General features: G+C 38.1%; 20 protein-coding genes across 29 annotated transcripts; 9 read left to right on the forward strand and 11 right to left on the reverse strand.

Annotated features, from left to right (window-relative positions):
- Positions 1–4836: 4836 nt before the first annotated feature.
- Positions 4837–55769, reverse strand: ano2b (anoctamin 2b). The gene is made up of 26 exons (XM_055231493.1): positions 55660–55769; positions 53489–53530; positions 50973–51353; positions 40358–40456; positions 39804–39955; positions 39564–39618; positions 39424–39475; positions 36429–36484; positions 36298–36345; positions 31921–31985; positions 31446–31580; positions 28816–28976; positions 27999–28081; positions 27628–27711; positions 25954–26037; positions 21152–21226; positions 20484–20685; positions 18000–18111; positions 17857–17914; positions 17539–17639; positions 15534–15676; positions 12789–12941; positions 12266–12318; positions 11208–11386; positions 6361–6466; positions 4837–5214 (listed from the first exon to the last, which is right to left on the reverse strand). The coding sequence occupies exons 1-26, from the start codon at positions 55741–55743 to the stop codon at positions 4837–4839; spliced, it is 3141 nt and encodes a 1046-aa protein (XP_055087468.1). The 5' UTR covers positions 55744–55769.
- A 10819-nt stretch (positions 55770–66588) lies between these two features.
- On the reverse strand, positions 66589–79657 carry pik3cg (phosphatidylinositol-4,5-bisphosphate 3-kinase, catalytic subunit gamma). The gene is made up of 24 exons (XM_033989519.2): positions 79546–79657; positions 78588–78807; positions 77518–77689; positions 76735–76997; positions 76506–76592; positions 76337–76437; positions 75602–75771; positions 75107–75294; positions 74668–74775; positions 74503–74590; positions 73952–74390; positions 73467–73565; positions 73229–73364; positions 72590–72655; positions 72368–72511; positions 71578–71659; positions 71362–71465; positions 70722–70868; positions 70337–70427; positions 69402–69532; positions 68574–68685; positions 68344–68501; positions 68172–68253; positions 66589–67588 (listed from the first exon to the last, which is right to left on the reverse strand). The coding sequence occupies exons 2-24, from the start codon at positions 78798–78800 to the stop codon at positions 67389–67391; spliced, it is 3381 nt and encodes a 1126-aa protein (XP_033845410.1). The 5' UTR covers positions 78801–78807; positions 79546–79657; the 3' UTR covers positions 66589–67388.
- Positions 79658–81747: 2090 nt separating this feature from the next.
- zgc:162331 (uncharacterized protein LOC793007 homolog) lies at positions 81748–108806 on the reverse strand. Its single transcript, XM_033989285.2, has 6 exons — positions 108762–108806; positions 100574–100972; positions 85108–85299; positions 83196–83349; positions 82608–82787; positions 81748–82165 (listed from the first exon to the last, which is right to left on the reverse strand). Exons 2-6 carry the CDS (start codon positions 100866–100868, stop codon positions 81808–81810), a joined length of 1179 nt encoding a protein of 392 aa, XP_033845176.2. The 5' UTR covers positions 100869–100972; positions 108762–108806; the 3' UTR covers positions 81748–81807.
- A 38-nt stretch (positions 108807–108844) lies between these two features.
- On the forward strand, positions 108845–125059 carry slc13a4 (solute carrier family 13 member 4). Its single transcript, XM_033990373.2, has 16 exons — positions 108845–108967; positions 115125–115253; positions 117222–117358; positions 117852–118039; positions 118301–118355; positions 118436–118475; positions 118551–118625; positions 119307–119491; positions 120750–120869; positions 121556–121657; positions 121802–121903; positions 121970–122082; positions 122333–122448; positions 122880–123041; positions 124440–124577; positions 124827–125059. Exons 1-16 carry the CDS (start codon positions 108845–108847, stop codon positions 124962–124964), a joined length of 1923 nt encoding a protein of 640 aa, XP_033846264.1. The 3' UTR covers positions 124965–125059.
- A 1802-nt stretch (positions 125060–126861) lies between these two features.
- LOC117392304 (cytochrome c oxidase assembly factor 6 homolog) lies at positions 126862–128465 on the reverse strand. Of its 2 annotated transcripts, none has more exons than XM_033990360.2 (3): positions 128331–128465; positions 127693–127885; positions 126862–127134 (listed from the first exon to the last, which is right to left on the reverse strand). In XM_033990360.2, exons 2-3 carry the CDS (start codon positions 127834–127836, stop codon positions 127045–127047), a joined length of 234 nt encoding a protein of 77 aa, XP_033846251.1. In that variant the 5' UTR covers positions 127837–127885; positions 128331–128465; the 3' UTR covers positions 126862–127044. The 2 variants fall into 2 exon arrangements, with proteins under 2 accessions (XP_033846251.1, XP_033846250.1); XM_033990359.2 differs by having other exon boundaries at positions 128322–128465.
- A 66-nt stretch (positions 128466–128531) lies between these two features.
- On the forward strand, positions 128532–130588 carry LOC117392302 (uncharacterized). Its single transcript, XM_033990358.2, has 5 exons — positions 128532–128705; positions 128819–129003; positions 129400–129510; positions 129799–129970; positions 130142–130588. The coding sequence occupies exons 1-5, from the start codon at positions 128594–128596 to the stop codon at positions 130531–130533; spliced, it is 972 nt and encodes a 323-aa protein (XP_033846249.1). The 5' UTR covers positions 128532–128593; the 3' UTR covers positions 130534–130588.
- A 7136-nt stretch (positions 130589–137724) lies between these two features.
- ptprz1b (protein tyrosine phosphatase receptor type Z1b) lies at positions 137725–201967 on the forward strand. The gene is made up of 32 exons (XM_055231436.1): positions 137725–137860; positions 159551–159625; positions 173109–173288; positions 174263–174414; positions 174497–174592; positions 177885–177951; positions 178370–178527; positions 180018–180168; positions 180745–180929; positions 181446–181572; positions 182039–182091; positions 183435–183848; positions 184420–184549; positions 186855–186980; positions 190748–190889; positions 191788–191879; positions 192498–192583; positions 193212–193232; positions 194071–194167; positions 194243–194322; positions 194459–194593; positions 194662–194790; positions 195011–195168; positions 195489–195624; positions 195742–195888; positions 195968–196061; positions 196543–196616; positions 196693–196821; positions 200350–200502; positions 200577–200719; positions 200984–201119; positions 201780–201967. The coding sequence occupies exons 1-32, from the start codon at positions 137794–137796 to the stop codon at positions 201921–201923; spliced, it is 4077 nt and encodes a 1358-aa protein (XP_055087411.1). The 5' UTR covers positions 137725–137793; the 3' UTR covers positions 201924–201967.
- A 2725-nt stretch (positions 201968–204692) lies between these two features.
- On the reverse strand, positions 204693–212353 carry LOC117391477 (HMG box-containing protein 1-like). Its single transcript, XM_055231435.1, has 13 exons — positions 212311–212353; positions 211165–211254; positions 210808–210915; positions 210113–210287; positions 209853–209967; positions 209660–209771; positions 209138–209238; positions 208806–208962; positions 206990–207134; positions 206791–206909; positions 205755–205938; positions 205380–205521; positions 204693–204893 (listed from the first exon to the last, which is right to left on the reverse strand). The coding sequence occupies exons 2-13, from the start codon at positions 211238–211240 to the stop codon at positions 204876–204878; spliced, it is 1452 nt and encodes a 483-aa protein (XP_055087410.1). The 5' UTR covers positions 211241–211254; positions 212311–212353; the 3' UTR covers positions 204693–204875.
- Positions 212354–214900: 2547 nt separating this feature from the next.
- On the forward strand, positions 214901–220374 carry LOC117391478 (G-protein coupled receptor 183-like). Its single transcript, XM_033989297.1, has 4 exons — positions 214901–215086; positions 215179–215293; positions 215552–215797; positions 219956–220374. The coding sequence occupies exons 1-4, from the start codon at positions 214901–214903 to the stop codon at positions 220372–220374; spliced, it is 966 nt and encodes a 321-aa protein (XP_033845188.1).
- A 595-nt stretch (positions 220375–220969) lies between these two features.
- LOC117392202 (basic helix-loop-helix ARNT-like protein 1) lies at positions 220970–239778 on the reverse strand. 2 transcript variants are annotated; one of them, XM_055231433.1, is made up of 17 exons: positions 239431–239778; positions 233005–233122; positions 231990–232028; positions 231878–231919; positions 231628–231785; positions 230296–230378; positions 230034–230126; positions 229581–229698; positions 229333–229482; positions 227700–227931; positions 227180–227286; positions 226792–226942; positions 226658–226716; positions 224010–224121; positions 223486–223579; positions 223314–223395; positions 220970–222679 (listed from the first exon to the last, which is right to left on the reverse strand). In XM_055231433.1, the coding sequence occupies exons 1-17, from the start codon at positions 239474–239476 to the stop codon at positions 222525–222527; spliced, it is 1839 nt and encodes a 612-aa protein (XP_055087408.1). In that variant the 5' UTR covers positions 239477–239778; the 3' UTR covers positions 220970–222524. The 2 variants fall into 2 exon arrangements, with proteins under 2 accessions (XP_055087408.1, XP_055087409.1); XM_055231434.1 differs by having other exon boundaries at positions 222130–222679; positions 223486–223576; positions 239431–239759.
- A 4028-nt stretch (positions 239779–243806) lies between these two features.
- On the reverse strand, positions 243807–259360 carry LOC117392126 (serine/threonine-protein kinase 38-like). 2 transcript variants are annotated; one of them, XM_033990114.2, is made up of 14 exons: positions 259024–259360; positions 252761–252900; positions 251497–251548; positions 251293–251415; positions 250413–250496; positions 250216–250339; positions 249769–249923; positions 249386–249488; positions 249238–249299; positions 249044–249161; positions 248589–248712; positions 248023–248118; positions 247729–247829; positions 243807–247283 (listed from the first exon to the last, which is right to left on the reverse strand). In XM_033990114.2, the coding sequence occupies exons 2-14, from the start codon at positions 252892–252894 to the stop codon at positions 247159–247161; spliced, it is 1401 nt and encodes a 466-aa protein (XP_033846005.1). In that variant the 5' UTR covers positions 252895–252900; positions 259024–259360; the 3' UTR covers positions 243807–247158. The 2 variants fall into 2 exon arrangements, with proteins under 2 accessions (XP_033846005.1, XP_033846006.1); XM_033990115.2 differs by having other exon boundaries at positions 247738–247829; positions 259024–259354.
- Positions 259361–262206: 2846 nt separating this feature from the next.
- On the reverse strand, positions 262207–265053 carry med21 (mediator complex subunit 21). Its single transcript, XM_033989617.2, has 4 exons — positions 264967–265053; positions 264582–264696; positions 264200–264300; positions 262207–263786 (listed from the first exon to the last, which is right to left on the reverse strand). Exons 1-4 carry the CDS (start codon positions 265006–265008, stop codon positions 263607–263609), a joined length of 438 nt encoding a protein of 145 aa, XP_033845508.1. The 5' UTR covers positions 265009–265053; the 3' UTR covers positions 262207–263606.
- fgfr1op2 (FGFR1 oncogene partner 2) lies at positions 265043–268683 on the forward strand. The gene is made up of 6 exons (XM_033989685.2): positions 265043–265331; positions 266024–266160; positions 266598–266715; positions 266802–266944; positions 267255–267368; positions 267953–268683. Exons 1-6 carry the CDS (start codon positions 265307–265309, stop codon positions 268088–268090), a joined length of 675 nt encoding a protein of 224 aa, XP_033845576.1. The 5' UTR covers positions 265043–265306; the 3' UTR covers positions 268091–268683.
- A 1028-nt stretch (positions 268684–269711) lies between these two features.
- Positions 269712–287652, forward strand: tm7sf3 (transmembrane 7 superfamily member 3). Its single transcript, XM_033989684.2, has 12 exons — positions 269712–269984; positions 273236–273390; positions 276025–276175; positions 277867–277987; positions 280418–280589; positions 281865–282042; positions 282367–282453; positions 283598–283678; positions 284114–284266; positions 284480–284580; positions 285504–285666; positions 286510–287652. The coding sequence occupies exons 1-12, from the start codon at positions 269915–269917 to the stop codon at positions 286761–286763; spliced, it is 1686 nt and encodes a 561-aa protein (XP_033845575.1). The 5' UTR covers positions 269712–269914; the 3' UTR covers positions 286764–287652.
- A 1485-nt stretch (positions 287653–289137) lies between these two features.
- Positions 289138–325902, reverse strand: gas2l3 (growth arrest-specific 2 like 3). Of its 2 annotated transcripts, none has more exons than XM_055231736.1 (9): positions 325731–325902; positions 309312–309367; positions 300158–300338; positions 297521–297639; positions 296710–296848; positions 295892–295955; positions 295289–295430; positions 292921–293025; positions 289138–291819 (listed from the first exon to the last, which is right to left on the reverse strand). In XM_055231736.1, exons 2-9 carry the CDS (start codon positions 309333–309335, stop codon positions 290533–290535), a joined length of 2061 nt encoding a protein of 686 aa, XP_055087711.1. In that variant the 5' UTR covers positions 309336–309367; positions 325731–325902; the 3' UTR covers positions 289138–290532. The 2 variants fall into 2 exon arrangements, with proteins under 2 accessions (XP_055087711.1, XP_033846118.1); XM_033990227.2 differs by lacking the exon at positions 325731–325902 and adding an exon at positions 312017–312171.
- A 5111-nt stretch (positions 325903–331013) lies between these two features.
- On the forward strand, positions 331014–365055 carry arid2 (AT rich interactive domain 2 (ARID, RFX-like)). Its single transcript, XM_033988953.2, has 21 exons — positions 331014–331576; positions 331700–331793; positions 334050–334147; positions 344741–344874; positions 348402–348620; positions 348895–348962; positions 349606–349675; positions 350593–350828; positions 352364–352460; positions 353106–353315; positions 353979–354143; positions 354806–354884; positions 354968–355102; positions 355442–355641; positions 356026–358082; positions 359698–359858; positions 360250–360388; positions 360470–360555; positions 360842–360965; positions 362372–362463; positions 363518–365055. Exons 1-21 carry the CDS (start codon positions 331485–331487, stop codon positions 363645–363647), a joined length of 4686 nt encoding a protein of 1561 aa, XP_033844844.1. The 5' UTR covers positions 331014–331484; the 3' UTR covers positions 363648–365055.
- Positions 365056–365683: 628 nt separating this feature from the next.
- On the forward strand, positions 365684–377512 carry scaf11 (SR-related CTD-associated factor 11). 3 transcript variants are annotated; one of them, XM_033989500.2, is made up of 16 exons: positions 365684–365879; positions 367437–367478; positions 367958–368115; positions 369668–369751; positions 370516–370595; positions 370763–370836; positions 370930–370967; positions 371056–371126; positions 371266–371385; positions 371474–371568; positions 371978–372228; positions 372590–374468; positions 374922–375241; positions 375820–375972; positions 376241–376360; positions 376799–377512. In XM_033989500.2, exons 2-16 carry the CDS (start codon positions 367460–367462, stop codon positions 376892–376894), a joined length of 3558 nt encoding a protein of 1185 aa, XP_033845391.1. In that variant the 5' UTR covers positions 365684–365879; positions 367437–367459; the 3' UTR covers positions 376895–377512. The 3 variants fall into 3 exon arrangements, with proteins under 3 accessions (XP_033845391.1, XP_055087710.1, XP_055087709.1); XM_055231735.1 differs by having other exon boundaries at positions 365696–365879; positions 371492–371568; XM_055231734.1 differs by having other exon boundaries at positions 365696–365879; positions 370766–370836.
- Positions 377513–378425: 913 nt separating this feature from the next.
- On the reverse strand, positions 378426–465818 carry slc38a4 (solute carrier family 38 member 4). Of its 4 annotated transcripts, none has more exons than XM_055231737.1 (16): positions 450640–450711; positions 447649–447852; positions 446333–446432; positions 445413–445528; positions 384374–384447; positions 384163–384255; positions 383839–383914; positions 383017–383099; positions 382835–382893; positions 382448–382591; positions 382280–382359; positions 382057–382157; positions 381469–381593; positions 380668–380812; positions 380470–380567; positions 378426–380170 (listed from the first exon to the last, which is right to left on the reverse strand). In XM_055231737.1, the coding sequence occupies exons 2-16, from the start codon at positions 447768–447770 to the stop codon at positions 380066–380068; spliced, it is 1521 nt and encodes a 506-aa protein (XP_055087712.1). In that variant the 5' UTR covers positions 447771–447852; positions 450640–450711; the 3' UTR covers positions 378426–380065. The 4 variants fall into 4 exon arrangements, with proteins under 4 accessions (XP_055087712.1, XP_033846114.1, XP_033846113.1 ...); XM_033990223.2 differs by lacking the exons at positions 445413–445528; positions 446333–446432; positions 447649–447852; positions 450640–450711 and adding exons at positions 386808–386923; positions 387046–387130; positions 387224–387334; positions 389289–389464; XM_033990222.2 differs by lacking the exons at positions 378426–380170; positions 380470–380567; positions 380668–380812; ... (8 more) ...; positions 384374–384447; positions 450640–450711 and adding exons at positions 425791–429337; positions 429839–429936; positions 430635–430779; ... (8 more) ...; positions 443909–443982; positions 465735–465818.
- A 27975-nt stretch (positions 465819–493793) lies between these two features.
- Positions 493794–496518, forward strand: LOC117391479 (amphoterin-induced protein 2-like). Its single transcript, XM_033989298.2, has 2 exons — positions 493794–494739; positions 495922–496518. Exons 1-2 carry the CDS (start codon positions 493794–493796, stop codon positions 496458–496460), a joined length of 1485 nt encoding a protein of 494 aa, XP_033845189.1. The 3' UTR covers positions 496461–496518.
- A 15989-nt stretch (positions 496519–512507) lies between these two features.
- On the reverse strand, positions 512508–547676 carry LOC117391481 (anoctamin-4-like). Its single transcript, XM_055231738.1, has 29 exons — positions 547394–547676; positions 543424–543498; positions 539596–539811; positions 532182–532370; positions 531356–531507; positions 531140–531289; positions 529417–529517; positions 529206–529250; positions 528995–529123; positions 528218–528324; positions 528066–528121; positions 527807–527928; positions 527572–527706; positions 527152–527248; positions 527010–527070; positions 523057–523139; positions 522327–522467; positions 521600–521764; positions 521485–521521; positions 520899–521010; positions 520068–520125; positions 518858–518955; positions 518337–518479; positions 517540–517692; positions 516804–516951; positions 516602–516721; positions 515474–515579; positions 513162–513384; positions 512508–512551 (listed from the first exon to the last, which is right to left on the reverse strand). The coding sequence occupies exons 1-28, from the start codon at positions 547611–547613 to the stop codon at positions 513193–513195; spliced, it is 3411 nt and encodes a 1136-aa protein (XP_055087713.1). The 5' UTR covers positions 547614–547676; the 3' UTR covers positions 512508–512551; positions 513162–513192.
- Between the last annotated feature and the right edge of the window lie 10487 nt (positions 547677–558163).

The raw sequence follows: 558163 nt of genomic DNA on the forward strand, positions 1-558163 counted from the left end.
TCATGAGATAATACTGCACAACACAACTGAACTTCTTACATGTTCATAATTACTTGAATGATGATTACTGCTCTGACTTGCACTGAATAGAATCAGTGAGGGATGAATAGTTCGGGCAGTAGCTTCTGACAGCCAGGAGTAAAATTGCATTTTTCGTTTGAAAGTGATAACAGAGCTAATCATGTTGATTACGGTTTTGTCTTTTTTTTATAGCAATAAAAAACATGTTAATCGAAGTATCAGAATTTACAGCATTTTTTCACACAACTACTTCTATTTTACACATCCATCCGTATTTTTTCTTTTACGCATCGAATAAATGACCCGCGCTCTCATTCTTCACCTTCGAGGGACAACAGAGGCAGATTACTGTAATGATGGTAAAATATTTAGATAGTCCCATGTCTCCGCTTTGAGACACCATTTGAATTTACATGAGAGCACGACTGGGCGAGGAGTTACGCTGCTGGAAAGTCTGCAACCTGCTCTATCGGCGACAATAGGATCCGATGCTATAGGGTTAAACTAACTCACGCTTGTTTATGCAGCGCCCATGATGTGACCTAGGGTCAGGTGTAATCTGACTGTTGTCCTGTATATTAGTCATGTGACTGGATGGATGACGGGACAAGATCTACCCAAAATGCCTTCGCGATCGACGTAATGAAAACCCCTGGATGTTAACTCCCGTGGCAAAAAATGAATGAACAGATAAACGTGAACCTGAATATGAATGAACAAAAAGTTTTGTCACCAGGAGTTAGGGCATTGAAGCATCGACTCACAGAGTTTGAGCTGGTTAGATCAAACAAACTGCGGGCTGGCGGCTTTGCTTTAAGGCAACGTGCTCCACGTACAGACGTCAGGTGAGTGCAAGAGGACAAGGTAAGGCACTGTCCCTAAATCACCTCTGCAAGAACGGAACTGAATGTGCGAGGAGTGAGTGAGGTGAGTGGTTCCTTGATGCAAAGTGCTTTGAGGTATATAAAAATGTGACCATCATATAAAAATGTGACCATTTACCAATAAATAGTGAATAAATAATGTATATAAATTAGTTGCCTCATTAACACCTATAATAAATTGAAATGAACTTGTAGTCCAAAGGCTAGTCAAATGAAACTAAACCAGCACTAAGGGCAGACATTTTATTGAAAACATATTATTGAAACTGGGGTTCTTTTGTTTACAGTTCATACTTACATCGCACATAGCAAAATGTTTTTAATGAATAAATAATGTATTGCATGGGCACAGCTTGTCTTTGCCAGAGCTAAAATACAGCAATATTTTGATTTCAGTTTGTTTGGAGTGAAGTTGGCAGCATCTTCAGAAAATCTTGGCATTAAGTGGAAAATTACTGTAAGTTATGAGACAAATCGGGGCAGGTCAGGAATTAGCCAGAGGCACAAACTGCTCTGAACAAAACTGGAAAGCATGTGATAAGATGGAGAGGAAATTTGAATAAATAGATATTTGTAGTTTCTTGAGAGAGAGAGTTGATTCTTGATCACAGAAAGTTACACTTCCGCCAGTGCAATTTAGTCACTTGTCACCATCTTTTTTGCACTTCACTTTGGCTGACTCTCAACTGCTTCGACCGCCAAACTTCTCCAATAAATTTCATTGTGTTTTTGGTTACCTCTGAGTAGATGTATACAGCCAACCCCATTCCACTGCCCAGAAGAAGTTTCAGGAATGAAAGTTACAGAATTAATCTTTACTGTTTGCACTTACACATCCACAGCTGCTGCAGATTAGGGCTAATGGATCCAGTGTGAGAGTGAGACTGTCTATAAGAACAACTACAAAATGCACTATACTACTACAGCTACTACACAATGTGACAGCTACAAATGGACATGTTCCTCTGGGCCTGACAGAGGATGAGAAGGGGTTTTTGGTATCTGATATGTGAAGTTTGCATGTGCTGCCTGTGCTCCCTCATTGAACAAAAGCCTGACCATTAGTTGCAATAGTAATAAGTATGATAAATATAGAGGGTAAATTTCTCCTCCATGACAGTATAACAAGCATTGACAGCATTGTGCATTTGTAAGTAAGTAAGTAATGTACCCAGCCAGACCTTTGTCGTTTAGTTTATGTTTAGTTTATCTTGTCAGAACCATTTTCTGACATTGTTGCATCATGTAATGTGTGTGGTGTATGTTTTGTACTTGGCTCTATCCCCGAATCTGGTGCCAAAACACACAACTGGCAAAATGGCTCTGGTGTTTCATAGGCCTGGACTTCCTGAATCATAGTAAGGTTTTCTGTAATATTCTCCGTGTAAAATGTGAAGCATGAATGATAATCTTCTGACTGCAAAAGCCAGATGGATATTACAGTGCTAATGAGGTTAGTAATATCAGTCTGGAATGGCACCCATTGAAATGATTCAGGAAGAGGTGGGACTCTCAGTAGCGTCCATAGCAGTCAATTGACATGTTGCTATAATATACAATATATTTTTTGTTAAAGGAATCATGCAGATTATTACACTTGCTGCCTTGTTAGCAATTATTAATAAAATGTTTTTGTCAGGAGTTACATGCTTCCTGCCTTGCCGCAAAAGTTGTGCTGACTTGAACGGATCAGCCGGGAGGCGTTCATGATGGATTCTTGGATTCTTGTGAGTTTGAAAACTCCTGACAATGCTCAGAGCATTTCACCATTATGGTTGAGTGGTTTATATAAAGATAAAAAGTTGCACAAACACATGCCCAGGCATAAACTCTCTTTACTGTTACGTGAACCTAAAAGTCAAAGGAAAGATACAGTATTAGTCTACACAAGGAAACAATACCTGAGGTTATTACAAATATATATTTACAAATATATATATATATATATATATATATATATATATATATATATATATATATATATATATATATATATATATATATATATATATATATATATATATATTATATACACACACATCTCTGAATATATAATATTGCTGTGAACAATTGTACAAAACATAGCAAGCACAGAAACCTGCCTGTGTGTTCAAGAGTCTATAAGTTAGTCTCACAAACTGTAAGAGAAGGCCAAAGATCCATAAAAACTGGACAGGGAGAAAAGCGACACAAACATTTACAGATGTACATACAAATGCTGTTTAAATATCCAGAATATCCAACACTTGTCTTTGTAACAGTAGCCAGTAAATACATAGCTCCAAATCTATTTAGCTGTCCATACCCTATGAAGTCTATATGAAATTTGAAGTTAACAGTCGAATACAGAGCCATATTATTGATGATACTGGACTTGAGAGAGGTGTGGAAAGACCTTTAAAGCAAAGAAATGATTTAACAACTTAGCATGCCATTAGCTTGTTAGCAGTTTATCTAACACAGTAGATTAAACAGAAGTCACTGCCTGATTTGTAGCACTGCCCAAAATATGTCCATCACACACTTCCCTTAGACAAACAAAACCAGCTTTGTTTGAACAAGTTCTTTTTAATGCTCTCCAAGCCAAATAATATAATTACTTTGGACTGGTATAAAACGTCCTACTGTTGTGTTGCTTGCAAAAACATTTTCTATTAATTACAACCTAAAGTTTTGTGTATTTTATAGTTACCTAGGCTACTGAATTATTTTTTAAATATAGTTTTGGGGCTTTTGGGGGGGGTTTCTGTTTTGCTTTGTTTTGTTTTTTTTACTACAACTTAATTTGCATATTAACAGCCATATCAGTGGTATGTGCTTGGTTCCTTTGGGCAAAATTGTTGATGGTAACTGAGCATTCATGTGCATATTGATCTGCTCTAAATGACAGAATGAGCTGTGGTGCAAATCAGGCAGGGTCACACATGGCTAAGAGCCTCATTACACACATAACAGTCCAAAAGTATTACATAGGATATGGCAGTATATTGCAAATATTTTAGGAATGTATGAGTTCAGTTTGGTGCGTCAGAATAAAGGAATGTCAATGAAGTTTCCAATGAAATCTTATTTACAAAGTTACACATTGTAAGCCAATCTACAGTCTGTAAATGTCTATGACTAGAAAATACTCCTAAACTAAACTTGGACAGGGGTCTACAGTGGCAGTGCACCACATTGGCATATCGTCCATATATTTTTAAGCGGTTATCAGCAGCAATAGTCACCTTACTCTGAAAAAAGCATTTCAGATAAATCATCACAATATAAATAAAATGTTGCCAGCTTATAGGTCTATCTGGAAAAAAAACAAAAAACAAGATATGGTAGAGGATTAGAACAGAAGTCATAAAACAATTATGTCAAAATTTAAGATTTATATGATTAGAATTATTATTTCATAAGACACAAATTTGGAGAGAGATAGAACTGCAGAGGCTAGGAAATGACACGTGACATTTTATAAAACATTTTGTAACTTATAAAATCATCTAATACCATTTAAATGCTGTTTGTAATTGCGCCCAATAACTAAAAAACATAATCACTTACTAAGCTTGCAAAATGAACAAATGTATAATATTGTCATAACAAATCTATTCCAGTTACCCTAATCCTCTACCATAGTATCCATAAGTTATCTACGAGTAATACAAAATAACACAAAATATTTGCTACTGTCGGCTTGATAAGCATTAGATCACAGATTACTGTCACACACTGCGGGACTTTCAGGCCTCACTCTCTCTATAACCGTACTGCGGCCTATTAAAAGCCATTATTGCTTGTCTACGCTATGAAGCTGATCTGCCTCACTATTTATATAAAAACAGATATTTCAACAGTCTTTGAGTAAAAAGTCTTCAAAGTCTTTTAAGTTCACGTTCATCCTTTTTGAACATAACAAAATGTCTTTTTTGTAAGCCACCTGTTAAACCGCGGTGTGTACGGCATTGTCATTCTCACTATTGGCTGCCTTCCTGCTGAACTGGCTGAAGCTAGCGGCCCTGCATCGTGCCCTGGGAACCCCCTCGCCGTCCCGGGAAGAGCCCTGGGTGGTGAGGGGGGGCAGGGTGCTGTATCGGCCCAGAGGAGCGAGTTCTTGTCTCGATTGGAGCATGGCGCTGCATGATTGGAGGCTGGCGCTGTCTTTATTGAATAGGCTCTGGATCAGTTGGAACTTCTCCTTCTCCTCTTGTAGAAATAAATCCACCAACAGTTTCTTCTCACGTTTGAGCTGCTCCACGATGGTTTTGGGGACATCAGGGATCACCCAGGCAACGACCAGGCTCAGGAACATCACCAGGTTCTGACAAGAGAAAGGGAGGAAAGCAAAATCTTAACCTTGGGTACAAAATGACAAAAAATCTGAAAATATAATATAATATAAAGATGCATTCACACTTGCGGACACGTCACATCAAAATTGGGACCAAACCTGGAGGACTAGATCATGAATGTATCAGGACAAGAACAGGATCAAACCAAGTTAAAAACAGAACTAAACTTGGATCAAACCAGGAAAATGTGAACACAGCCACAGACAAGGGAATGACACCATAGAATAAAATAACAGTTTACTTTATTTTCAAATATCTATAATGCAGTGGACCAGTAGAGAGCCCAAAGTCAGCAATAATAGTCTATGAATCTATCAGCCTACCTTTACTGTGTCATTCCACTGTACTTTATCCAGAAGTTGGTTTGTATTGATCAGAATTATTGCCATTGTCAATGATAAAGTAAGAAAAAATAATAATATGCATGTAAAAATATGTAATAGGCTTTTAATTTTAATCAATAAAATCAAAAATATAGAATATGGAAATGTATATAATGGTGTACTTGCTTTTTTTTCCTGTATTTCCATTCATGACAATATACAGTTCAGCCCAAAATGTCCTGAGTCTACTGCGATGTAAACGTCTTTAAATTTTGAAGGTTACACAAACTTTTCTGACACCAGGGTTAAGTTATAGAAATATCTGTGTGCCTTCAGTCAAGTGTGTAGATCACATGTGCTGAAGGACGCTGGGCAGATGTGAGCGATGAAACTATGCATCTGTTTATACCTCCAGCCTTTGGTCATTTAGTCGACCATCTGGGAACATTTCAGACATGATGAATACAATCAGGCTGCTCACTGACAAAAGACTGGCCCACACACACATCTATACACTATTCAACCTATACGCCTACTTCAGCACTCACTTTCTTTTGATTGTATAATACTGTTTAAAAGAAGATGAAGATAACACAATGTCTTATTCTTAAGGTGCGTTATGTAATATTTCTAGTGAAGGATCTACCACGTGCTTGTCTTCATGGGGATGTTCATGCCATTCTGCGTTCATTCAAGTGCACATTTAATATATATGTTGTGTAATATGAAAGTGTTGCAAAGCCTAAGACGATGATTGAAAACTCTATAGTAATAAGTGCAAAGTCGCCCCACCTGAAACAGAATGACAAAGGCCAGTCTGGCTGCCAGCACACACCAGTAGTGTTTGGAGAACTGATAGGCCTCAGGAGACCAGGGAGGCTCTCTGTAATCTTTATACCTGTAACACACAACAGGTTTTATTAGAAGTGGACCAGTTATTTTGAAGTTATCTTACTAAAACCATGGATTTTCAGCTAGTGTGCCAGGTAATACTCTGTGTGTCTTGAGCTATTGTCAGATGTGCCTTGAGGTATTGAAAAAAAATTATTTGGGTTAACAGGTTCACACATGGTTTAAATTGAACATTTTATCATTTTGAACTGTCCTGGGAAAAACCCAACATATCACAAAATAGAATCAAATGTGTACCTTTAGGCAATTCGAATGACACAAAGTAATTCCAAGTGCTTTATAGAATAACAAATGCATTAAAATCACAATATAAAGAAATCAAAAGATAAAGAATCATCATAAAATTAACATTAAAAGAGAAGAACAGTGCAGAATAAAAAACATTGAGTCATATGCGCAGCTAAACAGAATCGTTTTGAGCCTGGATTTAAACATTGTCAAAATAGAGGCCTGTCTCTCATCTTCAGGAAGGCTGTTCCAGGTTTTAGCTGCATAAAACTGAAACGCTGGTTCCCCATGTTTCGTCCTGACTCTGGGCACCAGCAGGAGGCCGGTTCCTGAAGTCCTCAGAGTGCGACATGGTTTTAAAGTCTGAAATCTGCTCCAAGACACATGTTTTTACTGATCGTGTGCCTCTCGAATAAAAAGATCCAAGCTGACCATTGACAATTAGAAATGAATGAATCTCTATCTTGATTAAAATTCTATTACGTAATCACACCATCCTTGCACAAGCCTTAGGTAATTTTGTTTATAGTGATGATTAGTAGGATTCCTTTCCTTTGACAATTCTGTTCTAAACACATTTAATTGGACTCGAGAACAAACAACCAAACTAAACCACATGTGATGCAATGATGTCTGGCTTCAATGGAAAGACAATTTCCAGGAAGTACTAGAATACAGTAAAACATCTTCATTCATAGGTGAAAATGACAGCATCCATGTGTAGTTTTACCAGAAATGTATCTTTAATCTTAGCCAGCAAGAAACTAACCCATTAAAAACCATTATTTCAGTATACATTTTAACTTCTGTATTTAGATTGATTCATTCAACTAGCAGTGCTGCTCTGCCCATTTATGGAACTTCAACGTCCCCATAAAAAGTATTAGCTAAAATTACATTAATCTCCACAAAGCCAGTGAAACGGCTTATCTTTAGGTTTTAATCTTCATTTCACTTAGTTGTTTCAGTAAGATTCATGACTGTTCCTATGTCTGCTCTAAATACAGCTGTAGGACAGTATTTGACAGGGCACATCTGGAGTACACTGCTCCATTGTCAAAGTGAGGATGCTCCCTCCCACACCACTGCTGCTGCTGTAAGGAAAACCCACTGGACTAACACACAAAGATCAGCATTATGGTAAAGATAGAACAAGACTAGTCCTGAACGCATCTATGAATTCAAGTTGTTTAGTTAGGCAATGTGAAAGAGGATAAATACATAATGTCCTGAGCTCGACATAAACATCACTGGCCGGCTGAACAGATCCATTGACCCACATTTGGCGGTGCGATTCCAGCTCCCACGGATGAATGTCATTGTTGTGTTCTTTGTCAAGGCACTTAACTCAATAAACAGGTGGGTGGTTTCTTGATGTAAAGCGCTTTGAAGGTGGAAAATGTGAATAGACCATAACATAAACTAAAGTGAAAAAAATCACTTTGTGTCCTACTTTTTGAATGTTTTATTTGTGTAGTCCTCCCAAAGAACTATTGAGAAGTTTCATTTCTGAAATCTAATTGAACTAAGAAAAAGTCATCTTAACTTAACTGCAAGTAACAGGAAGGGCATCTGATATATACACCAAACCAAAAGGGAAAAAGAAAATGAAAAAAAGAAATAAAATAAATATCGTTCTGCAAGAATAGCCAGTGAAAATCAGCCATTTTAAACCAGGCCTAACACTGGTATTTAAAAAATGTATGAATTCAGTTCTCATGTTTGTCAAGATCCTTATCAAACTCTTCCGTTTCCAGAAAAGCGACAAATACAAGTTATGCTAAGTTTCCCATCGCATCCCTGAGAGCCTTCAACCAGTCTGATTGAACTGTGGGCCTCTCGTTCTTTATAAAGAAGGGCAGAGTTAGCACGGGTTCATACTTTCTCCTTATACAGCCAGGCAGCCCTCTGGAATCTGCTTTTCACTCTTCTCTCTTTGATCTGTTTATCCACATGTTAATTCACTCACTGCAAACTGTTTTACACAAGCAGGCCGTCCTATACATCCTCTCATCCTCCCTCTACCTCGGGTTAACTGCTGCTTCACTTTTCTGGGTGGCACTGAATTAAAAAAAAACACAGAACATTCCTGTTTTATTGGACTCCATGTTTGGGTATGGGGAGCATCAAACTAAAGATCATCCTGAATTGGATTAAGTTACTGTGGGAGAAGGTTGAGATGGGGTTGCCAAGATAGAGTTTAAAATAAATGTCAACGTAGTCTAGACGATAGAATAAGATACAATGGAGACAGTTGCATTCATCGAGCGTCAGTAGTGCAGTAGTAAAAACAATATAAAAAACTAAACACAAGAGCCATAGAACAACCCGATAAGACGCTGGGTCACTGCTGGTAAATACATTTATTACGCTATCAGAATACTTGCGACATGTTTAGTATTTAGCCTATTATAATCTCCATTGGCTTTTTCAAGACTGCTTAGCAAAATAATCAGCTCATTGTGCAGGTTTTAGGTTGATTGGGAAACCGCTGCAGCAGAAGGATACCCACCCAAACGCAGAGAAAACATGTAAGCTCTACACACTTTGCAGGTGAGAGTGTAAGCCACAAAAAGGATCCATAAAGTTATAAAATATTCGGGAAACATCTACAGGAACATCTTGGGTTAATGATTTTTTTTTAGATAAAGTTAAATTTATCCGTAAGGAAAAAGTTTGGACATGGTGAGGATTTATTGTAAACATTGTGGGGAAAGAATGCAACAGAAATGAGGCAGAGGGAGGTCAAAGTTGAGATGTATAAATATATGGGTTACTATCAGTGTTGGGAAGTAACTGAATGCATGTACCAAAAATAGGTATTCTTTTTTGCTCAATTCAACATATTATCACTGTGTCCTTGGGAAAGACACTTCACCTACACTGCCTTTGACTGTTCCAGTGGTTACTCTATTGGCTAAACAGAATGAATCCAATCTGCTGCTAAAACAAGTCCATCCTCTTTGTTTAGTTAATGTTCTTCGGTCTGAAATAATAACTCAAAGTAACAGTCCATACAAACCTTTTTCTTTAATGTGCAGTATTGTAATTATCTATATCTGCTCTTCCAAATGCACACTATCACATTATGACAAAGCTTACTGTGAATTTTCAGATCTGTCACAGTTGTGAATGAGTTCCTTGAGCAGCCTCCACAGCAGACACGCCCTGCTCCTCCTCCTCTCTCACACAAACCCCACACAGAGCAACTCTTGGCTCATCTTGAGTTTGATTTCACGCCTCTCCATCTTTATGTGAGTCCGCATGTCCACAGTCTGACGTACAGGCTGCCCGGCACAAAAGTACTATTCTTTTATACTGTAACTCTGTGTTTCTTATGTAACCCAGGTCAAACTCAGCTGTACTTGATCAGCAGTGTTGGTGACCTTTTCCTCTATAGCTCTTTATGGTGGGATAATGAGGGAGATGCATGCTACTGTCATAAGTGAAAGTCCAAAGACACAATGGAGCAGTGTCTCAATTGGGGACAAAGCAGCTGCAAAGAGTTTTGTGGGAATCTGCTTTCATCCCACTCTGTCTGGAGTCTATGGGAACAAGCAGGACAATATGTTTACATACACCAGCAAAGTTAATACATCAATGTCAAATATGAAGCTCTGCCAACTCACAGAATTAAACAGTAGCCACTTGTTGAGCATAATAACTGTATCTAAGAGTATATCAAATGGCTCTCAGTTGTCAATGATGGATTTCATGTTATACTAATTTTAATAGTGATAATGTATCACATTTGTGATGTACTTTAAATGCGTGACAGTCTCTCACAGCATTACACTGTAGTCATTATTCATCCACTCCTTACTCAGTGGTGGTGAGCTTCTTGAGTAACCACTGTTGCCCTGGGGTAGACTGACAGAAGCTACGCTGCCTAATTTGTCCATCTGTACCATCAGCCCCTTGCACCACCACCAATCACTCACACACCACATTCATGCCAGGCCATGAGGAGACATGAATGAGTACTCATGCAATGTGAATGTAAGAATTGATCATCAAAATATAATTGAAAAGGGAACCAGTCATTAAAGTGATATGTCGTTTTGTTGAGACGCAACTATTAAAATGGGAATTGTACAGAAATGTTTGACACAAATTGGTAGCTAGACATTATTTAGTTTTTTACATAATATTATAATATATAATATAATATATATAATAGCAATATCATCCTGTCAGTCCAATATCAAATCTCAGGCTAGATGAACGATGTCAGTATAAATGTGCACACAGCCTGTGGTGAGTTATGACTCATCCAAGAGTGTGATCACAGAGGACTTCTTATCTTAAATACTGCATATTGTTCTTGTTTTCAATATTTAATTTAACTTTGTTAAGTTGAAAATACTAACTAACTATTAATGGAAGCGTGTCAGCAGTGCAGCATTGCCTCAGATGTATTGTATATTGTATATTGTATATTGTATATTGTATATTGTATATTGTATATTGTATATTGTATATTGTATATTGTATATTACCTGCACACATAGATGTCCCCGTGGTCAGTGCTGTCTGGAGCAGTCCCTGGTTTGAAGTTGGACACGTTGAAGTAGGACAGAGTGTGGTCTATGAAGCCATGCATGGTCCCAGTCGGACTGTAGACATACTGATAGACCAGGCGCGGGATGAAGTCAGAGGTGAACGAGATGACAAAGGCCTGCAGACAGCCAAGATAATTAAACAAGTCATGAGATACAACTGTTGTTACATTTTAATCACTTGGCTTCATTTAATTTAATACAGTAAAATGGGATTACAGTGATGCCTTCCATCTTTGTTAATGCATTATGGAAAAAAAAAGCTGATAGATAAAAGAAAGTACTATTTATTCTCTATAGTTAAAAATGTAAACAGCCTTATATGTGTTCATTTGTAAAATCATTGATGAGAATCATATGACATTCATGGACATCATTTCAATTTTTTGTCCATTTCAATCATTAATAGTTTGTTTTGATTAGTTAATTGCTATGGTAACAGTCATAATTTACCATCAATCTGAAATCCAAATATAGAAAATTGACTTAATCCATCTAAATATTAAATGAAGACTAATATAATATAAGTCCCATTAGACGTTTAGAAAGCCTGTAAAGTACAAAAGCAATCAAATACATCATTGTCATTCTCACAGAAACCAACCCTATGTACATTACTATTTCAGGGACTTTCGTTTAAAATGAGTATTGCACTTGTGGGAATTGAATTTGGAGCTCTTCCTCTGTGACCAGTGCTAAGCCTATAACTTAATAATAAATACCTTTTTAGGAAGTCCTGCTCGATACAGCCTTGTATTAAAAGTAAACGGGAAAGGATTTGGTTTCCAGGCTACAGGCAAATCCTAAACAAAACTTTGCTCAAATCCCATGAAGACAGAATCAGCTAGACTTTGACCTCCTCTTGTTATTAACATGTCATGTATAACAGTAGCTCTACAGGACTCTAAGTAATGCAGATGCTAACTGATCTGTGCTACTTTTATGGAAGGTGATTCCTAAATTTAGAAGTAGACAGGATTTGTATTGAAAACACTTACATTGATGATAACAGAGAACTTGCCCATTCCACTCAATATGTTGTACCAAACACCTGGAGAAAAATAGAAGAAAAACAAGTGAATGAATATGGATAATAAACCATTATGCCATAATGTTGTACCATATCAATAAATAGACAGTTTTCTGTGTGCAAATATTTCAATAAACTTGAATAAATGTGCCATGTGTTAATACATTGTAGAAGACTATCAAACATGACTGAAGGTGCATTCATGCTTGCCCAATGACTAAACCTGAAACCTGGACTATATCAGGACTAAACACAGACTAGAACCAAGTCCACATGAGGATTAAAATGGGCTCAATGTAAGACCAAGGAACAACAACTGTGAATGCACCCTGAGACAGATATAGCCAATTCTGTACACTACACACCTAGACATAAACCAGATCTAAACAAAGTCAAGACCAGAATTTAATGTTATTTATACAGGGTATCGTTTTTAAGCATTGAAACACTACGCAAACTAAAGCGCATGTTTTGAACTCTTGAACACTTACCGATATCCTTGGCTCGAGCTGCCACTGGTCGCCGGAGTTCAGTTACAAACTTCTTTGCATCCAGACGAATCTCAATGACATTATTGAGCAGAGCGAAGAGAGGAGCCAGAGGGAAAGACGCCACAAACAGGGACACAAACCCAAACTGGATAACTGTATGAAAAATGAGAATGGAGTTATTTATGGGAAAATTCACTATAATATTATATATATATATGTATGTGTGTGTGTGTATATATATATATATATATATATATATATATATATATATATATATATATATATATATATATATATTTACATTTGTCAGCTGAGGGCGAGACGACACTGCTAGGGACACAGCGCTTTGACAATTGTGCACAGTTGATGATCCATAATAATACAAATAAAGATTTATGCTAAAGAAAGCCATAACTATATATATATATATATATATATATATATATATATATATATATATATATATATATATATATATATATATATATATATACACATACATACATACATACATACACATATACATATGTGTGTGTGTGTTTCCAAAGTTATTGTGACATTTGACCATCATTTGACAGCCGTCTCACTGACTTTATTGAAAAAACCCTTATTAGGTCTGAAACTTTGCATTAATCTTCTTTATTTTATGAAATTAGTCCAAAATCCAAAGTTTGTTGACATTTCATTAACATGAGCACACCAGATCAGTGTAGGCTTGTTGAGGTTATGTCTACAGACAGTGAAGATGTGTAAACTTTCTTTTTTGTGTGGATAGGATTACTTGAGACTTCCAGAAATATCATTTCATACAGCTTCACTATTTATTTGTTGTTGTTTTTTGGAGAAAACTCTATCCGAAGCGACATCCTTTTGGTGTAGGGCACAGCTAACGGAAATATCAGCCAATGTAATCAATGTTTTAATTCAAGGCAAAAAGTTGCAGTTACCATTTAATTAAAGAGACAAACAGTGACACCAAATATATTTTGTCAGAAGGTGCAAGAGAACATACTCTGACATGGTACTTTGTTTTGGCACAGGCTTCACTTAGAAAAAAAAAAAAACACTGAATACTTAACTTGTTCAACACAAACGTTTGAACATCAACAGCTATTTCAAACATTACACGTTCAAAGCATTACCTGCTAACTGTGTGTAGCCTCATTTACATTTGCACATTTTACACACTTGTTGGACCGATCGATATCGATGTATTTGAGATGGGTTATTTCCTTAACAGTGAAACGTGAGTGTGGGGGGGTGACAGAGGAACTTTAGCCTTGTGGGAACAGGGGATTCCAGCACACTAAGACTGACGGCTGCAGCTCCGAGCGGCTCCCACACAAAGAAACACAAGGAGAAAACAGCAGAGGACAAGGGTTTAAACGCTACAGTGCAGGCTCCTCCTCCACATACTTGAATATATCTGACTATACCTGTGAACTACATGAGAGGTGGACGGGTTCAAAGGAGGCACGTGGCTTCCTAATGTTTCATATCAGCGTAGTAGAAACAACTAACAATAACTGGGTAATACTTATAAATTGTATAAAGAAGTGGGCAAGACGGCAGTTGATTGGTCTCTTATTAATGTTCATATCTTGAGTCATGGACACAATAATGAAATAAATACTAGGATCATGTAGAGTGGGTCAATGTGAACATTTTAAGACCGAAATGACGAGTCTGACAGCAGCATTTATGGAGAGAGGGCTGACAGTTTTCTCAAGTGAATTGGAGCCAGAGGCGACGCAGCCAGAAGCGCCATTTATATATATATATACAGTCTATGGTAGTACTGGTGTTTTTTAGATACTAGAATGTGATCATATTATACTCACAAAAGGGGGGTAAGAGTCAAATATACCTTAAGTTGCCATGAAGTATCCAATAGCTAAATTCACAAATGTTGAACCTGATCATTTCTATTAGTGACTAGACCTTAAAACTTCCTACATTACAACAAAATCTACAGTTTAGCAGTATTATTTTTGTTGCCCCCTGTCTGTATTAAATATTATTGTCCTATAGAATTCTATGATGACATCTAAAACCCAGCCATTATTCATTTTATCTTGGGCCAAATCAGACAATAAGTTACAAATATTTTAAAAACAAAGAATGGTTTTAATACTTTCATTATTACGTTCATATTTATTAGTTACTGTATAGAGCAGTGGTGGATGAAGTTTTCAATTTTGTCAAGTAAAAGTACAGATACCAGTGCAGAAAAATACTCACGTAAAAGTATCACAAGAAAAAATCTACGTAAGTAAAAGTATTAAAGTACCGGTTTAAAAATGTACTTAAAGAGTAAAATGTAAAAATATTTTGTGCATTTTTTGAAGTCCTGTAAGGCTTCAAATGTATAGATTTTTATAAAGGAACAAATGAATCAAATCATTATTCTAGCTGTTTTGATTTGTATATTTTTGTTTGCAGTGAAGATCTCAAACAATAATAAAAAAAAATTAAATAAAACTTTAAAATCTACTTAAGTAAAGAACAGATATCTCAAATTTATACTTAAGTACAGTATTTTGCTACTTTTACTTGGTTACGTTCCATCACTGATATATTGGGGTCTTATTATTTACAAAGCCAGTTAAGCCACTAGTTTAGATCTAACAAAAACGTTTTGAAAGGCATGTCATTCTTTCATTCTTTCGAGGTCACTGTATGATCTGCATGATTTCCAGTTATGCATAAATGACACAAAAACTACAAACATGGATGCAGACATACTCATCTCCATGTACTCTGGGGTCAGTCCCTCAAATGGGGCCAGGGCGTAGTCCAGGGTCCACTGTCGAGGCATCCGCTCCTCCTGCTTCTGCTCCACCACACTGCCTTTGTCCCTCAGGGTCCGCACCAGCTTTTTCAGCTTACTGACACAGAGGAGAGAGACAACATGTTAGACAGTACAGGACAAAGCACTAGTGCAATTAACATTTCATTATTTTCACTCGGCCAGTAATGTTTGCTATTGTGACACAGAAGTACAAGAGGATAAGACCCACAGCAAGAAGGTCCTCAGTTTATGTGCAAAATTTAAGGGGCCTTGTTGTGTGAAACATGCATGCTCTTCTAGTGTCTGTGTAGGTTTGTTCTGCATGTTCTAGTTTTACTTCCCAAAACGTCAGATTGGCCCATAGTAGTGGCTCGGGAATAATCTTCCAATGGATCTATGGAATTTTCTTGTACAAGTTGCATGTGTGTTGACAAGTAAAGTATAATTTTGGTGGGTATAAAGAAGTGGACTAAGGGAGTGTGGCGTCACCAATAGCTTTTGGCTCCAGTCAAATGAAGCTCTTTGAGGCTCGTGGCTACAGGGGCGAATTTGGAGTCGAGTTCCATATTTGAAATTCCAACTGTGAGTATCAAAGCAACTAAAGAGTCAATCCAGAGGGAGGCTGTTGAAGGTAATGCCTTCTTTCCTCTGGGAAAAAAGGTGATTGATTTGTTTGTTATTAACAACAGCAAAATAAATCATGTAGAGCGAGTTTATACAAACATATTGACAAGCCTGACAACAGCAATTACAGAGAGAGGGGTGAGAGTTTTTCAATACAAAGTTAATTCGAGTTGATGGAGCCAGAAGCTTCCAGAAGCATTTCCTGTTTGGAACTCGACAGCTAGCAGGTTAGCTATGGCCACTTATATATACAGTCTAAACTTTTAAGTCAAGTGTCTCGCACAACAGCATGCTCATGGGATGTTCAAACTGTTATTGATATTGTGACTGATATTTATGTTGGTGGGCAAACACTTAAACCACATCACAAGCTTTTTTCATTAACAAAGCAATAACCATTTCACTTTTCTGGTTGCTTGTCTCTATGGAGATCTTTACCAGGAATTAAACTATCTATTTTGCATTAAATCAATTCACAGTGTTGCTTTGGGGCATATTTTGGCGTATACACGAATCTGGTATGACACTGGTATGAGGACATGTGTTGGAGCTCGCCGTTGCCCCCGGGAAAGACGAACGGAAAAGATTCACCTCAGAGCTCAGGGTTAAACGGAGCTCAAAGCTACAGTAGCAACACTGCCCCAAGTCTGACAGCTGACCTCTGACCTTTGGGATCTGGGCACTGGACACAACCGCAAATTAGCACAGAGCAGCTATGAATGGTATGTTAGAAGGAAGATAAAAAGAAATGTGTCTAAAAAGTTATGTGGGTCATGTGAAAATCTATTATACACCAGTCATTTTGATTCCTCACATCAACTAATTTCATATGTTTTCTTTACATCCACCACCTCTCAGTTCAGCATCCTTCTAACCATTTATTCATGTTGCCTCCTCTGTATATATCCAAACCACCTCCATCTAGATACATGCAACTTTACCCCCAAAACATCTAACATGAGATTCATTCTCTACATTTGGTGGACAATATAACCAATACAATATTAATGTAAGAAGTAAAAACATTCCAATTCAAGTGCTTTTTAGCTAATATCTCTACATCAACTTTACATTATCATCAGAAAACTTTGATTTGATTATAATAAGAATGGTGATCTCATAGTTAATATGAAAGAAATGTGTAATTATGAAGAATAAATCATGTAAATGGTCCAATTTTTATATAGCGCTTTTCATTTGACATTGCATAATTGTGCCAAACTGCTGGTTGCCAATCTCTGCCAAAGCTTTTCTGACCACCATCAATCTTTCACACATCACATTCAAACATTAGATATGAGTGAAGTAAAGAGGTGTGTGACAGTAAATACTCACGGGATCCCTATCTCAAAAATGTTGTTCTGAATGAGCTGTTTCCCCAACATGATGATACTGAGCTGAATGCACAACTCGATCAGGCAGCCTCCAGGAGCGCACTGTGGAAAAGTAACAAAGGGATGGGTGTCAGCACATAATCTTACAACAAATATATTGAAATCAGTCAGAAAATAAATAAAGTCCAAAATCTTATATTACAAACTGACTAGATATGAACTTTTAAAACTACTCACAAGATTAATATGCTGAGCTCAATTTCATTTGACATATTTGAAAATAAATCAGATGTGACTAAAATTATGAACGTCAACTCACCTCTTCCATTCGATAGTCATTGAAAACATAGACATAACTTCCAGGTCGACCAGCAAATCTGCAACAAACAAGGCATATTTTGGGTTTGTAAAACATCCTGCCTATGGTCTATAATGTACTTAGGATCTATTAGCCGTACTCACCTGCCCTTGAAGAAAGCTACATAGAAGATGGGGGCGTAAGCATTCATGAACTTCAGTAAAAAGGCTTTGATAATGAGACGCTCCTCGTAGTTAGTCTCGGTTTTAGGGATTTCTGAAAACAAAAAGCAGAAAAGAAGGCTAAGTGTACAAAGAGGGGGTGATGAAGGGGGTTTTCTGCCCGTATAGTTATTGCTATTAGCTTAATGTCTATAATAATAATAATAATACATTTTATTTATAGGGCGCCTTTCTGGGCACTCAATTACAATACAATACAATATAATATACAATTTACAGACAGTTAAAATCAACATTTATGAACATACAGTTAAAAGCATTCAGATAAAAAAACATTGAAAAGGACAGGGCAGGTGTGGATTATAAAGAATATGCCAGTCTGAACAAGTGGGTTTTAAGTCGGGCTGAGGGAACAGAGAGATGGAGAGAGAAAGAGGAGCGGAGAGAGCGAGCGGGTGTGGCAATATGGAGGAGGTCTGAGAGGTATGGAGGTGCAAGGTTATGGATGGCTTTGAATGTGTGGAGCAGGATGAGCCAGTGAAGTTGCTGGAGGATGGGTGTGATGTGGTTGATGGAAGGGGTGCGTGTGACGATGCGAGCTGCTGAATTCTGAACCAGCTGAAGTTTATGGAGTGTTTTTTGTGGAGGACCAAAGAGAAGAGAATTGCAGTAATCCAGGCGAGAAGTGACGAGGCTGTGTACAAGTACAGCTATGGACTGTGGTGTGAGGGAGGGCCGGAGACGATTAATGTTGCGTAGGTGAAAATAGGCGGAGCGGGTGATGTTATTAATGTGAGAAGTGAAGGAGAGAGTGCTATCGAGGATGACACCCAGACTCTTAACCTGAGGGGAAGGAGAGATGGAGGAGCCATCAATGGGTATAGAGAAATTCTTTTTTAGGGTGGATTTGGTGTTGACAAGGAGAAGTTCAGTTTTATTGCTATTGAGTTTGAGAAAATTGGAGGTGAACCAGGATTTGACTTCATTGATACAGATAAGAAGGGTTGATGGTGGGAGTGATGAGTTTGGTTTGCTAGAGAGGTAGAGCTGGGTGTCATCCGCATAGCAGTGGAAGTGGATGTGGTGTTTCTGGAAAATGTGACCAAAGGGGAGGAGATAGACGATGAATAGGAGGGGACAGAGGACAGAACCCTGGGGAACACCTGTGGAGATAGAGACTGGATGAGAAGAAAGATTTGAGCGGGATAAACTGAGTGCGGTCAGAAAGATAGGAGTGAAACCAGGTGAGGGCTGTGCCAGTGATGCCAATAGAAGAGAGTCTGTTCAGGAGGATGGAATGAGAAATGGTGTCAAAGGCCGAGCTTAGGTCAAGCAGAAGGAGGATGGATACTAAACCAGAGTCAGCGGAGAGAAGAAGATCATTAGTGATTTTGAGTAGAGCAGTTTCAGTGCTGTGGAGAGGACTATGTCTCCAAAGCGCTGGGAGGTTTTTATTGGTGTTTAGCTACAAAAATTAGTTGAGTATAAGGTGGTCAATCCAGTAAATTCATTCTTTGGGTTTGTAGGCAATGACAAATAAAAAACTTACAAAATATCCTACAGGGTAACAGTTTTACAGTTAAACCCTTTGACAGAGCAACTATATGCTCTCAGGTGGGAATTGAACTTGTGTATTTATTGTTTTATTGCATATTACTACATAAAAACTAGTGGGGATGTGAAAAGCATCCCACATTGTAACATCATTAAACCGTGCTGTATTCTCTGTGATAGAAGTAGGTTAAACTCGAGGCTCTTCACACATGCAACATTCCTGTATTAAACATTTACAATCTGTGAAAAGTCAAACATGCACAGGCTGCTGTCTGCTCTGTGGTCTGGACTGTGGATGTTGGAGATCCAGTCGTCTGCAAGAACACATTGAAACTGATGTTTGGAAAATATAGGTATTCTATCAAATAATGTGTCACTAATTGTAGAAAAAAATCAAATTTTGAGCCATGTACATATGAATTATTGCATTGTACAGATGTACTTGTTTTGTATCTTCCGATAAGCGACTATGAAAGTAAACAGCAATTAACTTTAAACTATACTTTGAATGTTACTGCTTAACAAATTGCATAGTGTGTCCTTATTTAGGTAGTATATAGTATTGGTAAATGGTCACATTTGTATATGCACTTTTCCACCTTGAAGGCACTCAAAACGCTTTACGTCAAGGAACCACTAACCCGTTCACGCACACAAAAGAGCAATGCAAGTGATTCTTGTTCTTCTTAATTCAGCAGTTAATATTTTATTGTCCTCCCAAATGTGAATGAATCAGCTCTGTGAACTAAATCTTGATTTTTAAATATATTACAAATATAATGTCAATATGTAAACAAAGAATTGCCATGGCAAACATAGAATTGCCATTAAGAATTGTATTTGTTCAGCCCTACGATGGATTTATGCATGTGTATTTTTGTGATTTGTACAAAAGAACAAAATAATTTATACCAAGTTCCGTCAGCCTCACGGCCACTGCTCCGTAGATCTCATCGAGGATGAGGATCACCACCAGGTTTATCATGACTGCTGTTGCCGTGACGGTAACACGGACGTTGGACTTCACCTCCGGGTCTGAGCTCATGGCCATCAGAGCAGACACCGTGATTCTGTAGATGATCACGCCAAAAACTGCCGAAAATGTCAGGCCAAACTGAGAGGAAACAGAAAAGCGACATGAATTAGTCATCATTGGACCACATCTGTCTGATAACATCACAGCAGTGGTCAGATTCAGGATTCATAATTGAAGTCTGAGGAGGTAAGGACACACTCGTTTTAGCACTGAATATGACTATATGCCAAATAGAAATAAAAAATGTGTTTGATGGAATATACTTTATTGTACAAAACAATCAATGAACCAGTATACATTTGCAATGAGTCAGACTGTAAAAGCTAAAATATAGTAATAGCTTATTTAGTTATATTTTCCTGTTAAATCATCAAACAAAAAACAAAAAAAAGAAAAGAAAATTTCACATAATTGTATTATTTTGTCTCAGCAGTGGCTAGAATGAATATTTCACAGGTCATATCCATCTAGATTATCTAAGTACATTAGCTTCTGTACATTTACACACTTGGGAAAACACTTCTAGTAATATTTACAGTCTCACCATGAAGAGGATTGATGAAACATTGATGCAGTATCCAGGAAGACGATCTTTCCAGGTCAATTTCTCCACCCCAGACTGAAAGTAATGAGAAAGTAGCTATTAATCTGTTAATAACATTAAGCAAATACATTCAGAGTACCATTCATGAGGATATCTTGTACAACCAATTAAAGGTATATCTAAAATCATTAGTACTGGCAAACAATAACTGTGATAATATTATGTTACAATCAAGAATTACACACACAGCTTGTAGATTTCTGTAGCCTCTAAGACTTCAGAAGCAAGTGCAAAAGCAGGAGAACACCGCCATCTAGTGACTGTAGTGCTACAGTGCAAATGTGTCATATACAGAAAAATAGATAGAGAATATTCAAGCACAACCATGAAGAGATTTTTGTACTATGAGAAATGTAAATGATCTAATTGTTGTCACACTAGATAAAGCATTGGGGTCTTATACATACCTTTATAAGATTGAAAAATATTGATAATTATGTAAAAAAAAAAAAAAAAAAAAAAAAAGTTAAATGTATGAACAAAAAGTAATGCATGAACGTGATTTATCTTGATAATTTTGTTATCTCTCAGGTTGGATTGACTAGCTAAAAATATCGTGACTACAACGCTGTATTTTATATTGCAAAAACCTCCACTGGCCGATAAATTTGTTTGAAAGAAGGACCGAAATTCCTTGAAGCAAGTCCAGAAATCTAGATAATGCTAAATGAATCTAAACTAGTAAAGAAAGTAGATATTCTGAATTGAAATGATTTTTAACTTGTCGAGATATTCTGTTTTTACAGTTTATCATTCAAGTCATAGTAATTCTAAGGTAAGATCATTTGTTTTAGTGTGCTCATAGTAAAATTGTCCTCTGCATTGACCCACTACTGTGCCTCTGAGAAAACCTGTGACTATAGAGCAGAACCCCTGAGGACTTCTCAAGATCTCAAACTATAAACATGTATAGTCAAAGAGTAAGTGGCTTGAGGACTGGCTTGAGGACTGGACAATGACTCTTTGATGAAAGTGTATGTTTCACTTTAAGGACACAAACCACAGACCCTCTGGTTAGGGGTGAGAGAGCTCCACACCATATTCCTTATTGTGTTGCTACGGAAACATTACCAGACTCCTCTTTGTCATCTCCAGTCCCCCAGGCCCAAAGCAGAGCAGTGTTTTGATACTCCGGCGGAGCATCTAATTAAAAGGACACGCAGACCTTCAGAATAAATGTGTCTGTGTCTGTACAGGCTGTTGAGAGACATGAGGAACTGGGTCATGAGTTATATTTAAACTGATGTGTCCATGGAGGGAGCTGCCCAGCCCATCATACACTAACAATAACTCGCCACTATGTATACAAAATAGAGCAATATGATCATTCTCAACAGTACATAACCCTGAAGATTTAGTCCGCTACCCACAAAACAACTCAATTCTTAAATGAATAAAGTATGTGTGTATAAATGTGTGTAATCTAATAAGGATATGAACAGTTGTAACACTTTTCTTCTATTGGACTACACGTTTACACTTCTTTGATAGAAATAAGTTAGTATAGCAAAAGAAAAAAAATCTATTCCGTCAAATGGACAAAAGTTTCAGAGTGAAGACGTGTCCCTGCACATCCAAGCAGCTTCTTCAGTTCTGGTGGACATTCCCTTATATTTATAGGGGAGGAGGTAGCTACACTGAAACTAACACACCTATTTCTTTCTGTTTGTTAACTAGGTCTGTTGAACTACATTAAATGTGAACTGTGTCATATTTTGCATAATCACTCAGACCCTAATAGGTGCTTTCACACAAATTAGCATATTGGCTGGAAATGTTGTTTTCCCTGTTTTGATTTAGGTCTGAGGACGGAATTATAAATAGGAGATAAATGATGTCTAAGCTCCCCGTTCTTGTTCAAAGATGGATGCTAGTGACTGGAATAGTGTGAAATTCATGTAAGATCCAATTGACGCACAAGAGCTGGTAAGGCTGACATTTACACTAAAAGCATAAAATCAGTTTCTATTTCTGTTTGGTGACATCACATATTTGGTTATGTGGGTTATGTAGTTTCCTCCTCGAACCATAAAAACTACTGCCAAGGTGAATTAGTGACTCTGGTACAGTTTACTTGACTCCTGCATCTGTGAGACTGAGAATAATAGAAAAATTAAGAACTGTGCAATGAATTAGAATTTTAATCAAGACTGAGATTTAGTCATTTCTAATTATTAATGATCAGCTTGGGTCTTTTTAACTGAGAGGTCTAGAGCCAAAACTTAAAATCAAATAACCTGTAACAACAAATTACACAAAAGTACTTGTAAGAGCCTTCAATGGTCATACAATTACAATCTACCCTCCCCATCCACCTCGATAGTATATGATCAGTATAATTGTCCTCTGTCTCTGTATGGGTCCAGTCAGGCTCAGGTATCAGATCCTGTCCACATGAACAGACTGGTGTGTCTCCATAGTGACAGTCGCTAATCTGGCCCTGGCTTCCTGCCCAGCATGGCTTCCTCCTACTCACCTCCCTCCTCCAGTCTCCACTCACCAACACGCTGTCTTTTCCTTCTCAATCTATATTACATTACGTTATAATCTAGAGTCATTTAGCTTGCATTAGGACTAAGGTGCATTGGCCACACAAAAAGGGATGTCTCGTTTTTCATTGTTAAGCAAAACTATGAGAATAGCCATTCACAGTAACTTGTAATTGGAGAGAGTGATAGAATTTTAGTTGTATATACAATAAAAGCTCCACTGGAGAAATATTTTAACTAAAATAAAAGCATGTTTTTAGATGATTTTGAATGAAACATGTGTCCCTACTGTGAGCGGGCTTGTATCTTCACAAAACTGACTCTGGGCTTTTTGCTCCTTGGCTCCCAGAAAATGTTTATTTAACATTTAACAGTGCGGTAAAAGAAATTAATTAAATCTGTCAAATGGAGAAAAGTTGTAGGAGTGAGATTCACACAACTACAACTACAACTTTTTGCCTAGTTGAGGGACTGAGGGATTACACAAACATTCAACAGTATCTATCTAGAATCATATCAAGAGAATCATACAGGTGATGTGCCACCTATAGAAAAGTAGAAGAAACATGGTGCTGCTTTAATGTACTGCCTCTCCATCTCCTCTTTGTCTACCTGGAGGAGCTTTAAGCCATTGAGAAAACTAGAACATTGTTTTTAAGAACACTTGTGACACTGTCCAGATGCTCTCATTCTCTCTCATTTGCAGCTGTGCCTTTCCCATTGGCTCAGAAACATGCCATTACACTCCACTTAGAGCTACATAAAAGGCAATGATCACTTAATACCAGAGAACCCCACATCCGCTCCTTTTTGGACACTATATTTAAATCCATTGGGCCACTACTGGTATTGTTCTACAAGTATACAATGTCACTGTGATATTTTCTGTCATGCTGTACAGGCTTATATTTAATTCAAACTGAAGAATTCCTATTTCTCATTATATCAGACCAAACATGAAAAGTAGTTCCAACATAACAAGTATAGTAGATTAATAGGTTCTGTGCACAGCGACATTCACACCTTACTGTGTCTCAAAGCTATCACTGTAATTACAATCGGAAAACATCAAATAAACAACCTATTAAAATTCAAATTAATTAAAATAAAGACTACCCAATTATTACACTATTGTGCTCAGAGCCTATTGAACAGAGCTGTCCCAAATGTTACATTTAAAGACATTCTATTTTATTTATGAATTGCAACACTAAATTGGAAGAGGTTGTTGTTTGAAAGCCATTAACCAAAAAAAAAATAAATAAATAAATGACATTGGAACATACACCACTGTAAATTGGTTACCCAACTCATCCCAAGGCTGAATCAGTGCCTTTCCACTGGAGTATTTATCTCATAATCTGCTTTAATCTCTAATCTGAACCACAATTTGAATCACTGCGGGGGGTTTATTATTTAACATGGGCAGCCCCGTATATTATCTTTCTACAAACATGATTTAATTTCGGATGATGTGAGTAAGTTTGTGCTGTAGTTAAGAACTTTTTTCTGAGCCAAAGATCCAACTAACGTCACAGTTACATGTCCGTTTCCAGGATGATTCATTATACGCTTAACTTTTAAGACTTTTCATTATTACTCTGATGTGGGAAAGTCCTAAACAAAAAATGGTTACTGGAAAAAAATGTACATAAAGAGAAACTTTTGTCAGTGATATGAAAGAATTGATATCCCAATCTTAAACTATCTGGATGTTTAAGTGCATTATTGGGTATTATACTGTTTGTCACTGCAGATTTCAGTGACTAAAACCATATTGTTTGTAAAAGATAGCTGTCTTGTGTGTGTAGGTTGGAACAGTTTGTTTCTTCACTAAAATAACCCCGTCCCAGCGTAGTACAGTAGTAATGTAAGGAGGCAATGTATCCAGTGTAAGATCTAGTACAAAATGTAGCCATGTTCAAAAATAGTTGGCAAAAGACAAAGTACATATGTGAATTATTAAGACTTTAATCTCTCTCTCATTAATATAAAAAGAGGAAACAGAGATAGCACCGGAAATGTGAAAAAAGAAGAAAATTAGAAAGGTTTTAGCCATGCTTTTGAATCTAAAGTTAGGTACAGTAATCAAAGTGGGAATACCTGAGCAGTCTTGTGCAGCAGGATGGGACAGGAAGAGAAGAATAGAGAGACATAGCCCGCAGCACAGAAAAAGGAAGGATAAAGAAGGAGAAGTAGGAAGTAGGACATAGGACGTCGGGGAGGAGTTAGGGCGTAGAAGGGAGGAGTTACCGGTTTGCCAGAAGACATGGCAGACAGTAGTTTCTGCCTCCACCTGTCCTTCCCTGTTACTGTCCCATCCTCCTGCTTCTCCGACTGCAAAACATGTCCACTGATTACAAACACAGTAATGACAGATTAGGGTTAAATAGTGAAAAGATTAATTAATTAACTGCACAGAGCTCAATTATTTTGGATGAATATTCAATTGTGATTTTTCTGAGAAGCCATTGCAATATGATTAACAATTCATGTTCCTGAGTGAGAGTTCATGAGTGTACAAGTGATACCAGAAATAAATAAAGCAATAATAATGCATTAGTGTAATATGCTCTTTCCCAGAGGCTCAAAGTCACTTTAGAAGTTATTCATTCACTCCACTCTTACAATTTACCATTACAGTAATTTACCATCGTAGCCACAGCTGCCCTGAGGTAGTCTGACAGAAGCAAGTCCAATAACGTGCACTTTTGTCCCCTGCGACTACACTAAAAATCACACAATAAAACACCACTTTCATACAAGCCAAGCTCTTGCGTAAGCACAAATCAACAGTCCCAGGATGCATTGCAATACTACAGTACTACAATACCATATCAACTTATCATTCAATACATAAGAGCAGGTACAATAATATTTGGGGTTTATTTGAATCAGTGGGGAACTTTTTGTCATTTTTTTGTACTTTCTTGAATATTTGAGCTGTAGAAGGTTAAATAAATAACTTTCATGACTCATTAATTATTTCATTTATTTGTTGAAGCTCATGTTATTTAACAATATGACACATATAGAATCGTTTTTTGGGAAAATCCTGCTTCAAGGTTTTCGTGTCACTGGCATAATGGGTTTTAATATTATCGTTTATCGTCTATATTTTCTTTAACAATATATCGTATTTCAAAATTTGTTATCATGACAGGCCTACTGCTGCACCTGGTTTTCCCAGCAGTCTCCTATTCAAGTACTAACCAGGCCCATCCCGTGCTTAGCTTCCGAGATCAGACAGAGTTAGGAATTCTCAAATGGTATTGAACTAATACAAAAATCACAAATTTTCTGTCCATCTCAATTTAACATTAACTGTTCAAATATTTGAAAAGTAGTAAAGGCATATTTAGTTTAAAACATTTACACCAACGTTATAGGTCTATCAAATGTTATCATCAATATTGACTGAATATCACTTTACCACCAGCAGCGCAATAAATGACTTCCACTCAAACAATAGACAATTCCTAGAAATGATCGTGTCCTGTTGTATAACCTGTTTTAATCATGCAGACCCTAGCCTCTTATACTAACCTCATGTTGCCTTAGCTTATAATCAGTACTGTTCCTTCATCAGATCTGTTTCAAATCTTTGAAAAGGATCAAACTCCACTTTTAATTTGGATTGGTGTCGTAATCCCATAATGAGATTTAGTGTTGCCGACAGTGATCTTGGGTCCAGTGTTTTAGAGTTAGTTTGATTGGTCCAGAGGTGGTACCAAGCTTTCTGCTCCTACTCCTGCTGGTATTTACAGATAGGTGACCTCATTTTCACCAATCACCATGGAGATTATCAAACTAATATCACAGACACTGCTGTTGTTTTACCTGAATAATACTTTCCCAGGTTCAGGCAATAGCGGCAGATGTGGCTCCCAAATTGTGGCTCTACATAAACCACAGCGTTGATCATACCTCATTCTTTTTCTTCTTTTTCTTCTGTTGCTTCCTCTGTCGCTTTTGAAGGACAATGTTCTCATATTTTGGCCGAGGCTGTTCCTGAAGGAAACCATAATGTGATATATTATTTTTGACAATGCTATGTACCTTTATTTAACCAGGAAGACCTATTGAGAAATGAGTACACTGTTATTCTAGGTTCTATCCTATTTTGTAGTTATTTTATTTAGTTAAATTATGCATGTGAGGCCTTGACTTAAAAGTGTGAAAATAAAAATTATGTCTAAGTTCTGACATCCCAGAAAGGCACTAGCAATAAATAGTTTAAACTTGTAATATTAATAACGTCTTACATAATGTTGATGCAATGTTGTGCGTATATTTACCTCATCATCTTCGATCCCTGTTAGATCCCAGCTGAAGCTCAAACTGATCTGACGTCTCTTCCAGTGCTCCAGGAACAGCACGGCTACAAAAACATAAATTAAAGAAATATAGTAAAGCGGTTTGAGTGTTGGTTCTGAATTTCACGGTTAGGTCAAACTCTGTATTAAGGAAAAAAACAAGAAATGTCCACTGTGATCTTAGGTTCACTTAATTTTAACAAAGATGGCATTAGGAATCTGCATTTATTCAAAACATATTGGTGCAAAACCAGCACAATTTCTGCATTTTATTAGAAAGAATTAGACCAGAACTTGCCAAAAACAAGTTCTGTTTTGCAGTAGTAAAAGTGGGGGCGATGGTAGCTCAGGGGGTGACAGTAGATCAGTTGGTACAGAGTTCATCCTCTGATCCAAAGGTTGCCAGTTTGAATCACGTTCTCGACTTAAACATTATCAGTTCCACATCAGGTCATCGGGTTGGCAGTGTGATTCCAGATCCTACAGATGAATGCTGTCATTTTGTCCTTGGGTAAGACACTTAACTCCCCTCACTCCAGTGTCTGCGTAGACTAATGTGTGAATGGGTGAGTGGTTCTTTGATGTAAAGCGTTTTCTGTGCCCTAAAGGTGGAAAAGTCCTATATAAAACTGTGACCATTTACCATAACCACATTACACGCTATAGGGATATTCTGGAGAGAGTTGAGTTGTTGTTCTTTTTTTTCTTATTTCACTATCTATTAAAGTTGATGTTATGTCAAACTTTGTCACATCTCTACTGCAATGCATTGTCACACTATAGTAAAGGTTCAGCTCACCCCACAGAGACATGAAGATGGCGAAGAACACAGTGGCAGGGTTATCGAACAGGTGCGAGGCTCTGGCCGTTCCACAGGCTGTGCTCAATCTCCAATAATCACACGCCCCGTCACACAGAGGACACATGGTGAAGTTCAGACGCTCGTCGCACATCTCCAAACTACAAGATTTAATGACAAGGTTTGTAAATAAGTTTGGAGTAACATGACTATAAGCTTCACTGAATGGGAGAGGAGGAAGATTATATTAGGACTAAATTAACGATCGGGTAAGATCTCGTGCCTCTAGATCTAGCGAAACAAATCTGCCATAAAAAGTGAAAAATTATCTTGTGATATTTGCCTTGGAAAAAAGTTATAAGTCGTAGTTCCAAAAAGCAGTGCTGCAAATACTAAATAAAATAAATAAAAACTTTTGAGGATGAGACTCAGATGCACGATTTCCTTATTATAAATGATGTCAAAATCTTATCATGTTTTGTTCTAATGGACCCAATCTTGCGTTGTGGAAATTGTGACTCATCCCATCCCTACTTAGTATTATAACAAAGTAGAAGAGTTGGGAAATTGACAAAAATGACTATCTTCTATTTTAGTCCTCTCGCAAATAATAAGATCCACTCCATCACAACTGTGCTAAAACGAGCCTATATATGTTTTAGATATGGAAGACGTGAGGGGACCACAACAAACAAACCACACAAACTCTGGGCTGCTGCAACCGTTACCATTAAATAAATTAAGACTAATAGATCCCTGTGTTACATTGCACACTAGTAAGTCTAATATAAGAAATACATCGATTTCTCCACCAACCACCACCATTCTGTATTCCTCCTACACAAACAATGCGAGATTTACAGGCAAGTGCTAAGACAGGCTTCAGCCACATGATACCGCATTCAGGTCCCTCGTGAAGGCTATTAACTTATTTATCTAATCATTATCTGACAATGTTATTATCATTATTATAAGAATAGAATTAGATATTGCCTGTAGCGTCAATTATTGCTCTCAGTATGCAAACAAATAAGGAGAATGAATCAGTTTGCTTACAATCAGCTATTAGCCCATCTTTTATATTGTATCTTATATTGACACAATCCTTTGACAATCATCAGGGCATTAAATGAATTCTTGCATTAACATCATCACACAGTTGACTTAACATTTTCCTGGAAATGAAATAAGATCTTTTATTACCAATGAATGGAAGCGAACATGTAATGACAAAAGAAGTGCTTCTCTTTGACCCCATTCATGAGCAGTGTGGGCAGAAACCTTATGACTCCTGACACAGAGCGCCCACTCGCAGCTGTAACGCTAACAATAAAGGAAAATCCAACAGGCCCTTCCTTTGTAGTACCTACACCATGTATTACTGTATAACTGCATAGCATACAAGAATTTTAAAGGATACAAAACGTACAAGTATGTAAATTCAAATTCTGTTGCTACTGGCGTTTGACTTTACCAACAAGCATTTTAAAAGAATTATTATGAAGAAGAACTCAGCTTAAATATGCAGGGTGTTAAACGTGCGAATGAAACAAAACTACAGGTATGTTTTGAGGAGGACACATTATAACATAGATCAGAAAATAGCATAATACAGGCCTCCTAAAATATCTAGAGACTTCCTTTGCTAGCATGTACGCAAATGTTAATAATATGCATTGAGAATAGCTTAGAACCATTGGACAAAAATCTGCAGAAAGCATCTCCAAAGACATTTCAAAGTTCTCTTCTTGTATGTAGCTGCACAGATTGAGATAACTCCTACAGATTTTGAAATATTTTGGCCAAGAGCGCACTTGTTAGATCAACATGTTGTGAGCCTGTACTTTTAAATGTCACCATTTATTGATAGTAACAAGCCCAATGCATACAGCACCAGTAAAATAGTATTGGACAGTTTTTTGTTCTTTTTTTCAATATTTTTTTATTTTATTTTGCTCACTATGGAGAATAACATTATCAGCATTGTGTTTGAACTATACAAATCTGTTTTTCTTTTGTTTTTCAATACATTTTTATCAGTATGTTTTAAAGAAGACCTGTGCTTTTGTCTATTACATAGCTATAATCTATGACACCTGTGGATCATCTTGTTATAATGTGTACATTTTAAATCGCAAAATTAATCTAAAATAATGTCACTGTAATCATCATCACAACAAAGAGCTGTGAAGTTGTTTGCATCTCCAAAGGATAGCTGCATATCACACTAGCGAGCTGCAGAATGTTTTTTTTTTTTTTTTTCATTTGTACCAAAATGACTATCTGAAGCTGCCAAATCCTACGCATATCATGAGGTAAAATTGGAGAATAAAGTAAGTAGAGAGCAGTGGGTGTATGCCGGTGCTGATGAAAACGGGGATTGATCGGCAATATGGCGTCATGAAAATATGAATGATTGATATGAATGATTAAAGATTTCTCAAACATGCACAAATCACTCCAAATATAACTTCAGGTGAGTAAATGGTGAGGGGAAACAACTATAACATGGTTTAAAGCTCTAAAATGTTACTTTCGCATAATAGGTCTGCTTTAAATGATCAATTCAAGCCACATGTCTTACAAAAACCCATTTTGCTACTTAAAAGTGTAGCTTCATTTCCTCTGACCTGGGGATGTTTGTGTCCAGCGTGGCCACTCCGTATCCAAACACAATTATTCCCACAATGGAGGCTGGTATCAACAGCTGAGTATAAACGCCAAGCCATGCAAAGTACAGGCCAATCTTCTCCCCAAAATACTTTCTGAAATACAAACAGACATGTATTATTAAAAAATCATTTAGTCAAAGTCATTTTACTAATTCAATGAAGTGGGTAGTAACAGTTAGATTTATTCAGTACCATTCAAAAGAAGAAGTTGTAGAACACTAACATGTACTTGGGTATATTTGAACTCTACTCACTACTTGTTGTGGTTGCTTTTCCCACTGTGAATAAGTTTATTAGTGAGTTTTATGTTGATCACCATTGTTATTGTCTTGTATGGTATTTGGTGTTATTGTATTGCTACGGTATTTTAGTACAAGTTTTTGACTTCTCTACCCACGTCTGGTAATTCATGAATGAATCTTCCATACTTTACCTGACTAGATCGATCGGTTGATACTTGTAGAAGGCAGAGTATCGGGCCCACTCTTCATGCAGGACCTGAGGCCAAACAATGACAGTTAATGTGGGTGGACTTAAACCAGTTTAACCTCAGCACCGGAGCTGATCTGATGCCAGGACGGAAGTTAATATAAAAGAGAACATGGAGGAGGTGCAGTATCAGTTTGTGCACTTTTAGTTTTCATCTTTCCAAGGCCTTTGTCTACTATCAGTTTGGCATTTTGATGCATTTTGTGTAATCGGGCATCCCCTCCCCGAACCGCCACCTTAACGTGGTGGAGGGGTTTGAGCACCCGAATGATCCTGGGAGCTATGTTGTCGGGGGCTTCATGCCCCTGGTAGGGTCACCCATGGCAAACAGGTCCTCGGAGACGGGTCTGACTAAGAGCGGTTCAGAAGCCCTTCATGAAGAAAAATACAACAAGGCAGTTTACGTCGCCCGGACTGGCGTTACCGGGGCCCCACCCTGGAGCCAGGCCTGGGGTGGGTGCTCGGCAGCGAGCGCCTGGTGGCCGGGCCTTTCCCCACGGGGCCCGGTCGGGCCCAGCCCGAAGAAACGACGTGGGGCCGTCCTCCCGTGGACCCACCACCTGCGGGAGGAGCCATGAGGGGCGGGTGCGGAGAGATCCGGGTAGCGGTCGAAGGCGGGGACCTCGACGACCGGATCTCCGGACATGGAGACTAGCTCTGGGGACATGGAATGTCACCTCGCTGGGGGGGAAGGAGCCTGAGCTTGTGCGGGAGGTTGAGCGTTACCGGCTAGATATAGTCGGCCTCACCTCCACGCACAGCTTGGGCTCTGGAACCCATCTTCTTGAGAGGGGTTGGACTCTCCATTTCTCTGGCGTTGCCCGCGGGGAGCGGCGGCGAGCTGGTGTGGGCTTGCTCATTGCCCCACAGCTCAGCCACTGCGTGTTGGGGTTCACTCCGGTGAACGAGAGGGTCGCGTCCCTGCGCCTTCGGGTCGGGGACAGGTCTCTCACTGTTGTGTCGGCCTACGGGCCAAACAGCAGTGCAGAGTACCCGGCCTTCTTGGAGTCCCTGGGAGGGGTACTAGACAGTGCACCAACCGGGGACTCCGTTGTTCTCCTGGGGGACTTCAACGCCCATGTGGGTAACGACAGTGACACTTGGAGGGGCGTGATTGGGAGGAACGGCCTCCCCGATCTGAACCCGAGCGGTGTTTTGTTATTGGACTTCTGTGCTAGTCACAGCTTGTCCATAACAAACACCATGTTCGAGCACAAGGGTGTCCATCGGTGCACATGGCACCAGGACACTCTAGGTCGGAGGTCGATGATCGACTTTGTTGTCGTGTCATCTGACCTCCGACCGCGTGTCTTGGACACTCGGGTGAAGAGAGGGGCTGAGCTGTCAACTGATCACCACCTGGTGGTGAGTTGGATCCGCTGGCGGAGGAGGAAGCCGGACAGACCTGGCAGGCCCAAGCGTATTGTGAGGGTCTGCTGGGAACGTCTGGCGGAGCCCTCTGTCAGGGGGGTCTTCAACTCCCGCCTCCGGGAGAGCTTCTCCCTGATCCCGGGGGAGGTTGGAGACATGGACTCCGAGTGGGCCATGTTCTCCACCTCTATTGTTGATGCGGCTGCTCGTAGCTGTGGTCGTAAGGTCTGTGGTGCTTGTCGCGGCGGCAATCCCCGAACCCGGTGGTGGACACCGGAAGTAAGGAATGCCGTCAAGCTGAAGAAGGAGTCCTATCGAGCCTTGTTGGCTCGTGGGACTCCTGAGGCAGCTGATGAGTACCGGCAGGCCAAGCGTGCCGCGGCTCGGGCGGTCACAGAGGCAAAAACTCGGGGTTGGGAGGAGTTCGGGGAGGCCATGGAGGAGGACTATCGGACGGCCTCAAAGAGATTCTGGCAAACCGTCCGACGCCTCAGGAGGGGAAAGCAGTGCTTCACCAACACTGTTTACAGTGCGGGTGGAGAGCTGCTGACCTCGACTGGGGATGTTGTCGGGCGGTGGAAGGAATACTTTGAGGATCTCCTCAATCCCACTGTCACGTCTTCCGAGGAGGAAGCAGAAACTGGGGACCCAGAGGCGGACTCGTCCATCACCCTGGCTGAAGTCACTGAGGTGGTTGGCAAGCTCCTCGGTGGCAAGGCTCCGGGGGTGGATGAGATCCGTCCTGAGTACCTCAAGTCTCTGGATGTTGTGGGACTGTCTTGGCTGACACGTCTCTGCAACATCGCGTGGCGGTCGGGGACAGTACCTGTGGAATGGCAGACCGGGGTGGTGGTCCCTCTGTATAAAAAGGGGGACCGGAGGGTGTGTTCCAATTACAGGGGAATCACACTCCTCAGCCTTCCCGGTAAGGTCTATTCCAGGGTGCTGGAGAGGAGAATCCGACCGATAGTCGAACCTCGGATTCAGGAGGAGCAGTGTGGTTTTCGTCCTGGTCGTGGAACACTGGACCAGCTCTATACTCTCCATCGGGTCCTCGAGGGCTCATGGGAGTATGCCCAACCAGTCCACATGTGTTTTGTGGATCTGGAGAAGGCATTCGACCGTGTCCCTCGTGGTGTCCTTTGGGGGGTGCTCTGGGAGTATGGGGTCCGGGGCTCTTTGCTAAGGGCTGTCCGGTCCCTGTATGACCGGAGCAGGAGCTGTGTTCGCATTGCCGGCAGTAAGTCAGACCTGTTCCCAGTGCATGTTGGACTCCGCCAGGGCTGCCCTTTGTCACCGGTTCTGTTCATTATATTTATGGACAGAATTTCTAGGCGCAGTCAGGGGCCGGAGGGGGCCTGGTTTGGGAACCACAGGATTTCATCTCTGCTGTTTGCAGATGATGTTGTCCTGATGGCTTCTTCGAGCCAGGACCTGCAGCAGGCACTGGGGCGGTTTGCAGCCGAGTGTGAAGCGGCTGGGATGAGAATCAGCTCCTCCAAATCCGAGGCCATGGTTCTCGACCGGAAAAAGGTGGTTTGCTCTCTCCGGGTGGGTGGTGAGTCTCTGCCCCAAGTGGAGGAGTTCAAGTATCTCGGGGTCTTGTTCACGAGTGAGGGAAGGATGGAGCGTGAGATTGACAGGCGGATCGGTGCAGCGTCTGCAGTGATGCGGTCGCTGTATCGGTCCGTTGTGGTAAAGAAGGAGCTGAGCCGGAAGGCGAAGCTCTCGATTTACCGGTCAATCTACGTTCCTACCCTCACCTATGGTCATGAGCTTTGGGTAATGACCGAAAGGACAAGATCGCGGATACAAGCGGCTGAAATGGGCTTCCTCCGCAGAGTGGCCGGGCGCACCCTTAGGGATAGGGTGAGGAGCTCGGTCACACGGGAGGAGCTCGGAGTAGAGCCGCTGCTCCTACACGTTGAGAGGAACCAGCTGAGGTGGCTCGGGCATCTGCTCAGGATGCCTCCTGGACGCCTCCCTAGGGAGGTGTTCTGGGCATGTCCCACCGGGAGGAGGCCCCGGGGAAGACCCAGGACACGCTGGAGGGACTATGTCTCTCGGCTGGCCTGGGAACGCCTTGGGGTCCCACCGGAGGAGCTGGAGGACGTGTCCGGGGTGAGGGAAGTCTGGGAGTCCCTGCTTAGACTGCTGCCCCCGCGACCCGGCCCCGGATAAGCGGAAGAAAATGGATGGATGGATGGACGGGCATCCTCACCAAACATTTACTTACACACAACATTTAAATATTGGCTACTTCTGTTATGTCCTTTAGTAAGACATGTCATATCTACACCTTATATTTACAGTGTGCGGAAAAGTGACTGGTGGTAGTTGGAAAGTCTCAAGGCAACTATTTTTGTATACAAATAATAATACAAACTTTTTAAATTAGATGTATTCATATTTTCTTTCTTTTGCAGTCCGAATATAGAACTGACGCAGAACTGTATTAAATTATTACTAAATTATTCCAATTCCAACTTGTTTTGCAACCCTGAAACATTTATTTTGAGAGTGAAAGCAGGGCCCCTTGTCGTAGCCCAGCCCCCTGTGTAGATGTGACAGCTCTTTGCAGTCATAATGCTGTGTATGTGATTGTGCGCAGTGACTCATGTTGTGATTACGCCCTCAGATGACAGCGAGGAGGAGGGAACGCTCACATCAAACCATGTCCCTTTAAGAGTCACAAAACTGACAGGTCTGAGCTTTGACTTCAAAACAACTGCACACACACTTTGGTCTGGCTTTGAAATGTAATTTAAAGAATACTTTGGGGGGAGGGGAATGGAAAATAAATGCATGTGTTCTGTTATGCAATGACAGTGTAATTTAAATTAGACTATTTCCTGGTCAATACAAGTGCAAAAATATGTTTAAAAGACGTCTTAACATGAGGGAGATGTGACAACAGTTAAATGGGAGAAGCATTGTAAATAGAGTGTACCTGTCTGTCGTTCCGCTCCTCAAGATGACCTATGATCTTGTAATCACCCTGGAAACAAACAAAAAGACAAATATGTGCAAGGAACTAAACTTGATGATATATAACATAAAACATAAAAAAACCAAACTTACATCATGAAGAGGGAAGGCAGCATCATACACGCCTTTAGCAATCAGAGAACTAATACCTGCGGAAATATAATACAAAATATATTTTTAAAAGCACAAGGGTGTCCATCAGTGCACATGCACCAGGACACCCCAGGTCGGAGGTCAATGGCCGACTTTGTTGTCATGTCATTTGAACTCCGGCCATGTGTCTTTGACATTCAGGTGAAGAGAGCTGTCAACCGATCACCACCTGGTGGTGAGTTGGAATGTGCTGGCGGAGAAGGAAGCCAGACAGACCTGGCAGACACAAGCATACTGTGACGGTCTGTTGGAAATGTCTGGCAGAGCCCCCTGTTAGGGGGGCTTTCAACTCAAACCTCCGGGAGAGCTTCTCCCAGATCCAGGGCGAGGCTGGAGACATGGATTCCGAGTGGGCCTTGTTCTCCTCCTCTATTGTTGATGCGGCTGCTTGTAGCTGTGGTCATAAGGCCTGCGGTTCTTCCCCTGACACCGAAAGTAAGGGATGCCTTTAGGCTGAAGGAGGAGTCCTATCGAGCCTTGTTGGCTTGTGGAACTCCTGAAGCAGCTAACGAGTATCGGCGGGCCAAGCGTGCCGTGGCTCGTGTGGTCATAGAGGCAAAAACTCAGGGTTGGGAGGAGTTTGGGGAGGCCATGGAGGAGGACTATCGGAAGGCCTCAAAGAGATTCTGGCAAACCGTCCGACGCCTCAGGAGGGGGAAGCAGTGCTTCACCAACACTGTTTACAGTGCAGGTGGGGGGCTGCTGACCTCAACGGGGGATGTTGTTGGTCAGTGGAAGGAATGTTTTGAAAGGAATGCTCCTCAATCCCACCCTCACGTCTTCCGAGGAGGAAGCAGAGACGGGACCCGGAGGTTGGCAAGCTCATTGGTGGCAAGCACTGGGGGGGATGAGATCCGTCCCGAGTACCTTATGTCCTGAGTACCTTAAGTCATTCACGAACAGTGCCTGTGGAGTGGCAGATTGGGGTGATGGTCCCTCTGTTTAAGAAGGGGGACCGGAGGGTGTGTTCCAATTGCTTGGAGTCTGGGAGTCCCTGTTTAGACTGCTGCGCCCACGACTTGGCCCAGGATAAGCAGAAGAAAATGGATGGATGGTTTGGATGGATATTTTTAAAAATATATACCAGTACATACACTATATTGTCAATTGTTATTGGAACACATGAATAGTACTGTCTACATTGTATACCACAGATTGACAGCTTGCTTTCATCACCCCTGGGCAGTGGTGGCTAAAATAGTCGTCTACCATCGTGGAGTGAATGAATAATGCAACCTGAAGCTCTTTGGATGTCCTGAAGGCTCTATATAGATCCAATGCATTCAATACCGGTCTTATCTATTTCAGACTGATAAGTAAGTATTTATAGTTTTAATTATTAGAATTATGAACTGGCTGTAGAGTGTAAGATAGATCCCAAATAGATCTTTGTTCCACTAATCCATATTATCTCCACACAGACATAGGTATAGAAAATGAACTGATCTATTAAAACCAATTGCTCAAGGACTGTTCCCTCTGTCGCCTAGAAACAACCATAAATCCCAGTAGGCTGAGCTTCAATCTGCGGCTGACCCAGGAAGTGTGACCCACTTGTGGAGGGTCCTGGAGGATCTGCTTCAGTCCAAATGTTGAAAATAGAGGTCATCAGTTGTGCAGCTCTGTGCTCACCCTGCAGCGCTGCCAGAGCCCCAGGCAGAGCCTTCTGCCGCTCACAGGAGGACAACACAGGCAGAGGACACAAAACCTGATCTGATTTAGAAAAAGGCTGGCTGTACCAACCCAATTTGCATAAAGTCAGCTGTTATTTTTGATTTGAAGGTGAACTGTAGTATTTATGAAATGATTGAAAATTGAAATGAGGACATAGTTGTAGTTGTAAAGCAATTGTTAGATACAATGAACTGTCACATTCACCATATAACCTTTAAACAGGTGACAGGTCAGTCAAAAAGCAGTCCCCATACCCTCGTCATCCCAAGTTCTAAAGCCAGAAACAGGCTCTGGGGGACAAGCGTAAGGAGCACAGTCCTGTGGAATGAACTTGAAGTAGATCCACTGCTCCTCCACATCGGGAATTGCAGGTACGCCTCACCGCAAAGATGACCTAAGATGGACTATACCTCTAGGCTTGGATCTAGGAATATCTCAGAATTTCCTTGCTGCGTGGGGTGATGGGAGTCTGGGCTTTGCTAATTAGACAACCACCCCCCTTCCATGACCCAGCATTAGATAAGCAGAAGAGCTAATTTGCTATTAGAGCATAAAACAAAAGCGCAATTGCTGGGGTTCAGAAAACATATATGGAATTAATATTTAATATAGATGAGAGCAGGTGGAAATGAATCTTGTTCAAATGCAGATTCATGTTGTAATAGTAAGTTTTGGTTTAGACACTACTTGAAATAATCAGGCTCAACATCTGTAAATTATCCTTTTAGATATTTGTTATGGAAAAATGTTATACCATGTCAATACGATAAACTGGGAACCAACTGGTATTATTGCATCATCACATTCTATTGATGATATTTCATGGCAAGGTACAAGTTACTCAATCTTGATTAACTATTTTCAATCATTTCATAGTATATTGTGATGTCATCTGTCAATCTGCTCCCTCTGACAGCACTATACGTCATCCTTCTTTGTCACCATGGAAAATAACAACGCAAATGTATGACATAATAATCGTTTTCTGGTTGTACAGGTGTAATGATTGAACAAGCAGTGACGAGATGCATCACTGTTCAGACTGGCGCACTGAAGCTGTTCCCAGAGGAGTGCCTGTTGTAGGATTATGATGTGTTAATGAGAGAATAGTCTTTCCAGGAACAGTCAGGACAGACCCAGGTGCATTGTCAACACAACCATCACACAATCAAGTTACGGCTAACCTTTACTAAGCTATACACATATATCAGTGACGGGAAGAAGTAGATATTGGCTTGTTTTTTGTTAAAATTCTCCTTACCTATGGTCTGGCAGGTTCGCACACACACTGTCCTTCTCAGGATTTCATACACCTGAAAAGAGAAATAGATAAGAAGTGATAAGCTAATACAAGGCAGAACAAGGAATAAATAATGGAAAAGCTTTGTATATGAAACTTACTATTCGACCTCTTGTGGAATTGTCAAAAAATGTGTCTTTGGATGTGATGTTGTATCTGCAAAACCATCAAAAATTGGAGATTGTAAGAATGTCTTGTACACCAGAAATAAAGCTTGTTAGTGATGACTCATACCAAATTTTTTTAGAATCTATAGTGATACTGGCCTAACCTTCTGTTTGCTGTCAATAATGCTTATATATATATAACAGTAAAGGTAAAATGGCTCCCTAGGGTCTTACAGGTGCAATTTGTCCCTGGAGAAGCAGTGGGACAGAAGCTTGGTGCGGCCGTGCTCTGGATGTGGGATTTTGGGCTGAAACGGCTGGTTGAGTTTCCTCCAGACGGTGCTCATACTGGTGCTGAAACCACTCTCCTCCTTCAGGTCATAGCTCTGAGGGAAACAATGATTCAAAATACAAGATTTAAAACAGCTAAAACACAATTAATCATTTATCGACAGGCAGACCGGTCTAATCGATTGAAATATGATTTTATGATCATACAACCTCATACTTACAACCTAATTTTCTTAACATTTAGATTTAGATAGACTCTTAACATTTAGGGTTTGTTTTTGTTTTGTTTTTTAATTGTGTGACTACCACTTACCCCTTATCATTAACATCATATAATGATCTTTATAATCATATGATAAAAGTATACACTAGAGCTATGTATTACACTGCAAACTAAGAACATGTAAGTAACAGGCTTTTGGCTCCCACCCCACCACTATAGAGTGTCCTTTTATACAGTAACTACAATATATAAAATAAAATTATGTATTTCCTACCGTTTTTGTTGGGACTTTAATTTTGAGGAACTCCGCCTCTCTGCACAGCACCGGCCATGGAGCATGGAGCCGTGTGAAGCTGGGCCCATGAGGTTTTACCTGAAAAACACAGAACAGTTTACATAAATTAACAACATTGTTATTTTCAGATATCCTTAACACATTTTGCACATATCACCTTATACAAGTGAATACCAGCTGATATTTGCATCCTTGACAATCTGTAAAAGGTCAAACGTGTCAAAATATATGTCCATCTGTTATATCATGACAAGACCATAACTCCAGTCTGTAGCATTGATTGGGATCCACTGAAACACATTGTCAAACAGTTGGACTATTAAAAATGAATGCTACTTCTGTATATTTCCTCTAAGCACAGCCCACAGCACAATTCTTCACTTCACAGCCTGTTCCTAATAAAACATGGGTGATCATTTTGATAGGAACATCATATATTTACTGTATCTGAGCGAGTGACTCATGAAGCTTGATTTTAATGCTGTTCTTGCCCACCTTCTGATAATAATTACCATAATTTCACATTGGTGTGTTTGCAAATGGACAGTGTAGAGCTGCACTACTCTATTTAGCTCTTTACACAAGAAAAGGGAAAAAGTGCTCAAAGAAACTGATTAATAGATTTGTTGGATTCAACCAAAACCAAACAAATTCAGTCCACTTTTACAAGTCATGAGTACCTTTCTCCATCTAAGACACATTTTTTTTGCTTTGAATTGTTAATTGTTATGGCGATAGTGTTAAGTTTTCATTATTCTGAAACCTATGAATAGGTTATAATTGGGAGAGTAGAATCATTCGTCTTGTTTCTTTGCAAAGAACTAACCAGGCTCCTGGGAGATTTATCATAAACATCTCAACTATTCATATAAAACATTGAGCATTTCTACAAAGACAGGACTTATTAGAATAGACTGAAAATGACCCAACAGTCTGCAACAGACAGACAATCTGACAACTTCACTCAATGCCAAATTCTTTTCATCAATGTTTTTTTTGTTGTTTTTTTTTTTTACAGTGACTACTTTGGGCCACACTTCCCATTCTCCTCCTCATATTTTATATAGTAAAGTCAGACTTGATCCACAGAATTGAGATGGCACAGAGGGGGAGCACAAACTGTAACTGTACCCCAGACCCCCCAGCCTCATATGGGACAGTGTAAACGCAGAAACCTGAACTGTCTCCTCTTCACATCTGAAGCACTGCTGATGGACACATAGAGTCACTTCACTGGCATTCTCTCAGGTTCAGTTACATCACCCCAGCACACAAGGCTGGAGCGAGACACAACTCCCACAAGATGAGATCAGATATGAGATTGGCTCCACAAGAACTTTTTTTATTATATATTTTTGCTTTCATTTTATATATATATATATATATATATATATATATATATATATATATATATATATATATATATATATATATATATATATATATATATATATATATATATATATATATATATATTCAACCAATATTATTATCAGCATCAATATATTGCCCATCAGTGTGACACTATTACATTACAATCGAACATTCAGTACATCAGTTCAGGCCACATTATTATTATTATTATTAACATTTCTATCTATATGTAATATAAATATGTGATTTAAATGGATTACTGCATAGATAATTTACAATATCACATTTTAGATTGCTGGTGGACACTGCCTCTATCTGAAGGGAGGGGCTTCAATCTGACCATAAGTGAAGAAGCGTTTTTTGTTTTTTTGTTTTTTACATTTGATCCCAAAGTCTTTATGAACCATGTTACCATAGTGGCCTGTAAATTAATTTGAGTAAATCATTTCACTTTTCTGTTTAGGCATTCATTAGCAAATGTAGCATTTTTTTTTCTCCTCAGTTGTGTTTTTTATCACCTGTTGCTCTTTGTTGCTTAGAAACTGCAACTACTTTCAGAGACCATCAATTGTAGGTAATAGCCTTCTCTCAAATGGAGTTAAATTGAGGAGTGATGAAGTGATGAAGAGGTAGATGACATTAATGGGAAATCTTGGGGTATTTCTGTACAATTTATACTTTGAGAAATTATTATTTATCATTTTGGGCCAAATGCAAATTTTCTGATCATTTCAACAGAAGAGGATGGAAGAATAATATGGCCACCACCATAATTACAAGGATTATAATGTTAAACCAATTGCTCATTCGCAGTTCTGAAATGTCCAAAACAGATTAAAGGTGTGTCATCTTGTGGGGTGCTGTGCTACCCATAGAAATTGTGATCTAGGTTCCACAAAACATATGCAGATGGCACAGACTCCACATGGACTGAGAATCAAACTTTTACTCAAGATTTCCAAACTTGTCTGTCTCTGGTGAACATCTTATAACCACCACATTCTCTTTTACATGTTAGTGAGGATAAATTATATCAATAAATAGTAAAATAAAAAAATCAATTCTCTCAACTGGACAGGTTTTTTGAGCGAAGACGGCTTCTTCAGTTCTGGTCAGATTGCTGATGGACACTCCTTTATATTTATCTGAAGGGAGGGGCTAACTACACTGAAACTAACACACCTATTTGTTTACAGTTTCTGTTTGGGGGCTAGGTCTCTGAGCTACACTAAGTGCACACTGTGCTTGAGTCATATTTAGCATAATCGTTCAGGCCCCTGGGTGCTCTCACACCTATTAGCATATTGGCTAGCCATATTGTTTTCCTTGTTTAGATTTAGGGCTGAGGATGTTATAAATAGGAGATAAATGATGTCTAAAGTCCTCATTCAAAAAATTGTGTCTTTAACTGTCCTCTCAAACCATTTGTTTTCTTTGGCTAGGAGTACCTCACTATCTTCAAAGAAGTGGTTTGTGGCTTTGAGATGGAGATGTACAGCAGATTCAGGTTCTAAGGAGCATGTCTGTAAACAACAGATGTGTTAGTTTCAGTGTAGGTAGCTCCTCCCTTCAGATGTGTATATATATATATATATATATATATATATATATATATATATATATATATATATATATATATATATATATATATATAGATAGATAGATAGATAGATAGATAGATAGATAGATAGATAGATAGATAGATAGATAGATAGATAGATAGATAGATAGATAGATAGATAGATAGATAGATAGATAGATAGATAGATAGATAGATAGATAGATAGATAGATAGATAGATAGATAGATAGATAGATAGATAGATATGGGGAATGGTTTCACCATTCATTTGTAGCCAATGTGATGGAACGTTCGATTTAACGTAACTTCGGATCACCTGGGCAAGTGATCAAATTGTAGCAACAAGCAGAGATAGAGAATTTGATGATCATGAAAATCTATGGATGACAAGACCACTTTTAGAGAACAGAAAGACAAATATAACAAGTTGTAGCAGGATTGGATGTTTGTGCCACTTACTAACTGCACTTTAACGATTTGACTACTACTGTTTTGGCATGCACATTACAAACACTGTAAGCAGGGAGCCAAGCACTCAAGCCAGAGCCTAATCAGCGTTTGTGATCTGAATTTGCACATGCTGATAATCAAATGCACTGCACTGCTCCATAGAAAACATCACAAAACCATCACTAAATCTCTTCCTACACATTCTGCTAAAATGCTTTGAAAATTAATTCTCTTTTTTTCGCAGTCCACCTCCACGGGCTGTCTTTCTGTGCTGCGTTGCTCCATCAAAACGCAGGGGTTATAAATATCTTCAGTCTGGAGAAGGTTAATTAGCAAAGGCAGTTTCAATTAGCTCTTTATCTCCTTGGAGGAGGGAGGGGGGTAAGTGGGACAGAGCCAGGGGCATTTTTTTGTGACAGGGAGGGGGCAATTGACTGTGTAATGGGGCAGAGGAGGGAGAGAAGAGGAGAGGGGATGGGTAAAAGATAAATATCAATATGGATCAGAGCAGTTAGGAAATGTAAACAAGGGGCTTCATTAAAACTGTAAATTATACACTAGGGGTCCTCAAAATTGTGAATATTTTATCAGATTAACAGGAGAAAAACTGGGGATATGTTATGGGCAAACAAAATTAATTTAAGAGATAACTGTGTCAAAACAAATGTATTGATTGACCCCAGTGGACCACAGTATTTCATTAACATGACTCACACCAGACTGATATGCGTGGCACACACTCTCGCCGAAAGTGATAGGCAAAACGTGGAACATCATGCCGAATATTTGAATCTGTGGTGGAAGCATCACAACAGCGGAACAAGACAAAACACTTTTTGTGTCCAGTTGAGAGAAAAGCACAGACATCTTCCCTGTCCAGTGCTTGCCTTCTGCACATGTTTCACAAACAAAATCAACAAAATAGTCTGTACTAAAATAAGCTGAAGTACGTCTGTTGGCGTTGCCATGTTTGTTTGGTTCGCTTGGGCACTTTGCCTTTAGCTTCTGCACAAACCTCAATGCTGCTCTGCCACTGGTCTGCCCTGGGGGAATTTGAACCTTACACCCTTACAGCAGACGGGATGAAATTTGAAATTTGATATGGTATTAAGCTATTGTTTTAATATTTGTTTGTAAGGTATGCAAGATTGAGCTTATCATCTCTAAGATGAAAGTCAAAAAGCTGCAGAAAATCTGATGCAATGAAAAGAAATGAAAACCTGCAGACCAATCTTTCAAACAATGGTATGGTAAATCCTATCACATTAGCTTCAACTTAAATCAAGACATTTACAGGCACACGGACAAGCATGTGGCATGTCAAACCACTTGGCCATGTTACAGGTCAGATCTGTGGAGCAGTTACCACACTTATAGTTAGAATGCATGCGTTTCAAGTTACTTTTGACCAATAAAAAAAATAAATAATCCATGCTGTGAAACAATTCAAGTCAAATTAAAACATCTTCATGGAGATAAGATAGGGACAAGATTAGAGATTGTAGTGTGGAAAAAAGACAGTGTGCCGTTACTGGGAAAATTTGGGACCCATGAACCTCTACTTCACAGTTTTTAGAGCAGACAGAGGACGTAGTCGAAATCGTTGGTTGTAACTGTAATGCAGCGATCAGTGTGTGGTTATCAGGATTACATTTTCTCTCCCTTCTGTGTGAACACCTGCAGTGAGGGTGAAGAGTTATAAAAAATGCATGAGCCATTTTGAGTGACATTTAGCTCTGTAAATATCACCCACTCTTCCACATGTGCGCATCCTCTCAGCTCCAGAGTTTGCTCTTATAGAGTTTTGCATCTGACGTACTTTCACTCTTGGGTTTAGAACGGAACTAATGTGATCGATAAAGAGTACCACTGTTCTGCATGTCACCTGTTTAAAAATTACTTAACAAACTACTGATACATTATTGTTATATAATATGTATTTTTCAGAGTAATGTAAGAATATAATATTGTGCACGGTGATGCCTTGTTGATGCGCTGTTGATGTCTTCTAAAACTGACAGCCAAAAAAAGGATAGGAAACTATAAACAAAATATTGGAGGAAGATTGCCAAATTCACAATAATGGCAAAACAAACTTAAAATTCAGAAGTTTGTAATCTTTAACTTTAGAAGACTACAAGTAGAGCTGGGTGATATAGCAGTAAAAATCAAACCGTAATCTGATTCCTGTGAAAATATTGTGAAAGCATCATAATCTGAGCAAATCAATTTTTGTTAAAAAAAAAAAAAAAGTGTTTGTGATCTGAACTACCTACAACTATAAGCTCCTTACTTATGACTTACTTATTTTTTATCCAAGATGGCTTTGTTTTGCCCTGGTGTTCCTGGGTTTTGTTGTACTTGCATTGTTGTTCTGCCCTAACTATATATTTTGTATATCATTGTATATTAACCATCATTATGCTGAAGCAAGTTCCCACTATTCAAAACTTATTCTGATCCTTTTTGACATGTACTTAATTAAATGTTAGGCTGTCCATAATTGTACAGTGATAAGGTCTTGTCTCCCTCGGATCTAACTCCTGTGTTTAAGCCTCCACAGGTTGGACACACACAGCCCTCTGCACCTGAATCCACACGTAGCAGTGATTTAATTAAAAGTGTGCTTTAAGAGGATGTCCCTGTGAGTCCGAAGGTCAGCTCAATAAGCCCCAGACACAGTCAACAGGCCTGACATTTGAGTTCCAGCTTTGCCTTTTTTACACCGAGCAATTAGTGTTAAATTGAACAAGCCGGACACAGCCGCTGCAGCTGAGATGAAAGCTCTCCAGATGTGGGACTGAACGGGGCTCAGAGGGATTATATTGACTCAGGTAACTCCAATTTAATTAATTGAATGGAGTATTTGGTGAAGTTCAGCCCAATGATAAATGTAAATTCCACAGAGTTTGCACCTGATTTTGAACCGTGAGTGAAAAACATGTTTCACAATTAACTTTTAGCCCCTCCCTCTCTCTGCTGTTGGACCATGACAAAGAAAGAACTGGAATAGTCACACACAGTTGTTTCCACGTGGTTCTCGCCCAGTAAGTTTCATTGTTTAACTGTCAGCTGTTTTTAAAGGTTTTTTTCTGAACAAGAAGAAAAAACAAGTCAGTCCTTTTCATTTGATGTTTTACAAACAATAATAAAACAATAGAAGACAGTGGTGAAAGTCATGGGGAAATGCCAGATTGAACAAGTTTTTAGTAGTGATTTGAAGTCCGAGTTCCTGATGGGTTGTAGGAGTGAGTTCCAGAGGGCGTGGGCGGCGCCAGCGAAGGCTCGGTCCCCCAAGGTTTGGCGTTTGTCCTTTCTCCTTCGTTACAGAAGGCATTCCTGGGATATCTCATAAAATACTTAAATGGGCCCTTTAAGCTGTCTTCTGTCTTATCTGCTTTCACTTATTCATGAATGTTAAGTTATACCACTGAGCGTGCCACACCTTTAAGTGAACTTAACTTTATTCTCCTTGGCATATTTAATTAGGAAAATCTAGGAGTTATTACAATCCACTCTTGTTTGTACTGGCTCCCTGTAGTGATTCGATCCGGTCCCATTGAATCCACGCAAGGAGATAAGGAGCTATCAGAGTCACCGCTAATCTGATCCGGGCTTAGGCTTCATTGCCACACTGTCAACAATCTGATTAGAACTGCCACAGAGCGTGCGGTGTGCCAGCTGGATGCCAACCAACGCCCGCACAGACGGTCACATGGTCACCGCTAAAGAGGGTCTTCTCACATACCTGCACTGTGTTATGTAATACAGAGGTCAGTCATAACATTTCATTACTGAAGACAGAATTTGCTCATTTTGGGAAGTTCAATTGCTATTCATAATTAAAATAACTGATATTTAGAATCCAGAGGTGGCTAACCATTAGGTGAGCAGTGACCATAATGCAATTTACATGGTTTAAAAAGTGGCAGATTTCGAAAAATGATGAAATGTCTAAAGGGAAAATGTACAGGATTTTTACTTCCAGAATTAGATATGCTTTGTTCACTTCTTATTCTTTTCTTTCTTTTGTCTTAAGCCAGTTCCTGTCAGATAATAACATTCTTCCTTTCAAGGAGCTCAAGCAATTCATATAAATGCACTCCCTCTCCCAATGCCCTATTTCCACCGCAGCAGCAGAACCATCAACCTCCTAACCCTCTCCATCCAGCTCCATGTGTATCACACTTGTGTATAATAGGCCCTTGATGTTTTCACCTCCCCATTTCTACCCATCAAAAAGAACAATTCAATTGCACCTTGATTTGTTTTGTTTTTTTGGTCTTTTGTGGTTGAAGGGGTATAATTATAATATGTAGCCTCAGATCAAATCAAATCAAATCAAACTTTATTTATATAGCACTTTTCATACAAAAAAAAGTAACACAAAGTGCTTTACAAAGCATTAAAATCAGTCCCACCCACCAAACCCACCCAGCCACCCGACAGCCCAACAACCCAACCCCAACACATCAATAATCATAACCAAACAACCCCCCACCCCAACACACACTCCCACCCCCCACCTCAACACATGTTAAAATACTTTGGTTTCATTTAAAATATGTTTAAGTGGAACAGGCTGGATAAAGATGAACCAGATGAGAGAGCGCCACCAGATGACCAGTTGTTGCCATTTTTACAAATTTCCCACCTCTTCAGCCCATTTTTCCAGCATTTGTACCAGCCAACAAGAGGTGCCTCAAGGAAGACTATATTTCAAGGTGCTCTATGTCATGTTTCTGGTGGAGTGTCTGCTATCTGCTAGTCACCAAGTGCGTTATTGCTTTTTACTGGAGTTTTGACCTATAGCTTGGCTGGGTTGTGCCACCTGTGTGTCTCCATTGCATAAAATTAATGTCATACTGTGGAACATTCTGTTCAAAGCAGTTGCATCTCCATAGAGAAAACCTGGTGGTAAACCCTCCACCAGAAAAAAGTTGCATAGTGTACCTTTAAACAAATCAAATAAATACTATATTAAGTTGAAAAGAGCTACCTTTAGAGCTTTCGAATGACAGCACTGTCACATAATTGTTTTAAAGGCGTCTGTAAAAGTCAAGCCAGAAATGGTCACTTTCCTGTGGATTAGCAAATCAATACAAACTGGGTCACAACTGCTCAAGTCACTACAGCCACTGTCAGACACTACCAGGGGCCAGAGAGGACTCCCATTAATCAGCCTCAATTCACTTTTTAAAGTGACAATTAATGTATTTTCTATGGAAAAGAAAAAGCATATCCACACACCACAGTTCCTTAGAGCTCCCAAATAGGTATTTTAATAGTACCACAATGTGATGTTTAGGGTTTAAGCCTTTCTTCAGACATGAATTCAGTGAATTTAACAGAATTAATTAAATTCATTCAACAGGACGTCTCAGCTTTTAAAGACTCTAGTCCAAACGGCTCACACTGACTCATTTGTTTGCAGTTGTCAGTTAGTTGCAGGGCTGCTACATAGGCACAGGCGGATGACCATTCACTCTCACATCCATTCACAGAAGAGAACGGATGAGATCTCAAGTCTCAAGATGTCTAGTTCTGGAGAGGAACAAAACAACCTTTTTCTGAATGGCATGGTTACATTTAACTTTACATAACAGTAGTAGCTTGATACAAAGATGTACATAGCTTCAGTCAAATGTGAATATATATATATATATATATATATATATATATATATATATATATATATATATATATATATATATATATATATATATATATATATTATTTTTTTTCAGTACAATATAATTCATGTGTCAAAAATGTGTTATTGTTATTTTAAGATTATTCACAATTATTGATTGAGTATGGCCTAGCAACAGTGAAGTCTTCTGTTCACTTTCAACTCACCATTCCTGATGTGTGACCAGCTTTATAAAATTTTCATTTCTGAAACCTCAATAATCTCAATTATCAATTAACCTAATAAACTTAACATCCCTGGTATGCCCAACAATCACAAATGAAAAATGTATGTGAACTGCTGTAGTCGTGGTGTGACACCTCGGCAGAAACCCTGAAACTGACACCTGTTTCTTTGTTCACACTCATCCAGGTTACAATGCTGATGTAATCCATGAACTACCTACCTTTGTAATATCTCCACAATATAAGAAAGCATTTAAATACAGCTAAAATGATATAATGCAGTCTTATAACTGGGTTGTACTGTTTTCACATGGACCTGTGGCGTCTTAGTTGGTCACACCTCATTACACTGTGAAATGTGAGCTGTGACTGACTGCAGCTCTAATGGACATTCGAGGAATTGGGTGTTGCTCATCAGGCTGGAGGAAATGCTTCAAAACTGTTATAACTAAAGCCTGTTAAATGTTGACTACTCTATTTGCATCTGTTATATTCTCTGTATTTTAGCAATAGAGACAAGACCCTCATGTTTATGTTTTCTGTATAGGGAGAAACCATAGATTGGATATATAAATAGACATTGCTAACCTGCTAGCTGCCACATTCCAAATAGGAAGTGAGCATGGGCGCGCTTCCAGCTCCATCGACTCTGGCTCTAATCCACTTTCTATTGAAAAACTGTCGCCCCTCTCTCTGTAACTGCTGCTGCCAGGCTTGTTATTTTGGTCTTAAAATGTTTGTATTGACCCACTCTACGGGATCCTGGTATTTTTATTTTGCTATTGTGCCAGTAAATTAAGATATGAAGATATAAGCTTCATTTGACTGGAGACAAAAGCTATGGGTGACATCACATTCCCTTAGTTCACTTCTTCAAACAGTCTATGGGAGAAAATCATGATTAACCCATATCCAAAGCAGGTTTAAGACAGAAAATGATGACTAAACTTCAGCAACTTGATGAAACCATGACTATAACCCAACAAATCAGGACAAACAAAATCAACACTGGTCTCCACACAAAGACTTTTGCTACCAAAAAACATAAATGCACAATTCATAGTGTTTTCAGTTCATTTGCTGGTTCCAGGCAAGTTTAAACATTTGTATTAATCAAACAAATGGTTTATAAGTCTGGATAAAGGTGTGGTGGCCTGATCAAGCATCTATTAAACACATCCATTTCAATAATTCACTAGACTGACCTCTAGATTATTAACTCTCTGCTTTGTATAGGTTTCAGTATGTGACCATTAAACATCTTTACACTTAGGCATCACTTTAACTTTTAACCACAGCAGTAGCTCCTTACCTCTTTGTCCCTCTCGATCTCCAGTCCCGCCTCCATCAGACTGGCCTCAAACTCTTGCCTGATCAGTCTCATCTCGTGGTCCACAGGCTCGATGCTCTCCTGGCTCCCTCCAGCCCCCAGCTCCATCAGCACTTCCCCCACACTGGCAGGAGGGCCCCCGGGTACCCCCATGGCTCTCCTCTCTGCTCCTTCTGAGCTCACAGATGAGGGGAAGTTCCCATTGGACACCACTGAGACCTGGTCATGGGTGGTAGAGGTGGAGATGCGTATAGAGCCATGTCTCCTGTGGTGGAAAACTAAAACGTAGTCCACTTTACGTTGTCCGTCCGAGAAGAAAAGGCCCTCTCCGTTGGAACTGTGGCTCTCGGGTGAACCCACCACCTGGAGGACAGAACAAAGTGAAGAAAAATGATCAATTCGACTCTATTTGCAAAGTACATAGATTATTAAGCAGGGTTAGTCCTGTGCTGCTGTGGGATTTTTAAGTCAACTAACAGGTTAAGAATTTAGACTAGTAACTGATGATGTTGCTTTCAACATCAACGACCTTCTAAAACATATTTACATAATATTCATAATATATTAATTTATGACTTAACTCTCTATAATGGCTTAATGCAGCGTAGAGAGTTAATACTGCATCAAAAGTCAAAAGAAATAATAATATTGCGTATATTATTGTGGACAGTATATACTGCAAGCTGAAGCTCCTACGTCCAGTTCTTCAGAATAATGATAGCATCAAAGAGGAAAAGTTGCACAATATAATATAATATATATATGATGATATACCATTATGCACTTGAAGTTTTTTGTAATCATCAAATGTAGCTATTCAGATGGTTAGCAGGTGGTTTATTTTATAAACAGGAAAGCAGTTCAGGAAAGCAGTTTTCCCTGAGCTGTGGAGTGAGCATATAAAGTGGCATTTGGGTCTCAAAAAAAATATATATAAATCTTAGCGGCAGAGTGGGCAGCAGGCTTACCTCTGACACTTCAGTCTTTATTTAGACAAAGGCAGAGTAGAGAGGAGACTAAACACTAGCACACTCAAATTCAATACATCCTGTGGAAGCTCTGCCATTTTCCCTATTGTAAGGTGCTGTACTGTGACATTATGTGCTAACAATCTACAGTAGTTCTTCTACAGAGAAAGTAATTGTGGATAATAGTAAAGTAGAAGCCACCTGTAACTGCTGTAGGCTGTAATAATGACTTACATTTGAGTCCTAAGCAGAGACTGGAATAACCATAGAAAGTGTTGCTATGGAAGCACATTCAGTAGCAACCGTTTCCATTTGTTATTGTGCAATGAAGGGAATGGAAATTGTTCCAGCAATATTTTACTATTGCCATAATAGACATAATAGAATGCTAGTATATGCATACACATTTGCTAACTTGGGCAGCATTCACACATGGTTTGATCCTTGTTTAGTCTAGGTGTAGAACGGGTTTAGTCATGGTCGAGTCCTGGGCTAGGTGTGGTCTAGTCCTGGTTAAGGTCTGGTCTAGTCCTGGTCTAGTTTAGGTTTAGTTTTGTTTAGTCCAAATTAAATCCCACTTTTTATGTGGTGTTTCTGTAAGTGTGAACGCACCTGTCGAGACAAAAATAACAGCGTGTAGCTTGTATTATGACTTTTCCTTTAGGTGCCTAACTAAACACTGTAAGATCTATATTTTAGTGTTATGGGCTATTTGGCTTATATATGTGTATGATCAACAGCAGGCTTGTAAGAAAGTAGGCTAATTAAAGCACGCCAAATATTTTAAATCAAGTTTAAACTCTGCCAATGGCTAATGTGATATTGCCAAATCTATTCAAATTTTAACATACAGTTTTAGCAGCTTGGGTTGTAGACAAATGCAGACAGTTATTGATAACACTTGTTGTAGTCTATTGTTTGGTAACTATTTTATTTATTTATTTATTTTTACTGGCACCACTCACATACTCACATAATTAAGCAGCCTTAATAATTAAATTCACATTAAGATAGCCTTGCTTACGGATGCACCTCCATGTAAGATCAATTCTTTTTCTTCTTTATTCATTTATAACCTATGGAGAAGCCAACCCCAAGACAGGTTTAATAATATACAAAATAAAACTAAACAAATGTAATCATGGGGTAATAAGTTCATATGTGATCATATCTTGTGTAAATGTTGTGTAAGTAACCTGCTATAGCTAGTTGAACAATAAACAATGAAGCTGCGATTCCTCCATGGAAACATATTCCTGGCATTTTATTTTACGCGCATGGAACACGGGTTCTTAGAAAGTGCGCACCAAGGACAGCTCCCTGGAGGATTCCATGTGGCAGTGTGATTAGCCACATTTATGATAAAGCATACTAGCCTGTTTGATTTCTGAAAATATTTTAAATAGTACAGTTGTTATTACATGTACATTTGACATGCATTTAAGTGTGACTTCGTCCGTTTGGTAAAGCTGTCTCAACTTGAAAACGGAGGAGGAAACTTGGCTCAAATGTCAATGAGTGTTTACTTACCGGTATCTTGTCCTCACTCGGAGAGATCTGCATGTTGTTAGGCTTTGAAAAAAACATAAACACACAAAAGTGCATCAAACAGTGTGTCCTGTAAGGGGTAAAAACATCGCCTAATCTTCACCGTCTCCATCACTAACCCACGCGTAAACATTGGCTAAGATTTCTCCTGATAATCCATGGATTGATAAGAACGGTGCGAAAAAAGTGCGCATGGTTTGGCTCGTAGCACTTTCAGAGTGAGTTGGAGAGGAGCAGAGTGCTGCGCTGCCTGTACCAGAGCCGCTCTCCATCTATCCCACTGGAGACTGTGAGAGCGTCTCTGCGCGCTGTGGGCGCTAGCGCTCTGCACTGTAAAACTGTACAGCACAGCTATCAAAGTGGGTGGGCTTTCGTGAAGCTAGACCCTAACTGAGGAGGATCAGTGGGTAAAAACAGGTAGAAAATGTAAATAGGGTAGCTATAGCTTCTGATAAACACATTTTCACAACTTCAGGACTGCTTTGTTATGACATAGGCTTTCAAATGTAGACCAGGGTGTAAGATTTAGTCCTAATTTAGACCTAGACTAGATTTAGATTCACATGGTGTTCATTTTATGTTCAAGTCTATCTATTCACTGCTTTGCTTTTTCGTTTGGCCTTTGCACCTTTAAAATGAGAGTTGGTGTGAATAATCTGAGAATGATCTAGACCCACTACCACTACCACTGCCCCATGATGAACCAACCCAATCAGTATCAGTATAGACTATATGTGCACTTACCTAAACAAAGCCTCTACTCTATCTTGAGCTTATATTGTATCAGTGAGCTCTTGTATTTGCCTATGAAGATTTTTACAGTGCAGGCAGAGCGAGTGGGCAGTGCTGTTGCCTTGTCAGGATGTTCATCTAGACCAAATCAAACAAGGGCTTTCCCAGTAGTATTTACAAATCTAATCTTTTTTGTTATCCTTTTTCCTCGAAAATGAAAATAGAGATACCATGTTATGTAATGTCCAGTTGTTCTTAATGATGATGCACCACATTCATTTAGTTCTGGTTTGGACTTTTTGGTTTTGGTGGTTTAGTCCTGATTTAATCCTGATTTTGTTATGCGTATTAATTCATATGCCCAAGAGGTATTGTTCTACTTTTGTTCTGATTTAGTCCTAATTTGTTTAAACATTTGTACTACTTGTACTACATGTTCTGTGCTTAAGTTCTGTAACCATCAGCCTGCAGAATGACAGTGGCTTTCAGTTGGCTGCTGTCTCTACTGTAAAACTCTGTCCAGATTACTAAATTTGCTGCCACTGTGCGTGCTTTGAACCAGGATTCTCACACAAATGTTACATTTTGACTGTTATTTCTACTATTACCACAGAAGAATGACTTTAATGAGAGTTCCACACGTACTGCCCAGTCATAAAAATGATGCAATTCTTTGAAATCGCAAGAAACTTTGCCTCCTCATGGTTTTATGCAGAACAAGAAAATGGGAACACTGACCAACACTAATGAGAATAAATCCAAAAATGAATTGATAAGTCTGTTTTAGTGCACAATATAAGAAGCTATGTTGGGCACTGCAATAGCAGAAATTGTACTGAAATATATGTTTATATGTATTTTTATATACAAACAAAATGGGTAAGATATGACCAAGACTGAAGTAGGTTTGATGAAAGGCAAAACTATATTACACTGAATTTCTTTATTTTGTAACATGATGTACATGTTTGAGATAGATTTGTATATTTGTGTTACCTTGCTATAGATAAAATACATGAGGTGACAGTAGTGGTCAGATGTGATTTCAGCTCCCACAGATGAATGCTGTCATTGTGTCCTTGGGCAAGGCACTTGACTCACCTCACTCCTAGTGTCTGTGTACACTGGTGTATAAATGTGTGTGTGAATGGGTGAGTGGCTCCTTAATGTATGCACTTTGAGTACTTTGAAGGTGGAAAAACGCTATATAAAAATGTGACTATTTACATATCAATCAGCATTTTCTCCCTGGCATTTAATTCTAGCTAGACTTTTTATGTGAAGCATTTTGGGCAGTTGAAGTATTGTATTTAAATGTGTTATACAAATAAAACTGAATTGAACTGAACTGAATTACATTTAAATAAATAAATACATCTGTTGTTATATATTCTGCCAAAATGCATTAAATGTTCAATTACATCTAGAAGACTCTGAGCTTCCTCCATCCAGGGCTCCTCCTTGAGTGCGATGGGTTCGAGGATGTTGTAGGGCATCGGCTCCATGCCCAACCCCGAAAAGTCCCGGGCCAAATGAAACAGACCATCGCTATGTATGGACGAAGACTCACTCAGAGCTGTGGCTGCTCTAATGAAGCTCGAGGCATTGGTCCGAGATTCTGCAGAAAAGAAACAGAAAAGAGCCATTACATCATTCAGTGAGTATGACTTTTCAGACACAAAAATACATATGAGAGAGAGAGCGCAGTATAAAACAGATGAATTATGAGAGATGGTGCCAGAAAACTAGATGCACTGTGTAAATATGGGTCAGATCTGTGAAGAGGAGACCCCACTTATTTTTTCTTTCTTTATTAAAACAGGAATCTTGGGCTCTCTTTTGCATGAACGCCCTGTTTAAAATACAATAAAGACAGAAAAAGAAACAAAACAAACAAGTATACAAGTCCATATAAAACATTAAAAACAAGTGCAGATGTGTGTATAAAAGTTTGTTACCAAATTATTAAACTGCAATTGTGTTATCAAAGTACCCTGTTTTGCTTCTCCTTGGAGGGACAGTAAGATTTTCTTTTTCCAATGTATTATACACTTATCAAGCCAGCTCAAACTGATTAATTTTTCCATCTTTTTTTAAATCGCAATTAGAAAAATATTGCTGCCTCAAAAAAATACTTTTGCAGACAGAGACAAATGCAATGCGAATAACAATGAGCCATTTTTCAAACACTGAGCCTGCATAACTGTCAACTTGTCTCACATTAATGCACAATTGGGAAAAAAAACAACTTAATAGTTAGTTTGCTTTTGTAATTATTTTTGTTGTCCACGACGCTTAAAACCAACTTCTGTCTCAAATTTTTGGCCTGTAAAGTTATGTGTAGTTGCGTCATAAACTCTGCTGTCCTCTGTGGCTTTCTCTGTGGGTGAAATGTCCGCATCATTATTCTGATTTATTCGGATGAAAATGTTGTTGTTTCCTCAATCAGAGGTAACAACAGCAGAGGTTGCATTTTACCAAAACGCTTCTTACTTTTATAACATTTGACTGGTATTTTCTGGTGAATAGCTCGCCACCTAGTATTTGTCCCTGAAGATGTTATTACAGTGCCTGAAATGTTCCACAGTATGGCATTAAATATAAAGCATATTGCATTTATTTCATTACAAGTGCTTTTATTGCTTACCACTCCAGAACGGGCTTGTAACTTACCTACTTCTTTCCATAAATGTATAGATATGTTTATAGTGATAGTGTAGAACATTCCAGGTAAAATAATCTCCATGACGACCATCAGAAACATCTCCACGGAGACCATCAGAAAAGATAAAAGATACAGTGCACCTTTACAAAACAAAATAAAGATTGTCTCCATGTATTATTAACACGTTTTAAATGTTTAAAAATAAAAACTCAATTTGGATTTAGTATTATTTTTATGCCTTTATCTTTTATTACATGCACTTTTGAATAGTTTTGTTAATAGTACACAAACTGAATGTGTTACAATGGTAAAAGGGACAGTTCCTCCTCCACTCTCACATTTGGTTCCTGCTCCAGTCCTAAATGTGGCAGATGGCTCTCGATTAACGGCCTTTGTGCTAACGTGTGAGTATTCTTTTAGAGTTTGTCTCATTGGAAGTGACACGTACTGCTGCTACTTTCCATTTAGAGACATAAATATGCACAGATGCCCTGCAGAGCCAAGGTTCACACTGAGCAAATTGTAATGGGTTGGTCAATCACAGCTGTCATCAAGCACTCGGCGGTAGACTCGGATTCGCCTTAGCAACAAGAGAACTGTATACTAATATGGCACTCTTGGAAGAGTTTAAGATGATGTACGGTTCTGCAATATAATGATAAAATATCGAATTGTGATCTGATTTTGGGAATGATATATTGGTCAGCCTCTGTCTAGCTGAGTGACAGGTGGATTTAACCAATCACAGTCAGAGTCAGAGCTCTAAAAATCTTCATATGAACTTTTTGACATGTCCCCTATCACTATTGGTAAAAATGTAGCAGTTTGGGGGGGAATGTTTGACCCAAGACCACAACAAGCTGTAGTAATTCATGGAGATTTTTGACAACATCTAACAAAAAATATTACATACTACTCCCTAGGTATTCCCCGACACAGATACATAAAACTATATACTCATTTTCATTCATTATGGACACATTTCATAGTACACAGTTTCATTTTTTCTCTGCATTTGACATATTCTTGTTGTTCAAAAATACTTTGGAAAAACAGTGGGATTGTCTCTCCACAGTTTTGACATGTAACTTGGCATGGTGGAGTCATCTGTATGTCTCTATAGATGTTTTTTATTCCATACTGTGGCATTTTCAAAGTGAAGTAATAATATCGCCAGGGACCCTCCACTAGAAAGGTTATGGAGCACATACATCTTATATGAAAACTTCTCAAAATAAGAATCATCTTCTAAATTCATTTCAACTAAATATTTCTTTTTGCAGTGTGATTTGTGACTGACATCCTGAATGATATAACATTATACTGTGGCTATTTCAGACCCCTCTCAGTAGCCATAGAAACGCAGCATGCTCCTGTTTCAACACGAATCATATTCCATGGCATTTCCATATCTACAATCGTTATCATCATGTTGTACGGGGATATCTCCTTTAAGCTGTCATAAGGATTTCCGGCAGCAGCCTAGACCGGTGTGCCTGTGTATGTGTGGGAGGGGGTTGAGTGGGAGAGGTGAGGGAGGGGGAGGGGGTTGACTGGGAGGTCGCCAACGCGCTACAGGCCAAACAGAAAATCCCTCATGCATGCAGCAGGTCGGCGCCGACATGTGTTTGAGCCCAATGCCAAAACAAAATCTAAGGATATCCTAAATCCGGTTTAGATAAAGTATACTTTAATATGAAGTGTGGAAGTAAAAATGAAAAAAGACATCATGGTATTTAGTTTAGTTTTAGCCTATAATTAGACACTGGATTTGTATAGCACTTTTCAACATACTCAGTGCCTTATGTCACATTATTTATTCAGTCCAGACTCAGTGATGGTAAACTAGTCACACTGCTGCACTGAGACTGCCAGTCTGCGACATCAGCCCCTCCGACTACCACCAATGCAGGTTGGTGAAATATTTCGCATTTCTTATAAGAACACAACAACAGTATGCAGCAGAACCCCACTGCTGCACTTGCTATTCCCAGCAGTCTCATCCAATTACTAATCAAGCCCAACCCTGCTTTGCTACCGAGATCCAACGATATCAGGCATTCTCAAGGTGTCAGGGTCAGTAGTATATGTGTAATAGTAGTGTGGTGTAATACTATGTTCAGTGAAGTTGTTTGCTTATACTTTATTTTTTTAAGTACCGGTACACATGGGCTTCACAAAGTTTTTCAGTCAGGTTCATATTTTTGTTGGTATTTTTTGATTCAAATTATATGAATAAAAGAACTGAACATACAAATTTTGTGCAGTCAAATTGATTCAACAGTTGCTCTTAGATGCTCTTAGACACTGTTGCATGGTTAATTGGCAGGTTTTCATCACATTCTGATGCAAAAAGAGTCGTTTTTGTAAACCGTTTAGAGCCTGTTGCTTGCTTGTCAGAGCCCAGTATTTTGTGAGATGGCACTATAATCTGTGATGCATACCAAGATTATTAGAAACCTCACTGGGTAATTGACCTATTTCTTTTACCTTTATTGATTATTTTCCCTCCATAACAGCTTCAGTGCTTTCTATATGAGCCAGACTTACATTCAAATAGAGTTGCTTTTGTATTCTTCAAATCACAGCCTCCCTGTATACAGCATTATGTGGTCCATATTCTGTATTGTTCATAAAATGGTCCGGTCTCTTTCTCTCAGAATGGTTACATAACATCAGCTATGCTTCCCTGATTTAACATTAATTTGCAGTGACACAAAGGCCATGCTTCACACAGCGGACACTCAAAAGAGGCTTTTAGCACAGTTTGGGCCAAAGACATACAAAAGAACAACGTGTTTTTGAAACAATTAACATTTCATAACATTCAATTGACAAAACTATGGACAAAGCTGTTTTTCTCCCACCCATTATTCGTAAGGACAACAATGAGTCAAATACTCAGTGTCCATAATAGACTATTTTGTATTGCAATTAACATAAAATCAATTTGCTTGAGTAACATTCAAAATGTTCTTCTGTTAGTTTTAATACTTTTTATGAGAGGTTTCATAAAAATATAGTCACATTTTAGCAATTTAAGCTTTTAGCTTTATTTAATGCTAACAAATATACTTCAAATGACAATAAACTTTATGTTCACTATCTTTATATTCACAGCAGATTGCAATACCTTCCAATGTAATGTAGTTAAAATTCCTACCTGAGCGACCCACCGAGACAGAAGTCAATTGAATCTTATAATAAAATAATACAGTTGCTCATTCCACTGTGGACACTATGATATGGCTCACATTCTGTGCATTGACAAACCACATTCAAATCTCTTTATGGTGAAATCCCAGTGTGACAGCTGGATGGCCATACGTCACCTCTATATCAGCATTACATTGACTTATGATAAATATGCACTTACTAAATCTTAATCACAGCAGTATCGTCAATGGAGACCGTTTGTTTTCACTAAGCCATGGATCACATGGCGTAACACGACTTCACCTAAGTCCTCACATAACAACATCTGGCACATCTGGCACCGCTGTTTGGTTTACGCTCCGATCGGACAATATGGGGTTTTGGATTTGTCTTCAAAAAGCAATACTGTGCAAATGATTTGGGTAGGTAAAATAACAAAAGTGAAATGAAATTGTTTTTATAATCTGATACAGACAAATCCACAACTTGCATCAGCCCAAAGCTGTACCTCAAAATAACAGCAGTGGCTCAGTCGTACAGTGTTCACTTACAAACCCAGAGGTGCCTGCTCTTGATGTGTCATTGGGCAGGACAGTTTACTTCACTTTGAATGTGATGTCTAAGGAGTCATTGCTGGTCACAAATTGGCAGCTGCTTTGCGTTCAGTCACCTTCGAGGCAGCTGTGGCCACAGAATAAGCTTTCTCAGCCCCATCTCTACAAGTTTTAAATGTGTACAATATGCCAACGGTTACTGTTAGGAATTGTATAATGTGTGCAGCACCCTTAAATGCTTCAAAGTGCATTCAAACTGATTCAACATCACCCCTTCTCACATCTCCCAGTCTCTATATTCCACTCCTTTGTACTGCCATAGACCTTAGACATTATAATATTGGGTACTTTCAACTAGTTTGACTTGCAGAACCCTGTCAGAACTGAAGAAGCTATTTGGATGAGTGGCAAAACATATTCACTCTTTTTTGTCTTTTTGAAACTTTTGTCCGCTTAACAGGATTGAATTTTCTTTTACAATGGAATCTACTTGAAGGACTGAGGGATTACAGACACATCTCCTACTTACAGCCGACAAAACTGCCCTTTCTGCCCTATAGAGCAGAATTAGCCCCTCATATAATAGCCCCACTCCAGAGCAATCCATGCAACCCTATCCCGCGCTGCAGGAAGTGTTGACGTCTGCCCCACACTGATCTATTCAAACTCCTGTACAGTGAATGGACAGGGACAATGGGCTGCTTACTCTAGGGTGGTCTTGTCTAGTGTGTCTGTAACATGTGGAGTGATGGGGTGCTTATAATGGGAATGCATGATGTTAATAAAACATGCAATTACTATTTTGACTATTGCAATAAAGAAATACAAGGCTATGAATGGCTTGTACCTACCAAAGTAAAGGCTGAAGCCAGGGGTGGAGAGAATCGAGAGAAAACCAGGACCAAACTTTGATCGCCACCAATGTTTTCGTGAAATTAATTTCCTTATATTTTAACATACACACAACATTACAGAGCAATTGTGATGGGTGAATTCAATGAATATAGTTTTAATCCAATACCTTGTAACCATCCATTTTCTTCCACTTATCCGGGACTGGGTTGCGGGGGCAGAAGTCTAAGCAGGAACACCCAACCTTCCCACACCCCAGACACTTCCTCAAGTGGGACCCCAAGGCGTTCCTAGGCCAGCCGAGAGACATAGTCCCTCCAGTATGTCCTAGGTCTTCCTCTATTCCTTCTCCCTGTGGGACATGCCCAGAACGTCTCCCCAAGTATACTGGGGCAAGTATAATGCTAAGAATGCTAAGAAGTTGCAGTCCCTTTAGTTTGAACTGAACAATGCAGAATGGTAAGGTGCTGGACCAAAGGTATTTCTACTGAAGTGAAATAACTATTTCAAACAATTTGATGACCACAGAACATACAAGAGAAATGGCTAACAAATGACTATTTTAGCACTAACCAGAGAATCCAGATGAGGGAGATCTCCTAAACGCCATGTCTAGCGCGTGTTTCTGCTCCTCTCACTGTGCCATGCTGCTCTGTCATTCAGGCGGCCATATTGGAGTGGGCAGTAGCAGGTGGAGGAGCCTCGGTACTATCCTTAGCCGTAGGAAGCTTAGCCACATCGGGATAAACCGTCTGTCCAAATGGGAGGGAGCAACTTCTCTGCATCTTATCTCATTGGGTGCACTAGTTTAATCCCAAACAGACTGGCCCATACACTGAGTTTGGCAATGCTACAAGCACTGCCCAGACTAGATTAGGGGTTCACTATGTGCATTAATAATTGGCCTTCTTGTGCTACAAAGGCCAGGCTGAGTGAAACTGTGGGGTTTCCTTAATGCAGTTGGGCATAAACAGGAGTTTTGGCAGTGAAAATCAAACTTACACATTCTCTGTCAATAAGCAGTTCATGCCAGGTAAAGAGCTGTGTTAAATGAAATAGGAAGAACTGGCACCATGTTGTGGTTGTACAAATTCAGTGCAATTGCGTTGTCACATAAAATGTCAAGGATAAAAATGTCGTTATTGTTTTACATCAGAACTACTTCAGAATATAAAAAATATATTTACTTGTGAGTAAAAATAACATTCAGCCTCTACAAAATGCTACATTATAATGTTTTATACTAATTATACTGATACTAAGAGGAGCACAAAATGAAAGACAACGAAAAGCTCTTACAACAACAATAGTTCATTTAGGAAAGTGACCTTTTGTATAAATCATGGTCTAAATATTGCCATCCAGCTGACTGAAATGATTGCAAATTATAAACATCCCTAACATCAGATGTCACAGCGTGCATAGGATCGTAAAGTATCAGTCGACCTACTGACCCAAATTAATTCTGATAAAACCATTAGGAGCTCATGATCCATTGGTGGCTTATAGTTTAACCAGCCAAATTCCATGGTTTTCTCGCTCTTTGAGTGAATCCTAACCTCTTGTTATGTTAAGTTTGTTTTTGTTTGATTTAACTGTATACAGTTTTTCAGGCGAGAATGTATTTAATATGATGCAAAGCATAATGATTCGCTGGCCACTCAAAGCTGCATTATAATATTGTGCGGAATTATTCATTCCTTCCTCATCAGTGTGGTAACAAGTCTGTTTGTCCAATACATTAGCAGATAATGTTCTATATAATTTCCCCTATACAAAATATTGTCTAAATCAAATATTTTAAAGGAATAGTCCAACGAATGTCATTTATAGTTCACTCCAGCCCTCCACATCCTCCTCTATCTGCTCTGCAGCCTTAGCTGCTCCTAGCTGCCTAATTGCCCGGGCCGAGTGTAACTGATGCTAAATACAGATAGTGTTTTGGGTGGTGTCCGGTGTCCTGCTGTGTTCGGTCAGGGAGACTATCTGATGTGGCAGTACCCACTCAAGTGTCAGTCTCACGGGTACACATCGACCCCTTTAAATATTTAAGGTGTAACTTTAACAAGAAGGTTTTGTAATTGAGGAAACCGCCAAGAGGTCAAGTTTGGACCAAGGCTGGCCACTAAAAGGTCAAGGGTCAGATAGTTGGACACATGTGGTCAGGCGAGAGGAAATGTAGGCTAGAAGCAGAGGGAGGTGTAAATAAAAGATATTTGAACCACAGTCTCACAAACGCATGCATTTTCAGGCAGGGATCCACATTATTTTGTCTCCATGCAGATGTTGCTGCTTTGCCTGGAATGTGCCACAGTATGGCATTGAACTTAGTTTATATCAAAAATGGAAGCAAGGAGATCCCTAATGTTGCACATTCCAGGCAAAGCAATAACAATATCCATGGAGAAATTAGATGGCAGACCTTAAGTTTCATAGTGCACTTTTAAGCAGCTTGGTAATTTTGACTTTGCTTTGCCACCTTGCACTTACAGAGCACTCAAGAACGGCATTTTCCCCTGTAATCTCAAATGCACATCCAGTCTCAATCACATAAATATAAACAGGACCATATGCACAGATGTCATCCAGGGCAAAGCCACTGTAAATGCATTAAAATCCATACAGTCATCAAGCAGCTTAGACAGGGAGGCAGGCAGAAGTAGACGGAAGTGCATGACTCCCACTCATCATAATCACTGTCATAAACATGTACATTGCAGGCCTATAGCTTAGATATATAGAGAGGAGAGACCAGCTCAAACACATGCAATCATGGTATGTCATTTTTATAGAGGATTCTACTACCAATAGATTTAGTTTTTGGCTATGACTGCTTATGAGAAAGTTGTATAGTTGCTCTGGAAAACCTGTAGTTAATCCTGGATGAGCCCCCAAAATGTTGGCCCAAATAAAATGATAGAATTTGTACACTTTTTAAACTTGTAAACTTTAGGATTTTTATTATCATTCAAAACTTTTCTTTTGTTCAAATGAAGCCTGTTATATCAGTTCTGTGCTTTTTCCATTACTTTGTTCAAACAGACTCCTTGTAACTGCTTCTAATAATAAAATCATTTGCACTTGTTGTAATGTGTGAGGGCCCTTGAGCAATACATCGTGGAGACTTATGCAACAGCTCAATTAACCTCCAAAACCAGATTCTGAACTCCTCGTCACCTTTGATTGTTGAAGACAGAGTATGAGAAATCAAGTGGACTTTCTGAGAGTAAAGATTAGAAGAGCAGAGCGGTTTTAAATACATAGATTCACTTGACTGATTTCCCCTGCTGGCTGATCTGGTTCAAGTCTTCCTGGACAGAAGCTAGCGGGAATCAAAATAAATCAATGCATACAGCTCCATTTTGGGACGTCGCGCACACCTGTCAGAGGCAATTCTGTGAAGGAGAAATGATGATTGTGGAAATAAATCTGAAAACATGTTACAAGAATAAATACAGGTATATAAACAGAGCAGATGTAAAAATGAAAGCAAAGGTGTCGTATATATTCATGCAGCACCTGGTTGTCTGACAGATTTACCCTCAGTTTTGAAAGGCATGCATATAATTTAAAGCAACACTGTGTCACTTTCTGGAGGTGGCCTGTCACCTGTGTCACCCCCTGTGTACTGTGCAATATTACAGCCAAACCAACAACATTTCCATGGAGACAAGCAGGACAAAGCTCTTCTCCAGGCCAAAGTCAGTTTTGTGGAGATTCAAGCCCACACAGAGTAAGGACGTAAGATGTTTTCCAAGTTTTCCAGTGCAATAAAAAAACAAACAAAAAAAAACAACATGTTTTTATTTTCTGTATTATTTCTTTTGGCTAAAGAGTTATACAGTACTGGGATCCAGAATACACAGTTCTTCAATACTTTACAAAGATGTGAGTCTGGTCAATGATGAATCTCGCCGTTTTTCAAAATGGCCATGATTAAAAGGTGGATTAGCCAATCGAGGAAACAAATGATAAAAAATATCCCACGGGGCTGAAAAACTATGCGGATTTCTGCAGAATCAATGAGAAAAACACGAAACTCTGTTATTCTGTGAGATAAATTTGATTTTATTTGTAAATCATAGGTGACCGATGAGCTCCTTGGTTTCACATGTGTCACTAGAACAATCAACGGCTCTGATTGCATGACCACATTAGACTGGACATGGGATGCAACAGAGGGTCTGAGGACCAGACTGATATCAAGCTTTATTTAAAAAAAAATACAGAGAGATATCATTCTGGATTTGTCAGGCAAACACAGTGGGGCTTTAAACTGTGGTTTGTATATACCTATCCAACACATTAAACAAGTTAGTGTACATAATGTTCTTTTCTTTATAGGTGCAATAATATTCAACATCACCAAAAATACATGAAGTCTACAGTTTACATCTTTTGTCAATATCAAGTCACCTGACAGCAAGAAGGTCCCGTCCCAGATCTCATGGACGGGAGTTTCAGTGGATGGTCTGTTTTTCTCATCAACTCCAGCCATCTACACATACTCCTGACCTGGATCCTGGTTCAGACCTGCACTGCTCCATTGAAAAGTCATATTTTGTTTCACCCAGGAAAACAAAATGAAAATTGTCCTTTAAAAATGCTCAGTGGAGTTGTCTTCCATTACAATTTACATCACATTATGATTTTTGTGGGAAATTAAATCTGTCTTTTGTTTAATTCAACATATGCACAACACTTTTGAGAGCATCAATAATAAACTTACAGCTCCGGGGTATATCTGCTCAAAGACTCTAATCCAGTTAGTGTTAGCAATTGAAATATATGGAGCAGTGACACATTCCCACCTCCTCACAACATTGTATGATACAGGAATCAGAGCTGAATGTTGAATAAAGAGGTTTTGTTGCACAGAATATGTTTTATTTAAACTAGTTTTGCCATGTTATTTGTTTATAACTATTAAAAGATAGAATATTTGAAGATGTGTACTTAAAAAAAAATAACTTTGTATTCCCTTACAGGATCTGCAAAAATATCTCAAGTATTTTTAAATATTTTTTATAGAGCAATCAAAACAGAGGATTTACATAATGAATATTCACTTCCCATGTTTATACAAGAGAAAGGTAATAAATAGCACCCTCATGTGGTCATTGTGAGCATGTACAGTGAGTTTATTGCAATTGGATTTATTCAAATGAAATGTATATTGAAAACGGTTCACAGATGTTGTTCAATCTATGACTTGGGTTGATAAATTTCATAAACAACAGCTACCACAGAAAACATATCAAATCATTTCAGCAGGTTTCAACTTGGTTATAATTAACTTGGATCAAAATCATGACCTTAAACCGCTTTTACATAATAAAACATTTTAAAAGCTTCAGTACTTTCAGTGACACAACAGTGTAAACATAAAAAGCACTGACCAGCAGGTGCTAATGTAACATGGTAAGGTCTATGCCAATACAATGTAGCTAAATCTACATTTTTTAATTATATATTTTGCGTTAAGGTCCAGTGTCTTACTTCTCTTACTACAGTTTAAGACTTTCCTTGTTTTTTGCATCAATAAATAGCATACAATTTGACAACAATACAGTCAGGCTTTGTCAAATAGGACATAACATTAATGTTATACTTTTAACAAAATATGTTCAGAGGATTTTAAATGTATTAGAAATGTACAGTGCATGTTTTCAAATAGATTCATCATCCTGAGTTTTATAGAGACATTCCAATAAACTGTGAAAAAGTCTCAGAGAGAACTGGTAACAGTAGCTTAGCAGAATTAGCACAATTGCAGTAGCATACAGTATGCATTGTGGTAAATTATTTACATTATATTTAGGATGTTAATGCATTAAGGTCAGCAGTCATCATTATTGTAACTTAAAAGAACAGATAAAAACAACAAACTTGGACCTTGCATACTTGTTTTTGACAGTGAATCCTAAGTAGATCGTTTTTCCACTCCCTGCTTTATGCCCAGCACCAGGTGAACAAACCAGTTGATCTGAACCATCCAGCCCTTTTCTCTGCAGATCTCGATTTGGTCCAGCAGGTGGCGCTGTGCCTCGTCCTCACTACGGCCCACGGTCAGCGCCTCCCTGATGTACTCGATGTCCTCTTTACTGGTCAGCTGGGGCATTCCTAGGAGAGATTACATCCGTCAATTTATATGGAAATGATTTTAATAGTAAAATGGTAATAATAACTATCCCACATCATTATATGAGGGCAAATGATTTTCCAAATATTAGGCTCATAGAAGATTGGTGGTGCAAGAATGGAGCTAAAAGCCAGTGGTCAATATCCTTCTTTGTCTTACTATCCAATAAGCACTGTCTCACACTCTTGTTCCGTGTTTCTTTAGTTATTAAAAATGTGTTCATTAGTATATTGTCAATTCATCAGTTCTATTTTCCTGATGTAATTCTATTTTTGCCTCAATTATCCTACAGAAATATTACTGAAGATGTGAAATGCGGCAATAATTGAAAACAGATTTGGATTTCATTTGGTCAAATTTATTCAACCTTTCAGTAGATTCAGCCCAGTTCAGATTTAGTCCAGATCTTTAATCAGGTTAAGTTGAAAGGGAATTGGGGCAACCAGAGTAAATATACCTAGGTCTTGTATGGTCCACATTATAGAGCTTCATTACAAGATTTGAACAGTGAATGCCATCTCGAAAAAGACTTTCAAACAAAATAAAAGGCAGAACTCTAAATACCTGTCATAAGCATCATGGAGAAGAGGATGATCAGGAGGTTTGTGTGATGTCGAAGAGCGAGATAGGCCTTTACGCACACATCCTGAAAGAAGGACAATGGAAATTAAAAAAAACAATGTCGACTTCCATGCACATTGTCCACTGTCTCCAAATGCAATTAAGAAATGAGCACCTGAAATTTCTGGAAGTTTGCGCTGCTCTTCTTCCCTGACGTTCCCATCACGTAAAGGAAGTCTGGAGTGAGCACAAATGGCACCCACTCTTTACTAATGCCCATGAAGCTCTTGTAGTTTCCCAGGATGTGACCAAAGTCGATATGAAAGAGGTTTCCTGTGATAAATTATAAAGGTTAGACTGCTGTGTTTTTCTTATACTTGAGTCCTGCTGTCTACATGCCCAGACCTGACTCTGTGATCATGATGTTGTCGTTATGGCGGTCTCCGATACCAAGGACATAAGTGGCCACACAGTATCCTCCACATGAGAAAAGGAACTTCTCCACGGCCTGTTGGAACTGAGGCAAGACAGAATAGGTTCAATTCAAATGTATTTACTTCAAATTCAGTGTGACTTGGAGTAACCAGTTCATGTTCGATGCCGATACAGATTGTTTAAAATCCAGATTAACCAATAGCTGATAAGCTCTGTCGATCTTTTTGGGCCTTATAGGACCGATGTTGGTTATTTTCCCCAAATTATATAATTAAAATTTACTACAAACTCACCCACAGCCCTTTTTAACCATAAATCAATGTAGAGCTGTGTAGTCTCATTTTGTGTAGTAATCTGTTCGCATTTAAGTGCTCAAATTAAGCTTTTTTCATAGTCTTTTGGTCTTTCTTGCACATGGAAGGCCAATAGCTGATCCGCTAAAAAGATCAAATATCAGCCCAATTTATCAGCCAACCCATATATATCGGTCTATCTCAACTTATAAAATCAGTCAATATAAATCAAATCAAAGTCTTACACATTTTTAGACGAGAACTCTGTAATAAACACCTAGCATGTTGTCTCCACTCAAAGTCACACATCGAGCTGAGACACAAACAGTTGGTGCAGGTGTTGGAGCTAAAAGTGGAGTGTGTCAGCATAATGGCGTGGGCCACTTCCTTCCCGTCTGTCACAATGTCATTTCCTCTGAAGGCTAAATAACACAGAGGCCCAAGACAAACACACAACTATCCAATATAAAACAAAACTTACTTGGATCTGTAACTTAGATCTTACCTTGTCCTCACTGACACACTTGTCCCTGAGCCACTGGTACAGGATCTCATCTTTAAAAGCCCCTGTGCTGCCCACCACACTCTGCTGGATGTTGGCGATTGTTGTGGCATCTTTCACAATCTCGATCATCCCTAAAATAATAAAAGACAGTTAAAACATCTGGACATTACTGGTATTACTCACCATTTTCATTTAAAGGCACAATAAGAAACTTTTCTTTTCTTTTCTTTTAGATAAATTTAATTTCATATGGAGACAAGCTGGTCATATACTATATCCTCCACCAGAAAAGTTGCATAGTGCACCTTTTACTCTTTTTCATTTAAAAAAGAACATTTCTTTGCCCATTTATAAACTGGATGTAGTATCGTGTACTAGCAAAACATGACACTTTGATTTGAGTTTAGCTGTTGAATATTTTTCAGTGATTCCTGTAAACAAATCACAGAATAAAATATCCTGGCAGACCTACTCCCAATGGCTGATTTATGTTTTCAGGCTTATTAAAATGGAAATAATGCACTTCACTTTTCATTTCCTGTTCAGGCTATATATAAAATGATTATGGGTTAATTTAGCTCAGTAACTTCCTACATTTTTAATCAATAGAAATATACCTCTCCTTTAAATAAGCCAAAAGGTTAATCATCCAGCTCGAAACATCTAATCTAACCAAAATCAAAGTCAACCCCATGTATTGACAAAAGTAAAGACGGTAGTTCACTAGTATAGACCCACTAAAACCTAGCTGAAACTGATTTTCTTTCTTTTTAGAGTAAAATAATAAATAATTCCTGCATTTCCTATTTACATGTTTTTATCAAAAAAAAAAAAAAAATGCATCTATCACTTTTCAGATCATTTTTAATCCACTAAACTAAGCGAGGACTCATTCATTCATATAAGCTCCTGTTTATCTCCTGTCACACACTGACCTATCCTGTTGCCGCTGGAGATACAGCCGTATGGCAACAAGCAAAGATCCAGGGACTCGGTTTCCCAGATGGACTCCATGATCCGCAGAATCTACAGGGACCCACACACACTTATGTAAATGTTATATAATCAGTAGGGATAGTATGAAATAGATCTTCATGGAGGCTGATAGGCTCATTGAACAGATATTTGTCAATACTAATATTACAATTTTAAAATCCATAGCAAGTTCACAAATTACACAAAAATACTGCAAATATTTAAATACCAGATCAATATGACATCTGGGAACACCCCCCGATATCACTGATACTGTTAGTGGAACCTATATATCACCCACCCCCAGTACAGACTAGTTTAACATAATGGTACTGAATCTCCCACCTGCAAAATGAGCATGTCCTGTCTGAGGTCGTCCCCATCCTTAAATATGATCCCGATGGGGTCTTTACACAGAGTGGTGGGGTCAGCTCTTTTGAATTGTAACCACAACGGCTTCTTCTTAGACGCCATCACTTTACACTGTTCAATCTGCAATAAACAAATGACAAGTGAATCATTACTAAAATAAAAGCTACTGCATCTCATCCTCACTGATATTATATAGAAACATACACAATAACATTTGTTCTTTATTGCTGATATCCAAAAGTCTTTGTCATATACTACAACTATCATTTTTAGCCTTTTGTTACATTGGTTTTACTCATTATTTCTCCTTGGTAAGTATTTCTATTTAGATCTGGTGTTTTATTTTTTATATTTTTATATTACCATCTACATACTGTATGCTTTCTCCTTCGTGGGACAAGTAAAGGCTTTCTTGTCTCATTGTATATATTGTCACAAAAATATGATTTAGTCCTGATTTAGGTATTCCACCTGGTCTTTTTTCCTTGTTCTAAAATAGTGTTAAATGTTGACTGAACTTTAATTTTCATTGCATGTCTGGACAATTACACAACTTCAATTACATCTTTGCCTCTTTCCCTCATATCGTGCCTTTAATAGTATGTATTCTCACCAGTAACGCTCCGGCCCTCAGCCCTGGGTCATAGGGCACTCTGAAACTTTCTGGTAACCCGGACGACTGCAGCGCCTCCAGTTTCTGACGCAGCTGAAACACCACTGACAGAAAGCACACAACATTGTGTCTCCACAGGGACTCTTCACATTTACTAACAACATGACCTAAAGCTCCATGGCTGTGACAGTGTAATGATAAAATATAAGTTTTTACCTTGAGCGGTGATATCATACTTGTCTGCTGACATGGCCTTAACCTCACGAGCCACTTTCTGCAAAGCCTCCGTCATCTCCACCTGAAAGCAGAAAATGTTATATTTGTACATATCTTGAGAAATGTGTTTATTCCCAAATAATATATATTTTTATAAATCAGCAATATTTTTTTTTGATGGCTTCACTTAAATGTTAATGTATTGCTGTTAATGTAACCTCGTTTGTATGTGACACTTGGTTGCTATGCTGACAAGTTGATGTGAAGGTTTTATTCTTCAGTTACTGGTAATAGTAGCCAGTAGTTACTTGCTCTAGTGAGTTGAGACTGCTGTTATTTTGCTCTTGTTTTAGAGTGCAGTAGCCCTTGTGTTCAGAAAATAAACAACCAGAATTCAATATGCAATGTTTAATGCAATGGTATCAAACTTGAGGGTGGGCATCCATATATAAAAGAGATCATCTTGTTTGATAAAAATGTGTCTTATTATATAAAAAACTCAAATGTATGCCTGTTTGTAAGTATTTTAAAGCTATAATGCCTAAAACGCTATCTTGTATGTTGTCATTGTTGAGAGGGGCAAAAGCACGATTTATTTTGTCCCAATTTTAAAAAACGATTTATTTTTTATTTAGCTTTTTTGCGCTGTTACTAGAACTTTTTTGTGCCACCAGTGACATGATAATACCACTTATGTCCCTGGTGAATTTCAGTTTGACAGGCCTGGTTTAGAGTTACATGCTGGGCATTTGGATCAGTTTGTTTGTTTGTTTGTTTGTTTATTTGTCACCTGCTTCCTGAAGTCGAGCAGCATGGCCTCCCCACAGCCCCTGAGATAGGCCTCCAGCAGCACAGCGTACCTCTGCTGATAGTGCATGGACTGAGCGATCTCACTGCGCAGGAACCAGAACAGGAAATGTCCAATACGCTTACTCTGGATTCAGACACAAGAAGAAATGCAAGGAACTCACAAAATATGTAACTGTGAAACTACATAATAATGATCACTTACCCTCAGAGCTCTTTTCAGTAGAAATCTGACCAGTGCACTGTCATGGTAGGGCTCAAACTTCACAGCCTAAAAACAATGGTACAAAAACAAAATTTTAAACGCATAGTACATTCATTTCCATTTAAATGTGTACTGTGCAACTTTTTTTGGTGTAGCTTATCTGGACCAGGTCGAGTTAGAAGTGAGGTCTGTGGAGAGGAAAGCAACCTCATACGTGCACGATAAGTTTAATGCCATACTTTGGAACAATTTAGGCAAAGCAATAACATATCCATGTAGACAAACAGGTGGCAAAACCCCCATCAGAAAAAGTCACATTGAGCACAAACACCTGAATACACATTTTTTTAATAGTGTGTTATGTAATTGGAGGCATTTGTAGATTTCAAAAGGTTTGTGTTGACCAAAAAATTAATGAATGAAAATACAGTCAATACAGTATGAGTTTCAGCTTCCTGTTTCTGGCAACATACTGAGTACTTTTCATTCAAATGACAGGATGTACAGTTTTGAATTGTTTATTGCTATGAAAATGGTCCTAATCTGTCATCAACCTGAATATCATGGATAAGGAAGAATATATGAATTCATAATATGTTTTAATAGTCAGAGATGCCAAAAGCTGCTTCAACCACAGACCTGTACAAGCTGTAGCAGATATCGGAGCACGTCATCATCCTCCAGTGTCTCCAGTTTCCTCACAGCCATAGAGCGAACCTGAGCGTCCGAGTAGTGACAGTCCAGCAGCTGCATGGCCAGTCCTACGTCCAGACCACTGCAAAAACCACAGTACATATGAACCTAGGCTATATATAGGCATGAACACAGAGAGATGATGACAGAATATAGAAGAGGAGTACAGTGAAAGTGATGGTACCTTGAGTCCCATGCACTGCTGCGCTCCAGCAGTCTATGTGTTGCCAAAACGTCCTCTTGTTTACCCCACCGGACTGAGCCCAGCAGCTTTGGGTATGCCCTGAGAAGAAACACAGACAAACACAACTCCTCAGACAAGTAAGACCTTAAGTTATTGGCAAGATGTGTCAAATCTCCACATTTAGCAAATAATAATATAAAAATGAAATCAAAAGAGATGGAAAAAAAACAGCAAAATAGTGCCCAAATTGTCAGAATACTTTTGAATGAACGCTAAGTGTAATATTAAGCTTTCAGTGAGTTTAATAGAAAATTATTGTGATGACAGTCCCAATCTATAAACTGTGCTAAAAAAGCTAATGTACAGAGGCAATAACTTGTTGGTGCACATCTACTTTTACAATACAAAGTATTAGGAAGTCTGATCAGTTTAAACATTATGAATATAAAAAAATCTTTTACATTATAAATTCCACTACCACATACCTGGGATGCTTCATGCACTCATGTCTGAAGTGCCATAAGAGCTCCTTGTCTTCTGGACTCAGTGGGTGTAGGGGGTCTGTGCTCACTATAGCCTCAAACTGTTTCCTGAGATGATTAGGCATCTCCCTCTGCCCTCTGACCCCTCCCTCCCCCTCTTCTCCTCCCCCAACATCACGTGCCAAATCTTTGCCCATGTCTCGACTCTTGGGCAGTGCTACGGGGTAACAGTACTTGTCAAGCAGTATTGCAATGGCCATAGATGAAGCTTTATCGGGGTTGGTAGCGGAGGTTAGCTTGTCTGCGTTAATGCTACTGCTGCTCTCCTCGTTCTTCTCGGGCATCTTCCACATGTGAAGGATGAACTCGCCCTGGCGCAGCAGAGAGCGGTGGTCGATCAGAAGCAGGTTCACGTAGTACAGCAGACGATTCTTGGACTTTCCTTGGAGACAAAACAGAACATTTTATTTCAGTGGTTCTCAAATGTTTCTCACTAAATAAAAAAGTCTTATTTCATAAGTTTATTAAGTTTAATAATCTACATAAAGATATACCTTCACGGCTGGCTGTGTCAGATGTATTGTCTTGGTAAGAGGAGCCAGTCTTGGAGTTTGGGGTCTGGATTTGTTTCCCGCACACAACCTGGATTATACAAAATTAATTCTACAATTGGAGTCTGGAGTGTGCAGGCTTAATGAGAATAAATATTATGAGTTCACCTGGAGGTTTAGACGTGCCCCTTTAGGCAAGTCCTTGATTTTAATACTGAACTCCAACCAGCAATTCCACAAAACTTCCTCTGTGAATGGCTTTGAAGTTGTTCTTTCCTGAACAATACATTTAATTTGGATAATACAAAGTTAGTGGAACAAGTTAATGAATGAATAATTATTACATGAGCATGTCTTGCACATGCAGCTTCAAAAGTGGTGACCGCAACAGTAGTGTGAGCGGCACACCACAACAAAACCAGAGTCACAACTGGACCGGGAGCAGTCTAAGCGAGGTGTTACGGACATGGGGAGCTGGTGGTACTTAGTTCAGACCGTAAGGTCTAGTTCTATAGTCCTAGCTAAATCATGTTTAGCCATTATCTAGTGGTTAAGTTAATTTGATGTAAAATAAATACAGTTGAACTCCCTGGTGTATGTATGTTACCTGAGCGAGGAGCTGCTGTCCATGAAAGATGCTAGCCTCAATGTAAACGATGAGCTCGGAGGTTTTGGGCAGAGTAGGAATGTCGAGGCCCAGAATCTTCACCCTAAATTTCCTGTTACAGTCCCACATGGAGATGGTAAAGACCCGCTCATGGTCCTTCTCATCGATGGTCAGTTGCTCATGGGTGCCTTTAAAAACATTATACTTCTATTATTCAATGGAATAATAGAAGTATTATTCCATTGAATATTATAAATAACTGATCGCTTTTTTGTGATTAGTTATTTATAATTTGCATAATAACAAATAAAAAGATTCTATTTACATACTAACATGTGAAAACACTCAATCAGCTAATCAGTTAGTTTATCTAACTTTTTCCATTTATCAGACAATGGTAGACAGAAAGACACAATTTAGTAAACTTTTTTTTTTTTTTTAAGTTTTACAATTTTAAAAGAGTGACTCAATTAAGAGAAACAAAAAAAAAAATACCTGCAACGCCAGTGCAGTCGTCCACTTGTGCCCAATCCTCTTTTTGGACCACATCCAGGTCTGGTTCTGGGGGCATCTCTAAAACCAGATGGATTTCTTCTCCGTTTTTCAAACTCTGTCGAATCCAGTTAAAGTTCTGCAGAGGTTTGTCTCCATACAGAAACTCCTCCCTGTGGCACATAACACTTATGCTTTTATTGTTTTTATGATTTTAAAGAAGACCTATTGCGCTTCTGTCTGCTATATAGTTATAATCTATGACATTTGCACATTTAAAACCACAATATTTTCTAAAACGACTTTAAAAAAAAAAAGAAAAAGTCAATTGACTTCCGTCGTCGAAAACGTCATCACAATAAAGAGCCACGTAACTGTCAACCCCCTCTTAGGGATAGCTGCAGATCACACTAACGAGTATCAGATTTTTCTTCATTTGTACCAAAATGATTACGCAACACTGCAAAATCTTATGTATATCATTAATTAAGAAAATACAATTGGAGAACAAATTAAATAGAGAGCAGTGGGCATATGCCGGCGGTAGTGAAAACGGGGATTGATCAGCAATATGGCATGTTGAAAATATGGAACTGAAGATTGCTCAAACATGGAAGAATCACTCCAAAAACAACTTTGAGAGGGGTAACAATGGTTAACATGGTTAAAAGATCTGAAAGGTCAATTTTGCATAATAGGTTTGCTTTAAGAAAGACTTAATAACGATGGTGACTGTACCTTCCACAAACACGTAACACATAGTCATTTTCACTCATGTTTTCTGGGATGCCCAACAGAGCTTTTTTGTTTGCAGTCTTGGCAAAAAAGCTGGAAAGTACCTAATCGGGATAGAAAAAGGTCAGAATAATACGCACTAAAATAGAAATAGTGTGAAGCATAATCATACCTGCTCTGGTGTGTCGTCAATAGAGACTTTAATAGTTTGGCTGACAGTTCGGATGTGAATGACCACCAGGATAAAGCCGTTACTGACCTAAAATAGAAAAAAAATATGTTATGCACCTTTAAAAGAATTTTGATCACTGTATAGTTGGTTATCCTCTATTGAACCACACAACCTTATTACCCCAGGTTCTTTTGCGACCATGGTGCTAGGTAAGTCATCTTCTCTGTACCTTGCTGAGGAGGTGTTGGGGTAGTGGTTTGCAGGTGACCCAGGGGTCCATGCAGTAGAGGCGGGGGTCCCTGTCGTTCAGCTCGATCCTGCGTGGCGTCAGCAGTTTCCTCCGTGTGAACTCCAGCTCGTCATCGTGCACGTTACTCACATCGGTGACGTCATAGCCCATCAGCTGGTTCAGATAGCGTTGGTACTGGATCGATTGGTCTGTGGGCTGTGGCCGCTGTACCATCTGGATACGTCCAACGTCTTTCTTCAAAGCTTTCATAACACAAAAGAATAATCCATACTTTATAATGACCTGGCCCTATACTTGCTTGTGAAGAAAGATAAGCTTAATGGCAAGTAGTAAAACATTCCAGGAGATTCCATGGAGACAAACAAGTAGTGTACCCAGGGGAGTTGCCAGAGTCTTTTGTTTGGAGGAGCTATGACAGTGATTCAATGAGCGTGCACATTTAACAAGTTAATTTAAATTTGAGTTGCAGTTTTATATAACTTTAAGTCTAGTTAGCGTCTGTAATGATTTATAAAACTTAATATGGAATTATTTTTTATTGTCTCATTTTGCACTTTGTGGTCACCATTTGAACACGAAATTGAATGTCCAATGAAAATGGGGCAAAAATCTTGTGGAGCTATGCGGTTGTATTGGCTGCTCTAAGGGAGCCTAGTGCCCCTTAGATTTTGACCCATATTAAATAAGTTGGTACTAGTCAGCAAACTCAGCACATCTGAATATCCCTGTTTTAGTAGACATACGGTTTAGCATGTCCTGTACCTCTCCAGTAGCGAATGCAGTCCAGGGTTTGGAAAACTTGGTGTTTGTCGTAGATCTCACACACAGTGCCTTTCTTCTGATACAGGAGGATGCAGTGGTCTGGAGAAAACCTCTGGTAAAACTCCGGACAGAGATTTGATGTCACTGCTTTCAACCACACCTGGGCTTTAACCTGCAGAAGCACAAATAAACAGAATACACTGAGTAGAATACAATGTTAGTTAGTTGTCGCTTTTACTGTGATGACTCAATAATTTCAAGAACAGTGAAGTTTTGAACAAGACAAAACTTAAATATAATTATTATTAGATGTTTGTTGCTGCTAATGTACATTTGTTATAATAAACTGCATCTGTATATTTTAAAAGAAGAGGAAGCAAATGTCAGAAATGGATGGACAAAATGACTAAGAGTGAAGACACAATTTTTACTTTCAACACTATTTGCATATTGCTCCTATTATAGACGCTGTTTGCTAAAAGTTTGCATATGACATAATTTGTTTGTCTTTGATATCTATGAGGCCGGGTAAAAAAATGTTGTTATACAGAGGAAAGTAATTTATTTCATATAATGTATTTTTTCCCCTTTAAAATAATATATTTCAAAAGAATCAATACCACCCCAAAGATTCATAGCTTCTCTACCCTAAATTAGAACTAATAAAGTATATCTCTGAACACATTGTTGCCAATCTATGGTTAACTTGAGCTACCATATCATTATATTCACATTTTCTTTTAGATCAATTCATCGGTAGGTTGATTTTGTGCTCTTAAATACACAATATGCAGTTTTCCTCGTGGAGGGTCTACAACCAGCTTGTATCCATGAAGATATTATTGTTTTGCTTGGAATGTTACAGAATGGCAAACATATGTATCTTTATCCAATTACAGGTAGTTTGCACAAACAAACATGGACGCTGGACAAGTTTAATGCCTAACTGCGGAAGATTCCAGACAAACACAACATCATCCACATTATTAGCAGAGACAAGCAGGTGGCAGACTCTACACTAGAATAGTTACTTAATACATGTTTGGTATGTTATTAGTACTATGTTATACCTGCTCCACAGTCCAGTTGCCAGCCACCTGAATCTGCAGAGTGTCAGGACTGCTCCCTCCGCGTGCCGCTGTGGGCAGTACAAACTCCACGCACACTTGGTCCATGGTCGTGTGGGACAGAGGGCAGATGGGCTTCTTCCTCCTCCTGTGTCTGGGGTCACGTATCACTACAACCTCTTCGTCACTCAGCTGCACCGGCTGCTCCCGGTCCATCACCTACCTGTACCACAACCATCAAAAGTGCACAGTTTTAACAATAAATGACCACAAACAGGTCTAGTTGCAGATCAGTAGATTAATGTGATTTTCCTATACATGAGTCATGCAGCCGAAAATTGCCTGCCTATTTGAATAACTCAAATACGACACTGTGTTATATGTGAATGTATAATAACAATAACACTCCAACAATGAAATATTAAGAATGCAGCTATAAATGTTTCCCTTCATATTTTGTTTGTTTGATTTTGTTTGATTGGATGAAATTGTAAAAAAAAAAAAAGCTTATAGCCACAGAAAATGTCAGTATACACTATCTATTAATTGGCATTGTCATTTAGGCTTCTGAACATTAGTAAATAGGGCAAAATAAGTTATATAAAGTTACATAAATTTCTGCAGAGACACAAAATTGTTCTTTATTTGATGCATTAAGAAATAGACAGCTGTCGTTTCCGTTATGCTTCTTTTACATCAGTAGGGGAAGTTTCCAAAAGCAGGAAGCAATACTAGACAAGTTTGTAGCAATAACAACTCTACAAGCTCTTGATGTTCTAATACACATCACACACGGAGTTAGCTTTATAGTTGCCATAATAAATACAGGAGTGACATGATGAAAAACTGAAAACAGAAATATCAGCTGTCTATGCGCAATGTAACGGTCCGGTGCGAAACTACTCGGAAACAGTGGCTATTTTATGTAAAAAGAAAAACACTTCCATTCCCCAAAACTTACCAGGGCACATGGACGGAGAAGGCATTGAAACGAGAGGAGTGGAGCAAAGATATCAGCATCAGGGCTACAGGGGTGCGATCGAAGTTGTTTACAGAAACAGAGACAGTTCCACAGTCTCAGTGAGGTGAGGTGAGGGGACAGGGCAGGACTTTTGACAGGAAAAATGTCAAGTTTAATGAACCATACCAAAGCATCCGGTTTTGACCTTTCAAAATAAAACTAACTGCACTAACAAAGAATGCATTATCAATATTTTAGATACAATAAAAAAAAAAAATCATGCAGATTTTCTGAGCATGTTTTCTCGTTCATCGTTATTCCCCTCCCTCCTTTTGCATTTGCATTCAAGAGCGTATTTTTACAAAAAATAACCGGATGTACTAAAGTGTAGCTAACTTTGATACAAAGTTTCAATAGTCTAGTAATTGGCTATGTATTACAGTAAACAAATGAGTGTTTTTCCTCTAACATTAACGCTAATTTTTTCTTTTTATATTCCTATATTCTATTCTATATTTTATATTCTCTGTTGACATCCTTTAAATGTATTATCTAAACAAAATGGCCTGGGTGCTTTTCTAGATCTATGTAATTCTTTGTTATTGCCACGAGATGGTGGTAAATGAACACATTATATTGATGCTTTCATGTTGTGTTAAAGATCTATATAACGAGGTCAAAAGGGTATTTATTGCAAACAGAAATATTAATTTACTCGATGTGTAATGATACGCTGTTACTGGCTAACTTAATATTTAAATCAAAATATAGTGTGCTAATGTTTGTAAGCCTATCATTTTCCAGGTTTATAAGTTATTCACCTTTTAGAGAGGTAGGACATTAGAGACAATAAATCATTACAACAATGTATCTCAAACAAAATATTTTATTTCAAAATATGGCAGTCTTGTTAAAGTACAGTATTAAATAGGCCTATATTTTATTTATAATGTAACCCAAGCATGATGAAAATAACTAAAGTGCAAGTGTTTCAATACAAACAAAACCTCTGGTTGTGATAGGGTTGTAAAAGGTGATATTAGAACCTAATGTTCAATAAATGAATTGAACTCTTCTCAATTAATCTGAAACACTGTATTGTAAATAGTGCAAATCCAGTATTATTTAATACAATGAGAATTTTTTTAACAAGATAATTTTTTATATTGAGTTATAATAATTATTAACACATATGATAATGATGATGATGATGATGATGACGATGATTATTATTATTATTATTATTATTATTATTATTATTATTATTATTATTATTATTATTATTATTATTATTATTATTAAACTAGTCAAATTTTTTAGTCACGTTTTAGCCAAGTTTTAAACTTGAGTGAAACTGGGGTCAGGCACCCTTACAACAGAAAACAAAACTGTACTGTGTAACTCTCGAGTCAAGTGATCCAGTGTGGTGTTTCTTTTAAAGAAAAAAGGAAGACAAACTTATTCATGACATGCTATATTAACAACCTGAATGCAACCATGTCAGTGTGCTTTACATTAATGCTTCTGTACAATACAAGAATATATTAGCTCTGCACTGGGATAGGACATTCATACAAAAGTGCTTCATTAATCAATGTGCTAAAATAATTTAAACTGAAATTCTGGTTGTCCTTACTTTTGTTTTACACACTCCAGGTAAACTAAATAACAAAATAAATTTTGTAGCTTCACAAGAATTCAATGACCACAACCAACAGAATACACAATAGAACACAATCACAATCTGTTTTCTTCATCCGTAGCCACCTTATACCCTTCATCTACTATTATTTAAGTGTCCAAATTCCAGAGGTTTTGATCTTAAGTCCACATTGCTTACCAAACTCATTCAGTTTCAAGTGAAGTGTGTCTGGACTCATCCCATTTAAACCATTGTTTCTGGATTCTAACCAATAAGGTAGCAGTACCTGTGCTTTGTTTTGTCGATAGGTTGTTTATTTCTCTTATAGTAACTGAATAGGTGTAGAAGTGTTTTTTTCTGACCCTTTTCCAGTTAGGCTTACCAACTCTGATTTAATTTAAAAAAAGAATATTAGTAAACTCATTATACAAACAAAATCATAAACATAATCATGAACAAGTGACACAGAACAAAGTATGGGTTCCTGTTTAGTCCAAAAAGCAAGACATGTCTGTTAAAAGCATGCGCCCGCCTTGTCTTCTGTCCATTTTAAACCACAGTCATTCTCAATAGTCCAGCTGCTAAAACAGTCAATCATTTCAAAGCACATCTAGTTGTCATTACTGCCATGGTCGCTGCGTGACGGGGTTAGGGTTGGGGTATATAGGAGCAGATGTGGGGTAAGTGGGGAGACTTGTGTTCGGGTTGGGGGGATATGTGGGCGTAGGGTACTGGGGCATCATATGGGTCTGATTGCGACTTTGGCTGTGGCTGGTGGTATGAGCCGGAGAGGAGGCTGCAGAGGAGGAGGAGTGGGGTAAGTGCAGGTAGTGAGGGACAGTGGGGGCAGAAGGAGCAGAGGGAGGGGCAGACGGAGCAGTTGGGGTGGGCACCCTCTGCAGGACGACATGGGGGTACAACTGGGAGTCAGAACGGTACAGGCCAGAGAGAGACGCCTTCAGTAGACTCTCCTGACTCCTGCAAGAAAGAGAGAGATGAAGAACATAGAGAGTTATTTCTTATTGTCCCTAAAAGGATATTAGACCAAATATTTAGAGAAAATATACAGGTTACAATATGGTTAAAAAATGTTTTGATCAGAGTTTTAATATCTTTGCAATCTCTGCCCTATCAACATGAAATAAAAACAGTTTAATATCTTCTCATTTTGCTAAAATGAACTAAAGTGACGTCACCATTTGGAATGAATGAATTTTCTGCTTTCAGACTGTTTTCATAATGTGAAATTGCTTATGGTAAATTTTGCATATCATCTAATGTTTTAACTTGCGCACAAATAGTTTTTTTGAATGCTGTGATCATTTCAAAGTCTTTTTATTGGAGTATTGGTTGTTTGTACATTGAAGTTCGTCCAAAAAGTAGCTTCCAAATGAACTGTAGGCGTTTAGACATACTGTACCTCTGATATCCCCTGTTCTCATAGCCGCTGAGTCCTCCAGTCAGGTACAGGGGGCTGTCGGGGGCCAGGCGTGGGTTCATCCTTTGGGACAGGTGGAAGATCTTTGGGGGAGCGAATGACTCCCATTCCCCCTCCTCTCTCTCCCACTCCGAGCGACGGGACGAACGTTTCTCCCTCCGCCTGGGACAAGACACAGGTAGCTCAATTCATTTTTAATACTAGTTTCTAATGGCCAAATTCTACTATACTTAATCTTCAAGGTCATATAAGGGACATATTTAAGCCCTCATTGCAGGATCCCACACAGGGATCCCACATCAAATATTGAGCTATAGTAGGTCCATGATCAGTGCTAGCTGGAGGATTGTCCTGCTGTGCACGCTTTTGATTGACTTTGAAATCCTGAGTGAACACATACAAGGAAATTTTACAAACTTCACACTATGTAGATAAAAAGTGTGCCGTATGTGTTTTTACAGGACTTATGGGGCACAACTTTTCTGCTATGTATAGTTTTTACTCTGCTGGTACAACAATGCATTTTCCATCTACATCTGGATGTATGTATGTCTTCCTTCTCTCCAGTACCTGAGGCGTCCCTCCTTCTTGGCCCGTAGTCTGGAGGCTCTCTCCTGGAGGCAGCAGATGAAAAAGGACAGGGACATGGCCAGAATCACCACTCCACTCACCACCGAGGCCAGCACAGCCACCCGCAGCCCCCTGTCCTGGGGCCTGGGAATCGCTGCAAGTAGAACACACTTTTACTTTCTCAAATCACTGTTTGCATTTGATTTGTTACAAACAAATCTACAAATGCACATTATGTAATTAGCTTCCTCAGTTTGTTTTAGTGTAATTTTTGGCCATTTATTTTTCTCTCAATATTGCTGAGTTTGATTGTGTAAACTGTCCAAATTCACAGGAATAAGGGATGCTTTTTGAAGACCAGACATATTAAACATATCATAGTCTCCATTAATATCTAGCAAATGTATGGTCTATAATTCAACTGCACTAACTACAAATATTAAAGGTTCAGTGTATAGATTTATAGGGTGGAGGGTCCATCACCAGGTTGTCTCTGTGGAGATGTTATTGCTTTGTCTGAAATGTTCCAGAGTAGGGCAATGGGCATATTTATCTCCATGGAGATAAGCAGGTGACGCCACCAGCCCAAGTTACAGGTCAGATCAATGGAGAGGAGAAATAACTAATAATAAAAATAACTAAGTTTTGTTTTGTTTTTTTTTTGTTTTTTTCAGCCAAAAAAAAAAAAAGGCAGCAACTGAATACGTTTATAAGTTCATAAATAAGTTCAATGCCATACTATAGTCAAAGTCAAAGCAATAACATCTCTATGGAGACAAGCAGGTAGTGGGCCACCAGAAAAGTTACCTTTTGCACCTTTAATTGCAAAAAGAAAAAGCAAGAAAAGTTACACAGTTTTTATTTGGATTATATTTTTCCAAACCCATGTCTCCAGCTGTTTCCAGTCTCCTCTGGGGTCTGTAGCTGAGTTCACCTGACACACTTGCGTGTTCAGGGCTGTGTGAAATGTGGTTTGGTGCTTCATTAGCGCTGCGGCACTGCAGCACATTTAACACACAACTAAACCAGAAGAACAACTGTTTTATCTGCTCACTCTAAACTAGAACACGAGCCTTACAATAGAGAAACATGTGCCCTATTCAAAATTTATACTGCAATTTAACATGACATCTCAGACCTGCTCACAGTCACGCTAACAGTCAAGTGAATCACTGATAAAGCCAAAAAAACATATTCTTCTATGCAGCAACCCAAAACTCAAACCAACTCAACACGAACAGCCTAGTGGTCTATCTAAGAGCATCATTCTACCAATATATATAATATTCAGAATCCCTCCTGCTTCAGTTTGGAAATTGTATCTCCCAAACATGTAAATAAGTTATTCAGAATAAACAAATAGTAATATCTTTAACTTTAGCCTCTTATCTTAGTGTACCCATGTATAAATGGTATCGCCCATAAACCTGACAGCATTACTGGTCTGACCACAGTCTTTCAAGTCATTCTTGGGATGGCTTGGCTAAATAATTAGAGCAACCAATTGGGTCTCCATTTACATATTCATATTTTTAAGACCATTTAATGGAACTTTAGCATTTGCACTAGCTCTAAGTTTAAAGATGAAGATAGACTGAAGCTTTATCAACCATTTAGAGAAAGATGAGATTGTTGTAGAGATACAGATAATACTCAGTACTATAATAATAATTTGTCCCAGTCTGACTGTAACGGGAATCAGGATTCAGTCAGTCCAGTCACAGTCAGTTAGTCCAATAAACCTTTAAAGCAAAGCTATTTTCATAAGGAATGTCTAAAAGTAAAATCATCATGTGAAATATTGAACTTAACTATTTATATTAGCAAACGGGTCCTTTATGTATTTATATCAAGTATATTATAAAATCACACACAACTAACTTCCCCTGTCCCAGCTAACTGCAGGCCTTACCTTCACAGATGGGCAGGTTGTTGCTCCATTGCGCTTTGCCCTTCTTCACATTACATTGGATCTTATCACTGCCCACGAGCTGGAACCCATCCCTGCACCAGAACACCAGAATGCTCCCCACAGAGAGACCACTGCCCCCCTCCACGAAAAAGGACCCTCTTCTGGGGGGTAGTACTGGGCTGCACGACAGACCTGAGACGCAGGGAGATAGAGAAGAAGAGTTAGTGGGATAGTTGGATGAAAAACAGAAAACTAAAACGACTCTTGATAACTGAAGACATTACAGATTTATGCATCATTATAGTAAACATTTGTATTTGCACAGATTTATAAAAATAGTTGTTCTTCTCAGATCTCATAACAATACTCTCATTTTAATCCTCAAACAAATCTGGTGGCAATGAAGGGCAGACTGGCAGAGATGTGGCAGCCAAACTGTGACAATGACCTCCGCACCAAACACTTGATCATGTAAACACAATATAGCAGGCTAAACATACTAAAATGGTCTAGAAGGAGATTCAAACATTTATAAGGTAGTTCTAAATAATTATTAACCCAAAGGAGGACAGAAACATAAATAGATTTGCCTCTAAATAAAACAAATACTTTGCAGAGGGTCCCGTGTACCACCAGAGGCAACTTTTCTATCCTATAAATAATGCTCTTCTATTAAACTGCTACAACAACGGCACTTTTGCTCTGTAGCCTTGTATACCATAGCCTCATATCATGCTCATGCTATGTTCTCTCCTGTCAAGTTGGTCTTGTTGTGATCCCATGTGTTTCCTCAGTGGGACATTACCATTGCCCAGAAAGAAACAGCACTATTTTTATCTTCCTGTTACAGTTCACAAACACAGAGCTCTCGTGATCGGGGGGAAACTAGATTGTGATGCAGGGATTAGTCATCACATGTCCAACAATAACAACAAAGTATGGCGACATTATTTTCTGCAACGTGGCACTAATTATCAGACTGTACTGTTTGGATGTAATGGGTAATAATATTGTGAAACCAGTGGCTTGGAAATTAAGAACCAAACAAGAAGCAGAAATTAAATGCTAAAATGTATTGAGTTGGCTATTAAAACAGACAGGATGAAGTACTGTGTAATATTTCTGCTAAATGACCTGCTTGTGTTTATAGAGATGATATTGTTTTGCGTTTTAACTACAAAAAGAATGCAACGATTTCTATGAGCAAGGGCACCTCTCCAGATTTGACCATAGTAAGTCAGTCTGGTGTTATCTCCTTGACTCCAGGGAGATAGGTCAGTTTAAAGCCATAGGGTAGAACATCACGGGTTCATGGAAGATCTTACAGACTTGAGTTGAGGAGACATAAGCGTGGGAGTCATAATTTTGTTTCTGTCAGTGTTAACGGCTCCATTAGGAAAAAAAAAACAGCCCATAATTTGTCATTGCTCAGATCATGCCCTTGTCTCCAGTGACTGTATCAGCACGTGTCCCTCTGTGTGCTCTGTTTGTATGTGTCATCTTTATCTCCTCCCCTCCCTCCATTTTTCTCTCTTTTCTTCATTCTCTTATCCTTTCTTTCCTCCCCTTCACCTGAATTTTCACTCTTTCACTCTCTCTTTCTTTCTTCTAGCCCTAGCTCTTCAGTTTCTGTCTTCTCTCACCACATTTCCCCTCTTATCCCACTCACTCTCTCTCTCTCTCTTTTCCACAGCTCCATCTTTTCTCTCACTATTTCTTCCTTTTGCCCCTTTCCCCTCTCTCTTTTTTTCTTTCTTTGTCTCTGTCTCTTCATACCCTCTCTTTCTCCCCCTTCTCTTATCCTTTCCTTTTCTGCTCTCAGCCATCTCTTTCCTTTGCTGTCTACTCTCTCTTTACTCTTCTGTCTCTCTCCTTCTCGTTCTCTCTTCCCCCTCTCTCCCTCACTTCCCTTTCTCCCCTTCTCTCTCCTCCCTCTCTGTCCCTCTTCCACTCTTCTGCATGTGTAAACCCAGTGTAGAAATCCTCCATCTGTCCCTGCTCAGTGGACAGCTTGCATGTTCACAGAGTCTCTAATACCATGGCCTCAGTCACAGATTACTCTAAATCTGACACAGCACAGTTACTGCAGCAGACTCACGTGAACTAGGCTCACTACAGCTGAGGGGATCTGGCACTGTGGCAGATCCCAAATGCAACTTTGAAATGAAAGCTAACATTTAGTTTTCCTCAAGAGAAAGCGGTCTCCTCTTAAAACGAAGTATTGGTTGACAGCAGTTGTGTTTGTCTTTCAATGGACAAGAAATGCAAAGTAACGATGGTATGTTTTTCAAAATAAAACTATGCAGGGTTTGAAAAAGAATAGGATAGTAACTCTTTATAATAACCTTAATAAAGCACGACAAATTAATTTATAATGAACTAATACGTCATTAAGAATTATTCGGATTATAGTTTATTGAGCCCAAAAGTAAGGTTCAATGTTGAAATAAAAGGAATTCCACTAGGTGGGAAAACTCATACCATTTCTTCGTTTGCCAAAGACATTCTATTGTATTTATCAAACCCAAGTAAATGTCTTCAGTCAGTCTTAACCTCTATTAATGAGTTGTTGTGTTTTTATTCAGAATACAAAATGAATCTCAGTAAATCAATTGCTTTACCTTTTAATATTCCTCTTGCAGAAATGGCAAATTTCAAGTTACTAAATGGGCTCACAAAACCCTGACATTCCTGAACAAATTAGAAGCATTGATCTTTCAAATCGGGTTTCTGTTGGCATTGCCAACTTTTCAGAGATATTATAAAACATTCTGCACAAAGAGAGATGAATTTAATGAATGTGGGATTTGTACACCTTTGGCTTTATTATGTGACTGTAAGGCCACAATACTGAAAAAAATCAAAATAAAATATATATGAAAAATGAATGATTCAGTCTTAGTAATTAGTATCATAAACCCATGACCTCTTTATTAGTTGCTAAGCCTCAATCTAGTGGTACCCAGGAAGGAATGGAATGGAAAAGAAGCCTATATTTGTTCCTGTATGGATGCTGCGGGCTATAATAACTGGGACTACATGTGAGGGTGGCCAGTAATAGGATGCGTTTAGGGTTTGAGTCCAGCTTTATCTCTGCTGTTTACTTTTTTTCACAATGGACCAATGGACCAATTTTGATTGCTTAGTGTAGTTTGATAATTGGCTTTTGTGCGAAGGGAAAATCCAGTATCCATAAGGAATTAGAGCAGTAGAAGTGGTAGAAGTAGTACAAGTTGTAGTAGCAGTTGCAGAAGTAGAAGTAGCAGTAAAGCAGCTGTATAAATACAAAAGATGGCATATGTCTTCAAAACATATTGATGATTCCAGTCCCCCGTGCCTCACTTCCTTGTTTGTGATATAGTGTAATTCCCAATAGAACAGCCGTATATTCACTGCCAGCACCAGAGGCATCCACACGTGCTGTACTGAGAGAGACCTCACTTACATAAAGACAGATGAAATATTGAAGACATGACGTGAGGCTGGTGCGTGAGGGCTGAGTGGAGATGGTTTAGGAAACTGTTGTCAAGCAAGAAACTCCCAAAAGCCCAAGATAGTTACGTCTTCATCTGTGTAAGCATACAGGAATATAAATCATCAAATATTTGCGATGGTGTAGCCTGAAAAGTCTGTGAGATGATTTTATATAAAGGCCAACACCAATAATAATAAAAAATCATTTGTCTCCAATACTGAGATACTGAGGCCAAGTGTACATACGGTATTATAATGTAAGCAAGCTGAAGTAGAAAGTGCTTATTTGATGCACAGTATAACATAAATTTGCTGCTATTTACTAAAGACAGCAGGTTTCACTCACACATTCACACACATTTATACACCAGTGGGATGAGCTGGGTTAAGTGTCTTGCCCAAGGACACAATGACAGCATTCATTTGTGGGAGCTGGAATCATACCGCCAACCTGTGAGTCAGTGGATCTGTTCAAACTACCAATGATGTTCATGTCGGGAGCGGGAGCTGTGGATAAATCTTACTTTGTACATTTCTACTTCAGACATTACAGGACCGCAGATTTGATAAATGATAAATTACGATTACATAAACAAATTGACCTTGTTTGTTCAGCGTTAAATATAAGTCAATGGGAGACGACCTTCTTGGTGCAATGGTGTCTCCAAGGCTCTTTCTAACTCCTCCTGTCCTTTGCCCATAGCTCTGATGGGCCCTGACCTTCACTATGTGTTCTGTCCGTATAGGTTCGCCCACAGGGAAAAGCTATTATGAAACAGTGGGTTGCTGTCACTGAGTTCAACATCCAATAGTCTGTTAATACACCTCTGGAGACTCAACATGGCAACTCAACGAGCACCAAAAACATTCAGCTTACTGTCTGTCAACTGGACTGTGGGAATGGACTGTAATTAAATAGTTTTTCGCACTCCTGGGACTGGAAACCTGCAGATGGCATTATTGGTGCTTTGGTTGGTCTGTAAATGAATCTTTGCTATTGACCAGCAAGTCTTGTGTTCAGAATTCAAATGTGAAATAACAGTAGCTCAGTTGGAGTGTTTGTTCCCTCATCTGAAGGTTGGTGGTTCAAATTCCGCTCTCAGCATAAACATCACTGCTAGACCCATCAGAGCCAGTGTCTGCGTACACTGGTGTATGAATGTATTATATTGTGTGGCCTGTTAATCGTCTGGTTAAATGTTGACGCTATACAAACCAATGTACAGAAATATCCTAAAGTGTTGTGTTTCAAAGTGGACATGGTATAAGTGACTATATTGCAGCCCTTCATCAGGTGAAAGTGCTGTCCTGTTCGCTTAACTCCAGCTGTGGATGTCGTGACCTCCTCGTATCTTCTCTTCTTCTCTGGATCTATTTCTGTAGCAGTAACTGAGGCTGCTCATGGCTCATCAGCTAATCCTGTGCTCTGTACAAACACTGGAACAGAGCATGCAACTGCCACGCAAATATGCATGTACCTTAGCTCTCAGCTGTAAAGAGGAGTCAAGCTTGTCATTTTTTTTTATTTTCTTTTATGTATTGTTTGTTCGAGGGTGTGCAGGTTGTAAGTTGGGGTTGACAAGAGTGTATGAGGGCAACAAAAAAATGTCCAGTCCAGTTTCCAGGGACTCTAATAGGATCAACCATAATAACATTTATATGAATCAATAAAAAGTTTTCATTTGATGTGTTTTGTTTAGCAGTATAGTCTATCAAATATGGACTAATATGGGCAATATGGACAGTATAAATATGAATTTGTTTTATGTTTAGGCTATAGAAAATGTTATGCAAAGGGTCTCCGATGTGCTGCATACACGTAAACTAGTTTTAAAAGTGTAACCTAGACAATCATGGCTGGATCAGACAGAAGACCTCACTTCTTACTGTCTCATATGTTCAAATGTAAGTTCCTTCATTTCAATCTAACAAAAGTTGAATAAACTCATTCTGCCATGTTAAAAATGCAGGTTATAAAGTATGCATGGACATTTTGGGGTTAAAAGGATCCCTATCTCCAAAGAAAACCATTAATTTTTAAACAACAGCACATCTCCCTGTAGGTGGACACATACTGTAGCTTCCATTTCAGAAGCCACCCCCATGATTTCACTTGAACAAATGCTAGTATAACACCATGGGAAGGCAATAATGAAATTGAGCCCATGCCAGAGGCCATATTGGAGTGACTGGGGAGACAGTGGGAGGTTTGTGGGCAGCTCTTGAACCCTGCAGGATTCAGCAGAGACAGAGACACCTCCTGCTCTGTCTTATAGAGTGAATGTCATGAGCACCAGGCTTTAAAAGTGTCCTTAAATCAACTCATTCTCCCATTTTATCCAAATTCAACTATAAGAATTTAAAGGTGCACTGTGTAACTTTTCTGGTGGAGGGTATGCCATTTGCTTGACTCCATAGTGATGTTATTGCTGTGATTTGAATGTAGTATAGCATTAAACCTCATTAAAAATCTATTTTTAGTTTCGGAGAAGGCCAAGTTATCCATGGATTTCAGTGTGATGAGAATCCTGCACTGTTGCCATAGTAATTTACAAAACATGGTATTTTTTGATTCGGCAAAAGTCCTCAAGATATCCCATAAACAGGAAGCTGAAACCCATGAATAGGTTAGTTCTGTGAATTTGAGACCCCATTCACGCAATTCAGATAAATCTAATGTCATACTGTGAAACATCCCAGGCAAAAATGACATAGTGCACAAATGCTAAACAAGGTCAGACACCAAGACAGAACTGTCTTTCTGTATATAGTGTAAATGTTCTCCCTGTGTCTATTTAGTACAATGTATTTCTGGTAAAACAAAGGATAAATACAACCAGAATGTATGTTGTATCTGATAATAAAACTAAGGTGAAGATACTAAGGTTCTCAGCTCCCTTTTTTTCAATTAGGCTTTTTAATTCCACAGTCCTTTTTCTCACCTAGAGGCTACTACAGCAGCAGGGTGGCAGTTCTTAGCATTGTCCTAACCAAATTGTAGATCTGGACAGATTTGCGCTGCCTTGGAAAGCTGAATGGACAGGAGTCATTGGTTTACTCTAATTGGCTTGTACCTTCTCTCTGTCAGTGAGTGTGCGTTGGTTAGCGTGTCATTAGCAGGATCGTAGACTCCAGAAATAGACAGGAATAGACAAAGAAAATTGGTTTTGCCTTAAGCCTAACAGGATTGTGGGAATTGAAACGTTTTGCATTTACGTTTCAGCTTTGAGCTTGTGTAAAGACTCAAGAAGACAGAGCTGCTTACTTCTGTGATTGCTGGTTAAAAATGGTCAAAAATCAGACATGAATCAATCAAGAATCCAGTGGAATATGGGTCGGCCATGGCATCATTGGCAGAGTGATTTCTCCTTCAGGTTGTGGGTTCAGTAATAGTTTTCCTCTGTGGCCTTTACATTCACCACTACCTAATTTCAGTGACGATGGCTTCACACCTGATTCGGTCCTGGTTTGGCCCAATTTGATTTCTAAAATAGATTTGATGTGATCCTGTTTTAGTCTAGTTCTGATCTAGTCTAATCTAGATTTAGCCCTAGTTTAGTTTAGTTAATTTTAAATGTAATTTTGATGCACTTGGGAGTGAGTATACAAACAATACATATAGACACCAGCATATTGTTTAAAGGTGAAAGTGCACTGGCAGATGTGTAATATAGACCACTGTGTTTGAGGTGGATTAACCTTGGTATTTTTCTCTGGATCGTGGAGTTATACTGGGTTAATATTATGGAGATGAGGATTAGCGTTACAGCTCCAAAGACCACTGCATACATACAGTGATCACTTTGTCTGAGTAATGGATTAAGAGTAGCCATAGTCCAGACAGCCACACAGAGAGGTGGGTATCTCTGAGCTTTGACTGATATTGTGATATTGGTGTTTTTCTAGAATGTGATGATGGGGCAAGAGCCAGTTTTCCCTATTGATAACCTTGTACTCTGTTATGATATATATCCAAAAGGTAAATTCAAAACTGTTGAGCCTGATCATTTCTGTTGGTAAAGAGACCCAAGAACTCATTGTATTACAACAAATATTTGCATTTTAACAATATTAATTTTAGCTGCACCTCCATCTGTATTAACTATTATCGGTCTATAGAATGTTGTGATGTGATTTGAAACCCAGCAATTGGGCTCTACACAAATAAATTGAATGATCTTTATTCAATGAAATGATGTTTTGCTTTCCATATCTTTGTCTATGCAATTATTCCCATAAGAGAATATGCATTCTGCTTACTCTACATCCACAACAATTACTGCACTGGTGTAAATAAATCTAAAGTCAAGTAATCTACTGTATGTTAAATGCTTTGTGTGCACTCCCTAGCCCGTTATGCATATAAAACATACATTAAACAGAGAATTACATGTAGGTTAATGGATGTGTTGCACATGAACCATATTAAAATGCCTATAAACTACTGTGAACCAGACAACAAGATGCACAGTATATTCTCCACTGACCTGAGACTTAAAGGTCCTATATTGAACAAAATTGACTCTTGTGAGCTATAAGCTATGTTAAAACATTGCGACCTCATCAAAAACATACCCGGAGTTGTGTTTTGTTTCATTCACATATGTTTGAGCAATCCTTTATTATTAGTCGCCAAAGCTCAGAATGCTCTGTTCCACCTTTTGATGTCATGAAGTGGTAGTTTTCAAGTTAACAGCTACCTTTTATCTTCAATTCAATAGAGATTGTCAATTCTAAGGCTTAAATCATCCAAATGATTCTAATACAGGGGTATGGAATTTAAAAAACACAGTGGAGCACTTCCTGTATTACCACATGACTTCACAAGGTGGAACAGAGTGTTTTCTGTTTGAAAGGAGAAGTCAAAACCTTGCTTAATTGCAGGGTTTGTGTGATAAACATGTGTGAATGAAACAAAACACAACTCCAGGTATGTTTTTTAATGATGAAACATTATAACATGGATCAGAAAATAGCGTAATATGGGCCCTTTAAAATGGGTCACTATCAGGCCTTAGTATAATATAAAACAATATAAGAGAACATTTAGACACGTATAGGATTGCAGTTGCAGACATGAGTAATTTAAGTCGGCATAAATGAGAGCACATGAGGACAAGAGAGACTGAGTTATTTCCTGGAAAATGAGCAGCAAAATGATACAGCGCAAAAATAAATATAAAATGTATTTCTGATATTACTGCTGTATACCCATATATATATATATATATATATATATATATATATATATATATATATATATATATATATATATATATATATATATACACACACACACACACACACACACATATAATGCATAATGCATTCTGCAGTAATGCAGATAGATATATTCAATGAGTGAAAAACAGCCTTTATTTCAGTGCAAGTCCAATGTCTAAGTTTTTCCTGTCTTTTCTTCCAAGGTCACTCCAGCAAAACCATCTGCCTCCTATTGTGCAGTGATTTGCATATTAATTTGGTATTTCACCCTTCCTGACATGACCCACTCTATTTCTCTGGGCTTCAGACTGGCAGAAAAGTACAAAGAAATAATAATAATAATACATTTTATTTATATAGCGCTTTTCAAGACACTCAAAGTCGCTTCACAATACATACAAGAATAAAATATCACAAAATTTACAACATAAAATCAAACATTAAAATATATGTACATTTTCAAATATATGTACATTTTCAAATATATGTACATTTTCAAATATATGTACATTTTCAATAACCGTAAGTACAAAGATCAGCTAGTTTCTAAATGTACTTGAATGTAATACAGTTTGACTCATGCCTTTAAATATTCTTACGTGAACTGCTCAAACTTGGAGCTTTTGCATCATTAGCGTCATTAAACATGATTTTATTGTTTTTCACAATAATCTGTAATCTTACTTCCTGAGACCTTTTTGTTACTTTTACCACTGGGAATATGTTTATAAGTGAATGTTTTGTGTTAACATCTGGGATCATTTTGAAGTTATTTCTCCTTTTGGGATCTTGTACTTTTTCAATATGAATATGAAGTACTGCCTAAGTACCACCAGTACTGTCTAAGTACCACCAGATCGAAACTAAGTCCATAACAAAGACTCAGAGGACAACGAAAATGTGAATAAAACTGACTGAATGAAACATATGAACTGCTGAGAATCTCACCAGCCACCAGAAAGACCACAGGTACCACAGGTGAAACACAACATGTAATAGGTTAGTTTTGTTGTGGAAATCATATATTGAGGAATAATAATCCCTTTGCGAAGCCTGGTGAGTTATGAAATACAAAAAGGTTAGGTCTTTGTTACAACAAATAGGACAGGGCCTAGACCTGCCTTGGCCACAAACTCCCAGCCTCCCGGCATCAAAAGACAGTCTCTCCTCAATCTCCCTCCAAGTCTCTCCTTCCCAGAGACTCTGACCTCTGAGTATTTCTACCAGAATAACAAAACATACATTACAAAAGCAGGGTCACATTTGTTCACAGTCATGAGTTAATCAGCTTCTACAAGACAGTTAAAACTACAAAGGGTTTCCTGTAGGATGGGACAAAGCCTTCACATATTAATTTCTGGTCTCAGTCTTTGACAGACTGACACAGATTAAATCCATTTATACAATATTTCATTCACAACATGAATATACATACATTTTCATCACAGTATTATTTGCTAAAAATTATAGTCTATTCTAACTTGTAATTATTCCAGACGCTACTTCTACAATTAAAAGTACCCTATCTCAACTGTTTTCTGTCTCTAAGGCCTTTAAACCTCTGCACACATGTTTTGGACTGGCATATTAATCACATCTCAGTGATTTGGACGATTTGGACACATTTCCCATAAATCTTTGCTCTAATTCCTGCATGTATCCGGGGCGATCACCTGTTTTTGGTAAATAAAGTCCTTATTCCAGCACTGCCCCAGGTCCAGCCCACAGCCACACTTATGAAAGAGCAACTGTGATTATTGTGTAAACCTTTAAGAAGATTGCTTTGGTTTGAATGTGTGTGTTATTGGAGCATTAGGCACGTGAGCACAGTATTTTGTGTCTGCCCCGAGGGTCTTTGGGGTGGAGCACGTGAGAAAAAGACAGAGAGGGAGAGAGAGAGAGACAGAAAGAGAGGGAGGGAGGGAAGGAGAGAGAGAGAGAGAGAGAAAAGGAGGGAGAGAGAAAGAGAGAGAGGGCTCTTCCTCTAAAGGGAGAAAGAGAGAGAGAGAGAGAGAGAGACAGAAGGAGGGAGAGAGAGGGGGAGGGAGAAAAGAGGCGAGGGGAGAGAAAGCGAGGGAGAGAGAGGGGAAAGAAATGGTGAGAAAAGACAGAGAAAAGCGAGAGGAGGGGGGCAAGAGAGAGAAATAGAGAGAGAGCGTGAGAGAGAGATAAGAAAGGAAGGAAGAGGAAAGGAAGACGGCAAGGCAAGTTTATTTGTATAGCACAATTTGTACATATGGTAATTCAAAGTGCTTTACAGAATAAGAAAGACATTAAAATCACAATACAACGAATCGAAACATAAATAATCACAAAAAATCATCATGAAATTAACATTAATGGAGAAAAGTGCAGAATAAAATCCTTTTCAGTCGTATGCACAGCTAAACTGTTTTGAGCCTGGATTTAAACATGTCAAAGTAGAGGCCTGTCTCACATCATCAGGAAGACTGTTTCAGATTTTAGCTGCAGAAAACTGATTCCCCATGTTTAGTCCTGACTCTGGGCACCAGCAGGAGGTCAGTTCCTGAAGTCCTCAGAGTCCGAGGTGGTTCATGGCACTAACATATTAGAAATGTACTTTGGTGCTAGGCCATGGAGAGACTTGTTCACGAGCAGAGCTGCTTTAAAGGCTTTTCTCTGAGCCACAGGAGCCAGTGCAGAGACCTGAACACAGGACTTATGTGCTCGTACTTCCTAGTTCTGGTCAGGACCCGAGCAGCAACGTTCTGGATGTACTGCAGCTGTGTTAACGCCAGTTTGGAGAGGCCAGTGAGCAGGCCGTTACAGTAGCATAAACTACTGGAGACAAATGCATGGATAAGTCTCTCTAAGTCTGCTTTGGACAATATACCTTTGATTTTTTCTATGTTTTTTTAGATGGTAAAAAGCTGCAGATGTTATTGATTTGATGTGGCTGTTAAAGTCTGAGTCTATTATTACCCCTAGAGTTCTAGCTTCATTTGAAGGTTTTAGAGAGAGAGACTGAAGGTGAAATGGAAAGAGACAAAGAAGACAGACAGTGAAAGAGGTCATGGATGAACAAGCAAATATTGTGAAAATGAGACAATATACCAAAATGCTACAGAAGAAATTGGAATGCTAATGACGTAATTATTATATCATGATGCTTCAGCTATTAGAGCTATTATGCAGTCACAGGACAAGTGCAATGAAGAAGGCCTTTATATGAAAGCAACATTACATTGTATACACACTCAAAATTATGTTTAAATGAGGCTCATTTGTGCAAAATCTCAAGTTTCAATGTGTCCATGAAAATTATAGGAGATATTTAAGGTGTATATATTTTTCACTAGCAGAATAATATAACGTGAGAAGTGAGAAAATGAGTGGTAAGAAGTGAGATGTAGATTTATTCTAAATGTTAGCTAGCTGAATTGTTATCAAAATATTTTACTGTAGGCTTGTGCTGAACAAATGTGTAGGAGTTATAAAGTGAGAACAAGAACAAGAGTGGGAGTAGAAAAAAGGAGGAGAAGGTTTGAATCTGAAGGTGAAGCCATGCAAACTGCAACGGCCAAAGCTCGGACAAAACCTTATGTCTCTGAACGTCTCACCAGCTGTCTCCTCTCACCCACATGAGTCGGTTTGACTTTCAAAACTCTAAACATCAACAGCACAGTTCAGTACAGTGACCAGTAACTTCACCAAGGTCTTTCATAGAAGAAGCACAATACAGTAAACACAAATGTCATAATGATGTTTTATTTGAACATTGTTTATAGATTGAACAGGTCGAGTAAGTGATTTAGAGATGAGTCCATGTTGCCTATGTGGTGTACTGTCTGTCTGCAGTTCAATAGTCTGTTTTTCTAACCTGTAAAATAAGCACTGATGTCATGTCATCATTAAAGCAATCTGACACAAGCACAAAGAAAGACATTGTTCTAAATTGTATTATACGCTGATGTAGCCATATTCCAAAATCCTCTTTACTCAACCTAGCTACAAACTAGTCCACATGCTTTCACACAGTGTAAAAATCCACCTCCATGATGGGGCAAATGCAAGAAGGCAGCACTCTGGGTGAACATTAGAGTCTCATGATGATGTATAGGTTCAGGTGACGAAAAGACTCCCTGAACTCTTGTAACGATGCAGGTTTAGTGGGGATGATAGGCCATAGTTAGGGTCCAAAATTGATATTGGCATAATTGGGAGGGTTTCCCATATTGAACACATAGCCAATATATGGCACCAATCAGAAGATTACGATCAAAATATTGGTGTATGTTTACACAGTCATGCAACAAATGGTTGACTTGTTGTGTGGATCATTAGTCTGGAAATAAAGAGATTAGGATGATGATGATGATGATGATGATGACTTCCTGTCCACCTTTACATTAATTATTCCTCCTTCCCATTCTCTTTAGCTTAAGTCTTCTGCTTGCAAGTCTCTTCAATGTCTTGTGCACTTTTTGTTTCTATCATATTAAAATTGTATTGTCACACAACACCCAACACTTAACTCCATTCTAAGTTATACACCAAAACTCTACGTCAACTATTCCCATATTTTGAAAACTACCTACTCCTGACCTCACAGTCACACTCCTCTGGGGTAAAGTGGAGAAAAAGCATATGGAGTGGTTCACTACTACTCGGCTCTACACAGCTCTAATTAGGCCAGCTGCTGTGCTATAAGTATGCTCATTACCAGGATGAGCTGCCACACCTCAACATCATAAGAGGCCAAGGCATGCAGTAGCAGTCAAGGTAAATGTACGGATGACACAATGTACATTTCAATGCAGTACTTACCACCTAATAGTAAAGCATGCATCAAAGTCATGGGGACCAACCAAAATCAATGTTCACAAACCTTTTATATAGCTATATGGAGTAGCCTTCTTTCCAAGTAGGACTCACCCAAGGCTATACACAGGACTTAACCAGGATTTTTGTTAAATCAGTCAATCAACTGAATTTATTCCAAAAAAGCTCTCTGGCCATAAAACCAATAATAAAATCACAAACATACAGCCAAATACAACATCACACCTGCTAATGCATCAGAGAACACAAATATTTACATGTCAAAGGGATAGATTTTAAATTAAACTGCGTAAACCAAGATTGAAGAAGTTTAAATATAAGATACTAGATATTAAAATAAAAAGTAAAATTTTTTAGTTTAAAAAAGACACTAGTAGAACCAGCAGTCTGTACTAGGGTGTGAAATTGAAAACCTCTCCTCAAATCTACCAAGCAAAAAGTCCAACTTTCTAAAATATAAGTCTATAGTGCTTGTAATGCCTGGAGGTGAGTCTCATTTATATCCAAAAGCTCATACTGAAATAGCTGCCAGATGTTTACTGGGAGATCGGATTATAGTGATATGCATTTTGTCTTTTCTGGAAAAGCAAAGTAAGCAAAGCATAATACAGTTTTTAGAGCAGAGTGGTGGAAATGATTATGAAAAGGCCTTTCCTTAACTTTGGAAACACCTGGTACGCACTTTATTTTTCTCTCTAACAGTATGAATACCTTTGAGTATGAATTGTGAGTAGCAAATGAACTTACCTGACCTTGCCTCGCTTTATTGTGTGAGCAGCTTATATTATGTTTTATTCTGTTATATTCAGTTCACATATGAATGCTATTCTTCTTGCTGATTGTATATTTATTTGTGCATTACTGAATAATAGTTGTCAGTTTTACCATTTGTACAATAGGCCTAGTATTTCCCCTCCATAGAATCATAAACTTGGACAAATGAAATCAACTGATAGAAATATTAAGCACTAGAACAGGGTTTCTTAACCTTTTCAATCGCTGGGCTCGATTTTTTCTGTACAAAGTAAGCCGGGGCCAAATTTCAAATTAAATGCATTATATTCTATTGATTGTGGGGCCCTCAAGGAGGTGCCTCTGGCCCTACTTTGGGCCCCGGCCCAATGGTAAATGGGCACTTTTCCACCTTCAAGGCACTTTACAACAAGGAACCACTCACCCATTCACACACACACAGACACTGAGGGCGAGGTGGCTTAAGTGTCTTAACAGTCTTGCCCAAGGACACAACGACAGCATTCATCTGTGTGAGCTAGAATTGCACCGCCAACCTATGGATCAGTGCATCTGATCGCTCAACCAATGATGTTTTATGTCGAGAGCGGGATTTGAACCGCCAACCTTCGGATCAGTGGACAAACTGAGCCAACTGAGCTACTGTCGCCCAATGGTTAAGAATCACTGCACTAGAACTGTATTGTCACAAAAAAAGTTTGATATATTCCTGAATAAAATATCAACTATTTTTACTACTGGCACAATAACCGTAAGCAAGGATTACCCCAAAAAATATTCTAAAGTTGCAATATTGTTCAGCATGAGCTGCAATAACCAAATAGCAGAATGAAAGGAACCACTCATCTACATTCATACACCAATGTTTGCAGACAAGTGTCTTGCCCAAGGACACAAAGACAGCATTCATCTGTGAGAGCTGGAATTGCACCACCAACCTGTGGGTCAGTGGATCTGACCACCCGACCAATGATTTTTACATTGAGAGCGGGATTCAAACCTCCAGCCTCAGATCCGTGGACACTCTAATAACTGAACTAGTTAGTTTCTATCTACAATTAGAATTAGTGATCATTGTACAGAAAAAAAACAAAAAGTTTCATCTGTCATTTATTGAAGAATACAGGCCTATTTCTGTCCTTACAATCCAAGTTATGAATAGGTAGTTTCAAAACATATAACTTTATTAACACACCTGACACACGCCTCTTACCTGTGTAGTTCTTGGGGGTCCTTCCTTGTGTCACCACCTCCACCTCTCCCTCCATCAGCTCCTCAGTGACCCCTTCAGTTTGAGTCTCTGTCTGCATGTCCGGTAGTAACTGCACCGTGGTCCCTGTCCAGTCCTCATTCAACAACAGGGTGGCTGCTGTCACCCTTGGGTCCTCCTGGTTTTCCTCTTGCTTTACCGTGGATCCATTGACCATCGCTAGCACCCAAAACAGAAGTATGACACCCCTCCATGTCCAGATATTCTTTGGTTCCAGTTTGCAAGACATCTGTGCCATATTCAAAGTTTAACATGGAATTCAAAGCCCCATCCCTTTCAGTAGATGTTGGCTATTCCTTCAATGCAAAAAGATAGGTCCATTCTGGTTGTGTCTTCATGATTCTGCAAAGAGAAATATCAGGATTAGTAAGTGCATGCATGAGAGGCTCAAACAGAGTGGTCCTGTTCGCAGCTTTGGTCTAGCGTTCTCCTCTCTTTCTCTCCCCTCTCGATCGCCCTCTCACTCGCCCCATCTCTCTCTCCTCCTCTCTCTCCTCTCTTATCTCCAGCTGAGCTCTTGCGTAACACTGAGCTGCACTAAGTCAGTATATTCCTATTTGCCTCCCTCTCTCCCTATTTCTCTCTCTCTCTCTCTCTCTCCCTCTCTCACACACAGTTTCTGTCTGCTGACTTCACTGCTGGATTGGCATGTGCACGGTTGAAATAAGTTCACCAGGAAAATAACTCTCACATGCACTTCATACAGCACAAATAAGACTTAAATCTTCCATAGTTGCTTTTATCCGTGATGATCTATACATTGTCTAGATCCAAGTAATGACGATACATATAGATCACAATCATAATTTTGGCAGAGAAGCGTAACAGTTAGATTGGCTGATGAAATATTGCATAAATCAGTCCCAAGTTGTAAGTAGCCCAAGACATTACTTAGGGTTAACAAAAGAGATTCAATTAACATGCTATTAAAATATATTGTAATTATAACAATGCATTAGTCTTGTAAAGCATCTTTCAGTGTCCGAAAAATGGTTGTACAAGTCTGTATTATTATTATTATTATTATTATTATTATTATTATTATTATTATTATTATTATTATTATTATTTATTTCATTTATTTATTTATTTTTTATATAGTCATTGTCGTTTTTGTTGTAATTTTTTCCCCGGATGCCAGTTTGATCATCACTTACACACTACATACAAAGGCAACTGAGCTGCTGGGTTTGGAACATTCTTTACAATATGTGGCGTTGAGTCAAACAGTGACACTGTTAGAATAAATATATATAACAATAAATATATTATAATAAAGTCTAATGCTTCTTTGACGTTATGATATTTTCTGTGTAGTTCATGTAGGTGTGGGCAATACAATACAGATGATGGTTTCCTTGGGTTTCGACTTCATCATAATTCTTTTACACTTTGTAAATTTGTATTACCTTTAAGAGGAAAATAAAGTAATCTGTCACTTCAGCTGTCAGTCATTCACACCCTTACATTGACTAATTAATTGGAAAAGGAGGCCTACGTGGGGGTACATTAAATAGTGAAATGGTGAAATGGTGAATCACAATATGATTGGAATAGCAGAGCATCACAGAGCATCACAGGGTTGAGATCTTGTTCACATTTTTCTCACCGTATCACTGAGTCCTAAGTTCATGTGTAGTAAAACGTGAGTGTGTTCCCCCTGGTGCTGCTCAGTGCCACAGGTGAGTGAGGTGTGATGTGGAGTCCTCCCTGCATCTCTGTCCCATATGAATTATTGATGTATTTGGACCAGAAATAGAGGAAATGGAAAGAAGAGCAAAGAGGCGATAACAGTCAGAGACAGGACAGCACTGACGTCATGAGCAGAGATACAGTCACAGGAACAAACACAAGACAAATGGATATGCAGGGAATGTTACAATAACTTTCAAAAAGTTTGGATAGCCTGCTCCATCTAACTTATCAATATCGCCTCATAAAACAACATTCTTGCATCTAACCACCTCATTTGAGCTCAATGCCAAGACTTTAGAACTAAAGCAGGGTAAACATTTATTTAAACTGGGCCAATGAATATCTAATGTGAGAGAATCTGCTCTTAGTGATAATGTCTCTTTGAATTAACAACAGCTGCATATATTTAAACAAGCCAGCAGCTTTGAGACCACAGTGTCCGCAATGAACGGCATACTGCGACATGGTTCAATACACAATAGCAATAGCAATTGGTTTTCATCACTAATGCATCTATTTCATTCACACTGGTCACACTTAACTTACTAAATAATGAAATACTAGTCCAAGTGCAGTCCTCTGATTTTAAAATCTACTTTGCCTTTCATTTGCAGACAAACTACTTATGTAGGTGTGAAATGTCGCTCATCCCAAAAGTGAGAGTTCCATATAACACTTTTCTAGATGTTCAAAGGCACTTTACATTTTCATTCATGATTCATTCACTGCCCATACTCTGGGGTTGTTTATACTATTTCTGTTGCAATAGCTGCCCTGGGGTAGAGTGACAGAAGCAATGCAGCCAATTTGTGCAGATCACCACCAGTCACTTTCACAGCACATTGGCTACATTTACATGCTGGAGTTTACTTACCTTACAGGTGTAGTGAAATTAGATATGAAATAAATGTTTTCTCAGTTACAAATAGTAAAAAGAGTTTAGATTAGATTAGATCTTTACTACTTAACGGTGCCACATGGTGGTGCACTGATGCCTGTACAGCACATGCATGTGTAATGCTGTGGAGAGTAACTTACACATACTATAAATGGCAGCACATTAAACATATGAAAGTCTGGACATGAGCACAAATGAGCCAATGTCACTGCCCTGTACATTAGGCCCGTCACTGTGGAGGTTTTTGTGTTAGTCGAATGATTCGTTCAGAGATATAAATGCAATGTGTAATTTACCACAGGGGACAAACTGAAAGTGTTATACTGTGTAGACTGAAGTTAAAAATATGCATATAAAGGTATGCATAAAGAAATAAAGGTTGGTTGAATTTTATTTCAGTGCATTAGCATGTTGCACTGTACAAAAATATTTAAAATATTTTGAGAGCAAAAACATCCTGCTCACTGCAATTATTATAACCAAGTTATGCACTATGGCAGTGGGGTTTGATGTTAGCACATTGATGTTTCACACTGATCTACTTCATCTTTTTTTTAGTCCATCTACACATTAATGACAAAACAGACAATTGTGTTGACAGTACAATTTTGAGGGTTCGTTAAAGTATACAAATGAAAAACACATGTAATCGCAGTTAGATCATTGGTCTTTTGTCTGACACACGTGCAGCGTAGACTGATAGGAGCTGTTTATCTGACCCTCTCATCAGCTGTGATATCCTCTGATGTGGAAGTGGCAGCACATTATACTCACAGTTATATAACACCTCTGAGTCACTGCTCACTCACTAAAGATGTGGGAGGCTCACTGACCATTTTGTGATAAATACAACTAGTATATTTTTTTACCATAGAGGTGTCTAGAATACAAAGAATAAAATGAAACAGGTCATGTGCAATATACTAAATGCATACTGAACATTTTGCATATAAAGACTGCAAGATTAGGTTTTGTTGAAATTTGGGCCTAGCTCTATGTAAACATATCTGATCACAGAAGATTTTGAACTGATCAGTAAACCCTTTAAACCCATCTTGATCATAGTTCTGGTAATCTTTAAAACCATTATCTGACTATGAAAAAACATATCTGTATACGTTTAAATATAAAGCTCTTCTTTCTTAATAATCACCTTGTTTGACAGAGCTACAATTAGGGCAGTGTGTAAAAAAAAAAGAAAACCAAAACATTACAATATAAAGGCAAAAATGTGCTATTTAATACAAAAGACAAACTACTCAAGGCTGTTTGAAGGTGCTTTTTATAATATTTGTATTTTGGCTATTTAAGTTATAGCTATCAATTCTGCTTCCACTCACATATTCTCTTTTCTTTGTGTGAGTTTGTAGCCTCCACAGTTGGTGTTTAAGATGCTACAGGCTTTAGTGGTATAAATTAGCCACTATCTATGTGTCTCCCCTCGCATCTGCAGGAAAGTCAGCTGACGTGCACACACAATTATATCATGATATTCCAAATGTAATATCATAAACATAATGTCAGGATGTATCTCCAGCGATATGATATGGCCCTACCCTAGCTTTGACCCCAGTGCAGTGCAGAGGCCGCAGTAGGGATTATGAGGCTGGTGTTGGGTCAGGCTCAGAAGGGTCGGGTTCAGGGGCACATGGGTCTAATCCACACACAACCCTCTGTCCCACCTTCACCTCCACTGTCCTTCAGATAACAGCTTCAGGACAGAACAAACATAATATCGAAGTACAAACAAATGTTCAGTGTTTCTGTCTAGATCTGACTATGAGAAATTCTAAAATGAATTAAACTATTTCTCCCAGTAGAGGAGTGTTTTTGAGTTTTAAAAAAAATGCAAATGAATAAATGCAAGATAGATAAAATAGATAATAGCATACAAATTCCAAGCTAAACAATAATATCTCCATGGAGAGAAGCAGGTTACATAGTGCCCTGGACAGTGGATGCTACTTCCAAGTTTAAACATAAAATGAGCTACAACCTCTTTCATTTAGGACACATGCAAAGAGACAGATTAGAAACAAGGATTCAGACAGATAAATCCATCCTGAATCAAGACGCATCGGGATCCAAACCAGGACTTAAACTGGGTCTGTAGGTTTAGATCCCCAAAGTCTCTCCACAGGACCTGTCTCCACTCTGAGCCAAAACCAGGGAGAGTGATCAGACTTAGTTCTACAGAGGGGTCACCCAGAGGACAGGACTACAGTAAGAGTTCTATAGTGCATAACAGACTCAAAATAACTGCACGCAGACAGAAATGTAAACCCTAAGCATACACAAGAAAAATCTATACTGACGGGGGTTTGAGTATTTGAAGTATACCAAATAATTAAACAAATAGTAAAGTGCAGCCAAAAACAATACAATTAAAAGTAATAACTGTCCATCAAGGGATGTGTTTGTAGGATTGTTTGACCATTAAATCAGAGGAGGTTGGTAGTATGATCCTGCTAGGTCTTTGAGCAAGACACTAATGGATGTGACTGTGTATTTGATAGTGATTGGAAGCTCCAGCTGCCACCAAAAAATCTAAATAATCCAACTAAAAAAGTATGCCCAGGTACTGATCAAGTGTTACAATAAATAAATTCTATTCATTCTCAAGTGGAGGAGTTCAAGCATCTCGGGGTATTGTTCACAAGTGAAGAAAGGTTGGAGCATGAGATTGACAGGCGGATCGGTGCAGTGTCCGCAGAGATGCGGTTGCTGTATTGGGCCGTTGTGGTAAAGAAGGAGCTGAGCCGAAAGGAAAAGCTCTCGATTTACTGGTCAATCTACGTTCCTACCCTCACCTATGGTCATGACCTTTGGGTAATGACCGAAAAAAACAAGATCGTGGATACAAGGGAACGAAATGGATTTATTCCGCAGCGTGGCTGGGCACACCCTTAGAGATAGGGTGAGAAGCTCAGTGACACGGGAGGACCTCAGAGTAGAGGAACTCAGAGTAGAGCCGCTGCTCCCCCATGTCGAAAGGAACCAGTTGAGGTGGCTCAGGCCTCCTGGACGCCTCCCTAGGGTGGTGTCCCGGGCATGTCCCACCGGGAGGAGGCCCCGGGAAAGACCCAGGACACACTGGAGGGACTATGTCTCTCGGCTGGCCTGGGAACACCTTCGGGTCCCACTGGAGGAGCTGGAGGATGTGTCTGGGCTGAGGGAAATCTGAGAGTCCAGAACGGATCCTGACAGAGGGCAGTTCAATCTGAGAGAACATGGTTATTTTTAAAACTCCAATCCAGGGGCAAATCTCTTAGTGGCACAGACTAGTTATCGTGTTGAAAAAGTGGCCTGTGTTTCTTCAGTGGTTGCAATGGAGTAGTGTTGTCATGGCCAGTCCACAAAAACATTTAAGTGAGTTAAATTAAGTAACGTGTTGTTATATCTCATTTTTATCAGTAATTTGACAGGCTGGTTGCCACTTCTCTTAACATTCCAATAACACTGGAGACATAATAAGCCTATTTTTACACTGATATCTTTTTACAGAAATAGAGAAATAGAGAAATAGAGAAAAACATGTAGCACCATCTACTGGATCTGTTGTGTCATCACATTTTAAATAGGCATGTTGTTCCACACAGTACCTATTGTTTACTAAAGGGCTAAAGGACTTTTTTCTTTATTTTAGATCCTGATTAGTTATTACCATGGCAACAACTTTGCTTCCTGAGATCCACACTTAAAATTTCACATCAACATCAAATCATTTCAAATTAATCACATCATTTCAAAAATCAAAATGGAAATATTTCAGCAAACAAGTTCTCTGCCCTGTTAAAATTCCAACATTTGAGTTTTTCTTCATTTATTCCATTTTGTTATGTGACAATCAATCATGTGATTGTCGAGCTCCTGGGCATGTGAAACATCAACAAATCAACCAGTCCACATTTTGAGAACACTCCAGATCAATTTGTACATCAAACCCACAAATTAAAAAGTAAGACTTCATTTGTACAATTTTAATGTTCTTTTTTATACATTCCACCTAGAAATATATTTTTTGTGATAATAGCTTCAACTTTACAATGGGAATTGTCAAGGCACAACAAATGTTCAACTTTACCCCTCCTTAAATTTAACCAAGAAACTTGTTACAGTTACAAGTGAAGTAAATCTAAATGCAGTGACAGCTCAGCTTCAAACTCCAAAGGATGGAACTTTTATTTGGGGGAAAATCAGTCAGAATGATAAGGTGTTTTATAGTATAGTATAATCTTTTTTCATTCACACATTTGTTGCCAGTTTTGACACTTTGGTAGATTTGAGTCTGAGCTTTTGTCTGAGCCTTGTTGTAATCCTGGTTACACAATAGAAAAGCCCAGAGTGTTTGGAGACAAGTGTGAAGTTTGATCATGTGACGCACCGTTCACAAATAACGCTTTTATGTTCGGCCTCAAAAGTGTTGTAACCTCGGCAACCTCAGGGATGTGACCTTTGGATTTACTTAACCCTGCACAAGGAAAATTGAAAACAGAGATCTACCTCCTGACCCTTGCTATGGCTTCAGATATAAAGGAGCCTGGCCCAATGTGTTCTAATCCAGGTGCATTCTTACCAGAAGTTAAACCCCTCAAAGCTTTGCATATTTGGCTGTAATGTTGATTTTACCTGTACATTTTGGGCATACTGACTCTTGAAAAACATACAACGTGAGCACTCTTGGTTGCACAATGCAAATACAGACAGTTCCATTGTCTGCAGTGATAACACGTCACCACCAGAGGACAGTGTGCTACACTAGGCACATCCCTGATGCTGCCAAATTAGCTCCACGGTGCATAAGTGAACATGCACGTGCTCGCACTCTTTCGATGTAGTTATCACTGAATAAACACTTGTCATTTTCCGTAATTGTAGGTGACATAACAGCGGCAACTTTTGCAGCATCAGTAGGAGTAGAGAGCATGTCGTAGTGCGATAGCAATACATTGTAAAATAAATAAATAAAACATAAATCAAATCTTATAATTAGATGTCTAATTATATAAATAATTAGCCTAAAGTAAATGCCAAACAAGTAAATAGGAGGCTTAATTCCATTTGCTATGTGTTATGTTGAGGTTTTGTGGTATTAAATATATAGGCTTAACACAAATGCAATGATTTTGTTATTCTTGAAATGCTTCTATTCCAGTTTAAATGAAATGCTAGTTACTAAAAAACTCCGTGCGCCAAGAGTTAAATCCTCAAAACTCCAGACCAGCACCAGTGACCCACGCACTGTCCGCGTGCGAATGCCTTCGGCTCTGATTGGTCGATGGGGTTTCAGTTTAGGTCGGACCTAATTAACATATTTATCGGTCCATTTAAAACTCCAGCACTTCACCTGCATCTCTCTACCGTGACACTCACTCACCACACACACACACACAACACACACTGACGCAGTTAGGCTACCAGCACTTACGCACCGAGCAAGAAACTTCAAACTACATGGAGCATCCATCAAACACATTCAACTTTTAAAAACCCAAGTCCAGACACGTGCACTCACCTGAAAACCTCTGAGGGCCTCACCTTTGGTGCTAAATCCTGGAGAAGGTACACCGCTTCGTGTTCAGAATCATAGCCGCATTTGCTTCTCCAGAGCCGGGTTACTCATGAGGTTAGAGGCCGCTGCGAGGATGGATCTGTTCCGGAAGCTGTGGAGGGCCAGGAAGCTGCTCGTGGTGGTTCTCATCCCGCTCTCTCTGCTGCCGCTGCCGCTCATCCATCCAACCAGCGTGAGTCCCACACGAGCGCACTGTGCTCAAAACACATGCAATGAACTGCAAATGTGCACGAGGATCTTTATCAAACTAAGTAGGCCTAAGCATGTTTCATTCAGGTATGACTGAAAACAGTAATTGGATTTTTTCCAAAATTGTGGCTTATGTTGTTTCCATAAACTGTATAAAATGCCAAAAAAGTGTAGAGAGTTAAGTTTTAAATGATTGTTTGCTCATTTAACTATAGATACCTCGCCCCCGGCTGGTGTTGTTTGAAATGTAAAATCAATTATTCAGTGTTCACCTTTTTATCTTTAGTTTGCTAAACATAGTATTTTAGTGACAAGCTAATGAAGTAGTTTGATGCCAGTCCATAGCTGGGGGGCTACTATCCCTCCCTCACAAAATGGTCATTAGGAAATAATTAGAGATGGTTCACCAATAGTTCTTTTGTTGCATTGCTCACCTATTGCATGTCTGGTGAAGTTTAATTCTTTTTACTAACAGTCCATTGCTGCATTGACACTATAAAGAAAAATATACTTGCGTCAGCATTTAGTTACATCAATGTTGTGATACTGTCTGTTGCACTGTATTACTGATCTGTTAATATTATCAGGCGCAACACATGTTTTACGTTTTGCCTTCTGAACAAAATTGAAACATTGCGTTGTTCAACCATACATTACATTTTCTTATAACATACTCAGCAAAGTGAACATTTTAATCACAGATATCCAAAACTGAAGCCACTAAATTCAAACTAACATATTAAACCTACCCCCACCTACATAGTTAATTAATTTAATATTCATATTGCAAATACCTGGTTTTATTTGTTGATTGCAGCTCTGATAGGGGCTGATACTCGATGTTTAGGATTTGAGTTGAGAGAGGCGTGGGCAGGGCTCTCATTGGAACACTGTCCCCTCTGTTCTACTGTAGTTCTGTCTGAGTGAAGGGGAGATGTCACCACATGTTGATGAGAGAGATAAGAGCCGCTCCAAAACACAAAGGACATGTCAACTATTCCACGCCACATGATTATGCCAGTTTCTGTTGTAGTTTTAAAGCTTTTGAGTTGTAAGAAACTTGGTCCAAATAGCCTACTGAAACTTGTGCATGTTAATCTGCAGTGATCCAGTCTGCACAAACACAGGCTCCAAAGAATCAGTGCTGGTTAACTTTGCTGTACATGCTGTTGTTGTGTAGGTTTTACTGACAATCCTTATTAATGATAATGAGATTACATGACTGACTAGAGGTAGGTAGAGTAGCCTAATTATATCGCTGTAAATGTATATTATATTAACTAAACAATATGACTTGAATTAATAACACAATAATATGACTTGAGTTGAAGTAAAGAAGTTACTCAAGTAGTTACTTTCTCTGGAAGTTCTATATAAAATTTTCAACATAAAGAAAATAAAAGATATTTTACAACCTTTAGATGTAGTAAAATGTTTATATTGTTAATGCACAAAGTTACTTGAAAGTTATCTTCATTTCACAATTTGCATTGGCTTAGTCCTCCCCACATGTGTAATTTGTTATTATAAACCATCATTGTCACATGTCAAGTCGATTGGTTCATAATATGTTGTGCAGCTCTTCTGTTATTACAAAGGAATTAATAAATGCTTTTGCTCAAAGCATGGCATCATTGTGTGAAATATCAGTGAGCCTGGCCATACATGTATTGCATACTTACTGCTGGTACCTGTTTCTCATAAGCAATGCACCTGTCAGATCCCAAGAATGTTTATAATTTTGATGGTCTTACAACAAAGTCGGTTTAACAGCATTGTTTTTGCATTATAACTTGATTTGTTATTATACTGGAGTTGCTTGTAGCAATGACAGTAGCAGTGGCTCAGTGGTAAAGCAATTACTGTAAGGTTGTTTACTGTTGTAACCACAGTTAACATTGCTTTACATTGCTGTAGGGTTGATCTGTAGGGTTGGTGTTGGGTTGATCTTCATGTCCAGAGGTTTCCATTGACTGCATGACTTACATAACTCATTCATTTAAATGTTGACACAGAAATGTTTATTAGTTTTACTATAAAGATGTCTTTCATTTCCCATCTGTCGCTTAATAACCCACTGTCTTTCTCGTGCCTGGACTTAGGAACATTTTGGTACAAGTTCACCCCGCAGCTTGGACCCACAGAGAACAAAGGAACAACACTGGACTAAAGAGAAACAGAATAAATGTGTGATAATGAGTTCGCCCTGCGATATTTAGCCCTGCGTGGCACCCTTACGACACAGAGGACCCCAGGCGGGACAGGAATGTGATGAAGGTTGCAGGAGTGCATGTGTGGAGGGTGAGGAGGTAGAGGAGGTCATACAGCTGTGTCTCTGGTACATGGGGGTCCATGAGGGGAACATGAGGGGGGACACCAGTGGGGGGCATGTCAGGACAGGTCACAGGCAGAAAGTACTCATAAAATCTGCACCTTTTATTGTTGACATTTGGGCTCACGATATCAGCCACGTGACTGGAAGTAGGGCTGCTTCATTACTGGGGAACAAAAATTAGTGGAATTATTTGGATCAATATTAAAGTCATGATTATTTCATTTCATATACTGAAAAGACAATTAAATGTATAATTTCTTATTACTAACATTGTGATTCAACAAGTGGCTATGTGGGACAGAACATGTACCCATATCTATTCAAGTTTTGATATACTGCAGGAGTATCTGATATTGAAAACAAGTTGTTTGTTCATTGAAGTTTTGTCCCCAGTCATATGGACACCAGTTCCTTTCTTTCTTTCTTTCTTTCTTTCTTTCTTTCTTTATTCTTTATTTGTTATGGACCATGTACAAATTCATTAATCTTACAAAAGAAAAGATGATCCTCAGCCTAACCCTGAGATAAGAGGACTGTGATGAGACAATCAATAGAAAACTGCTCATTCAGCTTCTTTCTCCTTTATCAACCTGAGGTCAAACAGATAATGTCATGTGACACTGACTCAATTATATCGGAGCCACTCATAGAAACACAATAAACAAGAAAAGAGCATTTGCCATTCTTTATTAAAGTTGCACTGTGTAACTTTTCTGGTGGAGGTCACACCGCCTTCTTGTTGTAAAGCGCTTTGAGTGCCTTGAAGGTAGAAAAGCGCTAATGAAAAATGTGACCATTTACCATTTACCATTTCTTGTCTCCATGGAGATGTCATTGCTTTGCCTGAAATGTTCTTAAGTATTATGTATTTTGCGTTTACTTAACAGGTTTTTATAGCTCAAAAATACCTTGAAAAACATACATTCTTATTGTGAGCAGATCTAACTTGCAACTTGGCCTGGTCGTGTCACCTACTTGTCTCCATGGAGATACATAGGTTTATTCTGTACCATCCACATATTTCACAGTCAAAAGAATAGCATCTCCACGGAGATAAGCCCCTCAACGAAAAAGCATGTGCACCTTTAAATATGACTTAAATTAGAACTATATTAGAACTAGATTATAATAATCTAGGACAAGGACATAGCAACAATCATGTTCAAATTTTATCATAAAAGCATATTTGATTTTATCCACCTCACTACTGGGGCTATGGTTCCGTCCCTTCACTGTAGCAGCTGGTGAAAATATGACCAGACTTGTGTTCTGGCATCAGAGCTTTGACCTTGGCAGGGAAATATACGAAAGCCCGCTGGGACCAAACAAACCGAGTCCAGCTCACCATAGGAGCCTGTGCGTCACTCACTTTGATACTTAAGTCTCAACTCTTAACCCAATTATAAAAAAACTCACTTCTTAGACCAGTGCTTGTGCGTCTTCTTAGAAGACGTCTGTCTTCTAAGACACAGCAGTTCTTAAAAGTTCTACTTAGTGATATTTAGTCAGCACCACCAGATTATTTGTCCAAGTGTCCAGAAGCAGAATGTGGAGTGTGCCGGCTGGTAATGCAGATATTGAAAATGTTTTCAGTTCTCTATGTGAACTTAGGGAATCCAGAGTCTTATCAAGCAGTTTCAATCGTTGTCCAAAAAAATCACAGTTAGATTAGAAAGGTTCAATATGCAGGAAAAGCTATCATTTCTCCATGGAGACAAACACAAAGCAGATACCCCACCAGAAATAGAACTACATAATACACCTTCAATTAACAGGAAAGTATTGATGACTCACAGAGACAAAATTAAAGTAAAACAACAAAGCAACAAATATACCAAATTTTAGTCTTTTCTTGGACACAAAGCCTTTATCTCATTTAAAATGATCTAGTATTGACATTTGCATTGGACACGTCGCTGTAAAGTTTGTTGCATGGGCAGCACTGCTTGGCTTGTATGGAACAAACAATCAATAATCAATCAGATATCTCTTTGTCCCTCTTTTTCACCTTTTGATATTGCTTTTTCATGCTATTTAAAGCATTATTATGTGATGTCTGTAGGTTACTGCAATTGTTGTCCAGTCTATTAGATCTGTATCAATGACTGTGTTCACATGCACACCAAGATATAGTTATTTCTGCTTTCTAGACATTTAAAATTATTTACCGGTAAATAATATACAGGGACAGAAGGATGAACAGCAGGAAATCAGTTATTTTTTGCTGTAATTTTGTAACACCAAAAATCTGATAATAATTTTGAGTACCTGTGTAACCATAACCAATGAAAAAAATGTACTGTGTTCCTGGTCTAATTCCACAGTGGAAATCCCTCAATGTTCCTTTATTTATTTAGAAATAGAGGCTACTGTAATAAGACTGAATGGTATAAAAAAGATGCATGCGGATCACATAAAGGAGGATAGCTTTGTTGAAATTATATTTTAAATTTACATGTATATTTTGATTTTCCATAATTTCAGACAATAGTGAAAGTTTTAGTGCTGTAAAGGGTGGATTCAGAGCATCACAATATGTATTATTTGTCTTTTTTCTGTTTGGGTTTATCATGAAAGTAATGATATTGACTTTTGTTCTTGGACATCATTGACATACTAGGTCAACACTTAGGTCAACGCTACAGCAGATGTAATGGAGGGTTCAGTTTTGATGACTGCTACATACAATTGTATGCCTGAGCATGTTATACTGAATTGGTCAAATTTTGTATTTTTTCTGTTATTTCCAATTAGTGAGTTCTATGATATGTATTCATGAACAAAATTGACAAGAAATGAATGCAGGGGGCACTGGAGAGACATTTTTAAAGACAGAATTTTAATGAACACATCATCTTCTCCAGCTCATCAAAATACACAGGCGCTACATTAGGTTTGTCATAGTCAGACAGCGTTCTCAAAAGTTACAGGGTTTTTATACTTTCAGAATGTCATGTTGTTAAGAGCTCGTTATGACCATACTTATGTAAATGCTTTTAACATCTTTTGATCCCAGATATGTCCTGATGTTGCTGCCTCACCCTAGGACAAGTTTGTAAAAGTATGAGGGAAGGATGTGTGTACCAAATTTCAAATTGTTTGTCGACAAAACTACATTTTCCCATCCCATTTTGCAGAGGGAGCTGGAGAGACATTTGTAAAGATAGAAGTTTAATCACATATTATTATGTCCAGATCATAAAAATACACAAATGCTACACTGACATAATATTATTTTTGTCCTGACATGATTCTGGCTGTCATTTTTTTCAGCTGGGCTCTCATTGCAGCAGTTTTGAGGTGGCGCTACTGAACTGTCTTTCAATATTTTTTTATTGGGGTCATCACTCCAAATTAGAGCTCACTAAACTCTAATTTCCTATACCAGTTACTTGTCTATATGTTATTGTTTATTGTTTGATCTTTGTGATTTTCCTCAAAATTTTAGAAATACATTAGGGCTTACAAAAATATAATAGGGGGTATAAGACTTTAGCTAGTCACATGTTTGGTCTTTAGTTTTTAATTATTTTTTTTTACATTTAGAGTTTAATGGTGCTTATGGCGAAAGAGGACCATAATGTTCATATTACATAACAAAAATGCCGCATCAGATAAATTCAGTTTTATTAAATTTCAATAAATACCTAATCTCTGTCAACTTCGGTAAGCAGCTTTCTTCTTCCTCCATGTCTCATTGATAATAACACTAATCTTATTGATTGTAATGACAAAAACAGCTATTACATTTAAGTTTATGTTACTTGATGGATATGCAATGATTCAGTGTTTTGTTTTTTTCCAGGAAGCAAGCTGTGCATATGTTCTGATTGTCACAGCCATTTACTGGGTGTCGGAAGCAGTTCCTTTGGGTGCTGCTGCCCTGGTCCCCGCCTTCCTTTATCCACTGTTTGGGGTGCTCAAGTCTAGTGAGGTGAGTCAGAACCAGTCCTTGATTTGGCAACTTTTTATGCACATTTGCAGAAACCCTGTAGCATACTATACTGCATGAGGAGACACTTGTCAGTCAGGGTCTTTCCAAGTGACACGATGAGGTGGGCATATACCAAATCTACAAACTGTACAATAAACATAAGAAATAAATTAATTAATAAGATATGGTAACTCAGATATTACATTAATCGATAATAATACATCAATCGTGAGCCTTAACTTGTGTTGAGCTGTAGTAACCAGTATTTGTAGTAATGTGTCACATGTAAGTCCTTATTTAACCTGTTGCTGCACTTTTTGTCACCCCAAGATCTCAGTGAAAAAGGCTTAAATAAATGCAGAGGGTATTCAGCTGAAGCCTGGATTTAAGAAGTCGGGTTTACTAAATGTAACATAATGAGATTATAACACACAGTCTCCATACAGTAAACCTGGGGTCAAACTCAGGGCGCACTCTTCCTGTTCTTAGCATCACAGTGGCAGGGGTTCACAGCCTCATGTTTCATTCAGGACCTGTGTCTGAATAGGTTTTCTACAAAAGTTTAATTTTGTTGTTGATGTTGTTGATCCCCAAAGGTCCCTTTCCTCGAACGTTCCACAGTATGTCATTATCTCACTTATGACATTTATTCAATTACTTGTTTTTATTGCTAAAAAATACATTGAAAAACATGCATTCTTACTGTGAGCGAGATCTGACACCTCCTTGTCTCCAAGAAGACAGAAAAGTACGTCAAAGCTAAATAGCCACCTTTAAAAAATGAATGTATAAGGAGTCATACTACCAGTAATTAAATGAGTGACAGAGAAACGGTCACTAACTTGACTACTCATATATAAAGCAAATACTATGCCTGGGCTCTGTGTTCTCAAAGCGCTATTAGACTCGTACACCAGTATTCAAGTGTAAGCTGGAATTGAATTAGCAACTTTCCGGTTATAAGGCTTTAAATGCTCGACCAACACCACCCTAAATTAATACTTTGCAATTAACTAAAGCAGCACATTTGACCAGTCTCTCATACAATATCACTTTCTCTCTTTTCAATCTTTGTTACATAAAAGTTTCTTGTGACATAATCGTGGTGGCAAACGGTGACAAAGCTGCTGTTAACACCAATGTAAGCCTCTTGTTCCATAAATATATCAGCAACGAGATTTATGCAACAATTTCACTTTATTATGGTAAAACTCTTGGGGTAGTCCAAACACATGGTCGCTTACAGTTATGAATTCATTATTTTTTTATCCAATGCATCCAATGAATGGTTTACTGTACTGAGCGAATAAACTTGGACCTTAGGAAGTTTGTGATAAAAAAGATGTAGAGGAGGAGAGTTTGAGGTGGCTGATAGTTTTGCTGCTGGAGTGGAGTTGGAGTGTAGTAGAGATGTGGTTGAAACCTCACGCAAAGTTTAGTGGCATGCAGTTTAGATTGGATTTTTCTGTGTCTATGAAAGGACACTGACAGTGACACTCATTGAGGATTGATTGTAGTTCATAAAAAAGTAAAAGCATACATTGTAGGTGAGAGGTGAGAAATACAGTCTTACATAACAGCGAAAGGCAGTGAACTCAGCAGAGGGAAGTGAAGCAGATTACTAGAACCACTGAAATCCAAACATGAAACTGAACTGGGGAAATGGGTGAGGCACAAGTAAACATAGTTCTCTTTACAAAATGTGTTTACAATTGGTTTGCCAATACATATAATCAATATTTTTTAATTCTGTTAGAAAATGATAATGTTTTAACTCTTACATATCAGTTTTAGATCTCTTTTATATGTGGTAGTTGGCATTGTCATAAATATTTATATAGCTGACTGAAAGCTGTGATATCAGCCATACATGGTACCTACACCAGCTAGTCGATATATTGAGCCCTGATTAATCTAGTACATTTCAGTTTGATAAGTTGTTTTTTTGTTGTTGTTGTGATTGTGCAGGTAGCAGCAGAGTACTGTAAAGACACCACTCTTCTGCTGATGGGAGTCATCTGCCTTGCGGCTTCCATCGAGAAGTGGAACCTGCACAAACGTATCGCTCTGAGGATGGTGATGGTCGCAGGAGCCAAACCGGGAATGTAAGAAAAAAAAAAGATATCATGTGGTGGAAAAGTGGTTTGATATAAACACTGAATGGCTCTAATTAGCTCCACCTCTCTGTCCATATGCAAGAAAATGCATTAACCTTTTGGCATACTGTTCTTGGCATTAGAAAATCCAGTGCATATTAAAATGCTTAATCCTACAAGCCTTACTCATATGTAATCCAAATCACATGGTGTGCCCCAGGCAAATATACAATATTCAACTCAGTTCAAAAAGCTTTGAAGTGCATTAGAATACAGACAGATATAGGGGACGAGATGATAGTAAATTTATTTACTTGGATAGCAAGAATTATCTAAATCTGTGTTTAGATTTCGATCATGTTTGACAAATAAATTAACAAATATATATTTGTACATTTATTTTCTTCAAGTGAACTCAGTACATTAAAGGAATTGATTTAAGTAGTGCAATAATAATGATATGTTATCTTTTACAATACCAGTAATACTCCCTCTCTCTCAGGTTGGTGCTGGGGTTCATGTGCTGCACGGTTTTCTTGTCTATGTGGCTGAGTAACACCTCAACCACAGCCATGGTGATGCCCATCGCGGAGGCCGTGCTGCAGCAGCTCATCTGCACCGGGCTCGCCGACAGTCTGGAGAACCCCGACAGCACCGACGAGACAGAGGACGGTCAGCAGGACAACATGGGTATGGGAAATCTCATATGTTTTTAGAAAATAGCATGTTATTTTTCAGAGTTTAATTGCAACATTAATGCTAAGTACAGAGGTGGGTAGAGTAGCCAAAAACTGTACTCAAGTAAGAGTATGGTGACTTTATTATTAGCGTAAACCACAAAATGAGAAAAAACAAGAGTAAGAGTGATGTTAGCTAAACTGTGATATTAGATTAACAATATTTTTATTAGCTGACAATTCTGAATTCCCTCTGCCTTTTATTGTGGTTCAGAAAAAGAACAAAACGTAGAGAAAAATCAACTGGAGCTGCTCTATCGAGATGACAGGTGCAATTTCTAAAGTAACATGTAAGATTCTATTATATTTCTGTATTTTAGAAATAATCCAACTGACCTTCTTTCCACAGCAATAACTGCACTAAACAGGAGCTCTCTACAGTCAGTGAGGTGAGCACCAATCACCAGTATTTGTTTAAAAACGGCAGCAGATTGTAAATGTACATGTTTTGTGTTTTGTTACAGAGTGGAGAGCTGAACAGTTTAGGGCTGTGTCCAAACTCACGCATCATGAATAACACAAATGGACATCTACCCCAGGTCAGTACTGCTTAAACAGGGTCTGGTGCATCCAGTTTATTTCATTTGGAAAACCCTTGATTCCTCAGGTGTCAATCATGCACACAAAGGAGAGAGAGACTGACAGAAATTTTTCTTTCCTCCTCATGATTGACAGCTCTAGAATCAAATCATTTAGGAGGATAATGGAGGAGACAAGTGAACAGAGATTGGACACAGCCATAGAAAGTGGATTCAACAGTTAAGAGCCACTTGTGACTTGACTATTGGATCATCAATTATTATAATTACTACACATTAAAAAATACACAGAAAAACAGTACTATCCAGACCACATTCAATCATTATAGGGCATTTGAATTTTCCTGTTCATGTATTGTGCATGTATATGTTTGGATGAGAACGACTACACGACCCAACTCTCGTGGAAAGATTGTAATTTTTAGTTAGGAGAAATTAACTAAATTATCTGCTAATGGGGTAAGAAAATGCTTGTGTAGTGCACTTTTCTTATTTCATTAACAAGACATGTTCTCTGAATTGAAAAAAAATTAAATCCTCTTACAAAATAAAGAGTCAGGACAAGTTCTAAATTCAAGTAATTCATTTTAACGATTGAAAACATGGTATTTATGTTTTTGCAGCCTATAGATGTGTATAAATTCAGACAGTGATATACCTCATTTTCCTTCCTGTCTGTAGGTGGCGGTGGAGATCCCCAACGTAAAGCGAGTGAAGATGAGGAGGGACTCGCAGTACCCAACGAAGAGGGACCACATGATCTGTAAATGTCTGACTCTGAGCATCACGTACGCCTCCACTATCGGAGGGCTCATGACCATCACCGGCACCTCCACCAACCTCATCTTCGCCGAGCAGTTCAACACGTGAGTTCATGTAGATATTGGGAAATCAAGACAGACTGCTGTAAGTCAATGAGAGCTGAGAAAACTGAGAGCAGGAATACGGCTTAAGGGTTGCAAAGTGATATGAATTAATGGAAACATAACACTAAAGTTTGAGCAGTTTGATGGTAAAACTTGCTTTTGGAGTTTTGAATGTAAAATTGCATTTTATTGAGATAAAATCTTTATATCATGACCAAAAAATGAATTACATCAATTTGGATTTTCAGTTCTGTTTTATGTATATTAATATTAACTAGCTGAATATAAACAATACACACTTTTAATAATTACATTTAACAGAGAAAGAGTCAAATTTGTTTCTCCAAAGTCCGAACACTGCTCAAAACTACATGTTTTTACTGACAGGGGATTAGCTGTGAATCTCTTGATTTAAAAGCCTTAAGTTGATCATTTACATGCACAGACCTAATTAGGAGGGTCTTTTTGAGAACATTTATACTTTTATTTTGTGTAGAGGATTTTTTTCTCCCTTGGTGACTGATCCGGGCAAACCCTCCACTTCCACTCACAGCTATAAGCTTCTCAAAATCTGCTCCAAAGGTCGAAGTTTGTCTAAGAATGTGCTTTTGTGAGCTGTTAAATTGAACCACAACAAACTATACAGTGTTTGACTACAATGTAAGAGAAATGTAAGGCTTGAGCTTAGTCATTCATTCATTTCATTCAACATTAATTCAATCATGTTTTTGACCAACCTGATATTTCTAGTCCAAGTTTTCCAAATTGGATGCAAATAGGTTGTTCCCAAGACTTGTTTTCTGCCATTGACAATAACTTACCCGGTTTAAAAGGGAACAAGCTGGCCACCTTGTCTGGAGTCCAGGTGGGTTAAAGACACATTCAGAGAGTTTTCAAGCTTTCCTAATTTATATTCACACCAGGGAAAGAACAGAAAACAGTCAAAGAAACAAATCCAAAAAACAAGTGATGATTTCAGCAGAGAGACATTAAAAAGTCTTTGTTTACAATGGTATAAAAAACAAAAAGATGCTGCAGTAATTCCTTCTTCTTAGTAATAGAGTAATCTTTCACCCGATTGTTACAAAAGTGCATGTATTGACTGACAAATCTTATCACTTGTAACTCAGAAGCACATAGACAAATAAAGGACTGACTGCAGATTATTGAAGGTTAACAAGAATGGGGCCAATGAGAGGTCACTAAGCTGCTTTTTATTATACTATATAATTAAAGCTATTCTCTCATTGTTTTCTAGGCGGTATCCAGATGCTAAAGTCATAAACTTCGGCACTTGGTTCATCTTCTCGTTCCCCATCGCCATCATCATGTTAGTGCTCACCTGGCTGTGGTTGCACTTCCTGTTCCTGGGCTGCAAGTAAGTTTGGCTTGTGTGTACTAATTAAAAACATTTGGTCAATATGAGAAAGGTTGATAGTTTATTTTATATCACACATCATCAGCCTTGTGTTATTGTTCAGCAGGTAAAAGACACTATTTGGCAAATCTCTAGGTGTGTGTCTTTAGTGATCACTTACAAGCAAATTAACTGCATTCATTTTTTGTGCTTTTGGTCAAAGTTGGCAAGATATATTTTACTTGATATCAAATTGAGCTCCACAGTGGGTAGCTTAAGTTGTGGGGTATGTGCATAAAAATTGTAATTGTATAATTCTGTTTATAAGTATATTTGAAACTTTATCAACAGCAAGCTGATGAATACATGTTGCTGTATTTTCAAGATTTCAAAGTTGTTTTTGTAGTATTTAATTTTTTGGAAAAGTCTATGGGGAAAACAATATTACGCCCATAACCCTATCCTTGTGTTATAGGTTTTATCTTTTGTCATATGCAACTGTATGTAATTACATTTACACTGGCCTCTATGTGTCATCAGTGCGGACACAGCAATACTAATAATCCTTCTGTCTGTGGCTTTGTAAGATAAAGACATATTCTATTTAACTTGGTGGTCACAGACTGAACCCAGGCTGACCCTAAATGTGTGGTCTAAACACTGTTATTACGCTGAGGTTATGGTAACGTTGTGTATTCTGTGCTTAGTTTCAGGGAGACGTGTTCTCTGAGTAAGAAACGCAAAACCAGACGCGAGATGCTGTCGGAGCAAAGGATCCACGAGGAGTATGAAAAACTGGGACCAATCAGGTCAGCATAATCATAATAACAGTTCAGTTTTATATAGAGCTTTAATAAACTGTTACCTGACACTTTGGTCATGTGACCACCAATCTAAAACACTTGTAAATAAATGGTTGTACTGTAGAAATTGTTTGGGTTATTTGTGTGCAGTTACCCTGAGGTGGTGACTGGAGTGTTTTTCGTTCTGATGACTCTGCTATGGTTCACCAGAGAGCCAGGTTTTGTCCCTGGATGGACCTCCCTGTTTGAGAAGTAAGCACAAATATTGTTTATAATACACAAATTCACATATAAACTAACTACTGTCCCTTACTATAGAAAAGGCTACAGGACTGATGCCACTGTGTCTGTGCTGTTGGGTTTTCTCCTTTTTCTCATTCCTGCTAAAAGGCCCTTCTCCTCGTCCTGCACATCTGGCTGTAAAGACATAGGTGAATAGACTACATTTTTCTAAATTGGCAAGACATTTTTGCCAAATAAAACTAGACTACAAGTTAAAGGTCCTATGTTCTATGTCCTATGCAAAATGTCAATAGTCACTTAGAATGTAAATACAACTCATACGCAAAGATACAATGACAAGATCACCCTCTTAATCTCACAATAGAAAGAATAACTTAGCTATAAACAGTTGTAGTCCCTAGAGTATTTAAAAATCTCGATACTTTTTATGTTGTTTAGACTCGGAGGAGGACTCTCTGACCCCTATGATCACCTGGAAGGATTTTCAAAGGCTGATGCCGTGGGAGATTGTGATCCTAGTAGGAGGAGGCTATGCTCTGGCAGCCGGCTGTAAGGTAATGTGTTGTATTTACGAGTGTAATACTTACTGATTCCAGAATATGTTAGTGAATAATAGACATTAGACATTGACATAGATATTGTTGCTTTTTGTGTTTTGGGCTATTGTGTATAATTCTTAGTACAGATTTATAATGTTGTTTAGGCAAAGAAATACAAACTGCTGCAATGTATGAAGCTTTTTTAATTCTACATCAGAAATAATTTGTCAATAAAATAAGAAAGCAATCATACATATCAAAGAGTTGGTAGAGTGAATGACAGCAGGGAGACCTATGTACTGGTACATAAACAATATATCTACCCACATTTTGACATCAACTTGGACAAGGACTGCAGGTGGAAATGGCTAGTTTTGCTGTAACACATTGATACATCAAGTGCTCCTTATAAATATTTTTTAACCCAATATTGTTGTTTGTTTCAGGTATCCGGGTTGTCAGTGTGGATTGGCCGGCAGCTGGAGCCCATGAGCGGCCTGCCCCCGTGGGCTGTGACCCTGTTGGCTTGTCTGCTTGTGTCCGCAGTCACAGAGTTCGCCTCCAACCCAGCAACTCTCACTGTGTTTCTGCCCATACTCTGTGCACTGGTATTGTCATGTGTTTTTACACTGTATTTTTTATGTTTTATTGATTATTTCGTGAAGTTTGGACCAGAAAAGCATAAAAAGTAATAGACCTTTCCCATGTTCTATATGTGGGAGGAAATTCAAAATACAGTGAGACTTAAAGAGTGATTTTTTAGCTATTTGATGTACTCACTTTAACAAGTAACTTTGAAGAATACTTTGAAAATGTCTTCAGTTACATAATACTGAATACAAGCATTAAAATGCATTTTATAACGTATTGTGATATATGGTCCAATCAGAGTACTGTATCCTAAATACTTTCACACAGGGTTGCATCAGCTTTATATTTGTTTCACTGTTTGTTATGCATTTATTTATTGCTGATCAAAGAAGGAAAAACTACACTTGCTCGCAAAACAAGAGCAATGTTTTATATTTTTCTCTCAAATTATGTGCCTAAATTGTGTGATCATGCACTGCCATCTATTCCTTTGATTTTAGAAAAGTAACCATTCTGAATACCACCAAATGAAAATGTCACTGTGCCAGAATACAGTTACTCAGAATTAGTATGCTAGATACATGTATTGAGTTACTTCCCAACACTGTTAATAACATCATTTTCATCATAGGCATTGTATCAGGGTTAACTGCTGGAAGCATTGAGACAGAAAAAGAACAATGCTGCCCCCTACCTACAAATACTATTTTTTAGCATTCACACACTCAAGAAAAGTACACAGTTTGGGAACTGGAACAGGGATTTAGACTGACATTATAGTTTCATCCAATTAATCTGCTGGTTATGTTTATGTTTTTGCAGTAGTTGAATTGTCAATAGCCAGCTTGTGATCTAAAATCAAGTATGTGGCAAAAAAGTCAGTGGTAAAATGTGTAATAACCTCAGTCCGGGCCATTTCCTCACCAGTATTTTGATTTTGTAATATTGTGGTAGCATGCACTACATGTCTCCCTCGAAGTTTGCTTTGGTGAAGGCTTCCAGTAATGTAGTATATGAATCTCTCTGAGTGGTCTAAGCCTTAGAAGCAGCCATCTTGTAGCTACATGTTGACTGTCTCTGATATATTCCCCCTTTAGTCCTGGCACAGTGGTGTAGGACTGTAGGCCTTTATTAGTTTAGTCAATTAATCGGTTGATGTTTTTTTAGTTCCCAAAATGTGTTTAGTCAACTAATCGTTAACTAATCGTTCTGTTCGGTAGGACTACAGTAAAGATCCACATTAGAGTATATGTCAGGGTCTGATTAAAGGACCTGTTTTATGTTCAGTTCAACCTAATATCTATGACATCTCCTCATCAAAAATATATCTTTAAGGTTGATTACACCAGAATAATGCAGTATCTACGTCAGGTAATTTTTTACATTAATCTTTCTATTTATTTTTCCCCCCACAGTCAGAGACTCTGCAGATTAACCCTCTGCACACCCTGATCCCGGCCACCATGTGCGTCTCATTCGGGGTCATGCTTCCTGTGGGAAACCCTCCAAACGCCATTGTCTTCAGTTATGGGCATGTGCAAATCAGAGACATGGTAAATGAAAACAATCATAATCTACACAGTGTTGCAATGGGAACAATAACCAAACAAATTACATGAGAAATTGCTCATAAGTGTATGAGATATTTTTATTGAAAACAAATAGGTATATGTTTAATATATAAGTATGCATTTTTACGCCTTCTTTCCATGGAAATCTTGTATATTTTATTTTGCCCATAACAGTGTACTTAAGAGTTATATTCAGTGAATGTGTATTTATACTATTTTCTCCCTGTACAGGTTAAAGCTGGATTTGGAGTTAACCTGATAGGAGTGGCTGTTGTCATGTTGGCCATCACCACATGGGGTGTCCCTCTGTTTAGCCTCACAGAATTCCCAGTCTGGGCTATGGGTAGAAACATCACAGTGGACCTATAACACCACTGTGCCAGGACTAAAGGGGGAATATATCAGAGACAGTCAACATGTAGCTACAAGATGGCTGCTTCTAAGGCTTAGACCACTCAGAGAGATTCATATACTACATTACTGGAAGCCTTCACCAAAGCAAACTTCGAGGGAGACATGTAGTGCATGCTACCACAATATTACAAAATCAAAATACTGGTGAGGAAATGGCCCGGACTGAGGTTATTACACATTTTACCACTGACTTTTTCACCACATACTTTATTTTAGATCACAAGCTGGCTGTTGACAATTCAACTACTGCAAAAACATAAACATAACCAGCAGATTAATTGGATGAAACTATAATGTCAGTCTAAATCCCTGTTCCAGTTCCCAAACTGTGTACTTAGTATTGATCAAACTGTGCATTTCTTGAGTGTGTGAATGCTAAAAAATATTTTATGGCCATTCTGTTGAGATAAATTGTTATAAACATACAACATTGTGTACATGTGAGCATTGGACGGGACAGGAAAAATCTGGGAGGAATTGGTCATCTTGAACACTAAGACATTCAGCTAATGATTATTGCCTTTTCAATGACTCTATGCAGCTTATTCCGGAAGATGCCATGGGCATCCCCCCAGAGAATCGGTGCATTGTTGACTTGTTATACTTACTTTATATCAGATTTTAGCTGCAAAACATTGCCACTTAACCAGAAGTGCCACCACAAAGAAAGTGTGGTTTAGTAGCATTTACAAGCAAAAGTGGGTGAAGCGGAATAAGGTCAATAGCTCTACTACTCGATGTCATATTAAGAAGAATAATGGCAGTAAAGTGTGATGTATGAAATAACTGGGATATTAGCTGACTGTCAATAATGGTTTGATACTTGTCCTATTTAACATTGCACGATATATGTTGAGCAATTCAGGTACCAAGCATCAATAGTACAAATGTATAAGTAATATGTAAACAATCAGGTGATTTTAGTGTTGTTGGTTTTTTTTGGGTTTTTTTGTGCAACTGCAAGAATCGAGTCAAACATAATTTTGACTAATATAATTTTAGTTGGATCAAGCCTTACAATTAAGTATTTGTACTTGATATTCACATGATACTGTACTTGCAGAGTAGAAGGTAGACTTTATATTTTTCAATGTAATTTGTGACTTTTTTTACAGTATATTACACCATGGGCAGCAACAGAATAACAAAGTTAAGGAGTTTTTGTTAAGTTATTTAGTGCCAAAGGTTACACACATCTGGGTGGAGTTACCATTTTCTTTGTAAATATGCAAAAATGTAAAATATCAAGTGCCTATTTTCAAATGAGCTGTCACTGTATGTTAGAATCAGAACAGCTTATTCTTATAGTACAAACAATATGACAATAAAAATATAATATATTACAAAACAATGACAATAAAAATCTGCTCAAAAAGCTGTATTTTTAATTCATTTTATTTCTTAAACAAATGGATCTTTCTGTAAACCAACTGTACATTTATAAGGCTCACAATATAAAAAGTTTTTGTTATGGGGAGATATTTCATAGCAACAACTGGAGAATCAAAAATGGGCATGTCTATGTACCACGGACAAGGTTATTAAATTAGCCTATTTAGTTCAACATGTTGTTGACAAAATTGTGTGGTTAATAATTGTGTCAGCGTTTAATAAAATGAATCCAACAAAAAACTAAGCAAAAATATATTTATAGGTAAAGAATATAGATACATTTTTCAAATATTATTGAGCTCTATTTATTAGCTTTTATATTTGTATTATATATCTATTTTCTTAAATGCTTATATTGTCAGCATAGTATTTGACACAACCATTAGTGAATTTCTAAAAGTTAACTGTAGAGCAGCTGTTCAAACCCTTGCTGTGTTGTTTTAAAAGAACACTTTCAAACTTGTTCTTTGTGAGCACAGAGGAGTGGTGCTTGTGACAGTTATTTCAAGGCTGTAATAAAATATCAAGTGCAGTTTGTCAATACAATTCTTTCACCTCTGTACAAATAAATATCACCAATATACATTCTCAAAATGTTGTTACATTAGTTCTGCAGCCCCTTCTGGTCCAGTAGTTATGAAGCCTATTTTGGCCCTTCAGCAGGAGTGAATCCTTCAGTCTGCATCTTCTCTTTGTATTTTAGAAAGTCCCTCCTTTTTGCGAAATACTTGACCTACAATGAAAATAACAAGATGTGGTTTTAAGAAAAAATACATTTTGGCTCCATCCTTTCAGTGGACTCCACTTGATTGTTTAAAAGGTTACTTGAGCTACATTTCTATTTATTTGGCCTTAAGACTGGTAACAAGGGAAGGGTGGCATATTTGGCTTGATATAAAAGATTCACTCATGATAAAACATATTTTACGTAAGACAAAACTAACAGTATCGAGACATTTATATATTTTAACTCATCTCAAAACCAGATCAATTGAAGTTTTAATTTACTTAAACTTCCATTCCTTTTTATATATCATAGCGATTGTGCAAATTCAATTTTAAACTGTTGAAATTGTCCATATTAAATGTAACCTAACCTCTGCAAGTAAAAGTAAGCCAATATGAGGTTTCTTGCTTTCTAACTAGGTATACTAAACTTAAACAGATATCCCACAAGGAGACAAGTGTTGCTTTTTTTGGCAATCAAAAGTTATCAAAAAGACACATATAATAATGGACATAGAATAATGTGAAACCAGTTGGTGAATACCACAGATAAAAACATACTTACCCACTGAGCTGGACACTTGTCTTCAAATTCTATCTGAAAACGTTGACACGATGCAACATTGTCATTGTGCTCATCCATGCATTTCCAAAGCAGGTCCCTTGCATCCCAGCAGGCTCTTCTCTCAGATGAGTTTGGGGCTGCCATCACTGTACGACTTCAGGCCTTCCACTCAGGTACTAAGGCTAAGGTTAAGCTGTTATGAAGAAAATATGTTACACAGGCTGACACAATTCAATGCACAGTCAGACAATAAACGATGGTGAAATGCAATGTAGTCAAAATGAAATACAGAGGGCCGATATTGAGAGTGAATATCTTCTGAAAAATGAATTACTGAACTGAGTGAATGCCAAGCTAATGGAGATGATCAAACAAGCTTTATCTTAGAAATAATCATAGAAAGATTGTACTTATTGTTGTTTCAAATACAGTACAGCTGCAAAATGCAGCATGTTCAGATTACAATTATTTACACTAGCACTGTCTACATCAAAATTAGCTTCCATTTCTGTGGATTTATATTCATTATGGAGTCAGTACTGTTAAATAGCGTGTTTACGGTCATTCAGTCAACACTATGCAACTTCAGCAGGTTATATCTACATACACACGCATAGTTAATCTCTTACCACACTTACTTCTCCCCCAGAGAATCTCCCGTGACACACCGTCACTCCATTAATGAATCAGACAGCCTGTAATAGTAAAATAAGTATTTTGTAACGCGTGAAAGTATTGCACAAGTGATTTGAAGGGCGCTTTGCGCTTCTGTGTCGCTTGGTGATGACGTAAATCACACTCTTGGTTGTGATTGGCCGCTAGAAACAAATGACGTTTTATTTATCGGCCACGACAATCAACGGAGAAAAGCTATGAGAAAAGTGGTGAGGAAAAATACAAAATGCAAGTAGTTACCTCTCAAACAGAGATAGACGCTTTTATTAAAAGGGCGGAAGACGAGTCGCATTCAAAATATGTCTGTATATCCGTGGATCGGGGCTTCACCAACAAAGGTGATTGCGTTATAACAATAACCTACTAGTTTCTTGCGGACAAACGTGTAAATCAATAAAGGAATACGTTGAACCAAAACGCTTACAGTAGCCTAATAATTGTGTTTTTGTAGATTGGCATCCTTTGCCCAAGAGAAGGGTGTATTGGCAGTGGTCCGGTGGAGAAGGCTCACCATCTATTGAATTCACCGGGGTCCCTTTTATGTTTGTCGGGGGCAAAAGGCTTGGTTGCCATCGAGGTAAAGACCGTGCTGTTGCGCAGAAGAAGAAATATAAAGAAGAGAAAGCTAAAAAGATGGTGAGTTAAATCGCAGCACAGAATATCAGACGTTAATCGTGTTATGGCACTTTAGCTGCAACCTTTGGGTAGCTAAGTGTGAGACACACATTCATTTGAAAGCTCCAGATTTGTGATCAAATTTAATTAGGATTTGCTGCAAATTCAAAAAGTTTTTGGGGTGAGTGTTCACATCAGTAATATTTCCTAATGGTTTTAGACATAAATCTGGCCATCCAAATGTGGAGCTCATTCTGCCTTTTGATTGGACCGTCAGCTTTAAACACAAAATACAAAATGTGTCAGAAGATGAAACCAGTGTTGAAAATGTTACAAGCTTTGCTTACAACTTTAAATGTGGGGTACCGAATAATATCAGAGCAAGATTACATTTTATTTATCTTTCCAATTAAACAGATGGAAGATTACAGCACACTGAATCAGACATCTACTTCACCATACACTAAAAAAGTTGGATGTCCAGCCAATATATGCATTAGCAAGATTGCAATGTTCCCTAAATTCAAGGTAAGCCAACAATATTTTGTATTGCATTTTAAACTATTTTAATTTTATGAATAGAAGTTTCCACTTGAAGATTGACAACAACCCAGATGTGACATTTAGGTAATTTAGGTAATAAAAAATATGCAATATTAATACTCAGTATTGACTTATTTTATTATAATCTACCGGTAGTTTCTGCTGTATTATTGTGGAAATATTTGATATTTATGGTGGATAGTATATGGTGGCTTTAGCTTGCTCTTATTACCTGAACTACTGGCTGTTATTTATATGCATTCTTCATTGTAGCTCAGTGATAATAAAGAGAGGACTCGTAAAAGAACCTCAAAGGCACTGAGACTAGCTTTACAGCAAGACCCTGTGGTGTGGGAGACCTGCTTCGTCATCACACACCACAGTAAGCACAGTGGTCATGAGATGGATGAACTCAATGGAAAGAAGAAAAAAAGGAAAAGACTGAGTAAGTGAAGCTCTAAATGTGTGCATATTCAATTGAATTGTCTCATCAAACATCTTATTAGAGAAAAATAATATGAAGGTTGTTGTAACAAAAAGGGCATAAAACATGTTAATATTTGGGATTTCTTTGTATAACACTGTGAGAATAGATGACTTTCATCTGTCTTTGCAGAGGATAATGAAACCACAGAAGGTGAATCACCAGCTCAGAAACGTGCCAGAAAAACACGCCTTAAGAATAAGTGCATCAAACTCACCAAAGAATTGCTGGATAAACTGTATTTCATTGAGGACCTAGACAAACTTGAGGAGACTTCCGGAAAATTAAACAACTTGTTAGAAGACCTTTCACCATTCAGCCACAGTGAAAATGAGAGGCCACTACAAATGGTGGCAAAAAGGGCAAGAAGTTTACCATCATTTACATCAACACTGACTCAAAAGACAATTCAGAGACCATCCAAATATACTGAAAGATGTGGCGCAACAGTGTGCAGGAAGTCAATGACACAAGTCACAATATGGCCTGTGCATTCTGTAGCTAATACATTGGAAATAGAATAGATGCATCATTTCATCTATTTTGTTTATATTTGTTTGCTATGTAAATGTTATGAGATGACAAATTAAAAATAACCTTTACCTAAATTATTTTGCATCTGTTTGTCATTATGAGATTACATGAGTCATAGTTCCAACCTAGAAAACAACACACCATCTGCTATATTCAGATTTGATTAGGCAAGGCAAGGCAAGTTTATTTGTATAGCACAATTCGTACACAAGGTAATTCAAAGTGCTTTACAGAATAAGAAAGACATTAAAATCACACAAATCAAACATAAATAATCACAAATAATCATCATAAAATCAACATTAAAAGAGAAGAGTGCAGAATAAAAACCTGTCAGTCATATGCACAGCTAAACAGAACTGTTTTGAGTCTGGATTTAAACATTGTCAAAGTAGAGGCCTGTCTCACATCTTCAGGAAGACTGTTCCAAGTTTTAGCTGCATAAAATTTAAACGCTGATTCCCCATGTTTAGTCCTGACTCTGGGCACCAGCAGGAGGCCGATCCCTGAAGTCCTCAAATTGCGAGATGGTTCATATGGCACTAACATGTCGGAGATATACTTTGGACTTAGGCCATGGAGAGACTTATACACAAGCAGAGCTGCTTTAAAGTCTATTCTTTGAGCTACAGGAAGCCAGTGTAGAGACCTGAGCACAGGACTTATGTGCTCATACTTCCTGGTTCTAGTCAGGACCCGAGCAGCAGCATTCTGGATGTACTGCAGCTGTGTTAAGGCTCGTTTGGAGAGGCCAGTGAGCAGGCCGTTACAGTAGTCTAACCTACTGGAGACAAATGCATGGATAAGTCTCTCTAAGTCTGGCTTTAACTTTATTTTGGAAGGTATTGTATTATATTAAGGTTAAGGTTTTTATGCCTGTTACTCACTGAGAGTAGACACAGTACTTACAGTCTACCACTTGATGGCGCACTCTGCTCAATAAAGGAAGATCTAGAGAAGAGAATGTTATGAAAAGTGTATGTGTATGTATGTGTATATGTATATGTGTATGTATAGACTAATTCCTTGACTGTCCTAAAATGTATTATTTCTTTAGACCTATCAATCAGCCACTTTTTTTTAATCACTGTTTGTCAATCCTCAAATGCTGCTGTCAGCCGTTTACTACAGTTAGAAAAAGAGTAGCTCAGCAAATATAATAGAACTTCATTTACAAAACAGTTAACCTACACCATTAGAGGGTCAAAATACTTTGTTTTATATTTTCACTTTGGCACCAGAATAAAATGCATGTTGTTGATTAACTCTCTCTTTTTTACAGTGAATCTGAATAGTTGAGCAGGTTTCCATGGAGCTGGGCAGAAATCCCCCTCTCTCCCATTTGCCTGAAAGTGTCTGAATGAAAAGCAACGCTCTCTTGGTTCCACCCACTTCTCCCTCTTCTGTAAAGTGTTTGTTTCTCAGAGTTTTCAGTGGGCTCCGATCTCTGTCAATGTCCTGCTCCATTTTACTCTCTGCACTCCAAATCTGTGTGGTTCACCCTCAACAAGTGTCCTCTTCTTACCATTTTCAACTTGGGGTACTCCACTTCTTTACAGGCTTCCCCTTTAGATCTGGCATTCCTCGTGTAGGTGACTATAAGGATCAAGAGGTATAGTATAGTATAGACAAGAAAGGACTAGCAATGTGTGAAAAACATACAAACATTTAAGGTGCAGTTGATTTAAGATGGTGTTATTGTTACAAACGGACAATAGATTGAATAGCTACTAATTAAGAAAAAGTAAATGAAAAAGTAAATCAATTACCACTTGAACAACAACACAAGACAGTAATACAACCAACATAAAATAGAAAACATACAAGATTTTATTTTTGAAATAGGAAATTATCCAGAGGTTTATGGGCCGTGTCTGTGGGACCTTCAAAATGAACATGCAAACTACCCAGGACTGCAGTCATTTGGTAGCAACTACTTAAAATGTGTCTGAATATTTGATACTGTTGTTTAGTATCATGTCGCTAAAATATCTCAGTTGAAATATATTTCATACACTTTTATATAGTTCCACGCTCCATGACCCCTATTTTGGGAGACCCTGATTTATAACATATGCCATAGATCCAGACTTTGTCACTGGAGTCCTCACAGCGCACAGAGCTGTCAGCAGCAGGATCCTGTTCCCTCTCACCATGACTCCAGTGAGTGAGAGCCATGACATCAGCTCACTATAGGAAGTCCTACCGCCTGCTGCCGGATTCCTCCAATATTTTTTCTAAAGAGACTTGATATTGTTTACAGTAGCTACTTTTATAGAGCAGCTTCATTCCCACTTTGAGTATACTAGAGGTCGAAAGTTGAACTGATACACTTTCAAAATGTGGTGTGCGTTTGTGGATGGTACCAGGACTTTTAGGGAACTTTTTCCTCAAGACTCAGATGGATGTGGTCTAGTCTTTGTCCTTGATCCTTAGTCATATTTATGTATCTTTAGTGCTTTTTGTGATTTCCCCCCACCCCCCCCCCCCAAACAATAATATATTTTATTTGACTGTACTATACTCTATACTCTCCATCGGGTCCTTGAGGGTTCATGGGAGTTTGCCCAACCAGTCCACATGTGTTTTGTGGATCTGGAGAAGGCATTCGACCGTGTCCCTCGTGGTGTCCTTTGGGGGGGTGCTCTGGGAGTATGGGGTCCGGGGCTCTTTGCTAAGGGCTGTCCGGTCCCTGTATGACCGGAGCAGGAGCTGTGTTCACATTGCCGGCAGTAAGCCAGACCTGTTCCCAGTGCATGTTGGACTCCGCCAGGGCTGCCCTTTGTCACCGGTTCTGTTCATTATATTTATGGACAGAAGCGGCTGGGATGAGAATCAGCTCCTCCAAATCCGAGGCCATGGTTCTCGACAGGAAAAAGGTGGTTTGCTCTCTCCGGGTGGGTGGTGAGTCTCTGCCCCAAGTGGAGGAGTTCAAGTATCTCGGGGTCTTGTTCACAAGTGAGGGACGGATGGAACGTGAGATTGACAGGCGGATCGGTGCAGCGTCTGCAGTGATGTGGTCGCTGTATCGGTCCGTTGTGGTAAAGAAGGAGCTGAGTCCAAAGACAAAGCTCTCGATTTACCGGTCAATCTACGTTCCTCCCCTCACCTATGGTCATGAGCTCTGGGTAATGACCAAAAGGACAAGGTGGCGGATACAAGCGGCTGAAATGGGTTTCCTCCGTAGGGTGGCCGGGCGCACCCTTAGGGATAGGGTGAGGAGCTCGGTCACACGGGAGGAGCTCGGAGTAGAGCCGCTGCTCCTACACATTGAGAGGAACCAGTTGAGGTGGCTCGGGCATCTGCTCAGGATGCCTCCTGGACGCCTCCCTAGGGAGGTGTTCTGGGCATGTCCCACCGGGAGGAGGCCCCGGGGAAGACCCAGGACACGCTGGAGGGACTATGTCTCTCGGCTGGCCTGAGAACGCCTTGGGATCCCACCGGAGGAGCTGGAGAACGTGTCCAGAGTGAGGGAAGTCTGGGAGTCCCTGCTTAGACTGCTGCTCCCACAACCCGGCCCCGGATAAGCGGAAGAAAATGGATGGATGGATGAATGACTGTACTTTCTCCTCGTGTTGAACCAGTGGATGACATGGGCCACACACAGAGACATCGACCCCAGCTTCAGTTCACATTGATCTGTGTGAATCTGCTCTGGACCAGTTATTGACCTCCAGCTGTCTCCATGGAAGTCAATACCATTGCTAACTGTGAACTGCATTCACTGTAAGCCATAATAGGGGTCAGATGGTAGGTATAGACTATTAGATGTACATAGCAACATGATTTCTTTTGGAATGTCTGCCACCTGCTTGTCTTCATGATAATATTGCTTTACCTCATATGTTCCACAGTACTGCATTTAACGTGTGTAAGTTACCATTCAATGACAGGTGTTTTGACTGACAAAGAAAAGCATACATTCATACTGTGAGATGGCACTCCTCTCCACAGATCTGGCCTCTAACTTGGCTTGTCTTCTGCTTGTCTCCATGGAGATAGACAAGTTTAATACTATACTTCCCAGTCTGATATTGCCCCAGATGCCCTTCCTGCTGTCTTCTTCTACATCACTGTACAAATATACCGAAGCACTCAACACATTGTTTGCGGTTTGAATTTAGAATCACATCAATCACTTTTAATGCATCTCTGCTTCTGAGATTTTTCAAACATTTGGAAAGAAATGGCACAGAAATATAGAAAATTGTAGTACTGTTGACCTTTAGAGTGGTGCAGAATATGTCAGTCATTATGTGTGTGAATTTTTTCATAGGCAAAGATGAGACGGAGCAGCGGAAAGGGACTTGGACCAAAATGATTTCCTGATTTGTGGCTGACCCCTTTTTCTCACAGAATAATCAGACTCAAAGGGAAAACGCGTAATCCATAATCCATAGATCCGCTGCTCTGTGTTACAAATGCATCCACAGAAACAGGAGGGAATCTCAGCAGAAGGTCAACATAGGTTTGCCATATTGCGATTGCAGTTTATATAAATCTTTAATGGAACACCACCCATTTTTTTCCTGTATTTGCAGTTATTCAATCAACAAGCATATCTTCCAGCATGTCAGTGTTAATAGATGTATTTCTGATATTGTTATGTTTTAGTGTCACAGTCCTGGTTTAAATCTAAGACTTGAAATCATCCTGAATTATTTTACCAGTGGATACATTAGTGACCCCCGAAAACCCTCTCCTAACAGCAGACGCAATTAATACGTCATCTATTAATTATAAAGCAAGCAATCTAGTTTGGACATCGAATATCAGATAAAGCAACTCATTTTAGATATTTTTGAGGTTGAAGTAAAATGTGTCCAGAGTAGCACTGTTTAAAAATGCATACGAGGGGAATAGTTATTTAGTATTGTCTTACATATTTGTTTGTTCTATCGTTTTCTCCACAAAATGATGCAGAAAATAGAATAATCAGACATATATATGCATTTTTAACACATTTGGGATCATCTAAAATGCCTTGTATGAGAAAAGGAGGCAACACATTTAAATGGAGGCTAATACAAAAATGTGGTGGTGAAATTACTGGTCTAAGGAGGAGAAAAACATCAGTTGTACATCAATCAGGTGTAATCCCAGATTGTTGTAATATTAATGTCACAATGTTTGCACAAATGCATAATTAATCTTCTTACAGCTCTCACTCTTCTGTCCGGAAATCCTGGTTCTAAAGATATTGTATCAGGAGTCCAAAAAATGTTGGTGCTACATTGACACACTGGTCCTAAAGAGGATTATGCTTTTAATGTATGATAATGAATGCACACAGGAACAAGAGCAGAGTGTCTGACAGAAGTCTGTCTCACAAACTCTGCTAACAAACAGCTAACTCTCATTCACTCCGCACAGCACCAAGCCATTGTGAGAGCCATGGGAATACTGCAGTTTTAATCATGCCATTAGATAACATTTAAGAGTTTAGTAACAGACCTTATCTCTGGAAATACTTACATTTAAAGACATGATTTTTTCTGTAATGCTTCTGCCCTTTTAACTATTAAAGTATGTGTTTAATTAATGTGATTTAATTCGATCGTCCTTAGATATTCATTCTCCTATGAAGCTATCATCTAACTGAAAGGTTTGTAGTTTGAATCATGAACTTGTATCTTATACTGCTGTTGTGTTCTTAGGCAAGACACTTCCATGAGAATGTGCTGTGTGAGCAACTCTTGCAGAAAAGGCTGTTGGCACAGTTTGGCAGCCACATCACTGGCAGTAGTGGTGGAAGAAGTCCTTGAATTTGTTACTTAGGTAAAAGTACAGATACTGGAGCAAAAAAGTTAAAGTATCACATGAATATGTTTACTTAAGTAAAAGTACCCTTTTAAAAATGTACTTAAAGAGAAAAAATATTTTGTGATCCAACAAAGCTTCAGATGTTTTGATACAGATTTGTGCAGAATTTTGTTCAACAAAATCAACAGAATTGATTGATTTTTTAATTTTAATTTTTTATATTTTTGTTTTCTCAAACTATGAATGTGTTAAAAGTAAACGCCTCAGCCTTTTCAGCAGGTCTCAAACAGTAATACAATTTTTTTTTTTTTTTTTTTCAGCCCAGTTCAAAAATGCAGTGAAGAGGAAACTATAGATACCTGCTCTCAAATGTAGTGAAGTAAAAACTATCAAAAATGTATCTGTCTAATCCCTCAGTCGTCCAGGTCTGATCCATAGCAAAAGACAAAGTTTAAATCTGTCAACTGGACAAATTGTTGTAGGAGTGAAGACGTTTCCCTGCTCATCCAAGCTGTTGCTTCAGTTCTGGTCAGATTGCTGGTGGGCACTGCCTTATATCTATCTGAAGGGAGGATCTAACTACACTCAAGCTGTAAACAGCTATTGTCTCCAGTTTCAGCCTTAATGGCCCTATTCAACCTTTAATGGCCTTACTACTGTTCTCTTTTGTTTCTTTTGTATGTTTCTTTTGTATGTTTCAGGCCCCCATTCTTGTTTGAGCAAGGATTGTCTTTCCTAACAGAAACAGCTTCTTTAACTCCCCTTTCAAACCATTCCTTTCCTCTGGCTAAGATCTGTACCTCACTATCTTCAAAGGAGTAGTTAGTGTCTTTGAGATGGTGAAGTGCCTCGGAATGGGGTCCAGAGGAGCTCTTGCTACGGTGTTGGTACATTCTCTTATGAAGTGGCTGTTTATTTTCTCCAGTTAAGGTACACATAACTAAACTTTAGACTTAAGCACAGTACTTTACCACTTTTTACTTTGTTACTTTCCACGTTCCATAATTTGTCTGGCAGTCAGAGAAGTTTTGTCTATAGAAAAATGGCAATCTATACTGTTTAAACAATCATCACATATCCTTGAAAGCCTACTGAGGCGCTATCCCTTTTAAAACACATTCTGATGGTATGAATAGCGTATCAACTACTTAGACTATACCAAAAGTAAGTAGTACACGCTCCGATCTACACAGCCCTCTTCGCTCCTGTGAGAACCCGCTATAAGAATACTAAAGCAGTGGTTTTCATTCAGGGCAGTGGGCGGTGCGCTTAAAGACTACTACACCACACTCCGCGCCAATCTGCGACCAAAATCTCAGCCTACAGTTGAGTCCATCCAGCGCGCTCCCTCCTCCTCCTCCACCTCCTCCTCCTCTTCCTCCCTCCACACAAGCGCAGCCAGTGGAGGAGCGATGAGCTGCGAGTAGGGCATCTTTTTCTTCAGTCATTATTGAGGCTCTTTTACGTTTAATTTCGCTGTCAACGCCATGGATAAGACTGCTCGCTGGGTGAAGATGTTCGTCTCCCAGCTGCTCCTGCTCTGGCATATATCAGGTGAGAACAGTGTGATTGAGAGGTCTGTTGAAATGACACGAGATGCTGCTTTCTGGTTTCGTAGTGTACCCAAAAAATGACACTTTGGAAATGCGTAATGTAATGCGCAATGACTGACAAGCTGCTCAGACAATTTATCCAAGTGTGACTTCGGTAAATTGGTGCTGAATGGGTTTAAATCGTGCCGTTTTTTACACGTGTTGGAGGGATAAGGACCTATTGCGCGGACTTGTGCACGGTGCGCGCCTAAAAGCTGGATTTTGGCATGAATTTTGCTTCGCATCTTCATCCCAGTGGTTTGTTTCAAGGGTGTCAGTTCAAAATGTCATATTGTGTTTCTGGTTTCTAGTAAATGCACAGATGTTCACCTATAGGCTAGTCTATCTGCTTTGATTTGCATAATTTGATAATTGATGTACATATAGGCTATAGACTAGTAAAATGGTGGTCCTTCGTCTAGACTGTTGCATGAGTTGTCATTAGAGTCTTCAAATGAATCTTGCCAAGGGTGCGTTTGACTAATCGGATTAAGCTCATTTCTTTAATAAAGTGTTCTCCTGTAATGAATAGACCCATGTAGTGATTTGCACATGTCTTCAATTTTTGGTTACGAAATAGTGAATTAAAGGTGCCATTAGAGACCTTTGATCAACTGAATGTAAAAATACTCTCTACTCTACTCTCTCTATTTTCACTTTAGTCACTCAGAAAGAAGACACTTTTATTTTTTAATGACATTTTAATATTTTAAATGGTACTGTTTTCAGTTCGACAGATTTTGCAGATCATATAATACCGTGCAATTATTCCTCAAAATGAGAAAGATGCTGTTCTCACTTATATATCAGGGGCCGATGGAGCATAATCGTTTCTGAGAGAACCCTAGATCCTTCAGATTTCTCCTTATAGGTAATTGAGGACACTGGATGTTCCTCAGACTTGTTTCTATTGCTTCTAGGGGATGTTTTTCAGACATGTCCATCGTGCAGCTAGAGAAACTTGGATGTTCTTCAGATTTCTCTCTAGGTTCTTCAGATGTTCCTTAGACTTGTTTCTCTAGCAGCTGGAGAACCTTGGATGGTCTTTTGACTTGTCCAAAAGGACCCTACATCTTCTTCAGATTTCTTTCTAAAGGTTCTACAGTAGGTTCTAGAGGATTTTAGATGTTCCTCAGACTTGTCTTTCATGCAGCTACATGCTTTTGGATGTTCTTCAGACATGTTTCAGCTAGGTGTCCTTTCCAATAACTGGGGGTAATGGAGAAGGGGTGGAGCTAGTGGTGCACATTATCCTGACTCTACTTGGTCAGTATGGTGGTGTGTATTATCACTATGGCTTGCCTCTGTCTTGAAAGTTACCAGTTTAGATTTTGTTTCCATTTTCTTCACAGTTGCTCAGCTTTACCCTGACAGCAGAACGTGTTTGGTTCAGACCTGTTGCATTTGATTTACCCATAGACTGTTAAATCATTCAGTGTTTTGGGTAATATAGTCAGAATCAGAATGGTACTTTTTGGTCATTGTCGGACTGAATTGAAGTTTGTTTTGAGGCAGTTAGTCATGAACCAAATGATACTTCAAATCAAAGTATCAAAAATGTTAATTTACTACTATAATTAAAACCTGTTGGAACTGTAAATGGGCCTATTCGTGTAAGATATTGTGTTTAAACCTAAACTGTCCCATGATCCTCCTCATTTCGCTTATTGCACATATCATTTCATGCACAGTTTTGTTTTTTCAGAGTCTTTACTGTCTACAAATCAAAACGTAGCTTGGACTGTACAATACATACAAGCCTGAAACTAAACCTAATCTGCCTTGTTGTGTCCTTTTTATATCACAATGTACTTGACTCAAACATTTACATTGGCAACTTAATATCATCATTCCAGTAATTTTCCGTTTCACCCATTACATATCTCAGTGAAACTATATTGTACATTTCTCATTAATTATACAAATGACTGACATCACATTAACTCATTATAGCTCATTTCTGAATATATTATTTATTCTTCAGTATATTCCCACAGAGCTGCTCATTTCTGGAGAACATCCCAGTGCCATCTGTGCCACAATATGTTGGGACACCAGTCTTTAGCTCTGTGTTGGCTCCTCTCTTTCACAATCTAAGACTGCACAAACACTACAGTAGTATCTTCGTTGAGCGTACAGTCAGTGTGGTCAGTGGAGTGTGGCCGTGCTTACACCACAGGCCTGTAGTGGGACATATGCTCCTCCCCAGACGCTTCTTCCTGAACAGCAAAAACAACAGACTTCAGCTCTCCTCACATCCCACCTGCTGATCACTCCCGCATAGAAGGCACTGACCACAAAATATTACATTAAGACTTGATTTTGCAGTATTGTAGACCTAGAATTGGCCTTTTTTGATCTGGTGACGCCATTTTTTTAAAAATAAATTTTGAGAACCACTTGTATCAAGGTAATAAGTTGTGAATTTTAAACTGAAATGTTGGTTGTCTCTCACTGCTTGACTGATGTCCAAGAAGTACACACACTTGCTTTTTGACTTGCTACCTTACAACCAAATTATATATGAATAAATGACCTTGAAAATAGTAGCAGCGGCAGTTGAAGTAGTAGCAGTTGTTGTGGTGCTTGTATAATAGTAGGCTAGACTAAGAAGAAAGAATCAGACGCCCTTATAGTATAGTAAATGTAAATGTAGGAATGTCAAAATGCTGTTGAATGAATACACTAGTTACCAAATGTATTATTGGCAACAACTTTTATCACCAACACATTAGAATAAAAGTAATGAAAATATTGAAAAAAATAAAGTTAAGTGTTTAAAAGTAAAATCAGAAGTGATGGCCTTGTTAAATATCTGGAAGCCTTTGAGAAAACCTTGGCTGTTCTAAATTTGTAGAGAATAAATATAGCAGTGTACGCCACAGAGATCATATGTTCATAGGAGACACCATCTTGTCTCACATATACTCCATACAGTAGTGTGAAAATAGCTGGAGGTCTTCCATAGGAGTAATTACCTGCACAACCCACCAACTGTATGTTTAAGCTGTTTTTGTTGAATGCTGTACACATATTTTGTGATTTATATCTAAGTATTTTTGTACTCATGGTAGGCCTGTCACAAAAATTACTATATTGACTTCAATATATGATAGTTGGAACAATATATTTTAGGGCCCGGTGTCTATCGTGGGTACTTTTCTTTGCAATAAGGTGGAGAGATTTTTGCCATTTTTATGTAATAACGTAAGATTTGAGAAATAGAGAGTAGAATAAATAACTTCTATGAGTGAATATCAATTCATTCTGACATTTATTTGTTGCAGCTAAGGCTTTTTAATGATTTAAAATTGCTGTACTGGGATTATCTTGCTTTGTGTCAGTCAAGTATTTTCAATATTATCATTTATCACAATATTTCTCTGTAACAATATATCATGACAATTTATTATCATGACTGGTCTAACTCATGGATTGAATCTGATTTTCAAATAAAGTGCAAAATAAGAAAAAAAAAACAAAAAAAAACAAAAAGAAACTGGTTTATTTAGCCAAACCACACCAAACACTACAAATATATAATAAATATAGTTTTGTAAACACACAACCTATAATCTCAACTATACAGTTAGTTTTTATTTATTTATTTCCAATTGAGTGTAGAGCTTTGAAGGGGCTCTGGGAAATCTGTCACTAGATTTATTCCCTGAGAGGAGATTTCTTTTGGCGGATGTTCAAAGCTCTAGTGCAGAGGGATAAAGTCTGTGTGAGTGTGTGTGTTGAATTCATTGCACACATAATCTCATATTATGGCAGAGTGAATAAAAAAGACCAACGACATGTTTGAACTTTAACACTTATTGAAACTATAGAAAGGGAAAGTTGGTCACCCAAAACTGGAATATGGCCATTTGCTAAATACTCGTGGCCTAATCTGTCTGGATTAACAAAACATGTAGGCAGTCTTTTGTGACAGTGTGCTTAGTACTAGTAGCAGTAGTAGTTTGGTTCTTGAACTATGTACGGCTTTTTTGTGTGTTTTTGACTCATCTCACTCATCACTATTGTAAAACTACTGAATCCATCTAGACTGTCCTAACCAGGCTGCACAGCATTTCAAAACATGTTTGTAGAAGTCTAACATGTTCTACAAAAATGCAGTATATTTTGTTCACTTTTGTTCTTTTAGCTTGAACTCTCTCCTAGCATATAACAATACTTTTACTCCTCTGTCTATTATTTGGCCTGTGCAGGCAGCAGACCCAGATGTGATATTGAATAATTGATCATCTGCTCTCTCGGTGGTATTTAGCCACTGAGCATCGCGGTGAACTTCTCAGGCCTTTTTCATTCAGTCTCAATCTGAGTCGCTTCACTCATAAGTGCTCCTCTTTTCTGCCTAATCCACTTAGCCGCGCTCTGCTCTTCCTGTAGCAGCGCTGGCTATTTTAGAACTCCCACCAGGATGACTCTTTAGCTTTGATGCCGAGTGCTCTGGACACAAAAAGGATTCTGGGTACAGTTTTAGGGTCTGCTGTGAGTTAGGTGGTTGTCAGACCATTATGTAAGATAGTGAGAGATTATTTGTATTTCTCAGTTGGCCTTCGTATTTTTGCGCCTGGGCTGCGGACTTCACTCAGTAGAATTTGGATGGTTCCGTGTGATGTCATTACGTCACTTGTCAAAATGGCTAGACGCAGACGCATGGCTATGGCTGACCATGCTATGCCCAAGCGCTGGAGGGGGCGCAGGGTCCACGGGATCCGCAAGAGAGCTGAGGTGCCATCGCAGACATTAAAGCCACATGACACGGCTTTAGTCAATAAACTTTTACCATTCACATGCCCTTTTGGCCTTTTTTCTCACAGTATTCCAGGTCCAATTGAATTCCAGCACTGTGTTGGTACTTCCATACTGCTTTATTGCTTTAGTTACTGTATATAAGCATTAATGCCACTGTTGGCACCCGACCTGCTGAATGACATCACCACCATCCACATTTTGCGTTCAAATCACAGGTAATTGAGTAGTTTTTTAGTAGTGCGTTTCAGTTTTATTGACTTCACCTACCAGATAATGGCATGTTTATCTCAAATTTGATTTCATGTCATAAATTTACCAAAATAATAGAGCATTGACATAAGGAGTTTTGCCGTTGCCACCTTTGCTTTGAAGTACTCGGGAGACTGGCTTATTCCTAAATAATTTACCTGCAATAAACATAACATTTTAAACTAGAGTATTTTCATTTCTCTATATATTGGAGTGTGTGTTTAGTACAGAATATAACCTGCTGTATACCCTGTGATTCAATGTTAATGATACTCACCAGCCTTCCTACCTCTTTTAATGGTCCCTGTGTGAACCTTCTGCAAGATGAGAAATACTAGACAAGATAATGTGTTACAAATGGAGGTGAGCTGAGGACAGAGTCGTTTCAGGTTTTTTTAAAAAGTGCAGATCATGGAGGACATAATGTGAGCGATATCGGAAGAGAGAGTCTAAATACCAGCACAGCGTCCATCCAGACTCCAGTCCTGTCTGAAGTTACAGCACTGGACAATGCAGGTCTGTTTGTGTCGATGCCCACAAACAAAAGACGCTATTTCCAAGGATTAAGGAACTCTGCTGCTGGCAAGGGACAAGCTGAACTTTATACAACAATTTATTCAAGGATTAGACTTTCACTAATGGAGTAGAATCACCAAGTCATGTCCAAGGATAGTCATTCTTAGGTCTTCATACAGTCTTTAGCATTGTATGTGTCACCCACTGGGGACATGGACAATGGAGTACATTTTATCAGTACTGTTCACCAATATCTTGAAAGGTAATTATGTTATAACATCCAAATTAAACAGAATAATTCTAATTGTAACATTTTATCCTCCGCCGTACTCCTTTTGTCATTTTTAGTTAATTAACTTTTATTTATGTTTATATGGGCAACAGCAGAAAGAAGAAAACATGACGTTAGTTGGAGTTTTGGGATTGACTGGGCAGTCAAACATTCTACTAGTGCTTGTCTGTATGCATACTTGTTTTTGCACAAGATCCTGAGCTTTCGTCTGCACTCTCTTTTAGTATATTTTAGTATATTTTTCTTGTTTATTTCACGTAGCTCAGAACTGCAGTCATTCTATTTATTTTGTCAGTGGGACATTTCTCATTCACCACACACAGTTTTGCAGTTAATCAGCCGCAGCAGAGACTAAAGAGCACAGATTGTCCTCTGAGGGTCTGTTAATGCGGTGTAAACTCATTGATGGAGGTTGATGGAGGCTTGTCTATTGCTCTGTCAGGCAAATCATTCAGAGGAAGTGGGCTGAATCGGACCAGGGACCAACTTTATATTAGTGACAGAAAACTTGATTAGGAAGCCGTGACTGTGACCAATTGGTTTCTTACATAGTTTGACCTGCCTCCCACACCGCAGCTGTCCATCAGCCACACAGTTTGGGTCTCTGCTGAGCAAAGAGAGTGGGATTTAATTGAGTTTGTTTTAGAATGAGAGAATGACAGCTCTTACTGTTATTGGGCTGATGGGAATTTACATCCCTGTTTACTTAAAGGTTCAGAATGTAACTTTTCTGGAAGAGGGTCCACCACCTACTTGTCTACATGGAAATGTTAGTAATTTGCCTGGAATTTTCCCATAGTAAAAGTATCTGTATTTTTTGGCTCAAAATACCTTGAAAAACACCCTCGGTAAACTCACAATTGCCTGCTTTCCACGGCAAACCACTGATTTTACTCTCCTCCCTCAGAAACAAACTATATCTCATTGTGTAGTTATCTGCAGATAAAACTCCCAAGAGTTGTGTAAAGCGAGCCATTATGCGCCTTTACTCCTATAATCGGAGAAGCCTTATACTGTCATAACACCACAGCAAACCCATGTTTAAGTCTCCCCACCTCATCTTGAATACGATTACATACACTGTACTCTTAAAAGATCTGTAAAATCCAGAGACATTGTTATCCTCTTAATGTCCTGAGGTCAACTCACAGTTCTGTCTGATACGAAGCAGTTTGTGGTCATTTTAACTCTGACAAAGGCTGAATCATTCAGCAATTGTTGCACAAAACAGTCCCACAGTATAACACATATGCCCATCTGCAAACTTTCAGACCTTCAAACAGAATCTTAAATGCAATAGTTAAAAAAAGAGTTTAAAACTTTAATGCTCCCAGATTAGATTATATTGTGCACTATTAGCTTTTCAAAATACACAAATCTGTTCAGCCTACTATCTGGCTGCACTTTATTATTGTCCATTTTTTGAAAGCTGTTGACCCTATAGTTCTTGACACAGAGCAGAGGGAGCAGAGGGGTGGAGTAGTCTCCACAGTGATAGAGGAGTCTGAGTAGGAAGCCGACACAAAGTGAAAAAGCGTCTGAAAGCACTGCACACGCCATCACTGCTCTCTCTGTTGTCATGACGCCCCAAACTGCGGTCATGGTAACGGTGCCGAGCGGATTTTATCAATGGACACTGTCATTCACAATTATACACAGGCTAAAGCTACGTTTAGCTACAATGTAGTAGAAGTATGATTCTCATGGAAAATTGTAATAATAATAATAATAATAATAATAATAATAATAATAATAATAATAATAATAATAGTGTATGTATAAATCTATAACAGTGATTCTGGCCAACACACTAGACCTGATTTTCTAAAATGGGTAAAGTGCATTTAAAACAGTTAAAGCAGTCTAAACTTATTCCTCACTTTCCTAGCATCTCAATTTTTTACCACAATGAGTTTATGCTGGTGTTTCACAACTTGCATAATAATAATACATTTTATTTATTTGGTCGCCTTACAACAATAAACAAGCACAAAACCATTATCATAGTACAAAGTTAAATATGCAGTAAAAACATATAGTTAAAATCATACATATTAATTTCACCCTTAGTGGTGGTAAACTACTACTGTAGCCACAGCTACCCTGGGGTACCCCAACTGAAACAAGGTGGCCAATCTGCACCATCATCCCTTCTGAACACCAACAATCACTGCCACTACATCATACTATGTGACATACTAAGTGTCTTGCCCAAGGACACAACAACAGTATCCACTAGAGCAATGCCCCAGTGCAGCACCTTCCCAGTCGTATAAAACAGGCCCGGCTTTGTTTAACTTCTGAGATCTGACTAGATTGGCCATTCTCAAGGTGGTACCTGACAATAATCTATCTGGGGCATAAATTTTACTTCCAGGCCATTCAATTTGTTTTTAAATATTGCAAACATTTATTGTGATGTACAGACATAAACCACAAAATTTCCTGCTATAAATAGGACTGCTGCGATAACTGCAGATCCTTTCACAGTCATTGTTTGCCTGCACTAATCTGCATTTCCTCATAAAGCAATGAGCCTCACCATTCCATCTGCTCCTCCCTCCGCTCTTCAGCCCATATAAACGCGTGTGATTCTAATGCAGTGCAGATCAGTGGAGCGACCACACGAGCTCCACTGCAGCCTCAGGGAAACATCTGAAGATCTAACCCAGAGAGACCGTCAGATCGGTGCTGCTCCAGAGTCTAAAGACCATAAAGACACCAGGCGGATGTTGGGATTCACACATGATAAAAGTCACAGCTCTTTTGAAAAACCTCTGAAACACTTTCCTCAATGTGTGAGTGAAGTCAGGGTGAGACATGAAAGAAAGCAAAGATAAGCCTCTATACGAATGAATCTGACAGCCTTTATCCTGACTGGAAATACCAATTGATGCAACAAACACATGCAAGATCAAGCTTTTTGCATTGATGACTTGTACATAGAGAAAAATTATTTAATGAATTCACGATTTGCAACAATTTGAATATTTTATCAAAAGGATCTATGCATGCAGAGCTATACAACATGGCAAAAAGACTTATCACATTTGTTTTTCCTTACATTGATTAAAAAGACCCAAGTATATTGCTTTGATGATTAGAGATGACTCAATCTCAATCAGAGAGTTTTTCATTTAGGTTATAGGTTCAACTCAAAAACGTCTGAAGACCAACAAAGTCCCAAGCTGATCACTGACGATTTGAAACCATTAATACAATAATTTAATCCCACACACAGTCCTGCCTTATAGATATCTAGCCATAACCTCAGACACACCTTAACAATTCTTACTGAGGCTTCCAACTCCAATTTGGGAGTGTAAAATTTTAAACATTTACCTGCATTGGTTCACAGTTTGTTACACTATACATAGCTGATCCTCTTACTGTACTCACACAGCACCAGCAGTCTCTAGTGTTTGTGTGTGTTTTTTTTTTTTTTTTGCCCTACATTTCACAACCCAGTTTATGGCACATGCATCCTGGTCTAATTCTCTCTGCTGCTTACACTTAGTTAATGTACCCCCTCTCCCTACAGACCTGTAATATAGTAATTAACATGTAAGCATATGTACGTCTCATTTATTCATGGTGTCCTGGTCTTCTCTCTCTTGTTTCTACTGTGGTTTTGTGCCTGGAGCAAAGATTTGAAGCCAGATCACTGAAGGCAATCTACCAATCAGCTGCTCAATCCCCTACGCAGCACCTGCCTGTACGCGTCTGGTGCTAATCGCATCAGATACACTATCATAGATAAGATATAATTATTTAGTGACAGAAAGAGAAAATGCTATTAGATATTTATTAATTTATTTAGCAGTTAAAGCAATGGCAGACTACATGATGATAATGTTGTAGTTGATTCATTGTGCATTACGGGTCACTTCTATGTTGATTTAGTGGAGCGTGATGAGAAATACAGCTGCTCACTGCTGTTATTTAATTATATTGCTGTTTTCCCATAGGAGAAAAAATTCAGAATTGGACTGAAATAGCAGAGGATTGTGACTGTACAGTTGGAATATAGAGTGGTTTGATACAAATGTTATCATAACTGTGGTACAAATGGTAATATGGCAAAAGAAATTCACATCCCAAAACTTGTGAGCCTTGGTTATCAGTTTGATTTTGTCCAGATCCCCACGCATCTAGTCCTTAAGCCTCACATTACCCTCTGGGTAAAAGGACCCAGAGTTTGTCCCCTGGCCTCCTGATTCTTGCCTTCTACTTACTGATCTGGCCACTTTTTTGCCACAAAGAAAGCACATCTTTGAATAACAGCTGTATTTATTGCAAAGAAAAAAAGCATCTTTCTATGAATGAGCTCATGCCTCCACAGATCTGACCTGGATTTAATGTTATTGACCTTTACTTAATCAGGACAGTCTCAATGAGATTAAAAATCTCTTTTTCAGGGGAGCCCTAGTCCCACTGGAGCCCCATGGCATCACATGCTTATCTCCATCAAGACAGACAAATTAAATCCCATGATTTGGAATATTCCATTTAAAGCAATAACCTCTATGGAGACAAGCAGGTGATAGAAACTCCACCACAAAAGTTACATAGTGCACTTTTAAGTAAACAAGGACTTTATGCAGCACCAACTCTTTTGCCATTTTAGCCCTGTACCATTTAGTTTTAATCACCAAAATAGACCTCCTGTGAAGTGGATTATAAATAAATAAAATGTGTTGGTCACTGCTGCTGAAAGAGAGAGATATAACACATATTTTTCAGTGGCATAAGTGTATTTAAAACATTGAATAACTATTGAATCATTTTATATTAGCACATTAGCATTAGCAAAGGTGTTTTATATTAAGAACATATAAAAGACTCATTTTAGACTTACTCTTTTTTGCAGCACAGCGTTCAGAACCATACTGTTCCTGGTATGGAGCTCACTCTTCACCCTCTCCCACTGCTGCTGTTTGAACAGAGCGAAGGCTGTGAGGGGGTTAGTAACAGGAGTGAGGCTCTCAGTGACAGGAGCAGGGGCAGGACGCTTGCATCCATGAGCAGGGCCCACAGACATCGGGGCAGGACGCTGTGCAGGGCCCACGGAAGCAGGGGCTTCAAGAGCATCCACTGAGCCATATGCAGGGCGTTTGGACACAGGTGCAGTGTGGACAGGTGCAGGGGGGACAGGTGCAGGGTGGACAGGTGCAGGGGGGACAGGTGCAGGGGGGACAGGTGCAGGGTGGACAGGTACAGGGTGCACAGGGGCAGGGCCTACAGGTGCAGGGGGCACAGATGCAGGGCCCACAGGTACAGGAGCAGGCACAGGAGTGGGGGCCAGGCACTTGGACTCAGGGCCCTTGTCGTCAGTATGTTTACGTTTCCTTGGCCTCGACAACCACAGCTTGTCTGTGTGGACTCGGGAGAAGCCAGAGTAGCCTCCATGGCTATCACCTCTCTTGTTGCTTCAGTCACTAGTTTCTCGTCACAAATTTTCAGCTCAGTTCCATATTGTGGCCTTCCACTTGAACAATCTGTTTGGTAGTGATGACTTCCTTTTTTTGTGTCACCATTTCTCTCAAAATCTCACCATTTGAGACATTTTGCCTCTGGATAACCAGAGTTTGATCCTTCATAGCGATTTCTGTCAACAACTGGGGATTTTCAAAAGACATAACAATAACAAAAATGCATACATTATAGGACAATTTATGTATTAAGATGTTGGCCTAAAATACCACAAAAGGTATTTGTGTAGACTGGATTTAAAGCCTCTTTCTAGCCAAAACCTTGCCATGATGAAAAATCTGATTATTCTCCAAGTAAAAACGGCCAGAATATGTCTTCAAACTGTCCAAAACCACCCCAGATGTACAGTACATATCAGTTGCTATTGAGTTTTGTTTCCAATATTTACTAGATATTCTGCTGCTCAGTAAATGTTGTAAGTGTCTTGTGGTTTGTACAGTGAGATACCAAAGGGACTATAGTTTGGTAATAATAAAATAATGATAATAATCCTTTAAGGTCTATCACTCCTGCTTCAGTGTATTTATCATAACTGCTAAAACATATACCTGGTACTACTACACAAATTCATTATCACTCTAAACTCACGTGCTTACGCCTACAATGACTTCATCCCATTTAAACAGTGTTTTTCCTTTTAGTTATTTGTCTTGTTATAGTCTCCATAGCCTCTTGATCAGCATTATAAGCTGTGGTCGTCAGAAGCGTGGTGACTCCCAGTGTTTTAGTAGCGCACGGATCAATAAAGCCTGTCAATAGTGATGCAATCCATTACTGCAGTAAGTGCTATGTCTTGTAATTACAAAGGTGTTCAGGTCATTCTAAGGAGTGAAGGACAACTACCTTTTTGGACCTGGGGGAGCGCACAGATCAATAGCTGAACTTACATAACTAGTTAACAAATAATTCTTTTTCCATTCAAAACTGTTTACATATCATCATTAATCATCATGATTTACTTTGTCTTTATATGGACTGGAACTGTTCAGGACTCATCATAATTACATCTATCTATCTCTATCAGCATCAGTCTTGTCGTATCAGTATGTTTAAGAAGTAATGAATTCTGTTTAGAGTTCACCTCTCATTGTTGTGCCCTTGAGCAAGAGACTTAACCCACCTCGCCCCTAGTGTTTGCGCACACTGCTGTATGAATGTATGTGTGAAAGGATGAGTGGTTCCTTGATGTAGAGCTTTGAGTTCCTTGAAAAAAGGACTCAAAGCAAAGAAAAGCACTATATAAAAATATGACATTTACTATTTACCATCACTCTCTCAGAAAGCTCTGAAAATTTGTATTACCATCTCTACAGATTGCCTATTTGAATATAAAAGTACCAGTAATTCATTGCAATTGTTCAAGGTAATTGTCTTCTTCAACAACCCCAAAGTTATAATATTAATCACTGCACATGAGATGTTCTGAGAGTTCAAGTATTGTAGGAATAAACTTCAAGAAAGCATTGACATAATATCTATTTCTTCTATTTGGTCTGTAGACTTGTTTCCACTAGTGCGCTTTGGGGAGGTACAGGCTGAAAGTGTCTTCACTGTCTAAAGTGAACCGTACTGCCCGGGTTGAGCATGGTTCCTGGAGGGTACTAGCTCCCAGAGGAACAGTACGGCTCCAGTCGTGGTTAACACAACCAAACAGATGACTGAGGGAGAACGCAGGCTCAGCTGAAAACAAAAAAAGCATGAAATGATCTTTTCTTACCAAACGTTGGCTTGATCTTGTACTGTATTTTCAGTTATGCCAACTTAAATGTTGAGCTGACAGGCTTCACAAAACAAAGCACGAACGCAACAGCTGTTTGCTGTTTATCGATACATGCATGGCACTTGTGTATAAAGATGGATCATATTATATTACCAGTGCATAAAGCATCTAACATGAGCCAGACACAATGCATTACATAACGAGACACTAAAATGTGGCACAGAGTCACAAAGAAGTGAAATAAAAGTAGAAAAACCTGACGATAAACCAGAAGCACCCTGGACCCGGAGCCTTGCCCTGAGCATGGAAATCCAACTCAGCTGGAGGGAGCTGCACCAAACAGACCTGCTCAAAGGCGGCCCCCAGCAAACCGTGCTAGTGGAAAAGAGGCTTGAAGTGCTCTTGAGATTTTCATTTTTCTGTTTTATAAAGCAAGAGGAAATATCAGAGCTGCTTTTCCTAGACGTTTAGCAGTAACTACAAACTCTTATCTAACCCAACCGATGTTAGTAATGCTGACATGTTTATTTACAACTTGCTGCAAAAACACTTCTTATTGCAAGAGTTATGTTTTTCTGAATCAATGTACTTTATCTTTATCCTCCTCACTGGTCTTGCACATTTTGTCATAATGCCCAGATAACACGTTGCTAAATGGAAAGTTCATAAATGTAAAACAAATCAAAACATTAAACTTTTTGCCAGCACTTTTTTCAACTGGAAACGAAAGACATCTAAGACACTTTCTGATCTGGACAACGCAGAGAAAGTCCAGAGCGTTGCAGGACATAAGGACTTTATCTCACAGCTTTGCAAGCCACAGCAGTCGACACATGTTCTCACAATGTAACCAGATTTTATTGCCAATTTTCATGGTTTATTATTGCATATTTTACACCTCCACAATATTATCTTATTTGAGACACTTGATCTTTGAAACTAATCAGCACATTAGACCCACAGAGGTTAAAGGCACACACACATTTCTCGCCTGTTAGATAAATTGTTTAGCAGAAGAGTTGAATTTCAGAACAGTTTTATTGTATTAACCCAATGTGGAGACAGTATGGTGCAAAATTCTATGTGATATCCATCTCACGGGCGTTACCTGACACGCTGCATGTAAATGAGTGTGTCTGAGTTAGCCCTAACCCTCCAGCTGTTCCTCTGTATTACCACCTCCAGTCTGGGGCCCCATTTTCTCACGATCTGCCCCCAGGCCCAATGCACAACAACTGGGCACAGGGTTAGATTGCTTCCCGGTGAGTCTGTGGAACAATGTACTTTTTTTCTACAAATTTCTTTAAATGTTTTGACAGACCTGACATGTCGAACGCGACACATCTATTTTAGCCCACAAAACCCATTTTAATAACACTCTGAGTTACTAGTACTCAGAAAGCTACTTGTTAAAATTGTACAGAATTGTAATTAAAATATAAGTACCAATAATTTAAGTTCCATGCTGCTATATTTCAAAAGGAAAGGCAATCACACAAAGCGGTGATATGTGTAAATGTGCAGAACATTAATTAGTATGCACATAATATGTCATGTCGGCACATATTTGTTTTATATGCAAATGTGTTACATCCATAGTTTAGAATTAATTTCTTACATATTTTATCAAGAGGCTCTAGAAATCATCTTGAACTTGAACTATTAGATCACTATTTTACAAAAGTACACAAAATTTTAAAAAAAAATGTACACAATGTATTTTTTTTTTTAGGATTTTGTGGACTTAATGTTGGCTGGTATCTTGTGGTGTTATATTGCAGCTCTTAAGCAGTGAATCCAGCGAGACAGTGGCTGGTTTGTTTCTCGTATGTGTTTTAAAATGGGCCTAATCAGATTCAGTTGTAACCTGTGGAGCAGACAGTGAGATCAGAGCAGTGTCACGGTGCATTACAGCAGACAAACAATGATGTCTTTATCAGCGCCACACAACCGCACATCAAGGAAAGAGACTAGAAGTGAGTTTTTTCAATGACATTGATGATGTGCTGCAGAAAAAGTATAACGTTAATACAGCATTGGTCACTTGTTCTACATTATCTTTTCAATTTTTTTATATTCTTACATTTGGACAGTGTGAAGAAGCACAGGCTGAAGTTAGGCTTATTACTGTGTGGTATGAAATTTATAATTTAATAATAACTATTTGATCCATCTTTCATTAATACTGGTAAAAACCTGTCAGGAGAGATCGGCCCCTCATCTCTATAGGTGTTTTTTTTGAAAGGCTTAAGCAGTAATGACCACCTTGACATGTTGTTTGAAATGTATTATGTAGTGGCACTTTTGTTTTATAGCCAAAAGGTTTGGGTTTGAGTCCCAGGGGGTTGGGCTCATTGTTACTTTATTTATATTTATATTGATATTTATATTGATATTTATATTGATATTTATATTGATATTTATATTGATATTTATATTTATATTTATATTTATATTTATATTTATATTTATATTTATATTTATATTTATATTTATATAATTATGAGGGGTTTTTTTTTCAATATGACTTTGACAACCCAGCCATGGTGTCCTGCTTTCTCTTTGGAGGTTCTCTACTGCCAGCAAAGGTCAGGTTCAGAGGCGTTTGTCAGATGTGAGATCATGTGGTAAAGGTATAGGGTGAAATCTAAAGGAAGTGAGTCCAGATCAGAGCAGCTGACAAGAGCCACAGCTGAGGGCTATATCAGTGAGAGGACAGAGGGGGCATGTTTAACTGTAACACATATGACTCATGGTGTTAGTGCAGTTGTCATCTGAGTTTTACCAAGCGGAAACAAAACCTGTCTCACCATAATTGTTGTGGTCTCAGGAATGCTGTGTGCTAATGAGTTTTAGAATCAGAAGGCCAAGGTCAAGATATTGTTATCAAAGGTGCACTGTGTAACTTTTGTTGGAGGGTCAGCCACCTTCTTTCCATGACGATGTTATAGTTTTGCTTGATCCATTAAACTTCAATTTTGTTATATCTTATATCTTGATTTTGTACAGGTATTCTGGTTTATGCAGGTGTACTATTTGCCTAACCACTTTAAATTGCAGCATTTTCAGTTTTGTTTTGTCGGTGTTTGTACTGATTCTGTTTTCTGTGCTTCTACATTACCATTATTGTACCATTATCTATTCTAAACAAACTATATCACCGGATAAGTGCATAAAACACATTAGTGTAGCTGTTTTTGGTCTCAATCTGATGCATTTCCCCCGCAGCTTTCAAAACTGCTCTAACATATTTGAGGAGCTGCCTTCTTTTTTACGCCCCCACATCTGCATACATTTACATTATTACACCCCGTTCCTCCCATGTCCTCAAGTCAAGCAGAGGAATAAACTGCATTTTATTATTTTATATAAGAAGCATAACCATATCTTTCATTACTAATATTACTGTAGTTTTGTGCAGACAAAGCCTTATTCCCTGATCAAAAGGATTTAAATTAATTCAGCTCCTGGAGACCTGTAATCCAATTCAACACTGTTCATTAGTGGTCAACTGGGACTGACCGAGGCATCATCAATGATATCATTTTAGAATAATAGAAGTGATAGCAGCATAATCTCAGCAGGTGAATTACAGTTTTTTGAGGTATAGTAGACACAGTAATTGTATTTGGAAGTACTAGTAGTAGTAGTAGTAGTCGTAGTAGTAGTAGTAGTAGTAGCCAGTAGTAGTTGTAGTAACCAGTAGTAGTAGTAGTAGTAGTAGCAGCCAGTAGTATTAGTAGTAGTAGCCAGTAGTAGTTGTAGTAACCAGTAGTAGTAGTAGTAGTAGTAGTAGCAGCCAGTAGTATTAGTAGTAGTTGCCAGTAGCTGTAGTAGTAACCAGTAGTAGTAGCAAGTAGTAGTAGTAGTAGTACCAAGTAGTAGTAGTACCCAGTAGTAGTAGTAGCCAATAGTATCAGTAGTAGTAGTAGCCAGTAGTAGTAGTCAGTAGTAGTAGTCAGTAGTAGTAGTAGTAGTAGCCCAGTAGTAGCAGGAGTACTCAGTAGTAGTAGTAGTAGAAATAGTAATAATAGTAGTAGTGATTAATCATGTAGTTCTCATCAGTAATAAGCTTTAGAAGTACTTGTTGTAGTGCTAGCGTAGACGTAGCATGCAGCAGAGTTCAGTTCCAGAAGCAGTCGTATCAGTAGTTAAAACAGAGCCACCACCAACACAAGAATTTGACTGAAAGCAGCATGTTTTTGTCTGTCAGGAGTCGTACAGTGATGCAAGAGAGAAGTAACTTATATGTCCAAAAGGGTGAGGGATAGACTTTGCAAAACAGTGCATTTGAAACATGATCTTAAATAAAGTGTGACAGAAGTTTGATTGACATAATGTGTGCCACCTTTTTATTGCTCTTCTATTTCCATTTTAGCTCATGTAGTGCCACTAGCTGTTTACAAATACAGGAGCACAGAGAGACTCGGGAGGTTTTGGAAAATATTGGTGCTAAATATCTAGGATTTTTTTCTATATTGGAATGTTATCAGCATATGAAGAATAACATAAATCTCCTGTTATCACCAATACTGATATCAGCACAAATAGGCTATATGGTCCATCTCTAATATCTGTCTTTGCTTTTTCTGTTAAATCCATGCAATAGCTGTACATGCCTGGTTCAGCTCACCTCTCTCTGCTTTGGTGAGGTCAGTGGAGCCTCTAAGGACACACTAAGTAAGCTGTATCATGGACAGAAATGTGCTTTTAAAAATAAACACTGTTATGATATTGAACTGGCTTTTGCACACCTTAAGTACGATTTACTTTGAAACACAAATTCTTACACCCTGGCCCAGAAAGCCCCAGCAAAAGAAGGGGTGGACACGACTGCTAGCTTCTTTTTTTATCTTAAGCAACAATTTATGTGTGTGTCGTCGTGTTTGAGTTGTGTGCTGTGGTGCATGTAGTGCAAACGATCAGTCACGTGGATAACAGGCGTAATGAAATGTAACTATGTAGCTAAAGCCTGGAATGGTCTTTCAGGCGTCTCCTGTGAAAATGTCTAAATCCAGGCTCAGAACGGTTCTGTTTAGCTTTGCACATGACTGAAAGGATTTATTCTGCACTCCTCTCTTTTAATGTTGTTAGGCGTTGTAAAAAGGTACAAGCAGGTTGGTTTTCTTAAGACCTTGGGCTGACGACTGAACTGTAATGTGAGTGTAGGCCCAGGGGGTACGCGTGGACAAGTAACACTTACACTGGCACCTTTACTAACCTTTGATGCTTTATTCATCATTTCAGTTGTCATCCGAGATCGATTTTTATGAGGCTTAAGCAATAGTGAGTGATGTATTCTGTTTCAGCCACTCAAATGGTCCAGAGATTGCACATTTCATCCACAGCGCTGCCAGTGAGCGACTAAATGGAGTCATTTGCTGTGGCATTAAATCAATAGAGTGCTCACCCGATGTGACATGATCAGAGCTGAGTGATCACAGCGTTCTGTGGCATATGGCTGTCAGTGTCACAAATATGAAAGGTTTTATTCTATTCTTTATTAATTGCCTTTTGTTTGGCATACTCTGGCATGTCTAATGTGCTATATTCAGTAATTTTATAACAAAAGTATAAACAAAAAAATAAAAGGTACTGTGGTGTGTTAAGGTTAGATACAAAAATACTACATATAACCTCTGTATTTAAAGTTACACTATATTTGGAGAACTCTCTATTCCTACTGTTTTGCCTGAAATGTTCCACAGAATTGCATGAAAACACCTGCAATTTAACCAATATATAATAGATCAGTGGAATATTCCAAGCAAACTAATAACATCTCCAGGAGACAAGCAGGTTTTGCTGACTGACAAACCCTTCACCAGAAGAAATACATATTGCTGCTCTACTAGTTATGTGCTATGTGATGGTCAACTTCCTTTATTTTGTAGTTAATTCCCTTTAGTTTATGGGAAGATCAAAGAAAGTAGTATTGCGACATTTGGACCAAACACTCCATATCTTTTAATCGTTTCCATCTCCATAGAAGAGAACAGTTTAAACTTGTGTTCATCACTTTATTTCACTCACAGCTGAGCAAACAGCTGCATCACTGTTATGGAGTCTGTCCCCTGTGGTTCCTCTGTACCAGGCTGTTGAATATTCACTGAAGCATAAGATTAAGATTAGATTTAGGCTACTTTGTTGTGTGTCGGATGTTTTGTTTCTTAATCTCAGAAATACCACAGTGTTACTCAGCAGCTTATGTTAGAAATTGCATGTTATTTTAAGACATTGTGCTTAAAGTTGTGAAGTGATTTGCTGACTTCACCATAGACTCATGATGGAAACGCCACAGGCACTGAATTAATGTGGTGCAAAAAGCGATCTAAATGACCCACATGTGAGTCAGAGGCTGGAGTCTTAACATTGAGAACAGAAAGATCATGTAGTTAATCTTGTTTAATGAAATCATAGTAAGCATACACTAGATTTACAAAGCAGGTGAGCATCTATCAGCCCTGCATTTTGGATATATGGGATATTGCTTGAAATCCAGACAATATTATGGCAATTTATTTATATACATTTGTTTGGAGGATTCTATTGGCTCAGCGTTGCTAAGTGCCCATTCCCTGCTAAACTAGCTGTGCGGGTAGGAAGGGGCGTTACCTTCAACAGCCTCGCTCTGGATTGGCTCTTTGGTTGCTATGATAATTGTGGTCGGAATTCCAAAAGTGGAATCCAGATCCATCTGGCTCCAAATTCGCCCCTATAACTGCTAGCCTCCACGAGCTTCATTGGACTGGAGTCAGACTCTATGGGTGACGTCACACTCCCTTAGTTCACTTCTTTATAAAGTCTATGGTTCTGGAAACTGAGGAGGGCAGCCACTGTTGAGCTCCATTGCATATTTCTCTCCCACCTCTACTACAAATTATTTTCTTGGCATTATTATAAAACTGATCTTAAGCCATTCCTCCCTATCTGTCTGCATTATATGTTCATTATTACGTTGGCTATATAAAGCAGTGCTATGATGTGTGTTCAGTGTAAATCCATTAACATGCACAGGCTCCTGATATTAGCCCCATAAATCATTATGTCCTCCTATAGAAGACGTCACACTGTATTAGACAAGCAGGGAGGACTTGTGCACTTATCTAGACTATAGCATAATTACTGTACATTAACACTGTCTGAGCCAGCCAGGCTTAGAATAATGAGTATGGGCAGTGCAGAGAGTGGAGAATTTACTGCTAATCCAATTTCAGCAAAAAAAACCTGTAGATTATAGGGGTAAATCTTGGCTAACAGACATCTGATTTTCTCTAAAATGTTGCCTTTTTAAGCTTACGAACTAAAAACAAAAGATTATGATGATAATGCTTTAGATTGGTTTATATGTACGGATTCCCACACAGTAAAACATGCAAAAATTGGTAAACTTTTGGGTCCTGGGTTCCAATTTTGAATCTCATTGGAACTTTCCTGCTTGAACGATGGGTAATTTACAGGACAAGAGGTTAGGTGTTAAAAGCTTTTTCTTTCACTTCTTGTTTTTGTTTGAAACATGAAGGAAGTACATATAGTCTAGCAGCTTTTCAAATTGTATTTTCTAGAAGAATTGGCCATGTGTACAAGGGGAGTCGGCTAGCTCCAATCAGAGGGAAAGTCATTTCCGGCATAATGTAATGTCTATGAGGCTTTTGCCAAGTTCCGTTAAAATCACTAAATGCTGACAGATCAGGCAATAGACAGGGAGGATGTCACTGACAACATGTTAAATACTTTACAAATGCGAGAAAACTTTACAGGAGGACACCGTGTTTACAAAGGCATGTCTTTGTGTGCCAGGGCTAATGCCAATGGTAATTTCGGAGCCTAATAAAATAAATATTATTTATTATATTCTTACATTATGCCGGAAATGGTCATGCAGGCTGTCCCCCTGATTGAAACTAGCCACTTACTGTGGTGCACAGAGCCAATTAGTCCCAGTTTAAAATGTCATATTATATGTTCTACAGTTTTCCATAATGAGGAGATAATGGTCACTCCCTACAGTATCATTTTATTCTCCACATAGTTTAAAAACTGAACACGCTGAACAATACATACAGATACATGTTTCTTTTGGTATTTTCGCAATAAAAGTAGCAAGTTGACTGCTTAAAGCTTAAATAGATCAAGCCTGGTCCACCATAATCAGGGCAACACACTTCTTTGCTGTATCTCCAATAACTTCAATAGGGGTGGATACTGTGCATTTTTGTGGTGACTGTACTTTTAATTGTGTACTTGGGCCTTGTTTTTGAGTATAGATTGCTCATTGCATTACTATCTCTGCTCCTCTCTAACTAGTACTTTGACTACTTTTATCTTACATACTTTTACTTAAATACATAATGATAGAAGTACTTCTATTGTGTTAATATGCATTATGTGCATTTCAGTACTCTTTCCACCTCTATCACAACTACTACGTCAACTTGTTATAAAAGATAGGAGTGAGTTTATCAGTCAGTACATGAGACCCCTACTGCCCCTCTCTCACCCCTGTCTCTGACCTGTTTATTGGTGAGAGTCGACATACTGCTGTTGTGATACAGGTGAAGAGGTGTGAGTGCATTTAAATGGTGTGATGTTGAAATTCTCTTCTTCTTTTGATGCAGTGGTGGTGGCAGCAGCAGAGCCTTTGGTCCAAGGGTTAAGACGACGCCCAGATGAGGTCACATGGTCCTATTCAGGTTTGTACTGTTTTAAAATCATGGACTTTGAAGAGGGGGTATTAAAAATCTTTTCATTGTCATGTTGGAGTAGTACTGTCACAATATAATATAAAATATAATTTGGTGAGAAGAACATCATGATTAAATGATTATTCACCATTACTGACAGTAAGATCTTTAATTTTCTTGATAACCATTTAGCCAGCTTTATAAAGTCAAACATTTCTGAATGATCAAGTTCATGTGATGTGACATAAACAGCCAAGTAACACTTTATATTCACATTTAGCTTTTGGACTATAATAGACATGCTCTGTTTAGTCTATTGTTTTACAGTTGTATTTTGACTTGAACAATCAAGGTTATTGAATCAAATAATATCTTCACCTAGATTAAGGAAAAAAATTTCTTATAAGTGTGAACAAAACAAGCACAGACAATACATTTTATCAGTTACTTTCCTGCCTAAACATGTTGCAAAAAAATACAAACTGAGATGCTGAATTGCAGTGTTCACAGGCTTACAGCCCCCATTGTTTTGTTTAAACTAAGGGCAGCCTCATTGCATCAATCATCCATTACTCTGCCGCCAATCACCATCAGTGACAGTAATTGGGCTTCAGATTTCAAGCTTGTGTTGTAAGAGTTTAGCAGTTAGCAACAAGTGATTGACACTGTTTGTATTAAAAAAAAATGTGTGTGCCTTTATTGGTTATATGATGTTTATTGTATTAAAAAATAAATGCACTAAATAAATACATTGAATTGAGCGACATAACCAGAGCTAAAACATGACCAAAATCATGATTTAATAAATTGCTGTATACTGTTTCTATAGAAAGATATTTTATATAAAATTGCATAATACACATATGATTTATTTTTAATTACTCCAACTACTGTATGTTGTTGAATCTTGAAAGAAAAAAAAATCCCGCTTTATATCTCTTATTAAAATACAATCTCATATTGATTAAATTAAATCATCTGCTATTTCAACATAATCCCATCCTAGAATCTGAAACCCAACAATAGTTAGCATATATACTGTGGATGAGGCTCATTCAGTGGCTGTATGTGTTACCAGAGGAGGTGTCCTGTTGTGAAGCATATGGTTAAACTCGTCTTCTGCCTTAGCACAGACATCCCACTGGGAGACCTCAAACACAGACTACAGCAGGACTCAGGAGATCAGGATAAAGCAGGGCCATTACACTGATTAAGCATCGGGTTCATACAGGTTTAAAAAGATTTGATTTTACAAAACAAATCCTCATGTGAAAATGTCATACGGATATTTCAGTCATGCTTTGGATACAAATAACGAAAACTCTGACCAATTAATCTCCTTTCATATGTTTGCACCCGAATTCTTACACATGCATTTAATCAGCCTCTACAAGAACAAATCTTTTGTTGTGCACTTTTTGTTCTTCAGTCTTTAATTTTAAATCTTATTACAAATAGTTATGGCCACTGTAGTATATGGCGTCGACGTGTGAAAACAGGTGAAACAGTCCCATAGGTCAATTGCCAATGTATTGCAGTGCATTGTCTTTACAAATAAAGGATAAACCAAAGAAAAAACAAAGATGGGGCAAGAGATGGGGCCTGCTATTCCTTTGAACTCATGGTCTAGCATTTTATTCCAAGATATACTTTTGTTGAATGTATCTTTAACATGGCTGCTGGTAAACTGTCCTACACCTCATGTTAATAACACAACTTTACATTCACCGGAGCTGCCATTGAATGTATAAATGCATAAGTCTGTTGCTTTGTTTTCTTCTCTCCTCATGTGTCAAATCTCTGAAATCACTTCCTGCCTGTCGTTGCGGCTGCTGTAGTACGGCTGAAGTACATCACACGGGGCAACGCTCTCTGGGTCACATAAGATTGTTTGTACTTGTAACATGGGCTAATATTAAACGTGATTATGAGTAATTAAAAAGACTGAGTGAATTAAAAGATGGGGAAGCTTCAATGGCTAACCACATACTTACGACTCACTACTGAAATCTCCCTGTTTCACTCAGTTGTTGTAGGTTGTTATAGATATACAAAGATATGAAAATGGAGTTGGTTATACTGGTTGAATGCTCACCTTGTAATTTTGAACTATAAAAGTCAGTCAGTTAGTTAGATGGCAGTTCGAATCTAACTTCTCCCTGGTCTGAGAGTTGTGAAAAGGGCTCATAAACGTATTGCGGTGAATAATTAGGATGTTCAGAAATGTGTAATTGAGAAATGACTTTGGACTAGTTCTGTTTTTCACGCTTTTAAGACTGGAAAAATCAAATATGGTGCTTTTAACCCTAACCTTTCCATTGCTTAATATACGGGTACTCATCTATTCACACCAGATTGTGATATCCTCCATACTTGTATCTTTCCTTTATCCTCATCTGCCCTTTGCCACGCATCTCTTCTCCTCCCCGTTGGGACCTGTCACTTTGAAACAGAACAATGATTCTGCTCTAAGTGAATCCCTGGTGTTGAGTGTTATATCCAGTATGTTCTCACACTCCACTCTCTCCCTCCTCTGGGGTTTAAACCTCTATGCTACTACCTATAGACTGTTTTTCTTACGTGGTCTTTTCTCTTCTCTCTGCCTCTGGGTGGTGCGCTGAGCCATGAGTAACAGCATTAACATGTGAAAGAGTAGGACTTCATTGTGAGACGCGATGCACAGTTTGAGTGGGGTCAGAAGGAGAGGAGGTGGAGGAGAGACACAGGAGTAATAGAAACAAAACCCTGGAGGTGAATGAACTCATTAGAAAAATAGGCACAGTTTAAATGCACTGTATGGCAGACTCACGCATGTGTAACAGAGACCAGACTGTTCTCATTAAGTCAAGATTTATTAAGAACCAAAGCAAAGTGTCCTCTTTTCTGGACCAGGGAGATGCTTTTTTTCTGCATTAACTTAAAATAATGAAAGTAACTCGGAAAAACCTCACAGCCATAGTTGGGATGTCCATCCAAAATGCAGAGGGCAAGAAGATAAAAACTGAAGATCGTACAGTGAGGCAAACTTAGGAATGCCATGATCAGCTTGGTAGAGGAAAAAAGATGGAGCTGTGTGAACCTTGAACAAAACAAATGGAACTTTCTAATGTATACTAGTGAAGTGCATGCGTTTTGAACTCTTGAGTGGGGATAAATCAAGCTTAATATTGAGGATTATGATGATTCTGATGGGCGTAATTGACAGGAGGATTCACAAGCCAGAGATCATGGTCCAACAATCGGAGAGAGAGACGAAACTAACATGGCATTTTACATGAGAAGAGTTTGAAAATCACATAAACACTAAAAACACAGTTAATCAGAGGTGAGAGAAGGTAAAGATTTAATTTTGAATGATAGCTGACAAAAAATGTCTTACACATGTAAAAGATATATAAACATTTGTTGTGGTTAGTTTGCCACCAAACGTGGGAGAACAGCGTGCCATATGCTCCTGATATTAAACAGAAATTAGGAGTAAAAGGCTGTAGGAGTAAGAAGGGGAGAGATAGGACACTTGTATGAATGAGATTGTTTGAGCGTGATTATATGACAGCAACAATAGTTTGAGTTTATCTCACGTGTAAAATGCTCAGTTAGTTTTGATTTCTTTTTCCACTATTTACAATGACCAATCTTCAGTTAGTCCTGTGAAAACCTCCTAAAATCACCTTCTCTCAGTTACATAATGATACTAGTCTTCAATAAAAGCAGGATTCCAGCTTATACAATATAAACTGCAGTTCTTTTATTATCAGTAAATCCTCCCTCATTGTTGGTACATTGTCTGTTTGTCTGTAAATCTTTCGCATCTTCATTGTTTTATTCTTGTCCTTTCACAGCCCTCGGCTACACTGCTTTATGCCTCCCCAGACTCCACAAAGACAGAGGCAGACTTTCAATGAGAGACCTTTTGTTGGTGCTAAATCTCACCAAGACAGTAGCAATGTGTTTTTCAATGTAAAAAATGAACTCTGCTCAAACTTTCAAATCAACTTTAATTTAAAAATATATATATATTCTATGACAGAATTCAAATATCTGGGGCTGGTTCTGGATCCCCAACTAACTTTAAATAAATAAATACATAAAAATATATCAATAAATATAAATAAAAAAAATATATATATATATAAAAATAAACATGTTAAAAAATATCCAAAACCATACAAATAAATCTCAACTGTTTCAAATGAATCTACATTCCAAACCTGGCAGTCCTGCTGCACATGTGTGCTATGATTTTCTCTCACAAATCGTACTCATGCTAAATTTGTAAATCAGACGTACCAAAATACAACACAATAGACCATCTTGCTCAATTAAACTATATAAAAAGCCATTTTATTTGTTGGAAAATGTTTTTCTACATCTTTTGCACTGGGACGTTCATTAATTCTGATTCAGGTCACAGCAGCACCTGCCACTGTAACCACACTGTCCGGATGTCTTTCCAGGTGTTCACTTCCTGCACAGCCCTCCCTTTCTCTCGCCTGCACCTTGTATTAGCTCAGTCTGACTGTTACAATTTGGCACAGATCTGGAGTGGGGCTAAAGCTGCTCATTGTAGCTGTTTACAACGCTACATTGCTCAGTCTGACGGATGCCCTCCCACATGCTTGCTCCACGACCTCTTGTTCGCTGCTTGTATCGGTTCAGTCTGACAATGATCTACAGTAACTGGAATAAAAGGTTGTACAAGAGCTGCTCATTCACATAAGGGTATTCACAACATTAGACTAAAGTGTGAGACTTTACCTGTATTTAATCCTAATGCTGCAATGACATCCTTGTCTACTCTCTCTGTCATCAAAGTGCATTTAATTATAAAGTGAGTTGTCTGTAATTTAGATTCAGAACTCCTGAGGCTCAGGAGTGTGCTGGACAACTCTCACAGAAGGGGAGAGTGGAGTGGGATCAGGCTGTAGCTGTGGGCTTTGAGAGTGGAGTGGAGGAGATGAGATATAGACTACAGCTCACGAAAATGTGGGCTTTCATCTAAATACATCTAAAACACAAATGTCTGTGTTTATATTATTCAAGACCTTAAACATAAAGGTATAACTCCAGCCTAGTTACCGGATCAAAGAAAACAGTTGGTGGAACGCACACTGACAGATCCTCCTTCTGGCTTGTTGTGGCTCAAATTAGGCCCTGATCATACTGCATCACAACATGGGTCCAGGCATGGGCTTCTTCAGTCACACATCAGTCCTGTTTATAAGTGAGCATTAAAGATCATCGATAAAAAATAATTGGTTGTCACTGCTGCAATATACTTAAGGAATATAATTTATGAAGCTTAAAAATGTTTAATAAATTATGCTAATAATGAATTAATAATCTAGCACCACAGTCACTAAGTACGTTTACTCAGAGGCAAACCAGAGCCATATTTGGACAGCCTTTTCATATCAACTATGGAGCTCACTGTCCACTGAACTGAAGTGCAAACCAGAGCTTCATTTGTTCACCTCAAGGCTCAAGTCCTGATTAAAAACAAACCAAAGTTGCACCCACCTATAAATATTGTATTGTATAGTGCGTGTATATGAATGTGTGTTTGAATGTGGGAATGTCCAAATCATGAAATTGCATTGTTGTAAATGTGTTTGTGCTTTTAAACTGTTTTTAAATGTTTTGTGTGGGGAAAGCTCTACCATAGAAATAAAAATACTTCTTCGAGAAAAAGATTTATACACAATTTATTAATAATGAGCATATGTGGCTGATATCTTTCATTTATATTATTTGATTGTTTTTTACCGAAAGTTATAGCAAACAAAATGCTGTTGTTGTGTCCAAAAACAAGACACTTTATCCACTGCCATGTATGAATGTGGTTTGTGAGTGATGGGATGTTTGGGAGAAACTGATTGGTTGCAGCATTATTTTAGATTTATTTTTGATAGAAACAGAAATGAAAATGTCTAGTTTTGATCATCCAGAAAACCTCAAATCCTTGAATTTTTAAGAAATAAACATTTTTATATTGCAACCCATTTCCCCCACATCATAGCCATTGTATGTCATTTGCTTTGCTGTTGAATGCCTCCTCACGATCTCTAATTTTGTACCCGTCTGAGGCCAAATGAGGATTTTAAAATCAGGTCACGCTTCTTTAAATTCTCGAGGTTTCTCAGAAAACATGAAGCAGAGGCCCGTCTTCAAACAGCAGCTGGTAATGAGCTAATGCAGAAATCTAATGGAGGCTTTGAGAGCTAGTGACCTGGTCTGACTGTAGAAAATGTCCCCGTCTTTCTATGCTCAATGCTGCTTCAAATTGTGTTTAGAAGTGCATTTATGTTTTGGGACAATGTTATGTTTTCATTGATAGGTTTTTTAAAGGTTTTTGAGCCCAAGCAAGAGATCATTAGTTTCCTATGCATGATTTACTCATCTTATTTCTCCAATATTCCCATCAACTAAAACTATGCACCTTTAGCTAATAGTGCTGTAGTAGTACTATAGATCTGAATAATTAATAACAATAACTATAATAAGTACTATGTGTTTCATAATGATGAAGAGTTATGACCGTTGCCATAACAATAAAAAATTCAAAGCTAAATATTATATCTTTGGCCAACCATCCTTAAAAAGGCACATAACAAAAAAGCTGAAACACATGAATACCTTAACCATATTTCTGCTATACTGATATCACTATTTTGTTTCAGTAACACTCCACCCTACTTCCTAATTAAACTCATATCCTTTTTTTCTGAAAATGTCTGAAAATGTAGCAACTTCTTTGGGGTCAAAATGCTTGTTGATATAGATTTTGTGTCCGGACAAGCTCAAAAACAAGCTCAAAGACATGTTGCTCCTCTCCGGTCTGCTGTTTTGTGTTGCATTCACTGCCCTCTGTTCTTCTGACTCACCAGACTGCAGGCCTGTTCAGTTCTGCTCCACTTGGTCTGTCCCTGTAGCCTCTGGAGATGTGAGGCGTTCAAAGTCACAAAAACAACACAGTCACTGACTTTTGCTGCACTGATTTTGTGCAGTCACTGAGTTTGGCCTCAAGTCTCTGCTGCTACAGACTGTAATCATGTCTGATTTATGGGACGAGGGGCAGTAGATCTGGTAATTTTATCAAAGCGGGGTATTTGGGGTAGAAATGTCATCACCTACAGTACATCCATTTTATAATGATAATCTGTAATGTCATAGACTCACTCCATATGGAAAATATTAGTGTTTCAAATAGCACAATGACTAAACCACATCTACAATAAGAGTGTTGTCATAATACAAAATTTTCAAACTCTATTTTGATACTAAGGAATTGACTCAATACTCGTTGCTACTTTTAAAATGCTACTTTTTAAAAGAATGTAATTTTCAAAACGAAATAATTGTGCTCACTTTATATTACCATGTCTTATATTGGTTGTGATAAAGCTTAAAATCATACTAAAATTGTTCAGGAAAGCTCAAATTTGGTCCTGTTAATGTGATTTTTTGGAGTATCAGTACTATCAGTTTTCGATATTTTAGTATTAATTAGTATATGACCCTCAATACTTTTGACAACCCTACATCTAACCAGAACGAAATTGACACTAAAACAAGACTTAACTGAGCCTTGAATGCTTTGCCGTGAATGCTTTTTCCAAGACAAGTTACAGGCTAGATCTGTGGAGAGGCTGCTCCACTTACAGTAGTGAGTTTAATCCTATACTTACATCTCCGTGGAGAAAGGAATGTGACAGAATGAATCCAGGCTGAATATTATAATACACATTTATATACATGCCCAATAGGCCTTCTTATTCCTTAGCATTATAAATTATACAAATTATATTTTATTTATTATATTCTACTGGTTACTTTTTTGTCCAACAGCAGCGACACTGGGCAACTTCAATATGTCTCCAGTCTGAAGCCGCTAACTTCTAATAAATAGTAAATCAGTTCAGAGCCCTATAGCCACAGACAGTAATTATTTTATGAAGAAGCTAGGAGGAGGATTTTCCCATCTCTCCCATTTGTACATTTAGATTAAACTGTGATCAAAGTAACAGCACATGCAGACTGTAAGGTGCAGAAAACCCGTTAAACACATTTTTCCATAGAGCATAAACACACTCCTTCTATCATTCATAATACATTGACTCAGAGCAGAGTCTTTCTTTATGTCTACGAGCCTCATGCATTCATTCATAAACCAGGTCTTTCTCAATGCAAAGACGACGTGTTCAGACAAAGCAACATTTATGGGCTCACGCTGTCTCCGGAATAGTTTTATGAGGACAGAGGATTTCATTTGTGTCGATGCAAAGTGTCGTAGTAACAATAACTGATGCTAATACAGTAGCATGTGCTTATGAGGTTTTTACATCATAATTAGCCCGAAGGATGTTGGAGAGATTTGACAGTTAGAACGTTAGCAGTTATATTAAAAGCATGATGCAATGGTTTAGTAATCTGTGAAAGAAAATCTGTGTTCATTTTCAGCTCAAAGTTTGAGTTTATTTCATTTGTGTGTGCGGGCAGATATTTATCACATTGTGGGGGCAGAAATCCATATAAACATCATCATAACCTAAAAATCAGGTCCCTATCACAAGAATCCTTTAATTTTAGATCAACAGGTGAACACAGATTGTAATGAGTGAGATCAACATCATGTTTTAAAGCTCGAATATGTGTTAAAACAGATTAAGGTTAAGGTCGAGGTAAAACTTAGACAAGTAATATAACTCACTCACTTGGCTCTATGCAGATAGATACTGAAACATTCCAGGTTATACATCTCTATGGTTTTGGACCCTACACCAGAAAAGTTAAAGTGGACCTTTATAGAAAAACAGAAAATACTTTTTGAGGTGTGAAGAGTCTGTGTCAGTGGAGCTTGAATTCAGTTTAGAAGCTTGTAGCGTCTCTAAATGGTCATGACTCATCAATTAAAACTGCATCAACCTTGAGTCCATCTTGAACTGTGATGGCCCTGTTTTATTATTGATTGTTAAACTGTTGGTGAGATGCAGAAGGCCAGAAGTTGAAATATTTAACGGTAGCATCGAGATAATGTAGATCTGAATACTGCTCCGTGGGTTAAACTGGGCCCACGGGCTTCTGACATTTTAATATTTGATTCATATTCAGCTATTTCTGCGGCAGAGACACAAACAGGAGCAGACAGGCACCAAAAACTGAGCAGCTACATTATTCAGTGCAATCATGAGGGGTTTTTTAGCTGAGAAAGTAGACAAGAAGAGATTGTCTGATAGAGCTTTATTGGGAACTATACAATCAGAGCCATAAAATGCTTTCCACAAAAGACAGGAACAACCTAAAAATGCATAAATACTATTCAAAGTGGCATTTTGACCAATCAGAGACATAAAATATGAGATTGTTAGTGTAAGCTGTTAAAATGTGTTTGAAAAGTCTTATATTCTGACATACACAGTGTTTCTGCTTTACATTACAGTATAGTAAGTACATTTTTCTCTTTAAGACCTTTCACTTACATGGAGGTCTTAAATGCACTTCATAGACCCAAAGAAGTCCACTGGAGCTGATGACCTTGATCCAAAACTGCTATTACTAACTAAGCAATTTATAATTTTATCAATTCAAATAGCAGTTATACCAGAATTTTATATACCTGTTTTGCATTGACATAAGGGTGGGATGACTAAAAATGTAAATAATTTTTGGACAATATCTAAATTACCTTGTTTTGCAAAAGTTTTAGAAAAGTTAGTTGCAAATCAAGTTATAATTTACTGAAATAAATGCTCCATTATGAAGTCTTACTAATCGAGTTTCAGAAAAGGGCATAGTACTGTCACCACAGTGTGAATCACAAAAGATTTAAATGATATTTTCACAGCCCTTGATGACAAACAAAATTATGTAGCACTGTTTATTTATTTATTTAAGTAAAGCTTTTGATTCAGTAGATCATAAAATCCTCTTGAAGTACCTGCATATTGGATTAGACAATGCTTCATGTAATTGGTTTCAAAATCATTTTTCAAACAGAACCCAGGCAGCCAATGTTTTTAAACCATTTTTTTTTTTTTTTTTACTTTAAACAAAGGAGTGCCTCAAGGTTCAATTTTGGGCCCGCTACATTTTACTGTATTTATTTATTTATTTGATTGGTTGCAATTTAAGAGAAAACATCATACATTAATATGCAGATGATGCTGTTTTGAATGCAAGTTTGCATGCAATTACATGCAAGCTTTTAAAATGCAGCAAGATTTTAATTAAACCCAAAATTCCATAAAAAATCATTAATAATCATTGAAGGCAAATTCAATAAAAACATGTAAGTAATGTGCAAACTACAAATCTTTATGCACTAAATGGTACACTGACTGAAAGAGTCACCACCCATAAGGGATTTAGCTTGATGAAGACTTATCAGTTAAAATGCAAATATATTATGTAACAATTTAAAATCAAATTCTCATTTTATTACAGAAACAAATATTGCATCACATTGAACTACAGAAAAGAAATTGTTCAAGCAGCCTTTCTTTTGGTACTAGATTATGGAGATATAATATACATGCAGACGTGATGAATTTAAAACCCATCACTGTATATTCTATGAAAACGTTGGTTGGTCATTGCTATCGGTTAGAAGAGGACAACTCTGTATAAAAAGTATTTATAACGGACGACTTGATAAACTGCCTGAATATCTCACTTGCTTGTTGAACCTTGATAAGAGAACTTTTAATACAAGATGTCATGAATGCATAAATCTAAAAAATGACCACATCAGAAATGAAATGGGGGAAAAAAAAGGTTTTAGTTATATTGAATACATGCAACGAAGACATGCAAAACTGGATACAGCGGTGCCACAAATGCATTTTAATAATAATCTAGTGACAAGCATGTATACTCACACCTGCACCCTTATATATGTTTTTGTTTTGTTTTTGTTTTTTAATTTAATATAGTGTATTTTTATTCATGTAGTTATTTGTTTTGTTTGTGTTTTTCTGTATTTTAAACAGGATGTCCATGAAAAGGAGAGTCTGAGTGCTCTCTTTGGTCTCTCCCTGTATAAATAAAGAATATAAATAATTAAGTCAACTGTAGGCTGGTATATAAATGTTGTTGGCTGTCTGTATATTGGCTGTTGTGTGTTGTATCATGGCAACTGCACAGACCACAAAGTGTTGGTATTATTTCCTTATTATTTTCTAATAACACAAATTTGACTCCCTTATTCTTTTACGACCTCTGCAAAAAATGGGACCACAGCTATTCCCTTAATCATTCTTGATTTATTATTTGAAAAGAACATGAGAATTTAATGAGTAGTATTAGTGTTAATAGTACTAACAGCAGTTTTTTTGTTTGTTTGGTGTTTTTTTTTTCAAAGTAAAAGGCACTGCTTCTAGACTAGCAGACATTTCTTTTACCTATGTATAAACAAACTGGTCTTTTTGTTCTGTCATTCATATCACATTGTCTTTCTCCTCCTCATTATAGTTCTGTGTCATTCATTCATCTCCTGCACATGTAGTTTTGCATACTACATATTTCCAATGCAAATGCCTGTTTTTACTGTCAATCATCTCCTTGTTCACTTTCATGTAAAGCAACTTGTTTCAGTGACAGCCGTTGTGTTCTCCGTTTTATCTCCACTTTTATCCTTGTATATTGTTGGCTCTCTCCTCCCACTCAAAGTCTTTTTTCTGCAAAAAACAAGGGATATATATATATATATATATATATATATATATATATATATATATATATATATATATATATATATATATATATATATATATATATATATATATATATATATATATATATATATATATATATATATATATATATATATATATATACAGTTAAAGATCAGTTTAATGCCATATTGTGAACCTTTATATCAAAAATGGCAAAGACATAGAAGACAGTTGTTGTGTTCTGTCGGGTAACTGGTTGTGTGGTCCACTGGGTTAAATGAGGTCAGATTAAGTGTCATTGTCCCTCACAGTGACCTCATGTATGGAAACTCCAATAGACACCAATACTGTCCATTCATGTGTGATAGCTGACAGTTACAGCAGCTGCCCTAATCTGATTATAAACACACAAAAAGCACCTCATACATGCACTCACAGAATAAAGACATGTCCTGATTTCTATAATCTGGACTTCATTATTGTCTTGTAATTCAGTGAGTACATAGGCAGATACTGTCTGCATTTGTGGATTAGGTTATATAAAATAACATGGGTGTATGTGAGACAGAGGTGGAAGTGCATTCCTTCTAAGGATTATTTTACAATTGTTACATACTTATTTCCTGTTATGGTAGAAATGATGAATCAAAATGCACAAATTAAATAGAAATGTGTACTCAAGTTAGTTGTATGTAATAATAAAATCTGCAGTACACTAATCATAACAGCTAAATCTAAGCACCAGATTATGTTTCCTTAGGCTTAACCAGTTATAACTGTTGCTTGTGTCATTTTTTTTTTGTTTTTTTTGTTAAGTATGTAAAATGCTTTAACAATAGTTTTTGTGTTTTTGATGTTAGTGTAGATCACCCCTGCAATAATTACAATCACAAAAAGAGACAATTCTGTACTTTAGTTTTTTATTAGAATATAATGCTGTAAATAATAGAATCTTTGCATGGTAACTTGAAGTTGCTTTGCTTTGCTTTGTAAAATCCACATTTCCGTTTATATATAAACTAGGATTCACCAATCATACATTTGTCCTTTGCTTTTTAACGATTCTCTAGGGACACGATCAGCCTTTCCTTTATTGGGCCCTAATCATAACTGAAACTGGGATGTCATTAGATTTCATTTACTGAGGACACATCATATCATAACATTTGGGTTTATTGCAAACTGGTTTTAGGATCTGGCAACTTAAAGTGAGGAGCTCATTCTGCTTTCTGATTGGATAGTTGAGACAGAGAAGCTGTGTGGAGTGGTTTCACCTTAATGAACCGTTGAAGATGGTCAGTTGAACCATTGTCCCTTTGCAGCTCCGAGTGTGACAGGCCAGAGCCAGGAGCAGAAGGACCACAACTGCGTGCAAAACCCTAACCTGCCCCTGTGACACATGTGATCGGTGAACTTTGTGCTGTGAACCTTGTGGTGTATTAAGGAGCCACAGCAGAACTTTGGAGGCACTCTCTGGCTCTCTCCTGGATTCAGCCTGGCTTACTTCTCAGATGGTCATGCCTAGTATAGTCGCAGTCAAATCATATTCTTCATTATAGTTCTTGGGTCTGGTCACTAGTAGAAATGATCAGGTTCAACTTTTAAGCATTTACCTTTTGGATAAAGGTAAATGTGCAAATATAGCAATGTACAATGCAAACGATAGGAAATACTCTCTCTTGTTCCCCATCTGGGATTATGACATGATCACACTCTGAATCTAAAAACCTTCAATTGAATGTAGTATCTTTTGGCTATGAGGTTATGGTTTTCACTACTGCACCACTGTGTTGCCTGTTAAGATTCTTTTCTACCCATAGGAACGTTAAACCAGAAGATCTGGGTGCAGCGGTACCCAACCTGTAACAGCGCTCGTCAGTCTCCGATCGATGTGGATGAGACCTTCACGCAGGTCCGACTGCAGTACCAGAACCTGCAGCTAGAGGGCTGGGAGCGCCGAATATCTGAGGGCAGCACCGTACGCAACAATGGGACAACAGGTATGAGACTATATTCTTAAAATTATATAAATTAATGATACAGTTAAAAAAAAAGTGTGATGAAAGATGAAATGAACCTGGTGATGTTGTAACCTTTTCTCCTCTCAAGTGCACCCTGCTGTAGTGCCTTTCGGCCAGACCAGGGCTGTACAAAGCTTTTACCATGAAAAAGATCAGAGATTTTGTTTGAAAATGACAATCTATAATCTAAATAATTGTAGCCTTTGCAATTTGATAATTGTGCCACCTCAAATTGGGATTTTTACACTCAGCCACAGCTTTCCGACCTCCCCCCACTACTCACGCACCATATTCCTTTAACGCTATGACATATATACATCATGTAGTAGTTTGAAGCTGCACTATTTTTCATCATCCTTTTTGATTGCTGTAATCCGTGTGATTTTCTGTATCTTTTCTGTATTGTATGCCTCGACTTTCTTATATAAAAGAGGATATTAGAGATTGAAGATATGAAATTGTAGCGTGACATAATCCCCTCTCGAGGAGACGCTTATCTTCAGAAAAAGCTGTGAATCTGGGTTGAAGGTGAGAGGCACAGGGTTTAAAATGGGAACGCAGACAGAAGAAAAGAATATAAAAGAACAATTACAGATGAGATTGGAGAGGAAGAGAGACAGTGGGCTTGCGGTGATGTCAGATAAGGCTGCTGTTTAGGCTTTAATGTGTCATAGTGAGGGATGGAAAATGGAAAAAATGTGGATGATATGTGATAACCCTCATGCTAAAATGTCATATGAAACCCTAAGGTGCGCTATGTGTTTAACTTTTCTGGTAGAGTGTAGCCTTGTCTAGAAAATACCTGATTTGTAACTCATCATCCCCTGCTTGTCTCAAAGGAGATAGATAATAGACAAGCAAGTGGTGAAAGTTACATAGAACGCTATTAAAAGGGAAGCATACTATTATTACTTTTAAACAGGAATGAATGAAATACCTTTTCTCTGTTTCAGTGGTGATTGATGTTGGAGGGGAGTTCTTTGTGAGCGGAGGAGGACTGACTGATCGTTTCAGAGTTGGACGCATCGCCTTCCACTGGGGGCGCTGTAATGCTACGTCAGAGGGCTCCGAGCACAGCCTTAATGGGATGAAGTACCCTCTGGAGGTACATTTACTATAGCCTTGTAATGCACATGCCTATAGAACATTATATTTTATTGACTTCTCCCCGTGCTTGTCTCGTTCAGATGCAGATTTACTGTTACGATGATGAAACATTTAAAAACTTAGATGAAGCCATTAACTCAGAAGGGAGAATCGCTGCTTTGGCTGTGCTTTTTGAGGTCAGTGTTTTAAAGCAACTTCTATCCAGCCATATTTCACTGTCAAGTTAGTCTGCTTTAATCTGCTCTTTAGTAGTACTTGCCTATAATTCCTCAAGTGCATGTATTTTAATAAAATACTTTACTGTTGAGTTTTGTGTTTTCATGCCCTGTTGAGTTGAGCATTTTAACTACAATAAAGCATTATTATTATTATTATTATTATTATTATTATTATTATTATTATTATTATTATCCATCCATCCATCCATTTTCTTCCGCTTATCCGGGGCCGGGTCGCGGGGGCAGCAGTCTAAGCAGGGACTCCCAGACTTCCCTCACCCCGGACACGTCCTCCAGCTCCTCCGGTGGGACCCCAAGGCGTTCCCAGGCCAGCCGAGAGACATAGTCCCTCCAGCGTGTCCTGGGTCTTCCCCGGGGCCTCCTCCCGGTGGGACATGCCCAGAACACCTCCCTAGGGAGGCGTCCAGGAGGCATCCTGAGCAGATGCCCGAGCCACCTCAACTGGTTCCTCTCAACGTGTAGGAGCAGCGGCTCTACTCCGAGCTCCTCCCGTGTGACCGAGCTCCTCACCCTATCCCTAAGGGTGCGCCCGGCCACTCTGCGGAGGAAGCCCATTTCAGCCGCTTGTATCCGCGATCTTGTCCTTTCGGTCATTACCCAAAGCTCATGACCATAGGTGAGGGTAGGAACGTAGATTGACCGGTAAATCGAGAGCTTCGCCTTCCGGCTCAGCTCCTTCTTTACCACAACGGACCGATACAGCGACCGCATCACTGCAGACGCTGCACCGATCCGCCTGTCAATCTCCCGCTCCATCCTTCCCTCACTCGTGAACAAGACCCCGAGATACTTGAACTCCTCCACTTGGGGCAGAGACTCACCACCCACCCGGAGAGAGCAAACCACCTTTTTCCGGTCGAGAACCATGGCCTCGGATTTGGAGGAGCTGATTCTCATCCCAGCCGCTTCACACTCGGCTGCAAACCGCCCCAGTGCCTGCTGCAGGTCCTGGCTCGAAGAAGCCATCAGGACAACATCATCTGCAAACAGCAGAGATGAAATCCTGTGGTTCCCAAACCAGGCCCCCTCCGGCCCCTGACTGCGCCTAGAAATTCTGTCCATAAATATAATGAACAGAACCGGTGACAAAGGGCAGCCCTGGCGGAGTCCAACATGCACTGGGAACAGGTCTGACTTACTGCCGGCAATGCGAACACAGCTCCTGCTCCGGTCATACAGGGACCGGACAGCCCTTAGCAAAGAGCCCCGGACCCCATACTTCCAGAGCACCCCCCAAAGGACACCACGAGGGACACGGTCGAATGCCTTCTCCAGATCCACAAAACACATGTGGACTGGTTGGGCATACTCCCATGAGCCCTCGAGGACCCGATGGAGAGTATAGAGCTGGTCCAGTGTTCCACGACCAGGACGAAAACCACACTGCTCCTCCTGAATCCGAGGTTCGACTATCGGTCGGATTCTCCTCTCCAGCACCCTGGAATAGACCTTACCGGGAAGGCTGAGGAGTGTGATTCCCCTGTAATTGGAACACACCCTCCGGTCCCCCTTTTTATACAGAGGGACCACCACCCCGGTCTGCCATTCCACAGGTACTGTCCCCGACCGCCACGCGATGTTGCAGAGACGTGTCAGCCAAGACAGTCCCACAACATCCAGAGACTTGAGGTACTCAGGACGGATCTCATCCACCCCCGGAGCCTTGCCACCGAGGAGCTTGCCAACCACCTCAGTGACTTCAGCCAGGGTGATGGACGAGTCCGCCTCTGGGTCCCCAGTTTCTGCTTCCTCCTCGGAAGACGTGACAGTGGGATTGAGGAGATCCTCAAAGTATTCCTTCCACCGCCCGACAACATCCCCAGTCGAGGTCAGCAGCTCTCCACCCGCACTGTAAACAGTGTTGGTGAAGCACTGCTTTCCCCTCCTGAGGCGTCGGACGGTTTGCCAGAATCTCTTTGAGGCCGTCCGATAGTCCTCCTCCATGGCCTCCCCGAACTCCTCCCAACCCCGAGTTTTTGCCTCTGCGACTGCCCGAGCCGCGGCACGCTTGGCCTGCCGGTACTCATCAGCTGCCTCAGGAGTCCCACGAGCCAACAAGGCTCGATAGGACTCCTTCTTCAGCTTGACGGCATCCCTTACTTCCGGTGTCCACCACCGGGTTCGGGGATTGCCGCCGCGACAAGCACCACAGACCTTACGACCACAGCTACGAGCAGCCGCATCAACAATAGAGGTGGAGAACATGGCCCACTCGGAGTCCATGTCTCCAACCTCCCCCGGGATCAGGGAGAAGCTCTCCCGGAGGTGGGAGTTGAAGACCCCCCTGACAGAGGGCTCCGCCAGACGTTCCCAGCAGACCCTCACAATACGCTTGGGCCTGCCAGGTCTGTCCGGCTTCCTCCTCCGCCAGCGGATCCAACTCACCACCAGGTGGTGATCAGTTGACAGCTCAGCCCCTCTCTTCACCCGAGTGTCCAAGACACGCGGTCGGAGGTCAGATGACACGACAACAAAGTCGATCATCGACCTCCGACCTAGAGTGTCCTGGTGCCATGTGCACCGATGGACACCCTTGTGCTCGAACATGGTGTTTGTTATGGACAAGCTGTGACTAGCACAGAAGTCCAATAACAAAACACCGCTCGGGTTCAGATCGGGGAGGCCGTTCCTCCCAATCACGCCCCTCCAAGTGTCACTGTCGTTACCCACATGGGCGTTGAAGTCCCCCAGGAGAACAACGGAGTCCCCGGTTGGTGCACTGTCTAGTACCCCTCCCAGGGACTCCAAGAAGGCCGGGTACTCTGCACTGCTGTTTGGCCCGTAGGCCGACACAACAGTGAGAGACCTGTCCCCGACCCGAAGGCGCAGGGACGCGACCCTCTCGTTCACCGGAGTGAACCCCAACACGCAGCGGCTGAGCTGTGGGGCAATGAGCAAGCCCACACCAGCTCGCCGCCGCTCCCCGCGAGCAAAGCCAGAGAAATGGAGAGTCCAACCCCTCTCAAGAAGATGGGTTCCAGAGCCCAAGCTGTGCGTGGAGGTGAGGCCGACTATATCTAGCCGGTAACGCTCAACCTCCCGCACAAGCTCAGGCTCCTTCCCCCCCAGCGAGGTGACATTCCATGTCCCCAGAGCTAGTCTCCATGTCCGGAGATCCGGTCGTCGAGGTCCTCCGCATTATTATTATTATTATTATTATTATTATTATTATTATTATTATCATTAGTGTAAAAGAGTCTAAAATGTAAAACATATCTCGTGTCCACAGGTGAGCCTGGATGAAAATGACAATCTGACGGCGGTGATAGATGCAGTGAACAGCGTTACTCGGTTTGGTACGTCCTCAAAGTCAGCACTAACATTTGGACACATATCTCGCAAAATGTACTTCAGGTTTAATATAAAATTGCTCCCTCATCAAAATGTTACCTGAAGTTGTATTTTGCTTCATTCACGCTTGTTTCGTTAATCCCGTTCACAACTTCGTGCATATATTAGCAAGTCATTCACGTTGCTTAACTAGACAAGATGAGGGATCAGAGTCTGAAAGTAATGTATGCTTTCAGTACATGGTAATTATTTTAAGATCTAAAACATGAAATTACACAGCAATTACAATTAATGCACAATATGTGTCCTTTAATAGTAACAAATTGTTAAATGGTTTACTATAAGAACCATGCACATTCAGTCTGATTAGATTTGTTTTGACCATCATTTAGTACTTTGTTATGTTTTATTGTATTTTTTCAGGTAAAATAGAGCCCATTGAGCCTTTTAATCTGCGTTCCCTCCTGCCAAACTACACAGACAAATACTACATCTATAACGGGTCTCTCACAGCTCCGCCCTGCTCCGAGACCGTGGAGTGGGTCATATTCAAACACACTGTCCCCATCTCAGAGATACAGGTGGGTCCAAAGAAACAAGGAGAGGAAATGTGTGATTTTAGCTGATCAAATTGTATTGAGCTAAATTTATTGTCTTGTACTTGAAAAAAGCTGGTATTTTTAACTTTAATTTGCTGTAATCTTTAAATTCCGTTAGCCCAGATGACAGAATAGTATAGAGAAATAGTGGCTGTTTGGTTGTGAACATTTGTACGTTCTAAGACTTTAGAATTGTTCAAGCAGAGGTAGGTTTTGTTTTTATTTTAACCCACGCCCGAAAACCGCTGTTTGTTTTCATTGTAATATTATATTTTTAATTAGTTCAAGATAAATATTTCAATCAATTAGCCAAATGTTGAAGAATTATGGATTTCCCAAGTTCTTGTTGATTTAATGTTGACTAAATAAAATTAAAAAAACTCACTTCATGGTGGCTAATCTGCTATGAGATAATGACTATAAAACATATAAAATAGTGTATAAAACTTTGTGTAGACTTTTTCAGTGTTTTTATTAATCATTATATACAGTAAATAACCTGAACAATTGCTACATTATAATTAGCCTGCAACTTTGAAATTTCCTTGTCTCAAATTTACTTATAAGTGAATTGTTTGGAAATAACCCAGCCAATGTACTGACGTAATGTTTACTTCAAAGCATGAATTACTCTTCATAATGAATACCTGTCCAGTCTGTGATGGTGACTGCCTCACATTGGGGTCCTGTCCTTAGATCATTATTCAGATTGTATCTGTAAAGACTTGAGATTTCCCAGGGCCTTTGTGCATTTAACTTATGTTTGTCCATTGTCCTTTCATTAAGACAAAACAACATAAGACATACAGTGCAAGAACAGCAGTGATAAAGGAAGCAGCTGTCTATCATTCAATATTAATGTATTGAAAGGTAACACAAATTGAAGGAATATAGTAAATTTTCAAGCATTTTTATTTATTTACATATATATTTATTTATTTATGTATTTTCATTCATAAAATATAAAAATCATCAGTGACATCAACAGTGTCATAAAGTCAAATGCACAAGAAATGAATGAAAAGGAGCAGAAAGAGTAATCTTATGTTATCTGCTCCCTTTTCCAGACAGGAATTTAACACTGATAATTACTTTAGTTATTTAGTCACAAACATTAATATTGTAAACAGATATGTATTTTATCAGTTATTATCAGGCATATTGATTGTTTATTTTGCCTTAACACTATCAAATTGATATGTTTTTTCTCTAAAAAAACAAAAACCCATTTTGCGCTCACACACCTCTCAAAATTAAGCTGGCACTAAAACTGGATTTGATAAAACTAAACCAGTACTACAGCAGGATCAAAGTCTACATTAAGACTGAACTGGGCTCAAACCAGGACAAAACCAGGACCACCCTCTAGACAGGCAGTTATTCAGGTTAGAACTATAGTGGCTATAAATATGACTTGGCTTAGTTCATTAGTTTTCCCTGCATTTATGTTTCCTTCTGTGTTTTTCCCACAGTTGGAGGTGTTTTGTGAGGTGCTGACATTGGAGCAGTCTGGATATGTCATTCTCACTGATTATCTCCAGAACAACTTCAGAGCTCAGCAGCAGGAGTTTATGGGACAAGTGTTCGCCTCCTACACCGGGGTTGAGGAGGTCCTCACTCCAAGTATGACAACACGTGATTTAATATATAATACAAACATAATGGCTAAGACAACTGGCTATTCATGCACTAATTCATGGTTTTAAACACAGTAACAGCTTACTTAATCATCTTATTTGGATTTTGTAATTCTTTGCTCCACATCGAATCACCAATTTACTTCACTTTTAAAATGTACTGTTTATTTCTATTAAGACTGCATCATCACAAATGTAGAAGGGGTTTTTGGAACATATTAACAGAGAGGCCTTTTTCAAACTAGGTTTATCAGCAGCAATGGGACAAAGCTTGCTTTGCTGGAGCACTACCATTTTTACAACTTTATATGGGATATTGTGATGTTTGCAGAAGATATTTTACTATGCAACTGATTGGTTACAATAAGCAAATCGCACATTCATTCAAATGCATGCCCTTCTTTAAACATATAATTCTTATTTAAGTTTATGTCAGGGGGTGGTAATCTTATATAGATGAGCCCTATATTCACAATAACATTTTACCGGTGCCTTGAAAATCATGGATCCTGTTTAATTGTCTCCCTCTTAAACACTTCCTCCTCTCTCCTTCCTGCTGTAGCCTGCAGCTCTGAGCCTCAGAACGTGCAGGCGGATGCTCAGAATGACACAACTGTGGTGGTGATGTGGGAGAGGCCGCGAGTGGTGTATGACACCTCCATCGACTGGTACCTGGTCACGTATCAGAAGCTGCAGGGTCCAAAGGAGAGCCCACAGGAGTACAGGACCGATGGGGACCAGGATGTGGTGAGGAGGATATTTTTATACCACGTTATTCTTGTTTTTGATGTTTGTGTGTGTACAACCTATATCTATGAGTTTCAGAGAAATGAAAAATTATCACTATTGCCATGACAATTAACACAAAAAAAATCTTTTGAATGGTACGTTCAAAAACAGGAATAAACACAGAACTGAAACCTGAACCATTAATAAAGTGAGCTGTTTGGCTACACATAAAATGTGCTAAATTGCACATTTAACATGTTCATCAAAAACTTTCCAAATGTTTTCCCAACTTTCACACATATTTGGTTGTAATCTAAATAAAAATTTACTGTTTTTGTTTTTTCCAGTGTAATTTAAAAATGTAATGCATTATCACTTTGAGTAAAGGGCTACTATCCAATATTAAGTTGACTATTTTCAAGATTTTTACCATGTTTATAATGTAAACTAATATGTATTCTGGCTATTAGTTTAAAAAAAAAAAATCAACTTTGTCTCTAAAATCTAAATTCACATCTGTATTGTATTTCTCAGGGCGCAGTCATCTTCAACCTGCTGTCCAACAGCAGTTATGTGGTGCAGGTGGTGTCTGTCTGCACCAACGGCCTCAGAGGGAGGTGGAGCGACCAGATCATCGTGGACATGCCCCAGGAGGACCCAGGTACATCTGGTATTATCACATCTACTACAGTTTTTAGCAGAGGTGGGTGACATATTTGACTATGTTGCAACATTGAATTTGTTTGTCTTGAAGTTATGTAAAATATTGGATGTGGGTAGTATAGTAGGTTATAATGCCTAGTAAGGAAACAAATAAAAGACAATTGCCTTTGTGATGCAATAAATTGAGATTATTCTTGTTGGTAAGTATCTACCCTCACCTGAAGGTTGGGGTTTGATTGGCACTAATGGTCAGTATACTGTACATAATACTGACATTGTGTCTTTGGGGATGACACTTCACCTGATTTACCTCCAGTGTCTGGCTCTACATACACAGGTGTGAGAGTGTGTGAATGGGTGAATGGTTTGTTGGTGTAAAGTGCCTGAGTGACTGAAAAACATTGATACTGTATATTGATTTAATGCTTTACATTTTTATTTGATACATTTTCTCCTTCCTTTAGAGACTGATACAGATTCTGACACTGTCTCACCGGACATGGTCCTCAACAAAGAGGTACAATTATTCATATTCATTAGTTTATCCCTTTGAGTTTACTTTTTGAAATTAGAGTGTGAACGCTTCTTGAAATCATATCTTTAATTATATATAGAATTTAAATTGGATGAGTAAGTCAAACATGTTTCACAAAGAAACGCTGTTCTCTTCACATGCCATTTAGTTTTGCACAAAAGCTGCAGCAAGAAGTAATTTTACCAAAGAAAAAGATGCAAATTATAGGTAATAATTGAACCTGTCTGTCACAGTCCACTGAATGAAAGGGTTTTAAAAAGGAACATTTTAGTAAAAGCAGAAAATGTTATTATATTTTTCCATGATTATAATTTCCTCTTCCTGTGCTTTATCATTATTAACACAGGGCGGTTGAGGGAAGCAGAGTACAAAACATCTGTTAAACTATTACATTACATTAGGTTACAACACTCCACTGCAGTAATAATACCCAACATATTTACTATATATACTACTACTACTTCTACTGCTACCACCTATATAAACTCATCCATCCATTTTCTTCCACTTATCCGGGGCCGGGTCAGGGGAGCAGCAGTCTAAGCAAGGACTCCCAGACTTCCCTCAGCCCAGACACGTCTTCCAGCTCCTCTGATGGGACTCCAAGGCGTTCCCAGGCCAGCCGAGAGACATAGTCCCTTCATCGTGTCCTGGGTCTTCCCCGGGGCCTCCTCCCGGTGGGACATGCCCGGAACACCTCCCAGGAGGCATCCTGAACAGATGCCTGAGCCACCTCAGCTCCTCTCGAGGTGTAAGAGCAGCGGCTCTACACCGAGCTCCTCCTGTGTGACCGAGCTCCACACCCTATCTCTCAGGGAGCGCCCAGCCACCCTGGAGAGGAAACTTATTTCAACCACTTATATCTGCGATCTTATCCTTTCAGTCATTACCCAAAGCTCATGACCATAAGGGAGGGTAGGAACGTAGATTGACCGGTAAATTGAGAGCTCCTGCTTTACCACAACGGTCTGATACAGCGCCCGTATCACTGTGAACGCTGCACCTATCCACCTGGCAATCTCACGCTCCACCCTTCGTGAATCAGACCCCGAGATAGTTGAACTCCTCCACTTGAGGCACCTTTGTAAACACTACTGTTATTACCATAGTTTTTTATCACAGTAAAAATGAAATGTTGGGTAAACTACTATTGTAACAACTATAGTACCCATAACTCAGTATTGCCATTCTGCTATAGCAAATAATACATGTGTGTTTTAAAATGAAACATATGCTTGTTTTATATGGTTGTTTTATATAGTATATGGTGGGCTAATTTATATACACAGTTACACAATGAGTAACACGTTTGCGTTGTTGCCTAGGTCTCTTCCAAACCTAACTGGGAGAAGCCAAAGACACAAAACCAGCTGAATATGTCCCCTGATGACCACAGTCCAGTGGAGGAGGTCCCATTGGAGCAGACCAAGGTCTACCAAAACCTGCCCAGACCCGGTCCAGCTGGGGTGCCCAAGTCCACACTGAACCAGAGCGTGAAGAAGTCCAAACCCAACAAGTCCAAGTCCAGAGACCAGGACATGAACTCTATAGAGGAGCCACAGAGGATCCCAGCAGGGTTTGGTCGAGGTTTAGACCCAGGATTTGGGGGGAATGGGGCTATATGGATCCAGGAGCCTACGGAGCAGCCAGGGTTTCTGTTTCCTGTGGCCAGAACAACCGTTCAAAACCCAAACAACAGAAGACAGATCACAGAGGAGGCCTCACTGGCTGTGTCACAGGTATTATTAATCTTTATTAAGGACACAGAGAGGCAACATATGGTCCATAGATAGGAAATACACAATATAAATATGTATGTATTGCATATTGTTAAAAGTAAACAATATTACATAAAAAGAGATAAATAAAAGCAACATATATTTTCTTATTTCCTATAGTATACAGTCAATGATTCCAGATTTTGGAGGTAAACCTCACATAGCTGACCTCAGGACAGGCCAAAGCAGGTAATAGGTAATGGAAGAGTTCTCTGAGGACTCTCCCACTAGCTTTGGCAAGGTTTGATTTACAGTATTGCTAAGCATCTGCTCCCTGTTAAACCAGTGATGTGGACGGTAAGGGGTGTTACCTTCAACATCTTTGCTCCGGATTGGCTCTTTGGTTGCTATGATACTTGTGGTCAGAATTTCAAATATGGAACTTTATGGAAAATTCGTCCATATAAACGCTAGACAGGATAAACAAACCTATATCAAAATTGTGTAGCAGTGGTCTATTTGTGAATATATTTATTTCTGTAAATCCATTTGTTGGTTGATTCACATATATTTGTATTTATTTTGTCTCCAGTCTATAGACATAGCAGCTGAAGACTTGTTCACCCCACTCTCAGAGGAGGCCCAGGTCACAGATGTGTTTTATGAAGATACTTTACACTCCAAACCAGAGACCACCTCTGCCCCTATCACCTCTGCTCCGGGTTAGTTTGGGTTTTCTGTTTTTGTGGTTGGTTTATTCCAAATTCAATGCATAACTTTTATCATCCCAGACTGTCTACAAAGTATTGTTTATGTTAGCAACTGTCTTATTTGCCTAGTTGTCATGACATTTTGCTTACCCTCTGCTATGAATTAAATTGAACAAAATAGAGTTTCCTTCAATCTTTTATAAATATTATGAAACTGTTTAAGGAAGCAAGTACAATTTAACCACTTTGCTCTTATGAAACGATTTATTTAGCTTAATTGATGCTTTGCAGTGACATCATGCTGAACAGTGTTTTGCATGTATCTCTATGGTGGAATGTTTACCATTTATCATAATGACACAATGCACACATTAGCAGTTAGCATCACACCCCAAGAGAATGTTGATGACATCAGTTGCAAAGTATCAATTGGAGTATACTTTCAATTGGAGTAATTTGCCTATGCAATTATAACTAATGCAATACAATTTTTTTTCTAATGCACAAAAGTGGGTTGGCCAAAGCTTGCATTCATCCTTTTCTGGGGGTCACCAATCTACAATGATTTCATACTAATTTGATGTGGGTTTATTGACCAAGTGCAACCCTGTTATGTTCTATCAAGGCCCGGGTGCAGACCAAACTGACTGAAGGTGCAAACATAAAGGGCATCTATTAAGTGGCATTAATTTAGGCGACTGAAATGAGGGTGCATACATGTTGAACTAAAGTTGTAATGCACCCTTTTGTACCTCCATCGCTCCAGGTCTTTGTATATCTAAATTGCATTGTAAATTTTTTTGGAGAATACTAGAGCTTACATTTCATATAGTATATAGTTATAAAATCCTGCATGCATTACGGTAACTCCATTGAGGCTGATTTGTTTTGATGGTGACAAATCAGTCTGTCATCTGTCATAGGCCTGTCCATTCTCTTTGAGTCATGATGTCACTTTATATTATCCTCCTTCTATTAAATTAGGATCTTAAATGCTACACCACTTTGGACTGGTCATTTTAGATGTCAGGACAAATTAGGGTTTTAACCATCACATCCATCTAAATACAATCAACATTTGTGTGTGGCATTTGTGCTATCAAGCTAATTTAAAGTAATTGCTAGTTGTCATAATATAAATGTGTCCTTTGACAGATAGTTGTTGGTTCAAATCTCACTCTCCCCCTGTGTGTATTGTGGCTATGTCTTTTGGGAAGGACACTTGCCATAGTGATTAACTAAAAACAAAATCATATGCATTTTTAATGGCAAGCAGTTCTTAAAATGTGGCATGTAACAGGAAGCTAAAACTCATGAGTATGCGTGTCATGGTAAATGATGTGTCGGGTGATGCTCAGACTGAGGGGTGCCTGCAGGATTTTTGGGGAGGGTACGCACACCAAGACCCTCCACATCCACCTGCATGCACACTAGTCACATAGATCGTTTTCACTAGTTTCCCCTTCGTTTTGTAGCCCTTTCTCAGTGCCTCTGTTTGCTCGATGCTTTCCCTCCACTGTCTCCTCCGTTCTCAGTCTGCACACAGCCTATCTGATGCACGAGGCTCTGAAGGCATCTTTTCTCTCACTACGCTCATCTCCCATCTGATGTCTGCAGCATTTTATTTAGTTTCCCAAAAAGATGTTGTTGAGTCTCACGGTTTACACTAGATGTCCATCCTGCACCAATACATTACTGTCACTGGAGTAGACAACGAGACACTATTATACTAATTTGTACTCGCAGCATTTTAACTACTGACCCTGTGGTTGTTAAGTCACTGCACCTCTGATGCCCCAAACCTTGGTTTAAGCCCAGTTTAGACCCAATGTAGACTTGGTTTGGATCTGTTCTGGTTTAATCTTGGTTTAGTCTAGGTTTTAGCCCTAATTTTAATGTGATGTTTTATTATGCAACTGTGAACCCACATTCTGGCATTAAGATACATTACCAGTCAAAAGGTTAGAGAATTTGAATATAAAATATATTTAGTAGAGTGATTTTTTTTCTTTGCTACATAATTCCATATATCTTACTTCACATATCTGATGTGAAGTAAGATATATGTATAGAAAGTAATAAAAATTAAAAAAAAAAAATTGAATGAGATGGTGTGTCCAAACTTTTCTGGTAGATTGTTAGATAGATAGTTTCACATGGTACTACTGGAGCATTCTTTGATTTAGGCTTTAGGATTTAGGTTTTGGTTTCCCAATTTAAACCAGATTTAGTCTTGTTCAAACCCTGATGGTTCTTGATGCCTTGATGTCAGTGAGGTTTGACCCTCACTGTTAAATTCTTGTGTTGTGTTGTACAGACTCTGAGTGGATCCCTGACAGAGAGACAACAGTCAGTCACTCCTTGGTTCATTCTGTATACAAACCGTTAACTTCCTCATCTCTGCTGCGAGTCCTCATGTACACCACACAGCCCATGTTCACAGGTAAGTCACTGTGCTTTCGAAAAGGGCTCCTACACGGTGTTTGGGTATATACTGAACAATTTCTCAGCAATTATGTTCCCAAATTGACTCATGAATGTAATAGTTAATGTAAACTAATATTACAAAGTTGAATATAACAAATTCAATATTTAATTGTCTCACCCAGAAACCTTTTTTCACAAAGACAGTACTGTTATTAATTAAATAAAATGGACCAAGAACAAAATATATATTTTTGATTACGGATGATTTGAACAATACTGTAATATTCTGATGTAAAAAAAAACACATCAAATTTCTTCTGGTTGTTTATTGTCTGAACACAAGGGCTACTGTAGGCCATCTCAACTCACTAGAACCAGTCTCCAAAACAGACCAGTAACTCACAAAAAGATCTTTCACATCAACTTGTCGTCATAGCACCTAAGTGTACACATAAATAGTTACAAGAACAACAAAAGATGTCAACTCTGAACTAAACACAAAATATCAGATCAATACAATATAATCTGTAGTAAAAATATCGTCGTTTGTATTTACTGACTATTTTGTTGGATTTTATAAAGGATATTCTTAAATTTGCCATATAAAATTGAGCACGATTTTATCACTGCTATACTTTAGTATTCAAATGCCAAATATACCCATCTAAATCACTTAAGCTGTCTCTTTTATTGAATGTAGCCTATAGTGTAGAATGTACACTGTGTATGAGTCCTTTACAAACCCTTTTCAGTCTCTGCATGTGGAGTTTAAACAGCGGGACATGATTGTGGTCTGCTCTCTCTGATGTCTAATGACTGTCTGCTGTAGTGGCTCTAATGGCTCTGGTCTTTGCTTTTTTAATGGGAGTCTTGTGTCTCACTGATAAAAGAAACACGTCTGTTCATCTCCTCCTTCTCAATGTGGGCTCATTCTTTAGAGGGGCACTGTAGGATCCACTTAAAGCCATACTGGGGGGTATTTTTCTCTTAATTTATCTTTGAGGGTTTTCACTGTCCATGGAGCGCCCTCTGGTGGTGGCTGTGTTGAGTCTTCTCTGACAGGGTTCCCACAATTGATGGAAAAACATGTTATGTATCTGTGTAATGCCATAGCAATTAAATTCAATCAAATAAAACAGTTTTGTATGGTCAAGCGTCTTCAGAATGAGGAATTTAAAGGTGCACTATTTAACTTTTTGTAGATGTTATTGCTTTGCCTGGGATGTTCCGCAGCATGTCATTAAAGACAACTCCATGGAGAGAGATATGCAGGTCAGATCTGTGGAGAGGTTAGTCTCTCACAGTAAGAGTGCATGTTTTCCAAGGTATTGTATGGCAATAAAATCACCTGTAATTGAATAAATGCAAAATAGGTAAGTTTAATGGCACACTGTGGAACATTCCAGGCAAAACTCATCTTACTGGAAATAAACAATCAGCAGAAAAGTTACATAGTGCACCTCACCTTTAAATGAAACTGATGCCCTTTTTTAGTTCAACCATCTTTAGTCTGACTGACATTTTAGTATTCTAGATTGTTCTTTGAGTCTGATGTAGGTTTGTTAAGACATGTAATTTTGCTGTGCACTGTGCTTGTCAATTGAATATAAACTATATCCCCTTACTTCATTACAATTTTGACTCTTGCCCATGTTGTATATTATTTAAAAATAAATGAGAGTGTGGGAACCCCGTTATGCTTACTGTTAGACCATGTCGGTGCTGTATCTCAGGCACTTACTGCCAGCTCAGTCCTCGTTATCTTGGCCTACATCATCAGAGGTATAATACTCCCTACAATGGAGGCATAGCCAGACTGGACTGATAAGACTGGAGTGGACAACATTATCCCAATGTCTTGAGGGTTCATGTCTCTGGGTGCTCGGTGTGTACCAGTGGTGGAAGAAGCACTCAATTTTGTTACTGAAGTAAAAGTACAGATACTGGAGCAAAAGAAAAAAAATCAAGTAGTTTTCTTTTATTTGCATATTTCTGTTTGCTCAAACTACAACCGTGTTATAGATAAACCCCTCAGCCTTTTCAGCAGGTTTCAAGTACAGATACCTTCTCTCAAATGTATTGAAGTAAAAGTAACAAATATCCACTTTAAAATGTACTTAAGCAAAGAACAGATACCTAAAATGTGTAATTAAGTACAATAATTTAGTACTTTGATTTTTTTATGTTCCACCACTGGTCTGTACTGATGGTAAATAAATTTCTCCTGCGTTAGAACTCAAGCGTCATGCCTCTTCTCTTCAACTCTCGGGCTACTACAATTTATTCTACAAATCTTTTTTTTTATCCAAATTCTTTCTTCCTTGAATCACCTCCTCCTATTTCAATATTTGCATCAAGAATTCTTAACTGTTGACTTGTTTTGCAGTTAATACAGCCATGTCCACATTCAAAGAACACACTACTGGTTCTTCAGCCTTATCAATCCAAACTCAAAATCCGGAGACGCAAGAAAATGCAGAAACTAAAACATCTCCTTTAAATGATAACGGCAGTGGTGTCCTCTTTTCATCCGGCTACTATGAGGTCAATGAGAGTTCAGCCTTATCCAACGACATCAGAAAAGTCAGTCTCTCAAATGCTGTCCATCCCGTATTGTCAACATCTATACAAGAATCCACTACAATGGATTATGTTGAAGGAAGCGCTTTTTTAAATGGACTTGCAAGTTTGGACCGAGAAGAAAATCAGAGCGAAGATCAGAAATTGAATGCATCGAAATCATTCACAAATTTTAAACAATTTTTTGAAGAACTTGGCTCATCTACGCAAGGCAGTGGGTCTGGAGATCTGACAAGTCAAGATTTGAATCGAGATACAGCAACTTTGAAAATGCCTAGCACAACAGGAGAAGACATAATGAATTTAAATGTGACCGCTGTGGCTAAGAATGATTTTGAAGGATCTGGAAGTGGGATTTTGAACTCGTCTGAAGATGCCAGCGGTTTAGGAGATTTGAAAGATGATAATGAAAGCCAAATTATGACGACTGAAATGAATGAAGCAAGCGGAAATATAATGAATGATAGGGAAGCAGAAGAGATTGTAAAGGATAGTAGTAATGTTAGTTTGATTGGGGGCATTGAGGTACAGGTGGTAGAAGAGGTAGTATTTGAGGTGCATTCAGGTGGTGAGGTGCAGTGGGACCCTGGTTTGGAGTTAAAGTTGTTGGAGCGACTTGTGCCTTTGCTCAAACTCACAGAGGCCTCAGAGGAGAGAGCAGCCAGTGGTAAAGGTATGACCACAATACTACTGAAATGTATATTGCTGGGTTGCAGATGGCACCACAACACTACATAAGGCAGTCATATCCACGTCAGATGAGGGACAAGCAGGCATCATAAGAAATCTCCCCTCACATACTTGAATTTTCTACAGGCTGCATCATTATCTGCTTCCAATATCCAGAGATTCATATGAGTTAGGATTTAGTTTGGAAATCAACAAAATCAACAAAGTCATCTCAGTTTTACAGATCTCTGACACTTTGTTGGTTGTACAATCAGGGACCTCTCTTTAGCAAACAGAAATCTTGAATATAAATGCATATTATTGAAACAGTTCCTTGAAGATCATTTTGTGTAACCACTTACTTATTAATTTGTTAATAACGTCAGTGCAGTCTTATAAATTGCACACACAATTTGCTGTGTCCAATCCATTTGCCGTATTTTTGTATTGCGTAATGTGATTGAGTAGTGCAAAAGGGAGACGGTCTGTTTTTGTTTAAGAACTTGTAGTTTTATGCTTGTCTGTCTCCACTAGAGGGCAGTAACAGCAGCCATGAGTCTCGAGTGGGTTTGGTGGCAGTGGACTCAGAGAAGAGGACAGTGGTGCCTTTAGCGGTGGTCTCGACTTTGACCATCCTGTGTCTGCTGGTGCTGCTCGGGATACTCATCTACTGGAGGTATGAACACATGCACATGAAGATGGACCATATCAGGCCTTTCTGTGTGGAGTTTTTCATGTTTCTCCCCGTGTCTGGATGGGTTTCCTCCGGGTACTCCGGTTTCCCCCATCAACCAAAACATGAACGCCCTTCGAGACAACTGTTGTTGTGATTTTGGGCGTTACAAAAATAAATGAATTGAATTGAATTGAATTGAATATGAAACCCACTCTCCCAAGAACATTTGATTTTACTTGGGTAACTTATTAAATAAAATGTTTGAGAATATTTTTATTTTTAACATTCAAAAAAGTATAAGTATTTTCCTCTGCGATCATAAAACTGCGTCTTCAACGTGGAATAATTTACAAAAAGTCTTGAAATTACAAGAACTGACTTCAATAGTTCAGTTTAAATCTACGTGGAAAGGTTTGGAAATTAAGTCTATGATTTGTACTTTTTTTACACATTACTTGTAGATGAGTTATACGTATATATTGTTCTTCTCTTGGTGAGACAAATGCTTTATATTGACAGATTTCAAAGTTTGAGCTTCTATTGTAGTACTTTTTTTAACTTTTTGAAATTGTATGGTATATTCTATTGTAGTAGTCTAGTAGTAGTAGTTCTATAGTCTATTATTCAGACAAAATGCACATAATGTTATATTTGTGTGTAAGTAAGTAAAGGTTTTATTTTCATAGCGCAATTTCACGGGTAAAAATCACAAAGTACTTTAATGGTACTCTAATACTACTCAACATTTAAACATGTATCAGATTTTAAGTGCAAACTGTTTTCAGAAGAACTTTTTATACTCTAACTTGAGTAATTATTTAAGCCACTGCATTTTAAGAACACTTTTTGTCCACTCTGTGCTCTTCCTCACTGACCTCCTGATGTCTCTGCTTCATAGAAACTGTTTCCAGACGGCAGACTTTTACCCAGACGACAGTGCATCTCCCAAAGTGGTGTCTGCTCCTTCCACTCCTCTGCTGCTGGCCACAGGTAACACAAAATAGAGACATAGCTATTATACAGCTATTATTAAAGAGGTGCTATTACGCTTCACTTCTGCTGTCTCATAACATATTTAGATCATTATGTTACCTTTTATTGTTTTGAAAATGCTATATTCTCTCCCTCCCTTTAATAATAAGCATATCACCCAATATTTTCTGTACTTAATGGTAGGCCTGAACGATTTTGGAAATATACCTTATCACTATTTTTCTAATATGCATTGCACTTACAATTTGATATGCAATTAAATTTTTGATAAAAGGATTCTGTTTAAAGTTCTCATTTTAAATATGTCCAGGAGCAGAAGACTGAAATATGAATTGCTAAACTAATGCAATAATCCTACGCATTTTGGATCAAAAGGCTCTGAGGTCTAATCTACAGGGTTAGCTGTTTTTCACACAGTAAGACAGGATAGTTAGTTATTTGCAAAGGAAAATGGATTTACGATTTGGTAATTGTGGCTATTCAAATTGCATTTTCGATTTGATTGAAGTCTATCTTGCATCCATACTTATTGATCTTTGGGTTATTATTTTATGTCACAGATGCTAATAGTTATATAGAAAACACCTCCATAGTAACTTACGCTCTCTATTGTAGATGGACACGATCCACTAACAGTGAAACAGTTTGTGAAACATGTGCTGGAGCTCCACGCCACAAATACTTTCTCTAAAGAGTTTGAGGTGAGACGTTCATTGTGTGTTTAAATCAGCCATGACAGATTTGTTCAATCAATAGTTCTTATTGATTGGTTACAGTTGTTCATTCACATAAACCATCATGGCAGTAATGCTTTGTACTGTATTTCCACTAACCTCAGTATCTGGTAGTGGGTTACCATTGTACAGCAACACATATTAGAGTTTAGATAGTACAAAAACATTATTGTCACTCTAAAGTAATATTAAGTAGAAATACAAAGTAGTTGATCAATAAATTAGTATTAATCACTACTCAACTAAGAATCATTGTAAGAGTACTCTCTGAACGTAGCATTATAATTTAAAATGTATGTAATTAGAATGGCAAAGCAGTAAATAATACATAAAACCTTAATCGTAAAGTATCAGCCACAAAAAAAAGAATTACCGTGGGAAGAGTAGCCAAACATTTTACTCAACTACTACTGAACTACTATATTATGATTATACCACTGTAGTAGTCTGATCATGTCGTCCATGCCAGCCTGTGTGTTTTTGCGGAGCCCATTTTCTTTCCTGAAGTACTGACCTGTGTTTGTGTGTCACCTTTGGCCTTCCCTTTCCCCCACCACCTCCTCCTCATCGTCTGCATCTCACCTCCCTCCATTAGATTCTCACTGAGTTCTCCGAGGTAAGACCCACCAGACCATTTCTATAAGATTATTCTATTTTGTTTATTTAACTTACATTATCTGTAAATGAGTCATGTTCTGAAACTTTTGTGTACATTAAAGGTGCACTATGTAACTTTCTGATGGAGGGCAAGCCACCTGCTCTTCTCAGTGGAGATGGTCACATTGGTCACCTTTTTATATAGCACTTTCCACCTTCAAGGCACTCAAAGCACACGCATATTCATACACCTATGTACACAGACGCTGGTCGAGATGTAATTACGCCTTGAATGTTCCACAGTATGGCATTAAACTTTTCTATATTCATGGAGCCACTACCACCGTGCCAAGTTAAAGGTCAACTCTGTGGAGAAGCAGCCCTACTCACACTAAGAATACATGTTTTTCAAAGTATTTTTGAGCAATAAAAAAGTAATAGTTAAATAGGTGAAACATATAAACACAAATTTAAGGTCACACTGTGGAACATTTCATTCTAAGTAACAGTATCTTCATGAAGATAAGAGGTAACGGACCACTCACCAGAAAAGTTTCATAATGTACATTTAGGGACATTTTTGGCCATGTTTGTCATTTTCATACACATTAAATTATTAATAGTAAAAAAAAAACAGAAAGAACCAGACTGTGACTAATTAACAGCTAAACTAGAACTAAACCAGGACTAAATCAGGATTAAACCAGATGTAACTGGAGGTCTAAACTAGGACTCACTCAGGTATAGAATAACTACATAATGAGATCAAATTTTGAACCAGGTTGTGTCTGCAGCATTTGGAGTGCGCAACTGGTTTTGATAACAGTAAAAACAAATTGTAAGTTTTGTGATTTCAGGAGGTGCAGGCGTGTACTGTGGATATGGGCATCACCTCAGACAGCTCCAATCACCCGGACAACAAGAGCAAGAACCGTTACATCAACATCCTGGCCTGTACGTTACACTATAAATATTTATCTTTATTAGGCTAATGTATTTGTGTTGAAAAGTAGTACTTTCTTCTTTCAGATGATCATAGCCGGGTGAAGCTCGCCAACAGTCTGGACAGAGAAGGCTGCGGAGACTACATCAATGCTAACTTTGTTGATGTAAGTTTGACAAGCTTTTCCACATCTCATATAAATATATTTGCTGAACTAGTCCAAAACTTACTGTTTAATGTTGCATGTTTTCCCTGTGTCTGGGTGGGTCCTGATTATCACTGTAATTTTTATGTGTGATCAGGGCTATGAAAGGAGCAGAGCTTACATTGCAGCACAGGGCCCTCTCAGAGCCAGTCGGGAGGATTTCTGGAGAATGATCTGGCAACAAAACGTGGGGGTCATAATAATGATCACCAACCTCAAAGAGAAAGGAAGGGTACGTCTCAACTTTACATCAGAAGAACCGTGTCTATAAAGAATAATCTTATACATATGTATATTCAGACCAAATGTGACCAGTACTGGCCTGAGGATTCTGAGGAGGACTATGGGCCATACCAGGTTTCTCTGAAAAGTACGAAGACTCTGGCCTACTACACTCTGAGGACCCTCTCTGTGAGAGACACGTCAAAGGTACAATATGCACTGTCTCAAAAATACAAATGAACCGAGTACTGCAGTAGCTGAGTGTTTTAAGTCACTTATAAAGATCATACTGGGCAGAGTCAGTAAATAAATCTGAACTGCTTACAATTTGACAGGGTTTATGTTAAAAATTGCTCCTGTATTGTAAATGGAAAATTGAGATTAAAGTAGGTGAGTTTCTGAGTTTTCAGTTTTGTCCTCCCTTCAGTTGTCCCAGAGGAGTGAGGACCACACAGTGATGCACTACCACTACACTCAGTGGCCAGATATGGGGGTCCCAGAGTACACCCTTCCAGTGCTGTCCTTCATCAGGACCTCCTCTCAGGCCCGTACCCAGGACATGGGCCCTGTCCTGGTCCACTGCAGGTAAAAAACGGCTCCATATTCAGTAGTGTTGTAGTAATGTTGTGGGTATAACCTTGCCAATAGCCCCAACAACCACAAAAAGGTTGTGTCTAAGGACACAATGGTATTATGAACAGAACAAAGCAAAATTAGAACCACCAACCTTCAAGTTGTGGGTTGGCTGCCCTACACCTGAGGCTTTGTCAGCCTTGTTACATAAATACCAAATTACTATGAACAAATTTGTGAGTAAAGTTCTACACAGGTGATCATAGCATGAGAAAAAAAAAAAAAAAACATTTTATTATAACATATACTTACATATTGTTCTCCTATCTAAGTGCTGGAGTGGGCCGGACAGGAACCTACATAGTGATTGACAGTATGCTGCAGCAGATCCAGGATCAGAGCTCAGTCAATGTCCTGGGCTTCCTCAAACACGTGCGCACTCAGAGGAACTTCCTGGTCCAGACTGAGGTCAGAAGAATAACATTACTACATGTGCATGCAGAGATTTGCCTATGTTTTAAACATTGCATCATATACAGATTCTCACTAGCCCCTGATTTCCTTGTGTTTATCATTGTGTTGTAGGAACAGTATGTGTTCATCCACGATGCTCTAGTGGAGGCCATTTTGAGCCGAGAGACATCCATAACCTCTGACCACCTGCACAGTTACGTGTCTGAGTTGCTGACCCCAGGGCTTTCAGGACGCACACGCATGGACAAACAGTTCAAGGTAAAACTACTGTCTAGGAATGTCAAACTATTACTACTACTACTCATTTCTTCTAACAAAAAGTTGTTGTTTTTTGCAGCTGATCAGTCAGCGTCAGGCCAAACATGCAGACTACAGCACAGCTCTGAAAGAAGGAAACGCAGAGAGGAACAGGGCCAAAGCGCTCATGCCCGGTGAGAAGGACTGCAGTATTATATAACTGTCTCAGCAAAGGATATTAGATATCTATAAGATATCTACAATACCGCTGAAACTCAGAAAAGTCTATTTCATAAAAATATAAAGCTTAGATATGGAACAAAAAATCACTGATAGCTTTTGCCACCAGTGCAGTACCGAAATTTTGTCTGGTCCAAGGATTAATTTGTGATTCAAGAATTCAAGAGTTCAAGTTCAAGACTTAAATTATAACTGCTAGACTGAGGTTCACACTTGTCCGAGCTTGGTCCTGGTTTTAGCCCAGTTTATTGCTGTTGTAAACTTGGTTTGGTTGTTATAGTCTTAACTCAAAAATTGCTGGAACAACCCTGGCAGCTGGCCTATTGTTGTGTCCTGGTGCAGAACACTGTAGTACTAGGTCATTGTTGATTGTTTGTTGATCTTGTATGTGCTGATTGGATTTATAAAAAACACATTTTTTGTTATTTGTTTCAGTGGAAAGATCCAGAGTTTGTCTTACAGCCTCAGACACAAACTCTACAGGTTATATCAACGCTTCATATGTTATGGTAACGCCTCTCTTTCACCGTATAACCTGTAAAAATCAGTTTTATTAGATTATTACTCAATTTTGTTTTAAATCAGGGCCACCATCACTGCAGAGAGTTTATCGTGACTCAGACTCCACTCAGCTCTACAGTGGAGGATTTCTGGAGGATGGTTTTAGAAAATAATATTCACACCGTGGTCTGTCTCACTGACTCACACTCTCGGGTAAGATCAACTTAAAGTGGACCTAAACACTAAATCAACTTTTTTTTTTTTGCTACTTAACGGTGTATATTGTGTTTGAATATCATTGTCATAGCCCTTTTTGGCAATTTTATTGCAAACTAGTTAAATTTGCAGCTTTGTGGTAAAATAAAAATAAAAATGGGTGTGTCCCAGCTTTACTGACCCTGCCAGACAAGGGCCGTGTCTCAATTCGCCAAATGCATCTTTTGAAGGGTCCCTTCGAAGTACTCTTCAAAGTGTAGTTTCAAGGTTCCGGACGAGAATCTTCCCTCCTCAGTGTAGCCGCCATCTTGCTGAAGTGGGACAGGCCCACACCACGGACTGCACTTCCACCGCTGTCTTTGAGCGTACGATACGTACATTACGTACGTTATTTTTAATTATTTATTATTTAATAGAAGAAAAGCCAAGATGTCGTCGTCACAGCCGTTTCTTTTTTTTTTTTTTATTGAATATCAGTAAGCAAATATAACGTTCAATGTGATTTTTTTTCTCATTTGTAGCTACTTCATAACTTTATCAAAATATACCTTGTGAAAACGTAATAACAGAGACAGAGGTAACAGTATCATTTTTACATTCATAGTCTATAAACCAGAGAACACTGATTAGTTGTACATATAGTGGGATATTGCAGTTTAACAATTCAGTATTTTGGCCAGTGGCTACACCACTTTAATAACAGTAGAGGGCGATGTTTACCTTCTATGCCGTGCCAGTTCTTTCCATCTTATTATTGTGAGGTATTTTCTAGCAGTGCAGCGCTACATCAAGCTAGTGTCTTGATTTACTAACACAAAGGTAAATGACACGTGCCACCAGGGGGCGCAGACGTATGGAATGTACGGAACTCATGAAGATTTTGTGCACGTCTCAGGACTCTCTTCTATTCTTTCCTGAGAGTCCGTTGCTTCATTGTTCACATTACCTGTGTGGATCATTAAACTCTTCTCATTTTATGTTTCAGTCTCTTGGTCTTTGACGCTTACAATAGAAACGAACATTCTTACATTATTCTTATTGCAGTAATAATTTCTAATGATAATAATGTCTTCTTATTGTGTAGCAATAACTGCACATTCCTTTGTTCCATGTAACTCCTTTTTAATCCTCAAACACACAGTACAGATCTTTATTCAGATTTTTCATGTTGCTCTGTTGTAGATGAGGTAAACCAGTATGAACATTTGAACATACATTGCGCAGCAGACTCCATTTTCTTCTGTTTCTTGCGTAGTCGCGGTGCATAATGGGATATAGAAGTGCGTGAATTGTGCACAGATGCACGCTTCGGTTACGTCCGATCTCCATGGAAACGGTGAAAAGGGAAGGGCAGGTTTGTCGGGCGCATTCAGTAGGGTGTGTTGAAATGGGACAGCCCTTGTGGCGCCGGAAATTACGTAACTGCCCTTCGATGCACACTTCGAATGGTGATCCTAAGGCCAGTTTGGCGAATTGGGACATGGCCAAGATTAGGGTTACGGTTGATTACTAACACCTTGCAGCAGGAGTGGAGTTTGAAGTGTTAGTTAGACCAATCACACACTTCTTTGTATGTCCACACCATGTCCCTCCTCCCCCCTCGCTCTTTTGTTTAGTCCACAGGCACTGCCCAGTTTAGCAGCTCTATTTGTGATTATTGGGTGGAGTGTTTAGGTATAATTTGAATCAGAAGAATGGGTGAAAATTAAAAAAAAATAAAAACCTTGCATATTTCTTTCAAATGGTCATGATTATAATTTGAGTTATTATTTAGTATTATAACATGAAGAGTTCTGTCTGAGAGTTAATATTTTACTGTGATTGGTCAAATCCAACTGTCTGTTAGTCAGAACACGGTGGAGACTACTCACCTTATTATTTTTCATGGGCCTGCATTGTTGACATGTTGGTCACATGAACATCGAATGTGCTTTATATCTTATTTTAGTGGTAAAACTATTCTATGTATAAAGGTGGAACAACTAAAAATCTAAATAATTTCCGGCCAATATCTAAATTATCTTGTCTTGCAAAAGTTTTTAGAAAACTTAGTTGCAAATCAAGTGACAGTTTATTTAAATAAATGCTCCATTTTGAAGTCTAATTAGTCAGGTTTCAGAAAAGGACTCTTACTGCAACCACAAAAGTTTTAAATGACATTTTCTCAGCCCTTGATGATGAACAAAAATATGTAGCTCAGTTTATTGATTTAACTAAAGCTTTTCAGTGGATCATGGAGTCCTCTTGAAGCGTCTGAAGCATATTGGATTTGACAATGCTACATGTGATTGGTTACAAAATTATCTTTCAAACAGAACCCAGGTAGTAGTAGCCGATGGTTTTAAATCAGATTTTTTAAACTTTAAGTAAAGGAGTGCCCCATGACTCAATTTTGGGGCCCCTACTTTTTACAATTTTTATTAATTCTATTGGTTACAATTTAAAAGTAAGTCACATACATTTATATGCAGATGATGCTGTTTTGTGTGCAAGTGCTCCTTCTGCTGATAAGGCACCTTTTAAAACTGCAACAAGATTTTAATGAAATCCAAAATTTCCTCATACATTTTAAATTGTCTTTGAATGCAAATGAAACTAAGTGTATGATTTTTTTCTAAATAACATTTAAGTAATGTACAAGCTGCAAATCTTTAGGCTAAATGGTACATCTGTTGAAAGAGTCGACATTTATAAATATCTTGGATTTTGGCTTGATGAAAACTTATCCTTTAAAAAACATATTTCAGAATTATGTAATAGTTCAAAATCTAAGTTATAATTTTATTACAGAAACAAATATTGTATCCCAGTAAATTACAGAAAAGAAATAGTGCAAGAAACCTTCCTCTCTGTACTGGGTTATGGGGATGTGGTGTACATGCAGACTTCAGCCTATTTTTTCTATGAAAATGTGGGTCAGCCATCACTATCTGTTAGAAGAGAATAGCACTGTATGAAATTTACCTATAAGGGACTACTTCAAAACCTGCCAGAATACCTCACGTGCTTGTTAATCATTGATACTGGAACATTTAATACAAGATCACATGATTGTATAAGTCTAAGGACGAGCTGCACCAGAACTGAGACGGGAAAGAGGCTTTTAGCTGTATTGGTTCACAAAAATGGAACACACTCCAAGGAAAGGCAAAACTAGAGATGTTGGTGACACAATCGGAATTTAATAATCTGAACAAACTTTTGCACACATATCTGCACCTGTTTTTAATGTTTTATATGGACCTAATTAATTTGTTTGTTTTTCTGTTTGTACTGTATTTTAAACAGGGCACCCATGAAACAGAGCCCAAGTGTTCTCATTGGGTTCCACTGTATAAATAAAGATACATTTGACTGGAGATGAACTCACTTAGTCCACTTGTTTATACGGTCTATGGAGAAGCCTCATATAGCTGATTCTGTATACACTGACTATAGTTGACTGAATTCAGTGTGTTTGATGTCTTTGTATTAAAAAGAATGAATCTATCTCCTTTTCTCTTTATTTTCTTTCGTCTTTCTCAGTCTGAAGAGGACTCATGTGTGGAGTACTGTCCAAGCAGAGGTCAACCAATCAGCTTCAAGGATTTCACTGTATCATTTTCAACAGAGGAACGTGTTTGTTTGTCCGGAGACGAGAAGCTTTTAGTGCGAGACTTTAAATTACACTGTCCACAGGTAAAACGATACCCAATTTCTCCTCCGCTCTCACTCTTCTATCACTCTTATGTGTTTGACTTGGTTCTTTGTAGAGTAATTATGAGGTGGTGGTGCGACAGTACAGTGCCACTTGCTGGCCCAACCCTGACAGTCCAATTAGGAACAGCTTTGAGTTGATAAACACAGTCAGAGAACACAGCAGGATCTCAGAGGGACCAACACTAGTGCTCGATCTGTGAGTATATTAAAAGAATAACTCCCATCTAGCCATATTTCTATTCACTTTTGTCTTTTTTTTGTATATTTATATAAACGACTACTGCTGATGAAACAGCTACAGTAATCAGTAGAGAACAAATGAATTAAGTGAGAAAACTACTCAGTATATGACAAACAGTTGTGAAGTTGTGAATTTAATTATATTTTAGACTGAATTTAAATTGCGATATACTTACTACTTACTATACTCACATATAACATATTATGTATTTTTTTCAAGAATGGGTGGCCCAGTGTCAGGCCTGTTCTGTGCCCTGACCACGCTGTACAGTCAGCTGCAGGAAGAGGGCGCTGTGGATGTGTATCTCGTGGCACGAATGACTAACCTCATGAGGCCAGGAGTCTTCAATGATGTGGTCAGTATTTGTCAACTCTGCTACCTGCATTTTCTATATTGTAAAAAGAGGTGTTCATGCCTATCCGATTATTTTCAGAATGGATTAACAGTGGCATGGTTATTATTATTTTATGATTATTCCTCATAATCATCATTTTTAATAAATTCATAAAGAATCTACCCTACGAAGGTCTGTTTTTGGGTTTTTTTTTCCGTTTTTTTCTTCAATCCGGTTTCCCTCATCAACCCAAAAAATAAATGTACTATTTCTTTTTTGCTAGTTATATTTTGGTTATTGCTTTTATATATTAATTAGTTCATGTTTATGTTATTTTTGCTCATTTAATTTAGTAATTGTTTTATGTTTCTTTGGTCAGGGGGTTTAATTTGCATAAATAGGTCAAGGTGGAGGGTGCAGCGAGTATTAAGGGCACATGGTTTTTTATTAGCATGGACAGAGAGGCTGCTATTTTCCTTGTAAGTTTGCTGTTTCTGTAATGGAATTAAACCACCTTAAATGATTTTTTGTTTATGTTGCTGTGTAAAGCCAAGACCTTGACAATGCCTCAGTGGTCTTTTGATTTGGTTTGGTTTAAGTTAGTTTCTTAGGACAAATGGCCACTACACTACCATAAACCTGAACCTTATTAGTAGTGTTCTGTGTGCTCTGCCCCCTCAGGAACAGTTCCAGTTCCTGTACCGGTCGGTGCTGAGTCTGGTGAGCAGTCAGGAGGATCAGGAAGTTCTTCAGAGTCCAGAGACCAACGGGACGGTCGCACTGGGACACAGCAGCACCGCAGAGAGTCTGGAGTCTCTCATGTAGACTCTGACTACATTTATAACTTTGGACTGGAGGTGAAATGTCCCCTCTAAAATCTTGGTGTAAATCAACAGCATTTCAGAAGGGGCAAATCTGTCTAAGTAATGACACAAAAATCAAATGAACTATAGACTAATGCTGTGAAAGTTAGTGAACCAAAACCACTTTACAAATAGTTGTTTAGTTTTTATTCCACACAAATATAACACCTGTATGGTACTTACTGCCGAGAGCTCAAGGGCCACCTGCAGGCTGATTTCTGGGTTACATGTTGTTGAATAATATATATGTATATGTTGTGAACTGCCAGCCCAACAACACACTTCCTAAATGAGATTAGTGATTTCAGATGTTGTTGTTTTTTAACCAATTACAAATATATTTTAAAATGTTATATTCTGATTTTAGACTTTTAAAATTAGCTATTGTCCTATTTCTATTTGAATATTAACTCCTATTACTACTATGTGCCTTCTGTGCTCTGCATTCCTGTTTTTTGGTAAAATAACTGTGACTAAAGCCAAAATCAACTTTTTATTCTGATTTAGTATAACAAATTTTCATAGTATTTTAAATATAATGTATTCCTCCAATGTAGTGTATTAAACATGGTGAAGGGACTGTTACAAAGGATACTGTTATATAGATAGATTGTAAAGAGCTCACAAGGCTCATATGGAGAGAATATAGTCTGAAATCTAAAAAGGGAATTGAGTAATTTGTTTTCAAATATATGAAACAGATGTTTAGGTATGCTTTATTGAGCTCACTGGAAAAATGTCTGCTGCATTTGACCCACCCACCAATGTCCTTGGGGTTATACATGTTACCTAGCTGGAGAATTAGCATGTTTATTATGCTATGGTTTCAAAATAAGATATATGGTGGGAATGTCTATGAAGCACAATGTTTAATAGACCTTAAATCAGTTGAACATCATTTTAAATGGTCTAGTATCTAAAAAATCAAAATGTATGCTGTTAGGTTTTCAATTATATTAAAAACATTACAAGTTTGTCCCTATATTCTCTCTATATAAAATGCTCACTACTTTTAAGAATTTTTTCAGCCAATCATGTTAAAGGAGCAAGTCACATGACACTGACTTAAACCTCGTTTATTTGTAGTGCATGTATTTTTATGTAAATATAACAAAATTAACACTAAGACCAAACTACTGTCTTCTGTTTATATTGTACCTTTAAATATTTCTATTTTACTATGAGACAATTTTGTAGAAATTTACACAAAATATATAACTTTGAATCTCTATTTGGTAATTTAGATGTTTATAATTGAATGACCAATTATTTTTTGGGCTGATTTAGCACAATGTGTACAGAAAAGAATAAATGCTTGTTTCAAAATAAAGGTATTTGGAGAATGAACAAAGCGGGTGTATCATGCATTTATTAAGTCATACATTATATTGCATTGCATTGTCCCATATTTGACCTACATCACGTATTGGCGAGAAAACCAAAAATATATTTAATTATCGGTATGTCTTCAAGAAAAAAGTTCAAAAATATATCTTTGTCATATTACACGTGTCAGTAATATACTGCAACATCCCATTAGATAAAGTGAATATAGTGCATTAGAATAAATAGCTACATACATTTTTCAAAGCCATTACATTGAATAGAACTATAACAGAATAATTAATATCATGATAATAACTATTACAACAACTGAAAAAAATCACACAATTAAAACACAAGGCTATGTCCACACTCAACAAAAAGTGGTCTATAAAGTATTTTGTCTAGTATAATGTATATTTTTGTCTTTTTTTAACAGTGAATGAAACAAGTATTCATTTTGATGAAGGGGACATTAATAGTTTGCATAGTATAGAGTATTTTCTATATTTATTTGAATCAGTCTTGACCATTTTTCATGATTATGTTAATATAGCCATTGACCTATTCATATATTCAATCAAATGTATTTATTATGTAATAATAATAATAATGTATTTTGTCTAATGTTTAAATGGCAACATTCGCAATATAGGCACAAATGGGGTTATATTGAGTAATTATAGAAGCACTTTTCTATGAGTTAGTTTTAAAGTCTTACTGCAGACACTAACGTAGGAATGTTGATGTGATTTTATTGATTCTGGTGCTTCATCCAGTGTTTGATATCAACAATTTCTCACTGACAGATTTTCAAACGTACTAGCTAATTATGATAATAATATGTGTTTTACTGTAGTTTCAGTTTCTATACATTTTATTTACATCATTTAAGGATAATGAAGTGCTGGATTTTCTGACAAAAAGTTACCAATTAACGTTTCTTTTTTAAAACAAAACTTAGCCATATATATATATATATATATATATATATATATATATATATATATATATATATATATATATATATATATATATATATAAAAGTTATGATATGAAACATAAATGTTTTTTTAAATATAAGATATTTGAGAGATTAAATTATGCCTCTTTTGGCATTTTAAACAGGACTATTCACATAATATATATATTGGAAGACTTTGATTTGACTAATGCCTACTTTATGGTATACAAAGTCGAAAAAATGTATCCATAATAGATGTTCAAGTTACATAAAAGAAAAAATATATATATTTGGAAAAATGAATAAATGTTAAGTATCCTGTCTAGTTTGCTTAAAGAAAACAAATGTAGAATTTATTAATACAACTAACTCAACTGTGTGTAAGAATGAGAGGCAATGTTGGCCAAAATACCGGTAGAATCTTCCTGCTTCTAAATTTTATAAAATCAAGTTGTTTCAAAGGGTATAGCACCAATATTTACAAAAAGATTCCCCTGATTGAAGCAAAACACCATTTAAAAATAAGGAACAATCACTATAGTTAATAGAAAAATCTGTGGAGGAAACTGTAGGACTGGCTGCATGAATTTTAACACAGCCATCTTAAAATTCACCTCTTTATATGGTTCAGTTTGCTTGTGAGCCCTGTTGGATAAAAAGAAAAAAATATTATTACTGCTACAGCCCAAAGACTGATTACATTGTGCATACATTCCGCAGACACTTGGTAAAATAATACGATTATTAATTCATTTTCAGCCATAAGCAAATAGACATAGATTTAATTTTGTACATGCAGTATTTTACCAAGAACTAATTCTGGACAGTACTATTAAAAATGTAAATGTGCAACATTTCTCTAAACTACCTACAAACACATTCATTCTTACTGTGAGTGGGATCACCCCACAGATCTGATTTGTAACTTGTCCGGTGGCCTCACCTGCTTGCCTCAATTGAGATAGATATTTTTAATGTCATACTGTCTAATTTTATAGGCAAAGCCATAACGTCTCCATGAGATAAGCAAGGACAGACCTTTCCCCAGTAAAGTTGCACAGTGCATCTATTTTGCATTATCATAATTATTTCAATCACAGTTTTTTTTTCCTGAAGTATATTTGCACTCACAGAGTTGGTGCGTTTGCGTTTCCAGCAGTCAGGGTTGATCCTCCTCTGCTCGTCAGCTAAAGCTTTGGCCTGAACCGTGAAGATTCTGCGCTCCTCACTGCACAGCTTTTTCCACCGCTCCCCCAACAGCACACTGATGGCTCTGCAACAGTTAAATAACAATAGAAATATTTTAATATGCTTATAATAATAGGGGGGTACATACTGTCAATTTTTTAGGTTTCTTAAATTTGGTAAAAGTTACATTTTTGCTTTCAATTTTGGATCAGAAGTTTACTCTAGACCCTAAATGATCATGTGTGAATCAAATAGACAATTTTGAGGCACTCCTGGCAATACAATAGTTATAAAATTAAAGGATAGAGGAATGTGCACCTGTTGTCTTTGCCCGGATACATCTGCGTGTATTGAACCCGGTACTTTTTAGCAAACAACATGAAGGCATTCATCGGTCGTTTACTCTTAGAGGATGTAGCAACGTTGCTTCCTGGTGGTTCTGTGTTCTGGCCTCTGTTTGGTTTGTGATGAGGAGAGTGGGAGGGGCCTGGTCTGCCTGAGCCTGCAGGAGGACATACATTTAATGGCAAAGAATGCATACTCTTGTTGTGGTAAGACACTTCATCCATTGTCTTTCATTACAACAACAACAACAAACTTTATTTATAAAGCGCTTTTTATACAAAAGATATAACACAAAGTGCTTTACAGTGCATTAAAAACAGTCCCACCCACCAAACCCACCCAACCACCCTACAGCCAAACAACCCAACCCCAACACATCAATAAACATAACCAGACAACCCCCCACCCCAACACACACTCCCACCCACCACCCCAACACATGTTAAAATACCTTTGGTTTCATTAAAATATGTTTAAGTGCATTAAAGATGCAATATGAAACTTTTCTGGTGGAGAGCATCTACCTTGTCTCCATGGAGATGTTATTGCTTTGATATTTTCCACAATATGGCATTAAACTTGTTGACATAGAGACAAATAGGTATGCCAAGTTACTGGTCAAATCTGTGAGGTAACCCCATGGTGCTCACAGTATGTCTGTCCAATAAAAAACAACGTAACTGAATAAATGCCAAATTTAAAACAACCAGCAATGACAGATATGTAGGCATTACAGCCCCATCATAAAAGTAACACAGTGCACTTTAAAAGTGTTCAGTTTCTCAAAAGGCGAAATATAAGCCAACTATATTTAAAAACAATTCTTAAAGGTCCTATATTACGGTATTTTTCAAGTTAACAGCTACCTTTTACCCTTTGTTTTGTAGAGATTGGCAATTCTAGAGCTGAAATTATCCAAATGATTCTAGAGGTGTATGAGTTTAAACACATAGATAAAAAAAAAATTAATATATAGTGAAATATGAACCCTTTAAATACATTTACTTACCATGTGCAGTGTTTCTGTCTGGCGATACTGTATCAGAGCTAGACTGAGACTCTCTCCTCCGTCGGGCCATACTGCTGAGCACATACACCGCTGAAGAGTCCAGGGGGGTAAACGAGTAACTAGAAAATAAAATATAATGTCAAAACAGTAATAAACCACTTCATATCTGTGCACAAAGTCTGTTCCTCATGTTCTTTACCTCCTGAAAGTATCCAGCACCGGGGAGTCGTCCGTGTGTTTGGCGTCTCTGTGTCCCGGAGGCAAACACACATCTCCCACCTCCATGTCATAGCATGGTATCCCATAATGCACCACGGTCAGGCTCGGGTGAAATGAAGACCAGCCTGAGAAAACAGTGGTTATGTTTACATACACACCAAAATCTGATAATTATCTGATTTCTGGATTTATCGGGTTATTAAAATGTTGTTAGTAATCTGATTTCTTTCTGATGTTCACACCTTTTGACATTATTCTGGCAAGGAAAATTATGAAAAAAATGGCAAACTAAAGTGGCAAAGACAAAAATGAATGAGAAAATGTAAAAAAAAAACCTGAAAGAGTTGCTATAAAATTCATTGTATCTTGTTTTGTAAAATAGGTACTCTAAAAATATAAAAATATATCAATTGATTATTCTAGTTATCAGATTTTTACTGGCCATGTAAATGTAGGCAAGGAAAGTTTATTTGTATAGCACAATTCAAATACAAGGTCATTCAAATTGCTTTACAGAACAAGAAAGTTTGGCAAAGTAGAGGCCTGTCTCACATCTTCAGGAAGATTGTTTCAGATTTTAGCTGCACAAAGTTGAAATGCTGATTCCCCATGTTTAGTCCTGACTCTGGGCACCAGCAGGAGACCTGTTACTGAAGTCCTCAGAGTCGGAGATGGTTCAAATGGCACTAACATGTCAGATATGTACTTTGGTGCTAGGCCATGGAGAGACACAAGCAGAGCTGCTTTAAAATCTATACTCTGAGCCACAGGAGCCAGTGCAGAGACCTGAGCACAGGATTTATGTGCTTATACTTCTTAGTTCTGGTCAGGACCCGAGCAGCAGCATTCTGAATGTACTACAGCTGTCTTAACACTCGTTTGGAGAGGCTAGTGAGCAGTAGTTACAGTAGTCTAACCTACTGGAGACAAATCCATGATAAGTCTCTCCAAGTCTGGTTTTGACAGTATACCTTTGTCTATGTAATCCCTCAGTCGTTCAGGTCTGATCCATGGTAAAAGTAACAGTCAAATTTGTCAACTGGTATGCCTTTGAGTTTTGCAATGCTTTTTAGATGGTAAAAAGCAGCAGATGTTATTGATTTAATGTGGCTGGTAAAGTTCAAGTCTGAGTCCATTATTACCCCTAGATTTCTAACCTGATTTGAAGGTTTTAGAGAGAGAGACTGGAGGTGACTATGTTTCTGTGGGCCAAAGATTATGACTTCAGTCTTGTCTGAGTTTAGCTGTAGAAATTTGTTTTGCATCCACAAACTGATCTGCTGGATGCAATGGCAGAGTGAATCCACTGGTCCATATTCACCTGCTGCCGTGTCAACTGCAAAATTGTGGTTGAACACATTATTGCTGCGTATTAACTGGCCTAATGGCAGCATGTAGAGCTTGAACAACAGGGATCCTAGGATTGACTCCTGGGGCACCCCACAGGTCAGGGACATTTTATCTGAGAGACATTTTCCAATTTCAACAAACTACTCCCTGTTTTCTAGATAGTACCTGAACCAGTTTAGTGCAGTACCAGAGATGCCCACCCAGTCCTCTAGTCTCTGTAAGAGGATCCCATGATCCACAGTGTCAAAGGTAGCACTCAGATCTAACAGGATCAAGACTGAGACTTTGCCTGCATCAGTGTTCAGGCAGATGTCATTTGTCACCTAGTGTTATAATTAGGTAATACTACTATTTGCTCTAGTACTTAGGGAAAGAAAGCAACCACTACATACTACAACTATTGCTACTTTCTATCATCAATGAGAGAAAATCATGCAGTCTTGTACCTTTGTTTTTGACGTAGAACGGGTGGTCAAGTTGGCATCGCGCTGTCAGGAAACTGTGTCCAAACGGCCCGGGGTTAAAGGTCAACTCGAGAACAGGCTGGTCACATGACACTGTCTCTGAATGTTCCATCAGCTGCAGTCCCTCTGAGCCATAACTCTGGACAGAAAGGTACAGTGAACATAATATATTACAGTTGTAACATATTTAGGCAGTGCACTGGGACAAATCATGTATCTATAATATGATTCAAACAGTTGCAAAAATATATATAGTTAGAATATATATATTTATCGCATTAGTAGAGGTAGTAGTATTTTCTATAGTAACATACTCTAAATGTTTGTTCCTCTTCTTCAGACAGTTTGTCACTCTTCAGGTCCTCAATGTCCTGCCAGTCATGTTTATTGTTGCTAAGGAAACGTAACCAAGTGCCTATGACAAGAAGGAATATTTAGATTTGATCAATTAATTGCTAATAATGTAGTTATTTTATAGTATGATTTAAAGACAGTGCCATATATAATATTTTATTAACGCTTTTTTAAATCTGTTTTGACACTTGAAATTATTACTAATGATTTTATGTTTATTTATTACCGTTCTGAAAAGTTTGGGAACTCCTAATCTTAATCTCTGCAGAGTTTAAAATGTTGTAATTGCGATCAATACTGGCTCTAGCTATACATTTTAAAATCTATAACCAGGCTTGACCGTCACCATTAGAATTGCAATTTAGATTTGATTGTGATTAACTGTAGAGGCCTATTGAAGAAATGGACAGATGGGGGTAAAGGATTCACTGTTACATGAGAAGAGATAAAAAAGACAACAAACTAAAAGCACATAAAAGCACCTTTGATGAAACAGTGCCACACAGTGGGGGGCCAGGAGAAGTTCCAGCCCATGTCTTCATCGTCAGAGAGAGAGGAGCGGGTCGATACTGCAGAGCCACACTCACTGCTTGTCTGCAGGAGAAGACACATATCTCAGTAGAATCGTGATAACATATACCCACATAATAGAATATTACTAAAGCAGAAAAGTACCCTGCTGGGTCTGCGCTCCCTGCCACAGCCTCTAGAGGGAGACAAACTGCAGTGGGGCTCAGGCAAAGGCCTAGCATATGAATGAAGATCTCTATTGCACTTGAAAGAAGATGAACTAAAAAAACAAACAAGAAAATTATGAAAAGTATTGAAGATCAAAGTAACATGTACAATATAATATCATCAATAGAGAAATTGTATGAAAAACAGCCTAATGCAATGCCAACTATACTGGGCAATATTTAAAGGTGTACTTTTACCTGCCGTGTGTTGTTTCCTGCAACAGGGGGCTTTGTGGTCCGGTAGCAATCAAAGCAAGCTGGGTCAGTCTCTGTGTGTCAGGGTCAGAGGTCAGCTCTTGATGGGACACTCCGGCTTCCATCTGAAATACGAGGGGGGTCTCCTCTGGGACCTGCTGTAGCTCAGGCAAGTCATCTGGAATGGGACCAGGGCTATAATTAGTACTATACATATACAATCTACTTACTCATTTTTAAAGAATTTTGGACAGGATTAAACATAAAATGGGGGCAAAACATGGGAGACACCAGCAGCAAATTGCCAGAGTCAGGACTCGGGAATCACACCTACGATACCCTCTCCACAGACCCCAGTGAATATGTATGTGCTGAACAAGTCCCACTGATGCCAGCAGAGGATAATACAAAGCAACTGAAGCTGTTTTAATTAGGCTGCAAGCATTGGATTTGGTTAGCTGCAGAAATATACAACATTACTCAGCTGTGAATGAAATAAAATGCAACTCCAGTTATATTCATGATGAGAAATCAATATTATAATAGAAGCATTCTCCATTTGTTCAGTATAGTAGTTTTAATGCAGATCTCTTTGGGATAATCTGAGGGGTTGAGAGGGATCTTTTGATTTTTTTACACAAGGTGTCAAACCAAAATCTAGGTTGAGAAAAAAAAGAAAAACGCAGGTTGAATGTTACCATATTCTATGTAGGTATCGCTGGTTGGTATCGTTGGAGAGGAGGAAAAGTGCTCCTCACAGTGAAGCAGGTCTCTTGACTGTTCATCATCATCGACAGCCATCATCTCTGAACCAGGAAAAGAAAACCAAATTTGAACTGTTTTGATATGTTTGTTTCTCATAGCAACAGCAATTAGCAATATTTATTTAATTAACAAAACAAAATCAGGTCCTAACCCACTTTTTCAAATTCCATATCAGCTGGACTCATTCATTGTTTTAGGCAGTAATTACGAGCATGTTTCCTGTAAGTGTAATGCTCTGATAATGTCACAATACTGTAGTTTCTAGTTTAAAATGGATTAGTCAGATTTACCTGTTTGTTCAGTGTCTGAGTCACTCCTGGTTTCTTTAACTACACTGGACATCGGAGTCACCACTTCCCACACCATGGTATCCACGGTCACTGAAACACATTCATTTTATGCATCTGAATCACTTCAGGAAGGCTATTCATTTATTTACTTGTTAGTTGTTTTTTAAATGTATGGTCCGAAGTTCCTTAGTTTTAGACATTAAATTGACATAAAAACACATTTTTGTGGATCACTGGGCTTATTTTATGTTAAAGTAAGCTAATAGTGAGTTATTAAAACGTTTATTTTACATTAGTAAAATGTATTACAATGTGCTGCGCATTCCACTCTGAACCTTCCACAGGGCCAGGGAAACCCAACGCTCTCCAGTCCAATGTATATACGCTATAAATGTCTTTAGGGTGAGCCGAGGAGACGCTGTTACATCACACTCACTCATTTAGTATAGGTTAAGCTACAGGCTTTTAACCAAACAACACATTTATTTTCACACATGTCTCATTATAGATGAAAACTGAAACTAAAGCAGAAGTTCAGTTTCATCTATTTCGCAATCTTATCATCATGTGACACGCTTGTTTATAAACTTTCTGGGACTTCGCGCATGCGCACGAAGAGCCCATTCATTCAACGATAAGACAGTATAATCAATCTTGAGTCTGTTAAATTCGATAAAAAATATTGTAACCAATCCAAAAACGGGCAATATGTATTTCTATTTGTATTATATTTACACACTACACGTTTTTGTTTCATTTTGAGACTAAAACGTCGAATAAAAGAGATTTTTTTAACGGAAACAATTGCTTCAGTTATATATATAGCTATTTTACGTCAAACAAAAACAATGGGACTCAAAAAACACATAAAAACTCACCAGATCGCGGTAATAAGTAGCTATTTAACTAGTTTTATGTAGTCATGACGCTTGCGTAAAGGCTCTCTCAACAAAACATGTAACGTCAACAAAGCTTCACTGAGCGACGACACAAATGGGCTTTTTATACTGTAAAAACACGATGTCAGCTTCATAATTTGACACATTTTGATACATTTACTAATAACACGTCGAATGGTTTGTTTAATTCTAGGGTTAAATGTTTAAAAAGGCAATAAATTGATTCAATGAACTTTCTTTTACTCACCAAAACAGACGCCTTGTACGGGATAGGGGGGTGGTGTAAACAGATCAGAGTCTGAAACCCTATTGGCTGAGTCTCATGTCAGTCAACAACGTCTGTTACGCTGATTGGTTAAAATATTAATATGGTCTTTAAGCCATTATGACATTCATATCGTTAATGTGTCTTTTATCTGCGTTTGTTTTTTGTTTGACGTCTTTATTAGGTCCGTATCTTATAGTAATAAATACGTAATAACGTTTTGATTGTGTTGAATAGCAGTACTTATTTAATAGAGTACATTTAAATTCTTCATGCTGTAACCAAAGACTGTACAGTGTCTTATATGTCAACTTACCTAGTGTTCTCACACGCTATTTTATATGTATTTTTATTTTAAACCCAGGTGCAGTGATTTGTTTTGTGATGTAGGTTACACATCGACTACTGCCCATTCACTACAACCAAACAAGAATACAACCATTTTTTTTACTGGCTTATAACTAGGTCAGATTTGAATTGGGCATTTTTTCGTAAAAAAAACCCAAAACTGTTAGAAAGGCAAAAACGTCTTACTTCATGTCTGCACTGATGGAGAGTCACAGAAATCTGCCAATAAGATCTCTCTCAGAACCTAATATTCATACATTACCACCCGACATTATTGGATTCAGCTATTGTAAATTCTAAAGAGGAAATATGTGGTGGTTTGATCGGCATTTTATCTCTGCATGTGCTGTTTTAGATAATAATGATGATCCTTCTGAAATTGATTGTTGAACATCAACCTTTGGCAGATTTTCACTTACATGGAGGTCTTAAATACACTCCATAGACCCAAAGAAGTCCACAGCAGCAGATGACCTTGATCCAAAACTTCTATTACTAACTGTGCCATATTTAATTCAAACTCTATTTGTAATTTATCTATTCAAATGGCAGTTATACCAGAATTATGGAAAATGGCATATGTTTTTCTTCAAGCAACATTTCTTTCTGTTCTAGTTTATGATATAATAAACATGCAGACTTTAGCCTCTTTAGATACACTCTTTCACCAAGCCCTTTGTTTCATAACAGGTGATGAATTTAGAGCTATTCACTGTACACTCTGTGAAAAAGTATATTGGCCATCACCATTTGTCAGAAGAGAGAAGTGATAATATGGTGATAAACATTTGTAGTTATAACTGCACTTGTTTTAAAAGTTTTAAATGGACCTATGTAGTTATTTTTTATTTGTTTTTTTGTATTGTTCTGCATTATAACATGGCACTCATAAGGACACTGAAGGGACAGTCTGAGGCCCTCCCTGTATAAACAAAGATAAATGAAGTAAAAAGAAAAAAAACAGGCCTTCTTCATCACATTAGATTGTTATTTAGCCTACTTATTATAGTAATGACACATGAAATATTATTAGTCAAAAACTCAGTGGATGTTCGGTGGATGCCTTTCCGGGCAAATAACCCCGGACTGAAGTTTCCCTCAGGACAATTTATTTTAAAGAAAGTAAGGAATATGATCTGGTTTTGTAGGATGTAAAAAAAATATAGTAAAAAAACATAGACTATAGACTTACCGTTGAAGGACTCAGTTGTCGCCTATAAGAAACCTTTTTTTTTTTTTTTTTTTTCCAAAACAGAAAAGTATTCATTGCTCTCATTCTGATTTTTATATTAGCATTGTAAGCCATATGTATTGTTCATTTCCCACATTTTTTTTATTGATTCAGGCTTTCATCTCAATTATACCTAGTAATGTAATCAATCCAACTCTGCCCTTTGTCCATCTGGGAGCAATATAATTTAAAAATTGTGGATCAAATGTAAATGTTGTGTTCTGACAAAACAAACAGGTTACATTTATTATAGACAGAATTTTGCATCAAAGGTAGGAACATCAAACCCAAACCTCGTCATTTGAGTTGAGTGTGCCAAGTTCAGAGTTCAGACCAGCCTAAACCTGGACTAATCAGACAGGTAAGATGATACAATTTGCTTCACATATCATATTTTTCAATTAAAAGTTTTTAAATTTAGTTTACACACTTGATGATGATTGATTTTAAGGTGTTATATTTGTTAACATTTTTGATAAACAAGATAAACACAAAGTACAAATGGAGGGATTAGAATGCCACAACCAATAGTTTGCTTGGGAAGTACTTTAAATGCAGTTTTAGTTTAAAGATGCACTATGCAGCTTTTCTCATGGAAGAACTGAACTGAAGAAGCGGCTTGGATGAGCGAAATGTCTTCACTCCTACAAGATTTGTCCAGTTGACAGATTTAACTTTGTTGTTTGCTATGGATCAGACCTGGACGACTGAGGGTCTACATAGAAGTTTAATGTCGTGCTGCGTGCAAACATCTCCATGGAAACAAGCCGGTGGGGAACTCTCCACAAAAAAGCTACATGGTGCACCTTTTATATGGAATGGCTATAGGCCAGATGAGATCATAAACCTTACAATGATGTGGGCAGATGGTAAATAATCAATCAATGAATCAATCAATAAAGTGGTTATGGCCATATCTGGTTTGTCATCTATGCTTTACGGCAGCCTTAAAGCAATGTAGCATTTTACTTTTCTGTTAAATAATTTTACAGGATGGAGAGAGAGCCATCTGATTCAGTTGAGAATGTGGTAGCGATCCTGCAGGAGTCTTGTTACAGCACCTGGTGGGGTCAGGTCTGGTTTGTGATCGATAACATAGTACTGGTAACAGGAGTTTTGGCTAATTCTGTTCTGCTCGTGCTGTTTCTGAGAGAGAGGAAGACACTGTCGGCTTCACAGGTGCACAATCATTACATGCAGTATGGTTATGGCTCAATTTTTACCATCGATATATTTGAATAGGGTGCATAAATGTGCTTATGTTTTTTCAGGTTTTGGGGACGAACCTGGTGATAATGAATCTGATATATCTGACCATTATACCTCTGGACATGATCACCAGAGCACCTGTGTATTCCACATCCAATGAAACAAGAGCCAGACCTGGTCAGATGAGAATACTTTTTGGTTTCATACATTTGGTTTTCATATATTCAGAAATCATTTGGATCAGATCAGATATATCCTAGACATAAAATATCAGGACTGACCAGAACTAAACCACAACTTGAACAGAACCAAACCAAGTCTACATCAGGACGCAACTGGGCTCAAACCAGGACTAAATGAGAACAAAATAACTTTGAATAGAGCATTATTAATGCATATTTAAGTTATTTACCTGTTTTTTCATTTTTGCTGCAGATGTATCAGCCATTATTAGTGGAAACCAAACTGAAATGTGGAACATTCCAGAACCTTTTGACCTCAGGAGGACATCCGACATATTCATTTTGATTGGGATACCTCTGCTGCTCACTTGCATGTGCATAGAGCGTCACCTCGCTGTGAGTCATCCAGTGCTGTATATGAAGATACGGGAGAAGAAGTACCGAGTGATGGTGTCCGTAGTGGTTTGGGTCATTACTGTAGGCATCTCTGCCACCTCACGTAAGCCATGATTTCATCCTCAAACATAATGTGAGCTTAAATGTGCACTTTGTAACTTTCTGGAGGAGGTTAACACCGCCTGCTTGTCTCCATGGAGATGGAATTGCTTTGCCTAGAAGGATCCACAGTATGGCATTATATCTATTGATCTCTATGGTGGCTCCATTAGGTCAAGTTATGGGTCAGATCTTTGAAAAGGCGAACCAACTTATCGTAAGAATGAGTAACGAAATGAATACAAAAGTGGACTAAAAGAATATAACAAATGATATTTTGCTTTAATAATGCCTTAGTCAGTTAATGCATTTTTAATGTCAGAATCAGAATCATCCATCCATCCATTTTCTTCCGCTTATCCGGAGCCGGGTCGCGGGGGCAGCAGTCTAAGCAGGGACTCCCAGACTTCCCTCACCCTGGACACGTCCTCCAGCTCCTCCGGTGGGACCCCAAGGCGTTCCCAGGCCAGCCGAGAGACATAGTCCCTCCAGCGTGTCCTGGGTCTTCCCCGGGCCTCCTCCCGGTGGGACATGCCCAGAACACCTCCCTAGGGAGGCGTCCAGGAGGCATCCTGAGCAGATGCCCGAGCCACCTCAACTGGTTCCTCTCAACGTGTAGGAGCAGCGGCTCTACTCCGAGCTCCTCCCGTGTGACCGAGCTCCTCACCCTATCCCTAAGGGTGCGCCCGGCCACTCTGCGGAGGAAACCCATTTCAGCCGCTTGTATCCGCGATCTTGTCCTTTCGGTCATTACCCAGAGCTCATGACCATAGGTGAGGGTAGGAACGTAGATTGACCGGTAAATCGAGAGCTTCGCCTTCCGGCTCAGCTCCTTCTTTACCACAACGGACCGATACAGCGACCGCATCACTGCAGACGCTGCACCGATCCGCCTGTCAATCTCCCGCTCCATCCTTCCCTCACTCGTGAACAAGACCCCGAGATACTTGAACTCCTCCACTTGAGGCAGAGACTCACCACCCACCCGGAGAGAGCAAACCACCTTTTTCCGGTCGAGAACCATGGCCTCGGATTTGGAGGAGCTGATTGTGTTGTGGCTGATTGTGACTGTGGCTCATCCCAGCCACTTCACACTCGGCTGCAAACCGCCCCAGTGCCTCCTGCAGGTCCTGGCTCGAAGAAGCCATCAGGACAACATCATCTGCAAACAGCAGAGATGAAATCCTGTGGTTCCCAAACCAGGCCCCCTCCGGCCCCTGGCTGCGCCTAGAAATTCTGTCCATAAATATAATGAACAGAACCGGTGACAAGGGGCAGCCCTGGCGGAGTCCAGCATGCACCGGGAACAGGTCTGACTTACTGCCGGCAATGCGAACACAGCTCCTGCTCCGGTCATACAGGGACCGGACAGCCCTTAGCAAAGAGCCCCGGACCCCATACTCCCAGAGCACCCCCCAAAGGGCACCACGAGGGACACGGTCGAATGCCTTCTCCAGATCCACAAAACACATGTGGAATGGTTGGGCATACTCCCATGAGCCCTCGAGGACCCGATGAAGAGTATAGAGCTGGTCCAGTGTTCCACGACCAGGACGAAAACCACACTGCTCCTCCTGAATCCGAGGTTCGACTATCGGTCGGATTCTCCTCTCCAGTACCCTGGAATAGACCTTACTGGGAAGGCTGAGGAGTGTGATTCCCCTGTAATTGGAACACACCCTCCGGTCCCCCTTCTTATACAGAGGGACCACCACCCCGGTCTGCCATTCCACAGGTACTGTCCCCGACCGCCACGCGATGTTGCAGAGACGTGTCAGCCAAGACAGCCCCACAACATCCAGAGACTTGAGGTACTCAGGACGGATCTCGTCCACCCCCGGAGCCTTGCCACCGAGGAGCTTGCCAACCACCTCAGTGACTTCAGCCAGGGTGATGGACGAGTCCGCCTCTAGGTCCCCAGTTTCTGCTTCCTCCTCGGAAGACGTGACAGTGGGATTGAGGAGATCCTCAAAGTATTCCTTCCACCGCCTGACAACATCCCCAGTCGAGGTCAGCAGCTCTCCACCTGCACTGTAAACAGCGTTGGTGAAGCACTGCTTCCCCCTCCTGAGGCGTCGGACGGTTTGCCAGAATCTCTTTGAGGCCGTCCGATAGTCCTTCTCCATGGCCTCTCCGAACTCCATGGTGTTTGTCCATAACAAACACCATGTTCGAGCACAAGGGTGTCCAACAGTGCACATGGCACCAGGACACTCTAGGTCGGAGGTCGATGATCGACTTTGTTGTCGTGTCATCTGACCTCCGACCGCGTGTCTTGGACACTCGGGTGAAGAGAGGGGCTGAGCTGTCAACTGATCACCACCTGGTGGTGAGTTGGATCCGCTGGCGGAGGAGGAAGCCGGACAGACCTGGCAGGCCCAAGCGTATTGTGAGGGTCTGCTGGGAACGTCTGGCGGAGCCCTCCGTCAGGGGGGTCTTCAACTCCCACCTCCGGGAGAGCTTCTCCCTGATCCCGGGGGAGGTTGGAGACATGGACTCCGAGTGGGCCATGTTCTCCACCTCTATTGTTGATGCGGCTGCTCGTAGCTGTGGTCGTAAGGTCTGTGGTGCTTGTCGCGGCGGCAATCCCCGAACCCGGTGGTGGACACCGGAAGTAAGGGATGCCGTCAAGCTGAAGAAGGAGTCCTATCGAGCCTTGTTGGCTCGTGGGACTCCTGAGGCAGCTGATGAGTACCGGCAGGCCAAGCGTGCCGCGGCTCGGGCAGTCACAGAGGCAAAAACTCGGGGTTGGGAGGAGTTCGGAGAGGCCATGGAGAAGAATCAGAATCAGAAGACTTTTATTGCCATCGTCTGTGAACACAGTTCACAAACTAGGAACTTACTGCAGTGACAAAGTGCAACATAAAAGACACTGAATAAATACAAATACAAATAAGGGCATGCACAAAGTTAAAAAAGATATGCTTAAAAATAAAATACTTCGAGGTACAAAATATATACAACAGCAACATCAGAACAACTGTGCAAACATGACATATTAAAGTGACCGGTGTTATAAAGTGTCCAGTATATCATTATTACGGTGACACAGCAGTATTCACTCAAGTCACTTGCTATTTATTTATTTAATTTGTCCATTGCTACATAAATACGAGGGTCATTCAATAAATATGGTGAATTTTTCGGTATAAGGACTTTTAATACACATAGAAGCTTACTTTTTTTTATTTTATTTTTTGTTTTACTTGTTTTTCACATGGATTTAATTTCTTTTGCAGATAAAAAAAAAACGTTGAGAGTTTTGGCGATTAACAAAGATGGCCAACCAAGAAGCATGCTCTAGGATTGAACAGCGGGTAGTTATCAAGTTTTTGGTTGCTGAAGGTGCAAACCCGTTGAAATTCATAGGAGAATGTCGACTGTGTCTGGTTCAATCACATCAGGAGACCTCACTTCTGTAGGCCTCCCAGGCCTGCCTTCATCCTCAACACTGCTCCATCCTTCTTTAAACAATTTAGCCCACTTGTAGACATTTTTTTAGCTAAAACATGTGGCACCATACACAGTTGACATTCTCCTATGAATTAGAATGGGTTTGCACCTTCAGCAACCAAAAACTTGATAACTGACCGCTGTTCAATCCTGGAGCATGCTTCTTGGTTGGCCATCTTTGTTAATCGCCAAAACTCTCAAAGTTTTTTTTTTTTTTTTTATCTGCAAAAGAAATAAATCCATGTGAAAAACAAGTAAAACAAAAAAAATAAAATAAAAAAGTAAACTTCTATGTGTATTTAAAGTCCTTATACTGAAAAATGCACCTTATTTATTGAATGACCCTCGTAACTAGTTATACCCACTTACATAGTATAATATACTGAGGTCACTTAAACTGCTATTTATTCTTGTCAATATGCTGCATTGTACATAACCACAGTCAAAGCCACTTGTGCAAAGTTATAGCTTATAGCTTTACTCTGCTGACACAGTGTTGTGTTAGTTTTTGTCTATTGTGAATCTTTACAAGATAATGTATGTTAATCTCGATTTTGATTGCATTTTCCTGCTGCTCTTAACCTTTGTGTTGCAGCACTGTAATTTACCAATTGTAGGACAAAGACAAGTCTATCTTATCTTATGTGTACTAAACTGGGTCCAAACCAGAACTAACCCTGACAAAGCATTTTTTATTATTTCCTCTCAGCGTTCGTGGGTAATATCCAGATCCTACTCCCAGTCTCTGTCATCATCTCCTTCCTGTTTGTTGTCATGCTGTTGTGTTTGGGGACGATAGTGCGATCGCTATGGCAAACATCTCCAGCCCATCACGATGCTCTTGGCAACAACAATCGCGCCAACTCACCTCAGAAACGTCAGGCAGTCCAGAGTCTGCTCTTTGTGGTAGTGTCAGCCATCTTGGTGTACTTACCTGTGCTGGCTCTGTTTCCTTTCATCCTGTACATCTACAACAACAGGAGGTCCCCCTTGTCCCAACAGGCTGTGTGTAATGTGTTTCAATGCACGGTGCTGTTCCCTTCTTTTGGAGTGCTCATTGGGCCTTTGTTCTTCTTCTCCAAAGCAAAGCAAATGTTCAAATTCAAGGAGAGAAGCAATTCTGGGTGATTTTTGTAGTTCAGAGGGCTTTTTAGCCTGTAGCTATAAACTACCACCCCTATCACGATACCTGAAGGCTTCTTGAATTCTACCTAAGCTTTGTCACTATAATTTTAGTTCTGATCATTTCTGTAGGCTACATAAACATATTTATCATTTCTCTAGTGTTATCTTGCTGTCCTTCTCTAAAGCCTTTTCACACCTCTCTTTGTGCATTAGAAGACAACCCACACCTATACAAAGCAGTGTGCCTGAATATACTATTACCACACATTACAAGTAATGCATGATTTCAAGTTTTTAAAGGGTGTAGATGAATTTGATTACACAGCTTTAAAAAAAAAGAAAGAAAAATAATTACATATATTATAGTGTTAGACATTACTATTAGGCTATGATAAGATGTTTTGCTTACCTCTTTTTCTCCTCCAACATGCTCTAAGATAAATCTGGTGTTCACAGCACAAGGTCTTCATCAATATGAGCTGTCCTTATTCAAATTAGTAAATAATGAAAGGTGTGCGGTGTGTATTAGCTTTCATACAGTATATTATGTGTCATTTATCATATTTAATAAACCCAAACACTGTAATCTCTTTCCTTTCTTCTTTACTTCCAGAAATACTGGTTCCTCCACAGCAGATCCACTGAGACATAAATACAATGTGTCTTCAGACTGATTCAGTGTCAGTTTTAAATGGCACCTATAATCCACCTTTAAAGCCACATCTGTTTGATAAAAAGTAGAAAAAAACGCAGGTCCAAAGCAAATATATGTCACATTATGATTCAACAACAGGTCAAATCAGTTCACAATGATGTAATACAATCCACATGTTAGACATTCAGCTAAAAATACAGTACATTTGGGAAAAAGACCTCAATTAATGTAATTTTAATACCCTCCAATCGATGGATTCTGTTTGAAGAGGTCAGTGAAAATTACATTTCAAAAGCTACCGCAGGGACTTTCAAACTCTGGTATAGTTATATATGTTAATAAAATCCAGTATTTTCTTTAACAGAGTTTGATCCAGCATTGTTTGTTTACAAAGTCTGTGGCCAAAACGAGTCCCAGTATTTGTTTGGTTTTGTCCTTGTCAATTACTTTTTTGCCGGTAACTACTATGGGGTACACCAGGTAACCCATAGCCTTGTTTAGCCCTGTGTAAGAGCAGGATCAGTCATGTTTTAGGATTAACTTAGGGTATATTTACACTTAAGGTTTAGTCCTGGTTTGAGCCTGGTTTAGTCTGATATAGACTTTGTTTGGTCCTGTTATATTCCTGGTCTAGTTCTTCATTTAGTAACAAATTTGATGTAGTCTGTGTAAGTGTGAATGTAGCCTTAAATCTACTTGCAAAACCAAATATTTTATGAGGTATTGTGTGTTTGAGTTTTAGAATCACTGGACAAAAAGAAAAAAACAAATTGTGATATTTTTGATGTGTACAGAATGTAACCTTGACTCGTTATTGCGGTTCTTCCCATGTCACTTGAACACAAAACCTGTCTGAAATACTGTATGTGCAAATATATATAAAAACACTTAAAATGAAACCAGAAGTCACACAATTTGCCAAAAATTAATCAGACATGTGACAATCTTCTCATCTGAACTTAAATATTCAAGTTATTTCTCCAAATCAATCCCAAAATCAAGTTTTTGTGGTAGGTTTGTGGGTATGTTAAAGCTGTCAGTAACTTGGTGAACATTGTTAGCTTTATAAGTATAAGTAATTTAAGTATTTAAAATTTCTGGTTTCAAAATGTTGCTATGTGTGACTGGTATTGCAAATGGAATTAATTAAGAATCACTAAAATTCCAAAGACTACCTATAGACATCTTATAAAAACAATCACGTAGTATCAAAGCTTTCCCATTTTGAGTTCAATACCCTTTTAGCAGCGATGCACAAAGCACTTCCTCTCCTCTCTTCTGGTCACACATTTTTACAGTTCATACAGTGTCTGCACCTAGGGACAGTTTGGGCAAAGGTTTCCCAAGGAAGACACTTTTGAGAACAATTCAGTCTCTTTCATGAGAAAAAAAAGGCTTGTAATTATAATCACATTTCCTACTGTCTTTTATGGCTCCCTCTTGTGGCCCTGTGTTGTTCTACAGTTCAAAGCACAGGTCGGGGGGAGGAGCAGAAGTTTTAAAAAGGCCAGTGTAAATCCTCAAACTCTCCGCTCTGTCCCATGTTTGCGTCTGTCTCGAGCAGACTCATGATGACCGCCATCGCTGCCTCATCGCTGCTGAAGGAGCTCAGACCTGGGACCACCACGTTGTCCAGGTCCAACGATGATTCACCTGCAACAAGGAAACACCAAAGTAGCAGATTTTTATTTGATTTATTGTTTTGGTTTTATTTGATTGGAATAAGGCAGGTTAAAGACACATTATGTTTTTGCAGGTATTTAACTATAACATACATAGATAATTGTTTTATGTAATATTATAATACTTTAAAACAACTTGGGGGTAATTTCCTGTTAAAAATGGCAGAACTGAGAAGATGGCTAAGATACTTTTGTACTCTACACGTATGAGCTAAAGAATCTTTTTAATAATTGCAAATAAGCACAGAGATGTAGGTGGAGGTAGAGGGTAGGTGAAAACAGAATTTTTTGGAGCTCTCTAATGCCTGACAATATAGGATTACTTAAACATGCATGAATCCATCGAAATACAACTTTGAGTAAGCTTACGATAAAGGAATGCTGTTATAACATGGTTAAAAGCTCATACAAGCCAATTTACATTATATGTCCCTGTAATGAATATTTGAGGTATAAGCATGTTAATACTGTGTTCACAATCACCCACAAATAATTTGTAAAATGTAATATATTACATTTCACACTAATAAATGTTAAATATATATTTAATGCTTATTTTTTGACACACAAAAGCCAGCTATTATGTTTTATTTAAGAGTTAGTACCAGTGCTCTCTGATGACCCACTGCTGGTTCCTGCTGTAGCTTTAGACTCCGAGCTGCCTCCTGCCTCTTCTTGACTTGACCCCTTACAGAAAAAAATACAATAAACAGTGGCAATTTTAGATTGGGCAAATATCTGACTGTAGTACCCTACAGTTAAGGTATTGTCACTTACACTCTTGCTGGTGTGAGGAGAAGCAGCCACGAGTTTTTCTTGAATTAGACCAAATGGACTGGAAGCTCCACTCGATGGAGAAGAGTTTATTCTGCTAAAAAACAAACAAAATATGGAAAAGATTAAATTTGAAGTTTGCAATCTCACTGATAGGGATGTCCAGATATCTGATTCTAAAGTGAATACAAATTTCATCTAAATGATAATGTTAATGTGACATAACAGTAGGACAAAAAGCACTTTGCTTTTAGATTTACATTTGTGGAATATAGACTGAATTGAACTTAGACAGGACATCTAAAATGATTATTTTAAGTAATAAAAAATACAATAAATGAATCCAAAAGCATTTTCTTTGTATGCTGTAACCCTTTGGTGTCTATGTCCTAGGGAAGATATTTTGAATAACAAATTAATCACAGAGCATATATCCATTACCGTCTTTTGAAAAAAATAAAAAGGTTATGGGGCCATTTCAGATAAGTCATAATGGTCACAATGTTAAATACAGAATACAAACTAACCCATAAGAGTCTGTGAGCTCATTGGCTATTTGTGTCCCGATGCTGCCGGCGAAAATCATGGTTCCTACTCCAGGTGAGAGGCCAGGAATTATGGGTAATTCCTTAGACACGTCTGTCAAACAACAATACAAATACAAAAATAAATTTTAATTCAATCCATAAACTGCTCAGCTGTCAGTCATGTCTCCTGAGATGAGCCAATTGATACTTTGCAGTGACATCACATTGGGGGTGTGCTACATCCAACTCTATGGTGGAATGTTCATCGGTTGCCATGGAGACACAATGCACGCATTTGAAAACACAGTCAAAAAAGGTTTAAGATCATCTGAAAACTACAAGAAAAATACAAAATGGATTTAAACACACTTTCAGGTAAGAGTGACTGCTATATAAATAAACTTTTATTTTAAGTTACCACATAGCTGATTAGCCCCCAACAAACTTTTATTATTATTATTATTATTTTTTTTTTTCATTTTATTATTATTCGGAAAGAACAATTATTATACAGATACATTCCTTCCAGTTCAGATATATTTTATTCCTTTTAATATATCTTTTCCTTTTACACACAGGCTTTTTCCATTTCTGCACACACATGAAACAAGCATTATTGCGCAAAGCCCTTAAAAGTGCATTTCATCACTATACCATATTCCTTGGTCCTATTTTGGTATATTAAAAGAAGAAATTATTAACAACACATTTTCTGTAACAAGGAGCTTACAGAAAAAAAAATGCAATGAAAAAGTGTATATGCAGTGTATAATAAAATTATTCTTCACAAGTAATGGAGAAGTGACAAAAAATCTGTACTAATTGGGGTGATATATTTGATCCACTTGTTCCAAATACAATAACATTTGTGCCTTTGAATGTTTATTGTGTAAATTAGCATTTCCATATTAAATATTTCAGATGCTATATCAGTGGAATTGGGATTTAGCCAAGTTTAATCTTGTATGGATCTCACTCCAATACAATTTTTATTTGGAGTAAACCCAGAATATGTGGTAATGATTCACCTCCTCAGAACCATACTGCATCCAGCAGTACTGTGTCCAGCACACTACTGTGCAGTACTATGTCCAGCAATACTGTGTCCAGTACATACTGTGTCCAGCACAATAACTTGTTGGTTTCCTGAGCTGAGGTTCTAAAATATCTAATAACATTCTTCCACGAGTGTTCTCTCCAGGACAGGGATGCGGTTAATGACCACTGAAATCAGCAAATAGTTTCCCATTCATCCTCAGTCATTTCAGTTGCTGCCTCCTTTTCCCATTTCTGTTTCACATACAACGTATTACACTTGTCAGTCATACATATAACAGCATTGTATAATTTAGATATTATTTTGGGGTAGATAGTCCATATGCCAATTTCAGTATTTTAGAAAAAGCTTCTTCAGATTGAGTAAAATTTGGTATATTGCAATTTGAGGTAAAATTATGTCTGACTTATAGGTATCTATAAACGTCAGTGGCCCGCAGGGCATATCTGTTTTGCATTACCTGGAAGCTGAGAAAAATATTATTTTCTGTGAATGACGAGTAAGTTGTCAGACCCCTTTCTATTCCGGATTTAAAAACACAATCGCTTTTGTTAGGGGGAATCTCTTTATCAAAAACACACCATCTGAATAGAGCTATCATATTCTGAATTTGAGCCAAATGTACCATTTTTTGACAGATCTTCAAAGTTAGATTCATCCAACAGATGCTCAATTCACCCATTTGTGACCACAGATTCTTATCACATATTAAGGCCTGCAAAGGGAACATTTTTTTAATAATTTCAAACTAAATTTCTTTCCATTTTGCTTTATAACCTTCATTACACCAGTAGAGAAGCAGAACCAACTGAGAAGCATAATAAGCCTTAAACAAGGAAGGGCCATGTACCTTAGGCTTCTTTCCATGCCAAATAAAACATGATATCTGTTTGTCTCACTCCCTAAAATGACTTCCATTGGAAGTGTTCTAAACAAATATAATAATTTAGGGAGTACTGTCATTTTGATGGAATTTATCCTGGAGGTTAAATGTATGGATATGTCCAACAAACTTTTAACATAATTTTATTTTCTGATAAGGTCTATGGGAAAAAAATAATTGCTTCTGAAAACTGAGCACGCTTTGAAGTGGGCAGCATGTGATGTATTTAAAACCCACCACTTTACCCTCTATGAAAATGTAGGATGGTCACCCCTATCTGTCAGAAGAGAACAACTGTACAAAATTTATAAGAGACTACTTGATCTCAATTACTTGTCAAACTTGTCTAAGTCTAAAAACTGGCCACTAATCTGGTGATGACCACTTATAATCATATCTGCACCCATTTTTTTATTGTTTTAAATGGACCTATGTAATTATTTATTTTGTTTGATTTTATTTGTATCGTTCTTTTTATTTGTATCGTTCTGTATTTTAAAGGGGGAATCATTAAAAAGAGGGTCTGGTACTCTCAGTGGGCTCTCCCTATATAAATAGAAATAAATGAAAATGAAATGGTGGGCAGTCACTGTTGAGCTCCATAGTAAGTAATATTCCTCTCTCCTCAGTCAGATCCAACACGAATTAGTGGAGGAGACCAGTGAACAGAAATGGGACACAGCCCATAATTACTTCGCCTCTTCTCACCTGGAAGTGCTTTAGAGCTGCCTGCCTCCTCTTTGTCTGCACAGTCTTTGCTCCTTGCCCTGGTGAAAAAAATAGAACTAATCAGCTTGTGCAAAATTATGAACATTAAGGAAAAATTGGAAAACAGCACTTACGTGACAACTCTATTTAAAGAAACTATAAACTCTATTTCTTTGGTCCAAGGATTTGTGAAACTAAACCACTGACTTTGGAGGTTCACATAGGAGCCATATTTTGTCTTGAACTTGTAACATTGTGTTTCAATCTTCTCTTTGCTTCGGAGCACTGCAGAAAGATCCAGTGAGACATGGTAAATGAGATATAATATAAAAATATTGTATACTTTGTGATATTTTCATGCCAAAAATGTCCCTTTCTTGTTGATTTGCATTATTGTTTTATTATTTTGGATGTCTCATTACTATACCTTTTTACTACTACTTGACAGAAACCATTGTTGAATTGGTAGCCCACTGATATCAAGTCCATAAATGTTATAGAGCTGGTGTTGCATGAACTCACCCTCTCTGTGTTTCTCTGCGAGGTGATGCAAATCATCATGATGGATATATTCATAACAGGAAGTACCCAGGACTTCTTGAGGCAGATACCCGGTGATAGTGGTAGCTCTGAAAGTAAGACAGGGAGATGTAATGTATACGACGTATCCAAAATTATATCTTGTTTTGGTATGGGTTACGGCCCCAGACTGTATATATAAATGGACATAGCTAACGTGCTAGCTATTAAATAGGAAGTGATCATGGCCGTACTTCTGACTCCATCAACTCTGGTTCCAGTTCTATAGTTGATCTATAAGTTTATTATGGCAAGTTTATGGAGCCAAACCATTACAAATAATGATAAGGTCATGGTCAGGCCATTTGCGGATTTTCAGTTTTGATGTCTCTTTAAATGCAACTTGGTCCAGATGCTATTTCCTACCAACCTTACCAGATCCCACACAAGACTGTACTGTATATTAAGACATCATGGAATAATACTGAACAATCTGATGAAAAAACTGTCAGTTGAAACTCACTGTTGGTCGACGAAGATGAATTTTCCATCGATGGAGTAGCGTGTGATGAACTCGGTGGGTTTGGTGTTGACCTGGTCTTTGGTGGTTTGACTGGAGCTGTGTGGGTGGAGTCTACAGACTGTCACTAAACAGTAGAGAGGGAAGGGCTCCAAGTCCGGCTCTGAGTCCAGGTCTGAACTTGGCCAGCTGCCCATGTACCCGGTGCAGTGCAGGGTGCAGTACTTATACGAGTCTATGAGGAAAAAGGATGGGGTATAAATACAAATACTAAAGTATAATTTAAAACTGTAAAAGAACAGTTTTTACAGCCTTTTTAATTTCATATTCAAATGTATTCTTGATCAGGTTTTATGCTAAAAATAGTACAAAAAAATACAACTACTATATATTGTATTTTATCAATTGCACCTGCTGGTTGGAAAAAATAAGTGTATATTTTTGGTAAGTATCATGCAAAATGGCAAAGTCATCTATTGATCTATCAATCTTTTACTTTTAGTGAGTTACAGATGGGCTCTTCTTCCCTCTATTTGAATTCAAATTCACTATACTCGCAGTATTTTGACTGTGCTATCACTAGATGGCACCCTTTGTTTACAGTGACTTACAGTGGGACCGTCCCACTTCAGAGGGCTTATACAACTCTAACACTGACCCATTTCCTCCTGTTTGACCCGTGCCATCAAAACACAGGGACCTTACGGAAATTGTGGTACTGTGATTTTTGTAGATATAAAATTTCCTCTGCAACAGTGACACTGGAACAGACCATAGAGGCCAACTCAATTATAAAAACAAAAAAATTGCAATGTTCATTTGTAAGTAATGTTACGTATTAATGACAAAATGCATATTTTGGCACAAAAACAACAACAATAACAAAAAGGTACATTCTGGTTAATATTTGGAATTAACATTTGTACAGTTGGTATCTATTTTTAAATGGACCATAAATCCAGAATAAACCTGAACTGAATGCACCAGTACCACTATCACCTACAACCAATATAATTACCATGTGACTGCTGCTAAACCAACAGACTTGTTCTACATCATTTCCAGATCTTTTAAGGCAGAGATATGAGCTGACCCAGTGGCCTCCGGTGGATTAAAGAGGGCCAAAATTCTAAACCATTTGAGCTGCTTTGGTAAGACCTGATGGTCTCAGGACTTTCATCAGTTTGCTATCTGATAGAAAAAGATTTACAAAGGACAGGACAACATGGCCTAAAAAATTTAAACTCTACATTCAAACTCGCACACACATCACATCTGCCATTCTTGTACTCTGTGCACTAGAATTTAAAACTAGAACTACACCTGGAATAGGCCAAGACTAAACCAGGACTAGAACAGGACCTTAGCAAGTCTAGAACAGAACAAAACTGGGCTCAAACCAAACGAGAGTAACTCTTCCATTATTACCACAGCATCCTTGTTTATAACTGGAGCTATAGCTGGCTATTACTGTTTCCTTGCCAGTCATTCACATATGTAACAAATTGTTAAAGACTAGCATATGTTCTGAGACCAAACCACATAGATCACAGTGCAGCTCTACCTTCTTGTTATAACCTTTTCAGTCACGGCCTTTAGCAATTATCACCATGTTATTTAAGGTATATGATCTCACCTTTCTTCTTGGAGCTGGTGGGCAGGAGGCTGTTGTCATCCTGTTTGGCTGTGACCCGGCTGTGCTTCATACGGCAGAAGAAGGATCTGCGTGAGCCCGTGGACATGTGAGACGCATGGGGATGCGCTTGCGGCTGCGGCGGGACGGGGGCTGTGAAGAGACACCCATACAACATTCAAACAGGAGCTATATCCACGCACACACACACGCTGGGGTAACAGATACGAGGCACATGGAGAAAGATTTACTTGCAGCATCTACGAGGCTTTGGCGAGGGAAAGAGTTGGAGGATGCCAGCTGCTCCTTCACTTTGTGGATGTCTTTGTGGTGGATGAAGTCGAACAAACTTTGGCCCATAAGCTCCAACTTTAACATAGAAAATTAATAATTTGTCATTTGTATACAGAATTAGAATAAGCTTTATTGCCAAGGGGAGAAATTTCAAAAACTAGGGCTGTAATGATTAATTAGAATCATTAAAATAATCCTTGACTATTTTAATAATTGTTAGTTGTCATGTGGATTCTAAAAGACTAAAACAAGGGGTAATTTAAACACACTGACCAGTAAAATAGAATAACAATAGAAAAGCTCAAACAAAAGATCAGTGCAGCTCAGCAGTGCCACACTGGTATAGCCAAAACATCATTATTGTCGATTCATGATATACTATACGAATCATTTAATTTACTGTAACTTACCCGACTGAAGTTGAGTACTTGAGAGACAGATTCTGAGATGAAGAGGATTTTAGCTCGATCACAGGTCACCACCAACAAGAAGCCATCTGCAGCCTGAAGAGATGGCAAAAATATATATAGGGTGAATGGAAATTATACAGTATAGTTGTATTTGAAGAGAAAGTGACTAGTACAGCTTTGCTGTACATTGCAAACAGAGTAAACAATACAACATCATGACAATGGACACTGCATTGCTGATAAGAGCATAAAGTGGTGTTACCCTGAGCAGGAGATGTCTGAGATCTTCATGAGGCAGGATGGAAGGCTTTGTGGTACTCTCTGAGAAGGCGCTGCTCGATCCGGCTACAAACATAAGTTACAATATTAATTTAACCAGTTTGGAATCAAACTGGCGGGAAAAAGTCTCTAATCCATGGCAAGGGCTCACACAGCCACGATTCCATGGAAAAAGGGGGCAGATTCATCCACAGGAAACAGAAGACAGATAATATAAGATGAAAGACCTAAGGCCTGGGGCTGTAAAAGAGCCATTTTGTGCCAAGATCTTCATCAGGAATACCTAGCTTGAGGTGTTGCTTATTAATGGCAGAAATTTCACTCATGGTCTGACAGTCAAACCAGATTAAATCCACCTTTTTTGCTACTTAACTGTGTATATGGCATTGCATTATCTAGTCTTCCAAGTCATATTGGCCATTTTAGTGCAAACTAGTTACATGTTTAAACTTTTCAGAATCAGACCATTTTTTTCAGCAGCAGCATCTCTCAAATACTGGGGTCATTTAAGTACACTGTAATGTTGAAATCTTCATCAAAATCAGCACAGTAGAGGAGAATAAGGAGTGCTTTTTGTGGGTGGGTGTTTTATGTAGTTTTTTTTTCTTTTAATTAAACTGCTGTAGTGTCACATGACTGCTCCATTGTTCCTGCAGCTGGTTAGGATGGTTGGATTCTCCAAATACAGCTGAAGCTGAGGCCTGATTAAAGCCAGGTGTTTCTGCTTACAAACACCTGGCTGTAGTGGTGGAGTTTGTGGATACCTGTTAGACCAATCACTTACACCAATCACTGTTCCTCATATGTCCAGATTCCTTACTCTCCCTTCACTCTCCCCTCACTCTCCCTTTTAGTCCTCCAGGAGCTGCCCAGGTTATCTGCTTTATTTGAAATGTGGTTGTGGGTGGAGTTTATGTATTCCCACTTTAAGGTACTCTTTATTGACCCATCCTATATACTGCTGCTGAGGCTACCTACCAGGACCCCGAGCATGATTAGGTGTAGTTAGCTCAGAGGTTTGATGTGTTGTGCATGATGTAGTTTGAAGGAGGGCTCAGGACGGAACTTCTTGCTGTGAGACTAGTGCTAATGTGTTTGTTTTTTTCCTTTTCTTATTCCAACAGATGAGACCGCTGTAATGCATGTTATGTATGCAATGCCATGTAAAATAATGTTATGTAGTCCAATGTTTTGTAAAGTAATGTAAGGTTATGTAATACAATGTAAGGTCAAGTGAATTAGGTTAGTTAATGCAATGCAATGTAAGGTAAAGTAAAGTAAGATTATATTAAGTAATGCAATGTAACTTCTGTACCTCTGAGTTCTTTGAGGTGCTGCACAGCCTTTCTGAGCACAGTCAGTTTGTCAAGTTTTCGTGGCTGAGGCTGACAGGAAGGGATCATGGCCGACAGTTCATCTATTAGGTTGTTCATTTTATCTCTGCGCCTTTTCTCAATCTGTCGGTGAGGCTCCCTGTGCGCAGAAAGAAAAACGTTTTAATTTCAGTTGTGCTAATAGAAGATTATTTTTGAGGTGTGAAAATTCGATATAGAAATAGGGCAAACCTGAAACATTTCATTTTCACCTGCTGGTCTTCACCCTCAGATCTGAGAATTAAAAAGAGGTTATATAAGTTATTTCAGTTTCATCCAATTAAACCAGGATGAAAATTCGAACCTGCTGAGATCCTCATCCATTAAGAAGTCATCGCTGTCTCTAAGGGAAAAAAATACACAGAGCTTACTTGAGATGTTTATGTTGATTGTAATCAAAAGTAATGCATTAAATTCATTTTAAACAATACTGTGAAAGCTTTATGGTCTTTTTACTTTCTTTCATCATGAGGCTGACAATAACACTGGCGATTACTTGACCTCTTATACAACATATGCATTTCCATATTGTTAGCAAACGACAAAGTTAAAAGTTAAATCTGTCAACTGGACAAATCATTGTAGGAGTGAAGACGTTTCGCTACTCATCCAAGCCGCTTCTTCAGTTCTGAATGCCCTTAACAACCCTGCTATTGTTCTCATTGTTCTGGGTCTGAGGATGGAGTTGTCATCCAACTCCATAAGAGGATGTACCAGCACCGGCGGGAGAGTTCCTCTGGACCCCAGTCCACTGTACATCTCCATCTAAAAGCCACTAACCACTCCTTTGAAGATAGTGAAGTTCAGATCTTAGCCAGAGAAAAGAAATGGTGTGAGAGAGGAGTTAAAGAAGCTATTTTTGTTAGGAAAGAGAATCCTTCCTTAAACAGAAATGGGGGCCTGAGACATAATCTCTCCCCCATCTACAACTCCATCCTCAGACCCAGAACAATGAGAACAATAGCAGGGTCGTTAAGGGCTGAATAGGGCAGTCTCATCTGAAACTGGAAACAAAAGCCGTTTACAGTTTCAGTGTGGTTAGCCCCTCCCCCCAGATAGATTTAAGGCAGTGGCCACCAGCAATCTGACCAGAACTGAAGAAGCGGCTTGGATGAGCAGCGAAGCATCTTCACTCCTACAACGATTTGTCCAGTTGACAGATTTAATTTTGTCGTTTGCTATGGATCGGACCTGGACAACTGAGGGTCTACACAGACATTTCCATATTGTGTAATTTTAGGACCAGCAAACACAATTCACTAACCATTTTATTCCAACAAAGTCTAGTTTCTACTGATGATTTCTTCCAAATGTCTCACCGTGGCTCAGATCTCAGGTCCACTTCTCCCTTCCTTTTCCGGGGCAGTTCCACAGATGCAGATGCCACAGCGGCACCGTGGCTCGGGCCCTCCTCTTCTGGGTTATCTTCCCCTGCATCTGAAAGACAAGAACAATCCATTGATCAACACCTTTTACAATGAAATAAAAATACTCACAACATAAATATGAGAGTCTTTGCAAAGTCAATAAAAGTCTTGCTGCAAGTGTGAAAATTAATAGACGTGTGGGTTGAATAGAATGAGTTCAATACAACTTGAAGGACACAGAAGAAAGAAGCAGAGAGCAAAGTAATACAAATAAATATATTTGAAAGTAGCACAAATGAGAAGTATAAGACACACTGACTTTGCCATTCACACATATGAAAGAACATTTTGCATATTTTACACTCAGCAAATTCATTTTTTTTAGATTTTGGATGTGAACGTCTTGTTAGTAATTACTAAATGCTGTGATTTGACATTTGACACTCCTAACTATGAAGACTAACAGCTATGAAGACATAATTGTTTTATATCAACTGAGCAGAGTTGTACACCTCTGAATTCTTCATGCACTGGAGAAAAATCCAATGGATGTCATAAGAAGGCTACACATATACGTGCCTTTGTATGTTGGTTGTCTTTTTAATTAGCTATTCTATTTGGACCAACTGAGACTGAAATGAAGCTTGATTAATTTATCAACTTTAGGTTACATGGTCTGAGGCTTCACCGCAGCTTTGGTCAGTCTAAAAAAGCTACAGGACTAATACAGAGTCAAACACATGTGATTTGTTATATCAGTCTATGGTTACAACATGTTTTGGGCAATGGAAACCAAGGAGGACATTCACACTGCAGACAGAGACAGTTTGTTATCATTTATAAACAAGCCCAGCTAGTATTTTCAGACTAATAGGCACATTTTTCTTCACATCCAAGCCATTTATAAGTGTGGCTGCAACAACTAATTATAATGACAATTTATGACAATTATCACTTCTGGAATATATGGACAGGAAAAAATCAGAAGGAAGAAAATTGTAATTCTGCCAGAAACTCCTCATTCTTTCTTTTTTTCTCTCTCATTTTTTTTCTTTGTCATAAGCATATTTCATAGGTAACATTTTATTTGAAATTTCAAAGGCATGGTACACAATCTAGTCAACTAATCATAAAATAATTGCTGAATAGTATAGTATAGAATAGTTATTAAAACAAATGTTATTTTTAAGTATTATTCATTATTTAAGGCATGTATCAATCAATAAGTAGGCTATAATAATATTTAGGACATGTTTTTTAATTGCCTGAAGCCTCCATTCTCCTCCGTTTCCGTTTTTGCTGCGACCTTGCTGTACCAGTGCGTGGCGCTGTTTCTACGTCTAGTTTTGGTTTTTTTTTAAAAAAATTTTTGGGCAGCAGCAGCAGCACACAGGCACGTGAAAGTAATGAGGTTTGTGCTCTCATCTTACAAAGGGCTTATATAATGCTGTAACACTGACCTACTTCTGTTGCATACTTCAAATACTGAAGACCAAACAGAAAGGAAGGTTTTTAAATGGTTTGATAAACGTGACACATTTCCACATTCAGGATGGAAAGTTATTTAGAATGTAGGCTAGAATACTATATTTTAAATGAATAATACTCACACATTATTTGTAAGGTAGGGCTTTTTCTAGTTTTCATGATTGTTGAATGATTGTCCTACATTTAAATGGCAAAACTTTTAAAAATGAAAACCAGGACCAAACTGGGGTTAAAGTTATAACAGGATTAATCAGGGTGACAGGTAGATGTCCAGGAAAGAGATATATAGTTTTAAATTGTAGTAAATCAAGCCAGAAATAAACCGTTTGTAAGAGACAAAGCACATGACAAGATGATCTAAACCAGCTGTTTAAACTAAGTCTATGCTAGCTCATAAGGCTATAAGCATACAAGCAAGGGATAAACTATTAAACAAGACTAATATACTATTCATTTTTAAAAGATTTTCTTGCCCTTATTGGATACGACAGCTGTATAGTAAGGAAAGACTAGACACGCAAGTAGTTAAGAAGTACTGGAAATGTTTGAATCATTTTAAACAATAGACGTCAATCTTATAAAAAAAATTCTTACCTCTTCAATGTTACTATGTACTGAGCCACAGTTACTTTAGCAACCGTATCATGTGCAAACAAACATACCCTATGAGAAGATTTATTGGGTCAAATCTGACAAAACAATAGCAGAAATTTGGATTGAACAGAAAATGGATTTCACAGGGCCTCAAATGTTGTCTGGAAAAAGGAAAAGTGGAGTGAAAAGGAAAAGTATGGGGCAGCACAGAGCCAGTTATTCATCAATGTCAAGATAATTCAGCAAATTGATTGTGATTATACAGGCCACATTATAATTATACGATAGGCAAAAATATATCATGCCTAATCAATCTATACTAATCTACATATAGTAAACCAATATTATCTGGCTGTTTGTGTGTCACATAAAGTTAACTTTTTTCATTCAGAAAGAACTGGAAGACAATGTGTGTGAAATTAAATAAATCAAATCAAGATAAATGTTCGTGGTGCTGATAATAAAACCGTGATGTTATTTTTTTTCCTCACAAAACATGTATACACACTTATACAATATTCTACAAAATTCCACTGACCTATCAAAGCAAAGATGGCATTTTGGAGATGGCAAGCTTTCCTACCTCTTTTTATTCCAAAAATACATACCACATTTTCACATCACTGCTTCACTTACTTCATCCCATAAGTTTGTCTCAGGTCGTGCTCCTCTCTCAGGTTTAAAGTCCAAGTATAATGTTCAAGCACGAGCTTTGATGCTTGAGATGGTGCATTATTTTAAGCAACAACAAGCACTTAAGCGCAACCAATAACTTGAAATCTGATAACAAATAAAGATGCACTGTAACTTTTTGTACTCATTAGAGTCTGTTTACAGCCGAATGTACATAAAAAGCCTGGTATAGCCTGCTTCATGTCATTTCTTAATGCCCTCTCCTTTCATCTCAGCTTCTTCACCTTGTTTACACAATCTTCTGAGGAGGTCCATTACACAAGTTTCTCCATAGTGACCTTTTTGTTGATATTAAAAGTCTATAGTATTTAGTCAACTTGGCAGACCAATTTTTCTCTTCAGCCAATACCAATAATATAATAACAATAAAATAACTGATACAGCAATATTTGTTGATGTTGATATCAAAAATTTTAAATTCGGAGCAAGTCCCACAAATTGAAAGAGGAGCTTTCAGATGCCTTGTCTCTCTATAACCTGACAGTCTTTTGCCATAAAGGGTTTACCTTGAACACTGAAAGGTAATGACAGCTCATTTGAATCTAACCACACTTTACATAAATCACATCTCTCCCAGCGCAGAAACAGAGTCAGGCAGTAAAACAGGGCTAAACATATATGCACAAAGTAAGCCTTAAATCCATAGAACAGCATGTCTCTGTTATTTATGGTTGTCTATAGATCTGTGCCTCTTCAGACCAGTGCAGACACACTGGTAATACATTGCACATTCATATTCAGAAATCATACAACAATACATAGAGTTTGGGGATTAAATGAGACATATTATGCAAAATTAAATTTTATAAGCTTAAACCATGGATGCAATGGTGACTCCATGAGGGTTCTAACATGGTAGGCTTGACCCTGTTTGTGTTGTTAGTAAAAACAAGCCTTCATGTTATTCAATTATAGTAAGTGTATACATTTATAAACTTTATAACCTAATGTGGAATTGCTAGCCTGATTTCTAACTATGTTTGTTTGAACATTTTCAGATTACATTGAATGTCCTATGAAAAAGAGACAATCTTTGGAGAGCTATGATGGTGCATAAGCCTACATGTGGTAAACCACTGAGATATGTGGGCTCTCTACAGACAAAACATTACTTTCTTCGGATTTTGAGACGAGAGTATTGTTTTTGTCCTCTATTGGTTTAATCATCATTTAGAACTAGCCTATAAAGCAGTGGTCCCCAACCTTTTTATCACCGCGGACCGGCCAACGCTTGAATATTTTACCGTGGACGGGGGGGGGGGGGGGGGGGGGGGGGTTGCAGAGCGGGCTTGGTCTGTGGGAATCACCTGTCGCGATAAATCCATAGTTCAAGTAGAACTCCTGGTATTGTCTGTAAAAGCTTTCCTTTACTTGGAAGTTGGCTCTTTTTCTGTCTCTTCACTGGGCCTTTTTCACTTCGGAAAAAAACTTTCCAAAGACGTCTGTTTTTTACTCATTTTGCTAATTTGTGGGTTAAGTTGTCGGCGCTCAAGTGACGGAAATGTAACCGAGAGAATCCGGTCATTTTTCAAAATAAAAGATTTTTCTAAATAAATGATTGTTCAGACTCTGATAATAAATAAAATGGAAATAATAAATTATTTCTTGGATGGCCGGTGGCCCGGTACCAATTGATCCACGGACCGGTACCAGTCCACAGCCCGGTGGTTTAACTATTTCTGTATTTATTACTTATTCAAATTACAAATATCGCATATGTATTTGCCTAGATGTAAAAATATGGCTGTGTAACTGCATATCTCCTGATAAAATGACATTTTAAGACCATCATACCTTTTAATTTACCCTGTCGAAGGCCACATAAAATGATGTGGAGGGTCACATTTGGCCCCCGGGCCTTGAGTTTGACACATGTGGACTAAAGCAGTGGTCTCCAACCACCGGGCCGTGGACCATATTCAAGAAAATATTCAAGAGTTGGCCGGTCTGCAGTGATAAAAAGGTTGGGGACCACTGGACTAAAGCATGAGACCTTCTTCATGCTATCACTGTTGAGTAGCAGGGCGCAGTAGCTCCTCCTGCTGCTCATTGACGGTAGGCCTATCGCTGCTCCACTGATCCACTGACCCACTTATACCATCTCAACCTGGAACTGAACTGGGAAAATACACGGACACCACGTGACTCCAATAAGCCCCTATGGGCAGGTTTGATATCACAGAGAGTTCAGAAATGTATAGAATAAGTCAATTTTGTAGCTGAAATGATGGAAATGACATTCATGCAAATACATTTAACAACAACTATTGCAATTATTTGTTGCGTTTATGAAGGTTTTATGTATTTGTTAATCAATAGTAAATAACTAAATAAAACAAAGACACCCGTCACGTTCAGTCCATAGACAGTCACGTTCCAACGGCTCCGTACGCGACTCGCCCGTCACGAGCACGAGCACGTCGGCGGCGCCACTCATAAACGGATTTTGAATGAATGAAAAATGTTCTCCTGGTGCCGCTGCTACTGTGTGCCATACTCCCATTCAGAGGAAGAATTTAACCTGGATTTATGGACAGTTTGGACGGCAGCTGGCGACCTTCTGTCTATGCCCGCACAGAGAGCTGCTTAGCCCCGGAGAGAACTGTTTTAGCAACCGGCTACCAATTAGCTCTCTGTGAGTGTAAGCTAGTAATAACAATAGCATGTTCCACAGCTCAAGTTTCAGAGTATTTCTTTTAAAGGGCTATATCGATCGATATATAGATCAATTTGGACCATGACATTGCTTCAAATTACACAATTCGTTTTATTCATTGCATTGAAAAGTTAATAAGTAAGAACTTAAACAACTTTCTACTTCTCTATAATATAAACTTTCAAATTGTTGTGTCTTCAATACGATATAAATAACTAGCTTACAGTTACACATTTAATCAGTGCATTAAGTACTCCAAAGTCTTTCTGTTTTTAGTCGAAGATAAAAAGTTAACGTTTTAATCCAATCAGAGCCCATTTGGTAGGCAGTCTGTTCATTCACAATATTCCAATAATAGTGCAGCAGGTGAAAACGGCAGCAGGTAAAATTGGATCCACACTGTAGCCAGATGGTGCCAACTGTCAGTGTTTTTAGTTTCATTGAAAACTTGCACCTACTTCATTCACTACTAAAACAAAGTTATCATTCCTGTTTTGGAGATATGGATAGGAGCAATATACTAGAAGCTCAATCAAAAGACTAAACACTGCCCTAAATGAGATCAGACAGTAAAATCTGACATTGCATCATGTGTATTATATACTAGCATAGAGTGCATAGAGTTAAAATAAGTAAAAAATAAAAGCAAGTGCAAGTAAATGCTAACTCCTTTTGGCACGGAAACACTTCCACTACATTTGGAGTTATTTGGTACAAAGATTGTTACTTATGGCGGGCGTAGTTTTTAACAGTCCCGTTGGCATAGAGCTGGCTATACGTTCAACACAAAGCGGTGCTACTTTCTGCTTCAAACTATCCTGACAAATCAGCTTACAACCTCCCCAATCTCTCCACATAGACGAGACCCCTTTAAATAAAATGCCGGTCTATCCCAGTAACTTTTCCCATGCAAACTTTCCCAGGACAGGGCGAAAACTAACTCTTACCTGTCGGTCTGTCCGTGGAGCCCCCGGAGCCCGCGGCGGACGACATGCCGTGTGGCCGCTGAAAGCTGCGAGGCGCCGGGCCAGCAGCTGTAGTAGTGGTACGCGACGACGGAGAGAGGAGGAGGGAGCGCTACGGAGCCGACCAGTTGTATAATTGACTTCATTTTTTCTCCACCATTTCTCCCCCCCTCCTTTCTCCTGTATTTTTTCACATAAAGACCTTGTGGGAGGGGTCTGCTCGAGTACACCAGAGGGAACAACGAAAGAGTTCACACCAGTCTCCTATATTCAAATCCTCATTGGTTCATTCACGTCGTGCGCTCCCATCACGCGCACTGCAGGAGTGTTTTACTAGGTCATCTGCTGCTGTTCATTCATTTAAATAGAAGCATTAGTCTGCGATGTCGGGTTCCATTTATCAGTATTATGTCCCCATTGTCATTTATTACCAAAACAATGAACTTACTCGCAAAGCAGTTTTCAACGTTGCACGTAACGTACACAATGTCCTGTTGCGTTCACAGTCAACCCGTGAACTCGGACAACACATTGTAAGCCTATATGATATCTTAGTGTGCAATGGCAGGACCCCCAATTTTGCCTCCCAATAAAATTGCATATTCTACGTTCACAGTGCCGCGTCAGCCTTGGCAAGAGCCTGGTCTCTCCCAGTGTCGTGCCGTCTCCGTGATCTGAAAATGCGTCATGCACGCAACAGATCTGACTTCATACTCTATAGTTTTTCTTTAAAAGATGAGCAAAAGGTAAGAGGTCCCACTCTGTCCGATCTGGAAGGGGGAGAGCTCTTGAATTGGGGCTGAGGTGATTCACTCCACGAAACGCTATATAACCGGTCTATATTTTTTTATTCTTTGTTTTTTTAAAGGTCCGTTGTGTAAAACATAATTGTAGGTCACTAGTTCTCAGTCTGAGTTATAAGTTTTATGGGTGGCACGTGCACAGCAGAGTAATGATAGAGATTTTTATTCTTAGGGGGAACAGCCACCTGTAAAATAAGAGGCCAATGCATATGTTATTGTCCCAGTAAGCAGGGAAATTTGTCTTCTGCATTTGGAACATTCTTCCAAGGCCTCTGGGGCAAGGGTCAGCAGCAGTGGGCAATTGCAGCTCAGCACCTGTCCCCAGATCTTATCTTGGACTTAATTAGAAGTACCTGGATTAGCCTATGGCACATTCTTTTATGTAGTATTTATTATTGCAAAATGTCAAACAGCTATGTCAACATTTTGGTTAAAATGTATTTAAAAATCTTAGTGTGCTACAGAACAATCGCTGATAGTGGATGACTAAAATAATAGAAAGTTAATTCCAGCCTATTGGCTTAATAAATAACAGAAAAACATGGAGTAGGTACTCCATGTTTTTCTGTTATTTATTATTATCATTTTTTTCACAGTGATGTGATACCTATCCAATTTGCTGCACAGAAATAAGAAATTCTAAGAACCACTGGCATAGATTTTATGTATCCAATTTCAGTCATCATATCAAACTCTTGGCTTTGTTGGTGGCACAGCAAGAAGAGGACCAGAGAGAGGTTCAATGAGTGTCTCATCATTTGAAAAAGGGAGATTTAAAAGAGCATTCAGTGAGAAGTCTGGTGAAGACAGCTGGTGTGTGTATAATTGTATAATTTACCTAGCAAATTACCCAGACAATTCATTCTCGTACAGTAGTGTTCTAAATTTGCACATTTCTTTCTTTAGTTACGTCAGGTCTGATTCAATTCACTTGTTTTAGTTCAGCCAAAAATCATAATAGCAATAGAATGAAAAGGACAGTTAACAATGAAGCAGACAACTCAATTAATAACCCTTTACCTCTCCATTATTTAAACAATAGTTCCACCATTTCAACAGTAATGCATTTGAACCATATATTGAAGGTTGTAGTTGTAAGAGTACTATTAGTAGTAGTAACTGCTTAATAGGCTTTGTAGCTGTAGAAGTTAAGTCGTATGTTAGCAGTGGGCCAGGTTGTTGTAGTGGAGATTAAGTGTAATGATGATTATTAATTGAAGTTTTTTGCTTTTTTTAATTAGTAGTAAATCATATTTTCTAATAAAAATATGAATTTGTGAAACTCTAATATATATGTTTTTTCATACCAGTTGAAAGTGGCACAGTACTGTCCCTGTTCCATTCTGTGTTATAAAAACAGACGGTAGTGGAGCATCATCGCAAACATCGACGATCTCCGGGTTTCACCTACATAGTGTAATTTGAGACCTTTGCACGAGACTTTACGTAAAACGAATGACTGCACGTGCCAGCGAAAAACGTGTTGACCTATATATTAGATAACATTTGGGGTCACGTGGTTTGTTAACCTATTTTGAGCCCATTTTTTTCAGAGAAAGTTTGGGACAATCCGGAAACGTCTGAAAGGGACAGGATAGTGATGCATGCAGTGCAATGCTTCATTATACAAGTTTATATTGTAGGGCGCTCCAGATTGGGTTAGAAGGCATAATATTTATTTATTTATTTTTTACCATATATGGCATTGTTTTAAATAAATCTATAGGCCTAAGCATGTGTGTATAATATGTTAAGATTGCTCTCTTTGTTATATTGTGATATATTGTGATTTTAATAGGCTATACAATTCAACCACACAAAACTGTAAAAACTGTTCTGATTTGTTTTATTTTATCTCAACACAATAAATTAATAAATAACATAAAGCCCAAAATATAAAATCTATTGTCACATTTTTTTCCAATTGACCTAACAAACTAAATTTTATCAGTGATGTTAAATAAGTAAGATATTGAAAATTACAAAATGTATGAAGGAATATTTGATGTCCTTAACTGTACTTGCAAGTTTATTATGTCTACTTTCATGCCTATTTTTAACAAAATAGATCACATATTTTGTCTCCAAAATGAGTATTACCCTCACAAATCATCTTAAAATAGGGCTCACTTTTTCCTTTTGGCTACAGTAGAAGGCTAGACTAAGACCCTCTGGCCTATACTGCTCTCTCTGTAATATGGCTCTTTAAAGCCCTATAGCAAGTATCTGCATGTCTGGCTCTATTCCTGTTAATAAAAAGTATAATGAGGCACATCCGAACCAGTTAAAACTTGAAATGACCTTCTGATCCTAACAAAAGACTTAACCATTTTATAACTAACATCTGGTGTTATGATGTAGGTATGAACTATACAACGTCAAGATAGATCAATACTGTACATTGGCCATCAGGTTTAGAAAATTGAGTAGATTGTTTGTGGAAAAAAGGCACTCAGGTGGTTGGGTCAGTAAGGGTCAGCTAAATAAAATAAATTATGCAGGCACTATGAGAATAAAGTCGTAGCATTTCGACATTAAAGACGTAATTTTACGAGAATAAAGTCGTATTTTTATGAGAATATTGGCTGCTGTGTGTGAATGAGTGACTAGGGCGTTATGAAGAATTTGGAGCATTTTGTTCAGATACAGCAATTTCTTCCAAATCTGTCTGGTTCCTCCGACTAAACAAACTCAAATGCTTGCAGTGTCCCTTCAAAGTACTTATACTAATGATAGTGTGGTGATGGTGGGCTAAAAAAACACAGTATTTCATCGTGCGTAAACAACAAAAAAATGCTCCAAATTCTCCATAACGCACTGGTCACTCATTCACACACAGCAGCCTATATTCTCATTAAAAAAAAAATACGACTTTATTCTCGTAAAATTACGTCTTTAATGTCGAAATGCTACGAGTTTATTGTCGTAGCACCCGCATAATTAATTTTATTTAACTGACCCTTATACTCCGTCGTAGGGGTTTAGAATATTTCACATTCTTGTTCTCATTGATTCCACACAGATGATCTGGATACACAGCATAAGGTTTATCAAAACAAAGCGCTCCCTCTAGCGGCTTTAAAGGCTTAGTGTCACAAATTGCTTTTCACATAAGAGGGATTCCTGTCATTATAGTGATCCCTGCTTAGTTTTATGCAGTTTTGTAGATTTTCGAGTGTTGTTGTGTGTATCTAAGCAGGATAAGAGTCAACTGTGTTCTTTTAATAACTGAATTCATAATGGAAATAGAAATAACAGTAAAAAAAATACAGTAAAATGTATGACTTAAATATTTCACACCAAGTACCACCTTTTGGTTTTGGCTTCCACCACATTTAAATTAAGTATATAACAGGACTATTCCAGCTCTAAAAGTGAACTACATCATTGCCACTGTAGTTCTAAATAAGAAATTATCAATTACAAGAAGTGGATAATATGAACTCTAAATTAGGCCATATACTGAAGAGATGTACAAGTACCACAGCTTGAGAAACACTCAATTGTGCGTCATTCTTAATAAATGGAAAAAGTACACAATGCTATTTTAGTTTGGGTTTATTTGTTTTATTATTTTAAGCTTTTTTATCAACATAAAATCCAGTGAATGAACATATTAACAGCTTTTCCCATTCACTTAAAGACATTTTATTCTACAGCTATATGTACAGATCACTTCATGACACAAAACAAAAACCAGGTCCACACAGGTCCAGGGTTAGTCCTTCATCAACGGCATAAGATCCAGTTTTTACAAGGGAAATACTATATCTCTTTTATTAGTCAGAATTCAGAGAGCTAACTAGTTTGTAGTCAAGAAATTACAGCAGTGATTGACAGTTGACCCACTGTTAAGACCCGACTTCAGGTTAACCAACTTTTCAAAAACATGAGGGGAAAAAAGTTTAAAGAACAAACATGACTTAACTGCTTTTTCTAAAATTGAGGTGTAGATGTTATATAAATCTGCCTCAAAATATATGCATAAGGTTAAAAAGCCTCAGTAATCAATAATTGAACTTGCTTGACAGAAAGTAATTGTAGAAGCACCAGCTACAAAACATGGAAGAATTGTAACCCATTATCTCCAATACACCCATGGGAGTGACGGAGTGGGCATGACCATTGACCGCAACAAAAACAACCCACCAATCACAGGAGGCCAGCAGTGGGTCAACTGCTGAGGTGAACATTTTTTTTACTAAAATTAGGCATTAGTAAATATTGTCCCTTCTGTAGAGTTTAGTACACTTATGCTTAACCTTTTTTTTACATAGCCTACATAACCTTTATAAAACGGCATAAGGGCTAGTTTGGTCCAATAGGGATAAATTGTATTACAAAGTATAGATTTTATTTAATATATATCTGTTATCCCTGTTAAAGTGACATGGTGTTAAATTCAAGTTCCAATTCAGATCTGTATTATCTAAAATACAGTTTAAATCTCTGTCCTCTATAGACCTTTTGTTACAGCACAAAACATGACAAAAATAGCACTTCTTCTTTACAGCGTACACTGCCTTTGTTTCAGGCTGAGAGCAGGTTGTGTCTTATGTAATTACACAACCACTGTTAGCCAAAAGCCACAAGCAGATTTGTCCTTCACATGTTTTTCTAAGGTCCCATGATGCATCACTGTTCAGGTATTTGCAAATGCCCATAGAGAGATTTCTAACTGGAAACAAGATTTATTAAATGATTAAACATATTAAATTAGTTGTTAAAATTGTGCTAAAATAAACTATGCTTCATCGGTGCTTGGTATAGGTGTCTGCTGATTATGGGGGCTACAAGTAATCTTTATAAATCATTATTATCACCATTTTTATATGACCATTTTTACTTTATTTATATAGGTTTATAACAGTGCAAGGTGCAACATGTTTAATTACTTTTACCAATTGCTTGTTTAATGAACAGAAAACTAAGGGGCACAGATCGTAGTCCCCTTTATTAATAAGAAACAATGCTTTAAAACTGTCATACTAAACTATTGTTCCTGTTGGTGTCACAAATGTCTTCAACACCCGAAAACAAGCAATATGACCTGCATTTAAACACAGCAACTGAAATCTCTCTATAAGCATGTGATAACACAATCTCTCAATGCTTTTTTCATCCCATTCTACAATAAACGGACCATTTAAGCTAAGCTACACACCAGGATAAGCCATTGTATTGGTTCAGTGAATGTAACAAGCATTTTGCATTAGAGATTTAGAGCCACTGTATTGATCTTCTATATTCAGCTTAAGCTCGTTTAGAAATGGCATTTGAAGTTTAATATGTCTACAATGGCAAAATCAGTCTCTGTCCTCCCGTTAATGAGCCTTAATGTTACAAAGCCAAGCGAGTGTTGTTCAGATAGATACAAGACCATAGCTTTCATGTGTTTTAAGGTAGTTTAAAGTTTAGTGCAGTTATTTTAGGCGATTGCTACATCTTGATGATCTTTGGTTACTAACTTTAGTGACTGATCTTGCTAGTTCAGAGCAAACACTTGTGGGAGCTAGACGACAGATGGAATATGCCTTTTTTTTTCACATGGCCTACAACCTATTATGCTATAGTATAGGAATGAGTACAGATCCAACATTATTTGTGGTTTACATAGCTCATTGCATATATTTACATTTTTTGAAAAACTAGAGGGGCAGGGAAACAAATTGAAATATTTGTAGTTTCATACAAATAAGCTTCATATTTTAGCTATGCATGGTTTTACAAGGAGCCAAATATTGATAAGATAGTAGAATTGGGTATTGGATACATCTAACTTAGCTATCATTGAAATTTAAACTTTATATAACTTACCAAAACAGGGGGAAACACAATTGCCTACTCTTAACAATATAGCTAAAAATAAAAGCTGGCAGGATGTCAAATATATTGGTCTAGAGGAGAACAGACAAGCTATTGTTCTCTATAAAGCAATATATCTTTATGGCCCTTCTGTTTTATTACCAGAACCTATAAAACTACCTCAGTGCAATCTTCTCCTTTTATTAAGAATACTACATTTGACAATTAACTTTTAGCGCCAAACTCCAGAACAGTGCCTCATTATTCTACGGCTTTTAACCCACACTTGAAGTACAACAGAAGTCAGTGTTTTTGACTACTAAAATTGAGAAAAAAAGGTTTATCTCATTACTAGGGGTAGTAATACAATGTACTACTACAATGTTTTCGTACCAACAAAATGTGGTCCGTTTATTAAATTAAAATAGATTTGACCTCTGCTGCAGTGTGTTACCCTATAAGGTTAATGGTGCGAGGACATTGCAACAGTCAGGGACACTTCTTCAGATCTTGAGCAAGGGCTTGATCAAGAGTATCAAGCCTTAGCTAAAGAATTAACCTAATGTGTATGTTTTAGATCGATGAGAAAATTCCAGCATCAATAATAAATGCATTAAGACACTAAGAGAACATGTAAACTCCACAAGGAAAGGCCTCATAATATCCAGACATCAAACCTAGGATACAATTAAACAACAAAACTACATATTTATAGAAACTGAGGGATAGATTTGGACTAGTATTACTTTTCAGTTTGTCTGTCTCCCACATGTTTGCTCCGCGCTAACATAGCCCCCAGTCTCTGAACTTTTAATTAAGCATTTTCATTTCACACAGTTTTTTAGCGGCAGTGAATTCCCGAAGCTAGTATGCCGCTAACCATGCAGATACGCTAATTCAGTGTTCTAGCCAGTGAGACAGCTCTATAGCTATGGCTAGCATATAATATCAGAGGTATTGCAGAAGTAGATAATGCTTTTTCTTCTTCACTCTTAGAGGCAAAACAGACTTAAATGGGATGAATTAGATCCAGCGCGGCTCTATATGGCCGAATGACCCTGTGTCCGTATAGTCCATATAATTATATATTGGTGTGAGGTGGTCAAGCTTTTCCTGCCTTCATGTACGTGGGGATGGTGCCTCGTTGTGTTAAACCTTCAAAGCGCTTGTATGTGTAGTTCAGGAAGACCCAGTCCTTGGATTTGAAGTCTGGCTCTGTCGAGTTGGCTGTGACAAAAAAAAAATTACAAAAAAGGTTACTACTTCATATGGCGTGATACATTGCATTCCCTTTTCTATAATCTAATAATGTATATACAGTTTCAGTAAATGCTTTGGTCTCGCTGGTCTTTCTTTAGGCTCCCTGTCTGGCAGATCTAACCTAGGCTTCTACCTAATCTTTCACTGTCCCTCCTCCAACCCATCTCAAATCGTCTTAGTCCCTTAACAAGGAGTGTTACAACAATCTGCACTGAGGGAGTCAATGGCTCAGATGGTTGTGATGGAGGCGGTTCTGTCCCAGCTCTGACTAGTGAAAACTGTTGTTGTGTCCTTGGGCAATACACTTTATGTCAGATTATTGACCGTAATTAATAAACAGGCACAGAATAGATGTTGTTGTTTTAAATAAAATTAAACAAAATAAAAAGGAAGAAATTAAAGGCAAACTTACTGGTCATACCTGGCTGGAGGATGTCCGACTCAGGGAAGTCATCAAAGTTTGAAGTGTCATCAATGCTCTTGATTTCAATAGAGATGGCTGCTGGTCGCTCCCTGTAGAAAGAAGAAATATATATTGGTTTGTATAATCTAGATACTTCACTTTTTTTGGAGTGTATTTTAGTATTACTATTAGATATGTAGTAAAAGACTCAGTTCACAGTGCAAATGCCCAGGACCCTTAACGTTAGACAGAATTCTGAAATATGAACTGCTATACAATTTAATTACAGGGCTAGCAACTTACCTGATGTGCTCCCAGTCGACTGACTCAAAAAACTGGTGACTCTTGATCTCATCAACACTCACAGCCCCAATCCTGTTCTCAGCATCTGTGCAGTACCTGAAAGAGATACTAAATATTACTGAAAGAAAGCTTGAGTGAATATTTGTTTTAAATTCAACTGGCAAAGTCCCACTGAAGAATTGACTAAATGCGCTGAACTTGTGCCTGGGAAGCTCAAGATGTAATTATGAAATTTGATGAATCATTTTGTTTGTAGGCAACAAACATGACACGTAATGTTTCTACCACTAGGGGGGGTGATAGTTCAGGTGGTGTTGTAAAAATGTATCTAGAAATTGATGTGGTCCTTTTATAAATATATTAAATCTTAGGTAGTAGTAGTAGTAGTAGTAGTAGTACTAGTCGTAGGAGGAGGAAGTAAAGGTAGTACTAGAGGTAAATGTTTGGTTCTGAGGTGAAGACTTTAATTGTAGCAGTTGGTGTAGTAGTATTGGTAGTGGTAATAGTAGATGCTGTGCTTATAATAGCAGGCTAGTAGTAATAGTAAAGGCCACCAGACACATTACCTTAGTATTAAGTCCTTGGCACGCTCTGAGATGGGGACTTCAGGAGGAAAGACTAGAGTCTCTTTCCAGTTCATGACCTTTCTGTAGGTTTCCTGAGGTGTCTCTGAACAAAATGGAGGATAACCTGCAGCAAAACAGGGATCAGTAATTTTAAGGACACATATTTAAGTTTATTTACTAGGTAACTCTGCAAACAGAAACAGTTTATTTGCCACAATAAATATGAAAAGTAAGGTATATAATATGTAATCGCAATAATCCAGTATACAAAGTGGCATTTAAAAGAACTATATGCACCAACTTTTTCCAATGTGAGAAATTACATGGGGAATTGTGATAGCCATAACTTTAATCTAGTTAGTTTGAACTACAGCAAGGTGTATATTACATAACAGCTAACAGATAGAGATGAATTAGATCTACTTAAATCAATTGTAATATAAATGGCCACTCACCAATGAGCATTTCATACATGATGACACCCAGACTCCACCAGTCGCACAGTTTGTTGTAGCCGGTTTGCATGAAGACCTCTGGGGCGATGTAGTCCGGGGTTCCCACTGTGGAATAAGCCTGGTATACAGAATACAAAGTTAACAACAGCATTGCAGTAGTACTGTTGGAAGTACGGTAGTTTGTATTTTCTTACCAACTGTCTTCTGTTCTTCTTCCATGTCTCTGCTTTCCTTTTAGAGTTCATATTTTGAAAAGCTACAAGAAACAGTAGTGGTTATAAGCTTTGTTGAGTAAATTTTATAACGGTAAGTGATATATTTACTGATGGATGTTACACTCACAGAAGTCGCTGGGCGGGTTGTGAGTGAGATTTCTGTAAAACTCAGTACGATGAGCTTTTTTCAGTCCCGTACATAAGCCAAAATCTGATAGTTTTACGTGACCCTATAAAAACAAAATGTTGGGGATACATATTTAGTTTATTGTAATAGTATATAGTAATTGGCCATGTGGAGTCAAAGTTTGTAAAAGGGAAAATACTTTATAATATAGAAGTGGTTGATGTGATTGGTTGTGGTTTGGTTATGTCAGTGTTTTAGCATTGCAATGTTGTTAAGAAGGAATAACTGCTGAACCCTGGACCCAAACAAACCAACATTGGTTATTATGAGACGTATTCACTCATCATTTCGCTTTACACATTTGTTTATTATTGTGCTCGTACCCTGGAGTCAAGCAGCAGGTTGTCTGGTTTGATGTCTCGGTGAATGAATCCGAGCTGGTGAATGGAGTCTATGGCTAGAACCGTCTCAGCGATGTAAAACTGAGTGGCCTCTTCAGAGAGAGTGTCCTTTTTCATCAGTAGAGTCATCATGTCTCCTACAAACACAATACAAAATAGAATATCATTGTAAAGGTGGTTCCCCCTTTTTCCCATGTATTGTTAGTTTTACAGTCAGTTGTGGAAAGGGCTTATAAACCAGTTAGGATACTTGGAATGCAAAGGGTAAGTGAGGAATAAGTTTGGACCCCTGCAAATGGTTTAAAATGAGCTAGTTCTGTTTTTCACATTTTTAGAAAGTAAGTTTTAGAGATGGTTTTAGAGATGGGGACAATGCTGGTATTTTTGAGGTAGCTCTTAGTTTGAAATAATTGAGAAATACAAGTTCACCTCCGGGTAGAAACTCCATGATGAGGTAGAGATTCCTTTTGTCCTGGAAACTGTAAAACATTTTAACGACCCACGCGCCATCCGCCTCCACCAAAATGTCCCTCTCTGCTCGGATATGGGCAACCTGGGACCAGAGAATACCATCACTGCATGTGCTTTGAAAGTTAAAATATAGTTACAATAATTTCCAATCTTACCTGTTCCTTCTCCAGCATGTCGGCTTTCCTCAAGATCTTCATGGCGTAGATGTGTCCTGTGTCTTTCTTCTGAACCAATCGAACCTGAGGATTGACAAAACCTTAAGTATTTGACAAACAAAAACTTTTGTGTTGAGAGATGGTTTGCCCTCATTTAGTAAATCTGCCCTTGAAAATGAGATCTCAGAATCTCAATGGGACGTTCCTATTAAAATAAAAAAACAAAAAAAAACACTTTCATCAGTACGTTTGTATTGTTTTATACCCCTTTAGTCACTATTTTTTTAGTGTCCTACACATGAAGCACTTTGGGCAACTGTTACTGTAACTGTTCCACATTGACCTTTACCTTTATTGATTTTGAATGTATGCTCATAGACTGTATATACAGTCTTTTTCCAACATAGCAAATAGTTCAACACAATGAAAACTAAAAAGTATGTAATGTGCCTGGTACCAGCAGAAAAAGTTTTAAATACTTAAAATACACAAGTATTAAAATATATATACATACACACACACACACACATATATATGCCGCTGAGAAATTAACAACAAAAAGCAAATACTTTAATGTTTAATGGGGCAGTTATGTTTGAGGAATGTCTGTATACAGTGTCTCTATACATCTCTGTACACCATAGGAATGAATAGTATGTTAGCTTTACAGGCAGACTATTTTCAGTCGCTTGTATTATAGTGTTCAGAGTGAGTTCATGGGTAGTATAAAAACCTTGTAAAAAAGGCTGTAAATCCATCTCTGTTTGCACATGCATAACATGTCTGCATCTCTGTAAACATCTCAACAACCTCTTTATTATGAGATATAATGGCCAACACTTATTACTTTTAGTTATTATTAGTTATTTTTCAAACTCACCTCCCCAAAAGCTCCTCGTCCAATCACTTTTAGAGACTCAAAATCGTCAAGTCCAAGTCGAGTTCTTTTCAGCCGCAAAAACTCGGTCTCTTTTCGGGCATGTTGTGAGCGGCGCATGACTTTCTGCAACAAATAAATAAACAAAAATGTGTAAATATAATGCACAAAACATTATCCATGTGCAATAAATTAAATAAAATTCACCTCTTCATCTGGTAAGCCCTCCTCTTCCATGGCCTTTTCAAGCTTCTTCTGCCTAGAAAATAGAACATGCATTTAATAGAGCTATTAAGTGAATCACTATCAAATTGGAATCACCATTTGAGTGTTTGCAATTACCAAATTACAAAGACTGGATATTATAATGCTCTGCAGTGAACAAGATATCCTTTCCTTGGGGTTTCATTATGTTTAAAATTTGCCAACACTGTTGTTTACATCTCTATAAACATGTTCTGAAATACATAGGATTTGTTAACTTATTAGATCATATTCATCCTACACTCAGATGTTACTGTTGTGTTGTGTACTATGTTCATGGATGAGTTTAAAATATGCACTGTCTTGATCAAAAGATATTTTTGTAAACTTGTTCAGCTCTGAAATTTAGACAGAAAAGTTACATCAAAGTTTAATTATCTTTAGCCTGTTGGCATAACATTGCGTAAAGGCAGGTATTTGATATCGTAAACCAGACAGGACATGTAAACAAGTCTGGAGTTAATTTGTGAAACCATAAGCGTTACAGTGAACATGGATCAGATCACAGAAACTCGAGAGCGGACAAGTTGTTTATCCACTGGGCTTTGTGCGTTTAGTGAACACAAAGCAGTGACATCTGATGCTTTAGAACTGAGCCAGGTTTTCAGGTGGATAATCGTGAGGCTAATCTGTTCACACGAAAGACAAACTAGTTGGTCACCTTAAGTTTATTTAAAAGAACTGTAGATAAGATTTTGATTTGATTACATTTACATGGCCTCTTATGTTCCCAGATGTGAGGTAGACAAGCCCAGATTTAAAAAAAAATCTGAAAATCCACTTGCAAACGTAAAGCAAAAAGACATAAAGCAAACACCCTATAACCAGAGGGTTGAGAGTTCCCACTCTTCCCAGTTTATACAAGCCTTGGTTGATTTACATTTGGTGATTTGAATGATAATAGGTGCAAAAACCCAGCTGCTAGCAACCGCAAAGGTTTGGCACGATACTAATAATAATTTATACACCAGATTGTAAAGCAACAACAAGATAAAGTTTACACATCCATTATAGGCCTACTCATAGAGACTATGATGGCACATATGATCCATATTTTAGCTTCAGAATATCGGGCAAAGTTAGATAGATAGTCTGCTCTATTAATGGGAAACACTACAGCATGCAAAATGAACACAGTCCATGTGTTGTGCACAAAACCTTCTTGCTGTGAGGCTGTAGAGTTCACCAGTGTTTTTAGGGTTCATACCTCATCTCACGCTCCTCGTGCTGAGTGAGCAGAGTGCTGTAAAAGTTCTCCAGCGTCAGTTTGGCCACGGTCACTCTCTCTCTCGTGTGGTTACTCATGGGAAGGGCCGCTGCTGTCCCTCCCGTCATGGCCATACTTTCCTGAATGAAAAGAAATACAAGAATTACACCTTTGTTACATTGTAATATATTTAATCAATTGTTATGGTTTATAGGGCTTTGGTGGACTCCAGTTACAGAAAAAGAAAATGAGGGGAATAAAGTACGTACAGGTATGGGTTCAAGGACATAGGTTGAGGGTTAGGCCATTAAATCTATTTATAATTTCTGGTGTCTTTTGGCCAAGAGTGTCTCATAATATGGGAGCTTAAATTTATAAAAAGCTATCCTGTAATTTTTTGTAATAAATCATTCACATTTTTAAGGAACGTAAAATCCACGTCCAATCCATGCTCCCATATCAGTTAATATCAAATATCGCAACAGAAAATGGATGTGTTCACAGTTGCACACAGTCACCTGACCCCACATTAGAATTGGACATGAACTATATCAGGACCAAATCAAGGACCAAACCAAGTCTACTTCAGGACAAAACTGGGCTCAAGCCTGAACCAAACTACGACAAGTGTGAACTGTGAACACACCCATAATTTCATGTTTCAAATTTGTGTTATAACAATTTTCTTAGCCCTCCCCTATTTTACATATTGATATAATGCAAGGATTCATGCAAGTTCCCACCAAAAAGTACTGTTTAAGAAGGGGGCTGCCACATAGAGGCCATTGAGGTGAGAGCTGTTTGATGCTAAAATCCTCCACATGGACATCATGTGGAGAGGTATAACACTCCCACATTCCTCTGCATTTGAGCCAATGCAGATTAGTGGTGTCCTACACATCACCTTTCAATCTCCTTAATATTTATTTCATTGTTAAAGGTTGAGGGTTACCATTTTATGACTTTCAAACATTGTTTTAAAAGATTATTTATAAATATTAGACATATCTGATCCCACCATACATAAATCTTATCACTGTCTATTGCAATCAATACCTATAACTGATATCGATCTATCTCTATTGGATCTGCTGGTCAAGCCCTCCTAAATTATCAAGCAAGACATAATTCAAATGCTGCATAACTTTATGGTAAATAGTCACATAGCCCAACCTTTGGATCAGTGAACAAACACTACCTACTGTTTATGTGTTTATGTTGGGTTTATGTGCCAACATTAGGGGTGGGGGAAATATTGAATCATTTATAATATCATAATTCTCGTTTCAGAGATATGCAAAATGTGAATAAGTATATTGTCTAAATATATATGCCAAAACCTTACACTATAAAATCTATTTTAAAAGGCTGCAAAATGGGCTAATAAAAAACTGACATTTGCAATGTAATCTATCAAACGGTGGGTATACAATGCTAATTTAAGTCAGGCACATTTTAGCACAATGTATTTCATCTGAATAATATAATCATAGGGACACTCCAAAAAATATCAATACGTACATTTTCAATATTGCCTACGCCTAGCTTGCAGACATTCACAAACAGGAGCTTGAATGACCTCAGGCTAAAAGCATGCACAGAATATTAAAAGTATGCTACATGTTTTCGAGAGCAGCCCCGTCATTAGCTCACAAAGAGATAAAGGCTCTGGGCTGGACTCTGATAGGACCCTGTTTGGTCTAGACCAGGGCCAGTTTCCCCTCCATGCTCCAACAATCTGCAGCAATCACCCAAAAACAACAAACTTCCTCTGGACTTCTGAGAAAATCATTAAAGAAGCTGAAAGAACACAGCTCTCCTCGAGGCTCGTGACGCTGGGAACAGAGGCAGTTCACAGGGGCACAGAGGTGCAAGTTAGGCTCAGTCTGATTGTCCATATTTCTTTCAGTTAGAGACAAGTATCTTTAAAATCTAAATTGACGGTGGTTTGCCCGTAGCTCTTGAGAAAATGTCTGTGTAATCCCTCGGTTGTCCAGGTCTGATCCATAGTAAAAGCCAAAAGTAAAATCTGTCAACTGGACAAAAAGTTATAGGAGTAAAGATGTTTCGCTGCTCATCCAAGCCACTTCTTCAGCTCTGGTCAGATTGCTGATGGACACTGCCTTATATCTATCTGAAGGGAGGAGCTAGCTATACTGAAACTGTAAACCGCTGTTGTTTACAGTTTCTGTATGTAGGCTAGGTCTATTGAGCTACACTAAGTGTGCACTGTGCCTCAGTTATAATTAGCATATTCATACAACTCAGTGGGTGCTTATCTCCCTATTGGCTATCTCTATTTTTGTTTGCTTTGGGTCTGAGGATGGAGTGATATAAGTTTTTACTTACATACGTTCTTACAGGCCTTTTGATCACAAAATTGTATCCTTTATATGGAGCCTTTCATCATTGGGCACTCAAAGGACTCACATTTACTTAACAGATGGGGTGAAGTAACTGGAACAAGGGGCCAATGAACAGGTGGGATCAGTGAACGTAACAATACTCATGATATTTTGTCAATCCAGAAATCACTCAACATCTATCTTTGAATAAATTAGTTGAAAATGAAGTGCAAAAAAACACGAAAATGCATATTTATACAATTGCACAACAGTAATCGTTATTAACATGAATACACTGTTGACACTTGTAAACATTTCAAATCCTACAGAAGTTAAACCTTTGCTTGTGAAACTTTCCCAGTTCCTCCGTGTCCACACAAACAAAGCTCCTCTGGCTGAATATATATTTGACTAGTCCAACTTTGGCAGGTTTAGTTTTAAACCAGAGGCCAAACGCAGCTCTGGCACCAGAAGAAAGAAATGTCATGACAATATTATTAGCCTTATAATGACAGTCACCACATTTATAGACCTGGACGTACTTCTGTGTTAATAGGACTCACAGTCAATTAGGGTAGTGGTATGGTGCTGTGGTATGGAAACATGTGAAAGGTATTCAGCCCTACAGGCACCGCTGCCACTTCAAACAGAACAGCTAAACTTGTCAATCAACAAGAGAGACGCTAAATATTATAAGCACCACCAAAGTTGCTATAGTTAACCTTACAGTCTTAAGAGTTTTAGAGTTTTAGGGGGTAAAATGTTCCCTAACTTTCTTATGTTCTAATATAAAAACTGACAGAAGTAGAGATAGTAAGTGTGATACCACGTGAAACAATAGAACTGCAATTTCACTTCTTTAAACTAATACAAGAACCCAGTATTTCAGAGCAGAATGTTTTCAGAGGTCTAAACTTGAGGGTTTTGTTTTTGTTTTGTTTGTTTTTGTTGCTTAGTTTATAAAAGAACACATTTGATAATTCTGACAATTTAAATTTAAATAAAAATTGTGCAGCCCTGACCGTGACATCTTTCTCAAGACTACTGAGTTGAGAACTTGTTGAGAACGTTTTTGCCCAACATTCCCCGACTCATGTATGTGTACTTTGAACAAATGTAGACATCGTGTTTGGAATATTTCTTGCTTCGAGACAAACATCCATTTGAACAGCATAAGGAAGCCATGAGTATTGCATGTGAGATAATAATAATTTTCCTCTGTTTCCTCTTGTCACACCAGCTCTAAACAGCATACATGTTTTCAGGCCTGTTTTTTATGAAAATGTTTATTTGCATCAAGTAAACAAAACCACCAGCAATGTAGATCAACCAGACAAGAACTATATGCCTTTAGTCGTTTAGTTGGCTAACTGGTCTTAGTAGACACATTTTTATATTTTGATTATAAGGATTTATATATGGGATAACAGCAGAGAGGAGACGTGAGGGAGTGAGTCAGTAAAATGTTTACTTTTTTTTTTAAACAACCTCAGGAACATTTTTTGGATCCAATAACACTAATCTAACTTGGGATGCCATGTACCCTCTTTCACAAAATGGAAAATCCACTGAAGTGAAGTGTGCAAATGTTCCAGTGGAAACAAGACCAAAGAAACAATTATCTAATCCAGAGGTGAACAACAGTTTCCCTTATGCATGAACTAAATCTGTGTTTTAGAAAATTGGACTCAAAAATACCTTATACGTAAATCTCTATATAATTGTATCACACAATTGTGCATCAACAGCAATGTTTGCATAATACAATAAATAATAACAAATACAAACATATCAGGCTGGCTACGAATTACAACCAACCGCAAGCCAGGATTAGAGCAGGGTTAAACCTGCGACTAAAGGCATCCACAACTAAATCCATATCTAAACCAACATTCTAACCCTGTATTTATCAAACTAAGATTAAAACAAACAAACACAGGAGTAAACCAGGACAAAAATGTTTTTAATCTGTAGGCAAAGCAACAAAATGAGGCCTGTAGGAATTCACTACTTCGTGGACCAATACTGTATCTGGACTAATAAGGACTAAACCAGGACTAAAGCAAGACTTAAACAGATGACTACACCAGGAATAAACCAGTACCAAAATAGGACTAAATAAAAACAAAACTAGGTCTAGACTAAGTATAAAAGAGGACATGTATATTTGTACCTTATTTTACAATATACAATTATTTTCCTATTTTAATTATTTTACATTTTTATCAATGTTTATTTATTTTATTTATTTTTTTGTTATTATATTGTGATGTGTGAGCTACTCTGCAAAACTAAACCAGGATCTAAATCAGAACAAATCAATGCTGACTCAATCATTATAAATAAATGAGGATATCATCACTTGGACTTCAAAATACCCCCTTCCCTAATATCCTTGTCCCACCAGAGGCAGCCCTTATATCACAGCTGTACCCACAGCACAGTTTGAGAAGCACTGCTCTAGACTGAAAGGATTTGTGTTAGTGGAGCTCTCAGTTTGGTGTTAGATTCTTGAGTTTGAGGAGTAAAGCCAGACTTACTCCACCCTGGATACAGTAAAGAGTGAGTGCACAGGAAGCCCTTTCCGTTTCAATGAAAGAGTCCAGTCACACAGAGTTTCCATGGGCTGAAGAAAGAACATTACATTAACAAATACTCACATGCAAATACAAGGAAAAACACGGAGAAGGAAATAAGGAATCAGACAAGCAATCCCCAAGCTCCACAACTGCTTTAATAACAGACAGTAATATAGTTTTAATCTAGAAATGGAGAGGGCAATTTTGACAAAAGTGTCTCAAAATATTTTTGGGAGAATTCTGTTAACAATAGATTATTTGCAGTCCAAAAGAAATGTGTGAAAACACAACTTTAAATGTACGATATGTTTTTTAGTTTGACAGGAATATGCAGATGGTGCAGAAATATTACTTAATACCACTGGTGAATATAACTCTTTTTGCAGCATTTTGACAAACCCAATATTAAAATTGTGCATATCTTCAATACAATATTATCAGATACATTACCCAAATCTGCTAAAAAAAAAAAAAAAAAAAAAAAAAAAAGCTACTTACAATTTTTGATCAAAATACAGATACACATCACTCTATTTTACTGAACTACCACAGCTCAAAATATTGGCGCATACATGGAAAAAATGAACCTTTTGTCAACAAAAACGTTTGTTGGGCCAATGTCACCAATATAGTGGCTTTTACCACTACACCAGTAATTGATAAGAAATCTCTCAATGCATGGCTTGCTTTGGAGTCACTTATTACAGTTATTCAATTACTAAATTAGAAGATAAGCCAATGAGTTCCATAGTCTTCCATTGAATCATGTTCCTTTTCTTTCTAAATACGTCAAGGGATGTCTGGAGAAAAAGGTGATTCACACACATTACACACATGGGTGACCACAAACTTCCCTGTTTTTTACTCCCAGGCTCCCTGCTCCAAACTACAGGACTGTACTGAGTCTACTGTAGAAAATTTACAGCAACAGAATCTATGGTGATCCTTTAACTTAAGCACATAACGGTGACCAAAAACAGAGAGAGGTCATTCTAGTCATTGGTTCTTAACAGCTTCTTAGAAAAGAGGCAAGACTAAATATGATAGATTATAGTGTAAGCGTGTTTCATTCAGCAATAATTAAAAAAAACAATGATGTTGCAGGGGTAAACATGGTAGATGGTTCTAAAGACACTAGACACTAGATGTTTTTATCATTTGTAACATCGGATTTATAACATTTAAGACGTCAAAATGCCTTGTAAAACACTGAAGCAAACATCTGACACGCTGTTATTGTAGTCTATAGATGTACTTAATATGTGAACGCTCATCTCTGGCAGATTAATGATGAATTAAATCCAACAAAAGCAGACAAACACCAAGCATTTACGCTTACCTCCGTGTCCTGCTCCAGAGTCAAAATTGGCTCGGCGCCAGCCCACAAGACAGGTGAAATCAGAGGAACAATTTGGTCTTTTGTCCAAATTTCAGCTCAATATTTAGGCAGTGCAACCTTTCAGAGGCACCTAAGGCTGCAGAGTAAACATCGCTCTCATCAGTGTAAAACCACGCATAGATGAATGGGTTAAACGAGCGGAAACTTGATATAAAATTTTAACATTTATCGTTTATCCATGAACAAATCTAATCTCGAAATCCCGCGTTTGCCCTGTCTTGTAGCTAAATGATATCGCAGCTTCCTGGGACCGTCGGGTCTCTCATCTGACGCTCTGGAGACGCAACGGTGTAAGATTTGATAGACATGTGCATTAACCAATCACACCGCGACAAATGAATTTGTAAAGCACAATAACCAATAGGAACAGCCATAGCTGTTCCAATGTCCCGCCTTTCAGCCAATCAGATCTCTCTAAACATGACGTTTTTGACTAGGGCTCGAAGGCATATAAAAAGGCACAGTTATTTTAGTGTATTTGCTGTATTATGTAATTTAATGGGACTTATGACCATAAAAGCATATTGTATTGCAGTATATATATTTGTAATCATAGTTATTCCACTAAAGAAAACCCATTGTCACACAGCGAAAAAATTTTAACTCCTCTGAAAAGGTCAAGTAAATGTCATGCTGAACAACAGTACAATAGAATGAAAGTAAAACATATCCATAAAGCCAGTAATCATAAACTTAGAAGACCTTAGATCTTGCCAGCATCAGATAAAACAGAAACTGTTCAGCAATAAACTGATAATCACTGTAGGTCTATTTATATTAAAAATGTTCTTCTATGAGTAATCAGAGTTATTATAATTTGGAATTAGGCCCAATAGGCTATAGGTAGCCGACCCTATAGTGCCTTATCAATTTTCTCATTTCCTTGTTGACCTGTGCTAAAGGTCTTTGTGTTATAGATGAGTAATATGATCATTATACATCTTAGGTACTGCACTCAAAATGTGGTATTAAGTAAATGTTTGCCTCTAGCCTTACATATAGCCTTGTAGTAATGACCATAGATGTATAAAACTGTGAACAGGGTCACTTCTCCACATATCTGACCTGTAAATTCATCTTGTGATGTTACTTACTTGCCTCCATGGAGAAAGAGCCTTATGTGCCTTATGCTAAAATGTGGAACATTCCAGGCAAAGCAATAACATCTCTTTGGAGATTAGCAGGTGGCAAACAAACAAAAACAAAAAACAAAAAGCTACATAGTGCACCTTTAAGTTTTGACTTCAGTGCAACACCTATTTTAAAAACCATATTACTTTACATTTCCTTTCTAATATGACAGTTACTACATTTTAAAAGCTGTAAATCCAAATCTTCCTAATTTGGAGAAGTTGTGTGTTTCTGGGCAGAAGTTTTGTGTTTCTAGGCAGGCCTGATGTCAGCTCCAGAGGGTGTGCCCTGTGCCTGTGGGTGTGGTGAGCTGCAGACAGAGCTGTTTTTATATTCTCTGCATCAATGGGGCCCACTCAACTATGACACAACACCTATATTTAGATTTAGAACTAGAACAATTTAAACATTTTAGACTTTAACAAATTCAGGGGAAATTGTCTTTAGACATTTGGATGCTTGTGAATAGGGGAAAACTATGTCTTTGTATGTAATGAAGCAGGGTAATGTGTGAATTTTTCTTTCTCTGAGGAAAGACTTTTGGAAGAAAAATCTGGTTTTGACTTTTTCTCTGTAAATCTCATAATGAACCTGAAGCTTTGACTTGTGCCATTTCTGCTCAGCCCTAACTAAGTCATCATTCCTCCATGGCGCTTTCTGCTTATCTTTAGCCATTTTAACCTTCATCGGGGCTATGGTGTCCAGAACATTCAAAACACTCGAAGTCACAGAGTTCAACAGATCTTCAGCATTAGAATGTGAGGCATTTTCAAAGTGTATCATTTCCATGAACAGTGCTCCTGTGTTATCATTTATGTGTCTCCTTCAAACAACTGCAGGACCAGCCGCTGGTTTGGGAATAAGAGACAGTTCAAAAAAGACACAGAAATGATCAGACAGAGCAACATCAACCACAATAACATTTGAAATATTTACTCCTATTGTAATGAGCAGGTCCAGAGTGTGTCCTCTGTTGTGGGTGGGCTCGCTGACATACTGAGTCAGACCAAAGGTTTCAAGGACAGTGTTTCTGTCAAACACATTATCCACATGTACATTAAAATCCTGACTAAACCATCAAAGTCTGTGCATACAACTGAAAGCATCAAATCATCAATAGAACTTTGACTGGTGAGATTTATATGTAACTGAGTATGGAGGGTGATTGTTTTAGCTCAATTTTAAAGGAATCATGCTCCCCAAAACATCCCAAATGACAACCTGTGAATAACTAAAGGATCTCTAAAAACTGTACACACAGCTCAACCTTTTTTGTTTGCTCATGTTTCATGTGTTATCAAGCCATGTTTCAGCTGAAAAGTCAAGCTTAAAAAAGAAATACAATTATTAATAAAAAAAAATAAAAAAATGTTACATACACAGATCCAACAATGAGCAGAGAAAGTTTCAGATTAGTTTCAGTAGTACTGGATCTTATCTTCTTACAGGGAATGTAAGCTAAATTTCACCAAGGAAGATTGGTGCCTGGGTTCCCACTTCTCCTAACAGATTGCCCCAGCAGCACTGAAGGATGAGTCAAATGCAGAGAACAATTTCTATAAGAGGTAAACAGTACTTAAACCCTGATAGAAGTTAACTTTTTAATAAAAAAAACTATGCAAATTGAGAACTTTGATTTGCATAACCTTTCTTAGTACTTAGAGAGTACTTAGAAAAAGGGAAAAAAAAACAACTTAAGTCATGAGTGTTATTTGGTAGAAAGAGGAAGTGACAGTGTGGGTGAATGGACGATGAGGTAATAGTTATATGTGGAAACAAAAACTTTGGTAGGAAAAACACATATCCAGTCTGATGATGAACTTATAAATATGTGGGAAAAGTTACTTTTCCCACAAATTACTTTCCTTACAGTTCCCAGTTTTAGTATCCTGCTGCTCAAATATTCCAAACTTTTACAATCTGAAGACTTGAAATGTACCCATTCCTTTTCCGTAATTGTTAGAAAAAAAATAAAAATAAACACCTACATTTGTGGTTGGACATTTCTGACAATTTATTTGTCAAAAAACACAAGAGATGTAAGAAATATTAACAAAGTATTGTTTACAAATACCTACAAAACATTTGCTTTGTTGTGACTATTGTACAGCATATAAATTATAAGTATGAGATGCATGATACAGTTTAATTACTTAATATTTAAAGGACTAAAGATAATCACAGGTTGTATAAAATGGCCATTTTAGAGAGCTGAAACAGTCTAGATGCTTTATATACAATCCTGTTATGTGAGCTCACCAGATGAGTTTAAGGTGGTCTCAGCCAAACAGAAAATCCATCTCATACACCAGTGCAACAAAGAAACACATAATACTTTAATAATTTACTAATTGCATCATTAGTAAATATTCAGACTGAAGCAATGGGTGACATTCACAACAACCTCTCAACTTATTTTAGACTGCATTTTATATATTTCTGAGTTAAATGTATTTATTGAAAATAAGTCTTTGTGTACTTTCTTGTTGAAGGTCAATGTTTATGTAAAGCAGCTCAGATTATTTTTACTTTTATTACTGTCTCAACCACAAATTAGAATAATTTTACCTGCAAAGAAAATTTAGTTGTTCAGGTGAGGTGATCCAGTACTTGATTTACATTAGGCTGTTGCTGGTTAAAAAAATAAATGTAGAGTTGCATTTTTCCTGCATTTCTTGGCTTGACGTAACCTGGCTCACACCAGATTGATATGTGTGCTACTCTGTTGTACACACTATCAATCTGGGATGAAAGTGATCGGAATATGCAGAATGTCATGACAATTATTTGAATTTGATTGGCTGAAGTGTCACAACAGCGGAACAAGACAAAAAACATCTTGCATCTAATTGAGAGAAAAGCACAGACATAATCCCTGTCCACAAATGCATAAAGTGCTTAACTTCTCCACGTTCTTCACAAACAAAATAGTCGGTATTGATGCTAAAATAGGCAGAAGTTCATCTGTCAGCGTCACCATGTTTATTTTGGTTGAGGGCTTCGCCTTAGGCTTCCACACAAACTGCAATGCTGCTCTGTGATTGGTGTGCCAACACCTGTCGGGCCCTATCACACCAGCAGGGGCACTCCAAGATGGATTCTCGTGAGTTTGCGAACTCACAACTATTGCAAAAATCCATCTTGCTGTGCAAGTTTAGGTTTGCCTTGATCATTCAAAACTAGGATTAATTTGAATGGACAATAACAGGTAAAACTAAATATTTGCACACTATAAAGATGTTTAGAGACATTTTCCAGCCACAGTGTTTTACCAGATTTCATAATAAAAGACTATCTTGTCCCAGCTGTATTTTGTGATCTGTTAAACTTTGTTAAAATTTGTAAACAGAAATGTATAGAGTCTATGTAGTCCATAATAATCCTTTTTCCAGTCAGGACTCATTGGGAGAAGCTTGTGTTGGGGCAGCGTTTCGGGTTCGGAGCTGTGACTGTGCGATGTCGGCCAAAGCGCTCTGGATCTTCTCAAGGAGGACATCCCCTCTGTACACGACCTCCTTCAGACGAGCTGCTGCGTCGTGGTTCTCCTCCTCCAACTGACGCAAACTTGCAGCCTGAGGGTACAAAAGGAGAGATGCGGTCTGTTTGCATTGACACAGGCTGGCATATGTTTACAAAAAGCACACAAAAATTAACAGAAGATGGTAACAGGCAATTTTTTGACAAAACATTTAAATGTTATGTTACTAAAGCTTTGTACTTGATATCTTCAAATGATGAAATTTGTGAATTTAACTCAGTCTTAGCTCTCACAAACCCTTTGGTACAACGTTAATATTAACTTGCAGGAACTTTCCAGCACAACGCTGGAAGTTAAAGGTGTGTAAATAGCTCCCTCTAGTGACGGGTAATACTATGTGTATAGTTTTGGTGATGTTATTGACTACAATCTTTTAGGATTTTAGGAGCACATAACAATCTAGTATTTGTTACTACATGTTTCTTAAGGTCTGTTTTCTACATTGACCTGTAAAGCTGCTGTGGACTCCTCACTGGGCAGAGAGTCAATTAACACATCCACATCTTTGGCTGTTCTGGCGATGAGGGCTGCAAACAGCTGGGCATATTCTGAACAGAAAACACAAACATGATGAATAAATTTGTATGGGAAGGAATATATGCATTTTATTTTTTCCATTTTAGCATTTTTTGGGGTAAAGAAGCAAAGGTATGGGCAGTAATATACTTTCTAGGGTCACTAATGCCACCCGCACTATGCAATTACAACACACTTTAATAATACTTGTACAAGAGGGATTCTAAATCCTACGTTTTTAGTACAGTGACTGGGAACTATTCTCCTACAGCTTTATAGCAGTCTGGAAAAAAATCAAACAAATCAAATTCACCCTCAGTAGGATTGGCAGGCTGGTCCTTGTTGATGGCAGTCTGGATGTTACTGAAAGAGGCTGGAGGAGCACACTGCTGTAGGACTCCGATGGCGTTACAAAACTGATCTGCAAGCTGCAAACACGGCCAAATATAACACATTACGAAACAAAAATAATGAGAGGGTGGAGAGCCTAAATAACCCCACAGATTTAGCTTTAAATATCATGTAGAAACATTGTTTAAGGCCCAGCCCTTGACACTATTGGTCAAGTAACACGTTATACTCCCTCAATAACAACAGAGGACAAAATGAAATACAACCTACATTAGTTTACATAGTTCTTAAGCGTTATTGTAAACTCTTATTATCCTGCAAAATGCATTAAAAGGTTAAATAGATACCGAATTGACCGCGTCTTGAAGCTGCGTTAGTCTGTCCGCCATGTTTTCAGAAAATGTAACATTTTGATGTTCTCGCGAGATTCTAAAATATCGTGAGACAAGATTGTATGTGAGCTCTAGGAGCCCTGCACTTTTGACTTGAATTATTACTGAAAAATAGACGATTTCACAGTCACAATTAATTTATTTGGATAACTGACTGAATTGTGGAAACGTTTTGGAGTTTTAGAAAGGATTAAACGTACGAAAGCGCCGCGTGTTTGTGTTTTAGAGACGAGGTTAGCCTGATGCTAATGTTAGCTGTCAAACATCAACAGGAAGTCACGGATAGCATTTTCAAATGTCTTGCACTTTGGGTTCACCAGGTAAGTTCGTGTATGATTGTACACTAAACTATTATAATGACTTAATAATCCAGTGGAAAACTGCCACCGTTATGAGTAACTGGGCCAACATACCCTATCTGTTAGCATGTCATGATAAAAAAAAAAAAAAAAAGAAAGAAAGGAGACACCAAAACATCTACAGGTGTCAGTCTTAGACATTCTTAAACATCTAACATCTAAATTGATAAAGTATTTCAATTATGCACCGAGATAATTGTCAACATTTGTCACAGATTACATCTGCATCATAAAAATAATTCTAAAGTTTCTGCTAAACGATAGTGGCTGCTGTCTGGTTTCATGTTAGCTGTGTGTATTTCGTATGAAAGAGCTCTTAAAATATCAGTGCCGTATGACCTCACAACAGACCTTATCGCCGTAGCAGTAGTTTCATTTATAGTCCATTTGTCCATGCTGAATGTTTTGTTTTATTCTCTACTTCTGTGTGGAAGTGTTATTGAAATTTTAGTATGGCCTCAGTGCATTCAACTATATTGATTGGAAGAAGCAAGGCTAATATAATCTTCTACTTTCCTTGTTTTATGTTGCAAAGTAGTAGTATTTTTTGGTTCTTCTTCATAGTAAAGACCTGGATGACTGAGGGATTACACAGATGTTCTTCTTCATAGTAAATCTGCAACTGTATATTTTAACAGTGTTTTGCTTTTTAGTTATGAACTGCTCCCTGGAGAAGGTTTTGGCTGATGCAAAGTGTTTGGTTGAGAGACTCCGTAACCATGACAACGCTGCAGAGATGCTAATTGAACAAACAACGTCCCTGAACAAAAGAGTGGAGGCAATGAAACAAGTGAGTATCAGTTTAATGGTAATATAAAAATAAACATATTTTAAAGTTTATGCACACTTCATCAGAAAACAAGGTATTCAGTTTGTTAAATGTAAAAACATCACAGAATGGTCATAGAGTATTTGTTTGTTTGTACATGTAATTTACACAGTTATACTGTTGAGAGTTGTGGTTTTGCTTACAGTATAGGAATACATAGTTACAAGATTGGTTTGATTACATCTGTCATTCTCTGGGACTATTATTTTTTTTTCAGTTTATAATGTAACTTCACTTTTTCACTCTTAATATATCCACTTGAAATTACAGTGATAAAAGAGCTGTAGCGGTAAACCCAGGCCCTCTTTCATAGACATAGCTTAATGAATAATAACGCAAGACATTGTAAAGCGCTGTGTCTTGAATCTATTAAAACTAATTACTTGTTATTTTCACAGTACCAAGAGGAGATTGATGCACTGAACCAAGTTGCAAGACACAGACCTCGATCAAGTTTGGTTTTAGGCATCCAACAAGAAAACCGGCAAATCAGAGAACTACAACAGGAAAACAAAGGTGCACACAATCATTGTATTTTACAGCTCACACACATACAAAAATAAATCAGATTGTATCTGATCAGTATGTATGTTTCATTGCAGAGTTGCGGACGTCATTGGAGGAACACCAGTCAGCCCTGGAGCTGATCATGACCAAATACAGAGAGCAGGTGTTTCGGTTGCTCATGGCCAGTAAAAGAGACGAGCCTGCCATAGTCACACAGTTAAAGGAGCAGCATACCACGGTTAGTGCACAAGTTCTAAAGGTTCTGTTGAGAGTCCCTTTAATGATGTTATGCCTTCAGATGTGGGAGCTAGCGTCTACTGACATTTTAAAAAGGAATGATCCACAACCTTGCCATATAAGTCGAATGGCTTTTTATATGCGTGACTCCTTGACTGGCCCAGTAATTACAGAGATGTCACTCATGAACCTGGACATATCATCTGCAAATCATCCAATATTTTTAAGAATAACAGTTCAGAATGTCAAGATCATACACGAATCACACTTACAGTTAATAACTTCCTAGTATCTCTGTTCTATGTTTATAGGAAATGCAGGCTCACATAGACAAGATAAACGAGATGGCGTCTGTAATGAGGAAGGCCATAGAGGTGGATGAAGGACGGATCTGTGAAGACGAAGAGAAGATCAAACAGCTTGAGGTAAAAAGAGGGGGGGGGGGGGGGGGGGGGGGGGTGACCTGAGACCTGTTACTGACACAGTCTTAAAATGTCATTTGGTGTCCTCTTCTGTTTTGCCTTGTACCAAAAACGATAATCAGCAAGACCTCACTATCACATTATTTTGTGTATAGAGTCTATTTATTTATTTTTAACAGTGTTTCACAATCTAACAATCTGTAATGATTGATATAAGGTGATTCATTGCTTGCCGCTATTAATGCAGGTCTATGCTCAAGCACTGACCACTGCCATCTACTTTTCCCTACACACTCATTCTATTGGTCAGATTACCTAGTCTGGATTCAGGAAAGCTATTAACAATCCATGTGTTTTCAGAATGACAAAAATGAACACCGTTGCCATAGCAATTAACTACATATTATATCTTTCGAATGGTAAAAGTCCTCAAAATATTGCATGTAACAGGATGCTGAAACCCCAAAATAGAAGAATTATGTTAAAACTGTTGGCTGAAAGAAAATGTCAACATTAATCTTTTTGCATATTAGACATTCCTGGACTGCCTTGAAATTGATGGATTATCTTTGTTTTGATATTTTCAGCTGGAGAACAAAGGTCTCCGTGAGCTGCTGGGGATCAGTCGTGAAGCATTTTTGGTTTTAAAAAGAGAGGACATCTCAGAAAACACCTCTCTCTCTCCTCTGCTAACCAGCACCGATGTCAGTTTACGGAAGAGTTAACTCCACAGCGCAATCTATTTGCTGTACTCCGCTATAGGTTGTATTCACATTCTAGAATTTGGCATAGGAGTCCGTAGATTAATAATGGCCCTTGGCTTTTATCTAACGGCTCATTTATGCTCTGTCTGAGACGATGATGAAAGGCAAGCCCCTATATTTGTGAGGCACATCTAAAAAACCTTTTCACAGGATTTAGGTCCCGAAACTCAATATTAAAATACAGGTCCTGAAAGTAAGAAATGACATATAACTATATATGTATTTATACAGTAAACAATATATAAACAATAGGCTTTTAATAATTTTATCCCATCATGTGAATGCAACCTATTAGCCTTTGACCCACAGAGACTTTATGATCAACCCATATTTTCTGATTTCATTCCAGCATGAGATGTTTGTGCTGAGTCCTGGTTTGGTCAATGAAAAACTATTACAGCATACACCATTTCTATGTTTTATTTCACAGGGATTTTTGTTGTCTAAATATTGGCTGCATGCAGGATACTTTAATGTGTGCAAGGTTTTTAAGCGTGACTGAGGAAGTGTAAAAAACAAAAGCTTGAGGTGAAATAAATTGTAAAGCCACTGTATTAAGTGTTTCATCTCACTTTCTAATCAAGGTGCATTCTTAATTCTGCCCACTGGGTGTCACTAGATTTTATGAACTTGCTAAAGTTTAATTTATACCCTTTTTCATGTTTTTATGTATAGTTTTATCCTAATCAAGTTTAGGTTATAGTTAAGACTAGAGCTCTGATTAAGTCCCTATTTGGATGGGTCATGTTAATCCTAATAAGTATATTTTTAGTTAAAAAAATTTGTGATGACAATTCAGATTCATGTAACAAAGGAACACATAATACATCCTATGGCCAGGGGCTATTTGTACAGTTTAGCCGCTGATCTTTAACTTTTTGAGAGATAACATTTACTATAACCATAAACAAGTCCAGACTGTAAAAAGTTGCGTGCTCTGAAGTCATAATGTCAAAGTATGCGCATAAATCTGGTCCACTCTGAAAACAATGAATGAAATGTGACATAATCTCTCATGCCTTTGGGCTGTTCATGTTCAGAGGTCATCTGTTCCACTCCCCACACCAACCTCGGGCATCCAACTACCTGTACCTTTGCAACAATTAGGCATAGAATATGGTTTAACAAATGTCTGAAAAAGATATCTAATTTACATATTGACATTTTATAAACGCAATAATTATTTTAGTATCATATAAAAAACAAAACCTATACTATTTGTAACCCTAGAATCGAGACGGTATTCTGTGGTTTTTCACCACTGTTCCGTAATCTAAAACAAGAAATATGTGAAACCCAATTGTGGAAAGACTGAAAATTTGTATTCACGTAAAGGTAGCACTATATGTCAAAAATGTAGTCTATACAAGTACTCCTGACAAAACTGTACGCAAGTAAGTAGTTATTAGTTACTTTTTTAATGGTTACTTTTTTTATTGGCATTTTGGATCAATCTTATATACAAACTTGATTAACAACTGAATTAAGTTGTCTTAAACGGCAACCTGCATATTCTCAAAACACATTTTAAATAGCCCATTCTCTTTAATAAAATATCGCGAGATTTGAAGTTTGAACTCTCGTGTAAAGGACCACAACATTTGACTCTCAAGAGGCAAGAGGTGACGGAGCGCGCAGCTCGCCGCCAAAATCTCCTCTTCTCAGTCCATCATGCTCTTTTTACAGGCGCTTCTATTACCGTGCAGAACAATTCAGGGTTTATAATGACTTTTCAATTAAAATAGGAAATGTTTTACCCGTAGAATACGCGGAGAAGCAAGGAGAATGTCCCGTTGGAGTTGTGGTCCGCTGCTTCTTCTGTGCTTGGTTTATGAAGTTCAAACGCAAGTAGAAAGTAAGTAATCAAAGCCATAAATGAAATACTTGGACTATTATCATGTACAAATGTGTGGACATTGTTATAGTATTATGCATCTCTGAATTATTTAAAAACTTGGGTGGCTGAGCATTATCTGTTGATTCATTTGACAGATCATCATAGACATTTGAGGTGAAGTAAGTTTGTGTATTGAAAGTTCAAAGTTGAGCTGATTTCTTCACGTTTTTAGGTTTATTTGTCAATACAAGCTGCAGGGATGGAGCAAGAAGTGTGTCAAATAAATGCAGAGTTGTTGCTCAATTATGGTGACACATAGTCCTACTGTAGACCAAATAAATTACATAAAAGTCATGTTATATTTGGAAATATAACGTGAATAACAAGCCATTTTTAAATTACACGAAAATAAACCCAAACAAATTGTAGATACATCCATAAATAGATGTATAACTTGTATTATATAATGTATTGTGGTGGTGTTGGTAAATTGTGATTTAGTTATAACTTAAAATGGATATGCTAAACACTTTGCACGTCTATACATCAATCGAAATAGCAACTATGGCCTACTAGATTTTTGTTACTATATCAATTTAGGTCACAGACACATTTGAGGAGCAGCGTAGAGTAATTACTGGTATAAGATTTCATGTTAGGAATCTAATTGATTAAATGCATGTAGTGAACTTTTGTCATCAGCAGCTGTACAATAGGCCTACCTGTGTCACAGCTCCTATTTCCCTCTCTTTCTTTCACTATCTTATTTATACATATTTCACCCACATTTTCAGTTTCTCACCAAACTCTGATTTGCTCTCTGGGATAATCCTGCACGTGTTGTGTGTCTCATGCTGCTTTTTCTCCCACTGATTGAGCTTTTAATGTGCCTAGAGCTTCTGGTACTGCTACGTAAGATGTAATTTCATCTCTGTGTATCTTTTTAATTGCTCTAAAGAGATGTCGTAAGTTATAAAGTATGGGTAGAATATGACTATGTAGTTTAAAATCGTGATCTAACTAGCTTTGTCAAAAAAAACTCAAAACAAAATATCTATACTCAGCTTATTTAAACTCTGCTTTTAGTATCAATACTAAAACTGGATACATGTACGACAGTAGCTCAGTGTTTGTCCACTGATCTGATGGGTAGTGATTCGAATCCCGCTCTCAATGTAAACACCATTGGTTGTGCGGTCCGGTCCACTGACCCACAGATTGGCGGTGTGTTTTCAGCTCCCACAGATGAATGCTTTTGTTGGGTCCTTGGGCAAGACACTTAACCCATCTTGCCCCCAGTCTCTGCATACACTGGTGTATGAATGTGTGTGTGAATGGGGTGACTGGTTCCATGATGTCAAGTGCTTTGAGTCTCTTGAAGGTGGAAAAACGTTATATACGAATGTGACCATTGACCATTTACCACACTGGGTAATCATATTGCCTACTCAATTATTATATTTTGTTCTTGTATTTATGGCATTATGATATTTTTCATTTGAAACAATACAGAAAACACAAAAATATAGTTTTTCTGTTATTTACCTGCACTTGTTAATCTTACATGTTCATAGTAGACACAGGGGTGTGTAGTTTAGTCATATGATAAGTAAATCATTTGTCAGTAAACACTATTATGCATGAATGCTTTGATTGCTATATATATATATATATATATATATATATATATATATATATATATATATATATATATATATATATATATATATATATATATATATATTTTTTTTTTTTTTTTTTTATTTTTTTATGTAATCCCTCATGAACCATTTGTTTTATATGTCTTGGTCATGTTATTCTTCTTTGTAATAATCCTGGTTTAAATAGGTTAATAGCATTTTAGCAGTAAATCCAGATTAACACAATTACACAGTTGGAAAACTGTATTTTTTTCCCTACTCGCTGATATTGGTTGGTTTATCACAGTTTTTATTGAAATATATTTACACCCGCATGCCTGTGCTTGTTAGGGGTTGAATTAATGCACAAGAAAAGATAGACCATCCATAATTCATTCATTTGACTTTTGAAAGTGCATGAAAAAATATTGACATGCGCAGCAGATGTCATTTGATATGCTTCTTAAAAGTATTATTACATTTTCAAAGAAAACAGGACTGGTTGAAGGTTTTAAATACAAAATAATCCAAGTGTAGGTCAGTAGGTTGTGGTAATTTACCTAGATTTTTAGTTTAGAGCCAGAAAATTATTATAATAATAACAAGAAGAACAAGAACAACACAGCTAAAATAGCTACTTTGGTCATCTGATAAGAGAGTGAAAGGTGTTGGTGACAAATGACACAGAAGAAGCTCAGATCAGGCAGTCATAATAAACCATCTCCGGCAATTGCATATTTATTTAGTTTTTAATACAAGGTTTTAAAAAAGTTTTTTCTCATTTTTTTGTAATATTATTGGGGTCAACCACTCAGAACATATTCAATTCTTATTAACATTTATACATTTATATATTTTTTGACTGTCTTAAAATCCAAAGCCTGAGTCAAGCCTGAGTATTCTTTACTTTCTGACCTATCAACTGGAATATTTCTGCTATTTCAACAATACTATGCTAGGTTAAACGTTAAGGGCAGACACTATCAAACTTCTCTTTTGATACAGTTCATTCACGTAAACTACTGCCTTTTACATAAACCTTTACTTTGAAGTGCTCTGACCTGGTTTGACATTACCTGGGCGATGGGCCAAAACTGAATAGATCAAATAAAGTAGTATTTTCGATGTCTGGAGGTTTCTCAGTCACACAGGGATGGCCCTGATCACAGATTTGATTACAGAGTTCCTACATGTCTTGCAAACTTCTAAATGCGTATATTATAGATTTTAGCCATAGCATGGAGACATTACAGTAAAATTGTGAGACAATAAGATTTGAGGTTATTCTAGGATACAGTTTAGGGCTGGGCAATTAATCACATTTTAATTCAGTTGTGTCTGATTGTCAATGATATGGTTTGGGGTTTTATTCAAGAGATCCAACCACATGTCCGTAAAAAGCCTATGGTTTGGGAGCAGAGTTCAGACTTTTGTGGAATAGATTGAGATATTTTATAAAATGGAAATGATTAAAAGTCTGTATTGTTAATGTTCATGAAATCAATACTGAAAGCAATTTTAAATTTTGTTCTTGAAGAGAAAAAAAAATAGAGATATGAGGGAAATAACTAAGATTCTTCTGCCATATCACCAGACCTAATTTGATAGTAAGGTTCTGCTCTGTTTCAGATCGAGTTGTATTTCTTCCCGGGACATTTCAAAATGTGTCCCTCTCCCAGAATGAGACGGTGCAGGTGGTGGTGTCCCGAGTCCAGACCGATGCAGCCTTCATCACTGTGCAGTTTCACACACAGCACCACAACACTACCCTCTCCTACACCAGGGTGAGTCTATAACACTAATACAACTATAATAGTATTAAAGATACTACCACTGTACTGCCTCTATTACACTACCACATAACACACAGTCCTACACCATTGTGAACCTGTAACACTACCATTATCATACTATTACTACCACTATAGTACCTCATATACTACCACCGTGATTTGTCTGCAGTGGATCTTCCTACTTTAGGTTTATTGTGTCAGTGGCATAAATTTACTTCAGTATTATTTTTATCATTTGCATTTTGAAGTGCAGATCTGGAGATGGATGAGTTTAATGCCATCCTGCAAAACCTTCCAGGCAATGCTATAACATCTCAAACCCCAGCACATTTAATAATATGATAATACCTGACTGTGAAATTTGTATCATTTATAGTGAGCTCGCTGGCTACTATGGGAGAGTAGATGGCAATGACCTTTTGTCTAGGATTGGGGTGTTTTTCCTGTGTCATGCAAATGCAGTTAATGAAGAAGATACAGTTACAAAAGCATAATCTTGAAATTTTTTTCTGCGATTTTCCCTTTTGGATTTTGTTCTAGCAGTGTGGCAGAATCTTAAATTCATTATTTTTGCTAAAATTGCAATGTGACATGATCAAAGCGGGGGTTAACCAGTTATTGTCAGAAGATTATACAGTAATTATAAAAAATGTGGAGAGTGCGGGGGCCTCTTTAACAGTAGCTTGGTAGCGGAATGCTCTCCCTCCTCCTGTGCTTTTAGAACCACCAGTAGTCCAGCATCTTGAGAGTAGAGTGCTCTGTTTGGATAATATGGTACTATAGTATTTTACAGATAGACAGGTACTATAAAAAGTTCTATCTAGCCAAGTAGCCATATTCCAAAATGGAGGTAACTGCTAATCTCAAATTCATTATGTTCCATTCCACTCATCACTCATTCATTCCTCCCAGTTGCCCTCATTCCAGAATTTAGAAAGTTTTTGTTTACAGACATTTAAAGGGTCTAATACTGCACTGTATTTATCATCACATGCATGTTTGAAGGCCTATCAAATATAGCATTATTTACCATGAAGCAGCAGAATATGTAAGGCATGCTGATGACTGAAGCGCTCCAGCTCTGATCCATAAAAGAGCTCTTTGTTTTTCTGAAGTCGTCTGGCCCACAGAGAGAGGCAGTCAGCTGATTCACACAAGATGGGACAGGCCAAAAGAGCAACCCCACTCAAAACCAGGGCGGATGGATTAGGGAAAAAGTCAAATTGTAATTTTTCAAACAAATGACAGATGTTATTTGGAATACAAACTTCAAAGTGCACATTTTAAAAGCATCAAGAAGCATTAAAGCTAGGAAGTATTTAAATCTAGGTAACTCATCCATACCTCTCACAAGCCTTTGGCATACCATTACTGTCAATATGTTTTTATTTTTGCGGATGTATGATACTTTGAAACTGGAATGGACTGTCAAAGTGCAGCCAACCAGAGCGCTGCTTTAGACACTTACTTCCAGGTTAACGAGAAATGTATATACTTTATTATTGGCTTAGCAAAAGACGAAATTTAAATTGGATACCCTACTTTTAGCATAAAAGCATAAAATGTGTAGAGATAAAAACTACACAGTTAGCAGGTTTATACACAATAAGCCTCCATCTGTGGAGGCAGGGTTTTCTAAGAACATTAAAATGCCAAAATATTTCCCAACCTTTTTATTAGCCAATTATGATTTCAATTTTGATACAATGTCTTTCTGCCTAACTTTGAGACTGTCCCCAACAGGATGACATTTATGTATATACTAGGTTAGAGGGCAGTTTATTTTGGGAAAGGTTCGAGTTAAGATAACTGTTTCTATATCTACATTGAGGTCTAAAGGGGAGACTTGTTGACGTCATTTCAGGTTAAAGAGCAGACGATCTACAGACAGCAAGTGACTGATAGACTGGAGTTTATACCTGGGCTACATGAGACGTTGTATAAAATACATTTTAAGTGAGGGTTGTCTAAATGAGTTGATTTGGAGAGAATATGAAAAATTTAAAACCAGTTTGAAGCTCACATGCAAACCAAAGTTACAAATGTATGCTTAGTAATAACTGGCCAGTGCATGAAATCATTGGCCATAAGAAGTCAAAACTATGCATTGCAATTACATGCTTATAAATACATTTTTTGAAAAATACAATTGTGTAGAGGGCTCTGTTGGATGAATAAATCTATAAATCCACTGTATTGTCACTGTCACTTTTCATTATGAGGGTTTAAAGTTGTGTAACCAATGTAGCATAAAATGATCAAATGGTAAACCAAGTCTAATGCAGTTTAACCTCTTTTTGAGCAATAAGGGCTCAGTACAGTGAAACTGTTGTGTGAATAGTTGGTGACATAGGTACTAAACCTCTGTACAAGATGCTATATTGTAAACCATCACTGATAAACTACTGACAGCCAGAACTGATACTTTGTGTATATAAAGCCTAGATTATGCTGTTTTTACAAACACAACAGGGGTATCTTCTAAAAGTCATTTATCTTTATTTTTTAACTTTTTGTTTTTTTGTTCTTTCTTCTTCCTCCTTGTTTGGGTATAATGTCAAATGTTTGCATTATACATTTTATCTGTATTTAATGTGCTACCTGGATTATTTCTTCACATGTCAGTTCCCAGCTGCGGGGGAGTCCCACTCGGCTGTAGACTCAGGACTTGTCTCTCCTCTGGACCCGGGGCAGACCTCCATGATCCTGTTCCTCTCGACAACCAACAGTGAACCAGTGTTTGGCAGTGGCATCATCCTGCCCTACTCCAGCTCTGGTATGCTGTAGGCCCTATGGAGTCAGGTGGATTTAGAAACCGAACCAGGATTTAAGCAGGTCTAAACCAGATATAAGGTTTAGACCTGGTTTAGACCTGGTTTAGACCTGGTTTAGACCCAGACATGTTGGCTATATATTTTTATTAATCAGGTTAATCATATGATATGATTATAGGATTTAGTATTTTACCCCATAAATCATAACATCCTTAATTCATTTTTAACATAATCCAGACAATTGATATAATAAAGGGGAAATGTGTTACTTGTCTCATCTTTAACAAATGTAACTCTGTTGCTCTGTGCTTTCATTTCTTCAAAGAGTTTTTTGACATGAAGACAAAACAGGAAGTTGCAAGTGTTTCTCTGCCTTATCTTGAAATGTGGTGAAATGCATCAGTTTAGTGAACGCGTGACTCATAATTCTAATTTCAAACTACAGACTGAAACTGGTCATTACTATAATTTGACAACATGACCAAACAACTGAGTAGTCCACACTGTCTAAATAGATTCCTCTATTATCAGAATCAGAATCAGAATCAGAATCAGAAGACTTTTATTGCCATAGTCTGTGAACTTTATATGTGACCGGCTGTATGAGATCAAATTTTAGAAGAAGTTATATAAATAGGGGGTTGTGCTTCTTATGTTTGTGTCATTTACCACAGTACAAAAACACAGAAATTGCATTATTATGCAATTATTTCATTAGATTTGTGTCAAACCAGGACAAAGAGGGTGCGGCATCTTGGGTCACTTTTTAAAGAGTTGAACTTAGTCTGAAATCAGAATCCTTTTATTGCCATCGTTTGTGAACACAGTTCACAAACTAGGAACTTACTTCGGTGATAAAGTGCAACATAAAACACAATGAATAAATACAAATACAAATAAGGGCATGCACGAAGTTAAAAAATATATGCTTAAAAAATCAAATAAAATACTTAAAGGTAGAAAATATATACAACAACAGCATCAGAACAACAGCACAAACATGACTTATTAAAGTAACCGGTGTTATAAAGTGTCCAGTTTTGTGCAAATATTATAAAGTGTTCATGAGACAAACGGCAGAGGGGAAGAAACTGTTCTTATGACAAGAGGTTCTGGTCCCAATGGACCGTAGCCTCCTGCCAGAGGGAAGTGGCTCAAATAGTCCATGGAAGGCTGCAGCCAATCACCTTCTCAGCAGAGCGCTGCAGTCTCTGTCTGTCCCTGGCAGTGGCCCCAGCGAACCACACAGTGATGGAGGAGGTGAGGATGGACTCAATGATGGCCATGTTAAACTGCACCATCATCTGGACCGGTAGCTTGCCTTTCCTCAGCTGCCGCAGGTAGAACATCCTGTGCTGGGCTTTCTTGATGAGGGAGCTGATGGTCGGCTCCCACTTGAGATCCTGGGTGATGCAGGTGCCCAGGAAGCGGAAACCACAGTGGTGATGGGGGAGTCCGTCAAGGTGAGGGGAGGCAGGGGGGCTGTGACTTTCCTGAAGTCCACAATCATCTCCACTGTCTTCTGGGCGTTAAGCTCCAGGTTGTTGCTGCTGCATCAGGACACCAGCCGGTCCACCTCCCTCCTGTAGGCAGACTCATTGCCGTCTGAGATGAGTCCAATAGGACTCTCAGTCTGAATACAGCCAAAATATCAGATAAAATAAATAATGATAAATGTGTTTCTGTCTTTTAGACCCTGTGCCTGGAGGATGTAACATGGAGTTTAACCTGAACATTGACCCAAACATCTACATTCACTACAACCTCTATGAGACCACCATACGCTTTGCTCCAGCTAATTTAGGAGTCGTAAGGTGAGAAGGGACAAACTTAATTTATGTCTGGCTAAATCTGATAAGTTTTCATACATTTTGTAGTAAAGCATTATGCGTTGGGCGTCAAATTACCAACCTCAACTATTTGTCTTTTTATTACTGCTACTATTAGCGCTGCATCAGAATGAACTCAGGACTAAACCAGGACAACTCTGGGACAAAAAGAAGGACTACATCGAGACAAACAGGTCTATAACCAGTCTACACTAAGGACTGACTAGGCAAGGGGTTCTTCCACAAAAGTAATAATCTAACATATCCATCAATAAGTTTGTTGTTAATGTGATTTTAATGCTCCATTTACCAGGGTCATCCAGGCATGGCTCATTCACCATGGAAAGACAGGAAATGACACCAAAAAAAGACAAACTTATAGATGTTCTAGTATGTATGTTCTAGTGGCCTGAAACTCCTCATGAGCCACAGCTGGAGAACTGCAAATGCAAACACTGCAAAAAAATCTGAAATTGAAAAATATGTATAATGGCAAATGGTTGCATTTTTATATAGCACTTTTCCACCTTCAAGGCACTGAAAGCACTTTACATCAAGGAACCATTCACACATTCATACATTCATACACCAGTGTACACAGACATTGGAGGCAAGGTGAATGAAGTGTCTTGCCCAAGGACACAACAGGAGCATCCATCTGTGGAAACTGGAATTGCACTGCCAACCTGTGGGTCAGTGAACAAACTTACTAACTGAGCTACTGTCACCCAATAATAGCTGACCTCTTACTGTGTTTTGAGTAGATGCAGCTGAAGTTTTTTAGGTCTAGATTTCAAAACTTGTTTCATGGTATTTTTGCCTTTTTTTTTTTCCAAAGTTTTTTTTTTTTATACTTCAAACTGATAAACTTTATTGTTTTTATGCAAATATTCACTAATTTTCAATTTGAGGCTTGCAACACATTCCAATAAAGCTGGGACAGGGGCATGTTTACCACTGTGTTACATCACCTTTCCTTTTAACAACAATAAGCGTTTGGGAACTGAGGACACTAATTGTTGAAGCTCTGCAGGAGGAATCCTTTCCCATTCTTGCTGAATGTACAACTTCAGTTTCTCAGCAGTGTGGGGTCTCCACTGTTGCACTTCATAATGCGCCACACATTTTCAATGGGAGACAGGCCTGTCTAGGACCCGCACTCTTTTACTGCAAAGCCACTGTTGTAACATGTGCAGAACGTGGCTTGGCATTATCTTGCTGACATAAGCAGGGACGTCCCTGAAAAAGACATTGCTTGGATGGCAGCATATGTTGCTCCAAAACCTGTATGTACCTTTCAGCATTATTGGTGTCTTCACAGATGTGCAAGTTACACATGCCATGGGCACCAACACAACCCCGTATCATCACAGATGCTTTCGAACTTTATGCTATTATAAAGTCATGTCCTGCTTGGCCCGCAGGACATGACTTCCAAGATTTCCAAAAACAATTTGAAATGTGGAGACCACAACACACTTTTCCACTTTGCGGCAGTCCACCTCAGGTGAGTTCGGGTTCATATATCAACATTGTTGATTTATGGCTTTCGCTTTGCATGGTACAGTTTTAACTTGCACTTGGAGATGTAGCAACGAACTGTGTTAACTGACAATGGTTTCCTGAAGTGTTCCTGAGCCCATGTGGTAATATCCTTTACACATTCATGTTTGTTTTAATACAGTATCGCCTAAGGGATTAAAGGTACGTGCTTACGTGCAGTGATTTCTTTCAGATTCTCTGAATCTTTTGATGGTATTATGGACTGTAGATGATGAAATCACTAAATTCCTTGCAGTTGTATGTTGGGAAAAGTTGTTCTTAGACTGTTGGACTATTTGCTCACGCTGTTGTTCTCAGAGTGGTGAACCTTGCTCCATCTTTGCTTATGAATGATTGAACCCTTCGAGGATGTTGCTTTTATACCCAATCATGACACTCACCTGTTTCCAATTAACCTGTTCACCTGTGGAATGTTCCAAACAGGTGTATTTTAAGCATTCCTCAACTTCCCCATTCTTTTGTTGCCCCTGTCCCAGCTTTATTGGAATGTGTTGCAGGCATCAAATTGAAAATGAGTGAACATTTGCATAAAAACAATGAAATTTATCAATTTGACATTAAATATCATGTCTTTGTAGTTTGTTCAGTTGAGTATAGGTTGAAAAGGATTTGCCAATCATTGTATTCTGTATTTTTTTTTAAAGTTTTACACAGCGTCCCAATTTTATTGGAATTGGGGTTGTAGAAATTGGAAACAATATTTGAAACTTAAAATAAACAATTTGCACAACAAACAACAAATTTACTTACAATTTTAAGCCAATCAGAACTATTCATATTCAGATTGACATTTAATTAATCGGAACCTGTTTTAAGCTCTGCATATAATATAATGTCTGTATGTTTTCTCAGAGGTGAACCTGCCCCAGCCTGCGACGCAACCTCTGGTCCGTTCTCTCGATGGAGGTTGGAGTACGACGTCTTTCAGTTTTTCCTCCCAGAAAACGACCTCTCTGAACATAGTCTGTTCAGGGCTCTAGAGACTGTGGTTGATACTGAGGGCATGGTCTCCAACGGCAACAAGGTCAATATCATCTTTACATAATACAACAGAAATCATTTAGCCTGATATGGGTAGGGCAGAGATGCAGTCATGCTCCATTACAATGACAATCCATATTTGTTACACATGAAGATTGGCTTAAATATTCTCTGTTCACTGTAGTAGTTGTATTGTATTCTACTTGTTTATGGTGTGTTGCCTATTTTTAAAAAAAACTCTACTTCTTAAAAAAATTCTATTAATAAATTCAAATAATCTGAGTAATAATATAATAATAAAGTCATGGGGAACAGTGGCTCAAGTAGATAGTTAGGTTAGGAGAGTTTATCGACTGATTTGATTGGCAGTTCGAATTCCGCTCTCAAAATTAACATCATTGATGGGGCGGTCAGATCCACTGACCCACAGGTTGGTGGTGCAATTCCAGCTCCCACAGATGACTGCTGTTGTTCTGTCCTTGGGCAACACACTTAACCCACGTTGCTCACAGTGTCTGCATATATTGGTGTATGAATGTGTGTGTAAATGTGTGTGTTAGTGTTTTCTTGATGTAAAGCGGTCTGAGTGCCTTGAAGGTGGAAAAGTGATATATAAAAATGTGACCATTTACCATTTCAAAAATGACAAAAACTACATGAAAAACTACATTACAAGAGACACTACCTTAAACTTGTGTCTTTGAGAAGGAGGCACATTTGTCTCGTAACTTTTATTGACAGGGAAAGTTCAGCAGACTTGAGGGAGAGTGACAGATTCTTAGAGACAGGACAATTCAAGCTACAAATGCTCTACCGTAGGGCCATATGGTAAAGACTTAAAATAATCACCAGATTTTTATCTATTAAGATTAATTATGGTCATCATAAGACATAACTTGGTCATCATGGTCATCATTTTTAGTCTTTGGCTGCTACTCTGTGAGAGAAGCGAATAGAGTGACATTAAAGAAAGCATATAAATATATGATTTCATCCTGTTTATGTTTGGAAAATGACTACTTGACATTTTTTTAACCCGTGTAATCAATAGCTGAAAAGATTTTGAAGATTTGTGTGTAGAAGTGAGGTGTAGATAAAACCAAAAGTGTAATGTAGGAATTTGGTTCTGGCTGACAATACAGGATTACTTCAACATGCATGAATCACTGTAAGTACAACTATGAGTAAGCGTATAATGAGGAAGAACCATAATAACACAGCTCACTCATGTGTCTCTTTGTGTAATTTTGGCACATACATGTGCTCAAACGAGAACTTTATTAAGTGTCTTTCTAAATAATAACCTCTGCCCCCTCAGGTGCTGACCCTGTCGTCTGCAGACCGCACAACAGCGGTCTTCAGCTCTATCCCGGGGCAGGGTGTGATCTACTCTGTGATTGTGAGGGACCCTCTATTAAACTCCTCTGCCTCCTATGTCCCAGTACACACCTACGCCTGCAGCTTCTCCTCCACCCTCGACAGCTGCTACACCCTGGGTCAGTAGTGATATTTATGTAGTATCTCTGCAATTTTGAACCAACCCAGGAGACTGAAGTATTCATTATACTGATAATACTGATTATATAAGGTGTATCTATGTTTTTATTTGTTTGCATTAACACAATTCTATTTATTTCAAATAAATCATTGTTAGTCCTCCATAAGAACTGCATAAATTAAGATTATATTGTGTTTTCATTTTTCACATTTTGTATGCTTGTTATATTTATGTTATTGTACTTTAGAATTATTACTAGGCAATGAATAAACCAAAAAATGGATTAATAGTCATGTAATGTTTTTGTTTCTTCTCTCTTCAGGTAAAATTTCCACTAAAATCTTCTTCACAATCACTGGTTTGGCCGGTCTGCTCATCTGCTTCCTTGGACACCGCTTCTTTAAATGTGGTGAGTACAACTGTGTGTGAATCCCATACTTTAAACAAGAATGCACAATACACCAACTCTATTCTAAATATGCACCATTACTCAACGTGACCTGTCCCATAATTCCAACATTAACCAATCATGCAATAAATTAATAATAAACCAAGACTTTTTTGCACATTTCTGTAGGATTGTCGTATGGTGTGAATTGTTGGAAGTGTAACATAGTGAGATATGGATTCACCAACTTTTCTTCACTCTGTTTTCAATTTTCACATTTTGATGGCATGTGGCAATAAGGAACATGCTCCAGTATGTTTTTACACTCCACACATCTTCACTAGAATCATTTGGATGATTTTAGCCCTGGATTTGCCAATCTCTACTGAATTAGGTATGGGTAAAAGGTAAAAGGAGCTGTTAACTTGAAAACTATCACTTCATGACATCATAAGGTAGAACAGAGCATTTTTAGCTATAATAAAGAGCAATAATAAAGGGTAACTCAAACATGTGTGAGTGAAACAAAACACAACTGCAGATATGTTTGTATGTTTTTTGATGAGATAACAACATTATAACATGGCTTAAAGCTCACAAGAGTCAATTTTGTATATTATAGGACCTTTAAGCTGCATATGAAGTCATACATCGCTATTAAACTGAAGGGACTTTTCTCTGTGACCATGTGGCTGTTTTCTGATCCTTTTGTGAGGCTGTTTTGCATGTGATTTCGAACCTATTTGTTCCAAGTCTAACTCATGACTACAGTAAATGACTGGATGAATCAGAAGTTGCCCGAACAGCTGATCATATTGTGGCTTAATGGAAAAAAATATAAGGGAAATATGTAAAAAAAAAAATTATATATATATATATATATATATATATATATATATATATATATATATATATATATATATATATATATATATATATATATATATATATATTATATGGCAACTGTAGCTGAGGTTGTCAAAAATGTATTTAAAAAAAGGGCAAAATTGGACCTTTCCTGAATACTTTTTGATTGGTCTTTCTCTACGATAGAGAAATTAATGCACTACTGTACTAAAGACACCTTCACTACAAATGTTTGTAATGTGATTTATAATATAGTAGTGGTTTGTTGTACTAAACTTCATTCATGTTCGTCTTTCAGAGCTGTTTTGTATGGGGTTCAGTTTCACAGCTTTTTTCTTCTTTGTGCTGATCTCCAGGACGACTGAACTCGACTATGACAGTAAGTTGGAATATCTAACCCTAACCCAAACAAGCCTAATTACCAATGTGTTTTAGTAACATCTCTTGACACATGCACTATATGATGACCAAATCTGTTGATCAATTTTTTTAACCTTTGCGTTCTCTGTCTCACTCACACCCTCTTTCTCTCTCCTTCTTCCTCCATCTCTCTCTGCCTCTTTTTCCTTCCCCCCTCTCTCTCTCTTCTCCCCTCCTTTGCTTTTGCTTTCTTTTGCTCTCTCTCTTTATTCTTTCTCTGACCCCCTCTCTCCTTGTTCTGCCTTTCCCTTGCTTTCTCCTCTTTGCTCTTTCTAATCCCCCCCCTCTCTGCCTCTCCACCTCTTTCCCCTCTATCTCCTCTCTCTGTCTTTTTCTGTTCTTTTTTCCTCTCTTTGCCCCTCTCTTTGCCCTCCATCTCCCTCTCTCCCCTTAGTCCGGTTGGCCCTCTCGGCTCTGATAGGGATTGTGGGCGGCATAATCCTGGTCATGAGCTGGTGGAGGTTCGGTTCTGTCATGGCTTGTATCATTGTGGTTGGATTAATGTTGGGTTTCCTCATCGCGTCCACTGTCCTCTTTACTCCTCTGGGTAAGAAACGTTTAACAATGAATAACTCCATTCCCAACAATACAAAAGCACACATTTTAAATTAGTATAATAAAACAAAATGCACTTAAGCTTTAAATCTGGTTTAGTCTCATTTCCTCCTCCTAAGAACAATAAACCACATCTTAACCAGCCTAAGAGATGTTTACTGTACAGTTTATAGTGTTATTTTCTTTTTCTTTTTGTCTTTTGCAGGAGACTTGGACATTTTCAGACGCTCAGATGCTGTTTACTGGGTGACTTTTTCCTGCATTATGATCATTGTCCCTCTGTTTTTCGTACGGTGGCCCAGACAGGTAATATACTTTTGAGGTTCCTGAAAGAGTTATTATGTTATGCGCTTTGATTCCCTCTGGTTCTACAAGTATTTAAACTAAATGTAGTAGTATGTAAAAGACATTAATGTCAAGACAAAATAAAGAATGAATCTAGGTCAGGGGTGGGTAAACATTTTGACACACGGGCTGCAATGGGTTCTAAAATGGGCCAGGATATATATATGTATGTGTGTGTGTGTGTGTGTATGTATGTATGTATATGTATATATATATATGTATATATATATATGTGTATATATATATGTATATATATGTATATATATGTATATATATATATATATATATATATATATATATATATATATATATATTATATATATTATATTACATTACATTACATTACATTACATTACATTACATTAGAGATTTGGCCTGTAACATGTAGCAAAGCATGAATATGCAAGGCTCATTGTATAAATTGTTTTCCAAATGCATTAATTAAATTAATTATTAATTTATTAAATTTCAGTTAAATAAACACAGCAGAAAAACTTTGAACAAGGTTTACGATGACCTATTTTAATATAATTTGGTCACGTTTGACGGACCAGATTAATAAGCCCAAAGGGCCATGCATGGCCCCCGGACCATAGTTTGTCCATGGCTGATTTAGGTGGTGGTGATGGTGGTGTAGGGCAAAATTGATAATGAATAAAAAAAATCTTAATATCTATTCTCTTGATAATGTTATTTAGCTCATATTTTGCAATCCATCAGAAATGTCCTAAAATATACTTGTAAATGTCATGGTTGAGGTTCCAGTATCACACAGGTGAATTTATGCCCACTCCCACTTGCTTAAAGCAATCTAAATTTTAAGCTTTAAAAGTTGTACGAATTTTTCACTCTAACCCTCTTGCTCTACATTTGTGTGTGCTCAGGGAAACATTGTGACCTGTGGAGTGGTGGGCGCATATGCCGTGGTGTTAGCTGTGAATGCTTTTGTTTACACCAGTCTGTCCTACATCACCCTAAACATCCTCAAACGCCTCCTCAACTCTAACTTCAGCGGCGCCTTCACAGATGTGCCATTTCAAAGCATAGGTGGGTTATAAACTGCAAATGTTGTTCACTTCAAAAGAGTTCAACTGAACAATATTGTGTTCATAGAGCCATTTTGTGAAACATTACAATCATTTCTATATTTTGGATCCTACACTGAAAAACTTTCATAGTGCCCCTTTTAGTATGTGGACCTAATCCCTAATATACAAAAGTCGCTGACAGTTGAAACAAATTCATAACTCTTTTGTTTCTAAATATTTTTATTTTATTTTTTCAGAGGATTTAGAACTTAATTGACATTAATATGAGCAAACATAGCTCTGAGGAACGAACGTTCATTGTACAGTGGTACTTTGAATCACATGGATCAAATTCAGAGACTCAGCGGTGTTACCGTTGACATTTTAATACCAAAGATGCCCCAAGTGTAAATGCCATTAAAGGAATAATAAGTCGTTTTCAAAGACAGTATGTGATCTACACAGACCTGACTAGTCCCGATTTCTTGCTGTCGGGCTATCTTAAAGAAAAGGTCTTTGTGAATAAACTTCAGACAATAAACGACTTAAAATGTTATATTGAGGATCAAATTAGAACCATAAGCCCGGACATACTTTCAAATGTTATGCAAAGTGTGTTGGATCGGGCTATTCTGTGCAAAGCCGAAAATGGTGAATGCTTAAAAATTTAAAAGTGTCAGTGACTTTTGGGCCAGTATAGATATTTTTTAACATTTTAGGATTTTCTGTTTAGATATTTCTTTAAAAAAAAAAGTTTGAATTGAAATTATGAATTGCTCATAATTAAATAGACCTTTACCCTTCATCTGAAATAATAACATCAATGACACCATGCATGAAACCCTCTTTTCCTCTACTCCAGACTACATCTTGCTGTCTGTATGGTTGGTGCTTGGTGTCTCAGGCATCACCCTGCAGTTGATGAGGGAGAGAGAGCGCCCCTTTTTCCCTCCGAGTCCTTATTTAATGTGGCTCCAGGAACGAGAGCGACGAAAAACCAACGTCCTGGACCCCAGCCACCACTGCCCCCCCCTGCCCAACCGCTTCCTGTCTCGTGTGAGGCAGCTGACGCAGAGGAGTGAACCGGCCGGAGAGCACACACCTCTGCTGCTGTAGACGACACTGGAGAATTAATCAGGTGTAGCATTTAGTTAGGCAAGATGGTATTATCCATTGTCTTTTTGTGGATGAAGAGTTTCTCGTGGGTTTGACATTGGGCAGGGACTTCTAATTCATTACTATTTTTTCCCCACAAACTTAAAACAAAAATTGGAAGTAATGAAGAGTTTGGGCAGATTGTATGAGCATCATGTATGAGTGATCAAAAATGGTTCTAAATCTTCACACTGTAGTCACCAAGCACTGCACTCAAGTTATCGAGTCATTCATTCTTGTATTAAAAAGAAATAAAAGAAACATAATTCCAAATTATGCTACTTACTTTTTACATCTTTCATATAAAATAATCATGCTCTAATTTTTATTTAAATGTAACTGTCTGTTTTCTGTTGTCATTCGTTTAAACCTTTGCACTACTATGTTGTTTTAATTGGGATAGTCAATTATTTGGTCAAATGTAGCAGCCTACCATTATCTACATTACATTTTGCACTGCCCCTATCTGCTTTTTCCAATGTACAACTCAACGCTACTATCCCTTGGGTCATATAATAATTACATTTTTCTTTTTTAACATCTTATTTGAGGAATATATTTTGTAGGTTTGTTTCTCAGAATTGTCTCTTGCATTTATTACCTATTAACTATATTCGGGCCTTTATTGTACTTTGCACACTGGACCTCTGAAAATGTAATGATGCAATGGTTAAAAGAAAAAAAGCTCTTGGCGCCATCTACTGTTTTGTCAGGGTAAAAGATGCTCTGATTTTTAGAAAGAAACGCACTTAGTTTATAAATTCCACGTATGGAAATTCAAAGTATGTTAACATGAATTGTCAATGTTATTTAACTTGTTTTGAAATGTAATAAATACTGTAACATTTTGAATTCCATGTTTTTGACACATTTATCATATATTAGGCTATTTATTTATATATATATATATATATTATATATATTATATATATATTATATATATATTATATATATATTATATATATATATATATATATTATATATTATATATATATATATATATATATATATATATATATATATATATATATATATATATATATATATAAATATATAAAATCTCCTCACCCTCCGCGGGTGGTCTCTCATCCTGTCTTATTTCCACGCTCGGGACCTCTACCAGAGGTCTGGGAACTTGAGGGTTCTGCACAGTATCTTTGCTGTTCCTGGTACTGCACTTTTCTGGACAGATGTCTGATGTTTTTCCTGGGATCTGCTGTAGCCACTCCTCCACTTTGGGGGTCACTGCCCCGAGTGCTCCAGATGACCACGGGCACCCCTGATGCCTTCACCTTCCAGGCCTTTTCCAGCTCTTTTTTGAGCCCCTGGTATTTCTCTAGTTTCTCATGTTCGCATCACTTGGTTCTGCGATGTCCACCACAACAGCTTTGCTCTGTTGTTTATCCTCCACCACAATGTCCGGTTGGTTCGCCATCACCATTCTGTCAGTCTGTATCTGGAAGTCCCATAGGATCTTGGCTCAATCATTTTCCATTACCTTTGGAGATGTTTCCCACCTTGACCTCGGGGTTTCCAGTCTGTACTGTACAGATGTTTCTGTACACTATGTCTGCCACTTGTTTATGCCGCTCCATGTATGCTTTGCCTGCAGCATCTTACACCCTGCAGTTATGTGCTGAATTGTCTTAGGGGCCTCTTTGCACAGCCTACACTTACCAGCTTCAGCCAGCATCTTCACAAGGTCTTTTACTTTTGTTCTTGGGTTGATATGCACATTTAGAACCAAAGTTCATCTCTGGGACACAGAACCCGTCTCCTTGCCGAGTGGTATGATGGCTGGACATTCCCATGGTGTTTTTACTTGCATTAAATTGCTTGAGCAGATGAACGTGGCACCTTCAGGCATCTGGAAATTGTACCCAAGAATGACCCAGACTTGTGCAAGTCCACACTTCTCTTCTTGATATCTTGGCTGATTACTTTTGACTTTCCCGGGATGTTACACAAAGAAGTAGTGCGTTTCAAGTGTGCCTTCAAATACATCCACAGGCGTGTCTCTATATAATGCAAATGTTGTCGATAAACCCATAAGAATCTTCCAAAGACAGGACAATCATCTGGGTTTTCCCAGGGTTTAAATGCATAGTAATCTTACTGTATGTAAACGTTTGACTTTAAAGAAAGTAATGAAAAATTGTCTAAAAAAAAAATCATTTTCTCCTTATTCTGGCATTTAGCAAAGAGAAATGATTTTAGTAATCCTAACTGACCTAAAACATGAAAAGTGGAGTGTGATTTCATGTCACAGTGTGGGGAAAAAAGCATACCTTTTTATATATAATTTCAAACAAGACAATAAAAAGTTGAGTCAAGATCTGCTTTAAAACACTTGTCCATTTATTAATAAACATAAAAAAACTGGACAAAAAAGACGAGAAAAACGACATTCAACTGTGACGAACACCAGTTTCTATAAAGTGCCAAGAAAAAGCCTCATAATATTATTTATCTGCTGCTTCATATTTATGTATTCACTCACAAACATCAACACTACATAGAAAACTAGAGACTTTAATCACAAAAACATAGAAAAGTCCTAATAGTAGATTCTGCTGTAACATTATTGCAGCCACTAGAGGGCAGAGCGAGGTTGAGTTCAGTAGTTCCTTTCTCCATAGAGTGTACAGTGTGCAATAAAAATCCAGAAAGCCATTTCAAATCTCCCCACACCAAAAAGTCCAGTACATTCTCAAATTCTGACCCATTTCTGTCAAAGGCACAACGGCAAAATGGTTTCTCATGGCACTGCCTGGTACCACTGAGATGAACCTTTCCACCTAAAAATATTTATAATTAGCCTGGCCAGCAACTTTGTATTTTGTAATATTTAAAGTGTACAACTTTGAATAGGGAATTGGGTTTAGTGGATATAGGCCATATACAGACATCATCAAGTAATAGAGAAGAAATTACTTCTGTGCACAAATAGCCAATAAGAAAGACAAGAATCATACAATCAATAATCATATTAACAAATTATCAAATGCATAGTTTGCATAGTACTCTTCAAATTCATTAGAACAAATATTAAGTTTTCGATCATAAAAACTGGATCACCTGACCAAGAGCCAGTATCAATCGACCAGTGTGAATGAAGCTGAACTCAAGACACGCATCAAGTCAGCCCCTTGTAGATAAATGGGTTTGAATTAAATAAGAATTGATATGAAGAAAGTTGCAAAATGAATGCGTTTCACTAGCCAGGCTAATTTATAAACACAGTATGTAGCATGATCATTTACCAGAGGAAGATATCACTCCAAACACCACAAACTTTGGTTTCCATTACAGATATGTTAAATCATGAGTGTTATTTTATAGAGCATGTATCAGTGATTATTGAAATTAGCGTTTTAAAATGCAATTAATGGCTGGAACAAAAATAAAAAAATGTAAACAATAAGATTAGTGTTAACCATGTACTGTATAAAGACGTATATACATACAGTCTATGGAGTATGTATATACGTCCAGAAACTTGGATATGAGCTTTGTAAAGAAAACAAAACAAAAAAACTACAAAATAAAACTAGATTGACCCTTTCCGATTTAAAAACTACAGGCGACAATTAAATAACATATAAAATTTCCAAAACAGACAGTGATTATTATTATTACTCTAGACTAATGTTAATGACAGTGTTAATACGAGAAGTGCTGCTAGGTTTAGAGGGAACAGAGAGACCAGGCCGGCTGGTTTAAATTTCTATTAGTTTTTTTGTTTTCTTTTTGAGTTCATCTCAAAATATGGCTCCTCTGTTTTGGATTTGCTATGAGTGGGTTTTTTGCTTCTGTTTACGTCTGTCTTGATGGCTTTAGGAATAGTTGATTTAGGAGTATTTTCAGGCTCGGACTTAGCCTTATTATTGCTAGCGTTAGGGTTAACTTGTGCTTTCAGAGCCAACTTTGACTCAGTAGAGCTTTTCTGAGTAGATTTGGGACTTGTGTTGCCAGTGACTGGGACCCGCCCTTGAACTGGTGTAGGGATGTGCGAATTAGCAACAGGTTTAGCTTGTGCAGCACTACCCGTTAGGTTACTCTGCGTTGGCGTTTTAGCTTTAGCCTGAATATCGCTAGCTTTACTGCAGCTACTTAGGGCGGGGGATGGCGCTCTGGAGCTGGAACTGGAGGTGGGTGTTCGATTTTGGGCTGCGCGAACTCTTCTCGTCGTTTCTAAACGGAGACGAGAGGCTGGGGACCCGGGACGCCGTTGGGCTAAACGGGAACGTTGATTAGCGCCCGTGGGAGGTTTAACCGTAATGCTATTAGCCATGTTAGCATTAGCTCGAGCAGGGGCTGTGGCAGGGCGTGGCAGAGGGATACCTGTTGGAGAGGTAAGTGGACTTGACTGTTTGGGGCATTTGGAGGACGGTTCAGGGCAGACTGGACTCCGTGGTTGCGCCCCATTGCGAGGAGTTGCTCTAAGTTTGAGCCTGGACGCGGTATTCGAAAGCACAGGGGATGGTGTCATGGCTCTACGCTGGACTGTACCGCTCGGGCTGGGGGTCTGCTTTGGGGTAGACGGCAAAGAAGATGAGGCATTTTTGGTATTTGGAAGCGGGAGCTGAGTCGGCTTCTTGGGTGCCATTTGTAGGACTTTTTTGGGCATGGTAGCCGTATTCTTTCTGGGTAACGTTGGTGTACACACTGGGGAGTTCGCATAGGACCTGCACGTTTGTGGCGGCTTACAGGGAGCAGTAGAGGACGATGATGATGATGCAGAGGAGGAAGAGGTAGAGGACATGAGATCGTTAACAGCCGCAAGAGGGTCCATTTCCGGTGGTGGGGGTGGTGGTGCGGGGGTTCCGGTGTGATGGTGGTTGTGGTTGTGGTTATGGTTGTGTCCTAAACTGGGCGGGCCTTTCTGGAACGCCAGGATCTTCTGCTCCAGAGTGGTGAACTGTAGCACGCGCTGGGGGTCGTACTTCATGAGGAACCCGCGCAGAGTGTCCCAGCCGCCGCCCACCCGCACCATCACGTGTTTACCGTGCAGCATCTGGAAGAGACATCAGGCTTAAATTAGGACACCACGAGAGGATTTATATAATTAATATTGAAATGTAGTTGTGTTCACCAGCTCCATATGTTTCAAATTCGTTAGCTTTAAATTTGTGTAATAAATGTTGCTGCAGCAGGATTAAATCTTGTTTGTCATTTATTGTGATTATTATTTTTCTTACTTTTTTTTTAAATACAGAACATGATTTAATATAACCTCTTTTTATACCAAACCACATTACTTGATAATTGTCATTGGCATACATTACATTTACAACTTTTTATCCTTCAATAAAATCAATATTATTAACTATTTAAATAAATATGCTGTTAATAAATGAAATTTTAACAATGAAATGCAAACTTGAACTCAGGCCCAATGCTTTGTTTGTGTACCAAATAGACAAAAGCAATGACGTCTTTGTGTGAAAACTTCCTAAAATAACTAATCTAAAAATGTGTGTCTGTCCTGAGGCTTGGCATGGACCACTTTATGATGTAACTAAACCAGAGCGCTACCACACTAACAAGCTTCAGTCAAACCTGCTAACAAGATTATAGTGACTGGACTCCGCTGGCAGTGCGTGCTCTATCACCAAACACACACATGTATAAAGACAGCGCCTTTAGGATTTGGTATAAATGAAGATGTCATCGTAAAATGTATAACATGTGGAAACATTAAGTGCAGAGAGGCTGTGTACTTTAAATAGGTTTTAAAAGGATGTTTAAGTGCTCAGTCTCAGTCATCAAGCTTATGCAAGTCCAAACATTAACTAGGGATGGATTTTGCAGTAATGAAATATTGGGACTGTAGCCATACCAATTAACAATTCAAAATATTTTAAATGGTGAGTTCTCAAACTGATGCCTATAAACAGGAAGCTGAAACCCATGAAAATAATTATTTATTGGCAAACAAAAAAAAAACAGAGTGTGAAATAACGTGTGAAATAGTGTGAAAATGTGAAATAGTGACGACCTTATTGTTTTCTTCCAGCAGCTTTCTCTCAAGATAATGCCAATAGTTTTTGTCATGTATTTAACTTTCTGCAGTGTATGAATGGTTACAGTTTGTAGATAAATGAACCCCACTCACTCTGATGAAGATGGTTTTGTCTCCGAGTCTGTAGCGGCCCTCGGACAGGTACTCAATGGAAACTCTGTTGGCGCAGTTGCACGGAGGTTCATCCATACCAGCCTCCTGCAGAAAAACAAAAACAATCTGTATTTTAACAAATGCAAGTAGTAAAGTAGTAAAGTAGTAAAGTAGTAAAGTACTGTCGTAAAGTACTGTACTTAAGTAGAATTTCTTTGTACCTGTACTTGGGCACAGTACATTTTACAATGGATACTTTTTACTTTTATGTCACAACATTTGAGAGCAGCTATCTGTACATTCTAATCTGAAAGGTAAAAGTTAAAAAGTACTTTTCATATGATTTGACAAGTTAATTTTTACCATGTTTGTTGTAACATCCTGGCAAAAGTTTTCAAGTTCAAGCTTCGGCTTTGAGCAAAGAAAAATTAAGGAAATTATTAAAGTGCATTTTTAAACTTTTACTTGAGTAGATTTTTTCATGAGAATGATTGAGCAACTTTTTACCTCTGTATCTGTACTTTTAATTAAGTAACAAAATTGAGTGCTTAATCCACCAGTGCCTATGATATTAGTGTAATATCCAACATTAACATTACAAGCATGCATTTCCTGTATTTCTATGCAAGACTCCATAGTGCATCTAAACCACTACTCTGAACACTGAAAACACTAGTCACTGGCATTGTTCCTGTCCAAATCAGCAGGCTAGGAGATAGTCATAGATACAGGCTATATAGCACAAGTTCAAAATACTGCCCCATGTCTTTAAAATGATTTAAAGTATCCTCTTCCTGTCATCTTAATACCGTTACTGCCCCAAACTGCCAGTCCACATTCACATCTTGTTAAAAACCATCCGTCACATACAAATCCACAGATGATAGAGGTCCCACAGTGTATCTCCAATCATAACATAAGCCGCTTATTCAAATGAGTAAACTACACAAGACTTGCTTTAACTAAAAACATTTTCCGCTTCAGTGTGTCTACAGTTATTTTTAGCTTGACCATATATCAAGACCAAATCCCCCACTCATCTATATTATTCACTAATATGGGAATGTGGCTAAATTTAATCATTTAAGCTCCATCATGTGGGCATAAAGTATTAATTGGAAAGGTTTTTAAAAGTGCATAGACTGAGATGAGTTTATATGCGGCGAGATGCCTGCATAGCCCTAGGTGCACGTGTCAGTGTGAGTCTTATAGCAGACATCACATGCTCTGCTGTGGTGTGTCATGGACCCCCAGGGGCCCACAACAGTGCACGGTTGGCCATCTTGGGCCTGCCTCAACTGGGTCGCACATGCAGCGGTGCCGTGATGCTAACGTGATCAGCTGTGTGTATATTCGAGGTGCGGGCGAGTGGAAAGAAAATAAATAAGCACACGTGAGTTTGTGTGTGTGCAGTGAAGTTTAAGGCGAACTATCCCACTTTCTATAAACAGACTGTTCTGTAGCGTGAGATGGTCAAATAAGTGGTGGATAAAGGTGCTTTTATATTTAATTACACATTTTTTGTTTCATTTAATTTTCATATTTTGTTTTTTCTAGAGATGCATGAGTCACCTTTTCAGTCCCAATACCAACACTTGAGCTTTGATTATCTGATTCAAATGCCATATTATAGAAGCGTATATATATTTTTTTGGTTTCCTCCACAGGGTGGCTGGGCGCACCCTTAGGGATAGGGTGAGGAGCTCGGTCACACTGGAGGAGCTCGGAGTAGAGCCACTGCTCCTACACGTCGAGAGGAACCAGTTGAGGTGGCTCGGGCATCTGCTCAGGATGCCTCCTGGACGCCTCCCTAGGGAGGTGTTCTGGGCATGTCCCACCGGGAGGAGGCCCCAGGGAAGACCCAGGACACGCTGGAGGGACTATGTCTCTTGGCTGGCATGGGAACGCCTTGGGGTCCCACCAGAGGAGCTGGAGGACGTGTCCGGGGTGAGGGAAGTCTGGCAGTCCCTGCTTAGACTGCTGCCCCCGCAACCCGGCCCCAGATAAGCGGAAGAAAATGGATGGATGGATGGATATATATTTTCTTGTATAAACTAAAGCACAAACATGTCATTTAGCCTATGTTTACATTCCACATTTTCTTTTTCCCCAGGACCAGATCAGATACCTAATGCATCTTAACACTTATTAATTGTGGCATTTCTGATGTTTGAAACTTGAATCACTATATAAAGAAAAGTTTATACTGAGTTTAGTCATTTATGTTAGCATATTTTGTCAAGCAATGGAACACACATTGGCCACCCTTACTTATAGGATTGCATTTTACTGCTAAAAGGGTCAGTACGGTACAAAAATACACCCTTAAACAAGGCACGAGGCATATTAGTAGTATCTTGTGTCTGACCTCGGGCTGATACAGGCCTCCGTGTTGGCAGCACACACTGAAGGTTTTCACGGCGGGAGGTGGCTCTTCATCTAAAAGCAGCGTCTCCTCCAACTCGATCTCCTTCTCCAGCTTCACCAGCACCGGGGGCTCTACACCATATCTGAGCAACACAATACAGCAATACATGGTTTAAGTGGAAATTAGTTCTATATTTTGCCTTGCTCAGGCTTTTTAAATGGGGACAGATTATGTAGAGCTGACTTTTAAGCTTTAAGTCATGTTATGTTTCTTCATCATAATCTTACTCAATGTTATATTTTGATTCTTGCGTAATCTTGTTAGACACCTTAACATTAAAATTTCACATTTTATTGTGTAACGTATATATGTATGGAAAGCAAATAAAAGTTAGGAATAAAGCAGCTTAAACGGCTAAAAGGCTAAAAACAAAAGCCACTAGCTTCAAGGCTGAGATGCATTTTGATATTGAGTGTAGGTGTATTAACTTTAAAAAGTGGAGGAGCACATGAAGTCTTGGGTAAATCCAAGACCACCGGGATGAAGCTTTTTTCACACCCTAATGATCAACTACACACATGCAATATTTCTGCCTGTACTCACTTTAGAAGGATCCGTCCAATTTCAAGCAGACAAAGGCAAACTTGGCGTGGCTCTTTGTGCAGTACTAGATAAAAATGAAAACATTTTATTGGGTTATGAAATCCTCAGGAAATAACATAATACGTAACATTTAAATACAAGCCAAAAATAGATGTTTACAAAGAGATTTTAAAGTGACCTTAAGAGCAGAAAAAGTTAATTATCCCCTGACAGCATGTGGAGGTGAATCATGCAGAAATAAAAACAGACACTTGGGACAGAGACCTGAAGATGACCTTTACGCGGTCCTTTCAAAATAAAAGTCCTCTCTCAGTTTTTGGAAGCCTTTAATCATTAATGAAGCGATCCTGATACTATGTACTCAGACTGATTACTCCCACAGGTACATCCCATTAAACCCTTAAAGGAGTTAGGCTAATTCTTGGATATGAGAAGATTAAGGGCCAGATTGAGACTTAGTCAGGCACTATATTACATTAATTGTACAGACATTTGTTTCAGGTAATGCTGAGATAAGATTTGAAGGATTTATCTTGAATTAACCAGAAAGGAGCTCTATAAAAGGCTTGGGGATAAAAAATAGATGAGAGAAATGGACAGTTTCAATGGTTTCATTAACTGTTTTATATTATTTCTAGATAAAATAATTCTTATTTAGTGTGTGGTTTTCATTGCTCCATGCTGCTGAGAAATTTGTACACGTTTTATTAGGTACTATTAAGTGTTTATTTACTCTGGTCACACTGACTTTGCTTCTCCAAATCTGACATCCCATAGAGCCAGAACAAAAGTACTAAAAATATTGCTGTGTATCTCACCCAGTCCCTCCGATTCAAACAAGTAGGTTTCTTCAACTCCAATCGTTCGACACCATGACAGGAAGTTGGCTGTGTTGTCCCGAGCAAAGAAAGAACCAGGGGAGGCATTGTGTTTACAGGCCACTTTTCTGGGGAAGAGCTGGAAGAGATTTTAAAGGAAAAAATCATTTATGACACCAAAGAATCAAACTCAAACTCAACAACTCTAGGTTAGGTGTTGTTTCTTGTATTATAATATAAAGATTGATTGTTGATGTAACAATGGAAAGATTCACTTGTCAAGGTAGGTCTTAACCCACAATGAAGTGATAGTGCAGGTATCCAAAAAAAAAAAAAAAAAAAAAAAAAAAAAAATCATGATATGAGTAAGAAATAATAAATTATAAGAATGCATGCAAAAAAATATCAAACTATTGTAAAAACGTAAATTATGAAATTGAACAGCACCAGAAGCATCTAACAGTCTAAAAGAATTTATACCAACAAACATCGGTGTTTCTCTATGGATTCTGATTAATGATTACACTGATTATACTGATGATCAGTATACTCATTTTTAGGGTTAGTATTACAATTTTGCTCATTGTATTATCATACTGTAAACTATAGAGGACCATGGTGTCCTCCCTCACCATAGAATGGTGGAAAAAAAAGAATGTTTCAGTGTTTCCTATTACTATAGTAAACATCACCTTTTTAGAATGAGACCATAATTTCCACAGTGCCCGTCCTTCTTCTGAGTGTATTATTTTGGATGTGGAGCGTACGCTTCGGGAGACCACAGTTATTTTGAACTTTGTTTGTGACTCACCTTGGCGAGTGCGGAAGGGCAGCTTTGGGCTACTTTGGTCTGCAGCACTCGGACCAGCTCACACAGCTTCACTCCGTTGTTCAGCTCCTCCATGAAAAACTCTGCCCTCACATGTTCCCCTGAATGCACCACACAATCAACAGAAGGTGGTCAGACCAAAGAAAACTCAAACATGCTTTATTGTAATCTAGGACTTAGGGGTGAACAATTTTCTTGTAGCCAGACCACCATTTTGATGTTATCATAATGGTGATCTGATCATATGAATTTAAGTATTTTTATATTGCTTTGACGAGATAACCAAAGTCATCTGCTTCTTCTGAGAGTTCACACTTCACCGTGATTAGTTAAATCTATCTGTCACTCACTCAGAGCATTGCGGAGGCTGACCAATAGGAGTTGCTTTTTAATCAACAGCTCTACAACCAGCCCTGTTCCAGAAAAGCATGTTGTTTGAAGCAGAGTTTGAAATTTTGTGAGATAAGTTTATATACCTTATTATTCAGGCATGAAAAAATGTATCAAACATTTGTGATTCATAAATATGAGAGGGAAAATGATGATAAATTTTTTGTCATGAAGTCTGGCCCTAGTTCAGGCATAGTTCTGATTTATTTAGGTTTAGTCCAAGTTAAGTCCGGTATAGGTTTATCACCAGCGTAGTAATTGTTTAGTTCTGGTTTAGTCATGGTTTTCCATTTAATAAATCCAACTCAATTATAGTCAATTTAATAAAAGGTTCAGCTTTGACATAAATATTTTCTGAGGTCATACTTAATGTGATAAGCAAAACACTATTTTGGTGAGTGTCTGTCTCCTACAAAGGAACTTAAAGTTGTTTCTGTACATTTTAAAATACCTCTCATTCATCACTTCACAAAAGCTACACCCTGTCCCATGACCTTCTTCCTGTAAAGTTCCACCTCAAAGTCAAAGACAAGAGAAGATGCATCCTCTTTCAGAAAAACTATTCTATTAAGTGACAAAGATTGGTGAACAAAAGCATATTTCAGAGACAAAAGTTTGCCCGAGGCTCGAAATTCAATCCTCAGTCCCCAACACACACCACCTGTTTGTGTGGCGTCCTGAGAAGAAGACCTGCTGATGACAAATACAGGTGCTCTACTCATATTTGTACTCAGGATACTGCTATTGCTAAGAGAAACAGTTTAAATGAGGCCGATAGCTTTGAACGTAGCTAGCTTGTAGTGGAGACATTTTGAGCATGGAAATGATATGAACAAGTCAGGTAATGAGTATATATTTTAAAAACACAGAGGAGCACTTCTTACTACCACCTAATGACATTGCAAGATAAAAAGACATATTTTGAGCTTCAAATAGGAAGAGAGAGAGAAAAAAAAGCAAGATTACTCAAATATGCATGAAATAAACTTAAGACTTCAGGTATTTTTGACAGAACAACCGCAATATTATAACACATTCTACTCTCATAATTAGATGATTTAATTACATGATTTCAAACCTAGTGGTTAAACTGTTAAAACGTGCTTGAAAATATGTGTTGTGGGTCAGTGTGGCCGTGGCATCAATAACTCAAGCTGAAACCTCGTACCTGCCCACATTCCTCATGAGAAAAGCTAAATTTCAGTCCCCGCCTCAGAAAGCAGCAGTTTCAACATTCAACAATAGGCCCAGTTTTGGTTTCCTCACTGCCTCATTGTGTCTGGACGCACAATGGACTGGACTATAATGACTGAGGGAAGGTGGAAAGAGCAGCAACTCAATACAAACACATAGAGACCTGTGTTGATTGTGTGGTGGTGTTCCGCGCCTCAGGGACCAAACTACTGAGTCGCAGAAGAAGACTTGATTATATACACGCACACTGTGTCAGGAGGTAGCGGGAGTAAAACGTAAACAAAGAGTGAAAACTAGCTATACAAGACTATTAAAGGTGCACTTTCTAACTTTTCTGATAGAAGGTCTGCCACCAGATTGTATCCATGAAGATGGCAACATTGAATGCCATAATGTCTACATGGAGACAAACACGTGACACCACCAGGCCAAGTTACAGGCCAGGTCTATGGAGAAGCTAAACCCCCTTCATGGTTTTTCAAGGTATTTTTGAGGTATTTCTGACAAAAACACTCACACTTTAATGCTCTATTGTGGAACATCCCACGCAAACCAACAGCATCTCAAATGGAGACAAAGTCAGAGAAGACACAGAAAGGTTTTATTAATTTGGAACTAAATTGGATTATTATAATTTTTTTAAATAAATAACTTAAAACACAAGAGAATAAGCAGTAATAATAATAATGACAGTAAGCACTTACCTCTGCACATTAGAGCTGCTCCCTCTCTAGAGCCTTTTAAATCTGCTATTAAGACCCATTTCTTTGCTTGCGCTTAATACAATTGAAGCTGTACATTTGTAGTTTTTTATATATGTACTTATGCTGTTTTTTATCATTTATTGTGCATATGAACTACTTTGGACATCTGCTGTTGTTGTTGTAAATGTGTTATAGAACTAAACTTGACATTTACATTAGTACTTATGAAGGTACAAGGAGTTCATGTAATGGAACAATATATTTATTCTTCCCTTATCCATGTTTTTATAATCCACTCCTGAAATGGCATTCTCTTTTGAGTTCTCCTTACCCAGCATGCCAGTGAGCCAGATGGCCAGATCCTCCTGCATGGGGACCAGGGTGGCCTCATGTCGGACCGCGAGCCACTGGTCGTACTGGAATACATCTGCCAGACCAGGCCCATGCCTCTGGGACAAGGGGCTGCGCGGGCTCTTCGGGCTCAGCAGAGGGGCCACGAATTTCTCACACACCTGTAAGAAAGAGAGAGAGACAGATTAGTCTAACACCTTATACTTTCATTATCTGTTATTTATGTACCTTTTTGTTCCAGCCATTTGACAGATTGAGGCATGTTAATTGTGAATCAGCTCTCAAACCCTTATGAATCCCTCCACTATAATTTGCTAAAAAGACATTTTCATAGGGCTCCCACAAAGCCTTGAAGGAACATTTAAATGACCAACAAAAAATTATGCTGTTTGCACATGTCATACCTCACACACCGATTTCTCCTTCATTGCAATACATTTTCCCATGAGTAGAAATCCCAAAATGGTACAGCAAAATTACATCAGAAATTAAATCTTCAAATACTTTACACTTGGAGAAAACATTGAGAACCATAACCATAAAAATGCACACTCAAAAGTTGGTATGAAACCCAGATGGTCATGGGAAAAGAAGCTCTGTGCTGAATGGTAACTTTTTACATTACATAACCTAACCTGTGCTGCTGATCTGTGCAAGAATGCGTTAAATGCCTCCATATATATTCTGTACAATACCATCAAATCCTACGTACCATTATCATATTAACATTGTACTACTAACTAGGCTATAATAATGTCATAATGCAGAGATATTTTAGAGAGAGGCAGTCATGCAGAGATTCATATGATGTCATTGCACACTTTAGTTTGATGTTCGCTTCACTGGAGAGAGCTCTGTGAGTGCCCCAGCTCAATGCATTTTTCTACAACATGGCCTAAATACTACGGTAGACCCATTTCCAACACTGTTTAATGTCTCAATTTCTTGTTTTATTTTGTAAATGTAATATCATGAAAGTGCATTCAGGTGTTGGGCTACAAGTAAAGTTAAAGTCTAAATATACTTGAAGAACTCTTGAGCTTGTGTCTGCTATAGTTATAATTTATGACACCCGTGGATCATTATGTTGTAATTTGCACATTTTACTGCAGTGACCAATGGGAGCTGACGTCGCCATAAACATCATCAAAACAAAGGGCCATAAAGTTGTCGGCACCTCCTATGAATGGCTGCAGATCACGTTTGCGAGTAGCGGACTATTAAAAAAAAAGTGTAACAAAATGATAATGTGATGCTGCCAAATCCTGTATGCATCATCGAGTAAGAAAATAAAATGGAAGAACAGGCAATATGGCGTCTTGAAAATAAGTGATTGAAATATTGCTCAAACATGCACAAATCACTCCAAGAGGGTAAATGAGAAGGGAAAACAACTAGAACATGGGTAATCTGAAAAGTCAATTAAAAAGGCTAAAGATTCTGGACAATAGGAATACTTAGGGCACATAGAATTAATTGACCAGCGAGAACTATTGCAAGAGCTAACCAGAACTTCTCCAATTCCTCAACTCTTACTCCTACTTTACACCCAGCACTCGTTGCGGTAATAGCATTAGCTCGCTAGTAGTGACCATATAGTTGTAGTAAAGCCCCTTATCTTAGCAGTAAGCTCTTCAATGCTGCTCTAAACAAAAATGTAGGGCACAATTAGTATACAACAGTTTGAGTGGTGCTAGACAAGTAGATCAAATTCTGGCCCTTATTGCAGCGGTTATCTCCCTGCCACAGCTTATATTTACTTCAAGAATAGTTATTAAGGATGGGCAATATATCGGTTCCAATATCAATATCGGAATCGGTGATATCAAAGATTTTTAAGCTGCCCGAATCTCTGTGTTCCCATGTCTTTCCCAGTCTGTGTCAGATTTTTACTTTAAAATAATGAGTAATAAAAATGGAAATAGAGTAGTTATGTAAAAAAATATGTCTGTCTGTTCACACAATCATGCAAGAAATAATACATACAATAATCCCAGACACATACTTGACATCCATTTATAGGCCTTGGTATTAATTTAAAAATTTTAATATCGGTTTTGGCAAATACTAGTCATTAGCTACAGCAGCAAGTATCGAATATATGAACTGACTAAAAAATTCCATATCATCATTTATATTCTACAATAAAAAAAATAAGATTCCCCACTTTTTCCACATATCCATGACTTCAAGCCATACATCCCAAAACTATTCCCCCCACCTCAGTAGTTTATAGACAGTAAATGTTGTCATATAGTGAATCTATAACAGATGTGGAGTGATACTGCTCCATAAGTCAGCTCTGTGTTCGCCTCTCGCTGCCTTCTGCTGATTGCCAACATCTGTTTAAGCTACAGCCTATAATCTTCACGTCCATCCACTGTCACAGAGTAAAAAGACCTCATTCAAATCGATTAGTGAGGGCATTATTGTGCTAGAACAAGCCCGCCTAGTGTAGTAAATCAGTGGAGGGGGTCAGACCGTGGGGCTTGTGGTGTCATGTACTTCTGCCAATACTCGGGAGTGGTCAATAATACAATGATTTCATTCGACGGAGGTCAGGAATTACAGCAGAGGGTGAAAGAACGGAAAGTATTGGATAGAGAGTTGAGGAATGTATTATGCAATATCACAAAAACAGGGACATGCAATATAAACACAAAACTGAGCCTCTTTTTGGTTGTGCCATTGTAGAATATGGGGCTCTGAGGGAAAACTATCCAATATCTAATATCTGTTTTTTTTGTATACATGTATCCAGTACACGTAATGCACATTTCACATATTTTTGATTTGATTAAGCTCGAAAAAGGAGTGGGAAGAAGAAAACTTAAATTAAATCCCACCCCTGTTTTCCATTAAAACAACAAACGACAAGTTACATGCTATGTTTAAGCTTCCTTTTCAGTTAAGCAAAAATATACATATAAAATCATTGTGTTCATGTAAAAGGTCAATGACAATAATTTAGCTATATAGTGTCACTATAAGTAACCATTAGGCATTTTTAGGTTGCAACAAAAAGAAAACATACCAGCAATGGTAAGAACAGGAATACAATTACAATGGTAAGGACAGCACATACCGACAATGGTAAGGAAACAACAAACATAAAATACAAACAACATTGATACAGAGAAAGTGCAATATGACAATACATTTAAACTTGTCTGTCTCTGTATTAAGACCAGATCATGTCCTTACATAAAAACTTAAATTTATAAATATTTTGGCATTGGTTTTGTTGTAAATCTAGAACATTTCACAATTTCACCCCACATTCAGTCACAGTGGTTCAAATATTAGGTAATATAAAATTTTGATAACCTCTTAGATTATAAATTCTCTTTAAGAGCAAAACACATTTGCACATTACTTTGGCTTTGAATATAATTACTTGTACAATATTTTGAAAAGTCGCAAAATTTGAATAATTTGGACTGGCTCAATCATCATTGAAAAGATCATGGGTTTGTGCGAAAAAAAAAAAAAACAACCTTGTGAATGATCTGCAGTGCTCGTTTTTGCAATTAGAAAAATGGCTTAATTGAGCATTGCTAATTGTTCCCCCATACGTCAACACAGTACATGACATAAGGGAGAACCAATGAGCAATACAATGTACGGAGTGCATTGTGATCAAGATATTGTTTTGCTTTATTTGAGAGACTCTTGGCCATTTTAGTTTTTATATGCCAGATGCATTGTGATTAGAGTTACAATTTATGTTTTCATTAATTAGGATTGTGTTCACATTTTAAACCAGAAGAATATCCAGAAGAATTAACAAAAACAGACAAACACATTCTGACAATATTTCAGAATGTGTTTGTGCAGATCTAAACTACAGATCTAGCAGTTTTTAATGCACAGTAAGAAGATATTTTGTTGTTTGTGGAGGAAATTATGGTAATGCAGAGATTTTTGTTTTTGCAATTTGTAACAGTCTATTCAAATTGCGATTTTGAGTTGAATGCAATTAATCTTGCACCCCTAATTCTGGTGTTTTTTTGTTTATCCATGGGTTTCAGAATGATAAGAAATCTAGACTGTTACAAGAAGTGGCATACAAAGGAAGATGAAACCCATGAATACACAAATTTCATGGCAACTTGCGCCTCAATCCATGATCTGAAAACTTTTCCTTTCAACTTTAAATAGATTTTTTTTCACTAATCAAATGGGATAAGGATAACCTCAGGGCTACAGAAAATACACAGTGAATCACTAGGCCCGTGCCCCCCAGATGTGCAGGGTTTAATCAGCTCACACAAATGCAGTGATGTGGATGTCGCACTTCGTCCCCAATCGCAGTGAAGCAGCAGTTTTTGGTGTTCAACACATTCCTGGGGCTAAAAGGGCAGTTTGGTCTCGACTCTCACCCCTCCTCTGTGACCTCTGATCTCGGGGGGGAGGGGCTTCTGAACAACACACTGAAGGAGGAGCTGTCAACACCTCGTTTCAATAAGCTAACAGTGTATTATGCAAGAGGCAGGTCTTTAGGAATGGAGTTGGTTCAATGAAGAGTCATAGTGACAATATTGGTCCTTAACTTATGTTTGTCAAAGTATTGGTCTGTCAAAAGTATTGAAAATCAGATACTAATCGACACTAAAACTAATATCAAAACTAGATACTCATTTAGGCAGGTATCGATATTAAAGTCACATTCCAGAGCATTGAAATGAACCTTTCCTGAATAGCTTTAGAATGATCTTGAGCTGAATCAAAACAAGCATAAGACCACATAGACTAGTATACGCCCATGGACCATTATGGAACCTACCTGGACTACTGAGGGATTACACATCATTGTGGTATCAGAATAGGCACCGAGTATCGAGTCTATTCCTTAGTATCAAAATAGAGTGACATTTTTATAATTTCAGATTGTGATATTAGGCATTTTATAGTCAGAATAAATCAGTAGTTTCAATATCCGTAACTAGAATGTTATGTCAAATCATGTTATATAAGCACATGACCTTTGGGAATGGGCAGGTTCCTCAATGCACAGCTAATTAGAAAATAAACCATTGCAGAATGGGTGTTATATAAAACATGTTTTTGTGATTACAGGAGAGGGATAATCCCATGAGTAATGCATCACCTGACGGGCTGAACACAGGTGCAAAGCTCATTTATGTTGTAATCTAAAGCCGACAAACAATGTGTACATACAAAAAGCTTAAACTATTTTTCCTGTATGAGATATCCACATTAAAGCAGGAATGTGGACATGTGACTGTTATGTAATGTAGGATTGTCTAAACAGGTACATTTTGAGTCTGGATTTGAATGGAAGAAAATCTATGATTTATATTATATATTATTTTTTAAATATATTTATATATTTAGTACCTTCACACTTGTTTTTGGGTACCATAATGATCGCTTTTAACTGTATCTGGCCTTACAGTAGGCTGACCTGAGCAGGATTGAGCTGCTCTCATATCCTGCTCCATCATAACATAGGCGTATTTACAACAGGTATAAATAATGAGTCATAAATAAAGCAAGAGCAGCAGTGGATCATGAGAGCATCTACAAACAACACAGTCATGAGAAAGAATCACGCACAACGACAACAACGCTTTACTGTTTCTATAGACCTGGATGTGTCAAGCTTTATTTATGATTACAACAACTGTTTGCATTTGAAACATTTATTATGTCTGTGAAGTCCCTCAGAAGGACTGGTGATAATTATTAGCCCATAGCCTTTTCATGCATTAATGTCTGAAGAAAACACCCTTAACTTTTGCTATTAAGGTTAGATATGGCGTGTTGGGACTTTCTGATATTCCCCAGGCGAGTAAACTAATTTTCTAACTCCTATCACCCTGTGCTATTGAAAGACAATTGCTTGATAATTAGATATAAAACTATTTTTTTAATTTAACATCTGTGCTAAAAACTAATATTTCTGCTCTTGCTTCTGCAAATGCATCTGATCTTAAACATCAGCCCTTCCCTAGCCTCCAGCTACCCAATCATTTCCCTAAAACAAGACACAGAAGACACAGAATCTGCAGATAATCAAATGTATATGGTTATTTTTATTCTACTGTTCCTAATCTTCGTTCCCATATGCTCCTCGCAGCAGATACACAAGAGCATGGACTTTCAGGTTGAGTGAACAGTGCTGTGTGTTTATTGAATGTGACTGTGTTCTACATGGGCACTGGAGTTGGAGAGGCAAGAGGAGAGGACTATACAGGAGAGAGGTGCCGTGTTAGCAGGATGTAGATTCACAGGATGCAGATCAATACTCACTCGGGGTAACATTAATGAACAAGACACAATTATAAGACCTAAAGTGATTCTCACTGATATATGTGAAGTGTAATACTGTTGGGAGTCAGCACAGAAAATGCACGTTTCATATTACATGTATTCTGAAATTGCTGAATTGTATATTTGAGGCACCTAGACTTCCCCTTCCCAGACACTTCCTACAGCTTCATAAACTCCAAAGCTTTTAATCACAATCACTGTAATCCCTCATTCATAATCAGCCCAAATAATAGGCCAAATACAATGTTGAATATTATGTTTGTTGGTTTAATCCCCACTCTTTTTGGGGAGTTTGGGGCAACCTGTCAAGAGCTGTGCAGACACGGGGTGCACTGTCATTAAAGTATGGATCAAATGCAAAAGGATACAGCTCACGATGTCGAAGGGCTGGGTACCGCTTGATTTTTTTCGATAACAGTACTTTAACGATTCCTCACATAGACTCACACATGCTCAAGGTTCACTTTTGTTTTCTTTCTATAGTGCACTTTAGATCACTTTAGATCGCTACGGAGCACATGCTTTTTGTATACGCTTTTACTACGCGGTTACCTGAGCAGAGGACGACGATTATGACGAACTTTACGCGGACTCACTTGGATACATCTTCACACACACACACACACACTCTCTCTCTCCACAATGTATATATTCACTACACTACATTTGCTTGGGAATTTTTCCAGAACTGACGAGGAGGAGGATTTTGGCTAAGTTGGGTTGATATTCAGGCTTTACGCGGACACTGCAGACTGTGATTGGATGTGGATTTATAATTTTGCATTTGAACTTCGACTATTTGGAACTTTGGTGCCCAGCCCTACAATGGTGACAATATAGTCTTAGACATCCTGTAACCATTAATATAGACCTCTCATCAGCCATATGGTAGCTTGGCGTTGAGACTGTTATTCATTCCTACATTGTTGTCTTGCACTAAAACATTTCTTTGGGAGTGGCATTCGTGCGGTAAAGTTGCGCTCCTCTCGTGTAATCCCCCCCACACTCAACGCTCCACTTAAAGCCACAGTCTCCAAACAGGTTCTTGTGGTGAATATAACCGCAGCATCCAGACCTAAACTCAACAACAACTGCAGTGTCTCAGTGACTTCCTTTCAACACGTGGGTTTTTAGAGAGCCCTGTTCCCACTTGTTTAACACAGAGCACATATTTCACATTTCCACACTGCAGCAAGTGGCCTCTCAAATCAGACAGAGAAAAGCCCCCTCCCATTCCAGCCGGTTTTGTAATATACCCAGAGGTGCAAAGTGTAGCCAAAGAAGAGGCAGCATCCATATAAATGCCAATAAAAAACATGGGAACTTGCATGCAACTTAAACGTTATTTGACGTGGCTAGATATGTAAAAGTACTAGCACAATAGCAAGATGTATCAAATATATATTTTTTTAAATCATCAAATAAAAATGGAAAAAAAAAACAAACCAAAAAATAAATAATAAGTGAGTAACAGCGTGGACAGAGATTTTTGTTTCGGTTGATATGACATACGATACATTACATTTGGCCATTAAAAAGAACAATTAGCCCTCAAAATTACATAAAAATAATATGGAAAGTTAGAATTTGAACTTTAGAATTTTAGATTGAAAAGCTTTATTTTGAAAAAAGTTCTAGATAAGTTACATAATGTGAAACGGGCGTAGTCACTAGTGAGATTGTCCAAAAATCATGTATTACTCAAAGACAGCCCTATGGTGCAAATTGCTCAAATCATTGTAATGGACAAAATGTACTTTTTTGCTTGCCAGCTTTGGTAACATGAAACCTTTGTTGTTCAAGGGACTTTGGATGATGTTGCTGGGAGGGGCTTTGCTGGAAAATATTGCACATTCTTCTCTCCAAAAATGTGGAGAGAGAGTCCTGAGTATCCGACCAGAGGAACATCAGATGCGCTCAACAGCACGACAAGCTGCGACGCAGGTGGAGAAATGCAGTTGTTACATACCCGGCATACTTATGTCTACAGCTTTAAAAATATATGAAGATAGTATGATCACTATGGCATCCACTGACAAGGCCAAGACAGTGAGCCAACAAGATGCCTTTAGCTATATAACAGGACCACACCCGTATCTCCGTAATGCATAATGACCAAATTGTTAAGCGGGTGTAAATACTAAAATAAATCTAAATGTGGTGAGCAGTGTTGCAGAAGAGATTATAATTTGAGCCAAAACATGAGAAATTGAGAAGGTTTGGAGATTAGACCAGGAACAGGCATCTGGCATAAATAAGACAGTATTGATTTGAGACAAGTGGCCATCTTGAAAGAATGGTAGAAATCTAAATGATATTACTTCCTTCTCTGGAGACATTTTTGTGATCTTAACATTATGATCAAAACAATAGCGCAGCCCTCTGGTGGTACTGGTGAAATTAAATTATATGCTCTGCCTAATACAGATGACACAAAACAGGAAATTATTCCTCTTCAACAGAAAATACAGTACAAACTCCCTTCCACATTTTCATTAAAGGTGCACTATATGCAACTCTCCAAAGATTTGACCTGTAACTTGGTTCAGTGGCATCACCCGCTTGTCTCCCCGGAGATAGATAAGCTTACTCTGAAACATTCCAGCCATGACATCTCCATGGATACGAGTGCATGGCTGACCCTCCAAAAGTTACATGGTGCCCTTTTAAGTCGAGAGAAAAATGCCAGAGTCTTTTACAAGCACACTTTGACCAATTTGTTTAAAATTCTTGAAGTTCACTTATAATATTTGGTATAATATTTTCACGTCATATATCATTAACATTTTAGAGTGTGATAAAAGGTTAACAACAGTCTTAATATGGGGTCGTTTTACCTGGATGCCAGCCTGGACAGCCATCACCGCAGTTTCTGGAGCCTCACTTCTTCATTCTGAGACAACAAAAAAAACAGGAGAAATTCAGTGAGCAAAGTTACAAATAAGAGTCTCACTCCAATCTGGTTCTGTTTGATACTTTAAGACCCTGTGTAAAGTCTGTAAATGAATTAGGACTATTACACCTGAATTCAATTAGGTGACAGCTTCTACAAGTAGTAAAGCAATTGGGTAATGCAGTTGGACAAATAACTGCAAATTGAAGTCAAGTCCTGTTATTCACAATGCCTACATGAAGTATAGAACAGATTTGACACCAAAGACCATACCTGGGACAATACATTATATCCTTGTCTAGGCTTGGAAAATTTTGAGATAGGTGCTTTCTTGGCCAAAAAAGTATAAAGGTGATAATTATTATGTTTATATATCTTTTAACACAACAAATGAAAAGCTCAAACCTAATAAACTAAACTAAACTCATTTCCTAATCTTATTCTGACCTGTGTGACCCACCCCCTCCCCATCCTCTCTCCGTGCTGGTGCGTTCACACAGTAGTATAATTGGCTGCTGTCTTATTGTGTGAACAGGGCTCCATAAATCACTGCTTCTTGTACGCACAACAGAAGCTTTTTTAGACTCAAAAACACAGTGAAATGGCCTATGTCTAACTAGGTCCACATGGTCTCCATTCACTTCCATTCAGGACTTTAAACAGATGTCAAATATGTGGGGCTTACAAAAGCAATTATGATTCTAGCTTGCCTAAAAATCTGCATCTTTAGACAGAATGAGGGCTGTATTTTGCCATGTCTTGTCCTTATCAAGTGCAGTAGTCTCGTGAGATAAAAAATGTCCAATATGTCTTGTGCAATGTAAGTTTGAATTTATTACATAAGTTTAACACTCTCTCAGAGAAAGAGTTTTTAAACAAATTGTCTCAGTTCTATAAGACCCATTACAGTTAGGGCTAGTTAGGGATAGTTAATCGATATGCAATAGTTTTAAGTGCTACTGATTAAAAGTCTGTCTTGTTTCATGTGCATTAAATGAATGCTGAAAACCATTTTATGACTTTTTACAAGAAAAAGGACAAAAATATGCATTTCGGTTAACTTTTTTGCCAAGCTCTAACACCAGTCCATAGGCCACCCAATAGAATATGATTTGCACATAATTAAAACTTGTCCTGGTTAAGATAGAGTATAAGAATGGATTACGCTGTCGGATTAACAAATCTCAATGCAGCTCTACTACAACAATATCCTGTTACAGAGAGGCTCCATTGGACACTGTGGAAGTGTAGAGAGGCCCAGGGGCCAGAGCTGCTGGATGTTTGTGTGATCTGTGGATGGGACCCTCAGAGGAGGAAGTGAGGGCTAAGACTGTGGCCTTTCCCATGCAGGACGTGGAGGATTACTGTCTCAAATGGAAGGAGTATTTGACAAAGCACTGTCAGTGTGGGGGGGATCCCAATAACAGAGATGACAATTTACCAAACACAGCTGAGGCAATAGTCCCTCCCTGCTGCCACCAGCCCCTACCCCCTCACTCTCTACTGAGAGACAATCACCTCACTGCACCTGATGTCCTGGGACAGCAACCACCAAAACCAATACATCTTAATCCAAAAGGCTTATTACATATGCAGGAAGAATTTAGGCTTTTATTTTAATGCCCTGGTTTAAAGCACTTGGAAAAATGGGTCAGATTTTTTTTTTCCATTTCTGAAAATTGCATCTTACTGTAACTGACATATAGTTAAAAACATGACAAAATATTTCAATACAGTTTATGTGTTATTGTATTGTACAGTAATAGTCAAAGCTGAAGTAAAATTGATAATGTAGGTTAATATGAGATTCACTTTCAACATTCAGCCAATCAATGTAATTTGTGTTTGTGCTTCTTCAATTTCAACTCTTTTCACTGTTGTGTGGGTGGATGATATAAAATTCTTATTCTGGTGTGCAATCAAAATATGTAAACCCATAACAACTACTACTAAGGCATCACAGCTTCAACTTCAGAAAATCTCAGAGTTGAGATGTAACTGATGATCATTTTTCGTGAAGAGTTTCTTCAAAATCCAACCAAACACCCAAACATCTAGTTCTAGTAAGCAATAACTATAAGCCCTGACAATAGGACAGAATACATTTTACAGTTGAGTTAGGAGGAGTTTACCAGTTCAGTTAAAGTATATGCCCTTTGCTGGGTCTGTGACAGTGGAAACACCCTTATAGATTTTCAGTCTGTAACACTAGACTGATCACAATCAATATCTGTGGCGCTCATGTAAGAAACTGTGTCCTTGGACTGATTTGACTCACGAAATGTGAACAATGTTTTGCTATGATAATAATTGTTAGTTGCAGAAGGCTGTCCGGTCAATATTGGAGTAACTTATGATCTTTATTAAAATCGTCCATTAGCGAAGTGGTTTACAAACAGCATGTCAAGCATTACTATTCACTTGCATCAGCAGCACCTGATACAGCTTCAAAAGTAAACGTGTCATGTAAAACAGCTGACTTTTTCCACAAGGATCTCTAAATATTCACAAGGCAAGTTCAAAATCATAATAAGACATGCCTATTTCTAGTGTCCTATCCCTTGTCACCGTATGCGGGAAGATGCAAGTCAGCAGCAGGAACCAACCACCAACACTTTTGATAGAAGATGATAACACAAGGCTGCTTACCTAAAGTGTGAATCCAATTGTATAGCTCCTATTAGCTGCATCACACAACTCTATTTGACCTCTTCAAATGCCGACAAATATTGCAGATGTTTCTCGTGTACTTTGGCGGGACGATATAGCGCGAGTGTGAACTGCCTGTGTACGCCTCCACGAGTGAGCTGACAGGACGGGATGGATGAGAGGTATACAGAAAGGAGGGGAGAGAGAGAGAGAGAGAGAGAGAGGGAGGAGGAGGTGGCTTGACTAATGAAGTGGCTACGCTTTGCTAAGCTCCAATCCGCCCCCCTGCTTCTATACCAGCCCCCTCGGTACAATCCGATCGCACTGTGGGACCCTCTCACAAAGCCCCTATTGTCTAAAGTGAACCACACACACACAGTAAGGGTGTAAGTGGTGTGTCTCAGGTCGGAAGATGAAAGATAAGATAGAGGTATTCCCCAATCAAAGTGCAACAGCATGGAAGAGAAGACAGGATAGTGGAGTAAGAGAGGGCTTTACCAGTGTGATTTATTTACCCTTTTGGTTAGAGGATATCTTCTTTAACCAGGTAAACCACTGAACCCATTATTTTTTATTGCAATGGTGACCAGATAATGAGAAAAAAAAGCATTATCTTGATAACAATATTCTGACGATAGTTTACCAACACATTAAGAATGCGCCAAAATGTGCCTGTAAATCTCTTGGCTGAGGTTCATGTCTGCCACAAAAGATGAACAGATCGGAAAAATTAACCACACAACTTTTAAATACATCTCCCACTTCTGGTTTTAAAGCAGAACCACAAACCCTTAAACTGGTTAAATGAACTCTCCAATCTCCATATAAAAGTCATAAAGAATTCGAGGCACTTGGCGTGGGAAGAAAGGAGAGACAGGAGAGGATATAGGAACAGAATCAGTGAGACAGTGGATCCCTGGTCTGGTTTGACGGGCCGGAGCAGGTTCTCAGATGAAGCAGAGCTGACGAAGTGAAATGACGTAATGCTTTGGTCCCAGATGTTTGCTGCTGACAGCTGTTACGGCTGTCTCTGCTCTAATGATGAAAGATCCCCTGATTATCCATGTACTAATGGAGGAAAAAGTACAAATTAACTCTACTAAAAGACAAAGTAAGCCAAAAAAAACCAAAAACATTGTAAACAAATCGTGTATTACCTGACTCAAATAATACACTATTTCATTTGTAGGATTGAATGATTGTGAGACATTGCGATAACTTGACTGTAATGGTCCGCTTAACAATGAGCAAGACAAGGACGATGTCTGAGAGTCTGAATACTAAAAGTCTGCATCTGAGAGATTCTACGAGGTAAATAAATCATGGTTCATTAACCAAAAATACCTAAAATTATAGGTGGTTGGGTGATATAAAATCTATTGTGACCCTGTGATCTCGATTAAAATGGGATTCATTGCTTTTATGTTTTATGCAGCTCTGAGCATGACCAATAAGAAGAGTACATGCTTGTGCCTGTGCTAGAGTAGAGGACAGGCGGCTTTAACCAGTCACAGTAAACTGAACTATCTGATGTAAGTAAATAACAATAACTCCTCACTGTAAAACGATCATAATAAAAAATAAAATGATGATTTATATTATTATTAATTATGATTTATAGGCTTGAAAAAAATTTGCCTTATCGCCAGCCCCCATTAGGAGCATCGATTTTAATGTTTAAAAGTACACTGCTTTGCCTTCGCCTCACAGTATTTATCTTAAACCTGACATTTTACTGAGCCTTCCTTTCTTTTAACCCACAGCTGCACAACTAAGAGTGGCACAAGAAGAGAGTCGACATTTGAGGGGCAGAAAAGCGCGGCTTCTTTCAAGTTCCTGGTGTGACGTTATGGGACAAAGGCCAGATCTTTAGCTGTGTGGACTCCAGTTGTGCTGCAGAGAACAGCCCCCCTGAGGAGACCAAAGGCTCCCACACACACACATCCAAATGTCAAACAGAGAAGAGGCCCCATGCAACAGGACGGGACAGAAGCGCACAATACAATGCTCTTTCTATGGAGGAGCTGAACTTGGGACCAGCCATTCAAAGTTCAACTGCACCACGCACATTCCCATACGGTCAACAAGGGGAAAATGATTTGACAATGTGCACTTATTATTCACTGGTAACTTGCAAAATTGGGTCTGTGCACAGCAGCACACTAGCTAGTTTACTGTGTCTCAAACCTAACAGACACTTATTAATATCAGAAAACAAAATAAACAACCTCATAAAATTCAAATTAAAATAAAGACTACTCAATTATTTTTATATGTAGACGTCAGTTTGTGGTGCTGTTTTAATATATATTATGCCTCAAAATTAACATTAGTGTTGTCATTTAGGGTGCATTGAGTCATTAGCACTGAGACATAAACATCTCCAGTGAAGTATTCATTTTATTTGGGTAGTCTATATCATGTCAGTGACATCCACCTGCAGCTCCCTGTCCACTGTCTTATCTTTAAATCAAAGCTCATTATGATTAGTAATATAATATTGAGATTTGAGAATGTGACAACTTAGAAGTAGCTATTTACTGAAGTAGATGTAGTTCACAGAGTTCTAGTTTTCAGACATACTCATATTCATACTTTTACTCCTACTTAAATAGTATATTTTAAAGTGCAAAAAAATTCTGAGTAGTATTCCTTCCAGCAGTGTGTGTTGTGGACTGTTGCACACGCAGCCTGGTAGTGATGTGAACATTTTATCTCATTCATTTTATTAAAATAAAAACATTAATTTTGACATTTTTAGACAGCACAAGCAAATTGTTCTTCTTATGTTTGTTTCATTTGCCAACAAGTAATACTAGTCAATATCTAACTTCCAGCTCCAGGTTCTAAAGTTCAGTAATGTATGCAGTATTTTTGGTGCTTAATGAAATAAATATAATAAATAATATTAAACTGTTGTGGCCCACTGTAATTTTGGTTCATATTTGACTAGCATAACCTTGGATTCAAGAAATGCTTATTATGTGGTCAATAAGCATAGCAAATTTGGTGCCAATTGTCATATCGAGTTGCAATCTGTGCATACAAGTGCATCACACCACTAGGATTTGTTAAATCCAGCCGTCACCCACTCAAAGCATGATGGAGGGGGAGTGGGTGGGGAACAGTGATTGAGGATATAGAGCTACATTAAGTAAACAGAAAAACACTGTAGCAATTTAATGATTATCAAGATGTGCCAATAAATGTGCCAATAAAAGTAGGTTTTATTTATTTTGTTCAATGAGCTGCATGAACATTTGCTCATATTACCATAACAATAATTTCACAATCCATCTTTCAACCTTATTATTCATTGTTTGACCGCAACATCCTCCAAACAGATCCTTCTTCCTGGATTTCCTTGGGCCAAACACTGCAGCTGAGCCTCCTTTTGGATCGGCTTACACGCTCCCTTTGTCATGCACATAAACTCAGAAAAAAGGCCGCACCACATTTGAGAACAATGCTATTTTTGGAGATCCTGCCGTAAATCTTCATTCAAACAGAAGTGTGGGAATTGACGTCTATAACTACAAAGTCCAAATTTAATATGTTGGCTCCCGTCCGTGACAAAAAGCATATTTGACTGATGTACTAATCCGCATGAAGACAGGATTATTGACACACAAAACCCTGGAATGCTGCAGTGAGACAAGCAGGAAGTCTTGTCTTTGATGTTTGTTTTCTATGATTTAGTATACTGTCTTTATAGAGCTTTAAATTACTGTGTTTAAAAATAAAGTCAAGAGAGGAGGAAGTCGATGACAACAAGTTATGTCTGGTTAGACAAGTAACTATAAGGTTAATAGGAAACAATATAGACCAAAAGCTTGTTAATATTAAACTCCGGCAACAAAAATATAACATGTTCCAACACAAAACTTACATTAAGCTATATCACTAATGGTTATTGAGCTCATGTGCTAAACAGCTAAGCCCGCTAAAAACCTGACGCCATTTCTCACAGAGACGATAAAGAAGACACAGCACAATTTTGCTGCTGTGACTGAATGAATATGAAAAACATTTTTGTCGCCAACATGTGCAAAAATTGAGATACAGAAATGTAAATTAAGTTGTTTAGCGAGTGCTGGAGAGACAGGTGCAAACATTTTGCTGCGGGGCATCTGTCAGTGATTTTATGTGCTTTAAAATGACCCACAAGGACAGATGTGATAGTTTATATTTCATTATAGCTGCTTTGAACAATGTTATCATCTGTGACACTCACTCCTACAAGTTTTCTTCTGATCAGCAGCATTCAACAGCAGCTGTCCATCAAACGGGGCTTCCTAAAGACTGTCCTATGTCCTAAAGCATAGACTGTGGGGCTCCACTCGCCGCATATAGGGAACTGGGATGGAACGTGATGTCCCCATCTCTGCACTGCTCGGGTCCCACAGTGCATGTAGTGTCATCCCGCATTTAAGTTCAAAGCGAAAAGGATAGGCTAACACTGGTTAACCTACTGTTAGAAATTTTCACGGGTCCCCATCAGACACTCCTTAACCAGGCACTGTTAATTTGCTTCCACGCTTCAACAATTCAGTAGGCCTATTGCCCATAGGAGCAGAGACAAACTTTTGTACTTGCACTGAATGCTCTAATTTACATATCAATTTTGTGGCAGAAATAATAGCTGCACTTCCCAATAGTAAATCACACGCAACACGCCCACAAATTGCACATGCCGTTTCAGTTTATACTCACAGTTTAGTGCATAGATTGATAACTGAGGCTCATAATCTCTTTTGTTACTGAATGGAAATCAATAACATCCGGGCATCTCAAAGTCAACCCCCAGTTTGACTAAGGAAATCTAGTTCTACTTAGAGTCAATGTAACAAACATGGGTCAGGTTTAGCCTGAAGTGTAACATATTTGTTTTTGTGTGAAAATCAAAATTTATGAGTAAATATGTGTCATGTCGCACTAAATGGGGTTGCATCAGCAAACGTTCAAATTAATCTGGTAATTTTCGATGGTATTTTTCTATGGAAAAAAAAGACAGATGAACAAATTAGTTGATGTTAAATAAAGTTCCATTAGCAATGGTCTGAATAATCAAAGTTAAGACTAAAAGAGCTTAGTTTTTCACCATTCACCATTTAAAAATCTATAATGTGTGTTTGTTTTATACTGTTGTGGGTGGGACCTCTGTGTACAGTGTATGAACCCTCTCGCAGCTCTCCGTTTCTGCTCTAATCATTTAAGAGGATCAAGTCTATTCCAGACAGCGGCCGGTGCACCTCCACGCACCGCCATCACAAACACTACGACAGCAGCACGTGGGGGCAGCGTGCACCCGTCCGTCATTCTGCTCCAGGGCAGGACAGGAGGCGCAGGCGCTCGTGCAGAAGGAGGGAGACATGGGACAGATATTATATAATCAGAGATAAAAGTAGAAAGAGGAGGACCTTTTGAGTTAAATGTTTTGTGGAGTGTGTAAGAAATAAACACATGCGCATTTGTGAGGAGATTTAAGGACATTTCATGGATATATTTCTCGTCAACCTGAGTCCAACATAAATCTTTCCCTTGGTGTTCCCCGCCATATCAATCCATCTGCCTGATTGTGGGTAGTAAATTGCCCATTAAGCTTCACACACATGCCAGTCCGAAAAGTCTCCATTTATAATGACAGTGGCACAATGGATAGGATGGATTGGGAGTTTATGAATGAATGAATTTAGTATCATCCGTCAGTTTGTGTGCAATTTAAATATGCATTTTGAAATTAATGTAAATACATTTTTAAATGGGTCCCCAGGAAGAATAGAGGCAGTTTGCTGCAGCTAATAGGGCTCCTAATAATAAATAAACAAATAAAAAAATCAATCCAACTCCCTGACTTCTGAGCGGGGACTCCCCGACTTCTGAGTGGGGACTCCCCGACTTCTACTAAGACCTCCTCACCCTATCTCCAAAGGAAGTACCTAGCGGATGAAATGAATTAAGAGCTTTGTTTTCCGACTCTGCTCCTTTCTTACCACAACAGTGCGGATTACTACAGACTGCTGCACCGATCTGCCTGTCAATCTCACACTCCATCCTTCCTTTATTTTTGTATTAATACAGAAAACTATGATGGCCCTTCTTGGTCTAAAATTCACCCCATTGACTGGTGCTTTTTTCACTTCTGATTAAGCAGAAATCCCATTCATTTCGAAGGAAAATTTGGGAACGTTTTTACCACTAAAATATGATACAAAGGTTGATTTGTGTAAAATGTTTATGTTCATGTGCACCAAGAACTCAACACTGTACCAACTTTCTGGGAGGTTTTAAAACGTCTTTGTAGTCCGTATAGAACTTCTTTGCTGTCAAGGTCGGCAGCCCCATGCAAAATAATACAACCCAAATGACAGGTGACAGTTATACTCCATAAATGGCATGAGATTTGTGCACCATAGGCCTGGCAAGCCCTATGAAAAACACACAAAGTTTAATATAGAATTTGATAAAATGATACGGAATCAGATTGGTAAAAACCATTAGCACAAATTTACGAATTTACGAAGCCAATTTACCAATTTACAAAGCATATGAGCCATTGGGCCTACTTTAGATGTGATTAACCCAAATTGGACAGAGAAACATTGGTGTCTCCATTGCTGTATCCCTCAGTTTGAAGTGGAGTCTGGCCAACATCACAGAGCGGAGAGGTCCAGACCTCTCCGCTCTGCACTGGGCTCCCTCTGGAGAATACTAACTCTCTCTCTCTATTAAACTACTTCCTGCTGAGCTCTTTGTGTCTGCTCTTAATTACTTTCTATTGGAGGCACTTTTCATTTAGAGCCAGCCCTCCCTCTCTCACTACAGATGGGGCCCACCACACTGTTTCAGAGGCCAATTCATTCAGTGGAAGAGAATGGGAACAGTAAATATACATCAGAGAGAGTCTTTAATAAAAGTTTAGCTCAAAAGCAGTTCACCTCCCCCTGGGGCCTGGACAAGCAGACTCATCATTGTAACAAAGGCAAACTCTAATTCAAGATGGATAAAAATATTTCCTGACCAGCATTTTCTCATTCTGATCAGTCTACACATCAACAAAAAAAGCTATTTCATAATTTTTTACATGTTACATATGTACAAAGGATCTATTTAAAACAACTTGATTTTTAAAAGATACATTGAGGGGTTACTATTCATTAACAAAATATTTATTTATAATCCAGAGGGTTTGAAACCATTCACAGTCGTTTAGCTGATTCTGCACAAAAATGCCATTCAAAGGCCGTAGACATCTCCCCTCGAAGACCTCCACATCATCTCTTTGTCTTGACGCGTAACTGACAATCCACGTTAATTTGGCGGGAAGAATCAAGATCAAGATCTCTAAGTAGAGAATAGGATGGGAGTTAGTCTTAGCTGACCAGCGGCTATACCAGTATGTCAATTTATTTGGTTGTTTTTAATGCCGTTACCCTGGTGCCCTGTTCATCTTCCCCAGTCTAATCATGAGTCCTTTGCTGAGTCAGTGCTGTAACCTGCTGCAGTCTGGCTTCATGCCATGGGAGCAGTTTGTTCCACACTTTCTCCACACAGAGCCCAACTGAACTCATGACATCAGAGTTTCTGAGCCGGGACCAAACAGGAGCACTTTGAAAAGCAACAACAACAAACCGTTTCAAACTACCAACGAACCAATCATCCACTTCTCTCCTTTGCTGATCAACGGTCAGCATTTACATTTGCTATAGTCAGAAATTTGGGAGACATCAGCTAACAACTGCAACTTTTATGGATTTACAAGCTGAAGAACACACAACCAACCCTGTATGCAAACATTACAAGTGCTATTATAAAGTATACTGTTATCAATTCTACACAAAGACTAAAGGTGTAATCTCAAGCTGGACAACCCTACATCAACAACAGTGTCTAAAGGTGCACCGTTTCACTTTTCTAGTGGAGGGCCTACCACCTTCTTGATCACATGGAGATGCTATAGCTTTGCCTAGAATGTTCCACAGTACAGTATTACATTAAACATATCTATATCCATGGAGATAGACAAGTTTATTTCCAAACTGTGGAATGATATGCAATAACAGACACATAGTATTCCTTTAAGTGATTTTCTAATGTTTGCTTTCCTATATACAAGAACTCAAAACTGCATAATCCAAAAGGTCAGAATGAGGAAATACAGAGGTCACGGGACGATGCAGCTCAGCCTAATTATCTGGGATTGTAGTTTGTCTAATACTCTTGGTTATAGTGAGTATATGCAGGAGCTTTAAACCAGAGCACCTTTCACCTTAATCAGCCTTAGCTGAGGAACACATGCTGAGGATCCACGGAGAGCTACATATTTGTGGAGAATTGGCTTGTTTTTTATGCAAGTGTATTTTATAGAGATTTTTCTGAATTCTAAACAAACATGACCTTTATTTTAAAAATCTGGAGCATGGACTAGTCCAAAGAGTGCTGTTAGATAAGAGCGAGGAGGTCAGCTGGGTCAGGGTATGTTCTCTGTTGCATCATGACCATACAGTTCCAGCTCATATGGACAAAAACAGCTTTAAAAGTTTGGTCAGTACTAGTATTTATTCCAGTATTACCCATAGTGCATATTTGTTCACTAACACTGAAAGTTTTGTAGCAGTTAAAATTGTAACTGAACCTAACCCTAACCACAAAGTTGTAAGCAAATAAAGTGAATTAGGGCTATGCAATTAATCGCATTTCAATCAAGACTGGCATTCAGTCATCTCTTCATCAATGATATGCATTGCACATGTCTTTGTAATCAAAAGGACTACGGCCAAATTGGTCCAATGCTTGGTGGTTTGGAGTTCAGACTTAAGAGGAAGATATTCACAACTTTTTTAAAGAACAATTAGTAAAAGTTTTTGTTATATCGCTCAGGTCTGAAGTGAATATTAAACATTATTATTATCATTCAGCTTTTTTGGTATTCTCTTTGGTATTTGGTAACCACCCTGAGCACCTCCACCTGTTGCCAATGTCTCAACTGTTTTGTTCACCAAAACAAAAACAAAACTGTGCTTGTTTGAGCATATAACAAACAAACCCACTGTCAGTTTGAGTGATGGAGGAGAAAGTGATGTCCCAAAATGTATTTGCTCTGCTCACTCCTGAATGTGTTAAGTGCAAACAATTAACAGACCATCACAATGCTGAAGACGACCAATGTATTATCCTTGAACAATGGAATGAAAAGGCTAAATGGGAAGCATGCCATGACTACTAGTATTGGCCAACTACTTCAGACTACAACTTCCAAGATTTATTCACAATGACTGGAGTGTGAGGAGTTTGAATGTACTCCTCCTCCTGTCTTGCTGTGTTCCTTCTTACCAGCATGATTCCATTAGGGCTGTGGTCAACTAAAGAAATGCTTGGTCTACTAAAGATATGTTCTGCAGATTGATTAGTCAAATAAAATGGAAGGCATGGCAAGAGCTCTCACAAGAGCTCATGCAAAAACAATTATGTATGCAAAAACAATTATGTATGCAAAAAAGTACTAAGGAAACAGTGTATTTATAAAGTCATAACTTCATTCTGCCTTTTTACATAAAAAAATGCCAAATCTTCATCCAACTCACTCACAAACATCTTCTTTCTGATGTTGTCCCAAATATTTATAATCTAAATACAATAATTAGTCAATTTATACAGATTTTGGTCAACTAAGACTTCATCAATCGATTAATCAACTAAACCAGGGGTAGGCGACCTTTAACACCCAAAGAGCCATTTGGACCCAGTTTCCACGGAAAAGAAAACACTGGGAGCTTCATATACTTTGCAACAACTAAAATGAAGATAACACTGTATATGTTGTTCTTTTACCTTTACACATTGTATAAACAACTATAGTATTTGCAAAATACTCATCTTCACACACAGGACTGTAAGCTGTCATCTGTGAGGCGTGAGAGCCATTTGTTTTTAATATAGTTCATTGTGGAGAATAGCTGCTCACATACTTATCTGATTTTCTGCACAATTTCACTCTTGTTTTTAAAGTCCTCGAGTAAGTGTTCTTGAAATCTTAATGATTGACTCGTTCATATATTCATATAAACTTGCATATGTAGTTGAATATGCAGACCACATCCACTTCTTCAATAGATTTTTCCTCAAATTAGCCTTCTGCATCCGTTCTGAAAGAGCTTTTTTTTTCTCTCTTCTCCCTCCAGATATTTTTCAGCAAAGGCTGTGTGTTTATTTTGGAAATGTCTTGCAATAAATGCAGTGTTTTGGCAGGTATACTGGCTTCCACGAGTGTGACGCTTATCTTGAGCGATACAAATAATAAAATATAATTTTATTTTAATATTTCAAGATCACAATGATCTTCCAATTTAGAACTACAATTAAAAAAAGAACTAAAACAAATAAAATACACTTCAGTTAAATACTTTATTAATTTATTTTCCCAAAGCACGGGGAGCTTTGGGAAAATGTGGCTGAAAGAGCCACATGCGGCTCCAGAGATGGAGGTTGCCGACCCCTGGAATAAACAACTACAGCCCAAGAACCCATAACATGGACAATAGACTAATCCTCCAGCTAGGTGCTTATGATTGCAACTCAAGATCTCTAGATGGTCCCCACCAGGTGCTACACTCTGGGTGCAAAGTTACCCCAGCAGCACTAAGGATGGATGGGTCGAATTCAGAGGACAAACCCTTTTAAACATTATTTCTAAGCACTACAGGAATCCAAATATGTCTATTACAGTCCATTAAGGTAGTACATCTCTGTTTCTGTCAACGATTGACTGCACTTTTTGGTTTAAAGATGTTCAGTAAAGATTTAAATGTAAACTTTGCATGTGGATCTACAATGATTAACATATGTTCATTTTTAACTAAAGCCAGGCTTAATTCACCAACAATTAATAATTCATTGCTTGGTTTCTCCTATCAGATAACCAGCAGACCCCTTACACATGCACACACACACCCACACGCACACACACTGCCCCTCCCTATGGCCTGCCGTGTGCTGTATCCTAAATAAATGAGGGGTAATCCACAATTTCATTATAGTGTCCATTGTGTCCAGGACAGAGTGGTGGTCCATATGTGCCACGCGCACTTTACCTCATTAAGCCTCTTTGTCTCAGGAGCGTGCCCTGTATCTTAACTTTACGGGGCTTTGGCAGACCCCACACAACAACAGACCCAATGCCAGAGATCAGCAGATGGTTCATTATGATGGAACTGGGATGTGTGGATCCATTCATCAACCAACGAGTGGCAGCATTTGTATAGAAAAAACTATTAGTTGGCCATTATAATTTAATGACAAAATTAATGTATGATTTTTCTTTTCATGAATAACACTGCTCTGTGTAAAGTAATTGGCTATCATTATAACAATATATATTTTAAAAAGCAAATATATCTATTCCTGTAGAAATAGTTGGCTTAAAAAGATGAAACTGAACAGAAACAGCTAACTAGGTTTTACTAAACCAAGCCAGAACAATGCAGCAAATTACATTTCATATTTGGAGATCAAGTCTGAATTGCCCACCAAATAACCTAGATGGGACCTCTTCAGAACCACGGTAACTGTAAGCTGCACGCGCACGCTGTTTATGCCAACAAACCACTATTAATTGAGAGACGACAAGAAGTACCACAAGGCGACTCAACCATAAGGGGACTCAACTATATGCTGATAATCAACTGATTGCTTTTAAAATCAATGCTTTGAATAGCTGGGGCATCTTAAGTTGCAAATTGTAACTTTGAAAATGCCACAAACATGTAATAGTGTTTCACTTTGTGTTGATTATGTTGATTATATTTTGAGGAAAAACAGAGAAACTGAATGTTACAGCCAACTCACATGGAGTACTTCAGACAAACTAAATTATTATATCATTAAATCAAAGAATATTTGTACTCTATACATTTAAACTCTTACCAAAACAAATACTACCATTACAGCTTGGTGTCTGGCATACATTAATCAACCAATAAAAGAAGCCTTTACCTTGATAAAGCCACTATAGCCACCTAAGTCCTTAGTGACCAGCCATTTCACGTCAAAGCATTATGTATAGTTATAGGTATAGGAAACATCACCTACAACATGGCATGAGTCCAAAAAAACAAAAACATCATTCCTCAGAGCTGTCTGTCTGAGGAAACATCTGCATTTACCTCATCCCCTTTCCTTTAACAGGAAAACTAGGCACTTCATACTGAGTTAATTGTTATGGCACAATAGGTCACCACACACATTCAGCCCAAACTATATATTTAAAAAAGCCATTACCTTGATTGTAATTACATTTGCAAAAATAAATACATACAACAGTAATGCAAATGTAGACATCATCTGTGTGTTTGACATACATTTCACCAATCATTGACTAAGATTTTAAATAGGCATTTTTACATAAATTACACTTTCAGATTTCAGAGCAATGGTAAATGGTCACATATAGCACTTTTCCACCTTCAAGGCACTCAAAGTGCTTTACATCAAGGAACCATGCACCCATTCACACACACAGTCATACACCAGTGTACACAGACACTGGGGGTGAGGTGGGTTAAGCATCGTGCCCAAGGACACAATGACAGCATTCATCTGTGCGAACTGGAATTGCACCACCAACCTATGAGTCAGTGGATCTGACCACTCTACCAATGATGTTTACATTCTACCAACAGAGCTACAATAATGTAGTGGTGTCCAGTGAGTTATTCTACTACTCTAATCCTCTTACTTGTTTCTGTCAATCATATTATTGAATACTATGACCCACAATGAAGGCTTATCTGAGCAGAGCTGTCAAATCCAATTACATGCCACTTACACAAGTGTAAAATAGTACATGCACAACACAACAAATGGTTTGGATCAGCCACTCAATGGCATGAACCCAACAGAAAACGAAGCATTGGTTTGTTTTCTAGACTCAAAGTTGTTCTTTCTTTCTTTCTTTCTTTATTAGTGTATTTGACAGGGACAATGTGCAAACACATTAAAGATGCTTTACACCAGATTATAGTCGAAGCTAGTTTCCATCTGTAGTCCCTGAGCAGGTGAGAAATACAATACAATATAAACTCTAAGCAATATAATCTATAAACATTCACACACTACAAATGAACAAGCTCAGAACACGATAAAGTAGCAAAACATATATTATAGGCTATGCATGCTTATTAAGGAGCATATGTGCATTGTAAAAGGGTAACTAAAGACATTCAGCAGTTTATATAGCCAAATATTTCTATTTGATCATTTTTGTCCGTGTGTCTACCATATACAATGAAAGTTAAACCCTACTTTCAGTCACATGTTTAATCCAGCACTGATATAAATCTACTTTTATGGTTAAGAGACTCCTAATTATAATGTCTGTGAAGAGAGCCACATACCACAGAGGAGCAACCAACTATCCCAGAACAACCTGTTGCATTCCATCCCTCTTGCCTAGTGCTACTAATTACGATGGTAATGTCACTGAATGATTAATATAAACCGCAGAATCGATTACATTTCTGCTATTTTTGACCACAAAATTCACTTTAAACATCTAAAATGACGAAACTGTAACTCAAAATGCTAATAATAATTCCTTTGCTAAACAGCACGCTGCATCTCGTATCCACGCGATTCCCTCAAGGATTTGGGGAGAAAGACGCTCACTTGACAACTTTCACTTTCCCGATAAGTGAACAAATCAAAAATACAGACTCACCAGACTGCTCTTCGGAGAGATGCTCGTCTGCGTTGTGTATTCGTCTTGATCGTGTTTATCCTAGTGAAAATCGTTGGCTAAAATAGCAGTTGTTCAGTTGGGTTACTCACATGGAAGTCCGGTTACTCATGTTCGCCGCTTGTAGTGTTTTGGGGAAAGCGCTGTTCGAACCAGCCAATCAGAGCACGGCGTTTGGGTAAAAGGGGTGGGTCATGCACTTCACCTGAGTGTCGTTTACAACCATAAAGAGGTCCATTCATAGTAAATAAATGGCCTTATTGAATAGAAAGTGAGTCTACAGACGTCTGAGTGAATACATATTAGTATTAAATATATATTAATACTAAAATTTATGTTGTTTTAGATTATTCGTCAAACTGCTATAAGAAAAGCACTGCCATTTCAGTGTAACCCACTAAGAGACCTCTGTATCTAGAAAATCAATAGTGCTTGACATTTATGAGTAAAATAATCAGTACATTACCCGTAAAATCATCCTATCTTCTATTTGTTCAAAGGTTACGCTATTCAATAGACTCTTCAGTAAGAATCTAACCTCTGTCAAATAAGGGAAATTAGCCAAATTAGGCTATAAGGCATAATAACCCCATAGCCTGAATAATATTCATAATAAAAACATTGTTAATTATTTTTAAGATTGACTTGACGTTCCATTGATCAATTTTTTATGATTTTGCACTCCTCCCCAGACATAGTTCCAAACTTGTCAATCCATGTGTCAGTTTCTTTAGGTGATGAAAAAAACATTAATACACCAGGCCACATGGCAATTCCACTTAGGCTGGATAAACATTTTGAATTTTTTAAAGTTTTTGAGAAGTGAATAGCATAAAGAACACAAGTGGGTGTTCCTTATGAAGGAGGGCACTTTTGTATGGTATTTCAGTTCACACCCAGAGTCTTTGTGCAGAGGAACCATGGCAGCATCCACTTCAAACTTTTGGTCATCATAAATACTTGAAGAAAGAGCCACTCTCCAGCTGCCAGTGCCCCTCTACCAGCTGACTCTCAAAAGGATATTGTTCTGATGGAGATGGCAACAAGTGCAACTTTAAAGAACAGTTACATAAAAGGCCGTCTAAAAGTACTTCAGTGTTTTTTTTGGGACTGATGTTTTGACATGGAAATCATGTCAAAATGTTGAAATAAACCTACAGTCTCAGTCATATAAAATTATATGAATTATTGTAGGTGCAGCAAAGTTGAAAGTGAAATGTGTTGTATCCTTGGGGTCTTTAGACAATCCTAGAAGTTAGGCTACGTGAAAAGATGGTGATGCTGTTTGTAAAAATGTGTAATTCTTATTCTTATGTTTTATGATTATTACATTCAACAAAAAATATGAACATCTCCATATCCCTGTAACTATGAGGCTGTTTTGTAAGGGGGTTGTAGCCTATTGTAATTCTCTTTGCCCTGACCAAGATCTGGTCTTGATTAATAGATTCTCAGTGAAGAGTAAATAAAACAGAAATAACGAAAATATGCTTGTAACTATAGAGTAATACAAATTTCCCTTTGACTTTACTGACCTCTAGTGGTTGAATGAGTACAATACAAAACACACACCATGCTGTAAATCGATACTCTTTTTGACCAATGAGCAACTATTTTAATAATAATTGTTTTTAAATTAACCTTATATTTATAGGCTACAAAATCATCTTGTAAATTTAACGTCTTTCACTTGACTGAACATTCAGTCTAGTGTCTTTATAAACAGCAGTCAAGTAGCCAGTTTTTTCCCCTGATATACTATTTTCATAAAACGACTGTATACTCCCCAGCACAGACTGATATCATACTCTTTAGACAAAAGCACCACCTACTGGCCTATATTCTGCAGCATTTGTTTTATCTTTTCATAACGAGGTGTTTTAGTAAGATTGTTTTATATAGGCCTAGCAGTTTCCAGTAACTGAGACAATTCTTGTATGTCTCTGCTTAGGCTATAATTCATGTAACCCACAAATTAGGCTACATAAACTTTATCATAAACTTTATATACAGGCATTTTTCCTTTGCACTCGGTTTATTCTGAAAGGAGTAATGTCACATACAGTGCACATGTTTCTTTAAGCCTAAATGGTTTATGTTAAATATGTTGGTTTAAATGTGCAAATAGATTGTATTTCATTTAAACAGATCACACTGGGGAGCTTCTATGGCAGTTCAAAGTTCTAGCAGTGTTGGAAAATAAACAAGTTTTATGCCTAAACTAACATATACCTTTCCAAACTGGGAGAGGCCCGGTAATTACTTCAAGATTTTAGAACAGAGTAAGACCGATGTACTGTCCCTTTAAAAATATCCCTAAAGATCTGCATTAAGTACAATATGTTCCCAAACTAATGAGCTAATTCAGTGCAATACCACATTCGCCCAGAGGAGAGCGCCATGCCACACTATATTTCTCATTGGGATTATTGAACGCTACAGGCTGCAGCCACAAGAGGTGTAAGGACGTTATATACAGTTAACGTCCCACTGGGGGCTTTTGTCTGCAAGAGCTTGGGTTTTACTCTGGCCTCATTTACACCATATGCTTCAGGAGGTTGAGCTGTCACATCGAATGAAGGCCACTCTGTGATGGCTTTAGTGACTGTGCACTTTTTTGGGGGTAAATCATATAGTAGAAGTAGCTTACAAAGAGGTGGTGACCTGATCTGTGTGTGGGGCTGTGTAAAAGCCTATAGCTGATCAGAGGCAAGTCTTAGTCCAAGTCCTAGTAGCTATATGGAGAAGAATAAACAAACAAACAAAAACAATAGTAATAGTAATAGGCCTGGGCACTTAGTGGGAAAAGTATAATGGTAAATAAAGTAAACTTGACTGAAAAAGGTGGCCCTGATGCATCGTGTAGGCTATGGTCTATTGGAAAGCTATATAAAAGAGAATGAGGGAAAAAAAAAAGAAAATATGTAATATATGAGTTATGTATTCCAATATATTTAGGAAAACATAGTCACATAATGGAAAAAATTGATATAACCATATTACCACACCCTATATTTACGATGTTTTGAGAGCTATTAACTTCTTTTTTGGAGTTAATTCACACTTGTTCAGGGTTGATTTCAGTTTGAGCTCAGTTTAGTCTCGGTTTTGTCCACGTTTAACTCCACCGTTAGCCCCAGCTTTGATGTGCAAGTGTGAAGGCACAACATGCAATCTAAACCAAATACATACCCTATATTGATCATTAATTTGGTTCTCTTTCAAAGCTCCCAAACACAGTTCTAATGTATGAAATATGACTGATTAATGTAGGCCATGTGTGCATATGCTACATGTTATATACAACATTTAAATCATATTTTTATTGAATATTGTAGATTTATAACATAATCTAAAACAGAAAAATACATGCAGGCATATCCATTCACGTTAATACTACTTACAAATGAGTAATAACCATTCCACCACGTAAATCTGTTAAGAAGATATCACTATACAACACGGCTAGTAAGATTAGCCGGATGCTAGCTGCCTGTGAAAACAATCCAGTCTCACGATTCGCAACTATTTAGAGGTAATCAACGAATTATCTGCAACAATCACTGAGACATACCTATAAAGAAAGACTAGAGGATGGATTGTTTGTGGTGGCTCTGAGTGAACATGTCCTTAAGTGACAGTTACCAATACAAACACTAGGGACACAAAGCTATGGGTGCGTTTAGCAGACAAACACTAAAAGAGACATTTTTAAATCTTAAGAAAATATCTGAAACCTAAACATCCAAGCGAGCATGCACTCATATCGGCAATGTTGTTTGTATGTTGTCGAATGAAGTACAAGTAAAAAATATGTTGTATAAATAAGAATAAAACGCGAAAAATGTAATACAGTGTAGTGGTGCTAACGACAGAGCGACAGAGCGGGCGCCTCGTGAGCCCACATTTCAGGAGTCCAAACCGGCGCGTGGTGAACTCGCGAGGTCCTCCGCTGCTCAGTTTGCGAAAAAAGAGAACAATATCCACAAAAATCACGCAAATACACACAGTTATACGTTGTCTTGTGTCAATTCCTCAAAATGGGGTCTGCTAACGTACGTCTCCGCCATTTTGTGACAGGTTTTTCATTGAGCAAAGGGGTACGTGTAATGGTTGAATGTAACCCCATCAAGACGAAGATATCCGACCGCCTGGCAGAACAGAGGAAAGGGATCAGGAGTAATTCTCACCATCCCGTGAGATAAAAGTCATTTTGAAGCATCCAGCAAGGGATAGGCGCAACTTACCCTCCCCCTTTTCACACTCTGCAGCTACATGAACAAGTAATCCAGCATGCAGAGTGGAGAGAATGCAACAGGAGAAAAAGAAGGAATAATAGAACAGACAGGTATAATCACCACTATCATGATATTGACATTATAGTGTAATAATGATAAATGGCTTGTAAACAATCTTATCAGCTCAAAAGCAGCTATACAACTCAATGATTTGAATTACATATATATTATAGTCAAAAGTATTATTAGGCTTGTTATAAAAAATTATAATATATATATATATACACACACACTTTAAATACATTAACACAATCAGTACTGTGCTATAAACAGCAGGTTGATTCATATTTTGACAAGATTGCAGTCTTTCATTTTTGCCATCATTCATTAACCTGGTTTAGATTTAACTTTGCAGTTTACACTTGCCCCGGTACATCATGTGGTAAATGGACTGTGGAGCTCTGTGGAGAGTTCTTCCCGGCTGCAAACTCAAGTCCAGTGACAGTGAATGTGAAGATAACCCACCATACATATCCTATAATACAATAACCAATATTTTGAGATGTGTAAATCATTAGCGCTATAAAACGTATGTCCTTATTGCATGCACTTAAAATAAGACATTCCTTTGTAATTACTGAATTGTCTGTATTATATTATTTTTATTCCATAATTTTCCGTTTTGATCAATAAAGTTTGAAAGTGCTATAAATGTGTTTTGGCATCACGTGGGCTAACATTGCTTATTGCTCAAAAAAAAAAAACATTGTTTATATTAAATCACATTTTGACATATTGTATTGACAATTGATTTGGTCAGAAATAAATGTTTTATGGTCTAACTGTCTGGTCGCCCTCTATTACACGCCTGGTTGCGATAACATGAGCCCTATGGTAATTAGTACTATCCCCTCCCCCCACGGGACATTTCCCAGCGCCTCCTGACCCGTTTCTGAGCGAAGAGGGGCGATTGTCAGACAGTCCCTAAAAAAGAAAACAGTCTATTGTTCACGAGCGGCGGTCGTTTTGCTCGGGACACACGCTGCAGTACCTCCTGTGGCTGTGCGCGGCGCTGCACACATGGCAGGCCGGGCTGGCTCCTCCGCTCGCGGCCTTCTCCTCTTTTTGTCTGAACACTGATCCCTGTACCGCTCGCTATACGGTGTGTGCGATAGCCTCCGAGCCGCGTCCTAACACACTGTCAAACCACTCCAAACCGATACAACCGCGAACAAAAGCTTTAATCGTGCACACTTTGCCATGGTGGACCGCTCGTGTTTGTGTCCGTGCGTGTGAACTCGCCTTGAGTCGGTTTGTAGCTCTCTGTGCATCAGTCTTTATTAGCGAACCCCAGCTGCCGCTCTCCGCGCTACCAGCTATTTCTTTAACTTTTTTAACACTCGGCTTCGCGAATGACTGAGCGCCGGCGGAGTATGGGATCCTTGGTGTCTTAAGAAGCGACCGAAGTGGACTTTAAGCGTTTTGGCGTGCATAAACAATGGCAAATTCGACGGGCAAAAATCTACTAGATCAGCGAAGGAAAAAACAGGCTTTCCTGGACGAGCTGCGGCAATTTCACCAAGCCAGAGGGTGAGATTTAGGCGGCTTTATTACTCAGAAATCCAACTTTAAATTACAATCACATGTCATGATAAGTAAGTTTGAAGTGTTAGCTAAATATATGCGTGATTATTTCTTGTGTTTTTATTACAGATCACCGTTTAAAAAGATTCCTGTCGTGGGTGGGAGAGAGCTGGACCTCGGTACTCTCTATGTTAGAGTCGTATCTTTAGGTGGCTTCGCAAAGGTGAGTGGGAACCAAAAGTGGGTTTTCTCAACACTTTGCAGCGTTTGAACACTTCTGATCCGTGCATCAACTCCGTGCAGACAACCCAGGACAAGTGTAAGCCTCTTGGAAAGCCTTAGTAGCTGGGTGCCTGGCCTTGTGCTAGTAGTTTGCCGTGTATCCCTATGCAATGTGTGGTGCTTGTGTTGTTGTGTGCGCTTTGAATTGAGAGGGAGCCTTCCTCGGGAGTCAGTCAGAGCGCAGTTGGAGCGACTGAAAATGAGCGGGCACATTTCACATCGATTATACGGACTCTGAAACGCCGCTTGACTTTACACCACTCGTTTTGGACAGAAAAAACCTCGTATCTCGTTTCTCGCTTTAGCCATCTTCCTCGGCTTCATGGCTTGCCACAAAATGTAGGCCTCGTATCGGGCCCATACAGTGAAGACAGTAAATGTCACCTAAACCTGCTCTAAAATGGAAAGAGAGTCGCCGCCAGCCAAAACGTGTACTTTTGTTGACATAGTTAGCTCCTGGTTGCTTGCTGTGCATTTTAGAGCCTAACCGAAAAGTTAGCTTGTTAGCTGTATTGCTAACTAGCCTCAACAGTAATGATAGTATCCTAAAGAGAGCCAGCCACTTTTACAGACCGATGTGTCAAAAACAAATAAGCCCAAATGACAAATGTACTCAATCCCGGTGCTATAAGGAGGCATTAAAGTCTATTTAAATGCATATCTTTAAAAGTTTAAACTATTTAAAGGCTAGCTTTGTATTTTAAAATAGGCATTTGAGCTACTTATTGTAGGCAGTAGTCTCAAAGTGGAGAGTTGACAGTGTGTGCACAGGTTGCAGTCTGGAGCAATTATAAACAAAACCACGCTCTCCTTTGAATGGGGCCAGAAGCATTGGAGTCTAAAACTGGCTCTTCGCTATTTTATTTTTAGCAAATTTGGACAAGGAATTTCTTATATTTTCTAATTCTTCACAAAAGATTCAAGATAAGTTAAGTTAATTGCTCTTCTAAAAACTTTAATTTACACGATTGCAAATCTAATACAATTTTAAAGTATATTTGAAAATTGTGTGGTCAATTAGTGTCGATCCTAAAACAAAAGTCTTCAGTTTGGTCGTCTTTGAACTGCTTCTACAAAATGATTAACTATTTCATGGATTCATCTGTTGCACAGATGATCATTTACATTGATAAAGTTGAGATTTACTACTTTTTGGTGACAAATTGTTCAAATTACAATATCAAGGGTGCACAAAACTTCAACTACCTTATATGCATTTGATGTTGTTCCTTTCTTTACCCAGGTCAGTATGTGTGCTGTTTATGTAATCCATTTTTAACTCTGTGAATTAATATATTGTATTTTGTAAAATAAGTAAGTGAAAGTTGATAGTTAAACCTGTAGCCTACAGCACATTGTTACTGTTCAGCTTCCACGTGTAGGCACATAGACTGAACTGGGAAATTTAACTTTTAATACCTTGATTATTCTTTTTTAACTACTGAAAGTGTTACACCAAAATTAAGTTTGTTAAATCAAGTTCGTTACATATGTTTAAATTTAAAAAAAAGTTTGGGGAAGCTGAAAGGACCAAGGACAAACTTTGTCTTGTATAGTTGCAAATATGGGTCTGTATAATAACTTCAGAAACTACTATCAGAGCAAGAGATACAGAGTTCACTCCTGAGTACAGATGCCTCATTGTGGCCTCTGTCTGAACCAACATTAGGAAAGCCCCTTATAAACCACATATTTTGAACAATTAATGGTGTCTTTTCAGTTTTGGATATCAGTTGTATGCCATTACCAGCTATGTGTGTCAGAAGATTATGCGCTGGAGTCGAGGCTAGTATTGTTACAGTTGTTGACATCACAAAATGAAAACTACAACTGTGATCAAATGCGTCACAAAAGAAGTGTAATAAATGTAGTGAAAAGTATACATACAAGATTTAAAAATACGAAATTGTAAATTGCAAACATGGTTTAGTGCCTGTCTTTGTTCCTGTCTCCTCCAAATTTAAACTCCTTAGATTCACTTACAGATAGCTTCTCATATGCATCTACTATAACCACATTCACAAAACGCCAATCCTATCCCTTTAACGGTTGGAGGAAGTTGTCGATAAGGAGCTGTTTGGTGCTTATTTGAGGGTGGCCAGTCAGATGCAGATAGTAGCACCAGTTAGACTGCGAAGCCATTTTTGCCTTTTTGCCTGTCAAATATTAACAACCACAATTCCTTTCTGTCCTCTAGGTTTCTGAGAAGAATCAATGGGGTGAACTGGGCGAGGAGTTTAATTTTCCACGGAGTTGTTCGAATGCAGCTTTTGCTTTAAAACAGTACTACCTTCGGTGAGTAGCCTTAACCGCTCTTTCCTCCTTTAGGTGGAAGCATGTGGGCAGTGTTTACAAATGTAGCGGGTTGTAGCGCTAGCCTCCTCTCTGCACTCTGCATCTGACCAGCTAGCTAGATGTTATCAAAGGAAGATTGTGACTTTGTGCTGCTTATCTTTCTCATGGCAAGGAATTTCATTTGATCTTGTTCTACTAATGCCATGGAGAAATATATCTAGGGAAGTACCAAATTATTATTTTTTATTTCTAAATGGAATAGTATATTTTCAAATTTGTTTAGTTTTGTTCACAGTGCACATGTAAAGCACATAACAGTAGCAATTAATGTAAAAGTAAAATATGAACCGCTAAACTAATGCACAAATCATAAGCATTTAAGAACATGGTTGTACTATAGACTTTAGAGGGCTAAACTGTGATTTATCTTTACCTAAACTTTGAGTTTTGTTTAAAATGTTTCCCATGGTAGTGAAAACAATTTGTTGTCAATGTTTGGGTCACATAATTAAAAACTGAATGCTATAATTTTCTTTGGCTCTATGAGAAGAACATTTTTTTTTACCCTGTTTGTTGTACTTCATACCTTTTGTCACCAATACCACCTGACAGTAATCCTGGTTTGAACAATCTCCTCTAGCCAAAGATTCATGTATTTGTCAATAGACTTGCACTGGTACAGTCTGCTATTGATAGTAGTAGCTTGCATAAAAGCGGTTACTTTGTGGTTTATGAGCTGCTCCATCACTGACACCTGCCTGCAGACAATAGAAAAGCACCTGCAACTAACTGATTCAAATGAACTGTGGCAGTGTAACTTGTTTTCTTCTAGAACTGAGAGGGCAATTCATTTATTAATTGCAACTAATCAATTACTGAAATAATCTCCAATTCATTTAGTTATTGAATAATTGTTATCCAGACTATACAGACTAATGCCATGCCTTGCACATATGCCATGTGCTGAGAGAAGAGGTTTTATTTCTTTCTAAACCTTTTTTTTTATCTTTTAAGTATACTCAATCAAGATGTCCTCAAGCAGAATCACTTCAGCTTTATCTGGATCAAATTTTGTTAAAAAATGAATTCAGTCCTTTTGTGATCCATACAACTAAGCAATCAGAAATAATCACTAATTGATTGCCGAAATAATTGTTAGTTGCAGTCCTATATTCATCTAAGGACAAGCTTGTAAAATACTTAAGTCTGTACTTTGTTGTCTGTATAGCACTTTGGTAAACTCTGTGATAGCACTTTGGTAAACTCTGTGGCTGTTTTTAAATGTGCTTTATAAATAAATGTGATCTGAGTCAGTACTAAACACTGAAATCTTCTAATTCTGAGAACAGGCTAGTTAGCATCTGTAAAGCATTTATAAATTTGCTATGATTCTTGCCAGATTTCTGAATTTAACTTCTTTGACAATTTTTTTGGACAGGGGTAAATCATTGAAAAATGTAACAAGTTGAATACATTCCACTTACTATAGCAATGTTTATCAAATACCTGATAAAGTTAACCTGGAGTAGTGAGTGGAGCAGTTTGCTGGATTTCACATCTAGCTGCCTCTATCAATGGCTTCTATAAAAAGATTACATCCTCCATGCTTCTAGACACACTTCATTCAATAGTGACAAGGGCTGACTCAGTTTCTCTCTTCGACTCAACCATTTTCACACTATAAACTTGTTGGTTAATAGCATTACATAGGTGAAATGCTGTTGCACTTGAGTTAGGATTTGTTTTGAAGTAGTGGTGACTCATATCAGGAGTTAATAATGTAATCTTGCATTTGAGTAGCCACCTGTTTTAGTGTGGTGGAGGCATTAGTAAAGAGCTTTATGTGAGTCTAATGCAAGTTGTGTAAGATTAGAGTCAAATATCAGTTATTTAAATTTATTTTGTTCTCTTTTTCTGGTAAATGTCAACAAGTTATAATTCATGAAACAATTCTGTAGTCCACACAACTTCACCAGAATTTTAATCATTGCTGTAAATGGTTTAGCCATTTTTGAATCACTTCCTTTTGTTGTAGCTTGATTAAAAAAAAAAATCCTCCTTCAGTTGTCAATGCACCAGCAGATGCCGGCCTAGTGCCCTCGTGTGTAGTTTTTGTATAGACAAATCCATGTCATGATGCTAACTTCTGCTTTGAAAATACATTATTATATTAAGCTATACACCAGGAAGGAAAAGTGAAAAGTGGTTTATTAAAAATATTGCTTTATGTAAGGCCTTTTTAAAGTGACCATTTGGCAATTCTGAATTTAAGTGTCAGATTTCTATACAGACATATTTGCAAACAGAATTGTATTGGAGACCTTTGCCAGCAGCAAATGTATAGTGCCATAGGTCAGACTTGTACAAAAGGCTTAGATGTGCTGCCTCAGTAGCAATGAATAGTATGGTCATAAGGAATAACTGAACTAGCAAAGTGACTCACAATAGTGCGATGTTTAAGGGATGGAAATTACTACATGTACACTTACGAATATTTTTATGTAGTTGGATTTAAGTCAAATTATTATAGTTCTGTATAGTTAAGTTTACTGTGTCAAAGCAATGTGAGGTTAAATAATTAAACTTGATTCAAAAAGGCTGTAGTTGTTTAGAGGCAACATTAGATTCTTCTTTCAAAAGTGTGTAGTTTTGATATATGGCATTGGCTCTTATTTCACACATTTAACTACATATTTAGTTTTATGAGTTGACTATGATGCTGTAGTAGTCAAAAATGTTAATAAGGCAATAATAATTCTACATTTGACCATCTTTTGAGTTTGGAAGTTTGTATTTTCTTATATGTGGTGGTTTCAGTTTAGCAAATAAACATGTTGGACCCAGTGGTATAAAGTCAGGTGCACATTAAAGAGCTCTGTGCTGTTGTGAGGAGATGATTTGATGTCTAGGAGGAGAGTGGGAGTGAGACAAAAGCAACAAGCACAGAAGTCAAAGAAGAGACATGCTTTTTAACAAGTGGATAAATTAGGTCGAATAATGTTCTTGTCTTAAGGATTTTGGCGTTGGCTTTCATGATTTTTCTTTTATTTTTAATGCGACCTGCTTTTTATTTACCAGTGCAGGTGCATTATACAAACAACAATGAACATAATGTACAGGATTTGTTCCCTATAGGGCCTTCTGCACATTGCATCTCTTTTTAAGATGGTGTTTGGTGAAGGAAAATGTTTTCACTTTGCAACCTGCAGATTTGCTACATTTTGCACACATTTACCTGTACCTTACAACAGGCTATAAGCAGTTGGTTACTAAAACATCATATTCTAAACATATATTTAATTGCTGATGGTATTGTTTCCTGTCAGTAGGTAGAGAATGTCACCTCTTTCTGTGTAGATAGAACCTATTATAGCCAAGCTTAATGCATATTTGCAGAGGTTAAATAACGCATTAATTCTAAGTAATACATGGACTTAAACTCACATTGGTCCTTGTTGTATATATAGAACTCATGTAAGGCAAGAGCAGTTAAAGTTGCACTATGTAACTTTTCTAGATGAGGATCTGCCACATGCGTGTCTCCTTGGAGATGAAATTCCTTAACCTGGAATGTTCCACAGTATGGCATGGACACAATCAGGTGATGTCACCAGGTTAAGTCACAGATCAGATGTTTGTAGAGGCAAGCCCATTCACAGTAGGAGTGTAAAATGCTTTGAAAAACATGCATTCTAGGCAATAAATGCAAGATGGATGAGTAATCAAAGCAAAGTATGGAGACCAGCAGGTTTCAGGCCCCACACCAGAAAAGTTAAACAGTTTAGAAAGCATTTAAAAAGGTGCACCGTTTCTGTCTAGTGAAGATAAACGCTATTGATTCAAGTGGACATTTTATTTACTGTCTGACAGCTGATCTCTTACACACACAAATCAGCCACTGAATAAATAATAAGACCTCTTTGTTACCTTTTGTATGTGTTATTGTCTAGCTGCAGGTGTCAAAACTAAGGTCCCATTGAACCTCTGCTGCCTTATACGCAAATTCCACTCACAGCCAAGCCCCATATTTTACTGTCTATTACTATTACACAGATTTCAGACTTGGTGTATGCTGCCTTCTGCTGTTCAAAAACTACTGCCAATCGTTTTCTTCCTCCATACACTGTTCAGTCTTCTGTGCTGTGTTTCTGTTACTCTTGTTTTATCAGATTCACAAGTTTGGTAGCAGCACTGAAAGTACAAATTGGGTTACAACATGTTCTGCGGCTCGTGACTCCCATTTAAAATTACAATTGGCAGGACCTCAAATATTGGCGAGGGCTGAAGAAGTCTTCTTGTGAATTTGAGCATGACATACTCTGGGAGGTCAAAAGTTTAGCAGCTCCTCAGTGTGTGGAGAGTTGTATTGAAATATTAGCACTTGTGCTTTAGGCAAAGACCCAAAATAGAATAGAAGGTGAGTGTTACTTCAAATCTTGTTTATCCATAAATAATGGGCAAATCAGGTTAGTCTTAAAATGATAAATTCAAGCATTTGTTTCAATCATTGGAAAATCTCAGCTTTCATTTTTTAAAGTGGTATATTTAGTTATTGTCAAATGTTGAAAACACAAAGTGTATCCAACACAGCTTTAATTGCTGCCAATTTCTACAAGCTATGTAACTATTCCCAAAAATCTTTTTGAAGCAGTAACTGAACCACCAGTCCCACAGTTAGTGGGTGACCACTGGCAGGGCTTATGTGAGGGCAAGGGTACACTCACAGCATGGTTAGACTTGGGTGAGTTGATGACACCAATTGGGTGAGTAATGCACGATGCAGGTGTGCAACAAAACTAAACTTTGTTGTAGTGTTCTTTGTTAGCCTGAATAATCATTTGAATTTGTTTATTTTTGTCTTGTCAGATTTGCTATTGATTTGATTTGCGAGTACCCAGGGCAACCCCATGCAATGCTCAGTTTGCTGCCAAAATCTTTGTCATTATTTATCACCAAGGGCAATTCATTTGTAGCTTCTCAGCCATGCATTCATTCAGTCATCAAAAACTTAAAAAGACAAGTCAATAAGAAAGAGGGGGAGATGAGATCTGTCATATATTCAAGGAATGGCCATCTATTAGACAGTGTGGATAAAAGTAATTTCATTGAGGACTTCATTGTTTGATCATGGTCTCATCACAATTTTATGATTATTCACGATAGCTGATTCTTTGCAAAATAAACAAAAACATGTCAAATCTGATACTGTGACATCCTTAGTCAGGATTATGTAGTTGACAGATAAACCTACTCTTTGCAGAGAGTGGCAGAACTTCAGTATGAGACTACCATACTTTCAGTTAACTACTATATCTACTACTACTATGCCAGCACTTAGAACAAATACAAATAGAGTATTTACTTGCTTACTTACTTTAGTTCACCTATAGTCTCCTGCTTGCTTTATCCCAGTGATCTTGTCTATTGTAGAGTGCATGTCCTTATGTTCACGCTCTCAGGGGGTACTTGTAGTGAGTGGTGTCCGATTGTAAGAGGTTAACGTGATCCTCTCTAAACAGCTAAATGGCCTTTGAAGCCTAAACGTGTTTTTGTCGCCTGCATAGCCTTTATTCTGTTAATTTAGCAACAGGTTTTATTTTAACACATTTCACTTTGCTCTGCTTTTAGTTTGTCACCTCTTTAATTATTTTGCCACTGGATCTTTGTAAGTCTAGCACCTTTCGTATTTCTTTTTTGTTTAAGCACATCTGGGTAAATGTTTTTTCCTTCTCCTGGTTCCTACTTTTAATGCTTATGAACCGTCTTTTTAGGTGGTTTGCGGTGACCCCGTTACGTACCACATTTCTAGACACCTCAGAGTGCATGTCTGAAAGTGGCACAGGAGTTAGAAATGTGTAATTTGGTTGTAATGGTTGTCATTTTTTTCAGTTTTTCTGTGCTAAACAATAACATGTGCAGCCTATGATTTTACATTTTGTCCGTTGTAAACCGCAGTATCTAGGAAGGTTAATAATGCTAATATAGAAAAGGGTCCATTAACTTCCTGTTCAAAACGACAGAACTGATTGACCTTTCTTTGTAGCAAGCTGCAGATTTCATATATATATGTATATATATTATATATATATGTATATATATTATATATATATATATATATATATATATATATATATATATATATATATATATATATATATATATATATATATATATATATATATATAATTTATATTTTGTTTTTTCCTATTCACAGTGCTAGTCAAAACTGCTTACCGGTATATTGTAATTTCTTTAGTTTCACGCAAAACATTCCATGTTCTAAGGTTTAAAATGTAAAATTTAAAGTAATGTGACCTGCCTTGGAACATTGGCTGTTTCTGATAGCCTAATCTACCTCCCTCAGATCAGCTCTGGACTTGACACTGTGCCTTGAACAGTTTTGTAGTTTTTACAGTGGGTGAAAATGCCAAAAAGATGTTTTTAATGAAAGACTGTAGGAATGGGGAACAGAATTGAAGACAGGTGCATACACACACAAGCCACAGCAAATTTATACGCACTGAGTTTTTAAAATCAAGCAGATGGGTTAAAAGGAAGAGGCGATGTTCATGCTAGTAGTTGTGACTACATTTGGATGAGCTCAAGGGGGGTTTGCTAGCTTTCTGTGGAAAGTTGGTGCTTTTACGTTTCTATTAATCATGGTTGACAGTGTTTGGAAATTTCATTCTTTGCTATTCTTAATATAAATTAATGACTTGTATTTCAAAGAGCTGACTGCGGCTAAAAAGTACTGTTCCATCTTGATTCAAGGTTACCGTTAACATTGTTGCTGCAGAGTTGTTTTAAATAACTTATTATATTCATATTTCTAGTCATGCGACAATAAGTGCATGAAACACAGGCCTCTTAAAGCGTATCCTGTTTTCTGTGCTCAAAAAAAATATTTTTTTAGGATATAAAAACTCATGTGTTTAACCTGTGAGTCAATCTAAACGTGAGTGAAGAGATACTAATGTTTTAGTCACAGTTACAGAGTCAGGTATATGATTCATCAACATGCATTGTTCGAGATCTCCTTAAGAGACTCAAATATTGTATCAATATTAAGTCATTTATTTTTGTGCTTTCGAAAACATGCGTTGCTAAATTGGCAATATTATCACCAACAAAACAGTATGACTGTTGCTACACCATACAAGTGAATAATGATACAGCAGTCACCACTGTTTCATTGAATGAAAGCACAAACCCACAGACGAGAGTGAGACAAGCGTGGTATGAATGAATAGTACATGACATTCTTCTGACCTTTGCCTCTCTGTTAAGTAATGAGTAAAAATCCCTGGCATCATTCCACAGAACGGTGCATCAGGTAATTATTCCCCATATATTTCCTAGGACCCACTGAACGTTTTAACCTGCACAATTGCAATTGAATCAAAATTGCTATTTGCCATCTACAAAAGGCTACAAATATGCAGGTGGTAGAACGGCCTCTCCAAACAACCAAAGTTTTATGGGAGCCTGCTAACTAGGCCTGCCACGATAACCAATTTTGAAGCACGATATACTGCTACAGAGGAATATCACAAATGATAATACTGAAACTACTTTATATCACTGACAATAAAAAAGCAGGATAATTCCAGTAAACATTTTTTTAAACACAGTATCATTAAAAAGCATGAGCAACAAATAAAAAGCCGAATGAACTAATAATTAGTTCTGGATGTTACTTTTTCATCTCTCTACAGCTCATATCTTACCATATTACAGAAAAAGCAGAAATCTCCCCACTACTGCGCATATATGTGCATGATAAATACTGAGCCCCAAAATACATTGTTCCAGCTGTCACATATTGAATAAGTCAATAGAGTAATTATCATGACAAGCCTGCTCCTAACCCTGTAGTTTAGATCTCTACAAACAAGAGCTGAAACATACGAGAGTACTCTTTTAGTCAATATTTCAGTTCTCTAGCTGTTTATAAAGAGGGAAACCTGTTGCATATACAATGGCCACTACAAAAACATGCACCCCTGATCAAATTTGTGGCGAAATCGGGTGTGTTGAGACCTGTTAACATTAAGGTGGGATTGGACAAATTTCAGCATCTGGAACCATCATCCTCCCAGTTGTTTTTATGTTTTATTTTCCTTTCCAGACTGATTCAAAATGTATTCAGAACACTTAATTTTATTGCCATTAACAATATATTTTACAGCATTAATATTGTCTTTCCATTCAATCGTGCCATCTTCAGCAGAGGGCACAATAGGCTGGTCCCTGTCCTAATGAATGTTCCCTGGTGGTGTTGGGCAGCTGGCTCTGTTTAAATCCCTCAGACACTTGTTCTGCTTTGTTTGGGAGCAGTGGGACGACTTCCATGTGCTTGTCCTCGTCCAGCAGGGGGCAACGGTCTCCCACAGTCTGGCAGTGCAGGCGGCCACAAAAACGGATGAGTGAGGTGTATAGGCAAGAACAGTGACTTAAACGAACTGTATTTTAAACTACTTTTGTAATGTATTAAAATGGGCACATAAAGACAATACACTGAGGAAATGGGTTCTAGACAATTAAATTAAACTAGATATAACTGGCACCAAAACTGATATTGGAGAATTAACTTTTATGTTAATCTCACCATCTTTACACTGTACAGCTGTGATGCAAGTGGATGCACTTGAAAATACTGATTTTAAAGTTATGTGAAAAATGTAATCATGGAAATCAGTTACTACGCCTATTAAAAGCCAATATGTATCTACAGTAATTTTGTAGGTAGGGATGTAAGCATTATTTGGTTAGTCAAGAATTGTGATTTGTCAAGTCACAATATACTCGTAAGAGCTAAAAAATTATGGTAATTTCAAAATATTTCAAATATTGTGTTGTTTCTTCTGAGAATAATAATAAATTACTTTTACTTATATATATATATATATATATATATATGTGTGTGTGTGTGTGTGTGTGTGTGTGTACACATATATATATATATATATATATATGTGTGTATATATATATATATATATATATATATATATATATGTGTGTGTGTGTGTATATACACACACACACCTATTCAGAGATCCTTTTGTCCTAATGTTCAACTGTGGTATTTAATCATGGACTGGTTGAGCTCTATAGTCCCTGGTTTAGTCCCAAAGTCTATTGGAGATCATTGTTAGCAATTACATGTGCCTAGAAAAGGCTACAAACCACGTCTGTTTGAAAAGACAACCATTCAGTTCCTCTCTCTAAACTACATTTCATTTCCTTCTGCCCTGGGACTTGTCTGAGAGTCTTTTGTGTATCTGAGCTCCACACGTGTCACGAGTTTGGCCGTTTGCAGCTGTGTCTTCCCCCCACCCCCCTCCGTCCTTCTATCTCTCCTCCCTCTCCTTTTCCCTCTTTCTGTGCACTTGTTGTAACATATGGGGCAGGGGAAGCCGGAGATTTGCCTCAGCTTGTATTGTGTGCGTGTTAGCTGGCCCAGAACAGGAGGAGGCTGGTGTTTGGTGGTGCCTTTTATGAAAATGGGGAAATGCAGCTGTGTGTAGTGGCTTATCCTTAGAAACTGCACAATGTGATGTTATAACCTTCAATAAAATTACATGGCTGCTTCTAGTCCTAGTGTATACAGTATCTTCTCTTTGGCAGATTTTTAGAATGTTTTCTTTGAAAGCAAATCTGTGCAAACCTGAATACTAGCTATGACTATATAAATCATTGCACACTTTATTAATGGTGCAATTAAAATATTCAAAGCTGATGGTGATTAAACCAAATAATATTTCTTTTAAAGTTGCACAATGTAACTTTTCTGTTAGAGCATCCATCACCTTCTACTATTGTTATTGAATTACATGAAATCTTTGCTGGAGCTTTTTGGATTATGTGTTTTTATTGCTCTAAGAATGGTAAGAAGGGCATTTTCAGCAATGTTCATGGAGAAAAACAAAGTGAACTCCACCAGAAAAGCTGCATGCTGCACCTTTTATAGAGTACAATGTATAGTGTGTAATTATAAAAATCTAATATCCTACCAATAACGGCAAAGTTGGCATTTACAGCGTAGCATGTGTGTGAAATGGCAGAACGTGTGAAATTGTTCAATGAGGCTGGAAAATGGATGCATGTTTGGGTTTGTGACATTTTTCAGTTGTGCTGACGTTGTGATATTCATAGATTAGATATGACTTCTTCTAAAGCCCTTCTCTAACTCCAAGACTCCCTGTGCAGACTGGACACTCCTCTGTTTCTCTTCTGTCTTTTCGTCCCCCTCTCCCCTCTTTTGTCACCCCCACTCTTTCTCCTGTTCCCTTTCCTCCATCTCTCACCCCTTCGTCCACACTCCCCCCCTTGCACACATGGTGAGCAGGTTGAATATTTTTAGTCGGTTGTGTGGAGGGTGTCATAGCAGCAGCAGAAGCAGAGCGGGGATTACCTCCTCGTCAGTGGATCTTCATTCAGACTCTGGCTCTGAATGAGTCACAGCTCCGAGCTCACATGCTGTAGTGAGAGTGTGAGGAGGCTTATTGCAGCCTACTTTTGTCTGGCACATACAACCATACAACGCAAGTTAACTATTCTTCTGCCTAACTAACTATCTGCTTCTGTCTGCAGGTATTTGGAAAAGTACGAGAAAGTTCATCATTTTGGCGAAGATGATGATGAATCGCAGCCGGGAAATCCCAAAAATTCTCTTCCACTTGGTGCAATCCCAAACTCCTACAACTACCAGCAACACGTCGTATCAGGTATACACGGCCTTTCTGTTTACCTCTGTCACTCTTGACAGATAGTTGCTCCAGACAGTTGGTTTCAAGTAGGGATGCACAATATAAACTGTATCAGAAGAAGTATAAGACCACATAGTCTAGTATCTGCCCATGGACCACTATGGAACCTATCTGGATGACTGAGAGATAACATGGATGTAAGGCCACATGGTAATATAAAAAGTACTATGATTTCATGTTGAAATTGACATTCTTTTGTCGAAACAAAGAATGTTTTTAAAATTATCATGCTAGCCAAATCAGTATTGCGTCTATTCCAGAGCATTGAAATAAAGTTTGAAATGTTAGTATCTTGACAACACTACTGCATAGTAATGATAGAAATTGCACAAATAAATCCCAAACAGTTTATTTGTAATGTTCAGTTTGCCCACATGATGTCGCAAAAACTATAAATGGAGACCTCTTAAAGTTGTGGTTTGCTCAGTGTTAGTTATAAACCACACGCTTTACCACATTTGTTTCAACTTTATCAAAACATTTCTACTTTGTCTTTTGTCAGAATAAAAGAGTGACTTGCTAGCTTATACCACCAGAGGGCTTTTAGCATTCTGCCCTCTTCATTTTGTACTGCATATTTTATAACTTGATGACTCATTATATTCAGTTTATGTTAAGTGTTGCTTCATCCAAGGCTGTAAAGTGTTTGGAGAACTTAGAATGTTTCCTTTTTGGATACAAAATCTAGAAGCCATCGCCATCCAATGGTAGCTTATTTGTCTTTCCGTTCTCTATAAATTCATTAAATGCACCACTTTGAACTGCTAATTGTTTCATTGTTGCTAGGTTTCACATCTCAAGAGGTGGCTGTATTTTTAATGTATTGATAATCAGACCCAATTATGAACTGTGTGCCACAGCAGAGCTCACACACAATAATGACTATTGTTGTTTTATAATGAAAATGAAAATCCTTTGTGCACTACCCACTCTACAGTAAAAAAAAATCCAGGCAAATTAATAGTTACAGTCCGCAGTGGATCGCTATGTAACAAGATTTAACAGAAACATATAATCAGTATTTCTGTGCTTTCAAATAAGTGGCCACTCAAATAAGTGGACTACTTGAATTGTAAAGGCAACAGCGTGACCTCAGTTTAATGGGTAAACTGACTCTGTAGAATTACTTTTGACTGAGCAAAGAAAAGTTAGTATTTTGGCGTGTGCATGATTTTAAACATGTCTGTCGGTTTTGCAATGCTAATCCCACAGATAACTTGGATATAAGGTACCAGATCTTTGTAGAAATTTCTTTATCCCCTGTATAAATATACTGGAAAAGCAGCTCTTTGGGTCAAAATGAGAGTGCTGTGTGCTGCTTGCACAAATCGCGTGTTTTATTGTTTGACAACTAGGAATTGCAAGTATGCAAGGAATGAGTTAGGAAAATGAGGAATAGCTTCAGGGCTATGCAAATTCCTTTAATTCCTGATCTCTTGTTTCTCATTAATATCTCAGGTCTAAATGAAATTGATAATGCGATGGGGAGTAGACTTGTGTTATGGCAAAACAAGCAACAGCATTCACTCATTGACTGTTTGTTATTGAAATGAGCTAGGTAGCATTTTTCATTGCTCTTATTCCCGGTATTGTACCTAACCAACCAATCAATTTCAAATCAAGTATTCCAAAGATTTCTTTGTACAAAATGTAATAAGTGTGGTGGTGCTGTGGACAGTTGTATTTTCAACTTTGTAGACAATACAATACAGCATTATGCCAGTATCTTCATTTTGATTTGGGCTGTTTCAGCTGCTCAGTAACATCATTTAATGCATACTCCACTCCTCTTGACTTTGGGATTAGAGCTATTTTAATTATACTAAACCAATCATAGCAGTCGACCCACCCAGAGACAAACTCCATTTAAGCTGACACACATGCTCCTCATTCAAACTGGACGCGCCTCATCAAACCTGAACGTAGCTTTAAACGTACTATATTACTCAAAATTGACTCTTGCTTTTAGCCATATTATAATGCTGTTACCGCATCAAAAACATACCCTAACTTGTGTTTTTTTTCCATTCACACATGTTTGAGTAATCCTTTTAATATTAGTCTGTCTACATCTTCCAAGCTCAAAAAGCTCTGTTCCACCTTGTGATGTCATGAAGCGGTAGGTTTAAAGTTAACGGCCATCTTTCTTTTCAGTAGAGATTGGCAAGTACAGGGCTGAAATTAACCAAACGATTCTAGTGAAGGTGTATGGAATTTAAAAACACAGTGGAGCACTTCATGTATTGCACAGTGACATCACAACTCAGCCTAAATATGCAGGATTTGTGTGTTAAACATGTGTGAATGAAACAAAGCACAACTCCAAGTATGTTTTTGATAAGGAAACCACATATATAACAACATAAATAGCATAATAAGGGACCTTTAAATGAAAAGCCAGATTTCTTTAAAGTTGGTTAAACAAAAATATTGCAACTAGTCTACGATTTGGGTATGGGAATTTGAATGGGAAAAACCAGTAGGATGGTCTGTGATTGCAAGGTAAGCACTTGTGAAGGATGATTGAATTAGGCATTTGAGAGCAATGAGAGGATTCACAGAAGCAATGGGCCAAATGGGTAATGAGAAGCTCACTGGAAATGCAGGTGTCTGAGGCTCATTTATACTGTATTTTCCGGACAGTAAGTCGCACCAGCAAAAAAAAAAAGCTTAATAATGAAGAAAAAGCATAAGTCGCACTGGACTATGTCACATTTTAGGAGGAAATTTATTTAGCAAAATTCGGGACCAAGAACAGACATTTATCTTTATTTTATTGTTATTGTTATAACTTGCCTTTAGACAACAACAGGCTGAATAGCAGTACAGCATGCTAACCTAACACGTTTATATGTATTCAGCTACATGAAGCATAGATGGCGAACTGAATACGTGTCTAGATATCTGATTAACTGTTAATATCTTGCATTTACATACCAAAGCATAAAAAGCAAGCTAACAAGTTTACTCTTGATCTCACTTCAAATCACGAAATCCATTGAATTCTTTGTCTTCATGCGGTTGTCAGTGTGACAATAACAAAGATGTGAAATTATAGATTTTAATAATTTCAAATATAAGTCACTTCTGAGTGAAAGTCACACCCCCGGCCAAACTAGGAAAAAAGTGCAACTTATAGTCCGGAAAATATGGTAATACTGGCTGTTGGTGACTGTTAATTTCTTTTTGAATGTCTATGCTCTGTATTAATGCTGCTATATGTGCCCTAATTGAAATTTAAACTGTAAAATGTAAAAATCTTTAGCGTTCTTAGGTGTTGGCAGTCACATTTGTCAGTGAAGTGTAAGAAGGCAATAGTTTATGCAGTATAAATTCCTGATGGGCAATCTACTTAAATTCAAGGGATTTTTTTTGCTTGACAATCAAGTATCAATACATTAACTTAGAACAAAGCATCTTGGTTATAGCACAAATTCAAATGCCTTTTTATTGATCATTATACTTTTCTTTTCCTCTTTTTCCAGACTATCTGCGCCAAAGCTACGGCCTGTCCACAGACTTTGTTGCCCCATGCGACTACAACAAACTGGTGCTGTCTCTGCTGTCGGGGCTCCCAAATGAAGTGGACTTCGCGGTCAACGTTTGCACTCTGCTTTCCAATGAGAGCAAGCACGCCATGCAGCTGGACAAGGACCCCAAACTGGTTACGCTCCTGCTCGCCCACGCCGGTGTCTTCGATGACTGTAGGTTCACTGTGTAAAAATAAGGTTTTATTTTAGTCATAAGCTGATCAGGAATGAGTCTTTTACCTGATTTGTTCCCATAATTGGTACACAGCAATATTACACTTATTCTGAAGTAATAACACATCTTGATTTGAGTAGCTTAACTTTATGTGCCTGCTACCTGCTTGTCTCCATGGAGATGTTATTGCTTTGCCTGCAAAGCTATTTCGGATTAGTCTGAAAGTGTGTTTAAACCAGTGTTTTTGTTCTAATGTCTTGTTTGTGTTTGCAGCGCTCGGCAGTTTTTCTGGGGTTTTTGGGACAGACTGGAAAGAGAAAACCTCCCGGGACTTTGTCAGGGTAAATCTAGTTTTACACAACTTTTGTTATCGCTGCTTGGATTTTCACAATGTTTTGTTTTTTTGTTTTTTTTGCTTTTTTGCTTTTTGCTTTTTTTTTTTTTTTTTTTTTTCATAGAAACCAATTTATCATTTCACAAGATGAAATATTTTGTCATTTATTTTATTTGAAACTTTTCATGCCTTAGTGGTTTGTAATATATTCTTGACTGATAGTCATATCTAGTATTGATTGTTGAGACGGTTATATTTAAAGGTTCAGTCTTACATTAATTTAATGGGGCTAATTTTGGTGTCATCAATGCACTCTTTATGGCTTTCAAATGCAGATGTGATTATTTCATACTCTCAGATGGAATGGGGTGCAATAGTCAATCTTTCCTATTGATTGCACATGTATATGTAAAAATACGTATTTTTGTGGGATGTATTTGAAAGGAGGATGTACAAATTGCCTATCCCTTACCTACCCCCAAGAATAATTATTTTATGTTGCATATAATATAATACATGTGCATTTATGCTGATAATTAATGGTTTCATTTGCACCAGCTTTAAATGTAATCAATTAAACATTACCATGGTACTTAACACAATCACCACTTTATATTATTCTCTATTAACATTTTCTTGCCCCTGTGTAGTTCTGGAAGGAGGTGGTTGAAGACAATGAAGTCAGAGAGCTCCTTTGGGACAAGACCAGTCCAGTACAAGGTAAACTTCATACTGCATTTTTATTTTTATATCGACCTCTGCCTTTCTAGCCAAGTAGTTTATTGACAACAAATGCTATGCCAATTTTTGCAATCTGTTGTTTAAGATTTCTCTGTGCTGGACTTCTTGATGTAGAAGTTACTGACAGCAGCTGAAGGCTATTGCTTCAAAGACCCATGTTCAAAGCCTTGTCTAACTGTGCTATATTCTTATTGAAGTTATGCTGAGCTGTAGAGTGTCATTCGTACTCTCTAGTTAAATGGGATAAGTGCAGTTTCCTACATTGATTTATTATGCATTTGAGATGTGTAGTTTTGAACCTCCTGAGGCGTCTGTATGAGGTAAACTTGGACCACCACAATGGACTTGCCGTTACAAATTATGGGAACTATTACTGTCTAATATGTTTATACCATTTAGAAAGCTTGTTAGGTTCCTCTTTAATTAAACTACTTCCATATTTTAAATGGAATTTTAGCTTTGACTTTATAGCTGAAACAAGTTGTTATTGTCATAATAACTGAAATGCACTGAGATTACATAACTGTCTTGTCATTTTCACGTAGTCTTTGAAAGTAGCTACTCATTTTAGGAGGTACTGTAAAAGTCACTTTAACGGGGCAATGTTTCTTTTCCTGAATAGTTTAAAGCTGCGGTATTTAACCTTTACAAAAATTGACATATTTTTTAGTTTTTGGGTGGGTTGCATCTCCACAAACCTAACTTATTTGGCCTGGAGGAAATGTCATGACACCATATAATAAAATGAAAGAAATTATTCAACAAAGTAGTTTTCAACTTTTTTTTATTTTATTTTTTACCATCACTAATGTAAGCTGGAGTGTTGAATTTTAGTAACAGGACAACATTAGTGGTTGTTATTGTGGTTCTCTGACTCTCATCCTTGTCTCTCTCAGAAGGCAGCGACTGTTGGCTCTTCCACCCCCCACGGGCCCAGGGCATCAGTGACATGGAGTCCCAGAGGGTGCTGCAGGTGGCTGTCATACTCAGAAACTTGTCCTTCGAAGAGGCCAACGTGAAGCTGCTGGCGGCCAACCGGACGTGCCTGCGCTTCCTGTTGCTCTGCGCTCACTGCAGCCTCATCTCACTCCGGCAGCTCGGGCTAGACACGCTCGGGAACATCGCAGCGGAGGTGAGAGAACTGGCATTTGGTAGTGTGAATAAGATGTGGTTTATGTTCACTGTATACCATAATGCTTCTAGTTTTTCCTTTACAAGAGTGTATAATGATTGGGGATGCTTTGGGACAGTTATTAGATTTGATTATTTGAATTTTGGTTAATCTGCTTGTCTTTTTTTTTTCTGACCAATGACCAGTATTATAGTTTGATTTTCTAACTTTCTGTTGGTTAAATCAACTATTTTGTGAAACCTCAGTGAAGTGACTGCCGTTGTGATTTTCAAATTAATTGAATAACAATAGAGGACAGTTGGTTACATTAGTGGACAGTTGATAAAGAAAAACATTGATAAATGAGGGATGGTAATGACGGTACAGATGATCTGACTTCAGAAGGGATAAGTGAGTCCATATAGTCTTGTGGCAGTTAACCCAGTGTGTACTGACACTGCATAAAGTAAAGACTTGTATATCTGCAGTTACAAGTTGATATTGTTAAGGAGAATTGTCCTCTATTTAGCAGAAGCACCTGGGAGCATTTAACCATGCCTAGTATTAGGTGGGACGTTACGGGTGGGCCAAACTAAAACTCACAATGCCACTTAAACGCAGGAGGAACAATCAATCAATCAAAAAGGCCCTTACAAGCCTATTATTCCCATTGTATTGCAGTAGCAGTATAATTGCAGACTGATCACCTCTTAAAATTGGTTCACTGATGACTAAGAGAAAATCAGTTTCTGCACAATGGTCATTTGAAATATTTTTTTTTTTTTTACTGGCATCAACAATTTTAAATAGTTAGGAATATCTCTTTAATACACCTCATTTATTGTTGTGGCTTTTTCATTTAGGTGTAAAAAAATGTTTCTTGTAGCTCCATGTTGATTTGGCAGATGCTTTATTTAATATTTTTTAATGCTGGTCCAACCTTTTTATTGCATTCATCCAGCAGAATCACTTCTAAATGACATGTATGACAACCACAGTAGTCAATTCGTTAATCAGATTGGTCCATTTAAAAACTGCTTTAAAGTAATGCCGGTTTTGAAGAGAGTGCCTTTGAGCGCTGGAGCTGCAGAAACATTGACTAATAAAACGGGCTGTGCTGCCAGATGGTGTGATGTGTCACCTCCACACAGTCTGTTTTTCAGAATACACCCGACACATATTAAAACCAAAAGGAAATCTGATACACTCTGAGCCTAAAAATATAACAGCCAACATACAATATATTTTACAGATTGGTAGATAAATTTCAAACGCTTCCATAAATTAATGAGGGCAATATTTTTAGATAATGTATGCACAGTGGCCCTGATGCAGTCTTTGATCTTATTAGGCTGTACTCCTCGGTGCATACTGGTAATTTAATGTGCAAGAAGTAGAAAATGCACCTTAGATTAAAAGAAGCTGGTTACTAATATTGTTTTCATTATATTGATCAAAACTAATGTCTCATACTTTCACTGGTGCATTCCCTTTTGATGCAAAACAGTGGTTTCAAAAGATCTTATACTAAACATATAATTTGTCTCCTCCTTCAGTTGTGTTTGGACCCCATAGACTTCAGAACGACTCATCTGATCTTTCACACTATCACCAAATGCTTGATGTCCAGAGACCGGTTTCTCAAAATGAGAGGTGAGTTTTGAAGCCAAACTTTATACTCTAGTAGCAGTAGTATTAAATATAGACTTTTGCAATATTCATGCAGAAAATCACTTTGTACTACAGTTAATTGTATTTGTATTTTTTGTTTTTCTTTAGCTAGTAGTGTGTTTGCTTGGCAATTGCAAATAAATAAAAAAGTATGATTTTTATCTCTAGCCTAACTACTATCAAAGGGCAGAAATCTTTTTTTCCCCTCATTTTGATAAATCTCAATTTTGGATTAGATCCTACTTTGTCTTACTAAAAACAAATGAAAATGTCTCTCAATTGTAATATCCTGAACATAAATGGCACAGAATTTCAGACATTTAACTGAACTCTGCTCCAAACCACATGCTTTTACTGAAAGGGGATTGGCCGTAGACCCAAGCATGCCGTTGACTATTAGAAATTACTGAATTTTTAAGCTTGATTAAAATTTGAATTCTTGCACAGCCCTAGTTGGAAGCAAAATTATATTTTCATTATCACTAACTATCACAAATTACGCTTTTTATTTTGCCTGCCCCCTCCTTTAAACACTCTGCAGTACTTTATTTCTTTCAGATGATAATGCAACATTAAAAACATGCATGAATCTATAATTTAACTGTTGTGCCCGGTTATGTTTCGTAGCCATGGAGATCCTGGGTAACCTGAGTAAAGTGGAGGACAACGGCGTGCTGATCTGTGAGTACGTGGATCAGGACTCATACAGGGAAGTGATGCTTCTGCTCACACTGCCGGACCTCATGCTGCTCATGGCATCTCTGGAGGTGCTCTACCTCCTGGCTCAGCTTGGAGAAGTGCCCTGCAGCAAGATCTCCTCTGTCGAGCACAGCATTGGTATGCACTCTCTATAGATCTGCTTACTTACTTAAATACAGTGGGGCTTAAGCGTTCTGACCAATAGGTGGGCATGATAATAAGTGTCCCAGGGAACTCTAATGTGCCTTGAGGGATTGCCAGGTGTGCCTTGGAAAAAAGCTATTTTGGATGCATCATCTTTTTCAATTGGGTCGTTGGCCTAACATTGCAAGATTTATAGCCATTAATATTGCATTATTTGGCTTGGGCATTCTATACTATTCCGAACAAGTGCTGCCAATTTATTCTGACCACGAGTAATATGATTTTTAAGGGACTCACAAATATATAAACGGGGGAACAGAGTGTTTGTAAAGTTTGACATAGGTATGCAGTATGCTATGCTCTGCAGCTAGACTGAATAAAATAATGCATGTGCTGCTTTATTTACAATTCATCACACAGTGCAGAGGGACCTATAAAAGTCTCCACTACCCTAATATAATGGCATTCAAAGAGGTCATTACTTAGCCATGTTCTGTAGTCTACTTTTTAGACAGAATTTTTTGTTGTTGCTTGTTTTAGAATTAGTTAAAAAAAAAAAAAAAAAAAAACAGAACAAAACTGAAGCCCATCTTGTACTGGGGCTACAGAAACTCAACCTTTTGACCTTGATTAATGGTCATGTCTTCTCTCATACAGACCTGTTAGTACGACTAGTATCCATAGACCTCCACACATTTGGTCCTGATGCACTGACAGCTGTGAGGTTGATAGAGCACCAGGCTAATGCTGAACAGGTTGCTGAAGTGCGCCCCCAGCTGGTAGAGCAAGTCCCTGCAGCTACCCCCGGAGCCCCAGCACCAGGTGAGACTTGACCGTGAATGAAACCAATATCTTATGTTGTAGATGTTTGGTGACATCTAGTGGGTATTCAGAGGTTAGGTTTTTGTAAATATTTCATTGTCTTATGGTTTTGACAATATTAATTCTTAGTTATTGATGGAGTGACTAAACCAGGACTAAATGTTTAAACAAAGGATAGTCAATATATGGGTGCTGAGCTTACAGGTGACAAGAGAAAGGCCAAACCAGAGTAAGAAGCTATAGAAAATTACTTTATATTACATTGACCAATAAAAGTAAGGATGTAAAATAAAATCTTTACAAAACTAAAATCTACACCAGCAGCTTATGAATGTGCTAATTTGTTTCTCAGGGCAGTTTTCACCAAAGTCCTCAACAGTGGTGTCGAATAAAAAAAATTGGAAATTGGGTTATTTTTATCTTTTGCCCTTTCAAACAGAAGGCTTGTTTGCAAAACTACCATTCAAAGCCAAGCAAGTCTTTGAGATACCTGTCCTGAGTTACTTGTAAATTCATAAATGAAAATGAGAGAAAATCAGGATTAACGTTTTAGTAACTGATCCACGTATCAGATTACATGTATAGAATGTAGGATTACCATTGTTCACTTTATAACAGGCATGTGCATTAAAATGTATATGGCTTTTTCTATGCGTTTTCAGTGACACGGGCCCCTGGGCAGCCCAACCAACCTCCTCCGGGTATCGTTGAACTTGATGGAGAGAAATTTACACTGCAATGGTATGTTTGGACCTTTTTATCAAGTCATGGTCATTTAAAATAGTCTTTGCTCAAACCTGTTAATTTCCTGTCTTTTCCTTTAGGCTGAATGCACACTTTGAGACCAGTCCAGAGGCCAGTGTCTCCAGATCGGACATGTACTCGGAATATCTGACCACCTGCAGCAAAATGGGCAGAACCAACATAGTCAACTCCACGGGCTTCCTCAAATGTCTACGGTCAGTGCTTAACTTCTCTACAGTATCGCCAATATGCCATCGTTGTTATTGGTCATCACTTTCTTGGGATCTAAAAGTAATAAGTGTTGCAATAACGTATATTCTACGTTCATTTTCATTGGCACAATATTAAGGCCTAATAAATGTTCAGAAATGCTCAAAAATATGATCACAATCAAAAGCATGCATGAATTTAACACATTCTGAACAGAATCCAAAAATGAAATTGTTCTAACAACTACAGTGTTTGTTATTGTAATAATTGTCATATTTCTCATAATTTAACACTTTGGATATAGTCTATCATCAGTGAACTAATGACTGGATTTTTCTCTACAGGACTGTGTTCCCAAACCACACTATGCGGCGGCAGGAGGAGTCCAAGACAAACGGACAGCTCCATATTCTCCTGGTTGGGATCAAGCGGAGAGCGATCCCTCTGCCTGTTCAGCTCTACTACCAACAGCAGCAACAGAACCCTGCAGCACCCCCTGTGGCCCGACACGAAACTCCGGGAGACCCACAAGCTCCTCCTCCAGGTATAAGAGCTGTCCATTAGCGAAAACTTCTTGTTTGCTTTATAATAAATGTACTATTGTTTTGATCATTGATAAAAAGAATTGCTGACAATACTGAGATGCCCACAATACATATGTAGATCTTAAAGGTGACAATACCACAACAATATATTTATAATGAGGTTAATAAATACTCTGGTTGACCCATGTGTTGTTCCTCACGTGACATTTATACTGTTCTTTATATTTAAATTTTTTTTTTTGTTTTAATTGAAAACAGAAAGGAAAAAAGATCATGCTATTGTTAGCTTGTTAAGTCTTGTTGACTGACTCATGTAGCCTTCACACTGCAAAAGGATATAGATCATTATATTAATCTTTTTTTACATTTGTGTCTCTGCCCAGGTTTACCTCCAGGACATCCCGGACAGTTTCCGCGACCTCCGGTCCCTCCGTCACAGGACGCTTCTCATCCCACTCAGCCTTGCGCCCCTCCACGCCCCCCTTTACCTGCTCAAATCTCCCCTCAGATCACCTCAAACCCACAACAACCCATCCCAAACATCCGACCCCCTATGGCTGTCCAAATCCCCAACTCCTCCTCCCCTGCCCTGCAACATCACAGTCCGCAAATCACTCAAAACACAGTGCCCTCTACTGTCCCTTCTGTGCCACAACAACAGCACTCCCCAATGCTTCCCAGTGGAACCCCAGTCACACTATTCCAACAAGTACCCCCTGGACATATTCTCACAGCGCGGGTACAAGGAGTGTGCCCGCCAATCCAGCAACAACCCCAAATTTCTCCACAAATGGACCCTTCTCAAACTTCCTCATCTTTAACAGGAAATGGCACGGGTACTATCCCAAATGCACCCAATTCACAAGCGTCGCGGGTTGCATTTCAAAATATTGCCCCCAAACCAGCTCCTGCTTCAATAGCCAATCAAAATCAAAGCGTAGTAATAGTGAGTCCACAGCAGACACAAACATACAATCCTGCCATTCACCAGATAGTTTTAGCTAACCCTGCACCTCAAACTATTCAAATCGCAACAGGGCAAGCCTCCTCTTCCCCCTCTGGAACACTTTCACCCAATAACATGCATTCAAACCAAAATGTCAGCCACTCCCTATCCAAAAGACCGCAGTTATCTCCAGCACCCCCTATCCCTCCTCCACCACAGCCTACCTCCACAGAGTCAAGCTTAATCAAACAGCTACTGCTTCCAAAAAGAGGTCCCACAACGCCAGGGGGAAAGCTAATACTACCTGCCCCACAAGTACCGCCTCCAAATAGCGTCATCGCCCCAAGTACGCAGGTCCTGTACCAACCTCCTCAACCACAGCAGCTAAACGTCCAGCTTGTCCCGGGGCAGATACAGACACCGGTTGCTCCTACTTTGCTAATGCCAGGGCAGATCATTACGACGAGTTCATCAGGAGCGGCCATTATCCAGGCTCCCAGTGCAGCGGCGGGCATGGCGTTCACTGTAGTTCCTAACACGGGGTTCACGAATTCCTCAGCTGGAGTCGCTGTTAGCCAGGGAGCAGTGACCCCGAGTGTCCCACCAAACTCACTTATATCTGGGACAGTCCCACAACACGCGCCCCAACCGCCACCCCCACCACCAGCCCCCCTCAGAGGAGACAAGATCATCTGTCAGAAGGAGGAGGAGGCCAAAGATGCCACAGGACTGCACATCCACGAGAGGAAGATAGAAGTCATGGAGAACAACTCTATGACTGAAGACTCTGCCAAAAATAACGGGGTAACGGAGGGGGCCAAGCTGCTAAATGGGCGCAAGTGCGTGGAGTCAGATCTACCTCCATACCACTCAGGGAACAGCCAGGGGGCACTCAACGGCCCCGCCTCAGAGGGACATCCTGCCAATGGGAAGCAGGTGCACTCCCCAATGATGGAGGAGAGAGAGCAGCACCCCGAACCCAAAAAGACTCTGGTGAACGGGGTGTGTGACTTTGAACGGGATGGTATGGGAGTCAATTTTAACAAAAACATTCCAAATCACATTGCTTCCAAACAGTTTTTGGGGAATGGGGAGGTGGACCCCTCAGAGAAGCCTGTCCCACAGGACACTGCCAAAGCCCTCACAAATGGACCCCAGACTGTCTCTAATGGACCTGTAGGGGCCTCTGTGCCTACTCTCAGACACTCCTCCCCTCCCCCAGTCCCTGTCCCCGTCCAGAGCCAGTCCAACGCAAATGGGGTCTCCCCCGAGGGGCGCTGCCTCAAACGTCCTGCGGAGGAGGAGCGGGCCTCTGGGATCCCAAACAAAGTGGGAGTGCGGATCATCACCATCAGTGACCCCAACAACGCGGGGAGCAGCTCCACCATGGTGGCTGTCCCTGCAGGCACAGACCCCAGCACAGTAGCCAAAGTAGCAATAGAGAGCGCCACCCAGAGGAACTGCAGCGCAACACAACCCACCAGTACAGGACAGGTGAGTCTGCTGTATCTCTTTAAACAAATACATTTGACTACTTTGTGATCACACTGACTGTTGAACTGAATTCTGTTTAGTGCTCGATGAGGAGAACATTACACAATAATACAACAACAATACACAACAATATAAAGTTGTAAAGTACGCCCTCTAAAAAGTTGAGCAATATTTTAAATTGCGTGTTATAACAGATGTGCCAGTGTGTTTTCCAGTTAGTAAGCAGCCTGACACAACTGTAGTCGAAAATATATATTGAATATATTTATAAATGTATCAGTCAAATCAAAATCATGACTTTAGTATTGTGACGCTAATCCAATGGGATTGCAACATTACTGTTGTCCCACTACTTGGTGTTGAATTGTCATTAAGGAATAGGTTTGACTTCTCCGGATCATCTGTACTAAAAGGTGTCACTGTCAAAAGAAACATTGACACTGTCGAATGCAGGAAATACTCATTTTAGAACTCAGTGTGCCCATACTAATTAGATTACTGTTACTTCTCCATTATATAAAGCCTGCAGAGAGAGTGATACTGTGTTAAATCACTCTTATGGCTGATGTGAGTGTAATGGTCTGATATGAGGCAGATTTAATGTTCTGTTAAATGTGTTGGAAAAGTCATGACCAGAGCAGCTGGACATCTCCTCCTGGTGTGTTCCAACTGACCTCATACTTACTCACAGCAAGGGATTACATTTTCAATCGAACAAGGACAGCTAAATCTGGGTGTTAAGGTCTAAATTAGGGGTATAGTTATTTAAGGTGTTGGCATATGTGTTTTACCATCTAAGTATTGTGGGTTTGTTCATTTACTATCAAGTACAATCTTTGGACAAGAAAATCTTTTTTTTCTAAATTTGTAGTACTTCGGATTAAACTTTAGGATCAGTGTATCAAACCAAAGTTGATGCAATCTATTTTGGTGCATGAGGCAAGGGCAAAAAACTTCAATAATGGTTTTACATTTGATTCAAGATATTTGCTTAAGATTTAAGATAATTTTCATGTTTATTGTACATTATCCAATATTGGTTTAAGTGCCCGACCAGTTAATTGGTCATAGTTTTAATGTAGAAGGTTAAGGAATGGCCAGTTTAAGTATGTGGCTCTTGCTGATACCCACCTCCAAAATGAACATGGCCGAGAGAGCAACTCATCTCACTGGAGCAACTGTGGCACGGGCTACTTCTCAGCCAACAAATCAATCTTGTGACTGTTATGTAGTTTTCTGCAGATGAAAGTGATTATTTAACAATATTGCTTCTACTCAACAACTTCATAATCCCAAGTGTAATGTCCTCAATCTGACTCTGAACCAAACATGCATTTGTCTGAAAACATGGAAGTCCCCACACTGACAATGACTGGAAAATTGCTGAGTGTCTTTATTACCACATTCTGCCTGCTAGACTGAATTACAAGAGTACATACTGTAGTCTTTTGTCACTTCTCCCGTTTGCTTTTTCTAACTATCTTGAAGTATAAATTTATTACCAGATTTACAAAATTATAAGCCTTATGGACATCTAATAGCTTTATAAGAATTTAACACTGTTCTCATGAACTTTTTTTTACCATGTATTAATTCACCTGTCTCTTGTTCACAGCCTGCAGTAACGCCGCCCCCTCCTCCTCCTTTGTCCCAGCCAACTTCAGTGTCCAGCCCTCAGCCCACACCTCCGCCTCCCTCTGCAGCTCCAGCTCTTGCCCCGGAGCAGAGCAGGAAACCAGGGCAAAATTTCAAGTGTCTGTGGCAATCCTGCAAAAGGTATGACCATAGTTATATTACTCTGGGTTTCTAGTACCTCCTTTTAAAATCATTTAGAAAGACCAGGTCTATGGACTAGGGGTAGGGTTTATGTAATGAAACGCTTCCTTCATTAGAGCAGTAGTACCAATATGTTTGAAAATGCATTTTGCCTTTAGTTGTGGATATGTCCTTTTGGGATAGTGTGACGAATGATTGAAATATAGTAATACACCTGGAGCATGTCATTACATTACAAAACTAAAAGATGTCATTCAAAATTATGTGTGCAATGTGTGGTGCTAACTTAACATGGCTATACATTTCATGTTCAGGTTGGATTTAAGGTTTATTCAAATTTTTTATACAACCAGAAATTGCTATAATATTCTGGATGTGTGTTTGTGTGTAGATGGTTTGACACACCCAGCCAGGTGTTCTACCACGCAGCCACACAACACGGAGGCAAAGAGGTGTACGGAGGCCATTGTCAGTGGGAGGGCTGTGACCCTCTGCCCCGGCAGAGACTCTCCTTCATCACACATCTACAGGTACAACCATAATAATAACCATAACATGGGACATTAGGTTTGATAGTGTTTTAACTAAATATTTAACTATTTTTTTCCTAGGATAAGCACTGTTCTCGAGAGGCTTTACTGGCCGGACTGAAGCTGGAGGAGCAGAGGGCGCAGAGTCCTAATCAGACTTCCTCTCAGTGAGTAGATTTTTTATTTACTTGCTAAAATTACACCAATGATGAGTCAAAAATCACCATTAATTTATATCTGTACCCTGAACACTGATGGCCATGCAGTGTGCTGTAATCTTCTTGGCGACCAAATTCATTACCAGGAAATTGTACTTTTAGCACTCAGATCAAATAATATATATTGAATATTCTAAAAGGAAACAAATTATATATAATACTTTGTCTTTCTTATCTACACAAATTGCAGTTGTTAATCAATAATTCAATAACTGTATTGTTGGATATGTCCCAGGACTCCACCAGCGGGAGGCAGCACTCCAGCACCAAGAGCACCAAAAGCTATTGTCAATCATCCGAGTGCAGCTCTGATGGCTCTGCGCCGCGGCTCTCGAAACCTCGTCTTTCGGGACTTCACCGTAAGTACTGCCAATGCAGACTCCTTATTCTTTATGTAGTAAATAATGCACAATGAAAGCAAGACCATTGCGCAATGGACTAGGTTTGGGCAGGTTGGCTGTCCTGTCCTCCATGCCCATGGGTCGGTGGCCGGTTCCAAGGTGGAGCAAAGATCCAGACTGAAGCACAGATCTGGTCTGGGTCGTTTTATTTTGTTCTAAGCGGCTCACCCTCCACGCACTTGTTTTTTTGGTTCAGGCCAAGGCACCTATAATGCCACTCCATACTCCCAACTGGTCTGAATCAGAGCGTCTCTCCGCTGGTCCAAGGTTTTGATATACTCTAACTGTAGAGCATTTCAGACACGTATCACATGTAGGCTTATAGCTGTTATAATGATTTGGAAGTTGAATTAATAATAATGTTTATAAATTATTTAATAACAAATGTAGGATATTTTGGGGGTTATTTCTTTTTCTACAATATCACATATTTTCTGCATTTTACAATGAGCCAAGATGACATATTTCTTCTTTTTTATGCAATTCTTTATGATTTCCTCTTCATATAAATGCAGCATTCGGCCGTATTCTGTGAACTCATGCCATAAACCACTTCAGACATGAATATTTTGGGGCTTTTCATCAAATGACTCTGGTTTGCTGCCGCCACATTTATCACCGACTGCTTGTGCGTACAGCAGGATCAGAGCTGCGTGCATAGGTTCATAAATACCACACTCGTGTCGCTGTATACACAAATATACACACAAATATACACCCTTTTCACCACAAGTAAATGTTAATGAATGAGCGCCATTGTGCCTCTGTCTGCTATATCGTTATACTCTATGTCCCCCTGGATCATTGTTATAATTTGCACATTTTAAGTCGCAATATTCATCAAAAACAACTTAATAAACGAGTCTACAGACTTCCGCTTTAGAAAACTCCGGTGCCCAATGGGAGCTGACATCGTTATAAACATCATCACAACAAAGAGCCGTGCATCTCCTATGGATAGCTACACATCACCCTAGGGAGTCGCAATTTTTTCCCAAAATGACTATGTGACAGTGCTGAATCCTACATGTCACCAATTAAGAAAATAAAATTGGAGAACAAAGTAGAGAGCAGTGGACATAGTCTTGGAAATAAGCAATTAAATATCGCTCAGACATGCACAAATCACTCCAGATACTACTTTAGGTGAGTAAATGGTGCGGGGAAACAACTATAATATGGTTTAAAAGTTCTGAAAAATCAATTTTGTCCAATATATCCACTTTAAATAAAAAAATTGATTTTTGTCTGCTTTCTTCTCCAACCTGGGAATCAATTATGTAATCAAAACTGTACCTTGACACAGTGAAATGAAAGCTTTATTCTAGATGTCAAAAAGTGGTTTGTTTTGTGTTTTTGTGCAGGATGAGAAGGAGGGACCAGTGACGAAACACATAAGACTCACTGCTGCCTTAACGTTAAAGAACATAGCAAAGCACTCAGATTGTGGTCGCATGTAAGTATCCATTGAACCTTCACAAATTACACTCGAGATGTCAGAGGCAGTCACAGGAGTCCACACGTCCAGATTTGACTTGAGGTGTAATCAATACAAATATAAACGCACATGCAAACCATGATATGAATGCAAATAAATGCATGAGTTAAAATATGACTTTTGATTATTTGACTTTTTTTTTATTCTTCTACTGTTCTTGTGCTATGCATTGCAACACTAAAATTTCCCCACACTATGACTAATAACTGTTGTTGGGAACCAGGATATCTGTGTGCTACACTGTCAAAATAATTAGCTTCAGTTTTTTTTAAAGAAATTAGCTGTTACTTAAAGAATATTAAGAATACTTAAAGATCATCCTTGAATTTACACATACAGGACTTGGAGCAATCAGATTATAAATTGCTCCAATTTGTTGGATGTGATGGCCTTGATCAAAGTGACAAAAATGCACCTGGTACGTTCCTGAGGTCATGATAAATGGCAACTACTACACCTCAGGATCCTGAGAAATGGAACATTTTGTATTTTTGTTAAAAAGCGAGCAATGTATTATATTTGTATATTGTTCACATTGGCTACATATACACTAAAATAGAAAAGTGTCTCCTCTCAGGCCTGGTTTATTTATGCTACTCTGGCGTAACTTCATTCATACTCTGGTTAAGGGCACCCTGACCGGGTCAACACAGAGCACTAGATATTACTTTATTATTCAACAATTTATTGTTCTTCCATTGCATTTTGGCTTAAACTTTCTAAACCTTTTTAGATTTAAACTAATTATAGTAATGTTCACAAAACATGACCTAAAAGTATGCAACAGGTCAATTGCATCAACTTTGTGCCACCAACTTGAATACGACCTCAAAATCTACCGTAGAAATTTTCAGAGAGAAGTTTACATAGTGACAAACTTTTTGGCAAGTGATGCACAGTAGTTGGCATTCTCGTCTCAGCAAAATATTTTGAGCTTTTGAATAGAATTCAGTTAACCATGTCATAGTTCAACTTTGCAGTTTGTACTCAATGGCTTTTGTTTGTTTTCCAGGTTGGTAAAAAAGCACGAGACTCACCTTTCAGTGCTTGCACTAAGTAACATGGAAGTCTCCACCACGCTCGCCAAATGCCTTTATGAACTGACGCGTTCACTGCAGACACAGACCCAGACCCAGGTGTAACCCTAAAGGACAGACCCACCCCCCTATGCCCCTCTCCTGCCCTGGACATGTGGCTGATTTGGGGTGAGGTAAATGGGACAAACCTGGCACCCACCTCTGCTGTCCCAACCTCCACAAACTCAACACAGACTCCTCTTTTTTGCCAACGATCTGTTTCCAAAACCATTTTTCACACTCAAAAACAAACTGCCACGGGGTCTTCCACCAGCCGCCCACAAGGGGGAGCTCTACTCGGACTGCTTCCCTGAGGGACCCTCCTCCGCATCAACAAAACCCCAGAAGAAATGCGAGCACATTTTGGTTTAATTTTCTACCAAATTGGACACGTATGAATTTTGACTGAAGCAGGACACTTTCAGAGGTGCGGCGATCATTTGGCGACTGGTGACATGGACTACAAATACTTGTTCTTTGTTGTTTTTCTTTAGAAATTTGGTAGCTTGGTTTTTCTTACTTGAGTCATATATTTTCACTTATTTATTATTGAAATAAATACCATTACAATTAATAAAAAGATTCTTGTAAATATGATGTGAATATATATAAAGAAAAATCCTCTTTCACGCCCGATGGAGCAGCCACTGGAGAGCGCTGTGGAGTCATAGAAGCATTACTTTTGGTAGGATCAAATAGTTATTTTGTTTTTGTTTTGCGTTTTTTAAAGATCCCTGGTCACTTGTATCTAATGTGATTCTATACTCAGCAGTGGATGAATGTACTTAATACATGTAAATACTTCTTGCAAAGGTACTGTTTGCTGTAAAACTTAGGGCGGGGATTAAAAAGCAGTTTTTTGTGGAACTGTGACTCTTTTGTATAATAATAATAACTTGTAGACTCATTTTGCTGGCTGAAAGAGTATAATATATCTTGTCATTTTGTAGAAGAAAAAAAATATCAAAAGTATCCTCCTTGCCCCCTTGACTTCCTTCACTCTCCTTCCCACGATTTCAACACGCACACGATTTAACATATACCCACTGTATACGTGTTTTGTCATAGTACGGGCAAGGGCGCACGTACCAAGCGAGTTTTTTTGTATTTGTACAATTGGTTTAAATACATGGATTTTTATACAGGACTTCTCCCTTGTTCCTTTTTGCTTTACGTGCAGCAGGTATGATCTTTTCTTCACGGCGTTTTTCTATCCTAATATAGTGTGGAGTTTTATTGTACTATTTTTTCATTCTTAAGTCATTGCCACATTCCTGTACCTGGAACTCTGTCCTTCTTACGGTGTGTTGTGTAACATTAAATTGACTGCCTCCTGTTTGCGCCAACCCGGGCCACTCCCCAGATCTGCAGTGTCCGTAGGATGTGTGACTATAGACCTAACAGTCTGTTAGAGATTGGCTTTATTTACTTTGGTGACTGTTTATAGTTTTTAAATAAAACACTGAACATTTTGCTCTGGTTCATGCATCCAATTATTTTTGCTCTATTATTCAACAATGGGTTATCACTCTCATACTGCAACTTGCACACTTTTCTTAAACATTTACAGACTTTCAGTATTAGGAAAAAAAACAAAACTTACTGAGAAAGTATTAGGCAAAAACGAACATAAAAACGTTTAATGCATTTATTTTTTGAAAAGTTAGGCTATCTGCACTGAAAGCTATATAATGGACTCTTGGGGAGCACTGAACCTTTGAAGAATTTTGGATTAGGATTGTTGTGCACTTGGTCTCTCCAGAGTCTTACTGAACATTGATGAATCTTCACTCATTCACAGGAAATAAAAATGTATTTTCCTCATTGTACACAACATGAGATAAACCACATTGATACCACTGATATGCCTGATTAATTTTCTTGTTTTCCTATTTTGTCTTTACTGTAAGCAGTGAACCTTTCATTTCTTTGATATTCCTGCAGTGATCCATTGAAAAAATAGGTCAAATGATGTATTGAAAATAAAAATGTGGGATTTTAAACCGTGGAATTAAATGACCACTCTGTAAAAAATGGCTTGTGATCAAGTGAGATGAGACTGGAGCCTGTAAAATCCACTGACAGTCTTTCACTGTAATACCGTGTAACACCAGTGTGCGGCGCCACTTGCATCGACTCTCAGTTTCACTGCGAGACATGTGGCTCGGACTTTTTCAAAGCTACGCTCCGTTTTTAGACAAATATATTTACTTTTTAGAGTCGGTGGGATTTCATACGGAGATTCTGGGTCTTACGCGCCATTTTGTCTGTACAAAGCAGTCATAGCAAACATTTGAGGTGAGTAAAAATTTGTTCATTGAAGCTAACTAGCGCTAAATGCTAACTAAATGCTAAAAGGCCAACCTGCTAAAGCTAAAAGCGACGCAGGCAGGTGTTAGCTCTGTGCTAAATCTGCTGTTAGCACGTTAGCTGCCTTATGACCTTCAGTGCATAAACTGTGGCTAATAATAGACACTATTAGCCTTGTTTACTGCCGAGCTAGCAACGGCCATTTAGCTTGATGATAGCAGGCTTTTAGCAATAGCTTTGACGGCTAACTAAAGCACAATTACCCATGTTGACACCGTCGCGTTGGCACTATCTGCTGCTATTTTCTGATGCCAGTCTCCAGGCCGAACCTAACTGAGCTAAACCTGATTATATCCGCAGCTGTAGCCGCACTGAGCTTGTTTACACTTGGACTGAGTGCACCTTACAGCAATGCATCTGAACCAGTCCTGTTGAATGTTGTTACTTTGCCAAGAATCCATTTAACTATTCTCAGAGCTCAAAGCTAGTTAATGGCCATTGATAATCGGACGCACTGGTTTGGGTTTATGTCTGAAAGTGTTTACAAATCAGAGAGAAGTAACCCTAACCCTCCCCTAATCTTAATTCGGATTTTTGTACCCTATAAACAGTGCCAAAACAGTGAAGTCTGTATCCTGACCTGGGTAAAGTCTGGGTCAAACTTACGGGCCACTAATCCTCGTTTGTTTGTGTGTGTTGGTAAATCACGTAGGTTATATGGTCTGCAAATGGTATTGGGATTTTAAGAAGGAAAAACTCACATTTTCAGTTTTCACTTTCACTTTTATCGATGGAAAACGTCAACAATTGTCAATGTATTGTTTTCAATGTTGTCCACTGCCACGTATGATCATTTGAACGATGTTTTATGGAAAACTTAGTTTTTTCTGTTAAGAGTTGATCTTATTTCCTTTTACTGAGCTAAAGATTAGCCTACTCAAAGTTAATTAAAGATAACCTCTTTGAATGAGACAAATGTATTCCATTGGGAATCAGTTTAAGTGATGGCATGTAACTTTCTGGAGGTGGCACGTCACCTGCATTATTCCATGGAAATAGAAAGTTAAAACTTCACATGGAAATAAGTTTTTTATCATAATGTGGAATATTATAGTCAAAGGAACAACATTTCCATGGAAACAAGCCAGAAGAAACCATCTTTTAGGCCAAATAAGAGTTAGATTTGTGGAGATGCAAGCCCACTCAGAGTATGGGTGTTTTTTTGTTTTTCAGCGCAATAAAAACATCCATAATGAAATGACATGCTTCAATCGATGACTTTAACATCTAAGTTTTGAGGTTAATTGTTTTTGTCTTTTAAGTTTGATTTGATTGATCTACAAAACAAAAACAATATACAGTTTTACTATATCATACATTTCTGCTTAAATATAGATCTAAGTTTTCCATTTAATTTTGTCTGAAAGGTGTTGTTTGTTGCTGTTGTTTTGTAACCTGTTGTCAAGTAAATAGAAGTGCACTGATTATTTTAAATTGATGAACCGATCAGCCTTTTTCTAACGCGTTTCTTTTTTGTGTGTGCAGTTGTTGGGAGAACAGGGCCAGACATGACTGGAGCTGGAACTGGTGAGACATTTTTTTCTCATGATTATTGGTTAATTAGATTCTTTTATTTATTCTTTATTTGGATCCTCTTTATTTGGATGCTAGCCTTCCTGGGGTCCATGTAGATGTAGATTAGATGTGTAATCAAAGATGTGTGTAACATCCAAATTTCATGGTACTCTATTATCACCATATTTTTAACTTTACTAGTATGTTTGTATCGCAGTATTGTCAGGGAAGTCACAGAAATGCTTTTCCCCTTATGCTTACACTTTGTTTATTAATTTTAATTATAATTATGTTTTTATATTCCACCCTGAAAGTTTTTATGAAGTTTTGTAAACCACTGATGTTTTCCTCCAAAAATACAAAAGTTGTTGTTGCAGGATATCGCATTGACGATACTCAAGTTTTTAAATACAATTTTAGTTTTGTGACAACAATAATTTTGAATAAGAAGCATTAACAACACAATAAACTGGACTGATGTTGTTTCTGAGCATGTGGCGGAGGTGGTCAGGGCCCTCCGGACGGAACAGACCCTGAAGACGCAGAGAAGTGTCCCATCTGCCTCAGCGCTCTGTCGGGGGCAGACCTGGCCATGCCTGACAGCTGTTGCCACGTCTTCTGCCTCCGCTGCCTCCTCACGTGGGCCGAGGTGAGGATACACTATGGCATAGAAGTGTGGGTGATGTGAGTGACGGTTATATCAGTCACATAATCAGAAAGGAACTCTCAGAGGAGGCACTTTACTTTAGTTAAAATATGGTGTCCATAATCATAATCTCAACACCCCAGTTTATACTAAAGTATAAAGTACATGAATTGATTGAATTGAGTATCTCTCTCTGTCTCTCTGTCTCTCTCATTTACACTGCATTCCAAATTATCATGCAAATAATATAAATGACAGTCATCATAATTTTGAAGTCATCAACCTTTAGAGTACAATTCAAATGTTATTGAACAAACCTCCCAATGATAACAATTATTTTTTCAAAAATAAAAACTTAAAATGCATTGTTCCAAATGATTAGGCACAACAGTTTCAAACCATATTTTTCTTGTAAAGAACTCAAAATGGTCATTTGTTTATTTTTCAATTAGAAGCATTAGTGTATTACTGAAAATCAAAAGCTGTTCTTCTTTTTGTACCATGTAAGAACGTCGTCGGTCAGAAACTCCACATACCGTCATTTTAACACCGTCAGGGACCCTAAAGGGGCAGACCTGCACTTTCACATATTTTTCCAGCCCAAAATATGACTCCCCCTCTTCCTTGTTGACATCGCACCCTTGTTGGGACATAGTGGCCGTCCACCAACCATCCACCACTCCATCCATCTGGATCATCCAAGGTTGCACAGCACTCATCAGTGAACAAGATTGTTTGAAAATGACTCTTCATATTTCTGGGCCCATTAGAGCCGTTTCTGCTTGTGAGCATTGGTTAAGGGTGGCCAAATAGAAGGTTTATGCATAACTGCAAGCCAAGGGGAGGATCCTATACCTTGATGTTTGCGGAACTCCAGAGGCACCAACAGCATCAAATATCAATTTGCTGCTTTGTAATGGCATTTTAGCAGCTGCTCTCTTATTTCGAGGTATTTGTCTGGCAGATACCTTCCTCATTGTGCCTTTATCTGCACAAATCCGTGTGTGCTTTGAATCAGCTACAAATCTCTCAATAGTACGATGATCACACTTAAATTTTTGTGAAATATCTAAGGTTTTCATACCATGTTCAAGGTATTCAACTATTTCATGCTTTTCAGCACTAGTGAGATCCTTTTTCTTTCCCATATTGCTTGAAAATGGTGGTTTGCTTAATAATGTAGTAGTTTTTCCTTTAATTGGACTTTACCTGGCAAACTAAATGGCACAGGGTTCTGAGATTGATTTCACTGACCCACAGATCCCTGAGACACAATACCATCCATGAGTTTCACTGGAAAAGAAAAAAAACAACTTTTTATGACACTTAAACACAATTTGCATAAAAATTTGGAAAGTGAAGCAGTTGAAATAGTTACACTGATTACTGTGCTCCTCCTAAGATAGTATAATGCTGAATAAACCATTGAGTGAAACATTAACCAATCTGCTCTCTGCTGAACTCCATAACAAAACTGGATTTAATAAACAAATCATACTATATAGAAAATATAACAAATGTTTTTTTGGTATTGATTATAAAATGTAAATTCCAGTTGCAGGCGTCTCCTTCATGTCCTGTTGACAGAAGACCCTTCAATAATGTTTACAGATGGGACGGACATCTCAGCTGTGTTCAGGTCAGCAGCACCAACTTCGTCTTTTCAGATCATAGACATTTCTAGGTTTTTATTTAAATGTTTTCTTACATTAAATTGTACTTTGTTACACAATAACAGTTTGTAATTGCATTTGTTTTTGTCTTTTAATTTTAATTCTTTTTTTTGTGAAGAGTCTGCCTTTTTAGTCTAATGTAGTGGACTTAAATGACCTGTGCACACACATTTTACATATTTATTTTCCTTTGTTTATGTGTGTTAATATACTGAATTTAAAAACTTTTTTTTTAAATTGTGGTCAGACTTTGTTAAAGCAGGCCTACTGTGCTTGTTTCTGCTGTATAATTATAGTCTATGACACCTGTGGATCATTGTTATAATTTGCACATTTTAAATCACAATAAATATATCTAAAACAACTTGATAAAAGACACAAGTCCACTGACTTTCGTGTTAGAAAGCTACAATGCCCAATGGGAGCTGACATTGCTGTAGACGTCATCACAACAAAGAGCCATGTAGCTGTCGGCTCCTCCTATGGATAGCTGAAAATCACACTAGCGAGTAGCTTTTTTTCTCATTTGTACCAAAAGATACTGCATCATCAGAAATATGGCATCTTGAAAATAAGCGATTCAAGTTTGCTCAAACATGCGCGAATGACTCTAAAAACAACTTTGAGAGGGTAAATGTGAAGAAGAAAACTACTACTGCTTTGTCATTTTGTTTCCAGGCCAAAAAGAAAATCTTAAAGGTGTTTTTAACCAAATACATTTTGTCCTCAGGTTCCTGTGAGGAGGAGGGTCGCTCAGCCTGCAGTAGAGAGCTACTGCAGAAGAAACTCCCAATATAAAACTGGTCTTAAGTATGTCATACTATCAAAAGTATCATATATTTCATGGTAAAATATTTTTTTTCCCCACTGTTACCTCCATATTGTGCTGTTTATCATAATGCAGTAATGTACAAAAATATTTTGTAATGCTATTCCATTATTATTTTATTAATTTTTTTTTATATATTTTTATATAGCAGTAAGAGAGCTTTGAGACAGAAGAAGGTGGAGAGGACTGTTGATGGGAAGTCAAAAGGGCTTGTCAGAAAATGTAACTTTCTAAAGAATTAATAGATTTAAAAAAATATATATATTATTTAGTTACATTTATCACATGAAATAATATCCTTTATGAATTTTTCAGGCAATGATGAGGATCCTTCATCTCTGACAAGAAAAAAGGTTTGTCTTTAACTGAAATCTTTCTGTAAATATTGAGTTGCACATTGAATTCATTGTGTTTTTTTTTTTTTTTCTAAATATGTTTTAGGTTCGAGGGGCAGAGTCTTGTAGCTGGTCACCTCCTGCTTTTGTTTCACTGACGACAAAAACACATGAAATGTAAGTTGCCATTTGATGGATTTTGATAAGATTATCAAATTAGATTCTTACACACTCCATTGTACAGATTCTATGTAGTGTATATAAACTGTATGTGTATTTAGTAGCTTAAATATGTATTGTGTTTTTGCCTGCACAGTGCAGAGTCTGTGGATGATGAGGAGGTGATGCTCGGTCACACAGTCCAGCACTGTAAACCTCAGAGCTGTGTGTGGTTTTCTTCGGCTGCTCCTGTCTCCACTGGCACCGGCACTATGAGGTACATGTTCAACACAAAATGTGCTCATGAACTATTGGACCTGCTCTTCCTCACATTTGGTTCTTGTTGATGTGTCTTAAACGGACAGTTTCCACCCCTCCATCAGAAACACTGGTGTGTTCCCGTTTGCTCTCAGTTCATCTCCTTTTTCTTCGTCGCCTGTCTCCAGTTCAAGTCATTTTGGTAAGACTAAATTATTATAGTAAATTAGGACTGGACAACAGTATAAGACAGTTAAGATCTGCCTATGTGCCTATCTGCCACATATGATTCAGTGTTCTTCTGTTAAGCAGCTCTGTGCTGTCACGGGGCATGGGTCATCATTCAGTATCACGTGCTGCTTATGTGTAGCATACACCTCTCAAATGTGGAAGCTCTCGTAGCATTCAGAACAAAACAGATTTTTGACTTTTTTTTTCACCTCAGATACATAGGTGTTTTGTAAAATATTGTGTGACTGCATGGTCTTGATGAGCCAGACAAATCGAATCTAGGGTTATGTCTTTAGTTAACTTTGTGTATTTGGATACAAATGTATTACTTTTATTTTCAATGTTCTAAAGTACTACTCTTTCACTCTTGTCTTCTTCAGTGTTTGAGGGAGTGGTGTGTGCGATAACGTGTCCCAAAGGAGGAGAGAAGAAAGGAGGCCGTGCATCTAAAGCTGCGCCCAAACAAACCGCCGCCAAACGCTCAAGCCGTGGCGCTAAAACTCAGGAGGAGGCCCCCCTCTCTGATCCTCCCTCCCCTCAGACCTCAGGCGCCTCCGACTCTGATAATCCACACAGCGCCTCCAGACCGGGCAGGGCGACACAGGCAGCGGGCAAGAGGAAAGGCAAGCAGGTGAGTAGAGAGAGAGTCTTACATTTAGGGCTGAAACTAATTATAAATTGATTTGCAGTTGGTTAAAGGTTTAATTTCTATTGTGCGACTGAGTTGATACTATATTTATCTCGATGTATATATATTTTTAACCAAATGATTATAAGAATGTACTGACAGGAAAACTGTTTTTGACATCAAAATGTCATCATTAACTCCATGTCTTGTGTAATTCTTTATTAGTTGTGAACTGTTCATATTTGACAACTTGTCATCATTTGGCAATTTGGCATCATGTCACTGCAGTAACATATTTTTCCCTAGCATGTATCTTAATGATTATTTAATTCAGACTTTTATTTTTTTATCTTTATCATTACAGGTAACTAACAGAAAAGCCAGTGGCAAACGGAAAGCTCCAGCGAGGAAAAAGCGTTCTGCAGAGGTGATCAGCAGCAGCGAAGAGGAGGAAGAGGACGCGAATAAAAACAACACAGAAGACGAACAAGAGGGTGCAAAACCTGAATCGCCAAACTCCAAACAAGACCAAGAGAAAAACGGGGACGATGCAGATGATTCAGAGCCAGAAGTCGCCCCAGAGGAGAGCCTAAATGATGATCAAAACGACTCTAATCAGGAAAACGACCAGGAGAAACCACTAATAAACGATGTGAGCCAGGACAGCAGCGATACTCAGGACAAACATGAAAGTGACACTGAGGAAAAAGTGGAAGTCCCATCATCTCCTTTAAATTCAGCTCCTAATAGTCCAACTCCCACAAATGAGGACAACCATAGTGTCAAAGAAGAGGACGAGGCAGAGGAGGCTAACACTAGTCCAAAACAGGAACAAGAAGACATGATTTCTGACGATGAGAAACAACCATCTCCAAAGCAAGAAGAAATGGACATTAGTGATAACGAAGATGATGAAGATAAGGCCTCTACAGGAGCAGAAAGTGTTGGCAAAACTGAATTTTTTGCACAAACAGATGATACAAAAGATGAAATGAATGAACCTAAAGCAGAGGAGAAGGAGGGTAAGGATTCACTACAAAGTGAATCCCCAAGACAATCAGAAGCCGTGTCTGAAAGTGGAGAGGCCGCTTCACGCGACAGGGAGGAGCTAGAGCTGGAGAAAGATGCAGAAAAGGACACAAAAAATTCCACTGAAGACACAAACGAGATCCCAATGGATTTTGGTTCTCCCCTGAGTGAACATGGAAGTGGGAAACCTCTGGACAAAGAGGTTTTATGTCTAGAGGTTTCAGAGTCAAGCGAGGAAAAGCCAAAAGAGGAAACTTCAAAAAGTGAGGAGAAGCCAAATGAGGAAAAGCGTGATAGAGATAAAAGTCCAGAGAGGACCAGAACACGGCGCTCCCGATTTCACTCGCCCACAAAATCATGGTCACCCAAAAGAGAGTCCAAAGATTCTAGACGGGACAAGAGGTCGAGATCCAGGGAACGCAATGGAAGTCCGAGTCGTTCCGCGCGGAGAAGCAGGGAGAGGGATGGGGACTATCACAGGAGAGAAAGAGACCGTAGCAGAGAGAGGAGCAGAGAGAGGAGCAGAGAGAGGAGGAGGAGGAGGTCAAGGAGTAGAAGCAGATCAAGGTCTAGAAATAGGTCTTATAAAAGAAGTGATAGGAGTCCAGAGAGGGAGGATAGAAGAGAGGAAAGAAGGGAGGAGAGGAGAGAGGATTCGCCCTCAATGAATGATCGGAGAGGGGGCTGGAGATCTGGAGGAGAGGGGCGGAAGTATGGAGGGGGGAGATTTGAAAACGGGTTACAAAACGATGAATCGCCCGAAAGGAGTGTGGTGGACTCTAATCCGGACTGGGTGGAGAAGCAGAGGAGCAGCATGAGTAGCAGTAGCGCTCCAAGATGGGAGGATCAGTCGAGAGGGAGGGGCCGAGGAGGAAGAGGAGGGTTTGACCGAGGCAGAGGAAGGGGGTCTGGCAATAGAAGTTTTTATAATCAAGAGGAGCAGAGCGAGAATAGGTGGCAACCAAGGAACAACTTCTCAGGGACAGGAAGTGCAGCAGGAAGTGATGCGTACAGCCGGTTTAATGAGAACAGAGGAGGAAGGAGGAAAGAGATGGATTCCGGGGAGACCATGGACCGCTCTGGATGGTCATCCGCGTCGAGCTGGGCTGTACGCAGGACTCTCCCTGCTGATGTCCAGGATTATTACTCCAAAAGAGAGAGGGGAGGGCCGAGCGGGTGGAGCCGACAGGAGGAGGAGACCACGCCCACTACAGGTCAGGCATTGCATGATATCGCACAGCCCTTCGCAGATTTTGTCAATGTGTAAGCAGCAGATTTTTAACACAATTGCAGCCTGTACCTTCGAAACATATTCCCAGTTTGCAACAGTTTAAGTTTATGCAGTTTATCCATTTATATCTAATCGCAAATACTAAGTAATGGGTGGGAACAAGACTCAAGCTGTCTTGCAAGCTCAAAATGCCGCAAGATTTCTAGCCCCTGTGAAGAATGACCTTGGGATCTTTTTGCCTTGCAAATAGATTTATTACATTAGACGACTGAAGAGTGCAATTATCATAATTGGGCATGCAACCAATGCTTTAACTGAAAATAACTGCTTGTTACAGAAAGTTTAACAGCAAATGTATGCTTTTTTTTTGGCAAAATCTCAAAAACCTAATTTTTGTGTATTTTTACAAGCTCTTAAACTCTCTTTTTTTCTTCAGATCCTCAGAAGTCAGAACCTCCTGCGCAGACCGTCCCGGGTAATGCCCCTGTCCCGGTGCTGATGTCTGCCCACCCTCAGCTCCTCCATCACTACCCCACTCTTCCAGGAGCCCGCGGCCCCGTCTCTGTGTCTCTGCAACCGGCTGCCCCCTATGCCCTGCCCCCCTCCCAGGTCCCAGTTCATCTCCACACAGCTGTGCCCCTCCTACAGGTGCCCGCGGTGGGAGCACAGGGCCTGCCTCCCCCCCCTCCGCCTCCTCCACCCATGCAGCAGGGCAGTCAGACTGCTGCTGCTCAGCCCGATGGACACAGCACACAGGTGAGAGGGTGGGGTAATTAGTTTTACTTATTTTATTTGCCTGAGGAAATGGTGTTTTTTATAAATGAGAGTAAATATAGCAAAAGCACTAGTTTCAGAGAATAAAAAGCAAATCTGCCCTATACAAGACGATAAGCCAAACATGTACAATTACACAGAATCTTTATTTCATTTAAGCTACTTTTTACTAGTGGCTGATGTCAAATCTGTTCCTCCTGCCTGGCCTTTGTTTAGGCTAACCTGTGCTCTCTGGTCGTCTTCTGTCAGGCCAAGTCTGGCACACTGTTGTAGTGGTGAAGTTTGACAATACAACGGGAGGATCGTCCGATGTAATTGCAAATGGTAGCTTTAATGTTTGTTTGAAGCCTAGTCACTATTACTTCGGTGGTGGATTTGACACTGGTTAAAGTAGACATTATTTGTCCTCTGCATTTAAACTTTCAATCACTTTCTAGTACATCAAAGTCCTGGGCTTGGCTGTGGAAGTAGTGCAGGACAGAACCTTGTTATTACAGTATAGTTCTCAATATCTGTAACGCACCCGTAAGATTTAGTATTTATCACTTATTTTGTTCCAGATGGTCGGTAGCATGGGAGGATTTGCGAAGCCCCTGTTCCCGACACCCACCAAAGTGACGCAGGTGGCCCCTATGTCGACTCAGGCCCTGCCCTCCTCCACCACCCAACCACAGCACAACCGCGCCCAGGCGGACAGCTCCAAGAAGGAGAAGGTGAGAAGAAAACTAGTACAAGAAGCTACACTGCAGTCACTGGCAAACTTGTAGGAGCATAATGACTTTGTAGAGGCACCAATCCCTACTGCCTTTGAAAAGAAAACAGGAGTGTCTGCTAGGGCTGCACAATTTTGGGAAAAAAAATCTAATTGTAATTTTTTGACAAGTTTTGGGATTCAATTTGCAGTATGTTTAAAGTTCTGTTTAGAGTGCACATTGTAAACCACTCCAGGACCATAAACATCATTTCTATCTCTTTCCACAGAAACAACAAATCCAAGAACAAGCGATAAACGAAGTGAAAAACGCCATGAAACCGTATTACCAAAAGAAAGAAATCACTAAAGAGGAGTACAAGGAGATTGTCCGCAAAGCTGTAGAAAAGGTATTTACTTTGAATCACACATTACACCATTACAAGTTAACTAGTCATAGAGGGGGATAAATTGGAGAAAAAAAAAAGAATTGTGTTTCACTTTTTAACACACTTTTAGCTTTGGCATTTGAGGAAGACTGAAACTTTAACATGCTTTTATGAACAGCTACAGCATGAGCAGGTGGAAACAAGTTATCGTTGGCTTCAAATAATATTCCCTAAATTTGTGTAATCTATTAACGTTTTTTGTTCTCATTTGGGGTTAATCATTATTCAGAACTGCCACATTTTATATATATATTATATATATTATATATATTATATATATTATATATATTATATATATATATATATATATATATATATATATATATATATATATATATATATATATATATATATATATAAATTTACTTAAAAATCTTAAAACCTTTCTCTCTCTCTCAGGTGTGCCACAGTAAAAGCGGAGAGGTGAACTCCAGTAAAGTGGCTAACCTGGTGAAGGCGTATGTGGACAAATACAAACATGCTCGCAAAAAGTGAAGCGCAGACTCCTCCCCCTCAGCTTCTCAAGTGCAATTTCTTCAAGCTGGAAACAGGCCTCCCAATCTACAAATAATTAATGGAGCGCCACCTTTTTTGTTTTTACCTTTTATCAAATGAAGATTTTTCTATAGATTTGTCATATTTTGTTAGAATCAAAACCCAAAATTGTATTGCAAAGAGCCCTTTATTTTGCATAGATGTTGGACTGCTGTAAGGACCGGACAATTTGAAATGAACGTAGATTATGAAATTTATCTTTCAGGTCAGATAATTACAATGTACCATTATCCATGTTCTTTTTTAAATGATACTGTTTAAACTGAAAAGCCTAGTTTGAAAGAAAGTGTGTTGCCTTTAAGAATTATGTGGCCCAAAAGTATATTTTGGGCTGTAATTTGTTAAAAGTTTAATTGTATTTTTGCAGGGCCCTGATTGGTTGATGCTCTAACTGAATCTGCCAGTCAACCAATCAGAAGCGTGTGTGTGTATTAAGGCGCAGGTGTGGGGTGTGATCGTGTGACCGTTCCCACTTCCTGTTTGTGTCTGAATGTGTCTAAAGTGTGACTTTGGAAAAGTATAAAAGTGAGTAGTGGAATAAAAGTAGCTGCTTTCTGACTCGCGCATGATTTGTCTCTATTGTACATTTAGGACCTGACCAGAAGGTAGTAGCCCCAAACTGTTAATTAAGCTACACCACTGGTACCTAAATGCATTTTCATATCAGAATAAAAGTGTACTTCTGACTAACTTTAAACCATTCATAATACCAGTTGTCTTCAAACTATAATGAATGGAAATTAATATAAAATTAAGCTTATTTTACTAAGTACAGCTTTACGTCCCATGACACGTTTGCCTTATCAGAATACTGCTATACTTTCCACAAGGGGGCAGTATTTTACAAATAGACTACCACAACAGCACCTCAGACTCTTCAATATTCACGTCTCCACCTAGCGGTAATTGTTCTTATCACAGGCACTGATGAAAAATGGCTATGATAAGGTGCCAACAAGATATCAATTTTAATGTGGTCTTCTCATCTGCAACGAGCCTTACGGATTATATTATTTCACAGTATCCTATCTTGTAATTAATTATATTCAGTGACTGTGGCTACAATCACCAAATGAAATCTGATTATGTTTTGATTGTTTAAAGGACATGCCAACTGCAAGATCTGATGTGAGTGATCAGAAAGAAATCTGTTGACTTTGCTGTTTAGTCTTAAAACGCAATAAAATGTGATAATAATCAGATTTCAAGTGTGCATGTAACCGCAACTACTGTTTCATTATGCTCCTACCACCACTGCTGGTACTGCACATCTATTACTATTGTAGATGCTGAGTGACCTGTCAATGCCTGATCTCGTCTGATCCCAACCTCGCTTTTGTCAGTCTACCCCTGGGCAGCTGAGGCTACAATAATAGATTATAATCAGACTATGGAGTGAATCAACAATGCACAAAATTGAAAAGCAACTTCAAATGTAATATGTTATTAATAGAAACATAAAACACATGCATTTCTTTTGTTTCAGTTTATTGAGCATTAATAATTACAGAATATACAAAGTGTTTCATTGAAACAAGTGTAACACTGGTGGGCCGCGCCCTCTTTGCTCCTGAGGTCCTGTGATGTGCATAAAGAACCAAAAACATTTGATTTCAGGCTCAAAAAGGAACAAAGTATTTGTAACAGCAGGATTTCAGTCAGTCTGATAAGATGAACTCAAGACTCAACTGCATTGGAGCAACAACGTATCAAATTCACCAGTATTTTGATCCAGGGGCTCCAATGCGTTCGTAAAAAAGTCCAGACAAAACGCATATTTACAAGTAAAGACCATATCTGTACATTTATATATATATATATACTTACAATATTATATAAATATAGTAAAATAGTATAAATTACATTGATTCACTGTTTCTGTCATAAATAGATGGTGCTTTGTTCACCACGGAAGCACAGTGTCGGGGCTCAAAACTCAAAAAGTCAAGTTTGAAGGTCTTCATTGACAAATCTGTGCAGTGGAACAGTTGACCACTTCAAAAACACTTATGATCGTCAAGGTTTTGGTGTTGTCCGATGAAAAGCCTCTTCACGTTTTAGTTGTTTTGTTTTTGCAAGTTTAACAGGTATCACAACCACTGCATGTGGTCAATTCATATAATTTCTCCCATGAAGAAAAAAAGTCTTAAAAAGGCCCAAAACAGGCTCCAGATTTTAAACAGTAGTGTAGTGTTTGCTCTTGTACATTGTGTTCAGCAGTTTATAAAGTTAAATACAGTTGCCCAGTGTAATGTACATGACAATACTTAAAGGTGGTAATTTTAAGTGTGTTTTAGGCTGTAAGTGCTTCTTGATAAAACAATAAATGCTTTACAATGAACATTTAGGCAAAGTAAAAGCAAGAACTTGGAAGAAACTTAATCTAGGGTGACCATATGTCCCAAATACTGACAAATATGACACATTTCTCCATGTATAAAACCAAATTAGCAAAAAAAAAAAAAAAAAAAGACAATAGACCATAGGTGTTATACAGTTTGACCAAATTTTGTCACTTGATGTCACAATCACAATCAATCAGATAGATAGTTTAGATAGCTGATATTAGGGTCACCCTAACTTAATGCACTTTCAAGTCTACTGTTTGCCACAGTAAAAAAAAAAAAAAAAAAAGGTTATTATTTTTGAATTAATGGAAAAAACTCAAGTATTCCAGTTTGGATGGTTGGGCAAATGATCAAACTATTTTCAGAATTCAAGTTTCTCACCTCAAAACGTATTTTACAGTGATTTTTGTTTAGCAGGCATTATGTGTCTATATACCTGAGCTAAACTAGTATTATTTTAGATTTGAGGCACCTTCAAAAATGCATTTGAACCACAACTACAAAAACTCGAGAAAAAAAAGACACAAAAATATATTACAATTAAAGTAAAAACAAGTAAAATGCCAGCTTACGTGGCCTATGAAGATAAAACTATACAAAGTTCAGATACATTCACTGGGAATGGCATTGGTTTGCGGCTCAAATTGGCTGAGCTGAAAGTGTTGTTTTCTTGCTTTAGTAAAATGTTTGTAAAATGTTTTTAAGCAGTCCAGTGCTCAAGTCTTTTTGCACAGGCGCCGTTTGGAGTGTACACAGTGGAGATCTAGTGCCCCTCGTGGTTGTCTGTGGAATTGGTGGTCCAGTCCAGAATAATGAGAGTCATGCTGCCAATCATCACCAGGAACCCACAGATCAGGAAAGCAGTAGCCTGCAGAGAAATACAGGAAAAAATGTATTTAGTCTTAACCTAAGGGGCATTGTGTAGTAAATAAATCAACCCTCAAAACAATGGAGTTATTTAAATACAGTGTATAAGTCACCTTTTCCATCTCAAGTCTTTGTTAAGCGTACACAGTTAAAATGCAAATGATGTGTTTGGATTAATATAAAATAATGATAAGGAAAAGGGTGCTCAGTGCCACTTTGGGAACTTATTTATATAAAAGAGGCAGCATTTGTATACGGTACGTATTTCTGGTCTAATATTTGAATAAACTGTTTTCTTACCCCAATCTTCTGCATAGACTTCATGGACTCCTTCTTGACCAGTTTGATGTAGAATGCAGAGGGCAGGATGAAGATGAGCATAGCAGCAGCAGAGGCACCTGGAGACAAGAGAGAGCGCTTAGCCACAATTCAAATCACAACATCCTCCAGTTCTACCCGTTTTAAAAGGTCTATATTTAGTGGCACTCCTAAACTCACCGATGAACCCAAAGATGTCCCTGATGGTGGGCACAAAAATGACGAGGGCATTAGTTCCACCCAGAAGTACCAAGGTGATGAGAGTGTGACGCACCCAGCTGAAGTCTTTGGAGGCGCACATGAGCTGGTTCACCGAGGTACGGATCTGAGCAGAGAGAGGCAGCAAATTATTAACATCGAGTACTTTAAACTGTATAGATAAATACAACTTGAAATACATATTGCTTAAACTAATGCTTTTCTAACATTAGTAATATTTAGACAATTATACCCAGACGTCTATTATCTTAAGATTCCTGTATTCCAGTTTGTGAGCCCTGAGCTAATCTGAATGCTAAGATAATGTTTTATTTCTTTACTCTTAAACATTGTGTTGAATACTTTGTGTCACAGACACTGAGGTGAACTTGTTTTCGGTAAGAATGCTACACATGCTTATTTTAAGATGTCTTCACTGCCACCTGTTACTTCCATTACATAAGGGTATTCACCTTCTGTTGACAAGAGGCCTTATAAGCCAGGCTTTTCAGTGACTGCAAGCATTCTTTTCAGTGATGTTTTCTGCCTTCTGGTAACAGTTTACAGTATATCCATTTATGGCCTTGTACGAACAGTATGTAAAATTTGTTTAAGTCCTTATAGGGCCAGCCTCTATATAGTACCGTTCTCAGGGTATAAGAATTGGAAAGGCTCCTTTGAGACTGTACCTTCACTCATCTGATCAGATACAACTTCTTTCAACCCTACCTGGTCTGCAATTGCTTCCATCACAATTACATGTTGCTACTGTTATTTACTTACAGGGAAGAGCACCACAGGGACAGTGAGGGTCACAGCGGTGAGGACGGCTAATCGCACAATAAGCAGGACCACGTCAGACTTGTAAACTTTAGAGTAAGTGTGCAGCAGCTCAGGCTCCACGTGAACTGGAAAGAATAAAAACAAAAATGTTTCATTATGAGTTATAAAAACAAATCAATTAAAATAAGTTTCCATAGTATACTGTTACTAATTTATCAATTATACACTTCATTTGTTATTGAGGCATATCTAGAACCCTTCATTTGTCAACAAATATGTAACCAAAATATTAGTTTGTTGTAGCCGTAAAACATCCATGCATCATGTTATGTTTTGGGAACTATCTGAAATCCCTTTATCTACTTCTTGTATAACGTCTTTCTGAGAATGTTCACTCATGTGTTACCAAACCGCACAAACAAGAAAAAGGCACTTGAATAGAGCAGGTGCAGTTTTCCCATCTCTTTATTATATAACACACCAGTGAACCTTTCAGAAAGTCTGTTTTGTAATTCTGGGGCTATGGCTGCATGTGGATACCAAATAAACAGCTAAAAATAAAATATTTAGAAACTGGAATTAACTCACTGTTGAAAGTGAGGTATCCAAAGAGAGCAGCGAGAAGGTACATGATGAACATTGCCAGGAAGGAGACATTGGCCACATTCTGCATCTTTCTACGGGAACGACTGTAAAAATAGAAAAGTTAGTAAAATGTTTAGTTCATACCAATTTTTTACATTTTTTTTTCCAGAACTAAACTATGTATGAGACAGGAGAATTGAAATTAAAAGTTGAAAAGTACACTTACTCTTTAAGCTCGTCGTACATGGGCAGGATGGCGGGATGGCACACAAAGGCGAAAGTCAGGATGGGCACAGCATAGACAGTCTGTACATCAAAACAATGCAACATTAATATTTTTGTTGTATTCACAATTTAAAGCAGTCATATCTTATTCCACGATTTGATCCTGTACCTGTGAGTTGAAAACCACATATTTGGGCGTGCAGGCATCCTCGCTGTTGTTGAGGTGTGGGAAAGTGATGTTCAAAGTCTCATTCAGAAAGTCTTCGTCCATATTCATGTGCGGACACGGGATCTGGAACTTCTTTATAATCACCTAAAAATGACAAGATAAACACACTTTTATATCAAATTGATTTCTTGTGTTTTTGTTGTCAAGAAATATTGTAGTCTAAAACATAAGCGTTGCAAGTTTGGACAGGTTTTTACATACAAATCTATGCACAGTGGAAAACAGCTTTTTTATTTTATTTACTCTGACAAATCATCATGTGCCACGTAGCGCCTCCATATTGAGTAACCATTTTTGTTTTGTTTTTTATTTTTAAAGGAAACTTACCACAATCAGGAAGAAGACCATGCAGAGGAGGGACAGCCCACTCGTGTAACCAAGGTAACCTGTAATAAAAACATACAAAGGAATGACTAACATTTCAGTGAGTGTGAGTAGGTCTTAGGTAATGTCTGGTAGTTTATTTCAGTTCAGTTTAAGGAATTTAGAAATATTTAGAAATTATTTACCAAGATTTTTGAGGAGAGAAAGAGGCAGGATGATCACAGCAGTTACAAGCAGGACAAGGTAGTCTCCGTTAGTGTACCATTCACTGCAAAAATCAAATCAAATACATTTAATGGCATTGTAATTTCTACACATGACACAAATTTAAACAACACTTTGCTTTATTATGACACGAAAAGATCGTAAAAATATAGATCTCTGAGCCTATCTTTGCCTACATTGCATTCTATCTTAAAATGTGATCAAGCCTGCCAGCATTTCCCATGACACATCGTAGGCTGACACTGTATCGTCTCACAAAAATAGACCCACTCACATGAATCCAAACATACATTTTTGAAACTTGACATAACCTCACCTCTTCATCTCTGCCTGTGTCTCAGAGCAACTGCAACAGACTTAAATCCCTCTTTGAATCTGGACTTTTTGTTCTTTAAGTCCATATGCCTCCCCCCTCTCTCCTTTTTTCCTGCCTCTCTCCTCCTCTCATCACAAGGACGAGTGCTCAGGGTCTAACCTTCAGACAGAAGCTACTTGATAAACAGCCAAGCACCAGTTTGCCTGGCAACTGTGTCTAAAGTGGTTCTGTCAAAATTGAAAAGCCTGTTTTACCTGGTACATATATAGAACACAAAATGGTTTTATGATAAATGTATGAGGACTGCATTAGAAAAAGTGCCATTACATTGTTGTAGCATTGTCTAACCATTGACTAACAACAATTTGCCAACAGCATTTAATTCTATTTTTCAAAATTTTAATGTAAGTACTGGTTGAATATTTGGTGTAGCGATTACTTAAGATGTGTGTAGGTGCTAACTTACCCATTGCTGGTTCCTAAGAACGACTGAATCACAATGGGCAGTTCATACTTGACAATGAAGAGGTAGCTGGACATAGCTGTGGAACAAAAATCACCTTTAAATTTGAGCCGCACTCGCATTCTTGTTACTAACTGACGTCAAACAGTAAATTGGCATTTCCTCCCTCTCCCTCACTGGAATACTACAACTGGAAAAACTCCTTTAATTTCCATAGTGGGTACACAGTCTGGCATGGGACACTGAAGAAGCATTGTTTTTAATACGAAACTACGACACAACTCGTTAAATTAAAGTTACGCAACAATATTTTATTTTTCCTCTTACCTCCAATGTTCTGCATCGTGATGCAGCAAGAGGCGGCAAGTTTTCCTGGCATGCCGAAAGCTTTGTACCCAAGTTGTTCGTACACAAGAGCCCCTTAAAAAAGCAAGGAAGTACAATGTGTTACAAGATGCTGTATTGGTTTATCCCTGTTTAAAGTTCCATTGGGAAATAAGATGGGATTTGTTGTTTTTATGGAGTTACACTGAATTACCTCCTTCGTTGGCTGTTTTTAGCAGCAAATGCACAGAGTATAGGGAGAAGATGGCCACAGCTACCAGAAGGATACTGCAATGGAAAAAGACATTGAGGATTAGCTACATGTGATGTTATCAATGGAAACACAGTTGGCTGGTATAAATTAGGCAACCCTGAAAATAATGTCACTAATGGGTCAGACAATTGATTTTATATAGAAAGCAATAATAGCCTGGAGCGCTAAATACAACCACCATTAGATGCAGTACTAATGGTATACATTATTTTATTAGCAATCACTCAGTTATTTCAATATTTTTGTATGGCAATATTTACTTCTGCCAACCATTTAAACATATTTTAATGCTAACATGTTTTAATGTAGTTTTTTATATCATTTTTGTACAGAAATTAATTTATCTGTAAAGTAATTCCTATTTTACATATTTATATATTTGTCAGTTTATATAAGATAATATAATATTATTCAAAGTGGATATTGTCTCATAATTTAATCTAGTTACATTTTAGGCTATATTACCACTAACTTCACTATTTTAAATGTTGTACTGGTTAGTTTTGAAAAATTAAATATGAGCTTAAGTTATATCTCAAATGGAATATCTTCTCATGCTGTATAAATGATTTCATTCCCATATGCAGAGTGAGCAGAGGATGGAGGTAGTCAGTAGATGATCCTATTACCTTTCTCCCTCAGCTCTGTGTATTCATAGCGCAGGTGAAATTAATCTTTAGGTCACTGGAGACTGCACTGGGCACTGCAGTCCACTCTCAGGTGCATGTGACTTCACTAACTCAGCTCATTACATCAGCCAAAGATCTTTAAGTCTTTGTAAAAATGCTACTTATGGGGCTTGTATTGATTGATAGCTTTAATCTAGCTCTAACTGTCCATATCAATTTTAGAAGAAAGCATTGTGATAGATACAAGATACAGATGTATAAAAATACATATACTAGACAGAATATTTTGTTCTTTGCAGAGGACATTCTGTTATCCAAGCAATTACCTTTGAATGATAGTTGTGCCAACTTAATTTTGCTATTTTGATTTCATCGCATTGTGTATATTGTAAACCCTGCCTCTACAATTGGTCCTGGGAGTTAAAAATATCTTTACATAATCAATTGCCTTGACTGTGCCATCAAAATTAAGTACATCAGAATAGTTTCAATTTCATGCCTTAATCTTTTTAATAGACACTATCTTTTCTTTCTGTCTCCTTCCTCGATCCTCACTGTAAATACCAGATCGTTTTCTCATCTATGACACTGCACCACGCCTCCCATTCATTACCTAAGTTTAAGCTAATACACGAGAGCTTCAGGATTATCCCTTTTTTCTAAGCCGCTTCTACGGCCACTCCTTCTGTTGGTAAATACAAGAGATGCCATTTGTTTGAGTCATGCACCACACAGTCTATTACTATTACTACTTTGTGGTGTTACTACCTTGTGTTTCACGACTACTATAAGTTACAATTTACAGATTAGGTGCAGCCTAATTGTGTAGTAAAACATACTGTGTCAATAATGGTCAATGGCCACATGATGGGCAACATTGATTTGAATAAGTTTGAACTGTGACCTTGACTGTTTTATATTTACTTGTATATAGTTTTCCAATAACCCTGTCTACATCTATTAACAATAATATGGTAGCATTTCACATCCTGGAGCACCATTTGGCTCGCATTCCTAATACTGCACTACTTAAAGGGGGCGTTGTTGCCATCTCATTTACACAGCTGTTGTTCCATGTTTCCACTCTAAAAAATGTACATTTTACCTGTTTATCTCTCTCAAACATGATAGTAAGGTTTAAAATCTTTTGACCCTGAGGTAATCTTTGGACAAGAGATACTTGGCAGTGAAATGGAAAAAACCGACCCAGTCCTAGACACAATCACACCTGTCATTTGCGTCAGAGTTTTTTTTTCTTCTTTGGGTACACATTAACTTCCGGATTCTGTGATGAAATACCCACATGGTTTCCGACTCAAATACTTTGAGTAAATATTGAATGTAGTAATGTTGGAAAGTCTACAATTTGTTTAGTGTTGACTACTCATTTGAATTTTAGGTATTGTAAGTCCTTTATACAAAATGTAGTATTTTTTTTTTGGACATGCAAATAATTAAAAGAGATGAGTGAGACTCACATATAGGTAATACAATACTTGCATCCCATTGACTGATGTTGAAATGCTAACTGTTAAATGCTACTAATAGAATCTATTTTACAAGCTGTTTAAGTTTTCATTTTTGTCCCATAAAAGTGCAAAATTATTTTTTCCTCTTTACCACATATTCACAATTATGCTCATGTATTATAAGTTAACCTTCTATATTTTGATAATACTGCTTAAACAATGTTGATTTAGAAATGTGCTAAGTTAATTACATAAATAAAAATATCATTTACTTACACAAATAGTAAAATGCCAGTGTTTGCCATGGCGTAGGACAGTCCGAGGATTCCACTACCCATGATAGCGTTTCCCAGGTTGAATACTGACATGCCAAAAGAGGCGTTGCCCTGATGCTGTGGAATAAAAACATACATCAATATAAATGTATTTGGACAAAACAAGAATAAAGAACACACTACAGTATTTAGCTAAATATATACACTAAGTACTTTATTTACCAACACAATAGACTTACATATTCCGTCTCATACTTCTTCTTTCCCAGGTTGCCATCAGGAAGAAAGTTCTGAATTTCTGCTTCTAAGTCTGTGCTGTAAGAGCTGTAAACAACATCACAAAACAGGTTTAGTTTATGTTATATATTTGGTTGAAATCTTGATGTAGCTAATATTGAGGTAGCCATTTTGTCTCACCCTCCCAGTGGCACTTTCTTGTCCTGATAACCATAGTCGTTGCTGTTACTGCTGGAGTTGTCATCCTCCGGGAAAGAGTTCAAATGGTTCATCTCAGTGGGTTGTTTCATTCTGCAAAATCAAAATCCAAAATTAAATACACTGCCAAGTCTAAAGTCGCTATTGTTATTCTGAATCAAGGTGATAAAACCAAAAATAGCACAATAGCAAGTGAATGCACCTCCCAATGGATTTATTTATAACAATACTATTTCACAGAGAACATTGTAGAACGGCTTTCGGCATTTTTTTTTTTTTTTGACCAATTCCTTTAAAACCTATGGACATTTATAATTAAATGGTAACTTGCAATCATTCTATACACGTATTTTATAACAATGTATCTCTATGTATCAAATATATTCAAGGCTGTGTAATTCTTGTCATTCGCCAGAGCAAACGCACATCACAGCCTTTAAAATCTCAAATATAAGCAAAAACATCCTTTGCGCACAATATTTCTCCCAAGAAACAATTCAAATATCTATTTCCTTCCATGTTTTGGTCACTTTCTTTATTTTTCAGCTGAAGATTACATAAGCCTGATTCATGACTGCTCGTTCACGTTGGAGCTTCATTAATATTCATAGCGTAGGTATTCAAACGTCTTAGGAAAACTACGCACATGCATTCTCACTTTTTGCCTTTTTTCTTTACAGCATGAGTATTTTTATTTTTTAAAAGCCAACCTATTATTTTAAATATTAGAATTAAAAAAATACATAGGTGTTTCGCGCACGTTTCCCTTTGCGTTTCCTTTTAGATAAATACTACAATTAACAATACAATTTTCCCGCCCATTTCAAACACATTTTAAGTTTCTATTTCGCCCTCGACGGATTTGTTTCCTTTTGCGCTCGTTCACGCGCAGAAACCATCAATATTTGAGTGAGGAGCGCGCGCCGTATGCCCTTCTGTAGCGCTTGTGTCACGTGACGCTCTCAACGGGAGGGGGAGGGGTGGGGAGGATGGAGGATGGAGGAAGGAGGAAGGACAGGGAGGGGCGGGGCGGGGGGGATTTCACCGGCGCGAGTGGAAAAATACCAGAAAACCGGCATCTCTCCCCAGACATCTCCATTCAGACGCACACTGACAAAAGGTGACACAAATATCACATAATAACTCGTGCTAATTTCCCGCTGGACTCTTTCTCATTGTTTATAATCAACTTATAAAACGGCAGACATCCGTTTATTGACATTATAGGAGTCACCGGCGCAATGGAAACAAAGGCACGTGTTGGCAGTCCGTACATGGGCAGACAGACTCTCCCTTAGGATCTTGACTCATTCAGTATAATGACAACCAATAAAACTCATATTTGTTTAAATGTGCTGGAAACGTACATAACCATGCCAATAGCTGCTGCACCATCATTGTCACACGCCTCTTCATTATTTATTTAATTATTTAAAACAAGGATGACCTCCTAAAGAAACGCCCGAGGAAATGGCATAAACTCAATACTAACCAATTTTACACAAGACAACAATAAAACATTTTCCCATAAATACAAATAGCAATAGAATATATTCCATTTCTTGTGCTGTCATAAAGTACTAAAGGCTATGGGAAACAATGCAGTCATATGAATCACAGACAGAGCCACAATTCCACGCGTAAAACATGAGTTAAATCATAATATAATTGTGTTACTGATCAGAACAAGTGCGACTGAATATTTGTCTGTTTAAAACTCTCAATTGTTTTAGTTATAAATACAGGGAAGAACCACTAAACCAGGAGAATGCCAACTATGCAAGCACGAGGTCATAAAAGCCTAATTGTTACACGCCTTAATCCGCCGTTACGCACGAGACAGCAGCTGAACGAACGCTGCAACTAACCAACAATATTATTATTAGCAGTTAACAATCTGGTTTCAAATATAATGTTAAGTGAGAAAGCCGTAGTAAGTTTCCTATGTCGTAAAAAGCCAAATAGAGGACTAGGAAACGTGCCGCCTCTACCGGCAAATGGTGACAGACTGACGAGAAGTGAGGAGGGACCGGCGTGCGATGCTTACCTTCTGAAAAAGACGAATCCTTTTGTCCAAATTAGCAGATGCGTCACAGAAAAGCTGTCCAGGCAAATTAGGTCTTCCAAAAACGTCTTATCCTTGTAAATATTTGGTTAGATAAAATTTTAAAACGACCGGGGAAAAGCGTGTAGCGAAAAAAAATGTGACTCAGTAGAAAGTCGTATTAAAATCGAGTTCTATAAAGATTACAAAGATGAAAAGAAAATGAAATTAAGAGTGTTTTGATTCAATGAGCGGTATTTGGTAAAGAGATGCTTCGAGTTCGGTTTGGAGAGAAGCTTCTGCCGGAGGAGGGGTGCGCCGGGTTTTTATAAAGATGAGCATTGCATCAGCCTCAGTGCAAAAGGGAAAACGAAGAGACGGATAAGGGAGGGGGAGGGGCGTGGCTACGTAAAGAGGGCGGGGCAGTGGAAGTTTTACGCTCGGTAGTCTTGACGTGGTTTTGTGTACAAACAGAGGCCTGCTGCTGAGTGACCCACTGCGAGGCTCTCCCTCATGGAAACCAGAGCGTACCACCACGGACAGGTACAGCGAGTACAGACAAAGAATAATAAGGTCTGGCATAATTATATTGCTAGAACTAACATTGTGTAACATCAGCCTATTATTGTTTAGGCAAATAAAATAAAAAAGTAGGATAAATGTATTTAACAAAAGATCAACAGAAGGGACCATAAAATAAATAAATAAATAAAGAAAGAAAAATGTAATAAAAAACACATAACACAAACCAGAGACATTTATATTACACAAATCAGAGACATGTGCCTAAATGACCTTGACTTCAATAACACTGCACTCATCAATATAGACCCTCCATCTGTATCGGGTCTCATGGCGTTCTCCTCGAGGAATGTTTGGATTTCATAAGCACAAGTATAATTGGTTTATATCTGATGGGTTTTGCTTTACCATTATTCTATTACAAACAAAAACAGCAAAACACCCAGGTAGGTGCCTTGAATGCAGTAATGGATTAAACATATCTATCACCATGGACACAAGCAGGTGACGCCACAGGGCTAAGTTACATGTTAGGTATGTGGAGAGGCGATCCAGCTCATATAGAAAGAATGTTTTTGCACAGTATTTTTGATAATAAGAATGGTCTAAATAAATGTCTTGATTGAAATTTGTTCTAATTATAGTTTCTGTGGTAGTGTCTCAAATCCAGAAGGCTGCTCGTTCAACCCAACCCTTGCAAGTGTATTCAATCCACCTTGCTCCTACTGTCTCTGAGTAAATGTGAGCTATGATATAAGTGCTTCCAGTACTCAGGGATGGGAAATAAAACACTGTGTACATATATATTATACTCTTGCCCTTGTAAACTGTCAGTGAGCTCAGTTTGAATCCATTTCCTGATTTGTTTTGTTTGGTTAATGCAAAATAGAATTAGAGAGTTATATAATATGAAAAAAACATTATAATGAGTTGTATCCTAAACAAATGAGCAACTACTACTTACAACCGCACTGACTGTAAACACTGACCAAGTTATTGAGACTGCAGTGTCCAACCTTCTCTCCCTGATCTTCTCCTTTTGATCCTAAATGTTTCTTAAGTATCCTAATTTCTTTGTCAGTTCAGATCAGAGGATATGGGCAGGTTCAAAGCAGACCTCACAGAGTTTAGAAGATCACAAATGGAACGCTTGTGTCATGTGACGGAGGGCGGCCATTTTGCTTTGGTTCTCACACTTGGGTCAAGTTTCAGTGTCAGATTTCCTCTGGGTCTGTGAACGTTTCTGCTCATGCTTCATTGATGAGGCCATTGTCACTGAACTGGGCTTTCATCACGGAGAGTACTGTAAGGCGCTGGTACTCATAATGCAACTTTACAACATCTCAAGATAATGTCCATAAATATACGGATTTTGTTTATGTTACTGCATGCTTGTTATAGCAATAATAGTTTCGAGCTACTTATCATAAAACTACATGTAATATTATGTCATTTATCACTGCAGATTTCCATCATTTAGTACATTTAAATCACTCTGGAAAATCACCAGATATTGTCCAGGGTCCATGGTCAGGAGTACCTAGCTGACAGAATAGTGTAGATCAATCAGTATTTCTCAAACTGTGGTACTATACCTCTTGTGGTACATGTGGCCTCCTGCAACTCATTGATTTTTTATTATAGAGACAAAACTGTTACTGTTTTTCTCCTTTGAGTCATTATTTAGAACTACTTTAATCATAGTTTTCTTAAAATATTTGGTGAAAAGTTTGAGAACCACTGTGTTAAATTGATGGGCAGAAATGGGATTGAGCACAACAAGACTCAGTTTCAGCTGGAGGTCATGTGCACAAGAATGGGATTTTTCAAAGTACTTTCCTGAATGGTGAGCTGTGAATGAGCCTGACCTGGCCGATGAAATGTCAGGTTTGAAATAAAGAGATCTTTCTTCTGCTGCACATTATGTAACGTCATTATGTTTTTAAACTCTCTAAAATGTCCGTGACCCTCACTTGTGATCTTGTGACTGTTTGAATAGCACTTTTACCGCCACTGTTCATAATGCCTCAGGTCTAAACAAAAAGTTGCGTTGTCTTTTTTAAAAGGGTTGGATAAAATCGTACTAGATTGATCAAAGTAAAAGTTATGTCTTAAAACAATGGCCAGTAGTACGTTTGACCTCTTGTCTATATTTGAAGAAAAATTAAAAAGAAATACAAATAAAATAAAAACTTAAATAATGGACATACTGCATATCAAAACCACCATGAATTTCAGTTAACACATAATACTCTGACAGGGGAATTGTAATACATTTTTTGTGTTCTAATATAAATGTATGTATAGGTACAGGTTGAAAACCATATTTGTGTTAAGGGTTGCTGCAAAACCACTTTTATATACAGTTAGGATTGATAGGAAAAATTGCACCACTGTACCAGGACCAAGCCTTGTTATCTGGCCTCAGAGGTTATAATACTCCCTACAATGGAAGCATGGCCAGACTTGAATGGACAATACTATCGCACTGTATTGAGTGTTCATATCCCCGGTCCGATACAGATGGTAAATAAACTTATGTTGGCATTGCTGAGTCATTTTCTCATTAGAATAGATTATAAAAATGCCATTGTCACGATTGGTAGGTAATATTCTTTGCTTATAGTGCAGCTCAACCTCACAAAAATCTTGGAAACGTGCAAATGTTCCCCTTCAATGCAGATATAATTAATTTAAAAGTGCTTTTCCTTTGAGGCACATGTGACTTGAAATCCAGGAAGCAAACCTCCATGAAAGAACAAATGAATAATTGAATAGTAAACAGTGAAAGGGCAGTTTGATAGACCTTCTCTCTCCGACTCAATAATCGGACTGCATTCTTGGGTCCACAGTCACACATGAGCACTACTGGGTGTGTGCGTTGTGTGTGTCTTTGTGTGTAGCTTTAGCAGGTCTAATACGGATCAGGAAACTGGGCCGTGGCTGATGGGGTACACACAGGGGCGAACTCTCACCTCTTTCAAACAGGACAATTGTTCAGGCTCAAAGTATTCAAGAAAATACCTCTGCACTAAACTTTGAAAAACTGGTTTAAGTGATGATACTTGTAAAATGTCTTTCCTTGTTCCTCTTGTCTTGTCTGCTCCTCTCCATTTTCATGTTGTTCTATGCTACAACCATTCACTGCAGCAGCAGACTCATCATCCCCCTAAGCCTCTCCATCTCCTCCTTTCCATCAATGTCCAGGCCCCAAATATACATTTTCCCAAACAAATTATATCATATTCACACTTAATTGCACTGCTGATCAATCAAAGCACTACTGAATATTATTTAATGAGCATGGCGCACACTTTGTTGATTTGAATCATTTCGTGCTGGTTCAAATATGTCAGGCATACTTGTTAGTTATCTATGAATCAAAGAGCTATAGCAAGTAGTGCATAGAATAAAAATATAAGTTCTAATGGTAACAAAAACATTAGAGCAAAGGAAAAAGGATTATCATCATAAAAGTATATATAAATGTTTACATTATAAAATTTACACCATTGTCAGACTTTGCACAAAATAAAATGTGTAAATATCTACCTATTTTCAGTATGCCCTCTCTACAATCCACATTGATCTCTGATGGTAACCTTTTGTTAGGACAGTGAAATCAGGGAAATGTAGTAAAGCAGTGTGTTAATTTTTTACAAGGTTGCACCAGAGTTGTTCATATGATGTTTATTTGTATGTTTGTGGTAATAAAATATAGTTTTTGTTTGTTATTATATGAATGGGGAAAACAGCCTTTTTTCAACTTTGGAAAATATGTCCAATTGAATGAAGCAGAATTCCTTAGGTTTGTTTTTTTTGTTTTTTTGTTTTTTTTTATTATTCTTAATTTCCGTTTAATTTAACTTTTGTAAGAAAAATGCATTAATGTTGTGAACTGCAGCAAAAGATATACCAATAATGAGGCTGCAGCAGTTTGAATACTGAATGTGAACACACCCAAACACTGCATTAATAATAGTCCATATTTCTTCTGGCAAATACTTTGTTGTTATAGAAATGCATCATGTGACATTTCCGAACAAGAGCTTCTTTGTACAAAGCTCTAACTGTGGTCTCAATGCTTTAACAATCGTTTGAAGGCGTGGAAAAGGGAGTGTGGATAGTGCTAATTACTGCACGTCGGAAGTCAGTGTAAGTTAGTTTGTCATAGAATGACAAACATAAACACTGTAGCTATGGCATGAGTCATGGGAAATACAGGTTGGATACAAAATTGATAATACCTTAAAAAAACAGCTTGTAGTGAGCAAGTAAAATGTAAGTAAAACAGAAATCTGATTTTTAAAACAGCAAAAATATGGCCATCACTCTATTAGATTGTGGTATGTAATAAAAGAAAAATGTGCTAATATAGTATTAGCAGTTCATATCTAAAACACAGCTCATTGCTTAAATTGTAAAAGAATGCATGTTATATTTGTATCTCTCACATGTAAAGTTCAACATCATGTCTTTAACATAGAAACATTATTATAGTAGCCTGTATGCAAGTTCTATTGTAGTGCCTCCGAGCCTCATAGTAAAGTGTGAATACACCCAAATACTACATACCATTGTTACCGGAACTGCTTGTCTTACTGAGTCCATAAAATTGTTCGTCAGTGCTTCAGAAGTCAATTTCAAACTGGACTGACAATGTTTTGAGGAGTGGGTCATTACTAAAACATGTTAAAATTATCCAAAAGAGTCTCAAGGTATGTTTACACTCACGCTCCAAAACTTCTCAAAAATGTAAATATAGAGAAAGTTTTGGACACTTTGAAGCCAAGCTCATCAAACAGGTTGAGTGAGGGCTAATCTACATGTGGTTTGACCTGCAGTGACTTTGCTGTGAAATGTACTGACGACATTGAAGGTGCACACAACACAATTCCATGATTACCTTCAAACTTACCATTTGTTGTTAGACTGGCCTGCCCCTGTTATATTCTCATAACACCACTAGATGCTATCTACGTTGCTGCAGTCTCATAGTGTGCCAGTTTTGGCCTGACAGAAGAAGAGCTGAGCGTACAGGTGAGCCTGAACAAAGACCAGGTGAGGGGTGAGCGGAGAACAGGTTACACCTGCCATCTGCTGGTGAAAAAAAATACACTTAAAGATGGCAGCTTTAACTTGTACATTTATCATCTTTGCATTGGTATTTAATGTTTTGTTATAACTTACTTATATATCTATGTAAAAATGCCTGCAGCCTATTGTCTTTCACTTTCCATTTGAATGCTTGGATTGTGTTTCTGACACCTCTTATTGACTAAGATGGGGAAAGTGAACAAGTCTGATTACCAACACAGCAACAAAATTATGCTTAGTATTTATTGACAACATAAGCGTTTATTGATAGTGAGAGGACAACTTCATAAAAAATAAATAAATAAATAAAATTATCATAGCCATTTACTGTCTTCTACAGTCTTCTAGTGGATTTTATGAAGGAAAGATGGAATAATATTTTGACTGCATTAAAATACTATTGGCTCTTGAAAACATGACTCAAGTAATAGTACAGTTAAGGAAACTTCAACTGAAGTAAAAGTAACTAAGTACCATTCTGGATGAAACATCTGATTTCTAATTTTTGTAATTCGTCATTATTTAATTTTGTCAACATAAATGTTTCTCACTTGTAGACTTAATCACTATGAGACTGGGACCCAAAACTTTTACTCAAGTTCTTGAGTAACAGTGTGGCATCTGAAAACTACTCTGAGAAGTACAATTTTATTTAAAAAGATCAAGTAAATATGCACATGTAATGTATCTGACCCCCCACCTCTGACAGTTCTGTAATTGCATCTTATTCATCCTCATTCACCCTGCACAGGGAAAATGACCTGTGGTGGTGTGTGTTGATTGTCTTATAACTCTGTGGTTCATTAGATGAAACCTCCCGCTGTGCTGTGTCCAAACTTTCACAGCATGATCCCGTTAACTTTTCATTTTCCTCGTCTTCCAACCAGGGATTGTCCGGCTCACTTGGACCCTCTCACCTCTTCCTGCTGAGGGGCTTCTAGGAACACTCGATCTTCACGGACCATCTTCACATTACAATATAAACACACTAGGCTTCCAAGAAGGAGATCTCATTAAAACAAAGGGAGAGGGCACAGAGTTTTTGGAGATTGGAAACGCTTAAGGTGGAAATCTACAGGTTTAAATGGGTTTTTCCCACTGGGAGCCAAATTCAGTTTCTTGTCCCGCATTATCCTGTTCTTTACTTTACTGGATATAGTTATCATACTGAACAACTCTGTAAGATTACCATGATACATAACACATACAGACCATAGCCAACAGTAAAAGTAATAGTAATAATAAATAAATAAATAAATATTAATGTATTATAAATAAATACATAAATAGGTACAGTAGTGATTGGTTTAAGATGCCTATGACAGCATAAATAAGAGAGTTTTTGTGTCTGTTTCTCCTACATATTGGGAAATTGTATCTGCGGCCAAATAGGCGCAGTTTGAACTCAGCTCACAGGGTTTCACTAGAGGCGCACTGTCTAACTTTTGTGGAGGGAGTCCGCTACCCGCTTGTCTCCATGGAGATAGAATTGTTTTGTGCAAAATGCCCCTCAGTTTTGAATTAAGCATAATCTTTCTTGCATTTGTTCGATTTCACTTGTTATTGCTAAAAGAAATACCTTGGCTGATGCCTTCTTATTGTGAGGGGGCTCACCTTTCCACAGATCTGACCTATGAGTTGATGCTTCCATGTTTTTAGTGTTATGGAAAACTGGAGTACCCAGAAAATTAACTATACTGGCACAGTACAAACATGTAAATTCCCTTGTCTAGAAATCAAGTTTTATTCCCAATGCCATCTGTTCTTCATCTAAACAGGCTGTAGACTGGAGCACATATCAAACCATTATCTCCGTAGAACTGTCGGACGTGTATTTTTCCCAGTCCGTAGTGTAGTCAAAGTTGTTTTTACGTCGCCACTGTCGCAGTCGCTTGTGTTGGTTTGGGATCAGCTCTGCCCCCGTGTCTGAAGGCCCATGGGTGCTGGTGGGTGGGACATGAAAAGATAACCCACTTCCTCTGCACCCACTTGTTTGCCTTTCAGTCTGATGGACAGCAGCATCCTTTGTGCTCCAGTGGTCGCAGTGGCACAGCTCACGTAGACCATGTATATGACGAAGGAATGCATACCACCGGGTTAAAAGGATGTATCAGAGAAATGCCATTGTCCCATTGTCCAAAACAAAATGGAAGAATGCCAGTGTAATCTAGACATGCATGAAATAGTTGGTGAAAGGGACATTTCAGGATGTGGGCAAATGCATATGGGTTTTAAACTTATTTGTACTGGTATGCAGGGCTTGATTTTGCTCATTGGTCATCTATGGCTAGCCCTTTTACAAAATTTACAAGCCAAATAGAAATTTCACAATGCCGAATTTAACTGTGGAAACATCTGATCCTTTACCATTGCGTCACCAGTTCAATCACAGTAGTCAGTCACAGGAAGTTTGGCTTGAAAATAAACCTAATCTTTTCTCATGGCTGATCATGGCTATGCATATAAAATTGTTTAAAGGTTTCTCTTGTGAGCTTTTAGTCTTTTAGTCATGTTATAATGTTGCTACCTCCTCAAAATCATGCCTGGAGCTGTGTTTTATTTCATTCACACAAGTTTGAATAATCCTGGTTTATCTCCAAAGCTCCAAATGTTCCACGTTGTCATGTCATGTAGTGGTAGTTTAACACCTACCTTTTATTCTTAGTTAAGTATTCCAGAGCGGAAAGTATCCAAATGATTCTAGTGAAGGTATATGGAGTTTAAAACACAGTGGAGCACTTCCTGTATTTCCATATGACACAAGGTAGACCAGACTGTTTTCTGATTGAGAGAAGAGCTCAATTTAAGTATGCAGGGTCTGTGTGTTAAATGCATTGAATGAAACAAAACACAACTCCAGGTATATGTTTTTGATGAGGAAACAACATTACGTAACATACCATTATAAGTCAGAAAATAGGGACCCTTTGACTATTGTTAACTAACTATAGCAGAAACAGTGCCATAATGTGAGGCCGTTCTGTATTATTAGGCTCCTGCTGAGTTGCATCAGTCATATTGCAGTGTAGCACTCTCTGGAGGCATGTTCAGTGATGTAAGAATTGCGTTAGTGCAGAGTTAAAAAGTTGATTTATATATATTTTTATATGACACAGGAAATGTATTGTTGTTGACAGTTTGAAACACATTTTAACTTGTCCCAAATAACAGATTTCTTTTGCCATATCAGACCACTGTGACAATGACATTTTACCTATACAACCAATGTTATCAGTATGACCAATGGTACTGATTTGACCAATTTTACATACATAATCAGTATCATAGTAGTAACACAGCATGCATGCACCTGTCTCCAAATTTAAGCTGTGATCCTAATTTATGCAAGAGCTTTGGACAGATAGACTAAATGATTTTATTAATGATTTTAGTAACATATATAAAAATTGGTACAGTTTGAACTTGCTACTGACCAAGCATCCAGTTCCTTTCTAACCCATGTCATATTCCAATTTCATATCCTTCAACATTATTAAACTCACTATCATTCGCATGTGTAGATTTGCCAGCGCATCCCTCGATTCACCGGCATAACCTTAGTAATCCTCTTAGTGGTGGGAAAGTGGTTTAGTGGGCGAATTCTTTATGACAGGAGCACAAATGGGGGATCAGGTTAGCCTTAGGGGCCCCAGGGTGCAGGGAGGGGGCCGTTGTCCAAAAACTTTCCACAAGAGATGGGCCAGAGTTGGACAAGTGAACCCTGTGACTCTTGGTGGGTGGACGGTGTAGGATGTGCTCGCTTCAACAAAGAGATGCAAGAATGAAACAGAGACAAAGAGGCAGGAGAAGTGTGGCAAAGGTCACCCCACACATGGCCAGAGGAAGACACTTTAAGACTTCGACAGATCTAGAAATATGTGAGATGCAATGAAAAAATTGGTCTTGTTTCTGAAAGTTGTGAAATGCGCTTACAAACTCGTGGTGAATAATTAGGATTTGGACTCCGGCAAACATTTAAAAAATAGCAAGTTCTGTTTTTCCACATTTTTCAGACAGTAAAATTAGGTTCAGCTACAACGCCTTTAACTTTCAAGATAAGTTGGTCACATAAAGGCAATAGATGCATGCTGAGGTTAGCTACCAATCAAAGTTACCATGTGTTCTTGCCAACTTTGATTCCTGTTAGAACACACTTCCTCTGTTGTTCGTTCGATTGAGTGCCCCCCCATTTCACTGCTAACCTCTGGGTTCACACGTCATTCGAAGTTAATTGGACGTGGACCGGATTGGAGTTCATATGTGTGTGATGGGAGCCTGTGTGGTTTCACTGAGGGGTGTGGGAGTGTCACAGAGCATCATGGGTAATTAGCATGGCTTTAGCATGAAAGAGTCCAGTCCTATAAAGTGGCACTTGCAGTTGGTGTGAGCTTAACACAATTTGTACAAAAGATAGAACAGATATTTGTGCAGGAGCATGTAAAAATCCATCTTTTATGGTGGAAAAGTTTTCAGAGTAGCATGCACGGAGTTTGCTTAAACAAAATGAGCATAATCGCTTCTCCACAAATCCAAACTTTAACTTGGCCTGGTGGCGTCACTGACTTGTCTCAGTTTAATGCAAGTAGAGCAGTTTAATTCCATGCTGTGAAAATTTCTAAGCATAACAATAACATCTCTATGGAGACAAACAGGTGGTGGACCCTACATCAGACAAGTTTCATAGTGCAGTATTGAAACCAGTCAGAAATTCAATGAACCCAATAAAATCTACTAACTAAACTGTCAAAAGTTTTCATTTCCAGACTGATGTTCTGGTTCTTAATTAGATAAGTTTTGAACTGTATAGATTAGACCTCACTCACCTCTTGGTAGATTAGGCTGTTAGTCTGGAACACACTGTGTGAGGGTCCCCTATTCCAGATCACGTTTGACATTAAAACATTCCAGACACATTGAGCCAAGATTCACTGTGGTCCATTTTAAAATTGGCCAACACCTCCTTTCTCTCCCCTCACCCTCAAAGCATATTGTCTTTCAGATGTACTGTCCTGGTATTTGGATCTCTTTAAACCTGATTCATGGTCAGTCCTTCCGCCGCAGGACTCCAATCTCACCAAAGGGTACAGGAGGGTAATCAGGTTCACCGCACAGGGTAAAATCAGGGCATCACGGGGGTATTAGCTGTACCTCTGGCTAGCCTATCAAAACTAAGCTGCCTGTATTGCTCCATATCAGACATATACCAGTTCAGTGTACACCATGATAAAAAGCAGACGTCACTAGGTTTCCCAGGCAAAGGTCTCAACAGCAAATGTGGCCAGGCGAGATATTGTCACTGAAATAGAATGGTTTCTAAGTGAAATAAAGGAATTGGATCGCTTAGAAATAAAAAAATATATTATTTCCATTGTCAGTTTTTAAAGCACCAAAGAACACCTTTTATATTTGACCAAAACAAGAAGCAAAAATACTTACTGACAAAGATAAACCTGAAAGTATCAAGTTCATATTCTTGACTTGAATTTCATTGTATATTGGTACAAAATGCAATTCGATCAAAAATAAATATATGTTATATTACTACACCTTAATTAGAAGGAAGACAAATCCATAATAAGTAGTATATTGTTACCTAAATATTGTTTGTAAATAGTTCACATTCTAGGTAGTGTGGTCATTGTCTCTGTTTGGTCATGTCCGTCGTGATCAGGAAGTGCTCAACATGCCTTTGCGGTGATGTCTTCCTGTTTGCAGAAGAGAGCCGTGATGCTGGGAAGGGGAGGAGCCATTAACAGATATGACCACAGCAGATATCACAACGGAGTTTGCAAGAGAGTGTGAGTTGCAGAGAAATCTATCGCCACAATTATTGCCACAACTCAAAATAGTTTTACTGCAGTGAAGTTGGAACGGCAATTAAATTCAGTTTTGTTTATATTCAGATCACGTCCACGCTTATGTATCATTTGTGCATATAAGTTTAATTGTCCTGCTTTATTGTGCTCATAGGAAGTGCTGTTGTCTGCATTTTATTTTTCATTTAAACTAAACTAACACTTTAGTCCGTCAAAGTCCATGTTCAGATCTTGAGCTGCAGAATCTTTGTCAGTTCCTTGCTGGATTGATGTGAAGACCTGAGCACTTGGAGGAGGAAACCCAAACAGACACAGGGAGAACATGCAAAATTTGTCTGGGAATTATTTGAGGCATGCCACTGGTTATTCGTCTACATAGGTTGTCAGCATTGAGACATTTTACTTTTTTTTTGGAGTCACAACAATTGCCATCCATCCATCCATTTTCTTCCGCTTATCCGGGGCCGGGTCGCGGGGGCAGCAGTCTAAGCAGGGACTCCCAGACTTCCCTCACCCCGGACACGTCCTCCAGCTCCTCCGGTGGGACCCCAAGGCGTTCCCAGGCCAGCCGAGAGACATAGTCCCTCCAGCGTGTCCTGGGTCTTCCCCGGGGCCTCCTCCCGGTGGGACATGCCCAGAACACCTCCCTAGGGAGGCGTCCAGGAGGCATCCTGAGCAGATGCCCGAGCCACCTCAGCTGGTTCCTCTCAACGTGTAGGAGCAGCGGCTCTACTCCGAGCTCCTCCCGTGTGACCGAGCTCCTCACCCTATCCCTAAGGGTGCGCCCGGCCACTCTGCGGAGGAAGCCCATTTCAGCCGCTTGTATCCGCGATCTTGTCCTTTCGGTCATTACCCAAAGCTCATGACCATAGGTGAGGGTAGGAACGTAGATTGACCGGTAAATAGAGAGCTTCGCCTTCCGGCTCAGCTCCTTCTTTACCACAACGGACCGATACAGCGACCGCATCACTGCAGACGCTGCACCGATCCGCCTGTCAATCTCCCGCTCCATCCTTCCCTCACTCGTGAACAAGACCCCGAGATACTTGAACTCCTCCACTTGGGGCAGAGACTCACCACCCACCCGGAGAGAGCAAACCACCTTTTTCCGGTCGAGAACCATGGCCTCGGATTTGGAGGAGCTGATTCTCATCCCAGCCACTTCACACTCGGCTGCAAACCGCCCCAGTGCCTGCTGCAGGTCCTGGCTTGAAGAAGCCATCAGGACAACATCATCTGCAAACAGCAGAGATGAAATCCTGTGGTTCCCAAACCAGGCCCCCTCCGGCCCCTGGCTGCGCCTAGAAATTCTGTCCATAAATATAATGAACAGAACCGGTGACAAAGGGCAGCCCTGGCGGAGTCCAACATGCACTGGGAACAGGTCTGACTTACTGCCGGCAATGCGAACACAGCTCCTGCTCCGGTCATACAGGGACCGGACAGCCCTTAGCAAAGAGCCCCGGACCCCATACTCCCAGAGCACCCCCCAAAGGACACCACGAGGGACACGGTCGAATGCCTTCTCCAGATCCACAAAACACATGTGGACTGGTTGGGCATACTCCCATGAGCCCTCGAGGACCCGATGGAGAGTATAGAGCTGGTCCAGTGTTCCACGACCAGGACGAAAACCACACTGCTCCTCCTGAATCCGAGGTTCGACTATCGGTCGGATTCTCCTCTCCAGTACCCTGGAATAGACCTTACCGGGAAGGCTGAGGAGTGTGATTCCCCTGTAATTGGAACGCACCCTCCGGTCCCCCTTCTTATACAGAGGGACCACCACCCCGGTCTGCCATTCCACAGGTACTGTCCCCGACCGCCACGCGATGTTGCAGAGACGTGTCAGCCAAGACAGTCCCACAACATCCAGAGACTTGAGGTACTCAGGACGGATCTCATCCACCCCCGGAGCCTTGCCACCGAGGAGCTTGCCAACCACCTCAGTGACTTCAGCCAGGGTGATGGACGAGTCCGCCTCTGGGTCCCCAGTTTCTGCTTCCTCCTCGGAAGACGTGACAGTGGGATTGAGGAGATCCTCAAAGTATTCCTTCCACCGCCCGACAACATCCCCAGTCGAGGTCAGCAGCTCTCCACCCGCACTGTAAACAGTGTTGGTGAAGCACTGCTTTCCCCTCCTGAAGCGTCGGACGGTTTGCCAGAATCTCTTTGAGGCCGTCCGATAGTCCTCCTCCATGGCCTCCCCGAACTCCTCCCAACCCCGAGTTTTTGCCTCTGCGACTGCCCGAGCCGCGGCACGCTTGGCCTGCCGGTACTCATCAGCTGCCTCAGGAGTCCCACGAGCCAACAAGGCTCGATAGGACTCCTTCTTCAGCTTGACGGCATCCCTTACTTCCGGTGTCCACCACCGGGTTCGGGGATTGCCGCCGCGACAAGCACCACAGACCTTACGACCACAGCTACGAGCAGCCGCATCAACAATAGAGGTGGAGAACATGGCCCACTCGGAGTCCATGTCTCCAACCTCCCCCGGGATCAGGGAGAAGCTCTCCCGGAGGTGGGAGTTGAAGACCCCCCTGACGGAGGGCTCCGCCAGACGTTCCCAGCAGACCCTCACAATACGCTTGGGCCTGCCAGGTCTGTCCGGCTTCCTCCTCCGCCAGCGGATCCAACTCACCACCAGGTGGTGATCAGTTGACAGCTCAGCCCCTCTCTTCACCCGAGTGTCCAAGACACGCGGTCGGAGGTCAGATGACACGACAACAAAGTCGATCATCGACCTCCGACCTAGAGTGTCCTGGTGCCACGTGCACCGATGGACACCCTTGTGCTCGAACATGGTGTTTGTTATGGACAAGCTGTGGCTAGCACAGAAGTCCAATAACAAAACACCGCTCGGGTTCAGATCGGGGAGGCCGTTCCTCCCAATCACGCCCCTCCAAGTGTCACTGTCGTTACCCACATGGGCGTTGAAGTCCCCCAGGAGAACAACGGAGTCCCCGGTTGGTGCACTGTCTAGTACCCCTCCCAGGGACTCCAAGAAGGCCGGGTACTCTGCACTGCTGTTTGGCCCGTAGGCCGACACAACAGTGAGAGACCTGTCCCCGACCCGAAGGCGCAGGGACGCGACCCTCTCGTTCACCGGAGTGAACCCCAACACGCAGCGGCTGAGCTGTGGGGCAATGAGCAAGCCCACACCAGCTCGCCGCCGCTCCCCGCGGGCAACGCCAGAGAAATGGAGAGTCCAACCCCTCTCAAGAAGACAACAATTGCCGCAAATCTGAACTAGTATTAGATGTTGACAATTCTGTTTCTTTATATAATGTTTGAATATTTGAATACACTGCAATTTCCCTGGGGATTAATATGGTTCTTATCTATCTAAAGAGTCTGCCACCTGCTTGTTTCCATGGAGATATTATTACTTTCACTTAAAGGTTCCTCATTATGATATAAAGGTTATATGTGTCAAGGGAGAATGATCCAAGGTATCGCTTTAACTTTCTATCTCTATGGAGACAAGCAGGTGAAGCCATTAGTTAAACATTTTCAAGGTATTTTTGAGCGACAAATACACCTGTAAATGAATAAATGTAGAATGGATAAGGTTAATGTTATACTGTGGAACATTCCAGCCAATGCAATAACATCAGCACTGAACAGGCAAATGGTGGATCCTACAACAGAAAAGTTAGTGGACATCTAATGATTATATGGCATGGATTATACAAAATAGCAGAGAGTTTATATAGTGAAAGAGGAAATGAATTTAGCTGGTAAAAAAAAGAGGTTGCAGAGCATTGGGGTAGAGCAGCTATTGCACTGTGAGCTCTGAAACGGAAAAGGCACATAGAGAAGTGAAAATATTTATAGCATTTTATTTTTATTGTTAGCCATTTCAAATGTAATGGGCAAATTGTTTTCCCCATTCAAAAGTTAGAATTTCATAGTTTGCATGCAAAACTTGAATCATGAAGATACACAAGGAGTAACATGTTTTTATTTGAGTCTGTTGTTGGCTTTAATTATATATAACTATAATTATTTTAATATATTAATTTGTCATATTGTCGGTACTTCACATAAACCTTTTCACCTTATTCTGAAAGTTGCTGTGGGCCCTGCCATTGTCATTTATCCATCCATCCATCCATTTTCTTCCGCTTATCTGAAGCCAGGTCGCGGGGACAGCAGTCATTTAGTTTTGGGTATTGTTTTGCATGGGGCTGCTGATCTTGATAGCAGGTTCTATACAGACAACAAAGATGTTTTAAAGCCTCCCAGAGAATTGGTGCATTTGTGACTTGTTGCACATAAACACTGAACATTTGACACAAATAGCAGCAAAACTTTTCATAAATTCTCAATTGAAATGAATGTAATTCTGAATTAACCGCTACAATAATGTGCAGTTTAGTAGCATTTACAGCAAAAGTGGGTGGGGTGGAATAACGTCAATAGAAATTTGCAAACCTATAACTAGATTCAGGCCTTCTATTGGACCTTCAGGTTCACGGGTCTGTTTAGTGCAAACACATCCATGTCTCTATGGACAAACCAAGGCCAAAAAGAAGTGTCTTTCCAAGTGAGATGTGAAAAATCAACTCACCTCAGCTCAACTTGGCACTTTGAACTGAACCATGCTCTACCTAACAGCACTCATTCAACCACCACATGAATGTGAGACAATCCTGGAAACAACATAAAAGTGTTATGAAATGAGCCCAAAAATGATATAATGTGCCTTTAATATCGTCACATTAATTATATAATCACTACAAATTGGTTATTTGTTTATTTGTTGCCATTGAGTTACAAGAAGGTTTGGTTTGGCATTATATTTAAACAGAAAAATAATAATAATAATTCCAGGAAGTTTATTGTCATCATGTAACGTGATTCATGCATCATCCTCCTGGCTCTGACCTGCTTTCACTCAGGTGTTACAGGCTTATTCATGAACCACACTGACCCAAACCAAAGCAGGTCAAACAGGCTGTGTCTTAACAGCCCAAAAGCTCTGCACCAGGAACAACTGAGCTATTATTCACTAATCAAACACTGAGAGCTCTGCCCCATTTGTGGTCAAGGGTCATAACATGAATAAGACAAAAATCATACCTGCGCTGTAAAACAGGAATATGGATTTAACAGCTTCTCCAAATCAGGAGGATGAAAAACAAAATCATAATTAATGACTATAACTTTTAAAATATTTGTAGTTTACAATTACGTGATATGTGTGGTGATCCCATTGGGTCCATGCAGTCTGACTTACATAATGTTACATAAACCTAGGACCTTTATAATGACACATGGATTTAATAGTAAGATTAACCTCAGACAAGACTGAAAGTAGATTTTGTGCCTCTAGATTGAATTAACAGAGCAATAAGTCTGCAGAATTTTATACAATATTACATGGAATTCAATGGTGACACACAGGTGGCTACAACAAGTTACAGGTAAGATCAATGGAGGGGCAAGCATGCGCACTCACAGTAGGGAGGTATTTCTTCCTATAAAAATATATGGTAGATAGATATTTTGAATGCACTGCTGCAGAAAATGTCAAAGCAATTAACATCTTAACAGAGATGAGCAGGTGATGGACCCACTACCAGAAAACTTTCATAGTGGACAGTTTAATTTTCTTTTATTATTTATTCTTCATCATCCCTAAAACAATGGCAAGATGAGACAATAGCAAAACAGGATGTATCAGGTTTTGCACTGTTATATTCCATGTAGTTGTCACCAGCTGACCTGCACATCCCAGACGTCATCAACCAGATCCCTGATGAACCTCACTGTCCTCACCCAGGGCTTTCCCACTATGGTCATTTAGTGTGCCCAGAGTAAAAAAATTAAGCATTTATTTTAAATAGCATCTATGAATGCCACAATGTTCATAGTGTAGCGTAATGAGGGGCAGTCTTCATCTGAGTTCCTCAGATCAAACAGGTGGAGTCTGAAGGTTGTTGCAAAAACACAGACTACACTCTCTCAGATGACCATGAGCACTCTGAAAGACCACAGGTGCAATGCCAAGGCCCCACTTTTAATCAACGAAACAAAAAGTTTCAAAGACAAACTTTCTCTGTTCCCAAGCGACAGGTGAAATGTAGATATAACTTTGCTGAGTCACTCCGAATCACTTGAATATGTTCAAGAAATGCACATTCATGCTCTGTATTTGCTTCCATGTAGATATATTTCAAAGTGCATTTGTTATGTGTCATCTTGTGGCATTATGTAATGATTATTCATCATCGCTTTATGAACAAGCACATAGCCTATATCTGGCATAATCATTAGGCTTACTCTATTATATTTGAAGTCGGGTTAAATGGTAAGACATGACTTTTGTTTTAACATTAGCATCATTTTGTTGTAATATGAAATTTTAAAAAATAGTGTGGAAGACCTAAGGAAGTCACATTTCATATAGCCTTCAAAGCACTCGAAGTGTTTTACATCAAGGAATCACTCACCCATTCATACACCATTGAACAAAGACACTAGGGGCGAAGTGGGTTAAGTGTCTTGCCCATTTGTGGGAGGTGGTATTGTACTGCCAACCTGTGGGTCAGTGGATCTGAGTGCTCAATCAGAGATTTATGTTGAGAGCAGGAATCGAACTGCCAACTTTATATCAGTCTGGTCCCCACACTCTCTGCGTCAGGTCTTGAACCAGAACTAAACATGACTGTGCAATCAGATTTGTCTTTGTTTCAGTGGCGCATGAGGAAATGAAGGAACTTATGGGATGCTCCAAACGCAATTTCGTTGTTCTTCTGTGACAATGACTACAAATAAATTGAATTGAATTGAACTCATTGGACACCTCATCATTTTGCAATTGAATCATATTTGTGTCACCTTAGATTAACAGGATTCAGTGCTTCACTTATTGATTCTGCAGAAATCATAGCCATCTGACCTCACATCTTTGTAAAGTTGGAGAAGTTTGTATCCCAGGCAACAATAAAATAAAACGCCACAATCAAATATAACTTCAAACTTTCATTTTGTTTTGGCCTTCAGGTTTTAATGCACATAACAGTACGCAGTGTGAAATGGGGGTGAAGAGTGGAGAGAGACATTCAGCAAATTTAGGCCAGCACAGAGCCTGGCTTATGTGCTGAATAAACCCATTGGCCACAGTGCAGCCCAGAAAATGTGATTGACAGCTGAAGTCTGTGAGTTTCATTATGGACCACACTGCATCTAAAGCTGTTTCCTCAGGTGCTCCTCAGACACATTCATTTATATTAACTTCACATTTTGGGCTTTATTGTGTCTTATTGCATCTGATATACCCAGAAGTGCTGAGTCAACTTTTCAACCTCAACTTCACCCGGAAACCTTAAAAGTCATCTAGATCTTTCTAATAATAAACTACTTTCATTTTCGGATTTGATTTAATAACAAAACATAATACCTCATATAATGTTGTGTCTGTCTTATCCACTTTTAGCCTGGATATCACTGTCTGCTATCTCGTTTATGACATGATTACACAAAACTTTATGAGAAAACTCGATGGGAGCAGAGATTGTAAACTGTAGCTCCATTTGAACAAAGCCTCCAAACTGAAAAAAATGCTAATACAGTAATGCTGTAAGCCAATGGGGTTTATGCATTCTTTCCACTTACATACATAACGGCATAAGGATTTTTAGCAAAGATTAACATTTCGACCCATAGTTTAACCCTTTTGTTGACAATGTTTGGTAACAACAATTTAGTAACTTCTGTCTACAATATCTGAGATTTTTTTTTTTGTTATGAATAAGAACTAAACTTTGAATTTGAAATCAAGCACATCATGGTATATTTACTTGAATGTGTGAAGACATTTAAAAGGACATATGATTTTGACAACATGCCTAAAATACAGCCCATGCAACAATCTCATTCAATGTTTTTTTTTAATTTATTTTTACTACTTTCTACATCATACAGAAGATGTCAAATATATGAAATAAGATATATGAAATGATGTATCTTACTTCATACAATTGATGTTTTACTTATGAATCTAAAAAGTAGAAATTAGTAAACCTAAAAAAAATAATAATAAAAAAAAAAAAACATTAAATGAGAGGGTTTGTCCTACCAAAACTAGCTCCACTTGTGTAGTCAAACCTAGCTAAGGCAAAATGGACTCACACCCATCTGCATCTGCTCTCATGTTATATAGAACATTTAAAACAACTTCAACTAACCAAAGTGCTTCACATAAAAGTAACAAAAAACAAAACAAAACAAAAAACAAATATACAGATAACACAGTATAAAGGAAAATAACAATAAAACAAAAAGATTTCTTAGTATTAAATGCCAGGGAGAAACGGTATTAAAGACTGAGAGGATCTGACAGGCAGAGATAGGCTGTTCCCTCAAATAAAGGGGACCCATAGAGTGCAGACATATAAATATAGTAACATTTTGCACCCAATATTAAAATGGAGCCAGTGCAGGTTGCACAGCACAGGAGTGATGTGCTCTTGTCTCTAGTTTTCGTCAGCAGACAAGCTGTAGCGTTAATTCTTTAAGTGCTGCAGGGAGCCATGGTCCAGTCCCACATACAAAGAATTACATTAATTCAGACATGATGTTACAAATGCATAGATTGCATTTTCAAAATCCACCTGTGGAAGGTAGGTTTTTACTTTATCAAGCAGCCTCAAATGAAAGAAGCTGTACTTTATGACAGAGCTTCATGTGCTTGTCCTGTTTGAACACAGAGGCCACAATCACCCAAAGATTCCTCACTACAGGGCAACAATAAGAGGACAGAGGATCAGTGAGACCGCCGTGTGCTGTCTGCATCCAGTTATAAAGTGTTTTATTGTCAGAGATCCAGGAAGTGTGCATTAGTATGCTTGTTATTGCTAGCATTATTATGACTGCAAAACTCCACTCTGGCCTCTGAAAGTTGGGGCAATTGCTTATAAACTCATGCTATAATAGTGACAAATAACTTTGAACCTCTGGAGAAAAAAAAAATTATTTCGATGTTTGCAGGTACAGCACCTTTAAGTGTCTTGCCCCAATACACGACTTCAGTGTGGAGCTCGAACCATCAAACTTTGGGCCTGGTTCAAGATCAAGAAAATGTTACCTATGCACCTGAGTATTTACTAGGTATTCATGGCCTCTATATCAAACTATGTATTGTTATTGCCAATACTTTGAGAATAACAAAGTCCATATGCCACAAAGCTGAAGCCAGTGAAATGTCATTGTTTATATTCTATATACCTGGCACAGCAGATTTTGATTCCTAAGTGATTATTTTAAATGTAATAGTTGGTTTGACCTGCAGATAACTATGAGACAAACCAGTGATTACTGTCCACACCCAGAACTCAGCCGTGACTCAGCAACCACAGCCTCTAATGCGCCTCATTTAAGGTCTTTTTATAAAGCGCTTACACTGGTTTCAGACAGAAAGGGATGCTTAAGGAAAAGCCTATATAACACAGTTTGTTATACTGTTAATATACCAGAAACTTATGGTTTAAATACATCTACTGTGATAGAGACAAATAAAACAGGGGTTTCCAACATTATAGCGCTCCAGTCCTTTCACCAGCTTGCTAAGGGATTTCTGAATTATACATAACTCTTGTGCTGAATAAACTTTACCAACTTTGCGCACTAATAAATGGATAATGGTTTATGTTTTAGAGGCATCTCACTCAGGGGTACAAAAGCATGCATTGCAAACTCATTTAAAATAGTTAGCAGCCTCATTTCAGCTGTGTGAAATAATGATACTTTATGGAAGAGTAGTGTCTTTGCATCCCTTTGATACTCAAATGCACCTTCAGTTGGTTCGGTCTAGACCTGGGTCTGACCTAACTGTCTGTACCCTATTTACAGCTTACCGTGGCTCTTACATATACTCAATTTGTTGTGACCACTAAAATTAGTAGCTCTCTGACATTTTGTTTTGTAAAGGTAGCTCACCGGAGTCAAAAGGCTGGAGACCTCTAGAGTAGAACCATGCTATTCTAACTGTCAGAATACATAGTACCTCATAAGGCACAGGATAATGAGCACTAGAAGAGATGCATACAGAAATATTTAAAAGTACTTACAGTTTCTTTTTCCATTTGTAACTTTCTTGATTCTTTTTTCTATCCGATTGTCCTAAAAGTCCTCCCTGTCCACAGATTTTAGAAATACTCAGAAGTCCAGTGAGACATTCAGTATGTTCTTGTTGGAAGCTTTCTTTTAAGATAAATTTGTTAATAGAAGAGCTCTGCACACCTGAGCTGGCAACACAGAGCACCAAGTACTTAAGTAGTTTTCTTTACTCTAAGTATGGTACAAAGATTAAAAAAAAAAAGTGAAAATACACCTTACCTTATAGATTTAAGGCAGCAGTAGCTAGGGTTTTGGGATATGGCAAAGAAAAAAAAAGAACCATGATTTTTTTTCTGTCATTTTGATCAATTGCAATTTTTGATTCAATTTTATTCACCTTATGATATAAAGTAGGTTGATTTGTGTAAAATATTCAGCGTTCATGTGCACAAGCCAAGAATGAACCAATTCTCTGCGAGGATTTAACATGTTTTGTATTCAGTATAGAGCTTATTTTCTGTCAAAATCAGCAGTCCAATGCAAAATAATACAACCCGAATGATGATGGCGGTGCCCAATAGTCACATTTCTTCTTCCAAAGTTTGAACTACTTGGGAAAGACACTTACCCACCTTGACTATATATAAATGTGTTGTGTGAGAGTTTAAATGATTTGTTCAGCTTTCACTTTCATAAGGTGCATGGGTGTCATCTTCTTTCTGAGAGACCTAAACTCAATCCACCCTGCACATTATTTTATTTTATCTAAACATGCATAACTTTTTAATAGCTGTTCATTTATAATGTGTGTGTTTCAACTGTTCAACATATTGTGTGCACCTCGACATGCTAACACTCTCACTTTGTATCAGTTTAATCCACACTGACAGAACAACAAGACTTTCCCGTTGACCCAGACAGTGGCTAATTATCTTAAGTCATACTACTTTGCACAGGTCAAGTCGCCCAGATAATCACCACTCCTCTCTCCGTAGCCTCAGAGCTGTGCAATCAGGTGGGCTTATTTCAGTGTTAAATGAGAAATTAACAAGCTAATTGGTCATTATATAATAGAAGATGCTTATCAGTTCTCTAGGTTATTCTTTACCTTTTTTTTTTGCTGACATGTTTGTTTTGATACAGGCAGACCACGTGTTTCTCTGATTGGCTAATCCACCTGTCAATCACGGCCATGAGAACTAATTTATTTGTGAAAATATTGGTGCATGGAAACTGATGGTGTTGAAGAGATAGAAGAGGCTGAGGAGATGCTTAGTTCTGCTGCTGCGGGGGAGATAGGGTCAGTGACTTCATTTATGTGAACAGCTAGATGATTGGTTAAGAGGAATTGACTGACATGCAAACCAAAATTCTCAAACGCACTCACAAGGAAATGGCAAACTAATATGGCAAAAGAAAAAATGAAAGATACGATTTTAACGATTTGGTTACTTTAAAATTCACTCTATAAAACTTCTTTTGGGCACGTAAACACACACCATGAATCAGAACTTTTAGAACTTTTAGTTATTTGATTGACTGGCCATTTAAATATACCAAGTGATAGACAGGAATACGGAATAGGTCCAGTTTCATAAGATAACTGTGTTCTCTTTATTTGGTCTAATCTTGCTGCAGCTGCATAAACAGACCCCTTAGGCACAGACAGTAGATATTGTGCATTAACACTCAAAGGTCAGAGGTTCTGTAGTTTTAATAAAGTACAGTCAGAGATTTGCATTATGTACTCAGCTCTGTCTGGGTCACTCTGTCTGACCCCAGAACTTACAATAACTTAAAATATTAGCCTTCAGCCATTTACAGTGGTCTGGACAAATCCTTCTCAAACATGTAATTTGCAACATGAAAGCATATGTCCTTCATAAGTTACTGCTAAATATTTATTTTAATACATCTTCCGAACAAGGTTTAGTTTGTTTTCATACTTCCTCAGAGTGGTCACGTGATGTTGCTGTGATGTGTCCAGTCAGCAGGTTTTGGCGCTGTTTTCCTGTCTTTAAACCGGGACGAGGGGGCCTTTTTACTCTCACACACTTAGGATACTGTCCTGAAGAAATCGGACTGCAAATGGTGTTGTCCTTCCGGTGGAGGCAGCGCCATCTGCAAACTTAATTAAATCAGCTGACCGGACACGTGACAGCAACATCACATGACCACTCTGAGGAAGAGCGCTAGGTCTGAAAAAATAATCTTTTTAAATAAATTAACGAAAGACCAGATGAACCTCATTAGACTATTGTAGCTAAACATTTTACTAGAAAAACTAACCAAGCATGAATCAGTTTCAAATGGCTGACAGTGGCTGAGGTGGGTTTTGTTACCGTTCAACTGAAGGGTAGACGTTTTGGTCACCACTCAAGTGCACAGTGTTGTTGTGTCCTTGTCCTTCAAGTATTTCTGAATGTGAAAAAGACAGGGCAGTACAATGTGAAATGGGGTGAAAAGTGAAGAAGATTAGGGAGAGACATTTGGAAAATTGTTGGTGATGGAGCCAGATACGTTTCTGCGAATTTGTGCTGCCACCTAAGCCTTTCTGTTTTCAGTGTTTTTTGCTTGCAAATTGAATGTTCCTAGTAACTAGTAATTGTCAGCACATTGTTTTGAACATGCCTTTGATAGTATAAATTAACTTTAACTGTCAACTTTCTATGAATAGCTTAAACCAAGGGTCAACAAACTCTACCTAGATCAACACACTTGCTGTGAACAAACACTGATCGAGGAGAATTCTAGTGTGTTTGATGTGAAGCTGTTTGGGATTCAGTGCAAACCAAGCCTATCTTTGTCTTAAAACACAGCATTGCCCTTTAAATATCTCATCTTGTGATTGGAAAAACATCCCCTGGATTAAGCAAAACCAAAAGGATATATTTACAGGATAAAGAAAGCAGAATCCTCCCAAGCATCGACTCAATTTCCTTAAAATGCCTCTTCATGCCCAAACATGCTGAAGAACTTCACCAGAACTTCCCTCCCAGTTCGCCTTACTGTAAATGATACAGAATTGGCACAAAGTCAAGAGATAATTCATAATAATAACATCTGCTATTTGTAAAGTAAAGTGAACAGTTGCTTCATGCTAAATATCTGTTGAAAATAAAATCTAAAAAGTAAGAGTGGTGGATGGGCAGATACTTAATTCATGTTTCCGAGTATGAGGCAGACTGCGATAGAAAGGAAGGGCATCTGGCATAACTTTACAATAACTTTACTAGTCAGCTGTAAAAGTCCTTGATGCATGCCTTCTATCAGGTTGTCCTTTTGTATAAATTTTGGTAAACTGTACGACACTTTACTGGAAGGGGATTTACCACCTGCTTGTCTCAGGAATGTTACACAGTATAGCATTACTTAATAAGTTTTGTTTTTGGCATTTATTCAATTACAGTTGTTTTTGTGGCTCAAAAATACCTTGAAAAATATGAATTTGTTCCAAAAGTGGGGCCAATTTTCTATATGCCTGTAATACGACCTAATGGACTTCCTGCTAGTTTATTGCAGTCTTGTTAAACACTCCTGGCAAATCAATAATATCTCCATGAAGACAAGCGAAAAAGTTACATAGCCCACCTTAAAATGAACCTTCTGTCATTACTCTCTATGTAAAGTGTGTCCGTAATCACCTGCATAATCTTTAGTCAAAATACTACACTAGTTTTACAACTAACTGTCATATCTGGGTTGTGTTTATTTATTGTTACAGTAGAGCAGCCTTGGCCCTGTACAGTGTGTTCTATTGTGAACAGATCTAGTATTTGTTTGTACCTTACACCTGTTTTTATCACAGGAAATTTACTCAGGCATGCCCTGATATTTACAATGGGAATATTTCGATAATGGACTGCCAGGAAGGACACAATGACTCCTCCTGTTTTGAATAAAAGTAAAAATTTCCACCAATGGAATAGGGTTGTTATTTTATGTTTTTAATGCACTAATTCAGGGGCCACGTTTACAGTCAATATAAGAACAGATACAACATTTGCATTTCCTTTTTATATCAGACCTTCTAAGATATTATTTTTAATGAGGCAGCCAGTGGTGGAAGAAGTATTACATTTTGTTACTTAGGTGAAAAAATCTATTTAAGTAAAGGTATTAAAGTACCCATTTAAAAATGTACTTGAAGAATAAATCGTAAAAGTATTTCATGCATATTTTGAGATGTAATAAAGCTTCAAATGTGATTTTGTTAAAGAATTATGCTGAATTGAGAAACAATTGAACTGAAGTTTTTTATTTCTATATTTTTGTTTGCTCAAGCTATAACCTTGATAAAATAAACACCTTAGGCTTTCAGTAGGTCTCAAACAATAATAACAAAATACTTTTACTTTTCAGTCCAATTAAAAAATGTAATGGAGTAGAAAGTACAGCGACCTGCTCTCAAATGCAGTGAAATAAAAGTAAAAAGTAACCACTGTAAAATTTACTTAAGTAAAGTACAGATACCTAAAACCTACAGTAATTTACTACTTTTACTTCATTATGTTCCACTACTGGAGGCTTGAGAGCTTACTGGTGTTGTGTCCTTGGGCATGACACTTTACCTACCTTAACTTTGTCAAGTGAGTGATTGGTGATGATGATGAGAGGTCTAGACTAATTATTGAGTTTGAATGAATAGTACAACGTAGTAATGTTATGTTAATACAACAGAAATGTATAAGTTAAAAAAAAAACATTTGGACAAATAGAAAACAAATTTCCTGTTCAGGAGAGTGAGAAGACCTTAATGGTCTTATAACAGACATAACAGACATAAACAGGCAAGTTGACTACCAATAGTTCAAATATTAAACATTTGTATGTTAATTATGAATAAGAGAGGTCCTAAAATAGAGCCCTGCAGGACCCCACAAATTAACTTACCTCTATATAATCTTTGGTTGTTTATATAAACAAATTGTTCTCACTCCTCATAAACAAGTTTGTCTAGTACTTTAGAAAACAAGGGTAGAACAGAAATAGGTCGGTAGTTGTTGAATAAACTAGTCACCAAACAATAGACTTACTTTAGTTAGCTTAAGATCTTTTGAAACAACAAAGGCTCAATTATAGAGGAAGCTACTTCCTTTATAAGACCGGCCCTTATTTCATCATGACCTGGAGCTGTGTGTCTCATGTTTAGTAGTACCTGCATTATCTTATTTTGCATTGGTGGATCAAATGTATTTAAACAAGGGTAAATTTGATTGAAAAGTAATGAGGTAGACTTTCCTGATGAAACTATATCTTTTGCCAGTGAGGACCTACAATCACAAGAAAATCACTGAAGCCATTAGCTATATCAATAGGGTTATAATTTCTAGCTGAGAGAGGGTTATAACATACATTTTTCCTATTTTAATTTTTAATCAACTCTTTTTGAAGCTTTTTAATTATAAATGATATACTCAATATTCAAATTTTTCTTCAAAGCAACATTCCCAATATTATCTACATTTCATTGATTTTCCCACCTCTAACTGAAAACCATTCCCTCCCAGATTTTCCGTAATTGGCTCATAGGTCTTAACATGTCCATCCTCAGACTTCCTTTTCTTTCACACAGACACTTGAAACTGTCGACACAGAGGCCCGAATGACAGCACTCGATGGGAATGTTCTTGGAAGGGAGTTGAGCCCTTAAAATCACAGAACGGGAACATTACACAGTACACAGTAGAAAAAGGTTGGCAGATTTGCAGCCTGCAGGTGAGAAAAAGCATTACCCGTGTAGAACAGAACAAGGGGTTCGTGCTGATAAAACAGATCGATTTCAGACACAGTGGGGAGGGGCAGAGGGGGTACATTTGTGTTCATCTGACATGTGTTCTGGGTGTGTCCTGAGATGGTCTTTGCACTCCAGTGCTCAATGCATGTGAGTTAGAGGAGCAGGTTGTGTCAGGATACATATGCCCACTACAGTATATGCCGGTACAAATTCTCTGATATTTCATTCATTTTACCGTGTGTAAGGTTTAAGTTAAGTTTAAAAGGCCCATGTTCTGCTATTTTGCGTTATGTTGTTTCATCATCCAGTTCTTCTCTCAAACAGGAAACACTCTGTGTTCCACCTCGTGATGTCATGTTGTAATACAGGAAGTGATGATTTCACAAGATGATTTCAATCCTGGAATTGCTAATCTCTACTGAACTAAAGGTAAAAGGTAGCTTTTAACTTGAAAAATACTGCTTCATGACATCATAAGGATGCTGGTCACACAGGAGGAGCTCAGAGTAGAGCCGCTGCCAGCTGAGGTGGCTCGGGCATCTGCACAAGATGCCTCCTGGACGCCTCCCTAGGGAGGTGTTCTGGGCATGGTTCACTGGGAGGAGGCCCCGGGGAAGACCCAGGACACACTGGAGGGACTATGTCTCTTGGCTGGCCTGTGAAAGCCTTGGGGTCCCACCAGAGGAGCTGGAGGACGTGTCTGGAGTGAGGGAAGTCTGGGAGTCCCTGCTTAGACTGCTGCCCCCGCGACCGGACCCCGGATAAGCGGAAGAAAATGGATGGATGAATAAAATTAATTGCAATTTACACAAAAAAGGTGCAATAAACTGGTAGAAAATTTTTAATTCCAAAACTGAAAACACCACCAAAATATCTGAATCAAGTCTTATGCAATTGATCTAATCTAATGTCCTATTATCTTGATGTCTGTTAATCCTTGTACATAACTGCCACTATGGGTAAATAAACCAAAGCCAAAACACAAAAATATGACCAAACAAAATATACAAACACGCAAATACATTACATATATGAATGTGTTTTACATAGACTCAAGTAATATTTTCTGAAACCTAAATAATTTGTTTTGTATCAACATAAAATGCTTACACATGCTCATTTAAAGTCAACATTTCACCACATCGCTTTATTTTTTGTTTGTAAATTTGACTTAATCTAACTGAACACCTTCACCATATAACAACTGTGTAAATTATATTTACATTTTTACCACAAATAGATTTTATCATTTTAACATTTTTTCCTTTAACTTTAATCCACACACAAATAAAAATGTCCCTGTATCCATGCGTAGGTACTGTTTTATTTATAATGAATTCAGTAAGACCCTTACTATCCTCCTCTGTCAAAACACCATCACAGATACAGGGCACTGTTGACGTCATATAACTCTGACCTCTATGAATGGATGCAGGGGAAGTGGGAGGGGCCACAGGAATCACCCAATCAGCATCCACCTCCTCTAGCCTTATGTAATCTGACCTGGGCTCTGACACATCCTGTACTCGTCACTATAAACCAGTCAATCATTGAGAGACAGCTTAACCAAATTACATACCAGGAATTGGAAAAGGAAGAGAACTATGAGGTACAGTCTGTAATCAGAATAATTAAGATTTGGTGTTTTTAAGGGGGGGAGTTTTAAGTAGTCCGCAGACACCTGGTTTGTTGGTTTGGTTGTAAGCTTGTCTGAGACAGCTGTAAAGAGCAGCTGTCTGAGTGGCTGGTCTCGTGAATACCAAACGTAGGAATGCCTTCAAGTCACGAGTGTCAGCTTCACTGGTAAATATTGGATTGAACTTGAACTAATGGAAAGCATGAAGGCTGTGCTGAGTCAAGCTAAACATAGACTAAACATACACTACATACAAATTCTTTATCTTACATATGAAAATTAATTAAACATTTACAAATTTGAATATTTATTAATTTATAATATTTACACATGACTTAGAGAGAGTTGTTTCTGTCAGCTTTATTTTTCTTTTTCAATATACCAGGGGAATAATCCTAACTTCAATATGTTTTTATATGTATACATTGATCTCATTATGGTATGGTATCATCTTCTTGAACTGAAATCGGCCCAAAGAGACTGAGCGGTTAAAAGGTTTAAACACTCAATAAACATTTAATATGTTTTGATAAATCTTATTTTAAACTTGAAAATAATGTATTAAAGGTTCTGTTTTACGTAAATTGACTCCTGTGAGCTTTAAGCCATGTTATAATGCTGTTATTTCATCAAAACATACCCAGAGTTGTGTTTTGTTTCATTCACACATGTTTGGGTAATCCTGCATTATTAAGTTGTCTAAATCTACAAAGCTCAAAATACTCTGTTCCACCGTGTGATGTCATGAAGAATTAGTTTTCAAGTTAACAGATACCTATTTCCTTGTGTTCAGTAGCGATTGGCAACTTCTGGGCTGAACTACACTACAGCACTTCTTGTATTACCACATGACATTACAAGGAACAGAATATTTTCTATTTAAGAGAAGAACTACACCTAAATATGCAGGGTTTGTGTGTTAATGTGTGAATGAAACAAAACTAAATTCTGGTATGTCTGTGACGAGGAAACAACATTATAACTTAGAACAGAAAATAGAGTAATGTGGGCCCTTTAAATGATCCAATTTTTTCTGGATTGTGGTTTTACACTTTTACTTGCTTTAAACTGTAGGATAGATGAGCACAGATCAAATATAAATAAAGTGTTCGTATGTGAGTGGAGCTGATGCAACGTCCACATCTATGACACCAACAGCTCTGGTGGGGCTTAGTCATTCTGAGGAATTGTCTCCACCAAGTCAAGTCAAGTCAAGTCAAGTCAAGTCAAGTCAAGTCAAGTCAAGGTTCACTAAAGGCATACACCCAGAATGTAGAACAACAAGTTGAGCAAGTGAAACATTTACTTACAGTATATTTGCACAAAAATTGCAAACTAAAAAGAAAAAAATCTCATATGCCAAATTTGAGAGTCTATTAAGTATTTGTGTCATTGTTGTATGATTTTACATCAGTTTGGTATTAAAGGTACACTATGTAACTTTTCTATTCAGTAATTCAGGCATTATACTGTAACAAGTACATTAAAAATACCATTAAAAAAATCAAATAAATATATATATCACTCAGTCTTTCCACAGATCTGGCCTGTAATTAGCCTTTGTGGCTTCATTTATTTATTTCCATGGAGATAGATATGTTTAATTTCATACTGTGAAACATTCCAGGCAAAGCAATAACATCTCCATCTGATCCTCCGTGAAAAAGGTTCCATAGTGGACTTTTAAATTCTTGTTTTCAAGAATTTTAAAAGTGCATTCTCAGCATTCGATTCTCCTGAGTCCATATATTTAGCACTGTAACACAAATGACGTCAGTTGCCTGTGTTTGGTGCTGTGTGTATTTTTAAACTCCAGAGCTCTTCTTCTTCGGTGGCGTGAGGGTCTCGGTTGTCGGGATTTAACGGGGGGACCCATGGGTGCTGGTCCCGTGAAGGCATTTCCCAAACGTGTCACACAAGATGGGCGACCTTTGCTTTGGATGCACTGGCTCTAGAAGTGTAAATGTTAAAATGAGTTTGAACTTGTTTATTTTTATACACAATACGTATTTTGAGTGTAGTTGATGCAAATCTGTTATCACACAAAAAAGGAAAGAAAATAGATGGCCTTAGCTAACTTCCATAGTGGGCAAAACTGGAACTCTGGAAACAAAGATCGGAAGGGTCCCACTGCTCCTCATAGATTAAAAACCACCAGCTTTGAATGGGTTGAAATGCAGAGGATGAATTATACAGTACACATGAACCTTTAAATATCCATATATGAAGTTTAAGTTACTACAACACAGCCACTTGTAAAAAGAGGCCAGTTAGGAAAGGTTGTTAACCAGGATGTGTCACTTCTTTACGCAAGAGATTTTGTGTATGTCAATAGTACAGCTGGTGTAGTGTTTGTCCACTGATCCAAAGGTTGGTGGTTCAAGTTCCACTCTCAAGATAAACATTATTGGTAGAGCGGTCAGGTCTACTGATCCACAGGTTGAGGGAGCAATTCTAGCTCCCACAGATGAATACAGTCGCTGTGTCGCCCCCACTGTCTCAAAAACAGACACATTTCACAGCTCCACTCTCATGGCCTGATTTTTGCTTTTGAAGCCAATTACAATGTTTTTTGCACAATTACTCCCTGACCTATATTTACTCTTAATTGTAGCTCTTCGTGGGCTTGCAGTAAGTATTAATTATACTCATCTAAATGCACTGAAGTAACACCACCAGTCAAGAGGTGTGCCATCACGTTTAGTGGGTGTTTATAAGAAGGGTGTTAGCCTTTTCCTGGAAATGCATCAATGTACAGTTAATCCGTACAGCAGTGAAATGAAAGGGGAGACATCAAAGTAATTTGCGGGTGTTGGGACGGAGGAAGAGAGAGAAAGGCTGTTAAGAAAGAGATGAGAGTATGAAATATTTAAATGTAATAAGAATGAACTGAAGCAATGCCTGTGAATTGAAGTTATAATGTTTTGATGATCGTGAAAAATCGTCATCAAAGTTTCATTTTCGGAAAAGGGGACATTTTAGATTAGAATTTTGAGTATTATGATCTGAGACTAGGAGAATATTCAGATAATGCACTATATAACCTGTCTTGCTGTACCCATGGAGATGTAATTGCTTTGCCAAGAATCCTCCACAGTATGGCAAGTTTTATGTGATCATTTTCATAATAAATTACAAAAAACAGAAATTGTTCCTATTGTGTAGCGTATTAGGCCTAACCAGTCCAGCTAGCTACAACAAGTACAAAAATACCAGAATATGCTCAAAATTGTTGTAATGTGCAAGAAAAGCCATTCACTTTGATGTTAAAATGGAAAGAAAATAAGTGCACTTTGCGTCGTTCATAAGAGCGGTGGACAGCTGGACACGATGCTGTCTCCTCTGTAGGTGCGGTTTTGTGACTCCCTCACACAACCTGTTCATTTATCCAGAGCCAAACATCAGGAGCTCAGAATGTGGATTTTCATGGATCTAAGCAACTACTGACTGTAATCACAATAAATGCACTGCGTCACTCTGGGTAAAATACATGATGTGTAGTTCACAGATAGGCATCTGATGCAGCTTTCTGGAGGTTGTGTAACAGATATGAATTATCCATGTGCACAAATGTGAGCTGCATTCTCAACTCAGAGGCTGGTCCTTGTCTTTATTTCCACATCTCTCCTTCTCCATTGTATATTTTGCATTTTGAGTAAAGTAAAGATTTTTTTTATTTATTATTTTACCCTTGTTACTTTTACTATGAATGTTATTTGTTTTAACATTCCTCCTTATTTAAGGTTTGAACCAAATAATTAATAGTTGTGAATTTTGTTAACTGACAGTGGCAATAAAGCTTTTTTTCTGATCATATTTGTAGTTTATTTTCGCGATTGTGAATATTTTTCCCAGTGAAGATATGAAAACATGCACGAACCACTATTACTTGAGAGTAGGCAAGGCAAGGCAAGTTTATTTGTATAGCACAATTCGTACACAAGGTAATTCAAAGTGCTTTACAGAATAAGAAAGACATTAAAATCACACAAATCAAAACATAAATAATCACAAATAATCATCATAAAATTAACATTAAAAGAGAAGAGTGCAGAATAAAAATCTTTCAGTCATATGCACAGCTAAACAGAACCGTTTTGAGCCTGGATTTAAACATTGTCAAAGTAGAGGCCTGTCTCACACCTTCAGGAAGACTGTTCCAAGTTTTAGCTGCATAAAACGTAAACGCTGATTCCCCATGTTTAGTCCTGACTCTGGGCACCAGCAGGAGGCCGATCCCTGAAGTCCTCAAATTGCAAGATGGTTCATATGGCACTAACATGTCGGAGATATACTTTGGACCTAGGCCATGGAGAGACTTATACACAAGCAGAGCTGCTTTAAAGTCTATTCTTTGAGCTACAGGAAGCCAGTGCAGAGACCTGAGCACAGGACTTATGTGCTCATACTTCCTGGTTCTAGTCAGAACCCGAGCAGCAGCGTTCTGGATGTACTGCAGCTGTGCTAAGGCTCGTTTGGAGAGGCCAGTGAGCAGGCCGTTACAGTAGTCTAACCTACTGGAGACAATTGCATGGATAAGTCTCTCCAAGTCTGGCTTTGACAGTATACCTTTGATTTTTGCAATGTTTTTTAGGTGGTAAAAAGCTGCAGATGTTACTGATTTGATGTGGCTGTTAAAGTTCAAGTCTGAGTCCATTATTACCCCTAGATTTCTAGCCTGATTTGAAGGTTTTAGAGAGAGAGACTGGAGGTGACTGCTGACACTTTCTCTATGTTTCTGTGGGCCAAAGATGATGACTTCAGTCACTGTTTACACTGAAAGATAATCTGCTAAACTGATACAACAATCAATTGGACTTCAGAGGATGTTTATTCAAATTACAGAAGAAGCTGATAAAACCCCATGGAGAAATCATATTTTAGAGTTTGCGGAGGACATAATTACGGTTTGCTAAATGGGGCCGTTCAAATTATAATTTTGATTCAGTAATGATTAAACTAGCTATATTCCCCCTCAACATACATGCCATTTACCAGTGTGAGAAAGAGTGTCAAAGCAATACTGCAGCTTTGAGGATGTGTGTTCTCCAGACTGTGGTGTTAGAAAATATATACAACACTCTTTAGCTTAGAAATGAAAAGAGGAGCTAAAGATCAGTGATGACAGAATGGGTTCAATGCTAAAAGTAGGACTCAGCCTTGTCATTTCTCTATCTATCATCTGAACATCATGCTAATAACTTGGCATAGTAAAAAGTATAGTCCCCTCCAATGGCCCTTAGTCAGTGAGAGGTTGAAGAAGATAAATCAATATGTAAACATTTGTACTTGCAAGACTATACCACTTAATCAGACCATTGCTAACTTTTAAACTAATTTTAAAGGTACACTGTCTTATTTTTCTGGTTGAGGATCCAAGTCCATGAAATGTTATTGTTTTGCCTGGAATGTTCCACAGTTTGGCATTAATCTTTTCTAGCTTGTATTTATTCAATTAGAGGTGTGTTTACTGTAATTTTTAGTGTGAACAGGTTTTCCTTTCCACAGATCAGACCTGTAATTTGTTCTTATGTTGGTACTTGCTCACCTCTAAGGAGATAGATAGATGCTTAACACTATGCTGTGGAATATTCCAGTCATAAACATCTCCATGGAGACAAGCAGGTAGCGGACGTTCAAGCAGAAAATTTACATAGTGCATCTATGACTGGTCACATGTTGATTTAGTGCAAAAGTGTAACCCGACTCAGCGCCCAAATCTGTTTATGTTATCATGTTTTGGATTTTTTTTTTTTTCTTGTAAGAATAATTGAGTTAAACAAATGTCACAAATGTGGTTATAACCATTAACAAGCATGGAATTACTTAAGGGGTGTATATTACATCATTTTCTGATCTGATTCACTCATGTTTAACACACAAACTCTGCATGTTTAGGCTGAATTCTTTTCTCAAACAGAAAACACTCCTTGTGATGTCATGCTAATACAGGATGTGCTCCACTGTGTTTTTAAACTCCATACACCTTCACTAGAATCACTTGGATGATCTCAGCACATCATCATCACATTAGCAACCACAGCTGAAATTCACACGCATGTTCCAGATGAGTCATATTACCCACAATACATGGCACTTCATTTTAAAATTTCTAAAAGAATGAACTTTAACCTCTTCTCTATTCAGTTTTATGTCTAGTTGATGACCCTTTACCCAAACTGGGGTCATGAACTGACCCCAACAGAGGTCAGAGGTCAAACACTCCAGTCTTTGAAGAGGACACCCACACAGTGACTAAGATACCTCTAAATATGCTGTAGTTTAAGTAGGACATGACAGGACATGACAGGTAACCTAAGATTGTCTAAGGATTAACATGATACATTTCATGATACAATTCAACAAACATTCTACAGAAACACCAATTACTCTACCTGCTTACGTCATGCAAACTATATTAACAAGTATCGCCTCTTTTTTGATAGATGCTAAATAGCACTACAAAGACTCTAAGTAAGCTGTTAGTGGACAGACAGGAAAATATACAAGTTTAAGGTAGACTTTATTGATCAATAACACTAAACTGGGGCTTAACGAGAGCCGTATCCAGCAATAATAATTCCAGGAAATAGGGTTTTACCAGAACAACCAACTGGAAGATCAACCAGCCTATTTTTTTTAGGTTGATTGCAGATTGGAAACCTAAACAAATGGAGTAGGACACCAAAATCCATCCAGACACAGAGAGAACACGCAAACTACACAGAAAGGCCTTTCTTATTGTGTGGCAGTACTATTAGCGGCAAAAAGCAGATTAAGAGTTTTTGTGGCCGTGACTCAAGAGTGTGGGAACATCGCAGTCCAGTGCTACATGTCGGCAACAGACGCCAACTCCACAGAGAAACAGCGGACATTTTGATCTAATCTGGACTCAAAGTGCGGACGTTAGACTAAAATACTGCTGCTCAGGGCTAAGCCTGAGTCACCCATTTAGGCAGACGTGTGACATAAGATGTGGGTTTAGCATCACTTTGATACCTATTGGACTCAGATCAAAGGAGTCAGGTTGTATAATGAGATTTAGAAGGTTAGGTAAAGTGAATGAATCAAGGTTGGCACAAGTAGACTTCTGTATGCTCATTTGTGCTCAAAATAATCCCAATGTTCTCAATATTAGCACCCTAGAAATAATAGAGATTTTTACTGCAACACAGACCAATCTTGCCCTTTTCCATGGGGTCTTCATATAATTTATCAGTGTATTAAAGCTCTTACCATTCAGTGCCCCATTGTTGCCCCTTGGTGCTTTGAATAATTTTGCTGTGTCCTTGGGCAATACATTTTAACCATTCCTATAGCAGTTGCTATAGATGTGGCTAATCATTATTACATATGATAATATATATTACTTTTCTCACAGTGTTGGGTTTTGTGAACCAAATTATGTTGTGGACCAAAAAAAAATAACCCACAGACAACTTCCTGTCCCTCAAAATAAAGCAATTTCTTAATTTCTTCATGAATTATTTTCCTCTAGTTCTGGTATTGGCACTTCCTTGAAATTCTGGTTGGCATTTTAAAAATCCTATATTATATACAGTGAACTAGTCGGTGTCATCAATACTCAAATATTGTCTTACAGTTCATTTATGTATCAAGTGAAAATCAATACAGCGACACATACGTCTCTTTCACATTTTAATTGTATTCATCATAACAAAACAGCGTCACTGATACAAAAACATCCCCTTTGATTGGGTTCAAAATACAAACGTGAATGTTCAGCCTGATCCAGAGGAGACCGAGCTCCTCCCGGCCAAGGCTCCATAGAAAAATAAGGCAGGTGTGTAGCTATCTCTACAAGCACTGTCTACTGAAGGCTATGGACCGCAACCACAGGTCCAATGCCCACATATATACACAGTATTGTACAGCTCGGCTCAATCAAGCAAAGGGGAGAACAGGTGAAAAAGGGGACAGGTATTTGGGTCAAAACCTGAGTCTATATAAACTGGGGTTCATGCATTGTGGCATCCTGCTATTTAACCCAACATTATACATTTTTATAATTAGATTCAATTACCCATTTTATGTAATTGCAAATCAATCATAGGATCATTAAGATTTCCTAACAATCATTATAATGGGCATTATCAAAACCAATTTAACTGTTATATGATTATTACATTCAAAAGGTTGATTACAAGTGGCTCAAGTGGTTCTGTTCAGACAAATGACTAACATAGGGTTGAACAGTATTTGACTCCAATCAAAATTCAATGGTGTGAATACAATTTCATTTAATATAATATGTGTCTTCGTTTATGTGCCGTTAAAATAAACAGTAAACACATTCCTGAATAAGTGTAATATAATACCTTCAAGTTAATAAAAAACAAGCCAATCAAGAAATTTCCTACCATAATACACTCTTTTTTTGGATTGATAATCAGCTGTCCTATTTGTAATCATTCTAAAACTCATGAACAACCTAATATATTTGGAGCAAATTCAATTTGAACTTTAGTCGACAATTTTTAAAAACTAATTTATAAGATGCAGTATAATTGTCTGACCAGAATCTAAACAACCATAATTAGCAGGAACAAGCCACATTATATAGTTACAGGGATTACAATCATAATCACTTAGAATAATCATGAAAATTACTTTAAACATTCATTGCGATCAGAGAATGAGCCATTTCAAGTAACGTAGTCATACCTCAAGTCAAGTAAACCCCACTAAAACTTTTACGACAATTGCATGACAGCAGTGAGTGAGACTTTGCATGCATTTAGTTACATTGACAATTACACTGACGATTACACTGAAATGCGAACTCAGCTTATAGTGTTACTGTACTTTTAAAAGTGATATGGCACTGTTTGCAAGAAATACTTTGACTTCAAGTGAATTTTGGTCAGAGGAGCCCACAAACACGATCATAGCTTGAAATAGACTGCTTAGATAAAAATAGTAAAATGATAGATAGATAGATAATTCTACAAATATACAAGCTTAAAAGAAAGGGAAAACAGTACTGTCATACAGCAAGAGCAAAAACTAAAGCACAATATATTTATAGATATATATAGTATGTACTAAAACATAACAGTGGATTGCCAAAGACTTGAATAAGGCTGAACAACCCCTTACAACCCACACAAACAAACTGTCAGTGTACCATAAAATAATATTTACAGAGCATATACAAATGTCCAAAAAGACCAAGTTTGAATCCAAAAACATGCACATAATACACTATTTCATTTGAAATATCTATTCGACTCATGTACATAGATCCACAAAGGATCTATAAAAGGTTGTCCACTTTGGCTGGATGTGTTCACGGGATGTAACGTGGCAGAGAGAGGTGAAAGGAGGCACCAGAATATATATTTACCTGTGGGGGAAACTGACCCAAGGCACACCACATAATAGGTTTTGTATAACAAGAGTGAACCCTAACGTGTATAAATGTGGTACAGGGGGTAATATTATTTCATTGTTTACTATGTGGCTCTCAAAAACATGTTATCATATTCTAAGTTGTTTAGCTAAAATGTAGATTTGCCACAATGCCTTGATAATCACCTGATGGAGCTGGAGGAAGTGTCTGGGGTGAGGGAAGACTTTTTGCTGGCTCTGGCTCTCACTAAAGTGGTAAACAATACACAGATACATGGATATTATATAACCATTATCTTTTATGTATATGATGCAGTGAATTAGAGGCAGTCTTAGTTTGTTATAAATTTGCTGTAATTCTGAATCTCAATTGGACTCAACCAATACAAGGTCTAACGCTGCTACTGTTTTTCAGCACACGCATTAGCTTGATTAAAATCCACTAACTTCAATTTGTCACACGATAAACTTTTAAGTGAAAGTTCTTATTGTAATTACCCAACAGTCTGTGCTCATGATTAAATCAACTTTGAGGTGAATTGAATCAGCTCTGTACCGAGGTGCCCCTGACCCTTTTTAAAAACAATTTGGCTTTTGCAATGAAGGGAAATTATTTTGTTTACTTAGTTGATTAAGTACTTGTAATATTTTGTTATCTTTTGACTATCAATTGATTTTAACTTGATTCAAATTAGAAAGCTCTTTTAGCGATTTTACTTTGGACACATTCAATTCAGGCACTTTGAGTACATAATAATGCATGTAGGCCTACTAAAATGTTAGAAAAAACTATTCAAATCTACACTTATAAACTAAATTATTCTTAAGTAGAACATTTGAGGATTATAAAGCTGCTTGGTTTTTATGGCACAGATGAAGTGATTGTACTTGGCTCGTGTGTTGATAATGGCATATAGCTGGTTTTAATAATTCATCAATTTGTCATACTTGATTTGGATAACTTAAATAAATTAGGCTAACATTTTTTGGGGGGGAAGTAATGCAAAGCCAATCAAAATCACTTATTAAAAAACGTTGGTTCATTGTTCGGTTAAAAAGGCAGTATGGAGACTATCCACTATCTAGCATGCTGTACATTCATATTGACGGATTTCTGTGTCATAGTAATACTGGGATATCTATAATGTGCACAATCTATCCCCTTGATAAGAGGATTCCAGCCTTATAATAAACTGATTATTTTTGGGTAGGCCTAACGGACCAACCGCATATATGAAGTTGATTGCTTTGTGATTGGCTGCTCCACTTCACGTTCAAAGTGGAAGCCAACGCTAAGAAGTGCTTTGTTTTTGTCTCAATGGACATTACATCATTTCCAAGTGTCTTCAAGTGCACAGGAGGTATGGTCACTGGTGCCACTGTCTCTTCATAGCTAACCTTGTTCAATCATGATGCCTTCTTGGTGGTACAGATGCCATGTTGGATGTCTCCCTCCCTCTATAGGGATGGTTCAATTATTTCACATCCTGTACTTCGCAGCAACAAAGAAAGTTTTAGTATTCCTCCAGTGATATGTGTTGATGTCTTCCCACTGCAGCATATGAGTCAATACTGTAACCATGTTTAATGTAGAAAAGACAAAGCTGCTATCCTCCCCATAGAGAATAACAGGGCTTACTCCAAAAAAAGAGGTGATTGGTTTTCGCTGCACGGTTCGAGTTTTCAGTAAAACTGTTTGTTTTTAGTGACTGCCGCCAGAACCTGGTGGGTTGTGCACCCAGTCGAGAACAATGAGGGACAAGCTGCCAATCATGAAGATGACTCCCACCACGAGGAAGATGGCCGCCTGTGGAGAGAGGACAGACACAGGCCCCAAATGGTTAGACTGGAGGGTACGCAATGTTTAACAAATATAAAGTGAGAAAAAGACTAAGGCACATGTACAAGGTATTAGAATTAACACCATGTTTAGAATAGGGCAAAAGGTACAGCGATTTGCTTATATATCTTAGTATTTACATGGCAGGTATGAGAATATTAATGTTATTGTAATGGTAAAACAAATGTAATCCTGTTAGTAGCAGTAATTTATGTTGTATATTGTAGTAGCTGTTGAAGTAGCAATACTGCAAATACCTACTGTTATTACTTTCATGTATTGCTACAGGAAGCTTTATTTTTATTTTAGTGCAGCTAGATATTCTGCAGCAAATGTAGACATGCACATAACTGCACTTTTAAACTTTTATTTAGGGAAACCTTCAATGTATACCATATTAAAATGAGGTCATAAAAAAGTAATAAGTATAAGTTGTCTGAAATTTTTTATTCATTTTTAAACTCTTACCCCAATTTTTTGCGGTGAGCTCATAGGTTTTGACTTGACCAGGCGCAGGTAGAAGGCAGAAGGTAAAATAAAGATGAGCATTGTGGCAGCAGAGGCCCCTAAATGACAAGAAGGTAACTGGTCAGTGTAATGAGACAGATAATAAATAGACACTGTTTGATTGTAATACCATATTTTGGTTATGACAGATACAGTGGCACTTTGATTACATTATCTTGTCGCTGAAGGACACTGAGTAAAAGCTGGTGATGATCATTTGTAGCATTTCTCTTCATAAACTGCCAGGCACAGATTAGAATTGGCCTGTTGTCATAGAAACGTCCACTGGCAATAAAAAGCTCACGCGACTGCACAGCTGACACAGGCACTTTAAGCTCTTAACTTGTTCCTTCAAAACTTCCATTTATATACTTTATACTGCTTCAGTGTGTGCTCACAAATAATCAATACTGTGATATCATCAAATGCAATATGGCAACAAATAAAAGATATTGAAAAATTACCATCCAGGTCTTTGAGGTCGAAAATGTCATTGGTCTTCACTGTGATGTAAAGCCACCATGTTCATCTTATTTTATCAAATTGTGTGCTAGATATATCTTATACACACTAAACCATCAGGTGGATTTACATTTGTCTGAACCAGATTGAGCTCAAACTATAACTATAATGCAGAACTAATAATATTGTGTGTAAATACAAAAATCCAGACAGTCTCCTCAAACAAAATATAAGAAACCAAGACATTTATAATCACTATTAGCATAAAGATTGGCTATAAAGGAACAAGACTCACCGATGAAGCCAAAGATGTCCCTGATGGTTGGCACAAAGATGACCAAGAGGTTGTTGAAGGCCAGGATCCCAGCAGCGATGAGCATGTGTCTGATCCAACTGAACTCACGGCCACTGAACAGAAGAGTGGTGATGGACGAACGGATCTGAGGACAGCAAAGTGTTCACATTTAATTTCAGCACATACAAATGTAGACAAGAAAAACAGTATACTTTTGGATGTTGTTGAATTTGTGGACTAAAATGTATCCAAATATTTCAGTATTTCGCAGTGTGGAAACTTGTATGGGGATTTTATGACTGATTAGGGAAGTTAACATGTCATAATATTCTTAAAAGTGTGCTCAGTTTGTTTGTTTTTTGTTTTAAGATGTAAATGTTAGTGTTTTTACTTATTATGCATACAAAGCAAATCTAAATGGGCAATGCATTTTAACAATATTAACCTTAAGCAAGTGCAATAGAAACAAAATCCAAATTTACTTGTAATGTGAAAATTGCTTTTGCTAATAACAACGACAACAACAACAATATCAGCTGTATATGTGCTGTCAGTGACTGGATAGAGAACCTTAGCAGTTGTCTCTCTATATAGCTGCTTTACTTACATTTTGACCTGCACTATGTTAAGTCTATAAACTACATTTCAATGGATACTATGCTTGGATTAAATACAGTCTGACATACTGTACAAGCAGTTATTTCTTTCTCATGTAAACTGGGGCATTTGCAGTAACCCAATTAGATATTTTCAATTAGATACAATTTCTTTAATAGGTTAAATGAATTACATGGTGTAAAGTTCAATTCCACGGTTAATTTAGTAACTGAAACTAACACAAAATCTCATTCCCACAACTTGCTCCAGACTGAAAATTATCTTTCCTTCAAGGCCAAGGCTGACTGGCTTTATTGTGCCCTATAAGACGCCTGTAGCAGTTTAAGTCCTTACTAGGGGAAAGGTCTCAGGTATCAGGTGAAAGCTTGACCACTAGAGGTTCAAGTAGGCGGAGCTTGTTCACAGTCATGTGATTAACTCCTCGAGTGCAACAGAGCTGTGTAGTTGCATCAGCTGGGGTGTAGTGACAGGCAGAACCGGATGTTTGGGGGAGGTGTGGCGTTAACATTAATTGTTTGTTCTAGTTAAGAGAGGTTTTTCCCGTCAGCCACTTTGACTTCCTCTTTTAGCTGGCAGGTGCGCCAGTCACAACTAATGCATAACTACTCTAGATTGACAACTGAAGTAGCAATAAGTAGAACTGAGTAGTATTAATTATTGGTTAAGAGACTGCCAAACCTCTTTTAGACAATAAGCTCTCTCAATTTGGCCTGACCATTTAAAACAACATTACAGGAGGCCTTTACAAAAATGATCCATAGCTGAATAATTATTTAGAGCTATTCCAGTAAAATCAAGTTTTCTGTGTAATTTTAAACTACAATATGCGATAGAAAAGAGGCCACTATTCAGCATGTTTAGCTTGTCAAAATAAATACTATTCTCTTTACATTGTGATTAGCCCCACATGGAAATAGCTTACTGCTGGATATAAATAAGATAATAAGTTCAAATATAATCCAAAAGTACTGTATGTTCCAAATGATAGTTCTTCTTCATAGTTCTACTTAACACAAAATGAAGTAATCAAAAATCGTGGCTATTGAACTGGCTCCTAGGGCATTCCAGTTATTGTGAAAAACTATACTCCAGTACTTAGCGCATTTGAACTTTACCACACTTAGATACGGAGCTTTCGAGGATTCTCTACTGGTGCTGCTGGATCACATGCCTGCCCTTATTACCTTTAGATTTAAAGCCTAGCAGTACCAGCAGATCAGGGCACATAAAGTCACTTCTAGTGGATTTTCTGCGCTGTCAAGCTGAACCCAAGGACCCCACTATCCCAGGACCATCTCCAGTACTACTCCTGCCAATGAACTCCGCCACAGGTTTCTTGGAGCCATGACAATATTTAAGAGCTCATAGCTTACAGAAAACTTGTACAACTTGTCCACCGTGCCAAGTTACATAATTAGTGAATGGAAAAGTTAGGTTTGAGTGGGACATTTCACGAGAAGGGTTTAAACTATTCGGTGTGGAGTTGTGAGATGGGAGTTGCTTTGGTGTGCGCTGGGTGGTATTTGCACATATTTGGCTGGTGCCTGAAGGCCTTGACAAACACATACAAATAGAAGCTAACACAGAAGCAGGACAGGGACCAGAGCCAGCTGGTCTGACCCGGACTGAACCAGTGCAGCCAGGACACCCCTGAGCAGGGTTATGTTGTGACGGGTTCAAACAATGTATACAAGGAGGTCCTCACTGCTGCGGCTGTTGCATTACATAAGCATATAAGAAGAATAAGCTAAAACAAATAGACTCGATGTCCTAAACTAATATATTTCTGAAACTAAAAAGAAAGGAACTATAGCAACGGAATACAAAATTTGAATTGCTGTTATTGGCTCTTGCAGCTGGTGTTTGTATTTTTGATATTGCAATAATTAAAAGGTAGACATTATCCTATGCTAAAAAAAAATCCCAAATATTAAAAATTTACAATTCATTTACTGAACTCTCAAGCAATGTAAGACATGCACACTTCATAGTTTAAACCTCTGAGACACTTAACCTACTGCATTTATATGATGCAACAACTTTTTCTTGTTTCAAAGACTGTACACTCATTGTGAGAGTAAAGAGAGAAATTGTCTGGCTGGTTTGCAATCTCTGCAGCACACTGATATTGAAACAAAGAGAGTGAAATGAAACTGACTGCAGAAATATCTACAGATGGTCATACCAAACCACAATAAGACACTCAAAATATACCTAAGAAGGATATAAATCAAGGGGCAGAGTGCATATAATCTCCTGAAAAGTCTATGAGTGGCCTAGAGGAGGCTCAGTCATACCGCAGGCTCTCATCTCTATTGTTACAGTTCATAATGTAAATAAGGATATAGTATTATGTTGAAAGCTGAAATCATTAGGAAAAGCCATAAAAACTCCATGCAATGGTCGGAACAGAAGTCAAACTACAAACATTTTATGGGCAACTTGCTTTAACCACCAAGACTATTGTGGTTTGCCTGGAATGTTCCACAGTATAGCATTAACTTGCATCTTCATTAAAACTAGCAGATGATGCCACAGAGCCAAGTTATAGCTTGCGGAGAGAGTATTTTTGACACACTAATTGAATAAATGCCAGATAGAAGTTAGATAGAAGTAAAAATAGAAGATAGTGCCATACTGTGGGACATTCAACTCAAAAGCAATAGCAGGTCCGTGAAGACAAGCAAGTCATCAGATTCTTACCAATCAAACAAGCTAATTTAATTTAGTAATCTCACAGAAATTAACCTAAAACTTTTATAGGATAATCCTTCAACTTGGTCCTGGACTCTCTGAGAGGAGTCCATGGGCACTGCATTGGTCTCTCACTGAGGATGGGTCACAATGGGTCACAATGGGTCATATGCAGAGGACAAACTTTCCAACTGGGACAATCCAGACCACCTTAACCTTGTGATCTGGGACATAGTAGTGGTTGTGTTTTTAGTATAGACTGGTTGGCTACTCAGAGCCTGAGAACTGGGCCATGTCTGACTCCATGTAAAGCCTTTCATTATGCGCTGTATCCTGCCAAAGCCCGGTGTGGCCTCTACGCATCTGTCTTCACGTCACTGCACAAGCGCACACACATATACAGGAGCCAAGGACACTACAGTGCTACTTTAATCTCCTACAGAAGGTCGAGCTCCTCTTTAACTAAATGAAGGGCAAAGGGAGTCCAGGACAGAGGTAAATGTCAAAGAGAACTGAAGGTGACAATGTAAGGTTATAGTCGTGTAGTGAAATCTGAGTGTTGAGAATTTGATTACATATGCTTTAATATTGGTTAAGTATGTCGTTAGTAGCTACGGTGAATGATATGCTTCAGTGTATTCTAAAACACAATTGAAAACTTACAATTTCAAGTTTACAATTCTCCTAAAAATGCCAGACTATCCCCCTCACATACTCCACATATAGCCTACAGTTTATCCTCCTGTCAAGATAACGGCATCTTGCCTTGGATTTTGATCAATATGAAGCCACTTTCAAGCAATCAATTAAAACTGCCGCTCTGCATCATCAAAATCCGACCAGCTGATGAGTCACCTTTACCGTTAGTGTCTAAGATCATAGTTTGTCAGCCAGGCAGAAGGGCTTATCCTAATCATCACATATTAACAAGGTTTAAGCGTTTTATTTTTTTTCTTTTCCTACATTAGTGTGTTCATCTTAAAACCTTTATAAACAGATAGAAGCAGATATGCAAAAATAACTACTATTTGAAATGAAGATATAATGATTTCATGTGCATTTGCCTTGACCGTGAACAGTCTTAACAGCACTAGCTGACATGGCATCTTTGTCTAAACAGGAGATATCCTTGTGCCAGTGTCCCAGGTCGGCCCCTGGATTGGCTCCTCCTCTTTATCTCTCCCTCCACATCCACGCCTGACTTTTCCATTGTGATGTATCTGTGTCTGTAAACTTCCACTGCAGCTCCTGTTCCCACCACTAAAAGAACTGGCGCGTCAATCCTCACAATATCAAACAAAGGAGGACAACTTGTGTGGACAAAATGTCAGAGTGAAAAATGAACTGTAAATAAGTCTGTTTGCTTATTGATGGGCCAAAGTCAAAAGAAGATCATCATTTGAATGGTGAAAAGTCCTCAAAATGGCACCAATAAGCGAGAAAATAAAATCCATGAGCAAGAAACTTGGGGTATGAAAAACAGCTCCTATAGGGATTTATAAGAGATTCCAATATATTATGTATATTATAAGACAGCATTTTAAACATTCAAATATTAAAATAATCACCACGTCTTACAGAGATCATATGAAACCACCACCTTAAAGTAACGTTTAGGTTTTATTACTTAAACTTGTCAAACTACTGTAGCCACAAGAAAGGGACAAAAGCATGTGTCATGCTGCATATGCTGTGATCTTTTATTGTATGAATTATTAATAGGCTAAGAGAGCTTGGTGCTGTGTCATTCACATCTATCACGAGTCTCTGCTGCATTATTCTCTGTCAGGGTTTATCTGTCACTGTCTGGACTCTGGCGCCATCCAGTGGTGTCTTTGTATATTACTACATCAAAAACTCGAATCTTGCAATGTGTGAACAAAGTACTGGCTCAAATATGGTTTAGACTTTTTAGTCACTTTAAATACGTCATTATTATGTTCTAGTTTCTAGTTTACTTACTTACTCAACAGTTATATTGCTGAATGCACTTAATACATCCTTAATAAGTTTAATGTAGTTGTATAGGATCAACTACTATTACTACTACTACTACTACTTTTGAAATATGTTCTTAAAAGTAGTCTAAGTAGTCTAGTTGTATTTCTATAGCTTACCACTTCTTCTATAGTACTTTTTTTTTTTTTTTTTTTTACATATAATTTCTCACTATTATCACTTATTATCACACCTACCATTTACAAACTCAGACATTTGAAAATAACACATGAAATAGTCAACATAAATAGTAATAAACATAGGTAAAAGGGTACAGTTACTTTTTACCTCTACAGTTTAATTTAAGATACATTTTTGTTAGGATATCCAGGAGGACTTTTAAACAACTGCATAAAGCAAAATGACTTAGTTCTTCACTCCCTTCTCTCAAACTAAGGGAGAAGGAACTGACTACAAATGACTATCTATCCCGGCACTTTCTTTGGCTATCTGTCTGTTTTGTTCTGTCAGATAAGGGTCATGCTAAATATATCCCATGTCCATATATGGGGTTTGAAACACGGGGGCTAAGGCACAGTCACCTCTTTAGGGTGAATTTATGTGCACGCATGCGACCAGAGTAACACGACGTTTACACATTACTGACAGCTTGACCTCTGACCTCTTCTGCCGGGAAAACAGAGCCTTCACAAGTTCCCGGGTAATTAGAAGGTGTGGCGGACGACTGGGAATACGTGACGAAACGAGCAAAATGGAAAGGGGTTCTTTTAATGCTAGGGCAATCAAATGATAAAAATGAGTGTGAGGGAGTTTAACACAGGCGTGCTGCAGAGGTTTGAGCAAGTTTGTAGGAGTATGTAGGGGCGGTGATGTTATAATGTAGAAAATTCTTGAAGTGGAATAATTGAAAAAAGCTATTTTACTCTATGTGGTAACAAATAAATGATTTCACAACTGGAGTGAATGGATCATTGTGTGTAAGGTCAAAAGAGGAACGATACAGAATAATACATGCGAAAACTTCTGTTAAAAGGACAATATTTGGGTTAATGCCAGAATGAGGAACTTGCCTATATTTAAAAATGGGAAACGTATAAAAAGAAGTAAAACAAAAAAGGATGTACAACTTCACACAAACTAATACTCGTTTTTAAAGTATTTCAGACGTTTTCATAAGTTCTATTTGCAGCCAGGAATAGTAGGAAAGCATCTAGTATTCTATAATAAGGAATTGTACTGCGCACGTCGCCGTTCTGTGTTGATAAACAATTATGGTGATGCTTTTGGAATGTAAAAATGGGAGGAGAAGGTCAGCTATGAGAACTATGAGAGTCTAGGTTAGTCTTGTTTAGTCTAATGTAGGAACCTAAAAACCTCTTGCAATTTTATTCCTATAAATAGTCAAATTTTATATATTCAACATTTTGGTTTGTGATGAAAATGACTAAACATAGGTTTCAGAATACCTGGTTGCTTGTGCCGTTAAATTTCCTAGTTCACATTGGCGGCTGTTGTATTTTATGTGGTTTGCATATTGACAGCAGTGACGTAAGAGCAAGGAGAGGCAGAAAACGTAACACGAATGTCAACAGAGGACGACAAGGCAAATTTCATGTCCATTAAACTGTTGGCGACTGCTCCAACCCAGTCCAGTACATATATTCTATATCCTCTATATCCTCAGAGCTAGTCTTCATTTAGAAAACAAACAGCTGGTGGACAACTTTAATGCAGCACTTGTTTTTGTTTGATATTGATCTTATTTCCTACATGGGTTTCCTCTAGGGTCCAGTCTAGCAGCTACAACCTCAGCATCCTTCCACCTATTTATTCACTATCCCTCATCTGTACACAATAACACCAACTCAACCTGCAAACATTTACTTCCAAAACTATTAAAATAAGCTGCCCCGATAATCTACTAATTTCTAATCCTATCCCTCCGCATCATGGGCAAGCACTTTTTGGGACACACCGTAAGAATGCATGTGTTCGGAGACAAGAAGACAAGGTTACACAGTGTAATACTTACCGGAAAAAGAACAATCGGCACAGTCAGGGTCACTGCAGTCAGTACGGCCAAACGCACCAAAAGCAACATCGTATCAAATTTATAGACCTTTGTAAATGTATGGAGCAGCTCTGCCTCTACATTTTCTGCAAAACATAGGATTTGTTCCATTAAAATTCAAATGTATGCAGCGAAGAGTGATGAAACAGCCAGAAAGTGTCAAAATATTCCAACAGGGTCTTACCATAAAAGGTGAGGTATCCAAACAGGGCGGACAGCATGTACATGATCAGCATAGCCAAGATGGACAGGTTTGAGACATTCTGCATCTTTTTCCTGCTGCGACTGCAAAAACAACACAGCATTCAGACAGCAAGTTTATTTTTGTTTATTTAAAAAAGAAAGACTTAAAAGCTGATTTCTGGAGTGGGTTGACGCCAAAGCTCAAAGTGAAGTGGTATGAATAAACAACGAGAAGTGGGAGAAGTGACGTTGACGCACTATGGTTGTTTATAGTTTCAGACTAAGTGAGTAACTAAGCATTCACTGCAAAACACTTTAAAATCGGGGCAGTTTTCTTTAAGTAAGCACACTCGAGATTCTTTAAAGGGCCCACATTACGCTATTTTCTGATCTTTGTTAGAATGTCTCCTCACCAAAAACATACCTGGAGTTGTGTTCAGTTTCATTCACACATGTTTAACACACACATGCAGCATATTTCTTCTCTCAGATAGAAAACACTCCTTGTGATGTCATGAGGTAATGTAGGAAGTGCTCCGCTGTGTTTAAACTCCGTAAACCTTCACTAGGATCATTTGGATAATTTCAGCCCTGGAATTGCTTATCTCCACTGAACAAAAGGTAAAAGTTAAGCTGTTAACTTGAAAACTGCTGATTGATGACATCAGAAGGGGGAATAGAGCATTTTGAGCTTTAGAGATGTCGACAAACCAATAATGTAGGATTTCTCAGAAGTGCATGAATTAAACAAAATACAACTTCAGGTATGTTTTTGCTGAGGTAACAACATTCTAACATGGCTAAAAGCTAAAAGAGACAATTTTGCTTAATATAGAACCTTTAATATATTTTATTGTTTAAAAGTTTAAGACACTACTAAAAAGTATTTGTTGTTTCAAATATACATGGCCAAAATTACTGCTTGTACAGGCAATTTTAGATATCAGCATATAGCTTGTTTTTATTCTTTCCCTTTGATGTCTGCCTTTTATTAAGTCATTTCTTATTTAAACCATTGCTCCCTAGAGTCCAGTCTAAAGTAATCAAGTAATCAAGCAATCAATATGGCAGAAGTGTCTTGCCCAAGGACACTGTGCTGTTTTTGCTGTGTAGTTTGTTTTTTTGCACATACTACATTATACATTGACTTTGTATACTCACTCTTTGAGCTCACTGTAGATAGGCAGCACCTCTGGATGACACACAAAAGCAAAGGCCAGGATGGGGACAGTGTAGGCCGTCTGAAACAAGACAATAACATATTTTAGAAACTTAGATACAAAATACAATTATCTTATTATAAGTATTTCAATTAAAGGAGAATTTTCATTGTTTTTTTGTTTTTTGTTTGTTGTTTTTTTTTTTTCTCAGTCAATCATTCAAATAGTTTCCATGCTGTTGTCAGCTTCTTGTACCTCTTCAGACAGATGTTATAATTAATTATAATAATTTGAACCCACCACGAGGCAATTTTACCCCAACAAGAGAAATTACTGTTACTTAGCAACAGAGTGCTACTGTCAAATATTCCAGCACAAACTAGCACTGTAGCATTCCTCGAAAATGGTATGGTACAAAAGACACGCACTGTCACTAGTTATCCACAAATCAGTCATTACTGATTTGAATGATTTATCACTTGTCCAGGAAGAATGTTACTGTAACTAAAAAAATCTCCCTGAATCTAGGTAGGTTGCATGGCAGGTAAATAGCATCTGTGAAAGTAAGCATGTGAGTTCAACAAAAATACTTGTGTTTTTGGAGTCTTGGTTTAGGCAGGTTTGGATCTGGTCTGGACCTGCTTTAGTCTATTTTAGTCCTTTTATAATCCTGATGGGCAAAGTTTCGGGTTAAGGTTGGTTAGTGGTTGTGACATAGGCATTAGAAAAAAAATAAGAAGTGCATGCCTAATGAATGAAAATAGAATATAAATTTGTGTTCATTAAGATGTGATTTAAGCACATTTGAGTTCATTACAGGTCTCTCTGAAGTGCAGTTTTGTTTTGTTTCGTTTTTATTACTACAGAGTGAATAGGTCAGACACCAAAAATGTGCCTTAAATGCCTCGCCCTGGTCAAACAAGTCAAGACAAACACAGGACATTCCTTTTGGGGCTGTGTGTGGGAGATTCTCATTCATGCGTATAGGACAATGTTACAACACTGTGTTCCTATGGCTTCTGTTTACTATTGTGTATACCATGCATCCATTCAGAGGTTGTAGTGTTTTGCAATTTTGATAGGTATATTATTATGGGTTGGGCTATTAACTCGAATTGTCTTTTAGCAGAACTGACTAAAAGTATATAAGTTTACTATCAATTAAGTCTTGTGGGAAAGTACGACTATACGCCCATTCACTGAACGTAACCACACCTAAGGGCGTTTTACCACGTATTTGTATTATTTTATTTTATTTTACTTTTTCAGGATAAACCTAAGTTGCATAAGTCAAAATGCAGTAATAATAATAATAATAATTCTCTAACCATTGCGGTGCAGATGAATTTGTACTGTTCTAAAACCAACTAAACAGGTTCAGTAGTTCTAAATGTTAGTTTTGCTTTTATATCTGCATCATTTCCCCATATAGCTAATTAGGTAATTGCCAGTTTAATGATGTACTTTTATGGCTTCAAATACATGTTTCCCTTTATGCACTATTCAGATATGCTTTTATATGTGGCTGAATTCTAGACCATTTTGGTTATATAGTGGTCAAATTTCACCCACAATGCAAATTTAGCAAGACAAGTACTCAAACCTCCACAATTAAGATAAATGCTTGTATTCATGAGTTTTGTGTAACATTTTTAGGACTTTTATCCATTCAGATGATGCAATATTTAGTTTTAAGTTGCTAATCACTATGACAACGGTCTGTGTAATCCCTCAGTTGTCTCGGTATGATCTTTTTCTATGGCTACCTTCATAATTTTGTATAATTCTGAAACCTATGAATGACCAATGACCTTTATGAACAATTCTTTACCTGCGAGTTGAAGATGAAGTATTTGGGTGTGCACATCTCCTCTGCATCAGGATGTGGTTCGAACTGTATCCCAGTGGTGTGGTGGGCATCTGGGGTACTGTGCACAGGGGACACATCGGCTCTGGAGAAGTCCATTAGCCCCGTGCTGTTATAACTGTGCATGTCCGAAATGTTTGAACTGAAGTTGGCCGAGCTGTGGTAGAGGTACGGCAGAGGGCACGGAACCTGAGTCTTCTTATAGATCACCTAGACAACAACAAAGCCTATGGTAACTATACTGCTGGAGTTATGAGGAAATGGGTTTTTATAGCCTTGTTTTAGCTTGTGTTTAGTAAAGTATAGTGACAGAAACTCAAGCTGAAGTCATCCTACAACAGCTGTAATGTGTCTTCAAACAAGTGAATCATCAGTCAATCGTAATTATTAATTAAAATCAAGGGCAAGAGAACAACTTCAAAATAATATTATTCAAGTAGAAAGTACAAAGTAGTGGACCAAGAAATTAAGTTTAAAAAAAATTGGTAAAAGTGTCTGAAATTAACACCTGATTTATGTTTCTTCATGTAATTGGAATGACAACTAATATTAAATAATCAAGTTTATTTAATATGTATTAGTATAAGAGAATGTAATGCACCTGGTAATATGTCATTGTCTCTTAATCCTTATTTAATGACACATGAAGACATTAGCCTTAATGTGTCATAGTTTGGATCCATTAGTGCTTTTAAAAACAGACACATTTTTTTATAAGTGTTGTGTGGTTAAAATAAGTAGCATTAATACTTCAACTCACCACTCCCAGAAAGAACACCATGCATGTCAATGAGAATCCGCTGGTATAGCCCAAGTAACCTGCAGACAGATAATGAAATCAAAATGAATATATTCGCAAATTTTCAACTTCCAGTTTATAGACACCATTTTGAGTACATTTCACCATTCAAATATTTTGTTATGAATTGTTTATTATTAAGGAAATCAATGTGACCTCCTGGTACTTTTCCTCTATGGGCTCTATCTTCTGCTGTCATCTGAATTACAGTCTTATTGGGATCTATGACACCTATTCGTGGTCATGACCCACATTTCAAAAATAGTGCAACAAAAAGCAGAGGGGTTAGCAGTAACTTAAGCTCTAGATATTACAGTAATGAACTGATACAGAGGTCATTTAAGGTAATGCTACTTTTGCACGAACAAATGTACAGAAAATGCACGCTCCCTTTCGCTTCAAGCATTGACGTAGGTGCTTATTTATATGTTTACTTTGCAGCCAGTTTAAAATGCATGGGTGTGTTGAATAAACTTCTCCCAATTGCAAGTTTAAAGCAAATGAATGCCCCTTTTTGTTGCTAACTGCACATAAACTGTTGTAATTACATAATACTGCATCAAAATAAATCACGCTTTTCATGTGACTCTAGGCTCCAACAGACGTCTTGAGTTACTTGTCACCAAGAGTTGCCAAAGCTGAGTAAGGCCCAGAGTGTAGCATTACTCGTGGTCTATAAGAACATACAGTAGATGCATTTGGCTGGAGGATTTGCCGGTTAATGGTTAAATTTTTATTAACCATTAAGCGCTTTTCCACTTTCAAGGCACTCAAAAACGATTTACATGAAGGAACCGCTCACCCATTCACACACATACCCATACAACATTGTACGCAGACACTAGGGGTGAGGTGCGTTAAGTGTCTTGCCCATGGACACAATGACAGCATTCATTTGTGGAAGCTGGAATCGCACCGCCGCCCGCTCAACCGTTTATGCTTATGTTGAGAGTGGGATTCGAATTGACAACCATCAGATCAATGGACAAACACTCTACCAACTGACCTACCTTTTTTTATGTGGTTTTAGTTTTAATCATTATTTTTAGCTTTAGAATATGTACATTTATTTTGGATCCGTACTACACTTTCATCCACAGAAGAATGTTAATTGAATGCTGAGTTTATAGGCGTTTTTTGTTTATTTAATTTTAACTGTCATCAAAAATAGCTGTACATCATTCTCGTCTTCGCTCATAACTTATACATAACTTTCATTGATTTTTATCAGCAAATATACTGTGTTGACAAAATATATTAGCAAACAAAGTGATCGCATATGGGACGAGGCACAAAGTGGTTTCTTACCGAGGTTTTTCAACATGGCCAAAGGTAGAATGATGCCGATAGACACAAACACCACCAGGTAGTTTCCATTCATGTACCATTCACTGTGAAAATATGAATTTATGTTAACTTGATGTTTTAGCTGCTTAAGAAAGTGCAAATACAGCAGTGTGGAGAATTACCCAGAGATTTCCTCCAGTCCTAAAAATGCTCGGATGACTTCTGGTAACTCATATTTCACAATGAAGAGGTAGCTTGACATGGCTAAAAGACAAAAGTTATATGTTTATTAGCCATAAACTAGAAGACGTTTATGACCATCGTAATATTCAATTGTCAGGATTGTTTACTTTATGCTATGAAGGGTATATAAGGGACATTGTGGACCCCCATAAGGAAAAGATTAACACCCCAAAAATAAAATAAAAAACACTGGCTTCTCACCTCCTATGTTCTGCATTATAATCGAGCCAAACGCTGCCATTTTTCCTGGCCATCCGAAAGCTCTCTCCCCCAGCTTTTCATAGATTAGTGAGCCTGGAAAGACAGTAAGGGAGAGATAGCAACTTAAAACATGACAATAATGCTAAATGTTAAAGAGTAAACATAGATTTTTAAATGTGGTTCAATACAGACCTCCTTCTTTAGAAGTCATCAGCAGGAGGTGCACAGAGTAGAGTGAGAGAATGGCCACTGCAATCAATAGGACACTGCAGACAGAAGTAAACTGTTATATTCATGGCTTAAGTTTCCAGTTTATAGATGCCATTTTCAGTACGTTTAACTGTTTAAAAGATATATATATATGAGAAGAACAGTAAATAGGTCATTTTTATTTCAATGGTGCTATTTTATCAACTCTCTAAACCCTACGGATAAAAAAAACCTTTTAATATCATGGAAAATAATATTACATAAAAAAAGAAAGGAATTCCACCGCTTGTAATATTAATAACTTTGATTTGACAGGGCACAGCTGTCTCTATATTTTTAAGTAAGATTTATGACGCCCTGAAGTCTAGTACCAATAATAAGCTTAACTTTTAACAGTAAGGGTTAATTTTAGTAGTTCTCAGTAGGGGGCGTTGTATTACTTAGACAAGACCAGACACATTTTGCAGCTTTCACTCAAAATTTACAAACACAAATAGCCAATCAAACTTGGGCCTTCCGTTATCTTACCCTCTGATGACGCCCATTCGTCTGGTATATTTCCACTTGTCATCCTAACCTAACCGGATATCGTAGGTCAGTATTTTTAGGCCAGTGACTGTAACACTGGCAGTCCAGGAGGGGTCAAGTAGAGGGGGTTATACGAGGAGGTGTGTGGGGGTGGGGACTGGAAGATGGGCACATGCCGAGATAGGACAGACTGACCTGACATAAAAAAAAAAAAACCCAGGGCAAAGGCTACAGTAGTTCAAATATTTAGAGCAACTTGTCTGTTTCCCAGGTGATGGTGGATATACTGTAAACAGATAGCTAGCCCTTTAACTGTCTGTTTGTGTGACCCCATTTAGTCCCAGTGTCTTTATTTTAATAGATTTTGTCAACACAAGTTTAATCTTCCTGCAACTTCAACTATATTTGCCCTGTAAGTACAATATAAGATTATTTTATGTAACTTTTCTAATGGAAGCTCTACTCTGTTTGGATATGCTGCTTGGCCTGCAATGTTCCACAGTACACCATAAAATTTATATTTTTCCATAAAGAGGTACCAGGAAGGTCAAGTTACTGGTCAGATCTGTGGAGAGGCGATCCTGCTTGCAGTAAGAATGCATGTTTTCAAGTTTTTTGTTTTGTTTTTGTTTTTAGCAATAAAAATATCTAGTTGAATAAGATACAGTTTAATGCCATGATGACATGACATCTCCACAAAAGCAAGATGGTGACAGACCTCTACTAAAAAAGTTACATAATGAAACTTCAATTATCAATGAGTTTCCAGAGAAGATAAAAAAATAATAAAACAACTGTATATTCAAGATAGATAAACCACATGAGGACTTTAAGTTGAGGAAAAAAAATCACACAGTTCTCCTAAGTGGCTGCTGTCACTTACGCATTTTAATGTGACTGACGCTACTGTATATAATCCAAGTGTAAAAATGCTTATAATATTTATTTTTGAACTCACGTGAAGAGTATGATGCCAGTGTTGGCCATGGCGTAGGACAGTCCCAGTATACCGCTGCCCATGATTGCGTTACTGAGGTTGAAGACGGACATGCCGAAGGAGGCGTGTCCAGGATGCTGTTCAAACCAAATGCACAGAACTGGTGAGTCAAAGCTTCATTATGTGCATCAAAACAACAGTCTGGCTACTACATTTATTAAGCTCATAAATCACATTAGATTTGGATGTGAATTTTGACTAACTTAGCTAACACCCATGTTCCCATAAAGTTGGAATACACTCCCTTTCATTTATTGTTTAAATTCCTTTCTGTGTAATTTATTTCTCATATTTAATGTCTTCCAAATCTTTTGACATTTTTGCGGGTACTTAATATTTAGTATTAATTAATATCATGTACAATATGATGTTTCTCCTGCCTGTTGCGTATTTTCATATTATTTGGACAATGTCTTTTCATTAAAATGCTCCTAAAATCATTAAAAACAAATAAAGATAGCTTTAATACCCTAAACATAAACTTTCATCAGAACCATTTAATGCAAAACCAGTACAATTTCTTCCTCCAAACTTTTAACTTTACTCTAAACCACATGCTTTTACTGGCAATATTGAATGTGGCCCTCTTGATTAAAAAGACCCAACAGTATCATTGATGATTAGAAAGACGGGATTTCAATCTCACTTAGAATTCTGTTAAGTGCATATCCCAAACAAAAATGCAGCTTGGTTTTGTCTTTTTTCTGCATTGCTATGAAAATATGTATATAACGCCTCTAAATGCCTCTCTGTTCGCCAAATGACACAAAAAAAACTCCAGTTGTCTAGTCAGTGTTGCACAATATCTGTTAAATAAATACACCATGATTTTATCTGTCTATACACTTTGATCTATGCACGTGTTATCGATGTTCACTCACATATTCTTCATGGTACTCCTCGTACTTCTTCTTCTTCATGAGTCCATTTGACAGAAACTTCTGACTCTCTGCATCCTCGTTGTCATCCAGATACTGACTGCTGCAATAGGAAAGACAGAGGAGTCCACATATGTACGAATGTCAAATAAACCAAGCAAATATGCATTATATGGACAAAAGGCTTAGGGCTATTTTAGAAGATTTTCTAACTGTGAATTTGAAGAAGCATAACTGCTCTTATAAATATGTTATTTGCCCAGGTGCATTAACATTTTGATGCAAATATTAACTTCTTAAGATATGCACTTAAGATATGCACTTTAGAATATGTTTTGCATATTACCTAAACAGATGAATCCCTTCAGCATTTGTGACCATTCAAATTACAGTTAGGCTAATAATAAGTTATTAATGCGGCAAAAGTATCTCAGATGGTGTTTGTCCACTGATCTGAAGGTTGGCGGTTCAAATTCCACTTTCTACATAAAACATCATTGGTTGAGCAGTCAGATCCACTGACCCACAGGTTGGCTGTGCAATTCCAGCTCCTACAAAATAATACTGTTGTTGTGTCCTTGGGCAAGACACTTAATCCAACTCGCTCCTATTGTCTGCGCACAGTGGTGTATGAATATGTGTGTGAATGGGTGAGTGGTTCCTTGATGTAAAGCGCTTGAAGGCTATATAAAAATGTGACCATTTAGTTAAAATTTCGGCAGGTTGTGGTACCAGATGCAGTAATAGCAGTAACAGCAGAGCAATAGCAATACTGTCTAGATTAGGTTAGATTTTTCCAACCATTAACATCTACATCACACTTTCAAACTAGTTAGATCTTAAAAAGAGTGGTAGAATGTTTAGTGAAAACCGATAGGTACGTCATGTTTGTGGTCTAAACAGTGTCAGACGGTGCACTTTTACATTGTTATCTGATGAGCAGAATGAGGCTGGTGTGTGCTAGTTTCACTATTTAAGGTCACGAGGGCGTGTTCTAGTGGAAAATAACCACCTTTTCTGCCATTTGGATATGATCAAAGAGTATTAGCTGGGACAAAAATGTAATCAAATTGGGCTTGTCATGACACGTGTGATACAAAGCAGCCCCACCCAGCTTCAGTCCAACATTGTACAGACTTTTCAGGCTTTTAATCAATTACGATATTCTAGGAACAGAATAATTGTTACCTTGATTGTTATTTAATTGTTACCTTACCTTGATGATTTGATGATTATGTTAACTCAAACTGCAATTTCAATTTCAATTCAAACTCGAGTACTACATACAGTATTTGCAGCATGTATTGTGGCGCTCTTACCTGCTGATGGTGGCCTTCTCAGAGTCTATGGGGTCGGGGTAGTGGTCATCCAGACTGTCTTGACTGTCATCATCCAGAGTGGATACTTTCTTCAGCTCCATTCGGTCCACGACGCCCGGCATGACGGCAACAACACAGGGACAATCTTCAACAGTCACAGGGCGGAAGAGCAGAAGATCCACAAACCGGGGACAGCTTGATTAGCTATAAAACAAACAAAAAAAAAAAACATAAATAATTAAACAATTTTTTTTTAGAACCAGAAATCCCTGGTTAAGACTTTATTTAATGCAAGTTCTTTTGACAGATATTACTTTCACTCTGCACTAACTTAGACCTTGGTCACACATGAGTTTTGTCCTAGTTTGGTTTTAGCATAGTTCTGGCTTAGTTTGTTTAAAACTTGATCATATTAATGGTTTATTCCCTGTAAGGTTGTCAAAACATTTATACCCAGATACACAACTAGATTATTTGGACCTTTATACATACTGAAAAAAGATCACAAAAATAGGACAGAACTGGATCTTTTCTGAATAGCCTTTTTCTTCCTTAAAAATCAAGTCTGAAATGTTAATATCATGACCACTCTAAATCCCAGGTTTGTCTGATTTTGTTTATATTTTAGTTAGTGCACTCCTTTTATAGACCTGGTTAAGGCCTGTTTACAGAAAACAATCTATTATAATGGTGCTTGGAGAGTTTTATAGTTTTAAAGTTCCACTTGGACTTGTGCATTTGTGTTTTCAATTCAGTGGAAACAGAGCAGATGACAGCTGCAGACGTGTATTGTCTTGTTCTTATCTGCCAGCCTTGACGAAGAACATATTTTAGCAAAATGGTGTCACGTATATTGATATTTCTGGACATTGTCAATGTTTAGATGTGGGGGGAGATACAGAGAGTTACCTTGAAATGCAGCTATGATACAACTATACCTTTGGTTAGGGTTAGGGTTAGGGTTAGGGTTAGGGTTGGAGCATAGCATGGACATCAATAAATATTTTTCTGTAAATACACATTATACTGTTTTTGTTTTATTAAGCAATTATTTTTGTCCTCTTAAGAAACAATATATTTTCTACTACTGGGAGTCAAGACAAAATATTTATCACAAATGCATAACAATGTAAAATCACTTTGTAAATTAGAAAAGCACATGTCAGATTAGAATATCTATTACTGATCAGGATAGCAACTTGCAAAAACTAATAAAACATGATTTTGCACACGATATTTGTGTAAACTGGTACAGGACCCACCAGGCTTTGATGCCTGGTGGGTCCTGAGAGAGCACCAAGCTTCAGGCACTGTCGACATTTGATTTATCATTTAGTTTTATTACTCATTTATTTTAATATAAACCTATTAAGCTTCACTGTACATAAAAACCTTAAGTCATTGTAGAGTTACATAAAAACTTGATTGACTTGTTTCATCCACGTATCAACAGCTGCTCATGGACATTGTGCCAGTGGGATTAAACACATCACTATGGAAGCACGTCCATACAGATTAACTGTATTGGCCAGTCTACAAGGTGCAAGGGACAAACACTTTTACTCTGCCAAGAGGCTCACTCTGTCCGACCGCATTAAGTCACATTATTATAGGGAATGCATGTTTTTTATGGACAAAAATGCCCCATGATATGATGATGATGATATATATATATATATATATATATATATATATATATATATATATATATATATATATATATATATATATATATATATATATATATATATATATATATATATATATATATATATATATATATATATATATATATATATATATATCATCAACTTATAGCTATATATATATATATATATATATATATATATATATATATATATATATATATATATATAAGTCTTTCCTGCTATCACAAACCTTTCATGTTATCGTGGTATCAGATAAGGATCAAGGCTGAAGACTTTAGCAATAAGGCTGGTGTGATGAGTGTAGAAAAAGATGTCCATAACATCACAGGCACTATATGGTTTAATACATGCAAGGTATTATGGCCAACTAAAAATGTGTATGCTTGTTTGCAAAGGGAGACACCCTTTGCAAACAAGCATACATGTTTTTGTTCGTTACCCAAAGTTAACATGTTTGCTTGGGACAAGTTCGCATCAATATAATGTCAACGAAACAATCTTGCTTCTTACAACAAATTCAAATGTGATGTGTTAAGTGTAGGAGGCCTCATCATAGTAAATGGGTTTTCTAAATGTTAGGTAAAACTCTGTTATGACCAAGCAGTTACAGATTCAGTGGATAAATAATGTCTATAATTTGCAAATTTACAAAAATTTTGTTAGAACAAACATGCAGCATTGTGGGTCCAAACTCAACATTTACTTAAACAGTAATGCCCTATAGCCAATCAGAAAAATGCATAGGCAATATATGACCTGAAGAGGGTTATTAGTCATTTTTCAAAACCCTTTATACAACTTTTTTGTTTGTCTAAGTTCTTCTCATTGTCTATGATTAGTCAATGACTATAGCAACTAATCTTTATATATTCCATTTAAGATGTCTGTATAATCCCTCAGTCATCCAGATATGATCCATAGTAAAAGAAAAATTAGAAAAAGAATTGAATTTTTCTGTTGCTATTCCATTTAAGATTTTTCAGTGTGTTTTGCACTGGATACAGCATGGCCAATTCTATTCATCTAGTTGTACTTTTTGCACTAAAAAAGTCTGCAAACGGAGCTTGGTTCTAGTTTCAACAAAACTTTACTGCTATCTCCTCCACCCAAACTCTTGCATCAGCCAAACCTGCAGCACTGAGGTTGCTATTTTGAGTAAAAACACAAATGCTATGCTAAATGGTATCTTAACTGTGCGTGCATAAAGTAGCAACGTTTCGCCCCTAAATAAAATACTGAAATATAATTCTGGAAAGGTTGCAGCTTATCCTTAAATCTTTTGCAACAGCTAGTTTGCAATTAATTTCAAATGTATACTCACTCAGATAAGTAAAGTTTTCCAATAGGTTTTCTGTTCCCTTCCTTGAAAAAGTCAGCAAGTATCAGATGTAGTTAGCCGGTAAAATGAAAGACAAAGCCTCAACCCGAATATACCTGAATGACAACCCAGGTGACATGGCGAGGCATTTAATAGAAGAAGGTAGGGCCTTTCTCGACCAATCAGAATATAGACTCCGCCCAGCATTAGTACAAGCGAACTGCCACCGTAACATCTCATAGGACTGCAAAAATCAATTGACATTTACTAAAATAAAAACGTAATATTTATGGATTGATACATTTACGACACCTTTTTAATAATTAACTAAAAATAGCAAAAACTAGGTTGCATCATTATATAGATGACAAACAAATAGTGATTAATTGAGGTGGCTCCTCTGTTAAATACTCCATCGGTTGAGGAGGTATGATCACATGACAAGTCAGCTGACCAAACAAACTTATTTATGGCCACATTAACATAAGAGGCCAATAGAAATGTGCTGTTTACGTCATCAAAAAACTGATCTGATCTTGAACTGGTCCCATCCGTCCGACCCCATCCCCACGCACTGTTTGCATTGATAGCTCCGTCATGATAGTTTGGGGGTAGGACGTGCCGCCGATAGACCAATCAGAGCACGGCGTTCAAGAGATGTGGATCCTCTCAAGGTTGCGTCCAGGTCGGAGACGAGCTGTTATCTTGTCATGGAGTTAAAGTTGGCAAACGTTTCAACAAACAAAGAGCATGTGACCAACAACTGAACGTACGCGAAAGCAGATGTGCCAGGTGCAGTTACATAATGAAAAGTCAAAATTGAAATTTAATTAAAAAGCTAAATTATTGTGATAAATTGTTTGGGTTACAGTAATGACATTTTGAGAACATTCTCAGCAGCTGATCTACTGATTATGTTATATATGCTGTTGCTAAATTTATATAGCAAATAAAAAGTCTAATAAATAATTTTTATGTTTATTTAATACTTCCTCTCATCTAGGCCTGTTTTAATAACTACTGAATCATTTTTTTTCTTCCCCTCAGCTTTTTAAGCAGGTTTCAAACTATAATAAAAAAATACTTTTACTTGTGGTAAATTAAATGTAAAAAGTATCCGTTTTAAAATGTACTTAAGTAAAGTACAGACCCCTGTATTTTTTTACTTAAGTACAGTACTTCACTACTTTTACTGTTACATTCCACCACTGGTAAAATGTAACAATCAATAATGGTTAACATTATTTGCATATTAAGTATATTTTTATTTGTTTCATTGTATTGAAGTCACTCAGTTAATTACACAAAAAATTAACATAATTGCCTAAAACATTACAATAAATTAGACTCTTCTTTGTCAACATTACAAAGAAAATTTCACACAAAATGCACTTAGCTTAGCCACTGTCTCCTGCACTTTTCCTTTCTGACAGAAAACACTAACAAAAGAGTTTGAGCATGGACAAGACAAAAGGACAAATAGACAGGACAAGAGCAGAGAATGGACAGGACAAGAGCAGAGAATGGACAGGACAAGAGCAGAGAATGGCAGTGGAATTCCTGTGAAGTCCTCAAAAAGAAGTCCTGTATGGAGGTGCAGGGCAGGCTTATTTTGTTGAATTTAGTCTTAAAAGTCCTGTACTATGCTAAATTATCTCTTATGAGCTTTAAGCCATGTTAGAACATTATTACATCCACAAAACCATACCTGGAGTTGTGTTTTGTTTCATTCACACAAGTTTGAGTAATCCTGCATTATTAGTCTGTCTGCATCTTCAAAGGTCAAAATGCTCTGTTCCACCTTGTGATGTCATGAAGCGGTAGTTTTCAAGTTAAGAGCTACCTTTTATCTTTAGTTCAGTAAAGGCAATTCCAAAGCTGAAATTATGCAAATGATTCTAGTGAAGGTGTGTAGAGTTTAAAAACACAGAGGAGCACTTGCCACATGACATCACAAGGTGGAAAAGAGCGTTTTCTGTTTGAGAGAAGAACTCAGACTAAATATGCAGGGTTTGTATGTTAAACGTAAGTGAATGAAACAAAGCACAACTCCAGGTATGTTTTTGATGAGGAAACAACATTATGATATAGATTAAAAAAATAAGCACTTGGGCTCTCTTTTTCATGGGCGTCCTGTTTAAAATACAAAAAAAAAAAAAAAAAAGTCCATATAAAACATCAAAAACAGGTGCAGGGGTGTCTATAAAAGTTTGTTATCAGATTATTAAATTGCAACCTCATCACCTACGTATCCAGTGTTGCTTTTCTTTGAAGTGTATTCCATTTTTGTGACTTTTGTGTTTTAAATTGTTTCACTGACGAGTGATACATTTGTTTTGTTTTTAGTTAATGCTTAGCCTTCAAATATACCCTGTAACATTCACTGCTATTTTTACAAACTTCATGAACAGAAACAAAACTATTTAAAGTTCTAAAAGAAACAGTGTGAATGTGCTAATGAGCCCATAAGAATTTTTACAATAGGCCAATAAATATGTGGAGTTCTTTCTTTGCTGTTTTCCTCCTGTTTAGTCAAAGCTTACAACATGAGATTGCACCAACAACCATAAACGAGGACACACGGTTCACACAAAGGCAATGAATCAGTTTGTTTACTACTTGGAAACGAGACAAACCATTAGATCTTGTTTTTCATGATGTATTAAAAAATGCTGCCAGCTAAAATCATTAACTAATGCTAAAATTAAGTGCAGTAATGTTTCATGTAGAGGATGGCCACCTTCTTGTCTCCATGGAGATGCTACAGCTTTGACTGGAATATTCCACAGTGTAAACTTAGACTTATTTATTATGCTATCCTAATTATCATTTTCTTACAAAGATTTTGAAAAAAAAAAAAGATTTGGTATATTTAGCATAAAAACACGTCAAATTAAATATGTTCAATGCCATACAGTGGAAGATTCCAGCTAGAAAGGTCCCATAGTGCACCTTTAGTTTTGTCCATTTGGCACAACAATAATAGTTTTAGATTACGTCATAAAATAAGTGTTGGCTATAAATGATGGAAACATGAGCTAATAACTAAATCATTTAAAACATTTGGGTGGGTGTAACCTTGTACCTCTCAGCCAGTCACAAGTCAGAGAAAATCGGTGTGATACATACCAGGGGCTATTCAAAACATGCAAATCTGACTCCCTTAAAAGAACAGGCCAGTTTTAGTAGTGGACAATCAGACTCAAACATGTAAAGTCCCCAGCAGACAGAGCCATGTGAGGCGTTCCACTCTGCATCACAGGGTTGTTAACCTTTACTTTTAGAACAAAACATCCCCCGCTCTGACGTCTCCGCGTGTCCCCAGGAGTTCATAAAGTGTGCCTAGCTCCACTCCCTCACTCACATACAAACATGAGACCCCAAGAACAAGAAAAATCTGCTTCTACTAAATTCAGCTGCACTCTCTGACCCCTGTACGAACCCCACCAAATGCCACACACAACTTGTTGATGAGTTTCAAGTCACATGACGGCTGACCTGAAGATTGCATCTGAATAGACGACATGCTTCTTAAACTTTATAACATTAAAATAACATTTATTTTACACAATTTCAATTTGATTTCAAATATGTTTCTGAAACTATATGAACATGTTATGAAATATTTTCTGGTTTTAAATGGGTTTGGTGGCCTTAAAACAACCATATTACAGATTAGCTCCTGCATAGTTGGTTAGCCTCAATTGTGTCATTAAACTCTTATTCGTCCAGAAAATTACTGGGAAATTGACTTATGAAACCTGCTGAGGCAAAAGCAGTCAACATAGTGAGCCCAAAGTGACTAAAACTAAACTAAATACATTTCCAGATTAGTACTCCAAAATGATTTACTTCAGTGCAGAAGTGGTGTGTGTACCACAAGTTTGAAATCTACATCACTTGAGAATCAGTGTGTCCATGATACAAAGGTTACACTATGATAAGGTCAATAAGTTGTTTTTGTCCCATTGTAAATATTCCCCTGTCATGTTGTTCAATGCAGAGGTTTGATTTAACTAAAGTCATATGACACAAGAGCATCAGAAATGGACCAGTGGCTTGTTTGTCCCTCGTTCATTCTCCTATTGAAAACCCATGGTCACACATTTCAGAGCAGATTTACTATGTTATTCCTCAAAGAATCAAAACAGCCCACTGCTACTTACTGTAGGTCAAACATGTTTATTTGGAAGTTTAAGATGTACTATGGTGGAGGATCTGCCACCTGCTCATCTCCATGGAGATGTTATTACTTTGCCACAAATGTTTTTTAATCTTATCGACCATGCATTTTTCAAGTAGCATTTTTATTGCTAAAATGTTGTCTACTGCCATCATTAGCTTCTTGCTATAAAGATGGATAGGTTTAATGCCCAACTGTGGAACATTCCAGGCAAAAGCAATAATACAACTCCCTGTATACAAGAAGATATGAGATCCCCCATAAAACTTACATAACATCTATTTGCACTTAATGCCAGCATGCAATACCCAGCTATATGGGACTCTGCTATAAATGTGTCATCTCTGTTTTGTGTTAATTCTGTAGGCCTAAAATCAGGCATGAATACAGTGCTCCCTCGTTTATCTCAGGGTTACGTTCTAAAATAACCCGCAATAGGCGATATCCGCGAAGTAGTCAGCTTTATTTTTTACAATTATTATATATGTGTTAAGGCTGTAAAATCCCTCATCACACATTTCTCTCTTGTTTAATTAATCAATAGTAATTTATGGGTATTTCACAGTCTGACCATGCCTCTTTGTCTTGGCGCTGCTCAACTGTAGTGTCGATTGAACATTTATGTAAATTATAATTATAGTGATGGACAACTGTACACCCAGAACCATGTCAAACGGTGTTGTTATTCCCTAAAGAATTATTTTATGCAAAATCAGCTACGTATAACTTTCTTTTTAAAATTCACACCGTGTTTGAGTTTTGGTGGTCTCAAAAGGGTCAGTTCCACAAACCTCACCTACTTCATGAGCCAAAATAACAACCTAATTAAATGTTTTTCCAGTTGATAACATTATCTTTTCATCTTGCTTTTGAACATCATTTTGTCCAAGCGGTGACTAAGATCATATCGTCCCTTTAAGGAGTTCCTATATTAGGGTCAAGCTTGTAAAAATCTACTGGAAAATAGAGTTTAGATGCACAGCAGCCTGGTACTTAGTCAAAGAGAAACAGTGTGGGGCTTGTGTATCATTTCAGAAGCTTGACCACATCAAATGAACCAAACTACCAGGATGCAACCAAAATGTGGTTCTCATTTGTTACAGAACATGTATGATATAAAAGTATACAAATATTGCTCAAATGGAATTGAAAGGCATATCTTCTATCTAAAAAAAAAAATCACATTTAAAATATTGATATTACGAAATATTTTCTAAATAAAGGTGCACAATGTAACTTTTAAAGGATCCAGCATCTGATTGTCTTTGTAGAGATGTTGTTGCTTTGGCTGGAATATTCCATAGTATGACATTAAACTTATGTATATCCATAGTAACAAGCAGGTGGTGTCACAAAGTTATAGGTCAGATCTGTGGAGAGATGATGCAGCTCCCAGGAATAATGTATGATTTTCAAGGCATCTTTGTAGATGTAAGCTAACGACTTAAGTGTTGCATTCTGGTATTTATTCTGTACATTTAAAGTACTTTTTGAGGGAATTCTGCTTTATGTTTTGGTTCCAATATTATCGCTTATTATCTATATTTACTTCCACAATATATCGCACTTCAAAATTTGTTCTTTGGACAGGTCTACTGTCAGGTAATGCAATAACATCTCCATGAAGACAAACAGATAGCGGACTCTTTATCAGAATGCACCTTTAATTAAAATAATAACAACTGTAAGTTTTGTGTATTTTTTCCAAGCAATTTCAAGAAGTACTATTTATTCCTCCACTGTTGCTGTGTAGGAGACAGTGACTGAAGATCTAAGAAGCAAAAGTGTTTCAGGTTGCAGCATGCCAGTCCATCTGCTAAACTCAGTCACTTTTCATGGGAATTCAAAAGATCTACAGTTTCTTATGATGCCTTTAAGCTATATTATAATTTATAGCCTCCTCTTTAACAAAAAGGTCATTTAAGCATGCTTACATACAGTAATAAAGGTAATAAATCTCATTAGCGCTAGTCCAGTGCTTCTCTAACTGGTGTCTTGGGAAGGTGTAGACTTGACTTAGTTTTGCCGGTTTAGTCCAGTAAGTCCTGTTTCAGTATTTGTGTAGCCCTGTATGTGTTTTGACCTGATTTAAGGTTTAAAATTTGTCTTGTTCAAGTTTAGAACTAGCTTAGCTCTGGTTTAGTACTGGTTTAAACCTGATTTTGACCTAGTTTTGTTTTGTTGGTTTTAGGCTGATAGATTCCAAAATATCACTGGCCGCAGTTACATGTGCACTCAAAATCCAATTAATATCGAGTTATAAGATTATTTCAATGACATGTAAAAAGCAAAATCACCTTGACCAAAGTGCTTCACATAAAAGTAAACAAAAAACAAATACAGATAGCATGATACGAAGAAAAAGAACAATAAAACACCAGGATATCCTGTCTAGCTGGTATTCAAATTTCTCAACCCTTGATGATGAACAAGATTGTGTAGCTCTGTTTATCGATTTAACTAAAGCTTTTGATTCAGTGGATCATGGAGTCCTCTTGAAGCGTCTGAAGCATATTGGATTTGACAATGCTACATGTGATTGGTTACAAAATTATCTTTCAAACAGAACCCAGGTAGTAGTAGCCGATGGTTTTAAATCAGATTTTTTAACTTTAAGTAAAGGATTGCCCCAAGGCTCAGTTTTGGGCCCCCTACTTTTTACATTTTTTATTAATTCTATTGGTTACAATTTTTAAAAAGCCACAAACATTTATATGCAGATGATGCTGTTTTGTGTGCAAGTGCTCCTTCTGCTGATCAGGTGCTTTTAAAACTGCAGCAATTCTCTCATAAATCTTAAACTGCCTTTGAATGCAAATAAAACTATTATATTTTTCTAAAAGACATTTAAATAACGTACAAGCTACAAATCTTAATAGGCTAAATGGTACATCTGTTGAAAGAGTCGACACTTATAGATATCTTAGATTTTGGCTTGATCAAACCTTATCTGTTAGAAGACAACAGCGCTGTATGAAATTTATCTATAAGGGACTACTTCAAAACCTCCCAGGATACCTCACCTCTTTGTTAATCATTGATACCAGAACTTTTAATACCAGATCACACGACTGTTTAAGTCTAAGGCCTAGCCGCACCAGAATTGAGACATGAAAGAGGCCTTTTAGCTGTTTTGCTTCACAAAAATGGAATACAATGGAAGAAAAGCAAAACTGGATACATTGGTGACAGTCACAATTTAATAATCTGATAACAAACATTTATACACACACCTGCTCCTGTTTTTAATGTTGTATATGGACTTGTTTGTTTCGTTTGTTTGTTTGTTTGTATTGTATTTTAAACAGGGCGTCCATGAAAAAGAGCCCAAGTGCTCATGGGGTTCCTCTGTACAAATAAAGATAAATAAAAAAATAAATAAATAAATGTCAGGGAGAAGAGATGGGATTTCAGTCTAGTCCTAAACACCTGATTCCTTTCTGATCATGATCCCTCTGATTGCTCACATCAAATTGTACTGTTTACATGTCCTTTAAGTCATTTTAAAAGTTTAGAAATCAGATATTCATCAGATTTCGGTGAGTTTGTAACTGCAGCCACTGATTTTTTTGATTATGAAAACATGCGTTTGAAACAAAGTTAATCTCAAAGTGCAGCAACATTATACCGGACATAAGGGCTAAAATATGCAAAGAATGTAAACACACAAGTCAAGAGGGCTCTATAATGGCTCCAGAAGAGAGAATGTTCATTACCTGCTTGGCTCCGTATAAATGTCATTTCTTTGCCTAGAATGTTCCACAATATAGTATTAAATCTATCTCCTGGAGACAAGTAGGTGACAACAAATTTGTGGAGAACTGATCCAGCTCATCGTAAGAATGCGCTTTTTTTTAGTGTATTTTTGAGGAATCAAACACCAGTAATGCAATACATGTAAGATATATATACATTTAATACCATAGTGCAAAATATTCTAGGCAAAGTAGAAGTCATACACCCCAAATTTATTTATATTAGCCTTAAATGAAATAGTACTTTTGAGTTGTGCAACCATTAACAAAAAACCCCATTACGTATTGTAAAACATGTTCTTGACATTTTGGAAGTGTAATAATAGATAAGATAAAAGCCGAGGAGATAACCTTTAACATAAACTATCAATGCATTCAAAACAGAATGAGACAATGATTTCCTGACACTGTCCCACACGTGCTGCAGATAAAAACCCTGTCCCCGCAGTGTTCTAACCCTGTGAACTCTGGGGCACACATGCTTCTTATCAGTGTGTATTGATCTGCGGTTATGATGGAGTAAGTGGAGTTTTTGTAATAATGTGTCATTCTTATTCTGTCAGACTTGAGGATGTGGCCTTGACTTGAGCCGGGGGGAGGCATGTCCGGACATGTGCATGGACCACTGCAGGGAGGGTCTGCTCATAGAACAGTAGAGGTTGGAAATATATGGAAAATGGATTATATAGAAATAGTTGTCATAGTAAAAATATATTGTCTAATAAAAATGTAAATTTTCAAACAATGGAATAATGTCTGCAGGTTTTAAAATTTTGCACACCCCAACAGACAGTATACTTGCCAAAATATGTAGCCTAACCTTCTTGCCTCTTGATGTAGTTATTTTATTTTATATGATCTTGTTTGATGATTAATAATTAAGCTTTCTTTGATTTATTTACAGCAGACTGTCTGATTCTAATTTTGTGACGTCAAATATCATAAAAAATGAGCTAGAGGACAAACTGACCCAAATAAAATATGGTAAATGGTCATTTTTATATAACCACTCACCCCATGCACACACACATACACCAGTGTACGCAGACAATAGGGGCGAGGTGGGTTAAGTGTCTTGGTCCCCGCTACTGAGCTACTGTCGCCATGTTAGTTACTGTTATGTATTATGTAACCATGTCATTAAATAATAAGCATTTAACAATAAAATGAATAACCGCAGTTCAGATGACAGTCACAATCTGCCCCTATGACGCACAGGCACTTTATAGCGAGGCTAATGAGAAGGCATGTCTGTTCACAGTGTATGGGGCCCCTCACTCTGAAATAGTGCACTGTGTAAGATGCAGGGAAATGGGTGACCGTGGCACAAAATCAAGGATATGACTTAATTTTAACTTTGCATCATTTGTAACTGTAACAGACCAAAATCCTCTTTTCTGTCTACATACAGACCACTGACCATGAACCCAGAGTTAGTTGTTTAGTTTGGACTAAAAAAGAGAGTGGAAGTGAACTGTCTGACCTATTCTGTGGTAGTCTTCAAAATGTCGTCGCAAACATTTATACAAACATAATTGGTGGGGTTTATGATGTTTTATAACAATGTAAAAGACAAAAAAAAAATAAAAAATTAACAAATAAGAATAAAATTTATGTGAAACTTATTTAAAGGTTTGTTTTTGTAGGTCATAACATAATCTGTTTTAACCCAAGTACTTAGCACAAACCAGCATAATAATTATCAACGTTATTGGAAAGTAAAAAGTAGGATCTCTTTCTTAAAGTCACTTATCTATTTTCATAGATTCTGTCAAACATAAATGGTTTTGCATCACTTGCCGTATACTGCAACCATTTCGTAAAATCTAAAGTTCAACAAAATCTTGCATACAGAACACGCTGCAATCACCTCTACTTTGTCTTGCTTCTATTGGCAATTACAATGTCTGTTTTCAGATTTCCTCTATAAATGCATTTGACACTGACTTGAAAGCACATTCACGTGTAGTTTTCCCAATATAAAATCACAAATTGCCTTGTTTGAACAGGCTGAGAGATGAGGGAGCAACCCTGCAGTGAACAGCTCTAGCAGGCTGTAAAAATGTAATAAAGTGCACAGAGGAGTGTTGGTAAACCTCGTGGTGTTTGTATGGGCTTCAATGGAGGTGACCCCTGTCACGACCTCTGACCTGCAGCTAAGAGAATGAGGGGGAATTTTTAAGAGAAGCTCAACTCATTCAGACGTATGTGTTTATAAGGATTTATGCTGTGGTGACTGACAAACACACTTGCATGCAAAATCAGTGTACACAGATTTTTTTATATCTCTATTTTATTTCACCAAAGCAACTTGTATGTTGAACTACATGAGAATGGATACTGGTGTTGTGTCCTTTGGCAAGGTACTTCACCTTAACCTCAACATTTGGGTTTGCACTGTAAATTCATAACCAACTATTGCATAAACTTACACATTCTGTTGAATCATCATATTTATATTCATTATTTTATCACAAACATTTTTAATCAAGTCGCATATGTCCACTTTTTGTCTGGTAGGGCATCTAATTTAAAATAAACAGACTGATTTGCTATAGAGACACTGAATTAAATAAAAGCATCTATTAAAACAGATACTTCTAATTTAGTTATTTTTGATAGCTTAATTTGCATTCAAGTTTGCGGTTTGCTCATAAACTAGAAGCAGCAATATCCATCTTTGAAACATGACCCATCTGTAGGCCATATGAATGCATAGCTACTCTTTAAGTCTCCCCAGTCCATGCACTTCCACCGTTATATTATGTAAGCTTGCAGTGAGTAAATATAGCCCTAACACTATGGGGTCCCTGCTTAGATTTCAATATAAAGTGCTAATCTGGTCTGGGAGAGTTGCCAATACAGAGAATGCTCGTGGCGCTGCTTTAGTTAGTCTTTGTGTTAGCGATAGCCTGATCTTTCAAACACTCACACGAGCTGCTGCGGCTGCTGTGGCTGCTGTGCTAATACGAGCCAGGAGTTACATCAGCCACTGACCTACATGTGCCAATCACAGCTCAAGCAACCAATCAGAGAGCAGAATCCACAAATATGCCACACCCTCTAACAAGACAGGTGTTTGTACCTGTCTCAGTGTGGCCTCTACAGTGAAATGACAAACCACAAGAATGGATTTAACGGTTTAAACATAATGGACAGCAATTAGATGACATTTTTGGTAGGTATACATGTCCAAATAAACCAAAAGTCTTCTCATGTTTATGAGTAGGGGTGCACGATTTTGGGGGGAAAAAAGTCATTATGATTTTTTCCCTTGGAAATTTGCAATATATGGCTAAAATGTAGGATTATCTTTAGAGTGCACATTTTTTAAAACATTCAAATTTGAAATAAGATTGAAAAATTAAGTAAAATCTGTGGGATTCTTATAATTGTAATTGTATTGGATGTATTGTTTGTCTATTCTATCCTTTTCTGGGAATCTAGGACATAATGGATGTTAACGTAATATTAGCTTTCCCAATCAATGCACACTGGATGATGCGAACCTGCGAGAACTTTCTAGAAGCACATTATTGCGCAAGAAGGCACAACAAAGAATGCGACAGCAGCCACAGCTCTGGCAAAGAAACAAGACAAAACCACGGGCTGAACACTACAGCCACTTGCACACTAGCTGTCGAAACACATAGTTCAACATTAATCATACTTGTAGCCCAGTGTTAACTGGCATGAGATTTACTTCATACGTCAGTGCCCATACCTTGCGGCTTGACTTGTTCTATATTAGATGGAATGATTGATGTGCCTTATGTAACTGTGTTAAAATATGCATATAGGGCATCAAGTGGTTCAAGATCATACATCTCTAGCATGGGCCCTATATTATATATTATAAACATGCTGAGCAGTGCATTATGTCCACAACATACATTTGAAACTGGTCCTCATGTATGCAAGAATAATGTTAGTATATGACTTCAAATTTGGCTAATGACACTGTCCACTGTCCACTGGAGTACAGTACTTTAGAGACATTTTAAGAATAACCATGCCACTACATTGCAAATTACTAAATATTATTCACAACATATCAAAACGCACGAAATTAATCTAATGAGAGTGTTTCTAACATGATTTATTTTACTAAGTGATATTCTCTTGCTGCAGTCTCTGGTCCTGTCCACACATGTTCTGTGAAATAGGTCTACAGCAGCAGCATGAGCTTAAGTTTCATCAATCAACATGTTCCCTACAGACAGTGGATAGATCAAGTCAAAGCTGTTTATTTAACAGTCATAGGTGGAGCACAGTACAGGGCGGCCTTAAAGATTGAGTTACGTAACAAGTAAAAAGTAAGGAGTACTAGAATGCTTGTACTGTGAGGCCTGCTGTATTTTTAGGCCTCATAGTCAGGAGAGTGATGATGGAAATTCCTGCACCATTTGGAGCCAGAGCTGGAGACGGTGTTTTCCAAACTCAATGCACGCTTTGTGTTCGGTTAAAGGCACCTCATCTGCAGATTGTGCTCAGATAAAAGATCAAAGCAGTACAACAAGTACAGAACAACCTGAGGCGGGATAAAAATACAACTGTAGAAGTGTACAAACTACTTGTACTGAATGCTGAATTCATGTTCATCTGAAATTTGGACATTAATTAGTTAAAGGTAACATTTCATGTGGAGGGTCTGTTACCACCTACGTGTCTCTGTAGAGATGTTTTTGCCTATAAGGTTAAGCAGTGGCACTAAATGTATCTATCTCCATGGAGAAAAACAGTTGATGTCACCAAGCCAAGTTTCAGGTCAAATTCGGAGAGGCAAACCTGCTCACTGTACCAAGCATGCTAGTTTTTAAAGTATTTGTAGTGTTGTATAATTGAATAAATGCAGGAAAAACAAACAAGAAACCAAGAAAATGCATCTCCATGGAAACAAGTAGGTGGCAAACAACTTACATAGTGCAACTAATCCATTCCCAAACCTAGGCTGAACAAGTTGTGTAAGGGTCCGCAGTTAACCAACTTCTGCCACTGTGATTGGGCAAAGATGAAGATCTAAAACTTGCTCTTTAAATGTTAAGTTGTGTTTAAAAGGCTGATGAACCTCTACTGTACCAGATGGCCATCCAGATATCTTTTGACAGTTTAAGCGTGCAACACTAAAAATAGGAATCAAACCAGGAAGGTAACCTAAAACTATATCTGGAAACAATTACAGTGGGACTTCCCAGAGCTTTAGGTGTAAAGTAATGGCCCTATATTTTTTTCATGCTGTATGGGGATATTAGCAAGCTTTACAAACATATAGTTGCATGCAAGAGGATGAGAGAGAATGGTGGATAGGTGCACCTGGTGATAGCTTCAAGGCAGATCATAAATGTCGTAAATCCAATCCGCCAATGCAAATATTCAAATATATATAAATGTTGTCATGCCTTTCCAAGCTGTCTTAAAATTTAGGTCAAACGTAAAATGATAATTTAGTAAGAAGCTGTAAATGTATGACACATCCAGACAGGACTGTTGTCAAGATACTAACATTTTGATAGGAAGAAGGGAAAGAACTGTTACTCATTACCACTATGATAATAGAAATACAAAAAACATGTAATTTTCAATATATCACAATAAAAATAAATCACAATATAATTGTATTCTTTCTAGTATGTATGCCATTTTATACATCAAAATCATTCAAAAACTCTTAATTTAATTCTATATTGATGCTTAAAAATGAGTATCTATTTTAGAATATAAAGAGCTTACAGATAGATGCCCAAGTGTCAACTTGAAAGCAGCAGAATTCTGTATACTTCTGTTGTTAACACAGAGCATCCTGTTATGTGGCAAAGTTACTTCCTCAGCTCTGAAGTACTCTGTCGTATTCCTGCTGTATAATAGTACAGCAAATAGGTATAGCACAAAATAAAAGTTATGTTAAAACTTATGGCGATTTGAGAAGTATTGTTTGACAACTGTCAAAATGATACAGGCCAAGTTGAGTTTGCTCTTCAGATTGTCATACACAATTAATACATGTAATTGTGGATGTCTTACAGTTAAAATGATCTTAATGATGTCTCACACTTTATTAACTATTGCAGGTGTCATCAAGTGGTGCATAAAAGTGTCAGTGTTTTCTTTGTACTGCTCTGCTCTGTGGCACTCATCCAGACTTTCAACAGAACAAAACCCAAACCAGGGAATTTGTGAATCTGCAAAAACATCAAACTTTTCCCCCCTTTAAAGTAGCCAAAATTATGAAAAAGTAAATAAACGATACATGCGCACTCCATTGCTCGTTAAAGCAAACTGGAAACCGACCAACTCCCACCAGCAGAATTAAGTGATTTATGAGCGGCGCACATTTCTACAGTGCACTCACAATATTGCAGCTCCGCTTATGTTCCCTCGGTCCCCACACGAGCCTTGAGAGCTGCTGAGGGACCACCTCACTTGGCTAAAAGCTCTTACATAAATCTCTCATATGCATACATTTATACATCTACACGGTCCCCCACGCTACAAAGGCGGGAACTACAGTAACAGGTCGCAGTTTACATTAGTCTCACAGTGAAACGGATGCCCATATGATGCCACTGTTATAACGAGCCTTTGTGTCCACATCCCCACACAAAACGCGGAAAGGCGGCACGCGTGGAAAACAAAACACAGCCATGCGACGGGGCTTTTACGCGCAGTGTGCTCAAATAATCAATTGGTGAGCGCCAACAAACACGCGCTGTCCACTGGGAAGCACAAGGAAACATTTAAGGATGCCCGGAACACAATAAAGACGGGAATTTGTGTCCATAAGAACTGTCGTGTTTGGCGCTTTACGCAGCTATACGTTGACTTGAGGCAACACCCTTCAGGAAGCGCTCCGGCTGCTGCTGTTGCTGGAGGCTGTTGCAGATAACCTACTGAAGCATGTATTATCCTGAAAATGCTCCTCTTTTATAGCCTTAAGCGTGCATGATAAAAAAAATGCTGCCTTTGACTCATACAGGTGAATGGTGACGTTTGGGCAAATCATGTGCACAGAGGCATGTTATTCTTGCATCTTTGCCAAACGCAGCCTAAATCAATTAAACCATGCACTTCCACGTAACCAAACATGATGATTGCATTCAAAACGTACACAAACTTGCTTAGGAAAAAAAAAAAAAAAAAGTTACATGAGCGAAAGAGCTTACCCAACGTGTGAGCGCGTCGGACAGCTGCAGCAGTCGGAGGAGGAGGCGCACGAGTGAAAAGCAGACTTGGAGACCCTTCCCATTTAACAAGCGGCGGAGTGGAAATTTCCATGGCCATGTGATGAGCGTCGTGTTACACCAGTGCGCGCTGCTGGGGGCTCCCGGTCCTCCCCACAGCCTCCAACAACCATAAGAAGCGTTCACTGATGCCAGAGACGTGCCATACGTTTTACACGCGCGTCTAGGCACACGCAGGGCACGTTCACGGATTTGACTGTCACTGATTTGATACTTTACTTTGAAATAGCCTACACTTTAGACAATCTTGTTAATCCCTGCAAGGCGACTGCTGTAGTGTAGTTTTGGTTCTACAAAAATAAGTTGAATTGAAATTGAATTTGCCAATGAAAAGATCGATATCCTATGCATATCCTGTCCGGGTTGCGAAGGGCACCTGGTATAAAATGTTGGCTATAAATGCTTAGTAGATGGGCCTACCGTACCCTACTAGGTATTGTATCTAAATGACCAAACAGAAGGGTGAACTGCACCAGAACGTTACTCTACGGTTTGCCCGTGTTTCTTGGAAAGATGCCTGTGTAATCCCTCAGTCGCCCAGGCATGATCCATAATAAAATAATAATTAAATTCTGTTAACTGGACAAAAAAGTGTTTAAAGCCGTGTCCACCCCCAATCTGACCTGAAGAAGCAACTTGGATGAGCAGCAAAACGTCTTCACTCAGAAAACTTTTTGTCCAGTTGACAGAATTGAATATTTCTTTTACTTTCTCTACTGTTGTTGATTAGTGGCCGCTCATGGTATTGCTTTCACAAGATTCTTTTCATGGCTTTCAGCTTCCTAATTTCAGAATTTGCTTTATTTTCCCAGAGTGAAATTTGTTTGAGCTGAAGTACAAACAGCTGCAACACAACATGATAAACACAGAGAGTCTAGGGACATACACATCACAGACACAAAAAACAAGACGGTGACGGGCCATACGTGACATTCTGCAGGCTATTTCTATTTCCATTTCAAAAAAAGTATTTGGTTTAAATAATTAATCTCTATGGCAATGGGCCTAATATTTTTTAACCCATAGATACAATCATGTGCAAGAATAAGGGAACTGAAAAGCAGTTTTTGCTCTCTTGTGTGATGTGAGAACTTTCATTACAAAAGAACAAGACAAGAGAAAACTTTGATTGAACACCCAGTTGCCTATTTATTTGTGTATTATCCTAAAACATTATTTGGTGGACTTCTGTTCACTACTTAATAGTATAATATAATAATACATGTTTGTTACTTCTTTATTGCAGTTTTTAATGTTCTACCCACCTCTGTGTTATATATGTGCCCATGAGCACTTGCACTTCGAGCCTGTGTCTGTCTCAGTCTTGTCACGGGCCTCAGCAGATCCAGACTGGGTCTTCTTTACACCACTGGCCTCGGCAGGTCCAGACTGGGTCTTCTTTAGAGTCTGTTCTCTGGAGGTTATGACCCCAGGATTGACCCATGTGTTATGACACTGCCATTCGATAGGAGTCAACCTTGTTTTCTAAAGCTTGGCTATGTTACTCCAAGCATGTACTACACTTTGAGAATGTGGCAACAAAACAGTGCTTCCCACTAATAAGGTCATCCAAAAAGACTTTTCAATGTATAATCAATATATATTTATTCTCCAACACAGTATTGAGAGAATGTTACAGAAAATGTATTCACAAATCACTGCTAAACATTTTTTGACCAGGTTGTTTTTGTAAAGGGTTCTTAAATATATGCATTTTTAAAAAGTAAAGAAGTTAATTTGGCCGGAAAGTCTTCATAACTACAATGCAAAGTTCTCCACATCATCACTTTTTCAGGGATGCAAATATTATCAAAAGGCACTGTTTGTTTCCTGTTTATGACCACTCTCATGTGTTTCACTTTAGTCCTAATCTATAGAGTTTGTATGGTTTACCAATTTGGAAATGTCTGAATTCAAAGTTTATTTGACTTGGTTTGGCTGAATCTTTCTCATAATCTGTTTACATTCCCTTTTCTCGCCACATTCAGGGAAAAGGGGAAAGCTCCCAGTTTGCAGTAATTGTGTCTTAAAGGCACAGAGCTGTGTTAACCAAGAAGACTAGAGGCACTTTTCACATTAATGCAAGATATACACCATAGGGTACAACTGGCTGATTTTTTGAGGGCTTGCTTGGATAGAGATACTTATTTCTTGGAAATGCTCTTTTGTGTAAAGACTCACCCTAAAATATCATTTGAGAATGAATACTGAAGTAAAATGAGATTAGAATGTATTTTTGGTAGGCTTTCCTTCACACTCCTCCACATTTTTCACATTGTTTAGAATTGGAACCAAAATTGAAAATCCAACAATATCCTACAATTAGATTTTATTTTCATGTTATGTTTTCATCTTCACTAATTTATACAATACAAATATGTAGTTTTAAATGTAGTTTTAAAGCTGACTGAGTTTTGTTTACCTTTACTACTTCCAACCAAACGTTCATCCAGGCCCATATTTCTAGCCTGTGTGTTGAATACTTTATGAATATGAAAATAGAAGACTGCAGAGCTGGAGCTGCAGTCCACGTCACACTGGCCAAGTCACGTTCCAGCTCAGCGCTAACCCAATCCAGGAACTGTCTATTTTTATGGATCTGAAGTGAAATCTGCCGGACAATTCCCTGGATCGTTCCACATTGTTCCACTGCAGCTGAGGAAAATTACCAGGTAGATTCAGGGACAGACAGAAAAAAAAACAAACGCTAGGTCACCTCCTCCAAAACCACACTTCCTGCTTTTAACAATAGAAGAAGAACTAGTGTGGCTGATTTTTGCACAATGTCAATCCTATATAAAAGACTTCAAGAGCAAAAATGTCCATACAGCCCAAACCACAACAAGACTTGTAGCATCAAAATATCATGAAGATAATCCTACATCTAGGACAGTAATGGTAAATAGTCATGGTCACATTTTTATATAGCGCTTTTCCACCTTCAAGGCACCACTCACCCATTCACACACACATTTATACACCAGCATACACAGTCTTTGAGGGTGAGATAGGTTAAGTGTGTTGCCCAAGGACTGAAAAACAGCACTCATCTGTGAAAGCTGGAATCGCACTGCCAATGATGTATATCTCAAGAGTAAGATTTAAACTGCCAACCGTTAGATGAGTGGACAAACACTCTTCTACTGAACTGCTACTGTTGCTGTAATGGTGACCAAGATCTAGAGATGGAGTACTGGTTAAAGAAAAAATTAATGCAATCGTTAAATTTCCTCATGGGACAATAAACATATCAGAACAAAACCAAACCCCCTTAAAATATATTTTTAAGAAGTGAAATTTACTGACCTCATAAGAAGGTTCCGGGTTTGGAAGTGGAGTTTTCTTATTCTTTTCATATCAAGGTTGCTTTTCCTCAAGGTGCAATAAAGAAAGAAAGAAAAAATGAACCAGCTATGCTAATCCATCAGCTATAGATACACTTGACTTTATTTGAATTTAGGACCCCATTGGTAGTAAAACATTTCCCAAGAGTGTTAGTGAAAAGTCACAGTTTCCTATTTCAGGTTACTGAGCGGGCAGTGCACAGTTTGTGTCAAAAACACTGTCTCAATTCATATATCAAGCTGAATGGTTTGTCTTAAATGTATTTTTTATTACATTGAATTGTTTTGTTTTGTATATCCTGTGTGTGGCAGAGGAGAAGCATAGGAGGATCCATGGAAGATTCAATATAGTCTAAAAACAATTTGATTTAGTTTTAATATAATCCAGGCCATGCTGCCAAGTTTCATGTCGTCTTTATACTTTCAAGATATTGGCTGGACAACAGAAGAGAGATGTTTTATCTAAACATACAATGAAAACATAAACATTTCTATTTTAAGCTGAAGCAGTGGTTTATTTTTGTAAAGCCTCATGAAATCTATTTTAGCCTAATAATCCTCACAAGGCACTCAGGAGACCAGTCCCAAAATATCTCTGTTGAAAGCTGCAGTCCTGAATCGTAAATTTAGTAGCATGAAAACAATTTACAATTTCATATGGTGTCATGAAGCGCACAGGTTGATTGGTCCACTAAACAGTTTTTTTCCCCCTCTTAATTGGTATTATTTTAAGTAAAATGACCCAGATGTAAATGTGCTTTTAAATCACCCATTAGTGCCCTGTGTCCAGAGTTATTCAGTTACTTTCTTACATTAGTTATGAGTCAAGTTTTAGCTTAATTGTATGGGTCCCCTAAGTAGTGACATAGTAATAGTGTACTATAGTGCTCTTGGCTGGCCTGGGAACGCCTTGGGGTTCCACCAGAGGAGCTGGAGGAAGTGTCTGGGATCTGGAAGTCCCTGCTTAGACTGCTCCCACCGCGATCCAGCCCCAGATAAACGTAAGAAAATAGATGGATGGAGGGTCACCTTAGTAGCTATTTTCCACTATGTTAAAACAAGTCACATTTGTTTACTGTCTGCTGTCTTTTGGGCACTTGAGGCCATCCTAAGACTCATGATTTATCTACATGATGAACTTTGGTCAGTGAAAGAACGCCAATGTCAGAATGCATCCTATTGTAAAAATAACACATACAAACTTTACTATGAAGATTAAGCGACAACCTCTATGTCTGTTTTCTGGAAGCCAAAAGCACCCATGAAAAAAAATTTATAAAATCCTTGTGTAGCATTGATGAAGTATTGAAGAATGGGCCAGATGCAGTGGGACATGTTTTCCTGGGGGACATAGGGCTGAAAAACTTTTTTGTATAACATTCTTTGCATAAACAACCCAAACAATAAGATACCATTGACATATTTATTACAATGATTTTCAGACTAAGTCACAAGCCTTTTGTTATTGGAGTCCAGAGATTTGGCCTAGTTTTGTAAATGTGTAATGCAGATATCAATGGTTTGACATTGGTTGTTTTTAAGTTATAGCCATGTATAAATTGAGAATTTAATAAGGCTAGCTTAATAATTAGTAATTTAATCATGGTTTATCCTGGTTTAGTGAAACAAAACTGGCCCTCTCTAATCTCAATTCCATCTTAATTATGGGAATGTTGTAAAAGGAAGACTTACGGGAACACAATCATCCTCTGGCCATGCAGGAAGTGACTGCAGCTGGGACAAGGGTCTGGGAATGTACCCCCGTTTAAGACGCATATCTACACCACCCGTCTCTGTAGGGGGCGCTGTGTGTGCGTGTGTCCAACTGTAAAGGACACAGACTGGTCCCGAGTTTGAACAGGTCCCAAAGTGAATAAAACTTCTCACATGAGGGAAGACATGTTTCAGCTGACAGTCATTAGAACAATTTATCCATGAACACCTCAAGCCTATTTGTGAGCATATAGTTTATGTGAGGACACTACCTTCAAACAAGCTGTTGACAAGTGATAGATTAAATGGAGGCTTAGGGGGTTGATCGCAGTAAACACGTTCTCTTTGATCATTTGGACAACGATACAACAGTCCATACCCTTTTCATAAACAAAAAATATCATATCTTGATCCAACTTCCTATCAGTTAAGATTTTCATATGAATTGAATTGCATTTGGTGGAGGGTCCGCCACCTGTTTGTCTCCAAGGAGATATTCTTGCTTGGACCAGAATGTTACACAATTTGGCATTAAAGCTATCAGTCATGAAGATTTTTTTTTAGAAAGAATGTAGGCTTTATTTCGACACTCTGAAATTCTCAGCAGTTGCATGTACAGTATAAGGCTGTCAAAATCATGTACAGGAGGCCCCCAAAGCCAAATGACCCAGTTGGCTCAATGGGGTCTTTGAGTGAGTAAGCACAAGACAGGAGTAAAAGTGGGAGAAAGGTGAATGAAGTAACCTTGTAACACTAATGTAGTCACACATACAGCTTTGAACTGCATTCAAGGAAGGAGCTATTAATCCTCTTCAAATATTTTACAAGTGATTGACAGCTGCATTAGATGTAATGAAGAAGCTGTGATGATTCTATGACTACTGTATTAAAATACATCAAATTTAGGGTTTGGAACTTGCCCCTTATTATTGCATTATGAGTTTATAACTTCACGTCATACAACAGAAAACTGAACCCTAGACCTGTTACAATTATGTTATGAGTATCACTTTGAGCTTGACTAGATTTTAAATGAGTGCTTTAAACAGCATGTTTATGTCAGAGGTCCAACTGTCTTGAGTTCCATAGAATCGTGGACTTTGTCTAAACTTGCTGTTGAAGGCTGCTGAATAACAATTAAGTAATTGAAATGCTTTATTTAAAAAAAAAACTTTGGAAAATTTGTCTTTTTTTTATTTTTAGGCCTAGATTTATCCATCTGGAGACAGCAGTGTTAGCATTCCCAGACCCTTCCTCCAATTCTTCTGCAGGGATCCTATGGTGTTCCTGCCTGAGCTGGCTCCTCTCCACGTGGAGCAGACACAGCTCTACTCCGAGCTCCTCCTGTGTGACTGAGGTCCTCACCCTATCTCTATCTCCAGCCACCCTGTGGAGGAAACTTATTTCAACTACTTGTATCTGTGGTCTTGTCCTTTTGTTATTATCCAAAGCTCATGACCATGATTTATATAAACTGTAAATCAGGAGCTTTGCCTTTTGGCTCAGTTCCTCCTTCATAATAACTGTCCATTACACTGTCCGCTTCACTGCGGATGCTGCAATAATTTGATATAGTTATTTTTTTCTGCAAAGACTTTCAAACAGCTTTTCACAGAACCCAGTAATCTGCACAATTACAGCAACGTGAGTATTTGTGATCAGTTACGTTCCACACCTACTTTTGACCACTGTATGTAGTAGTATTCCACGGCATATTCTGCTTTGGAAACCTGCTGAAGAGGCTTACCTACAGGAGTTGTTCCTTTTTAAACAGTGAAAGAGTACACTTGGTTCTTGTAGTTTAAATAAACATATAGCATACCTGTTGCGCTGCTGCTCCCCTAAAAGTGGTGCACGCCTTTGACACACAGGGTTTATGTAACTCACCCAGCTCGACCTTATTCAGATCTGAGTGAGGTAATTGCTCTAGAGTTACCAAAAAATAGCTCATCTGTAATCATATCATTATATCTATATTTAAATAAATTACTACACCACCCAAAATTCTAAAGATGGGATGAGTCACAGATCCTACAAGACGAGACACAGGATTAGGTCCATGAGCATGAGAGGAGAGTTTAACATAATTTATTATAGTCTGAATAAATGGTGCCATTATAATCTGAGGAGCAAAATGGTGCTGACTTTGGCCACACAACTTCTGATTTATTTATATTTTATGTTTTTGATGCCATTATAGTACTGTTTTTGAACATGATTTTTTAATACCTCACCAGCAATTTCTTGCATGATCTTATCACCTTCATTGTTTCTATGATTCTTAATAATCCATTTTGGTAATATTCCATTGACTCAGTTGATTGGATGTTTTAAGTCAGTAATTGACAGCAACTTAATTTAAAGTTTTTAAGAGCCTGTGATTTATTTTTTATAGATTGAGTTGAATGTAAACCTTTGACATTTTCCAGTGCATTTATTAGTCTAAGATTATAGTTAGGCTGTTGTTGGTCAGATATGCATCTGCACAAATAGAGTCAGGAGGTGAAGGGTCTGTGTTCTCAGCTTCGACAACACTTCACAGCACAGGAGTAGGGATGTTTGTCACACATGTAGAACTGCAGGTGCTCCGACTTGAACTGCATAATATGTTCAAATGGCTGAGGATCTTCTTCAGAATATATGGAGATAACCTAGGTTAGGCGAGATGTAATGGCTAACTAAAATAAACTTTATTGTGAAAATGTCTCATCTCCTTTTGACGTGTGTTTTACTATATATGCTCCTTCATTCTGGCTTAAAACTGTAAAAGAACCTATATCTCCATGGGTTTAAGAGTGACTTTAAGACACTTACAATGACAATAATAGCTGTGGCTGCCAGGCTATCAATGTGCACCATCAGCTGAAGCGTTCTACCTAAGGACACAATTGGACAGTTGGAAACTAACCCCAACAGATGAATATGATATTTACAAAAGAAAATAAATATACAAAATATAGAAAATATTGTGTACTGAAATGTAATAAAGTGCGTTACTTTTCTAAAAGTGACTTCCATAATGACTGCTATTGATTTTCTGTAACATGGTGGAACTATGTCAGTGGACATAATGCTATAGATTGCACAACTTATCTTCACTCTCCAGTAGAGATCTACAAAGCCCTAAATACTTTAGCATAGTTGAGTATACATATAACGCCTTGAAGTGTACATACACTTCTAGGTATATGTTCTAACTGCAACAAAGGAATCTGGAGCAGGTGAAGAGTTCAATGCCCTCAGGTTTGAGAGGCCCACTGTTCTTGCTGTGGTAATAATAGAGTGAGCACATGGATTTTTAACATTTACATAATTCTTGTGACCATTCATAAATGTGCATGTTTTAAATTGATTGAAGTTTGTTATAATATGAACTGCAATCAAACTAATATTGGCAAGAAAGTCTCTGAAAGTTATGAAAAGCATTTATAAACTCACTGTGGTGAATAACTAGGAGGCTCTGAATTGTGATCTGAAGAATTACGTTGGACCATTGCAAAGTGTTTAAAATGAACTAATTGTGTTTGTCATGTTTTTAAGACAGCAAAAATCAGGTACAGCACCTATAAATTTGATTACATTTTTTTTTTTCAATTTGATCTACAACATACTACAATAAACTTCATAAAGACCAATTTGAAAATGTGTATGAAAATGCTTATATAGTGTGTTTTTGTCACTCAAAGAAGCTTTACTTTGCTTTATTTATTAACTGTACACCTGGTGGTGGTAAGTTAGTGTATATCACAGCTGCCCTGGGGGTCATTTACAGAAGCAAGGCTGTCAAACTGCACCATCTGACCACCAATCAATCACATACTAGGCAAGATGGTTGAAGTGTCTTGCCTAAGGACACTACAAAAGTATGCTCTAGAGGCACTGCTGCCCCACTAGCATGTATTAAACTGGGTTAGTTGGCTAAGAGGTGGCTCAAGGGTTAACGAATAACTGTGCGTTAAGAGGTGGTTCACTTTCCATTGAGGTAGATCTCCATGGAGACCAAACACACCCCTCGACCCTTACGTAGATTCTACGTAGATTCTATCCAAATGTATTCATCTTTGGCTTAGAAGTTTAGCCAATTTAAATGTCTCCAAAAGACAAGTCTTTTGAAGCCTCCAGAAAAAATGTATTTTGATAATTTATTATTGTGGGTTGGCTCATAACTTTGAATTTAATAAAATAATGACATAGGCTAAATGCAAGTAGTTACATGATCAGTCTGCCATAGCCAAAAGACACATGAAACCTTTATATTTTGCTGACTACTCTATTATTATTATTATTATTATTATTATTATTATTATTATTATTATTATTATTATTATTATTATTATTATTATTATTATTATTATTATTATTATTATTATTATTATTATTATTATTATTATTCTAAATGTCCCTATCTCTCTGTTGTAATGGAAAATTCAAAGGCAGGGCAAGGCATGTTCATTTGTATAGCACAATTCATACGCAAAGTAGTTTAAAGTTCTTTACAGAATAAGAAAGACATTAAAATCACAATACAACAAATCAAAACATAAATAATCATCACATAATTAACATCGAAACAGTTCAGAATAAAAACCTTTCAGTCATATGCACAGTTGAGCAGAACTGTTTTGAACCTGTCTCGCATCTTCAGGAAGACTGTTCCAGGTTTTAGCTGCATAAAACTGAAAAGCTGGTTCCCCATATTTAGTCATGTCCTGACTCTGGGCATCAGCAGGAGGTGTGAGAGTGTGAGATGGTTCATATGGCATTAACATATCGGAAATGTACTTTGGTGCTCGGCCATGGAGAGACTTGTTCACAAGCAGAGCTGCTTTAAAGTCTATTCTCTGAGCCACAGGAGCCAGTGCAGAGACCTGAACACAGGACCCAAGCAGCAGCGTTCTGGATGTACTGCAACTGTCTTAACGCTCATTTGGAGAGGCTAGTGAGCAGGCCTTTACAGTAGTCTAACCTACTGGAGACAAATGCATGGATAAGTCTCTGCAAGTCTGGTTTTGATAGTATGTTTTTAGATGGTAAAAAGCTGCAGATGTTATTGATTTGATGTGGCTGTTAAAGTCCATTATTACGCCCAAAGTTTCTAGCTTGATTTGAAAGTTTTAGAGAGACACTTTCTCTATGTTTCTTTGGGCCAAAGACAATGACTTCAGTCTTATCTGAGTTTAGCTGCAGAAAGCGGTTTTGTATCCCACACACTGATCTGTTGGATGCAGTGGCAGAGTGAATCCATTGGTCCATATTCACCTGCTGCCAGTGAGACATAGATATGGGTGTCTTCTGCATAGTTGTGGTAGGACACATTATTGCTGTATATTAACTGGCCTAATGGTAGCATGAAGAGATTGAACAAGGGGTGTCCCAAGACTGACACATGTGGCACTCCACAGGTCAGGGGCATTTTATCTGAGACATATTTTCCAATTTCAACAAAGTACTCCCTGTTTTCTAGATAGGACTTGAACCAGTTTAGTGCTGTACCAGAGATGCCCACCCAGTCCTCTAGTCTCTGTAAGAGGATCCCATGATTGACAGTGTCAAAGGCAGCACTCAGATCTAACAGGATCAAGACTGAGACTTCGCTTGCATCAGTGTTCAGGCGGATGTCGTAAGTCACCTTGATAAGAGCAGTTTCAGTTCTGTGGTGGGGTCTAAAACCTGAACTGAAAACATCAAAGGAGTTGCTCAAAGGCTCAGTGCATCATGTTCTTCTATCCCCAATCAAGACACTCCACCAACTCGCCTGCAGCGTGTTGATTAAATGTGCGTTTGTGATTGGTAAACCATTGACAGAGATTCTCAGCAATGGTTCCATCAGTCTGTCCCACGCTAACATGTAATAATCAGACATATATCAAACAAATCATTTATAAACTGAGTTTGGCTTAAATTTGTTGATTTTAGAGGTGTGGGAAGCTTCTGTCTCTATTAAAACCGTAATAGAGGATCAGTTGTTCCTATCCTGTGCCCCATCAGACAACACCAGAGGCCATGACATCATTTCCCTATTCTTTGCTTCGGCTATGAATTTCTTATGTAATGTATTATGCAATGTGTTTTTGGGAGTTTTGCTCATTACTGGATCTGGGGGAGCTTTGTGGAGGTGGCTGCTGTTGACATGTCCACAGTCCCGACTGAATGAGGCCCTCAAGGACACCCCCTGTGCTACTCTGAGAACCCCAACGCGCCTATCCTCAAGCGGGACACAGGGACAAAACGCACGTGCGCCAACAGTCAACAGCAAAACAAGTGGACCACACGTGACTTTCTCATCAACAGCATGTTTTTGTCCGTTAGTGCGCAGCTTGGTGCTAATTGTTTATGACGACTTGATAAGTGGTTTTATTATGTGAGAACAAAGCAGTAAAATGTGTGTCTACGATGACATATGGGCCTCTTCACTGGGCCCTTATCCTAATAAATTGGCTGCATATGTTGGTGATTTAAACTTATCTCCTAGCGCGAACAATAACCTCATTTTTTGTGAAATGTTTTCAGGCAAACTTGGCCACAAGTGTGAGTAAAAAACACTCCACCCAACCTGCCTGCAGCCTGTTGAATGGGTATGTTTTGTGATTTGTGGTTGGAGAAGCCATGGTTCAGTCAGTCTGTCCCAGGGCAGAAAAACTTAGAAAATAAGTATATCTGATTACACATTATTTGGTAATTATGATTTTAATTTTGCGTCCACACAAGATTAAAATCATGAACTGTGCAGTTTTAAACAAACCACTTGAACTTGGCATTGACAGCTTCCAATCCTGGAATAGATTGGGCCAAGAACAATGTCTCTGTGTTTGTTGCTCCGGTGGTTATGAATGAATATGAACAGTGATTACAACAGGAACAGAAGCAACTGAAAAGTGCCATTTGGAAAAGGAAAAGAGTTCTCTTACTTTTGTGGAACAGTTTATCTTTTGTCTAACAGTTTTGTTACTGAAAGTCAGAAAAGTTGATACAGATGACATATCCTCGGGCTCATTCTGCACAAGGGAAAGTGAATGTGTCCAGTGGAACAAAATGACTCTGTTTGTCCCAGCTTATCTCACAGCCTTGTCCACTTGTCAGATGGATAGGGTTATTGTGCTGTCCATTGTTCTGCTTACATATAAACTATACTGTGGTACTATTCTTATGCTCAGACATGCACAAACAAGGCTCTGTAGACATTATGCAATGCCATGTTAGTGGGTCTATGTGGAGGCTTTGTCACAGCACAGCTATAGATGGCTGTGATTTGACTTGTAATTACATTTTACTAATTATCTCTGCATGTTCAAGTATTACAAATATTATATTGAAACCAAATAATAACTGCAGAAAGGTATCACTATTTTTTTTATTGAACATAACTATAAAAAGTACAAAACACATTAATAGTTTGTATCACTTTGTCTGGGCCTATACATACAAGTCTCTATACAATTAACAAAACTAGACTAAACTACTCACATTATGTACTTAACTTATAATAAATATAAGTATAAAGTTAATGGTTTATAAATATATGACAACTATATTTTGAGCATATAGTGGTAGGAGTTTTGCCCATGCCTTTTATAGACTGAAAATGTGAAGCAAGAAAACTATATTTACCCTAACATCACCTTTTGACCTCATTATATTATATCCAATGAGTTATCTTCGTGGTGCAACTTGAACTGAAATGTGATCACTGACACAAGAGACTTCTCATGGAGCATTTTCAATCCTAGAAATAGCCTAATAGAAAGAGCGCAAACATAAACACGTTAAAAGCATCAGATTGGTTTGGTCTGTGAGGTTCAGGTGTGTTAACTTACTGCTTATCAGATGCTATGGTCCAAAACACTTCCCCACTACAGTGTCCAAATACTACAACAAACAAATGTTGTATAGAGCCCTTTTTGGTAAAGAAAACCAGAGTGTCACTGTTCATTTCCAAATAAATCAAAATCTAAATGAAAAAGTTAACAAATGCTTTTAACATGAATTACTGAAAATTGTTATATGCAGGTGACAAAGAAAAAAAAAGACTGCCAATTACAACGTTAAAAAGCCAATTTTCCATAGCTGAAGTTAAGTAAGAAATTGCCTATTATAGAGGACAGGTGAGAAATCATTTTCTTAGCCATATTTACTTCATCAACACAAATACAAAATGCTGCACTATTTATAGCCTTAGTAAAGCATGAAGAAAGCCCTAAATCATAATGAACAAATTGTTAGTAACAGGCATAGTAACTATGTATTAATTGGGCAATTACTAAGCCGGAATCATTCATTTATTGTTTGTTTAATGCTTTATTAAGTCTAGGTGTAGTTGTTAAGTGTTGCCTTTTTTATAGGTTGTGAATAGACACCTACTTATTCTGAACTTTTGTCCTATCACCTCACAAGAAGCACCTCTCCATCCTCAGCCCTCCACAAACATCTCATTGCGAAGTCATGCACAACCTGTTTGCACAAATTGAGTTGAGCTAACTGATGTGAATGCCCTGCTAGCCTCATGAGTGAGCGAAAGTAGGTATGAGAGTATGTATAAGAGTATGTGGGTGGTGTCTGCTGCAGCCTGTACTTTTCCATTGGCAGCAGAATACATGAGAGGCCTCTGAGTTACTGAACAACCGTGTCTTATCAAAGAGATTGGGCTCTGTGAGGGCGGCTCAGGCAGAGCTTTTGTCTGTTCAGAGGGAGCGGGGGCTTTACAAGGGGTCAAAGCAGTTTTCACACATTTATTTTTTGCAAAAGTACTACTACTAATACTAGTGTTGCTGCTACTGCTCCTCCTACTACTACTTCTACTTCTACTGCTCTGCTACTAGATATAGCTAACTGCTTAAATTTTACAAAGAACTCTTTAAACCTCTGTAGCTCAGTTATAAAGATGAAGTGACATTTACTCTACATACTTATTGAAGTATGTAGTTGCATTATGTAATTTTTCTTGTCTTTAGGTAGATGTTACTGTTTTGCCTGAAATGTTCCACAGTATGGCATTAAATGTATCTATTCTCTTTTGGACAAGCAGGTGATGTCATCAGGTCAAGATGCAGGTCAGATCTGTGGAGAGAACCAGAATGCATGTTTTTCAATGTAATTTTGAGCAATAAAAACACCTATAATTTAATAAATTCAAGATAGATATATTTGAGGGCCTATCCTGAGTGAGACCTTTGAAGGTAACATTTCTTTAAGCCCACACTGCTGGTTTAATTGGGAGAGAGTGCTTAGCAACACTGTCGGTGAAGCCTATTGTTTAATGTTAGAGGGAACAACCTCAGGAAAACAAGCTGCCTAATTGGTCTGTTATTGATGTTCATATCTTGATTTACAGACAAAATATGACACCAGGATCATGAAGACTTGGTTAATACTGATGTTTTAATGTCAAAATTTCGAGTCTGACAGCAGCAGCTAAGGAGAGAGGGGTGACAGTTTTTCAATAGAAAGTGAATTGGAACAATGGAGCCATTCTAACTTCCCATTTGGAACGTGGAGGTCAACAGGTTAGCATGTACATTTATATATACAATCTATGGTGGTGACAATCCACCTGACAACAACAGTCCTGAAAAGTTAGCTATAGTGGACCTTTAACAAGTTTACTTTTTGAATATTGTACCACTTTTCTAGCATCCACTTTAATACTAATTCTATTATGACCTGTTTTTCAGCTTCCTGTTATATCCTACATCTTGGGGGCTTTTCAACCCTCAAAACATAGAATATTTTCTTTTAAATTGTTAAAGGCTATAATAACAGTACATTTTTTTCTTACTTCTTCTACCTATGGATTTGAAAGAAAAGAGTATCCCTTATTTAATAGCGCAACAATGCAACTCCACAATGAAAGCGGTTATGCCATTATTCATTTTGAACACACAGCTAACCATATCCATCTTTTGTGTTGAGAAGGGGCAGAGGCATAGATCTCAAAGAGGCAGGAATGCCATTGTTTCGCAGACAGCACATGACACGCTTTTCAAGATCTCAGCTCCAAAATGAGGCCCGCTCTCAGACTGAGTTACCGCCACCAGACTCCCCATCTTCCCGTTCTCCCTAGTCTCCAAGGCAGTGCTGTTTTTTGTTTTTTTTAACCTTGACCTCTTAAACCTATAGGCCAAGTGGAGGAGATGTGCTTCATTGGGCAGGAAATTGGGTGGAAAAATATAAACTGTTCCAAAATGCTGTTGCGAAAGGTAAATCACTGATGAACACATACTGACATAAACATTCAGATATTAAGGATTCAAGAAAAAGTTATCATTATAATCAAATCATTTTAGAGGCCTGAAACAATTGTCTATTGAATATTATTGTTAGAAGCAAGATAAAGAAAAATAAAAATAAAAACAAAATAAACAATACATATTTATCATATTTATATTACATTCATAATATGTCAAAAGTATGTTAAAAGTATGAATGTTCATTAACTGCTTGTCTTTTAAACCAAATCAACAATTTTGCTAAGCCCACTAAGGGGACTGCTGTTTTTGTCATTTTGAGCTGCCAATCACAGCCTGCTTAATCACCTTTTAAAAATGTTGTAAATAAATAATCACTCACCTAAATCATGTTGCTAGCTGCAACCCTCCAATGACCCTTCCACTCTGCAGCAGAACTGTCACTTGAGCCTCTTCATCTCCTCCTCTTCACCCCTAGTGTCTTGAAGTTGTAGTGTAGTTAGATATGTTATTGCATCGCTGATGTCACCTCCAAGAATTCACTCATAAACTACAGATTGTGCCTCACTGAAAATGTGTCTCTGCAGGTTTAACTGGCCTACTCAAATCATAATTGGAGGGGGAGTTTTACTATTTACTGGTTTCAAACTGATGACAAATTAGCACAATTGTCATAGCAATTAAGGCAGCACTGCGTTTGGGACATATAAATCTGAGAAATGTGATCTAATGAAAAAAGGGTATTGAGTGTAGTGTATTCCCTTAAAAATTTAAAACAAAATATTATATTTTAAATGGCCAAAAGTCCTCAAAATGGCACCTGTAAACAGAAAACCATGCATACCCAACATTCAAACCCATAGAACTTGTTTAAACAGCTGAAACTTCAAAATCCAAGGACATGGAGTGGCCTTGTGTTAAACTCCGTCACCTCTGCTGTGTGGGAGGGATACACGTCTCTCCAGGGGCCTTGTGGATAATGTCTGTTGACATAGGTCTGGAGGCTTGACTTACATCCATCCAGTGGTGAAAGCAGTGATGCATGACCTATGCCGACCTCTGAACCTGCACAGTTGTCAGGGTGATCACTATGTGAATCAACAGCACATCTGAAGGGCCACACACAAATGCCCACAACATACAGCTACACAAATAAGAGACTGGAACATGCTAGTAATGTCTTTTGGATGGTCAAAAGAAGTGTTCTCATTTATTTATTATTATATTTGTTTTTATAAGTAAACTTTATGATATTTTGGACTGGATTTTAACTCTTCATCAATTACTCAACTATAAAGTAATGTAACGTGTAAAAGATCTGTACCTTATCCATCCATCCATCCATTTCCCGCTTATCCGGGGCCGGGTTGCGGGGGCAGCAGTCTAAGCAGGGACTCCCAGACTTCTCTCACCCCGGACACGTCCTCCAGCTCCTCTGGTGTGACCCCAAGGCGTTCCCAGGCCAGCCGAGAGACATAGTCCCTCCAGCGTGTCCTGGGTCTTCCCCGGGGCCTCCGCCCGGTGGGACATGCCCAGAACATCTCCCTAGGGAGGCGTCCAGGAGGCATCCTGAGCAGATGCCCGAGCCACCTCAACTGGTTCCTCTCAACGTGTAGGAGCAGCGGCTCTACTCCGAGCTCCTCCCGTGTGACCGAGCTCCTCACCCTATCCCTAAGGGTGCACCCGGCCACCGCTTGTGTCCGCGACCTTGTCTTTTCGGTCATTACCCAGAACTCATGACCATAGGTGAGGGTAGGAACGTAGATTGACTGGTAAATCAAGAGCTTTGCCTTTGGGCTCAGCTCCTTCTTTACCACAACGGACCGATACAGCGACCGCATCACTGCAGACGCTGCACCGATCCGCCTGTCAATCTCATGCTCCATCCGTCCCTCACTCGTGAACAAGACCCCGAGATACTTGAACTCCTCCACTTGAGGCAGAGACTCACCACCCACCCGGAGAGAGCAAACCACCTTTTTCCGGTCGAGAACCATGGCCTCGGATTTGGAGGAGCTGATTCTCATCCCAGCCACTTCACACTCGGCTGCAAACCGCCCCAGTGCTGCAGGTCCTGGCTCGAAGAGGCATCAGGACAACATCATCTGCAAACAGCAGAGATGAAATCCTGTGGTTCCCAAACCAGACCCCCTCCGGCCCCTGGCTGCGCCTAGAAATTCTGTCCATAAATATAATGAACAGAACCGGTGACAAAGGGCAGCCCTGGCGGAGTCCAACATGCACCGGGAACAGGTCTGACTTACTGCCGGCAATGCGAACACAACTCCTGCTCCGGTCATACAGGGACCGGACAGCCCTTAGCAAAGAGCCCCGGACCCCATACTCCCAGAGCACCCCCCAAAGGACACTACGAGGGACACGGTCGAATGCCTTCTCCAGCTCCACAAAACACATGTGGACTGGTTGGGCATACTCCCATGAACCCTCAAGGACCCGATGGAGAGTATAGAGCTGGTCCAGTGTTCCGCGACCAGGACGAAAACCACACTGCTCCTCCTGAATCCGAGGTTCGACTATCGGTCGGATTCTCCTCTCCAGTACCCTGGAATAGACCTTACCGGGAAGGCTGAGGAGTGTGATTCCCCTGTAATTGGAACACACCCTCCGGTCCCCCTTCTTATACAGAGGGACCACCACCCCGGTCTGCCATTCCACAGGTACTGTCCCTGACCGCCACGCGATGTTTTTAGTACAAAAAATGAAGCAATAAATGAAGCATATGTGTAGGCTTTTTCTAGATAACATAAGATAAGGAAACCTTGTCCCATAAACTCCAGTGTAACAACACAAGTTCAAGATGAAGAGAAAAATAGCTATTAAAAGTTATACATTTCGGTCTTTTTTCTGCACATTTTTAAAATTAACTGATCAACATTCTTTTGACTATTCTCAACTGGAACAGTCAGTGGTTTCACATCAGATATAATAAAAATACATTACACCTGTAATGCGCTTTACAAGCTCGTCGAAGCCTCTTAAAACACTACACTGTAGTTATAATCCATACTGTAGCCACAGCTGTCCTAGGGTACACTGACAGAAGTGAGGCTGCCAATCTGTGCCATCAGCCCCTCCGGACACAGGTTGATGGATGAGTGCTCTAAACCCTTGTTCCCTCCACACTATAAATTAATAATTAAAGATTAAACAACAACGAGCAGCTCCGCTGCCAACAAGGAGCAGCTCTGCTCCATGTCATGGTGTGAAAACTGTGTAACACACTGCTCTGAGTTGTTGAATCTGCTTTTACCATGGTCTTACACATAGTTCACTTTTAAATGTGACTACCTTTTGCCTGTCCATCAATGCTCAAAGCATTAGTTATTTCTGTCTTAGCTGAAACTAGTCCCCAGTACTTGATTTGTTTACTACAACGTAGTGATGTAGAACAGTGATTAACTTTTGCTGGACTACTTGTGCAGTTATTAACAAAAAATGCCCAGCAGTTAGTCTTAGAAAACAAATACTGGTTATTGATATTTTATACCATAGTCAGTGAGAATTCTATTTATGACCACACAGTGCTACTATGAGTGTTTGGGCTGAAGAGGTCAAGACCAAAATGGACTGTCACAAGTGCACAAAAAGCCCATAACATTTATAATACTGTAATGTTCACCTCTGCATCTCATTCACAAATCTGGTATTGCAATTGAGGAGGTGAGGTTCCTGTACAACACAAGATTTAGACATAAATGAATACATGTTTTATACATATTGTACTTTTTATATGATTACATATTTCATATTCATTATTTTTGAACAAAATCATTGGTTCACTGCATGATTATGATTAATACAGCCAATGTAATCTAACAGTACACTATATAGTATACTGACTAAAAAGGCGATCCTATCTTCATCCAGCTCTACCATGTCGACGTGATCTTGTTGAGGCAGTCCCATATTATTCAATACAAAATAAAAAGGGAAGTTTGGACCTAAAGTATAGTTGTGTTTTAGAATAATAACAACAACATAATAAAAATAATAGAATATAGCGTATGTGAGTGTATGGCTACTGTAGAATAAGTGTAACCTCCTCTTCAGGTTAATGGGTCATTGTGCTTGTTTTAGCACATTCTGAACATGTCAGTGCACAGCTGTGTCACTCTCATCCATCAGCAAAAAAAAGTCTGTGTCAAATCTCTGTCACTCAAACTTATTTAAACAGCTCTGTACATGCTTTAACTTGAGATGTTGAACTTTTCCAGTCACACAAATACTCTGTCATCAGGAGGATACACCAAAGGGTTGAAAAATCGACATAGGTATTGAACTTAGCATGTCCAGAGCAGAGGAGAAAAATTACATAAGGCTGTAGGTTGGGGTCCTTCCAATTCCAAATTCACTATAGTCAGAAAGTCATTACTAACATGGAAGCAGTGATTCACCAAAAAAGTGGAAGATTATAGCCAAATGAAACAAGAAGGAGAAGGTCTGTGGAGATGCAAGCCCAACTAGGGCACGTTTTTTTTTATTAATAATAAACCATGAATAAAAACAACAACAACAAAACATGCTTTTATTTTTGTCTATTTTTGGCTAAAACATACGGGGGCTTCAATATTTCAAAATATGACCAGGTGTAGTAATATTCCATACATCCACTAGATAGCGCCATTTTACCATATAGCGACTAACTTCACAGCTGTGTGAGGGGCCCAAAAGCTGTTTCTTAAGCGCGTGGTAAATCTAATAAAAATCTAATCATTTTTCATGAAAAACAGTAGCATGAACTCCTTCATATGAATCAGAATATTACATAACAATAAGCTTAGTCAACCTTTTCATCATAGGCCTAATGGAAAACATATGAATCCTTTTAGAGCAGACTAAGCCACAGCGGCGGTGTGATATCTTTTTTATACAATACATTATTAATTGTTTACATGGTTAATTGGAGAAAGAAATCTTTGTAGAAAACAAAATACATAAACATATTCATCGTCTCTTTATCTAGACCCAGTTCTGTCAGATGCACTACACATTTCAGAACTAGAGATTCATAGTAAATTCCCAAAGACGTTTCATTCTCTTTATGCAAAATCAGATCAAACAGATATTTAAATATGTTATGTAACACTGTGTCTCCTTTATACTTGACTTTATACTTGTGACTGGTGCAGAGAACCAAATGCAGCACTACAATGTGGAATAGAACAGGCCTTTTACCAGGTATTTCATGTCTTCCACAAAATCCATAAATATGTTTTCGGGTTGGTGGGTATGCATAGGTCTAATAGTGATTCAACTCAATTTGCACAATGTTTACAAGACCAAACCAGGTCTACACCAGCTCCAACTTACTTCAAAGACACACTATCACTGATGGCACTCACACCATAGTTAACATAGAGAACTGCTGATATAAACTCATGTAATTCTTTTCTATCTGAATTTTAACACTGTAGTTTATTTGTACCCTGTACTTTTCATATGATTTGAAGGGTTCATTTTTACCATGTTTGTAGGAACATCCTGACTAAAGTTTTCGAGTTCAAGCTTCACCTTTGAGCAAACAAAAATTAATATTGAAAATTCATATTAAAAATGAAGGAATTAATTCATATAGCAACTGTTGATCAAAAATATGTATCATTTTTAATCAATATCACTACATTTAAAACTTCACCAACATAACATAACTTTAACAAAGTTAGTTAAAAATACTTTTTCTTTTTACTGTTAAAGTACATTTTTACTTTTACTTTTTACCTCTGTATCTACACTTTTGCTTAAGTAACAAGTATACTTCTCCTACTACTGATAAGAAGTCATTTGGTAAGTATGGAAGAAAAACCCCTATCAAGGTGTCACAGCTCTGGTTCTATACAAACAAAATACTTAACATAATAGATCATTTTAAACTCTTGTGTGTTGGTATCAACCCAAAGCCACTTGTTTGGTGATACACAGATAGATGCAGGCTGCAGGTCACGTGACAGCTCCAAGTGGCTACTGTGTCACTGTGCTGTTATTGTTTGGTTTTTTTTCTCAGCACTCAGAGGTAATGATTGATGAAGGTAAAGCAAGGACACATCTTATCACTTTCACAATGTGTTGAATTGAATTGCTGATATTTATCACATTTTATACAATTATTTATTGTCTTCATAACAGTGTGCCTGTTTAATTAGCAGACAAGTTAGTGAGGGCATGTAAATCGGATTAGTCTTCAGGTTGTTATTAAAGTATATTACTGTATATAAGAACTTTATATTGTAGTTCGAAAATACAAGCTACACTGAATCCAGTTTGAGCTGGATGCAGTTTTTCTATCACCTCAGTAATGAGAGCTGTCTAATCCTTGGGCATTTACTCTTTACACTGAAAAAAAATGGCCTTGTGCTGTATGTATTATTTAGAGCCTGAGTTTTGAAAAAGCCACATTGACACAAACTAATGTGGTTGTGTATACAGTCCATATGCATTATGGCTCCAGGCATATGAAACATGCAGTACACAAAGGCTCTTACATCATATGTGTTGTGTTAAATAAATTCTTCATGCACAAACAATGGCGCATTTTAGTTATATTCAAGGAACACTTAGGGCAGTTAACCAAATTCACTTAATGTCCTTGTCAGTAGAATATTATTCCTCATTACGCTCCCTCTTTTATACTTACACTAACTTATTTTTCCACTTTTCCCTGGTGACACGCTGCACTGTTCAATATATTGATTACATTACATGACAAGGTTTTTTACATCTAAGGTTGTGCGACAGCTATTTTCCAATATTTTATACATTCATTATTTTGTGTTATTCATTTGTAAACAAATTAAATGTATCAATTAAAGTAGATACAGCTGTTGACTGTCAAGTAGCATGCACATTTTTCCGCTGGTTCATTTAGATTAATTGTTTCTGTTGTTAAGATGTGATCAGTATTTTGTGTATGTGTAAAACTGTGTATAAAGTTAAATAAATAAGTTAATAAGTAAAAATGAAAAACAAAAAAATAAGTATGTGTGTGTTTGTGTGTGTGTACGTGTGTGTGTGTAGGGGTGTGCGGGGGTGTGTGTGTGGGGGGGGTGGGGGTGCGCGTGTGTTTGTGTGTGTGCATGTCACTGTGTGTCTGTGCGTGTGTGATGTGGGGACATAGTGCATCTCCATGGAAACACCTGGGTGTGTTTGGTTGTCATCCCATGTGGGAACACTGTCATTATGAGGCCAGTCATTAGGCTAACGTCAGGATTACAGCAGCACACCTCATTTGCACTCCCCTTTAAGATAATGAAATGGACTCATCCCTCAAAATCACATGAGCTTGATTTTCTGCCTTTTTTTTTTTTTTTCGATCTGAGCCTCTGGTCAAGCTGTGGATCAACAAGACATAACAAGACAGGACAAGAAAAATGTGAAAAATGACAAATATACAGTACCAGTTTGTACAGGTATAGAAAAAAAATGCTATATCTGTGTCACAAGATCCATTCTATGAGACCAGTGATGTACCTATCTATGGAGTGTGTATCTTCAGAGTGATGAAAAGTCACTCACAAAATATATTACATCTTCTAAAAGGGAAAGGCCCATCAAAATTGTACATAACAGAAAAGTGATACCTATATTGAACATGGAGGATAAGTAAAATTATTGTAGTGCAGATTTGTGTTGTACTACCAAGTTCAATGGTGCTGTCACTAATATAAAAGACCAGATTCAACATTTGTAGATATAATAGTGTAAGAAGTATAACACTACATTCTAATCGAGACTCTACACACACTTACACACTAAAATGCCAATGACATACATTACTTTTTTATATTTTGTAAAATATATGTTTGGCATATGCAAAAGGTGATAAGAAATGTAAACTTAAATATATGGTCCACGATGGCCTCCAGTGCCTTATCACTTGTACATGTTTTGGTGTGTTAAATAGCCCTAGAGAGGCATATATGAAGTCATCTTGTGAGTTCAGTGAAAGTGGCAGGACCATCAGTGCAGTGTGCCTATATAAATGTCCATGTCAAATAAGAACTAAGTGTATCATAACACTAATGGAACACCTCCAGGACAACACACTGTTTATTAAGGTCATGTGTCAAATACAATGTCAAGCCCACTCTGAAAAATATTGTTTTACTTCATTGCATCTATGTGGTGTACTGTCTTGATGTTCTATCATTGCAGAAAAGGGATATCTAAAATAACATTGGAATATAATTTGAACTTTGAGCTTTATTAGGTCTATTAACTTTGCAGGTCTAGATTTACAGTAAAAGTAAAAACTGAATTCTATCAACTGGACAAATAGTTTTAGAGTGAAGATGTTTTGCTGCTCATCCAACTGGCTTCTTCCGTTTTGGTCAGATTGCAAGTGGACAAGGCCTTATATCTATCTCAGAATCAGAATCAGAAGACTTTTATTGTCATCATCAGTGAACACGGCTCACATACTAGGAACTTACTGTGATGATAAAGTGCAACATAAAAACACACTGAATAAATACAAATAAGGGAATGCACAAAGTTAAAAAAGATATGCTAAAAACTAAAATAAATACTTAGAGGTAGAAAATATATACAACAGCAGCATCAGAACAACAGTGCAAACATGACTTATTAAGGTAAAGGGAGGAGCTAAATACACTGAAACTAACACACCTATTTGTTTACAGTTTCTGTTGTTAGCTAGGCCTTTTGAACTACTCTAAGTGTGAACTGTAAGTCATATTTTGCATGGTCGTTCAGGCCTCCAATGAGTGCTCTCACACCTATTAGTATACTAGCTATCACTATTGTTTTCGTTGTTTTGATTTAGGTCTGAGGATGGAGTTATAAATAGGAGATAAATGATGTCTATGCTCCATTCCTGTTCAAAGTTGTACTGTCTTTCCTCTCAAACCATTTATTTTCTTTCGCTTAGATCTGTTCCTCACTATCTAAATTTACATTTTCTAGCACTAGCAGTTCATTTTAATTGAAATTTAAAAAAAAAATAGAACCTGAACTACAATCTGAAATACACTAAAATCCTAAATAAAATATCCTAAATTAATATTTTGAATTCAAGACAGTTTATCTTGTGTAGATAGATGTGTCCAAATTTTATTTTTTATGTAACTGAAACATCTTGCTCCCCTAATCTTCATAATTAAACTCTTTTACATCCATAACAGTGATTTGTTTATATCCTGCTGCCTAAACCAGACTGATCCAGGCCAGAGCAGCCGCCTGCAGAGCTCGGAGCAGAAACCTTGGCAGGCTGATTAGAGAAACACTTTGAACACGTCATGCTTCAAACCCACTCTACAGTAAACACGTTTATGTGAGAGCGATGGGATGGGCTGAAATACCACGTTTCAAATGGACCCCGGTATCTGAAAAAGACCAGGGATTATAATGTAAACCTCTTGTGGGGCTTAACATGAATATTCTTCCCCCGGCAAGAGCAGATCCAAAAACATGAGCTGTCTTAAGTGAGAGAAAGGTCCAAAACATTACATAACTCAATAGCTCGGCCATATTTGATAATTCGCAGTTTTCTTGTTTGTTTTGGTTACCGTTCACTAGATATTCTGTCTTACCAATAATTTATGTTAACAACTTAATTTAATGCATTTAAGTCATTTTTTTTATTCCTCTAACACAACCAAAGTTATTATTTTTGAGTCAATTGCAAGTCTGGATAAATAAGTAAAACGTATGCATGCTTTACTGTTAAACCATCACACAAAGCAGAAAGGTGCTGATTGGAAAGAATAAACGGCTATGGAGGAATTAGTTAAAGGTGCACTGTGTAACTTTTGTGCAGGAGGATATGCCACCTGCTTTTCTCCACGGCCTGCAGGAATATGGCATTAAACTTACTGGGGATATCATCAGGCCATGTTTAGGTCTGCTCTGTGGAGAGGCGAGAATGCTTAAATAACAGAATGAATGGAAGATATAGATGTAAGTTTCATGCCATATTGTGGAGCATTCCCAGCAAAGCAATGCCATGGACACAAGCAAGTGGCAGACTCCCACTAGAAAAGCTACAAATATTTAAATGACAAGTATTAGCTTCTTTTAATTGTAAATACAGTAGCCTACTTGGTGTATAAACAGAAGGCTATAGCTGTTTACAATGTAATCAACATATCAGTGACAGAACGAGGTCTGTCCCATCAGAAATCACATGAGAATGAATGCCCCTCCCTCCTCTCCATCTCCACCTCTCCACGGTCTCCCAGCTGCAACAGTCTCCCTCTCTCTTCCTCTCTCTTTCTGTCTACTCCACTCTCAGCTCTGAGCACTTGGAGTCCCCCCCTGCACGTATATCTCCACAGACCCGGGGAAGTGTGTCTGCGTGTGCACCTGCTCACGCCACGATGCGCGCTCACAGAGGGAGAAAAGAAACAAGCCAAACGCGGGATTTTTACTCACAGGATTTCAGAGTTGAAGCATCAGACGCACGCGCGACTGTGTGAGGCGCACACGGGTCAAGGTGAGCTCTCATGCACTTTACCTTTCTTTTTTCTTTTTTGGATTAATGTTGCATTATAGCTACTGCACCCACTTTTGGGCTTAATTTGCATTTCTGCCCATTCTGATCATATTTTCCAACATCTTTAATTTGGCTTCATAATTCTATAGCCTTATGTATTTCTATTTAGTTTTATTGTGACTTTTCCAACTTAAGGACTGGGTCAGTTTTGACTATTACTATTATTATTATTATTATTATTATTATTATTATGATCTATTATTATTATTATTATCTATTATCATTATGTCCATATTTTATTCATGTAAATTAGCCTATTCCAATATGGCTTATTCTCTTAATTCAAATGAACTCAAATATGAATTAATCTGAATAGCACGTTATAATCATGTAATTTATTAACAATCAGTGCAATAGCATCTAGGATTGTGTTTTGGTATTTAAAAAAAAAAAAAAAAAAAAAAAAAAACAGGAGAGAAAAGCTCACTGTTATGGAAGCCCTGAAGGGACATTCTGTTTTTGAGGAAACAAATGCACTGGAAGGGAGCCATCTGGGCATAATTTACAGATGACCTATGAGCACAACTATAAACACAGGATGGCACCCATTTATAAATTATGCAAAATAGTTTCCTGTGGGAATACAGTTAAATTGTAGAAATTTAACTGTATTAAATTGTGCAAACAGATGTTAAGGGAGTCTACCTCAAAGCAATGTGTAGCAGATACATTCAAGTTTGGAATTTATTGTCCCTGTAGAAAAATTTGTTCTCTGCATTTAACCCATCCTTCACTGTAAACCTGTCAGGAGCTCGGGGATCCATCTCCAGATGTTGATTTAGGCTTGATTAGGACTAGCTCAGCTGAAGGATTTTTGTGCATGTTTTGGGTTGTTCAGACTAGTGACAAGAAAATGTATATGAAAAAAGAGAATACAAATCAAAGTGCACACTTTTGCTAATTTTGCTGGCATAAAATAGGCTGAGTGAAGAGTGAATGTCTGACAGGATGTTTTGAAGCCGTTTTTGAACAAATACTTTGACAAGACAAGTGATTTTCATGTGACAAATAATAATTCTACTAAAATGTATGCACCAGTTCTAAGCCTGATCCATGAAAGAAGTATTATCCAAATGCATTTACAATATCAGGTGGTTCTGTTGATGATTCAGAAGTATTGGACCAGGTAAAATGAGAGGTCAGAGCAGAGCAGAGTAGCAGATACAGATTGAGTTACTGCTGTTAAAGATCCACTCAGACCTCTCATATTTACACATGTGGGTATTGTTTTTGCCTTTATTGTTTAAGGACATTAAGTGCGATTGCCACAAAGTAAACAAGATGCCCTATTAAAAGGCTGTTGAGATTAGGTCAGTACCAAAAGATTATCATTATTTTAAGGTAGAGAAGAATGATTTTTATTACATAATATTGTTATTATCAGATTTGCTGTATGACCTTGTTAGAAAAATGTGACATTCAAATAAATTGCTTGCAAAAGTAATTCCTTCCCATGGCTTTATATGGGACCTCCAATGTTTTTTCCTGACCAACTAACCTATAGGACCTCTCCACGGTCTCCAAGAGGGACACATGTGGAACACTTCCTTAGAGAGTTGTCCAGGCAAATACCTGAAAAATTAGGAAAACTTGAGAAAGCATTGTGAATTTCCTCTTATGTGCAATTGTGCTCTACAAGTCTATAAACGTGTCCACTTCCCTGTTTAGTAATTTCCATGCCTGTGATAGACTGCATGTTTTCCTGTGTATGGGAAGGTGCTCCCGTTTTCCCAATTCCAGAAAACATAGGACAGTAATACTCTAGCAAGGTACTGTTTAGGGGAAAGAGCATAAAGGTATCCATGGAAATTTCCAGACTTCCCCAAAAAGGATGCATCAAATATGGAGAACAAAATTCCCCTCAGGTGAACGATAAAATCTACCTTTCCATAGGATACATTTACAGTAAAGAATGAATGTTGTATTGGTTTATTATAGACTTGTGAATCAGAACAAAATGCAATATATTGTCCAAGCCCAACCAAATCAAACTAAAGCAAATGGTGCTGCACTGCATCACCCACACCTCCTGACAGACTAACCCAGAAACATTTCATATGGGTCAAATGCAAAGTAAAAATTAACTTTGCAGTAGAATAAACCTGAACCTTAGACTTAACTTTATTTCTCTGTCCTTCAGTTAACCTGCGGAGACTCCTGTGGTCCTCTGATGCGTGCCTCCCTGTTCTGAGCAGACATCCCGGAGAGATCCAGGATGCCCCCAACACTCTCTGGAGGGACCCCCTGGACCTCACACATCTTACCCCTGATTCTGCCTCTGTTCCTGGGTGCCCTTCACTCTGCCGACCCCTGCCCTTCTCCATGCTTATGTGCCAGCGACATTATCTCCTGTAGCAACCAAAATCTCTCTTCCCCTCCTCTCAAAATCCCTGGCTACTCCTCACGCTTAGATTTGAGCCATAACATCATCGAGATCTTGTCTAGTTCCTGGACTTCCCAAACTCTTCATCGTCTGACAACTTTGACCCTGAACTGGAATTTTATTTCTGAAATCCAAGAAAATGCATTTGCTCTAACTCCTTACCTCACCCATTTAGATATCTCATCCAATCAGCTTGCAGTATTGAACGCAACCATGTTTACTGGCTTAAAAGAGCTTCAAGAATTGCTACTGTTTGGGAACCAAATTTCCCACATAGAAAAAAACACATTTCAAATCTTGGTACATTTGCAAAGACTGTACCTTTCTGGGAATTTGCTTACAAAGTTTCCTGTTGAACTTTATGAAGAGCAAAATGGACCTACAAATTTGACTTTTTTAGATTTGTCAGCCAATCGCTTATCACAGTTGCCAGTACAAAAGTTGCTATCTTTACATGACAAAAGTGGGATTTATTTGCAAGACAATCCTTTAGTTTGTGATTGCCCTGTACAAGCACTCATGGAGTATTGGACATGGAAGCAGTACCGACCCATAGTAGATTTTGGGTCGGGGTGCAAAGGCAGACAGGATTTTGAGTGTGGTCTACAGGAAAACCCAACCATTCAAGATGAAGAAGATGTTTATGAGTATCACGTGGACCCCGGGAGAGAGCTTTCAGTACCATGTCCAGGAATCTCAACTGCCAAGGAGGGTGCACTGGTTTACTGGCTCACACCCCATACAGTGTTGAATTCCTCTGAGTATAATTCAAGCAAAGGTGGGTGTCCCATTCGGAGCTTGGATCAGACCGACAGATTTAGGGTTGGTGGATGACTCTATGTATAGACTGTATGTATAAATGGACATAGTGAACCTGCTAGCCACCACATACCAAATAGAAAGTGAGCATAGGCACGCTTCAGGCTCTATAGACTCTAGCTCCAATTCACTTTACATTGAAACATGGTCACCCCTCTCTCTCTGACTGCTGCAGTGAGCCTCGTCATTTTGTTCTTAAAATGTTCATGTTAACCCACTCTACATCGCCATGGTAACGTAAAGTAACCAACCACTTAAACTAATAGAGAGCTGGATTTTTTTACAGTTTTATTACTTACTACTAATACTTGGATAATTTCTTTCTTATATTTTACTTAAATCTATCTAAAGTTCATGTTCAATCACACTAAAATGCAATCTTACAATCACAAGATGACCGCTAAAATTGCCACAGCAACGAGAATGAAAATCACTCTAGTTTTATTATATTTTATTGGAGGAACACTAGTACAGACTAACTGATGCACTAAAATCTGCTTGAAGAGTAAAGTTTCACAAACTCTGAAATGTTTGTTTATACCTTTTTCCCTTCTGTTGGCCAAATGTGTCATAACGCAACAATGAGTCTCACGGAACATTGTAAATTTGGACATGGTTCTGTTGTAGCAGGCTGAGCCACATGAGGGGGGCACAGGTTGTGGTCTACCGAGCCAAAAAACTGTGATGTGTATGGGTCAGTAATTAGACAGCTCCCTCACACTAATTAGTATTTCATGCTAATTTGTTGCTCTCATATAATTACACCAAACCCAAACTAACAAGAAGGAGTAAGAAATCATTTGAAAATGAATACAGAATCTGAAGCAGGTTCTTTTTCAACCTTTTCTTTTATATATGTAAATATTTTTAATCTATACGTTTTTATCTATATTTACATTTCCCACATTTCAAGAAAAAAAGTTATTTTAAAATCTTTACATGAGAGGTTGCCCATTCATTTGTTGTCCTCCATAATACTTTTGTAAATATTGTTTTATACCAGATGCCCTTCCTGGCTCAGGTGATGCAACATTACCCAGCAAAAGTTAGAAAAACAATTTGCAAACATAAAAATCACACATTATCAACTGATTTTGATTTCAAAGATATGATATAATTTAGTTTCTTTATGCATTTCCAGGCCCAACTCAGCGCTTCATGGTTTTCCCCAATGGCACTCTAGAGATCTACTCCGCCCAGGTGGAGGACTCTGGGACGTACAGCTGCGTTGCCTCCCGTGGCCGCCATCTTGGATCAGGCGAATCGCTGGAAATTACTATTATGGTTGGAAACTCAAGTCTGACCACTTCTGAAGACAAAAACGGCCGTAGCTCGGAACACTTCAACACGGCCTTCACTACGCTAGCCTCCTGCGTGGTTAGCATCATCCTGGTGTTGCTGTATCTATACTTGACGCCTTGTCGATGTGGTAGAAATGGGTGGCGCTGTGGTGGGCGGGCCATAGTTGTCTGTTCAGATCCGAGAGAGGTGGAGGCGGGACAAAGACGAGCCAATGGGAAGAGAGTGGCATTTTTGGAGCCACAGTTGGAGGGGTGTGATAGAAATGGGGCACCAAAAAGTCCAGTTTTGACCCCTGGATATGCTGGGACAGAGGGTATACTGAAGAATGGATCTAGGACAGTGGGACAGACCTCCACAGACTCAACTCACCCAGAATAATGGAATATTTTTCTAAAGACTTTTATTTGGTTCTTGTATTCTTTCTATCCACTGTGAAAACACCTGTAAACTGTATAATGAGTTGGTCTTAGTTCATAATAGTAAAAGTACTGAACCAAAACAATAGAATTTATGAAGTGATTGGTGAGAAGACAGTGAAAAAGTAGCCATTTACAAAGTCCTATCTTCTGCTATTCATGTTTGTACAACTTATACTGATCATTGTGACCAAATGAAATTTCTCTTAAAGTGACTTTGTTCAGTTGTCTGATGTTTTATGCCTTTCTTTTGCATTCTGGGTCGTTAATTTTGCTAATATGTTCTATTCAATGTAAGGTAAAGTGCTTTGTCATTAGGTTAGTGTATTTCCATTTGTAGTTAAAAACACATTGGAAAAGCAAAGCGAACTACAGGCAGACAATAGATAAACATTACAGGCATCATATTGGCACTGTGAAATAAACAAGCTACAAAGATTAAGTAGCTAAAAGAATACAGTACAAGTTGTACATCCAAATCACATAGTTCTGACGGAGGTTTAATCCTCAGCCAATTGTACTGCTACTATGGGCCAATGCCAACCTGACCAGCATGGTAATGGAGGTGGGAGAAGAGAAGGTAAAACCTGTGTACATGAAAACACAGAAAAGGCCCTGTCCAGTCACAGTCAAGTGTATCAAGACTGCTAGACAAACATCATTTATAGTTAGATAGTATGAAACAGCAAAATAATGGCATTTAGTTTGATCTGTAAGAAAAAACTTTGAACCATAACAATGCATTCAGCTGCAGGTGTGGAAAAAATATTATTTCTAAATCTAGGGTAGGGTTATAGTTTTTGCCAGATGATCGTGGTTATCCAAAGATGAAAGTATTTCAAATAACCAAAAGAAGAACCTATTGAGTTATAGTTCTGCTTCTAAGAACTAAACATAAACATTACTGGAATATGTGTGTATGTGTGTGTGTGTGTGTGTGGGGGGGGGGGGGGTGTATGCGTGTGCGCATGTGTGTGTGTGACTTATAACACATTCTATATACAATATAGAATTTAGAGCTTCACAGAGGCAAGAAAACAGTGTTTCTATCATTGTAATTACTCATCATTTTAATCTGGACCTCCACCAAGGCTTTGATACTGTTGCCAATGATCATTTGCTTTCTCTGTGAACTGTAATAATTCTCCATAAAAATGTCACTGCAGTATTAGGTATTGCTGTGGAGAAGGTAATCCCATAAGAATTATTGTTAGAGTCAATCATTAAAAGTGTATAATTCAATAGAGTGGTTCTTTAAAAAATATCTAATGACAGGATTCAGGAGTTTTTTTCAATTCACAGTAATTTGAATAGCTGCTCAAGGATATGTAGTTTAATATGATTTTTTTTTTAGCCAAGAAGTTTCATTTTCAAGCCCAGCACAGAGAGATGGATCTTGTTTTCGCTCGTGGAGTAAGAACTGTTATGGTTACAGTCCTTTTGTTTCCACCATTTCATGGCTCAGCTGTGTCTGTTTCATATGGAAATGCATATGTGAAATATGTCAACAGTAAAACACACACGTCAGAATAAGTAGGTGGTGTTTGAATGGAGAAGCTGGTGTGGTGTTCGGCAGCAGCGGCACACAGAGGCGGCCGTGATAAATATGATAATGCAGCCTCAATGACCCTGTTAACTGTCATCACTTTGTTCTGTGTTTCAAAACATGTCTGCCATGTCTGTGAATACTGCTGTATGTTGTTCAAAGGTCCATGTTATTGTGTATTATTACACGGTAATGGGCGAAGAAGTATTCAACAAGTCTACAACAATTACTTAAATTTTGTTACTTAAGTAAAAGTACCACATGAAAAAATAGGCTTAAGTAAAAGCATTAAAGTGTCTATTTAAAAAGTATTTTGAGGTCTTATAGGGCTTTGAAAGTATTGATTTTGATAAAGATGTGTGTTCAATTTTGTTCAGAAGAAACAATCAAATGGAATCACCAAAAACTTAGTAAGGATTTTCTGTGAGCAGGAGGGTCAGACTCATCAAGCTACCAATCCACTTTACTTTGCTCTATTTCAATTGCAGAAGTTATTACAGGCAGTTCATTACATCTATGCAAAAATGCTGATCCTCAAACCATCTGTTGAACTTGTTACATTGGTTGTTGCATTGTTCAAACCAAAAGTTGAAGATCTTTAATGGATTTGAGCACATGCCTTTCAATTAAAAAATATGATGGTGTTTTGTCTCTATTTATTGGTTGATGATGCAATGTGAGGTATAGTCTGTCCAAGTTTACCTTTTTTATTGTTGATTTTGTTGTTTTTCCAAAAATCCCCATCTCTTTCTTACGCAGCCCACCACCAGACAGTGAGCGTGAATGACTTATGACATTAATTTATCTATTTTGGATAGCCCCTTGAAACACATGAGGTGGCCCCTTGTCCCCCGGAGCCCCCCTTGACCCATTTCAGTCTGTCCTGATTTGTTCTGTTAGGAAAGGTGAGTTCTGCCAACAGCCCGCCGCCACCACCTCCGGGCGCAAAATGTCCTGGTTTTAACTGTCTGGAGAAACAAGGCTTTGGAGCAAGTTTGGGAGAATATTTTAATACAAAGACGATTTTAGGTAACAGAAATGACTGTGGTGAAAGTCTGTGGTGTAATCCCTCAGTTGTCCAGGTCTGATCCATAGTAAAAGACGAAATTAAATCTGTCAACTGGACAAATTGTTGTAGGAGTGAAGACGTTTCACTGCTCATCCAAGCCACTTGTTCAGTTCTGATCAGATTGCTGGTGGACACTGCCTTATATCTATTTGAAGGGAGGGGCTAATTACACTGAAACTGTAAACAGCTATTTCCTCCAGTTTCAGCCTTAACGACCCTAGTCAACCTGTAATGGCCGCCTATTGTTCTCTTTGTTTCCTGTTGGTTTTGGGTCTGAGGACAGAGTTGTAGATCGGTCAGAGATTATGTCTCAGGCCTCCATTCCTGTGTAATGGAAATTAAAATATTGTGTCATTATTTTACCTTTTAGAAATCACATGGTCTCGTAACTAAAACTCATTTGGCTTGGTTGTCAAAGACAGTGTTCGAAAAACCTTTCATGTCAACCCTTTTGTTCCCTTTTGGTGGCTAGACTTGTTAAGATGTGTTGTAATGCAAGTGAAAGTAGATGCAACCAGACCATACAGTCCTATTGACCCCTGAGGGGACCCAGCTCATGAATGTCTTCAGGAGCTGGTCTGACCACATCTCAGCAGAAGTACCACACTCCCTCCCCTGAAGTGTTTGACATCTCGTATTGTTTCTACTCCACATGCTACTTCACACCTTGTATCGTCTCTACTCCAAATGTTACCTCCTGAGGGGAACCGGCTCCTGAATGTCTCCAGGAGCTGGTCTGACCACCCCTCAATGGAAGTGTCACATGCTTACTTTGAAATGTATGTCCTCTGGTCATCTCAGACTATATAAACTGGGTGCTTTCCAGCATTCGGGGGCTGACTTAACGGGGAGATGCTGTCGGACCTATTTCTTGCAAGAAATAAACTCTTGTCTATGCTTCAACATTCATCAGAGCCTGAAAAAGGAGTCTTAATTCCATGACACCTGTTTAAGGAAGGATTGTCTTTCCTAACAAAAATTGCTTCTTTACTCCTCTCTCAAACCATTTCTTTTCTCTGGCTAAGATCTGAACTTCACTATCTTCAAAGGAGTGGTTAGCGGCTTTGAGATGGAGATGTGCGGCGGACTGGGGTCCAGAGGAACTCTCCCGCCGGTGTTGGTACATTCTCTTATGGAGTGGCTGTTTAGTTTCTCCAATATAACGCTCACTGCACTCTTCACTACACTGAATGGAGTAGACCATATTACTTTGTTTATGGCTCGGAGTTTTGTCCTTAGAGTGAACCAGTTTCTGTCTTAAAGTGTTTGTAGGTTTGAAAAAGACAGGAATCTCATACTGTCTGAAAATTCTCTGAAGTTTTCCAGACACACCCACTGTATAAGGAATAGTTATGCCTATCCTTCTAGGTTGAGATTCCCTGTTGTCCTGTTTTTTTAGCTGTCTTAGATGTATTGAAGGCCCATTTTGGATATCCACAAACAGAGAGGAATTTCTCCATGTGTTGTTCCTCATTCACTTTTCCCTCTGATGCATTGCTTAAAATTTCAAACATTTGGAGAAGCCTCTTAACATAAAAATCTCCTATTACAAATTCTAATCTATGTATGACCTAAAACCCAGGATCATGGTGTCAAAACTGAAAATGAAAAGTAGTGTTACATCAGCCATGGATTTAAACATGTAACCTCTGCAACAAATCTGACTTCCCTCAATACTCTTACATGCAGGCAAACTCAAACAGAGCCTCATGTGACAGGTTTTTCACAGTAATTTTGAAACTTAGGAACTGGTATTCCACATTTTACAACTTAAAGGAGATATATTATGAAAAATCCACCAAGTATTTCCTCATCATTAGTGGTTTGGAGTATTTTGAGTCCATGTTATTGTAATCCTGCATTGTCCAGCAGCAAGAGTGTCCTGGCTTACCACCATGTACTAAAACTTATACTCTGAGTCATACATGTAGAGTTACAAAAATGTTGCTTTATCATTTTTTAGAATCAAAAACACTATAACACAACGCTGCTATGAAAAGCCAAGGCCAGCAACAGAGAATCAGTTCTGCGATTTTAAACAGAAAATCAATAGACCAATTTATTTTCTTTGTCATTTTAGATTAGGAGCAGAAGTACTGCAGATCACCTAAATGTCTGGATGCACTCTCTTTTGGTACAGAGGGGAGTGAGACTGACAAGGCTAAAAACAATAACTGCTATATCTAATAACAAAGATTACATTGTAGCAGAGTCAATTTACTAAAGGTGTCTGGACTGGACACAGTAGGTGCACCATTTAATGACATCATTGGGTGGAACAGAAGATAAATATATGCAGCCTGACTTAAATATAAAAACATAAGCATAATATGAGCTTTATAAATAGGCTCTGTGTACAGCAACCTCACTGTTAAAGTTAGTGTTTCCTGCCCAGTTGAATCTCTATGAGGTTTTTGCAGAGTCACGCTAAAATGAATGAATATTTAAAGAGAAGGCAGTGGACAGAGAGTTGTGGGTGAATGTTACTGACAAGATGTTAAAAACTACACAAATAAAAGGAATACTTCACCGTAGTGTTTAGAAAGAGAGATGTTTGTGTCTCAATGGTAACGCTGATAATAATTTTGAGGCATGATAAATATTAAAACAACACCACAAACTGAAGTATTCTACATAAAAAACGAATTAAGTCATCTTTATTTTAATTAATTTGAATAGAATAGGTTTAATAGATGTTTATTTTAATGTTTTTCAATTTTAATAAAAGTGACTGTTAGCTTTGAGATATAGTGAGCGAGCTGTGTGTTATTGACGAAAGGTTGACAACAGAACGGTCAAGAACAGATGGGCTTATTTTTTACATCTTCACAAGGCCCCGGTGTACCTGCGATTGTGTCATGGCTTCATATTTGCAGGTGATGGTCCAGTGACAGGTGTTGGCAGGATGTGTGTGAATCCCACTGGGACTAATTTAACTGTTCCTCCGATGACATAGGGCTTCTCTGCGGTCAAAACTGTAATTATGTTGATGGGTTTGACACAGCATGTTTTTACACCTTTCGGTTTTGGATTTCTGTCAAATGTAATGTAATGTAATGCAAAGCCAATCAGAAGCAGCTATTTTTAGTACCACCATATGAGAAAATGAAATGCCAAATGTGAATTATTCATTTGTAGAGGTATGAAGAATGGGTTTGGTAAATTTAAAGGTGCAATTGTAAAATATAAAAGTAAAGGGGGAATAGCTTGTAAATGCACCTGGAAATTATGTAAATGTTCTGAACAGAATATACATGTTATATTGTATTGTGTTGTTACCAGAATTATAATATACTTGTGTGTGCAGCGGAGAATTAAGTTAAGTTAAGGTGGTGGTTTCTCCTACATATTATGGTAGGCTTAATACTCAATCAAAATCTTAATTGTGTGCAGAAATGGAAATTTACCGTGCAGTGTCATAACAGACAGACAAAATAAAACTGTAATAACTTAAAACAAATACAAAATGCAACATAGCTTTTAACCTATGGTTCAGGCAGAGTGCATCCTGCGTTTATAGATTAAGGCCACAGTATGTAGCTTTGTAGCTACAAGATGTATGATGCATGTTTTTGTTTTGTCCTGAAAAACTTGGAAAAGCAAGCATCATTGCTTAGCTATAATCTTCTATAGCATGACACGTATTCATTTCAATGGAGAATGATCTGATGTATGGTTTTAACTTTCTATTTCCATGGAATCATGCAGGTAACCTCTGGAAAATGACATACTGTACCTTTCCTGTACCTATGAGCATCACCATAGCAGTGGGTAAACAAATGAACTACTGTTAAGAGGGACTAGCTTCAACTAAACAGAAAATAACTAATGCTTTAAACATCCACAAACAGGTACATTTAAAACAGAACTATTTTTAATTGGTGGGACCATAGTATAAATGGTCACATAAGCGCACACCATGGAGTAACACCAGCGTTCTAGGCTCCGTGCCAGTGCGTTAAAACAGTGTATCGCACTACTCCTCCTTGTTTAATCCTTAAACAAATCTCTTTGTCACTCATACCATTTCAATCAACATTTTTTTTTTAACCCTTATATCAACTGTGGAGCAAGGAAATTGTCCTGAGAACGCTCGTCTTATAGCCCTGTAGCAGAAATGACACTTCTCTATTAAATGAAGTCTAAATAGATCAATTTCCTGTGTGACCAATATAAATGCACTAATTTCCTGCTTATCCATAATTTAGGGCTCAGTGAGTGTAATAAATGTGTGACTGAAAAGGCGAATACATCTCAGTATAAGAAATTGTTCCTTCTCTTAATTGGTTTTATTAATGAGGTGTTCGTCCATGTAACCTTGTAACTCACCATACATACTTACGGCTTCTAAGTATGACTGACCTCCAAGGCAATCTGAATGGGCTTTACTAATTACTTGTTCTGTCTCATATGTGAAACTAATAGGAGATATATTTTTAACATAATTATGGTTGGGGGCACATAACTGTCTCCAAAGTTTTTCAGTGTAGTGAATTATGCATTATTATGATTGGATTTCCTGATAATATTTCAGTAATTATACCCAGGGTACCAGATTTTCTAATTGTAAAGGGATCAAAGGAAAAAGTGGGTATTTAAATGGTTAATGGTCTCTTACTTGAACCTATCGCGTTCACAACCCCATTGGTACATTACTAGCATTCACATGCATGACAGTTTTGGACACATGAAGCTTTAATAAAGTAAAGTCTCTTAAAACTTAAAAAAATATTACAAAGTCAAATGATAACATAACTTAATCAGACTGGTTCTATTGTATTCAGTGGTTTCCAAAGTTTTTTTAAGCCTCATTTTATACACCTCTCTATGGGCACCATCAGTCGCACAAAGCACATCAAGACGGTACTTGATTTCTTGTCGTGCTTGCTGTATCATAGCCTCATCAATAGTTCCAGTCGCATCTGTTATATCAGCTTTAGTTCAGTAATGTCCCGTATCTCTGTTCGATACACAATATCTTTAAGATAGCTCCATAGAACCCATGATACACATTGTGCCTTCCCTTTCTTAAGTGTTAATTCAAAAGGATGCCTCCTTAATCAGCAGGATGCCTGAAATTAAAAAAAATTAAAAATTAATATGATTAAAAACTTTTAAAACCACCAAGTACAATACAACAAATCAAATTAATATATCTTATCAATTGCCGTTGTAAGCAAAATATTTAAATTGTAAAAGTAGTTTATGGACATCCCTGAGTTAGATGCAGATCAGTTTCAAGCAATAATTTCTAAAGCTTCACTCCTAGATTAGTACATGTTGTTGTCTATGTGAGAATATGCAGCATCAAAACCTATGTAAAAACTGAAACAAAGTTGTTTTTTTTTACAGCAGCTGTGTGCAGTCCAACATGGTTCATATGTTCATACATGCTAAACTCCAGAAAGGTACTCCTCAGAGTGATCCTGCCTGAGATCTGTATTGTTTGTTCTGTATAACTGTTCCTGACTATTCAACCCATCATTTCTTAATAAAGACAATATGCAAAACAAGGACATCATTACTTAATTATCTTTGACAAACACTACAACAAAGCCTTTTCAGTGTTTGAAAGCTTGGGGTGATTCTCCACAGAGAGCAGACAGTCTGAGCTGAAGAGTGTGAAGGTCAGAGGGAGCTGTGAGATAATGTGTAATCAAACTAAGCTAATAATAGAGGCGTAATGAAGTATTATTGAACTGCACTGTGCACTGGAGACAGCCTCAAGGACACAGGACACCAGGGGCAATCACTTTTGAAATAATTTTTTTTTTTTTCTAAATATACCTTTCTAATATAAAACTTTAGTGTATTTTAAGGTGACTTTGTTGTGCCCTCTATAGTTTGAAAACAGCAAAAAAAAAGTTGTTTAATCTTTTTGAAGTTACGTTTTGTCTACTTGTTTGATTACACCAGTACAAAGTCTTTGCATTGATTGTTCATTGACATCATTGACATTACATTAAAACAGTTACACATTTTCATATAACACCACTAGATGCTATCTACATTGTTGCAGTCTCATAGTGGGCCAGCTTTGGGCTGACAGAAGCAGAGCAAAGAGCAGAACCTGTCAGGTTCAAAATAACATTAAACCTGGCAGGCAGAAATTTCAGCATTGCAATCAAAGGCAAGTACATGAAATCGGGTTTCTGTCTGAAATTATACAAAATAGCTTTGATTGGATTGGATTTTGAATGTACTTGAGTCACCTTCTGAAGTTAATTTTTGAATTGTTGATATTTATCATGATCTGGCCTGTCAGCAGATCCTAACCTTTTTTATTGTGTTTTCTAGTTTTAATGACACAATCTATTCAATTCAACTTTCAAATACCCAAGTGCTCAAGTACCACTAAGGGTCCCTGTACTCCTGACTGGGAAACACAGATTTGTCCATGAGTTTCAGCTTCCCCTTATATGCAACATTTTGACAACATTTTCCCATTCAAAAGATATTAATATGTCAATTCAACTCTTAATTGCTATAAAACAGTCTTGATTTTTGATAATTTGAAAAATCTACACCAAGTTCCTCCCACGTAACCAAATTCCTCACCCTATCTCTAAGGAAGTGCCCAGCCACTCTGCGGAGGAAACCCATTTTCGGCCGCCTATATCTGCAATCTTGTCCTTTCGGTCATTAACGAAAGCTCATGACCATAGGTGACGGTAGCAACATAGATTGACCAGTAAACTGAGAGCTTTGCCTTTCAACTCAGCTCCTTCTTTACCACAACGGACCGATACAGCGACCGCATCACTGCAGACGCTGCACCGATCCGTCTGTCAATCTCACGCTCCATCCGTCCCTCACTCGTGAACAAGACCCCGAGATACTTGAACTCCTCCACTTGAGGCAGAGACTCACCACCCACCCGGAGAGAGCAAGCCGCCTTTTTCTGGTCGAGAACCATGGCCTCGGATTTGGAGGAGCTGATTCTCATTCCAGCTGCTTCACTCTCGGCTGCAAACCGTCCAAGTACTGCAGGTCCTGGCTCGAAGAAGCCATCAGGACAACATCATCTGCATCATATGAAATCCTGTGGTTCCCAAACATGACCCCCTCTAGCCCGAGGCTGCATCTAGAAATTCTGTCCATAAATATAATGAACAGAATCAGTGATAAAGGGCAACCCTGGCGGAGTCCAACATGCACCGGGAACAGGGTTAGGGTTAGGATTAGGGAACAGATCCACAAAATCCCAAAAAAGGTTGGGCAAACTCCAATGAACCCTCAAGGACCCAATGGAGAGAATAGAGCTGGTCCATTGTTCCGCAACCTGGACTATCGGTCTGCTCCTACATGTCGAGAGGAGCTGAGGTGGCTCGGGCATCTGTTCAAGATGCCTCCTGGACGCCTCCCTAGGGAAGTGTTCCAGGCGTGTCCCACCGAAAGGAGAGTCCGGGGAAGACCCAGGACATGCTGGAGGGACAATGTCTCTCAGCTGGCCTGGGAATGCCTTGAGGTCCCACCGGAGGGGCTGGAGGATGTGTCTGGGGTGAGTGAAGTTTGGGAGTCCATGCTGAGACTGATGCCTCCACAACCTGGCAGAAGAAAATGGATGGATGGACAATCCATGGATATCTCATCCCTTAATGAAGGCTGAGAGATTTGACAAAATAATGGCACAATGTCTTGTGTGTTCATGTCTTTGGGTCTCATACTGATGTTGTGCTAATTTCTTTAGATATCCAGAGTAATTTGTTTCTTTTCCAATTCCAGGACAATTTTCATCCCAAACAAATGTGTTATGAGTAGGATTTCTTGATATAGCTGTAGATGGAAAATTCGCAAACATCACCCATCCTTGTAGTTAGGCTTTCTCTTGTAGCAATTGCAAAGTGCGTTGGAGTCAGCTTCACTTTCTGGATCTGTGGTGATGTGAAGGGCAGCTGTGGGCATAAATATGAGTAGGGTTTGTGATGCAGATGAGGCAGAGATGAAAGCAGAGACAAACTGGGGCTGAGGAGTTAGTCAGAGACCTGTCTGCTGTATTCATTCTGAAGAGCTGTGTAATACCACTTTGCCTTGAGCGGACCTGAGACCTCCTCCTTCAACAGCACAGCAAATGAAAGAGTCCGACTGCTGTGAAAATCCTTATTAATAGCTATAGTCCTGTGGAATTACTTCTCTATGGATGTTCAGGAAATTTTCACTACAGTAAGGTAACATTTGAATGTATTTAAATGGTTCACCCTTTAAATAAAGAGATTACGCTTATTAATTTTAAAGGTACACCATGTAACTGTAGTTTCCCTCTACTTTTTTTTTAATCTACCCTCAGAATAAAAGGGCCTCTATTTCTCCCCTCTGTATATTTCATTGGTTATAGCGACAAACTCTTACTCTCTGCACCCAATTACTCTCTATCTGTAGGTTTGAACAGTTTCCACCGATTTCTTTCTGTGCAGTTACAAGAGCTTTAACAATGAGTGAAAACACAAGAGGAACACACTAGGCCCTGATAGAATGTGTGTGACCCAGACTGTGCTGAAATAGAAGTGAAAGAGTTGTCGTATTGGTGTAATTCTGTCTCCATTTGTACTGACAGCTCAGGCCATGAAGTGTTTTGCAGCTCAGTACATTTGAGAACTGTGTATGTAGAGTATAAGGGCTTATTATCATCCACAGAGAAAATATGGGAAAAGTGGGTCAAGGGTGGCTTTAAGGAATCTAGATTTAAATGACACACATACACAATTATGCATGTTTTAAGTATGGCACATTGGTTAAAATTTGTAGAGGAAATGTATCTAAAACATTAGGCGCTCTCTAAAAGGTAATAGCACTAAAAAAACAAAAACAAAAAACAAACTGCAACATATCTTAGCTGCCATACTGAGGGCATATCAGAGAGAGCCCTTTTAGGGTTTTACGATGTGGCAACCCAAAGTTAAGAGCTAATTATGCTTTCTGGTTGTAACAGTGATTAGTCCTACATCAATATTAAAAATGTTACTAGAAAAATCTGTATTTGATTTGAACGTATCTGGGGACACAGACAGAAATTGTCTATGAAATTGTTTGAATGAAATATTTAGGAAAATGCTGAAATGCCTTTATGACATTGGTTGAGAAGTCCTGCGTTTCCCCAAAAGTGATTCTTCTGAGCCATGGAAAATGTCAGTGAATACTCAATTGTTTAATATGTCTCTGAACCAATCTTTCTTTATTCACTCCACATGTGGTCAATTACAGTCTCTCTCTTGAATTAAAATAGTATTAACATAAAATGTGCTTGTCTATTTCTAAATCTCCAGGTGTTCTAATAACTTTGAGATGAACCAAAAAGAAAATAACTTGGATTCCTCACATCGCATATAAGGAGTTATGATATCACATTACATCATAGGCCATGTGATACCATAAGATTGTGATCTGAAGAGAAAATCAGACTTCTATATGAGAATTAACTGTTAAACTGTCAAATCACAGATGTTAATATGACTGTTGGAGCACACTAACTTTTGTATTATTGGCTAATCCAAAATATAACAAAAATGTTCAAGTTGAACTTTCTGTTTGTAGATTTCATGCAAGAAAAAGTACATGTTCATAATTGCTATCTTATATGTGAACCTATGGGGCTGGGGAGGCAGATGGTACTTGACATTTACTGCTCCTTTGCCATAACATCAGCAGGAAGATTACCTCAACACCTGCTTTCGGAAAAGCTTTAATTAGAACCGCTAATTAAGACAGATTTATATGAAAATAGGAAGGTTGAGTGTGTCAGCCTGTCCAAGGAGCTGCCATTTAGTTTGATTGACGGCGCTAACGCCAGTGTTCCTGAAAACGGCATGCCTTTCATAGATTAGTATGTATTTTTCTTTTCTTCATTTCAGTGTATTTTTGAACAGCAGCTTAGCAGCAGTAGTCCCACAGGGCTTCACAAAATTGATGCTGATTGACAAAAAAAGCATATGGATAACTGTCCCAGAACATACTCTATCCTTTGAACCCTTCTTCTTTGCAAAAAAGAGAAAAACCTCAAGGGAAACCAGAGAGAAGGAGAGATCCCCTTCCATGGACAGACAGGCTGAAGATGTGTCCAGGACTGACATGCATTAATTTGCTGTTAAGACAGGGGCAAAGGGTGACTCATCCAGAATAGGGTGAGGGTCGAGGGGGTCATCCACCCAATTAAGTGGTCATTTAGCGCCTGATTAATACAGAATATAAGACCATATCATTGTTGTCAACTATCCTCACACATTTCACATTTAAAGCATAAGGAGTTGGGCAAATGTGAATAAATCCAACATTTGAATATACCCTTTCTCATAGTCCACAGTTTTTAAATCACTGAATAGTGTTATGGTCAAAATGGCTTTTAAAAACATCCGATGAGTCATGGGCGTGGCACATTTACCTTTCTGTGCAGAATTTGTATTATGTTTTTGTTAAGTCCAGGTGCTTTTCCTCCAGGTGCTCCAGTTTACCCCAAATATGCACAATGGGTAATCCTCCAGCAAGGTTCTCCAGGCAATCATCTTAGATCCTTGTTTCAGATCTCAAAGCCCCCAGCATTACAATGGTACAAACTAGTACAAACGCAGTGGACAAAGTTTGTTTTCTTTCGCTGCACAGCTGAATGACCTTATGACACTTTTAAATCCAGGGCAGCCATAAAAGCAAAAGAAATCCTGGCAAAGTCCATGCATCTCATGCATGAAGTATTCAAGCCCCTCCCCTCAGGCAGGAGATACTCAGTGCTCAGGTGTAGGACCAAAAGACTAAAACACTCTTTTGTCCCTACTATTATTGGTATTTTAAATAAACTATAAAGGGAATGACATTGTACTGCACCATATTGTCCCATCACACTAATTTAACTTTTTATTTAACTTAAATTATATTTTTGCCATGTTGTTTGTATTCTTATATCCTTGTCCATTGTCATGAACTGTGAGGTTGTATGAATTGTTGTCACTGACTGCAAAACAACCTAATAGTGTTGAAGTTGAATTGTTAAAGCTAATATTACTAGTACAGCTCATTTCAGTGGTTACAGTGTCTTACTTGCAAATTAACAAAGTAAATAATAAATAATATTCAATTTTTTAAATTAATTTCATAAAATAGGTATAGTCTTCACTTGGTCCCAACTTTCCAAGAAATAGTCAAATATTTGCCATTTCATAAATTTGGAGTAAGTTAGTAAGTAGCTTTTGTTTTATTTTAACCATTTATAACTTTTCTTGCATGTTGGTAAATTGAGTATTATGTTGTTTCTTCTGGCTTTATTCCTCATATTCTGTCACGTCTCCAGTAGTTTTTCAGGCATCGATCCAAAACCTGGATATGATGTTTGATCCTGATCTGACTTATGTAACTCCAAAATGCCTGTGCACAATAATCCTCTTACAAACCTCCACCGGAGTCACACAGGAAGCAAAACTATGAGCCATTTTAATAACCAAAGTGCAATTTGAGCAGAGCTTTACCACAGCACCGTAATCCACGCACTCAACAGCAGAATGAAGGAGTGAAATGATGTGGTTGATAGTGAATAGACCAATGGTGAAAAATGACACTACCCAAATACTGAAATTAAAAAATGTACTTATTCTTACAATTATTTTTCCTGTTCCATGGGGACTAAAACATTTATACTTTGGGCCCTGGGTGGGTGGTCTGTAGAGAGTGGCCAGCAGGACTGACATAAATGCATAAAGTCCAATGTTGTAATTTGGACTGAAGTTTATGCTTTCATTTAGCAATATAAGCCAATTTATCTACGTAATTAATTGTACCTTAACTGGCTTAAAATGCAACCTGATGTAACCATTGAATGTATGCTGACATTGAATTTATATTTTCCTCCAAAGAGGGTTTCACTTGTCAAAATACAATCTCATCAGTATTGGGAAAGTGTTGCTGGGAAAGATGATGCTGAAATTTGGCCATAAGAAGCACTTAGTCGCCCTCTGCTGGTGGATAGTAGACCACATGAAGTACAATGCATAGTCCATTATATATCTGCTTTCAGCATGAGTGTTATGGTTGCTTCTATTTATCCCACCATGAGTGGATAAAATGTCTGCATTAGCTGTTTCCAGGACGACACTGTCCAATAAAGGAAGGGGGGAAAAAATCAATTTTAAATAATAAATATTTATTCACGTATCAATCTAAAGTCCTTTTAAGCAAACTGTACTCTCATACTTATTCTGCTACTCTACATAATATATTTGTACATTCTTTTAAATTATCCCTTTATTGTTACAGTAAAGCAATAAGTCGGCCCCTGAAAAAGGAGAATTGTAAACAGTGTCATTCAGTTAGCTCTTTTTAAATATTTGTAAATTTACATTCAGTACCTGATGACGTACACTGTTCAGTTCAAATCTGTAAAAAATACATACATAAGAGCAGCCAAAAACTATGGAAGCCCGTTTCCGCCATGAAAAAAAAAATAAAAGCCCCACAGAAAGTCGAAATTACGAGTTTTAAACTCGTAATTATGAGTTTAAAACTCGTAATTATGAGTTTAAAACCCGTAATTATGAGTTTAAAACTCGTAATTATGAGTTTAAAACTCGTAATTATGAGTTTAAAACTCGTAATTACGAGTTTAAAACTCGTAATTAGGACTTTTAAAACTACTAATTATGAGTTTAAAACTCGTAATTAGGACTTTTAAAAGTATGAATTATGAGTTTATAACTCGTAATTTTGGGAATGTAACATTTACAAAAAGTGAACCTTATCAATTTTGATTAAATGAATTTGGTATTTTAATAATTTCCTCAATAAACCAGCGGGGTTGTGACCAGCTGGCACTCTGCTCAGACCAGGAAAACGAGCGCTCACAGACACAGAGCACAGCTCATGAGTGGTCAGAACAGCACTCAGGGCCCACTGATTTGTTCAAGACGCCAGAAACTTTACTGGAGCTTAATTTATTCATTTTTTAAAAGTATGTAGGTGATAAACATAACAGTCCTCCTCCTGTCTCCTCTGCTCTGTACACTCAGTTGCAGTGTGCTACAAGCTCAATTAAGACTTTAAAAGTTCTAATTACGAGTTTTAAACTCATAATTAGTAGTTTTAAAACTCATAATTACGAGTTTTAAACTCATAATTAGTAGTTTTAAAAGTCCTAATTACGAGTTTTAAACTCGTAATTACGAGTTTTAAACTCATAATTACGAGTTTTAAACTCATAATTACGAGTTTTAAACTCATAATTACGAGTTTTAAACTCATAATTACGAGTTTAAAACTCGTAATTTCGACTTTCTGTGGGGCTTTTATTTTTTTTTTCATGGCGGAAACGGGCTTCCATAAAAAAAACTGACTGCACAAGTTCCTAAGATCCATAAGCACTGCTGCAATTGTCCATTAGGAGGCGCTGCTCTCATACAGTTGAACAGACGATGTGGAGATCCTAACGTTCTCCTCTCTGCTGTGCCTTTCAATAAACATGCACCTGCAAATACAAAGGAGAGACAATTTAACCCTAACCCATTTGAGCATTTAGTAATACTATATAGTTCATTTTACTGTTTATACAGCAGTATACAGTAGTAGCCTATAAGACGTTTTTATGGCACTTTCACAAACAAAATCATGTTTGCTACCCTCGACTGGTATTTGTATATTCACAATTAAAGCTATTGAACAAAACCTTTCAACCTACTCTTCACAAATACATACACAAAAAACAGGGGACGTTAAAGATGAGAATCCCACAATGTGTATTTTAATGTGTTCACCTGCCCAGAGACTGCAGATGGAAAGTAGCAGCAGCTAAATCTGGTACAAATAATGTTTTCTTTTGTGAGATTAATGAATTTGTACATGGCCCCTGACAAATAAAGAAAAAAAAAATCTTGACAAGGCAGGATCATAACTTAATACTTAACAACAAACTAAACATTCAACATTTTATTCCCAACCTTAACTTCAATATGAGGAAAGAATTTCCTATTGGAGAAATAACCATATGGAATGGGAAAAACTGCTTTAGTGGTCTGAAGATATCTGTTTTGGACTGAGTAGCTGAACTGCAACTTTTTTGCTTCAGAGTGCAGCTCTACCTGGTGGTGCCTTCAGGGTCCAGTGGTGCATTTAGGGCCACTCCTTGTGCTGGCCCTTGCCCCTCCTCCTCCTCTCATTCTTCTCCTTCTGCAGCCTCTCCAGCTCAGCCTCATACATCATCTCCTGGATCAAATACTTCTCTCTCCTCATGCGGTCCCGCAGGTCTTTGGGCAGGTCTGGGATCAGGTATGCAATCAGGGTCTTTATGGCAAACACCATGTGCTGCAGACAGAAGACACGTGATCAGCTCATATGGGATACTGGGCAAGGTTGAAATATATGAAAATTGTTGAATTTATCAGTGGGGCAAGCTGGACACAGTTGGACACTTTTAATGACCCCCATGATCAGTTTTTTCCTTACGCAAATTAACTATTGTCATTTTTGTTTGAGGTGTAATATTTAACTTTTCCAGTGGAGGGTATGGCACGTGCTTGTCTTCACGAAGATGTCACTTGCCTACAATGTTCCAGAGTATGGAATTAAACTGTGGAGAGATATGTAGATGTTTAATGCCGAACATTCTAAGCAAAGAAGTCTTCTGTGTAATCCTTCAGTGGTCCAGGTATGATGCAGTCCGAGGTGGCACAATGTGTATCATGGTTTATTGAGACCAAATCGGATATGCAGACTCAACAAAACTACAGAACAAATTAATGCAGAGATCCACTATCAGTCCGTCAATTCGTGGATGGCACAATGGAGGCAGGGAAAGTGTTAGGTAGAAAGAAAAGTGGGCCACCAAGAACATCCGAGGAACATCTTTCTATGGGGCTATATTAAAGATATGGAGTGTCGAACAAAGATACAGGACATTACGGAACTAATGCAAAAGATAACAGATGCAATTGCATCCATTTATGATGCTACAGCGAACATGGCAAAAAATCAGTACCATCTTGATGTGCTTCGTGCGACTAATGGTGCCAATATAGAGGTGTATTCAATGATGTAAAAAAAAACTTTGGAAACCACTGACTACAATAGAACAAGTCTGATTAAGATATCTTATCGTAGGGACTTTTTCTTTGTCCCAAGCGTCAACATTTTGTTATTTTTCTGTTCTGTACATTAAGATTTAAGCTTAAAAGGGTTGAGTGAATAACAAATTATAGATACAAACTAACTATCAAACTGTTGCATTCTGCTATTTATGTATTACAGTATATGTTTTTTTTTTTAAATTACATTTATAATATTTTTTTGTTCTTAATCCTACTTTAGGGTTTTGTGTCAGTGGCATAAATTAGTTTCAATATTATCGTTTATCGTCTATATTTTCTTCATATATCATTGTTCATCCTTCTTCATTTGTTATTGTGATAAAACTATATGGGCTTCCTATAGACTTCTACCTGGGGTTGCTGGTCCTCTCCAATAGTTAGTGCACCATCTAAGAAGGCCAATTTGTTCTTCTTGGCCTCATTCCGTGTGAACTTGATGTTCAGATCCACAGCATTAATATGTCCAGTAAAATGTTCCAGATCTTAAATTTTGATTTTAGTCCAATTGTCATCCACATAACGATACCCATGTGTAGGTGGAGTACCTGGAAATAAGACCAGTGCATTTTGTTCAAATTGTTTCCTATATAAGTTAGCAATAACACTTGTATCCTCACGTCAGTGGTTGGGTAGGCAGTAAGGAGACTACTGCAGGACACTAAGCTAAAAGAGAGAACTAAACTATCACCTGACCAAATCTACCAATTGCTGGAAACTTGTTTAAATGCCATATATTTTCAGTACAGAGGAAACTTCTACAAGAAAATCCACAGCTGTGCCATGGGCTCACCAGTCTCTCCTATTGTTGATAACTTAAATATGGAAAAAGTTGAACAGGGTGCATTGGCGCAGTCTTCAGGCACTCCACCTACACATTGGTATCATTATGTGGATGACAACTGGACTAAAATCAAAATTCAAGATCTGGAACACTTTACTGCACGTACTAATGCTGTGGTGGTCTAAGTAGATCATGTGCAGCATAGTTCAAAATAATAGCATTTGGTAATAAATTGTCATACTGATAAGTGGTGATGAGAGATTTTCTGCAAAGCCAATAAAACAAACTGTACCAAATTAAATAGCATGCGTAGTCACTTCAAACATCTTTCAAAATAACAGCAGTCTCTGTCAGTATCCGTGTTTTAATGACCACCCAGAGACAAACTAGTGAACAAGATGTAGCACAACTGTCAGGTTTAGAGACAAGAAGACAAAACACACTGACAGCTCCCTCTGAAGGTTTTGAATTATGAAGTATCCTAGTGTCTAATGTCGTTTGTCTTTGTCTGAGTCAAACCACTGACCTCAAAAACAATGATGAATGCGAGTCGAGCAGCCAAAACGTGCCAGAACTGTAGAGTGTAGGAATACGGGTCAGTAGAGTCTGGGGGTTCTCTATAGTCCCTGTACCTGCACAGAGAAAGATTTGAAAGTGCATATGACAGGTTTTCATGTTTTTCTAATTAATACTAGGATTAGTGCAATAGTAAATGTGGTAAATATTTATCATAGCTTTACATCAGTTACGAGGCAGTTTGTGGAAAATTCAGGAAGTAGCAATGAGTTCTACGATAAAATACCTCTACGTATGTAACACTGAAAATTCCATCTAAAATACAGGGACAATGCATGCTCAAGGAACAAATTTTTTCTAGCAGTTTGACTTCATTTAACAAAATAAAGGTAAGACATAGTTGGCCTTTGTTTACAGTATGGTTACAGTTACCTCTACATATGCCATATCTGCTGCCTGTTTCCAACCAGGAAGTAAACAGCACCATATTAATTAATATATTAATGAATCGTCTAACCTGTTATATGCACTAAATAATATTGGTGCCTGTGTACTTAAATGTGTCAGCTCAAATAAACACTATTTGTAATGTATAATATATGGCGGGATTATGACGGATGACTTGCAGGTTTAAAAGGACAAAATGTGCTGATTATGCAAGAAGTATACAGCCAATATATCAAAAGATGTATTTAGATGTCTGCACTCGATGGGATATAGACCTATTGTATTAAGTGGACAGTTTCAATTTTTGTACTTTATTGAAAAAAAAAACTGTCAGGACTTTTATTCATGACTCAAGTAATAAACTTTGTAAAAAAAATATAGATATTTCTTGACTGTTTTGGCACTATCAATATCAACAAACAACAATATACAGTATCAACTATAGTAATAAGTGGGCGACAGTAGCTCAGTTGGTTGTTTCTCCATTGATCCGAAGGTTAGAGGTATGATTCCAGCTCCCACAAATGAATGCTGTCATTGTGTCCTTGGGAAAGACATCTAACTCACCTCGCCCCAAGTGTGTGCGTGCACCGGTGTTTGAATGTTTGTGTGAATGGGTGAGTGGAGGTGAGTAGGTAAATGTACACTACAAATATAGATATGATAACACAAACTTATAAGACTGATTAACCTGCAATACTCCACAGCTTCTCCAAACAGCTCTGACCCATTTGTTTTGGGATGTGATCTCCCCTCAAAGTCTGCCACTCGAAAAACTGACAGACTGGCGTTCACGTATCCCATCATGCAACTGCAGGCACAGAGGTAGGATTGTGATAATACAGCCGATTGATAAAAACTACACCAAAGAGAAAAATACAAGTTCGGCTTACCCCTCTCCGGCCCGGCCCTGTCCTGCACACGGTCCGTACTTGTAGGCGTAAACCAGACGAGGGATGAAGTCTGATGTTACAGCGATGACAAAGGCATTGGTGATTACTGCTAATATCCCAATACCCTCCAGGATGCCATACCAGATCCCTGTAACAAGCGATTAACGTAATTTGTCAAGGCTATTATTTAATGTCAGAATCATAGGAAATAATAAATAGTCTACCAATGTGCTTATACGCATTTCTGGCTATAGTATACATTGTTTGAAGTCTGCTCTGCTGCCCCGTATGATGTCATGAAGCAGTAGTTTTCAAGTTAAATGATCCCAATGAAGGTGAATGGTGATTAAAAGCACAGTGGAGCACTTCCTGTATTGCCACATGACATCAGAAGGTGTGTTTGAGAGAAGAACTCAGCCTAAAACGTCTGAATGAAACAAAATAAAACTAGAGGGATGTTTTTGATGAGGAAACATTATAAGACAGATCAGAAAATAGAGTAATATGGACCCATGACGATGGTAACTGATACAGCATTATTCCTCTACTGGAACCGATTGCAGTCTCAGGTAGGTACTGAGTCTATTGAAAAGAAGTCCTAGGAACTGAAATAGATTCTGGCAATACTAAAGATCACTATATTCATCATTTATTTTTTGTGATTTATCTTTATGTCAGTTTACTCAAAACAAATGCTTGCGGTCAGTTTATATAATTGGTAATTGCAGAGACTTGCCTATGTCTTTGGCTTGTGAGGGCAGAGGTCGTCTCCACTGTGTCACAAACTTATAGGCGTCCAGGCGGATCTCGATGATGTTGTTTAGTAAAGCCAAAAGAGGAGCCAAAGGAAATGCTGCCACGAAGATGGTGGTGAACCCGAACTGCAGAACTGAAACATGGAGTAATATTAATTAATAAAAAAATATTAATCAATAAATGAAATGTTTATAGCATGAAATTTCTTCAAATTGAATGGGCACAACCTTAATTAAATAAATTACTTCAATAAATATGCTATTTTTTTTTCTTTTTTTACTGTGCACACTTGATACCATATCTCAAAGTTCAAGTCCAAGCTAAAAACTGTTCTTTATTTGTGGACATATGACACCTAAAAGTGTTTATAGTTAATGCTATTTTGTTTTATTTTGTATTTGTTTATTTATTTCCTTTTAAATGTTTCAAAATCATCTTTTCAAGACATCGTTAACCTGTCTGATTCTATTTTAGCCAAACATATACTGGGTAACTGATAATAGACACATAACTCAAAAAATTGAAAATACACAGGTATCCACTGGCCACAGGTAACAGACGTCTTGTTATCTGCACCAAAATGTAATGCATAACGTGCATGTAAATCCTCCAGATTCAGCTAAAGCTAATGTTAATCACTCTTACATAACATGGACTCCAAACATCCCCAAATGAAAAATGTTTTTGACCAGATTAAAGCTGATCTCATCCATCAAATATCACTTTAAATCCTAATGCCAGCAGAAAAGACGGACTGAAAGCCTAGACTGGACATACTCATCTCTAAGTATTCATCAAACAGTCCATATTCATTCATAGGCTGCAGGTTGAAATCCCGCTCCCACTGAGGAAAAGCAGACTTTGCACTTGGACCATGGTCTTTCCTAAGTCTGCGGCGAGTCCACCAGTTCTGCAGAATTCTAAAAAAACACATAAATTACATTAAAATGCTGCTGCTTATTGAACATAAATATGGATGTTGTAGGTTTGATGACATGTAAAGATGGTGAGTTCTATTTACTGCTTTATTACTTTATATTTTTCTGCACAATACTTGAGACAAATTTGAAGTAACTGATAAATGAAATGTGTGTTTATTTTCCATTTTATCAATTGAGAAGACAAATGACAAAATACTGGAAAATGTTTAGTCAGCCTGAAAAAGTAAAAGATATGTCTTAGCAGTTACTCAGTATTTGAGTGAACCATTTTCACCAAACAAATGTTCTTCTACTTTAGTACTATTAATTAGAAGATTTTTTTTAAATGACATAAATAGTGATAGTGTAATGACTTACGGAGAGCCCAATTCAATGACATTGTTCCAGGTTTGTTTGAGGACCATGATGATGCCCATCTGCAGACACAGGTCAATGAGGCAGCCGCTGGGATGGCACTGCAGGGTAATAATATACTATTAACTTGTTCCGTAGAAATTAATCTGAGAAAATTATACCTTTTGATGACAAAAGGTATAATCAGTCAGTCAGTCTTTAATCAGTCAGCCCCAGGGCAGCTACAGATAAAGAAGCTTACCACCACCGGGTCTAGAATGAATGAATAATGCATGAAATTGTGGAAATTGTAAAGCAACTTTGAGCATCTGGGAAAGCACAATATATGACTAATGCATTATTATATTATTACATCTCCAAAGCTCGAAATGCTTCCACCTTGTGATGTCACGAAGCAGTATTTTTCAAGTTAACAGCTCCCTTTTATCTTTGGTTAAGATTAGCTAGGGCTGAACTAATCCATATGGTGTTTGGAGTTGGTCAGGGCTCCTTTGCTTATAGCTGAACATAATAATATAAAACAATATATGGTTGCATTTTTAAGAGCAGTTCCACCTTAGACCCTTATGTCCACCCGCACAGAGACCTGCACTTGCATTTTGTAAGTTGATATAGCTCTTTCCTGATTGCTTTTGCAATGAGAATAGCTATCTAATGTAAAAATCCCTGAAAAGTTAAAACATAGTGAAAATTTGACATCTGATTGTTCTTAGATTATTGCAGAGGTAGATGCTTTCCATTAATATTTCTTGGGTGATCTGCCAAATCCAGTCATCAATAATTCTAAATATTACAAGATAAGCATGTTTGTGAAAGGAACTGCTGCAAGACTTTGTTGATGATGTAACTTGGCTTTAATTTATAACGGCAGCAAGACACAATATTTGAGAAAGTTGAAATTTAAAATGAATGAGCTTTAGCATTAACCAAGAGTAGCCAATCACAAGATTTTAGTCAGTCACATTTTTTAATTAGATGAAACTTTTTTTTGCACCAAACTCAGCATCAGCTTCATACAATATCATTATCTCAACTCATAGTGAAGCCAGCTCAAGTCTTCATTTAGCTCAGTGGAGTATGTAACAGCTCCATAAGTGCCACTGGCAGATACAGTACTGCAGAGGAGGGGCATAAGGACACTCTGCAGTAACACTGAGGTTCCATTTAAAACACTGGAGTCTAATGCAGTGGGTATATTTTAACAGGACATTACCTCTTCCAGTTTCCAGCGGTTGATAAGGCGGAGATAGGCACCAGGTCTCCCTGTGAACCTGTACAATGATAAAAAATACATATATAAAAAGTAATACATGACATTTTACTTTGTGGAAAAAGGTACTTCGCCAAACATGGTTACAGTTACACTCAATTACAAGTAGATACATGTCTGTGTAATCCCTCAGTCGTCTAGGTCTGATCCATAGTAAAAGCCGAAGTTAAATCTATCAACTAGACAAAACATCCAGTTGTATATATCTAACTGAAAGTTAGATATAAAGGTTGAATAGGGGCCATTAAGACTGAAACTGGAGACAATACCTGTTTACAGTTTCCGTGTAGGTAGCTTCTTCCTTCAGTTAGATATAAGGCAGTATCCACCAGCAAACCGACCAGAACTGAAGAAGTGGCTTGGATGAGCAGCAAAACGTCTTCACTCTCACAACATTTTGTCCAGCTGATAGGTTTAACTTTGGCTTTTACTAAGTAGATACATGTTTAAAGATGAATGATTGCTCTAAAAATATCCTAAATTCTAGCAGCATAAATACTGCTTATTTGTTCATTTACACCTCTGTATAGAATATGTATATATCTTATAATTGTTGATAATGCAAAAAAAGACAGAAAGATCAGGTCTCTCAGAAAAAAAACAAAAAACAAAACAAGATTACAGCAGTCATTTATTAAATATATTCTAAAATGTCTAATTTTTGAATCAGCATCACACTTTTTATTAAGAGAATTTTAGGCCTATAATGCATTATTCCTAGGTTAGTACTTGTTTAGAATTATTTTAGTTCAGTAAAATGGCCCTATGACTGACCGTCCAAGAAAGAAGGCGATGTAGAAGGTGGAGGAGTTGAGGTTGACAAACTGAAAGAGGAACATCTTCAGAGTGAAGCTGTTCTCCCACTCAGACTCTGTCCTAGGCTGCTCTGTGGAAACAAGCACAGGGGACCAACATGAGAATACAGGCACCTTCTAATAGGGGTGGGCGATATGGCAAATAACTTTTCTGTTGGCTTTAAGAGATTAATAAAGACATCTGCTTCTTCTGAAATTTCACACCTCATTGTGATTGGTTGACTCCAGCTGTCACTCACACAGAACCTTACTTAGAGTCCAAAAGATAGCTGAGGTGGATGGGGAAAAAGGTGCTCCATTAAATAGAGAAATCATAGGGAATCAAAATATAACAATGTGACTAAAATAGTACCGGTAGATCTGCACATGGACAATTTGATTTTTATCTCCATATCGCCCAGTCCTGTCTAATGTATGTAAATATATAGTTACCAATGCAGTTCAAATTGCTGTAGTATAAAAAATACACAAGACAACCTTTTTAACTGTTTTACCTGCATTCTAAATAATGACAAAAACAAACTTTTTTTTTTTTACAGACTTACCGAGGTTTGTGAGAAGGAGTGCCACCTTTTCATAGAGCTGTAAACAATGGATAAATGTTATATTTGCAGATATAGAATAACAAAGGCATTAGAGCAGTATTTGTGTTAAACGTACCACATTGAGGAGCATGATCACGCAGAAGTTGATGCAGACTGCAGTTCCTGTAGTGGCCACCTGAGAGTTGTTCCTAATGAGAGCCCAACCGAACGCCGCAAACGTGCTAACAGTGATCACACGGTAAATCACTATACCGAATACAGCCGCTATCACGACCAAGATCTATAAAACACAAAATGGGTTAGCAGCAGATTATTAGACAACCATCTTTTTATAAACCTTATAAAATATTTTAAACTTAAGCAACTAATGTCATGTTATAAAACACAATATACCACCTGTGTATCTCTCTACAGCTGTCACCAATGTTCCTTAGTTGGATCATTTGTGATATTTTATACATGCAAATATGGGGATGGATGATACAGACAACAATAAAAGATCTTGATTTTTTAAATGTATTATCTCGATGTGCCTGTAAATGTCTTGGTTGAGGTCCAATGTAAATGGACCATAAAATTAGACACAGTGCAGAAGCATACCCCTACATGACACATTACATGGCAACATTTTATTCATAATATTAATTGGTTCTTGTGCAGCCTTTTTAAAATGTTTTTTATTATAGACTATATACTTAATATTTGGATTGTGCATATCTCCAAAACAATAATTCCCTTCACAGCAATTATCAATCAATATATCTCCTCTACACACACGCACTTCTAGGTGCAATGTACATATGAACTTTCCATCTTAACATTTATTTAACTTAAAGTCTCACCATGAAGAAGATACCAGAAGCTGACACCACGAGGCGGCTGTACTTATCGGTGAAGGCCTGGTATGGCTCCGGTTTGCCTGAAATCGGGTTCATCCTCTCCTTCTTCGAGTATTTTGCCTCAAACTGGGGGCGGATTTCCTCCTGAAAATATATTTTTTATATATTATAAATATATATCGGTAATAATATTACAATGAATAATATATCTGTTATTTTCTCCAGTTTAGGTTAGTTTTGATAATGCTACAGTAATGTCAAAACTCTTCAAAACTTATATTACAAAAGCATTCTTTCATCCTATCTATTGATAGGATGCATAATTTACAAATATGCAAGTACATTTGATCACATATTGTTGCATTATCACATCTTAATTGTTTTTAAAAAATATTTAAAAACGTATTACTGATAAAATGATTAGATTTTCACTTTTTTTGAATTATGTATTTCTATATTTCTGCAGTGCGACAAAGTATGAAAGTTTGATTCCCTCTTGTCCCAGTCACAGTCAGCGGCCTCACAGAGCCACAAAATGACTGACACGTTGAGAATGAGACTCGACACATAAAAACATTGCACACAGCATGACTCCCTCACTGCAGTATACTGTAGTTTGGACAATAGATTCTAGGGTCCATTGTCAAATAGGGACATTCATTAACTGGCTTTATATATGTTCTTACTTTTTCAAATTTAATTATCTATTAACTGAGTGCATTGTATTGTTTACCTCCTCTTCCTCCCAGTCCACCAGGTCCCAGTCATAGGCCAGCACTGCTCTACGTCTTTTCCAGAACTCAAGAAAAACTGTGGCTGCAAAAAAAAGTAAAAAATATAGAAGACTAGAAGTATACTGTTGTGGTATTTAGTTAACTCATAAAACCATTGTGCATTTTAGTGAGATAAAATGTCTTATTATGAAATAAAATGTATTCTTATAGATTGATATTCTTTAGTGATGATATAATAAAGTTCATGCCCTCTTGCACAATGTTACTGTAACAGCAGGAACCCTTTTAATGAGAAGATTTGAATGGATTCTCTGGAGCAAGTCAACCTGAAAGTTTTCACTTTTGCTCAAAATATAGATGACAAATAGTGCAGGTCCTTTTAAAATCTACATAGACTTTAACATTTCCTATATTTAAAATGTATTGTATTTTAATATATTAAGGCTTTCAAAATCCTTTCTAGGATGGATCAGTTTCTGTTTGCAGCCAGTACCTGCACAAACAAAAATGACATTCTATGTCGTGTGCCGTATGCTTTTTTATGGGTCTAATGGTTAAATGAACTCTACAACTAAAAGTGAGTATTTGCAGAGGTGACAGTCCCTCCCAGGACAGGAGGAGGTATTTGAGACCAAAGTCCCAAACACTCTCACCTACTAACTATATCTGCATTCTTGTTCACAGCATGATAGAGAGAAACAGAGAGACAAAGAGACCGATGGAGAGAGAAAAATAGATAGATAGAGCTACAGAGAGAGACAGACAGAGGCTGACTTTTCCCTGTTGAGTGAACGCACTAATGAATCAATCGGAGGAGATATTCTGCACAAGTTGACCAATTTTTCTCTTTGGAAAACAACTAATGATTTTGTCAAAGGTACTGTCTTGTCTTGTCAAACTCAATCAATATGTTTAGATTCCTCGTCATTATTTGAAGAATGTCGCTCTACAATCCTATGTGCTATGACAGATCCATTGTTTGGTTTTATTAGACGGTAAAGAATTCATGAATGAGTACTACTAAAAAACAGGCCTATCAAAAACACACTGATAATTTGTGAATGAATAATATATACACATATAATACATTGAAATACTGCCTTTTTACACTATTATTAATGGTTTACTGTCTCAGATTGGTTGGACTTTGGACACTATTTTAACCTGCCAACACAGTGTCCTAAGAGCACCTTGTCTTAACTATTATTGGACGGGTCTGGAAATATATGACTAGTGGTGCATTATTCTAAAAAATGAATGGATAAGTTGGTAAGGGTTTTGATAGTATGCATCTTCAGGGGTGAGTGAATGTTTTTCATGTTTTTCATGTTTTTATTTAGTACATTTACATTTGCTATTACTTAAAGGTCCACTATGTAACTGTTTTGGTTTAGAGTGCACCATGTGCTTGTAGATGTTAAAATACTCAGTTTCATTTTTGTTACATGAGACAGTGACATTGTGTTCTGACAAATTTTAACCTGCAAGAATGAACTTAAGGCTGAAATGTCTTTTGTAGGTTTGAGGACCAATGGGATTACTGGTGAACCACACAGAGACTTTGGACCCAGCTGAACCCAGCACCCACTGGGAGTCTACCTTACAGCTGTCTGCAGCCGGTCTGTTCAAATACTGCCATTTGTGATTTATTAAAATTTCATTTTATACACCTTTACTTAGGTCTGCTCGAGTAAAAAATATTCGCAAAAATTTGAATCATAATTATTTGGCTTATAATTTAAATCACACTTATTTCAAATGATTAGTCTATACTGTCATAAATATCCTGTAGAAAAATGAAATGAAGTGTATTTTTGATCACAACATTTCAATAACTGAATATCATAATAAATGAAATCATAATTTTAAATATGATTCATTGCACAGCCCTACTTTTACTACCGTAGCCTGGCTTTACTGATTTGTTTTATCAAAAGAACAGTTAGCAAGATTAAGAAAGATCAGAACAAGCAGTGTATCCTGCCACAACTTTGATAAATTTTAAGCTTATCTCCTCTTAAAATTACACTCTGTAACAATCATCATAAGAAGTGCTTGAGTAATAGTGCAAAGAGTCATCCTTCCTTCCAGCTTCTCAGTCTCCTAATAGGACTAATGTGCATTCAGCTTTTATATGTCTCATACCCAGGAATTCAAAGTGAAAGAAGAAAAAGCTGCAGTAATTAGGTCAGGTTTGCCATCAAAGGTTTTCAAACTGATGCACACACTAACAAAAATGTTGCCTGGAAAAATATGTGTGATGGTGTTTGGAGAGTCCATAGCCACATATTAGGAGTCATTTTTTGCCAGTATGCCTCTGGGCAACTTTCACAAAAAATTTATCTAGCTCACCACCAGACAAAGAATCAGAAATAAATTTAAATTGAGTATAAAAAGAGTCTACAACTAGCAACCACAGAATACCACTTACATAGAAAGTCCAAAAGATTTGTATGTTGGCCAGCCACTCCGAGGCCATTGTGAATCATATAGAGTAAACAACACAAAATCAGCATTATTTAAACAACTTCAATGGTTCAAAGTACTGTCTCTTCCTACTAAAACAACCCACAATCCTCTCCTATATTCTGCACTTCAATATAGACTACAAAACCCGTGTTACTAAGCTAAACCCTGATGTTTACACTTGATCTGTCTTTGTTCTCAGCGGTGGACACTGTTGTGGTGCTGGGAGTGTTGACCTTTGCCCTCCAGCTGTGTTTGGTGCTGTACTTCCTGTTCAGATGTTGGAGACTGGACAACAAAGTAAAAGAGGCTCTCAAACCATCCCAATACAAGCTGCAGAACAATGGTAAATATGTGTGGATTATATGCCTTATTGGAGAGGCATGTTGTTTTCAATCAAATGTGCTGGCACATCTCATCTAACCTTTACAATGGAAAGTGAAAGACACAGTTCTGCCTATATGTTATGTTTAATTCTTAAAACATGAAATAGGTCACAACCTTAGGCCAAAGTTTTCAATTTGATTTATTGCCAAAAAGGGCAGGGTTTAACAAAATTGCTGAGTTAACCAACAGTGAGTTAGAAAATTGGTCACTGGTGAGTAACAGGCAGCCAGATCAACCAACAATCACAAATTCTTTCCAATTTCTATGGAAGTTCTTACAGTATGTGAAATAGCTTGTTCTGAACATAACTTCCCGCTTGTAACTGCATTCTATCTCCTCAACTTTAAAGGTTATCTGTGTAACATTTCTTTTTAGGGTCTCCCACCTGTTTGTCGCCAAGGAGATATTATTGCATAGTATGACATTCCATTTGGTCATCCTATAGGCTTTTCCTGTTATATTGATTATACCTTTTCTGTACAAACCATCTAAAGTATATGTTTTGTTTTCTTTTTCATGTTTCTGCACAGGCGCACTGTTAGAAAAACTTCATTGTGAATCTACCATGTCTATATCTCCATTGTCTCCATTGTCTACAGAGTCTACAGAGTCACATGACCTCTGTGAACCAGTGGATGGAAAATGCCATTACTTTGGGATTTCTATTCCTTGGGACCTTGTACAAAGCTAAAACTGTGATGCATACTGCTGATAATACTGTAATGGAGTCAACTGAAGCAAAAATCAGCAGGATATCATTACCAAATCACTGTATGTTTGATGGCGCAAGTTGATTTTACATTTTATTGGGAAATAACCCGAGGATTACCAGTTTACGTTGAGTGCTGTTGTTGTGTTTCTGGGCAAGACATGTCACACACATTGCCTACTCCTGTTACAGTAAGGTGACAAAGAGAAGGGCATCCACTGTACAAATCTGCCAAACCATGTAACGAAATCTTTTATTGAGGTGGTTATAACTCAGACAAAAGGCCCTAGAATTAAGTGATGCCAACTGGGCCAGCAGAAAGTGGATGATGAATAAGGGGGCTTTATTGCAATTCATAATTTAAAAGACACAATTATGGAATAAACTTACCCCAAACTGCCATGAATACAGCAAAGAAAACTGTGGCTCCATTGTCAAACAGGTGGGTCACCTGGGGCACACAAGTTTTATATAATTTATGTATCACATCCATGTGGTCTATGGACATTATTATGGAAAAAAGGGCCAGTACCTTAGCATAGATACAGCTGTCTGAAAGTCTTAGATACGGACAGTACTGGTCACAGATGGGACACATGACGATGTCTGTGGCCTCACAGATTTCTTTACTGAAGAACAAACTCAGATTAAGGTATTTTTGTACAATTTAAGAGAACTACATGAATTTTAAAAATGAGTAAAATTAAATAAATAAAGACTATATTTTCACTGTAGGTGCACAGAAGATGTAAAAAATTGCAAAATAGTAATCCAAATGGAAGAGATGGTTAGCTGCATATGGGTTAAAACGACACAATGATTTTAAGAGGAGGAAGGTTTGTGAGCTCTCAAAGGCTGTGAGACAGACTAGATTATTCAGGAATGAGTAAATAAAATAAAACAGGCAGGTCAAAGTTAGTGTAATAATACATCATTATTGTTGTATGTTTACCTGACCTGGCAGTGCTCCAGAGTAAAGAGTCCATAGAGAAAAACTAACAAACCAACAAGTGCCGCTGGGAAGAGCATCCCAGTGTACCAACCCAGCCAGGCAAAGTACAGGCCAATCTTCTCCCCAAAATATCTCCTAAAACAGAATAACATCATATATTCATGCTGCTGCTTGAGGTTAATAGTTGACTCAATATATTAAATTGCAAAGTTAAATGCAGTAAGTAATTATATACCGTATGAGGTCAAGAGGCTGGTATTTGTACCATACGCCCCACCAGGCCCAGCACTCGTACAGTAGGTGTCTGTGATTCTCCGCTCCATGAGTCCGCACCGGGTTTTTACTGTGGTAACTCCCCTGAAAATAGATGTATACATAATAGTGAGAATAATCATATATAGTGATCTGTCTGTTGTTTTTTTAATAATAATATACAATTGACACAGAATGAAAAAAAAAGATTGTACAGTGTAATTATACTGTACTATTCATACCTCATGGAGAGGAAATGCTGCCTCATAGGAGTTATTATTCAAAAGACGATTTAGCCCTGCACAGACAGAAAGCAATAAACATGCTGAATATATATTTCAGTTGCTGGTCTATGACTTTGATTTTGTGTACAGTGTAAATACAGCTTACGTACCCATTTTGTTCTTGCCCTCTTCATACTTGACCCTCTGCAGGATGTGGTGCACAATGCGACTCCGCGTGGCGTTGTTGAAGAAGGTGTCTTTGTTGTGAATGATGAAACTGTGGTGAAATAAATGTTACAGGTTACACATCTGTGAGCGCCATACTGACTTTTGAATGGTCCAGGTCATGAGATACGTCAGCAACTTTTTATGAGAACAGAACCATATTCTTCATATTTGACCCATCACCCACCAAAATCACCCCCTCAGAATCTGACTCTGATCTGTCATATTAAATTACCCACTCATTTTATGTCAGCGGTACCAAGGAAAGATTGGCCTGAAATATTGTACATGTTTTTAGATCCTTATCACTTTAAAATGAATATGTTCTTGAGGATGTAAGACAAACTATAAGTAAGCCCAAAGTCCTAATGCCATGAAAAAGGGTGACTTAAACTTGATCTTTGTCACATAGACTAGAAAAATACTAAAATAGCCTAGATCATTTTTAAAACTGCCTAATTGTCTGTAAATGTGGAGACAGGAGTAGTTTAGGTGGTAAAGTGATAAAAAGATCCTAACATCAGCCAGTCCATTTTGTTGTAACTGGGACACCTACTATGTATAAAAGCGGTATGAGTGATTGGTGGTCAAACAGGCTTCTAGCACAAACAGCCCTAGAGCAGTTGTGAGCTTACAATAATGAGGAGTGAAAGAATAATTCAATGTAAGCCATCTTTGAGAGCAAAAAATAGGATTATATGTTTGAAATGCGTGGGACTCACTGGTGAATCCTGGATCGACTGAATGGTGCAGTGAAGCTCTCCCCCTCCTCCAGATCAGGCAGAGAAGCGGTGAACTTCATGGGTTTACGAGGAAGAAAGCCCCGGAACTTATTAATGCGCTTCTCCATCCTAGAACACAGAGGACAATGTTATTTAATAGGTATCCAATGTGGTGAGATCCATCTACTGCAGTGGATCTGTGTTCTCTCACCTGCTCATGAACTTGTGCCGTCTGTGCTTGTAAAAGATTTTCCTCCTGGAGAAATTTTGAAAAGCAAAACGTACAGACATAATTACAAAACGATTTATTTATTTGGGATTTGTAAGTTAATTTTGGACAAAAAACATGATTTCATCAACTTTATGTTTCTAAAAAATAAATTAATAAATAAATCTAGCAGGGTTTGGGATATGTTTTGCACCTAAAAGGCATCCGGATGTTCATAAGCTCTGCATATCGACAGAGGACGTCCCAGGGCGCATGCAGCTTCAGGAAGATGACATCGCTGTTTGTTAAGGAGGCCTGTAAGAAAGCATTTATCACAAAAGTTATTATGGCAAATGCATTTCCAAGCCTTTTTTCTAATGTTGTGTCTGACAAACATTTACTAAATGGATCTACTTTAGCAGCTAATATGTATAGCAGAAGAGTACTTGTGTAAAGTGTGGAGATAATAGTAGCTGTAATGCATGTAGAGACAACTGAAATTTTCAAACACACATTCTTAAAGTGCTTAAAGTGCAACAACAGCTGCAGATGGAGATGGTGACTGAACATAGAACCAAAGCGAAAGATGAAATTATACATCTTTTTAGTGCGTTGATAGCACTCATAATGTATTCCCCGATGAGAGGAGCAGTCTATCACAGTAAACCAGGTGCTTCAAGAGTAGAGAAATCAGGTTTAGGAATAGGAAATGTGGAGGTATTGCCATGCAAAATGATAACTTATACTTTTAAGTAGTATTTTTTTGTTTGTGTGGTTAGATGCACCAAGACAACAATTGTAACAATTATATAAAAACAAAAACATTTAGGAGTAGTAGTAGTAGGAGTAATATCTTGTGCCTTTCTGGTTTGTCCACCGATGATATATGCTGATGTGTCTTTGGACAAGACACGGCACCCATTTTGTTTATCCCCGTCACAATGGCTGATTATAAAGCATTTGGTATTGGCATTTTGGTTGCCTGGCAAATCCAGAACGATATCTCTCTGTATTTTTTAGACAGATGGATATCAGTCTGTTCCACACAGCCTCCTTTGTATCTTGAGCCAGAATCAAACATCATCGTGCAATCAGATTTGTTTTTGTCAGTAATGCATGTAAAACGAAGGAGCTCATTGGTCAACTATCATTTACAAACAAAATTACATTTCTCTTACCATCATATTAACAGAGTTTGTTTGCTTTGCTCTTTGATTCAGCAGTCCCTTGTGATATTATGTATTGCTTAAACTTCTTACTACACCTCACTTCTCTCTCTCACACACACACACACACACACACACACACACACACGACAGTAGCTCAGTTGGTAGAGTGTTTGTCCACTGATCCATAGGTTGGCAGTGCAATTCTAGCTCACACAGATGAATGCTGTCGTTGTGTCCTTGGGCAAGACACTTAACCCACCTCGCCCTCAGTGTCAGCGTACACTGGTGTATGAATATGTGTGTGAATGGGTGAGTGGTTCCTTGTTGTAAAGCGCTTTGAGCACCTTGAAGGTGGAAAAGCGCTATAGAAAAATGTGACCATTTACACACACACTGTTTCTGTTGTCCAGGATACACTGCAAGAAGTGTTAAAAACCACAATATTCTCTGTCTAATCCTCTGGTCTTGCAGGAAGGTACCTTTTTTTTAATTTACATGTCTGCATGTCTATTGTTTGATAACTCTATTGTTTGTACTCAAATGGTAATGTAAGATATTACCTCTCTGAGCTAAGAAGGCCAAATGGCCAGCCAGACTTCATTGCTCTGGGCCCACTGCCTGCAGAAACTCTGTCTGTCAGAAGTGTGACCTTTTGTTTACCAGTGCAAACATAATGAACCAATAAAGACACTCTTTTTGAATGTTTTGGTATTATTTTACAGATAATTTCCACAACAGGAACCTCTTATATAATTCATTTGAGCTCACCTCTTTCTCCATATGCAGCCCCTCTGCGCGAATGTTCCTCTCAAACATCTCCCTCTTCTCTGTCTGAGCACTGGACTTCCTGTAAACTAGGATGTAGTCGATCCGTCTCTTCTCATCAATGAAACAAAGTCCACTAGATTTACCTTTCCCCTGAAGCACACAGAGAGGTCTAAGTTAAAATACTCAATCACTAAAATGGGTAAACTTATTTCTGACCTCTGCGTTACTGGTGTCGGACTTGCTGTTGTCATCTGTGGTGCTCCTGTGGGGGGCAGCATTGAGCAGACTGGAGTTGTCCTCTGCTCTGGACAAACTGCTGCTGTCCTCTGTCCTCTCGCTCTCCAACAAGACATTCACATCCTTCACAGCTGCAGCACAAACAAAAGGAAAGAGAAGGCAGACATTTTCTGAGCACTCGAGCCTCAAGTCCAGGACAATACAGGATGAGTCAAACTTGCATAAATGGATCAAAATACTACTTTGAGTGAGCTAATGATGAAGGAACACCATTATAACATGGTCAAAAGTTCACAAAGGTCAGTTTTGTTAATATATCCCCTTTATAGAGATTATTATTATGATCATGGTGATTTGTCTTGAAAATTACATTTGGTTGTCTAAAAAGAGTGTTTTCTATTAGCATTGTTATATTGAAAGTATCAAGTTGCAAGTGCAGAACAGTGGGTGAAAATTGACATTTTTTGGGTGATGCAGGACAGTACAACAATAAAAACACCCATGAAGCAATCAGAATGCAACTTTGAGTAAGCTTATGATGAGGGAACATTATCGTATATCACATTATTAAGACATGGTTAAAAGCTCATTAAAGTTGATTTTACATAGGTCCTCTTTAACCAAACTATGTGGACAACAAGTTGAATCTATATGAGCTGAACTGTTGGGACACTATCAGCGTGAAGCTGTTTATGTATATAGTGAAAAAAGACATAAAGCCAAATAGTGAGAAAGCAGACGATGCAGAGAAGGATAGGAGATGGATGATTCAATGATAAACAAGAGAAAATAAAAGTTTTGTTACCAAGGTGAGGTACATCATCCTGAGTGTTGCTAGAGTCGGGGGGTCCAGCTGATGACTCCTCCATGATATGTGGGTGGGCGCAGGGTGTGACCAGGGGGCGGGGCAGGGGTCTTGAGGTCTGAAGGGTGGCTCGTCGACGAACCAAAGTCTGCCTCCGAGACTCACACCCATGAAGAGGGGAACTCACACCTACACACAGGGTCAAGAGATCATTTATACTCGATATCATAAAACTGCAACGGAGTTTGTGAATGTAATGATGTTATTGCTTTGATTGAAATGGAACTTACGAAACCAGAACAAATTACAGGTCCGAAATGTAGAGAGATGTACCCATTCACAGCAAGATAGATGAGTTTAATGCCAGACTGTGGGACAATCAAACCAATGCAATAAAATCTCCATGGAGAGAAGCAGCACCAGAATAGTTACATTTTAAGCCCTAAAGGGAACATAATTCCTTTACCGAATACTTCATATTTTCCCATCATTGTTTTGCTGGTGTCTCTTTTGCGTTTAAGCTGTAACATTCAGTTTGAATCATTGTTATTTTTAAAGATGGTCACTAGTGGCTTTCACATAAGCTCAAACTATGGTCAAATTAGAAAACCATTAGAATAAAGTCAAAGTAAGCAGAATTATCATTAGTTTAGCTCTTGTATTTTCTAACTTTAAGTAGTTTTAGATCACACCGCTATCTCCAGGAGTGATTCATTGATTTGGTCAGTATGACTAAAGTCCTAAAAGACTATTATCCTCAAATGCACCTCACCTTACTTACTCTCAGTGGGAACGCACTCGCAATTGGCCCTATTTATCAAACAGACTGCATTCCCCTGAGCGGTGTGATTCACAGCTTAGCAAAACGCCTTACATCATATGGTTCTAAATGGGCCTATCTGTCCCTCTGTGATTCCAGGGGGAGCAGGTGGGCTATGGGACAGGGGCGGTCTGCACACCATAATGTGACAACAAGAATGATTCAGCAAAACTGTACTGCTGAGTCCCTTGGAAACATTGGCTGAAAATGCTCTTATTCTAATGCTAATGCTTGAAGACTCAAGAGCCTATAAATCTTAAAGCTGGCACTCTGTTGTAATATAGAAATAGGATTATAGTGTAAAGAGAATGGGCCAGAAGCATGTATTATCAAACAGCTCCCAAGTGTCTCATGTCCACACTTACTGCTACTCAAAATGTGGTGTGTTATCACGTTTTCTGGAACATTGTATTTGCTAAGTTGATTTGAGCTGCACATCTTAGACTAAAGCTGAAGTTTGCCCTTTTTCAAGTTTGGAAGTAACATACAGCTGAAACCAGAAGCTTTCATACACCATACAAAAAGGCACTTTAAATGTTTCCTTTTTTAGGTCAATTAGGATTACAACAATATTTATATGTGCTAAATGCCAGAATAATCAGAGAAAGAAAAAATTTCATTACCTTCTTCAAAGTCAAAAGTTTACATACATTTCATTATTATTTGGTACCATTGTGTTTGAACAGTGTGGGTCAAACGGTTGTTGGCAGAATTCTTTGTCCATCCCTCCATACAGAACTGGAGTAACTGAGCCAAGTTTGTAGGCCCCGTTGCTCGCACATGCCTTTTCAGGTCTGCCCATACATTTTTCATAGGATTGAGATCGGGGCTTTGTGATGGCCACTCCACAACATTGTCTTTGTTATCTTTAAGCCACTTTGTAATCAGTTTGGCAGTATGCTTTGGGTCATTGTCCATTTGCAAGACCCATTTGAGCCCAAGCTTTAATTTCCTGGCTGATCTCTTTAGATGTTGCTTGAGTATTCCCACATGTTGTTCTTTCCACATGATGTCATCTATTTTGTGAAGTCCACCATTCCCTCCTGCATCAAAACAACCCCACAACATGATGCTGCTTCCCCCTTATTTCACAGATGGAATGGTGTTCTCACGACATGACATCATCATCTGGGTTTTCCTAAATTGTTTAAAGCCACAGTAACCTTACTATATGTACACTTATGACTTTGAAGAAAGCAATGAAAAATTGTATTAAAAAAACCCTTCTGTCATTATTCTGGCATTTAGCAAATAGAAATAACTTTGGTGATCCTAATTAACCTAAAACAAGAACAGTTTAGCCTGGGTTCTTAGTTCATGTTAGACAGTCAGAAAAAAGTGCATGTTTCTTTTTATATAGTGTATGTAAACTTCTGGTTTCAACTGTAGCTCTCAGACTTTTCCTAATTTCCTAACTTTTCACACAAATACAGTGTGTATGAAAGATGCTACTGGGGATGCCACGATATCAAATTATTGTGAGAAAAAACGTCACAATTAGGCCTGTCATGTAAATTACTATATCGACTTGTCGTTCAATATATGTTAAAGATGGAACAAAACTTTTTGGGGTTCAATATTTAACATGTGTACATTTTATTTGCACTACTGGAAAATCTTTGGTTGTTTTTGGCAATATGATAAGATTTGAACTGTGGAGGGTTGAATAAAAAACTTCTATGACTCATTATAGGTGCAAACCAAGTACTAAGTGTTTCATTCTGCTATTTATTATCGTGATAGGTCTAGTCACAATCTAATGATTACTCATGATTACTGACATCATGACTAAACAGTGAAATCATTAATTTTCTTTCATTCACATGCAACACATTGCTGTTCATCTACTATGTGGCCCGTTTTCATCTCCTTCACCTTACTCCAATTTGAGCTACTAGCCACATCCACGCACCCAGACTGTAGAAGGTGTTATATAGTGTCAATAGTTTTGCATATTTTTTGCAGCTGCAGAAGTATCAGTCACCTCAGACAGCGAAAATCTGATAACTAGAATAATAAGATAACCCAATAATTAGCCCAAGAGAAATCTGATTATCAAAAACACCTGGTGACATGTCATGTCAGTGGATTATTACAGTAACTGTTCAATCTAACAATTTTCTCTTTCATTTTTGTCTTTGCCACTTTGATTTGGCCTTTTTTGCACAATTTTCATTGTCAAAACCTCCACAGGTGTGAACAATCCGATCTGGACAAATACAAACAGAAAATACTGAAGAATTAGTCTCTACATTTCTGACAAATCAACAAAAATGTGCGTCTGTTTGAGCGGCAGTGCTCAGTACCACGCTGTTGACCTGGTTTCAGCGGCAGCACAAAGGAGTCTCATTAAAACACAGAACTGACTTCTATAAATACGACCTCTCTGTGGACTGGCTCTATGTTCACTGCAGTTCCTCCCATATCACGTGTGTCAGAAAACAATTCAAAGATATGAGTTCTCATTTATATGTAACTGTCAGCACACTCCAGTTTAGAGAAGAGGGCAGGGGCAATGCCTTCAGTGTATTGAAGATATTCAAACTATTATTCACAATATTATTATTATTTTCTTCATATTGAAGGTATTGTTCAATTAGATTCAATCATCTTGAATTAATGTTTATTATTAGTTTACTATAATTCCACAACCACATCCATGTTGACCTCAGCTGGACATGTGTAAATGAAAACAATACAAATACAATACAAATACAATACAAATACAATACAAATACAATACAAGAATTTTGATATAAATACATAGTATTTATATCAAAATTCAATAGTATTTAGGTTTGTAGATCTTTTTGTGCATTGAGTTGAATTGTAATATGATCTAAATGTGTCAGCCTCAATATGACGCTCCTTTTATCCACTGCACCCACTAAAATATTAAACATCGATTCATTCAAAATTCAGGCACCTCTTTATGAGCTGTATATTGTGCAATGAATACTTGGCCTTTAACAATTTTTTTAATGTTTTGGTTTGAATAGAAACATTTTCATTGTAAGTAACACCACAGTAAGTGCTGCAACACTGAATATTTTTAAATGTGTAAATGAAATATTTATAAGTAGCCCTGGGGCGACAGTGACTCAGGTTTTAGAATAGCTGTCTAGATTGGCAGTTCAATCTGTGCAAATAATCAAATTTGGATCAAGATAAAGATTAATTTCTAATCGTCAATGATCAGCTTGGGTGTTTTTAAGCAAGGTCTACAGCCAGTCCTCAGTTAGTAAAAGCATGTGGTTTGGAACAGTTTTGAAGGCAGAAATTGACTATTTATTTCTGTTAAAGGGCAGTGATTAAAAGTATTTATTGTTTATGTTCAGGGAGATTAATATGTTTGCAATAAGACAAAATACAATTTAATGGAAATTGTGATCAATAGATGAGAAAAAAATATATGAATAATTTTTGTCATCTCAGCCCAATCCTTCGATAGGTTATGTTGCAGAATGGCAGCCATCATTTTGTAAGTCAGTGTCAGGGCAGCAGTGGTTGCAGAGGTAGCATAACGCAACCAAGTATCAGAGGTAACTTAATAATAGCCTTGTTTAGCATTTTGAAAAAACAAAACGTATTCCTTCATCAAACAACTATCTACTATAACCTTTATAGATATGGATCAGTGATGGAAAAAATGAATAATAACTGGCCCCAGCTCTTGTAAGATGTAGTTTTGTTCAAGAGTCACCCACTCACTTCTCCAGCACATCACTCAAGAGAAAACCTGAAGACTGCAATGTGGGAAGAATCAAAGATAGTGTCAATACTAATCTACAACATAGACATGTGTACAGTCTATACTTACAAGAAACAGGAGGTCAATTTTCAGTGAACCAAACAAAAGTGCCCCACCATAACATTAAACCTACTCCACAAATCAGTCAGTCGAAAAGTCAGTGCAGTCAGTGACAATTGCAGAGCAGAAAGAAAGGACGGAAATTGTGGGGGTTGGACTAACAATGTGTTACCAAGGGAATGGGGTTGTTTCATAAGAGAGTTCAATAAGACTTTGGCTCAAAGCAATAGTTTGAGGCAAATCAGTGGTTGTTATATTTCTTGTTTAATCGATTCAAAGTGTTTTCAATACAAATTCCAAATGGGAAAATATTTGTCATTTAAAATACTAGGGAATTTGACATATCCTACCAGAATATATATAAAAACATTTGACAAATGTAATCAGGAAAACAGCAATAAATTAAGCAATAATTCCAACTCCTAAAAAGGCTTTAAAGGTTTATTACTGCAGTGTGTGCATGAGTGGTGGTTGGAGTGCCAGATGGTACAGATTGACAGCCTCACTTCCATTAGTCTACCCCAAGGCAGCTGTGGCTACGTAAGTGTCTTACCAACACCGAGTATGTAGTGAATAAGGACTACAGTGTAGTGCTTTGAGAGGTTATGTGGTGCCTGTTAAGTGCATTGTAAAGTGTAAGATATTTTTAAGGTTTAAAATACTGTGCATATTGTATTATTGTGTTCCCATTAGGTGATTGTGTGCTTTGTCTTTTACCGTATCTTTGCCCTCGGTGTATTACAAAGAATCAGATCTTCACGTAGTAAGTTTAGGGCTGACTGTTTACTCATCACTTTGTTTTCTAAGAATAAAAATGTAAATGTTAGACTACTTGTTTAGTAGTCTAACAAAACCATACACACAAAATAATAAATCATATCCATATTATTATGTGTAATGTGGCACCATTTGTTAGCTGGTGCGAGGGCTCTGAGCTGCTGTGTGTCCCTATTGGAGATGAGGGTGATTTCGTGCCTTGTGCTTTGACACACACCAAAGACATGACCCAGTTCTCCCTCCTCCACATCGCACCACAGGGAAGTGAATGACAAAAACATATTCATGGACTGCAGACAGCTGAAAATGAGCAAGAGAGAGGTGCTTATGTGAAGGTCAAATGCTCCACAGACACTGCGATGAGTGGAGTGAGGTGATGACAAAAATAACCAAAGTCAATGGAAACTCACCGCATCAAATAGGAGACTGGTTGCAGCTTGTTCCATCTCCAAATGAGCAAAAGCTATTAAACTACGCTTTGCCGCTTCTGCATAGCCCCCTAACCCAATATAACCTTGCAAAATCATAACAAATAAACACCACACATCCCTGCATCTCTTACTCCTCTCCCCTCCTCTTTAAGCTCATCTTGTATCTGTCAAAATGTCTAAACATCAATGATAGTAAATGACAATCAAATCCAGTCTGTATGAAAAAAGAAGCATGAGCAGAATGTTTACAGTGAGAGAGAAAGAGTGCAGTGCAGTCCTCCAGGTCGACCAATCAGGAAGCTTGCTGGTCTGACAGGAGCCAATCAGAATAAAGGAGCATTGGAGCCGCGGGTAGTGTTGCGGTAGCTGCAAACACAGACAGGAGGCAGTGACGGCAGACTTTGGCACTGAGGGTCAGAGGCGTGGGGCAATGCTGTGAGGAATGTTGAGAATTTGAAAACATTTGAGAATTATTTGTCTCAGAAGGAAAAATATAATTAAACAAATTGCGCAATGTGGATGTCTGTGTAATCCCTCAGTCGTCCAAGTATGATCCCTAGTAAAACTGGACAGAAGGTGACAGAACAGCCGTAAAGATTAAATGTTTGGTTTTAAATTGTTAATTGATATCATTCTGAAACCCACAGATAACTCTGGTCACTTGTTTTCTTCTTTGTCTTCTGTTTTTGCACCTTTCTACCCATGTATTCACTAGAGGGCTGCAAGATTAATTGCAATCGAAGCAAAATCGCAATCTGAATGAACGCAATTAGTAAGTCACAAAGGCTGCAATTTTTGAAGTACAGTCCCACCATTTCTTCCACAGACAACAAAATATCCTGTCTTATTCTGAGCAAAAACTGCTAATCCTGTAGTTTAGATTAGTACAAACACGTCTTGAATGTCATTCTTGTATTAGTTTGTCAGTTCACATTTCAGTACTGGATTCTATTATTCAAACATAAACTGCACAACTAATCGCAATCACAATGCTTGTCAGAAAAATGGCAATTAGATATTTTCTTCTTTGTACAAATGCAAACCCTCTTATTCTGTAATATTTTACTAGCAAAGTAGCTTTTTCCCATGAACCCAAAGGTTAGCAGTTCAATCCCAGATGCATACTTACCTTCAGTATCTGCATACACTGATGAATGTGTGCTGTGTATAAGGATGATTAAAATGCTCAATAGAAGTGGAATGGTACTACATATATTGAGGGTGTTTACCATACTGATGTCTTTTTGGGCAAGAAACTGGCTTTGTAAGAATGCATATGTAAAAGTGGTTGGCCTGGTTGCACTTAAGCCACAATATTTACTGTAAATTAAGGATTAAATTATTGATATCTATTATTCATTAATGATAGTGAACTAACTACTCATGTGTTTTATTCTGACATTTATTTATTGCAAATGATGCTTTATGACGTGTTTAATGTTCTCCTGAGTTTCTGGTTATTGTGTCAGTGGCATACAGTGGTTTTAAGTGATATTTTCTGTGACAACACTATCACACAGATGTTTTTATGGTGACAGGGCACAGTTGTACTAGTTTGCAGATATGTGTACTCACTGGAGGTGTCACAGATGGTGTCCTGGCTGGAGGTGGACAGGGGGGTGAGAGAGAGAGAGGCAGGGCAGGACACAGCCTCCAGTCTCTCGCTCAGGACAGGGAGAGCAGAGCCTTCAGAGCGCGCTGTGTCGGGACTGGGCAGGTTAGCGCTGCTCTCTGTCAGGGGGCTATTCCAGTGGGAGAACTCAATGGCCACCTGCCCCCCGAGGTCAAACCCTGCACCACACAAAAAAAAAATAAAAGCTTGATTCTCATTACTCCATTAACATTATTCTATTAAGTAATTTGGATATATAGAACTGTAAAATGTTCAGGGATAATGCAAACCATAGTTCAGAAAATATTTGGCTTTCTGAGTACCATCAAAGCTAAACCAAGCCCTGAACTGAACTGCGCCATTTCCACAGTAGTTCCAACCAGACCTGACCAAGAAATGACCAGTTAAGTGAAATGGGTCTCACTATTGGCAATATTCTCTCAACTGTGTCTCCCTCTAGTGGTAGCCCAAACCCTCACCTCAACGTTGATCCCATTGCAGAACATCAAATGATTACATTGCGTGTGTAACATGTATATTGAAATGTGCATTGAATATTCTCTGGAGCAAATCCCATTGTAACTTTGATTAACAGTGATGTGTTGTCTCTGAACAGTCTATTGGTGAGGGATTGGATTGATCCAAAACAGATAATGAACTGCACAGGACAAACTGCTGTTTCACTGCACAATAAGAACTGACTTTAAATCACCATCTGCACCAAAGACTGGCCCCTCACACAGACTTAGAGCTTCATTTCAAAACAGTTAAAACAGTGATTTTTTTATATATATATATCATTTTTGGAATAGAAAAACTGATACTTCTTAACAAATACATTTTGAATTATTTTGACACCTAGATACAGTATTTAAATTTAGTCATTCAGTAAATACAGAAGTGGGAAACATGCATCCTCAGTGTGAGCGGACTTGCATATTCACAAGCCTGACTCAAACCCTAGATTAGGACCTTCTCCTGTGTGTCTCCTTTGGCTATAATCTTCTACAGTATGACATCTATCTCTAAGGAGAATTTTCTGAAGAATGGTTTTAACTTTCTGTTTCCATGGAATCGTGTAGGTGACATGCTACCTCCTCCAGAAAATGAATCAGCAACTGGTGTTTAAGCAAAAGTTTTTAAGTTTTTTGTTTGTTATTTGTTTTTGTTTTTTACAACTTTAGATTTGTTCATTACTGACAGAAAAAGTCATGGATAAGTCGATTGCAATCTCAGCTTCCAACAAGGTAGAAGAGAGATACTTAGAGTCGGCTTTGCCACAGCTACTGAAAAACATCCTTTTTGAGAACACAGCAATCATTTCTTTTGTTTAAATAGTAATTTTTGAGCCTAATACCAAGGTCACTTCTAAACTTAAGCATGTTTTTAAGTGTGGATTTTTTAGCTGAACTGCAACAAACAACTAAAACACTTTTTAGGGGACATATACAGCACAATGGACATGTCTTAAAGTCCAGAGCAGCTACTGAACCCACCCCACAGAGCCTTACATCAGCACTGAACAAACACAATCAATATGTGAGCAGAGGAACACCTGCCCCACCTCCTCATGCGGGACGTCCCACTGCAGAATAAAGGGAGAAAGATGACGCTCATATATTAAACACCGTATAAAAGGGTTTCACTGAGGGCTGAGCAGAGAGCTGGGTCTCCCCAAATGATGATCCAGTCAGCACCTGCAGGGACTGAGGCAGAGGAGACTCAATTTGCTCTCAGGAGAATGAACTCAGCAGAACAACCGCACAGGGAATGTAGCAAAAAACTTTAGGGTTTGGTATAACTTCTTTGCTGCCCTGTTTAGTAATTGGAAGAGTTAGTATAAAAGTGTCTTCTGGCCTTATATGGCAAAAAACCAAAGGATACTTGGCTTTATGCAAATGTATACAAAAAAGCATGCTAGTCTGACAGGGCACAGCCTTTAATATCAATCAAACATTGTAATGGAGGAGTAGCCTCAAACCTGGCAAGCTACACATAACATCTTCAGAGTTCTCCAAAGCTTGTAGCCTCAGTTGAAAAAGAGATTTAATAGGTGATAAAAACTAAATCTTAATTCTGGGATTTTGTCATTGGATAAGCCAACTGGAGCACATTGGTCTAAAGCATGCATGACAAATATAGTATTTCATATTTATGTTACATTTGCCTTTATCCTGAAGACTTATCATTAGCAAACAAAATGGCTGACACTCTGTATTTTTATGGACCACATTACAAGCCTCATCACCTCGTTCAAAGTCACCTGAGGGACAGAGGAGGAAATCTACACCTGAGCTGCAACCAGACGACCTCTAAAACCCCCACGTGTGCAGCCTTGTCCTGTGTACTGTGTAATAAGCACTATACAGTCACAGTAATCAGAAAATACTGCCTGCCTAGCTTCCTGAGAGGGAGACCCAAAAGACTACAGGACCTCCATACCCTCCCCTAGCTCCCACAGGTAAGTATCCCAGAGCAGGTGCACCAATCTGGGCCATTCGCTGCACCATGCCCCCATAGGCACATGGATGTATGTGGTCTAATAATAAAATAATGAGAACAAGTGGGAAAGTCCTGTTTTCCCCAAACAACTGTAGACAGAGTGAAAAAGTCTAACACAGCAGAAAATCAATGCATGAATAATGTTCCTGTAATCAATATTGTACAAACATATTGGCTCATATTTGTAGAGACAAAGTTCACAACAAATTTTTTTATTTGATTTTTGATTTTTAACTTTGACACAAGATAGTTTTCTCCTAGTATTTCTATCAGTATTTATAAACTGAAACTTTTCCTTCCTTTCAATTTCACTATGGACATAAAGCAGAATAAGGTTTTGTTGTATCAGTAACCACACAAGATTCAGTCTTATTTTACTGGATTGTGGGTCGATGTATCTGACCTTGCAACAATATCATATTTGACTGTTATTGTTGTTGTGAGAAGAAACGTCAGGGTTTTACGTATAACGGACATCAGCTAACCATACATCAGCAATTTTCTTTCATTCACATTATATATTTCCATTCTTCTATTTTATGTGATCCGCTTGAAGTTAATGTGACAGAAACAGCATTATCTGGAGTCCAGATTTAATTAAATGACCAGATTTTGCTTCTTAAGTGGTCACGATTATTAATTTTTAGTCCTTACAATTAGGCTATGACAAGATGGCAGTACCACCGCATCTTTGAAGCTAAGTAGGGCTGGGCCTGCTTAGTAATATGATGGGAACTTTTGCGGCACCAGTGCCTCTAGTCTAGGCAAGACACTTCCCCCACATCACCTAGAATGAATGTGGTGTGTCTATGATTAGCAGCCTTGCTTCCATCACTCTACCCCGGGGCAGCTGTGGTTACAGTAGCTCACCACCAGTGAGTGTGGGATGACTGAATAATGCACAAAATTTTAACGTGACTTTAAGCATCTAAAAAAGTGCTATATAACGAATGCATAATTTTGACATGCCTGCTTGCTACCATGACATTCACTTTTGGTTCGCTAGTTCATTTCAAACTTGGACAGTTATAACTATAGACAGTTACTTGTTTCAGAATTGTATCTTTTTGAATGTGGGTTGCATATACATTTACAAATACAAAGATTTCATTTTTCTTTAGATTCTACCCTCTTATCACAGAAAATACATGAAAAACTTTGTATATTCACTGCTGCATGACTTTCCCTGTTAGTGCTTATAGATTTGGGTGTGACAAGAGTTGCTCGGTCACTTTGTTTTGTTGTTCTATTAGAGTTTAAACAAAACCACAGAAGCATTTGTCACTCACCGATAGTGATCTGACTGACGCAGCTGTAGAAGGTCCCGGTGGAGGCATTGTAGCTGCCACTGCTTGGATCGCGGTCTGAAACAGGGAAACACATTTAAACTGAATACAGCTTTAGTCCAAAGTTACAAGTAATCTGAATCTAAAGCAGCTTAGTGTAAGCTTAAAGGATAGATCAGAATGAGAGGCAAGATCACAATAATTAAAACATCAACATTCAAATACAGTTTTATCAGGCACGCAATAAGAATGTGATAAAGTGACAAGACACTTCACCCACATTGCCTATGTATGTTACTTACCAGCAGACTGGAGTGAACGAATAATGCGTTTATTGCTTTAAGAGTTTAGACAAGCTTGTAAAGAGCAATAGAAATATAAGGCATATCTTTAACTTTGCTCAAATAAAATTATATGTTAAATATATTAGTTTGTGTTGGTTTTCTAGCTTACCTTTTCACACCATGGTGGTGTCATACCACATTTACATAACATACTGATATTGCTCCTTGCACGTTGCTGAGTGGTAACTACAACATCTATAACTAATTATAATTACTTTTACCGGTACTTTCTGTTGGAGCGTCTCAACAGAAATGCTGACTCTTCATGTCTCTGTGTTACATGTGCATAGGACACTCGCCCCTTTAATAATTGCTCCAGAGTGGGGCACCTTGCAGCTCCTCTTTGTTATTGGGGCCAACTGTAAAAACTGGTTCTGGAGCAGTCATGTCAGATTAATGCTTGGCCTGGTTCAAAAACTTTCTCAAAGTTGGAAAAAGGGAGGAAGACGGGAGGTTTGTAAATGTGCTCTTGCAGATCTTGGTTTGCATTTGCAATATTCAAACGCAGTGCTACAAATTGCTGTCTTTACCAAAACAGTGCCTGGTGGGAAGAATTTCAGAATTCAGCCAACTACCTCAAAATTTCTCATTGATTTATTAGTAGCTATAAAGATGCCCAACTTTCCTCTCCCCAGTCACTTCATTTGTGTTCATTTATATCTCAAGCCCCATCCACAGATACAGTACTAATTTGATGAGGGGATCTCACAGCTCCTTTACGACTGTGAAAATTGTAATGTAAAATGTATTATTGATATTGTGTGTCAAATATTATTGCACATTTTAATGAAAGAGACAAGTAGAAATCACAAATCAAACATTAGAATGGGAAAATATGAAGCCCAGTAATTTCGGTGGATCTCTCTAGGACAATATCCACAGTTAGTGTGAGTGTATTTTCCTGGCATTCTATAGAGCTGGGGTCATACTGTATTACTTGGGGCAGTGAATCTTAAAAATCATCACAAGGATAACAGACAGAAGCATACACTGACAGACACATACAGGTATTCACTTCCATTTTGTATTTTGGTACTGAAATTCACTGATCCATCTATTTGGCCACGAACGGGTTGGAACATTAGCTAGGCCTATATGTCATATAGTATTACACTAATCTTGAGCATCATTTAATCAGACATTAGAGTCACAGTAAAACACCATGGTAACAACAATGTAGTACAGTGGAAATATGTTATTATAACTGTGTTTAGGGTGATTGCATAATCATAGAAAATAGAATAGAAGAAGAATCTGTAATTGTGCTTTATTTCATAGTTATACAATGGATCCTAAATGTAACCTTAAAACTTGTGTGAGGAAATTACATGGCTAGTATTTTCTTGATAATAATATAAAAACTACAAATGCACATTTTCCCTGTTAGCATGTTATTTCATTACCACGCTATTACCATTGTGCACCATTATTACCATTGTGCTGTCAAATAAAGCACTGGCCATATTTCCGATATGGATTGTAGATCAAAGCCATTGTTCTGCTACTGCACCTGATATAGATTGAATATTTCACTCAATCCAAATTTACAGTCACCCTTTGAATTTTAATGGGCACTTTGCTTATGCCTAGATCGGCACTAAAACTGGCCTGAATGACCTTGGTGATAAATTATGCACATGGCACTAACTTAGGGCTCATATGGCTGTAAACATTGTACATTTTCCCCTTGTTTGTTGGTTCTTATCTGTAAACCGTGGAGCTGTTTGAACTGAAGCTAAAAAGACACTGTCAGTGATTAATGCCTACTCACTGCTGCAGGAGATTTCTGTTGATTTGGCTGAAAGCGAAGGCAGTTTTGTACAGAGAAATACAAGCCCCATTCGAACACTCTGGGGTTTTGTGTTATTGCAAATAATGAGGTTTCATGTTCAAACAATCACAACACAGCAATAAAAGAACAAGGTCTAACTGACTAGTTGACTGGTTTTACTGCATTTAAAAAAAATCTTTTAGTTGTTTAGTTGACCAAAAATTGTATTAGTCGATTATTTCATTTAGATTATGGATATATTTATATGGGATAACTGTTGAAAGGGGGTATGGAGTTAGTTAGCTGAGTGAGTTTAAATTACCTTTTTACAGATAAATAGCTTGTTCTCTAGTGCTATTCTGAATAAATTTGCATGACCTCCCATACAGTTGGAGTTTTGTGAGTGTAGTTTTGAGAGCCTTTGCCGTAACCCCTTTTTATTGACTGACAGACAGGGCGTCCTTAGTCAACCAAGAAATGTTTTAGTCGCCTACAGTCCTAGTATAATGGTCTTACTTCAAATGGCAAATAACTTTTCCACAAGAGAATACCAAAGGCCAAACACAAGACCAAAATAGTCATCCATCAATTAAGTTGGGAATAAAACTGGACAAATTCTGAATTTTGTCATTTGGATATAGACTTGCATACAGGAGTGTTTTTGCAGAATAATGAAACAATAAATAAAGTATGCAAAGTGACATTTAATACAAGAGAATATGCCCTGAGCTCTATATAAACAAACATTTGATTAGCTATACTGTATTGTGTACTTTTGTCACATCACTGTTGCATATTTAAAGCAATGAATACCAGTGTTTTGTAATCAGTACTGTTATTGAGTCCTTGGGCAACACACTCATTTGTGTGAAAGCGTGGGTGAATGATGGTGGGTAAAGAGATTGTTAGGCTTGGTGCAGATTGGCTGCCATGTTTTGTTTTACTTTTTGCCAGTCCCTGGGCAGCTGTGTAATAATTATTATCTTTGAACTACAGAAAAGTGAAAGAAGTGTGTGACTTTGCTTTGAAAGGAATGAAAAGAATAAAAGGCATTATGCAATAAATCCAAGCAAGTCATTATTAATATCAGCTGCTAATTGCTTGAAATCCTTGAGGCTGTTATACACCTATATCACTGAAGTTGGGATGTTTGGTTTAATTTTCTATATTGAACTGTGTGAATATTATAACATAATATTACCGCATGAGTTGTGACTGATGAGTTTGATAGACAGTTTGATAACCAGAGATGTCAAAACAAACCATCTCTTCTCTGCTTTTTGACATTTGATGTGGTCTAAGTGCTAACTATACTTGTCAAGATAACAAATTTTGAAGCATAATATATTGCTACAGAGACGTATTGTTTGACTGTTTCATTAAAAGACATGAGCTGCAACAAATAAATAGCAGAATGTACCAATAATTAGCCAGAAAAGGGACTAATTCAACCCTCCTCAGCTCAAATCTTATTACAACAGAAATACCCAAAATCTCCCACGATAAATATAGAGGCCCAAAATATATTGTTCCAGCTTTCATATATTTAATGATTAGTCACTATAGTAATTATCATGACAGACCTAGTGCTACTACTCAACACAACTCACTAATTTTACTGTCTGTACGTAAATATCACATGACTAAAATAACCAGTATTAAAGAATGACTTTAAGTTTGTCATCAACGCTCCACTACTGGATCTAATCTTTCTTCAGGTCATTTTAAAATGAATAAATAAAGACAGATAGAAAGAAAAGACCTGCAGACAGACAACTATCCATACTTAAACCAACACCCATATTTTAGAAGTGAAGTCATTTAAACTAATGTACATATTGATTTTTAGAGCTCTAACCTGCAGACCCGGAGGACAGTCTGGTAGTGAGGGTGCGCTGTGGGCTCCTCTGTGGCGTCCCGGGACACAGTGCCTGGCCCTCGTCCTGACAGTGCACACAGAAGAGAGGGCTGCGCTCTGGGCTGTCTCCACTCTTCCTCCTCTGCTCTGGCCCTGAAGCCTGGATCCTCATGGCTGCTCCTCTGGGTGCCGGGGCAGCTGCAGCATCGTGCTCTAGCATCCTCCTCTGCTCGCCCCTCTCTCCATCTGAGTCGACCGGCACAGCACTGCTACAAACTACAGCACTGGCTCAAGCTCCACCCCTCAGTGTCAGTCTGTCTTTTTGTAATTTGTAGTTTATTGTCTTTCAGAAAATTGATTTTTCATTTGCAATTCATCCCAAATCTAACAGTCCTTCATTGATACAGTAAACATAGCCTAAAAAAGAAAATTAAAGGTGCACTATGTAACATTTTTGATAGATGGTACGTCACCTACTTGCATTTATGGAGATGTTATTGCTTTCCCTCTAATGTTACACAGTATGGCACTGAACTTCTCTATATCCATTTAGACAAGCAGGTGATGCAACCAGGCCAAGTTACAGGTCAGATCTGTGGAGAACTAATACCCCACTCACAACATTAATGCATGTATTTCATGGTACGTTTTACAATAAAAACACAGTATTTGTATTAATGAAAGACGCCCTGTTGTGGACCATTACAGGCAAAGCAATAAGTTAACATCTCTATAAAGACAAGGTGACTCCCCAGAAAAAAAGAAAAAACATGTTACCTGTGCACCTTAAAAAAAAAAAAATAATTTATATATATAATTTTTATTTTATTTTTTTTAAGTAAAATTTGTAGCTTCAAATTGTAGGCCCGTGTTGCTATATTTTATGATTATTAATGTGTTTTTATACACTTCCCATTATGAATAAACGCAACCTGTACCTAAGATATCAATGAAAGTAAGATCAGCCTACCACAGTTAGCTTAATGAGGGACACCAATGCACCCGGATTCCACAGAAGGGTCCAAAGTGATCCATTGATGAGATTTTCTTGTTGTGAGGCTTAATCATCATGCTGCTGACAACAACACAAAACCCGGTCAATGTAAATAATAGTATTGGCAGCAATAAACCTGAGACAACTTGGGGCTGTTACATTATAGATACTTTGCACGGTAGCCAGTGTGTGGGCCCCCCTAGTGGCTGTGTAGTGTCGGTGCATGCAGCTAGACATCCCTGAGTCCTCTCGAGGCGGGAATACTACGCGTCAGTTAAAGACATGGGTGCCACACAGACCCCCTGTAATTACCCGGCATTGTAATTTATCAATGTGTCCAGCAGATGGCAGAGTTTCCTTAAAGTTGAACGTGTTATGAAAGGTTATTGAGTTTGTTTGTGCCTACCTCGCTACAGCCAAATCATATCCTTCACTGTATAAGCGGATGAGACAATGATCTACCGCAAAATACACAATAATTTGAAACAGAGCAATCTTAAGTTTCAGAGGGAAACACTTTAGTAACACACATCTGGATTTGCGTGTAGCCTACACCAGAGAATCACTAGGGGGCGCGCTGTGGCCTTGTTTTACCAGCAAAATTGAAAGTGCTGTTTTTCATGTACAGTGTTGAAGTGTGACTCAGTGCTGCACGTGATCAGTTGAGTCATTCTTGTAAAATGCTTTTGTTTCATATTCCCGCTCACCGTAATGTACCCTACTCTACCCCATAGATCACTGACCAGTCTTATGAAGAAGATTACTCACCTAGATAGTCGATTTAATGGGCCTATGAAGAGGCCAAGGAGGAGAGGTTCAGACAGTCTAATTGAGGGCAACTTTGTCAAAGGACATCCTGGTACTGGCTATTAGATTTGCAGATTGGCCTACAAAATAATGTAAAGAGATCACCATGTCAAGTAGAAGAATACTTTTATTTCTGGGGTAAAGGTGCATTATATATGATATGTAACCTGCTTGTCTCCATGGAGATATATATGTTTAATTACATACTGTAGAACATTCCAGGTAAAGTGATATGTTCTCATTAGAGACATGTACCTTAAAACAGTATTCAGTTTTGTAATATAGGCCTACGAATAACCTCTAAATTAGGGATGTCACAATATCAAATTTTAGTATTAGGATTATTATGAGAAAAAACACCACAATTTAACAATTATTCACAATTATTGACCCCATGACAAAACAATAATGAAATTGTTAATTTTATTTAATTTCTGCTATGTAATATGTAACAGTAGTGACCTGGTTTCTGAAATCAAACTTTCTGAATGATAAGTAACATTGGGGTGACATAAACAGCTACATTACATTAATTGTACTTTTTTGGAGTATAGATAGAATAGAAATCACTTAATTTTGATTATATTGTGACCTGAATAATCATGATTACATGGCCTATTATTAATCTTAACGGTCCTACTGATGCTACAAGTATGACTGAGGAGTGATTGTTGTCAAATGTGAGTCTATACTATTTTTCCCCTTTGTTTTGATACAAGAGCCATGTATAAGGTATGTGCATTATGGTACTTTCATTGAGCTCTACTTTCACATCCTGTTCAGTTTTGCAGAATCACCGTTATTTCAGTGAAAAACACAGGCATCTGTAATAGGGGCATTCAGAGTTCACCAATGAGGGCAGGAGTTTACATTTGCACAAGGTACACTGATGCAACGCTTTGAAACTGCAACTTGTGACAGAAAGTACCTGTCCTCTTATTGCAGAATTATTTCATCATCAAAGTAATCTAAGAATAGTTATGATTGTTTGTTACTGATTTATGTAAAAATAAGAATTGTACTGTGACAACAGAGAAGATTTGACAAAGAGAGCATTATTTGAAATTGGCTGGAGTGACGCACAGGAATAATGAATAAGAGGTCAGTGTGGGTATCACCTATTGTTGTGTCATTCATAGGAAATACAAGTTAACCAATCGGCTGTTCGGCTGAAAAAAATAAAAAAAATCAAATGATCACGTATAAATAAGTTTTTCTAAATTTTCTAAATTTTCTAAAATAAATTCAAGGTCTGCTTTGTATGTAAATTTGATTCTCTCTTTTGAGGTTGCAGCTTAGTGTTACTCTGTTAGTAAAAATGAGGATTAAATGAAAAGAAAAAGAAACAGAGCACATAAAAAACAATTCCTGATTATAGATTTGTAAAATATTTCCAATATTAAGATCGATTTTGTTCAGATGTGTCATGTTGAGAACACTGCTCTGTGCAAAATAAATGACATTTAGGAATTATAAATGCCACGGCCACACATGATCAAACGAGTAGAGTGTGCTTTATCTACTTTTTCTACACTGCTGGAGCAAAAAGACAAAAGCTGAGGGTACTACCAAACACTGAACTCATGAGCATCATGTTTCTCATTTATTTAAATGAGAGAGAGACAGGGGGAGCCGTCCACAACTGGACCTCACCAGCTACAGCCAAATAAATACATGCTTTGTTCAAACACTGGAGTTTACAAAAAGAGCTTTGAATTAGAGATGGAGTCAACAAGAATCACCCATCCTCTTTCCTCAGGATGGGTGGGGGTTACACCCTGTATACTCTTTATGAGTAATTGTTTTCTGTTGAACTATTTTTTGTTGATACAAAGCAACGGCTTAAAATGGAGAGCATTTAAATATAACATGAAATATTTAAATAGAAAAGGGTGAGGTGATATGCTTAAATAAGGTTATTCCATTTTTTGAGTGTAATTATTCTTTATCATTTGGGAAGGTCTTGTGTCTTTTCTTTAAACACCTTAGTACCATGCTTGATGCATATTCAAATGCATTGAAAAACCCTCCTGATGGACTCCTTACTGAGACCTTGGGATGGTTACCGGATGACAGCATTTTGAAAGTAGCCGTTTTTCCACTGTTGCTCACTGTACAGACTTATGTATGAACAGTGTGTTACTTCTGCTCTCCCGTTAGATGAGCTGGCTCTGATCTGGCCTACGTGAGTCAACACACATCGGCTCACCACATCCATGCCAAACCAATGCCAAGCCTGGAGCAGACTGAGAAAAAAGGTGTCCTGGGTTTGACAGACCAGCCCACTTAAGCAGCAATGATATAAACTTTGTAGACTAATGAGTTTGTTACACAGTAGAGATAGTCAAGGGCAATTCTGTGCATCCAAGTTAAGGGAAGCTTAGCACCCAGGGAGTAATACCAGGTAATAACATGCCACATACTCTTTCTTATCCATCTCTCTCCATATCTTTTCATCAATTTATTGGTGCTCGTGGCACCTCAGAGCAACTCATTCAGCTTGCTTTTTGTTGTTCATACCTCTGTGGTTGTGCCCCCCGTGATATTCCACTTCAGGAATGTTATTGCTGTAGTTTATTCAGGTTGCTCCATTAGTGTCCATTAGTGTCTCCATTTGTAAGGTTTAGTTTCTGGTTATACTTCTCCTCAATACTCCTGGTATCTCTCTCTTCCATTTGTAATAAAAAAAGATGGAGCTGAGTTCTTTAAAAAAAAAATGGCCACATCATTGGAAATAAAAACTTGAAGATACTCATCTATGTTTCAAAGCTCTACTCTTTTTTCTCTACCATACTTTACCTGGAATTCCTATTGACAGGATTACCTTGTGTGAAAGTAACCTTCCAGCTACTTTAGGATCCTGATATATTGTCCAAGACTATTACCTTTCCTTAGATGCTTCATTATTTCTATGCTAGGACAAGGACAGAAGTGTGTGGAAAAACAGATTTACGTGAATCGCAGTGCAGACTGTTTGCAGTAGTCTGGGGCCTGGGCCCTTCTGCTGTATGAAAATGTTTTGGTTAAATTTCAATTCACAGTAACATACTTCATTTTGTGAGTTACATATGTGTTCGTGAGTAGTGGTTAGTTATGTGATTCATTCATAGGTACACATCTGTTGAAGGAAAAGATTTTATCCAGCCTCCACACATCCTGTAACAATGGCATTATTAAGTGCCTTAGTCTTATAAAGCGCTTTTTCAGATGCCCAAAGTTACTTTACAATCCATGCCTTGATCATTGCCCTGGGGCAGACTGATGGAAGCCAAGTAGCCATTGGAACCTACAACCGTTACCAACATTCACACACACACCCCATTCATACTAGGCAATGTGGGGCGTGTTGCCCCACTGTTGCTCTCCCATCCAAGTACTAACCAGGCCTGGCTCTGCTTAGCTTCTGAAATCAGACCAGATCAGGCTTTGACAAGGGCGTTTGGCCATGACCAATAGACCAATGTAAAGAGTTGCATGTACTAGTCGTCTAGATCTAGCATCTTCTAAAATCTGCTACATCTTTTGTCAAATTAGTTTCTCCAAACCAAACAATATTGTCTCTAATCTATGGATACAATCCAAATACTCAAATTTCTACCACAGGACTAAAATGTCAATGCTGCTTTAGCATGTTCACAAAGGTTTATACTAGTTAGAATTGTGATCAAATGAAAACCATTGCAGAAGACCTTGACTACCACCAGAAGAATCCCCGTAACACAGCTTGGGAACCACTGTCCTGTTACAGTGCAGTAGAGTGTAAGTGAATGTGCAGCCTCACGTATACAGGCTTTTCCTGCAGAGTCAGTTTAACCAGGGATAGTTAATCTGTTTTATTCAGGGCTGTCCAAGTCCCTTATCCTTCCATTGACTCACACTAAACCAGAGGATAGGTTTTCTCTCTGGGGTATACACACGGAAAGCTCTTTAGAAAATCAGAACAATAGCTCAAGGGTGATGTCTTTTTAAATGCCTTTTAGGTGACCCTCACATATACTCACAATACTATATACTACAATATCATATAATAATCAAATAATCATGGGTTACTTGAAGTTCATATGTTTTCATATTCAATTTAAATTATTGTTTGTGGTGAGTCAGTTCAAAAGGTGTGTGACTATGCAAAAATAGGGTTGGGCTATGTCCCTTGCAAATGCATTACATAACAAACAAAAAGTCCCACTTCTGACACAAATGTAACATTCTGATGTAAGGAAACATGCTGCGTTTTTTCTGGTTGTTTATTTTCTGCGCACAAGGGCTACCGTAGGCCATAACCCACACCAAAACATGACCAAAACAACAACACCAGTCTCAACTCACTAGAGCCAGTCTTCAAGAAATAGACCACTAACTGACGAATAGAACCTTCATATCAACTTGTCGGCATAGCAAGTGTCACATACGTAAGCAGTTAAGAACAATACATAAACAGTTACAAGAACAACAAAAGATGTCAACTCTGAACTAAATACAAAATATCAGATCGTTATAGTATTTTATGTGATATCAATTGCTTTATTATGCTTACATAAAAGTTCAGTAGTATCTTTTTTTAAACTTATAAAATAGGTAAATATATCAAACAAAGCATTGCACTGATATGCAGTAAGACATATTTGTTGAGCTTTAGACAGATTACAACTTAATTCATGCTAAGTTCAAAGAATGCTAAATGCTAAACCACCAAAATGTTACCAAATGTACATTTTATATTGAATGTCTACTGAATCAGTTAGTAACAGTGGATATGATAAAACACTTAAATGGCATAGTGAATAAGAATAGGACAGAGCAAATAGTGATTCTTTATTCTCTACTGCATTACAGCATATGCATATACTGGGGGTTGCATGATGCTAAATACCTATACCTTTCCCCATTCCCAAATTTAACTTCTGTTCTTTTGCACAGTCACCTTTCTTCAAGTAGTCTACCATCTCTTTTGTCAAGATTAGTAGCCTACTTGCTCATGCCAGCTCTGGGTGGGCAATAATTTTCCATGGATTTTACACTGGCATTTCCAATGGACCTGTTCACCTCCAAAATGTGCCACTTTCCAAGCATATTTGCTGAGTATGCTCTCATTGTGGATCTATCTGTAGACCTTTTAGCTCAGTAGCATACGTGCACCATTGCATGTGTGCAGCCTGTGGCATAAGCCTATAACAAGTGCATACAGATCAATCAAAGTTCACTTGGTGCAGTGTCACATGACCTGCTAATTATAAAGAACAGATAATTCAATCAAGAGCAACACGCTGCTGAGTCAAAGTGGGTCTGAATGCACCATGTCAATCTCTGCATCTGTCAGTTTTACCAGTCCAGATTATACAGATGCTATAGTCTGGAGAATTATTTTGTTTTATTGTGCTCAAAAAACGTGTTGCTGCATCTATTACAAAGAGACTGTAAAGGCAGTTTCAACAATGATGGCTAAAAAGACATTAAGTTCAATGCTAAACATGTGGTGTGTCGCCAAATGTGAATACAACTAACAAACTTGTGAAGTCCTTGCTCAGATAAAGAACAACTTTCAGGAACACAGCAAAAAATATGCAATTTTTGCATATATTTATTGTATCTGTCCTTTTATAATTGCTGCTACAACGTTGCTTTTCACCGCCAGAGAGGCTTTTATTTTTTTTTACATATTTAAAAAAATATATTTATTATTAGTGCATTGGTGCACACAGGCATGTTTACATATACTCACTCATGCACATGTTCATGTTTTTTTCACAGGGTGAAAGTTGCTGAGCACAGACACTTGAGTAGGTCATTAAGAGGAACAGATAATTAGATGAAGGTGCTGCTGAGTCATAGACGAGACGAACACGAGACACTGTGGGTCAAACAGCGATTAGACAAAACTGGTTTACCTCTGCTGTAGCCGACAAGGAGAAATACACAGATAAAATACAAACAGTCAAATGTGTGATATTTAACACAAGAAAGGTTCTCTGAAGATGACTTTTATTTGACCACGGTTTACAAAGCCACAATGTCAATCTCTCAATCAAAGTACACTTTTGACCATTGTTAGTACTAAACTAGATTCACACACTGATGTGATTTGGTAATTACTGCAAGAACATAAAATCCATGTATGCAGAGAAATAACTATTTTGCACCCAGAGAAATTGGGTGCAAATCAATCATGTGAATTGTGCTAAAGTCATAGGTATTGACCTTGTTCATGAGTGTTTAAGAAGAGGTCCAATTTATTTTTTGAGAGAAATGCAAAACACAAATATACAAAGTTATCCATCTGCATCAGTGCACTCTTCTGCATCTCACTTTGAACTTCATTTGATCTGAGTATCGCATCAGTGCAGCATTAGACAGTTATAGATGTACAGGCTTAGCGCTAATACAAGCATTCACATGGTATATCTGACACAGCAGTCCGACCGGTCACAGAGGTCACCTGCATGTGCGATGAGCTGCATCATGAAACTGATCAGCACACGCTCTCTCAGTTATAAGGCATTTCTGTGGTCAGTTGGAGAAGGAAACAAGTTCAAACAGTTATTTGTTTTTGTTACAAAAATTCCACACATTTTCTGAAACCTTTCATAAATCTAGGAACTCCTTTCCACACTTTGCAAAATTATTCACACAAGAGGCAAAACAGTTTAGAGTGTTTGAAAAAGTAAACTTTATGAACAAAGCTTGACAACACTCTTGCAGAAAATACACTTTGTGGTTACAGTTTTTCTCAGTTGCTTTGGTGCATTTCTCTAAATAGATCTGAATGTTTTCGAAGCTTTAAATGAATTCCTCAGTAGAATTCATACAAACATTAAAGCCCATTTGATCTATCGCAAAATCAAAGAACCTGCACAAAATCTCTTCACAAAATGAAATATTTCTTTCAGCAAACATGTCAGTCCCTCAGAAACCACAGACCTCTGTGCAGCATTTATGAAATAAATCAAACTGCTTCACTGCGTTTTCAGATTGTACACACACTATATGAGGCTCATGTTGGAAATATGTGTCAAACACAGAACAGAATTTATAACTGTATACAATATAATTTACTGGCCATTTTCCTATTTTCACTCTCAACTCTTTATCTTTTCTGAAGTAGGTGATTAATAAAAATGACACATCTGTAATGTCATTCTCCATTTTAAACAAAAACACCAACAGGTTGTGTGATTATAGATTCTGCTGATAACAATAATGTACACTGCCTGGCCAAAAAAAAAGTCGCCACCAAAAAAAAAAAGGCACATACTTATTTTGTTGGATCGCCTTTAGCTTTGATTACAGAACGCATTTGCTGTTGTATTGTTTTGATAAGCTTCTGCAATGTCACAAGAGTGACAGTGTTGCATTAATTTTTCACAAAGATCTTGCATTGATGATGGTAGAGTCTGAGTGCTGGCCAAAAAAAAGTTGCCAGCTGGATTTAACTAAGCAAATAGGTACGTATGAGCTTCCTCCAGTTGGTCAAGTCTAAATTCAGCAACAGTATGTGCTAAAAGAATGAGGTCAGATGAATATACTGAATGACCAGGTTATTCCATCAATGGATTTTTTTCTTCCCTGTTGGCACGGGCATATTCCAAGATGTCAATACCAGGATTCATCAGGCTCAAATTGTGAGCAGTTCAGGGAGTATGAGACATGATTTTCACACATGGATTGGCCACCACAGAGTCCAGACCTTAACCCCATTGAGAATCTTTGGGATGTGCTGGAGAAGGCGTTGTGCAGCGTCAGACTCTAACATCATCAATGCAAGATCTGGGTGAAAAAATGTATGCAACACTGGATGGAAATAAATCTTGTGACATTGCAGAAGATTACCGAAACAATGCCACTGCAAATGCCTGCCGTAATCAAAGCTAAAAGCGGTCCAATGAAATATTACCATGTGTGACCTTTTATTGGTGGCAACTTTTTTTGGGGGGGCCAGGCAGTGTACCTTCAGTCAGCCAGGCAAACCAAATAACAACTAAAGGCAAAAGGTTTCAAAATGCAATAATTCAATATAATGCTGTTTGGCAAAATACTAGACTTACCATAGTGTTCAAAGAGGAAAATGTGATTCACCATGTTTTAAATAGGTGTCATTAAGCCTGTGAATGAGAGACAGCATGCAAATTCTAAATTCAAATCAGGTTTACTGGAATGGGTCTCAGTGCCTACGTGAGGAGGAGCTGAGCCAGGTGGAGCTGACTGCAGTCACATACACAGTCTATCTGTAAATGGGATGCCTCATGTGTCCCAAGTCCTGCTCTGATTCAACAAAACCAGGACAGTGAGTCGGAGATACTAGACTAGTGTGAATGAATGGGGAGAGTCATGTTAAATCATTAGCAACTCAACTAAATCAACCACCATATATCATATAGAAATCTGATCCAGGAATATGTTACCTATTGTTATCTATATGTTTTATATTTATTTTCTTTTTGTGTGTTTCACATTTTACGTTACTGGTGCGGAGAACACTTGGATTTGTGTTTACGCCCTCTGTTGGCAAATACAGATGTGGATATAAGACAAAAAATCATTTGTTCCACATTTTGTCACATTGTCCACTTCAATACCACAAAGTTGCTTCAAAAAGGAAATTTAGACACAGTGAAATAGTGTGATGTCAAATGATCAGGAACACTTCACGTTTCAATTTCAAAACAGAAGAAAAAAATGTTACACTTGATTTAAAAAAGCTTACATTTGGTTTTGACTGTTCATAGAAAGCCAAATAAATATGCCGATTTGTCCTTGCACTGATTTTAGTTTAGTCTAGTGCAATTGTAGACAAAGCTGCAAATTGACCATGTTTAGAAACAAATGTAAGGAACAATTTTATACCACTATTGAGTTAGCCAGAAGATAACATTCTAACCTATTGCATGGCTGCTTATAAAGTCATAACAACTTACACACTTTGTGATGGAAATGTTAGTATATTCATGTTGTGTCTTTAAAAGCATTTGATCTGT

The sequence above is a fragment of the Periophthalmus magnuspinnatus genome, chromosome 23, assembly GCF_009829125.3.
Source record: "Periophthalmus magnuspinnatus isolate fPerMag1 chromosome 23, fPerMag1.2.pri, whole genome shotgun sequence".
Lineage (NCBI taxonomy): Eukaryota > Metazoa > Chordata > Actinopteri > Gobiiformes > Gobiidae > Periophthalmus > Periophthalmus magnuspinnatus.

Excerpts from the sequence above, each read along its gene's own strand:
- LOC117392126 (XM_033990114.2), bottom strand. The coding sequence starts at position 252,894 with ATGGCCATGACGGGAGGGACAGCAGCGGCCCTTCCCATGAGTAACCAC. Across the intron at positions 251,549-252,760 it reads CACGAGGAGCGTGAGATGAG|GCAGAAGAAGCTTGAAAAGG; the intron begins GTATGAACCCTA and ends TCTATTTTCTAG. Across the intron at positions 247,284-247,728 it reads CCTCCAGCCAGGTATGACCA|CCAACTCGACAGAGCCAGAC; the intron begins GTAAGTTTGCCT and ends TTTTTGTCACAG.
- ptprz1b (XM_055231436.1), top strand. The coding sequence starts at position 137,794 with ATGGATAAGACTGCTCGCTGGGTGAAGATGTTCGTCTCCCAGCTGCTC. Across the intron at positions 196,617-196,692 it reads TCAACGCTTCATATGTTATG|GGCCACCATCACTGCAGAGA; the intron begins GTAACGCCTCTC and ends GTTTTAAATCAG. Across the intron at positions 200,720-200,983 it reads CCAACACTAGTGCTCGATCT|AATGGGTGGCCCAGTGTCAG; the intron begins GTGAGTATATTA and ends ATTTTTTTCAAG.
- med21 (XM_033989617.2), bottom strand. The coding sequence starts at position 265,008 with ATGGCGGACAGACTAACGCAGCTTCAAGACGCGGTCAATTCG. Across the intron at positions 264,301-264,581 it reads GCCTGCCAATCCTACTGAGG|AATATGCCCAGCTGTTTGCA; the intron begins GTGAATTTGATT and ends TTTTCTGTTCAG. Across the intron at positions 263,787-264,199 it reads AGTCCACAGCAGCTTTACAG|GCTGCAAGTTTGCGTCAGTT; the intron begins GTCAATGTAGAA and ends TTGTACCCTCAG.
- slc13a4 (XM_033990373.2), top strand. The coding sequence starts at position 108,845 with ATGAGGTTAGAGGCCGCTGCGAGGATGGATCTGTTCCGGAAGCTGTGG. Across the intron at positions 118,356-118,435 it reads CTGCTCTATCGAGATGACAG|CAATAACTGCACTAAACAGG; the intron begins GTGCAATTTCTA and ends TTCTTTCCACAG. Across the intron at positions 121,904-121,969 it reads TGGACCTCCCTGTTTGAGAA|AAAAGGCTACAGGACTGATG; the intron begins GTAAGCACAAAT and ends CCCTTACTATAG.
- arid2 (XM_033988953.2), top strand. The coding sequence starts at position 331,485 with ATGGCAAATTCGACGGGCAAAAATCTACTAGATCAGCGAAGGAAAAAA. Across the intron at positions 355,103-355,441 it reads GGCTTCCTCAAATGTCTACG|GACTGTGTTCCCAAACCACA; the intron begins GTCAGTGCTTAA and ends TTTTCTCTACAG. Across the intron at positions 360,556-360,841 it reads CCTAATCAGACTTCCTCTCA|GACTCCACCAGCGGGAGGCA; the intron begins GTGAGTAGATTT and ends GATATGTCCCAG.
- LOC117391478 (XM_033989297.1), top strand. The coding sequence starts at position 214,901 with ATGGAGAGAGAGCCATCTGATTCAGTTGAGAATGTGGTAGCGATCCTG. Across the intron at positions 215,087-215,178 it reads AGACACTGTCGGCTTCACAG|GTTTTGGGGACGAACCTGGT; the intron begins GTGCACAATCAT and ends ATGTTTTTTCAG. Across the intron at positions 215,798-219,955 it reads AGGCATCTCTGCCACCTCAC|CGTTCGTGGGTAATATCCAG; the intron begins GTAAGCCATGAT and ends ATTTCCTCTCAG.
- LOC117391481 (XM_055231738.1), bottom strand. The coding sequence starts at position 547,613 with ATGCTAGAGCACGATGCTGCAGCTGCCCCGGCACCCAGAGGAGCAGCC. Across the intron at positions 522,468-523,056 it reads TGGACTGGGAGGAAGAGGAG|GAGGAAATCCGCCCCCAGTT; the intron begins GTAAACAATACA and ends ATATATTTTCAG. Across the intron at positions 521,765-522,326 it reads CTTCTGGTATCTTCTTCATG|ATCTTGGTCGTGATAGCGGC; the intron begins GTGAGACTTTAA and ends TGTGTTTTATAG.
- LOC117392302 (XM_033990358.2), top strand. The coding sequence starts at position 128,594 with ATGCAAGTAGTTACCTCTCAAACAGAGATAGACGCTTTTATTAAAAGG. Across the intron at positions 129,511-129,798 it reads CAATGTTCCCTAAATTCAAG|CTCAGTGATAATAAAGAGAG; the intron begins GTAAGCCAACAA and ends TCTTCATTGTAG. Across the intron at positions 129,971-130,141 it reads GAAAAAAAGGAAAAGACTGA|AGGATAATGAAACCACAGAA; the intron begins GTAAGTGAAGCT and ends CTGTCTTTGCAG.
- tm7sf3 (XM_033989684.2), top strand. The coding sequence starts at position 269,915 with ATGTCCCGTTGGAGTTGTGGTCCGCTGCTTCTTCTGTGCTTGGTTTAT. Across the intron at positions 273,391-276,024 it reads CTACCCTCTCCTACACCAGG|TTCCCAGCTGCGGGGGAGTC; the intron begins GTGAGTCTATAA and ends TTCACATGTCAG. Across the intron at positions 280,590-281,864 it reads TGGTCTCCAACGGCAACAAG|GTGCTGACCCTGTCGTCTGC; the intron begins GTCAATATCATC and ends CTGCCCCCTCAG.
- ano2b (XM_055231493.1), bottom strand. The coding sequence starts at position 55,743 with ATGGAGCCGATGCCCTACAACATCCTCGAACCCATCGCACTCAAGGAG. Across the intron at positions 28,082-28,815 it reads CATCTTCATGTCTCTGTGGG|CCGTGCTGTTCCTGGAGCAC; the intron begins GTGAGCTGAACC and ends ATGTTTTTGTAG. Across the intron at positions 12,942-15,533 it reads CCCAGAGTACATGGAGATGA|TTATCCAGTTTGGGTTTGTG; the intron begins GTATGTCTGCAT and ends TTTTTCATACAG.
- fgfr1op2 (XM_033989685.2), top strand. The coding sequence starts at position 265,307 with ATGTCTTGCACTTTGGGTTCACCAG. Across the intron at positions 266,161-266,597 it reads GAGTGGAGGCAATGAAACAA|TACCAAGAGGAGATTGATGC; the intron begins GTGAGTATCAGT and ends TTATTTTCACAG. Across the intron at positions 267,369-267,952 it reads AGAAGATCAAACAGCTTGAG|CTGGAGAACAAAGGTCTCCG; the intron begins GTAAAAAGAGGG and ends TGATATTTTCAG.
- LOC117392304 (XM_033990360.2), bottom strand. The coding sequence starts at position 127,836 with ATGGCAGCCCCAAACTCATCTGAGAGAAGAGCCTGCTGGGATGCAAGG. Across the intron at positions 127,135-127,692 it reads ACAAGTGTCCAGCTCAGTGG|GTCAAGTATTTCGCAAAAAG; the intron begins GTAAGTATGTTT and ends TTTTCATTGTAG.
- gas2l3 (XM_055231736.1), bottom strand. The coding sequence starts at position 309,335 with ATGGCTGTCCAGGCTGGCATCCAG. Across the intron at positions 296,849-297,520 it reads GCCCTTCCGCACTCGCCAAG|CTCTTCCCCAGAAAAGTGGC; the intron begins GTGAGTCACAAA and ends AATCTCTTCCAG. Across the intron at positions 295,956-296,709 it reads GTTTGAATCGGAGGGACTGG|TACTGCACAAAGAGCCACGC; the intron begins GTGAGATACACA and ends ATTTTTATCTAG.
- zgc:162331 (XM_033989285.2), bottom strand. The coding sequence starts at position 100,868 with ATGGCACAGATGTCTTGCAAACTGGAACCAAAGAATATCTGGACATGG. Across the intron at positions 85,300-100,573 it reads GACCCCCAAGAACTACACAG|GTCTGTCGTGCAGCCCAGTA; the intron begins GTAAGAGGCGTG and ends CCTGCGTCTCAG. Across the intron at positions 82,166-82,607 it reads GAGAACAGGGGATATCAGAG|GAGTCAGGAGAGTCTACTGA; the intron begins GTACAGTATGTC and ends TCTTTCTTGCAG.
- scaf11 (XM_033989500.2), top strand. Across the intron at positions 371,127-371,265 it reads ACGACAAAAACACATGAAAT|TGCAGAGTCTGTGGATGATG; the intron begins GTAAGTTGCCAT and ends TTGCCTGCACAG. Across the intron at positions 371,569-371,977 it reads CTCCAGTTCAAGTCATTTTG|TGTTTGAGGGAGTGGTGTGT; the intron begins GTAAGACTAAAT and ends TGTCTTCTTCAG.
- LOC117391477 (XM_055231435.1), bottom strand. The coding sequence starts at position 211,240 with ATGGTGTGGGAAGTGGTGACTCCGATGTCCAGTGTAGTTAAAGAAACC. Across the intron at positions 209,968-210,112 it reads CAGGAAACAACACACGGCAG|TTCATCTTCTTTCAAGTGCA; the intron begins GTAAAAGTACAC and ends TTGTTTTTTTAG. Across the intron at positions 205,522-205,754 it reads TATCCGGGCAAAGACAACAG|AGCCATCAGTGTGCTGTTGG; the intron begins GTGCACATTCCT and ends TAACTGTTGCAG.
- LOC117391479 (XM_033989298.2), top strand. The coding sequence starts at position 493,794 with ATGCCCCCAACACTCTCTGGAGGGACCCCCTGGACCTCACACATCTTA. Across the intron at positions 494,740-495,921 it reads TGAGTATAATTCAAGCAAAG|GCCCAACTCAGCGCTTCATG; the intron begins GTGGGTGTCCCA and ends ATGCATTTCCAG.
- LOC117392202 (XM_055231433.1), bottom strand. The coding sequence starts at position 239,476 with ATGTCGTCCGCCGCGGGCTCCGGGGGCTCCACGGACAGACCGACAG. Across the intron at positions 232,029-233,004 it reads GACCTGAGATCTGAGCCACG|AGACAGCGATGACTTCTTAA; the intron begins GTGAGACATTTG and ends TTTTTCCCTTAG. Across the intron at positions 231,786-231,877 it reads GTGAAAATGAAATGTTTCAG|GGAGCCTCACCGACAGATTG; the intron begins GTTTGCCCTATT and ends TTCTGCGCACAG.
- slc38a4 (XM_033990222.2), bottom strand. The coding sequence starts at position 447,770 with ATGCCGGGCGTCGTGGACCGAATGGAGCTGAAGAAAGTATCCACTCTG. Across the intron at positions 438,063-438,160 it reads TGGATACCTCACCTTTTATG|AAAATGTAGAGGCAGAGCTG; the intron begins GTAAGACCCTGT and ends TATGTTTTGCAG. Across the intron at positions 429,338-429,838 it reads GCTCACCGCAAAAAATTGGG|GCGGCCATCTTCCTCGTGGT; the intron begins GTAAGAGTTTAA and ends CTCTCTCCACAG.
- pik3cg (XM_033989519.2), bottom strand. The coding sequence starts at position 78,800 with ATGGACCGGGAGCAGCCGGTGCAGCTGAGTGACGAAGAGGTTGTAGTG. Across the intron at positions 73,566-73,951 it reads GAGTGCATGAAGCATCCCAG|GGCATACCCAAAGCTGCTGG; the intron begins GTATGTGGTAGT and ends GTTTCTTCTCAG. Across the intron at positions 67,589-68,171 it reads CTCCATGATGCTTATGACAG|GAATGCCCCAGCTGACCAGT; the intron begins GTATTTAGAGTT and ends AATCTCTCCTAG.